The 576,716-nt window shown below is 31.4% G+C and overlaps 35 protein-coding genes and 2 long non-coding RNA genes across 55 annotated transcripts; 16 read left to right on the top strand and 21 right to left on the bottom strand.

Annotated features, from left to right (window-relative positions):
- Window positions 1-8,980: 8,980 nt before the first annotated feature.
- LOC126834579 (short neuropeptide F) lies at window positions 8,981-46,390 on the bottom strand. The gene is made up of 4 exons (XM_050566608.1): window positions 46,274-46,390; window positions 16,923-17,033; window positions 14,623-14,789; window positions 8,981-9,496 (listed from the first exon to the last, which is right to left on the bottom strand). Exons 2-4 carry the CDS (start codon window positions 16,999-17,001, stop codon window positions 9,452-9,454), a joined length of 291 nt encoding a protein of 96 aa, XP_050422565.1. The 5' UTR covers window positions 17,002-17,033; window positions 46,274-46,390; the 3' UTR covers window positions 8,981-9,451.
- A 15,936-nt stretch (window positions 46,391-62,326) lies between these two features.
- On the top strand, window positions 62,327-199,852 carry LOC126834279 (LHFPL tetraspan subfamily member 1 protein-like). Its single transcript, XM_050566084.1, has 6 exons — window positions 62,327-62,562; window positions 76,130-76,231; window positions 135,305-135,420; window positions 157,817-157,983; window positions 194,795-194,893; window positions 197,642-199,852. The coding sequence occupies exons 2-6, from the start codon at window positions 76,130-76,132 to the stop codon at window positions 197,764-197,766; spliced, it is 609 nt and encodes a 202-aa protein (XP_050422041.1). The 5' UTR covers window positions 62,327-62,562; the 3' UTR covers window positions 197,767-199,852.
- LOC126834278 (uncharacterized) lies at window positions 110,013-114,239 on the bottom strand. Its single transcript, XM_050566083.1, has 11 exons — window positions 114,132-114,239; window positions 113,851-113,980; window positions 113,249-113,346; window positions 112,724-112,868; window positions 112,236-112,327; window positions 111,856-111,998; window positions 111,586-111,658; window positions 111,281-111,431; window positions 110,746-110,831; window positions 110,533-110,674; window positions 110,013-110,261 (listed from the first exon to the last, which is right to left on the bottom strand). Exons 1-11 carry the CDS (start codon window positions 114,201-114,203, stop codon window positions 110,188-110,190), a joined length of 1,206 nt encoding a protein of 401 aa, XP_050422040.1. The 5' UTR covers window positions 114,204-114,239; the 3' UTR covers window positions 110,013-110,187.
- A 2,405-nt stretch (window positions 199,853-202,257) lies between the features above and the next one.
- LOC126834693 (L-xylulose reductase-like) lies at window positions 202,258-208,040 on the bottom strand. The gene is made up of 6 exons (XM_050566800.1): window positions 207,943-208,040; window positions 204,599-204,814; window positions 204,275-204,521; window positions 203,784-203,898; window positions 203,400-203,610; window positions 202,258-203,070 (listed from the first exon to the last, which is right to left on the bottom strand). The coding sequence occupies exons 2-6, from the start codon at window positions 204,744-204,746 to the stop codon at window positions 202,967-202,969; spliced, it is 825 nt and encodes a 274-aa protein (XP_050422757.1). The 5' UTR covers window positions 204,747-204,814; window positions 207,943-208,040; the 3' UTR covers window positions 202,258-202,966.
- A 7,190-nt stretch (window positions 208,041-215,230) lies between these two features.
- LOC126834373 (L-xylulose reductase-like) lies at window positions 215,231-221,056 on the bottom strand. Its single transcript, XM_050566241.1, has 5 exons — window positions 220,902-221,056; window positions 219,116-219,356; window positions 217,802-217,916; window positions 215,774-215,984; window positions 215,231-215,638 (listed from the first exon to the last, which is right to left on the bottom strand). Exons 1-5 carry the CDS (start codon window positions 220,972-220,974, stop codon window positions 215,535-215,537), a joined length of 744 nt encoding a protein of 247 aa, XP_050422198.1. The 5' UTR covers window positions 220,975-221,056; the 3' UTR covers window positions 215,231-215,534.
- A 3,493-nt stretch (window positions 221,057-224,549) lies between these two features.
- Window positions 224,550-252,189, bottom strand: LOC126834797 (L-xylulose reductase-like). Of its 3 annotated transcripts, XM_050566973.1 has the most exons (7): window positions 252,085-252,189; window positions 251,761-252,006; window positions 227,201-227,376; window positions 226,248-226,491; window positions 226,054-226,168; window positions 225,410-225,620; window positions 224,550-224,790 (listed from the first exon to the last, which is right to left on the bottom strand). In XM_050566973.1, exons 3-7 carry the CDS (start codon window positions 227,343-227,345, stop codon window positions 224,687-224,689), a joined length of 819 nt encoding a protein of 272 aa, XP_050422930.1. In that variant the 5' UTR covers window positions 227,346-227,376; window positions 251,761-252,006; window positions 252,085-252,189; the 3' UTR covers window positions 224,550-224,686. The 3 variants fall into 3 exon arrangements, with proteins under 3 accessions (XP_050422930.1, XP_050422929.1, XP_050422931.1); XM_050566972.1 differs by having other exon boundaries at window positions 251,761-252,178; XM_050566974.1 differs by lacking the exons at window positions 251,761-252,006; window positions 252,085-252,189 and adding an exon at window positions 238,214-238,232.
- A 4,062-nt stretch (window positions 252,190-256,251) lies between these two features.
- Window positions 256,252-317,044, bottom strand: LOC126834516 (uncharacterized). Of its 2 annotated transcripts, none has more exons than XM_050566490.1 (5): window positions 316,921-317,044; window positions 307,542-307,852; window positions 282,554-282,677; window positions 269,404-269,528; window positions 256,252-257,928 (listed from the first exon to the last, which is right to left on the bottom strand). In XM_050566490.1, the coding sequence occupies exons 2-5, from the start codon at window positions 307,759-307,761 to the stop codon at window positions 256,868-256,870; spliced, it is 1,530 nt and encodes a 509-aa protein (XP_050422447.1). In that variant the 5' UTR covers window positions 307,762-307,852; window positions 316,921-317,044; the 3' UTR covers window positions 256,252-256,867. The 2 variants fall into 2 exon arrangements, with proteins under 2 accessions (XP_050422447.1, XP_050422446.1); XM_050566489.1 differs by having other exon boundaries at window positions 316,820-317,038.
- Window positions 317,045-322,936: 5,892 nt separating this feature from the next.
- On the top strand, window positions 322,937-328,286 carry LOC126834645 (extended synaptotagmin-3). 2 transcript variants are annotated; one of them, XM_050566728.1, is made up of 18 exons: window positions 322,937-323,392; window positions 323,453-323,853; window positions 323,918-324,058; window positions 324,142-324,215; window positions 324,283-324,349; window positions 324,703-324,848; window positions 324,902-325,022; window positions 325,089-325,259; window positions 325,337-325,422; window positions 325,492-325,540; window positions 325,690-325,779; window positions 325,838-325,924; window positions 325,995-326,153; window positions 326,234-326,398; window positions 326,914-327,215; window positions 327,286-327,387; window positions 327,447-327,546; window positions 327,627-328,286. In XM_050566728.1, exons 1-18 carry the CDS (start codon window positions 323,371-323,373, stop codon window positions 327,858-327,860), a joined length of 2,517 nt encoding a protein of 838 aa, XP_050422685.1. In that variant the 5' UTR covers window positions 322,937-323,370; the 3' UTR covers window positions 327,861-328,286. The 2 variants fall into 2 exon arrangements, with proteins under 2 accessions (XP_050422685.1, XP_050422686.1); XM_050566729.1 differs by having other exon boundaries at window positions 322,938-323,261; window positions 323,368-323,853.
- An 856-nt stretch (window positions 328,287-329,142) lies between these two features.
- On the bottom strand, window positions 329,143-332,192 carry LOC126834212 (40S ribosomal protein S9). Of its 3 annotated transcripts, XR_007685050.1 has the most exons (6): window positions 332,052-332,192; window positions 331,198-331,439; window positions 330,862-330,980; window positions 330,581-330,648; window positions 329,542-329,716; window positions 329,298-329,420 (listed from the first exon to the last, which is right to left on the bottom strand). XR_007685050.1 is itself a non-coding variant. In XM_050565979.1 (5 exons), the coding sequence occupies exons 2-5, from the start codon at window positions 331,418-331,420 to the stop codon at window positions 329,237-329,239; spliced, it is 594 nt and encodes a 197-aa protein (XP_050421936.1). In that variant the 5' UTR covers window positions 331,421-331,439; window positions 332,052-332,192; the 3' UTR covers window positions 329,143-329,236. The 3 variants fall into 3 exon arrangements, 2 of the variants coding, with proteins under 2 accessions (XP_050421936.1, XP_050421937.1); XM_050565979.1 differs by lacking the exon at window positions 329,542-329,716 and having other exon boundaries at window positions 329,143-329,420; XM_050565980.1 differs by lacking the exons at window positions 329,542-329,716; window positions 332,052-332,192 and adding an exon at window positions 331,750-331,760 and having other exon boundaries at window positions 329,143-329,420.
- Window positions 332,193-332,312: 120 nt separating this feature from the next.
- Window positions 332,313-336,590, top strand: LOC126834211 (sorting nexin-2). 2 transcript variants are annotated; one of them, XM_050565978.1, is made up of 10 exons: window positions 332,313-332,570; window positions 332,673-332,795; window positions 333,941-334,343; window positions 334,430-334,588; window positions 334,903-335,024; window positions 335,117-335,311; window positions 335,476-335,568; window positions 335,720-335,863; window positions 335,934-336,086; window positions 336,224-336,590. In XM_050565978.1, the coding sequence occupies exons 1-10, from the start codon at window positions 332,484-332,486 to the stop codon at window positions 336,272-336,274; spliced, it is 1,530 nt and encodes a 509-aa protein (XP_050421935.1). In that variant the 5' UTR covers window positions 332,313-332,483; the 3' UTR covers window positions 336,275-336,590. The 2 variants fall into 2 exon arrangements, with proteins under 2 accessions (XP_050421935.1, XP_050421934.1); XM_050565977.1 differs by having other exon boundaries at window positions 335,117-335,323; window positions 336,224-336,587.
- Window positions 336,591-339,243: 2,653 nt separating this feature from the next.
- On the top strand, window positions 339,244-340,625 carry LOC126834419 (52 kDa repressor of the inhibitor of the protein kinase-like). 2 transcript variants are annotated; one of them, XM_050566326.1, is made up of 5 exons: window positions 339,244-339,508; window positions 339,824-339,970; window positions 340,044-340,129; window positions 340,212-340,292; window positions 340,352-340,625. In XM_050566326.1, the coding sequence occupies exons 1-5, from the start codon at window positions 339,411-339,413 to the stop codon at window positions 340,369-340,371; spliced, it is 432 nt and encodes a 143-aa protein (XP_050422283.1). In that variant the 5' UTR covers window positions 339,244-339,410; the 3' UTR covers window positions 340,372-340,625. The 2 variants fall into 2 exon arrangements, with proteins under 2 accessions (XP_050422283.1, XP_050422282.1); XM_050566325.1 differs by having other exon boundaries at window positions 339,250-339,508; window positions 340,044-340,135.
- Window positions 340,626-342,843: 2,218 nt separating this feature from the next.
- On the bottom strand, window positions 342,844-366,541 carry LOC126834514 (major facilitator superfamily domain-containing protein 12-like). 2 transcript variants are annotated; one of them, XM_050566487.1, is made up of 10 exons: window positions 366,359-366,541; window positions 345,838-346,116; window positions 345,539-345,749; window positions 345,336-345,450; window positions 345,037-345,258; window positions 344,535-344,672; window positions 344,347-344,458; window positions 343,730-343,880; window positions 343,547-343,665; window positions 342,844-343,427 (listed from the first exon to the last, which is right to left on the bottom strand). In XM_050566487.1, exons 2-10 carry the CDS (start codon window positions 346,100-346,102, stop codon window positions 343,315-343,317), a joined length of 1,446 nt encoding a protein of 481 aa, XP_050422444.1. In that variant the 5' UTR covers window positions 346,103-346,116; window positions 366,359-366,541; the 3' UTR covers window positions 342,844-343,314. The 2 variants fall into 2 exon arrangements, with proteins under 2 accessions (XP_050422444.1, XP_050422443.1); XM_050566486.1 differs by lacking the exon at window positions 366,359-366,541 and adding an exon at window positions 354,770-355,217.
- Window positions 366,542-367,117: 576 nt separating this feature from the next.
- Window positions 367,118-371,099, top strand: LOC126834515 (alpha/beta hydrolase domain-containing protein 17C). The gene is made up of 3 exons (XM_050566488.1): window positions 367,118-368,009; window positions 368,857-368,989; window positions 369,825-371,099. The coding sequence occupies exons 1-3, from the start codon at window positions 367,360-367,362 to the stop codon at window positions 369,906-369,908; spliced, it is 867 nt and encodes a 288-aa protein (XP_050422445.1). The 5' UTR covers window positions 367,118-367,359; the 3' UTR covers window positions 369,909-371,099.
- A 2,694-nt stretch (window positions 371,100-373,793) lies between these two features.
- On the top strand, window positions 373,794-384,647 carry LOC126835043 (arrestin domain-containing protein 17). Of its 2 annotated transcripts, none has more exons than XM_050567350.1 (6): window positions 373,794-374,096; window positions 379,569-379,685; window positions 380,582-380,799; window positions 380,868-381,053; window positions 381,136-381,321; window positions 382,163-384,647. In XM_050567350.1, exons 1-6 carry the CDS (start codon window positions 373,976-373,978, stop codon window positions 382,334-382,336), a joined length of 1,002 nt encoding a protein of 333 aa, XP_050423307.1. In that variant the 5' UTR covers window positions 373,794-373,975; the 3' UTR covers window positions 382,337-384,647. The 2 variants fall into 2 exon arrangements, with proteins under 2 accessions (XP_050423307.1, XP_050423306.1); XM_050567349.1 differs by having other exon boundaries at window positions 380,582-380,802.
- LOC126835044 (peptide deformylase, mitochondrial-like) lies at window positions 383,107-384,692 on the bottom strand. Its single transcript, XM_050567351.1, has 5 exons — window positions 384,443-384,692; window positions 384,203-384,376; window positions 383,941-384,108; window positions 383,756-383,876; window positions 383,107-383,402 (listed from the first exon to the last, which is right to left on the bottom strand). Exons 2-5 carry the CDS (start codon window positions 384,362-384,364, stop codon window positions 383,212-383,214), a joined length of 642 nt encoding a protein of 213 aa, XP_050423308.1. The 5' UTR covers window positions 384,365-384,376; window positions 384,443-384,692; the 3' UTR covers window positions 383,107-383,211.
- Window positions 384,693-384,827: 135 nt separating this feature from the next.
- On the top strand, window positions 384,828-393,249 carry LOC126835042 (DNA repair and recombination protein RAD54-like). 2 transcript variants are annotated; one of them, XM_050567347.1, is made up of 14 exons: window positions 384,828-385,303; window positions 386,073-386,258; window positions 386,386-386,532; window positions 386,711-386,907; window positions 386,983-387,052; window positions 387,172-387,366; window positions 387,487-387,708; window positions 387,772-388,195; window positions 388,358-388,520; window positions 388,920-389,121; window positions 389,681-389,887; window positions 389,952-390,115; window positions 390,356-390,545; window positions 393,072-393,249. In XM_050567347.1, the coding sequence occupies exons 2-14, from the start codon at window positions 386,256-386,258 to the stop codon at window positions 393,138-393,140; spliced, it is 2,253 nt and encodes a 750-aa protein (XP_050423304.1). In that variant the 5' UTR covers window positions 384,828-385,303; window positions 386,073-386,255; the 3' UTR covers window positions 393,141-393,249. The 2 variants fall into 2 exon arrangements, with proteins under 2 accessions (XP_050423304.1, XP_050423305.1); XM_050567348.1 differs by lacking the exons at window positions 384,828-385,303; window positions 386,073-386,258; window positions 386,386-386,532 and having other exon boundaries at window positions 386,809-386,907; window positions 386,972-387,052.
- Window positions 393,250-394,204: 955 nt separating this feature from the next.
- On the top strand, window positions 394,205-403,256 carry LOC126834678 (uncharacterized). 3 transcript variants are annotated; one of them, XM_050566779.1, is made up of 15 exons: window positions 394,205-394,661; window positions 398,441-398,639; window positions 398,708-398,926; window positions 398,994-399,126; window positions 399,202-399,413; window positions 399,480-399,701; window positions 399,900-399,962; window positions 400,050-400,200; window positions 400,302-400,371; window positions 400,469-400,707; window positions 400,797-400,900; window positions 401,377-401,559; window positions 402,211-402,365; window positions 402,466-402,685; window positions 402,757-403,256. In XM_050566779.1, exons 1-15 carry the CDS (start codon window positions 394,612-394,614, stop codon window positions 403,156-403,158), a joined length of 2,622 nt encoding a protein of 873 aa, XP_050422736.1. In that variant the 5' UTR covers window positions 394,205-394,611; the 3' UTR covers window positions 403,159-403,256. The 3 variants fall into 3 exon arrangements, with proteins under 3 accessions (XP_050422736.1, XP_050422735.1, XP_050422737.1); XM_050566778.1 differs by having other exon boundaries at window positions 394,206-394,661; window positions 399,199-399,413; window positions 402,757-403,255; XM_050566780.1 differs by lacking the exon at window positions 394,205-394,661 and adding an exon at window positions 395,093-395,640 and having other exon boundaries at window positions 399,199-399,413; window positions 402,757-403,255.
- Window positions 403,257-404,252: 996 nt separating this feature from the next.
- LOC126834771 (nucleolar protein 58) lies at window positions 404,253-409,672 on the top strand. Its single transcript, XM_050566935.1, has 15 exons — window positions 404,253-404,489; window positions 404,588-404,664; window positions 405,848-405,947; window positions 406,011-406,219; window positions 406,316-406,515; window positions 406,585-406,730; window positions 407,093-407,219; window positions 407,283-407,446; window positions 407,519-407,721; window positions 408,079-408,209; window positions 408,284-408,400; window positions 408,938-409,021; window positions 409,141-409,230; window positions 409,317-409,379; window positions 409,440-409,672. The coding sequence occupies exons 1-15, from the start codon at window positions 404,445-404,447 to the stop codon at window positions 409,505-409,507; spliced, it is 1,824 nt and encodes a 607-aa protein (XP_050422892.1). The 5' UTR covers window positions 404,253-404,444; the 3' UTR covers window positions 409,508-409,672.
- Window positions 409,673-410,848: 1,176 nt separating this feature from the next.
- On the top strand, window positions 410,849-420,182 carry LOC126834195 (lysophospholipid acyltransferase 6-like). 3 transcript variants are annotated; one of them, XM_050565950.1, is made up of 12 exons: window positions 410,849-410,999; window positions 411,089-411,285; window positions 415,116-415,264; window positions 416,840-416,917; window positions 417,213-417,304; window positions 417,472-417,583; window positions 417,829-417,964; window positions 418,100-418,214; window positions 418,591-418,796; window positions 418,919-419,119; window positions 419,179-419,330; window positions 419,399-420,178. In XM_050565950.1, the coding sequence occupies exons 2-12, from the start codon at window positions 411,211-411,213 to the stop codon at window positions 419,496-419,498; spliced, it is 1,416 nt and encodes a 471-aa protein (XP_050421907.1). In that variant the 5' UTR covers window positions 410,849-410,999; window positions 411,089-411,210; the 3' UTR covers window positions 419,499-420,178. The 3 variants fall into 3 exon arrangements, with proteins under 3 accessions (XP_050421907.1, XP_050421906.1, XP_050421908.1); XM_050565949.1 differs by lacking the exon at window positions 410,849-410,999 and having other exon boundaries at window positions 411,040-411,285; XM_050565951.1 differs by lacking the exons at window positions 410,849-410,999; window positions 411,089-411,285 and adding an exon at window positions 412,797-412,815 and having other exon boundaries at window positions 419,399-420,182.
- On the bottom strand, window positions 419,978-422,124 carry LOC126834197 (N(6)-adenine-specific methyltransferase METTL4). The gene is given in 6 exon segments (XM_050565952.1): window positions 419,978-420,692; window positions 420,775-420,952; window positions 421,098-421,213; window positions 421,216-421,271; window positions 421,334-421,680; window positions 421,750-422,124. Coding segments are annotated over 6 exon segments (1,083 nt in total). The 5' UTR covers window positions 421,975-422,124; the 3' UTR covers window positions 419,978-420,531.
- Window positions 422,125-422,276: 152 nt separating this feature from the next.
- On the top strand, window positions 422,277-423,537 carry LOC126834198 (uncharacterized). Of its 2 annotated transcripts, none has more exons than XM_050565955.1 (3): window positions 422,277-422,419; window positions 422,499-422,692; window positions 422,764-423,537. In XM_050565955.1, the coding sequence occupies exons 2-3, from the start codon at window positions 422,500-422,502 to the stop codon at window positions 422,922-422,924; spliced, it is 354 nt and encodes a 117-aa protein (XP_050421912.1). In that variant the 5' UTR covers window positions 422,277-422,419; window position 422,499; the 3' UTR covers window positions 422,925-423,537. The 2 variants fall into 2 exon arrangements, with proteins under 2 accessions (XP_050421912.1, XP_050421910.1); XM_050565953.1 differs by having other exon boundaries at window positions 422,280-422,425; window positions 422,764-423,517.
- Window positions 423,538-425,999: 2,462 nt separating this feature from the next.
- Window positions 426,000-445,230, bottom strand: LOC126834284 (uncharacterized). The gene is made up of 5 exons (XM_050566088.1): window positions 445,006-445,230; window positions 433,076-433,205; window positions 432,863-433,000; window positions 432,067-432,222; window positions 426,000-426,980 (listed from the first exon to the last, which is right to left on the bottom strand). Exons 2-5 carry the CDS (start codon window positions 433,203-433,205, stop codon window positions 426,952-426,954), a joined length of 453 nt encoding a protein of 150 aa, XP_050422045.1. The 5' UTR covers window positions 445,006-445,230; the 3' UTR covers window positions 426,000-426,951.
- Window positions 445,231-455,977: 10,747 nt separating this feature from the next.
- On the top strand, window positions 455,978-460,449 carry LOC126834259 (nicalin). The gene is made up of 12 exons (XM_050566052.1): window positions 455,978-456,312; window positions 456,374-456,558; window positions 457,560-457,707; window positions 457,925-458,019; window positions 458,086-458,169; window positions 458,238-458,438; window positions 458,505-458,612; window positions 458,676-458,813; window positions 458,892-459,035; window positions 459,163-459,383; window positions 459,601-459,679; window positions 459,790-460,449. Exons 1-12 carry the CDS (start codon window positions 456,141-456,143, stop codon window positions 459,886-459,888), a joined length of 1,674 nt encoding a protein of 557 aa, XP_050422009.1. The 5' UTR covers window positions 455,978-456,140; the 3' UTR covers window positions 459,889-460,449.
- A 2,682-nt stretch (window positions 460,450-463,131) lies between these two features.
- Window positions 463,132-476,195, top strand: LOC126834966 (uncharacterized). Its single transcript, XM_050567220.1, has 2 exons — window positions 463,132-464,483; window positions 474,851-476,195. The coding sequence occupies exons 1-2, from the start codon at window positions 463,279-463,281 to the stop codon at window positions 476,193-476,195; spliced, it is 2,550 nt and encodes an 849-aa protein (XP_050423177.1). The 5' UTR covers window positions 463,132-463,278.
- A 3,254-nt stretch (window positions 476,196-479,449) lies between these two features.
- Window positions 479,450-497,720, bottom strand: LOC126834146 (serine/threonine-protein kinase SMG1). Its single transcript, XM_050565867.1, has 51 exons — window positions 497,083-497,720; window positions 495,692-495,810; window positions 495,453-495,619; window positions 495,313-495,394; window positions 495,201-495,248; window positions 494,920-495,045; window positions 493,935-494,176; window positions 493,686-493,843; window positions 493,456-493,607; window positions 493,210-493,388; window positions 492,997-493,148; window positions 492,767-492,914; window positions 492,562-492,703; window positions 492,266-492,493; window positions 491,866-492,006; window positions 491,656-491,792; window positions 491,391-491,596; window positions 491,144-491,331; window positions 490,760-491,079; window positions 490,539-490,674; window positions 490,257-490,367; window positions 489,977-490,185; window positions 489,759-489,915; window positions 489,544-489,684; window positions 489,219-489,463; window positions 488,882-489,144; window positions 488,485-488,798; window positions 488,220-488,402; window positions 487,638-488,096; window positions 487,341-487,568; window positions 487,196-487,280; window positions 486,409-486,951; window positions 486,184-486,346; window positions 485,950-486,103; window positions 485,768-485,887; window positions 485,395-485,663; window positions 484,846-485,272; window positions 484,271-484,775; window positions 483,996-484,198; window positions 483,742-483,927; window positions 483,440-483,676; window positions 483,077-483,365; window positions 482,713-483,012; window positions 482,229-482,386; window positions 482,000-482,164; window positions 481,768-481,918; window positions 481,520-481,680; window positions 481,277-481,439; window positions 481,055-481,198; window positions 480,458-480,564; window positions 479,450-480,377 (listed from the first exon to the last, which is right to left on the bottom strand). Exons 1-51 carry the CDS (start codon window positions 497,426-497,428, stop codon window positions 480,300-480,302), a joined length of 10,335 nt encoding a protein of 3,444 aa, XP_050421824.1. The 5' UTR covers window positions 497,429-497,720; the 3' UTR covers window positions 479,450-480,299.
- A 1,594-nt stretch (window positions 497,721-499,314) lies between these two features.
- Window positions 499,315-501,368, top strand: LOC126834462 (out at first protein). Its single transcript, XM_050566392.1, has 5 exons — window positions 499,315-499,644; window positions 499,780-499,893; window positions 500,001-500,135; window positions 500,635-500,818; window positions 500,987-501,368. Exons 1-5 carry the CDS (start codon window positions 499,540-499,542, stop codon window positions 501,268-501,270), a joined length of 822 nt encoding a protein of 273 aa, XP_050422349.1. The 5' UTR covers window positions 499,315-499,539; the 3' UTR covers window positions 501,271-501,368.
- A 356-nt stretch (window positions 501,369-501,724) lies between these two features.
- LOC126834457 (cleavage stimulation factor subunit 2) lies at window positions 501,725-505,160 on the bottom strand. Its single transcript, XM_050566384.1, has 9 exons — window positions 504,957-505,160; window positions 504,650-504,728; window positions 504,418-504,587; window positions 503,803-503,951; window positions 503,541-503,648; window positions 503,171-503,327; window positions 502,881-503,016; window positions 502,598-502,796; window positions 501,725-501,973 (listed from the first exon to the last, which is right to left on the bottom strand). Exons 1-9 carry the CDS (start codon window positions 505,000-505,002, stop codon window positions 501,854-501,856), a joined length of 1,164 nt encoding a protein of 387 aa, XP_050422341.1. The 5' UTR covers window positions 505,003-505,160; the 3' UTR covers window positions 501,725-501,853.
- A 1,110-nt stretch (window positions 505,161-506,270) lies between these two features.
- LOC126834421 (glutathione S-transferase LANCL1-like) lies at window positions 506,271-509,401 on the bottom strand. The gene is made up of 9 exons (XM_050566327.1): window positions 508,952-509,401; window positions 508,494-508,718; window positions 508,272-508,426; window positions 508,056-508,197; window positions 507,842-507,985; window positions 507,273-507,455; window positions 506,971-507,117; window positions 506,773-506,872; window positions 506,271-506,470 (listed from the first exon to the last, which is right to left on the bottom strand). The coding sequence occupies exons 1-9, from the start codon at window positions 509,072-509,074 to the stop codon at window positions 506,400-506,402; spliced, it is 1,290 nt and encodes a 429-aa protein (XP_050422284.1). The 5' UTR covers window positions 509,075-509,401; the 3' UTR covers window positions 506,271-506,399.
- A 4,595-nt stretch (window positions 509,402-513,996) lies between these two features.
- Window positions 513,997-514,946, bottom strand: LOC126834470 (uncharacterized). Its single transcript, XR_007685073.1, has 3 exons — window positions 514,740-514,946; window positions 514,406-514,477; window positions 513,997-514,030 (listed from the first exon to the last, which is right to left on the bottom strand). It is a non-coding gene; the product is annotated as an uncharacterized LOC126834470 (long non-coding RNA).
- A 10,150-nt stretch (window positions 514,947-525,096) lies between these two features.
- On the bottom strand, window positions 525,097-538,750 carry LOC126834468 (uncharacterized). Its single transcript, XM_050566405.1, has 5 exons — window positions 538,726-538,750; window positions 526,759-527,071; window positions 526,151-526,222; window positions 525,368-525,457; window positions 525,097-525,302 (listed from the first exon to the last, which is right to left on the bottom strand). The coding sequence occupies exons 2-5, from the start codon at window positions 527,065-527,067 to the stop codon at window positions 525,168-525,170; spliced, it is 606 nt and encodes a 201-aa protein (XP_050422362.1). The 5' UTR covers window positions 527,068-527,071; window positions 538,726-538,750; the 3' UTR covers window positions 525,097-525,167.
- LOC126834469 (uncharacterized) lies at window positions 531,583-532,178 on the bottom strand. Its single transcript, XR_007685072.1, has 4 exons — window positions 532,120-532,178; window positions 531,931-532,002; window positions 531,744-531,833; window positions 531,583-531,675 (listed from the first exon to the last, which is right to left on the bottom strand). It is a non-coding gene; the product is annotated as an uncharacterized LOC126834469 (long non-coding RNA).
- Window positions 538,751-549,145: 10,395 nt separating the features above from the next.
- LOC126834807 (odorant receptor coreceptor-like) lies at window positions 549,146-551,545 on the bottom strand. Of its 2 annotated transcripts, XM_050566984.1 has the most exons (5): window positions 551,314-551,545; window positions 550,083-550,386; window positions 549,691-549,762; window positions 549,424-549,513; window positions 549,146-549,364 (listed from the first exon to the last, which is right to left on the bottom strand). In XM_050566984.1, exons 1-5 carry the CDS (start codon window positions 551,466-551,468, stop codon window positions 549,221-549,223), a joined length of 765 nt encoding a protein of 254 aa, XP_050422941.1. In that variant the 5' UTR covers window positions 551,469-551,545; the 3' UTR covers window positions 549,146-549,220. The 2 variants fall into 2 exon arrangements, with proteins under 2 accessions (XP_050422941.1, XP_050422942.1); XM_050566985.1 differs by lacking the exon at window positions 549,424-549,513.
- Window positions 551,546-555,326: 3,781 nt separating this feature from the next.
- LOC126834458 (armadillo repeat-containing protein 6 homolog) lies at window positions 555,327-557,675 on the top strand. The gene is made up of 8 exons (XM_050566385.1): window positions 555,327-555,535; window positions 555,622-555,916; window positions 556,117-556,247; window positions 556,356-556,560; window positions 556,635-556,783; window positions 556,856-556,975; window positions 557,083-557,232; window positions 557,303-557,675. Exons 1-8 carry the CDS (start codon window positions 555,431-555,433, stop codon window positions 557,513-557,515), a joined length of 1,368 nt encoding a protein of 455 aa, XP_050422342.1. The 5' UTR covers window positions 555,327-555,430; the 3' UTR covers window positions 557,516-557,675.
- Window positions 557,676-558,274: 599 nt separating this feature from the next.
- LOC126834748 (uncharacterized) lies at window positions 558,275-559,594 on the top strand. Its single transcript, XM_050566902.1, has 3 exons — window positions 558,275-558,619; window positions 558,681-558,872; window positions 558,937-559,594. Exons 1-3 carry the CDS (start codon window positions 558,441-558,443, stop codon window positions 559,205-559,207), a joined length of 642 nt encoding a protein of 213 aa, XP_050422859.1. The 5' UTR covers window positions 558,275-558,440; the 3' UTR covers window positions 559,208-559,594.
- A 232-nt stretch (window positions 559,595-559,826) lies between these two features.
- LOC126834747 (UBX domain-containing protein 6) lies at window positions 559,827-564,001 on the bottom strand. 2 transcript variants are annotated; one of them, XM_050566901.1, is made up of 7 exons: window positions 563,881-564,001; window positions 562,395-562,694; window positions 562,160-562,329; window positions 561,932-562,059; window positions 560,495-560,898; window positions 560,298-560,427; window positions 559,827-560,128 (listed from the first exon to the last, which is right to left on the bottom strand). In XM_050566901.1, the coding sequence occupies exons 2-7, from the start codon at window positions 562,622-562,624 to the stop codon at window positions 559,871-559,873; spliced, it is 1,320 nt and encodes a 439-aa protein (XP_050422858.1). In that variant the 5' UTR covers window positions 562,625-562,694; window positions 563,881-564,001; the 3' UTR covers window positions 559,827-559,870. The 2 variants fall into 2 exon arrangements, with proteins under 2 accessions (XP_050422858.1, XP_050422857.1); XM_050566900.1 differs by lacking the exon at window positions 563,881-564,001 and adding an exon at window positions 562,755-563,270.
- Window positions 564,002-564,599: 598 nt separating this feature from the next.
- Window positions 564,600-568,938, bottom strand: LOC126834791 (maternal protein exuperantia). Its single transcript, XM_050566966.1, has 6 exons — window positions 568,712-568,938; window positions 567,494-567,770; window positions 567,263-567,414; window positions 566,975-567,158; window positions 566,185-566,493; window positions 564,600-565,306 (listed from the first exon to the last, which is right to left on the bottom strand). The coding sequence occupies exons 2-6, from the start codon at window positions 567,764-567,766 to the stop codon at window positions 564,989-564,991; spliced, it is 1,236 nt and encodes a 411-aa protein (XP_050422923.1). The 5' UTR covers window positions 567,767-567,770; window positions 568,712-568,938; the 3' UTR covers window positions 564,600-564,988.
- Window positions 568,939-573,122: 4,184 nt separating this feature from the next.
- Window positions 573,123-576,510, bottom strand: LOC126834756 (40S ribosomal protein SA). The gene is made up of 7 exons (XM_050566912.1): window positions 576,372-576,510; window positions 575,665-575,805; window positions 575,383-575,588; window positions 574,124-574,282; window positions 573,851-573,979; window positions 573,383-573,595; window positions 573,123-573,315 (listed from the first exon to the last, which is right to left on the bottom strand). The coding sequence occupies exons 2-7, from the start codon at window positions 575,795-575,797 to the stop codon at window positions 573,229-573,231; spliced, it is 927 nt and encodes a 308-aa protein (XP_050422869.1). The 5' UTR covers window positions 575,798-575,805; window positions 576,372-576,510; the 3' UTR covers window positions 573,123-573,228.
- Between the last annotated feature and the right edge of the window lie 206 nt (window positions 576,511-576,716).

Here is a 576,716-nt window from a genome sequence, read left to right as displayed (position 1 = left end):
CAATATTATCTAAATTGAGTGCTGTACATTTGGTTTACTATTACTGTTAGGCAAGGGTTTGAATACAATTTCGGTAATAAAAAAAAAAAAATATAAAAAATGTTTCATTAAAAAAAAATATATGCTTTACAGCACCAGACACTCATTTTACACTTTAAACAACGAAAAAAGTATGAAGCTTTTTTGATAAAGCTAATTTAAGCAATTATTCTGTAAAAAGTTTTAAACAAATTTTTGTTGAAAATTTGTTTTAACTTATTAGTTTTTTTACAATTCCTTTTTTTTTTTTAGTTAGAGACCTCTATGCGGGCCCTTGTTTTCAAGCTATTTGATACCGTTAGTAATTAATTTAAAAACAAACAGAGACGTCACACCAAACCAAACACGAGAAATAATATAAATGCATACACACACACTGCACCGCACCTGTGCCTTCGAATAAATTATTTTTGACATAAATATTTGTTTTTTTGTAATCAATTTATACATATATTTTTTTAATTGAAATAATATGACATATTGTAATCCGACGTTGATGATTACAGTACGATTTAGTACGGCGTTGAGTAGATTGAAAGCGGGCGGTTTTTGAGTTTTTATATGGGCAATATTAAAAAAGAAAATTATTTAAATTAATTTCGACCGTGTCAATTTATTTTCAGGTTAATTTTTATAAGGTATAATTTTTCACTTAAACAATTTTTTCTACAAGTAAAACTTGGACCTAAAAGCCTGACATAACTACGTTTACTTAGAATGATCAGACTTCTGTAAAAATAATTGAGATGATCGACCTTTTTTCCAGGTTTTTGTTGAAGTCGAAAAGTCCAAAAATCTTTGGATAACTGTTTCGTTTACTCGAAAAATTCAATGAAGTAAACACATTGTCAACCGATTCCCACAATAACCTAAAAAAGGGGCCGATATTTGTTTAAATATTTTTACAACATTTTTATAGTCGCACTATCCCAGGTATAGGCGTGATTTTATCAGGCTTTTAGGTGCAAAACGTCCAAAAAACCGACCGCTTAACGGCCCATAAAGGTTTACGAATATGATTTTCGGTGGCCAATCACACGACGACGCGAATGTTTGAGAAAACTCTACAGCATATTATAATAATGGTAACTGATTTGCATTTTCTATTTTTCTTTTGTGCACACAATGCGCGCTCGACGATTGTCGTCCTACCGCCATTATGAAATAATGCATATTATTTTTCTAGGTTAGCCATTTGCCGCTAAATACATTAATCCCTACCCGGCCGGCGCGAAGAATAGGTGCGATATTTGTGCACACAAAAAAAAAAAAAAAAACAACACCGGAACGACGCTATAGACGACCCGGTAGGTAATTATACTATTATCGTCGAGTGCTTTCGGTGTAGTCACGCCGTGTGTTTTTTATGATTAATAGAGTGTAATGTTTATTTTGTTTTTCGACTCTAATTTGTCCAAATCTCAATAATAATATGCCAAAAAAAAAAAATACACCGCCAATACTTATAAGAAGTAAACAATACCGCCTTCCTCCGGCGAAATAGAGGAGAACCGATTGCGGGCAGTGGTGTTGTCAAAGTTACGGCAAAATTTATTGTTATAAGGCGTTGCTCGGGTGACACCACATAAAAATTATAATGACATTTAACCGTACATAATGGTGTGGGTCAGTTGAACCCATATGTATTGTGTGGTGGATTTGCCTCGGTATGGCCAAAGTTCCTGGACACGACGACGAGGACATTAATAAGGTAGAACGTATTCATTTTTATATATTATTATACTCAAACGTGTATCAAAACAACGCGATAACGTATCGATTGAGTTTTAATGATGGTTTCCATGACAAAATAGAATAAAATAAAAAAATGCTTACACAAAACGGATAAAAGTGCCGTTCAAAGTGATTTTAGACATAAAAAACTTATTATAAAAATTATTTCCAATCTTGTCTTTTATCTTTTTTATTATTGGTGTTTAATTTCTAAAGTCGCTTTGAAAAGTACCTTTTTCTGTTTTGCGTGAACATGGTAAGATGAAAAAATTCTTTAAATCACTGTCAAGGATGTGCTGTGAAAGTCCGAACGATAAATTAACAACCAAAAAAAAAAGGACCTGTTAAACTAATCATTTACACTGTTTTACCTTTGGATTAAGATTTTGTAGAAAATTGCCTATAGCTAACTCCTTGATATTATAGGGTGTACGACGTCCTTTTACGCGTTCGGACGAATCAACCTACTTTGGTGAACATTACCAAATCGGTAGAACTGTCAAATCTGTCATAATAATACAATTAAGATCTATAATAATAATAGTAATAAAAATAAAAATACTAAAAGAGAAAGTCATCTTATTGCACGTGATCGCTAATTTCGGTTATTTATTATTGGGCTATGATCATTATCATAGATCCAACGATCATACAACTTGCGGGGTATTACGTTGTAAATATTCCATATGATGATGAGCTAGTATAATAAAAATAAAAAGCCGCAATTTTATAGGTTTAATTTTTTCTCTGGCGCCAACCTGAGAATGTATTGCGATTACGTATTGTTACCGTTTAAGTAATTTGACGGGGGAAAAATTTAAATGTAAGCTAGTAAATTGCCAAAGTGTTCAGGTCATGTCACCGCTGTTACCGGTAGTATAGTACACGGCACTCGATAATAGTCGTGCCTGTACCTATATGTATTATTTGTATTGAGCTGGTTGATTGAACGGTTTTGATGGGTTTTCTTTTTGAATTCGTGCACAGGAATTGATAAATAGCTTTTTGGATTTCGTCAGGGCCATTCAAGAAGCGGCCAATAACACAACCGGATGGGAGGAAGTGCCCAATGGCAATTTCGTATTGCCGTTGGACGAAACAAATTTCTTCGAGACGATCCACGGAAATCGTGCCGTGATGACGTTGTTCCATGCAAAATGTGAGTGGGTCTTATCCGTCTGGCTGTTATCAAACCCACCTAACCGGCCGTTTAATTATTTTCGAGCCATCAGAGTTTAATTGAAACGTTCCCAGTGGTTTTCCCACCGCTATCCGAACGGTAAAAACATAATAATATTATGTAAATGATTAAGAAATGAACTAAACGCCAAACTTATTCGGCATAGGTAAATCGAATAATTCGAGAAGGCATTTTTATTAATGGGCAATAAATACTTGTATTTGAAAGAAAAAAAAATACCTTTAATAATTAAACAAATTAATTATTAATTTGTTTTATACAACTACTCGACGACTAGTTTATACATGTAATCATTTGTGAACGCACCTGTAACCATATATAAATATATATATGTACAAGTTCACAATAATACAACTCTATAATATTCGAATGAAAAAAAAATTTATAATATTAATATGTAGATTATATCTTGTTAAATATTATATGATAGCGTACGTCGCGTTGCAAAACTAAAATTGAATTGATAAAATATATTCTATCATGAATTATTGCCAGTATCAACAATAGTGAATTTGATTTATCATCGTTATACCTACTACTATTTACGGACGATATTCGATGGACTGTTGAGTTAAAAAATATATAAAAAACACCGCTAATGATCTGTTCAACATTAAATGTATATGATATTTTTCAATTTTCTCAATTGCCGGTGCAAAACAACAAAATCGTGCCGTTGAGGTTTAACCTATTCGCCAGTTTTGAAGTACATTTCTAGGTTCTATTATTATTATTATTTTGTTTTGTTATTATTTGTCTATGGATAATACGAAACTGTCAATTGCAATCGTTTCGTCGCTATTAGTCAAGTGTTTTGCGACCATCACGTAGGCACTACATAGTAATATATAAGCTGTTGTCACTATAAGCGATGCACAAAAATCGCTTTCATCCTTGTAAACGCGTTTTTCACGAGAAGTTTCCTAGAAGATAATATATATAATATAATAATAGAAATCACCTAGTTATTCGTGTCGTTGGTTTATTGAAACCATAATAAGAGCGAATCTCGTTACCCAGTGATAAAATATATGTGCAACACCATTAAATAACATTACAATGATGATTACCTACTGGAAGAGGTACGATAATGCTACTGGGATCGTTGTGATTGTTTTAATGGGTAAAAATTGTCTATGTAGTGTAAAAAAAAACACTGACCGTAAAATATTATTAAATTTATAATATAAATAAATAATTTTTGTCGACTAAACCGACAAGCGAATGAAGTGCAATCTGTAGTTTAGCGATTATGCTTTCTTTAGAGAAAAAAAAAATCACAATTTTTGCTACAATACTATTGCAATATTCTGTGTTTGGTCGTTATTCATTTTTTGCTATTCGATAATGGAGTTGTTGTCAATATTAACGTTCAAAGAAACTTTCAAACCGTCTAGTATATAATATGTAAATGATTAACACACGCGTTCAGTGCGTATAGCCGATGTTTATAAAAAAAAAAAAAAATTATTAAGTGGCATGTTAAAACGAAACGACACGGCTGTGCAGTTCTCACGATTGGACCTTGATTGATGTTACTCTCTCCTCGGCAGCTGTCTTAAGGCACATATCGACTATATGCGTATGCAGCAGTTTCGATAGTAGAGGTACATCGATTGTGTGTGTGTTCGACATCAACGCAGTCGATTCGTGACAAAACGGTTATTGAAATTTGCGCCAGCGAGGTTAGGTTTGAGGCCAAAGCTCGTGGAATATATGTTGGCTTTATCCCCTCCCCCACCTTCCCCTATCATCGAGGTCAAATAGAAAAATCACATTACCTTTTCTGTAGTGATGGGAATCAGAAAATCCGGATTTAAAAAAAAAAATCGTTATTTAAAGCTCTTGAAAATCTTGTAAATATTAAATATGATTACAATATAAAGCTGTGTGCCTAAGTAAAATGTTTTTATGAAAATTAAAAAAAAAAAGCCGAACTTTAACAGTGAATTGTTTTCGGATTTCGACAAATCTGAAATCCAAAAGCAGTTTTGGTGGTGTGTTTTATTTTTACATTTTCATCAAAAATATTTTACTTAGTTAAACAGCTTTATAAACAGAAAAAAATACATAGTTGGTCCAACTAAAATTATAGTTAATATAGGGACACAAAAAATGTCTAGTTGGATTAACTAAATAAATAGCCGAGCCAACCCAAATGTTTAGTGGAATCAACTATTTATTTAGTTATAGTTATTCCAACTAGAAATTTATTTTGTCCCATTATATATTAACTATAATTTTAGTTGGACCAGCTTAGTATTTTTTCGCGTTTACTGTAGAATTTTTTAATACTTATTAGATTTTCAAGTGCTTTAAATAGCATTTTTTTTTTGGGGGGAGGGTTTAGTGATTCCCATCGGTAAACCTCGATCACGGGAGACACTCGATTATTATAGCTCTGGTCGGGATTTGTTTTTTACAGGGTGTGCCGCTTGTGTGTTGGTCAAAAGACTGTATGCCACACTCGCCTCCACCACGGACAGCTCACGATGTATAATGGCGGCAGTGGACTGTACCGAAGATTTCGATTTGGCCTTTGCACTCGGAGTGAACAGTCTGCCGACCGCTATATTGTTCTTGGACACTTGCCCGTTTGTTTACGACGGGGACCGGACCATTAACGGCATGAGAAATTTCATTGGCGGTTTGCTGGACAAGAAAAAAAACACTAACGGCTGTGTAAAGGAACCAGTCGCGCCGGCAAAGCCAAACAAAGTGATTAGACCGAAAAAATTGATAAAAAAGTCCAAGCTTAAAAGACCTAAACAACATAAAAATTCTCCGAGCTAACGACTATAATGTTTTTTTTTTTCATTATAATTAATGTGCATTCGGATACAACGCGTGTGTTGAAAGTATGTGAAGAATACATGCTCAGTTAATTTTCGGGACGATAATAATTGTTATTGTTGAACAATAACAGCTCATGTTTTTTAGTTGTTTAAATTCTATACGAATGAGACTTTTTTTAAAATTAAAATTATGATGCCCTTTTATAAAATATTATATTTTTAATATCGAGTAAGATTATAGAGGCTGCCGGGTAGGCTAAATTTCGTTACCGGCAAAAAATATATAAAAAAATCCAGAGCTACTAAATAGTACCTACACGGGACCAACTCATATGGGAAATTTTGTACACAGTGTATTCATTTTTATTTTTTTTTTTTCATGGATATTTAAAACGTTTTTTTAAACTTCCATTCAAACGATTAAATTTGATTTTTTTTCAAAATGTCGAGGTAGTCAATTAAAATAAAAATGTATACAAAATATTGAAACCCTGCATTTAAAATATAATAAATAGTATGTTAGGTAATAATAATTAATAGATTATTGTAGCTTTTATAGTTTTTAGATTTTTCTTTATATTTTTTTTTAACCAGGGGAAATATTTAAAATTATTGTTTATTAGTAAGTGATACAATTGGTTGAGCCCTTGTGTTAATTTGCATGTGTTGAGTAGCAAAACATAAATGTAGAGAAAGTCTACTTAAGAAAGAGCCTACCGGGACCCTTCTTTTCTTTTTTGGTTTAAAATGTAAAATATCGAAGAAACGTTATTACATTAACATAAATCATTACTTATTATGATATTGATTAGCGATTAGCGAAACTACTTTTTATATGTGTATATTTCGCTTAATGATTTTTACATTTAAATTTTGGAACGCTAAAGAAATTTTGTTTCGCCCATATTAAAATATTATAATTTTGTGGCTAATTAATGACCTCGAAAGATTAACATAGAAATGTATAGAAAACAAAAATCTGTTTAGTTAATAGGTCAAACACGGTTTTTTTCTTAGCACCTGCTGTGAGATGACTTCATTTGATGACTGTTAATAGAACAGCTGTCTTTCATATGTATATGGTGTGTGTGAGAATAACGTAGTGGCTAATCTAGATGTACATGTTTATGATAAGTATTCGTTTGATGGCTTTAATAATTGTTATGCTAATGCCTAGTACAAGATATACTTGTACCTATATTATATTTTTATACCAACACAATAAAACGATAAACTGAATAAGTTTATGAATGTTAATATTTTTTGTGAACACACTAAAATACTGAAGTAATACTTCACGGAGTAATTTTCTTACTTCTATTTAATTATTACAAAACTATTAAATCTTAGATATTATTTATATTATTATAAATATTAAATATGTACACTTTCTTGGTTTTATCTTGGCTTTTTCTGCTGTCCGTCATATTAAACTGGGATGCTCAATCAAAATTAATTATCACTTGCCGAAAAAAAGGTTGAACAATCTTAGTCAATAAATCAATTTGTAATACCTACTTCCAACACATTTCTAAACGTTCAGCCGTTAAAAAGGTGTAGTCGACAAATTCTCACAGTCTTAATGGAATTAAACTACACCGGACTTGACTGGCCTACAATTTTTGACATTTCTGGTGTGAGAAATAATGTCATAAAACGTCGGATCTCTGTGATGTCAATACATCAGCGTTGTAACAAATTTGTTTTTTTTTTTGAGAGTACCCAAATGTGCAATAGTTAATGCTTGTCGTGTAAATACATAAGGTGCTCTAGTAACCTTCAATGTGGTAAGTAGTTTCATTTTACCTGGTAGCCGTACAATATCTGTATATCTATTATCTATAATGTTCTGATATCTCATTGTCGAACGAAATCGATTTCTGTGGCCTCATAAAGAGTTAAGTAACAATTTTGAATCAAAAGATCTTTGTCAGGAGGGCCGTGCCCACTCGGTAAATATTGTATTGACACTTGACCGTCAACTGCTGTTTGTAGGAAAATATTAATTTTGTCACTGGGTACTACTAAACGAGATTAATAGATATTTTGTATACGATTCGATAACGACCCAATTACCTACTTATATATTATAATGTGTAAACAAAAAAGTAATGTCAACATCAACTTTACGAGCTTTTTAATAAAGAGATTCTCGATTAAAACACCGTTTTCGTGGTCGACTTAACAATTTAGTTTTTAATTTGCATCCTTACATTCATTTCCGAGTAGCCGTTGTTGCCATTTAAAGTACATCATGCACTATTTTCACACTGTCGGAGGCTAAAGCTAAAAATGACAAACCATGTTCTTTCCCAGAATAGTAACGCAGTAATCGACCATTGACAAAGGCCAGACATTGTAATTCTCTGAAATTTTATTTAATAAAAACGTAGTTCATTTCACGTACAATAGGGTCGATTTAGGAAAAAACTGCTTACACAATTTGTGGTTTGGGCTACAATGCAGTATAACAGTTGTATAGTTTTTTTTAAATATATAAATACACAGGTTATAATTTGGAAATAACTCAATAATGATCTCAGAACAAAAATAAAAATAACTTGGTTAAACAAGGAAAAAACTTAAACATAAGTAAATAAAAAATGTCATCCCAAATTTCATGTTAAAACATATTATTGTTCATTATATATGATATGCAATAGCAACATCTCACATTTATTCCACTTTGAGAACTGAACCCATTTAGGTGATTTTAGTTGTTAGTATTTTTTCATTTAAGATAAGTCTTGAGTTTTTTTCTTATTTTACGGCAAACACAACTTTTCTAGTTTCGTATAAAAAACTCAGACAAGTATAAATTGAACGACAAAAAATACACACACTGAACACATTTTTTAACCAAGTAATAACAGACATTGTGGTTTTTTTTTGACTTAACTGATCCTCAATTTCTCTTATAATATAAATCCTATTACGGAATAGCTATAATAATCCACAGACTTTAATATTTCATATAAAAACTGAAACGTGAGTTGTAGAACAAACAGTATACATTGTTTCTTCATATTGAAGTTCATTTGTATAGTACGATTATTACTCGGCCACACCATAAATCATAATTAGTACTCAAAAATAATTGTTTAAAGTTTATTTTATGATATTATATTAGCAAGGAGAACTTGTGTGTAATAATGCAACGAGGAATTACTTTGGTTCAACAAATTACTATTGAATAAAAATATATACACTATTTGACGGATAAATGTATTTATTGATTTTTACTCACTTTACAAACATTCAACTATTATTATTTAATTTGACCTCAAAAAAATTTCCTTCGTTTAATATGGCTAAAAAATTCATTTTGGGGTTTTATATAATATAATATATTGTTTAAGTGAAAAATAGGAATTGCACAAACAACAGTAGAAGATTAACGGATATGACCTATGACATATATTATTATTGATGAAACATTATTATATAAATTTAATCTACTCAAGAAAATAGTTTATGAAACGTACGCAATTACTATCTAAGCTAAACACTTGTAACACTAAGACGTATTCTAAGTACTACGCGGGGAAAATTATTTCATTAGTTGGCTAAAGCATTGCCAGGAAGTACAACGAACAAAAACATGGCCGAAGATTTAATACTGTAAGCGTAAATGTAAGAGTAATAATATATATTTGTTGATGTATAATATAAAGTTTCATTTTTAATTGACTTCGGCGTCACTGTGATATTCCCCGTTCAAAGCATTCTGAAACATAAAATGTACAAGAGTGATTAATTAATATCATTGAGTATAATGTATACTCAATGTTAATATGTATTTATATTTTTAGTTTATGTGGTTTTAACTGCAACACATTTCTAACCGCAAGTTCTAAGAATCTAAGTAATTATATATTCATAATTATTTGTTTTAATGTTATTACATTGATTTAATGTGAAATCGAATGATTAAAAATAGATACCTAATGATAAACACGTCTAAATTCCTCGTTTACAGTCTTCTCCTTTAGACATCAATCACTTATCGTTATACGTTTTGATTACCTACAGACTTAATGGAAATTAGTTGTAAACAATTTGTCCGTCCTAAGCTTTTGGGTTTGGACTTAACGGGCATTGTGCATTAAAACAAAACATCTAAATAAAAAGCTCTGGAATAAACGAACTCGTTATCTTTGTTTGTATTGTCTACAAGTTATGGGGGCCAATTCAGAACTTGCGTCGCGCCACTTCAATTGATTTTAAAAGCATTAGTTTTTATTGTCCGTCTGAAAACAATGAGCAAATAAAAAGTTCATCGGTCATTATTATTTTGTGTAAAATATTAATAAAGTTTATGGTTGTATAAACGCCTGATAAACTCATGTGCCCATTAGGTACTTGATAATAAAAAGAACAGATATATTATTCTAAATAAAGGTTCAAATAAATATTACATTTAATATTTATTTGTATTTTTAACTTTTTATTTGCCATTTGTTATCAGAGAATACCTAATGGATAGAACCATTTGGAAATCGTTCTTAAGTAGACAGCAAAACCATTTTGACGTCAACAAATTACCAAGTGCACCTAAGACGTGTGGGCGTAGTCTAAAATAAATATTGTAACCTCTGTGTCCAAGTATAATATTTTTGAGTGTTGATGATGGTCGTTCTGGACAAAGGTGCCGTAGAAGCAGAATACGCACTGTGGTTAGCAATCAAATAGACATTATTTCGAAAGTACCTAATTAAATTACTCTGTACAAAAGGATAACGCATCAAGGGTGTGGAATTTCAGCTTCGAATTGCAGCCTCTACTTGTTAACGATTTAGTGTTGTGTTTTTCTAGAATGCGCTTAAGGAATAAGAAAGTGAAAGTAGGCATGCATTCAAAAAATGAAATTCAAACCGGACGATTTCAGCTGTAAATCACACGGATATTAAGAATAAACAAACATAATCGAGTGTTGGATATTATGTGTACGGATTGAATCAACAGATTATGTAAGGAAAATATGATGTAGGATGGTCATCCCTCGTCTGATGTACAATAATACTATGCTTGTTACCTATATCCGTCCATGTAATGTAGTTCAAGGAGACTCGGGAAAATAATACGGTTTGATATTGTTGTATTCGACACAAAACAACCAAACTAATCACGGTCAACAATATAATTATTTTCATTATGCGCGCAACACAATCGAATGCTTTAAATGTGTGGTCGATAAACAACGCGTAAGTCCATGTACATATTATTATGTATAGCGTAAAATAGTTCTTAGAGTATTATTATAATATCTTTGTATAGTGGAAGGCTTGAGCCGGACAGGCAGGCCTGAGAAAAGTTATTTTTTTTCAGTTTAACCGCCCAGTTTTGTGAGCAGGAAATAAAATAAAATTTTAAATATATTGTGTGTTCTATGTCATCTCTCACTCTTATTAGCTATCATTGTATTTGATCGTTTGTGACTCTGATCTTTTGCATGCGTCTAAAGCATGCGGAAAAGCTATTTTCATTTTGTTTTTTTTTATAGGTATAATATTATTGCATTTTGTCATTTATCTATTTGCTTCGAACCGTTAGTGTGGGGGTCGACGGATTATATTGTACTGTTGTGGGTTTCGCTCGTTTCGACGATAACATAACAGTGAACAGTGCAAAAAAAAAAAAATCGGTAGGTATATGTAAATTTGTCGGTCCAAAAACAAAATTACATATTATGAAAGGAAAATAGCGTTTCACACGTTCGGGTGTCTAGTTGTGTAACGGACGTGATCCGGAAGGATCGCCAAGGAGATGACATATGTGATATACTTTACGGGTTTTCTTTTTTTTTTTTTTGCCAACAAGAAGAACACGACGGATTAGGTACCGTGCGCCTGTTATGTTATGCATTATCATATTATTATTATTATTATTGTTTGACTTCTTTACAAAACGCAATATCGCACGCATTCGTTTGTGAGTTGCCCATAGTTCTTGGTCGACAAGCGATCAAAACAAATCCTTCGAGCACTCTAGTTATAAATGTGTTTCACACGGCCGACTCGAAGCGAGTGGGTTGAACACAGCTAAAAAAAAAAAGTAAAATACAAATACAAACAATACAAGTAATAATCTAGACTCCGTTTTAAGTGTAATCGCCCGTACAACCGTTACAATATAGAATTTCTTCGGTTGGGAGAATACATATGTGTATAATAATAATTTAACAAGACGAGCACACAACATACGCGCATAGCTTTGCGATTACAATTATTGTATCATATTTATTGTTGTATAATATATATTTTCAATACGGTTCATTTGACAGCGGCACACTCCGACGCGGGTTAGTCTTGGCCGTTTGAGTGGAAAAAGAAAAATACGATTTTTCTCGGCTAACGACGTCGTTTTTCACACGAGTGTGTACTGAGGGGGCGAACAGTGTGTGCGTGATTTGAACCCGATACCTTAAGCACTAAGTCCGAAGCCTAATTATACCACATTGACACGATTACTATTTGAAAAATAAAATAACATAACACCCATAGGTGTTTAGAAATGTTAATAAAATTGATTGTTTTTACTACAACGTTTTTGTATGGATATTAAAACTTAAAAAAGTTCACAAACATACAAATAATCGCTTTAATAAACTTAATACAATTATTGCAAATTTCGTTAAACTTGTTTTTTCACCAACAATATTACTTTCCAACGGCGATAGAGGGAGTCGACAATTTTTATTTTACTTTCAAAAAAGCACATCTTGTGTGTGTGTTGTTTTTTACTTGATGAACGACCATTAGTGTAACGAGTTTTGGAGGGGGACTTAACTTACGACGAAGCCGTAAGTCAAGTCGTACTCGTGTGCGGACAGCCGGCACGATACGTCCCACGATCGCTAGTAATTGATGTAGGAAAACTTGAGTACTAAACACTCTTGTTCATTAGGAAAAAAACTAAATTCTATTACCGATACAACGGTTTTATTATAACATTGGATTTGGACCGGATAATATTATAATGTTGTTTGTTGGCGCTAACAGGCATCAGGGTTTCGCTGTAATTTATTTTCCTAGACAACTTTATATCAAGTTACAAAAAAAAAAAAAAAACCAAGTAACATAATATTATATAAAAATGTTTTATTTTTTGTCAGTAATTATATATTCTATTAATTAAATTCTGGCCAACCCGAATCGCCGACAGAATAGTGTTAGCCTTTACAATATTAGTGTCGCGTTTATATTATTTGGTTAAAGGGCGTTCCATTCAAAATATTGTACTAATAGTGACTTTTTTATGTATAAAAAATCAAAACGGTTATTTTATAATAACTGTGTGTATAATGAAAAAAAAAACGAAAGAAACTCGGAGGACTAATTATAAAAAGAGATAATATTTTTGTTGCAGTGTTAATAAAAGCTTTAATCTCGTTTTTTTTAAGTTTAAATTAAAAATTGTAGGGCGTACTTCGTTTGCAATAGTTGTTGTTTGTCAACAAACAGTCGCTACTATTATTATGTATTATATTATATTTTGCGTAAGCACAATATTGTTATTCTTATGAATTAATCGACGTTTTTATGGCGTAAAAGTTCAAACGCAATATTTTATTATAGTTCTATAGAAATAGTATTGTCGTTTGATCGCACTGGCATTATAATATTTTAATAACAATTCAACGGAAGGTGCTACAGCTGTGTATAGGAATTATGCAAGAAAATTTTAATATATTTTTTCGAAAACTTTAGAAAATATGCCACTTACATGACTTTGTATTCTAAAGTGAATTTCTCCGTTCCCACAACGAGTATTAATATTTGTTTCTTTCAATTATTGCTTGCCTTGAGTATTAAATATTGCGGTTTCCAGAGAAAAACGATAAAAATAACGTTCTTCGTCGTATTGTGGGTAATATATATTTTTTATAAAACGGTTAATCAAACTGAAATTCATATTTCACGAGCTGGCAATGTTGTTTAGGTGTCTCCCGAGAATGAATTTGTAAAAAAGAAACGTACAATATTAAAACCCCTGTACTACTCCTTGCCATATTAAACAAAATATTATGTACAATACATTTATATATTTTAGTTAGTTTTGATTCCCCTAGCGAGTTAAGTGTTCTTATTTATTTTGTGGAATATTTTTTTAATCATGTAATTTCCCTCTTGTCTCGAATTACCAGATTTTTTATCACCCGAATTTAAAAAAAAACATGTACTCATATAATTTCTTTATTTAAGAGTTACTTATTGTTGTATATACATATAAGTATATATTTATTATAATTTAATTAAGATTTTTTAAAAATTTGCTATACTTTACTCCTTAAAAATAGCCAGTGTGGCATCCTCTTAAGTGAGCTTAGATATTTAATATTTTTAACTAATATAGTTATGTTTACCATAGTAATAACGAACAAATAAAAAATTTTAATTTTTATATTAATCTATTAACTAGAGAAAATATTTTTTTTTCTATTTAAAAACACAATAACTCGACAAATCTTATCGAGATCAGCTGGAGATAAGTTATATATTGTTTATATGTTTCCACTTTGGCTACAGAACTACTACGTGGCGTACACAATAATGCGCGTTGAGGTCGAACTTGATCTGGCACAGTGTTACCGTGGTAGTGAAGTGTCACATAGGTACTCGATAGTATGGTTATGATTATGGCAATGTAACTTCTATAAGTAGTTCGATCCGTCTAGTCTTAGAGTTTAACGATAACGGGAATATGCCCGGCAATATGCTTGTTTTGTCGATATTGGACATTTCTTCAAACAGTACTATCTCGCTATGATTGGAAACGTGTTACAAACAGCCGAACGGTTGTTCGGTCAATTATTCTTTTATCGGATAGACTAATATGATTATTTATTTTTACCTGGTAGAGAGCCGGATCGCTTCGGCGTCCGAACCGGAGTCTAAGCGAAGGCGACCTCTGATTTTTGCGGACCATGCGGTGCTGGGCGGCGGCGGCTTCCAGTAGAGGATTGGCGACCGACTCCAACAGTTCCCTTTGCATTAGCAGATCGTACAATTCTCTGGCGTCTAAAACAAGTTTTAAGTTAGATGGTACTATACGCAAAGGTCCACCGGTGAACGGATTGCCCAAGTCATAAACGCCCTAACGATATTATACATCAATAATTATTATGAATTTAATCCCTAGGGAAAGATGTGGGCTAGGTTGGCGGGTAGATACACATACTATGTTTCCGTCCGGACGACAGTCCCGCCGTTATAATAATAATATTTATGTCAGTGAAACATGAATATAAAAGAATACACATCATCAAACACAAGTCTGTCTATTGGTTTGTTGTGACTGTTCACAGTGTCATTATTGTTTATTATGGAAAATCGCCGGGTTCGTTCGGAGGGGAAAACAAAAGTGTCGTCGAGTGTCTCGAGCGGTTCGAGTGGCCGGTCGGGAAAAATCGCAGATAACAATAAGCGCGTACGAAAAACGTGCGCCGAACAATGCTATTCAGGTCAGGGGTACAATCTCACGGTAGAAGAAAAAAAAACACACACACATTTAAGTGCATCGAGGTCTTATAATAATAATATATTCACTCGGGAGCTTTAATCTACCGAAAACGAATGGTGTTTTATTGAAATTATTTTTGCACGCACAATCCGTTTTAAGATTGCAAAATAAGCGAGTCTATAGCTGTTGTAGACTTTTCAGTCGAACCGTGACGAAAAGTTTGACCGTCTAAAAGTGACTAAACTGACAGTCAAGTTAAAAATAAGTGTGCAAACAAGAGTATTGTCATATCACCCGTTTCGCCTAGTCACGCGCTGACGTTCGGTTAGTTTCATCTTTAAATCCGATAATTTCATTTTCACACACACAACCCGTCCAACGTACCTGTCGTTAGTGTATTATGTAGCCGAGATTTAAGTAAGATACCTAAACCGAACTCCCGAAATACTTAACAAAAAAAAAAGACTGACCCCACTGCATATTTCAAATTAATCGAACGGGTCATAATTAGCCTTTACTTGATGGTTGAAATTTGCCTCACTTTTAAGCAGGGCATAATATGGGCAGTGAATAAGAATGACCAGAAAAAGATATTGATGGGAATTTCAATTTAATAGATCACAACTGAAAACGATTTTTGTCTGGTCTAAAATGGCAATTAAAAGAGTTGGGCAAATTAGCAATTTAAGAATCCGTTTTTTTTTTATTTACTTTAAGGCCTTTTTCTTATAAATAGTTTAAATCCCATTTTATTATATATTTTAATTATTTTTAAAATTGTTTCATTTAAATTGTTTGTTGCGATTGATAAATTTGTATATATTATGCAAATACATAGTATGTGGCGATTACTGTCGATATGTCTACAAAACAGTTTCTTGGCAAGAAATGCAAGAGAAATTTTTATTTATTCATTAAACAACTTTTTTCTTCTGAAAGTCAAGACCAAAGCAAAGTAGAATTTAGTAAATACAATGTTGATTATATAAAACGGATTTTCGCTTCTATTATGAGTATTGTACAAAAAAAAAAAAATGTCGTAAGTGTTATTTATAATATGCAAGAAAATATAATGGGTTAATAAATAATGTATATTGGTATTGATTAAACCAGTTCTTTTTTATTGTGGGTTAGCAATGTATGACCTAATAGTCAGTAAAACCAATCGGATACTTTTAATGCAATTTGTATTGTTATACACGATTATAGTACTCATAGATATTAAAACTAACAATTTTTTGTTTGTTCAAATTTCGGCAGTTGTCCCATTTTTGATTTCCTATAGTATTTTACATTGGGCGTACAGGACGATACTGTGAATACAAATACTGGTTTTCTATTACATTATTTTCTGTGGGCGCCGTCAAACTACATTTTTTTAGTAAGTGCCCACCTAGTTTGGAAGCTGATTACAAACGGATCGATTCAATTATGATATTTTCTACCCTACGCGCGTTAGATAACCGTTTTGGTGAAATTTTTTTAAAATTAATTGCATTTTTTTTTTTTTGCTTAAGAATTTCTATTCTTTGCAATTGATTACACATGCAAATATTTGTGACTTTTGTAAGTCGTACCCGGTGAATCAGCTAGCTGTGATAGATTTCTATAAAGGCGAATAAGAGCATATTACGGGCAACAATCACAACAGCTAACGTGTGGTCTTAGGTGTTATGTGTTAATGTGCTTACTTTCATAGTCCGAGTAAGTGGGTGCGGACGATACGACGGCGGAGATGAGGAGCAGCGACAAGATTGTTACGGATTTCATGGTTTTTTCTCCTTCGATTTAATCTGTTTAATCTAAAAAGCAAAATACAAGAGTCAAACAATTAATTATAAGAACATTGTTTTATCGCAAGGGCGTGCGGTATAAAATAAAAAAAATTAGCCTTTACCATAATAATGTATGGAGCTATATTAGAGAGTACGGCTTGTGCAACAGACCCAAATAAACCGTTAAATGTCTACATTGTGGCAAAAGAAAGGCTTCAAAAAATTCCTCCCCCAATAAAATTCCAAGCACGTTTCGTGCGGTTTACTATGTAAACATAGAAACAATACACCATATATATGGTAGTCATAAAAATTATACTTTGCAAGTGTCAAGTCAACATTCGTTCAGAAATATTGCGTGTTAAACGCATAAACGTGTCGTTGACTCGAGGGAAATAAATCAAAACGCTAGATACCCTTTTCGGTAAGAGGAAATAGAGTAGGCGTTAAAATGAAAGCACTAGAAGGGCGACACATTTCACATTTAGCACTGAACAGCCAAAATGCAAAGTCTGTTCAGTTACAGATAGTTTACTCGGTTATTTAATTTAAATATTTTGCATTGTTTAAAAAAAACCCGTTATGGAATTTACACCATTAAATGATAATGTTCTTAGAGCAAAAAAAAAATTTCATATGGTAACTTTTAATTCTTCACCTTAATTTTGCTTGGTGACAAATTATCAATGAATTATCGAGATAGAGAGGACATAAAGAAGAATTACATCCAAGTAGGAACAACAAAATATATAGGTAATAAAATAAAAAACGTATTATAATAATTAAAATAGAAATAATTATTTTAAAGTCCCATTGAATACAACGTAAAATAATATATTTGATTAGTAAATGTCCACAATACTGTATTCGGTTAGCATAATAATATGGAGTTTTGATTGATAAACAACATATAATGTTGTTTTTGAACATTTTAATTTAAACACTTATATATATTTCATGTACCACACAATCATTATTACCGGATACAGAAAAGAGTAATCATAAAAAGAAAAACCACAAACATTACCAACGTCCTTAGAGGACTTTTATTGATTTGATATGTAATATTGTTACAAAACTGTGTTGGTTTTCCACGGTCGAACGATAATTGCAATTTTATGAGTTTTATATTTTGCCGTCTATCGGTTGCAAACTATCGTTTGGTGTTGTTATTTACCACTTTGCCCCCTCCCCCCAACCCCCAAACGAATGAACGATTTTTATTTCAAGGAACATTTTGCCATTGATACAAATTCTGAACACAAACGACATTTGCGCTACTCGCAATTATTTCACTATTTCTGAATAATATATTTACATTTCTTATTTGATACTGATCAACATTCGAGACTAATTCAGATGGATTTCGATAGACGTTCAAATATTAAAATATAGTGTCTCGCTGTTTTATCGAATGCAACACTACATACAATTACTTTCCGAGAACATGTCAGTACCTACGGATTCTATCGGGCAACGTTAAATGAATTATTTCCCCGTTTCAATCACCGGACAACGGTAAGTCCTATACATACACACACACATACATAGTATACGTCTAAGCACGTGACATAGTTGTAAATACTCTCGGCAAAACAAGTTACACTTGCTTCGCATATAATCCAAGTAAGACGGTCGTTTTGATACAGCGGCAGCCGGTGAAATATTAATGTGTTCTTCAAACGGTCCGGCGGATTTGTAACGTCTGTCCTGGTATTGAAAGTCCAAAACGATAATACTTTTATAATACGGTTGGTTCGCCTATAACACCGTCGTTGGATTGGTCGATGTGCATGTATGTCTAGATTGAAGTTAATTGAACCTGTTGATTTTGTGCTATGCAATTTTTCGCACCGGGGCGCTTATAATATGTGGTCATGAATGTTTTTAACTGGAAGTCTTTATGTAAATTTGTATTCCGTTCGAATCAGGGAGCGTTAGCTATTGTTTTTAACACCTTATTTTGAAAGGTTTGATTTTTTTCCAAGTGTGTAGGTGCGCAACTGTTCCAAAATAGGGCAAGCGTAGGCAATGGTAGTGGACGTAGGATTTGCTTATGCATTAATAGTGAACATTTTTTTATGTATTGCAGATTTTTTTTTTAGTATAAGGAACAACATCGAAAGGCGCTGGTATGCTTGTTGTAGTTTGCTTGACATAATCTATGTGGCCATCACGTTAGCTTGTACAACAACGACATAGGCTAAAACTAAAACTCCTGTGCTTTTTGAAGGTCTTACACCAGATTAGTAATACATTAAGACGGTCCTGTAGGTTGACGGTTATCGATTCAATGTTAGTTGCAATAATAACACAATATGTATTATATCGACAGGTTCACGGGTGACGTTTTATGTAATTTTTTTTTCAATATACAACCCTAACAATAAAATGTATACAAAATTCTTCTGACAGAGCTTAGCACAGCCTATCTGAAAATATTTAATTCCGGATTCATTTGGTTTCGACGCCTCGGTGTCGGGATAAAGCTGTCAACGGACTTGACGTTTTCTTGCATTTAGTATTTTACTTTTTTTCCCCTTGTCAACGGACAACAACGGGGATTATAAAGTAATTTTTCTTGTATTTAATCCGTTCAGAATTCGCGTTGAATTAATCATAAAACTATATTAATTTTTTTTCATAAAACACAATATCCGAACCGCATACACCATTGTGTACTAACAATAATATATTATTGTCGATCACTGGGTTGGATTATCGTCTAGCCCTGTCTGTTGTACTAAGATGTCGATACACATTATGTTATTCATTAAGTATACAAGTTAAGCGCGAAAAATACAACAGTTTTATCGAAGACGGATGTGACGGTTGGAAAACAGATGAAAATAATCATAACTATATTTGATTAAAAACAAAAGTCGACCGGCAAACGACTGTAATGCGGTTTGCTCATCCCATATAAACTAGTTTATGTGCTTGTGATAAATTTAACATTACCGTATTAAGTGCAAATTTGTACAGCTAACAAACAATGTAAATTGTGCACAACGTACATAATATGTCTGTGTGTTGCGATTGATCAGCAAATTGTCCATTTTGGTTTCCTATTGTCTTGCCAATAAACTATAAATTGAATACGGTTCGAGAACAAAAAAAAAGTTTCCTTTAAATTGTTAGTAGCATTTCTCCGACTGGGAAAACAAATTCGAGCAATACACACTTCTCTGAAGACAGTTTTAAAAGACAAATTAAACGTTTGTGTACATCTATAAAACCGTACGGTTTAATGGCGGCGGTTTGAATAAGTAATTATCCCAGAAATTAAAATCAAAATGTAGTAAAAATAACTGCGCAGCAGAACACAATGAAATCCCATAATTAAGCTTTGGGGGGTAATAAAAAATAGTTTTACTAATGAATATTCAACTAATGCGCTTGGATACAATTGCGCATATTATAACCAAATAACATAAAACAATTAATATAATACGCAGTATGTTATATCTCTAGACTCCAGCTACTTGTTTAGATTATAACCTTTACTGTATACATATATTATATTATATAATTTATAATAAAATTCTAGTTATCAACTTTCATAGAAAAATCTTGAAGTCATTAATCGTTGACGTTTCAACTTTCATCGAACATTTTTTATTTCTACTATACAAGAGTAATATTTATCAAATGCAGTACAGCTTTTACAATAGTATAAGTATGCGTTTTTAATGTTTGATTTGTGTAGCTCAATTCAAACAATGAGACGTTTGAGATTATTAAATGTATAATAACTGCGTATAGGGTTTCAAGAGGATATGTTTTTAAGAAAATTAAACGTTTTTCCGCAAAATGATAATATCTATTGTTGTTTTCTTAAAAATAATTCCTTGAAGTATATTTCAAACTTAAAAGACTATAACGATATATTTTTGCTCGTTTTTAATTAAGCTGAAACGGTTTTTATCCGCGTTAATAATACCTCCATGGTTGTTTTCATAAACCTATTACACTTAACTTTTAAGATTATAAAACATTGTTAATTGACGTTTAAATTTTCAAGTAAAGGTAGACGGAGAACAAATTACGTCGAGTTAGGTTATTTGGCGAAACAAACGACTAAGGTTCTCTATAAAACTTAAACGTTCAATTACAAAAGTTTATATTTCATAATAGCGCGGACAGATTGACTTCAGAACGCCTGTTAATTTTTACTCATCCTTAGTAAACTTCTATAATATGATATAATTTGAATATATTTTATCTAGTATTCAGCACGTTGGGTCAAATACTCAAAAATCTCAAAAAAAGAAATGTCTTCTATTGTATTACGTAGAATGTAATAATTATTGCTTGCTAAAGTTATAAGTTAAAAATATATTAATTCAATACTTAATTGACTGGTTAAGCAGTATTGAAAATACATTCTTCAAATTGATATTTTATCTTCAATGTTGGGAATTAGCTAATGGTAATTATTTTTTTTTATAGTTTTTTTGCATTTGAAGCATAGTTATATTGTGATATATAGCGACGTACTGTTTTTTATAATACATATTATACGACTAATTCTAAACATTTAAACTTCTTATAAAAAAACTTAATATTATTTTCTCAAAATACCTTTTTTTGTAATCGAAAAAAATCAATTTTCTTGAAAATGTATTCAGTGTGCATTGCCAAAAATGTGTTTTGTTCGTTTAAATAAATTCGTTCCATTCAAGTATTGCTATTAATATGCACGTCTCGTGAAAAACGGTCAAACGGTTTGTAGGTTAGCTTCCATGCTTCGAAACGAATACAAAAAAGCTGCGTTGTTTGTAGATAGGACCAGATGCTGTCAAGGAAACTTTAAGATAAAATTCCATATTAAGTTGAAATTAAATTGAAATGCTCACTTAATAACGTATAGAACATAAATCCACACTGATATTTAATAGTATAGTTTTTAATTGTTTAATATAAAAGTCCACGCACATTTTTTTTCGTTCCAAGTTAAAAAATAAATAGTAGTTGTAGGTAAATTTTAAAAGTTTATTAGCCATGTTGTACAAATTCGATGAAAACAATAACTAGTTTAAAATGTGTTTCGATCAAATACATTGTAATTTATTAGCTTCGTTTAGGCGGGTGGAGAGGCAGAGTGTAGACTATTTTGTGACACAAAAATTAATTAATATACGAAAAAGGTTAGTCGTCATTTTCATTGAACCTTTTGTAGTTAAAAAACAATTGTTTCGTAGAATATAATAGAAATATGTAAAACCCTGTACGTAAAATTAAATGTCTGAAATCAATCTTGATTTTCATGCAATATCGAAAAATGGTTTTGACCGCCACGGTCACTTTCGTATAAGTCGTACGCGACATTGGACTTGATTCATTCGTCAAAGGAAATAACAATTATTATTAAGTCGTAGTACACATATACTATGGTAATTCCGTCGTGTCCGTACCGGGTGCTGTGAACTCCGTTACCCACGTCCGTCGTAGCCGGTGTATTAGCGTTGGATTAATTTTCTACATCTCCCATATAAAACCGCAGTTTTTATTATATTACACTGGCGGTAACCATTAATCGAATACAATGTATATAATATTTAGTTTTTTCAGCGAGTCCTCGAACCCTAGAGCGTGCCCCTTGTCCGGTACCACAGGGAAATCAACGGTCTGGTGTTATTCGGCACAATACCCATGCTATGATGTTAATAGGAGTCGATGACTGATCGTGGCGTGACGCACAACCACGTTATTAGGTACACGTATACATGTGGCCGGCGCTGATCGGCTTGGTTGATTGTTTACCCGGACAAACACCCATCTGGGGGGTTAACCCAGAAAGCAAAATATAATATATAGGTATACCCTGAGTTATGTCACTACCGCTACTAGCCGGACATGAAGACGATCTACCGCCCCGAGATGATACAAAAATAACACGGAATGTCAAAGCAAACAAACGCAGCTCATTCTAGCCGGGTAGATTTCCGCGCTTACAGAATAATAATATTTAATTTGAAGCGTCCAGATCAAAAAAAAAAACAACCACCGACCTTATATACAACCCGTTTTCTCCACGAAATCCTTAACTCACACGGTACTCACACGAACCTTCTCGGTCCAGAGCTAATGCCAGTGATTAAACGAGTACGTGAGAAGGCATACGTGACGTTGGCACGTTGATAAAAACGAAAATAGTTTAACGCACCTTGTACCTGTGTATGTATGTATGTATGTGTACAAAACGAATCTGTTTCAACCCGGATTTGAACCGGCCCTGACTGGGGGGGGGGGAGAGGGCAGCGGCTAAGTGTTTGCGTTTGTATAATAATTATGACAGCCGAGGAAAACTTTGTAATCCCGGCGGAGGTCAAGTTCAGAATTTCCAACGGCACGCGAGGACCACCCGGGACGCGGAAGGCTGGAGAGGAGAATAAGCCCGAGAGGGTCTCTGTGAAATGTAAGTAAGCTCACACGCAGAGTAAACTCCATAACTTCACTTCGGCATTTGTGACTATTGTACCTACGCTTAAAATGCGGTGCACGATCAAATAGAGTTTTGGTAGAAACTACCAAAAGTCATACCAGGGCGCAACTGACTCTGTGAAAGTTAAGTACTAGATGTCAATTGCCATGTTACACTAAAACCAAGGTTTGGATTGACTGTTGGGTGCCAAATGGAAATATTCAAACAAGTTCGGATACACTTTGTAACCATCCCTAGTTGTGGCCACGTATAGCTGGACTATAGGGAATCCCTCGTTCGTTTTCCACGGTCTTCGGCCGGCCGACAGTAATTGTTTTATGGGTATTATTTTATTAATATTGTTTTTCTCCCGTCAACTGTAACCGCCGTAACAAAAAACTAAGATTAAAAAAAAAGTTCTAAACGAGCTCACGATAAAAATGATAAAAAAATATATATATATATTTATTAAATTCAATTGAAATACCGTCACCGCGTCACGACCAGTGTCTGCGGAATGTTTCCCATTTCTGACCGAATTCGTTTCACTATTTAATCCAATCCGATTTTTCATTGCTTCTCGCCGTATCTGGGTCGATATAATGTAATCCTTTTAATTTCATTTTTATCGGTTACAATTGCAATCTCGGGGGTCTTCGCTCTTAAAAAATAGATTTTTTTTTTATACAATCGGCACGTGCGACACACCAACGAATCCAAACGAAACCACCTAGTAACACACACACATACACCTCAATTGAACGTTTATGTATAGTCGGATTAGAGTCGCTAAGACGTCCAACTGTCCGCGGAAAGCTATAATAATGTCGTTGTTGTTTGAATGTCAAAGAGCCCGACCACACCCGGATAAAGGCATCCATCCATTCGACTCAGTACCGTTTGCCCGATAAGTAAGAACTTAAGTCCTTCCTCTTACCGCAGCCGTAATCTGTTTGCGCCAGAGATCACTTTAACATGGATATGTTTTAGGGTAGCTTCATAAATATCCCGCTACCGTTTTCCCGACAGTGGTGAGAAACAGCTGATCACGGATGTTGGTAAGGGAAAGATGACAAGAGATCAGTGGAAAAAATTGTAGAGGAGGCGATTTTATATGGAGCGAGAAGAGGAGAGAGGGAGGCAATTTTAGACAGTGTGAAGGGGAGGTACTGTGGAAGGGCCGGAAGGTAATAAATACGAACACCAGCCGGCGGTGGGAATGGCACAAAAGCATACATCCGCGTGATCTATTTTCCGTGAAGTGGAGAAAATTTCATTTTTTTCTTTTCCAAACTACTATGAAATCAAAATTTACAATTTCGCTCAACGCGCACATAAAGCTGTACGTTTGTACGTTATGTCGACTGCAGCAGCTGTCGTTACACTAAATCTCAAAACACCATAATAATACACCAAAGTATAACATCATAATAGGATATTTTATTGTGCCATTATTTTACTACGAACAAGCCGTTCGAGATTGTAAATCAGCTGTTGATAGAAAAAAAAAAAGGGGAAAATAATAAACTTGATTTATACCGAAAATTATACAAAAGGCACGTGACTTTTATTCGACTCGACCGCGGCTTGACATTCATATAAAAATATATGTTCTCTGTTAGCCAGACTTCCCTTTTGTAGTTTTCGCGGTCCATTTTTTTTCTCTTTCACTTTTCTATTACACCATAATATCACGCAGGAAGGGAGAAGCCAAACAACAACTTTATATAAGTGATTACTTTTTACTGACAAGCTCGGCATGTGGTCAGAATAGCTGCTGTTGACCTACGACTTGGGAGACTATGACAAACATTTTTTTTTTTTAAGTTACGACGCTATTCGCGTTCTACACGTTTATTACCAGACTACCAGTAAAGTATATCGGCTAAGGAACCAGTGCGAGTGCCCCATTGTTGTTACCTAGAAGGTATTTTGATAGGTTGTGGTCAACATAGCGTTTCAGTAAAATTTTCTTCTTCTTCTTCCTTCACCTCAGCCTCATACAAATGGGTGCGGCCGTTATAGTAAAATATTATAATTATTGTCGGAACATTAATCATTAAATTTACTCTAATCAAATAATAATACATAATATTGTATTACAACAGTACCTAAAAGTCCGTTTTTTATTGTACTTGCTGCAAAATATTATAATAACGTTTCATAGCGGGATTGCAGTTTTGAAGTATTTTTTTTAGTCTGTAAACAAATAACATGGTCGAGAAGTAGTATTGTATAATGTTTTTTAAATAATAGTTTTAATAATTGTAATTGTTTTTATTCTGAGCAAAGAACAAAAAAAATGGCCCCAGCAATAAAACAAATGTAAACAAAATATGTTTAGTAGCATGCAATTAAAAATACACCTACCCTTGTAACATGATAAGGTGCATATAATATACAATGTAGCTTTTTTTGTTATGTATGCTATAAAAGCGTTTAAAATAATAGCTTGTAATGTTCGAGTGCATTAGTCTATTTTTTATTAATAAATATATTTAAGTTTATTAATAATTTTGAATAGGTAACTAGTTTTTAAAGGAAGGTGTCTACAGTGTAAAATAGTTTTAAGCTTTTAGTTAATAATAACTATAAATTGTATTATTATTACTTGAAAGCTTGTTTTATATATATCAGAAGGAGCAATACTATAAATTAAATTTATACCACCACTACTCTCTATCTTTTTTTTTTTTAATTTTATTATTACATACCTATTTATTATTAACAAAACATTTTTTTTTTTAGTTATGTAATGAATTAACATCTTATAATCATTCAATAGGTATTAATGGTTAAAATACAAAATGTTTTGTCAATTGCTTTATTAAAAAAACTGTGTTTATATTTGTCTGATTACAAATGTGATTCAATGTTCTTTAAAATGCTAATTATAGTACGACCACGGAGTTTTTATTAGTCTGACAAAAACAATTTACGCCAAGGATAAATGTTAATTCTTTAATGGCAAAAATATTTAGTGAATAAACAATAAACCAACAACAAGTCTGTAAGCCATGAAGCATTTTTTTTTTGTTCTAACTAGAATTTACTAGTACAAGCATTAAGCTGATTTATTTTATTACCATATAGTACGCTCACGCAGATTCTTTAAAAATGTTTAATTAATATTTTAATGGTCTATGTAGAACTTATCTAAGGTTTTATTAAATCGATTGAAAGTATTTTCACTCGGTTTTACCTTTATTGTTTTATCGAAAAAGTTAACTGTTTATTTATTTTTGTTAGTAGTACCCACCGTAGTCTTTTTTTTTATAATCTTTCTTGGCTCTATCTAAGTTCTTCAATAGACATTTCCATTTGGCTTTTTAATATTTTACTAAACATATTTGCGCCAAGATAATATACATTTTTATGGATAATTGTTTCACCCGTAAATCGGCAAGAGTGTGTGTTTGGATTTTTTAAACAAATTCAAATACTGTCGGTTACTTTTTAACTTTTACGACGATGCGGCATACTTCAAAATCTGTCATATGATAACCTTAAAAATATTTTCTTGTCATCACACTTTGGACCATAATAATTCATCGGGCGAATAGTCAAACATCAAGCGGTTGTTTGCTTTTGAAAACCGCCCGCGATTAATGCTGAACGGCGTGCATACCGTTTTATGTTAAATGTAACACATTAGTCCCGTCATTTAGGGCTCTTATACATAATATGAAGTGTTTGAATAGCGATGCCTTTTTAGAAGACAGCGGCCGTTAAACTCTTGCGGTACGGACAACAAATGAATATTAATTAAGCGGCGATGAGTGTATATGCTGTTGGGGTAGGTATCGGGTTAGTGCCAAAAATGAAAAAAAAAACAGACCGGTAATTTCAAATAATTAATCCGTTGTAAAATAAACTCCAACGCAGAGTTAGTGTGATTAAAAAGAAAATAGGTTACACGTGTATTTGGTAGTTAGATTTTTTCATCGAATCGTTTTGCATTTAAATTTTGTTTAAATCATTTTGCGTCGACGTTTTTTAGAGATAAACGTTTGATTCAAATGTAGGTAGCTGGTAACGTCTATGAAAAGATTTTCGTTTTTTGAATTAACAAAAAAATATATCAATATTTGCCCGCCGAGGGGCATCGCATTGACTATAAACACCATACGGTGACTACAGATGTATATCAATCGTTTCTCTGTTCGGAATACTATACAATAGAGACTACAATACGGTAGCCTTGAGAATGTAATATTTATTTTGGGCTTTCTGCTCTGTGTACGCGTTTTGTACCTCGTGAATCAATTATTATTATTATTATACAGACAGCTTATGTACTCGTACGTTCAAATTAAAAGATTACTCTATGGCAATATTGTATATTAAACATACAATATTGTGATTGTCCAAACAAAACTACACTATTATTATAACGAGTTCATTTTGTTTAGATGTCGTAAGCGGTTTTGTTTGCAACCTATACACTCATAATATTATATGAACTGAATAAAGCTTCTTAAAATAATATTTTACCGTTTCACCCCGGCGTATACCCGAAATCATTACATTTATTTTGTGCTTCATAAAAACCATTACATATTACTTACCCGCGTTGCAAGGGAAAGGTCACACCAACAAGATCATGTTTTTTCATCTTAATGCCGCGGTATAGTACATTGCGTCAAGCTACAGACAGACTTAATGTGATTACAAGGAGCCTAGTGAAAAATGTTTAAAATCTTATCAACAGAGCGGCCGAGGGCAATAATTAGATAATTTTTCTCGTTTTCCTCTATGCGGGACCCACACCGTATTAGCCGCTCTTCTTAACAATATTAACGGGCCTTCGTACGTTTCTTTGATGATATCTAACATAATCGCCCTGAACATATATGGTGCAAAGACTAATGTATTTTACAATATTACAAAATTACTAAATATTTTCATTTGTTGGAATTTTCTAGAAATCTGTCAATTTTGGAAAAACCTTAAGAGATGTATATAGTTAACTTTTTATGATAAGAAAAATTTTCTGAAAAATGTCTCCAAAAAAATAGAACCTGCAAAATTGTAATTATTATCAGAGAAACGGGTGTTGTCTTACGTTAAATGGATCAACCTCTACTCAGAAGCTGTACATAGATTACATAGATTTACGCTAAACATAAATGACCGAAATAATAATAATATTGACCTAAATATCGTTAACTGCGCATCTCGTTACCGATATGTTGTTCTTACATCATAGACGAATTGCTTAAATCGTTAGGTGGTTAATAATCAGGTTCAATAACCTGATTTAAATTCTAAATATACCAGTTATGAAAATGTACACCCAATAATATTATAATTCGTACGTCTTGTTGTTTAAATTATAGTTAAGATTTATGTAAAAGTCATATCAAACGATTTGATAAGATGAACAAGACGACTCACTCCCATTAGTTTTCATAAATCATTTTATGATCAAAGCATCAATATTGTACACATATATTATATTATAACCGACGACAAATCACAAAGTAAAAGTATCTAGTTGTCGAGAACGAGAAGGGTCGTAACGAACACTAGAAAAGTACAGGTCGAGTTTTGCTATAACAAGAATTAAGGCGTATGTGGCGTCTTGTGGCAATCGCAATCATAGTTAATTTTCAAAGGAAAATAATATGAAACATTGGCCTCTATACCGCAGATTGGAATGATGACAAATAATAATAAAGTAGAGTAATTGATGGCCATTCGAAGGCAAGTCGTCGTAAAATGAGTTAAGGTTTTTCGAATACATTATGATGTCCATTCTCACCAGTTTATCTTAAAAAATTAAGTATAGTGTAATATTATAGGTTAAACTTAACGATGCTTGACTGTCTCAAGATATTTTTTATTACGCCATTAGGCTGTGTTTCCGTAACCGGTCAACACTTTGAATACAAGTACCTGTTTTAGGTTTCACTACCTAATTGACTAAGTGACCTGTTAGCTAACTTAATCTAATCTACTCTGTTAGTAGTAGCCCACGTCCCATTCCGGCAGACCCGTTGCCCGGTAAGCGTCCATTTAAATAAATATTCGACATTAAATTTACTTGTCTGTACATCACTTCATAATTTTAACTCATATTTGGCTGACATTTTTTGTTAAAGGCAAAAATTACTCAAATTAAAAAAAAAAATTGTTCAGGTAATTTTATAAATTGTAAAACTAATAAAAAAACATAATGGTGACAACCTTGTCCATAAATTTACTGTGATGCTCTCGTGTGCTTTTTTGTGCCTTGTGAATTTTAAACAAAAAAATTGAAGCACGTGGTAGTTAAAAAGATTTATAAAAAGGAAACAACTGACAGTTTTTGTAGGGTTTTGTTTTTTTACTTGCGAAAGGACATAGACATCTAATTATGCGTCACGTTTTCTTTCCGAATTAAAGGACGTGATTTGTAATTATAATGTTATATAAGTCACTAAAATGTAATACTTTACAATTTGTAAAAAAAAAAAAAATAATAATAATTTCGCTTTAAACGTCGTTAGTTTATCGCGTAGTTAATTATTGTGTAATAGTAATAAAACTATTACGCTTGACATTTTTTAAATATTTTATTTACTGAGACAACGTTAATTAATTTTTCTTAGTTTGGATACAAAAAAAAATTGGTCTGGAAATAAGTATTGTACTCAAGACTTGATTTATACGTCGACTTAAATAAGTGAATATAATGAACATTTGCAACGCTGTTTTAACAATAGTTGCTAATTATTTAAATGGTATTTTAACGTTAAGGAAATATTTTTAAAACATGTAGTGTTATTACTATTTGATTCCCGTCGAAAAAATATTTTTACACTATCGGAAAGACGTATAGTTACAATTATTATATTTTTAAAATATATTACATCAATGTGTGGACCGAATTAGCGCTCATTTTATTATTAATCAATCAATTTGAAAATCATAAATAGTTTAAAAAACACATACACATCTGATTTTACCAACGAACCGTTAAAGAAAATAATTATCCGTGAAATAATAAATTATTTAAAAGTCAGCAAACTTAGGGTGAGGTATATTTGAAAAAAAATTGTACAAGTGTTTGACTTTCAGGCCTGCAGTTCATATTTATACACTAACTGACATATTTTGTTTCCGAATCCCTAGATTAGTTTTTTTATTGTTATTTTTTTTTTTATATTTGCACCAATACAGTTCGCATGCTCGCCACGTGGACACAACTGCACGGTTATACATGGTTGAGTTATTATTTGTTGCTGTTGAAACTGTACTGTTTGTCGTATTCGGTGGTTTGGTGATTATTTGTTTTCACAAAGTCATCGGACATTGATTTTCGAGCAGCGTGACGAAGGTACTTATGGCGCGCTTCCTATCCACACACTAGGATCTTGCCGACTGTAAGTATACAGCGTTAACGGTCCAAGACAAAACTGCTCGGCTCGAATCCGAATGACGGCGGGATCATTGGGCAGGTGCTTTCCTACGGATACGGGCCACCGACTTCGGTCCAAACCCGCGGGTATGACGCGGTAGCGCTAAACTATGTAATATATATTTTTCCAAACATTTTACCGCTACTACATGTTATAATATTATGATTGTTACACAGCGGAGTGCAGCTCTGAGCGGCACATGCCGACTAACAAGAATAATCTGCCTACCGGTATAACTGGCCGTGTTATTAGACTCTACTTAAAAGCACTTAACGTCCTATAAACGGTTACCTATGGCGGTGCTTATCCAAGCTCGCTCTGTGAACGGGCCAGGTTAATTTGGCATTCGTCGCGGGTTGAAAACTATGACTGTTACAAGTAGTGTACGTCATCGTATAATAACAATGTTACATAGTTAGAGTTAGGAATTTAACGGTAGTGTACTTTATAATAATATAATAACATACTACCGGTTGTATGATGATATTATAGTACACCGCTTCTGGTATCTATCCAGACTCCAGAATGTTTTCCAGCTAAACTGGTATGCGTTGTCAGTTGTCATGGAATTGTATTGTCAACCTGATTTTTCATTCCCGTTGAAATCATCGTACTTATATGCTTAGGGTCCTGATGAGCATGATAAGTATTTGTCTGCACCGGAAAGGGATAATATTGTGTTTTCTAGATTTTTGTACAACAATCGAGTGGCCGGGTCAACAGCTCGAAACCATCATTCTGCGGGTTTTCCATTATATAAGGTTTAAGTGCGGCACACGCCAATAACACCCGCGGATGTGGTACGCAGTAAAATCGGTTAAGTAAGGTTGTTAAAGTTATAATACTTGTTAACGTCAACAGTTAAAATAAAAACACCGGTTTACGGTCACTTCCATATGGTACTCGGATTCGAAGGAGATTGAATTGGGAATCACAGAAACATAAATCGTCCGACGAAGTTGCCAATAAAAAAATTCATATTTATGATTCCCATATAGTTACTAAGCCAGTCTGCGACTAGAATTGAACAAAAGATTCGAATTAACGACACGGTGGCTGAATACAGAATGAAACATGAGCTTAAACGATTAATACAATTATTATTGAGTGTACAGCAATGAAGAAAATAGACAATTATATAGAAGATCAAAACAATAAATATAAAACTCAAAATTCACAAGAAAGTGTAATAATATAGTGACGGATAGTTTGAAAACGGAAGAAAGTATTTATTTTTTTTTATCATTAATTTGCAATTTACAGTACATTTTTTTTTCACTAGTGTAATTTTTTTTTTTACTGACAAAATATTATCAAGAAAACTAAATGTAACGTTGCTGGGTTTCTTTAATATGTATGAATATGTTTTGAAAATAAGAAATCGTTTGCAATTATTTTATTGCAAGTAATATCAGACATTCACTAAATAAATGTATTGTTGAACGCTGGTTCTCAAAGTCCATTCAAAATGTGTAAAGTGCTGACATATACATATTTTTTTTGCACAAAACTCTTTCAATGCGCTAGCGCTTCGTGTTTTAAAAAGAAATTTATTGTTGTGGCACTTTTATAATGTTATACATAAGTAATACATTTCTCGGTAATCGGCAAACGCCTTTATTTATTTACTCAAGAAATCCACGCCTTTTTTAATGGATTACTTTGTGTGTAATACTTGATGCTTCATTTGCAAAGCTAAAAGTAAAATACCAGCGTTACAAAAAAACAACCTTTACGTTTTTGTAAAAGCAATTAAACGGCGGTCGGTCGATTGTGTGAATGGGAAACTTAGACAAAATGAGAACTAGATGGGAAAAGAAGTCAGAAAAATTTTTTATTACACATATTTTTTTGCTGTATCTCATCTAACGTCTAGTTTTCATTTCACCCATGTCGGCAAATTAGAACTTTATGTAATTACTGTTAAAACTGTTCAAAAAATAAACAATTTAATACAGTTTCTTTTTTAATGATACAATATGGTAAATGCATGAACGTTGTACGGATTAAAAGTCATTCCTTTTCTGTTTAAATGGATAATATTATATTATTTAAAAACCAAACAAACTTTCATTGATGTACCTTATTATCTATAGAATATATTTATACAGTCGGTTTACTTAAAGTTCTAACAACAGTAAGTCTGCGGTAGGATGGCAGAATTTGATAGGTAAATGTTGTTAGGTTAACATCAAGCTCTTTCAAAAAGTCTTAAAAGTCACTACACGCGTATGTGTGTATTAGTTTCCATTTATATTGACCAAATACTTGCCGTTAGCAGTTGGAACCGTCTAGTAAAATATATTTAACACCTTCCTAATGTGTTTAGTTTAGCTCGGCATAATGACTGCGTTAGCGAGTCGTGTGAAATATGACAATAATATATTTTCTTTTCATATTCCGTTACATCGTTTGAGAAGGATTTAGGGCGACGTGACACAACGTCAGGATGGCATGATGGCTATTAATATAAACACTATATAGCAATACTATGCTTGTAGTTTGGCAGTCGTTGCGTTCAGTTTTCCCTTATATTTATAATATATATATATATATATATATATATATATATATATATATACACAGCCCAGCCGGAGAACAAAAGGCAATAGCTCGTTGATTTCAATACTCTCTATGCCTACCTAAGATACTATGATAATAGTATAATGGCGCACAATCATCTTAATATGTGTATCAGATACGGGATTGAAGATCTTTTTGCCAAAACCGTCTTATACATTAAGAAGTACGTTCTCGAACATTGGAGCGAAAGTATTGTTATTTTTCCTTTAGACGCCGGCAAACTGTTTGCAAAGCTCTTTAGGTGTTTTTAGGAGTCGTTTTCGTTTCAAGACTTTAGTCTTCAAATCAAAATACAATTTTCGCAAAAGCACGCAGGTAAACACAGGCGGTGCAGTATTATAGTATTAATAATTTTGTAGTATAACTTATACGTGAGCACTGATCTCGCAGGATTACAAGCGTCATGTCTTCCTGACGGGTTGCCATATAATATACTTAACCATATTCATATTTGACTATTACCATCGACATGATTTAAAGCGTCAGTCGAATAAAGAAGACAATTTTTGTGTGATAAATATTATGTAAAAACATAAGTATAGAGCGTTAAGAATGTTTGTATTGCGGTAACTACTAGTTTCGGTGTTTCATCACAATAATAAATTCAACAGACTCTGTTAACGTAGATATAAAATACACGTATACAAATTAAATAGCTAAAAATAATAACATTATGTCTAGTTTCTAAAACATGTTAAGTGAAACTTGAATTAGAAATGTGTTTTTATTTAATCTTACTTCGGCTATGTGTTCTTTCAATCTAGTTTTGAAATTTCTTGGACAAACGTTATGAAATTTGTTTGATAGAAAAAATTAATAATATTTGTGTTTTATTAAATAAAGTATTGTGCAATACGATCGTATAGTTAAGAAATATTCATTACTTATAAATTAAAAATTTGTTCGTTCACAATTACCCCATTTAACCCTCAATGAAATTCCATTAACTATTGAAAATCAGTTTGGAATAATAATTATTATCCGTTTTTTGTTTTTCTTTGACTTTACACTTTGTATAATGTTTTATAAATTTTCCAATCATTGCACTAATTGTTGTTTTATTTTTTTTATTGATTTGAGACTTTATTAATATTATATTCATAAGGTTTCGGAATTTTTCATTAAAAAACCCGTAAACAGAGGAAGATAATATAAAAGTAGGGCTGGTCGAATAACTAACAATCAGTGTAGTATGAAATCTCTTTATAGCGTATAGGTAAAATCACTGGCTAAGAAACATATTAATTCTATAGAAAGTTCTTCAACCCTGAAAAAACCGAATAAAGGGAGTAATAAATTTTATGGTTTTAGTAAGATATATTACACGTTTATATGGAAAAAAACTATAGTATACAACATCACTTTAATGATTAAAACTTTTAGTTTTTTTTTCCTATTTCCTTTTTTTACCTCAGCTCAGAACGCCCTACCCACCCAAAGTCTTCGACAACCTTTGCTCACACAATTGTCCGCATATACTACTTTTAAACTGTTTCTGACATATTTTGGGCCTTCCTCTAAACCTTATTGAATGTCAACAATAAAAAATAAATTACATATTAAAAAGAAAAACGACCCGTTCTCTGTCTGCTTAGTTCTCGGGTTAAATTTTTCGTTGGGTCAGATTATCAGTTATTGTCAAGAGCGCCCGCCAGTCGGGGTGGGTGGAGGACAACTCTCCCCGCTAGCTTCTATGCCGGTTAAAAAATATTTATCCAACGTTCCTAAATTGTAAAATCCATTCCAAAATCATAGACGACTTGCCCCTGAGTTTTTACCTCTGGCCGCCCTTGATTTAATGCTGTCGTTTGCACATCAGACCGTACTCGGATGATAATAATAATATTTTATCTTGTGCGAAGCCGATTTATAATGATGAACGGATCTTTTGTCCGCGGTTTATTCTACATAATAATATTAAAAAGAATATGGTAAATTATAATATATATTATGTACATCGGCGCAATTGATATTTTCAATATTTCGATGTGGCTTATTACAGTGAACGGTTTGGCGGTCGAATCCCACACGTTTTCTATTCTGTGTTGTGATCTGATTATTATATACTATGATCAATGATGAATGGTCGGGTGATTTGACGTGCTTGTTGTCGGCTGGGTCGCCTCTCTAATGTCGTCTATTGAACGACCAAATGCTAAGTATATACGAGTAGCTAATACGAGTGCGGTTCGCCCCGAGATTAACCGGCAAAGTCAACCCCGGATTTCGGCTCGTGTCTTCGGCACAACAACCAACACACAAAAGAACGTTCGTCATTAAAATGTATTCTAAACGATGCGCAAAAAAAAAAAAAAAAATCTATAAAATATATTATTATTATTCAAATATGAACGAGTCCGATACGTCGAATGCAACTATCTCGAGTGCTGTAGCTCTTCTAAGATATGTTATATACTTACGTTTCAGCCACTGAATAATATACATATATTTTTTTTTTTACATTTGGCGGTTATAATGCGGTTCTCCATCATCATTTTTCTCCGTAGACAATTATGCGGTATTCAAAGGCACAAAAGAAAACCTCCACACACACACACACAATTACAAAAAAATTCACAAACGCCAATGCTGAATAGCAATGCACATTACAATATAATATGGAGAAGAGCTTGAGCCAAATCGACAAAAGCAACGGACGAGATATAAGTAGTGGTTTTTTTTTTTATTAAACGGCACATGAGTTATAAAAATGGCATATTTTGAAAAAAAATATTCGCAAAAACATATAGATTTTTTTTTTTTTTTTGAAGTACTCATTGTTGCGACAGACATTATAGTAATAACACAATAGTGGATACTTTTGGTTTATTTATTTCCGTATAATATATTATATATTAGTATGTTTTTGAAATACGGACTACGTTTAATTACCTATTTGTCGAGCACAGACTCGCCAAACAAAAAAAAAAAGGTAAATTAATTAATAATCCAAAACAAATGTAATAACTGTCAAACTGTAAAAGACCGTTTAACAGTGATAAATGCCGTTAGCGACGACACCAAAATGCAATAACCAGTGTAAACACACGAAATTCGAATCGTTCATAACAATAATATTAATATGATAACAAAATGTTTGTAGTAGTAGTATTGAATGGATTATCACAATGTATTGGTGTATCATGTTACACGGTTAAATAACATCCTTGTTTTCCATTTTAATTATTAGGTATAGTATTATATAGTTCAACAACGGTTAATTGAAACAAGTGTGTTGTTTAAAAGCTTTTCGATTATATCAATTATTGATATTTATGTTGATAATCAATACAATGTCGTTACATTTACTATAATATTATTTATCTCTCATTTTCAAAACGGCTCTACAGTGAAACGTGATCAATATACTGCGTTTTGAGGGTGGAAAAGCGATCTGAATGAAGTCGACTGAAGAAATGGTTGAAATATTCAACTTGACAACAGCGCTATCAACCTGGTTAAATTTAAATCACTTTTTTTTACACACTTAGCCCTTTAATGACAATTTTTTAAAAATTATACAATACAGATTGACCTTTAGACATTTCATGGGCAGAGCCATAGTCGGTAATTCTTATAATTTATACCGAGTCTATTTCTTAAATTATTATGTTGCTATAAACTGTTAAGTGTTAAATTACCGATAGCAACCAACATAACGTGTTCAAAAAACAAAAAGCATATTAACAAACGGCAATTCGTTTAAGTTCTTGTATTATTTTACTTTTGTAATTTGACTTTGTACAAAATGTGTTTGTTTGATATGTGTGCTTTGGCGTTAATCGTTATCGCTTTCGATGTCATGAACGGTGATTCGGCACCGCTGGAGTTTGAGTGGACAACTATGATTCAGCCGGTCACGGACGTTAGTGACATCTTCAAGGGAAGACATGAGGGACGCTCGGTAGAGCTGGTGTCGTCGACGAAGCAACGTCCGGTAAAACTTGCTGCGGACAAGGTCACTTGCGGACGGCGGCGCAATAAGAACAAAAGGAAGTGCGACAAAAAGCAGCGCGTACGGCCGTCCAAGAGCAACGTAGTAAATATGTTCATATTCTACGAGTCGACTGGCGGGTTGACGCAAGACGCTTCGACGGTTCTGCCGCTGCCCGAGCTGCCTTTGGTTGATCATCGTTCACAGATTGTGGACGCCCGACCGTTCACCAACCTATGGGCCTCTTATTCGGTTTACATTTCCTTGCTGGCCGTCGTCGCTGTCATCGGCGCAATAGTAGCGATCACCATCGTCTACGGTCACCGTTTCTCGTCCCGTCGGCGATTCTGCCGACGAAGATTGGACGCCGGCGGTATCGCCTTACAACCGTTCAACTACGTCGTTGACGTTTGATGTTATAGTTATGTATTTTTGTTTATTTCTCCTTCTTTATGTATTTTATTTATTCCTTAAACTTTTGTATAGTATGTATTCTATGTTGGATGTTAATGCTTGATGCGTTTTCTCAATATTATTTATTTATATTGTCTCACTTAAATAATATACCAAGTTTAAATTGTATTGCACTTAAATTTTACAAATCTTAGCAAAAAAAAATATATTTCTTAGTATTCTTTGTTAATTTTAAACTATTAAGTATTAACATAATACTTTTTGTCGTTTATTCACATAACAATTAAGTTGAGAGGGGGTTGAAAACAAAAAAAATTGTGAAAAATTGAGATCACGTTTTTTTAAACAAGTGAATATACACACATATTTTATTCACCTGTTTAGAATACCTGTGTGAATATAATATAACATGTACATTGACTCAGAAATGACCGGTATGTTCAACGAAATAAGATAACGTAACACCGGAAACGAGAAAATATAATATACAAGGTATGGCGTTTGCCGTTTGCTGTCAACGTCGTCGGTGAAATCCTTTTAATGTTCGCACTTGTCAAATACCCTGAATGCTTATGCGTGGTATTCACCGGGCCTCATAGCTCATTATTATGATGTTGTCATCAAAAGCAGAACACATTCTAACCGACAAAATTTAATCGAAACGGATGAATATCATCAATATCAAATATCTAATACCTACTACGGTATTCGTACAATACACTCCTAAATGCTAAACAGAAGCAGACAGTTAAATTAATTTCAAGAACAATCGAGTACGTGACACGTGGGTGTGAACACGAATGGGTCGGATGACATCGGTCCAACTTGTAACTAAACTTTATAATAGAACAATAAGCGCCGGCAGTAGAAGAAGATAACAGGATATTTTTCTCCCTGGACATTTTCCGGCGAATAGCAAATTGTTTTATTTTATAACGCCCAAAAGTGTATGTGTAATGTTTATATCACAGTCTGATATCAAAGGTTAAACCTTTGATTTTTCGTGAGAGAATCTCACGAAATGTTCAACTCCAAAGTACATCAAAAAGCCTATAACTTTCGGAAAGAGTAAAAAAATGTACAAAATTTGTTGACTTAAAATTTGATATTCTCAAGACATGATAGTCAAGAAAAATTGTTGTGCGAAAAATATCAACGATTATATTTTGATACAACGTTTTCCGCCATAATATTATATTGCTATTGAATTTTAGCATTCGAGACGGACTTGGCACGTTTTAGATTATTTTTGTTTCTTGCGACTTATCGTATCGCAGTGGCCGGACTAGTTTTCTTAAGTTTATACTGTTTCGCCGTTATGTTGCACAATGTGTAGCCGTGTGTTAATCGTGTAGAGTGTAAACTTTTAGTACATATCAGTGAGTTTGTGCGAACTTGTTCCCTCAGGAATTAATTAATAATATTGTACGGCTGTGATGTGTGCTAATGTTTTTATGTATGTCGCGAATTATTGGGCTGATAAATTGTTGTTGTCATTCAAGTTGTGTTCAAGAAAAACGCTCGACAGCAACTTTAGGTTCTTACACAGTTTTTATAACAATAAGAAAAAACGAAATGCCATAATACTTTACACGTACAAGTATTCATGTGATAACGAGGCAGTTTCAGAGTGCGGTAGAGTTTTGAACTCGAACTGAGGGGTAAGATTTTGTCATAGCTGTTGTCTTGGACTTATAAGTAATTACTTAACCCGTCTCGTCAATACTATTGTACAATATTACAACTTTTAAAATCGGTCCACTTTTACGCACAGGCAACATATAAATATATAATTAATGGCACGCTCAATAAAAAAAATTAATGATTAAACTTCTGTAACACGTTATTATAAAAATGTTGATCGTATGACCGCAATTACTTGTGTTGATAAGTAAAATAATAATTAAAAATGATAGTTTTCGATTTAAACATTTCAGTTACTCTATTTAATTTTGTATTTTAGTTTTTATTAAAATGGCAGATCTTATCGAGTATTATCAATTTTTAATAAATTAATTTCACCGTCTCAACAGATATTGTTTTAAAATTGGTCTTGTGTATTAAGATGGTAAATACGTTTACATTAAATTTATAAATATTTTGACAGTTTTAAAAATGAACAAGCACCATTTTTTTTATCATAATGATTGCATACATTTTTACCAAACAGATTTGGATTGTTCGTTCAGTGTTTCACAAGGTTATTATTAACATTATAATTAGACTACTTTAACGGTTTTTTTTTAAATTAATCTAAAAAGTATTAACTAACGTGCAATAGAAAAAAAAATGTTGCACGCAATGCTAAATTATTTTATTTGAGTTTAGTGACAAATTAAGCACCGCCGGGTTGAAACTATAGCACAGTATATAATATAAATCCAATGATCTAATTCATTGCGCGCATTGTTCTAACTTTATATTTTTCTGCAAGACCATATATTTATATCAATGCGTTTATCCACAGCCCGTAACCGTGGTTTATGGACCGAGTCGCCCATAACAAAGACAAATCCAGATTTGCGGATAAGCCGCGTATATTGAACGCCGCCAGGGATATCAATAGCTAATATTAACTGTGCTAAATTATTGTTTAATGCATTAAAAAGACTCCTCTACTGGTGGGCGTCGGGTCGACGGCGTTTCGATATGGTATTGTCTGTTGCTAAACGACTTAAGCTTTATTATTATAGTCGACTCATATGCTAAAAGTACTGCTGTTGCTATGTTATGTCCGAGAAAACCATTCGCTTCAACACGCTTCAAACCATCGGAAATTTCCCATTATTGGGATTTGAAGTTGTCTGAAAACTGACTGAATGTCTTAGGACCGTGTTAGGTATTAACCATTACAAACATATACTTTCGGGGTCTTCTAAATCGTACCCCATTTGGCTTATGTAAGTTCGGATTTTTCTTCAAATGTTTTTCCCATTTCGTGCCCACCATCAATATAAGTACAAGAATATATTATAATCGTAATAAGGAAAACTTCATCTTGTCACAGCGATAATATATTTTTGGAATATTTAAACATTTTTCGATATTTTGATATCATATTGTAATTGACGGGAAATCATCAAATACTAATGTGATAAATATTTCATAGACCAAAGTCAGACTTGGGGTAGCTTGGCCATGTACATTTTTTTTTTAAACTGATACGTTGAATTTTAAACGTTTTCAAATTATTGGCCCTTGACTTAAGTTCTGTATTAATTTGTTATCACTTTTTCACTATTATATTACATCGGTGTTTTGGTTCTTGTTTTATCTGAAGACTTGGTTTGTGAAAGGTCTAAAGGAGGACATCTAATCGAATTTTTTCAACGTTAAGCCGTAAAACCGTGTTCGTCGCCGTTTTGAGAGAACCGAAATGAGCAAAGTCCCTGCACACGTTGTGTGAGCCTTCGGCTTATATTGGACCCGCATAAGATCCGTGGCGTTTTATTAAGAATTAAGATAAAAACAACGACAGCGGTGTGTGTTTGCGTACCAGCCCGGCGTGGTGCAGATGAAACGACCCACGCTCGTGGTTTTTGTAAAGGCCGAGCGTTATTGTTAATCGTCAGACATTATGACTGTATTGTTGCAAATCGCTTACGGTGAAAAGCGCCGGCCGGGCTAGACGTTTGTGTAAACGGAAACCGACAACAGCAACGATTCGTCCGGAGTGCAAATATAATAATAATGGACGCGGGCGCCACCGATCTTTAATTTGGCCGGTAAGAGCCGTTAAGAGTTTTTGCAAAGTGCAGCGCCGCACACTTATTGCACGACCGCGGCACCGACGACAATAACACCCGGGCGGGCCGCGCTTAATGTCGCGGCGTTTATCGGGGCTAATTTCACAGCAGCCGTCCGTCCTGAGTGCAGCAGTGTCGGTCCCCTCGACTCGCCGCCCAAGTGCCCACCGTCAGATGTTTTTAATTTTACAGTCGCCGCTAAACGATGCAAAAATAAAAATAAAAAATCGTCGAACGTGTCCCGAGCTCGGGATATTGCCCCGGGGCAATTACGGTAAAACGCGCAAAACCGACCGGAATACTAATATAGTGCGGCCCTTTCAACGCCGACCGACCCTTATACCTTTATCGTTATGCGTGCGCTACTATTTAGTGTATTAGTGTATTATTATTATTTTTGTACAACCGTTCGGCGATCACCGGCCTAAAGAGTGCCGGCTTTCGACCTCTGCCCCGTCGCCAAAAGCATCGCACCTTATGGTAGCTCATCTTCCCTGTAGCGCGGTTCATTTCGTTTGGAACCCTAGACGACCCCCGAGTAGTATTCCACACGATCTGAGAGGGGGGTCAGCAAAATGATGTAGTTTTAAGACAAATAATTTTACATGGACTAATACGCGTTACCGTGACAATGCATCGCACTCATACGAACCAACTCAAGGTTAAGCACAAAGAACGAGAGCTAAATATTTGTAAACATTACTAATAAAACCGGCATGGTCCTGTGGAGTTCAGCTAAAATACAGACAATGAGTAATCTTATAAATTAAAAAAAAAACAAAATCAAATTGTTGTAAACATTTTTTTTATCGATTGTTTTTATTGTATTAAAAATATTGCAGACTGTAAAATCTTGTGGAAAATTAAAAGAAAAACCTATTACTATATGCTTTTAAGCGAGCCAACCAGCTTGAGGCTTTTAAATAAATTAAAACAATTCTAATTTTGCACAAACGTGATTAAGAAATGTAGAATTTTTATTCCTTGCGGTCGAGCACTGTTGACTAAAAAAATGGACCGTGGCGCAAATTATTTCCAAACAATTTATTTTAATAGGTACAATGGTAAAACCATTCAAGGAGTATGCTTGAAAAAAAATTGAGTGTCAAACAGCCTTTATCTATTGAACATGTAAATTCTACAGTGTACACATCTAACCTTTTGACTTCAAATGCGGTTGACGGATGTGGGATTCCTCTCGAGTAGAAATGTTTTACCGTTTTGCCACTTAAAGTCTGCACAACATCCACGAAGGCGTCGTTTATATAAAAAAAACACATAATATCCGAACAACCTTAACCAAATATTAAACCCATTATTGGTTACTGCCATCACAAGTAAATATTATAACGTACGCTCTTCTGGGGATGTTAGGACTGCGGTGGGCGATTGCGAGTTTTTTACTTTTAGCTTTACCAAACACAACTGTAATGTCATTTAATAGTAATAATAAAAACTCCTTTGCGCATAACGTGGCGCTAAACGTATTTGCTCGAGAACGAACCATTTTAAATGTGTTACTTTGCTGTATTTTTGTTATAAAATAAAAGTCAATAAAACGAGAGGTGAAATATTTAAAATGAAAGACAAAAATCGTGTCAATAATTATAAATTATTAACAATGGCGTTTAAATTGCCTAATTACATTATCCAAAGTCTTAAAAAAATAATTGTTTTAAAAATGAATCGTTTCAATAGCGAATTTATGAGAAAAAAATAAACAGATGAAAAAGACAATGAAATTAATTTTGTTTTGTTTTTATATTCGATAAAATCCGTTTAAATGTGTGTTTTATGATTTTTATAAAATTAAATAGCTCGGGTGCTCAAATGTTTTTGTTGTGTTAATGTAAAATTTATGAAAGTATCCTATAGGTACATAATATTGTACATGTAGAATCAAATGGTAGTTTTTAAAAATTACCTTTAGCATTTCAATATTTGACAATTTCAGTTTTAAAAAATAAAAAATAAATGCCTCCGTTTATAATTGATGTAAAAGCTGTAATACAATTTCGGAATAAATTATCAGAATTTTAATTAATTCATAACTTATCTTTTCAACGTTATAGTCTATATTTGTTTACTATATTTCCTCATTCCTTTAAATTAACCCCTTCAAACACATATTAATTTAACGTTCAGTATTCAACTAAAAGCATTTTCACTAACTTACTAACTTTAATAGTAAAGTACGCCTTCTCCTTTATCGCTCATCACACGCCAGCACACACTCTAATGTCTTACACATTTCGCTAGCTACTTTATGCTCCGTGTACAATAATTTTAACTCCTCCGTTTTATTTATTACATACTTGAATACTTGACAATTTTACATCTAGATTTGTCTCATGTCACTCGGCTAACTTGACGACAGTACCGTAGTTATCTTTGAACTGTTTTTTTATCCACACAACTTGTGACAATACAATAATGTGTGTTTACTTTGACCAGCAAGTCAAGTTGATGATTAAAAAAAAAAGTGTTATTTTCAAAAAAAACACTGTTATTGAGTGTGTCGAGGCTTCCGTGGATTGAAATATTTTTAACACTGTTAATATTTAATAATAATTTGCGTTTTCACTCTTGGACAGATTCAATTCGCAGACTTAACAAAATAACATTGTTATCCCGTATTGCTACCCAATAAAATACATTAGTTTGCCGGTACTTGAACCTACCTAAAACTCAATTTGTATTGACAATTTTCTACCTCAGAGAAAATCTATTGTCATCATATCCTGACCAAGTATAGTATCCTACTGATGGAAGTTCCTAGTTTCTGGAAGTTTATTCAACTCAAAAATAAGGGTTTCCGTGTTTGAAAATAGTACGATTTAATTTGTATGATTTATTTTATAAGTTGTATCGTTAAAAGTGTTCAACTTAATTGTTTTATTTTTACATAAAACCGCTTTTGTGAAAAACAACAACACAAAATATTCATTGTGATGCCTAAGGTAGGTAGAAATAATTATTTGTTTTATGATAATAGGCTACACATCTTTGGTTACAAACTCTTGTTTGCACTTTATAGGATCTACAATGAAGATTTCAAAACTAATTATTTCCCTAAAAATATAATATACTATACAATGGAACGTATAAAAATATATATATTTTTTTTAAATTACAACAGTGTAATTAATATGCAGAAATATACATACGCCTCTTGAAGGCCTAACACAGAGTAACGCAGAAATAAAAAATCGTTTACTTGTGACACCTGATAAATTATTAAATCAAGTTTAAGTGGAATAGAATTATTTTTGCTTAATTCTATGTAATATGTGTGCGTGACAGTTTATGTAATAAAAAAAAAATAATACTTTTTCAATGTATAGCTGTTATTTTTCTTTCATTGAATTTCTGTTGATTGTTGAACCCTTACTTATGGTAACAGTTAATACCGAAATGTATGATTTTATGCGCAGGCCAATTTATTACCATTTCCGTTCACTAAACTAATGACAGTCCGCGTTGTAATGAAAACCTAGTTGCTAATTTGTTTAACACGGCTTAAGTGAGATAATTTATTGGATGTCTTTGGGGAGAGGGAATATTCAAATAGGAAAAAAAAACTTCGAGTTTATTAGTTTTGTAGGTGTAGCATTAAGTTGTCAAACTGGTCATAAATTGTAATTTGGCATTAGCCTCCCTTAATGAATCCAAAAAATATTACTCACAACTTATTTTAAAACTATACAATTATTAATCGCTGAATACAGCATATAAAAAAACCATGTTTTAATAACAATTTTTTTTAAGATCATTTCAATATTTGTTATTAATAATTATTTCTAGTGGTATTTATTTTAATACCTACACAAATAAAATAAAATATATATATGTGTGTGATCTGCATTTTTTAAAAATATTTTTGTAAAATTGTAAAATATGAATGTAAAACATTTTTATTAACAAAACGGTTTTATACATCTTATTTATAGCATCTAGTTGTATACAATTTATGAAAGCACAAATAATATTATAAATTTTTTACAATTTAGTTGTATTATGTAATTGAAGAAGGTGAAAGTCCAGAAATGTCAAATGTATGATTTGTTCTGGTTATATTTTGATTTTAATACTTAGAAATCTTCGAAAAAAGAAATAAACTGAAAACAGTTGTGTACTTAGAGAATACACGGGATTTGAAATGTCGATTGTCAAAATGGAGCTTTTAATTTGTACGCCATTATATTTTATTCACAGACTTATTTAAAAAACGCATTATACATAACCGTAAAATCTAATTTTATTTCTTTTATTAAAGCTATTTGTCACTGTCATGAGCCACAAAAAAATTATATATATTTTAATGCTGATTCAATAACTTTATTCGTATAAAAAAAAATGTTTGTAATATGAATAGTAATTTTTTGAATCGATAATTCAGAATTGGACACGTGCGGTAAAATCGTACTTCGTTATTCTCGCTTCGTTAGTGAAGCTTAAGCAATGCGTTAGTAATAATAACTTTGTCTACTTTTAAGTGGGCGATGCTAAGCAAAATTATTTAGATAAATTTAAAAAATAATAATTGTGGTCGGTCGGTCGTTCGTTGTCTAGGTAGATACGTTGATTTTGATGTAATTTAAAAATATAACTTGAACGAATAAAATCCAAAGAGCGATATTTTTACTATTGTCCAGCACACCCCCTGCGGTATAATTAAAAAAAAAAAATGTATGCTTAACTAATGAGGCCGTTTGAACACTAAACAGTGATATATTTAGAGAACGTGGAAAAAAACTCACCTGTTGACTTTGAGGAGACTTTGACTCGGGCGGCGGCGTTGGCTTTTGCGAAAGGGTATGTGTGCGTTTCGGTCGGTCGTGCGATGATGACACCGGTTAGGTTGCAGAGGCGCCGTCACGCTCTTACTTATATACCACAACGGTGGGCTTCGGGGCCGGCCGAAAAGCGCAGCGGTCCTGCGTGCCAGCCCTGCCCCCTACCGCCCACGTTCACCACGGTGAATGTTGTACACCTACAGAGTGAACAAGCACTTCAACATTTTCCCCAGCATCATTTGCGTCACGTAAAATAAGATATAGACCGTTTTTCCACAGTCTTCGGATAAGTATATTATGATTTAGTCGAACGTGTTGCGACCATTAGGCGCAAATCCAAAAAGCTAAGGGTATTTTACCACGTTTTTATTAACTCACTTTCTTGTTTGTTTTTTTTTTTAGTTCCACCTCTCTTCACTCGTTTTTTACTGAAAATGATTTGATATTAAACAAACAATTATATGTGCATAAGACCGACCCATTAAAAAAAAAGTAGTTTTTGTTTACCCGAAAAATCATAAACTTGGGTCAAAGAGAGAAAATGTCAAAAATTGAACTCGATCGGATAATACATTTTTATTTGTTGGCGACTCGAAGCTATTTTGTCTTATCCATTTGATCGACACGTGTGAAGTTAAATGCTACAATAATTTTTTCAAAGCTTTTTTCGTCGTCTTTCCAACGAGCTCACTCCGGGTATTGTAGATTTAAAATTAAAAAAGACATAGTCATAAGAAAAAAAAATCTCATTTTTACACGTTTTGATAAAATAGACAAAATAGCTTATTAACTATAACGGTTCAACCTTGCCTTCTTAGTACCTTTTTCTCTTTTTAAAGTTTACCCAAGTCACTATCTGATGATTTGGCATCGTATTGTACAATCGACACTTTCCACGTTTGTCATATTTTGACGCAGTTGCCATACTCGCATTCCTAAAAACTTTCAAACTGATAAAATTAAAGTTGGTATAGAAAGTTTATTTACACTTTGACCGTTTCGTCGACAACCGTGTTTTGAATGTCAATGATTGCCGAAAACTACATTAGAAGCTAGTTAACGTTAAGCCTATCTGAACATCGTTTATCAATGATACTTACTAATTGTAAGATAAATTAATAAAAGACATTGGACGTGATAAATTTGCACGGTAAAATTAATGAAAATATACCTAAATTGGACTAACTTCTCTTAGTAAGAGGAATTTTTTTTAATTTATTGGACGGGTATGTGGGCCGACAATAGAATTTTGTACGGTTCAAAACCTGAAAGCCTAATGGCTTATAACTATTTGACATTTAATAGATATCCAAAAAAACTAACATGCAAGAAAATAGTTATAAACGACACAATTGTTTTGTTGTAATAATTTTAATTACAAAAAATATAATTATTTAGCTAAAACAAGGAAAAATTACTGTATCTTGTGAGATTGTAAGATCCTGTATATTTTGTAACAAATTTATAAAAAAAACTTACATATACGACCATAAGAAAAATATAAATTGTGAATTCATAAACGGCCGGACCGGTGCCACTACAAAGGAAAGGATCAGTAGCCTGTTTTTTTTTATATAAAACTGTATAATTATTACTAAAAAAACTGTGTACATTCTCTTTCTAGATACTAAAACCAAATATTTTATGTCCATATAGCTAACACGTTATATTACGTTATACGTAATAAATTAATAATTTTACACTGACGGTTTTTATTTTGTAATTATTCTTTAAACATAATATTGCACTGACGTGGTCTTTGTGAAAAAACCACTTTGTAAAATATGAATTTTCATTCAAAACAAAAAGCATCCCTATCAGATGACTAGTTTCCATTAAAACAACAAAAAGGCCTTTGGTAGAACTTTTATTAATATGCAGGCTTATTAAATTGTTTTTTTTTTTTTGAAAATTCACTCGAATAATGAAAAAGTTTTTGTTTTAGTAAAATCATTTTTTTTAATCAAAATTGTAAACGTTTCTTCCATGAAATTTAGAAACTATGGTCTAGGTAGGTACTTTTATTTTAGTCTGTTAGTGATGAACATGAAGTTATTTTTTTTTAATTGGGAAACGAATGTTAGATTAAAATATTATTCGAGAGAACAATGAATGTACCCATAATCTATTTGCAGATAATAATGGAATAATATCTATATATAAAGAAAATTTTTACCTTAACGTATTTAAAAAAAAAAAAAAAATGAAACTAAGATAATTTAGTATCTTTGCACAATATTGTTTATTTTTCGTGAGGACGCAGTTGAATTGCCTACACAAAGCGCCGTTTTTAAACTCAATTGTCTATAATATTGACTTTATATGAATTGCTTAGTCAGGTTAGGATGGGTTACATTTGTGTGGTGTTTGAGCAAAGAAGATAAGCCAAAATGACGCTTCTTCCGTTAAGAGATTTGCGGTAAGAGAAGCTGGCCATTCTTCTAACTTCCAAGACGGCTTGCTCTAGTTGTTATATATAAAATATATATATATATATATAATATGTACCGTGATTTATCATTAATGAAAAATAAGGTTGTAGGCTTTTGAACTTTAGGTATATAGAATAGGCTCATTAGGCTTTCTCTTTTTCGGTGAACTGATGTTTCTTGTTGCGGTTTTCAAAATGTTTTTCCTTCTTGGATTATCGCTTAGAACTTATTATAAGTACAGGGATTTTGTTTCGAAATGAGCTAATCAAATACACAATTTAAGGCCTGTGTGATATTGTGTTGTTGATTAAACTTTAATCTCCGTATCAGAATAGCTGTTGCCACAACGATAATATGAATGTATACTATAGTGTATTGAGATATTGATGACAAACAACTCTACATGTATCTTTAGCTAAATGTAATTTTTGGATTAAAGCTCAGAAAAAAACACATTCACGCCAATAATGGTGTTGTGTAGTAATTTTGTCTACCAAACAACATTGTTTTGCAGAGTTACAAATTTTCCATGCTGTTATAAATGTTTTTTTTTTTTAATAAAGATTTTTAAGAAATAAATATCGCCAGTAAACCCGTAAATGAGTTTATATTAAACGGAATCCCTACAAAATTCATTTTTAGCAAGAAGTAAAAATAATAATATACTTTTGCGCATTATTCAAAAATAAAAAACTTGGAAATTGTACGGAAAATAACATGGACATAAAATATTATTATTAACACATAAAAGCCTGCACTGCGTATTGGCTTTATATTAATATAATATGTAACCGTTGATCGATTCACTAAAATGTAAAAAAATCAAATAACTTTTTGTTGTCATAACTTGCAGCTGCCATACGCTATTGATATTTGAATTTCATCAAAACGATTTTAATACACAGCACTTCGAACAAAGAATGTGTTGTTCATATATTTCTACAGAACGAAACCCCAATACGATTTTTTGCAGTTAAACCATGTGGAATTATTATTATAACCCGTTACACGCTTGCGCAGATATAAAGCCCAATTTAAACTACCTCACTTGTTTTGACTAAAGAAAAAAAAATTGTTTTTTTTTTTAAATAAATGCCTTGAAAAGATTAGTGATTAAAAAATCAAGACCACACAAGTCAACCGGACAGCCAAAAAACCGTAAAAAATATGTTACCGAATAAATGTCAGCTTAAGTTTGAACACTGCATTTGCGTGTAATTAATAGTTAAGAAATAGACAATACCCATTATATCTATAAGGGATGTGCTGTGAAAGAGAGTGGAGAAGTTAAGACGAATGGCGAGTGAAATTAAGTGTGGTTTAAAGTGCCGGAAGTGTAACAGGTGTGTTTTATGATAAAATGCTGTCATTTGGATTCGAAGGAAAAACGTCGCCCACTGTAATAAGGTCACCCGCATAAGGAATTGTAATTTATTAATTAATTTAATATGTAATTTATAACTCCAACCGTTTAATTTCCAAAATCCAAGTATGTGATGTTCACACTACAGCGCCAGTCTAACTATAACGATATTTATACATAGTCATAATTTCAATTTGCTCTGCCCAAAACATCTGGAGACGATTTTAAAAGCATTTCAAGTGAATTGTTGTTTTTCCTATCGGGTTATGGTAGCTGTTGTGAACAACAGTAGTGTGATAGATTTGAAAGAAGGTAAAACTTGAATCGGGTCAAAGCCGTTCACTGAATATAGACATAAATGTTTAGGCTCGATTCGTTGTTTCGGTATTTATTATTTTTTTTTTGCAGCTGTTTCATCAATCACCGTTGGATAAGTTGTTTCCTCTTGATTATTTTCCTATCGATATCGGTTTAAGTTTGTAAGCTTGAGTGAAACGCAACCATCTGTGATTGTTTTGCTTAACTCATCCGGCTAATCCGCTGTACAGCAGACAATATTTCATGTTTACCGCGTTTGGGGGGGTGCAAACGTGCCACAAATTGATATTATTGTCAAAGGGGAGAATCGACATAATATATCAATTTCACTACGGTCTCCGACGACGATGGAGTGTACAGCAATCATAATAATATGTGCACTAAAATCAACACAAAGTATCTGAAAAAAAATGTAATGAATTATTACATATTTTAAAGTAAATAAAAATTAAAGTATAATGTTTTTTCTTAAAGTTTTTCTGCTAATTATATCGTTGAAATTAAAGATATTATCTTTTTTTATGTTATAAGGTCTTCAGAATTTTTTTTATGTCAAGCAATTATTTTTCTTTTTAGATGTCATTGTTCTAAAGGTTTATTGTTCTAAAAATATATTTCTTTTTATGATTTGTTTATAATTAAAAAATGAAATGGGGTCAAATTAAAAAAAAAAACTACAATTATAGGTAATGAAAAAATTGTTATAAATTCACCTATCTTATACTGTTACTATATGACAGCACGAAGTTCGGGTGTTAACGGCTTGAGTTTTCGCTAAATGAATATTCTTATTTATTTTTTAATATATTAACTAGTATTATCATTGTACATGGCTCAACGCAAATAAAAAATATATAATCCTGGGTGTAGCAAAGTACATATACCGTGAGGTTTAATTAAATTTAATCGACAAAACATTAAGACCGTATAATCTGAGCGTGTCACTTGTTTTAGACAAATTCCAAACTAATCTGGTAAAGAAAACATGATTGGATTACACCTTGATTATTATTAATTAAATTAGGGTAATTTAATATTTTCTTCCGTGAGCATACTTATGTTTGTAATTGATGAGTTAAGAGCGTAATTGATAATATGTATTTATGTTTTATTGTTTTAGTATAACTAATTTTTAACCAGCCGGTTTGTGCTGCTAAGCTAAAATCTTTCTATAAATTAATATGCAATAATAAAATGTAATACAATGATATACATGTCTAACATTTTAAACAGTTCAAAGGATTATATTAGCAACTTGTAAAATGTCTGAATTTTCTGCTTACATAAGTTACTTACTATATATTAGACAAAAGTAAAGATTGTCTGGAGTCATTTAAAATTAATTTGTATTACTTTAGAACTGATAAACGATTATAGTCAAATGAATAAGTTATTGTTTTTTTTAAGCTCAGTAAGTGACGGATATAAAATGTTTAATAGAATTAAATTAAAGTTAGTTAGGAAACTAAACAACCGACTTATATATGCTACTCAACATCGTAACTGTGTATTTAATAATTAATAAGGTTAATTTTTTGTTTAAAACTATTTCATATTAGATGTGGGATGTGTACGGTAAAGTTTTACTTAGTTTATGATGTGACGTGGTCTGTTGAAATAACTCAAAGACACTTGTTTCAAAGCGTGCAAACGTGGTTGAGTATAAATTTGAATACTATCACACTAAATTGTATAAACTACATAAATTATAATGTCCAATGATAATAATTAACCCTGTATTTTGTGCGGTAGTTCATTCCATAGTACTGGTCAAATTTAAATTTGTAATTAGTAAATTAACAAAAAAAAAAAAACAGCATTTTTCAATAAAAATAGGCTTCCAACTAAATCCAGTAAAGAGGTCAACAAATTATTATATTTTTACAGAATTGAAAATTTTGAATATTGGACCAGCCAACACTTTGTCACAGCGAATGCATTTATTACCACCAAAACGGACTTTACATATAGAAAAAAAAATGTATACATTAAATATTTTACCCTATAGCTCATATAAATTTACCTGACAATAAACTGATATAGTTGAAATTTATTAAAGCCACTTTTTTCTTAAATTTTGTCAACCTATATAAAACTCTTTAAAAACTTTCAATCTCCTTAATAGTTTAAAATATAATATAATAAATCTGACCATAACGGTTGTTTTGTTTTATTTGCTAATCAGATACAAGTACTAATTATTTTATTAACATTTTACCGGATCAGTTTTGTATAATGAAATACTTCCCCGACCGGATGATGAGGAGTGATCTTATCTTTAGTCAAGGGCCCTTCCAGTGGAACTCCTAACAATATTAATTTTTCTAATCCGCAAAGAAGGTCTTCCCACGTAATGCGTTTTTGTTTCTGACTCGACGGATGTAACTGTATTGTAAAATGTTTTTTTGTTGTTTTTTAAGCTTATTAACATCAACGATAAAGACTTAGTTAGGTTTGTCTCTCGTAAAAACTACCGGGTGAATAGCATATATGCAGCGTTCTCTAGTGGTATAAATTTAAGATAAATATAGTGGTACAACGTTGATTCAACAGATGGCACTTGTTTTACTACAGTAGTATTATTTGTCTATGGAGAATAATTATCAATAATTATCTGTATTGAATACATCATTGTTATACTTATCAATCAATATAATAATATCTTACTCTTATGTTATTCTAAGTATTACATTAAAATCACTTTGTTTATAATTGTATATTAAACAGTGCATTATATTTCTTTGTTAATATAAAAAAAAAACTCTCTAAAACAACTTATTTCATTTAAATTTTGAAGGTAGTTCAAACAAGATTGGTGTGATTTTTGGCAAAAAAGAGAGTTAATATTAGATTTTAGGAGTGGATAAGTACTTATGAACAAATGGGTTGTAGGTACGTTGTCTCTGCTTATGCAGTGATATCTTAACTTAGAGTTTATGTTACTAAACATTTTCATTAAATTAAATAACAGGTGTTATATACAACTAATCAAGTTTTAGATGCCTCGTAAACAATAGACGTGTTTCTCCGCTTGAGTTTGAACGCGCTTCTTAGTTGATTGCTTTTTCACTTAAATTAATAGGATACGATGATTCTACTAAATCGATCTCAACTCTTTGTAAAACTATTTTCATGAACTATTTATTTTGTTTGGCAATTCTCGAAGATATTTCCATCAATGTGTTACTGCACTACCGGAAGACAATACGGCTTTTTATACTAACTGAGTTAAACATGAATTACACCTGAATACTATTATTATTTACATAATTTGTTAAATAATTATAAACATCCACATATTCTAATTAAATGTTCAAAATAAACCAGAATAGAGCAAAAGTGTTTCTTTTTTGGTCAATACTTATTGTGCTGTGGAAATTTGTAATGCGGGCTGTGGTTTATGGATTGACCAACATCAAAATCAAATTGTTTTAAACAAAATGTTAACTCTTTTAATTATCATATGCTGGTGCAAAACAACAGTGCCATGACCAATATTATATGAGTGTAATTCCATTAGTGTCTAGGTGAATGCTAACCGTCCATCCATTTATACAAAATTGCTCGTTACTCAATTCGAATGTACTGAATTTAAACAATTCTACATTTATCGACCTCTGTTGCAATGAATATTTCAAGTATCCGAGTACATTTGAGCACGGTAATAACATTTAGATTTTTAATTTTAACCAAAAAAATATATAAATTGTAAAAGCTATTTTTTAACAAAGTTAGCCATCCTATCCGGAACTGTCTAGAATAAAGTGCCGATTAGGATAACTAGGTCAAAAGATCAACATTATTTCAACGGTATAAATAAAACATAGTGAAAAATGTAAATTTTGGCCCGAACGCTTTCGGCCAGGCACTGATTACTAGACCATGACTGCGCAAAAAAAAATTCTCTCAGCGACGAATAAAATAAAATATTTATTTTTCTGGTGTATAGAAACATCAATTCTATATATTATGAATTTGGCAATATAGTCAACACATAGTGATGGGCCTTGGGTACGCGCAAGAACTTTTACGGTCTGCGGTCATAGAATACATTTGGAGAGCCGAGAAAGATGCGTGGGCGTTGTGGGTTTAAACGAGTCTGTAGTTTTTGGTTGAGTCGGTATGATAATTATTAATCCAGAGAAATTCCCGTGTTAAACATCAGCAAGGGATGTTTAAATTCTCACCGTCTGTCAATGACTAATTGCACATAAATTAAATAGTACATTATTTATTAAACTAGTATGTACGCGCTGTGATAAATCCCATACAAATAAAGACTAAAACGCGAAGACACCATCAAAGGTGCTCGTCAAACCGATTTACAAAATGTCTTATTTTTTGTAACAAGTTAATATCGTTTTTTTATGGAAACTAAAATAGTTTGTAATCTTTTTATTTATAAAATCGTGCTGATGTGTTTAGATTTTTAAACGTCTTCCAAATGATCCAACTCATTTTTTTATATTAACATATAAATCAAAAATCGACCTTTAACTTCTTCATAGAGAAAGTTTTCCAAAAAAAAAAAAAAATTAAATCCGTCCAATAGATAGGTACGCCGGAGAGTGACTTCGACAAAAGTAATTTATTATCGAACTTTCGTCATCACTCAGAAAAAAATAACTTGAAAAGTTTTGTAACTAGAAAAACTCAATATTTATTTAACTTTCAATTAGTTGACGTATTTAAAACGGTACCAAGATTAATTTCCGACAGATATGACCTATCTTTTGCCCCTTAATAAATAGCTCTTTCCGTTTCCCTTAAAACGAAGGCCAAGTTGGCCTGAAAAAAAATTATAAGCACTTTTAAAAAGCTTTAAATTTAAGAAAATATAAACCTCTATTTTTTGTTCAGCGGTACACTAGATAATATATTACTTTTTGTTTATATCTTGTTGTATGTAAAAATATTATAATTTGTTCATTTGTTGTCCTAAAACCCTAATGTGAAAAACCAAAGAGTTTCATACAAATATATATATAGCAATTGTTAAATACAAAGTTAAATTAAAAACAAAACATTATCCGAGCAGATGTGTTTTTCTCGTTACAAATCTGTGTAAAATAAAAGTATTGTTATAAATATATGAATGTAGTTTTAAAATAAAAGAAAGGAATTTCAACCTAAAGGCGTCTTAATAATAATTTGAGGCTCAAACTTTGCCTACCTATAACTTTTTATTTTTAAGAAAACTCGCTAGAAGTATTTCTGAGAAATCTAAATGAGGTTTTTAAGTGTGACCTCATTTTTCTTCTTATAACACCGGAGACTACAGAGATATTACAATTTCTTTTTTTCACTGTTTAGTTATTATATCCACATACCGCACCACCACTGCATATTCAGTTTGTAAGAAGTTAAGCTCCAAGACAATTTAAATATTGGACTGATGGAATTATGGATATAATGTCAGTTCCAATCAACAACACATGGTAATATTTTCAACATAAAATCAATCGGTCATGTTCAAACTTTTAGTAGTTTTAGTAACCTTTAGTACGGTATTTGTCGACACGTAGGAAAGTGTACACGGTCTATACCACCGGCAAACCGGTAAGGGTAGTTTTGTAGCTTTGTGATGGCCCAAAAAGGCTCAGAACCGTTATTGAGGAAACCCGGAAAAACCACGTAACCAGAAAACAGATAAACATATCGAACTGTTGTGTCGACGTGGCCTTTGCAAAGTTCAAAAAGTTTTTTGTGTCGCGGTTAACTCAACCTTTGTTTGTGAGATAATTTTTCCACATTAAATTATTTATTGTAAAGTAACGATCGGCATAGGTAAAACTATGTACTGTAAAATTATACCGTGCATAACTAAATTTAATAATTATTATTTACCATTACATTTCGAGTAGCCTTTAAAATATTGTTATAATAACACCGCGCAAATTGTCGACGTCGTTATAAATGTAAATGAAGTTTGGAGTTTTGATTAAGAAAAAGCTGAAACCGTTACGGAAGTCTGAGAATATGCACAAACGCAGACGGCGACTGGCACAGTTTCTCGATAGATTGTATTATTATTTTGAAAAAACCCCTCAACAGAATCGTAAATGGGTAGTTTTCATAAACAATAATTGTATGTATTTGTTATTGCGTTGACCCCTCCTCAGCTGGAGGATCCTTTTCTGTTTGTTCGAGGCGGCTTTGATTGTTTAATTGTGCATTAACTTCATGTATGTTCTCGAAAAAGATTGTTGACAATTCCACAGACCGGGTGTGAATAATCTTCCAATCCCCTGAAGGTGTCGGCGACCGTCTCTGCGACGGCGTGTGCCGGCATCCCTGGAATGTCACGGCCAGACGGCTGGATGGCAGTATATATAATAGTATAATCATTATTATTATTATTTCCATACAACGCTATCCGCCGCAGCGAGTACGCCGCGATGGGGGCGAGATGGATCTTCTATTTATAATGAGACGAATCTCCGGATCAAGTGCGCGGGTGTTGAAGTCGAAGACGGCCACGTTTTCCATGCCAAACCGACACTGTCTAAAATTAACACAAGCGCCCCTCGTCGCACTCCGAATGCATTAGCACCGTCCGCGGCAGATGTGCGGCAGCGGAAGACTCGGAAGGTAACGCAAACGTTATGAAACCACTCATCTATACGGTTTTATAAATTAGTCGGATTTTTTTTTTTTTTTTTGAGGATTTCCCGGCAAGAGATTCATAATATTATGAACGGGGTATAGAATGGATAAATTCGTTAGATTTTCAACTATATAAAGCTATATAGATGAGACGCACGATAACGGTTTTTGGCTTTGTTACAAAGAAACAAAAATTTGGTAAATGAGTAATCAAAAATCGAGTAAACGAAGAGAGTAAATGAGTACTAGAAATCGAGCAAATAAGTAAAATAAATCGGGCGAACAGATCAAGTAAATCTAAATTCGGTTGGCGAACAAATAAATCGAATAACAAGTCTACGAATCTTGTAAATGAGTAAACACATCGAGTAGACGAGTTAAAAAATCTAGTGAGTAAATAAATTTAGTAAACCGGAAAATAAATCGGTTAAAAGAGAAATTAAATCCGTTTAATAAATCGAGTAAACGAGTGAACGAACCGAGTAAATGAGTAAACGAATCTAATTAATAAATGGAGTTGAATAAATCGGGTAAATGAGTATACAAACCAAGTAAATATATTGAGTAAAAGGTTGAAAAAGTCTAAAAGCTAGTATCGAGTTAACCGGTAAATATATCGAGTAAACAAGTGAACGGATTTAGTAAATAAATGATTAAATCGAGTAACTGTTAAATAAATTGGGTAAACGAGTGAACAAATCGAGTAAAAAAAGTGAGCAAATAAATTGAATTAACGATTAAAAAAATTCTCAAAAGTGAGTACATATATCGAGCAAACAATCAAGAACGAATTAATAGTGAATGGGTAAACAACTCGAGTAACCGCTCGAAAAAAAAAATTATAAAAATGGATAGACAAATCAATTAAATAAATCGAGTAAGCAAGTGAACAAATCGAATAAACGAGCAAACATCTAAAAATCGAGTATAAACGAGTACACACATCGGGTAAACGAGTCGAGTTAACATGTGAATGAATCGAGACCATTTTGTTGTTTATTACTGTAATTTGTTATTTTGTAAACATAGTGACACAGTTACACATTTAGCGTGATGCATAAAATGTCTGGCAACAAATCTCACCGTTTTTTTTTTTTTTTTGGTTGAGTCTAAACAACTTTAAATAATTGCATCTGGCGTTGGACAAATTTGGTTTTCGCTCTGCGTAATTGTGTCCAAATATTAGTAGACAGTGTACGGGAAAGCAATAATGGTATCTAATATTATTATTATTCATGTCGTCGTCATCTTTGTATGCTATAAGGACTTTTATACGGACCAAGGTTAACGCGCGTTATTATGTCCCGGCGGATCTGTCGCTGGCTCTGTGCTTGGCAGATAAATGAAATACTTTCCAAGTGCAAGCGACAAGACGTATTAAGACGATTGCGCAGCCGTTTCAATTAACCCGAGCTTAAGCGCGGGCTAAATTAAGCCGAAAGTAGAGTGTATGCTCGCGTCTGTCATCATGATTTATGCGCCGTTTTGTATATGGTATATTGGTATATATGTATACATATTTAAGAACCGTATTAATTAATTTATAAATACTTTAAAATCACCAGTAAACCAGCAGAGGACAATGAATAAATAAATCCCTACTAACTTCGTTCGAATGTCAAGGAAAAAAGAACTACTGTATGTGAAAGCCACGTTTTTTTTACATATAATATACTAACAATGATCAATACCGCATGGTAAATATTATACTGTCGATAACTACTGCATTGCTCGAATCCTAAAAAGTTTGCAAGTTTTAAATAGCAAGAAAAAAAACATATTAATACTTTCATTAGTGATTTTGTTTATTTTGAATCTAAATTTGACATCCACGCTTGGGTTCTTTACAATATGTTGTTCTTCACTTTATCTGTTCGTTCTGTTGTATCTGTTTGTTGAGCAGAACATGCCTGTATCTATTATGGGCTTATGATTGAAAAAATTGCGTTTATAAAACAAGCAAACTGAATATTAAGCCAATCTAATATTATTAAGAAATATATAAATTAGTCAGTGTTTATTTACTAAAAGTCATTAAATAAGAGTTCGGCCAGGTGTTTCCAGAACTATATATTTAGTTATTGTTCTTTATAATATATATATAGCATTCTTACTATAAAATAATTATATTTCGTTGTTAACAAAATAAGTCAGTTATAATGTATTGTGTAGAATTTGAATACTCTCGAAAAATTTGATAAAAATGTTTTAAACTAAAAAAATAACCTTACAATATAAAAAACAATTTTATATAAAACCTATTGGCTATTATAAAATATAAAAGGATCGTATAGAAACAAATCAATATCATATATATTTTTTGAATTATAAAAATAAACATTTCAAACCTTTGTTCGTCGTTTTGTTATGTGTGGAATGTTTTCAAGTGAATGATTCTAATAAGCGTCAATTATGGAATGGTCGGTTTTATAATCAAATTTAATAGATTTAATAATTGGCAGGTCTAATTGGCAGCTCTTTATGCAAAGGTAACCAGTAAAATGTTAACATGAATTTGTTTGATTTCCAACAAACGTTTGTGTGGTCCGATTCGACAAAAGCCCCAATATATTAGAAATTTTCCACTTGAACATATATTTTTCATTTATAAACTGTAATAACTGTTGATTATTAAAAAAATCTATTGAAAGCTATGGCAAAGTTGTAACAGAAGATGGCATCGATTTTTAAATGAAAATAATATCAAACCAAACACATACAAATAAATACAATTATTTATCGCACATTTTAGCTGTACTCCCAGTTACATCTTGTGAAACAGAAACATAATTTTCAACACTGAAGCGAATAAAAAACATATACTATATATCTTAGGAATACAAATTTAAAAAACCTGATTAAATGGGTTAGCTCTACTGTGCTAGACTTTCGGCTGTCCATAGTGATTATTTATTTTTGTTATTCGCAATAGTGATATGCTATTTTATTATACTGTGCAAATTCCCGCGGGCCTCGCTAAAGGTCGTATGACAAAGTTTATACTTTAAAGGACGATTGGCGCTTTTACAAAACGCGCGCAAACAAATTAACATGTACAAACGTGACACGGATAAAGTCAATGCGGTACATAACAATGTAATATTTATGTGCCTTTAGAGTTGTAAACTTTACTATAGCGGTGGTGATGCGACACGATATTTGCACGTTTAAAAAAAAGAATCCCTACAAAACATACATTGATAAGGCGTTATCGACGGGTAGTAAAATCGTATACACGGCCGCCCGGTCGTGACCTCGAGCCTATATTATATATGATTTATTATAGGTTATGCATTAATTTCAAAGTTTATATACAATATATAATATGGAAAGGCTTCAAACAGTATAAATTCATCCCCAAAATTGGCAAAATACATCGCGTCGTGTCCAACTGGGCTTTGTGGCGTTGTCTAATGAAATTATCTTAGATTCGCCAAAAAAGATATCACGGTTGTTGTGCAGGTAAGATTCCGTCGTGTGATCTATTTGTAAGTGATCGACCGCGGTTCGTTTTCTCCACCCACGTTTGCATCTCGTCTTATCGATTTGTTTTCATTCGTTGCACAAGATTAATATGTTGTTACAAAACACCCCTTAGACCACCACCACCATTCGACAGCAGTTCTGTAGTGGTTGATAATATTATTTTGATGACAATAAAACAATATGTAAGCTTATAATGAATGACTTTGAAACTATTACAACGGTTTACTGTCTATCAAACCTAGCTATTTGTTATGCCCGTAAAACATTGAGGTCATGCCAATATCTGGCGTTTTACCAAAGGACTGGACGAGCCAACTATACACGTGTTATTGTTTAATATGTATCTAACGTGAAATCAACTGATTTTTCAATAAATACACTCAATTTTGCATAGAATTATTATTGCAAGTTTTGTGAAAATACTCTTCACGATTTTTTGGTTTTTTTTTTTTTTTTGTAAAGAATTTAAATAGTAGATAATGTTTATAAGTCTAATTTGATTCTACGCAAAATCGTTATTTTAATTTCAAGGAGTTATTTTTTTGCAACACTGCTCTCTGGATTACTTCAGGTTTTTTCAAAACTTCCTCTACTACACACTATACACTACACAGATATGTAACAATACTTATTTCAATGATAAATTACATGGTTTTATAACTATGGATCTAAAACCAAATATCAGACACAATCTTACTCAGAAACAGTTGTCTACTTGTTTGTTATTATGTAAATCGGTGATTTTTTTTATTAGGAATCGAAATGTAAAATAATAAACTTTGTTGGGAGGAAGTAGTGTGCAAACAGTCCCCTCTCAGGTTAGCGGTAAAAAAAAAGACATATTTACTTATGATAAAATGTTTTCCAACAAATATCGTTTTTATATAGTATAAATAATGATTATATCGTTATTACATTTTTGACCGCATCCGGATAAGCTAACGTCGATGTGAAAAATGAAAAACTTGTTTATTTATATGCTTGTAAAAAGTTCATATTATAGTAAATAAAGTGAGTAAATAAATCGAGCAAGCGAGTAAACATTTCGAATAAATACATCAAATGAACGAGTGAAAAAGTGTCGCATCTAGTAATAAATTAAGTAAATGAGTAATTTTTTTTAAAAGCGAGCAAATAAATCAGACGACTTATCAAATCGAGCAAACGTGTACACAAATTTAGTACATAAAGAGAGTAAACGAGTAAATATATTATCGAGCTAACTAGTAAATAATTCGAGTAAATAAATTAAGTCAATGAGTAAATAAATTGGCTCCCGGTGTTAAAAAAAAAAAAATGAAAATATTTCGAGGTAACGCTAGAAATGTAGATGAAGTATGATAATATTTCTAGACTTTGTCGAATGAATCGAACAAATTACGTGTAATGGACTCGAGTAAGCGAGTAAACAAGTATAGCGTACGACGAAAAAATGTCACAAATTTTTCTGGGTGACTCCGGTCAAAATAAATTGTCCCGCGAAAAAAAAAAAATTGTAATCCACTATTGCAAACCATTTGTTTTATCTTAGAAAAAAATCAGCCGTCTAATTAAATTTAAGCGGACATTTTTTTTTTTTTACCATTTATAAATCACCGATCTAGGAGTTTTATTTTGTGCCGGAAAGACAGTCGTTATGGTGGCGGGCAGGGGGTGGGGGAACAAGGGAAATGAACTGAACCAAGGATACAGTTTGACGACGGCTTATTATACACAGCGGTAGAGGCAGCGACGCTCGGTGGCAGACAGATTTTGCGGCGTCGCTGCTCCATGCCACCGAATGGGGTTTACCGGCAGTAAACTTAGCATCGCGTAGCGGCTCGCACGTTTCCCACGACTTGGCCGCCTTTTACCGCACGTGTACGATAACGAGTCGTGCTTTTTTACCTCTGGCGTACAATAGAAAATTGAACATAGTCTACCGGCGTTTGCGATTGTATGCCGTGTGAAAAGCTAAAAAAAAAAATTGGTTGTTGTTCGTGAACATACGGATTATAGTTGTATTTTACCAGTACAGAAAACGGTCTACGGTTCAATATTACAAAAAGGTAAATTCCACAGCTATAACATAGCTTATTGTATTTACACCGGCGGCCTTGGTGCGGTTAACCGGGTGCAGAGTTCCATACGCGGGTTGTGGTGATCTGTTTTTTTTTTTTAATTCAGGTGGTTTATAGCTCTGATAGTTTAAGACGGTCATGTATAGTTAGCGACTAGAGGTGTTTTTCTCTCGGGGCTCTTTTCATAAACTTTTCGGTAGACATCATTGTATTAGAATTTATAATAATACACAGTCTCGCCGTTTAACGCAGAAACGGTGCCAAGGGAAAAAATTAATATTTCTTTAACAATAATAGTACCGGGAACCGTTCGAATAGTAATTGAAAATATATTATCAATCGATAGTTGGGAAATTACTTTGCTGCCTTTCCAGTTAACGTTCATTATTATAAGTTTTGTAGTTTTTAGGCGGTGCGCAATATTATTACTGCATATTGGACCTGAACAAATATTCAAGAGATAGCTGGTATAGCTGTCATAATATTTCGCTGTTACACTTGTATAGGTTATGCATCACAACATTTCTGAATGGTAGGCATTGTTTTAATTACCAACCAGATCAATTGTGCGGTTATTTAACGATTGATCGAGTTGTGTTGAAATTTTTAGTACATTTGTTTTGGACAGCAGTTGTGGTACTATTGATAAAGTGGAATGTATGACAGCTATAGAGTTGCGTACCGGATACATGTAATTCCGACAACAGACTTTCCGACAAAACAGAGAAACGGTGTAAAGACAGGATCTGAGAAAGTTTGGAGTGGACGTCGAAAAGGAGTTAGCAAAGTATAGAGATGAGTGGCCGTGCACCCTAACAGCAACAATAATAGTACAAATAACGGAAACTTGTGACAACATTTTAATCAGGAGTGAATATTTAACAGCATCCCGGTCCTTTGGGTTACTGAAGTTTAAACACCATTTTACTCGACTTCGAGGAACGACCTCGAGGTCGTTACATCCGATACGGTTTACTAAAATACAATAATATGGTTCTTTTTCCACCTCATAAATAATATAGCAATGACAATTTTATAAATGTTTGATGATTATAGTGCTGTGTGACGCTCGCAACGATGGCAATTGGAAATCACAAACTTACAAAAAAAAAAAAAACACGTATATTATATAAAACTATATTACTCATACTATACTTACTCCTTGGCCTTTAAGGTCATACGGCGCTCTTAACTTGAGTGATGTACATAATATGAACATAAAGTATAATATAATGTATTTGTATATAACGCATAAAGCAACGACCATAAAGGTAGGCAATAATAATATGATAATGCATCATGCGATTTAATATGACGTATACAGTTGACATACTTCCTTATGGACCGCCAAATAACTGCGAAGAAGGGTAATAATAACAATATCACAACGTAACTTTACCGCAGTCTGACTATTTTATAATATGGAAATCATTTGAGCGACGGTGGTTCATTATGAAAATATTTCATTAAACAGCGAGCAGATGGTTTATACTGTTTCACCGAAACAATGAAAATAACATAATCTACTACACATTGAAAACGCATACTATTATTGTTACACATACATATTACCTATTAAATTGTATATAATAAAATATGTGAAATCATGAGCATTATGTCCATTGGGAAAGAGTGGGTTTCCCTGTAAACCCTCGTCTATGTCTATGTCAGCGCCTCCCCCCCCCCATGGTACCACTAATTTGTTTATAAAAACCCAAAAAATTAAACTACCATGTGAATTATTAACATTTTTTTCATTTTAATTACGACCACCCCACAGTACAATTAGTGACAAGTATTGTGTGGTTTGTGTCTTCAGTTATAAACCGACGTCCATCTTGCCCTCTACTTATGCTACAATAGTTGTTAATTAAATTACTCTTTCAGCAACACAAGTGAGTGTGGTTTCTGGAATCTAAATTATGTAGAATCATAGTATTGAGAAAGGGTCGTTGAACGACGTTGATCCGGATGCGAAATAGTTAATAAAAGGCGGCTAACAAAAGTAAACGGTGCTAACAAAACATATAATAATTATTAAATATATCATAAAATGATTCGAACAAGACGCGATTTGTATTGTTGTTATTGTTTTTCACACTCTTCTTTTAAAGTATTTCCTTATCCGCCGGGTACCCAAACCGCGGTAATCATTTTAGAATGGTGTATTTTAATAAGTGCGTGGCAAAGAAGTTTTTGCTCGACTCGGACTCGGCGTGACCCGCGGTGTCGATGTATCTTGATAGTGTCACGTGGGGCAGCAAGATAGATGCCTTTCCCTGGCGGGGGGCACGGCTCCGGTATAGCCGCTGCCGGTATTAGGACTCGGTGTCAATGGCGAATGAATAATGTATGGTGGCGGCTATATACACGGGGTTCTCCGTCATCTGGAATTATGTACGAAATATAAAATAACGCGCTTTAATGGAGAGATAAAAAGAACGGGGGCGGAGGGCTGTCGGGTGGGGTTGGCAGCGACCAAAATAAAAAAAACGTACAACCCGTGTTACCTAAACCGGAAAACTTTATTAGATGGAAAAACGTACGTGTCAAAAACGACCGCGTTAGACCAACGCGAGGTGACCAAATTGCCAGTTTTGCGGTATTTTTTATGACTTTGGCGGTCCGAGAACAAAATCCATACTCGAGTGTCATATTTTTGTACCTAATTGTACAAAGAAACTTTTTTTTGTTGTTTGTGTAACATTTTTTTTTTTACCAATGTCCAATGTACCTCGCTAATTTGTAAAAAACTAAAATCGCTTTAGTAATAATAATAATATTCCGTTTGATGAGGACTGTTCGCTTTATTTTGTTCACACACACACACACACAGCTGATTATGGTCATGGACGAGACGGGCGAGTCGAGGAGAAATATATAAAAAAAAGCTATTTTTAAAAAAATAGTTTGGCATATAAAAATTATATAGACCCACAATGGAAGTCGTTAGCGGGAAGAGAGAGGGAGCGCGGTATTCTTTTATATGCACAAGATCGATGGTTATATTATAAATAAAACTAATAAAAAACACACACACAGTTGTCCCATTTACACGATACAAAATATGTAATCGAAAGAAAATGCCGTTCTTATAATAAAAAAACAATTTCTCATAAATCATTGTAATACCTAATATTATTTCAATGAAATAAAAATCTGTTTTCTTTTAATGGTAACAAAAATTATTTTTCCGAATGTTTTAGAAATTTATATTAAATTTAAAAAAACAAAATTCTTGTAAAACATGCTTTCAATAATACAGTTAGTCGAGGTTTTAAGTTCTCCTGATAGAAAATGTATAAAACATTTTTTTTTATGTTAACGGATGTTAAGGTTTAAAATAGTATTCTAAAAATAATACACGCATATGTCTACTCGTCACTTTGGGTAAATTCTATATAATTTACCAATATAAATTCATAAGAAGCAGCTGCATTTTCTTTGCCGCATTCAAATACTTCAAAAATAGACAACAGACTGATTACATAGACAAATAATTGAAAATAAATTATTGTGAGCTTACGCACATATACCACATATACTTACTATATTGGAATATATTTTACAACCTAAATTAATGGGATCCACACTGAAATAAAATAAAATGTTGTTTACCTCTTTAATATGGCCTAGAAAGTTTTTGCGTACCTAGTGTAGCTTATGTAAGTAAACTTAATGAAATGCGGGTTTTTAACACTACAGAATGACTATTTACATAATAATATTATCATACATTAGAATGTATAGACAAATGTATAATTTTGTATTATTTTATTGTAGAACTGTAACTAGATTAATAATTGAAAACTTGAGGGCAACAACTAGACATGTCCATTTTTTAAATTGTTCAGGACGATCAAAATAAATTTTTTTATCGCATTTACTACCGTTGGTGCGAAAAAAATGCGTTTTGTATCATCTTTTTAAGTAATAGTCCAACTTAACTAGTTTTTTTTTCCACCAAAATATAGAATAATTTATCCATCAAAACTCAGTTTTTGATAAAAATGGACATGGCTGCGGTTGCTGCTCGCCAAGTCTTTAATTGCTCTAAACGTATCAAAAGAATATTCAATATATTATTAAAACAATATTGTATATAGCTATATAATTACAAAATTATGTTTGTGTTATTACAAATTAAAGGATGCTTAGTTATTAATCTTACATTCGTTTTGTAAACATACTATTTTTTCACTTGCAATAATAACACAAGCCAACTTAATAATAATAATTATCTCGGTGGAACGGTGCCAAAACATATGTATATAATATTCACAACATACATAATATTGTCTTTGCGAGTGTCTTAAAATAAATAACAGTCTAAGAGAAATAAATCGGTCTCTATTTTTGTATACGACTGTTTGCGTTTTGTGCAAAAAACATAATGTACAAATTATTGAATAAATTGCCTTCATTCAAACCGCTGAATGTCAACTTGTAACGATTTTGGATTAATAATGATTGGCCACGGTTGACTGTTTTCAAATAGTTTCCATTCGAGCCGATAAACTATGTATGCAACATTTCCAATAACTTAATAATGTATACCCACAAGTAGTTGGCGCGAGTGTGTTGACTACTTGCAGTAAACGTGGAGGAGTTGCTGATGGTTAATTAGCTGCCACCGGAAGCCAGATAGGTATAATATTATCAAAGTTGGAACTTGTGACCGTTGTCGTTAATCAAAAAGCTATATAAACTTATTATGTCGATCGTTTGGTCGTGTAAACGAACAAGAATCGACAGGCACAACGGTAAACAATGCGGCGGCAAAAATACACCCAATAAGACGTTATTATATTATTTTGAAAAGACTGTGCGAAAATAATGAACCCGGGGACATGCTGCGGTGGCCGTCGTAAAATATACTATTATTATATTATAGGTGTATTATATTTTGTCAGGCGAAGGTGTAAGGCGAAGATGAAAACGACAAACAAGAAGATTGTATTTTGTCCGGTTTTAACAAAGTTAACGAGGTTAACGCAACCGAAAAATAAAATGTCGATAAACTATATTATGTTATAATAGGACAGACTAAAATATGAAAACAGATAGTTCACTCGGCATGTAAACAACAAAAATCATGACTCAAAATGAAATCATTGTGACCGCAGGTTCAAGCGTAAAATTTCATAACCATATAACAGATAAGATAAAAAAAAAATTTGGATCTAATCTGCGTTGGCATAGTCAGTTATCATTTAAACCGTACGATTGATGAGGAATTCGTACGATAATATTGTAAGCTATCTGCACAATAGTTTATACTAATTCGTGCGGCTACACTGATATCTTCGCGAGTCCTTAATCAGTTTTTTTTTTTTGTTAAATTTCAATTGTTTCCGGCCGAGTGAGCTAACCGTTTTCTTATTATTATAGTCTGTGATAACACTCGTCTTGCCTATAAGAACGGTGTTCTTCTCTTCGACTTGTACGCCGTCGTCGTGTTGTACTGTTGTGTTTTGGCATTCGCATTTCCATTGACATTGATATATTTATTTTAATAGTCGGACTACACACAGCCGCAATGTATCACCGGAAAACAATACGTTTACGTCGAGCGAAATTAATTCACAACACAAAAAACGGAGCGTTAAAAAAAAAAGAATTCTCTTGCTAATGCCGGCCGAATCAATAACGATATCGGTTCGGGGTTTTTTTTTTAATTCTAACGGCCGTCGACGGATACAGAATTGATTATACGAGTTTTCCATAAAAAAAAAAAAAAATAATTGAATAATATATTTTGTACAAACGGTACATTTCATATTTACATACACTGATTTGTTTTTTAAGTGTCTAAACGCCGTTCAAAATAGGCAACCAGGCAACTGCAGTCATTTTTCCTGTTACTAACGCAACTAACCGGATATCATCCTCTTACTATTCACTATTTTGTATAATCCAGTCAATCTCTACACTTCCATTGGCCGTCGATGGCCTTTTTTTTCTTGACTTTCCTTTTGACGACGACTCTCTGTTGTACAACACCGCTGCTTTGCCTATATTTCCACTACATCTACTCGGGTTTCTTTCATGGCTGATTCCAAATACTTGAATTTTCTACTCTATTTACCCAATTCCTCTTCGAGCGTACAAAATTCTCTATCACTTCCTAGAATCTCCCATCGTTACTAACTTTATCTTATTTTTTAAAACGTAGGTACACATTTTGTCCATGTCTGTTCATCAATAAACAGTTTTCTATTATAATAATATATTGCTGTAATTTGAGTATTAATAAAAGTCGTTGGAAATCAAAGCTAACATCTAACATCTATCATAAAGCTTACATCTTACGCGAGTTCCAATGTAGGGTTCACCGGACCATTAAAAAACAGATGTTTTCTTATAAAATGTAATATCTCATAAACATATTTCCTAAAAGGCTTCATTTTTGTTTTCAAAACATGTGTTTAGTCGTTAAAGTTAAAAGTTGTAAGTTTATCACACAAAAAAAGTTTTGAAATCCGTTCAGTAGATATACAAAGAACTGAACTGAACATAAGGTATTTTTTTATCGACATTTTTGCCGTAATTCATATAGATATCAAATTTAAGTATCGTTAATGGGTGACTTATTTATCAAATGTATCACATGCATTGCATTATATTATTGTATATTGGACGTTCATTGTAAAAATGGTGCATTTTTATACATATTTTTGCTTAATGGAGTCACATTTAGTCATATCTTCTTTTATTATAAAAGATAAGCAACTCCAATAAATACAAAAATTGATAGAAAATGGAAAACGCTGAATAAACACTTGTATTTGTTTTCCTACACATTAATTTACAAAAAGCTCGTTTTTCAAAATTCAATTACTAGGAGATAACTCACATTTACATTGAACGACACATTTACTTATTGTGCTATACATTTTACCGCGTATGGAAATAGGTAATGATTAACATTTCTCCGACGAAAGAGGGATCAAGACGAGTCAAGACAACGCATTTACTTGTCGGCGATTTGTTTTTTTTTCTTTTCCGGTCGTTTACTTCTTCGAGAAGTTATTTTGCCGGCTTTAATGGTCGCTCGGCACCGTAACCGATCCGAACGGATTTACACAGGGCCTCGCTAAAAGTTGAGCATCTTCAACATAATTTATCGCCTATGCCCACGAGTCCCTCAGCGCTGTGTTCTAATTTACTATGGACGTCCTACGTCTATGGGTCGCGCCCGAGCAGAGTGTTTCCCCCCTGAAATATAAATACACATATACAACTTGTGTGTGTGTGTGTGTTTTCGCCGGGATTCACGCATTCGGGCCGGGAGAGAGACACGCACAGGCCACCGGTGGCGATGGTGGTGCAACCGAAGGGCTTTTTAATAACCGGAGCCCGCCCAAAACTTTCTCACCTAAAATATTATGATAGCTTTTTTGTCGAGAGGTTGTTGTTGGTTTTTTTTATTTTTTTACATTTAAAACGACCGCACCTCCGACGCTTATGTTATCTTTAAGAAATTGCCGAGGGTCGTTACGGACATAAACTTTATTCACATCCCTTTTTCCACCACCCCTCCCCCTCCCCCCGGTCGCGGTGTAAAGCACTGGTTTTCTGTAATACAGTCGTTTAATGCGCGTTCTTTCGCTTGTTTTTCGCTCGAGTCGTTGTCGTCGCTGACGTTTGAAGTTAACGCGACAGTCTCGGCGACAATGAACAGCCCCGCCGTGGGGTTTTTCTCCCGTGAGAGTTTAACAATACGGTTGATGTCCGCATATCAGAAGAAACGTTGATGTACACCGCGACGGTTTATATGATAAATAATATGTTTCAATATTGAACACGTTTGTGCTGTATAATTTGTGTGATGTTCAATCAAGCGTGGCGTCAAATTAAAATGAATATACCTACTTTGACGCTATCCTAAGAAAACCGTATTACCCTAATGATTTTTTTTTTGACCATCCCATCGAGATGAGATCTCGCTTCCCGAATGCTTGTAAATAATAATATGTTGTTGAATATATAGTCACCGCATGTACTGTTAATTGAATGTACTTTCGACGGTAATACTTCATTGCACTTACGCGTCTAACGTACGGCGTAGATGCGGGCTGGAAAAACTATATGACCTGACAAACGCATTTTGACAAAAATAAGTTGTCCGAAACTTTGAGTGCTATCATTGTTATTATTATACCTAAGGCGCTATTACAGTTGAATAGTATACAGATGTTGTGTAAGGGTTTTCAGCAATAAAAATAAATGTTCATTTCAGTTTAACTTTGACGCTGAGCTATGGGTTTTATTTTTATTTCATGAGTTGGAATACTTGTATTTCCATCTACACGTGACATGTCCAATCTAAGTTTATTATGAAAACTTAAAATTAGGTAACTTAAATTTAGAAAAAAGACAATATTAAATATTAACTAGGGTTTTTGTTTCGACCGAGTTTTGTTCAAGAACTATCAGTAAATTTGTTTTTTTTTTTGTTAAGAAGTAATAAATAACTTCCAGATCAGCAGCCGCCCGGATACTGAATTTCCAACTTGTTTTTTTAAAACTTAATTTATCACGATAGTTTTTCGCCCTACACTTTTTAATTCTGTGCCGTAGTTCAATAACATAATAAATAAGTTATTTATTGTAAAACTATATATTACTAATAATAACATACCAATTTTTCCATAAAGATACACTGTCAAACAGAAACAAATATCGTGTTATTTTTTTTTTTACCAAACCATTCTGACTCAAAAAGAAAAAAAATAGAATTCTTAAATATTTATTCTGTATACTATATGTACATATGTATATACACAATATAGTGTATGTGTATAAGCACAATATCGTACTGTTTTAAAGTTGTACCAAGTGTGATTCAACTTAATTAACATTAATTGTTACAGATATAGCGTATTATTTTAAACGAGCTAATGAAGGTAAAAACATTAACCGCATAACTTTAAAATGTAATTTCTTGCAAAATTATATATCAGTCTAAAACAACAAATTTATTTTTATAAACTGTACATTTAATTAGTACGGATAATTGAGTTTTGAGTTTTTGGACACTATTGTTGAATGCGCACTTCATCTGGAATTGTAGCAATATTAATAAACGTTTAAATACATAGGTAGGTAGTTTTATTTCATATTTTTATTTTGAAAAAGATATACTGTTTTCGAAGGTCGCGTCAACGTGCCAGCTAACCAGCTACTCTGATCGGGTTACCGTTCTCACTCTAGATGGTGTTTCATTAAGCTGTGTATACAGGCACTACAGTGTATACATAATTAATAATTACATGTTACAATTTTAGTAATTGCGGAGCGTTCCCCTTTTCTTAGTATAAGACGGTTTCGACGGTCGTTAGACGCAAATGCATAGCTGTCTCTTCGCAAATATAAAACCAGAATTCACTGGCATTACCGTTATTGCTAGTGTTATGACGCTGAAATATACTTTGGAACTAGCAACGTCATGGCGCGGTCTTTGTCTTCCGAGCACGCCAAAAAATGCATACGAAAGCATTTCCCGGAACTAAGTTAATAACTTCACATAAAAACAAAACATATCACGCGCCATTCCAGATGCACTATGAGAATATAGCGGCGGCGTCGTCATATCCGGAAGTGTATGAACTTTTATAACCTAGCAAGCCGGGCAGAGTTTCACGAACATGCATATTTTTCTGTTTGTTGAAATATTATTTGAAAAAATAAACGTTAGACGGATGAGAGCTTTTAAGTATTTAAGAACTTTTATAGAAAAGGACGGTGGCTTTGGCGAGGACGTGAAACATATTATTATAGTGATTAAGTGCAGAGTGAAGAGTCAGGTGTGAGTTGTGTCAGTTGTCTTATGTGACAAGAAAATGCCAATGGAGACTTAAAGATAAGTTTTACCGCATAAGAGTGTGGTGGGATCGACTATGTTGTATGGTTCGGAGGGTCGGGTGGTAGACAGGAAAATGGAACAAATATTGAATAGAGAGAGAGATAGATAGGTTAAGGAAAGAATACATAAGAGGTAGGTTAGGTTTGGATTGTATAGTGGACAAAATGAGAGACACCAGACCAAGGTGGTTTGGGCATGCACGAGGAGAGAGGAATCGGTAGCAATAAGAATTGCAGGTGGTTGGATGCGATCGAGAATGATATGAGAGAACTGCTGGTGAATGCGAGGATGATGTGTTAAGTGGGAGTTTAGTACAGGAGTGGACGACCCCAATAGTTGTGATGAAGACGGTGGAGGAGAAGAAGAAGAAGAAACGTAGCTGTAGGTGTATCGTTTAATAATTGTGAGTACCGCGCGAATACTGTGTGTATTTTTTGTCACTCAATTAGAGCGTTTCGCCGATGAAATGAAAAACTGAGTATTAAAAAAAATAAAAATCCCATCAAATTATCTTGGATTGTGACCCTCTTCAACCGACGCGACCGATACAAAGCGGGTTCAATCGCAATATTCTCCGACCAAAGAGCACTACATTAAATTTCATTATATTATACTATATAAGGTTTTCGAGTTTCCATTTAGAAAATAAGTGGGTAGGTGTGCGATACCTAAGTATATATCTATACAGGATGTGTACATTCGACGTAGGACATTGATTTTCTCATAGAATAATAATTGGAATGTTGATGTATATTTTTTTATATATAACTTTTCATTATTTAATAAGTATCTAACTTTTCCCGTGTACGTTTCGGAGCTCTCGAATCTTAAATGACAACTTGTAATGGAGTTATTAGTTTAGAGCGAAGTGAGCAGAAATAGAATTATTTATTCGAAACTGTGGTTGCTGACTAGTTACTCTGATCGGATTAGCTATCTGAAGAGTACCAACTACTAATGAAGGGCAAGTTGAGTTGTTCAATTTTTTATAAAATTATAACGAAACGTCATCGACTAAGCTGTGTTGTCAAAAAAAAACTACAATATTGGAAATTATTAAGTATTACATGTTCTTATATTATAAGTAGCTTACGTTGAACGGATGCCCTGCGTTTGTACGGTACAGATGTACGGATACAAGTACAAATATATTTATTATGTGTTATGAGGTTGATCATATCTATTATCTTTGAGCGTTATATGCACAAATGAATATCCGCAATGGTATTATCCAGCACGGACCAAAACTATGGTATTGCTCTGTAAATTAGAAACCAAGTGAAATTATAATAAAACGGTACACAATATTATATACGTTATTGAGAAAATAAAAATAAAATTACTATACTATATTATGTTATAATGTGTTACAAGGACCAAGTCAATATTTTCTATTGACATCAGTAGGTCCTAGATCATTGCACTGCGCTGGTTTGATTTAGATCTCCGAGCCCATATTATTATGGATATTGTAAGTAATTATTTCTCAGAAATTTCGTCCATTAAAAATATAATTGAAAAAGTTTATGCGAATAAAGAACGGCTACCTGTTATAAAAGTGCACATACTCTATAAATCATAAAGATTTTCTTAATTAATAATATTATGCGAAATTTTAATTAATAAATCTTAAGGGATGGGAAACACCTATAGGTAGTAAAGGTTTTGAGGTGGAAACATCAAACAAAGAGGTTTTTTAAGATCTGAATATAAATAATTAACATACTTAAACGATTAGAAAGGATTACATTTTTTAGAACTTTCATAAATAATGATATTTCATTAAATACTAGCATTGGGTAAAGCCACACATTTAATTAATATTAATAAAAGAAAAAAATGATAAATTATTATATTCATCCTCAATAACAATATATTTTATCATGTGATGTTCGATAAATCAGTTTTTGCTTAGCATTAAATTATAAATATTTTATCTTCTTCTTCGGTTTTTCAGAGGCCATTGAGGCCCATTACCGCAACACAAATTAGCTTCCACCTGTCTCTATCCTGTGCTACTGCTTCCATATCTTGTATTCCAATTTCTTTTAAAGTCTTTTTTACTTTGTCTATCCATCTTTGCTTTGGTCTACCTAGTGGTCTTTTCCCAAGGGGTTTCACATTTAAACTAAGGTAACGTAAAATTTACACCAATCACAAAGTAATTAATATAAGAATACTGCAAATGATAAAAATATATTTTTCGACCCTGCCGGCAATTTTTTTATTTCTTTAATGTACACGGTATGCGTGGTAGAAAACATGTGTTTTTATAGAGTTTAAATGGCTTATTAGTGAGACTAAAACACCTACCTGAGTACTGGCGAAAAGACTCACCAGACCCCGGACACTGATAAAAGTTAACACGGGGCAGATACCACACAAAACGCGGCGGCCATCTTTCTAAGGCTACACTACTATAATGTTATATGTATACATTGTTATTTTTATTTGTGTATATGGATATAATACTAAATAGATACAAAATGGTCGTCACTTTTTTGTTTACACTTTACATTGACCCTTCTGCTTTTATCTGTTCTGTGCCACCACTGCGCCGTTGCGGGATATATCTATTATGCTGTTGTTGTTTTGCGTTCAAACTAAACACTATAGTGCATAATAATATTTCATTTAGGCCTCGACAGCATCGAACACTTAGGGTCTTAGATAACCGACCGCACATCACCGTGCCGGCAGTTATCCCGTTTCCGAACGTGTTATAGTAGTAGTAGTAGTACACCCTTGAGCCATTCCAATCGACAGGAGAAGCGCTGTTTCTGACTGATTTACCGTAAAAGTTTAACTTAACAATAGCTCGGTGCGCATTACACTTGAGTAATGTACGTGTATGTTCGCATATTGTATTATATAGGATGATGTTGGTTAAAGAAGTTTGTTCGCGACGGAAACTTTTAATGATACAAACCGGAAGACGTAAGTCTTCGGGGGACAGCATATACACACATGTGGGTGCATCGCTCGACAATAATTGTTATTATATATATATATTTGGATTGTCAATAAAATAGGAATTGTTCGGTGTCCTACGTTCCGGAAAGGGTAGTACCCGTGTATATATACATTATAAAAATATGATTAATAACACAGTGTACACTAATATGTTTATTGGATCTTTACAATGTGCGCCATACTATTTGTTTTTATGTACAAAAAGCGTACCGCGATATTGTAATAATTTCTACTTTTTTTTTTTTTTTACGGAAATTGATGGGGATAAATTATTACAAAAGCTTAAGTGACCCGAAATATAATACCGAAAAATAAGCCCAACTCGTTTCTTTGCGTCGGTTGAATTTATTTTTTTCAAAAAAAAAAAAATGCCAGTAAATATTTAATGAACCTTAGGTCTCGTCCCTTGATTGTTATTAATAGTTGCTATATTTTTCGCTCGACTACCGCATAGCTGTCCGGTATTATGAACCACCTGCTACACAACAATGAACCTGTACAAACAGTCATTATTTCTATTATTATTAAAACTGTTACGAAGAAATACATTAAAAAAAAAAAATTAATAATACTCATTTGTTATTAATTTGTATTGGTACATGTATTTTTTTTCATGGTTTAAAGATAACATCGTTTACACGCTGTTATTTTTATTCGAAAAATTGCAATTTATTTCTTATTACACGATATTTGTTTGTTTTTTTTAATTTTTAGATGGCAACCACGTTAACGGTTACCGGGATGTTTTGGGCGACTTTATCGTTGGCAGCATCTTTTCTGTGCAGTTCTGGGTTTTACTTGCCGTTTTGGTTACAGGTAAGCAACAGTTTTCCTAGACATTACACACAAAAAGTCGCATAATTTAATAATACGTTAGCCGTTGTGTATTTGCCTTTAGGCTGGCTTTAAAAAGTGTTCAAACCTAATACGAACAAATCTAGTTGTAATGTTAAATAATATAATTTTTTTCACGTTTTTTAATACTTTCTTAAAATACAAAACAAAGTGATTGGTTAACACCATAATATTTTTTTCGGCAATTTCATTTTTATTTAATATTTAGTGGTTGTATTTGTGTTTACCATAATATATGCAAATTCCACACGACAATAACATATAATATTATGTACTACTATAACTATCTTGCGATTAAATCAACAGATAAAAGTAATTGAAGTGGATTTTTTAAAAACCTGTAAAAGCGATTTAATTAATTAATCAACCTAATAGACAATATTTATATTAATAGAGTCGTTTAACTACACAACGTTACGAATCTGTTTTAAGGCGTGTTGTGTATGCAACATAGACACGTGAGTGTGTAGAGGGAGAAATGGTTTCATGCCTGTTCAAGAAACGTTAATGGATATTACTCCGATAATTTAATTAAACAGAGTACTACAATTTTATCCAAGAAATAACTTGTCAGTTGACTTGTATCAATTAATTTTTGTTCTGATTAGTCAACGGTTATTTGATATTGTATGTGTGTTTTATTTTTTTTTTAATAGTTTTTACAATAATTTTAAAATAGTGTTAATTCGAGTTGATTTAATTATTGTAAGTACCTACTTTACATAATATGTGTATGTCGCCTTAAGCACAGAACTCTTCAAGACTGAATCGTTTATTTATTAACCATTATACTGCAGTAATCAAACGTCGACATTTTAAAATCGAATGGACGTGTACCTACTAGATTTTTTTAATTTTTTGTTCAGAGAAACAAATAATATGATTGCGGGGACAGATTGTACCTATATAAATATTTAATAATAGCGTGTACTCGTCGACTCGTCTTTTGTCGTGTAATTTAATCAAACGTTTTCTTTGTTATTGTTATTTTTCAGTCGGCCAATAAGTAGCCGATAAGAATTTGCAATCGTTTGCGAGCCGACGGTGTATAAAACAAATCTAAACGTACTCTTTTTTATCTGTATAGACATTTATGTTGTTTTTTTTTTTGTAATCTATACCAACAACAAAACGTAGTTTTTTGTCGACGATACCCTTCGGCGGGTTCGCGCGACCAAATTGATTAGCCATTTTATACGGCTCTGAAATGCATTTACTGCATCAGTAGAGTTACAAACGACTTTGGCCCAGCTGGGGGAAGGCGAAATGGTACGCGTGTGTGCTTTTTTCGAGTAGCCAGAAAGGTATCATAATCCAATCAGTGCGGCACGACCGGACGGTTGAAGAAAACAACTGAGGGCTGTTATTTCCCTGGAAAAACGAGATTTCGCTGTCGTTGACCTCGCCCAAATCCATGTACAATTGAATAATACGTTTACGGGTACACGAAAACAACAAAAAAAATCATCGTCTACATCCGTGAGTGTAAACATAATGGATATCCGACTTGCCGTATGGTTAGGTTTGTTAGTGTTACCTTTGAACAAAATATAAAAGTATACATTTTCAGCAAAATACTCTTATTAAAAGAAGTTTATGTTTTAAAAGTTGGTAGAGTTTTGGAAAACCAATCAAAAGATAAAAGTTTAAATATTGTCTAAATAAATAAAACTAAAAAAAAAAAAAAACTACAAAATTACAATGATTTTAAGGGAAAATGAGTGTCTCAAGTTAAGTATTTCATAATGTTTAACCGGTTGAAAGCTTTATGATGTTTCAATGTAAGAATTTCCAAGCGGTAGAGTTAATGCGCGTTAAGTTTTGCTGACGATGAACGTAGCATGTAATTACAAAATAAGCGGTTTAGTGTGAGTCGATTCCGAAGACTACGTTAATATACAGCTGATGCACACACACACACACATTTGTTTTCATTTAAAATATATTAATACATTTCGGCTGTATCATCATCGAAGGGGCGAAGGAGAAAAAAATTATCATCGGCATAATAACGAATTTCGTGATTAATGATATCCGTCGAAAATATTAGAGCTTTTTGTTTTTTTTTTATATATATATATATGTACATTTGCCAACAATAAATAACGCCAGTTTTAGAGCACAGCGGGGCGGGCGAGTCGGTCAGAATGATGGGAAAACATAATCCATTAAACGGATCGTACATCCTATGACGTATACAGTTTTTCTCCGTAGGAAAACGCATATTTTATCTTATACAAAAATACAATAATATTATATGTATATATGTGCTTATTTGTATTGCCGATAAATATAATAACGGTCGGATATTGTAATAATAGTAACGCATAGGATCGTCCCTAATTATTTTCCCGGCCCGGTTCGAACAATATAATAATAATAATTATAATAATTTTCGGACCCAAGACCGTAAGTAGTCGCAATGGTATTAAACCAATTAATATTTATCGTCGTACAGTATTGTTTTTATAACAATTAAGCAAAAATAATTGACCAACAAGGGTTCGAATAGTGCACGACCTATTTTCCGGTAGTTAAATGTATGTACAATTGAAACACCTATATTAATAATATTAAAGTCCAGTGTCGAGCATGATGAATTATATATTATTTTTAAGTCGCATAAAATTTTTGCAAAAGACAATTGTCACCGCTAAGTCAGTTTGCGTTCAACGTATTTCAAACGGCTATCGACGGAGAAGTTTTTTTTCTGAAAAACACATTGTGTAATATTATCTTTTAAGATGTTGAAACCAATTGTGGTTTCTTGTAAGCACATAAATATTTATTCTTTAATTTTGTCGTCTGTTAACGAGAAGCGAATTGTGTTTTTGATAGCCTCGCAGTCGTCTGGCCGATATTATATTTCAAGTGTCCATTATGCCGTCAACATAGGAACTGTCATGTTTAGTTATGTACCATGTACGTTTTTCCGTACCGACTCTCTTTGTCGTTGGAATCCGTTTAAGGCAACTTCCACACTCCGTTTCCCCGGGGAACGCCTCGACAGCCACTTGATACGTACCGCCGCACGTCTGGGGTACCTACTCCGTGTCTGGTGGCATCGGAAAATCGGCATCGACGGCAAACGCGAGTCGGCCGAAGGGGGAGGGGGTGGGTTTTTTCCATAAATTAGCCGAAACAATGTTTTCCCAAAGGGCACGTGCGCAACGTCCCGTTGAATAACCGTCACGCCGCCCCGCAAGAAGAATCGGTGTCATCCGATACAAGAGTACATTAGGTTCTTGAAAAATACTCGGGCATGCTATATTTTATGTACAAACAGAAAATGAACAGTCGTCGCCGGATCTAAAAAGTTTTTTTTTCTTCTCCGCAACCCTCCCTCCCCTATACGGTTTGCGTAACAAACACTTCATATGCTACACGAGGGTATACAACGGCGTGGTTGCTTATAAATATAATTAGTGTTATTGCTAACACTAATATTATGATCGTATACATTACATAAGTAAACAATACAGCTTCATCGTAAAATTTGGTATGGCACGTCCGTACTAATAATTGTTTGTATTACAAAATTGTAAATTTTCAATTGTTAATGATTTTAATTGACTACTTATCTTATATGCGTCCGAATATGTTCACTACAGTAACATGTTTATAAATGTATAGGCAGCATATATTTTACCTTATATGCAATCGATAACATTAGAAAAAGTAACCATGTAAACAAATATAATTTTATGTTGTACTTGTGTATTTCTCTAGTCTTTAGTACTAGGTATAGCTATCTATTATTTATTGCATGTTTATCGATCATTTGTGAAATTTCATTTCAAATTTCAAATTGTCAAATTATTATCAAATTCATGTTTTACAAACATGTTTTGCTCTATTATGCTATCATAATAGGTAAATAATACATAACTGACGATATTGAAGATCTGTGAAGAAGAATGTGAATATTATTAAATATCGGGCAAGAATAATTATTTTATAGGTTTCAAAAGTTTATACTCGAAATCAACAAACATACAAATTCATCGATAACAATACGAATATTTATATTATATATTATAATACATTCGCTGTATTATAATTACAAGTAGTTTTATGAATAATGCGTTTAACCAAGTAAAAGGTTTTTATTATTATAAATTTTGAAATATTGCTAAAAAATACTTACGATTACGTTTATATTGTAGATTTGAAAAATAACTTAAGGAGTAAAAACAAAAATTATGTTAAGTACGCTTTAAACGTGCGAAGCGACCGTGAAATTCATTCTATTCGGTTTGCAAGTTTTTCATTGACATTTATTAACATGTATGATATAACGAGGGGTTGTCTATAACTATGAGGTGTGTTTTAAAAAATAAAAACTTCCGTGGGTCACTTGGGGTGTTTATAAAACCTTAAAGCCAACATCGCGCGCAAACTTAAAAAGCGTTTGGCTAAGTGTACAGCTGTGTATAGTGCGAGGAGAAATATAAAAAAATAACATCACGGATATTGCCGGGACGACGACAGTGGCATGAAGGGGGAACAGGGCAGGGGGTTCGTTTGTAGTGGTGTTTGTGTACGTATACTCGATATACAATCATATAAGATTACGGCACACGTGTGTGTGTTGCGAACCCTTAGCGTATCTTGCATATTTCATTTGCTTTATACAAATAAATAAATAATATATACCTATTTATACATAATATAATATCTACGTGCGGGTTTCACTTTGCCTTTTTTATGATATTTTTATTCAGACCGCGTGTGTGTTGGCTGCAAAGATTTACCACGGTCGCATGCGGCCCCTTTTATATAGGGTTTTGGCGGTCTGGGGAAACTCTTAGGCGGTGGCGGCGGCGGTGGCACTCGGCAACAACAAAAATTATTGCTTGTTTATACGTTGACATTTATATAAGCTATCATTTTCCGCACCCCCCCCCCCACCACCTCCCCTCGCCCCACATATAAATCCTCCCGGCACTACTCGTTAAATAATTTCTTCTTTCGGTTTTTCTTTCACAACACCCCATCCCCGTCTGGCCGTTCTTTATCTATCACGTCACATCCTATTCAAACCGACTCGGCCTGTGTATACTTCACGATTTACGCTCACTCGACGCACAGCGTACAAAAGAATAAGGAAAACCAATGGCAATGGCGGTCGCGGTGCTTGTGTTGGCAAAACAGTACCCCCGGCGGACACTACCCGGGCCTTATACCGCGTGCTGCCGCTCTTGATGTACAGCCGTGCATTTGTTTGTTTAGACTCCCCGAAGACGATAATAATATATCCATATACATAATTTACGGGCGCTCGTGTGTCTGTACATTTTATATACATCCGACCTATAAGATCGTATACCGGGATGTAGTGGATTTAAATGACATCGGAACGGCAGTCCCCTACCCCCCCCCCCCACCCCATCCGCATTAAAATAAGCATAACGTTGTGAGCTCATGACCTCCGGTGTTGTCTTTGTCGAGTGTACTTGGAAAATGTCACACACACGCACACATATACTTACAAGCAAAACAGCTAACCGGGATTCATTAAAAAAAAAAAAAAAAAATACATTTAAGAGACAACGGACGAATGAGGGAAACGCAGTCATTACTCGTTTACATTGCAGAAAACCATCCGCTGTAACGAAATTGATATTTTCATTAATAAAGACGATACAATATTAGAATTAATCTTAAGCCTTTCTGGTCGCGTTGCGACGGTTGATTTAAATTCGATTTTAAACATTAAGTTTCCTATTAGTTCGGGAGAAATTTATCAAAACAACAATATTCGAGGACGATTATGTTTAGCTTTTGTATTTTTCTATATCCAATTAGTATTGGGATACAATTAATAGGGTTTGGCTTTTAAGGTGAAATCAATTACATGTACTCGACTTAAGAAAATCGCCTTAATTTTAACTAGACCTTATCTTTAACTCGGATCCTATCCCTTTGCCAAGGTACAAAATATTCTGAAATTTAATGTTTCCGGACAGATCTGCGTATAACTATGATTATGATTAAAATAACCAATGCGGTAATAGTTAAACTTACTTTCAATAGGTAATATATTATTTAACCCTCTAAGGAGTTAAACTCGTTAAAAAATATTCTCTATTCTATCGTCAGCTTGGTGCAGACAAGACCCAAAAAGGTAGATTATAATTTTTAACAAACACAGCGTAGCGGAACGAGAACCGAAAATATAGTGCACAGTAAACGTCTTAGTTTAAATATTTATAAACATTTCCGGTTAAGAACACTGTTATTTACACGACGGTGTTTTTTTTTCTGAACGGTACCAGTATATATTTTTTAAATCATCTGGCTAAGCTGTTTTACCCGAACAAAGACTGGAGATTGGTTAGTGGATGATATCATCGTCGGCCAAAAAAAAAAATCTTCCTTTTCCAGTAAAATTACATTATTAAATATTTAGCGTATTTTCGTCCGTGTTTATTTTATGTAAAGTTTAATACAAACAAAATAGATTTAACATTCATTTGTTTCAACGCAGTTTTCCCAAGATACTTTCTAAAATACTACTAAGTTTAAATTTTGATAAAATAGACTTCGCACCTTTTTTGTTTTTCCTACGTCTTACCCATTAATTTTAATACCCCTAGCTTATCCCTAAGTACTTGCTCACTGATCAAGTTATCAGATGTGTCAGTTTCAACGGGCTATAACAAATTGTACCGTGAAACATCAAGAGAGTGATTTTGAAGTGTCCCGTTTCAGCTTTAAGAATCATTTTGTAAAAAAACTGAAAAGTTTCCAAAACTTAAAATTTCCCATGTTAATATCAAATACAAAATACAATTCGCGAGCAAGTACTTAGTATATACAACGTTTTAAGGATTCCCTACATGAAAAGACTACTATCGATTGGGGTAGTGGTAAAGATTAAAAAAATGTTTTTTTTTTTTTTTAGACACAGTTTAGTATAATATATATACATTTTTTTGGAAGCGGTATAGCGATCCACGTCCGTCGGCGGGTAAGCATAACGCTATTGTAAGTTCTATTGTTATTATACACACTATTGGAATATTCGAGGATTTCACTTTGGAAAATCGGTCGCCGACCAACCGGCGCGGCGCTCAGCATGCCAAATCGCAGTTACCTACCTACATGTTATTATTATTTGCCGAAACTATGTTTGGTATGCGAAACCGTCGCCTTTGCGCACATCTTATACAGAAGGTACCCCGAAGGTATACAGATGTGCCATATATATATATATATATTTGTGTGTGTATACAATTTGCACCCATTGGGCGAGATCATATATATTAATAATTCAGCGACAACGATTCGTCTGGTAAACGTGAACACCTTTCCGATATGAATGCGTGCTCGCCGGGAACAATACGGGCATTGTTCGGGCTAGTTTATATATATATATATCTAGAGGGTGCGTTATATTGTGATTGGAATATTTATCGCCGTCCCCGAAGATACCCTATATAGGAAAATCGGGACGTTCAAGCTCCGCGACCGGGTCCAGTTTGGTTTTTGTCCGGGAGACGGTCCGCCTATATACGGACGAGTCCTCGAAAAACGCACCGATACAATATTATTGTTATTTCATAATTAATTGCGAGACCGCAATATAATTACATTAATGTTGCGTTCGTTTTGTATGCAAACACGACCATACCCGTTCTTTTCAATGCGCCGCGGTTTACAAAATATATTCTAAATATGGTCAACGTTATTGTCGTTTAAATAATTTGGATTTATTGATGTCCCCTCCTGCCCTCCCCCCTCTTTCTCCTCACAGCGATTTAACAATTTATCTATATACATATCAACATAACCAACCTAACCGGTCAGGGTTATTCTACAAAATTTAGTCGGATAAGATAAAAAGCGAACAAGTTTTACCTAGATAATTTCCAACAGGAAATATTGCCTAAACGAGCGCTAGTCGTTGCCTCTATCAAACTCTAAACATCCTCTATTATTTGCATCTTTTTTTTTTAGCCGATTCTATTCAGGTTTTGGTATCGCCCCAACGAGCCGCATATTGATAGAAATATTTTAATAGCCGAATGGGTTTGAAAGGTAATTGTTTAATGTGTGCAGTGTTACCTATAAAATGAAGGGGATTTTAAAACTCAACCTGCAATCTCGTGGTAAGATTATACCGAAGTTGGGAGATCATCGAATAGCACCCTTAAGCACCGTGTGTGCGTTCATAAAATGTGTGTGCACAACCCAAATAGTTACACTGATACTGAATCATTTTGTGCACGCTTAGCTATCAAATACAATACGTAGGTACTACTATGTGATTCGGCGAATGTTGGGAAACCGAATAATTATTTCACAGTGCCAATGTCGTCTGAATGCTTACGTTCTGTATTATTATATTTATATTAACACCTAATAAGATTTACTAGGTTATCGCATTACCGCTTTAGAGCATCTCGAGTTACCGCGGACGGGCGGTGAGGTCTGAGGTACGCGGTAAACACTAAACAGCGTAACGTCGTTAGAGTAATCGCATTTCTATAAGCGGAAATTCGTGTTTACCCGTGGTTACAAGGCAATTCTAACGGGCCTGTCTTTGTCACCTGTAAGAAAGCTTTTAAGGCGTACCTGCGCCATTCGGTTGCAAATGCCGATGCTATATTATATTACAACAATATAATAGTATTATTATTTTATTAGACACGAAATGAACGGCTCATTTCCATTTTTTTTTCGCCTTTGAATTTCGGTTTCTTCAGAAAATCCGAGCACGCCACCGCTACTCGTTGTCAATCAAATGCCCTTATCTTTTCTTCCCTCCGTTTCCTTTATATCTGCCAGTCACAGTGCAATAAATGACTACACCGGCGTTGAATAAGACTTGGCAGTTCATTTTCCCCTTTACAAACAACACTGTCGTGTGTGGTACATAATACAGCCGCGGTTGGTGTTCTACACGGTTTACACATTGTCTTTAGGTTGTTTTTTATTTGATACCTTGTCGATTGACTTTATGCGTAACGACTTTGTTTCGTTCGATTGCAATAATAGAGTAAACGCTATTGTACAATGCTCGCACGTTCCATAAGGATATCTTACCCAAGTGAAGCTTCGGACGTTATATGGTAGAGTTTAATAATTGTTGGTAGGATTTCTGGGGTATATCCGCCCAAATATGGATAATATGACAATAACGAAACAAAGACAGCATTATTGTATCAATTGATACGCAATGATGATAATATATTTTATGATAATGTATGAATCGCTGAGAATTGGCGAGTTATGAAACAGAACAAAAAAAAAAACCTTCAACAAAATTATTAATGTTTTATTGTAATAGAAATCCAAAAATCGTACCGTGTCTTCGCTATCCGCCCGGACGATGATGTTTCTCATCATTCATCATTAAGGCATCACGCGTTATCCTCTTTTGTAAAGTTTCATCAATTTCAGCATTATCTTCGACTGCGTTACAACGGCAACTGTTTTCCGTCTGTTGAAACTTTTCCCCAGACGTCTGTCGACGTGCACGCCTCGATAAATGAGACCAATAGTGTTAAGTATGACTTCCAATACCGTCGATGAAATATTATTCGCAACGGTAAAACGTTACCGTCAATCGGAATAGCTTGTGCATAACAAACAACAATATTATCAGTCTCGAGGTTTTGTTATCGCTTTGGAATCGCCGAAAACTTTATAATCATAACTTTGTATGTATGTGTGTGTGGATGCATGTGGTATAGCGACTCCGAGGAAACAACAACAAACTACTTACGAGTTTGGACAAGATAAACATAATGTTGTTTGTTAAGACTTTCTTCAGTCATACGTTATCGGCATGACCGTTTTTATTTTGTCCTCGGTGGTTTATCCTGGTAAAATAATAAACTTTTAATTTTAAGTTGGCAGCGAAATGCTTTCAAAACAAAAACATGTGATAATTAAAAATCAACCAAAGAAGCGAAACATAGTTACTATCGTCCCGTACAAAAATAAGTATATCGCTACTACCTATTTTTTTTTTATTGTTTATCAATATAATTGCCAATGGGATTTACAAATCTGCGTTGTTCACTCATACTCGGATGTTCAAACATGATATTATCAAGTATTGTAAGAGATCCGCAAAAAAAAGTCAATCCCTATTGCTGAGGATTAGCTGTTGTATTTTAAGATTTGTGTTATTCAAAATGTGTTGAGAGCCTAAGCTGTCAGGCAACGTGCTCGCATATTATAATATTCATATGCATTGTGTTCACCGAATATATTATAATCTTTTTCAGCGTATACACTAAAAAGACTTATTGTATAGAAAGTACAATAAGAGTTTTTGAGATGTATTTAATAAACGTTTCAAAAGTGATTTATTCAATTTAACTCTAAACGTACCCCGTACACAGTTACATTTTAATAATATAAGCAATAAAGGGTGTCTATATTGTAATAATCATAAAGCTGTATATTATATCATAGTATTTTTGTTGGCATTTTTAAAGGATTTCATTTCTGTTCCCCGCAAATAGGATAGAATAATATGAAGCACTAGCCGTAAAGTTATACTACACTATACAATATAACAGGCGAAGTGCTAACAATATCCTTTTTAGAACCGTATTCCATAATATACAATAATACAATATCTACCTAGTTGGATTATTAATGGTACTATTATGTATTTATAATTGTCGGGTTACAAACAAATTAAACCCGAATCGCTTACGCTAGACGCACAGCCCGGGCAAAACAAAATGGTCCCTTGTGAGGAAAAAAATCGAATAACCTTTCTTATGAAGGAAAAGGAATGACATGTCTTATGGTCGGCTGATTTTCTGTCTGTCGTCGCAGGAGATTCTCTTTGTTTTTTTTTTTTAAGATTCGATAAATGCCTTCCCCCGCCCTTCTGTATTGAGCACCCATCCAAAAAGACACATATCCACGTCAAAAGCTGTTAAGGAAGTCAAGGCGATACGCCTAGATAGCTGCGATATTGGCCGCCGAATTTTTCTTGTTCCACAACAATTTCAACTGTATTGCATTATGGTAAGCAGAGGAACAGTTTTGAAACGTTTTGCCCGGGAAATTGCTATTTTATGCAAATCCGCTAACCCAGTATTATATTTGGCAGCAGCGAGCGGTAAGAAAAAACGATTAAACCGCAACCGGGCTTGACGAGATTTGTACGTGACTGTTTATGTTGTTTTGGGGCTGTGCGGTTGAACTTTGCGCCGGCGAAGCGGTCACGAAAATTACCAAATGCAATTCCCCCGACAAGGACCTGGGTGGTGTCTCCGTTTTGAGTGGGCAACAGAAAAAAAAACCGTGTAAACAAAAAAGCTCTTCCGGCTCGCTCCGAAAGTAAATATTCACTCATCTTAACGTGTACTCCGAGTAACCTAATCTGACCTCATGTCGACCCGGTTACTGCCAACAGTGTTGTCGGGAAGTAGTTGAAGAAATGCGCTGTCGACAGCCGCATTGTATCATAAACAATATTGTAAAAATGTAAAAAATAAAATTTTTAAAAAATGTCTAATATGTTGAAAAATAACATAATCTAAAGTGCTAAATCTAAATCTAAAGAACTTTTTAGATTTAGCCCTTAGGGTCACACATTCAATTTCTTTTATATTTTTTTGATTGTGATTGTGGTTATACGATACCACAATTATTACCAATCGTAAAAAAAAATGTGATTTCAACACAATACCATTATGACTCAATGGGCTACAAACAACGCGTGCGAGACCGACGAAGCTGGTCCGGTTGGGAGGGCATCAGAAACGACTACACACCGACAGGGGTTGGTGACAACGGTAATTTCGTTTTTAATTAAATTTAATTACTCGATACCTGCAAACCGTGGGTTGGCCATATAGTCTGTAGCAACGGGAGCGGCAGTTGTTGACCCGTGGGTGGACGACTATAGTGGACTTTTAAGTCTTTTTAGGATAGGTGTAATATATATTTGCAATCGTCTGGACCGCGTGTCTCGACTCGACTCGGTTGTTTTACTATCGAAAACAAACCGTTTCCGATGGTAAAAGTGAAACGACTCTCGTCGGTTGTTTTGGCTCGAGTTTGGGGCTTTCGGGACGTGGATTTATTTTTGTGTAAAAGCGCGTATCCCGCACACGAGTACAGCAGTAACAGTCTTTGCAAAACACACACTTGATAAGTTACACGCGCGGTACAGTTGCCAGAGGCCGGCTCGTGTATAAGATAATTAATTGTTAAGGCGCGTTGACTCTCTTTTTCCCGGTCGTCCGGCCCACCTGTCAACCGCATCTTTCCTATGAAAGCCATTTTCTCACATCCGCCGCCGCCGTTGTCTACAAATGACTTCTAGTCCTTTTTATTTCTGCTTTATACACGACCAACGTTTGCCGCGAGCAAAGAAAATCGTTTCCAGCGGTTGCTTCCTTTGCGGCCGGCCAACGCGAAATTATGACACTTGTATAACGTCTAAACTGACGACGTAGTGTCGTCGGTGCTTGTCGTTTCGTTTTTCTTAAAAAAAAAAAAAATAATAATAAAAACTGTTCGCGTAGAGCTGAACTAACACAGCTATGTCGTTATCCAAAGAATTCTACTCAAATCACAAACATAATAATACCACGTTTAGGTAATAGTGTCTTGAGATAACAGTTTTTTTATGTTCTCACATCTTAATATGCCTACGTGAGCAATATTATGGTGGTGTAGGACTAGGGTGGCCGATCCCTTGTAGTTGGAAGTGTAAGGCGAAGATGAAGATCTTAATATGCCTACGTCCTATGCCGGCAGTAATAATTATTGTCTTGGAATTTTTCCACGTGGTCTGATAAAATGCTCCAAGCGCGTGACATAAAAATGAACGGCAGGTATCGTTTTACTCTCATAAATTCTAAAAATGAAATGGTTTATCAACATTTTATGAACAATATCAGACTCTTTAAGTCATCATTTATCGGTTTCGCAGAAAGGCGAATTACAGTTTACAATGTCTTGATTAGCATTTTTTTGATTATAATATATTTATTATATATATAGGTACTTTCTGCGAAAACATGGCCTACGTTTTGATATTCGTTAAATAAACAATGGTGACATCAGCTAAATGTAGGAATATTTTATTTAATAAAAAAAAGGACTCCACATCTGGACGTTTAATTTTCTCATTCCACCGTGAATACACAAGTTTGTACCGAGCGTTCAGTTGGTATTTCCATAATTAATGCGTTTTGAAGGTTATCCCCAATGAGTAATATTCCATAATTTCTTTGGTAGACAGTTTCAATTGTTCCGGGTCCGTATTCATAAATAGCTACATTAAAAATACAATTGGTTTTTTTTCTTCATAATCATTTAATTTCTCGAATCTCTTATATCCTATGCCCTACTAAAATAATATGCCCTCGTCCAATGATTTATACGGGTCAATATCGAGATTTCTGCGTTTATTCTAATATTATTCGGACAATACACACCAGTATACGTTTTATTCATACTGGCCTTAGTTTTTGGCATTTTGCTGGGACGTCAAATGGATATTTTATACAAACCGCAATATCATATTATGATTTTACAGCGTATAAATTGGCTAAGCTCGTTAAATGATTGACACAATAATAAGCAAAAGTCATTTTGGCGTTGACAAATATGCATGCATCTAATTAAAAGCTGATGATTAATTTCAGTTTTTAGCCTTCAGAGTCCATATACGTTAATGTTATATATCCTATATAGAATATATATTCATATACATTAACATATTTTAATTATCAGTCAAATTAATAATACTGTAGTCACAGAAATGAATATCCAAACGCAAAGAGTATGAAGTCACATCACATGAAAACCGTCCAAATTAATACCAGATATTGACATTTTATACAAAAGCCGTTTAGTTAAATATAATATTTTTTACCCACTGATCAATACTGTGATAACGTAGTTACAATTTTTACCGCCTTACATATGTATATTGCGGCGACAAGTCCTCAGGCTTAATGGCTATAACGAATTTGTATCGTATTATACAGACTTGCAATTTCACTTTATAGAACTCTCAGATTTTTTCTTCGCTACAATATGTGTAAGTGTGAAACTTGTAGAGAATGAATTATATAAAATACTTTGATGGCGAACATTGATATTAATATAATATACAATTACAAACTTCTTAAAAACCGTTTTTAGCGTTTGTTCATTAAAACAAAATTGAGTTCTCTTAAATTCGAGTTTTTACTTAATTAAAAACTATTTCATATTTGTTTCGATGTCATTACCATGGTAACTATGTATATTACTGTAGTAATTTAGTTGGGAAAAATATTAAAAACGTCGAATGAGAATTGAAATGCGAATTCAATTAGTTTTCTCTAATATATTTTCACAATAAAAAAAAAAACAATTATTGTCTGTCCATTATACATTTTTACTGAAGAGAGATTCGTTTTCATTTCAAACAATTTTCTCATTGTCACTAGGGACGGTGTTTATTCAATGCGCGGAATAATGAATAAATACCATATTGTATTTTGTATACTGCTAAACACATTTTGATGAGAAACATCTAAGGGCGCGGTACGGGACTGAGGCCGACTCTTGGCTCGTCAGCTCAATTCGCCTCAGCTCGGCGATCCCCTCTTTTCGTCTGTTTGTCTGACCTTTATGCATTAGTACACCATTCATCCGACCACCATGAAACTTTGGGAAGTTGTTGAGTACAAATAACTGACAAAGCATCAGCTAATATCCAATAGAGTTGTTGCATTGTTACATTTCGTATACTTCTATAAGTATTTTATAATGCTGAAATGTACATATGTGTAATGTCTTTGCATATGTATTCTATATGAAAGTAAAAAATACAATAGTTTTTTTTATCAACAAATGTACAAATGTTTGTATTACTTTCATTTTTCTTCAATAGTATTCATACATCGAGTTATCTACCAAAATTCTATACATAAAATAATATCGTGACACACACAATCGGTTTTTAAAAAAATTATAATTCTAATATTTCCAGAATATGCTTACTAAATTCAAGTATAAATATTTTTAAACTATCCTAACTAAAATATTGTAGAAAAGTTTCAATGACGATATTATTCAAAATTGTTATTTAAATATTTCTAAAATAATCCACCAAAGTTAATTTTAAACGTTTTAAACATAATTTATCTAAAACATCAAACCAATATGTTGTAAAAAATATAATAATTAAAATATTTTTAAAATGTAATAATAAAATTAAATATTATGCTTGAGTAAAACATTTTGAAAATATCAATGTTACGATTTTGATATTTGGGTACATATTATTGGATTTTAGAAATGTACAGAATATACTCATTTAATTTCTTTAAATAGATTAAAATCAATCAAAATAAACAACCTGAGCCGTAGGGCTATCGGTGTAAGCTGTTGACTAGGACTCTGATTTCCTTAGTAACAATTCTGACCACGAGATCGGATCCGCTATGACCAACAGGTTAATTTTTGCATTTTTTTACAATTTTTTTTACATTTTTTTTTTAATAGTAAACAATACATTTTTAGTTTGTCGAGAATTCAAGGCTAAACTTTACTTAACTATGGGTGCATTTTATATAATAAAACACAAATACAGGTCATTGTGTACACACCTAGGTATGTGTGACAACAAGGAAGTTTAATTTCCACCAAAGCCACTATTGTCTTTAATCGGTTTATTTGTTTTAAGTACACAACCATAAATAGGGCTCTCCCTATTTGCTGGTCGGTCACCAACATACCAACAGAGATTTAGGTCCGGACATTGTTTCGACCGGTAATTTAAGTCAAGGTTTGGTTTTACCCGTATCTACTTTTGTACAAAATTGTAGACCTTTTTTTTTTGTTCTATACAATTATTATGGTTACCCGAAAAAATACCTCCGCTGGGACTACCTTTACCTACGGGCTAGTTTTTCAAACACTCTTTAACGGACCGAGAAAAAATCACTAAAATTACTTTAAATAAGCTCCTCTAAAAAAGTAGCACGAGTGTTTTTATTTTTTACATTATTTCCTCACAAGTAAAATATGAAAATGAATTATTTACTTGTTTAGATACGTCATACCAATTGCATATTATTGATGTTTTTGCCAAAAAAAATAATAACACTGACCAAGTATTTGCCTAATTTAGAAATAATATAATATGCTGTTGATTATATTATATATTTATGTAAACACAACAGGAGTTGCTATCATTTGCTTTATGTTCAAATTTGACGTCTGACTTTCTCGTTTTAACGCTTCAACTTATTTATATCGTATAGAAGTTTATGCAAAAACATGTTTACTACATCTCTATAATGTCATAATAATTTTCCCCAGTAGCGTACATATTTACACCGTAACACTTAATCGAAAAAAAAAAACTTCTTGTCCGCGCTAACACATACATACAAAGTACCGCCGACGGTGTATTTTTACGGTTTATCTTGATTGAAAATTCACTTATTCAAAATCTGGACCAGAATATATATTTATATATATGCATAAAGGATAATAAAATCATCCCTACGTGCGCTTGGGGTCCACACTCCATTTTTGCATGACTAAACATGTTTTGCCACCATAATAAACGAGAAAATAAAACGTTTACCCACCGACAACTTTTTGGAAAAATACATCACAACTGTCGGTGGCCGTCGTCAACGCGCTTCGATAGAAAATTAAGCATTCATAATAACTGTGAACAAAAAAAAAACCGCATCTATTAACCAAACTTTTAATGCATCATATTTGGAAGAGTTAAAATCGAATTCAATCAACCCTTTCTGGTTTGTACGCGGACTTGGAGAAGGCATATTCTTTTTAAAATATTGTGTTATTATTTATTTTTTTCTGTGACTAGACCCACCACAAACTCTAAGTCGCTAAACTGATTTCTTCGTACGGACCTGAAAAGGGGTGGACCCTTTTCCTTCAAAATCTAGATAAACACCCGGAAAATGTACATCATTTTCAACTTAAAATCAGTAGCGGTTATTTCAGTTTTTTGAAAGGGGCATGCAAAAGTTTTGGCCGGTCCGTATTGTACTTCACTTCGCTGCGTTTAAATATTATGATTTGTTATGAATTTCAAGCGGACCGAAATCCGAATTGATGCGAGATAATGTTGGCTTGAATACAAGAATTATATTATACTTAATAGAAATGTGTACTTATTGAAACGTCTTGCAGACACGATTGTGGTAATGTTCGCCCCCGACCGTTATTTTGTTTGTTGTTATCCGATCCGGTCGCGCCGAGAAGCTGAAACCGCACACTCGATTCACATAATATTAGTGTGTATGCTACAATAATACTATGTATATATATGATCTTCGGGCGAGGTGTATTGTTTTAAAGGTATACGTTTTATACGCAATATATTGTGCAAAAAAGCCCCGGCGTATCGGCCACGTGTATTTTTCATTATGCCGGTAGCAATAACGTCGACAAAGCAAATAAGACTTCATATATTCCTTCGGTGCATATGGTATTAAGTTTTCACAACGGCAAACCGAAGCTCGTATACTCTGAGGCTGTAGGCAATTGTGCACGACGTAAGTCGATAAGTCGAACGCCCACGAACAACCATATATAATATTTTCGTTTAATGTCACAAGAAGAAATAATTAAAAGAAAAAGAAAAAATAATTACAAAATGTAACATGCACGTGTAAGCTGAGCCGAGTATATAATGTTTACACTGTTGTAAATTCAACAATTCCCATCTTAGATATTATTATGTGTAATATTGTTAAGTTTCGCGAAAGGAAACCTTTGGGCTACGACAGAATGTAACATTTTGTTTTGAAGTATATAATATCTGGCACTGGAGTGATTGAATCTCGCCGGGCAATGTTATTACAAAAATAATTGAAGATCTAGCTCACTACACTACTACGGGCCGTACGGGAAGTAAACGCGACTTGTAAGTCATATTATATTTAAGTCACAAGAGGACGGTACACACCCGTAATTCATCCGCTAAAAACGGTTTTGTAGGCGACACGCATTTACAGTAACAATTATCATATCCATTGATATTCATTCGTATACTCGCATACTTGTCCCGGGCAAAGCAGTTTTGATGGGAAAAACATTTGTAATATTATATCCAATAAAAGTGACGTCTGTTGCCGATTGTGCCCGTTATATTTATGCAGAAATTCAAAATCACAACGATAATAACAACGTGTGACAAGACATATTATTGTTAAAGCCTTATCGGTCTGACAAGGGGGTAGGAGGTTATAATTTCCCAGCAAAGGTTTACTTTATTCGTTTACTATGTAACTGTACTTCGGTGCCGCCGCATTTGTAATACCGGGATTACGCGTAAAATATATTTCAATATCGTCTACCTGCAGAAACAATTGTGTCGGAGGAGTGTAATCTTGATTCGCTGAAAAATGTATCAAAGACTGTTCGACGCAGTATTTTCAACCACGCCACTATTGCGAACAATACGAAACGAAGACAGAGCAAATGGAAGAAAGGATAAATAATATTACCATCGTGGTATCCAACGGGAAAATGAACTTTGAAAAAAATTCCAACAAAATCCGCCCACGATAGTATGCGTTGCAATGTGTGTGTGTGTACTCATGAGTTGAAATTTCGACTTTTTCTATTATAAAGATTTTCGTTTATACGTTTTGATATAAAAAAACCGAAATATCTCATAATACCATTTCAAGGTCAACGCCAAGCTAAAAGTGTATTTTTCTAATACAGAAAAACGTTATTAAAATATATACGCGTTACCATTTGAGTTTCAAAAATCGATAAAGCTCTAGAAAATACAAAAAAATAAAATAAAAATTTGAATATCGCCTCATATTATAGTACTATAACATAAACAAAAATGTTTTCAAAAAGAAACACTATAACTTTGCAATTATTTTACTAAAGTAAGCTAGTGTGGGGCGTTAAAAGAATCACTCGGTATATTAGGTTTATATTTTATAATAACCAAATTCTAATTAAGAAATATGTATGTTTGATTCGTACATTTTTGTTTTTATTCCCGAATGATTTTTTATTTTAAAGTACTAAATAATTGAAACATTTTACATTATTGTGTTAGAAAATCCGGGTTCAAGGGAAAGATCCAACCCGGCTCTAGCATTTAGACCCCTGGCTACCGTTTAGATAAAAAACACAGCGGTCGGGTATAATATGTATTTTTATTTCTAAAACGTGTCACCGCTGTTGTATTGTATTTCATTTGGAAATGTTATTGTAGTAACACGTTCGAGCAACGACAAATTCTTAACCCCGGATTTGTTTTTTCTTATATAACTTGCGGGTAAAGACGTTATTATTGAAATGCGACGGTTGCTCGTAAATGGATCTTGCTATTTTCTATCTCCGAATTTTGAACTAGGGTCAACGATTGTCGGTTTTGGAATCACATTACCGTCTCGTTCTCAGCTTTTACAGTGTCAGAAACCACATCATAGATTTTTTTTTACCAACAAAAATATCAAATGATTTTAACCTCCCACGCCGACCATTAAAGTATATTGAGTTCATTGTTCAAATCTAAATAATTAGGTACCTACTAGACCGACAACGGCGTTTCGTTTGGTTATTCGAAACGATCACCGTGAACGTTTATGGAATTTCGTAATTTAATGGTGTTTTTGATTAAAGCTGTTGAAATTATCTCTTTGCGTTCGTTAAAATACACCCGAGGTCTTTGTCGAGTACTTTTTGTACAAGTCGGTTCGTTAACCAGACCACGGTCGTCTTGCCTGGCTCGGTAGATTCGTATTTATTTATTCTTTTATCTCGATGAACTTATACACATAATAATAATATGCGTAAAATTTAAACGAACCAGCCGAATAAACCGGCGTTCTATAATCTACACATTTTATTATGTAGTTGTACATAGTTATTTGCTCTTTTGGCTTTTTTTTTCGATTTCTTTCTCCTATCAAAAATATATACTATATTTTGTGCTCTGTTATTTTTTTTTCTCTGAATTTATATATATACATATATAATATACACACATGTATACCCATACACGCGTGATGTGTGTGTGTACAATCATTAGTTTTCTTTTACAAGATTTTCAGTTTATAATTGGATTAGGCCAAAGTACAACAACAGCATAATACACTCTTGGGCTATTCCTTCCCCCCCCTCCGCATTCTCTCTCTCACCCCTTTAAAAACTATCGGCCAAGAGGGACCTAGCAAACGCCGACATGAAATTGCAACATTAAAGCGGCTGAATATTTCGCTATCCTTGGCAAATATTTACACCAGCTCGGTCCGTGGAAATGTAAACTGTTTAACTATTGCCACCGATGGAGCAATCCCCGGACGTATCCAATTACATTCTACAACAAGCAACGGCCATCATCGTAGCCGTTGTGTTTGGCAATTATACCCTCGACAAGTATTTTTGGAAGTACTTCCTGGAATTTTTTTTTTTTGTATATTATATATATATATATACGATGCCTGCCATTGGATTTAACCGAGTTAATTTGTATAGTATTTTTTGTTTGTTAAATTGTAGCCGTCTTCATACATTATGTATATATATATATATATATAAAATATTGTAATAAAAAGCTAGTGTGTTGATATAAGATATTATTATACATAATTTATTTTTATACTCGTACATACATACAAAGCGTTTAAAACGACCGAGCTTTTCCCGCCAACCCTATGACGTTAATGTACTTTATGTTAATAAGCACTAGACCCGACTCTGGCCATGATAACATATCGAATTGCACATAATATTATAGCAGATAGATACACTACGAGTGTGGCGTACATTCTACCTTTTATTATTTAATTAGTATTAGTATTTCGTCTAATGATTTAACTACATTGTTCTTGAATGGATTTGATTCAATATAGAAAATAATCACAATTGCTTTTAAAGCAATAAACAACCGAATGACTGGTTCAGTCATACGATTAATATACGGTTTTGTTATAATTGTTAAATATTTGATACTTTTTTATTTTACTCGGGGCCGTAGAAAAAAAAAATAAACTTAATCTGTTAAATGAAAGATAAAAGTAAAAACAATGAAAACAAAATAAGAAAGTAGTAAAAAGCAAATTTAAAAAAAACTACTAAAATAAGAATTGGAAAACTGGGATTAGCTATGTTGGAGGCTTTAACAATAAAAAAGACTTTTTTTAAAAACATTTTATCTTATCTAATTTAGGTAGCCTCTCTTCAACTAACGACAGATAATCGAAAACGCCTATATATATATATTTAACCGGTAGAAATTGTTTTCAGCTTAATTCTGTTTTGTTGAAATAAAATTTGGAAAAAAAGGCATAGGATTATTAGTATGGGTTTGGCTGCTAACCATGTTGAGCTCATAAGATTAAAACGCACTTAGCGTAGGCAGTTTAATTAACTCGAGGCGTTTCCACAATGTACTTTTAGCACATTTTTTTTTTTGTTTTTTCGTACCGAAGTGTTCATTAATTATTCCCCTTTGACAATATTACCATTCACGTTTAATTAGATTACTTTTAAGTTCAATGGAAACATTTTTTTACGAGCATTTTCCAACCAGCTTACTTCAGCGGATAGGTACGGTTTCGTTGTATTTGATCATTGTTTGAAAATGTATCCAACATTAATTGTACATTTGTACTAAGAATAATAATATCATACACATTTGCGTGTGAGCTTAAATATTGTATCATTGGCCAATTTAAATTATCAAACCTATGTGAGTTTTAATAAAGGATTCGATTTAATACTGTCTTTGTGCAATTCAAATATACACTACAAATCCAATGTCTATTGATTTTATCTACAGTCAGTTCTATATATTATGCGTGTAATACAAATTTTATTCCAAAAACAGTCGGAAATCGTTCGGATAAACTTATTAAGTATAAATGTAAAGCAATCGTAATTTAATTTTAATCCCAGTTCTCCAATATTGTTGTCGGTTTAACAATAGTTATAAAGTTTAAACTACTCAATTTATTATAGTTAATCAACATGCGCGAAATAAACCGTACTAAACTCCAATCTTAAATGGTCAAACCATTATATTAGGTCAACTGTTTTTAAAATCTAAAGTCAACAATGTAAAATTTAAAAATTCATATGATGTTTTAGTAAATGTTTTGACATATTATGTTATTAGTTTGTGTAAATGTTTACCTATCAATTTAACGATGTACCGTGTTCCTATAAGTGTCTATTTTCATTGCATTTAATTTAAATCTGATTTAAAAATACTAAAAAGTAAATTGACAAACTTTTGTTGTGTTTATAATATAACAATAATCGAGTTGATACTCGGCTAAATGGTTATCATCGCAGTACACTATTTTTTTTTTTATCCAATTTAATAACGTTACTAATAATAATCGAGTTTTATTGTTTTAAGGAAGTAACTCGTTTCGACGATAACGATGATTGGTTATTTTTATGGGAACAAGTTTTTAATTTTATACCCACAGAGACGGAATAAAAAAAAATACAAATGCTACCGAGTTGTTATAAGCAATAATTTTGGTCTAGACTCGTTAAACAATTTGGTTGGCGTCAACCGTATAGTACAGATATGACACGCTGTAAACGGTGACAAATGGAATGGATGTAATTCAATGTAAATAACGATTGTGGCCATTCGACCCACTTTTCATGAATGTTAGCCTCGTGGAAATAATTAATAGTTTCTTATTAATTATCGTAATATTATATTATAATATATCCTTGGAGTTTTTATATATTATATCGTTATAATACGACGTTAGCGGCATATTTAATACTTAAACAACTGAAAAAAAAGCCTAAAATAAATCCGTTGCAGATGTGTACCGGCAACGCTGATAAAAAAAAAAAATTTTAAATGTACATATCGTTCTTCCGGCATCGGAAAATGGTTTTTAGTGACAAACAAATGTAATGAAAAAAACTCCAACATAACGACCTCGATTTGTTTTGTTTCCATACATACTAATCCCTAGGTAAACATCGAGTGATCGACCATGATTATTATTTATCAACTTTAAACATTTAATACCAGAGCAGAAGTTTTACAAAAAAAATAAATAATAATAGCAATAATAATAATAATAATAGAAAACAGTTTTAAATGAAACGCTATCGACTAGTATATGGTCTTATAATTTCTTTCAAACTGTCAACATTACCAGATGGAAACCGATACAACCATAATGTCACGCAGGACGAGGGTATGTGTCGTCTTCTAAAGAGCTTTTTCTTTTCCATCGGTATCATCGACCAAGCGAAATGTGTGTGCCCGAAAAAGCTTTTTACTCCATCCGACCCGAACATTCGATAATGCTAGTTACAATATTATGTATACCCAATGGCATATCAGCTAATCCAACCGTAAACTGTATGGTTGGTCACCGCCTACATAAATCGTTGTAATATTATTAAGTGAAATCCCACCAATCAAAAAATACTCCTAACCGCTACCCGGCAAGTCTATATAATAAACTCAGGCGTCTATATTTTGAAAACCAGCTAAAAGACATTTTGAAAACGTGGCTACTGTGTTGGGAAAATCTCGGTTGGCTTCAAATAATCGCCCATCTGAAATAATTTATATTTGTTGTTTGTGAAAATTTTTGGAAATTCCTTTTAGTTGCGATTTTGAAACTAGACGCCTCAACTGTAATAGTATTCAATAATAATAGTTTTACAATTCTAGTCGAAAGTGTAAAACAATATTATTTATTTTTGGTTAACGTCTAATAACATATTTCATATCAATTCAATATTCTACTGACGTTTTTACAAACACCAGAAATGTATTGATTATTGCAATACCTGTTATAGTTTACAGACACTATATTGTGTATATACTAACAATATCACAAACCGTTAGTAAAAAAAAAAAAATACTAATGTATTTTTTCGAAATAAAAATTGTGAATAAAGTGATATATTGTACGTTTTACATTGTTAGTTTGTTTTGGACGGCCAACATAACAATATACTGAGCACGATTTCTCCATCAATCAATGACTGCGGGTTGGTGCGGAGACTAGTCCTACTTTTATCGCCGAGTACCTACGTGGGTTTTTTGCGCTCATGTTGTTTCTTTCCTCGAGATTATCCGTTATCTATTCAATCACTTTACACAAGCGGCTAGATGCAGTAGCGCAATGGGGGAAAAACCGGAAAAAACCCGATGTGATAGCCCCGGCCATACCGAACGTACCCGTCGAGTGGTAAAAAGTAAAAGTGAATTAGGTTCATTTTTTATGTAGAGTTTGAAATATCCCGGCAAAATGACGATAAATAGTCACAAGTAATCTGACAGTCACCGGAGAGGTTTTTAAATTTAGTAAGAAAAATATACATTGCATAACGCAGCTATATTGTACGTATACATAATACATCACATTTATTTTAAATTATTTAACATTGCCCCCTCCGAGTAATTTTTTTCAACGTTAAGACGTTAAAATTGTATACTTAGATGTTTTTTTTTGTTGATACAATGTTTACAATAGTTTTAACTAAAACTTATATACATAAAAAGTGTACCATTTCTAATTAAAATCTAAACACAGGTATTAATTTAAAAATTATGTGTTTTTTTTGTCTGTTTACACTGCACCACTTGATCAGCACATCTGTTTACAGACCACAAATAGCATCTAGTCGGTACTAAGGGGAGGTAAAAGTTTAAAAAAATCACTCCTTCACCACTGAAGTCAGGAAAAACCCTTTAAAAATTGTTCTAATTTTTGTTTAATATTTATTTTTAAACTTAATATAAATTGGTGAAAAACAATTATCGCACAGAGCCGAATTTATTAGGAAAAATTATTTGTCACTTATCTCCTCTTCCATAGGGGGTAAACGTTTTGTTTGTTTTTTTGTCGTATTTTTAGGACTCACGGGCAGAAAATTAGACAAAGGGTAGGTCTAATACGGGGTAAACCTAAAAATTGTGTCTACCGATTTATTTTTTTCTCATTAATTATTCATACAAATTATTTAAAGTAATAAATCGATAATTTTTAAGCAAATTTCAGGTAACAAACTTGAAATCTAAATCTAAAAAAATAGCCAAAGAAGATTTCTTCTATGTAAATTATATTATGTCTCGTTTCTTCTCTAACAATTATTATAAGCATGCATTATTGTATTTATCCCTTGTGACTAATATTGAAACATAATCTTTTTGTTTTTGTTTTTTATGAACAACATTATGAGCTTTTGACAATGGGTTGCACAATATGTTCGCGTCCCACATAGTGGTGTGTTCCATAAACCGATTAATTATGTTATGATATTTTGTTTTAACGGTATATAGATTTAATCAACACAAACTCAACTACTGGCGTTAAACAATTAATGTTATAGCGTTATCTACGACTAACGTGTAAACGAGTAAAACGACACAGGTGGACCGGACGCCGGTTGTAAAACAATAATAACATTAAGTAATATTATATTATTACCGTTGGCGCACAGCCGGTAATCGAACAAAGTGGAAACATGTTAATTTTTCACACTTGCACACAACTGATGGTCAACTATATTATTATTATTATTATTATGGTATTTCGTTTACACGCCATTGTCGTGCACTTTCATAAAGAAAATAGTTTTATTCGATTGTATAATATTTTCTTTCTCAATAAAACGACATTCGAACGTGACGCAAAAAATTAATCTCGCTCCATCGGCTCGTTTGTTGTGTTCAAAGTGTTTCCTTATAAAAAAATTATCACCGTCTTGGTTCGAGGAACGATAAATAAATAACAAAAAAAAAAAAAAAATGATAACAAAAGCTAAATCACAAAATCAACTCTAGGGGGGGCTACACTGGCACACAGCTGCTGAACGTGGCAGATTGGACGGTAAACCTACGACCGACCGACCATAACCGCCTCCAGACGGATCTATCGATCGCGTAGATGATTTTCATCGATCCAAAGCACGTACGGTGCATTAGTACACCTTAATTTCTTTTCTATTGTCGAGTAAGAATATAGTGAATTCGTTTCTGACAATGTAACTAAAAAAACAAAAACAATTTCCAAACGTTTTATTCTTTTTTTCCCCTTCATATTAACATTTGAACTTTGAGAATTTTTTGTTCGTTAGCATTCCTTTTAACTAATAGGTGTGCCGTTTTAATCGCCGTCATTATCTATTTATTTCTTAGGCTGGGACAACGGTCATCTCACAATATGTAGAATGTTTATCGTATACAGGCCACATGGGTATCAGAATTTTACGTTATATGTTACCGTTTAGGTTTCAAAAGTTATTTTATAGTATAAACAAGTATGGAGTATACGTACTGTCCGTTGGGGTAATATATTGTAATATAATATATTGTATATTGGCTGTTGAACATAGAAAATACTGTTCAATATTTCACATTTCTCGGTCGGTTCTCGCTCAAAAACCGTACATAATACACGAGACAAATATTATCTTTGCTGTAATTTCATTTCGTTTACTAATTAGTTTAACGTTATGATGAGCCATTACGAGGCATGGGGTTGACAAAGTAATTTGTGGTTACATGAAAATACATTTATTTTCTCCCCGTTAATCATGTTAACCGTTTGGGTTTGCCTGACCGAAACGTGAATTGCATTATGTTTGCGAATGGTTTTCCAATAAATTGAAACATTAATGCAATTAACATGAAACGTTACTATAAAGGAAAATGTATTCGGTTTTTTTTTAACCGCAACTATTTTTGTTATAAATACCAACTACTATTCTGTTATGGTCTATATAGGCCTTGGACTAAAGGTTTAGTATTATTATAACGCCATTGCTTAAAAAAAAAATTGATAAACCATTGGACGAAAAAATATCTTTAAATATACCCTATAGGAAAATAATCACAACTGTGTTTTTGTTGAACAACTTATTTTTCTTTTATTTCAAATTTTTTTCGGCGTTCGGTCGCTATATTATATAGTTAATACCAAAAAAAAAAAAAAAATGATCATTTTGTAAAATGTACCGTTCAGACGTTCGCGGTTCAACGGATTCGGTTACAATAACAATAATAAAACGAAAACGGCAAGCAGTTGAGTATGAGAAACGGGCCTCGTTCTCGGAATTATTAAGAAAACGCCGGCGATTGGAATAAGCAATTTATTAGCCCGGCGGCTCGTGGTGACTTAATTAGAGAATAACGTTACCGTAGCTCGGGTATACATTATACTCTAAGTCCAAACGCCTATGGGGTGTATTATATACACCGTTCGTCGAATGCATAAAAAAATTAAAAGCCGGCGGTACAGTGTGGTGGCGAGGGAGGTCACGGGTCTTGAGGAATTATTATATAATAATATTATTTAATATTATTTTTATTATAATTTTATTATAATATAATAAAATCACGCGGTAGTAAGTACAAGGTATTATCGATAAGAGCATTGCAACGATTTGCTTAAACGGATACCATTAGGGTTGGTCTGTCCTAATTGTTCTGTGCCGTTGTTACCGCAACGGGCAACAATCAACAACATGTGATGGAAATATGTCGATTGACTCTCACGTGGCAATCTAGAAATTTACTACCGGCAAATGGCCGAAAATCTGTAAAACTAAACCGAAAAAGTTTCCATCCCTTCTTTAGGGTGGAAAGGGTTTACGGTATGCATATATATATTTTTTGGTTTGTCAACGTTTACCGGTAGTGCTTTATCTCGACCGACAAAATCATTCTGGTCGTGCTTTTGCTTTGGACAGGCAAACGCATTCGGGCAATCGATACTGTGGTCGTTTGGCCAAGCGTGTAAATATAGAATCGAAGGGGTGGGGGTGGCGCATTTTTAGAAAGTTGCGAGCTAGTGTTGTATTTTTTCGTAGAAGGTATTAGCAAGCGACGCGACGGCTACCACGCGGGTGTTCCCTCTGGTCAGCCGGCGTTCCGGTTAGGCAATTTCGGTACACACACGCGTTGAATATTATCTCCAACAAAATGATCCGTCCGAATTTGGCCATGTAAAAATTGTATTTAAGAAGAAGATTTCACACACACCCTTTTGTTAAAGATTAAAGTATAGACGATTTTTCTTAAAATCATAATTTAAATTCCGACTACAGTGTATTGTTTTTATCGGTTAATATTTCTTTTTTTTTCGTCAGACTATCACAGTCAAAAATTCAATTTTTATCCATCAAATCCAATAAGTGTCTTATGGTCGTTGTAAAACCACCAAATGTTCGCAGAAAACACAGGAGATTTTCTACAACTCAATCATAGTTGTCTATTTATCAAATAATTGCCACGTTCAAACATAGATGATAATATTTTTCTAAGAAAATCTGATGAATTGATTACTATTACAGTACTCATTCGCGCTAACCATTAAAGTTGGATAGTGTCCTCTTTTTATTTTTTTTAAAAACCCCAAAAGGTAAACGGCCCGATTTTCTTGTATTGTAATATGTACCACCGACATAACACAATAATAACAATATTATTATTATTATATTTTCGAATATTTATTACTGTACGGAGACACGAACTACCGCTTTGTGATAATATATAGCCAAGCGAAAATCCAATTTGGCCGTTTACCAAAATACATTCCAGTATAAATTTTGGAATGTTGATATAATGACACACACACAACAAAACACAACACGTCTTGTCCAGTCGGCAACACCAGCTATGTAGAATGAAAATGTCAAATGAACACAGACGAAAACAAAAACCCACACAAACCGAATTAATGTGCACCCATTGATAACCGTTGGTTGTATTTGTTATTGTTTTAGAAGTACAATAATATTGTTTACATCGGTTGTCCCAAAAACGATAGCCAAACATTTTTTTTTATTAATACACAATATCGTTCACGGCCAAGAGTACAACCACGACAATACCCAATAATATGATTATTATAAAAACATTATTACATCAATATTTGGTCAACTTCAAAATTGGTTATCAAAATAAAAATATCTCCGTAGTGACGTTGTAGCCGTGTTTATCTATCTGTACAGCTGACTTGAAAAACAGAAAAATCATCTTGAACATAAATTTCAATGCATCCGTTAACAGGGAGATTATAATATAATACTATTGTGTTTTATTTCACACAGTATTTGCCGTCGTGGCCGTTGCAATAGAAATTTCATTCATGAGTTAAATTATGTGTTTTGATTAAACCGGCGGGGATTAGCTTGTTTAAAGAATTCAGTCCACGCGTGTAATACCTATATGGAAGTGTAAAAAAAAGAAAAATATTACATAATATAACACACCGTGTTACGAGCGCTTAAGGTTTTTTTTTTTTTACATAATTACCGTTAAAATAACTAATGGCTTAAATAAATTCAAATGAAATTACACGGTCTTATCCTTTTGTCTAGATACCTTTTTGTACGAGCATACATTATATATGTATGGTTTACCTGGAAATTTGCATAAGTTTATGTAAAACGGAAGTTCCACATTTTAATATCTTTCGTTTGTTTTTGCAGGTATGAACTCATTTGACGTTATATAAAATAACACAAACGCGAGAAACGGATGCGTGGTAAGACATTTTAACATAATTAATTTAACTACAAACAGGTACAGGTTTGTTACAACAACTAAAGCGCAAGTAGTCTACGTTTTAAGCAACTTCATAATAATTATGTATATTTCGTTAGAACTAGGTCGAATCTTACATATTTTGTTTACATTCGTCCCACTAGAGACTTATTACTAGATCCCACTTTAAAGACTAATATAGTGTGTTGCCTAACCTAACCTAACCTATCATCTATTAGCGTCTAAGCTTCTATACGGTCTCGGGTAAGATACAACCGCCATAATACTGTTATAATAACTTGATACGACCCAACTATGTTTTGGTTTAACCACAAAACTACTAGGTCTAACCACAATACTTTGACTTTCTCGATGAAACTTAATGGACTTTTTTGGTGACTTTCTTCATCTCGTCTAACTTTTTCGGGATTGGTATGCGTTAATTGCCTTTTAACAGACCCCGTAAGTCTATGGTGATAGATTTTTTCATACGTTTATTCTATGCAAACGGTTAGCGACATTCAATGGGAACGGGTCGGCGGCGGTTTTATGGATAAAACAGACCGTACATCGGACGCGCTTTATTATTATCATTATTGCCATTGTACAACCGTTACTTTGCGGGCTGGACAACGATATTTATGGTCGTGTGAGAGAGACAAAGAGAGGCGAGAGGGGTGGCAAACCAAACACAGTAAGGGTACGGGCCCACGCACGGTGGTATAGTGTTTTTGCCGGTAATTTTCCAATCAACCACCATTAATCCGAACACAAACAACACTATTTGCCTTCAACAAGGCACGCACACAGTTCACCCTCGGTCGTTGCATGTTATAATATATATATAATGTTTATGTGGACCGATTAAAATGTATAATAATATTACAAACGACATATTATGTTGCCATGTTGACCGAGCAGCCCGCAAACAATTTACGGGTTTTTGACAAACACCAATAAAAAATATTCTCTCGTCCCAGTTATATTATTATTATAATTATGTACATAGTATAGTATCGTTTGAACTCCACTAGGCATTTGTGTGTGAGTTTTGGCAATTAGCACTGGTGCCATAATGAAACATGTCATGTGTGGAAACTCACGGTATGTTTAACGTCGTTAGTAACAACACAATAATGTCTTTTTAAACGCTCGGAGCGTAGTGTGGTTTTATTAGATTTTTTCAAATTTAATTCATGCAAGTACACCTTTTGGACGATAATACAACAATAGTATGGCGTTTGTTACACGACCGGGCACGGTATTTAAAAAAAAAAAAACATTGCGCTTGAATCTAAACACTGGCAACTGTACTCGCCGCCGCCTGAGCCTGAAGGGTTAAACGCATACGTTGTTGTGTATATACACATAATATACATATTCAACCTATTTAAACGAACGGTGAAGTACTCCTACCCGAAATAAACCTTCCATCGCTGTTGGCTTAAAGTTAAATTCGGTTTAGCGCGTTAAATAGGTACGCATACAATAATTGGAACCACGTTTAATTGCAGTTTGTTGTACACTGGAACCAATATTTTTCGTTCAGCAAATAACGACAGTATGCAAAACTCATGTGGGCATACATTTGATCGTCTAATAAACTTACTCCAAGTATGGCAGTATAGTAATACTTGAGCATTATCCGCAGGCGATAAAATCGGATCTCGTCGAGTCACATTTATCACATTAATAATAATATACTAATAGGTACAACGAACAAGTCGAAATTAAAACAACCGCACACGCTTGTCGCCTTTATCGTTAGATAAATGTCTTCAAACGAGTCTAGTTTCTTTTTTTCGCATATTTCCCACACTGGAAATATATTCTGTCTTTTGTTCTATTCAAAACATTTCCTTACTCGTTTTCAACAATATTGTGAACTGTAGTTTTCCACTGATAAATGTCCCCCTCACCCCCCCCCCCCCAAAAAAAAAAAAGAACAACTGTCTGGTATTAAACAATAACAATAACGGCGATTCGTGACGTTTTGTTTGTTATCGGGCTTTTTAATTATGTTTTTATAAGTCTCCGCGCAAACTTCAATAATTTATTTCGGAAAATGTTTTTGAAACACTGTTGTCCCGTTAATGAACAGCGTTTTTTTTTTTTCAATTTAAAACGATTCCGGCGTGTGTACCCGCTCTTCTGCCGTCAGTTTTGTTTGAACGATGATAAAACGAATTTGGGTGGGAAAAAAAATTACTTTAGAAGTTTTTCGTCTACGGCGAAGGTTCAAAGTCGTTAATTACAAAACAATAAAAAAATAAATCCTTTCTTAACTACGTTTAATAATTTCCCTTCGGCTCCTCCAGGGTTTAAAAGTTTTCCGTAGCAATTATCCCTTGGTTTTTGCGAACTCTGTGTGACAGTTACATGTATATGTATATACAAAAAAAAAGTTTCTGGCTTTTTAATTGTCCCCTCGGCGCGGCGACCGAAGTAAATACAAAACGTAAAACACTGTCAAAATTTACTGTCATTTCATTAAATCGAGTTTTACTGGGTTTTTTTTTTAATGCGTGCTAGTGTAATCTAATTGGCCAACAGTATTATGTACCGTATGAATTCGATTTGAAATGATAAATAATTAGTCTCACCTTTATTTACTTTTTACTTTGTGATTAATGTCGAATGGAGTTTCGTTTTGCGCGTTAACGCTAGCAAACATTACAATATATTTTGTAATAGTGCCTGTAATAAGTATATGCAATTCTGCGTCCATAGACATTCTAAATTAATAACCGTCGTGGCTTTTATAAGAATGTCCGAATGCCAATGATTGGAGTGAGACAGTGAATGTACCGTTTGTAGCTGTAGAGCATAGATGAACGATTTATTTACCAGTTTCTTAAAACTTTTCCTATTTATATTGTCGACCGTATAATTTATTTTGCATCCACAAAATGATCTCTTTTAGCTGATTACTTAGTTGGCTTTGTTTAAATCGACGCTTTGACGTAGCTTGCGATCGTCTCTCGAGTGTTTGTGCATAGTTAACCCTGTTCGTTAAACCTACATATAAAGATAAGAAAGCTTAATTTTGTCATTAAACATAAAAAATATTGCTGGTCTAAATCAAACAGATACCGTTGATTTAAGATCTGTACAATGACTCATTTAAAAAACTTCAACATTTTGAAAATAGTAAAACCGTTATCAACTTAAAAATATTTCCTATACATTTTTAATACTGACATAATTTTCTGAAAACATAAACTACTTAAAATAACATTCAACTAAAATTAATAATTTACAAACCTCAAATAATTTTACAGAAATAATAACATTTATTTAGTTGATGCATTTATTTTCAAGGTTAAGTTGAGCTGAAGCGTCTATATACAGACACAAATATCCATACGGTAATTATTGGTAAACTCTTACAAGTAGATATTTATCTATGTGTCCCTGAAGTATTGGAATAATTCCACATGTCTTCGCTTGTTTTCCAAGAAAATTTCATGTCTGTGAATATTAACATTGTTCTGACAGAATTTCGACATTTTACTTATGAAATTCTTAAGAACTACACGCAATGGTTAAACACCCGACATTTTATTTCCTGAATATATTATAATAGTTCCGTTAAAATTTAAATGTAACCCATAATAATATGCACGGAGTATGTGCGTATGGTGTAAGCTGTTATAGTGTGTAATTTAATAATACATCTTAATGAAACAGAGTTTATATTATAGTCGCTATAATATTGAAAAGCACGTGTTATAATCAAAGATTTACTTGGGCCGCGTGCTTACACGTCTTAGCATACTAATTAGACTATTATTTTAATTTTCAATGATGCAAATTTCGAGTTGAATTTCCATAATAGCCGTGAGTTCATTTGCATTCGAAGACATAACTTAATTCAATAGGACCTAAAAGTTTGATGTCGATTTAGGTTGAAAGTAACATCAGAGACAACTTTCCAAGGAGTTGTAAAATGTACAGAGAACGACGAATCCAAGCATAGGTCCAACTATTATTGTTTATTATTTCTATGCCGAGACTTAGGTATTCAAAACCAAAAGTGTTTTAACACAAGCACTTAAAAAAGTTAAAAACTATTAGAATTAAATAAAATTAAGTTTTAACTGAAAATATAACAACAATTTTATCATTGATTAGAAGTATGAGGGTCTAGAAATTACTAGACAATAAATACTAGAATAGGTATTACAAAAAAAAAAAAAAATACAACACATTACTTCAATATAATATTTATATTTAATTCAATGTTATTGTCTAATATTGTGGGACTATTACTATAATTTTTGTTTTATATTATAACGGCGAATAAATAAACCTTTTTTTATGAGTGAACCAGTAATTTTGATTAACGTTTTAGTGTTTTTCTTAAAAATAGACTGTATCAATACACTGTTACCGGATACAGTTATCGGCAACCGTCTGAATCGAATTTCCATCACTGCGGAAAAGGAATATCGTTAAAGTTTATGGCTCTTTTAAAGTCAAGGAAACTTAAACGGTGTTGTCCACCTGTAAATTACAAAAAAAAACATGTAATATATAAATTACTAAAACTAATATAAAATTAGGTATTAAGTAAAATTATATATATTTTTTTTAATTGGCCAAATGCCAAAAATTTTGGCCATTTCAACCGTTTTAAGTATTTTCACTATACTTTAAACAATAATTAATACGGTTATTATACTAAACGTAGTTGTAAAAAATCATATTACCGATCAAGATACACTCAAGGTAATTTACGAATTGATTTAATGAGGTTATTAAAAATCATATTTACCATGCCGAGTCCCGTGTTTTTCCATAAGACGTTTGAGTGTAAATTTAGAAATTTCTGATTCATAATAGTCAATCATGTCGTCGAGCACAGCATAATTTCTATTCTCTTCTGGGATTATTTTTTTAAATACAGTATACATCGCCTAAACAGGATTTAACAATCTTTTACAAAACTAAAATACAACAATTTTCAACAGTAACAGTTATTATATACCGTAATTTTATCATAGAACAGTTCTGGAAGAAAGCCCCTGTTCATGGCCTTACTAAAGTTATAAAAATCTAATCGGATTTCTCCATCTGAAAATGACCATTATAGCATAAATGTAATTTATAAATTAAAATACATAACATAAACTATTTTACAGAAATACTTGTATGACAAATTTACTACCAAACAAAGGGCAGTTTTACACAAAAGAGATTTTAATGTGATTTATCAGTACATTATAGTACAGTTTTGTAAAGAAATGTATGGTACATGTAAAACATAGTAATAGTTCATGGGATGATATGGTACAGGTACGAGGCATAAATAAACTAAATACACTATATTTATGGTGCAATTAAAATACATATTATTGATCAGTTAGGTTGGGTTGCATAGGTTAAGTTAGATTATAACAATAAATCTAGGTATTTTAATAGGAACAAAATACTGTAAAACACTACATTTCTTAGATAACACTATGTGAACACCTTAGGTAATTTTATGATTATTCGGTGTAGTTATTCAAAATCATATTTACCATAATCTACCACAAAATTACTTATAATATATGACAGGTTGAGTTTGGATGCAGGAACTCTTGTTTTATAATATTCATTTAGTTCTTCGGGGGTAATAATTTCTCTCTTCTCATCTTTTGGGATTATTTTCTTAAATTCATCATTCATTAACTAAACATTCGTATTCATTAGTTTACAACAGTGACTATCATTTTTAAGGAATAGAAATTTTAACTATAAAATATTACCAATAAATAATTCAATACTATCCCAATCAAATAATGTTGTGTAATATCATAAAAAAACATAATAATTGTGACATTACCTTTAAGCTAAATCTTGGTATGCAACCTGCAGATGCAGCATTTTTAAAACCATCAATTGTCATTCTGTAATAGCTAAATATATTTTTTTTTTGTAGCATAATACATAATAAAATTTAAGAACATATATATTTGTTATAACTATAGTAATGCATCTAAGGATTTGGTATACATAATTCACAACTTTTTTTTAAATAAGATTATTTTCCTTATGAGTTTACTGATGTTATTTTTTAGAGTAATCAAGTGCTAAAAATTGGCATTATAGTTACCTGTTAGATACATAACCGTAAGATTCCATTACGTTCAAAAGTTTACAGTTTTGGGCTTCATCGAAATAACAACACATGTCAGTATCGGTAATATAGTCTTGGACGTCATCAGCCTTTATCCTGTTAAATAGCTGTTCTATTTCCTAAAAAAGTAATTTAATATAATAATACTCAAGTCTTGTGTTTAAACTATAAAACGTTCAAAAGCAGGTCATATTAACGCCAGTAAAATAAATAATGAATTGATTTAATTTATAATTCATATTTAAAAAATGTCTTGGCAAAAAATTTTCCCCACAAATTAAGTGTGCATAAAAATGTTTGAAACATTCAAAATAAACTTAACAAAACAGTGACAAGTGAACACTAAAAATTCATACCGCATTAATTGCAGCCTCGTCACGCAACGGTTTTGGGAGATCACCAAAGTCAACGGCTTTTCTAAATTCTGGGAATTCTAATTTTTGTATCCCTAAAAATCATGAACATAACATAAATATTTTGTATAAATTACTATAAATAATATAACAATAAACAAAAAAAATGTAATTGCCTTACAACAAAACCCAAGCTGCAAAGTGTAAAATGTGTCATGAAAACATACACAATACGTGTGAGGTATTGATTAATTACTATTCAAAGTACATAAAATTAACAACACCATATTATTATGGTGCAAATACAACGGGTTATAAAGAATCGATTAAGGTTAAGTTGGTATAGTTTAGATAAGGGTAGATATGAAACCTAATAAAATAAAAACACAATACTGTAATACTGTAATACTACAATCTTAGCAAAAGTGATTTGTACACCCAAGATGATTTTATGTGTACAAAATATAAATATTAAAGGTCATGTTATTTACCTTGCGATTGTCCGTATGTTTGCATAATTTGTATGAGTTTAGTTTCAGAAATTATAGATTCATAATATTTAATTAGTTCTTCTTCAATAATATATTCTCTGCCCTTGTCGTTTTGGATTATTTCCTTAAATACCGTTAATATCGCCTAGACATTTTATTCAATAGTTAAATAAAAGTGATATGAAACAAATTTTAACAGTCACATTAATTACTAAGCACAAAACGTTAAGATGAATTCTAGCTCTGGTTTATCGACCATGTGAGTATTAAGCACCTAAGTGATTTTTCAATTGACATTTCTAAATAACTATTAGTAACTTTTGGGTAACACCATCTCTAACCTCTTTTTGTGATTATTTCTTTTAATACAGTATTAATCGCTTAGACATAAGTTTTAATACTTATAATTCATTTTAAATTATTTTTAAACAATATTGTTATAATTTATGAATCCGTAATATCCTACGCTTCTAAATTATAAAGCTAATGAAATAAGGCTAAAACATAATAGTTTTATAACATTACTGTTTTAGAACATATGTGTATGCATCCATCAGACGCAGCCATCTTAAATTCAATGAAAGTCATCTTGTGTTCAACATTAAGTAGATACCGCCACACATCTAACACAAAAAAGCCACATCATAGTCGGGAGGGACCATTTGGGAGTTAGTAGATCACGGGTCTTCAGAAATGCTTAGCACTAAATCTGTATAATCATTTTTAAATAAAGCTTCGATATGAATTTCTAGATATTATAAATCATACACAATACAAAGAAAGTTAATTATTGTAATAAAACCATTGCATAATTATTATATAAAGTTTAATTAAATTAGATGTTTGTAAAATAAATAACTGGATGAAATATATCTTGGTGTATTTAATTTGAAGAGGTGTACTTTATACATTTTCTTATTAATAAAATACCTTTCAAGTACGATTTCTCATCTATAAATTTCGTTCACGAAGCAATTGCTTTAGTGGTTTAAAAACTATCGTGGGTCCAGACGCAAAAATACAAAATTAAAGCACACCATTGTATAATATACAATATCTTCTCAAATTCACTTAATCGAAATAAACGGGTATATAAATATAATTTTAAAAAAATTAATCAAAATTACTTTTGTAGCCGTAAGTTTCTACTACGTTTAAGAGTTCACTTGAGTCTTCATCTTTATAATGCCTACTGAGGAGATCATAATTAATAAAGTTACTGTCGCCTCTTATCGTGTCCCATATCATTTCTATTTCCTAAAAGTATTATCGACTTATTGAAATTATTAACGTTTAAATTACTAAATAATCATGTATAATATTAACTAATAGAAAAAAATGTCTAAACTTTAATAATAATAATTTATAAATATGCATAATTTAATTTGGTTTAAAAAAATATAATTACCCTTTCATCGATGGAATTTACAGCTAAAACATAAAATGTTACAAATAATAAAATAATGTATTTTATATACATTTGTATAGCAAAACTTTTTGTTATAATAAATATGAAAATTATTATAGTCTTTTAACCACGTGCAATTGTACTTTATAAATTATTTTTATATTCAATATCCATTGTTTAGTATATTCGTGTTTTACGAAGTTTAGGGACACACACAAGTGTTTTTTATAACATATTTTTTTTTTCGAAGATTTAATATTTAGTTTTTTTTTCATTAAAGCAAAGCAAAAAAATAATATACAACGACATGTGTTTTTTTGTTTACGCAAAAAAACAATGACTAAAAAATACTAACGTGTTCAATTTTTTCCTACTGGGAGCTGATTATGAACTATACATTGTATTATAATTTAAAAAAAACAATAACATGACAAATTGAGTCTAGCGGTCAGGGCGATAGACCTAAAACGTTCTGTAGGTTGAAGACTATAGGTCTTATATCTCTAAGAAATTTAGAGTATTTCTCGTCATCTTGTGTCGTCGATTTTTGTTGATACCTCTAATAGCTATATTTATAAAAATATACGATACTGTTTCTACATAGTCTGAATAAAATGAATGTATAGTGTACATGATCGGTTGTATTTGCTTTAGTCATAAGTTTTATTGTAAGATAATTTCCTTGGTGAACAATGCCTGCATTTATAATTTAATAAAAATTTATTGAAATTTAATAGAGTACCTGATGAGGTATGTAATCATCTATAAGATTATATACAGGTAGATCGGATTTCATACATATGCGGTATAATAATTCGAACTTTTATATATATATTTAATGACGTAAATTGATATTTTGAAAAAATGTCCTTTACAGTATTTCTTGATAATTAGGGATTATAACGCTCTCTCAAAGGAGTGGATGGGTGAGACATATTTTTGATTCATAATATGTTTCTTCTCGCACAAGACGAAATTGTTTTTTATTTTTTTACTGCTAAAGCATGGGCACGATTTTATTTTTTCATTTAATTGTTGTTGTACTTGTGTAACGCCGGCACACCTCACCACCAATTGCGTCATATTATTATTATTATTTGAAATCTGCCATGGTGTGCTATGTGTATTATTTTATGTACGTGTACACACCGGCAGAAACAAGTACAACTTGTGGGCGGTCTGGCGGTTTTGCAATGCAAATACGACCGTCGGGTGTTGACACGATTTCCTTTTGTTTGTAAAAATATCGTACCACAACCACTTACCCTCTCCACACCCCCTACGAAATTAGCCGACCCGAGAGTCTAGAGGGAGGGCGGATACAGCTGTCTTAAGAAAGAGAGAGTGAATTTCGCATTGTGTGCGTTCCATTTAGATGTTTATCTATAATAATATGGTATTACACTCAGTGCGACAGTGCAAACCGACCCTAACGCTTTTAATTTCCTTTTAATTCGAAAACAATATAACTTTCCGACATTGTCGGATACACAGCAATTGCCTATACGTAGAATTTCAAAAAAAAAAAAAAAGAAACGAACAGTCAAAATATTTTGACAGTCAATTAATTAATTTGCCGACACAGATAAAGTCGTTCTTGAACGGCAAACGACATTTTCGAGTTGACGTATTTTTATTAAACGCTGCCAGGACAAGTACAAATTACCATAATATTTACAGTCTTTTTCCATTGAAATATTATGTTGAAATTACTTCTAATGAAAACGAAATGGCTATCTGACAAATTCAGCATATTGGGAGAATTTTGTCAGGCTAAACCTTTTTTTTTTGTTTCCAACTGTTTCATGTCAGGGTTTTAACTCAATACAGAAGTAGTTGTACTCTGTATTTTGACTTATCTCAGGCCATAGTATTTGTTTAAATTAATTAAATTCTCTGAAAAAGCCGTTATATATATATATATATATATATATATATATAATATGCGATCACCTAAAGTATAGAAATTCTGAAAAGCGCGAATTACTTATAAGTGAGAATTGTGAAAATCGAATCGCTGAACGCGCACAACATAACCATAATCATAGTGTAGGATACGGCAATTCCGGTTATTTGCCCAAGTACAAATACAGCCAAGTAAAAACCGTAAAGGGCTTAAATGCATTTCAGTAAGTATTTACACAAAAGGGTTGTAAAGTCCGCAATACACAAAATGCATTAGCCACGTACAACGGTGGAACAATTATTTTAAGTGCAAAACCTTGTAATTAGAGGGCGTTTTTATTTTAAATATATGCAATAATCGAAATGGAAAATATTACAATACACGCCGCCCACGTACCTATACATGGTTGTACTAAGCGGTATACATAATTATTAATACCTGGAACTGTAATAACGCTATACTGTTTAAACTTATGACGCATGATCGATGTTATGGTATCTCCCCAAGTTTCAAAGTCGTCTAACATTGTTCCTATATAATATTATGTGTACTTATTTTGCTGCTGTTTGCTTACACCGAAGTTTCGCTAAGGAACCCGCGCAAATATTCAAAAGTTTTCTCGAGTAATGATCCTATTAAGACTTTTTATTAGCTTTTCATCTAGTCACAAAGCGGTTTAACTGATGAGTTGACGAATTAAACAAACTAAAGAAAATATTGACGTTGTCCATAAACGTGTGTGTGTTTGGTATAACTTGTGATGTATAATGAACAATATATACTAAAACACACACAAACAACTGCGATAAAGTATTAACTTTTTAATCAATCCAACATTTATGTACACACAGCAATAACAATCTGAAACTTTTTTATCGGAAGAATTACTGGCGACAGTAAAAATTGTAAAAACTCGCAGTCGATAAAAACAAAACGATAACATATTGATGGAGGTTTTTTTTTTTATAAGGTTTCATTAGTCAATCAAACATATTATTATTTTTCTCCGAATGAAAACTATATGAAAGTTCCAAATTGATAATTATTGCCCAAAGTAACCGTCGACGGCGGTTATGACAACGTAGTGCAAGGATTTATGGTCACAGGATTCGTCGTTGTAAGTTTTGTGTTTCGTTTTCTTTTTGAGTGTGTGTGTGATAATATAAACACTTATGTACTCTGTCGTGTCGGATATTTGCCGGGGAACGAGACGCGTTTTACGTTTCCGATTAAAGGCCATAAAAACAATACCGGCGAACTGTGACTCGGGCTGTTTGCACTTCAGATAAATTGCCGGAGACAAGCCGAGAGTTCTGGTCGTTTACCGAAGTTTTTTTTTTCGCAGAACTACATTATATCCAAATACCGAAAAACCAAAGTTTTCAACATTTTACAGCATCAATCGTTTTATTACCTCTCACACCCCCCCCCTCCCCCCGTCCTCCCTCCGCCCCTACATAAACCGTCACTAAAAACATTTAGTTTTATTTCGCATCTTTATCGCTCGAGGGCGTCGGCTCCATAAACACTATTCAAACGAGACACTTCCCGTGAGTATGCCGAAAACTTTTTGAACCCGACGTCGCACTCTGCCTTTGAACGTCCCCCCACCGACCCAAAAAAAAAAAAAACAAGTAGGTACTCGGTTTACGAAACGACATATTATTTTGATCTTTGCAAAAGAAGTAACACTCGGTATATAGTGTTCACAACGACTCAAATATAGTGTTTTGATCATGGTATATATATAGGTATAGTACTCTTGACCGGGCTAGTGTAAGATAAACGCGGTCTATGGAGTACCTTGCTTGAGATCTTCGCCAAACAATTGACGGGACGCAATGGCGTTCGGCCAAGGGGCCAAATGGATTTATGATTAACGACCGCCGGCTAAGCTACCATCGCCGGCGATCAGTTTTTACCATATTTAGTGCCAATTTTACTTACACATACATTACCGTCATCATGGTATAAATGATTAAATATAATATAATATATTATGTCAAAATCACTATTAATGTGCTCTGGTCGGCTGAATTATTGTTTTCGTCCGCGTACCGCTTAATATAATATATTAAGGCTACACACTATTAAATATAGACAAATTTTGTTTAGTCATCGCATATTATTCTGTTAAGCACACCCAGATGTTTTAAATTAAAAATTTATCTTTTTAATTGGAGATTTTATAAACATTTGTATAAAGCAAAATATGCACTATGCGATATTACTGCTGAGTGAGCTTTATAAGATATTAATTAGGAACACGGTTTGCATGCATATATTTTACATGTATTCGCTTTATACATCCCATTATCATCATATCTGTAGTATACTTCTTGATCGCCACAGAGAAATAACCTCTTTTCGTTTTTCCTTCTTGATTCCATATAATATGATGTTTCCTCCTTTATTTTATGATTTTATTTGCTCAACGATATCTACTTTCCTTGCTTCTTTCAAACTTGTGGGTAAACAATCACAGTCTATAATAATAGATTATCTATTATCACTTGTCGTGCTCTTAGACGGTTGCTACAAACTAATCTGAACCCAACATTCCAGATGCTATCCAAACTATAGTTTTCACACAATCACTTAAAAGCTATAATTTTAGGTACTTTTATTTTTCTTTCGTCTCTTTTCATAAAAACACATCATTTTATCCAACACGGTTTCATACATTTTTATTATCATACACACTTTTTGCTCAAACTGCTTTCAAATCTCATGTTTATACCCTTTATTTAATACTCACTGCACATCTTGTATTTTACAGTCTGATAATATTTACTCTCTCTCTCTTTAAGTCTAAAAACCTAAGTTTAAATATTTAGCTTAAACTCGAGCATTATCAACGTTTTTTTTTCTTTGATGTGTCGCTTCTTTTGTATATTCATCCATTAAAACTATATAATCTATAAAAGTTAAGTATTTAAGTGCTCTCTTTGCTTGTACTTAGAAAAGAGCACTTTGACAAACTCTCTCAATTAGCAAGCACAAACTTAGTATTGACGCTTGATGAACTTTTACCCTGATCAATAAGTTCTTTGGAGTTTGGACGTGTTTAAACCTTTTATGCTGCTTCATACGTATCCTCTATTTTCAAACTTAATGGTCTTGTGTCAGAATACTTGATGATTCCCATCACTAATAGCGATGGGAATATCCGGGTAAAATTATTATTTTAAATAAAGATATTGTAAACCATTATACGTTTTGTATCAATAGTTTTATTCATTTAACTGACTGCAAAAAAAAAACAAATTCCGAGTTGAATATAATCGAGTAACCTGATTTCAGTACCATCGCCCTAGTTACCAATACCTTTTTTATGAACTTAATTATATTGTTTTGTATGAACGTCACAGCTATGTTTCTTTACAAAATATAAATGTATTCCTGTTGATTTTCCCGACATAACCCATCTATTTGCATTAGAGCAGACAATACTATTTAATTGTATTTTCGAAGACGCATTTTTCATTTTTTTTTTTATATAAACTATTAATGTTGTTTAAGCGTTCATTAGACTACTACAGTGTGATTATACAGTGGGCGAGTAAAAATGTATTATATTTAATTTTTCTTTTTTATGTTGCTAGGTCTGGGATATTTTCCGGTTGTTGGATAAACAAGCCTTTTTGTTGTATGGCACATTTCACCAACACTCACATAGACGTTGTATAATATACCCTAACAATATATTATATACCTACGTGTTATCCGGACATGGTCTAAACACAATGCATATTATTATTATTATTATATAGTTACACTTATCTAAAATTCGACAGTTACTTTCTGTTTGGGTGAAGGTTGAGATATGCCCAATTTGAACGGTTTGGATCAGCCCCAATATATTTTTTAATTTGCTTGAAGAAACCACAAAACAGAGTCGCCGTTTGTGTAGAGACTGAGAGAGTTAACTCCAAACTAAACTATAGGTCGGTTAAGGCCAACGCCTAGCAGGAGATATGATAAACACGGTTTGCGGTTAAAAACACATTTCCGGCCGGAGGACCCGTCGTGCGATGACTTGCGCCTTCCAATTGCCGGTTTTCGCGAATGTGCACATATTATATAATATATTATGTACATATATATAGATGATGCACCGTGTGTGTGTGTATATAATACGGCAGAGCCAAAGACTTGGGCCAAAAACCGCACGTATATCGGATTGAACGTATCGGAGCATATGAGTTATGACCGGAAGGAAGTCCGCCGGGACAGGCGATGCGAGGTGCATCCCGTCGTCGTTAACAGCCGTGTTAATCAACGTCCGGTGTGTATATGTATGTGTGTGTACTTACATCAATCACACCCGCTACCGGTTTAATGACGTACACCTAGCCCTCGGGGCCTCAGGTTTTTGGGTTTTGCCCGGCTGCCGCGAATATAATACACACTCAGTCGGCCGCGGCCGCGTATTAATTGAATACATTACACCGGCTATGTTTACTTACTTGGCTGTCCCGAGTCTTAAAACGGCTAACCCTCGTCCTTTTCTCCGGCGATCCCTTGTACACCCCGCGCGCTACACATATAAGTCACCGCAGCCCGACGCGACCGCCAATCGCTCGTGTCCCAAACCGTCTCGGTTTAGCCCGGCGCGACGGAGATACGACATAAAAGAGTAAATAAATATTATTTAAAACCTACCCCCCCCCCCAGCCGTCCGTCTGCCGTGTCAAAAGATGCGACGGATAAAATAACGGCGAACTCGGTCCCGGCTGCTGCTGCAAAGAGATGTCTGTTCAAGACTACTATTTACCGGGCAAGCGTGATGAAAGCGTGAAAAACGCGACGACAAAAGCTCAGATTAGTACAATAAAATAATCGGTTTCCGAAACAAACAAAAAGTTTTTGGTAAAAAAAAACTGACACAAAAATCTTTGTGGATCTGCATTGTATAAAAACCGTCTGGCCATAACGTTACAGTTATTATAGGCATATTATATTATTCGCAATAGGTCTTTCAATCCACGGGATTCAATATTTTACCCGCAATGTGACTATCCAAAGGCTTGATTTGACTTGACCAGAATTCTTCCACGTAATATTAAAATGCACGCGCAACTGCATAGCCAACGTTATGTGTAGCTCTTGTAGCCGAGTAAAATGTTGCGATGTAAACAGGCAGTGTTGCTTTTAATAATAGCTTATATTTAAATTTTAATCTTGACGAAGTTACAGCACACCGGACATGGTTTAAAAAGGGTATAGGGATTATCGTTGAGCCGATTTTTTAACTGAAAAATTTAATTTAAAAAATGTTATACCGTCGTCGTTGAGTAATTAAGTTTTTAAAAATCCGACACTCGTTCTTAGAACAACGTCGGACTTGCTAATAAAAAAGTGAAAAATAGAATTTCGCCTGCAACAATATATAACGAGAGACGATGATCAGAAATGTGGCGTATTTTTAGGGGAAGGGGGAATATGGGAAATAGAGCCCTCTGCTTGGTCTTTTTAGAATAGTTGGAAAACAGATATACTTAAAAGTAATATTATATTGTGAAATCCGCAAAACTTAACTACAAAAAAAAAGATCAATGGAAGGGATCTATCCCCCTCCCCATAAATACGCCACAAGGTCAGAAATGTGGCTGTAATAGTGCAATATATATAGTTACTACACAAAGTGTTGACAAATCAACAGCAACATTCATCATGATACCTATTCGAGTTGTGAAATCGTTTCGGTTGATATAAAGTATGGCGTTTTTTAGTTTGCGAGTGCGGTTGTTGTATATTGTATGTATATAAAAAAAAACCAGCCGGATTTAGTAGATAAGAGGCGATAAGTATTATAATTTCCAGTATTTTGCGGCTACCTCGTTTATACGATGCATAAATTAACTAAATATTTTTATTATCAAGTCGAGTACCGTTTATGTTTTTCAATCCAAAGCAACTGCGCAACAATATCAAGATAAACCGCTGTATTGCGTTTTGGCCGATGAACGCCAACCGAATGCACCACACAACAGCCTGAGACTTTCGATGGATATTGGAATGGAAAATAATATTGTATGCGGTATAAAATGTAAAGTGAAGGGAGAGAGCGGGGAGAAATAGGGAAGAGAAGTGATAAAGAAAAATAACGTATATAATATATTAAAAAAAAAAAAAAAAAACAACCACCCGGAGAATGAGAAAAAAACCCTGGTGGGTGTATACGGGAACACGTGTGAATAATGTGCCCGGCAAAAGGGTCGGTCGCCCCGTGTAAGGCACGCGAAAGCCGAGGACAATACTCGGGGGCCGATACAACAATGGGGATCCTTTGATTTAACGATGCGGTGTAAGTACACAATGCGTTGCCGGGTTTTATTTAGACGACGGCGATAATTATTATTACGGTTGTACATACAACGTATAAACACACTACAGCAATGTAGACCTGACCCGGACGAAACCGTTGGGCTGGCTATTGAGTTGGGATCGTTTAAAAACTCAAAATTTCGATTAAAAAAAAACTTTTTTCGGAGGGCATGTCTGGGGTCGGTTGCTGATATCTGTTGAGATTCTCGACGAGTTTAGAAGGCCATAAACCGTCCCTATAATAGCCTTGTCCTCCTCTGCAATCGCGCCAATGAACCTAACCTAAAAAATGTGACTACGGCGCCAAATTTGACAAATAGAGGGGCAATATTGTAGATAGAACGAGGGAAGGGACATGGACAATGAGCGCCAGCCGTGTACCAGACATGTTCTACCGTGGGTCGGAAAAATAGCTATATAGAGTTTTGTTTTTTTCTTTTAGATGACACTTTAGTTTATGTTACAATATTAGACAATACTCAAATGTTCAATTTTTTTCCAGGGCTCTATCAACTTTTAAAACATAAACGATGTAACGTATATATTTAATTAACTTTTTAAATTTAGTGAAATTTGCAAATCATACTTAATTTAAAAAGTTAATTAAATATAATATTATGTACGTGAACATTTCAAATTTATAAGTTTTTAAGAGCTTTAAAATAATATAAAAATTAAAATATTGTCAAACTAAAGTGTCTCCAAAAACGATAACGGTTATCGTGTCATATTGTAAATACTTAAATAGAAAATCATCGTCTTATCGTTGTAACGAATCGCCGTGTACATCAAAAACACACGTGGTCCTGTCGACCAACCTAAATCGTAAGACTTGATACGGCTTGTACTTGTTTTCTAAGTACAAATTTTTAATTAATTTAATATTGGTAAAATCAACGGCGGCCCGCACGTGTCGGTGATATCATAACTATAACCGCCGTCCTTGTCTCCGGCCCGCCATCGTTTTTTTATACAAAGGATATGTGATCCGATATTTGTTTGCCATATTATTATTATTATAGATAACAACCCGGTATGGAAACTTTTGCGCCCAGCTTGTACACGCCGCTCGGTCGTAAATTTTCCGCCGAAAATAAAATATAATAATAATCCGGCGATGTTTAATCTGATTGCCGAAAAGTTAAAACGTCGCCGGAAACTTTTAAACTTGTGCGCGCAAGCCAAGCACACCGTAACGACTATTTTGCATACGTTAAACACACACATATAAGCACATACGCGTACTATTTCAGTCGACGTCGACTATAATAATAATAATAATAATAATATACTTTTCCATTATAGCCAGAGTGCCACGGGCTATACTTGGATGTGTTATAACAGCATTATAAGTCGTCCGGACTTATTCATCCGGACCAACTTTGGCGGCACACCGGTAACGACAAATTCGTATAATATTATCGAACACACATCCGCTATGTTATTATGTATATAAAGCGTGATTTCTCGAAAGCACGACCGAAAACTTTCAATATTACAATTGTATACATTCGGTTTATATTGGCAAATCCATTCGATTAAAAGCCGGTGTACACACAGATCCTATCCAGTTGAGAGGATCTCTCTCTTTTTTTTTTATGTATTACAGTTAATGTATTTTTGTTTTGCTAAAATATTAATCTTTCATATTGGGTGTACACCTAGCTTCGTTTCCGGCGTTTTCATTGTGTCGATGGCAAGTTAATGTACCACACGTTTTTAACAAGCAAAACTATACCAAGAACCACGACTCAAGTCCTTGCCATCAAGTTTACCATGTTTAAATACATCTCAGAACAGTAATGGTGGGTTATTCTCTAATACTGCAAGTTGTACCCTACGATTTCCATTCCGTTACACATTCGTAAAAGTAGTCTGAAAAGATTATGTAGAACACCAACGTTGAATGTAGTTCGGTGGAAACTTATTGCCCTTGTACGGCATTCATACACACGGCTGCTGTGATTTTCTTTATTTTATATATTTATATAATGCAATCTAATTTTATTCTGCATCTACAAACGAATGGAACGACTACAAAGAAAATACCTCGTAGAGAAATTCTCAGAAAACGTGTAAACTATTTTTAGTATTTTTTTTTTTTTAGTATAATTTAACCTAAAAGCATTTTCGTCCAATATAACAGCGTTCGTGCACTTAAAAATAAAAATAATAAAACTAGTGTGTTTCTTTTTCTTACAATTATTTTCTTAAATTACTTCAAAAGTGACTCCTGCGAATAATTCAATACTTTAATGGGATTAACCCAAGAGTATGTTTGGTTTTATAAAAAATACCATAGATTATTTGTTCAATATATGCATAAGTAGCTGATAGGTACGTTAAAGACTGAAGCAAGCAACACAACCAAGTTCCGTGTATCGCTAAATTTAAAATGTAAAATAATTATTTACAATTGACACACTTGCATTTTCATGATTGAATATCATAAAAAATATAATGTATCTGCCAAATTTAAGCAAACACTGAAACGCTGATGAAATAAATTATTCATGATATAACGCAAACATTTAGATTTTATGTCTGTTTGAGATGTAATTTTTTCTTTTTGATTAAAATCATAACACTAATAAAGAATCATTTTTTTTTTATTTATTCAACCTGATAATTGAAAAAAGTAAATAGATATTACCAACCAAACATTAACAATACAAATAATTGTTTGGTTATATCAAATCTCGATATGTCTTTATGATGTTATTGTATTGGGACTTCTAATTGCGTGTGCTTACATATTATTAAACAGATCACTAACTAAATGAACTAACTACTGAATTTATTTTACAATATGACACATGTCTTAAGCTTACATTTTTTTTTTAAATTAAAGCTTCACCTAACGTATTCATATATACTGATATTGGTTATAATATATATATTTTTTGATTTTGCATAGTATCATAGTCTACAATGTCTACAATTTTTTATAGTTATTATTATTATTATTATTAGTTATGCCTTTGTTTACGGATATACTCTTAACTATCCACAAAGGAATTTCAAAGTTTGTTTACTTTTCACAAGCGAAGTAACTTCAAAACAATTTCAACCCTACTAAAACAAATTTGGTTTCTAGTTTCTAGAAATTAAATGTATTCCTAAGCTTCTAGTTTTCTTTTACCCTCACATTCATTAAAAACGTTTTGAAATAACTCTATGGGTTTGTGTTTAAAAATTTTTTAGATTCAGAAAAACTATATTGAATTCAATTTTATAAAACTAGTAGCGTTTTGCCAAAACTTGTGAAACTAATGTTTAAACATCACTACCTATATCAAATATATAAAATAAAATTATGAAATGGTTGTATATTTTATTGTGACTGTGTGTGTGGCCACATTTTGGAAAATGGTATGAATACTAGACATATTACTGCATTAATAATCAATACAATAATTATCTATGTAATTCAAATGCCAAAGTTAAAAAAAACAATATGTATCTGTGGAATAATAATTAATTTTAAAACAATATTTTATTTTTGAAACATATTTAAAAAAAAAAACTATAGGTACTATAAAATTTATTTTAATAAAGATTCACCAAAATACGAATATTTTTTTATTATGTATAATAGTAATTTTCAAAATGTATATAATCATTATTTCGTTACTCAACGGTTCTCGCCGTGCATTCAAATGTCAACTAACCATCTAGACACAAAATGTTTAATGATAAAATATTGATCTAGACGTCTTGGAATCTCATTTTGAATTTCATAGTAAAAAAAAAAAATATAAGCTGTATTATATTATAAAAAGTTGATTTTCATAATATTTTTGGCAGAATCAGTGAATTTATTCGCAGAAAAAAAGCCCCAATATAATTTTGCAAACGACATTTAGTCAAACTAAAGGAATCTATTCCGTGAAATTGATTTTGATTTCAAACATAATATTTTCTTTATATTTGCATATACCGAGAAAAAGGAAACGGATTGACGTGGCTATATGAAAAATAATCCACAGTAACTGCTGATTCTGACCGAACCGGATACTTAAGTACAGTTTGTGAATATTATACTACTTATTGGGATCCGCAATGCAGTGTCTAATAAAAAAGTGGTAAAATGAGTTTAAAAAAAAAACATACTTAATACCAATAGTATTCTATGTTACTGCGGTGGAAAATAAATACACATATTTCCTGTACAAGTTCAATAAAGCATTGAAGTTGGAAATTTGAGTTAGTAAAAACTAAAATTATTACCTATTATATGAACGGTAGGTATATGACTATTTTTTTAGGAACTTAGAACTGTTAGGCCGCAATTTTATATTGTATTATCTTATTCTAATATATCAATTAATTCTCGGGTGCATAATCATATGTTCGTGAAGTCAACTAAAAAATTAGTCATTTTCTACAACATCTTGAAATAAAGCATGAATAAGGCAACTGTTCAACGCGATTAAAAGCTGCGATCCGAGTACGAGATGTGTTTACTTTGTTTTGTTACACGAGCTCATATATTATATGTAGTTTATATATAGTTGTATTTGAACTACTAATTACAACGTTCTGTCGGATTACGAGTAGCACTGTATCGTTTCAATTTGGCGAATTAGTCGAATTGTTTGGAAACGACAAGACAAGTAAAGCCACTGTTCTTGGAAATCGAAACAGCTCATTCCGAAGACCGTGCGGCCGAAGGCAGCACAAGTTTAATTCGACAGGCTTTGAAGTTTAGGCAAGTTGTATTCATTCAACAAGTGTACCGTCCGCCGCGATCGGCAGGTAATGGCTTATGAATTGCCACATCCGGCACATGAATATTATACTAAAGCGACCGCCATTTAACACCCGAATAATTGCTTCGATATTCGGTACCTAAGGCCCGACGGGTTGAAGTCTCCACCGGTATATTTTAGAAGTTACAGGCAGGTACACAGTTTAGACTTTAAACTACATAATAGTAGGTAATTTCGCGTCCACAGTGAACGGAAGCAGTATTAGAAAATGATGTGTCACAATAGTATTCATTTCGACGCCCCAGTTCAAAGCTAACACAACCCAAAATTATAAAAGCTTTCTTTTCAGCTATAACGATTTACACATTTTCTTTTTACTTTTTCAAGCGTGTGAATATTTGTATTTATTTACTAAATAGTCAGAAAAAACACCTCTTCATAATTTTATCACGAGTATTTCACACAGTGACCATTTATGAGTACACAATTTACAAACAGATAATGTCCATCGTGTGTTATTAAGAAGCTTATACATAAATAAATAAAGTGAATAATAAATGTTCTCTGCATAGTGGACGAGAGAATAATATAAAGCTATATTATATTGCTTTCATAAACTATTATCGTTGTACAATGGCAAACAACATGGAATACAAAACTGGTATTTGCAAATAAAGCTTCGAGCACACTGTAATTCAATTTCAAAAAAAATCATTCGACCGAGAAAATTAGCGTTTCAGTTGAACGTATGCTTGATAAACTCCGGTAAACTTATGTATAATATCCGGCAGCGACGAACTTGTTATACATCCAACGACGAACTTGAACAAACACGTGCAACGACCCGGATTCGAAGGTGCATTACACTCGTCGACGACAGCCGAAGACCCAGGCACACTGTGTACAGCCTTTTCTAAAAATCAAATTAATGAACCGGCGCCGGCTAAAAGGCCCCGACGAATAGTTCCATAGCCGATAGATCAGATATACACTATATGTGTGTATATATACATCTGATCGGCGTTTGTTTTTCATTATAGTGACGGTACTGCGGTGCGAGGGACCGTGAGAAGTCAAACTGTCGAGACGCAAAGACGCTAAGGGCCCGGAGAATGTCGACCGGAATAGAAATAGAGAGAGAAGTATACAAGGCATCCTTCTCTGCTACGAGCACGCAGCCTTTGCCGTCACGACCGACGACTTAGGATGATTAATCCCGGGAAAAACGGAGAGCACATTACCCACTGCAAAGGCAGTGTGTATAAAATGATATATATATATATATAGTGTACACCCTACCTAAACAGGTGGCGGTCTTCGCCGGAGATAACGCGACAAACCGCGACTGTCGAGAGCTGTTTCATCTTGTACGATGATAGTATTATGACGCTTGTGTCACGTGTACGTTATAATATAACAACAATAATATTATGGCTGCCAATTTAACCGTACGCCGCACTACGCGAGTCTTGGTAGGCATCGATAATCGTTAAATTTGATACTCCCAATTAAACCCCCATCCTTCCCCCCCCCCCTCATCGGTTTTGTAAACGGCTCCAAAGCGATTAGCCGATTAATGTGGTGTTATAATCATTTATTATCCATACAAAATTACAATATTGTTATTTCTGACACGAAAAAAGTTAAAGCAGAATTCATTTGTCACAAACCTCTATCCATCGCCATTTCAATTAGGCCTAACTTCTCAATCTCTTCTTGTTCATTTTACCTGCTATTGGCACAACTCCACATATCCATTAAAAAATTCTCATTTTAGCTACCCATACTTCCATTGTCCTTTGATATTACTATCCTTTCACCCGAAATGACAACTTTCTGGCGTACAACACCTCTGAACTCTGTTACCGGCCCTTTCTACCTCATCTAACCACGTATACTTTATCGTTTGTTCTACTTTCCACAACATGAAAACCGTCGGCTCTGTACAATGTCTTTTACTATAACTATTAATGGTTAGACCGTTAATGATCGTGTTACCACGATAATATGATATGCCATACGACGCTAAGACTTACAAGCAATGCAAGTAATAATACCTATACCGTCGCTGTGGTTTATGAACAAATATTTAATATTAAAACATTCCGTTATACAATATATTATAATATGTGCATTGGGTAAGGGTTTCGAGTTACTCGCATCACAAACGCAAAGGTACTCTGACCGATCCCTGTCAGACAGACAGTTCTATCTGTTGTGATCAAATACCGACAACATCACAGCGGTTTTATGTTTCAAAATTGAAATATTGATGAACGTTTAATAATATGTATATTATCAAATAATACCAAATATCAATCACCCGAATTGTGCAATACGATGTAGAACAGTATGAAATTAAAATGTCCCGAGGCAACCAAATGTCCCCGGTTTTATATATGTATAGTATAAAGTGTAAAAAAAAAAGATTAGGTAAATAGGAATCATTGGGTATACGGATAAACGCAAAACGAGTTCACAGAGTTGATTTCATAATATTCTAACGGAATCCAAAGTATTGATTGTCGAGTTTAATTAAAATGCAAACACAGCACGACGTTGCGATTCGTGCGGTTTTTTTAATAAATTATAGATTTATTTCGTCCAAAAAATACATACACATACTGGGGGCAGTGGGAATTCGCAGAAAAACGAATAAAAATTAATTACTTTTGATCCCTGAAACATAATATATCATAATATAATCATTATTTTGTATAGATTGTAGTCCACTTTAACGAATTGGCCGTGACGTGTGTTGTTTGTGTGATCTGACGAAACATAAGAAATCGGACAGTCGTATGTGTGTGTGTGTGTGGGATTTTCGAATTGAATAATAAATTGTAGTCGGTGCAAAAGGTCCGGGAAACGGTAATTTGTACTTGCGGAGACAACAATAATTGAATCAGTATAATTGGGTATATACGTTTTCACCGGCGCTCACGGTCCTTTTCCCAAAATTTAGGGGACATTATGACACATCTCGTTGACGTTGATAATTCCGAGTACGGTCCAAAACGGTCGCACGGACTAATAATATTCGTTTTACATAAATAAATAATGATTTCTCGGTCAGCTGCTGTACCGGCCGCTATAGTGTGAAAGATGCTATAGACAAAAATTGGATATGTTTTTGAGTAGCACCAACGCCGTCGACCGTAGTAAATTAACGGTTATAAAAAAAAAATGTATTTTAATTATAGCAGTACCGTAATAATTATAATATTATAATTTATATGAAATTGTCTTGGGCCCGCAGATTATGAGGGTTAACCTTGGCATCACCGCTTTAATTGCCGTGATAATTATCCTTATATCAGGAAATCGATACACGGTCTTAACTGTGTCACAATATAATATGCGAGCGTTGACAAATGAAGGTACATGAATCAACGTGTATGTCTTTTGACGGGACTTCTCACACAAGGAATGCGTGCCGTGTGTTTTGGAGATGTGTAATTTATAATATAATAAAGTGCATTAGGTTGAGCGATAAATCATTTATACATAATATGCGAGGCGCGCTATAAAGGTGTTGTCGGAAAGGGCTTTGCATTTACACACACGTTTTAATAGCAACCGATATTTATTCCAGTTAAACTTCAATGTCAATGTTAAAACGTATTATACCCTTAAAATATATAGATGAAATAATATTTGATATCAACAAAAACGCACACGCAAATGTACCATAAGGACTCGCACACTTTTCTCTACATAAATATTGTATATTGATATATTTTTCTTCTATATTTTCATGTGAAAAACATTTTTTTCACACAAATCGAATTACGATTATCGATCAGACTAACAGTTTTCCGATCAGACGTGTAAAAAAAAATGTGATCGTTAATCATTTCGGAAAATTGCGAGACGTTAGAGTACTTTAATAGAGTTATATTATATTGAAGTATACATGGGTATTATTAATATTGTGTACGTCACACAGCCGTTATATAACGAAAACAACACTCGAAGGTTAATAATTATCCCGGCTAATCTCCACTAATGAATCAATTTACCAACAAAACCTCGGGAATATTCAAGGGAGTGGGGGCTTGGGGGGCCGCATCCCTTCCTTCACATGTACTTAAATCGTATGCATTAAAAGTGTATTTTTGTTTATTTTTTCATAGTATAATATATTAGAATATGCATTTTTTTTTTACTATGTTAACTTTAACTATTGCTTATATTATAAAATTGTCTAGCCTCCTCCTTTTTTCATTGCCAGATCCTCCGTTGGGAGTATTAACTATACTATAATAGTCAGTCAAGAGTGGACTATTCTTTATCCGGTTTTTTTTTTGTTTCGTCGTCAGGTTAGGTTTTTATTTCGCTCTTAAATTATTACGAAGACGTGTAGTCGCCTATTTATACTACTAACGCGTAACGGAGCTTTGTTTTTGTACATTATTGTTATTATGTTTACGCTGGTGCTTGTGATGTTATTATTACAAAGCCACAATCTAGTCTGTTTTGTTGCACCCGCTGAGTAGTATGTACATAATCTCCATGTATATTGTATACATACAATGCACCGATATCATGTCACGTACCGCCCGCTTGTTGAGAAAACAAACAACCGTTTAGAGCTTCACGTCCAGCGCAGGGCGGCAAAGCCACTTATCAATATTGCAGTACAACGGCTGTCGTGCTGGCGGCCGGCCGGCATGTTTCCAATGCACATCCGTGGTGTGTAAGTATATATTTTTCCATCGAATATAAAATACAGAGAAGGGTCTTGCCGAGGAGCAGAAAAAAAAATAGCTTTTCCGCACGACCCCCGGTCCGGCCCGGCTGCTGCTGCTGTGAACAAGAAAAACAATAACCGAGTACTTAAAAGGTCGGTCGCAGAGATTTCCCGTCATCCGATATAACAATAATATAGGAGCGCCGGACTTTAATTTACGGCCATCGCAGTGCCGGGGCGACCCTTCTTATATATTGTTACCGTATACGCACACAGCAGCACTATGATCACATCCCGGCGTCAATGGATAATGTGATATTTTCACCGGAGACAGTAGAAAGAAATTGGTTATTACCGCCGAACCCGGCCGGCTATTGTTCCCCGTCGTTCCCCAGCACACATGGTAACAATAATGACATTTGGAAAAACTATTAAACAATACTACTATACATGTAGGTACAATGTGCACCGGGCATTTTCGCCGAACAGACATTTCGGCCGAACGCGAATAATGCCCGGCCGTCCGTTTAGGTCGGTATTGTGGAAAACAAAATGGCATTCAATGAAATCGGGACTTCCGTATTGGGGGGGGGGGGTGGAAGGGGCACCGGTACAATAGGCGAAACCGAGATCCTGGATTCATGGGAAACGCAAACTGCAAGTACACACACGATGAATTCGCCGGATAAAACGGATAAGAACAAACGATTGGGCCGTGACGTGATGTTTTATCGACAAGAAAAACTAACGTTTCGAAAAAAGTTTTCCAACGCCGAGTGCACTATATAGTGTAATGCGAGTAATATAACACTATAAAAAAAAATAAAAAGAACAACAATTGCCGTATAAAAGAGTTTTCGAATAATCACACAAACCACAAGAGTATTTTTGGCAAAACAAAATTTCTCATCGAATACCGCACGAAAAATCCTAAAAATATATACTATACAATTATTTTCAACGTACCAATATTATATTGTCTTGACGGGCACAAAAAGATAACATCTTATTTGTATCTTTAATGCTCAATGAATCGTTTATTTGTTTTATGTTATCAAAAAATGTTTGTTGAAATAAGTACTCATTTACACCTGTTCTTTGCAAATATGTACATAAAATTGTCAAGTTTCTGTTTTGGCAGTTTCATCTTTAATACAGTTTTTCAATCGATTTGGTTTTAAAACATTTTATATTAATATTTTTTTATATTTTTGATTTTTTCATCGTGATATTGTACTAAAATTTAATTTTAGCGGCTCTCTTATACTTTGACTGTTTACAAATAACAAATTATAATAATAAACAAGACAATAATCTCGAGTTTGTCATTCGTTTACTCGATTTATTAATTCAGTTTATTTATATCGTTAACTCGACTTTGTTAGCTACTCATTTACTCGATTTATTTACCCTAACAAAGCGATATCATGCTTCTACATAATACCTATATTATAGCTTTAGCTTAAGACCTCAGAAACCGTTTTTTTTTGTCACAAAACTCGGTGATTCGATCATTTTTAACGTCTAAAACCGTTGAGTTTATATCAAGTTCCTCAAGACAATCATAATATTAAAACAATATTATTTGCTCGGCTGTCCATAAGCGTTTAAAATTTCATTTTGAAATCATTAAACAAGAACGGCGCCTAAGGGGTAGACATGTCAAATAGTTACTGAATTGACCTAAACTAGGGAAAACGTGCCGCCGATAGTGTGATGTTGATTTATGTGCTTGTAAATACTTACATTGGAAGTAAGACGGGCGACGAGAAAAACCTTTCAGATAGCTTCGCGCGTTTAACATGGTAGTTATTTATTCCCAATAATTCTCGAATAAAGTTTCTGGTCTGTCGAAGCGAGCAAAATATATTATTACTCGGTTATTGCCAAACTTATTGAATCGACAAAAATGATTGTTCCATTAACACTGGTTAGGACAAAACCGATTAAACCGATGCTTGTGGCTGTCGCCTTGGCTGTCTCGCTCGTGTTTTCAAGGAGATCCGCAATTTCTAAATAGTTTTCAACGGGGACATTATCTCTCCGTTTATATGAAAGCCATAATAATATATTTCATACATCTGTAATCAGTTAACCATCCAAAATCGATTAAACCGACATCGTAAAAACAGACGAGAACACCAAACCGTTCATCGATATTATGGTGAGATTGTAAATAAAATAAAAAAAGTAGTCAAACTAGTACTAACGAGTTAACAGCCCTCAATAAAATAATAATGGGGTGAACGACAATAATAATAATAATATTATATAGTAGCGGTATCAAAATAATAATAAAATCAATAATGTCCAATGCGTTTCGTTGAACATTTTCTGGTTGATTTCTTAACGTTTATTTTCGTTATTTTTTATTGCACGTCGCTTCAATTATTGTTATCTTTGTTGTAGGGTCGACAAAAAAAAATATATTATACTATAATTATTATCATCATCCATAAAAAGAGAGAACGATGAGATGTTTACGGTGGAAGCTGAATGATTATACCGACCCATCGGAAGGCTTGATTTTAAGGTGTGCAATAGGACACTAATAATTGTACACTAGAAAAATATGAATTATGTAGTTAAATATTAGAAATGGCGATTTGTGAAGTCTTCCCAGCAGGAAAAATGTCGTACCGTAAAGCCTGAATCCACGTGCCGCTTCCGATTGAACATGACCTTTGTTGTGTACACAAAACAAACCTATTATTTGCCCCCTACCCCCCCCCCCCCATCCAACGAATTGTACGTGATTCTTGAAATGTGCGAAATTACAATCCAACGATTTACGTGCATCAATAAACAAAAAAAAACTAAAACGGCTATACTTAAGCCGGTATCTTCAACAATAGTGAAGTTCGTCTCGAAAAAGCGCTAACGTGATTGCGTTCATATAATTTATTTCAGCTATTGTAATGGTCGTACAAATTGCCAATTGAAACAATACAGTTAAAAAAAATGTTCATTATCTCTACTAACTTTCATACTGTAGCTGATCCCGAGTTAAGTTTTTTATGGGCATTTTGAACGAATTGTTTAATAAACATAAAGCTGATTTTTCATTTAAAATAACAAAAAAAAAACATTTTTAAACAATTGTTTGAGTTTCAATTAATATTATTACGCCCTGGGAACTAAAAAAAAAAATCTCAAGATATTTTACTAGGTGATTTTATTTTATGGGATAGTTTGTACGTTTACAATAGATAGCAACTAGATTTTTACAGCTACCCATTATTGTAACGTGCGTGCGTGTAGGAATACCGTTAGATAAAGCTCTGGAACAAAACCTAAAACACTTCTATACAATATTACTGTATTGTGTATTTGAATCGTTATGTTTATGTTCTAATCGATTGAATAAATTATATTCTTATGATGGACTTATGGCCGCGGTTGTAGGCCAATTTTTATTTTGCGCCATTTAGGTTTCTGCCACGCATCGGTGCATTTGTCGATTACTGTGCTGTGTGATGACATAATATTTTCCTCGTTAATAATATATTGTGTATAATATTTTGGATTTCAGGGCCGACTCATGGACCAGGCTGATGCATATTTCAGTTCGTTTCGCCGGTGCAATTACCCGAGGCTCATGTCGGACGGATCCGTGGAACTCGTCAGAGAGTGTGGCCGGTATGCCAGGTAAGCGAAGGGATCTTTTTTTAATAAAAAAAAAATGTTTTTTATTTCACTATACGAACTACATCTGCCGCGCTCGCGAAATGACAATAAACGGCGCCCGCGGCTGTACATATAATATACGGTCGAGGTGGAAGTGATGAGCACCGTGTCTCTTTTGCTATAACCCACCCTATCCCCATCCCACACACTATTTCCAATTGCCGGAGGGTCCTGAAATCGAAGAAAGAGGCGCCGGGAGTCGGCCGAGAGAGACGGACGAGAAATTAGCATTTCAAAGCCCCGGCTGACCACCGACCCGGCTGATAGATAATAAGCGCGCCCTTGTGATGATGGCCGGCCGAGTTTAATTCCATTCGCAAGCCTTTCCGACTAACGAATGCATTCACCTTTGTAGTGTTACTCGGAACTGCAGTTATGAAATCCTCCGGCGACGACCGCACGCCTCTGTTGTAAACGGCCGCGCAAACGTCCTTTATAGATGAGTTACTAGGATTTAATAATAACAATAGTAATAATCACGAATTTGCGCACAACGCGAGAGCGATAGTATAAGTTTATAGTGTTCAGCTATCAGTATCGTCCACGCGGGTCTTTACACGGAAATAGTTGGTCAAACTCAAATATTTACGGTTAATGTAGGAACACAATAAATGCGTACAGTTGGAATAACTAAATAAATAGTTGCTTTGACTACAAATTTAGTTGCCCCGACTATTAATTTAGTTGTTTCAACGATATAAATTGCATATGGCTCTACAGGGTGATTCACGGAACCAGTGGATATTTCATAAGATAATAGGCATTTTAGCTATTTATACCTACTCTCTAAAGATATTGACTGGACCATAGTCACAACCAATCGCGTGCCGACACTGCTATTGAACATACTAAAAAAATCTATTTAAAGGGCTGTAAGTATGTACGTACTTGCTTTATATTTTGGGATGCTCACGTTAAATAAAACTTATCTGAGTATCGTTTTACGACCAAGCGGAAAGGAAACGAGTCGGCGACGATATAGTTTTTGTCGGTGGCGACTACTAAAAACATGAACGATGTGTCATTATGTTGTACACGTTACACCCGTCTAAGTTTCCGCTGTGGAACTCTGTGAGTACTATCTCGTTGGACGTTTTCCAGACAATGGCGCATTGAAAACAGCAGCATGTTATCATCAGTTTCCGGTCAGGAACGGTAAAAAAAAAAAATAATAATAATAAATAAAGGATAATATAAAATAACGTTTCTTCTATTCAGAAAGTAGACAAACAGTGTATTATGGTCGTATTGTATCGCGCGAATAAACCGTCTGTCACGTATAAAAATAAACTTCACGCACAAGTTAAAACACATACAATTTTATTTGGCGCTACATAACACCACAAGAAGGCGAGGTGAGTTCAGACTGGCCTAACCATCTCGTTTAGGACCTCCTGAAAGTCGAATATGTTCTGTTTACATTGTGTAACGAGGAAACCTCTAAAGTTGGTTTAGGAGGAGTTTTGCATAAATTTGTATGTTTTTTAAATTTATACTTGTTCGAGGCTCCTGGGAATGTATTATTTTGATTTTGTTAAAGGTTCTTAAAAGTACAAGCGGTTATTCTTTTAAATAAGGTCTGACTGCTGTAAGCTATTTGAGAAAACGATTTTATGATATTATTTAAGAGAGACCGCGCGTTCGCATTGTAACGCCGAGTATGAAAATATGTTGCATATTACATTAGCTCGCTGAAACTTAGCAGCTATGTTCACCGCGTTCAGCAATATTAATGAGTACCTATATACTAACAAAAATGATTTATATTACTTGGTAACTAGCCTCTAGAGAATAATTTAACTATATATAAATTAAAACGATGTTACTTTAAAACTTTGTGCGCCTCCTATAAAATATATATAATTTTAAATTATCAAATGTTTAAAGTGTTGGGGTAATTGAGTCGTTTAGTAAACTGCTGAATAGGTGCGCCGAAACGAAACACTTACGTTGTTATTCATAGAGGTTATGACGTTGTAAAGATAAGTTTTTGAAAAGCATATACAATTATTTGCAAGTGAGACTGCAAGTAGTGTGTTGTTGATCAAGACGTGTCGAATATACTAGAAATTTATTTATGCATTTTTAACTTGGGAGGGTCACACTGCGAAAGTAACGCAGTACCGGTAAATATACAGTATTACTTTTGCTCTGGGAAGTTTTCTTACATTTCTGAATAATAAAATTATTTTTTTTCCTATTCCAAGCTGGTATATATTATTTAGTAAAACGTCAAAGTGAATTTTCCAGGCATCGTTTTGAAAATTATAATAGTTTTGTTAAGTAAATATTGAAGATCCATAGAAATGCATATTTATTTGTCATTAAAATAATATCAATAATTGGTTTGAAGTCAGCGAGTACGTTCAACGTAATGAACCGAACCCGTTGAAGTTATTTGATTTGCAAATTTTCTATTCCACATAAATAATTTATTAGATTAGTTTACGCTGAACTGTACACAACTTTACTTGATTAAACGGTATGACTTATCGTTGACAAGTTGTTACGCAGTGAAGTTGGTTGGCTAATACAAATTATTCTGTTTGCATTTTCAGCAACGGAAGTCGACAAACGAATAGACTATTTACTAATGAATACATAATATAATACCTAATTACCATTACTGTTTTTGTATTCACTCATTTCGACGACGTCCCAGTTATATTTTATTAACCATATGTAAAAAACGGTATTGACAACTGTCTATGTTGGTTCGGTGTAGTTTTACATTTTGTGTGTTTTTTTTTATTCGTACTCATTAACATTGGATTCGGTTTGCTATATTATGCAACTAACTGATGTTAGTTCCACGATACAAAATATTCTGCGTGTTCACTGTGTATAATATGAAAATTTCGTTTTTACCCATCTCGGTTATTTCCCGGGGTCGCATATTTTACATGTATGATCACATTAGGTACAATATTATACGTTCAACGATCAAAAGAAACAGACAAACACCAGAATCGGTTTCTTCGTCGTTGTACAGCGTTCAGTGAAATTAACATAAGTACCGGAGAAATACTTAGCCAACCAAATGGGTCGCTAAAACTGACTGTAAATTAACGGCAGCCGTACGTTGTTGTAATAGTAGTGCGGACAAGAAGCTATAATAATAAAGATTATAATCAAGATAGATTTGTTTTATTTAAAACGTCATGCCGCAACACGTGTACATATTATTATGGAGTGATCAATTTTTTTTTATACTACAAGCCACGTAAGTGCTCAAAGCATTTCTCAGCATTATATTTATCCCATTGCTGTTTTGGTTTATTTTCCAATTTGCCACGACGGGAGCTTCTAGATAAGTCCAAGCAATAATGCATCATTTATCAACGCGTACCACACTCCAATAAAACTAAATGGCTCTGAAGTGGTTTATTTTTCCATTCGCCCGTAATCCTTTCAGAGTAAAAAAATGTGTGATTTTTTTCGGTTATTTATTTATTATTATTATGTTTCGAGGCTTCGTCGAGTTTTGTTTGAGCTACTTTTAATTAGTTTTAAAGCTCAGAGTGAGTAAAAAGTTGATTAAAATAATGTTTGTTTGTTGTTTTTTTTTGCATTGAAAATATTTATTCTGCAATGTTGATCTAAAAGAGAAAAACAACAATTTTTGTTTTTATTTGTTACAAAATTACATTACACAACATCATGTAGTTGTTTTAATTTAAATTTTTTTTTTTACAGCAAAAAGAAAATCAATCATATTTTGTCGAGTTTTCGAATCAGGCTTTTTTATTTTAATTGTTGAAAAATGAATACTTAGGTTTCCTGTCCACGGAAAACACAACTTTAAGCTTTACAAGAAACTGATATATAGAATTTACAAAACATTTAACTGCTTTCCAGTTAAATAAAAATAAAAGTAAATTAACAAAGGCTGTGTGTGTACACCGAGAGAAGCAAATTTAAAACTTTACAAAGGAAATCATGATGTTTCAAAGCGTATGGTACGTGCAGCCAAACACAATTGATGCACTATGAGAAGAGACAAAACGAAGGTCGGACAATATTACATTTTTCGGATTACTGGTTCAAAAACAAGAAGAAAAGGCAGTGACTAGAAGTTGTGGAGTACCTACGTGCTTGAAAAAGAAACATAATACTATTTACGTTAAAAACTTCATATTCCTTTTACTAAAGCCACAGACAAACTATCCTTGTCAACTTATATATAAAAAGTAATTTGTCTGTCTCGAAATAAATAAATTTAAAAAAATACGTTCCATTAAGTTAAGCCATAAGAACACGAAATAGTTTTCTAGAGAATTTTCTTTTGTTTATTTATTTATTGATACTAATCAAATTCAATATATATATATATATATATATATATATCCAAATACTGAAAAGACATTACTTTAAATTTTCTGATGATTTAGAATATATTGCCGAATGACGACCATCCAACGCTATGTTAAATTTATATATATATATATATTGGGTAAAGTTGATAGTTTGTTAGTGTATACTTGTAATAAAGTAGAAAACCCAGAATATTAATTTCCTTTATAAACTCCATAGTTGCAAATTTAATGGAATTTTTGCTTTTCAAACCAATAAAAAGATTCTCAGTTATATAAAGATTATATAGCATAATTTTTAATTACATTATTAAACAAAATATTTAATTTACAGTTGTACTTAATTCAACAGATTGATTAATTATCTTATCCAAAGAAACATCAGTAATACAATGGCATACTAATTACTCTACTAAAAAGAATGAAAAGTATAGAACAGACTTTTAGACAGACTAAAAAGTAATACGCAATTTATTTGTCAAGCTTGATTTCATATTTACAAAAAAATTATATATTTTATTTCCAACTTCAATACAAGTACACAAAATTTGAGCTCAGAATTCTAAAAATTATATAAATCTATACAACGCGACCTATAATTTTTACTTAACTATAAAACAATCTTTTATTATTAAAATTGGTGGTTCCTTAATCTAAAATAATGTAGAAGCCAAAAGGAATTACTTTTGACGCGCAAAGCATTAATTTCGGACCACTTGCCACCAATCTTAATTTAATCTTAAATAAAAAGAATAAATGAATATACAAATCTAGTAATTAAATCGAGGAAACGAGCAATGAAAATAGATCAACAATGGGGGAGACTGATCTCATTGATAAGCAAGTGTAAAATATATTTTAAACTCACCCACAGCTATAAAATATATTCATGTTAACGACAATCGAATTCAATGAACTTAATAAAATTTCATTATTTACACAACTCAAAAACGTCTAAATTTCAGAATAATATTATATAGTGTTAGAGAAAAGTGGCGAATACACTTATGTTTTTAAATCGCCTATCCAAAACGCCGTGTGACTTATCATAAAACATGTTTATTTTTTACATGCTTTTTATATTGTAATCATTCGATTTATTCTGTTCCGGCTCTACTGTGCTTATTAGTTATTTATCGTTAAAGATTTTCCGCCTTTCTTGTGTTATTTATCGTTCCAAACAAGATTTCCACCTTAGTCTACCATTATGTTTTCACCAAGATGTTTGTTGTTTAACAATCACTTATCTGGACCGGACACATTAAGTACCTTTAATACGACTTGGACTACCGGCAAAGTGATGTACATACACTTCTAAACAGCAATTTACCGTTGTAAGTCGAATACAGCACTCAAAAGGTTTAATAGTCGTTTGCAGAGTTTCCCCCGAATCGCCCCGAAAGAGTTTTATTGAAAACCAAATACATTCATTTGTCGCTTTAGAGGATTTTGGATTCATGTTGTACTTAGGAGTATGTCGAGTGTGTTATATATTATTATTTGAATCACAAAAATATAGTTGTAAACATCATGTTACATGCATAAACGGAAAAAAAAATCTAGTAATACTCACATTTATAACTTATAATACAAGTTTGTATACTATTCATGTTTAGTCGAATAAATCAAATGATAAAAGTACGAGTATAAAATAAATTACATTATAACCTGTTTATTCAAGATGCATAATTTTATAGAAAAAGGCGTTGAAATAAAAAAAATTTGCAAAAGGAAGAAGTGAAAAAAATTAAATTAAAATCAAGCAATTGTGTTTAATATACTACGAAATGTGCATTATTTGTATATATATTTTGAATACTATCATATTGTATTCCTTTTTTTGCGTTGATACTTTCTTCTAACGAATTCAATTTTAATAATATAAATATTTTATATCATCGTGCCGCAGCTGCCTTGTATATAGGTTTCAACGGAAATAAAATAATAACATTTATTTCGGTTTCCGCCCTTTTTTTTTTTGACAATATAGATAGGTAACATTGTTAAATTAAAATCGTGCGTTGCATATTTTACAGTACTGGCTTGCCTTGATCTCTGCTGTAAGGTATGTTTTTTTATGTTAAGGTTAGCCCCGCGATCATAAGAGATTTATTAAATCTGACATTTTTCAACCGGATAATATTGTAATAGTATGCTAAAAATAATTGCTGAAATAATTATTAATACCGTATTGAAATTGGAAGTATTCAAATAATTTAAAGACTTATTAATAATTAATAAAAATTGAAATACCATAAATACTGCACTCGTGAATAAAATCATTTTATTTTTTGCGCTCTTACCCAACTAAATGGTTTAAATGGTTTTCATATTTGAAAATTGTTTTCCAGTTAGGTGTAAGAAAAAAACACATTAAATAAATTTAACAAAAAATATAACCAAACAATGTTAATAATATTATTATTTGTTACTGTTGGTAAATACGAAACCGTTAATCTTTCTCGCTTAACCACCGTCAACTGTTTTTTATTTAATTTAAGAAGTATGGAAAATTATGAAACTCTTGTGTATAATACAAGGAAGAAGAACGGTCGTTTTTATTTATTTTTTGCCCGTCTTCTGAAATTAATAACGCGTGCCCGGCGGCGGTTATTCCTTTTAAATTCTCTGAGTTTTGTTTTATTGAAAATTAATTATTTTTTGGATCTTAACCCTCGAGCCGTTTCGCATTGTAATTGGGCTGCTAACACAAAACATACCGAACCGGGGACCGTTTTGCATTATTTTTTTTCCCCTTACATACCAGTTCAGCTTAAAATATATGTACAATACTATTATCATTATACTTTGCATTGCAGTCGAATGATATTATTGTTGTTTGGTCGTAGCGTATAGCAGAAATCGAAAACTTGCAACTCGACCAAAACAAACATTTACACAATTATTGATAAAATATCAACCGACACGATTGAATTATTCACGAATTTAACAAAACTTATGGGGCGTAAGAATTGAAAATATTTTTTATCATTTTTTTCAAGTAAAATATTGTACGCGAAAACAGTTTATTTTAATTTCCCGAAAACTTTTTGCATTTTTGGACTGAACCTCTTTTGAAAAATAACAGATTCATACGTTTGTGAGTACATGCTTGGCCTATACCTACTATGTTTCAACCGTCCGTCGAAAGAAAATCGACAAAACGGAGTGTAGTAGTAAAACGAGGCAGCACGCTGAATTATACGAATTGGCATTGCAGTCACTGTAGAAATAATTAAATTTGTAGTTTTTTTTTTTCATATATATAGCCATTAAATAATTACGGTGGCTGGCACACGTTACTCCGTTGTCGGAACTCGATTTTATGTTATTAAGCGTTTTCGTGGTAGCCCATTCGGTTTGTGAGTATGTGCACCGTCTGTCTAGAATACCGATTAAATGTTTATCAAGCTGTTTTTGCACGTTCAACGGCGGTTTTTCCAGAGTGAATTTCCACAACCCGTCGTCCGGCGTTTGCCACGTGTTCGGAATAGAGGTGCCGTCCGGTTTTTATTGCTCAGGATGAAATTTAATAAAAACTGCCAAAACGGCGCTGCCAGTAAAAAAAAAAAAAAAGAATAAAAAATCGGTTAAAATCGCTTAACCGTCTACCAAATGGGCCGCAAATTAAACTTCGGCGAAAAGAAAAATGTGCAAATAAAAGACGAACGCTATTTGCACTATTGTTGGTTATTTTTTTGAGTTTATTTGCGTTTAATCATTTTTGACATCGACGTAAATGGCGGATTAAAAATAATCGAATTGAAATTAAAAATTGCGCCAAAGCAATTGATATTAATGTCGAGTTTAAATTATAATTAAAAGTCTTGGCCTTACCGGAGCGAGATATGCACAGTGGAACTTAATGTCGAAAAGATAAATGCACGCGAGTTCACTGAAATGAATCACTAATATATCCTTTTGGTAATTATAAAAGACTTAATTAATAGGTCTTTGTTGTTGGTAAATAAGGTTTCAGCGAAACGAAAAACAATACAATGTACAAGTCGATAAAAATACAATATCATATTGTTCGGTTTAGAACAATATAAATCATGACAAAGGTTTCAAAATGAATGTATTGGAACTACATCAAGACGTGGTTATCATATAAACAGCTATTATGCCTTTGATTTTTTTATGTTTTGCTTAGTTAGTTCTCTTGACCGAAATATGTCTTCGAACAAATAATCCGGGATTCTTAATTGGTAATTATACCTTTAGTTGGCAATTTATATAGTTTATGAATATCTAAAAAAATATAATATTCTTTAGATCTTACAATTCGTTTTACTCGTAGCTCTTATGCTGACACGTTATGAAGAATGAGTGAAGCCTATGGAATAAGAAAATCTTGAAACAAAAGACATAAAGGTATTTACATAATATCTTGTAATCCGAAATGATAAGTTATTGAAACATGACAAAGAAACCGACAAACTCTCTTTGTACGGCACACCAAAAGGACTTTGTCAAAAAACTACAATTTTTATTTGAGTTCAAAAATTTGCCCGTGATTATGGAATAAGGTTAAAAAAGGAAATTAATCTAAGAAATTGTTATATTCGTGCATAAAATAAATAGTGAAAAGTAAAAATATAATGTCTGCAAATGTTATATTATTATAAGTACTTCAAACATCAAAATGAACAGCTCTGAAAAAATATATATTGAAAGATGCAATATTAACATTATAAAAAATGTACCCGAGTTTTTTCTTTACAAGTCGTGAACTTTGATTCGGCTGAAAGTGTCATTTGCACTACTATATTAAGCAGACGTTAGCTGTGGCGCAGTTAGGAAGAAAAAAAAATACTCAAGTAATTGTTAAATCAAAACATTTGTTTTCTGTATAGGGAATAAGTTTTATTTTTTCGATCGTAAAGTAAAGTCAACACTTAACGAAATAACATAATTATAATAAAAGCGAAGCCACGTTTTTGACAAGCTTTTACAACAATTTAACTTTTTACTATAATTATCAAAAATTGTTTACGTTTTGTTGTTAGCACTAATTGAAACGACAGATTTTCCAATGAGATTTTATAGTACATGAAAGTAATAATTATTATTGAGTTCAAAGCACTCGCCGTCTTTTTGCGGACATTGGCTATTCGTGGGTCTTATTATGTAAAGGAAACTATTTTGTAAAAAAAAATTTTTAAATCCGTTACCGTCCAATCGATGACCAACGGACATATTAGCATATTGTTTTCAATACCCGAAGCGAACACTCATCACAAAACTACTGTTGTAAATACACATAAAATTTAAATGGCCATTTTCAAGTGATTGATGTGGTAATTAGTGTAGTGCCATCGTTTTTAGTTTTCCTTTGTTAATTATAGTGCAAATATTTTTTTTTACATCACTTTTGACTAAAAAAAAATGTATATACCTAAATAATATGTGTGTTGTGTGCATTATTCGCGTTAATAAAATATCATGATGACCGTACCCACATACAACACAAGCCACGGCGGGGCAATATCTCATAAATTCACTAGCGTATAATATACACGGCACACATCTTTGTAATTGTTTCGAAGGTAAAAAAGAAAGCGCAAAAAAAACCTAGTTAAAAAAACAACACCAGAAATATTTTGGGCGCGATAACTCTGGACGGTGAAATTGTCGACCCTGGTATTTTTTTTATTAAAGATGGCAATATTAAAGCGGTTGATATTATTAAAAGGCCAACCATTAGGCATATTGTTGACGGTGAATGGCCACCGTTCAAGTGGTTTTTGCCCGGACCATTTGTCACGGCGGTAACGGTTTTTTGTGTATTCCCTGCGCGCCGCCGTGCCGTTTCTTCCATTTATCGAAATCGTCGTCACTGCTCTGAGGTAATTAAGACATTTTAATCGTGTGCACCTACCGTGTATAACGTCTTATGATTACGGCCGTTTAATTATTATTGTTGAGCAAAAACGGTACCGTCGACCGATTCACGCTGCTCGTCTCCCCGTAAATCCCCCCCCTCGCATCACCCCCTCCCCCGACTATTCTCGACGGGCAACTGTCATTAAATGCAATTAGTAGCACACACAAACACTAACACAATCCCCTTGATATAAATTCGTTGCTTCGGGGCTTCCATCTCTGGGCTTAAATACGTTTCAGTTACCATGCCGGTTGAACGCATACAAAATCTCAGTACAATTATTTATAACGAAACGTTCGAAAAATAACTTCGACTGTGCAGACAAAAAAAAAAAAAAGACAAAGTAGATAGTAGCTTTACCAAAAACCACAATAGAAACAAACGTAAATTGACATACACTGCACTGGCTGATTATTTTTACAATATTATACAATGTAGTTTGCTCTTAATAATAATACTGCATAATATTTGTTTCAATATTAGACTATGCGTTTAACATTTTTATTTGTAGCCTTTTTGTAGAGCTTTATCAACGTTTAAAACTTAAATATTTTATTGAGTTTTTAAATATAAAATAATAATTATGGAAAAATCGGATTGGCCGATAACCAGTTTTTGTAAAAATACTTTTATAATTAAATAAAGTTTAAAACTTAGGACGGGTGATGGAGTGCGATTGAGTAATGCGCGCATATAAAATTAACTCTTTATTCCACACTTCCTCCCCTCTACCCCCTCCCCTGACTTAAGCTATTTTTTTCAACTGATTTAAATTCCATAAGAAATATTTTTATACTTAACGATAGTGAGTTTTTCCGGTCTGGAAGCATCGCTCGATGTAGACACTGACGACAGTTATTTTACGTTTATGTACATTGTTTTCGAACACGGACCGCATCTAAGGTAAAATATAATATGTACTTTATCGTTAATATAATATTATCAATTTTTGAAATAAAAAAAAAGCCTCGACTCCGTTTATTAGTTGAATTTAATTATAATCTTGGACGGACTTTAATTTTGTTGGTTTTTTTTAAATATTTCTCTGAAAAACGATCCGTCTTTTATTAATAGATACAACGAAAAGAATCTACCGCCAGCGTAACACTTGATAGTAAAAATAAAAAAAAACCAAAAAGGACGAGGAGGTTTCTGTTGAAATTTTATCTCTGTATTATATTCGATAACGACTTGGAAGCCAGCCAAACAGTCGTCACTATAGGTGGACGTCGGGGTTATGTACACTAGATCATACACCTTGCCCTTCTCCGAGGCGATTCCGATTCACTCGGCGCGAAATTTATGATGCGCCCGCCCTTTGATAACACAACACAGGGGTAGGTTAAGGGAGTAAAGATCGGTATAATTCCCCCGCGCACCGCACCTAGAGATCCGTCGCAGCTCCACTTGTTTTCATGGTGCATCGAGCCGTTAATTCGTTGTTGTATATATATATATATACATAGGCTCTATATTGGCTGGGACACCGGAAATCGGTATCCGGTATTCGAAAGCCCGCCGGAAACGTCTAGTCAAGTGGATATTGCCCGAGTGTTCTGCCAAAATCTGATATCGAAAAGTTTTGCCGATTATTGTTTTTTCCCGCGACAACGCATCGCCGTCTCTTCCGCAATACTTCCGGTCACTACTGTCACACTTTGGATCGTCCTTAACCTTTGTAGTAAGGATTACGCTTAATATGTAACGTCTGGGTACGACCGAGTGTGTTGCATACGCGATTATGAGACAAGTAAACAGTACCTACCTATTAATAACATACACCCGGTATGTAATTTCAGGTAGGCGGTATGCAATTTCGGTTGTAAATCTTCAAGACCCGGTATGCAGCTCGGACGTACCCGTTTAAGTAGCCGCGCGCAATTAAGCCAATTAGAACCTTCAAAACATTCTGTTTTGACAATTGCGCACACAAGTATTATTACCTTGATACAAACATATATTACCAACGTTAAGCAAGACAACCCCGTATAAATGAATCAGCGCTGCCCTATTGTAACAACAGCGGCAAATATGTTTTAAATCTATCAATCATTTTTTTTAGCTAAATGAAAATGACCAGATTATAAAAAACATTCGAAATGCATCGTTTTTGATAGATATTGACAGATACGAGTTGGACCCTGAAGATGGGGGCAGGGGAGAGGGGTTGAAAGAAATGTAATGTTTGAGATAGTAATTTGTTTTTCACTTTTCCTTCGTTCGTTTCGCGCCCGGCCGACCAACACACGACGTTTCAATCATGGCCGAGTAAATTTATAAGCTCGAGAATTGCAACACATGCCTGGTAACATATATATACACACATATGTGTATAGCAGTCATCAATCTTCATCCGGCAATACGTTGCCTATGCATTCACTATTATACTATGCTCTAAAAAGGTAATGCCAACGTGCTTTGCACGCCGAATGTTCAGATTATTAAAATGTCTCGACCACTCTCGGCCACGGTGAAATTGATATTAAAAAAAAAAAAAACCAACACTTTTTCACAACTACCGCTTCGGAGTGAAAGTCTTTTTTTTTTTGGTAATAAAACCATAATCGTAAGAACAGTTAACTTGTACCCTCAAGAAAGTATGTATTTTTTAATAAAATGTATTAAATTAAAATTTTAATCTTGAAATCGACAAGGTACAATACAATTTAATATTCATTGAAATGATAGTGATGTAACAATATGTTATTAACTTCTCCATATTCCAAGTACCTATTATGAGGGTTGATTTTTTTTTTATTTCCATTTACGGCCAACAGTATTATTTATCTGACATGCGACTGATTGAATTACTTACAACGGGTACCTAAGTACACAAAAGAAAAAAATATATTATTATTGTCGGTTGAAAGGTCATTTCGGATAAACGGTAAATTAAATTGAAATCGCATTGCGACCGTAGAAAAAATAATAGTCCGACTACTTCTTCGGTTATTAGTTTTAAATAAACAGAAAATGTAAAAATAACGTTTTCGTAGCTCTTACAGTTTAATAGAACACTTGGATACAATTATTACTCATTTATTAGAATAACGTTTTTTCGTTCTACTGACACCATTTACACCACTCTTACAACGAACGACCCAAATGTGTGCGCTTATAGAATTATTTACACACTAAAGGGATGGTGTAAAATAGAATGGCGAATTATGAACGTGTGCTCGTCGAGTCGGCTAACGTGTAAAAATAGTTTTCTGTCATGGCAAACGCATAAAGTGAACACCACCGGGTCGATCCCTTTTGTCTTTGTGAGTCGAGTATCGTCACAATTTATATTTTTCGGATGAACGGCATAATATTACTTCTGTACCGCAATGGTTGTTCGCAAATAGCGCCGCCGTCGTCTTCGGCCATAAGTTTCTCAAAAGCGCACTGACCGTGACACAAGTGTTACACGAGAAAATTATCTCAACGCGGAACAAAAACAAAGCCGACGTCGTTGTTCGTGTTGACTAATTATTATTATTACCGTTAACATAAAATATTGTCGCGGAATCCTTTTAAATTTATAAACTCTGTATGGATAATTATTAATGATTATAATGCAAGACGTCTTTTCCGGTGCAAAATTCACTGTACGTTCGCATGTCGTACCAACTCCAACCGAAATCGACGGTCTAAATTAAACGCCTGGGAACATGTTGGATAGCTCAAGCTGCTGGATGTCGGACAAAAGAAACACAAAGCGTTTTGTACTAGGCCACGATTAGCGTTGTAACAGTATCGTGCAACGGTTGTTGTTGTAACGGTGCGACGGCGAGCAGGTGATTCGGCGACTATACAACTTGTGTACACAAAGGGGGATCGCGTGCACGGAATAGGCTATATGGAGACTATAATAAAATTAGGTGTGTGAGAGAGAGAGAGAGAGAGTGGAGACGGCCGTGATAAAATAGTAATACTTACCGACGGGCGATGGCCCGACTAGCAGTCTTACTTGGGTAAAAAAAAAACCCCCAACGAACGTGCAACATTCAAAAGTGCATCAGGTAATTAATTATTGCAAAATAGAATTTAGTTTGAACGAATGAAAGTGTTACGATTTATTACACGATTTAGCAAAATATTATAACAGTTGAATAAGCGTTGAGCTTAAAAATTAAAAAAGTTCCAAGCATTATGTTATATACATATACTAAAATGTTGCCTCCTGAACAGCTTTGAAATTGTCAGTTAACACTTTTATCCAGTCACCGCTTCGATTGTTAGTGTCCCCGCGAAGGCAGTTATGTTAGACGTTGGATTTTCAAATCCGGTCTCGCGGGTTAAATTGAAAAAAACACGTACGGAATGTCATCCCGGACCGACGTTATGGATGAAATCGGTTTAAGTTTAAATTTAAGCGGACAAAGTAGATAATATGTTTTCCAAATTCATCATAGTCTATTTTGTCAAACCCCTAAGGCTGGGTTACACATTACGGGTATTGAATGTGCCCGTTTTCATTAACGCATCGAGACCGTGTGTTGTATACATTTATTTTTTTACAATTTTATTTTTTTTTAGTTTATCACTCGAATCACGTACCGGCAACGGCGAAACAAAAGCCCGTACTTGGCCGCCATCGCGTCAATAGCACTCGGTTTGCCACCCCGGATCTTTATTGACACCTCCCCCGGTCGGGAAGCGACCCCGACCATACGTGAACAAGATAATAATAGTATACACAGCGCACACGAGTGCAAGTTATGTTATTGTAAACCGTTTCCGCGGACTTCTGTGAAGCACGGGTGCGCGATAACCAGCTCGACGATTGGTTGATATTGTATTAAAATCCCGGCGTCCTACTTTAAAATGGCTGACTTGAGAACAACATTTTCCCGTGTTATGCCGTGTCTTACTTTATAATAATATATACCGCTAGACCAAAGTTACCAATTTATCGGACAGTTATGGCGGAACAGACGGGAGCTGTTGGAAAGAGATGTCTTGAAAAATAACAACACTTGCGGTTCATCTCGTTTTATGTAGGTAGATAGTTTTGATGGTAATTTACGGTCCGGCGACCGGTTGACGTCGGATCTCACAACAGTTATCCGTTATGGCACTTTGGGCTTACTGATAATGGTGTACGGCAAACAAAAAAATACAAAAAAACGCACAAGACCGCTGCATAAAGAAAACGGTCTCTCCGCGAAAGAAGTTAGCCGTAACAGCCATTTGAACGGGTGCCAAATGCAAAAGACAAATGATTTAGTAAAACGTGTATTGCCGAGATAAACCCAATTAGAATTTTCGAGGATTTTTAATAAAACTTATCAGACGCCAGTAAATATAGCGCGTACCACGGTGTACAACTTCCTAAGATCATTATGTAAAATCTACGACTGTGCAAAACAAAATCCACTCAACAACAGCGGAGCGCCTAAAGTTTCTTAAACTTATTCCTCCGTGACTCAGTTACCGCCGGGATAGGGGAATTCCATGTGTAAGACTCGCATGCAAATAAAACATTATAGGATTCGATTAAATTCAATTTAACAGTCCACGGTGGTGCGAACGATTTTCTTATTGTTTAATAAGATCTATCTTACTAGTATACAGCAATTAAAGAGAAGTTTTAAAAACACAATATTTCATAATAATTATCACAATAATATTCATTATGGTGAAAATATTTCAAAACCACATTTTCATCAAACACCAATAACACAAATGTTTCAAACATATTTCCTAAACCAATTTAAATACTATACAGGAATTATTTCGGAGACGTCGTTTTTAATATTAGATTCCTTACCGAAGTACGTTTTTAAATTACTTTTAAAAAATATAAAATATAATGTTTTTACTCTGTGGGCTATTTGTGCGAATGGCGCAACCAAATGGGTTGAGCGTTTTTGATTTGACATTTTTCTTTTGAACATATATTTTTCCGGATTTTCCCTGAATATTTTACCATTTTTAAATAAATTTAGGCAAAGGTACCTGTCACACTATTTGTATTATTATTATTATTATTATTAACCTGTCTGTCACGCTGAATACTGTACTCGGCTACTGAAATGATAAGCATATACTGTTATTGGAAATTATGGAAAATAATTAATACATATTAGTTGTCAGAAGTCAGGCAACTTAAATAGAGTTTCATACATGTCCCACGACAGTAAAAACATTATATTTTTTTGTCAAATCTTGAACTTTGTAAAATTATCACTATTGTATATTATTCGAATCATTAACACAGTTTTTTTTTGTATATAGTTATGCAGTATGAATATGGCGTTATGAAATGTTCATTGGATATATTTAATTTACAACTTTTTACTTTGTTGCGCTATGAAATAATTTTTTAAGTTTGGACCACTCCTCAGACGAATCATGGTCGCACTACTGATTTATACTCATTACTATTCTAGACTAATAGTAATAATTGAACATTTCGCGATAAGCACAAATATCACGGTGTGTGTAGGATTGAAAAAAATTCTGTTTGATCATCACGACGCTGTAAAAAGTCTACACGTCGGCGAACATAATATATGTACCTTCAATACACCGGAGATGTGTTCAGAGTGTGTGTAGGTATGTATACACAAGAAAATTAACTTATAACAGAATAAACTTCACGCTTATCGAACGGTTCAGGGGTTCAAATAAATCAACCGGGCCGGAGTGTCAGATATTGATGGTAAATTGCTTAACTTTCGAAGTCTGCAAGCCATCCCCGACGTTATCGACAAAAGGGCGGACTGGGTTCTTTAAGAAGTACGAATAAAAGTTAAAAAGTGTATAACAAGTTTGCCTCGTACACTAGTCGTTTTCATATTTCCACTTGCCCATTAAAACTTTGTTTGATGAATTTTCGCGGAAAACTCCACTTTAAACGTTATTTCGTCGCGGTGAACACAAATTAGAACGACTGCTGCAGTATATTGGTACATCCAAATAAAACCAGTAGGTATTGTATTTTTTATTTTTTGTACCTAGACCCACAACATCTTCTAAACCGCTGAACCGATAACTAAAAATCGTCAAATTAATTCCAAATTTAAATGGAATAATATTCTTAAGATAGAAAAAGTACCATCGATAAACGTTGAAGTACAATAAGCCCTTTTGTTGGATGGAAACTATTTCTTTATTTAGCTTTTTTAGGGATAGTTTTAGGACTTAATGCTTGAAAATTTAACTAACGGTACATTTAGAGTGGGTCTGCTATAACATATACAATTTTCTCAAAAATCTATTGTCAAAACTTTTTTTTATTAAGGAAAAGCCAAAAAAAAAGCGAAAATTTCACTGACCATAGTTTATTAATCTAGGTTGCAGTGGCAACCAACCTAACCAAACCCAAACCTTACAGAAAACAAAGTGTAACACAATTTTAAACATATTTTTGCATTTACAATGATTTTTATCGATATTCACTACTATTCACAGAGTCAAACAGAATGAAAAATGGCAAAACGCAATTTTTAATTCAAGTGACAGGTACTTAGCCAAAACCATATCGTCGATTACGATTTATGGGTAACAAATTATTATTAGACGGATTTTCAGCCCAAACCGTATCCACCATAAAGCTAAAAATACAATTTTGTGTTAATTTGTGTGTATTACCACTAGACCCGTGACCTTCATCGTCTCAATATGCTCAGAGATCACTGTAATGCTATTTTTTAAAGTTATATTAAAAAATATATATATCCACGGCGGGTACATGTGTATTTTATACTAACCGTGTATAAGCGCGCATTCGTCAATTATTCCCATCACGTCCATTGGAATTGCGGCAATCCGGCGTGGAGATTATTTGCCAAAAAGCACCTTGGGGAACAATCGGCCGTTATATTTTATAAGACGATCGAAGGAAAAGATGAACTGCCGCGACACCGAAAACATTTGCTCCTCGTGCGCGTTTGTTTTACGGGCAAAAAATAATAATAAATAAATAATAACCGTAATAAATGAACGAACGGTGTAGTATCGACCTCGTGGGGAAAATTCCCAAAGATACTCCTTGTTCGGTGTCAACAAGCCGATATGATTTATTGCAAACGTTTGACCGGTTGCCTGCGTGCACAATTTTTTTTTCTAAGGCAGTCGTTTGATCTCCACTCTACCATCCTCGCAGGACAACCGTATCTTGCGAAAAGGATAACAAAGTTATATTGTCAAGGGACGATGATGTGATAAGAACGACACATTGTGAAGAGAAATCAGTCGAAAAAGAAAACGCAGGTGTGGAAATCACACTAATAATCTCATAATATGTCTGCCTCTCGGTGTTATCTTATGGTAAAAAAAAACCCCTTAATGGAAGCTGAATAAGTGATATTTTATGATATTAAAAAGATTATATTTGTCACGCGAGTACTTGGATAAAATAAACAATAACGTTCAACAATTTTTAGTAGCTATTAATCGAGTCTAGTTTCTTAACGAATAAGAGGAAATACTATCAAACTAATAACTAAAAAATAAGACTTTATTATAAAAACAGGTTATCTTTATAATATTGTTATTGAAAATTTGTACCAATTCACATGAAAAATTATTGCTATTTCCACTTCGTCTATCTTATAAATATTATACGAATACGTTTATAAAGATATTGCATTTATAAGTACGAAACTACATTAAAATGTATTATAGTTTTACAGAAAACTAGACGTTACTCACTTTGACGTTTATCCAAAGAAGAACTAGCAAAAAATTCAAATTGACCGAAAAAACTGCTACTATTGTAGTTGATATATTTATTCCTAAGGGAGTTGGCCTAATATAATATAATTGGTACGCGTTCAACCATTAAAACTTATGTTAGGTGTATTACAATTTGCTCACAAGCGGAGTACAATACCGTAATTGTTTAATGTCGGTCTAAAATCGCAACTTGGCACAGTAATAGGGTACTTGAGTTGGTGCTGAAAGCGCAACAGTCCGTCAAATTCGACGAAACCTCAATTCACTGCGTTGATAATAGTTCATACGAGACAATTGTATGTATACATATATGTGTATATATAATTATGTTTGCTGGCTAAAGTTGAATTGTGAGCTTTGGTCTTAATCCTCTTCGCTCGGGCTGCGAATTAATTCAATCGAGATGGGATTATTTTCGCACACACGCGGTACCTCGAATATAATCATTTTGTTAATATTTTGGCACGAGACTGAACCTGGGCCGTCGGCTAAAGGCTTACAAGGGAAAACACATGATCGAACATGCCTGGAATATGATTACACTCGTCCTCGGAGCAATTCCCTCGAAACAGCTTTCAAACTTTCAAAACAATTTTAACACCGTCACCGTGTCGCCGATAATAACGAGATATTCGACAAAGTAATAATTTACTAAACATAGTTATAATTAAAACAAAAATAAACAGAGAAAATAGTACCTGTATAATACCTAACTATTATAATATAAAAACAAATATGGACAATAACGTTGTAACATATTTTATTATATTATGTTTTATTTCCGTCAATATTTAACTAATATTTTTGCATGTTTAGTTTACTTGTGCCGGCGGTGTTGTGAAATTCGAATTTGATTACTACTCTCCGACAGTAGAACGTTTCTCTAATTTCTGAATAATTTTGACAGTTACGTTTGTATTCTGCTCGAGTCTCTTAAATAATTGTTGCGTACAACCCGAGGGAATAATGCGCTTCCAGATTCTCAGAGGCGTTCGCGATTGACATTTACCTGCATTTAATTTGAAACACAAATCGTGTTTACATTTGAACTTCGCGTTACGGCGTATTTAAGACGTACAATGTAGAGTCCAATAATCTATAAGCATTAACTGTTGTGAAATTTAGTCATGTAATTGTAAACAAAACTACGAATCGATTCACTTAACGACGGAATCTTATGACTTGATGGTAACTGTATATTTTATCAAGCGAACAATATAGTTTAATGATAATTCATGTCATGCTGAGAAGGTATTCATGTAAAACTCCCTATTTCAATCACTCTCACACAGGCAAACTGTATCACGAAAAAAAAACAAATTGCAAAATAGTTAAACATAAATAAATGTTCTATAAATAATAGAAAACACTTATTATTTATTTAACTAATCATTTTTTTTTTTTTGCTGCGTGAATAGCCGCCTATACATATTACAATTGATTTTGCTGCCTTCGGATGAACAAAATAATTACACCGAGACCGAAACAATATATATTTGGTTTTATCACTATTTCATTTCGAGTATTTGTTAGCCTTTAACGTGATGGAAAACACCAAAACTCAAAACGGTTTCCCTCGTCGAGCCTATTGTTCTGTAACCGTACAAAAGAATAATGAAACAACGATTTTGAGAGAATCAACAAACAATCGAACGACGATAATACTCGCTAAGTGTGCAACAACGTTTATCGTGCCGGTAAAGGAATGAACCCCGAAAAGGAGGATATAGTTATGTTATGTATAATACAGGGTGATGTGATCGATTTATCGTAGGACGCTATTTTTATCATTTTTTTTTCACAGCAAAGCAGGTAAATATTTTTAATAACTGTACAAATTATTTTAGAAAGGGTGTTATATAATACTACATCAGATATATATCTGTAACAACTGTGAATAAGTGTGTAAGTCGATTTCAGTGATTCTACAGGGAAGCGATTTTAAACTTGAAAGAAACCACTTGAATACCTCTGAAGTATTTATCAACATAAGAGGATCATAAAAAAATCAAATGTTTTAAATGAAATCCTGATTTACGGCAGCCGGTTAAAGTTTAAAATCACTCCTTTAGTCCCTGTAGGCCCCTGAAATCGCGTCCCTGAAATACTATATATTAAATCGGCTCGTCGCTCTTACACGCGTAACACATCTATATTATGGACAACGTTGAATTACAGCATAAAACACAAAACATTTGTGCTGTGATGTTTTTTTTTTTTCATTCGCCTAGGACCCTTTCGCCCCTTTGATCAGACATGTACATAATTTTTCCCATTGGCGCTCAAAAAGCGGCGGCAAAGGTCACAGACGGCCTGGTACGTGATCGCGTTCTCGGAAATTCCTCTCCCGTTGGCGTGCACGAATTCCTGACGTCCTAAAAGATCCTGTTAATCCCGTCGGAGTGTGCACACATGCCGGAGCTTAAGTCGCCGGTCGAAAGCCCCTTTTGTACTCCTCAATACAATACCGATATTAATTCCCTCCCCCGACCCCGTGTTATCGCGATCCTTGTACTATTATTATGTCTGGCCCGGAGAGAGCTGTTTTTTGTTAGGTTAACACAGGAACAGAGTACCTATGATGTGTAATTCACCTGTACACAGAATCGGCAGAACAACAATTGTGTATTGTCTAACGAGGAATTTATTGTCGACAGCACACGGGGACGTATGTGCTACCGAATTAAATAAGTCAAAGGCTTGAGCTCGTTCGTTCGTGTGTGTGTGTGTGTATGTGCATGATGTGTACTCGAGTCATTCTGTATCTCTGTTGTGTTTCACCGTCATTAATCGAGCGAACGGCTCCCGAGTCTTTTCATTCCTTCGACACGTGGCTGTCAAGTTGCTCAGTGTTACAATTATTGTGTTCAAACTTTCACCGTAAAATACATAACGTGGTGTAGAGACTTTGCCGCCAACGTTAATTTAAAGTCGACACATATTACATTGGAAAAATAATTAAAGTTCAACACCAAACAACCGAATAAGTGTTTATTCGAAAATCTTAGCTCAATTTCTATCGCTCAATTTTGATTTTCTGTTCTTTTTCACTGTAGTTCTTCAACGGTATTCTTCGGTTAAGTATTACAATTTCAATTAAAAACCAAATAAAATCATTTGCAAACCTCCTGGGACGAAACAGCGATACCCCTTAAGTGGGCCGTTATGATTTTTAAAAAAAAGGCCTTAGGAATCATCCTAATTATAAGCCATTGCAGTTTATAACTATGTTTATTGCCAACAAGTGATAATTTATTGTAGTAAATCAATTTTTTTTATTATTGCAATGAACAGCTCATTCAATAGTGGATAAGAATGTAATTTTTTACACTGCATCACGCCTGTTCGCTTAGTATTTTACTCGGGTTAACGAGATTAGAAAAGATCTGAAGGTTGCCGCGTTGCGACGACGGTGAAATACAAAGAAACCCTAGACCGAAGCTTTCATTGAACATAATACTATGTTTGGTTGGTTTTTTTTTTCCAGGTTCAACGACATCCCAAGCGTATGGTGGCAAGCCAGCACGGTCCTCATTGGTAGTGCAACCGCAATCACGGTAATAGTGGCCGTGTCGGCGATTTCAGCTTGCTGTGTGACGCACGTGATCCAGAAATCTACGGCGAAAATTGCCGGTTACCTGCAACTGTTGGCCGGTGAGTTGTATTACATTTTCGGTAATTTGCCTCGACGGCCATTTATATATTGATTCCTTATATCTATAACGCGGGAACGAGTCACGTATCCCTCCCCCCCCTACCCCCGGTAATGGCTGTGTGCTCGTGTGATACCCATTGCGACTAGGGAAAAATATATTGTGTTGTTCGCCTGTTGAGTTATTCATGACGGGCAATGTTCGTGAATGAACAGCAAACCGAATGGCCAAACCGTAGTGGAAGGAGAAATTGGAATAGATAACGTTATGAAACGTTATGCTATGTAGGTTAGAGATAGCGTGAGAGAGAGATGGGACGGCGGGGTGGATAACCTGCGCGGCATCCCTTCAGGGCCGAACAAGGACGAAATTCATCCATTACGGCTGCTGAAGGTTGGCTGTCAAAACTTCGACGACGTATGTCCGTTTTAGCAGTACAAACACGTAGTAGCAGAGCACGGCACTCGAAAGCCCATATTCTCTCACCTAGGCCTACCCACCCGGTGTCTGGGCAAAGCGGAGTTGTCAAAATTAAACATTTTTCAGAAGATCAGCCTTTACTTTGTACTTTTTGCCCGTCCGCCGCAGGAAACACATTACAAAGTTCTTGTAATTTGCATAACGATAATGTACACCGTACAAGCAAAAACAAATAATGCAAAATATACATAATAATATTATTATAAAAGCTATACTGGGTAGTTAAATTTTATGAACAGATTCGACCGACATGAATGACATTCTTTTAACTCGGCTACTTTCCGCGGTGGCTCATCCGGTTTTCTGCACTTGCAATTTCGACACAACACATTATTATTATACCATTAAACAAATTTAGAATCTAGTGGAAATTGGAATTCAGAATGGAGAAGCAATAGCACAGGATAGGGATAGATGGAAGCAGGTATGTGTTGCGACAATGGTCCTTAATGACCTTTGAAAACCCGAAGAAGAAGTAAATTTGTTTACTCCATTTATTGACTCGTTTGATCAATTTGTTTAAACGATTTATTTTTTATATCTATTTGTTTACTCTTTGCGTTCACTAGTTTACACTTTATATATTCATTTACTAGAGTCTTTTACTCGTGTACTCAATTTATTGACTTCTTTACTGGATTTGTTTTCTCGTTAAGACGATTTATTTCAAAAATGGGTCTTGTCCCATTTTTTCAATTGTTATTTCGCTCACCGTCGCACGTCATTAGCTGCGAAAACGGGCCATGTGGTACGTTAAAAATGGAAGGAAAATGACCTTTGTGAGTTTCGAAAAGGAAGAAAAACTTTTTTCGTTTCCTGGAAAATTCTAGTTAGCGGAACGACACCTTTCGGTCTGTTCGTTTATAACAAAGTCTAACAACATTCTACGTTTCTAGCTTTAAAGTTTATTTGTTTTTCGCTAAATTAAATGATCATTTATCAAAACCGATCGTACAATATACACGGCCGTGCTTGTACACGCCTACCTAACTATATTATGTAGGTACACAAAGTATACATTTCGGTGACGTATTCCGTGGAATTTTCCATGATCAAAAGAAACACAGTAATAAGGGTTTCCGATAAAACCACAATAACAGCCGTTGGCCGCGGTTTGGGGATTATAAATTGCTATAGCTAAACAGCTGTCCGGAAAGAGCTTACTCCAATTACCGATTTCTATGTCTCCGGTCGTATATTATATTATGTTTTATCGGAATTGTAATTTTATATGCTCCGTGGTCGTCGCCGCCATTATATTTTATTCACATCAAAGGTTTACAAACGTACACCCTTAGGACCTTAAAATATACATATACAGCTAACCGAAACGCGCGTTTAATTATTATTGATTATTAATCACCCGGTTGTTACGACAAAGCATTTAGTTTCGAGTTATTACTGTTTCTTTTTTTAATCCTGACAGACTTATATCATAATGGGTTTCAGAAGTAATTGTACGAATTGAGTGTATAAATTAACTATTATACAAATAATAAAACAAACTCAATAGCGTTGTTGCGGTTTTACACGATGCACATAAACCCTATAATATGATGCCCATTGATGACTGTGCTCGAACATCCTCCACGCGTTTTAAGTGACGACTTAGTGGGCGTGGTCTTAAGTATAGGTACGTTTTATCGTAACTAGTTTAGGTGTGTTGTATAGGGGTTGTAAAAATCAAATATACATATTTATTGTTTATCGATATCGCCGGGAGACGACGACCGCGTTGCCCGTGCAGTTCTAGTGAAAAGTGTTGTGATGGGCCATCTCGGAGATTTATGTCGTCGGAAAGCGTTGGTCGCGGTCTGCGCTTGATATGATAATACAATTTTATTGCAAATAATAAATCAGCCCGGTAGAGGGGTGGCTGGGAAACGATCGGTGAATGTATATTCGGGTCGACTGTGCGGCCTAGGGTTATTCAATAGCCGTTTTTATTTGCCATCGACTTTTGCAAAGTCCGCAGCTCGACTTTTCGGGCCGGTGATTTTTCCCAAACGAGTTAAAAGCTTAAAAACTCCGGCGGCTGTTACAAAAACCGTTCGGACGGCCGTTGGCGTGCTCGTTTAAACTTCTTGCGGAAGAAAGCTGTTAAAAGTAGTGGCAAAATATCAGCGCAGATGATGACCTGGGCAAACGAGGATATTTACCAGGGCCGTTATCGTTATCTAATGTCCGCGCACACGGGCCTTGATCAAAGTAATTGCCATCATAAAAGTTAACGTTGAACTTACCAGCCTTGTGTACTTTTTAAACTTTTAATTTATACCCTACTACATTGTTAGGTGCGCAATAGAAAACAAATTTCATAGTGATAGCCGGACACTGTTGATACAATATACTCACTGACAAAATATCATGTAGAATCGTTTTTGCTCCCTCAAATTTGTACTATGCACAACAATAATTATAAATATTCAACTTAAATAATATGCGCCCTGGTATAATATAAGTATAGCAAAATGCCAGCGCGATTGGATAAGGGCCAAAGTAAAATTGGTCTTGAGAGATTCTCCAACTCGAGTTTAACGTTCTCGGCGAAAATGGCTTTCCGAATTCACTAAATTTTAATGTTTATAAACTGTAAGTAGAAATTCCACTGTGGATAATGTTCAAAACGCATTCCACGACAACTCAATATCAGCTTACCCCGCGTATACTGTCATTAAGTGTGTTGGAGTAAAGAATTTACACGATTGTATATTATATATACCTTACAGACGGTATGTGAATAACTTAAACATAAATAATTATAACATTGGAATTGCAAAGAGCGGCCGAGCAAAGTCACAAATACAATTTTGCAGTGCGTTTTATTATTGTTGCAAATTCAACGGGTTACAATAAATCGTCCAATTCGTTCAATGTATTTTAATTGAATAAGTTTTAGAGATGGGACAACGATAGACGCTACTAGTTTTGAGTGGATACACGACTTAAAATGTATATTATCAACGTTAATATATTGGGTTATACATAAAAGACAAAGATGAAAATTTTTAAAAAAAATAGCTGTATAAATTTTCCAACAGTTAAAGCATAACATATAATGTTTGGCAGAACAATATTAATAAACACTACGAGATGTTGATTGTGTAGAGAACTAAACTTGCAACTGCGTATTAAGATGAAATATATTTTAAAGGCCGAGTTTAAGGCACGGTGGAATGCGTAGAACTTAAGTTTATTCTTGGAATGAATCGGTTTCGAAGCGCGGAAAATAAATAAAACCGGCCAATAATGTAATTGAAAATAAAATTCAATTGAGTGCGTTTTTACAAAACAAACGCTTAATGTTTTGTACGCTTGCCTACCTAATAGGATTTAATAACAAAAAAAAAGGTTGCATTGTCGATTTGGTTTTATTGCTATTAACATATTATTGTTATTCTGATTTTACACTGCCGCTAAGTGGGTAGAGTTTAAATGGGTACTCGGCGTTTGCATAGAGTTAAAAAAAAAAACACCAAATCAATTGGAAATTGGTAATTTGCACATTCAAACGGCAATAATATTATTGTTGTCGAAAACACTTAAAAACAGTAGCACGTTTCGCTCGTACCGTGTAATGCAGCTGCTAAGGCGCTGTAAGAATAATATAATTAACATTTCGGTATTGCTAATTGGACGGACCTACGCTCTCTTCTTTTTCTCTTTTTTTTTATAATCCGCGAAATGCGTTATTTTTTTTTTTTTTTTTGAAAATTGGCAACACAATCGTCGTAGAGATCCTTCTCCAGAGAGTAGGGAGAGGGAGAGCCGCAGGGGAGAGCTGCTGTTGTGACGTGCCGGATTTTATACCGTGGTGGCGGCGGCGGCGGTGTATTTTATTCGTACTTAAATCCATTACGGCGGGCGGTCCGATAACGAGATACAATTGTTACCGAATCAACCGCTGGAAAAACAAAACAAAAATCGCCGGGGAAGGTAGGAAGGAACCGGAGCGAAACGAAAACGGCGAGGGGTAAGTACACAGCCCCGGGGGGGGGGGGAGGGGCGGGCCGGGTTTACCCCGGGTGTCCCGGAGTGCCTAATTACTTTACAAATACTCCGGATTAAATGGTCCGGAAACATTTAATCACGGTTTCGGCGTTTTTACGCTACGCCGAACTGGTTAAGCCGCCCCCTCCCCCCAAGCACAATATTGATGGACGTTTATTGGCATAAAACCGAATTTACCGCCCCTCCTCCCCCGGCATAAGCACCCCGGATAGATTATGCGTTTTCGGTAGACGGCCTTTCCACACTACATGTATGTATACACATAATAATATTATAATATCGTAGGCCGTCGCCGTCGCCGTGGACGACCTTTTTTGCGCCCACGTTATAAGATGATCCGATTTCGCGATTATGTTAAAATATTTTGATTTAACCGCCCCTACTCCGCGTTGTTCTAGGTCTTAATTCCGTAATTCACTTCGGTGTTTATTTGTCGTGTCTTTTTGCAAACTGAGTTTTTTTTATATTGAAATTACTTTTGATTGTTTACACATATAAAAAAAAATAAGTTGAATATTTTTGTGTCTTTTATTATTATTACTGTTTAAAACAATTGAAACGTGTGCTTAGCGCTAATGAATTTCCACGCCTATACATTTACCTACGTCAAAATTTGTTATCATAAAAACTTTCAATGAAAGTCGTTTCGTTATTCACAGATTGTTTTAAAAATACATTGTTGCACGTTTTGTTCTTTTATAAGCAATAGTGTCTTTAAAAGTTTAAGAAGTGATAATTAAAATATTATAGGTCTTTCAACAGTGCCGAGAAAAATAATACAATGGTTTATATTTTTGTATAAAAAAAAAACAATATATGATTAAGAAAGTCTTTATTTAAACATGGACGTGTAATTTTGGACAAGCATATTATTGTGCTTTATATTAAATATTTTCATATTTGTTATTTCATCACTGTAATAAACGGTTTTAGTTTTTCTATGTACTCATTCTCATATCTCAAGTCTTATTTCTACTAAAAGCTTTGCGTTAAGACATTAGGTATAGAACGCGGTTAACTTTCTTCGCCACAGCATCTCAACGTTAAGATATATTTTTAATCCTGCTGAGGATAATCTGGAAACAAGCTGTATCAGAAGCTATACACACTTTTTGAATCTTGTCCCAGCGAGTAGGTAGGTACTGCCGCTCCAGTAATAGCTCGGGGCCCTGGGTTCATTAATCCTATTGTACATTGCCCCCCCTCCCCCGGGACTGAATAAAATATCATTTCCCTTAAAACATGCATCCGTTAAAATTCCTTGACGTTTCAAAATATTCCAAAAAAAAAAAACATATTGCACGTTTTGATGATGTCTACGTGAAAATATAAGATAAATGCAATCCAGGCGATTCAAGATAAGTAAAGAAAAAGTCGGTTAGCGTTCAGTTTCAGTTTGACAATTAAAACTTTTTTTTTAAGCACCAGTCCTTTTTTTACGGTCCGAATACTTTGAAAAATTGTTGCAGCCCGCCCAGTAAATGACCTATAAAACTTTTATCGTTTGCACCCAAGATAATTATTATTATCGTTTAAAGCACTGCAGAGTTTGATTTCTGACTAATCAACCCTAAAAAATATAGATATATACAATGTACAATTCTGAAAACTCTTGTTTGTTTTTTTTCTTATTTTTTTCCCTGCGTTTTAATTACTTTTTGTTAATCAACCGTGTAAACTTTGGATTTTTTCCGGTTGAATAGTAATAAAAATAAAAAAAAAACATTTTGTTTATAATCAATAGCACATATTATATTATTTTGGCGTCCGACAGGCTTAAGTAGTTCGACTTCCGCCTAGTTTAGTATAATATAGTTATTTTCAATTGCAGTGTTTGTATGTATACAATGGTTTAGTTATCTAAATCAAGTAGATAACCCTAATAAATTTCATTGAATACAAGCGTACGACGTGGGTTGTAAAATCAAGACCTAAGATCAGACCTGAAAATACACTATACTCGTATTCAAAGCCGAAGCGGTTCCGACATTTATTCCAAGTCAAAGTTCGTCCATACATGTACATTATATATTGTATTACATACATTATAATAAAAATAATGTTATTAGTATGATTATTATTATTTTTTGTTAATATACAATCTATGCGAACAAAGCAAAAAGTACTATAAGTTGTATTAAAAATATCAACTGATATGATGATGTACTTGTCTTTTTTTTTTCAGGAAATAGCGTAATAAACTAGTTGATTAGTATTGGAATATATGTACTATGAGGTGATGCTGTCAGCGACTTTAATCCATTATCGTTATTTTACTTTGTTTCGCTCATCGCCATACCGTTATAAAACTACATAAATTCTCATTAATAATTTATCTCGTTAAAAACGTAGATAACGGTAAGTGCACCTGCTAAAATATGTATACATAATATTTTTTTCACTGGTGGAATTTCGGTTTTAATCGTCATGACCAACTTGTTCAATTTATTGTGGCAATTTTCGTTGTAAGCCAATATTATATCATTTAACTAAAGAAAAAAATATCAACGAGAATCCCGTTTTTTTTTTTGTAGTTTGTGAGTGGAATGTAATGGTATAATATATTTTGGTAATATATTATTTTTTTCTATATCTACACGCTAAAAATACTGTCCAACTACCAGAAAGTATACTCAAGACATGATTTTCTACTGAACTAACTAACTACTTTGGAAACAAGTATTCATCAGTACTGGAAAAGTCGACGGGGGTTTTTGATTAACGTATTTTACATGTGTGATCTGTGACTCACAGATCGTTGTCATAATAATATAAGAATTTGGTGCGGTACTGCGCGCTTAGTAAAATAGTTCTGAGTACCAAACGCTATTATTTTGCCATCAACCCGTGACAGTGGCAGCCAATTCGTTAAACTCTAAGAGTTTTTTCGACAGCCTACCTACAGCCGTAGGGTGACCACAGATTTTCGGTGCGTTTGCATCTCAGTAATATATTTCCGGGCTAAGTGAACCGGCTAAAATGGCTGGTGTCGTAGATGAAAGGCTGTGAACAATATTGACGGCAACCAACGTCACTGGATCTCCGGTTTGACAGTTTTTGAAAACAAGTAATACACACACACACACATAATAGACTGTGAAAAAACTTTCACAAAGCTCTTATTCCACTTGTGCTGTTCGTGACACGGTTAACGCATAAATCCGCTATGGCAGCATACATATTTAAAGGTATGCGAACGAACAAACAAAAAAACTACAAAAAGACTACCCTTAAAACCACCTTAGCGCGGCGATGGCAGGCGAAAAAGAGAGTGGTTCTCTAGCATTGCTGCGGGATACTTACTTTTCCCGTTCCACCCCTTAAGGCCGTGGTCCGTCTTTTCGTGGCCGAGTCTATGGAAACCGGTGCTCGGCGAAGGGAGGCACTTTTCAGACTTAGGGACCATAAATCGCGGCCCACGTGGACAGCGTATTAGCCAGCTTGTAAACTTTACTATCCCTCGTTAACGCCGCTGCCGAATAATTTTCCCGGGCCGGCAAAAGGAACAGCTCTGCGGTGTCCCGGCATTACAGTTGACCGGATAATGCGCAAGATATAATACATGAAACACGGTTCCTCGATATCCCACGGGAGACGAAGCCGCGCGGTGGTCCGTAAAAGGTAAAAACCCGGTCGAAATCAATTTTAATACAATTATAAGCGTTAAACGCATTTGAGGCTCTGTTAGGCTTCAATAATAATATTTCCAGAGTCCCGTGAAGTTGTTCAACGTAACAGCATTGAAATAAATTACCAATAATCTGCTTTACGGTGATGCTTAGTCTTAATCCTTGATTCTCCTTGATCTTAGGTAATTGATTAATTAACCGATCGAACGGTCCTTGAATAAGAATAAAAAGTTTAGTGTGTGTGTGTGTGTGTATACATAGGAAATTGTGTAAACGTTGTTATGGGAATATTATAATATATTCGTTGAAGCGGGAGCCGAGTGAAATGAAAACGAGCTACAATTTGCTCTGGGCAGGAGACGGCGGTGGCGACGATGACTTGGGGGGAGGGGAAGGATGGGGTAGGGCGAAGTAGTCTTCCTTCTTTCTGGATTTTTTTTGCCCCTTCTTTTATCCCGTTGTCGTCCCGTCGTTCATTCGACACACGTATGCACCGAATTTCGGTTACCCGATAATGGAAACCGACCTCCCCGGAGGGAAAAAAAATATATACCTGTATATATATACATAGTACTATATTATGTTGTATCTAATATACACTATGCATACAAAAATACAGCGCTATAGTGTTGTGTTGCCGCATCAAAGCGGAAAACTCGAGTGGTCTTATAAATAATAATAATAACAAAACAATAACCTTTTACGGAAAAATCCTTTTGGCCGGGAAAACACGGTTGCTCGACCAAACGGAAACGATCCGTCGCGTTGTTTAAAAACGTTAAAAATATGTATATTAAAAAAAAAAAACTTTAACAAAAAATATGATTTTTTTTACCGCAACCCAATCAAAATGCATTGTCCTTATACATAAATATTGGTACGATTCTGTTTACAAGCCACAAGGCTTTAAACAATTTTGGTTTTTACTTGAAATTTAAATTTAAAAAAATACAACGTTATATAGTACTATTTAAAACGGGCACGTGCAAGGTAAATTAATTTGTTTTGAATGTTAACGAATATTTTTTGTTAATTAATTTAATTACTCGGTTTTACGACCATAAACAAGAGGAATATTATTACCGTTTTAATCGCGTTATACACAAGGAGCTTTTGGAATTAGTTAATCCCTAATTTAATTTGTTTAGTTGATTCAACGGAATCCAACAAACGTCAGGATGTTTTTTACATTGTCGCATACAGTGTGTTCAAATTTAAAAGTAGCGCTTTATTTTTTATATGATACACTACAATTTTAAAAAAAAAGCTATGTGAAACAATTAAAATTTTTATCAAACAATAATAATTTAATGGTTTTTGTATTTTTTAACTTTTGAAACTTAAACGGTTATGTATACGTTTAATTCGTTTTATAAATTAAGATTAATTGCTGAAAATGTTGACCGGTCGGTAACCAGTTTTGAATCATTTTAAAACCAGTCTTAAAATTATTAGAGTTAAGAACATAGGATGGCAGGCGGAGTGCGGTTGAGTACCCTGGTTCCCGTCTTAAATTTTAAACTCAGACAATTTTGAAAAATGTTACTTTGTAATTAAGTGAATTTTTCTGTGCATTGTTCCATGAAAAAAAAAACAAATTCAAATTTAAGGTGACCCGTTCGAAGTAGTCCCTAGTTCAAACTTTATAGCTTTTTTCCTGGTCTCTTTAAATTATTATGTATTTTTTTTTCTAAGTGGCTCTCAAAGAGTCGGTTCCGGTTTTTTCTTCTTATTTCAAATTGATTAATCCGGACACATTGTGTCTCCGACATCGGGACGGATCATCGTCGACGCCGATGTCGTGATTCGATTTTCAATCAGAGTTTTTCCCTTATCAAAAAAAAAAACTCTGCGTACACCTCTGGAGATGGGAAAAGAAACAGGGACCGACATGGTTTCGGTGAGTTTCCCGGCTTATCCGGAGAAAAAAAATGTGTACAAGATTGATAAATGTGTCGGAACGGTTGGTCCATAAAAAATATATAACAGAGATCCCAAACGATTTATGGTTTGTTATTTCGGATACGGTAGGCAATACGTTAAAAGGGCAAATGCAAAAGAGGCGTATTTTGCAAAGGCAGGTAAAACCTGGATAATATAGATTCTAAACGGAAAACTAACGTTTTTTACGGTTGTTTAAAATATTATGTTTAGTTATATCGAATGACGGTTAACAGTACTCCAATGGCGTCATTTGATTAATACATTAAAACATATATATTGTTATTCTATTCATTATAAGCACAAGAAGCTAAATTTCTCTTTAAATAATTGCAGTTTTGTATTTTTACATATTTAGTTTAATATGTTGTTGTACAGTTGTCTGCAATATGAAAATTTCAATTTTTTTAATTTTCTTCCAGAGCTCTATAGACTTTTAAAACTTGTACAACAGTTACTCAAGTTTTGTACATCTGCTTTTAAAGTTGCTAAAAGTTAAAAGTAATCTTCCAAAATTTGTTATCGAACCGTCGAAAATAGCTTTGAAAAATATTACAGAAAGTAAATATTTAGTAATTTTATATTATTATGCAAAATAACACAAACGGAAATGTGTCTTGTCCTTGATGATTCACACTGTATTGTGCCGCCGTGACGGTACTTGTGCTGGGGTGTATAATTTAGTATTAATAATTGATAATGTAGAAATTATATATAGATACTTAATTACACCGGTGTTGTATCGTTGACGCTGTTATTGTTTTACCGCGCCAAAGACCTCTCAATCGTGTAAGCACAGCTCTCTCGCTCGACGTTTCTGAACAGATTACTACAATGTACTGTTTAAACGAAAAGGGTTCGGCTCTTGTCGCCCAAGTCCCACTTTCGAAGTAGATTAACTCACCAAATTCTCATTCAAGTATACAACGTTGAGTCAAACAGATTTACAAGTATATCCTATAGGTCCAGCGCGCTAAAAAATCATTGCCGACAAAATATGTACCACAAGTTTATAAAACAGCGTTAAATGTGACTACTGTCCGTTTAGTACACTGTTGTATTTTTTTTTTTTTTTTTGCAAGCTACATACGTTTAAGTGTGCTAATTATTTTGGCCGAGTGACGTCACGAGTAGCTGATGCTTAAATATTTTACACAATAGCGCGTTAATTATAGTACAAGAAAACGTACGATTTAAAATTCACTTTTTTATTCAAAGTTTTTTAGTCTGTAATTTATCATGAAAACGTTTGCTCGCGCTGTTTATTTTTTTCTTGTGATTAATTAGATTTTTTTTTAAGTTAAACTTTTTTCGTGTTTCCGCCGATGAGGACAGGCGAAATCTATTTACTTTAGTATATAAATTTTATGTATATGGAGAGCTGTTGTGTTACTGCTGTGCTGTTCAAATACTTTGACCTAAAATATTATACAACCGATAATTTATTTGAATGTCTTAACTATTATTTACATGAATTTATATATGTATATATAATATATATACATATAAACATACTTTTTGTAAGCCTCAATTCAATTTGCTGTACCTACCAGTAAATGTGTATGTATGCGAACAGTACTTAAATATTCAAACAATCATCGGAACGTGATAATGTGCGCACTAATTAGGCGATTATTATTTTTTAATTAGACGTGTAATTCATAAGCATCCAGTCCGTGTGTAATACCACAGTATTAGTTATTATTTTAATTTTAATGCATAAGTGATTCAGCAAAATTGTTCGTATACCGAACAAAAGATTTTTTTTCCTTTTTTTTTTAACTGACGGTTAATAAAATGTTTTTTCGACCGCATTAAATTGAAAATGGCTTTCCATAAATTATTTTTTTTTTATCGTAAAATGAAAGAAAAAAATGCTCGTTTTCCATTAATAATAATACCGTCTAGCATAAATAATGTAAATTAATTTGTATTATCGATTTTAATATGAATGCTCAATAATCTACTCGGATAATTAAGAAATATCGGTTGCTTCACTTCCAGGCCGTTAAAAAAAAAAAGTTTTTTTATTCGGTAAAAATCTATCCATCAAAACTATTACTTTGAGATAAGAATATTTCTAACGTCAACAAAAGCGAAACGATTTAAATTAGTTTTTAATTTTTCTATTAGGCGTTAAGAAGTCAATTTTGTTTATTTTATTAGTAATATAGTATGATAGAATTCAATTACGCGATATCGTTTCTCTTAAAAACTGTCAAGTGCACGACACAATCAATTGATCATTAAAAAAAAAAACTGTCATAAGCACGTTTTTATTTTGTTTTTTTTTTTTTTTTAAGTGCTTAAAAATGTATATTACAGTTATATAGACGTGTTGATTCAGTTTTTTTTCATTAATAATAACAGTTTTAAATATTTTTATAAATGGATGTAGTACAATTAGTAAAATGGTTACAAACTAAATTTAGTAAAATGCATGATGAACATTTTTAAACTCGAGCTCTAACAGTTGTTACATTATATTATATTATCGCGGATCAATGTCCACGCGTTAATTATTATTATGCACCGCTTAAACAGTATTTAACTCGTTGGGAGACAAGTGGAGCAAACATAATTTACAATCTAGCCGTTCTAAATGGATAAAAATAAAAATCTAAAACGTTTATTATTTCACGGCGATCGAACAGACGATATTTGCCATTCGACTACAGCTTGTGAACATAGGGTTTTACAATAAGTCATCCGTGTACATTGATCACAATATAATACCTTTAACACGAGACACTATTTCCCGTGAAAAAGTTTATCCAGCCGAATGATCACGGATATTTCTGGGACGTAACACGAAATAAAAACCGTTCAATGTGTTGTAATGTAATTTCTTCGACACGGCTCTAGGTTAGGATGGGTCACAATAATTATCATTATTTTATTAGTTATTCGATTTTTTTACTATATAATATGTATGTATTATTACATAATGATTTATTTTTATACACTTATTCTGTTTCCTCCGTAAAATGTATCGTTTTAATACATTTTTCAATATCTTATTTTTTATATTAGAGGTGTAGACACTATACTTTGACACAAGTATAGTACCTCAAAATTGAATTTTTGTTCACACAAACAGCTTTTGGCATTGTAACGGATACAGTTCTCGGCCATAGAATTCAACATTGTAATTTCATTTCGGTTTTTCATAGATGAAATCCGTTTCACCAATGACAGGTATATAGTATAATATTATATAATACCATTTTACGTTTCCAATGGCAAACCGCGCAAGGTAGAATTTGTTCACATAACTACACACATATTACAATATTGATCAAACAATAATTAGAGCGAATCAATTTTTCCGTCCGCATTACCCAGCCGTGTACATTAAATATTATATTTCTCGACAACAGAAGGCTTTTTTCCGGATGAATAGAATTATTTTAATAATTTCCTATTGATATAGAGGACGAGTGCTTTTTGAAAAGGTCTTCTCGCGAACCATGTCGTTTTTTATTTATTTCCAATTACCGCAAATTGTTTTTTTTTTCCAGAGATGACGGTTGTTTTCCCAATACCCTTGTAAAGGGTTGTGAAATAAACCGTCGCCCGGTACATAAAAACATTTGGGGGGGGGGGCGAGAGGAAACAAGTGCTATTGGTTAATCACTCGATGGCGGCTTGATGTAATTAATTTGACGTGTAATTAATTATGTACGACCGCTTTCCCAGTCGATGTGTGCTCGGCGGACGTTTATACCTTCGTACGACAATTTGATTACACAAAACCCAAAGGCCGGAAGGCAGGGGGGGGGGTGTCAGTGAGAGAGATATAGGTTCTCATTTGGGTACCGGACAGTTTTTTTTTCTTCTGTTTATATGGCATTTAGACCATCGCATAGTATGACTGGACACCGTAGATAGGCAACGGAACACTTTGGCCAAAAAATATTATGATAGATGACGGCGAAAATAATAACACAGTACGTTTCGAATGATAAACCGCCGACCAACAGCTATTACTGTCGCCACAAAACAATGCACATGTCTGTTTATGAAAACTGTGAACGTTGTCGAGTGCGTGGTGTGAATTACACGACGATATGTAACATTTTTAACGATTTCCAGTTTAAAGAGGATACTTGTATAGGGTGTTGCTAAGCGCATGGTATTATGTCTGCGTGGAACCAACAAAACTACAAGTAAAAAAATAACTGTGGTGTTTTTGTCTCAAAGCCAGAACAAAAATGTATAATGACCGGTTCGATTTGGGACTCGTTTTCCAATGAATGAATTTTGTCGCCGGCAGTCTTGCTGTTTATCGTTATTTTTATAAATGTGTTTGCATTAGAACTCCTACACGAGGAGTATAATATTACGGTCGGCTACACTTTATTAATTAACCGACGAGGGCGATGATTGGCCGCGGCCTCCTCGCTCATATAATACATATTATATTATAGAGCTTGCGGTTTCCATGAGAACCTACGAGGAGACACTGTTACCTACCATTAAGGATTCATAACTGAACTGCTAGTTTTAATGTACGTATAGACTAGATGAAATATTATAAAAAAACATTCGTTACACGTTCATTTATAAAACGGTTGTATTTTAGATACATTTTAACATTTAGTTTTGAATCAACTTTTTCAACACTTCTATGGTTCCTCAGCATGTTTTTATTGATTTTGAACATAACATTTTTATTACTGTTTGAACGAATGGATCTTTTGAACATGAGTTATGATATATTCGAGTTATTAGTACACGGTAATTTTGGCTGCACGTTATTATTGTTATATTATGTGTTTGCGATGACTTACTTAACTGGAAATTTTTGACCAGCGCCAAGCACATATTATTAGGGTTAAGTTTGGCGTTATATGATGCAAACAGCGGTGTACACGGTATATTATTATTGTATCTGTGACGGTTCCAATAATAAACATTGTTTAGCTTAAGACTGGTTGGTTTGACTCTTAAAGACTATTACAGGCAAATGTTGTACTGTAGACAATTTGAGAAGTCCAGTTATGTAGGCTACAAACATAGTTTTTGTTATGTGTTTAGTCGAGAACAGGAGGTCGTTAATTTGTTCAAAATCCTAAGTGTACATATGAATAATCTTCATGGAAGAAAATATTTTTGACCGTGTGCAATAACGTTTTATACAAAAAAACAATGAAATGATTTTATTAGTCAGACGAATGTGCGTTTTTACCGTAAGAAAATGTTTTTACTAAATCGTATTGATATTGTTATCTATTGCATATACTTTAACCTTTGAGCTTATATAAAATAGATTAGGCAAATTAGTTCATCGTGAAAACTTTCACGATGAACAAAAAAGTTCATACATTTTTTATTGGATAAGGAAAATGGTATTTGTTTTATTAAAAAAAAACGTTTAAATAATTAGCACATTTCATTTAAATGCTAATGAAGACTTCTGTGTGTTTATACGCAATTATATATAATATAAGAAATAATAATTCATTTAATATCTGCATAATCCATATATTATGTAACAAAAAAATGGTATTATTGATATACGGCGAAAATTGTGTTAAACATGTAACTCAATAAAATTATAACATACGAACTCAATAAAGTAAATAATGATTACCGCATTTACAGTAGTAATGACAAATGTGTGTGTGTGTATAAAAAAAAATCAAAACGAATTCTTTGAGCCAAATGAAAAATGCAATTTACCGAGTTCGCATGTTGCTAAATACAAGATAATAGACGTTACAAAGAGTAGTGGAATTAGCACAATGCTCTTCCGTCTGGGTTTTTGGTAATTGAAAAAGTTGATGGCTACCATTTCCTTTACCCTTCAGGTTCAACTCACATCCGTTCATCGATTAAGGGTAAAGTAGAACGGTGCTCTGTTTAGGGTAGCAGCTTGTCGATTTTGCCGGCAAATGAAAAATAAGTTACCGCACCACGTTTTGTTTGTGTGTTTATGCGTGGGCTGTAGCAAACGCTTTGGAACCGCACACAGTTTTACGGTTCTGAAAGCCTGAACTCAAAAAGCGTTTTCAATTCGAAAAGGTACCGTTGAGAAAGTCATCGTTAAAAGTTGTAGACTTTTTCAAAATGTTTTATTTAACCGTCGGTATAGTTTTCACACATCAATTTGACATAGCTAGGAGTATTCAATTTATGTCTGTATACGATATGATCACATGTTATATTTTATTACTATACATTAAGACACATTTTTTCTTACAATTGATTACAAAAAAAAGTGTAATAATTAAAGAATAATTGTACTATTTAATACATATAAAATTAATTTAAATTAAAAACATTTTCTAGAAAATATAATATGCGATTTTATCATTTTGTTTAGTCAACATTGAATTGACAACACAAAATGTTATTTTATATAAAAAAATATACCAAAAATGGACAAACGAGATTGTTTTTATAACTCTTTTTTTAAACACAATTCTTTTACATTTTTTTTGTTAAATCAGCAAAGGGTCATATATACAGTACAGACTTTCAAGGTCATGGGATCGATTATTATTTTTGTTTATTGTTTTAACAGCTGTTGCATTATTTATACTTTCCATTGGACCGATTTTATGAAACTATAACCTTAAAGATGCTATTTTGATTCATCTAACACCGTTTTCATGCTGTGTGCGGCGTTTCCTAGTCGAATTCTCAAAATTGAATTCAATTGCATAAATACAAAAATTAGTTGATATCTCAGAAACTTTGTGTAACTCAAACCGCATTTTCATTATTTAGTATACCTATTTTTCGGTCATATTCATAACATGAAATAATTTTCTTTTTAAATAGTCAATAGCACATTAATTAGTTTTCTCTAAAACTGTTAGTATTGTTACAATATTATTGTATACCTGTTTTAAAATTATTTTTGTTTCGGTATTTTGTAACTATACTTTCATTATAGATAAAACACAATAGAACATTTTATGTACCGTTAATGAAATGTTCTTTGACGGAATGAGACTTAGTGCTCAGATAAGAAGAAACTTTTGTAGACATTAATACTTGTTTCGTTGAGCTTAGAAGAATTTGCATGTACTACCGTAGCAGTTAACAAACGTAATCTTGAATTTTCACAGACTCTTGGCATATTTTGAGTAGTTATTCTGAATGGAAGACATCTCGCTAAGCTGTTCTCATTTGGCGTCCAGTAATTATAACTAAGTCTCATTTTTTTTTATTAATTTCACAAGTTCTTACAACTTTAAAAACTCAATTAACGTTTTGAACGTTAAACATTCATTGTTCTGGTTTACTTGTATTTTTTTTTATTGTACACTTCGGTACCTTTAATAATAATACAGGTACTTTTTACTAGTGTTACAACCCAACGGAAAATCAATTAACTATTCTATATTGTTTCGACCGCAAAGTAATTTTGCACTTTTTATGTCTGCGGAAAATATGAAAATTGCATTTTGTTTTAACAAATTTTATAATATTGATAGTAACTGTGTTGTACCGTCTACAACATATGTGGTTGTCACCATTGAATAATAGTATAAAGAGACAAACTCAAAATATAATATCATAGAGTGAAAATATAAATAGAGTTGTAAAATCATATAATCTCCTATACTCGGCAACGAAGTGATCAATAAGTGCAGCGACAGTTGGACTATTATAAATAAATTTAAATACTTTTTTTTGATAATTTGTTAAACGCTGCACAGTATAATCCTTATCGGCTATACAGATCAATTCTTGATAAAGTCAAATTTCTTATGATAATATATTAGCTAGTATGTCATGCTATAGTGAAGTAACCAGAAGGGCAAAAACCGGTATGACCGTACAATAGAAAAAAAACTTCATTGCTGAGCGGTTGGTACCTACAGCCTACTCTATATATGATAAAATAAGTTTTTACGCCTAATCTTAAAATATTAAAAACGAAGCGGCCATGTCTTAAACCTGCTATAGTCATAATAATTATTATATCTATACATTATTACTTTTAATTGCTTATTGATATAATTTATTATGATTACTTATAGCAGGTTTAGAACATGGCTGCCAAGTTTTTGTTTACATTGAAACAGCTGTCCTTTATCTGATTTCATATATTTTTATTCTGTGTTAAAACCACTATAGCCCCGGATTATTCGGTGATGTAATGCATAGTATATTCTTCTTCTTCTTAAGTCCTTCTTCCAAAAGCGGAAGTTTGGTGAGCCATCAGTTGACGTTGGCAACAATCTCTCTCCAAAGCTCACGGTTTTCTGCCGACCGAATGGCCTCTCCCAGGGGATAGCCAGTGATGGTCTTGATCTGGTCTATCCAACGCATTGGTGATCTTCCACGGCTTCTTTCCCCTCCTACTTTTCCTTCGATCATCAGCTCCTCCAGGCTCAATCCATCCCTTCTTATTATGTGGCCAAAGAACCTTAGGATCCTCTGCTTACACACGACTGCCAGTCTTGATTCCACCTTTAGCATGGCCAGAATTGAGAAGTTGGTCCTCCTTTCCATCCAAGAGATCCTCAGCATCCGTCTATAGGCCCACATCTCAAAGGCGTTTATGCGCTTTACATCTTCTACTTTGAGTGTCCATGTTTCAGATCCATAGAGCATAATATATTACAATATAGTAAAAAAATGAGCGACGAATACATTCAGATTGGAGAAATCCACGTTTTAAACTATTTGTTTGTCAATGCTGTATTATTCGCTATATTTTAACATAATAATGTTACATATCATTATAATCAACGGTATTTCGGCGGGATTGAATTACCATTCTCTGTAGTCGGCATCCGATAGACAACCGAGGCGCATTCGTAACGAAGGTATTTGTTTATTAGTCTGTTGAAAGAACGTGATGGTTTTATTATTTATTTTAAAAAACTCTACACTTTATTATTATCATGCCGTAATATCGAGCAGCGACGAAATGCGCTGACTAATATGCGGCAATAAAAATCGGACGCGGTTATAAAATTTTTCCATACAACACACGGTGAGCATTCAGAGAGAAATGCATTCCACTGAACAGGAATAAACTCACGTAATGCCGCCATATATATATACACATATATACTATATGAATATCCTCATTGAATATTTCGCCGGCGGAAAAAAAACCTTCACAAGTGTATTATAATATTATATTACATATAATAATATACCGGTGTATTATTGTATAATAAATCCTATAGCGGTAATCCGCACGCCTACGTGAATACGGTGTTTGCCGGGCGAATGGGATTTGAACAGACATGACGCGAGGAAGATCTACTTAGACACGAGACGAGATCAAGAAACGCGTTCTATGGTTAGTTTGGGAAACTTTTCGGCAAACCGTATGCGGTTGTGTTGGCCAGCTAAAGAATGCAGTGCATATATATCTTATATGGGTTTTAGTTATCCCCCCCTTTGCCTCTTCTTATCACCGTGTATATCGCAGCTTCCTTTGCCGGACGAACGCAAGGGCGCCCCGTGTTCGAACAAGAGCTGTGGGCAGTCTCGCCAAAACCATATTAGTATTATTATTATAGACAAACGGCCTTTGCTTGGCAACCCCATACGAATTCGGGCATCGGAAACCGACGTCGACGGTAACGCCAAAATGTATGTGCCCGCTGTAAACACGCACGAGAGAGGGGAACTTGTGCAAAACTTTAGAGATTTGTTTGTCAGACAATGTCATGGTCAGTGGATGCGAATACACCGCTGAAGGAAGCGCACAAAACCGTGGACAGATAAAAACGATTGCCAATATTCGAAAAAAGAGAATATCATTGTGTGGTGTTAGACATTTTCAAAACTTGCCGACCAGTACCGACAAGGAAGGTGTATTTAAAGCACAATAATTAATATCCAATAATGGACGGCATACCGCTTGCGACCCGAATATACCCAAGGGCCAATTTTAATACCAACTACTAAGTAAACATTTCTCTTAATTCAAAAAAATAGCAAGATAAAAACCATACTAACAATAGCTCAAGTAATCTATCAACTATTATAATAAGTACAGGATTTAGACTTTTTTTATGTTTATTTTAATATTGATTGTATTTTCTATGGTTTAACAAACAACAAATTACATTTTATGATTAAAATTTAAAAAACAATTTATTTAAATGAGTCCGGTCCCGTGTAGTTACAAACATTTTTAAAAGGCTTTGACATATTAAATTGCACGACAAACAAGTAAATCGAACTGCGCCGTATTTATCACACATAATATTTTTATAAAATGCTACACGGCAATATTGCTGATTGCTACGAACATCAGAAACAAAATAAATAATCAAGCGCCAAAGACATTTCGTGTAACGGCCACATATTTGTATTCAGTGCCAAATTCCATGCAAGATGTATTAGCACTCGTCCGAGGCATGATGAAAAATATTCGGCTTGGGTATAATATATACATATATATATATATATATAAGAACACCGAATGCATTAGACGACATGTAAGGCCATTGTAAAAAATTCAGACGTCACGCGTTTCGAACGACTTTATCATCCTTTCGGCCCTATTCATTCGCCAAAGTGGAAATGTCCAGTACAGAATCACTAAAATAATAGTAGTATACATATCCCCCCCCCCACCCAATAACAATAATAGTTGTTGTAATTAGTAATTTATTAATTATTGTATTGAGAGATACGTTCAACTACAATATACACGTGTTAACTATAACTACTACTGGTATATAGTAATAATTTAGTTTTTACGGTTGGGTTGGTTATTTTTTTGCTAAGTATAAAAATGTTGTTTATAAACCCAAACGCCATTTCAACGGTAACAGACGCGAAAAAAAAAATAATGTCAATTTATTTTTAATTTTATATGAACGAATTGGTTCAAAGTAGGATAGAATGCTTTCATTTATATGATAAACAGAGAAATATATTTTTTATTTACCTTATGAAAATTAAATTTTTAAAAAAATGCGTACCATAAATAAATATCAGCTCTTTTATTATTTTCATATTATGTTTTTTCATTTATTTTCATTTTGCCTTATCCTTCTTTTGACGGGTAATGGTAATTTAAAAATATAAAAATAAATACCTTGAGTATGAAAATAAATTATGTTTATAATAATTTGTCAACAGATATTATTGTAAATCCTTTCATGTAAGTCGTACTGTATTTGTATACTGCATAAAAAGTTAAAAAATGCAAGAAAGAACAAACCAAGTGCACTCGGAAGCAAGAGATACATCTTGGGAATGAGATTTTTTTGTTAGTGAAGATAGTTTAAAGTCTATCAAACACAATATGTGAACATTTTGCGGTTACAAACCATATAAATTTAAACAAAATGTAATTTTATAATTTATAATAACTCAAAAAACATCAAAATAAAATAAAGGTATTAATTTTTACCGCTTATTGGTGTTTACCTCATTTTTATTCTAGAATGTTATGAGATCAGCCAAAAAATATGATTTTACCTAACCTCAACCTAACCTAACCTACCCTATTATTGTTTCGACAAATAATTTGTGTCAATTCTTTCAAAACGACTGAAATAATTTGAAAAAATGGTATTTGTTTCGGTATTAGAAGACATTTGAAATTATGAGAAACTTAAGAACTAATAGTGAGAAAATGGTGATTTCAACACGATACTCTACTCGACAAAGCATCACAGTATCAATGAAACAAAACAAGTTTTTATGTAATCAAAAGTTTAATGAAGTTAGCAGAGATATAAAAAAAAACGAATATGATATACTATATAAATATATATATTTTTAAACTTTAGAACAAAAACAAGTTAGGACGTCTTATAATATTCTTAGTCTTACCACGTCTACCATGCCTGTGTCACGTTCTAGTCGTCTTCTTAAGGTCCGATTGTAACGGGGAGGGTTCATAATAATAATATACCAACTTGTTATTCCATCTTGAACGCATTTGGCGGTTTCGAAATCGATTTGGGTGATCTTTTACCCCAAAAAAAATTATGTGTATCAATTTCTACGTCCTCGGTCGACAGCAAACTAAAAAAAAAAATAATAAAAAACGATAACGACCCTACGATAAAATACCTCTATATGTTGACCCTGTATATATATATATATATATATACACGACCGGAAACCCAATGGAAAAATGTAAATGGCCACCGTCAGATTTATGATGGAAATAATAATAATATTTCCATGGTCGGTCTGTGTAAACACCAATGATTCGGTGAACTTATCAATCGGGGCACGTATACCGTGTCCTGTGGTATTAAATGTATACTGTATACACAAATTCGAAAATACACGAATTCGGTTTTACTACTTTCACACAAAGGTCAAAACTAAAGGAACGTTGTGGGACTAGGCAAAATCACGGTCCAAGTGACATTTTTTTTTTAGTTATAAAAGTTATGTACTACATGTATATATAAATAATAACACTCATCAAACTAAGGTGGACATACGATTTAAATGTTTATTTTGATCAATTAAATTATTTAAATTGAACTTAACAATTAACAAATAATTTTTATGCCAAAAACTCGTTTCAAACGTCTTGTAAAGCCATGTTTTCTATTTATTTTAATTAAACTGAGGCGTGAATTTGTTCAACCCTAAGACCCGCGTTTGATGTAAAACTATATTATTGATTATTTTACAACGAATGTGTCATATCAGTATCGGTAGAATATTTTTTTTTTTACACGTTCATCAAACCGCAGACCGGAGTCCAGATACCAAATAAAAAATAATCCTCATCGAATTGTAAAGTTTTGATTTATTTTTTTACTACTAGAGCACCGCCGTAAAGACCGTAAGTTTGAAGTAAGATTTAGATCTCTTATTAAAGTTTATAGAGGGAAAATCCACATAAACAATAATTTTGTTATAAAAAAAAAGTACATATTAACAATATGCATTGGAGGTAACAATATGGTTACAGATATCAAAGATTTGGGGTTTTCAATTATATTTGTACCTACTCTTTACTACACTTTAATCGAAGCGCTTCTAAAGAAAATAGTTTTGAATTTATGACTAGCTACCATCTGATTATTACAAAACGATTGTAGGTAACTCTTATACATTTTTTTTGTTATTGGATACTTTTTTTAATAAGTTTTAACCCCGCGAAAATGCATGACCTCAATCCCATGAGAAACCCTAAACACATTCACAAGTAGAACGGAGTGTAGCGAGCTTATAATACCATCTCAAACACTGTCGTGATTAATGCTCATTTAGAAAACCGTTCTCGTCTCGAAGTAAGTTACATTTGATCCGGGTGTATGTCCACTTAAGTCACAGCCAACGCGTGTGGTGCGATTAATCAAAGTTTACTTTGAACCTTTTCGACGGCGACTTTATTTTTAGGCCCACTTACTTAACTACTTAACGTACTTATACGTGGTAAGTGGGTATCTTGTTGCGGAAACACATTGTCGGTAAGCAAACAAGTCAATTTTTTCTCAAACAAGTTTGCCATATAAAAGCTCGTATTACAACCGCAAGTAGTGGAGACGCCGGATCCTTTTGGACGGATAACGTTGAGCGCTGTAAAAATGTCTTAAATATTGTGCCACAAAGGAAGTAACCTAAACGGTCATCAGATATTCCGTGCTAAGCGGTGTAACCAATGTGGTCTGTGCCAATATGAAATTTTGGAATATAGGCGTATTTAAGTTTGAAAATAACACATATATCGGCTTAGATAATAGAGGTATTCAAATAATTTATGTAAAACGTTTAGGGCGTGTGGTCCGTTATTATTACATAGCCGGCAATAATGGCGGTACCGAATAATGATATGATTATTATTAATTAATATTAGTTTATGTCAAACTTGTATACAATTTAACGGTGCTCGTAATACTCGTTTAATGGCAGTTCGGTGACTCGGCACCACGTCATGTGCCCAAGTTGAGTGTAAATCAATTATTATGAGCTACAAAGGTGGCCGGTCCCTTCGTTGAAACACCAAGAAACTTGTGTTCGGTAAATTATATATTACATTTCGGTCGGGGTAATACGTTCGCTATTACTTCAAGGCAGCGTTGCTACTAATCTGTCTTATTGACATTCGTTACAAGTCAAGCAGCGAGGCGGTTTCGTCATCTACAGCCGTTTTGTTTGCACTAAACTCCTACGATTCGCTTACATGTGGGGAGAGGGGGCGAGGGCTGCCATTAAAGTAATCAACAATTCCGTCTTGATTGGATCCGGTTATCGACTGTCTTGCAGTGTTCGGTCGTTTTGAAAGAAAAGAAAATTATTTTTAAGTATACCCATATTTTTCTACCCACAGACGTTTAAAAAATAATAATTTATAATAAAAAAAAAAAAATTGCATTACCGATGATTATCGGTAATGATAATCATCATAATAATAATGATAATAAATGATTATTGATAATTAATGATTATCGATAATTAATGATTATTGATAATTAATGATTATCTTTATTAGCTTGATTTTCTTATGTTTAACGTTGGTTTTTTTTTTTATAGTATCGACTCGCTTGTATAAAATAATTAAGATATTTCTTATAAACCATAAAAAGTAGCTTGTTTTTTTTTTTGTATGTACACAAAACTAGATAAAGCGCTACTTGCAAGTAAGTTTTATGTAAATTATAAGGCGGTGTAAATTGAATCAAACACGTGTTTGCGTTCTAATAATTTGTTTAGCGTTTTCGAGATAAAAATCGAGAGGCTATAAAAGCTTTTAGGTAAATTGAATTGTTCAACACAATATAATAATACGTATATTGTATACATAGGTGTGTGATCCATTGAAAGTGTGAACACATACCGGTTTGCAATAATTGATTAATGGTGTAGTGTACACTATGCAATACATTTGTTTGCGGAAAAATGCATTATCCTGTACCGGTATAAAACTCCATTAACGGCGTACCTAGTAGATATGTATTGCCGGTATCGTGTAAACAGAAAATAGACACAGATTTACATGTAAAATGTACACATGCATACTGAAAAATTATATATATATTTTTTTTAATAATGTTTTTTCCTTTGTCAATTTTTGTTGACCAAATTTCAACCCATTTGGGTTTTATATGTTGTTTAAACAATTACTGGACACAATAAAAAAAAATGTTTTTAAAAAAACATCCCGTTTCCGTTGGGTTATATAATTATTATTACTATAAGTAATAAAACTAAACAAAAAATTTATACATAGCATTCTATGAATTCGTTTTTAATCAACAATAAAATGCCTAACCGCGTAGAAAAAATATAATAAAAGATAATTTTAATATTTTATCACAACGGACAATAGGAAAACAATATGAACGCACGGTATGCCGAGAAGTTGAGCTTTTGTAGTTGGCAGACAGATTTATAATAAACCGCAAAATATTTAACAAACCGGGAAAGCCATGAACCTAACAACCTAACCGAAAGTTCACGAAAAAAATCCAATCATTATTTACACAATTACCACAACATGGGTGTATAGTAAGGCGTTACGACTCAATAATAATTGTGTTTGGTGTTTAAATAAAAAATAAAACCGCTATACACCATAGTTGATATTAACATTATTTTTGCGAACCCTTCAATTCGAATCAGCATTGAATGTGCATTAAACAACTTTAGCCCTGTCTTATTATATTATACCATTAACTTATTTCTTCGGTGAAACGTAGATTACGTTTAAGGTAAAAACCCAAATAATTCAATATTGTTTATGGCTTTATGGTGTCGCTCGATAAGAACAACTTTGGCACTACTAGTCCAAGTCGGTGCTCATAATGATAATAAAATAGGCGAGTGGATAGAAAAGGTGTGAACTGACATTTTTTTTTTTTGTAAAACAGTTTTTGGTTTGAACAGTTATAAAAATAAGCAGTTAGGAAAGACGTAGGGCACATATTGCTTGATTAGCATTATTGTTCTACAGCTTAATATTAAATAAAATAAATTACACAACTCCTGAACAGTTTTGAAATTGTCGGTTAACAACTTTATCCACCACTCACCCCTACAACACACAGTTGTGATCATAGGTAAGTACTAGCACAATAATAATATGATATTGGCAGTGAAGAAACGTCAACGCGTACCGATCATCGGATCCTAATACTCGAAGCGTTTTTTCGTGTACTACAAGCCATGTATGCGCATGTAGAAATAAGCATGTGTGTGTTGCACATACACCGTGAGAATATAATATATAATATTATCCACCGTCATGGCGTGGCGGCGATTGATCTCGGTCGTGTGCGCTCACATAAGACCCTGGTATAGGAACGCGTTAAACCGGCCGGAGCAAAATCTACCAACCATTTACCAATAGTCAAAAATATGATCCGTTGAAATCTAGTGTACCTACATCCGTTCTGCGCAAACTATATAATATCAACGTAGCATACCTACCGTTTGTCTTGTACTGCACGCAACGTTGGAATAATCTATCAAAGTTTTAACGATAATAATTATTTGAAAGTTTTAACTGACACACGCTGCTTTGTGTGGGAATTTTCAATAAGTTAATATTTAACGAAACCGTAAAAACAACTTAAATTAATTACCGCAATAATTTACAGTCAAATAATATTTTGTCTATACAAAAAATTGTTAATGTTACCTATTCCTCCGATAAACCGGAGAAGTGTTCGTTTCTTCAATGGAACGGAGCAAACATATATCTGGTATTTTTTTTTAACAGCTGCTATACTTATCAAGTGGAAAGATAACAAACGAATATTGTATATAAAGGAAATAGAACATGTTGTTGAAATTATTATGTTGTAGATGATAAGAATTATGAAAAAAACGCGCACCGCAACAGCTGTAAAGGAGTTACGACTGGATAAAAAAATATATATAATAAAATACATGAAGTTAAACCAGAGATAAAATTCTAATTAAAACTGTGTCATTGTATAAATTATGACAAGTTGTAAATTCGATTATAATAAGCATACAAATGACCGTCTACTTGCGTTAATTAAACTCGAGATGGTTATTTTTACTGGTGAAAAAAAACTATAAATTTAATGATATCACATTGAACCGACGCGACGTGATTACTTTGTTATTGCTTATTTAAAATTATTGTTATATGTTTTTTTTTTTTTGTAAAGTTACAAAAAGTACTCACTTATCGGCAGGTGTAATACTAATAAGGTATTATCAATGTCGCCCTACACGACGTTATTGATTTTTCTAAAGTTTCACCATAACTTTTAAATTATCAAAGGCGTCATCGTAAAAAGAAACCGTTGGCGTGTAAGACGTAACATAAAAAATAAAATAAATATATGAAAAAATAATCATATATTTTGCTGCTAAACAAATTATTATTGTGCTGCATGTCAGTATAGATTTTTTCAAGATAACATAATATACCTAATATCGATGGCTTAGTGAATACTTTTTATAAGTCACAATATTGAAATTTTTCAAAAGAACGAATTAAACTGTTTACTTCTAATAAAAATGTACTACAAAGTTTTCTTTGTAAATGTAAATATCACAACACGTATAAATTTTAGATTCAGAGAACTTGTATAAAAAATAGAGCGATTTCAATTTTCTATCTATTGTTATCAAAAGTGTATTTTGCAAAAAAAGTGGACTTATAACAAGTGTGCACTAAGCCATCGAAGTATTGTATATAATATGTGGTTCGTTTTTAAAAAGGCCAATGTCATTGTTTGTATCTAACATTGACTTAGGTAAAGTTAGGTTTAACCTGCCCGAAATTGACATTGGCCCAAACCACAGATAATAATATAATATTTTATTACTGGGCCAATCAAAGTGTTCAAATTATGCGGAACATAAGTGACGGTAATATTGTCTGTATTTTATTATACATATATTAAGAGGGATGGGTGGGGGTTAATGTGTATATTAAAACGTATATCGTCCCTATTTCGTCAGAACGAATCTTCACGGAGTATAGTTGTTGGCAAAGTTTGCCGGAGTGTTAATCCACCCGAACTTTGGGAAGTCTTACGATTTGTCGGTGATTTATGATCAAAATAACCTAATTCAAACTTTGCGCGCTCCAGACGATTGTGATGAATGATCGGCGAAAAAAAATAACTGAATTTCATCGGTCGATCGTTTTCTCCGACACTTCGATAATATAATCTTAAGTCAATATGTTAACATCACACATATTACCTAGGTATGTATAACCGTGTGCGTCGTCGACCCCCTACCCCCCGCCCTCCACTGTGCAATGTCACATTGTTACACAAAAATGATTCGACTTAAGCATAATAATAAATTATACATATTGTGTTTAAAATTCAGCATTAACCGAATAAATCATTCGGCGGCTGTATGTATGTTTGTGTGCCGTCGATCGTTATTTTTCTTAACTCGAAAAAAAAAAAAAAGTTTCATGAATAAATTCCGTACAATGTATTATAATATTATTATAATATATTATACCGCAAAACGTCATATTATTATTTTCATTCGATATTTCAACATAACATAATGAATAATTTCACAATAGTATAACTTTATTTTATTTATTTTGTTTATTGTGTAACGACCAATTCTATACATGTTTCCCTCGCGTTCACTTCAAATGTGTTTTTAAAATAACAATCCAGCTCAAAGCTGGGCAACGTTACTTTAAAAAAAAAAAAAAAAATAGTTCAAATTAAATGTCATTTGAAATAAAATAACGTTATGTTAAAACTTGAATGTTTACTAGGTACGACATTTCCCTGGTACAAATTACAAATTTATTTAAAATTTATCATTTTTTTTACCAATATTAGGTAACGTTATGTAAGCATTTTTTTCCACAAATCTAATTTTGAAATTATTAAACGCTGATGCAGTTTTCAAACATTTCCAAAGTATTTCAACTGTTCCACGATGCTCGCTGTGATAAGATAATCGGCTCTCGTTAATGTAACGTTTGTTTTATATTAAAAAGTAACTCATTAGTGACCAATTTCAAACATACCATAAGAGATACCATTAGTATAAGAACATTTAGCGTTTTCTCATATTTTGCCAGTTTAGGCTGTTGGACAGAAGAGTAAAAAATGCACAGTTATTCACATGTCTTAGGCGTCCGCGTGCTGTATACAACATAAAGTAGTACCGCGTTTTAAACGTAATCCGGAATTTTTTAAGAGGAGGGGGGACCCAAGTATGACATTACCCCATCGCCGGCCTTAAGCTATGCCCGATTTCACGTGCGATTCTGGGACGAATGTGTGTAAACGAGAACGCTTGTGTGCGCTCTAAACCAATCATAATACTTGAGAACCGTATAGGGTTTTCTTTGACTGTAAGAAAATGAAACAAAAAAACAAATACACGGGAACAAAACAAAAAAGGTTTTCACATCGAGCACTGCTGGTGCTCGGCAAACGGCGTTGAATGATTACCGCGCGTTAAAAACGTTTCGGAAACAAAACGCCTTGTCAGCGTTGCGCGGGAGGCGAACTTGGACTTGTTTTTATTTTCCAAAACGATAAATCGGCCCTTCGCCCCGTCGGACGCGCGTCGTTTTTCAAAACCGCCACAGCCACTGTAGCCGTGACCCTAAACTGTGCGCACGAGTACGGATTCGGTTTGATATCAGTTTCCACAGCCAAACGGGAACGGGGTAATATCAAAAATTGATTTGGCCTGTGTATGAGAATGTGTCATCTCCGCACACGTTGGATCCCCCCCTGGCCGAAAAACCAAAAAAATTGAACCACTATTCGTTCTTTATCGGTTACTCTTACTTAGCGAACGCCTATAGATATTGGACATAACAATTTATATTTATATCGATTGGTACGTTTTATCAAATAAACATTTGGCATAAATTTGTTTTCGAATTTCGTCAGCTGCCAAATCAATCTACAAAACAACATTATCGATATCGACTAAATATATTATTGTATCATTTGAGAGTGGATCGAGCAAAAAAAAAACTGATCGGTGACAAGTTTATCGCCCCGTGATTGAATGCCTCAAACAAAGATAGCATAATATACAGTAATGTCGGTGCAGTTGTCAACCTTTAATAGAGATATATTATACAATGTGTATATACTATATACGGAAGATATCCGCCCGTGTATGCGTGTGCTCGGTGACTTTGATGATTCGATCTGCTTGAACGTTGTGGCAAACGGGCGTTGATGTTCGTTAAGTATTCTAATGTATTCCACACGTCTCGTTATGGCATATTATTCCGGATAGCGCTTCATCAGTGTCACGGGAGACGCAATCCAATTGTCAGGTGTTTACCGTAGCCGCCGTCGTTTACCGATTGGGGGAAAAAAGAAAAGAAAAATGCATTGGCCCGAAAACGTTTTTTGACAATCATAGCTGCGGATACAAAGCATAAATATCCGTTATTGTATACGGAAAAAAAATACATATAATTAGTCCAACTAAATGTATGGTTAATGTAGAGGGACAAAATCAATTTCTAATTGGCATAACAAGATAAATAGTTGGTCCAACTAAAAATGTTAGTTGGGCAAACGATGTACTTCTTTCTTTTCCTTTAGCCGTTACCACACTAAATTGGCTCTTCTTTTTTTTTTTTTGGACTTTACTCGTCACTCCGTCAAACCATGCGTCTAGAATATTCACTTACAAATTTTGATGGCACTCTACGCCTGGGTGACATTTTATAGCAAATCTTACAACACTCGAAGTTGTGTCAGACAGAAATTGGTTGTAAGAAAAAAAAAGGGTATTGTGTAATAGTGGCGGGTATAATGTCTTAATCGCAGTGTTGCTGCCGCTCGGAATAGTTCTCAAGTGCGTTTTGTTGTGCACTGAAAGTTATTTTCAAGACATCTCCGGTTTTGAAACGTCTTTTGAAGAATTCACAGTATTTCTACTCAATTCGATCGTCACAACACGGATGCGCTATTTGCTTTGACTAAACTTTGGAATGCGAGTAAAAACGAGGAATTCCGGTATTCCAATTCTCCGAGCTAACAGCAAAGAATGCAGACGAGCATCTCATAACCGTGCGCCAACACAGGTGTACACAGCAGTTACATTTCAGCCACCATCAAAGGATAAACAGTAATGGGGAATTTTTTGCTCTCTGGGTAGCATAAAAGACAAACGTCATCTTTAAAACATAGGAACATAATAAACATATGCTTTTCCAACATCACAACACAAGTCAGTGAACGAGCAATTAGCTGTTTAAACGGTTGACGGTTATACATTAGGACACTTTTCTTTATGTATCAAACTATAAAAATTTACTTAAAAAAAAAAAAATACCCATTAGCTACTTTTTTATTTAAAACTGTACTGTATAAAATTTGTTTTTTATCATTCGGTTATTATAGCAGATGAAAATGATACTTTTGGAACACTGATTTTATCAACGGTTAGGAAACCAGTGTTGAGTTTTTGTTGCGCTCAACATGAAGTGATATGCAATCTTTTCTGTGAATAAAATAAAGCTTTTCAAGAGCAACGCACACCGGCTTTGCATTAAAATTCAAAATACCTACTACCATCGTACGATCCAAGCCGTTAATACAAAAGACCTCGTTAAATATGAATATTTCGATTAAAAACAAGAACCTGCCGCAGTGTACCTTTAAAAAAAAACCCATCACGTTATGGTGGTTTCCCGCGTAAATGTTGACTTTGAACGGTTTTCAATTAAAGTCATCCCCGCACAACACACAATTTTTCTACTAAATGTACATTATGTTTGCTCTTATAGTAAACACTCATGCTGGGTTCACATTGTAATGACTACCAAAATATATCAAAGCACACTTTTATCTTCGCTATTGAAACAGAACACATAATCAAATAATCAATCAAAGTCGCAAAATACACAGATATTTCCATATTCAAGTGTGGCTCAGTTGATACCATAAGTGTTCACCAGTCACCGCACAGACTGACCGACTGATCAGTAGATGTGTAAAAAATTACTATGCCTAATTTATAACTATATTTTTGGTGTATGGGTAGGTCATCTAGAACAAACTTAAGATGTCATTAAAATAGAAAGCTTGATTTTGTTTAAATAACTTTATCGGCTAAAACTCCGGGCAAGCATACTCATAAATTGTCATACCTGAAAAATATGTTATTGTTGTTGTTGCTATTGTATTGGTTATGGCAGTAATGTAAAATCGCAATTCAACATATTAAGGAGAAAAAAAAAATATTAAAACCTTAATTTCAAACTACAAACTAATTAAATTCCAGCACATAATTAAGTTATTATTGTGACACGTGCATTATTTTATATACTAATTTTAATTTTGAATACTCGTTAATTTGTAACAACAAAATCAAATTACTACATAAACGAAACCTTTACTGTTGAAAAGAAAACTCACTCTTTCGGAGTAGTATTATTTTATATTTGGTTTGACGAAAATACAAAACAATTTAATAACGATAATATTTAATTTAAAAAAACTTGTAAAATAATTTTTGTTAGTTAACGTTCTTTTTTTTTTTAAACTTTACTCTCGGTCTTGGCCGGTTGAACGTATGTAATTATTATTTATTTCCGTTTTCTGTTTGCGCTGTTTTTTTCACTCTATCATCGTGAAACGAAACTAATTTAGTGTTAAAGTACCTACCTATCTGCAATGTTTGTCAAAACGTCACTTGTGTCGTGCCGTTCGACCTTTCAATTATCGCCTACCCGAGCCAGCGCTGTATTTCAATCACAGTCGGCTTACCGCATTGATGTACCCGTATAAATCACCGGGTTAAGGGCGTGACACATCCAGCCCAATTCCTTTTACTGTGCCACGAATTCGGCAAAAAGCACTTTTACAGCAAAATCCGAGTACAAACGGAATTCACACGTGTGGGGGGCATACGTATTCCTTCGCATAATATGAGGTTGCGTTGCAAGGGAACAAACGGAATATAAAGATGCGAGTTCACTTAAAATAATTCAATAGTATAGAAAATATACTTACAAAACCGTTTGTTTGCGTTAAAAAATATATTAGTTCGATATTGCGCGGTAACGTACTTACAATTTTCTTCTGGCAGATGATATGCAGTAAAAAAAAATTCCCCTGGCTCCCTTGTGTAAACCTCGCCCTTGTGGCAGGATCAAATAAGACGAACCGTGATTTTTTCTAAACAGTTGAGTATATCGGCTACTCTTCTTGATTATTGTAGTAATCCAATTTTGAACTCTTTCAATTAAAATCGTGTTTAAATAATTTTACTATTCACTCCATTGTATTTTTTAAGTAACTGAAACAGTTATTGAAAATTTGACATCCACAACAACCTGGAAAAAAGGCCGATGATCTCAAAATATAGTTTTACACAATTAAAGTCCGACCATTTTAAATAGGCGAAATTTTGGTCAGGCTTTTAGGTCTAAATTGGTTTTTTGTACCACCATTAAATAACTTTAACTTATAGAAAACATTGTAAATGTTAAAACTAATACGCTGAATCTTATAAAAATTAACCTAAAAATTAATTGATACGGTCGAAATCAAATGAAACAACTTTTATCTTAATATTGCCTACATAAAACTCCTTAAAAACCGCCCGCTGTCAACGCTGTCTGATAACAGTTTGTTTTTTCTAAAGATTCAATAATTAGACAAAATGTATTTTTTATCAATTTTTAATAGTTTGGTTATCAAGAAAAATCAAATTTTTCAAAAAACTTATTCGTTAAGTGAAAAAAAAAAACAATTATTTAAATGTACGTTGCTATACTTTTATTACAATTTAATATTTTACAAGATATTATAATGAAATGTTCTTTTTTTTGTGACATTACGCCCAAAACGGCCACGTTAACAAGAAGAGTTTTCTATTTGACAAATAGATAATTAAATATATATTTATACAAATCAATTAGGCTCTGGGGGGTGATATTTCCCACTAATCACGTCACTGTTATTGCGAGTTGTAATAATTCGGCTATAATATATTGTATTTTGAGTACAACACGGTTTGTTAGTATTGTTAAATAACAATTTTGGGATTTTAATGGGAAATTTCCTTTGGAGGGCACAACAGCGTGGAACGGTGTTTGTGTACTATGCCTATAGAGTAAACGAAGTTGATTTACCGGCGGATGATCTTCCACGGTGGTGGAAACAACATTGTTTAATAATTGTCGGCGATGAATATTTAATAAATTCGCAGTAGACCACCGGATGAAACGTTGATGAACAATAACGGTCATTAAAAATGCACGAGCCCGGTCGCTAATCCTCTCCGGAAATTGTATAGTTCTTGAAAACAAGTACCCAAGATCATGCGGTGGTTAACTTTGAAAAATGCATGAGTTTTAGATCACTATGTCTTAGGAGTTCCTCCGAGAATGATTAACAGCCGTTTCCAATGTTCATAATAATATGCCGAATAATAATAGTTGGTAAAATAAGTCAACTCGACTAGTTTTGCACAGACTTCTAATATGTGTGCCTAAACGGAAAAGTGAGTCATCTTCTTTTGGGCAAACAATTCGACTTCGTTATCGTTTAATCCCATTTTTCACAAACAAACATTAAGGTCTAAAATCATCCCACGACTTAACCCGTTGCGCCCAAACGTACACGATATTTTTTTTAAATATATTTTAAATCAATAACTCCAAGTTTGCATATGTCAACTTATCCCCAACAATAATTATTACCGTACATCTCGAAAAGGCCCCTGTGGTGTTTTCGCCCCACTGACCCTTTACCCAAATCATTGTGGTCACATATCATACAATATGATGTATATAATTGCGCTCTCTACGATTTTGTATTCGTGTGTACATATTATTCGAACCGAACGGGCGGCGCTTTAACGAGCCCCGACTTGACAATTAATACGGTGCTGCGTTTGCTATCGATACACCGCGGTCAGGTTAGGTTCAAAGGGTTCACATACTACACACATGTTATTTGAAATCACCTCGATACCTCGAAACGTTTGAACGTGTAATATTATCAAGTCCGGACGATTCCCGGCTCTTTTGTGTATCGGTCGCAATATTATCGTCTATTGCCGTTTCACCCCCCGAATTCATCACGGCTATAGTGGTCCGCGTTAAGCACATACAGGCACCCCGTTAAGGGGGGGGGGGTGAAGGGGTGGTCGCCGGTTGGGTCCAACGCAGAAATTCAATACTATTCAATCCGCCGTTTGGAAAACGTTTGCGTTTAAGTATAATAATAATAATATAAGCCGCGGAGACAAACACAAGGCTCTCGCGTGTACGGGCGGATATGAATAGCAGCACCGGGTTTCGGCTACGTGGTCGCAATACTCGATTAGGTTATGCGAACCCAAAGCAATAAGTACCAGCAGCAGCAGCCGCAGCAGCGCCTGATATAACTATGTTAAGAGATTACATTATCATTTGAAGGGCAGCGGCCGTGTCTATTCCCTTGTTCTACTACACACACACACACCACACAGCTAACAACAATATATTATTGTCCAGTCCCGAGTCCAACAAACCGTGATGACGATAAGACGACCACCGAGTGGTATGCCCTCTTCGTTCGACCCTCTTATTCAAATGCGAATACACAATAAACCGACTGAGCACTATTTTGTTCTATACTTTCGCCAACCCTCTCCCACACATTATGTACACCGCCTTTGGTCACTGTATAGGACGCCAATTATTAATGTTATACTATTACTATTATTATTGTTATACTGTGTATTGTATTCATATTTTTTTTTCAATAAATCTGTCATTTTTGTATAGCGCAATATTGACTCCACAATGTCGATAATAGTCATACAAATGATGTTTAGGGATTGCCGGGGTCTGTTTTTTTCCGTCCTAGACCAAAATGTCAATTATGGTCCGATTTCAATTCTGTAAATATATACGAGTTCTTCGGCAACTTTACTAGGTTATGTATGTAACAGATTTTTGATTTTTTGCTTTTTTTATGTAAAAAAATTGGGTTTTAATATTGAAAAAATTGCAAATATAATTTATTTAATTACAAGAAACAGAAATTTTTAAATGAAATTCGGCTTGCTACAAAACATAGTAAAATAGCCAAAGAACTCGCCTCTTTACAAAATTGGACCATCGTATGTAGTCTGGTTTTTGGTCTAAGACTAACTAAAATGGGTTTTACGCATAGACAAAATTAATTAAATTAAAAATAATACCTTGAAGCTTATACAAATTAACCGGTAAATTAATTGACATGGTCGAAATTTATTAAAACTACATTTCCCTTAAATATTGACTATACAAAACTCCTTAAAAACATACCGCATGAAATCCCCTTGAAGTTCTCCGTATTTACACAAACGAGCAATAAATTGTATGTTTTTTTTGTTTACGGCACCTGACACCTTTGTCTTATACTTGTGACATTTTTAATAAGTAGTTTTTTGTAAAAAAAAAAACTTTATTTATGCATTGTTGATAAAGTGTATTAAATTGAGAATTGAGTCTCGGTGTAATTTTCTTCTTTGCTTTTAGACATTTTATTTTAATTAATTCGCAACTTCGTGAAAACTATTTTGTTTACTATAGACTTTCTTTTGTACTAAGGTTTACTCAAACATCTAAATGAAGTTGCTCCCCCCCCCTACATTATCCTATCAATTCCAAATTAGTGTCAAACTTTAGTAAATGAATTGTAAATAATTGTAAATATGGATTCAGAATTTGTAAATCATGGAGGAGAATTATGGAGGGATTATGGAGGAAGAGATGTTACAATGTTACAATTAATAACAGATACGACATTTGACTACCTACATTATATTATACAAATTTTATTCCATTGCCGCCTTATATATTGAGATAATATATTATGTTCATTATGTCTAATTAAAAACGATAATTATTTGTTTTAGCGGCGCTTGTCAGCGGCGGTGGTGCTGTTTATCCAATCGGCTGGGACAACCGAGAAGTGAAGGAATCGTGTGGAAACATATCCGGACCGTACAAGCTAGGTAAACAATAACATAGAATTGACTTAACTTGAAAATGCTCTCCGATCCAGCCCTACTGGGAAATCATCGCATTACTTAAACAATAATATAAGTATTATAATTGTAAACCATATTCCTGTTGAAAACAATACCGGTCACTCGAATGGGCATTTATTTCCAATGTCAAAAGACCGTTTTGTCATTGAAATTCCGGAAGTCCAATTAAAACCACTCTCCCCAATGACCACAGTGGTTATCACACAACGGATTAGACACAACTGTAATGATGAAAAAGCAGAGACGGCATTTTTGAATCACATTTCTCCTAAAATTGATTTTGACGCAGAAGCCTTCAACAGTTGTCATCGTCTGTAATGGTTTTTTACACCACAATAAAACCGTTCAGATCACACGTCACTATAATATTATGTTTACCGAGAGTATAATAAATGTGAATCGCACGCTCCATTTGCAAAAAATTGGTTATCGTTTGACGGTGAAACATTTAAATTCATATTTTTCCAACGAGTCAAATCTGAAAAATTATAATATCTGTTAAGCTAAATGCGTTGCAAACCACCAGAGAATGTCCCAAACTGTTGTGTCAGTTTTATACGTAGGAAAATATCAAAAAAAATAATTACCAAGTTCGATTACTGTTTGTAACAAACTCAAATATTTGACATACGATTACAATTAGTGCATAAAATACATACAACGATTTTTAACAATATGTGGACTTAGTTGAAATTAAAAAAAAAAAATAGGCGATCGATGTCGATGGGATATTAGTATTAAGACTTGATAAAATAATCCTTACCGACCAACAGTCCATAATTTTCATTACATAATCAAAAGAGATCTTATTTTAATGTAACGTATGTACGTTGATGTTTAAATGAAATCCTTTTTAAAAAATAATACCATAAAAATCACTATTTTGTTGAAAGTCTTATACTAACCCGCTTTCATCTTGGCTAAAGCCGTTGTCTGATGAGATATCAAAAATCTTAACTATCTAAAAATCTATATATGTCATTCAGAGACATCTCAGAGTGGGATGTTATTAAACAACTAATATTTTAATCTCAATTAATGCTATCTTCTTTATTATAACATATCAAGTGATAAGAACCATAATGATACAATTGACATTTTTTTCATAAAAAAGTTTTTGATTATACCATATTTATCAATGAGGCTTTTTCTGACTACCTATATTTGTTTATTTATTGAAAGAATAATTAAAGACTTAGCTAACATTACTTATAAGAATATATTGAAAATATAATATTCATTTTGCCCGGTTTTATAATTGTGTAACAATCACTTATATTTATAGTAATACCCTTCTGGTTCTCATCATTTTACATAATAAGTGTATTATTTAAAAATAAAATTAATTAATTAACAAAACCACAACGTTCTTATATCTATTCTATTGTTGGTTTTTTTGTCGAGCTTTTCCGATGGGAATTTCAATTCTCTATATTGATCATAAAACTTGAATATAACAGAAACTAACGTTAAAAAAAGACTTATTGTACAAAAACAATTAATTTTAAAGCACAACTGAAAACAATCTTGGCTTTTTATTAAAAAAAAAACAAATAATTTTTCAATTGTTGCCACTTTAATTTAATAACGAAGTGTCTAGCAAGATACTATAAACAGCTCATAATAAACGAAGAATCTTTATTTTTCATTTACTCATAATTATGAATCTCTTATAATAAAAACATATTTTTTACATTACTACATTTTATGCTACCTTGCTGATGTATACCAAACTATATTGATATTTAAACTAATTTACTAGTTGCAATTTTGATTTGGTACTTCAATTTTTTTTTAATGCTGTAAATGTACAATACAGTATATATATTTTGTCAACTTGTACTACAAAAAAGTAATATATTTGTTTTTACTTACATAAAAAATATTTGCTTCTTATCGCCAATGAGGTAAAACCTTTCAACTGTTTTACTAAATTAAAATATTAAAAATAATTTCGGATGTATAAATGTGATTTATTTTATTTTAAATATATTATGTAAGTTTGCAGATTTCGATAAGATTGTTTTAAAATACTATAAAATTATTTGGTTTTCAAAATGAAAAGTTTGCCTAGTAATTTTTATGTGAATTGTTTATGTTATAGTCCCACTCTAGACGTAGGCAGTAGATACCTGTCAGCATACATTAATAGCGTGTTTAAAGTTTTTTCCATAAAAAATTTGGAACTGATTCGACAATTTTTCAAAAAGTTATCGAGTGCTAAAATTTAAGTAAAAAAATATTAAAACATTTTTGGTGTTTTTTTGATTTTGCAGCGGAAGAAAGAAATTTTATATTTTTTCCCCTACAAAAAGAACCTTTTAGGTACTATTTCCGGATTTGCTGCATGAAAAACTCGGTTTAGTGGTTTTGAGAGATAACACAAACGAATATATTAAAAAACACATCACCGTAAAAACAATAATAATAAGTATACTTTCCGCGTCAAAGCTAAAATATATTACGTTGTACATTATTATAAAAGAGCGTTATGAACTGTGATTTTTTTTTTTTCATTTTCCTTACACGGCATACATTATGTTACGAAAATGCCGTGTATATAAAATACAAGTAATCCACAGTCTGAACATTATCATTATTAATGATTCTTCGACGCGTTAAATTGCGCTATATCCACATAAGGTTTTGCGCCGATCGCCTAAGAAACGTTTGACTGATAACAAGATGTAATAAAATCATTTTTTTGTTCAGGCACCTGTCAACTGTCGTGGTCCGTCTACATGCTCGGGTCTTCGGTGGCTTTGCTGTTGTTGTGCTTCTACTTGAGCTTCTACGCGTCCCGGGACAGCCCGGGCCATTCATTTCGTTCCATCTGATGAGTGCACGCCCAGGCAACAGCAGCAGCAGCAGCAGCAACCGCGGCAGCTAGCACCGGACATGCCGCTAGCCATTATTTCTGTCGCCACGCATGAAGAGTACGAGGACGAGGCGCACTTCAAACCCACCGTGATCGCTCACTGTAAACTGTAAACTAAATAATTTTGAAAAAGAAAAAAAATGTTTTTGGAAACCCTCCCCCCCCACCCAACTTTGTCCTCTCCTCGATCACACTAAAGTCTCTTTTTTTTGTGTAAGCGATAATAGAAATTCGACCGACAACAATGTTATATTAAAAGAAAATAAGTGTACATAAATATACGTTAAACTCGATTTTTATTTTTAATATAAATAAAAACCACGCCTGTATAAGAAGAATTACCGTGTCACATCTTTGATCGCTACAACCGCAGAGTCCGTGTACTGTTGCAGTGTAAAGGTCACATTTAGTCGACATTATTTGCTTATAAAATATTATGTCTCTTGGGGCCTAGGTAATGAAGAAAATGAATATGTTCACAATTGTCACCGGTCGCTCTAATCAAACTTGCACGTTACAACTGTTCGCGGTTGAATATAAATTTCCATTAAAATGTTAACATTTGACTCTGTAAATTAACTCAAGTCCACCGTTTGTCGCACCGTTTGTAACGCATACGATCATCGGCCATAATGTTCACAGTATTTTTTTTTGGTGAATATGATCTAAAATATGTCACCCAATATTGTGTAATTAAGTTTAAAAAAATAATAAAAATATGTTAAAATGTTATATAATTAATGTAGACCGTTTAATCGTTGGACTAACAATTATTGTAATCACACAGTATTAAATAATTGTTTTAATTACTATTATTATTATTACTATTATTTACTACGGTCTATATAGACTATTCGTACATAGTTGTCATTATTAAATTAATCATATTAATGTGTATAAAATATATAATAATATGTTATAAGGCATGTAAATAAAAACACGAACATTTATAGAATAGAAAAATTGTCAGAATTTCTTTTGTTTGTGATTCATGTTTGTAAATAATTGAATTGAAAAAAATCGTCAACGTTAAAAATGTTATCATTAACAGTTTGTAAAGCTTATGTTTAAGTTCAAGAGCACTTAATTGGCCGATAAAATATTACAGTATTATAAAACTCATATTGGATAACACTAACACGTTAATACACGATAATACTAATTAGTACTCGATTACTTCTAATGTTTCTTATAAAATATGTTTGTTGTAGTTTTTAAAAAAATTTTAAAAAATCCTATTATTTAAATATTTAAAACACTTTTTTTTTAATACACATTACTCACTAATTTATTGTAAAGCGTTATTTATGAGGTATCGTTAAAAAAATTAAAAACTTGTGATCTTCAAGTAACTTAGCTACTTTTTTTTCCTTTTGGAAGATCTGAGGAAACAATTTTCACCCACTTAATGACTAATATAAGAACAAACGACATACCTACGAATTTTTTACAAAGAAATTATGCAAAAGTATTTGATGAAATCCTTAAGAGTCGACTAGATATGAGAGATAACTGTTTACTTGTAAAAAGAATGCTATTGATCGGATACTTTATCTTAAAGTTTACCGGCCAGTCGATTAAGAAAAATTAGATGTTAGATGTTCATGTCTTTAAGCAATATTGTAATACAATTATAAACTTGAATGGATGATGTGTTTCCCCACAGCGATGACTTATTATATTAAGTACATACCAAAACCTAATTTGATACGTTGACAAGAAACAACTAATTTTTAATTGTTAAAAATGTATTTAGTTCATATTGTATTTGTCCAATTTGAATACAACGTATATTTTGTGTTTATCATTTTCGTTCAGCTAAATTCAATTTTTTATATATTTTTCATTTGCGTTGTTATTTATTAATATTATTATTATTATACTAAGGTAATTAAATGTATTGTTTATAATAATAGTAGTATTATTATTATTGTGTAGTATAAATTATTATAGTGTGCGGTACTCACCACCTCACATTTTTATACGCCTACTCATGTTGAATTAATAATTACAATTTTTGTTATAAAAAAAATAAACCACTATAAGTACCGATTGTACACTTGCGTTTTACGTTATTACAAATATTTAATCTACAAAGTCATTATGATATAATATCTTAAATAGTTTTCAAATAATTAAACAATTTTTTTTTTTTTTGAGTTCAAGTGGGTATGTTGCAATACTATGAGACGCGAGCAAACATAACCTACTTGGTAACAAAATGTGTTTGCGCTTTATTAAAATTAAGTATATTATAACTATTATGTAAAGATACAGATATTATTATTATACATTGTATATAAAATATAAAATATATACAAGGCTATACAACAGCTGTAATTTGAAGGAAAAAAAATATGATAATCATAAATTCAAAACACCGATAAACTTTAAATTCGATTATTATGTTTTACCACATTCCGAGAATCGCAGAAACACGAAATAAGAAGCATGAGTAAATAAATCAAATAAAAAAAAATGTTTGCGAATAATAAAAATACTTCATTGTTTTTATTTTATAGCTAGAATAACGCCAATAAACCAAGAAAACGGAAAAAGTTTATAATATAAATTATTTTTTTGTTTTACATTTTGATAACTGTTTTTTATGGTCTTATAATTTATGATGGTTCGTTGGGATGATTTCGAGTAAAACTTGTGTGTTATTTCAAAAAATTGTTTACACAGTTTGATGTATTTTATTGGTCATATTAGTGTGTCTGGAAACTCATTTTCAAATAGACTAGTTGTAAACACTAATAACTCAACTAATGTCGCACAATAATTATGACAAAAAAGTAAAACTAAATAAAACTTATATAGACTTTGCCTGTTGTTTTTGTTAGCTGAGAAGACTAAATAACGAGGTCGGATTAAAAATAAATACACCGTAGGCTCAGTGCTTAGATCCTAGGAGAAAACACAAGGACTAGTGTAGGAAAACCGTGAAACCGCCAAACTTTTAAGTTAAAATAATAAATATTCACTATGTACTATTTTTAATAATTTTACCGCTCAGTCTGTTTAATTAAAACAACAATAAAAAACTGCACTGAGTTTTAATAAAACACATTCTTATTGAGTCTTCTCTAAGATATTTATGCAAATAAAAAATGATGTTTTAAAGTAGATGTAATTTGTAACGTTATTGTGTTCCTCGTTTTCAGCCAACAAGAATTAAGTATAATATTATTTATGTTCGGAATTATACTTAGTAATTTAAAAAAAACTAGTTTGTACATCAAGTTGGACAATTATTTGTACTTGTGGCACACGCCGAGATTAAAGTACTAAAGGTAAATAATAACACAACATTATATTCACAGTTAACGCTAATTGAACTGGAGTGGTTTTGTAACATATACACATAAATAGCATTGCCACAAAGACTTACAAGAGTGAATTTTTTTTTTAATAGGAAACAAGTGTTAAAGTAATCTGTACGAATAAATTATTTTATATCTAACAACTATTTCATTAAACTCATCAATGTGTTGTTAGATATAGACATAGTTGAAATATTGAAGCAATAGGTATCTATTGACAGACATGAACTCGCATAAACAGCACTTTTAAATGTATTAAGAAGAACATATTAGAAGAACTACAACTATAAGCTACTAGTTAAACATACTAGCTTAAGAAAATTAATTAAATTCAGAAAAGGTTATTATTTTAAATAAATAATAGCATCTCATATATATATATATTACAATAAGTATACTATGGACAGCTAATAGAAAACAAATGTGTATCGACACTCGAGTTCATAACCACAGCAACTTGAAAAATGATAAAATTATGTTATTCGTTTAAATTAATTATACGCAAATTTATATTCTTAAAATAAATTTTAACCGCATAAAATAAATTTAATTTAAACGATAAGATACATATTTTACTAAATTAATGTTTCTATTTAGCTATGAACATTTTTTTTTTTGAATAGTAACAAAATAAATTGAATTTAGTTTTTAAATTACACAATGTTTGTCGTTTTTTGATTCAAGGCTTATTTAAACGATAACCAAATGTCAAAAATGCTTTCCATCGTGTAAAAAAAATTAATTTATAATGTCAATGTCTTAACATACAAATCACAAAACACAACCACTTGTTAAAAATAGAATCTACTTGTTTACATAAAATTATATTTTTGTACAAGGTAAATATTATTATCATATCGAAGGTTAAACACTACAAATCAGTTGTCCTAATACTAATTAATATTGTTCCTAATTTTCCACTATCAATTACAGTTGTTTTTTTATCACTATGTTTACCAAATTGTACTCAACAAATACTTGCCAAGACTACGTAGATACTACATTACGGTAGAATGTAGATTACTACATTGTATAAGTAAAATATTGGGTAAGCATATTGTCATGTTTTCGATGTTTAATACTTTTTCATGATTTATTCTATACTTGATGTACAACACATAAAATGCTTTTAAAAGCACAGTATACGCAATTAAACTTTATTTTTTAAACGTTGAACACATTGAGTATACTTATTTGAAAGTATATAATAACGGTAGAATAATTTCAATATAATACTTAAATTTCACATACTTATCCATATATAACAGTTCTATTAGATGGTCGATTACATAATCAAATATCATAAAAACATAATATTATTATACAAGTTCAGCCTTTTGTACTATGCAGTTTATAATGTATTACACATGTTATTATTTATATATTTTTCTAGGGAATTAAACAACAATATAATAAAATATAAACGGTACGTGCAAATAGTATATTATCGTGCAATCATAACATAATTTTCAACAAGGCAAGTGCAGTCGATGAACCACAATAATATTATAATGTGGTAGTTCGAACAACGTAAATTCGACAATCTGAGAAAAAGGAATTCCTATACGTTACGATTTTTATAAACAAATGTATAATAGTATTATAAAACAGAAAAAAAAATTATAATTTAAACATTTATTCGTGGTGAACAATCAATCATTAAGTAATACACGTGAGGGTTGGCCTATACTTATAATGGTATTTTAACGAATCAATGGTCTTCGCACGTGTTCGTTAGAATAATATTTAAGAGCATACTTTAGTGCATTATAATTATTATTGTGTTGGTTTTCATACATAAGAAGGTGGTACCGTTTCTTTTGCGAAATTCGTCTAACCCGACAAAAATCCTCCGTCGACCACAAGAGCTGTTCCGTTCACCATGCTGGCGTAGTCGCTTAACATGAAGATGACGGCATTTGCAATATCGTCGGTTTCTATAAAAAAAAATAATTGTTATTCATTGTGACAGTTTGTAAAAGAACAGATATCGACAAAAACTATACATATATCGAGAATCTATATTGATTGACACTTTATAGCTAAATATGTATATTTCCTGACGTTTTTGTGCGCCCCAAATTCGGTTGTCCAACATATTTTTTAAATATTTAATATAACAAACGTTAATTACGCAAAGTAACTAATTGAATTGCTGTAATTAATGAATCAATAAATTGGGAATATATCGTTCATCGTTGACAGATGCCCAACTGCGATTATAAAATTAATTTTATAAGGAATACAACATTGTGTAGGTACATACCTGCAAATCTTCCTAACGGGATACGTCCCAATATGGGCCCGGATTTTGCCGGGTCGGACCAAGCTTTTATTCCCATTTTGGTAAGCACTACCGTGGGGTTGACGTTGTTCGTTCGGATTCCGTACTTGCCAAGTTCAATGGCCATGGTCCTAGTAATTTGGTTGACGGCACCCTTGGAAGCGCAGTAAGTCGTGTGGTCTGGAATGGCTCGCTGGAACAAATTATGTGTACCGTTTTGATTAACCGATAATAGTATTGTTTTTATAAATGTGAAAAATATACATGATTAGAACAAATCTGCACTGTTGAAATAGTTTTGGTGGTCTGTAACCGCTACCACAGTTGGTGGATCGTTTTGATCCTTCAACTAGCTGTTGGTCTTACCGTTGATATGGTCGAGGAAATGTTGACAATCGACCCTTTGATGCCGGCGTCAATCATGTTTTTCGCTACTGCCTGGCTCACTCTCACGATGGCTCTTGCATTAATGTTCAGAGTCCTGTTTACATATACTAACATTATTGTTTACATTCAGTTACGATTAAATTATAGTTTTTTCGTTAATTTATAGATAGCATTAAACAACAACGTGAGAGATATCGTAATGGTACGTTTATTACGTCTGTATAAGGTATATACCAATATTTGAATAACGTCTGAGTGTTTGTTAATTGAATAATTAGTGAAATAACCTTTGGCGACGATAATTGCCGCCACTACTCGAGTGGTATACGTCAATAAACTGTAACAGTTTGTCAATATCGTATAAAAGACTTTTGAAAAGGTGATAGGAGGTCAGGTAAACAGTCAAGATATTATTAGGGCGGCTTTTCTCGGTAAACGATAAACAGCTCTTCGTGTAAACGACTCCTTACTTGTCCCAGCCGTATTCGGTCACTTCGAAAAATGGCTCTATGACGGCTACGCCGGCGTTGTTCACCAGCCCGTGGACCGGTCCGATTTCTTTCATTTTGTCAAAAGTGTTCTGCCAGTCGGATATATCACAAAATATTTGTTTCATTTTGGGACTCGCCGGAGCCGCGGCGCCTTCTTGTTTTTCGACGACCGCATATACGAATGCGCCCAAGTCCAACAGTCTTGAAGTGATCTTTTCTCCCATGCCTGAAACATCAACAACGTCCATGGGAATATTCAGAGGGGAAAATATATATATATATAGGTACTATATTAAAACTGACCGGCGCAAGACCCTGTAACGATGAAACGCTTGTCTTTGAAATAGTCTTCCATTCTCGGTGGCGATTGGCTGGCCATGCTCCTGGATAGAACGTCTACAGCCATCTGACTGGCGATTTTATGAGGTAGTTTACACAAGGAACGGATCATATTGGTAATTTTATTTGACGCTTGTATTTGTATTTATTTCTCGTTAATTTAGCTTTGACGAAGCGAACCTGAAACGACACGGAACGGTTTTAGTCGTGTGTTTTTTTTTCCACTACTATACATCCATCCATAATAATAATAATATGGGTTTTTTTTTTTTATTTCAATATTTTACGGTAAAACGACAAACGGACGAATTGGTTTTAAATTATTATCATTTTATTCGTTTTTACAACAACCGAGGAGGGGAAGGGGTCTGTGTGAGCCCACGGTAACACAACGATCCGATTTCAACAAACCCCTTCCTCTTGGAAAAAAACCTTTGGCAAAAAAACAACATTATTATTAACCGAGATGCTGGTACACACTATGCTGGCAAACAAGTTGTGACGTTTGTGAACGTTAACCGTCACACGCCCGGAAGTACAATGTCACGGACGGTTAACGCTCTAACCCTGAACCATAGGTGTATCGAGAAAACCCACAGCAGCAGCCGTGCAACTCGTTATTATTTTTTTTTTTAATACGGCTCACGCACGGTTAAGATTTCAGACTTGCCATACACGGTCGGTCGCAGCCGACTTAGCCGACATGACTGGGTTCGATCATGTGGATTATCGTTTCGCCGATAACGGTTTGTGCTATAATTATTGCAATAACGAGCTTGATGTAACATCAAAGTGAAAAAAACCCCGTTAACACAACGACCATATCGATGGTAAATCGTACATTCATACCCGGCCATAGCTGTTGATAATCGTCTAGACGCTCTAGCGAATTCCATACGTTAATTATTATTACAATATATGTATATTAATTTGTACAAAAAATATAATCGGATGCCGTCGACTTTGCTAATGGACCGTCGATAACGAGTACGGGTACGAGTCTGACTAATTCTTTTATTAAATCAAGTATACATTTGCCATCTTGTCAGCATCGATTATTATTATTGTAATGTTATATAGTCACGTGATCTCGTCATTATCAAGTCTGCTCGTACGATCAAACTCGCGTTAGTCAAAAGATGTCGTCAGCAAATTAACGTTTAAATGATGCGGAGGTTTATATATACATATATAATATGTGTATTTTTTTTAAATACTGTCAACCAGTTGTTTTACCACGGATCCGTCGAGTACGCGAGTAACCTGACCTTATCCGCAAAAGAGGGCGGCCGCGCACTAACGTTTAGAATAGTGTTTATTTTTGTAGCCGTTGAAAAGCCTACAAAAGGTTTTAACTCGTTCGGATAAACCGGGCATAAAAAAATACCGTAAAAAATATTATTCTACGGCTCCAAAATACTGTACACAAGTGTAACACAAAAATCGGATGAACACTTGGAGCGATTTAATGGTGGCGTTTATTAAATTTACAAAAAAATGTTTTGACATTTTTTAGGGAATTATCATCTTGTATCTATCGTTAACGAAATTCAAAATAAATAAATTTCACAATATTATTCAGGTACAACGAACCGTGAAGGTGGAATATTCGCTATGCAAAAATTCAACCATGCCTTGATTTACGCTGAAGGTGCGCTTACACTAAAAAAATACAAAGGCAGGCTGGTTCCATTTACTCTGCCTAAAGTACGTGGTCTCAAACGAAGAAAAATAAATACACACCTGTCGTTATTTTATTAAATTAATATACTACCAAGAATGTTTAATAACCATGCCATTTAAAATAAGTGTAATATGTTTTAAGCAAGTTGAACGTTTTGGATTGTTCTTCATAAATTATAGAAAAGTTGAAAAAAAAATCGAACCTAGGGTCTAAAGTTCAAAATGCGTTAAATGTGCAAATATATAATTGGATATTTTACGAGTAAAACAAAATGTGATATTATAAAAAATATGCGTTGATAAGGCCCGTGTACTTACTAACAACGATTATGGATAAAATATCTAAATCGTTGCCTAACAAAGTATTAAGAGAACGTCACTCCGCCCATTTTTAAGGAGGAAAGTGTAGGCGGCAATTTTTTACAAAATCTTAACTTAAAGGTTAAACTGTGATGTGTAATTATTAGTTCTTTAATTAGGACTCTTTGTTAGTAGTAAAATTATTTTTCAGACTAACGCAGCGATTAAAAAAAACTATGTAGTCTAAACAGAATTCCGCGTCTACTCTATTATCGACTGATTAATAATTGTAGACATTTTTTTTTATATATATATATATATTTAACACAATGAGAATTTTATCGAGGTTCTCTACTCTGGTCGCCTTTTTTTTATTATTATTAACCCAGCATTCACAATTTATATTTTAACTCTGATATTTTTTTTTATTTTTCAAGTGCTTGTACTTAAGGTAAAATTTAAATTTGTTTAATATCAATTGATCAAATTGGTAATTTGATTTGACGCTTGTATTTGTATTTCTCACTCGTTAACGAGAACCTAGTTAAAGCTTGTTTTTTTTTTTAAGGGTATCAAAATTCGTTTTCTACTACCATTTCGCTTTGGCCTACACACTTTTTGGTAGACACGTTTTAACAATAATTATACTTAAAGGGTACGCGTCCTCTTAACACGCGGGTGGATTAACAAGACGTGTTATATAGTTATCGTGGGCAAAAGAGAAAAGACAAGATACTAAGACGTTGCTTGACGATTCGTAGCTACGAAAACGTATAAGTTGTCGTTGTATTATTATTATTTATTTTTTTTTTGGCAATTAAAACAATAAATTGTTTACAATATTACTGTATTTATCGGACCAACTGTTTTCGCCTTGAACTCTAAGCTTAAACCCAAGAATACCGCCGACGTTATCGAGCTGACACCGTCGAGAATCTGTGTGTGCGAAGGGTTGTGTTAACGTTTTTTAGCGCAAGCGCAAACTACGGGCGACCACCCCCGAACTTTAGCCTAAAGTAGTATACTTACAAACCTTCGTTGCCGGTCAGAGAATTATTTCCCAAAAAAAAAAAAACTCGGGTAGCAAAGAGCTTTTTTTTCTTTTTTTACAGTAGCAACGTTTCGCGTCCGTTTCAAAGCCAACCCGCCAAATCAAACGTCAACGTTGGTCGGTTTGCAAAAACATTACCACTGGTGTACACTCGGTTTAATTGCAAGTAATCACAGTATTAACGCATTACAATATGGAGATATTATTTATCGAGACCAACTATGTAATATAGGTATATTCTTATGTGTTATAATTAATACAGGTATAGACTTACCACCGTTTGCCGGGCACCGACGGTCGGGAACAATGTACTTGAGAGTAGCACAACTTGTGGCGCACTGACAATCGCCGGCCAGACGCGGTAGATTCATTTTTTTTTTTTGCGAAAACGTGCACAACCGCGTCCCCTGGTGACGTGGGCGCCAAGTGGGGGATTCCGCTTTAGGCTACAGCCGGTATAATGGAAGATAAAAAAAAAAAAAAAAAACAAGACTCGTGTGTCACCGACAAGTCGATCCGGAACAGCTCTGCACAGTCACAGTACCGAATTTTTATTTTATTTATCATATTAATATTAATGTCGTTATCGAACAAAAACTGCAATATAAATTCGTCGAAAAAAACTAGTTAAAAAAAAAAAAAAATACTTATAAAGATATTGACATTTTACAACTGAAAAAATATCGCCAGAAGTCCGAAATCGTCGAGCGGCCGACCGGATAAATGCATAAAAATAAATAATAATTAATACTGATTTTTAGATAATGTACAAAGTATGAAATGAAATTCCCCCGCAATAGCCAGGATTACTATATTTCTAACCTTTGATGTACACAAAATATATTACAATTATTAATAAAAACCCACATACTGCGCGCTGTAGCTAATAATCACGTCTATTTCATAAAATTTCGGAGTGGGCCGCCAACTATTCAACCCCCCCCCCAGCCCTTCCCCTAAAAAAGCAACTGTTTCTGAGTTTGTTGTTTAAATAATTATTGTTGGTTCTACTTGACCTTTAGTGAGGACGTCCAAATATGTTGGAGTTCGAGGAAAAAACGAGGGTTATGCTTATGTCGAACACATGATTTTGACAAGATAACGATTTTTACTATTCCCTTCGCGAATAGTTTATTACAATAGTCGAATTCGATAAATGTTATTATCAACAATTTTTGTTTGGTTTAAATTTTAATTATTGTCAAATAAAATCTCTCCGAAAATACCCATTTTTTCAAAATAAAAACTAAGAATCAATTTCCCACCCAAATATTTGTTAAAGTTGTAAAGTGTAAGTGCACAAGAGAGTGGCTGATTGAACGTTTATAATGAGGAACTGGAAAATGTAGTACAAAAAATTTAATTACAGTTATTACTATGCTGATGAGTACATACAAGGTAATTAAGGATAAGGCGATAATTTTCTCTTAAAACAATAATAATTTATAAGCTTAGTTTTTTTTTTAGACAGTTATATTAATTTACAATATCAGACAATTTAAAATTTTTATTTTTTCCCAAAGCTTCCAAATTTTAAAACTTAAATGGTAACGTATATATTTAATTCATTTTTTTAATTAAGAAAAATTTGTTTACAATTTTCACTGGTTCATAACCAGTTTTAGACAATCACTTTTAAAGTTACTATTATTATTAAAAAGTAACTATCGAAAACTGATTATCGACCAGTCAAAATGTTTAGCGAGTTTTTATTTTATTTTAAACAGTTCATTAATCATAAACATTCTCATTTAAGTTTCAAAAGTTGTTAGAGCTATGGAAAATACCTACTAAAAAAGAAAAATGTTCAGAAACTTTATAATATTTTAAAATAACATAAACAAAAATGTTTTCAAAAAGAAAAACAACAAATTGCAATTACTTTAAGAAAAACCTAGTGTCTAATCCTTAATGAATCACCTTGTACACTATATGTTCAACCTTGAGTTCAGTTTTTATGAAAAATGCTTATACACAACCCCTCAAAAAATGGTATGAATCCTGCGAATGATGTGTACAACAAATTTTGATTTTCATCATTATTTTGATAATTGAATGGTTAAAACCTGGGTTTGTCGTTAAGACCCTTTTAAGTAATTTTTAGTTCTGTTACCATCCCGACAAAAAAATCCCATTCTTATTCTAACAATCTACACACGTACAATATAAATTTTAAAAAATACCGCCAGAAATACATAAGAACTTTATTCGCTTTAAAATAACAGTATATTGTCTACTCGCCCATTTAATATTATTGCTGTTTTCTTAAATTGAGAATTTCATCGTGAATGCTTGCCAAAGCTAATACCCGCTGTAATTTTATTCATTCAAAAAAAAATATGTTTATCTCTAAACCGGTTACCTCGTCTCAGTTGACCTCTCCATACTTACTGCTCACTAATAGACAATAGTGATGTTGCGCAGGCCTTAAAGTGTTCATCTCGTAACAAAGCTGAAACTCAATAAAACATTTATACTGTTGGCGATTGAAGGAGAGGGGGGAGGGGAAAGAGTTGATTTTTTTTTCCTTTTGTCCGGCTACGTGGAAACTTTGTGCGCCGTTTCTGATTAAATAAATCTTTCAGCGGTTAGGTGGAAAAAAAATCATAATCATTGACGGACGAATAATTTCAAAGTGTTCGCTCGAACGCCTATTCAACTCCGTCGGCGGTTAAGTAGGTCAAAACTAGAATGTATAAGTCAGCGCCCAAATGTACAATATTATATTTACAAGCAAATATCCAACCACCGGTGTTTATAGAGGGCACGGCTATTAGCTCGGACACCGTATTCACCTTCGAAATCTCGAGAATATTTGACACGGATAGGCATTCTGGTTCATTATCATGCCGTGACCGCCGAACGTTCTAGAATAATACTATTATGTTATTTAGCCTACGGTAATATTGTATCATATAACCCAACCTCGACTAATTAAATAATACAGAATCGTTCATCTCCAATACAGGCTTGAGATTATACAACGATGGTAATACTTCCGGACTATTATATTACAACATTAATTAACTGACCTAGTGTGCAGTTTGCACTATTCGATAGCTCGTTGTATACCTACAAAATAATAGCAAAAACTAAACTTATTGGCACATAATTCCTACAATTTGTAGTAAATAAAATAGGCAGTTACAAAAATGTATCATACTTTGTAATCCGATTGGTTAGATATGATGTAGCGCTGTTCTGTCTAAAGTACTATACTGATTACCATTTCACGAGAAAACATTTTTTAAATTTGACTTAGATACTTATTTTTACAATGGACGGTTTACTAAAACCATTTGTGATGTTTTCATTTTATTTATAAAAAATCATTCTAAAAAATACAGTATGATAACCATAATAAGGTTATTCAACGGTGTAAGCTCAGTATTCATTTTTTTTTTATTGCAAAGTTTTAAATGTGTCAATAGCATAAAAACTAGGTAAAACATTTTTTTTACACAAGTGGATGTAAAATATGAATATAGTTTTGGTATGTTTTTATAAGTGACAATAAATTAAAAAAATTTACTAATACATATTAGTATTATTAAAAACCCATTCAATTCATTTATAAGCATTTTAATTTGTTGAAATTAATTTAGGGGAAGTAAGATTACTTAACTCGAGTGTTGAGTGTTTTAGTGTTAAGACGCCAATAAAGATGGAAAATTAAAAAAATTGTGTACTACACTATAATACCTGTTTTACAATATTATTAATAGTAATTCTAATTTTTTAATTGAAATTTATCAATTTTTTATTACCGTCATATTATATTGTATCTCGTTGGCGATAAATATGAAGCGATAGGAATTTAAAATGCGTGCAATATTTTATTAGGTTTTTAATCGTCGTCGATTTATCTAAAAACAATAGCCAGAATTAAACAATATGTATTATTACTCCATATACTCAACAAATGGAACTATTGCAACAACTAAATTATTGGCACAGTGTTAATCGATTGAATTTGCTTAAATTAAAAGTTCAACGAGGTTACGGCAGTTAGTTTACTATACTTAATTATTAAAAGTCATTAGATCTAAAAGATAAACCGTGGCGAGTAATTTAAAAGATAAACAATTAATTGTCAATAATAACAAGTTATTAGTTAAATGTATTACAACGGTTAAGCCTATTTAAACTAATATTTTTTTATCGAGGATTGATATTTAATAGTTACACAAATCGCGAACTAAAAAAAAAACACCGAGTATTCTATAATAGCAATTAAGTCAGTTGACCTCGAATAAAATGCAATGAGAGCAAAGCTTATGTTTGTAGGTCAAGTCTTCTAAAAAGTATCTTATGTTCAGGACAAACATTGTATAAGATAGTTGAAAGGAAAATGGAGGTAACTAAAAATATGAAAATGTTAGAAATAAGTAAGTATAAAGAATTCAATGATGGAAAAATATAAAGTATTTTCTAAAATGTCCGGGATCCAAAACAAAAGCTCCTTTACTTATGTGTTGCAATCTAATTTGGTAACCTATAGTATTTCAAGAACGAATTCTACAGTGTATTTTGGCTTTTGTAAAACGTTGTTCGAAAACAACCGGATTTACAAAATATAATCAACGAGTTAGCAACGGTTTAAACGATGATTATAAAATAGACAATGTACCTAATTGTAGAAACAAATTAGCTGTAAAAACATTATGCTTAACAGTAGTAGTAGTAGTAGTGCTTTCATATGAAAATAAACTCCTGCATTTTCAAACTGCGTCTTGTACAATAACCGAAGGACAAGTTGTATTTTTTTTCTAGTATTAATAAGCAATCTAATCGGAACAAATGTGTATTTTTTTCTAAATTTTCTAAAAAACAAAATCTATATTCATAAAACTTTTCAAGGTACACTAGGTTTTTATTGTTAAGACATTTTTTTTTTAGTACAATCTTATTGTAAAAAACAGATATGTTTTTCGTTAACTACAATAAACGGTATTAATAAGCAATCTAATCAGAACAAATGTGTAGTCATTTCATGTCGTTATCTTGACTTTAATCGACAAAATACAATTAAAATTTTGCCGGATTCAAAACGCATACACCTATTAAAAAGCTAATTATATAGTGTAGGCGGTCGGGTGATAATTAAAATTAAATAAAATACATATTTATAACTATTAAACACGATTAGTACAATTTAATTAGTGTAAATTCTCGCTTTAAGTAAATATTAATTTGTTCACTTAAAACTTCAGTACTTACTGCCTGCAATTGCTAAAAACTTTTCTTATTTTTTTGTTAATAATATACAATTGTATTTTTATATTATAAACATTTTGTGCTGGATTTTTCTGTTTTCAGTATTGGCCAAAATAAATGGGTTTTTTTTTTGTTCTATAATTATTACCAATTGAAAAATTGTCCTATATTAATGTCATCAAATGCCATAACCAAACGTTCAACGGCTTCTGTAATCATTTTATACTAATGACAAAAATACATCGAGCTTCTCCCCACAATGTATATTGTATTACTTGACTTTGGACCTTGAACCGTTTAGACTTGAGTACAGAAAAAACCTAATCCCTATCGTTTTGGAGCTCGACGGAAAACTAGAAAAACGTTACCACCGAAAACCCGTAATGTTATACGTATTTAGACGATGGGAATTGCATAATGTGTGCCCTTAAGTTAGGTCAGTACCCATCAGTAATTTGTAGTGTGAAAAAATTGTCTGCACTAACAAACGCTGTAGAGGACTAAATGTTCACAGAGGAGAATAGTGTTTGTTTAAGGTTGGCTTAAATTTTTGACTGACTAAATAATTTGTTTTCTATACATTTTTAAAGATTTAATTTTTTTGTATTTTTCAAAAAAATTGTAAGGGTCAAATCTACACTAGCATTTATTAAGGCGCAACGTATAGGCAATTTTTCACTAAAACTTAACGATAAGCTAACATCTTTAAACATATAATATATTACCGTAGGAAAGAAATATCTTTTTTGATATTTCATTTTTTTTTAAATTTTTATAACGCATCTAGGATCTGTTTTTGTACAAAAACATATGTTTCTAATTCAAACGTACCGTTTGTAAAAACCGGAGTATTCTTATGAATATTACGTTTTGTAGAATGAGTTGTTTTCGACCAAAAATTAGTGATTTGAGTTATTAAAAAAATTTAAAAAGTTTAAGCACAGATAAAATCTCATTTTTTCTCTGTTCTCTTCTATTTGATGTGGAAATGTGGAAATGATTTTACAACAATTCCGAGAAACATTTTGGCGGAAAAAATAATTATTTTTCTACACAAACTATACTGCGATGGCCATACAACAAAAAAATTATAACCAATAATGAATCATCACTACTGTACTAAATAAGTATACCGATTACACATACATATAAATTAAGATTTTACGAAACATTATCCATACTTTAATATAAGATGTGCAATAAACGATTTTTTAGCAAGACTATAGTCTATAGTATAGACTCTATACTACTGTTTAACTACTTGTATTTTTTTATGTTAGTGATTTACATAATTAACTGTTACCAAATCATGTTGAAGGTCTGTTTCCGGTGTCACTACGAGCATAAACTCCGTACAGCTGTAGTAAAACACATAAACTGTGCGCCCTCTGTGCATGTAACGCGCCAACTGTATTAAACTAAGAATATTTTAATAAGATAGTTTCCACTTTACACCATATTTATTTCAAAAAAACAATTGGCTTTATTTGATATTTTACCATTTTAACAATTAATAATTATGCATCGTTTTAATGACAGTTTTCCATGCTGAATGTTTTATTTATATTTCTAGTATTATACTTCAAAGTTTAAATGAATACCTATGACGTTTCTACAAAGTATCCAATATTTTAATCAAATGATCAACATATTATTATAATTCGTTAATTTATCAAACTCTTTTTAAAAGTATAAAAAAAAGACAAAATCCGTACAAAATTCAAGAACAAGACTTTTTCTAGATTTTGTTATGTGCTGTTTCCAAAAAAAAATCTAATGCCAAAGTTTTCAAGAACTTATCAATCTAAATAAAAATGTAAGTCTTAATTATTAATTTTGTACAGATATAATTTTGCACGAAAATTGCTCAGTTCCTCAAAAAGGTATACTTGCCGAGACATGTCTTTTTATTAAAAAATAACGTGTTAGCAAGTACAAATTATCTATTCCATGGATTACTCTGGGCTATATAATTGTAACTTCATATCAAGTTCTATTGAACAATTGTCTATGATTTACTCGTCAGTAAATATATGGTGTGGTGTCTTAACAAACCCTATTGGACCTTCTCACTACTAGAACTAAGAACTTGCCAGATAACACTACGTGTGCAAAAACTGTCGTTAGCGTTTTAAAACAGTATATATATTTTCTCAGAGATGGCGCCAACATAATCGGATACAGACTCAAGTCTCAATACGGCGATACTATAAAGGCCGTATTAATAATTGTCGGTTATATGACTTGATGCATTGGCAATTCGAATTAATTTATCTATCATTTATTAGGTAGGTATAGAAATACCGTGGATGATGGGATTGAATATCGTTAAAAAAAAAATACAATTATTAAAATCGAAAAATAATATAACTGTATTACGTCTATACTAATTCTGATTTCTGTCAAATGTACAAAAATAAAAATAAAAATATTATAATTGAGCATAATAAAACAATAATGATTACTATTGGTTGGGACACGCTATTAAAATATTTAACAAGTCAAATTTAATTACTTAATGTAAAACATGTACTAATTAAATCTTTAAACAAATTTAAAAAAAAATCCAATATAAATCCGTATTTTATTGTATAAAAACAACAGCCGTTGAACAAAATTAGACTCGTGTCAGTTAAAAACGTTAGCAGGCTAACCAGTCAAGAATCCACCGTCTACTGGGATGGACACGCCGTTAACGTAGGAAGAGAAGTCACTTAACAAGAACAGAGTGACGTTGGCGACATCTTGAGGTTCTAAAATCAATAAATTATCAACGTTAATGTATTGCATATTGCTACAAATAATACAACACATTCCAAATCGCTAAGTATATTATACATATTACATAACGAATGTGTATACTTAAAAACAATTTCGGGAGGTCTTACCTGCGAATTTTCCTAACGGAATTCTGGCCAAAATTGGCCCTGACTTGGCAGGGTCGGACCATGCCTTGGCTCCCATTTTGGTCATGACCACCGTTGGATTAACGTTGTTGGTTCGGATACCGTATGGACCCAATTCGATGGCCATTGTCCTCGTCACTTGATTAACTGCACCTTTCGATGCACAATACGCCACATGTTCTGGTATGGCTCTCTAAAACATGTATTTGATGATAATTTCCATTTTGACAATCTTTAAAAACTTTTAGTGTCTCAGATTTATTAATTTATATTAAGTCAGGATAAACCAGAGCCTTGACATTTGTTGCACATGAAATGCAAATGAATCCCGTTTGTGTAGTGCAAAACATATTTTATAAAATTAATTGAATATATCTCTTTTTTTTAAACTATTATCATCGTAACGGGAAAATGTCGAACACGGGATATACTCCGGTATTTCTATTTGGGTTAACCGTCCCTTGGGAGAAAAATTAAAATAAACCTTGATTTTATATAATTACTTTATATAAATGATTTAACATTAAAATTTGCAACTCGTCATTAACCGCTATGTTTTAAGTATGAACTATAATGTTGCGTTGTTCCAAAAAACAACATTAAATAGGTATTATATGTGTAAATATATTTTTTATAAAAATGTTAGCATTTTCAAAATTTAAAAATGTATGTAAAGAAGCATTACATAATTGTACTGATAAATAAACGTAATCGGTTTGTTAGGTATCTTATCGCCACCTATTTAAAAACCAGCTAATATAATTATTGAATTAAATATCATATTAATAATTCGTTTGTATAATTTAAAACGTTTTTGATTTTGGCCAGTTTTAAAACTAAATGCATAAATTTAGAATCAAGAAATACTTGTTTTCAATAGGTAGGTACATACAATTATTTTCTTGGTTGTCAAAACTAATTTGATATAAACTTTTACCTAAATAATTATATTAAGGTTAAAAACATTTCGACGTTTGAAAAATGCAATAACAATGATAGTTATATTCCAGGTGTAGTGAACTGGGTGTTCTAAGTCCAGATTCAGAACATGTGGATAAGTGTAGTCAGGAAGGAATCAAAATACCTAAAAACTAGTATAATGTAACAATCGCTGAAAGACACTGATCGACAATGCGACGATCGGGGAGTCTCTTTTATATTGAGATACTTTCTATTTACAATAATAATTTCGTAATATGTAATTATTTATTAACTACAATGGAAATTTCTTAGTTATACTATAAGGTTTATAGGTTCTTAATTATACATTTCTAAATATTTAACAATTGCATAATAGTAAAACTAGTAGGTTCACCACACAGGTACTAAGTTAAAATTAAAAATATTCGTTTTTCTTAGTAAAAACCGTGTAAACAATATTCCAATTAGACGTTTTAATAACATTATTATTATTTAATTTACATTGATTAGATTTTTAAAACGTACTAACATGTACATAGTTCAATCGTATAATGTGGCTTGTGATAACCAGAACCAATATATTTGTATTTAATAAGTACACGGTTTAATATAGACCCAGGTCACCTAAGGTGCACATAGTATCAGCCGTATCACATCAAACGTATAGCGATGGATGAATAACTAACTTCTCGTGATGGGCGCAATCAATCAAACCGAAAATATTACACTGTTCAAACAACAATAATAGTAATACCCATAACGATTATTAATATCCGATTTATGGAACTATTCGCGGTGTACTTAGTACCTGTAAACTGTTTTAGATACCATATATAATGAGAATATACAATAAAATATATTGTATATATTATACACATATAATATATTATATAACGTGTACGATGTTCTGGTTTATGACATTAATAATAATCGATAGGTATAATGTATACACAAAACCCACACAACTAGTGTTGCAGCTATTGTGAACCAACTTGTATACAAACACCCGCAAGTAACACTTGTTGTAAAGTAATAAAAAAAGACCCTACAAGAATATTGTCATAAGCTCGGCAAGTATGGTGTACTTACTTCAGCAATTGTCGAAGACACGTTCACGATGGATCCTTTGATTCCTGCGTCGATCATGTTTTTAGCTACGGCCTGACTGAACCTTACTATCCCTCTAGAGTTCACGTTAAGGGTACTGAAATAACCAAAATTATAATATTATTATTATTGTCAACTATGTAATAGATACACAAAGGTATTCCTATCTAATTTTTAGATATGGACCATTTAGGCGCCCTAAATCACTGCCTATTCTGATGAAGAGGTTACTCAACGAGGTATTTTTCTGGTTACCAATGTATTACCTACTATATTAGTACAATATAACCGGTTGGTTCAACATGCCACTGGCTCGAGGTCATCACCAATATATTAGGCGAATAGCACACAAAATAAAAATATCGTCGTACCTTTAATTATTTATACGTGTAATATATTTATTTTATTAACAAAGAAGCCGATAAAAATAATTTTCAACGTCAAGGTTAACGCGTAATATACATGCGTTATTGTACGGAATAATTTATTTGACAGCACTTGATCATCATTTGAGTAAAAAGCTCAAAAGAACAGTAATTCTACCGTTAACAAATACTCTGTCGTTACTTTTAATACGGCATTTGTTTTATAACTTTAAATTTTTCCTTAATGTACAACATTTAATTTGTAACACCGTTTCATACAAAAACATTGTTTGTACACTATCGAGTACTGTAAAACCAAAAAATGTGACTAAATATAAATACAATTTTGAAATAAACAATATTTAAACAGTTTAATGTATCGTGAAATAAATTAAAATCAACTAGATTAATAATTATCCTCATTCCTCTATGTAAGGGTAACCATAATTAGTGGAATGTTAGGGAATGAAAAATTCCAATGTAGATCTGGTTATGATGGAGCTTGGTACAGCAAAATTAAGGTTACATAGCAAATCTGAAGAATTTATGAGCCCAACAACTTCTTTCATTAACTAAAGACGACGGTGGATCTACACTACAGTTGAGCGAAATTAATAAACTTATTTTGGACTTTTTGAATTCTGTTTGTCGACGCGAGTTGTGTGCGACACCAGCCTACACGACCACATTCTAAAATCGACCTAACTAAAGAATAATACAACGTTCGGGAAACATCCCAGGTGGGCTTCAAACCGATTGAGAGTTACCAAAACCTAATGTCATGTGTAATCCCTATACCCGGTTCCGCGAAAAAGACAGCCAAACGGGCCGCCAATAAGGACAATAGCTTTAGGTCGGAGGTGGGAGGACCACGTGCGTGGTAAACACTAAACGGTACGAACGAACGAAAATTATAAAATATACTACTTACGAGTCCCACGAGTCCTTTTTCGTTTCGAAAAAAGGCTCGATGAAAGCTACGCCCGCGTTGTTTACCAGACCGTCGACCGGTCCCAAAGCCTTGATCTTGTCGTAGGAATCCCAATCTCCAACGTCGGCAACGATAGGGGTCAAGTTTGGTCCGGCAGGTGGCAGTTTGCTGTCATCACGTCCCACGGCGAACACGTGTGCGCCCAAATCCAACAGGCGGTTGGTGATGCATTCTCCGATACCTAAATAAATAAAAAACAGCTATAGTCATACCGTAAGACTCGGCTAATAATACTATAATGATAATGCCAAATCAATTTGACCGAGTCATTGAAGAAATTGTTGTCTACCGGATTTTGTAAGCATAAAATATGAAGGGCGCAGAGAAAAAACCGGGAAAAATCACTTTTTCTTTAATCTAAGAAAACCCATGTTTGAATAATGGTAAAAACATGTTTTAAACTGTTCATACTTAATAGCTTCAATTTTTGTTCTTAACCATAAGTTCTGAACAGTTTCGCATCAAAACGAGTATTAACAAAATGGCTGTTTTTGAAAAGTGACTTACCTTTTTTGTTCGCTGTACCCTTCGATTTGTCTTGACATATTATTATTTTTTATTTATTTTTCCTAAATTCCTGAAGATTTAGTGTAAGTAAAATAAAAATAAAAAATAGTATATTGTAATTTGTAAAATTAAAAATGATTTTCGATTTAGGGGTTGTTGCGCATGTCAATAACGCGATAAAAAGTAACAATCAGCGTTGACCAGGTGAATTCAACAACCAAAAATAATATTAAGATAGTATTACGACGATAATATTATTTTGAGTAACCAGATTGGGCGTGATGCGTGCAGCGGATAGGTACAATGGAATTTTATCGGTGACGCTGTATATATTATTATGTATATTATGTTATGAATAACAAGTTTGTAGTGGCCGCAATTGTATAGTGCTTGATCGCCAGCGCGTTTAAACTCTGATCGGATGAACTTGAAACGTACAAAGATCACGGACTAGCTTACATATTTAGTAAATATTGCAAAACCTAATAACAACAATTCAGTCGATAAAACCTACACTTTCATTATAAGAAACGTTAATGAACAAAATCGACAGTTATGAAAACAAAACAAATCGTTCTAACCATTTCATATTATGCAAGTATAAAGTTGACATTACTGTTAGTTTAAGAAATAAAAAAGAACAAGAGTCCACTCTAAAATAGTATTAAATTCTTTATAAAATGTTCGGATTAAATACTATGATGTTAACATATCATTTGGTTTTTGTGTAATAGCAGTTTGCTTGCTTTCATTCGCTTGTCTTATATCAAAATAGTTTTACAACTACTCGCAGAAAGTGCTTTTATTCGAAACATAATACTTTCTCGTTACATGTAATATCACATAGAAATAGCTCTTAAAATACTAATTAGTCAAAAAAAAAAAACAAGTAAATCATATTGGTTTTACAGACACGCGCGGCGTTAGGAAAAACCCAGGTACACTTTTAATGCGTTAACTAAATATTTTAATTTTAAACGATTTCCCACAAACGGCCCCGTTTGAATAGAACACAAAATATCAAATAAATATAAATAATCAAATAAGAATATTATGTTAATAAAATGTAATTAAGGGGTTTTTTTTTCAATAACTCAAGGCCGGGTTAATAAAAAAATATTCTCGGTTTAAATGTTGAAAGTTTTATATGCAGTTAACACCGATTAAACGTTTCCACAAGTTCAAAAACGTGTATTGTTAAAAAATTGTATATACTGACCAGCGTTGGCACCGGTGACGATGTACTTCTTGCCCTTAAATGATTTTTCAAATGACGGTACTGAAGCAGACATGTTGATATTTTGTCGAGTTCTGGTCGTGTGTACTGTTGATAATATATTGGCAACAGTTCGATACTGAATGACTACAGAGGGGTGCTACCAGGTGGTATTTATAATAGCTCGGCCTGGCGTTATCTGTAACCCCATATCCGACGACGGGATAGCAGGAGACGCGTTACGTCAAAGTCGAACAACAGAGCCAGACGTGTACCAGGAGGGGAGGCCAACGTTCAAACCGTTGCGGCTCTGTTCCCAATCGACGAGGTCAAAGGTATAATAACAGACAAAACCTATCTGGACAGTATTAAAATGTAGGTATAATAGAAATTACAATATTCAGCGATATCGAAAACCGACCAGACTACAATCATTTCTTCGATTTTGTTTTTTATTCTTTAGCAGAGAAGGTATAGTTTTGACAGTCCGTCCAAGTCTACATAGATCAGAAATCTCAAGCAATTTTATTGGAAAAATCTTTATCTGTGTGCCAACAGAATCAACAAGTATCTGTTATATATTTGTGTTTATTGTTAATTATTGTTGATTATCTATTTATTTTTTATTTTTTTTTGGACAGAATTAAGCAATTCTAGCACATTATGCTCTAACACCACTATGCTGTACAACTGTGCTGGAATTTTTTTTATTTAACATATTTTATAATAAAAAATAAGGTTTTAAGAAAGGTACCAAAATAATCATATTATATTATTTACATTAGTTATGTATCAAAAAATCATAATAACCATTATAAATAGTAACAGTTGCCTTTTTGTTCTTCGAACCAATTACGGTTTGTGTAGAAAGAATAGATAAATAGTACATAGATAAGTGTACCTGTACACTTAATTAAAATAAAAGGTTGTTGTTAATATTATCAACTTTTTCTGTATAGTTAAATTTAGTTTCAAAAAAAAAAAAATTAATTAAAAACTTTAATTACTGTCAGTATTCAAAAATGTAAAATGTTTTTTCGATTAAACTTTATATCATAAATTTAAAAATTTACCTCGTGCAAGTAAAATGAATTGTCAGTTTCGATTTAACGTATTTCAGTACATAATTGTAATTAAAAATCTGTTACATACAATAACTATAACTGACAGCTAACAAAAAATTAATTTGAAGGGTACAGTTTTGTTTAACTAAATGTTTATCTAAATTATTGTATGTTATGTGCATAATCAGAGTGAATTAAAACAAATATGTAATACCTTGAAAGTGTTTTAAATGATAAATCGTTTTACCATTGCAATAGTCACAAAACAATAGTCTATACCACGTCAATCTATTTTACCTGGCTTTTTCTCGTCTTTCCCAAGGTTTCATTTATACTAAATACTATGTGGAATGAATAAAAAATTGTTGTTGAACAGAGATTTGTAGAGATAATATTGCTAAAAAAATACAAAAAACTATAGTCTTAATGACAAAGTCGTTAAGATTAGATACTTGAAATATAGGACATAAACAAAACTATTTAACTTTTTTAAGATTTCCACCTCTATGGTACATAAATTGTAATAAAAAATAGTCAGGTACTGTCCTAAATTAACACTAAAAACCAAGCAAAAATAAACAGTAAAAAACACACTAAACCCTAGCACGGTATAAACTCTTAACTATACTAATAATAGTAAAAAAATAAATAAATAATAGGCACACTGTTAAATTATTATAGAAAAAATCTAACAGAATGTAAAACTTGATCAGTAAAACCTACACAGCTTTTATTATTAACTCCAATTTGTCGAGTGTTATCTATAATCTCCTAGCCCAGAAAAATATAAAATCATCACAATGCAGAGCATTAAATTTTAGCATAATTTAACTCGGCCTTATTAGATCTACCTACTCAAAGCTGGAAAAGGGGTTATATAGCAATAATCCTTCGATAGGGATCTTTGAATTAAAAAAGTTTTAACGAAATCGTTACTGCCGCATTTACTATGCTAATTTTGTTAATTGAAAATCAAAAATGTCTCATCCCTTTGCATTTTAGATTTTGGTTAACAGTCATACTATGTATTATTCGACTCAATGTTTAAGGCAAATTTAGTAGTTGTTAAACAGTTCAATATTATGCAACTGTATAATATGATAATGGCCATGATCAAATTACATATTCTACTTAGTTGTTAAATGATAATAGTAAAAAAAATTGAAGCGTTAAAAATCAGTTGTTATATTCGTTTAATTAGAATGTTATTAGGTATGTTCTGCAATAACAGTGAAATTTATATAATTAACTAGATAAAAACACGTAAATAAAACAACATTTTACAATAATCGTTATCGAATGTGTTATAACATATTCATTCATTATAATTGGCATTAAGCTACAGGTGTTCTAGAACGTTCGAGAAGCCATTTACTTGGATCAGCAAGTATATGGAATACAATATAGTAAATATTATTGTATTCGGACTCGTGTTTGTTTTGACCCCTCGTCTTATCGTACAGTTTTATATAAGTTAGTTACATCAGAATATTATAACGCTAATAAAAAACCGTAAAGAATTATAGGAAATATGAAAAAAATCACATGCGTGTACAATGTGTTTATTATTATTTATTTCAGTATAATAATATAATAGTTGTATTCAATTTGCGTTTTGAACATTTGATACGAATTCAAAAGTTTTAATCCAATTTTTTGCTTATTCTGTAATTTTATTTGATACTCGATAATTGTCTGCATGATATTTTAAGTTAATTAAGCATATTTTTATAACAATTTTTTTTAATTTACCAGATAGACAAACACCGACGATTAATAATAACATAAATACAATAAAAAAAAATCCTAATTTTTTTATCTATGACAACATATGAATAGTAGACACATTTCTAGAATTTTTATTCTATTGTGTAACAGCACAAAATATGTATGTTGGCCACCAAAACTAGCTGGCTGTGCTTTCCTTGTTTTAAGCTCCAGAGAAAAATTACACTGCGGTTCAAGTGGGAAGAACGGGATTTCGGATTTATGCTATATATTTATGGTTTTACAAATTGTAAAACACATACAAAAAATAAATACATTTATTGATTTATCTCAAATCCGAAAAGAATTAATCACACGAGTATACTTAAGTTACATAATTTTCATAAGATTTTGAGCACATTACATGATATACATATATACATTTATGCACTACACATTTTGTCATAACAACATAAGCTGTATAATTATTATTTATACAGCGTAAAAATGTATTTTATTTGTAAAAGTTAAAACTCGAGGTTCGAAGGTCTTTCGTTATAACATGTATTCAATTCCAATGTTTGAAATGAAAAACATAAAAGCTAATGAACGTTTATGAACAATTATTGTAACAGAATATGCGAGTCGAACGTGTGAACGAAATATTGCTAAATTATAGAAAACAACGGTAATGACGAAGCTAGGTTTATGGCATTTTCGCATAATGTGACAGTAAGAGCGTCATTGATCAATCATATATATATATTTATTTATTTATTTATATTTTAACTACTAAGATCTAATGCAGAACACCACACGACGTTCTGCTTAGCGTGTTCGCGGGAATAATATTATCAACTAAAAGGAATTAAAAAACGAATAAAAAATACAAACATTTATTTTTGCATTGTTATAGCTGTTAAACATTATGTTATAATGTAATAATATAATTATATTTTGCAGTACCTATTTTTAATGATTTAATATGAATCTAATTGAGATCAATAATTGAAGAACTCATCCAGTCATATAACCACCGTCGACGTACAGATTGAGGCCGTTTACCATTTTCGCGTAGTCGCTTAACAAAAATATCACTGCGTCAGCTATGTCATCGGGCTCTATAGGGAAAAAAATCTATTATTTGACATCATCAACAAAAGCAAAATGTTATAATTGACCATAGAATCTATCATTCCTACACACAGGACGCTACCCATCAATAATTTATAGTATGAAACTGGGTTAGTGGGAAAGCATATACTGTGGTGCCTGTGGTAGTACTAAATTCACCAAATTTTCATAGGAAAATATGAGATAAAATGTTACCCGTGCTTAAACTAGGTAATTTTTTGATAAATCCATTAATATGTAGGTGTTCTTTAATTCGTTAAGTTAAGATTTTTTTGTTGATATTTTTCAATTTAAATTAATACAAATTAGTGGATCCAGTTATCGAAACTAAAAAAAAGCACAGCTGATATAGTTGTCCACAATTTACTGTGAAATTTCGGTGATTTTACAATAATCCCAACACACTTAGGATTTGATTCGCGCAAAACTATTATGATAGCTTAGTTGAATTAAGTATACACTACATAGTTTAAGCTATATTTTAAGATTTTTGGGAAAAATTGCCTATACTTTTTTCCTTAATAAATGGGTAGGTAGCGTCCTATTATTAGAATACTAAACTAGACACAATGCATTTAACTCTGACGGTTTTTTTTGTGAACATACCGGCAAATCTACCCATCGGTATTCTGCTCATAATGGGTTCAGATTTTTTTGGGTCGGACCAAGCTTTCATTCCCATTTTGGTAAGCACCACCGTAGGGTTGACGTTATTGGTTCTTATGCCCTTCGGTCCCAGCTCGATAGCCATAGTTCTCGTTATTTGATTAACGGCGCCTTTGGACGAACAGTATGAAACGTGATCTGGAATTGCCCTCTGAAAATTACCCAAAACGCAATATTAGAGTCCATAATGCCAATACAAACAAATGTTGTAGTCTGGTAATTATAAAATTATTATTTTACCAATCAAGTCCTCTCCTCTCACAAATCACAATTTCAAGCACTATTTCTTTAGCATACCAAGTTTTTTTGCTGGAATTCACAGGAGGTAGTAATGAAAGCACTTTGAAGAAAACACTACACTGCGAATCTGTGAATACTGGTGCCAACTTAAGAAATGTCTTACTGCACTTAGTTTAGAATGTATTTGGTTTGTACTGTACTGTTCTTACTGTCTACAGATTCGCATCGAAGCGTTCGACAGTGCACCTGAACCGCTATGTTAATTTTTTACTATGCTGGTTCAGTATGTACGTCTTGATTTATACTGTACTATAGTTTGGACTTAACTAGGGTTTTTAACTTACTTCCGAGATAGTGGACGATATGTTCACGATGGATCCTTTGATGCCTCCAGCAACCATGTTTTTTACCACTGCCTGGCTTATTCGGATCATTCCTCTAGCGTTTACGTTGAGCGTGCTAAAGTAAATCGTATAATACACAAATGAATAAGTATGCTTTTTATATTTTAATCAAAACGGTATCGAGCAACTCTTACTCGTCCCAGCCGTGTTGTGTCATGTCCAAGAATGACTCGATGTGCGCCACACCAGCGTTATTCACCAACCCGTGTACAGGCCCGATTCCCGACACAATCTTGTAAGCCGAGTCCCAGTCTCCGACATCAACGACAAGATGAGTGACGTTAGGACCGGCTGTAGGTAAATTTTCGGGATCTCTTCCAACAGCGAAAACGTGCGACTCTAATTCCACCAGCCTATTAGCAATCACTTTGCCCATTCCTGAAAACATCCCGTTACGCATGGTTTTTAATATATATATATTTTTGTATACTCAATACACATTTTTGAAAGTACATTGCAACATTGTAATCGATTATATTTGGGGACAATAATCGTTTCTAAAGTAAACTTTGCATACATTTGTTTGAAACACGAGTACAGTACTATTGTATTCCATTTCTAAAACATTAACAAGTTCAATGTGTAATGACACTATCTACATGGTATATAAATAGAATTAAGTATCACGTTATATTTAATAATAGTTATTATGCCGATTTCTTATTTATGGTATTGTGCGTGAGCTTTACACGATGACGTTCACTCAGGGTTGGACTAGGCCACCGGGATACCGATTAAATAGAACTATTGCCTGTTAGGAAAATACTTAATATGTAAACATAATTTCACTTTTCAACCTGTGGGTGGATTCAGCCTTTTTTATTTTTAAAGGATTTTTTATTTTTGTTTTTATTATGCAAAAAAAAGGTTTTTTAATATCGTAACATACTTTTCAAACTAGATTTATTTAATTACAAGAAATTGATTTTTTTTATTTAAATTATAAAATAGAATCTAAAAGTTTTCAAATATACCTAAAACTATGTATCAACACAGGTACTTAGGGAATTGTTGAATTAAGTACAAAGACAAATTTTCAGTTAAAAATATTCAATTTTATACAATCTATTTATAAAAATGTACTTACCGGCACTGGCCCCAGTGACTACGATGCGCTTGCCCTTGAAATAGTCTTCCATACACGAGCGTTTCTGTGACATTCCTCTAGATAGAGTTCTTACCATACACCGACTGCTTAGTGCTGTTGTTACTTTACAGATAGAGCTTAACATTGTGCTACTTTTGACGTGTTGATCTTGGATTCTAAAAACAAAAATAATGTGCACAATTTATTATTTTCACAAATTTACCACATTTTGATAGCAAAAACCAAAAAAATAATTTTAGTTTTATACAAACAACCGTATCAATTAAAAATAGTTCAATTTTTTTTCAACGACAAAACATCTGATCATAGTTTTATCAAAAAATGTCAAATCTAAATCGTCTAAGCCCCGATCGGTGAGAACAAAGACAGTTTTACCTAATCGCCTCTTATACTCGAGTGGAAGTCGCTAAGTTACTCAACAACAAAACTGATACTTCAATTAAAAAATGCTCAAGTGTTTAACATACTTTAAACCGAGTTGTATGTTTGAATTTTAACGTTGGAAATATCGCTTGTAAAATCTATAGGCATGTTATGTTTGTGCAATATTTTCCCTTCAGTTATTACAAACAGCCAAAAGTTAGAGCCAACTCGAGTTGTGTGTATACACGTATATACTATGATGACTCTTGTGCAAACAGTTTTAATTGTAAGTACACATTTCCTTTTATTATAAATTCCATCGAACTTTACGCGCACTTATACTTGGCGAGTTTTATCGATACTCTTTGGCAAAGCCGTTTTATAAAATAACTGATAAAGCGCTATTAAATTTTCAAGAAGAATTCCATATTTGTTTTCCTCGGGGACTCATCGCCGAGTAACTTAAAGCAAACAGCTGTAGGTAATAGACAGAGTGACACGCACAGTTCTTAAAGAAAATAATTTTTAAGTATATATTTTTTCGCGTTTTTTATCGCCAAACGAAAAACCTTTAGTGACGTGTAAACTAGAAAAATACTTTTTTTTTATACCAACAAAGAGCGATTCGGGAAAAAAATCTTTAAGCAAAAAATTTTTTAGGTTGACCGTGTTCGACCAAGAACTACAGTGTTATTTTTTCGGCGAGATTAAATTAATTTAATAAAAACAGCTATTATTTAACATTAATGTTACCTACAAGCATAACATATCGTTACTTAACTTTTACTACTGTAATACGATTAAGCCCGCTTCTTCACCGAATTGTATAATTTTACATCAGTTAATATTTTACATGAGTTATAGTTCCAAACTAACTATTACATGATCACCAGTCGTTAAATAACTAACAGTTTTTTAATTTTTTAATTCAATTAAAATGTTTCGCAGCATAGGTAGATAATTAAGGCTAAAATTGGCTATCACACGGTTTTTTGTCAATGAGTACCAAATAGAAGTTCTATAGTATAAAAGCTAAGACGATTAAATTCCAAAACATTTGTCTTTGTGCGGTTGTGACTACCAAAACAAATATTAGGTACTATAATGATTACAGTTATAATAACAGTAAAATGAAAACGTAACAACTATTATAATTATTATCTAACACAGCGTTTATATTAAAGCCTCCTAAAGAGACGACCGCTATAATCGGATAATTAGAAGGGTGCCCGCCCGGTCGTTATATTATTATGCTCACAACTGAATGCCGTTTGCATATTTATATAATCCCCCCAAATTTCATACAAATATCTTGTGTCCCTTTGATTTTCACCACGTTAAATCCTCGTCGCCCACACTGTATATTCCACAAACTACGTTAACGGTCATGAACACAATCGTGCCAGAAAAAAGTTACTTTATTTCAGTAAATTGCTGTCGCGTTTAAGTTAAAAATCACAAAACATAATTTCTAATTAAAAAAAACATCATAAATAGCTATCTAAATTTAAATTTAAATAAAAAATACACTTTAAAAAATATCAAAAGAATTGCGTTGGTTTTCGGTGAGTTGGCGGTTTTGTGAAATTTTAATCGAGCAAAAAAGTCGTTTGACAAAAACAAATCACTCCTTTTGTTCAAAAAAAACCTCCCGCCAACGTATTGCTCTCGAAAATTTCTTATTATTTCAATTCACTATTAGGTGTTGTAACTCTATAACTACTCTGAAACCATCTAAAGAGTAAAAATCAATCGCGGTTTTTTTGTACTTGAAACAAATTGCTTGTATACCGAGCTATTATACAAAAAACGAAAATTAAAAGGCTACATGGAAATGTTAAGTTTATTTATTTTATTAAAACATATTTGATGTATAATTAAATTAAAAATATGTAACACACTTGCAATTCAGACAATCAGAAAATTATTAAAATAATATTTATCTAATTATAATAATTGATAAGTAACATATTATATACTACAGATGGTCGTACATTTTTGGTTAGATTGCTGTACAGTGTTTTTCTCTATAGCGGATTACAACATCGAATATAATCGGCACATAACGTTTTGAATGTCTATAATAGCCGTTGAGTGGTAATCTCGAAAAATAATAATAATGAAAAGGAGAGGGGTGAAAAAATAATTACAATATTAAAGTACTGTTTTTTTTAGCACTGCAGACTTCATAATTATTTCGAAACAATATATTATTTTTAGATTAAATCTGGTACAATAATGTCATGTTTTCAACATAAAGTCCAATGTCTATTTTTTCAGCACTGTACGACGTGCATAATAATTATACACCAACGTTTGTTAAGTCATTAAAAAAGTTTTAAACATGTAGTTTTTAATTAAATAGTACCGTTTTATAATTGAAAATTGTATAGAAAAATACAATACACACATGCGAATCGCTTGTTGAAGAAAGCGAGCAAGTCGAAAAATCGAAAACGTTGGGAAAACACAAAAAGCCCGTTTTATCCTAAACACAAACGTCATAAAAAATCTGAAACTCTTTATTTTTTCCAGTAGAAACATTTGATACTTTTGTTCAGGTTTTTAGATACTTATTTTGTGCCACTCACAGCTGGTGGACTTATTTCCTTTGTTAAATTGACACATCACACATGTTATCATAATTTAAATCTAATTACAACTAAATATAATAAAACACTTATTTCCCCTCGTAAACGATACGTGTGAAAGCACATTTTCTAGACATAAGCGCGTTGAATAATTGTTCTTTTTGATGAAAAAACTTATTCGTCTCGCTCCACAGTATGTTATGCCACTAAAAATTCATTTTCGTAAAAAATTATGATTCATTCTTGAATAGTATTTATAATAGCGATTCTTGTACTGTTCATGCATATGATTTCATTATTTTACGTTTATTTAGAAACCGTTAAAAATAGATAATTGATATCGATGGCCACTGGAATGATACGTTTAATTAATATTATATTTAATAGTTATTACTTATTAGTCATAATGATCATTTGTATGTTGTATACTATTTTAAAGTGATTAAACGTGTTGCCGAATGTACATTGAACTTTGGTAATATTAAAACAATATTCGGTTATAATTTAAAAAAAAAATATTAATTGATCAATTAAAGGGTTTTATTAAAATATTAATTATTATTTTGTTTTTAATAATACGTTTATATTTTCATAGAAATTTTTCAATCAAATAATTACATTTCTTATTGAAATTATATTATATAGTAATAAAAATATTGTATTATGTAGAACCACGACAAGTCTAAATCGCATATTCGAAAATTCTGGACAGAAAAAAAAACGTAATAATAATTGTTTAATATTCAATCGATTATGTTATTATATTGTTTTTTGTGCTGTATAAGAATACTTTAAGATTTATTTTTGAAAATTACGACACACTCAAGACTCTTTAGAATCACTCTCTCCCTCTTTTATACAACAGGCTATTTCATGGTAGAACGGTTTCATTTCTACATGAAAATCACCGAATCTAAGAGATGGTCGAAAGCAGTACCAAGAAATTCGATTCACAATAGAAACCTATTCACGTAAGCACTAAATTTTCAGCTTGGTTGTTGTTTTTTAATCATACTATTTTATAAACAAAGCTTAACCCCGACTAAAAGTACATCTTTATAACGTACAAACAATAGAATGCATTCAAATTTAACCAAAAAATGTTTTACTAACCATCATTCATACTGTTAACTATAAACTGACAACTGTAAACTATTCAGCCACTCAAACAATTTTTTGGTTACATCTACAACTTACGTTTAGAGGACGTGATATCTCCTATTAGTTAAGTTTGGAGTTAGGTATAGGCAATTTTTCGCAAAATATTAATTTAAAGCTTAAACTGTAGTGTTTAATTATCAGTGTAGTAATTACAACTCTTCATTGGTAGTTAATTTATTCTTCGGAGTATCACAACATCTTTGTCAGCGATTTTAAATGTTTTTTATTTAAACATATTGTTAAGTAAAATTCATTTCACTAATTCCATTTTTTTTTAGAGCAAAAACACTTATTATGAAATCGAAACACAAAAAAAATTTTGGAGATGATGTCATATGCAATTTTGAAAATAACAACATGAAAGAAGATTATTTTATCAAAGTAAAAAAATATGATTTTAAATGCTAAATATTAGTTTTATCATAAAAAAGGATATGACATCGCCTTTAAAATATTGTCATCTTTCATTTTTTTTTATAGGTGTTTTGCTCTAAAATCATCATCATGGAACGAGTAAAACGCATTCTGTGTAGGTATGTTTTAACGTTGAGAATTGGATGTGTAACGTTCTCTTAACTACGAGTAACAAAACATACTATTATATTTCAGCAATAAAAAAAAACGTGGTTTCTACGTTATTAAATATTTTTAATTACCAAATAAAAAAATAACATAATATCTGTGACCTCTCGCCCTCGCTGTATGCTAACACAGTAAAATAGTATACATCATATGTAATGGAGTTTTTGAGCACTTAACTAACGCTATGTCGTTTGCATAACAATACCCAATATTTGTTTTGACCGGTAAACCGATATCCGACGAACGTGAATACAATTGTATTTAATCGAATAATAATGTAATATAATCGTTCTCCGAGATAACACTTATTGTTTAATTAAAATAAATACTCAATAATTGAGGTCGAATCGAACAGTTCAATTACCAAAGTATATAAAAAGTAAAACGCGGTTAACGGTCTATTATTTGGTCGTTTATAGTTAAAATGTGTTTTATTTCCAACAACATTTTGCCGCACTTTCTAACTGACTTGAAGTTTTAGTAATCAAACTTTTCGGTAGACGTATTTAGACAGTTTCGACAGCTAGCATCCAAAAAAAGTTCTAGTGGCACCACAAAATCCAAACAACAAATGCGCGGTTTAGCTTATTTGTATACTTAGGGTCATATTTCCCATTAGGCAAGATAGGCATCCGAATTAAGGGAGCTTATTACACACTCTTTATACCACAAACTATTTTTCTTTTTTTTGTGAAATATTTTTTAAAAAAAATACATTTGCATAAAAAACAATCGAGAACGTATTATTTATAAACTAAAAAACAACATGTAAATCGCATGAAACATGTAGTTTTTGGAGAGGTATTTATTTTATTTATGAGTTGGGACCTCCATACCCCTCCCCAAAAAAAAATGTTGCCTTAGCCTTGAAAATGTCTAAATCGGGTCCTGTTCAATTGTACCGACGTCTATTACCGCAATACTGTATAATATATTGATATAAGCAAACTAAAAAACATATGTCAAGCAATTCGTATAAAGTTGAACGAAAGAAAATTGCCATCAATATTGTGTGGTAGAAACGGTAAATGGAAAAATATAACGAATCACAGAACCGAACTGCATGTGTGTGTGTGTGTTTGGTGATGAAATCAATCATTCGGCGGCTATATCATCCGGTGTACGAATTTAAAAGTCGCAGAAAAGTTTTCTTCTTTACTTTCCAGAAAAGACTAGCGCTTTTTAGACGGTCTCGAACCGGCGAAAAGTTTCTACTGTCTTATATTTCTAATATAATCTGAAAATCGACAATGTGCCGCTGGGGTACGATTAAACATTTAAAGCAGTGACGCACCAAGCCATAACGATCATTATACGACATGAATGTGGGCCCAACTACGTTCTACGTCGTTGAAAAATTATCAACAAACCTATAATTGCCAATGCCAAAATACTATAATATGTACCGTTATTATTGAGTTTAACGATCCGAGCGACCCGTTAAAACCTAACCTATTATATTTATACATGTATGTTAATCGTTGCAATGCATTTAGTCGGTAGTCCGGGCGACTAAAACCTCCCTTTTGGTTTCTGAATCAATATTTAGATACGCGGTTTTGAAATTTCACAATTTAAAATGACTCTTTAGTTTTATTTTTTTCTTTAGCTACAGTATTATTGCTGTAATCCGCTAAACCCGTCTACTTAATGGTTAGCGCAGACCGGCGCGGCTGTATTAAAAAGCTCTGACGTGGAATTGGTGGAGAGGGGATTTTTTTTTTATCAAATCACTTGTACATTATGTCGGTGCGATTGTAGATAAAAATTAACGACGGATATTATTTTTATGGTACAGTAATAACGACGGTCGACTTAGTTCGCTGGACCGTTGCAAACGGTAGTATCGAGAAAAGTTTATTTAATCAGTGAAATTAATTTTATTTCATACAACTTTGGGTCGGGCTATGTCTGCCAAATAAAAGCTTATCTCCAGTTACATTAGTTTTACTTTATTTATGCTTTATCAAACAACGGATAATAATTAATTAATACCAATAATATGCATTGTAAGAGTATAATTTCACTTAAATCGAGCCAAAATTATACCATTTATTTGGTCCTTATTATTTTCTAAAGTCACACACATTTTTTTTCAAATTCAATCATAATAATATGGAATTTTTGGTTATCAAAAATTGATTATTGTTTATAATTATTCAGAATCTATTAATGATATCAACAATTGACCTTTTAGCTACGATGTGTAACTGGAAATCTATCGTATTTTCCAAAATGTGTTTTTTTATTGTTTTTCTTTGGTATCTACATTTATCATGTCTACCAGCAATCGAACTGGTTCTTTGAAAAAGTTAAAAGTTTAAAAAGATTCCTCTTTCTCTGCAACCAGGAATAATACTCAGAACAGCTTTTTTATTTTAAGACTCAGTTTTCACATTTCATATAACTTTATGAGAAATGGTCAAAGTCGTTTCAATTTCTTGCTAAATAATTATTATCAAGTATAAAACAAACCGTCGTTCTAAGGAAATTTGTCTAGAGTTAATTAAATGGTTTAATAATTTTTTTTACGGCGAACAAAAACCACAACCCCACAAAAAGGCTATTTTAAAGACAGATTTGATAGTAAGTTTTTTTTTTTTAATTTTTAACAAATATTTGCACTACCTATCGACAAATATGGGCATGTGTCAACGATACTTATGTATCAACAATTTTTATGGGTACACATTTACAAGCATCAAATACTAGTACAAGTATCAAGTATCAGATTGACAACCTCATCGACAAAACAAGTACCGATTACTTATTAAGTTCTTAACCGTCAGGAAAAATACATTTTGTTAGAACAATTTTTTACGAGTATACAAAATAAAATACATAGTTGATCCAACTAAAACTATGGTTAGTAAAAAGACACAATACATTTCTAGTTAAAATAGTTATATTGTTAAATTAGGCCAACTAAATTTTATTAAATCTAAATTATTACTACATTATTAGTAAATGGAACTATACACTTAGTTCGGCCAACTAAATGTTTAGTTGGGCCAACTATTTATTTAGTTATTCCAACTAAAAATTTATTATTTTGGTTGGAAAAACTATGTAATTTTCCCCGTGTATCAGCCAATATCCATACTCGATGCAAGAATCAAGTACAAGTGCATTCGGTTTAATTCATTTGGCGTTCCACAAGACATCATCGTTATAAAACGAAAAGCTCCAAGGGTAGGTATGATGGACAAAGGAATTTTGATTACGAGCCATACGTGCGAGTCAATGTGTTCATTTGAACTTGTGGATAAATATTATTTAATTACCGTCGCGCGCATATACGGTTCACTCGCTAAGGTCGTGCTACCTAAACACTATTTTCGAATATATGTATATATATATGGGTGGTGCCGGGCTTGTTTACCCGGTTGTTCGGGTCCGGCTTGCATTCATATTATTATTATTATGACCCTCGCGCGTTTCCCCTTCAAAGGAATCCCGTTCGCCTTTGTAAAAGGCCAATTACTCGACCGGTCGAAACGGTTCGCATGGCAATTCCCAGGGCCGTGTCTCCGCACTTCTACAAATATTATAATAAAACACCTAAGTCCACGGTCCCGATGTGTCCCAGGCGGTAAGCGGTAACGGCCGCGGTGATACGCTCAATTAAAGTCGTTCGTCCTCAGAGAGAGAGGACACAACCTAAAAAAACAGAGGCGGTATACATACATACATAAACAAAGGTCGTTTCCCCTTGTTTCTATTATTTTATCGGCTTCGGGAATATATCTATCTATATTTTTTATTTTCTCTCCTCTCCGTATACGGGTGATCACTTAAGACACTCATTTTCTCTTAAATAAATGCAATTTTGTAGTTTTTCCTTTAATGCAGACACTCTAGTTTATATTTAATTAACGATATCTTTATTATTATTAACTTTTATTTATTAACTTTTTAGTTAATTTGCTGAAAATTTGTCGAACACCAGTTATGGATAATTACTTTTAAAGTCAAACATTTAGGACGGCGGGAATAGAGTACGGTCGAGTAACGCGCGCAGATAAATGTAATACTACACGCTCCAATCTTCTTAAATTTTTAACTCAAACGACATTAAAAGTAATCATCCAAAACCGGTCGAAATGTTCAACAATTTATTCTTAATTTTAAAAGTAACTTAAATACACGTATGTTACAGTTTAAGTTTCGAAAGTCAAAAGTGTTTTGGAAAATGTAACTATTTAGACATTTCATAATATTAAAAAATATTACATAAATAAAAAACCACAAAACTGCAGCCGTTGCGTGCAACTGATGCACCCTGTATACCACCACCGACCACGGTCAAATGGTGTTATGTACCACCGGTCTTCGAAAAACGACTTTGTTCGCCGAATTTTCCCCGTTAGAGTCACTATACAAAATCAGAAACTTTCCGGCGGGGCCCCTGGGAACGATAACTTACCCCCTTCCCTCTTTCTCGCCTGTACACAACGTCAAAACAAACGAACGGCATCTTCTTTTAATTTCAGCGGTAGGTACCGAATTTTCATAGTAATTGAAACGCAGTTTATTTTGTTGTATATATATATATATATATATTTATTTTATTTTACTTGACTCGCAAATAATGTATAATGTACTAAGGTAGTCCGAAAATTTATTTCTTTTTTTTTCGATTTATGTAAAAACATTTTCTGTTTTTTTTGTTTTTAACCCATAAATTGTTTTCTTAAGAGTCGAGACACTTGGACGGATTTGTTTAGGGACACGGAACGGACCAACGGTAAAAGATAATAACATGCGCCGCGAAGCAAAATTGAAACGGTACTGTTCTGTTGCTGCTTGCCAAACTTACTCACGAACCAAATACTACAGTTTGTTGTCGTGTGTGTAAACCAGTGACGCGAAATTAAATTCTTACGTCTGCAGACAAGTAAAATACTATATTTGAGAGGGGGAGGGAGGGGGGGCTGTTGTTCTCGAGTGTTAAAAGATTTTGGCGGAACCTAGGTGTCGTGGAATTCGATATTTTATAACGGAAAAGCGTTCCAAGTATGTGTGCCCAAAGGTAGTATAATATGGCAGCCGTATTCCGAAATTAAACGACTAGGTAAGCGTGGGGCGAACTTAAAACTTTTGTAATAATTCGTTAAGAATATTTGTGAGTGTGTGTTATTGTACACACATAGCGGCGAGTTGTTGTTAACGGAACGTAAACGTAAGCAACTTTCCAAAAGTGAAGTTTCTGTCTTAAATTCCAAACGTAATCATTATTATTGTACACGGGGCCTCCGTGTAGCCGCGAACAAACGCAAAAGTAAAACGGAACAAGTTTTGGAAATTCTACCGCAAGTCTGCTGTTCGAGAATAACCGCCAAAAGCCAAATCCCACAAACGCTAATACGCGTACTGAACGCCTATACATATTAATATAACAAGTAAAACATAACCATTGACTCACGAACGAACCAAAAAAATGTTATTATTTAACAACCGCCCATAGAGTGATCGAATTTCAATAGATTTTTTTTTGTCTCAGAGAGGAGACTTCGAATATCAAAACGTTATTTTTTTAGCGTTTTTGCTCATTAAAATCAAGCAAAAATAATAATTAATTTAATTTCCATCACTCAAATAGGTGTCATTTCTATATCATTAAAGTATATGTATTTCCACAGCCATAATAGCTTGAACATAAAATGATGTACAAAGTTTTATAACAAAAAATGTACACTCCGAAACTGATATAAATTAACCAGAAATTAAGTTTACGATATTTGATAAAACAATTTTAATCTTTAAATATTGCTTAAATTTTACCCTTCAAAAAAATAACCAAGGCCTTTAAGGGTGAACAAAATAAAAAACGCATCATAGGACAAAACCTACTATAAAAAAATGTAAATTAATTAAGAGAAACGATCGGATTATAATGGTAAAAATTAGTCATTATTAAAACATCCCAGAAATTTTAATTAGTTACATTTTTAAAAAATATGTTGTACAGTTACGATGGCCAAAAATTTGATCCTTCATCCTGAATCTATTTTAAGACATTTTTATCATACAATTATACATAAGCATACTTTGATAGGTTACATATTGATACAATTATCTATCAATGTCATATTTTTGATCAGACAAATGGAATACTCGCAGAAAAAAGATACCAAAACAAACATCATTCGACTTGTTAGTTTTAAATTTGCACCCTTAATGCTCTTAGAATAGTAGTGAGTATAACAATATGTATAAATTAATTTGATAATCGTTAAGGAAAAATTACAAAAAAAAATTCTCAAATGTGCATAATAATATAAAATATACTTACGCCGAACAGCTTCCTCGAGTTATTGGGTGTTTTTAATTTTCGTACGACTGAACGGTGTACGCTATGTAAAACGTATGTACTTAAAAATGTGTGCTTAATTAAATATGTTAAACTAAAAAAAGCACACGTGTCAAAAGGCATACAACAACAACAGCCGACTTGGTATGGATACGAAAACTATTATTAAATTTAACTTTAGAACCATTAAAAATGAAGAAACGCAAATAAGTAGGATAAGCAGAACATTGTTTGGAGACCATTATTTGAGTAGTTGCTTTTTAACCAATAATATATAATGTAAAAATTCAGCAATGATGTATATTCTATATTTTTGTACGGATGGCGGCGACAACAAAGTGAAATAATTCATATAGAAACAACGGCGGTGATTGTTCTCGTCTGTTTCTATCTTCGCATGCCGCCGGGGTGAAATAAAATCGCAAAGGTTCCAATGGCCAAAGAACAAGGATAAGACGCTGAAGGAGTCGGCTGCAGCGGCGAATAAACGAAAATTACAAACTAGTGTACCGTGACTGATTATGCAAATTGTGAAGTTGTGTCCGGAATATTATGCTCAATTTCGAGGGGAAGGGAGAAGGCGTAGACTTTAATCTCAGTTTTCCCCTTGGCTGATTCTCGTCTGCACGCGCTACGTGAACAAACTATGAGAAAAAGATAATTTTGTCTCGATAAAGGAAAAAAGTTAAAAAAAAAAAAAAAAATCATAAACGCTCGCATAACCCGCATGTGCGACATAGACTCAAAATATATGTTTGTAGTTGTTTTTTTTGTTTTTTGGTGTATTTTACCATTCTATCGAATTAGTTACAATCATACTATAACACTCAAATATTAAAGTATTTATTTCCAAATTTTTGTAATTTCGAATAGTCGGTGCAGCTTTGGCGCGCAAAGTTGAAAATAATATTAACGTGTAGAAATAAACAAAACGTACAATTGTACAATCAACGTTATTGAAATATAATATAACCGTTAAAATAGTATAAAATTGTACGGCGCTGACTTTTTTTTTTAACAATTAAAACCGCATTGTCTTTTAAAAAGGTTCGGTGATAATGTGCTTCGGACATAGAGCAATGATATGAAAAACACGACCATGCACTAACTTATGTTTTTAATTGTTCAGATCGCGTCGGCTATAAATAATTCGTTCAACTCATTTGTATTAAGAAACTACTAGAATATTCGAGATGAACGATAGTTTATATTAATTAATGTTTCTTTAAAAATGATAAGTTCCACACGGAATCACTATCAACCAACGGCGTACAAAACAAGCGTCAGATTTTAGTTTCTGTTAACACACTAAAGTATATAATTTGTATTTATCATTGGAGTATTATCTAACACAACCGGTGAACAAAACATCGAAACAACCAAGTTTTTGGTAAACGGTAATTTTTAAATATACTTTTATAACCATATACTTAAATGGGCTAGCTATAAGCGAACGGTACCTAACCCCCTACTAGACTTTTACTAAAACCTGTTCCTATATTCCGTTTGCCGTCGTAGACGTTAAATGTGATATTAAAAAAAAAATGCATATTGTATTGAGTAAAATGTAATTTTATACTATGCGAGGAAAAAAATAATAAAAGTCTTATTATACATCTCGAGGCATACAGGAAAATGTTTTCAAGAGTAACACGACTGTAAAATTTTTTATTTCTTTTGACGTCGTCAACGGCATACAGTTCAATTGCTTTAAACAGCAGCAAAAGAAAAAACAACAACAGCCAGCAATAAGCCGCTTCTTCGCTTACTTTATCCGGCTAACTACTCGTTGGCATTTGTTTGAGTGTTTGTTACAACAGCACTAGAAGCGTTATGAACGTTTTCCTAGGCGACTAATATTCTATATATATATACATAATATATTTACACGCGAGTAAGAATATACAATAGGCTTTATGTTCCAGACTTGGTAAAAAAATACAATAACAGTATGTCGTACAGCACGACTGTTAAGGTTTTGATTCGAACGATTTCCGTGTGAGAATTTCCGAATAAGAAAATAAAACAAAATTATACATCTAAGTCAGATCCCGCGTTTTGGATCCAAACTTGTATGTGCCGGCTTAACGACGAGCTCAGGATAAGTTACAATATCATTTAGACGTGCATTCTATTGGGCCGGGTAGACGGACAAGCACTAATGGTGTTTTTATCCGCCCCTCGGATATCTGATAACGTATCCTAATCACTTGATCTCTCCGTATCGCGTTAGAGTGACTTTAAATATTTAAGTCCAGAAAAACTTTCAATTGTTGTTCTTTTGAGCAGCCCGCCTTCAATGTCGATAAATTCGTCATAGGCAAGTTTAAGCACTTAAGTATTGTTAAAAAATGCAATTCGTATGTATACCAGTTGTTAGTAATAATTGATAAGCTATACACGATTACCATTTAATTTAACTATACTGAAGTATCCTCCGAGTGTTAAAAATTTAGTTTCTAGTTATAACTCTTAAAAAAATAATATGTCATGTCCGAACTGAGTAGATTGTACATATTTATCTGTCTTTGTTAATTGGGTTTCATCTTTGTAATAATGCGTTATGGGACCAAAATACCATAATATTGTATTATTAAAATAAAAACGGTTATAATCTATTGTGTTGTAACACAAAAACACGAAATAAAACCTACAGCGTACATGATTATAAAATACCTTTCGGGAGTACACTACAGCGGCGGCACGTTATTCCAGAACTTATTATAATAATGGGAAATAAAAATAAAAAATAAAATATATATATATATTTTTTTTTATTTATAGCATTTAACATTGTCGTGATAAAAGCATTGAAAATGTAAGAACAGGAAATTAAAAAGGATTTGTCAAAGGGTTCGGATTTCCTAGATGTCGGGTGCGCCGAATACCTATGATTACGTACAACCTTGATTTTCTTTTTGCAGTATTCAAATATATAATACAATAATGTCTATTCAAAGGTTATAAGCTATGTTCAAGTAACGTTAAGTTGTATGGCTTCCGATTCGGCATTCCACATAAAAAGACATTATAAAGTACACAAGTTCGTATGAACACGTAGCAGGTTTACGGGTCAATTATTATAACAATTTTTATTAACATCACGTGCACAACGGACAACGTGCACATCGACAAGACATAAACACTTTTTAGCTGTTATTATTTTTTTTTTTTATCATACAATTTTTAGGTTGTATGAGATAGTGTATAATAGGCGGCGAATAGTCGCTAGTTTTTGCGTAGGTCGCATTTTATTTTATATAAAATAGGTACCTACCCTTTATTTAATCGTATAGATCTATAATTGACTTTAGAAATGTATTTAAGGTTTAGCTTATTGTATACCCGGCCTGTCCGTTACTAATCCAATCAGAGTACCCACATAACGTTTGACGATATATATATATATATGTTAGGTTAGTAAATGGTTGCATGTGCCATACGGGCGTTTGGTAAATTCTGCGAAACACAAACGGTTTAGTCGTCAATGGCTCGTCAATTCGAGCTTAAGAGCACATCTAAGGCTATATATATAAATGACCAAGAACGATCATGATCCAAAGTAAATAAAGTTAATCCCATAGAGGCCCGTGCTTGTTGCGGGGCTTTAGGGTTTGGTAGGTTATTTACTTTCAATGAATATGTGCAATCCGTATTGACGTTATTCAAAAAGTATTACTACAATAATTAACGCGCAAAATACTATAAATAATATATACAACAGCTTCCAATCTCACAGCGCGCAATAACCGTTTGTTTTTTTTAAAGTAAATTATTTAAACCACTCAATTCTTATAGTAATCACAAGCGAAGTGTGTACATCAAAAATTGATTTATCAATATTTCAAATATATATATATATGTATATTTTTTTTTAACCAAACGTTTATTTATCATTTTAATTAATAATTTTTCGCTTTTTGATATTATTGAACGGTAACCTTAGAAATGAGATCAAAAACCGCGAATTTTGTTTTAATCGTTTAACACTAGGTCTGGGCTACGCTAATTTTTATTCCAGATATTTTTTTAGATTGTTATACCTACATTTTTCTATATCGAGTAAAACCATGCTGAAACCGCACCACAAGCCCCGAATGAATAATTAGTACGGTTGTTATGGGCGAGAACGTTTCGTTCTTTTATAATTCGGTTCGCTTGGTTTTCGACTTGAACCGTTCAAGTGCCATTTTCCCTCCAGGGGCGGATTCGGTGTATACGTTATTATGCAAAAATATGCGCCGTCAACATCCGCCTAACGCACACACTTGTAACCGAGAGCGCGATGGCTTTGCGCCGTGATATAAATCCACTTTAAAAAAAAAAAAATAATAATAATAATGCATATACTGTATGTATATGTACCCGCCACTCAAAGGTATATATAAATCACAGCCCGACTCCGTCATAATAGTAATACTAAGCCTTTCGAGTGGCGACGCGTTTAAATTTACCTGAAAAAATGTGAAAATGAAAATAAAATATACAGTACATAAACGTTACCTCGCGCGCGTTCCAACCCCGCCATGTGTAAAAAATCGTAGAGCATATTTTAAAACGCAATATTTTCAACAAAAAAAACCGTTTATTCGGTCGATTGCAATGGACCGACAAAAATTATTTTCACACAGAACCGTATCGTCGAAAAAGCGTACACAGGTTGCTGCTGTATTCGTAGGTAAAAGTAACAGCAATCAAATTTGCCATAGCCGTTAAAAAAAAATTAAACCTATTTAAATACGGTGTCTTATTTGAAGTCTGAATTGGATCCGGTTGCCGTTGAAAATGTAACGCCGTCACTACTCTAGGTCTGATCAGGAAACAGTATAGATAAAGGAACATATGAAATGGACCTGATTAACTAGTCGAATCGGATCAGACTAATGTAAGGAAACTCGGATCATGATTTCTGGGTCCGAATCCCTTCAGACATAAGTAGGGCGTTTCTAGATAGGGGAACCTTAGCTATATGTACACCGAATCAGCATCGGACCAAGATAGAAGAATATAATATACAATTGTTTGTCGAGAAATAGATACACTGCGTTTTTTTTTTAGCATCGATTTTTTTTTTTTTTTGCTGCGTCACGACAATTTTTTCTCAAACATAAATGGGGGGGAGGGGTATTGATTTTTCGGTGCGCCCCGAGGCACCGACCATAAGCTATATAACCCACATGCATGTGTGTAAACGTGTGGAATTCGACAAGCATCTATATGCTGCAGGCAAAACGCGAAAACGAGAAGACTTTTTTTTTCCTATCTACTTGGAAACTTCGAGAGTTGTTAAGTGTTTGGCGGTCGGGGTTCAACGCGCATTTACATAAGGCTTAAGCACGACGAGCGGTTGAATATACACACCTACACATAAATAAATACATACATATATATATATAAATATATATGTAATATTGTTGGCGTATTTTATACCCACTGAAAGTTTGGCCGGCACGGAAAGAGGACGGACGACACCACGGTCGGTCTCGCTGCAGGTATTTTTCAAGGTGAACCCTTCACACCGAGCGTCGCCTAAAACAATATTTGCCATCGCCTCGGGTTAGCAACCGCTCCGTTTTGTAGCATCATTGCACCGAGCCTTTTCTATCCTTTAGGGTGCAGATCGCTGAAAAGGTTAAAAACCTCACACTCGGATAATCCGACGTTTTAAAACTGCATTGCGATATCGCCGAGATCGAGCTTTTTTTGGATATTCCATAATTAAACAATATGAGATCTTAAATAATGTATTTATTGTAAAATACAACTACACTAAATTATGATAATCCGACTTGTACATTGAGAAGAAAACCGAGCGAACGCCATTTCGAATAAGCACAATTCCTATAATAAGTTATACGATTGAATTATTTAGTATAAACTGTATACGTTTATAAAACTTTGCTACAAAATCAACTTTGTTCTATTTGCGTTGCTCGAATAAAATATACTTGACCCGGAAAAATATTTTGTCGGTGTTGTTATTGCTATTTGCCACGTGGCAAAATAATACCTGTCCAAAGTCCGTTGTACATAATTTTTTCAATGATTTTCCCGAGCCGTTGAATATAAAACCGTGTAGAAATTATGAAAGCAAAATAAACACCACAACTCGCTGCTGAACAAAATATATTTAACGAATAGTTCGAAAACTTCTTTGAAGTTTATACTTGGTATTTTCATACGGTTTTAAAATCACCCCCATTCAGTGCAATTTTAAAAATTATCAATCGTTTGCCAAAAAATTATACCTACTAAACGGGTTTGTAAAAGAAGCACGCAGAATTCACAGCTGCGTTTTTTTATTAATAGTATTCTATTACTTTCTACGATAAATTAGCCGTACCAGTAATATCCAATTAAGAGCAAATAAATTAAATTTTAATTACACATTTGAACCATTATATTGCCATTAAAAAATGCATCGACCGTATTAAAAACAGATAATGTCATAGTGTGTAGAGTAGGTACACAATATACAAACGGCACATGATACATACGGTGTCTCCTTAAAAATAGGTTCATAGAAGTACTTCCTCGTAAATTGTTATTTTTTTTTTTGCATTTCAATAAGAAAGGAAATTTTAATTAAGTTAAGACTTGTCCGTTTAGTTACTCGAAACCTTACGCCTAATCATCTTTTTAAGAAGCTCCTAATTATGATGTCAGAATTAAGAAATTTAAGCAGTTGTTAAAAAGATAAGACACATCCATGATCGAATATGTTTACCAGTAGAAAAATGTTCAAGTGTCATGTTTTATCTTTGAGAATCTTTTTTCAAATCGAAAGAATTTGGATTAGTTTTTTCAAGTTTCCCGAGTTAGTCAAACGCAAAAAACAATAATTATCGACTGCTTTTGTTGTTCAATGGCAAACGGCACAGGAATTATAAACTTCTATCGGTTCCCATTGGGAGAGAGGGAGAAAGAGAGAGAGAGAGAGCGAGAGAGACAGTCGAGCTTTTCTTGCTTCGGCTCGGTGTCTTCCGGGTGCGGTGGGACCATCATCCCGACGTCGCCCGAGAAATCGTTTTACGACCGTATGGTACTGCATAATAAATCCGTCCCCGAGCTCATTGGGTAAGCGTTTTGCGCACAAATTAAAAAAAAAAAACCAAAATAATAAGAATAAGAAACACACCCCGCGCCTTTGTAACGGCCAATTTGTGTCGTTGTATACTTGCCTTTGTGTCGCCGGGTAAACCTAACCGCGGGCAACCACGGACAGCTACGGTAAAAATTATTGCTCGCTCCAAGGCGTTTCGTCTCTCTCCCGGGGCCAATCGCAAGGGGACAACCAGGTAAAAGAAATGTGAGGGGGCAGTGAGGGTGGGGTAAGAGTTGGTAAATGGAAACTACCGAACGGGAGAAGCGTGCGATAGAACCCGCAGGACGTTTTCGGTGTATAACAATGAACCCAGGGCTTGTCAACCGGCGTGAAACAAAGGATTCGGAATGGCGCGAGAGGAGTGCGACTACACAACCGAGCTAGGCGAATTCCTTTGGGTAATTTAATACCCTTTGGCGAGTTCGGACCTTTTTGTAGACAGCGCCCCCCCCCTCCCGCCACATGGTCATCCGCCTACCCACGGGTTCATGTACATTATACGGTATTCATACACTTCTACGGTACCGAAATCACTTAGCCTGTAAACTTGTAGACATCGGCGGTTCGGTCGATAAGGGTTACATCATCGGATCACGTTCACAGGAGTTGATAAGTAATTGTTTCCCCCCCCCTCTGCGGATTTCCGCGTTAAAAGAACGACACACGCGTCTGGTATTTTAGTCGTAAAACTAGTCATTTCCCAAACCGTCCCCAATTATGTTTTGTAATCAACGAAAAGTTTCAGACGTTTCGGGAAAATAAGAAGAACAACAGCCGATGTCAAATTTTAGATTTTGTTCTCAAAAATTGACAATAGACAAAAAAATATTAAAGAATACACAAAGTAATAAAATATTATTCTTATCTCTGCTCAAAATCACTACCTCTCATTAGCAAAAAAAAGCTGTTAAAAGTTACTATGTATGTAATAAAAACTAATTACCAGAGAAATAGTGAGCAATGATAATAATTTAATAGTGCATTTTAGCATTATATTTTTAATTTTTTAATCCTTAAAAATTGACAATAGTTATAACGAAAAAACAACAAAATCTTCATGTACGTTGTATAAAACTGTTTTTTAAGTTCAACTAAAGTGTTAATCTTCTACGAGCGAATAGGACCGTACCATAAATAACGACCAATAATAATGAATGCACATTTTGAGAACCGTTAAAATTGGACGCTATGATAATCTAATAAAAAAATGAATTACTCGCAAAGTCTCCGCTTTACTGTACTTATAAAAGTGCACTACCAACAAATATACCTTTACTAAATCGCTATAAACGTAAAAGAGTAATATCTTTGAAAAAATGGCCTATACTTAATAGTTTTCTTTTTTTTACCAACGAAGTTACCGTATTGCACGTACACAATCACTTACAGGCGATAAATGGCCCGTGACCAAATCCAAACGGGGTTGTACTTAATAACGACCGGATTAAACGGTTTTCGTCTGAATTAAAAAAGGCTATAGGCAACCTGTATAACGATAACGGGGAAAAGTTTTAATTTTATGAAAAACTGACTTTACCGAAAGACAGCTGTCGGTCGAACGGGAAACGTTATATACATATATATATTTATTCGATTGTGTAAGACGGTTTCGACTTGACGGCAAATCTAAAACGAACGAGACCAAAAAGGTTTGAGGTTGGAAGGTAAAAAATAAACACCGGAAATAACTCCCCGGAGGCGACTAAAAATTGATGCGCTCGCTCGACGTTACACAGACGTGCAAAAAGCTTCAAGTGCAAAGAAAACAAGAAGCACAGAATAAAAGCAATTGTTCAGTCAAATCGTTTGGTGCAGACAACTATGAGAAAACTGTTATCGAACAAATTTTTAGCGACAACAACAAAATAACACTATAAATTATATGTTAAGCGCGGTTCTGCTATGAATGCATTAATAAAAAACGACCTGTAGCTTCCTCGACGGTGGCGGCGGTCTGGTAATAGCTTTTCAGGACACGACAACAACTGGCCTGTTTTGATGGCTTGTACAAAAATTCGACTACCGACGTTAAACTGACTGGAAACGGCAAACGTGTAGACGACGGTGGCATCGGTGTAAACAAAACCACCAAAAAAAAAAAAATGCCACGCCGGACTTGACCTACGATAACAACAGACCAGGGTTGCCTTGGGGTGAACACGAAGACTACCGAAAATATTACACGGAGCACACCCTGCACTATTGTTTGTCGACCAGCCGAAGGCGACGGACCGCGATCAAATAAAAATAAGAATCAATATAATATTAACAGGCGCCATCTATCATCGTCGTGGACAACCGGTTGGCAAAATATGCGCACCGTTGTATAGTTGTTACCTGTTACCACCACCCAACAATGCGGCTGTGCGTTGTTCGACTACTTTGTTCAACTTGCAACTCGCCAAAACTACCACCTATCCATCCGGGGAAGCGTAACGTCGACCACCGACCACAAAGAACACTTCCGAAACGACCCACTAAACACAACCAGACAATATTATAAGCCCCCTCTACCACCCGTGTAACTTGGGTACGGAAAACGACTATGAAGGTGCTAAGCGCACTCGACCGGAATGAGAGAAGTTCAGACCCTTTGAAACCCTCAAACTCTCGTATTTTTTTTTCAGGGGGGGAGGGCGGCAAGAGAGGGTCCTTACTTGGATAATACGAAGGTTCGAAGGGTCGCCTACGTTATAAAAGAGACCGAAAATAGTTTTGTAGGATCTGAAAAATAGGTTAGACAGTATTATTCTCGAGCTATGTCGTGTACACTGCACGGCCTTGATAACGACACGATAACATGTCCTATTTGGACAATGACAGTTTGAATTCGTCGAGCTGTGCTATTCTTACTAAATTAAATTTAATTAACCGCTGCGACTTCTCTATAACGAGCGTATTATGTAGTTTGTTGTGTACGTTACATATATTTGACAAGTGACGCCAACCGGCTTCAATGACCGAGTTATAAGAATTCGGTGCGGGACCTCAATGTGGGTTGGTACGATTAATTTGGCTACTTCGCGTCGGTCTAATGACGCGTTAGTAAACACATTTTAATCTTCAGTGTAAACGCATTACGGATTATTAAAAGGGCTCGGCTATAATTTGTGTCTAACTTGTGTTTTACTCAAAAACATTTTGAAAAGTTGGAAAGCAAAGGTCAACGTTTAAACGGTCCCCTAATTAGTCAGACATCCATGAAAAGTGTGAACACACAATATACCAAATTCCAATTTTTATCGAACGAGATCAGACCTACGGCATAATAATATGGATTAATACAATTTTTTGATAGATGTGAAAACATGTAATTCATATTTTTTTTATATATATACTGACAAACCGCGCGTGACTTTTCTACTATTTATGGTAATAATATTACCGGAAAATTCGTGTGGGAGGCCCGGGATAATAATTAATAACTGAAACTCATAGTATACATGTACGTCGCAATAACGTCGGGACACAAGGGATAGTATATTAAATTGTTTTGGAAAAAGCGAACACAGTTGAAGTCTTGAGAATAGTTTAAATAACGAGGGACTGCAAGACTTAAAATTCGGACAGAACAATTTCTCACCCGTCAGAACGTTTCCAATTTGAAAAACATAACATTATGACGTTAAGAATTTCACTATACCCCAAAACCAATTAACGGATTGCCTCTGAGGAATGTGTTTTAATCAAATTCACCGTCTTTTATATAAGTTTGACATTTAAAGAATGGCCACAATTCCGTTTTAATTAATTTTAGTGATAATGCCTACACATTTTGTTGAACGTTCACCATAGAGTATAGCAGCTGCGTGACAATAACTATTTTGAATTACTAACTTGTTTTTTAATTTTCTTGAAGTGTATATATTCACTACTACATAGTTATAGTTAATGTACATTGTACCTTAACCGTTTCCGAGTCAAAACGAATAAGCAAGTCCTTTCTAAGCAGTCAGTCCCGGCGCCACGACGGAGCAAATTATGAATGCGAGGCCCTTTACCTTTTCCCATAAAATTCATAGTGACCCCCTCTAAATGACCAGTGGACCTAAAATGAGACTCCTAATTTTCCACCAATTTTTATATTTCACCGCCATATTAAATATTTTTTAATTGAGTGGGGCGACATTTTTATAGAATTGGACACTCAAAACAAATGTTTTCGTCATAGTTCTAAAATGTTCATATTATTTCAGTAATTTCAAAATTTAAATAAAAAAAAGTTTAGACGAGTATTGGAAAAAAATATTTTTCTTAATTTTGTTTGCTTGCGATTCCATCATACATTTTTAAATGACATGAGCCCCGCTGCCTCGTCCCCCCCCCCCCGTCCAACGACAGCCCTGTAATCAGTTATAGTGACTTGAAACGTCGTTGTTAATTATCCGGCAACGCGATACTTATCGGGAAACGTCAATGTCGTTTTACTTTGAGTGTAAAACTACTAACACCACTGCTTTTCGACGAAAACGGAAAAAGAGGTCAGCAGCGCAAAGAACAGCGTTAGACACCGTTGGATAGTTGGTCGGGAAAAAAGGGCGAAAAGGCAAAGAAAGTCATTTCGCGTAAAAGCCTTTAAGAAATGTCTAGTGATGAATATGTGAGAAGAAACACCCGAGTAAATCCCGTTGCACTCGCCGTTATTGTCCGGGTACATAATAAAATAAGAAATGTCATAATGTCAACAGAAACGGTCACTACCGTAGAAAATATGTTTATGATACTTTTTTTTTTTGCTGGCAGTCTAATAAATTAAGTTTTAAATGCACCATACGCAATGTAAAGAAAGTGTAGTCATAAGCGATAGCTGATAACTAAGGGTAAACCCATCAATATCCGGATTAATATATATATATATATATATATATATATATAGATGCTACTAAGTCTGGAAAAAAAATGAAATATGAATAAAAATAATGCCTAAATAATTTCAAGTATCTACCAATAAAAACCTCTTATCTAGTGTAACGGTTTTTGTACCTCTAGTAGTAACTAACAAGTATAACGTATTCTACACATACACATTTATAAAATTCTTATTACTAAAATCTGAAGGAAAAAAAATAGTAAAACGCTATAATAAATAATATGATTGATAATAATTATCTGTGCGTACAGTTAATAGTTCTATTTCGTTTTTGATTTGATAAATATATATTTTACAAATAAAACTACAAAAAAAAAACAATTATTAACAGCAGGTGGCAAAACATACATCAAGTTAATTAGCTATCAAGTTGTGGCATCAATTACTTAAACATTCATATTATAAAATATAATGTGGTATCCAGTGGTCAAATGCTAAATATTTTATGAAACTTGGCCTGGATAAAAATGAAAAACTGCATTATTCTACTAAACTATAAAAAAAACCGAATAAGTTTTCTTAACCCGACAAATGAATTATATTTTTTTACCCTATAAAAAAAAGGTGGTTATGCGATAAAACCTTTTTTTTTTTAATACACAACATACTGCGTAACAATATTCACAATTATTATCCAATTAACCTAAAAAGAAAAACCTTGCCACTTTTCATCAGTGATATTTTTGTAGTTTTAGTTTTACAATTCCGTATGCAAATAATATTAATGCTAATTACTAAAAACTTTATTTAAACAATTATTCTATATTTTTGGTTTTTATTTAAAAAATAAGATGTGTTATAATTGCCATTATAAGTGAAATAGAAATGGTCCGAATTTTGGGTCATAGTGAATAATACAAGTCGTTTTGAATCGATCCAATTATGCGAAGGAACACCTAATACGAAATTTATCAACACATATTTATTTAGGGAGCGATTTTCTCACTATTCAATTAAAAGAAAAACTGTTTAAAAAAAAAATAATGCTTTACCGAAACATTATATTAAATCAACTTACGCCATACAGTGTCCGAATGTGATTAGAAAATTGCCTAATTAAAACCCCTTAAAAATCAACAGTTTCCAATAGGTAAGTGAAATTAAAATTTGAAACATCACTTAACGACACATTTGACCAAGTAAAAACACCTAAAAAGTGTTTAAACCAATAGAAATAGCGACGAATTATTTAAAATCCAAATATATAGTTTGTAATAAATCTGAGCGCACGGCGGCAGCGCATGAAAACATTATCTCCTCGATCATCGGTTTTAGACATGTTATTATATAATGGTTTTAAATAGAATAGAAGGTCGGATAATATAATATATATTTACTAAGGTCTAACTTGGAAAACATGTATTGAAGTGCAAAATGTACTCAAACCTACTATAAACAGAAATTATTTTTTAAAACCTATTTCGTTAACAATTGTTAAGTGGTTTTTATTGACATTGCTTAGACATGTTGTTATGACATTGTTACAACTCTGTGGCCGTTAAATAATAATAATTTACAACGAAATAAGTGATAATATTTTTCTTTTTAACTTACCGGTAAAAAAATGTGTAGTATTCGACAAAGTTTGTGTATTTTCGGTTTCTGTTTTTTTTCCTAAGTCTTATACCTGTGCAGCTACTGACCGAAGAACGTCCGCTCGAAATGTGTCGAATGATTTCTATAATTAATTTGAGTTGGCTTTTTTTTTCAGACGATGGAAAATCACAATTCTTGCTATAATAACGTTATCGGTTCGGATCAATCGACAAGCGCGCCTACCCGGTCGTCGCCTATACTGCACTTTTATTACAATAATAAAAATAATGATAAATGATAATATTATATTATGTAACGCTGTTGATAAACCGTTGTGTTTACCTTTGATAGTATTGAATTTTATAGTACAAAACGGACAGCTGATGGATGTTTTTATTATTATTATTATTATTATGTGCACACGACTTTATTTCACCGGTTTTCTTTACACACTGACTTGACTTGTGCCACACTGTTCGACTGTCGCCAACACCATCTGTGCGCCATAACCAACGTGTAGTACAACATGTATTTTTTTAATTAACGACAATAATAGTATATAATATACAATAATCGTTGTACTATTTATCATCATCACAATATTTACAACGCACTTGCACACAGCTGCGGCGATACCGCGTGGTCGCGTCCTTCGGTGAAAAAAAAAATAATAAACGAGTTCCTAAAAGTGAACAGCTAACTCTGCGGACTGCGAACCAAGGTTTATCTAATATTCCACCATTAGATTAGTGTTAGTTTGTTCAGAACCGGTAAAATATCTACGGCTGTATAATTTTACCAGCACTCAAATATTTAAAATATCCAAATAATATAAAATATAATACATTGTACCTACGTGTACACGAATATAATACAAGTTGCGACTTGCAACAAATATTTAATACTTATTACACTGTCACTATATTCCATTTGATATTATAGTAGTTATTATTATATTTCATAAATATCGATTGTATTTGACTGTTCATTTTCCAACACACAATTCGATTCGTTTCGTTTTATACCTCGCTCTATATTATATCGTTCTCGGCGAAAACGCTAGACTTGTATTAGGTACATATTATATTGTCAGCAAATCCGTTTAGACCCATTGTTATAGAAATATAATAAAAATAAGAGCAGTATGCAGCTGGTACAACTGTATTAGTGCACATAAAATTGTTGCAAGCTCTAAAAAGTATAGGAATATTGTGAAAATATTATTTTAGTTAAAATATCAAATAAATGTTTTTTTTTATGATATACATAATATATTTACTAAAAATGCTTGTCAATCGTTACTGTTCTAGTCGTTCAGGCCTCTGTCAATTTACTTAGCTGACTATTTTTAATTATTTAAATATTATTACTTTTGTTTTTATGAATCCACGAGAACTATTAATACAAGACCCGTATTTTCATAGTAATATAAAGTCAATAGATCAGAAACTGTTAACTTAAATTGATAAAAAACAATTTTTGAGAAAAGTGCAACTTAGCGGGACGCATGCAAAGACTTTGAATAATATCATTTTAAACGGTTAATTGTTTGAATCTAGTTCAATTTAAATTGCCATTAATTGGAATCGACAATTCTGGAATCAAAGTTACTTGGAAACGATAGATCTTGAATTAATTAACTTGAAATCGATATTTCTTTGAAACCATATTTTTTGACCGATTCTGTTATGGTTTCAAAGTATCACCTAGTACCGCAAAGCAACAGATATCCTAGATTTGCAGGCTACAGTCTAGGAGGTCACTGGTTTCAAAAAAAATGTCGATTTAAGATTTATCGGCTCCAAGTCTATCGATTCCGTAACAATTTCAGAACAAAATAGTTTCCAAAAAAGTCTTTTTAAAAAAATAGTAGTTTCAAAGATTTCCGGCACACCACTTCGTGAAATTTTTATCTAAATGTAAAAACATGATGCTTTTAGGCTTCTTTAAATAATCGAGTAAACAAAAAAATAAATTAGGTAAATAAGTAAACAATCGGGTAAATCAATTAATAAATCGAGTAAACGAGTAAACTAATAGAGTAAAACACGTCAACGTACCTAGTAAATGAGTACATAAGTCCAATAAATGCTTAAATAAATTGGGTAAGTGAGTAAATATTTCTAGTAAATGAGTAAATAAATCGAATAAACAATTAAATAAATCGAGTAAACGAGCCAATACGTCTAGTAAACGAGTAAATGAGTAAATACATCTAGTAAACGGGTGAATGAACAGAGTAAACGAGTAAATAAATCTGGTAAATGAGTAAATAATTTCAGTAAGCGAGTAAATAAAACGAATACATTGAGTGAATCGAGTAAATTATCATGTTAAATTTATAATTAATATATTTCACAAGTCACACAACAACGTTTTTATCGAACTTAACCGTTTCCCTCAAAAGTGGCGTGAATTTTTTCTAGGCACACACATACATAATATATGTATGTAAGTATGACAAATTCTGAAATGTATCGCTTTATTTTTTTTAAACCTATAAAGATTAATTTATTATGAAGACAATATTTTTAAGTATACGCTTCTTATACATATTTTATTTTGTTCTATAAAATTTATCTTTCTATAGGATGTAATTTATTTTTCTTTTGAAATATTACAAATAAATTTCCTCAACATAATATTGAAAAGCCCAAAATTTAACCAACTAACACAATTTTGGGAATAACATAGTAACCGTGTCATACGACAACTCCGTAATGTCATATTTAAAAAAAAAAACAAAGCAAACATTATGGAGGTGTATAATCGAATCAATGCGATCGGTATGGACATTTAATAACGGCTTTTGCTTTGAAGAAAAAAATAAAATAATCATAATAAAAACTACGTTAAGACGAGAGCGGGCCGTAGTTTGAAAGGTCGACCTTTGTCGGTTTCTAGGTGGAAATAAACATGAAAGAGATGAACTGTTACTTTTATCGTAATGCATTTCATCGATGCTTATCTGTGGTCCGCGCTTATACCAAATGTAATGGTGTTTTTTATTTTTTTGAAAACACAATTCAAGTAATTTCCATAATAATATCATGTACATAATATAATAGCCGAAACGCGAAACTCGGATTTGGGTCGAAACGATCTTAACGAATATTACTTTTTCGCAAAACGACCGGCTTTTGATTTTGCCGGCTTTCAATATTTGTTGGCTTTTGTTAAAAATCCATCGCGTTCGCACTTTACAAGCACTTACGTGTAATATACACTTAATGTGATGTTCTGAGCGAATTGCCAAGTTTTATTAACGAGTTGAAAAAAGAAAAAAAATCAGTATACATTTTTTTACACAGCGTTTCGAGTGATTTCGGTTGGATACACTAAACTTCGTTAATATATGTATATATATTTTTTTTTGTCAAAAAGATAATCTGCAAAAGTCGTCGACTGACATTAAAAATATATATTAATACTGTGTGTACCCAATTGGAACGGCCGCACGACCGTTTTAATTACAAGCAATAACGTTTTAATTAAGCTTTATCCTATTAAAGTTCAAAGCAAAAAGGAAATTATAGCTTATAGTCGTTGTTTTAACCATTCATCGGGTGTATTGATTCGTTAACTTGCAATTCAAAACTTTCGGCCTTAAATTCCCAAACCGAACCGTGTGGCGATACTCAACACGCTGGACGCGGGATATAAAAAAGCAGCTTTTTCGAAAAATTGCCCTTAACTTTATCGAGGATATTTATATCTTCGACGACAAAACGTAAATGCTGCTCAAACAGTGAAAATAAATCTAACAGAAAAAAAGAATAAACGTATTAAGTCATAAACAGTAAACACCACTGATGTATATAAAAAAATAACCTTAAACAGGTTATGCAGTATGCTGGCCCTGGTTTAGACAGATAACTAACTAAACAACTTTTTTTTTTGTATGCTTTATTCATAATTTTTTAATTCAGGTGTTTACAATTAGTTCGTGTATTGGTAGTTTTATTTTACTATTGTTTACTTCTGATTAACTGTACCGCCTACGCCTTCCGGTATTCGGATATTAAATAAATAAAACTAAATAATATATTTATAAACTGAAAATTTACAATTGAAATAATTATTATTACGCGTAATGTAATATTGTACTTATATGTTTCGACTATCAAAGTCAAACATTTTATTCAGTCATAAAAAATTAATTTGTATTTTGTTATTATAGGTATACAACAACTGAAACTTGAATATTTTGAATAATTTATTCTTAAAAATCGGTTATTTTTAGTTGCTTAAGTGAATATTTTTTTTTCTAATAATATTTGCTACAAAGAGTGTGTATTTGAAGTGAGACCCTTTTATTTGGAGGCCATAGGCCATAAACACGTGATAAATTTGTAATTTCAAGGTTGGGATCACATAAAAAAAATATTTGAGAAAAATAAGTCTTCGAATTCAATTAGGTATAACTTTATTTCGATTTTACAAAACGCGTCGTTTTGACAAATAAATGATAATAAATACAATAATACATTTTTTTGATTTTACACAACAAAGACATTTATAAAAAAAAACATTTCGATCGAACGGCGGATAAAAAATATATAATTATTGTTTCAAATAACGATACATTAGCATTAACGAATATTATAGTTATTATTTTAATACATATTATTATTCAATGTTTTAATGTGAAACGTGTGCTCTATGTAGAGGTATTATTTTGATTCAACCAATTATGTACAAGGCACAGCAAAACGTTTACGGATCCCTTTGACCAAAACCAATGTACGTTTAGAATCACAACAGGATAGTACTTGTAACAAAGTATCGTTCAGTTCACATACACGATCTCTGGCATAATGTAAGTCATAGATCTGTACATGATGTGTATTGGTAAAATAGTTGAAGTGGCGACAACTAAACAGGGTACAAACGATTTTTTATTTTCTTAAAAAGATATTTCTTAGCTGTTATTTTTAACAAATACATTATATCGCTTGAACCGTTTTTGATCTAACCACATTAATTATTCTGATAGGCAATAACCAATGTGTGATAATTATGGTATATAATTAAGTTCGTTTGGCCGCAATATATGGCAGCCGGTATAAGGGCGTCGTCGTCACACTGCGTGCTCATCCTGGCTCAGGACGACGCAACATTTGCGTCATACCGAACTGGGCGCCACCAGCCGCGGATCTGCAATCGGTGGACAGTCGAGAGCTTCCAGAGCGGCGATGGGCGTCTGCGGGATACAGTAACCGCCGACCGCAGCCTTGAGTCTCCTGCCGGGCGGGTCGGGTTTACGGCCCAGAGTGTGATGGTTGTGGTTGTGGTGTTGATGGCTGTGGTTGTGTTGGTGTTGGTGATAGTAATCGTCCACGGTTTCCTTGATGGCGGTCAGACCGGTGGCGCCCGATCTGCGCTTGGCCGCGGTCACCGAAGTGGCAGCCGTCCACTGCTGTTTGACGCCGCCGCTCCCGCCGTTGTGCCTGGCTACCCCGGCGGCTATGGTGGCGTACCGCTTCGTCGTGGCCGCCGTCGGGGCCGTCGAGCACGTGCACGGCTTGGTAGTGTCCACTTCGTACCCGTTGCCGCTGCTGATCACCGCCATGTGCCTGTAATGCTTTGGGTTTAGCGTGGCGCTACAGTAGGACGTCGGATGCTTGACGATGGCGCCGGGAATGTGCGTGGATGTTGACGACTCGTCGCCCATTTTCGTTGGACATATGTCGGGTGGCGTCTTACCACCGGCGTCCGCGGACGGCTGATCGTCGACAGGTCCGGCGGCCGCCGGTGTCAACGAAGACGCCGTTGCCGACGAGGCCGTCGAACGTTCGGCTCTCAAGAGTTCCGTTTGCGGCGAGTCCCTGTCCACGGTGTCGCACGAATCGAGCGAACAGTCGTCACCTGACGCCGACGTCACCGTCATATTGCGCGGCGGCGATTCCGGCGGTTTCCGGTCGACGGCAATGTACTGCATACGCTCTTCCAGGCGCCGGAAGTATGCGGTTATAGTGAACACGGCCGACGCCTCGGACACCAAAAACGCCAAGCTGCAGGCGACGAACGACCAGCCGTACCGGTAATCGTAATCCGGAACAGTGGTCGCTTGTCCCGCGTACTCACCGTAATTGCTACCGTCACCGCTCGGTGATAAGTACACCGGCGAGAAACTGTCACTGAGAACAGACGCGAACACGAACAGTCCAACAGCCAAAACCAATCCTGTTGGCATACAAAAGAACGAAACAAATTAAATTTAATAATTTTATGTTAAAAACTGCTATTATATATTATTATTAAGATGCCACACCTTATTTATTTTTATGTGTACAAATCAACTACTTATTAACTGTTCTATTTCGTCGATGTAAGTCGTTAAGTTTTGTCATTTTGGATTTTTTTGGAGACAGGAAACGTTTCGATGCGAAACCATAAAGACTCGTTATTATTGTATAGATACTTTTTATCAGACTGATTTTTGTCGATTGGTCTACAAAACAAAATAACCTTGTGATAGTTAATTGTCATGTATTATTAATTGACCTATTGACGGCTAGTAGAGAGACAGTACACGGAACCTAAAAATCTATAGTCGTCACTTGACTAACATATTTAGAGCGAAACTAAGGGTTTTCATAGAAATTTAATTTTTATACAGCCAAAAGTAAATCCATATATTCGCTACCACTTATAAATAGTAGGCGACCACCGACAAAACGTACCGAGTCGGACAAACCAACTCAAAAAAAAAAGGCCAATCATCAAAGTGTAATTATTTGGAAATTTATTTCCGAGGGATCACTATAATATTAATGAAATTCAGCCCCGTTCGTAACATTCAAATGCCAAACGGCAAATCAAGTATAATATGTGTGTACCTGTGCAATAATAATTTGGGCACACTTGTCCTAAGATCAGAAAACAATAGCACGAGTATAACAAAAGTAGTCTGTAAGTAATAACTAAAAACAAATTTAATGTTTTCTGCTATCCAACCGTTCGGCGAAGATACCTCATTTCGGTTGCTCGATACATAAGGCAAGGATTTAATTCGTCTTTAAATTCGAATTGAATTCGTCTCTCCGAGCCGTTCGTTTGTCGACCGAATTAAATGTTTGTTAATTAATTCTACGTTTTGGTATTGTTGTTGTTCGTGTCGGTTCACTTCCGCGAAATTTCGCCTCTCGGGTCCGCTTTTAATAATGAAAGGTTTTTTCGCTCTAAGCTAATTATTGTTACCGGTATATACTTAAAGGTCGCCTCGCGTTTCAATAATAATTGTCAGACAATTTCAAGGTGTTTCAAAAGCGTTTCACCGACAACCGATCCCCGGTGTAATCAAGAAGAGTGTCTATTAAACGACAGAACGTCGCTGCTACATCCCAACAATACAGTTTGCAGAATTATTTCACATAAATAATGTAGTTTTATTATTTTCGCTCGACACGGATTGTACAACGCACCCTAACCGTAATCGTTCCGTTGCCATTCGGGAAGACGTTTAAGTCGTGACTTAATAATGTTTTATTTTTTCCAAACCAAATCTTGGCTTTGTATCATATTATTATACACACATACATTCGACGACCGGCCAGCTTATCCGTTTATTTTCCACGATTACGCCCACCAAAAAAACCATTGTTTGATTTTTTTATGTTTCTTTATTTCTAGATTATTGTTGTTATTATTATCACTGTTATTGCCAGCATTGTTTCCGCCACGGAGCGGTGTACCAACTGCGGGGAAAAAAATATGTTTTTTCCCGGACAACCCTTCGAGCAAAATGACAATGTTTTTATATATATATATATATATTGTGAGTGTGTGTATAACGGACAAATCGTTTGGAAACATCAAAGCCATTCGTGGGATTGCGCCATTGCGGTTGCTGTAAATGGCAAATGCCAATTTACAAGCGAAATAGAAACAATAATAATAATAATAATATGCACAACAACAGTTACCGCGAATAAGGGTTTGGTTCAAAGAAATCTAAAGGGTGATCATTTCAGTGTACAAGCATTGTTAACAAAAAAAAAACCTCGGTAAGTTTACAGTCGTCTTGGCGTAGACAATGTGGTCTACTATATATATATAAAGGTATATATATATATATACCTTCGCCGAAAAGTAATCAGCTACGATAGTAATTAAAATACAATGAAAAACAGTATATTAAACAATTTTAATATTTTATAGCAGTTCGGACAATGCACTGAAAAATAAATCAATTCATATTTTGGCTGGAAATCAAATATTAACGCTTGATATCTCTTAAAAAAATAATTCCTTAGCATTATAAAACGATATTTACACAAGTTTAAACTTAATAATTTTTACTAGATAAGCACAGATAATTTTTGTCCTGCACAACGTGACTGATAAATATATTTTGAGTTGTTGTTTGTTACAAATATATAATATACGTTTCTGTTTAATTTAGAAGCAATTAAAGTGTACTTTATTATTTAGTCTATTCTGTTGCCATTCTTTTAATACTTATGGTATTGTAGTAATATATAATATTATCGCATAGGTATACAATGAAAATATTGTAATTATTGAGATGGCCTTTCGACTGTGTTCAATTTGTTACTATGACAACTTATAAACCTATCGGCTGTGTTCTATGTAGTTTGATCGCTCAGAAGGATTACAAGGGATAATAATTATAATTACATAATATCTGTTACCGAAATAGAACCGAATTGTGTACTTATAATAAGTTCATTTAAAAAACCCTCAATGGTAATTTTAACTATTCTTGAACAAATTGATGTCATGTGAAAAAAAAACAAAAATTGAAATAACAACTTTTACTATTTTATAATACACAAGTATGAAACGGTAAAGTACTTATGTTACATTATTGGTGCTGTTTAATGGATAAAAAACGTTACAGCGACAAAGTTTTAAATAATAAAAAACTTTACCATTGACATAAATACATATAAATATTTTTAACAATGTTTGAAAACTTTTTTTAACAAGTTATTTTGCAATACGTTTTCCAATTTAAAAAAAATCATTGAAAAGGTAAAACAAATTGCACTCGAAATTGACAAAACTTGCAAAGTTAAACAAAATAATAATACCATTATATAATATTATCCAACTCGTAGTATATGACTATGCAAACTGTGGAATACAATAATTTGAAAACGTTATAGTAATATTCTATTACAGAAATTACAATTGCAAATAAAAAAACTCTTACTGTCTCTATAAGTTATATTATCTTATTAGTGCTTGGAAAATAAATGTCGACACAAAGTTAGATAAATAAACTTAATAGCTCCTTCCGATTAAAGTCCTATCTATATATATATATATAAATCTTGAATGAATTGTGTTAATTTTAATGTCGTCTGCTTTTCGTTGGCAGTTTGGCAGTTTTAAGATTAATTTTAATTTATAAAGTTTCCATTCAACGGGTCCGTTGAGATATAAATACCTATACCAAGCTCGCTAATCCACAACAGTTTATCACGGATGACATAAATTTTAATTGAAAAAAGAAAAAAAAATGATACATTTAACTGTTTGAAGTATCATAATATTTTATAATCCAACAACCTTGGTACAATTTGTTTTTCTTATACAGACAATTAATATTGAACTTACAATAAAACGTATCATTTTATGTTTTTTTTTTTTATTATGTTGTTGAAAAAAAACACATTTGTATAAGTAGTAGTGATAAAAATATGGGAACTTGTTTAAATAATTGAAAAATAGACATAATATTATTATCTCGATTACACAAAGTCCAAAAGAGACTGGAAATATATATCCAGTTATAATGGTTAAAAATAAACACCCTATTTACTTATCGTCATTTTGTATAATACTTTGTATTTTTACTAAATGTAAATATCAAATAGTTACATTATTGTTATCTATCATTTAGAAATGTATAATTTTTTATAACGTTTTATTTGTTTTTGAGTGAACTTTAAAGTATCATTTTTATTCATTCGTAAAATACATACCGACAAACTAAATGCGATGCGTTAATGCAAAGAAGGATAGAAAAGGGAATTATACAATGTTGTAATATTTCAATTGATTGTTTATTATCTTGTTGATTATTAGTTCATAGTTGAAATTTATAGTTCGCAGCTATATTGAAATAATCTAATTATTTCCCCAGCAGTTTATGAAGAGCTAAACCAATAAGCGGAAATTCACCCTTTTGGTATTTAAATAATTTTTATGTTTAAATAATCTGAATATTAATTTAATTAAAAAAGTATTTTAATGATAAAAAAAACATTAACATGATATCAGCTATAGAATTTTTAATTAGGATTCATATTGCTGGTAATGACATTTTATTTATTATTAGCTCTAACAAAAATAAAAACCCCTTTCGATAAATATCAAACAATATTTTGTATTATAAAGAGATAACTATTGAAACTTAATTGTCCATATTTTAATATTATAATAATATATAACTCTTATACATAGTATTTTTCAACGTTAACTAATAAATTGGCCGTTTTTTAATTTTAAGTTTATCCAATATCTACTTCACCATTATTATGCACTTGAAAATAAAATGTGTTCTTGTTATGTAATCGACAGTAATAGAAATGATTAGATACAATTAATATATTAATTTCCTATTATAATTAACTAACTTTCAACTAAAACTTGACTTGACATTTTTTTTAGATAACGTTAAACTTGAACGAGTACTTAATTATTTAGCAAATTTTCAAAAGATATATTTTTTTTATCAACTAAGTCGAACTAGTTAAGAACAAAGTCGTTTTGTCCAGGTTTTGCGAACGGTTCAACTCGAGTTCATCGAGTTTAACCGACCGAGAACGTCCGAGATTATCTCAAATGAATTTCCCCTTTTTTTTTCTGGAGTGTCTCCAGTTAAAACGCCGTAGTTTTGTATTCCACAAAAGCTACCGAATCAATACGCATTAATTATGCAAAATATAATTAAAACATAGAATCGAGGCCGGCAAGGCAACCGCCACGACATAATAAATCCCTTGCGGTTTCATTTTGAAAAACCGCTCGTCAAAGAAACGCTTTATTAGATGGATATCAGTTACAGATTCGATTACTCTGTTCCAACGTCAGGGTAAGCCGCCAAGGGCTCTGAAATAACGCCTGTAAATAATTTTGAAAATTGAAACACAATATTATTGTTATTATTATTATTATTACACGGGTCGTCGGGCACATGCGGTTGAATATCCGCCACACACAACAGTGTGTAGGTGTAATAATTATGTTTTATCGGTGAAATATAATAGCATCATGTGATATTTCGTTACACCGTATAGTATGGCGGTATGTGATAACATTTCAGAAAACCAACAATATATTAAATGTGTAATGACGAGCTTCGGCAGGGCTTACATTTTGTACACACAGCTGGGAATTGATTAGTTGAAAAGATAACAGTTACTGTTACTGTTTCGGTGATTTTTCAACCCAAGTAAATTTTTTTTTAATACAAAATAACATTAAAATATCCAAGGGGTAAACTAACAGCTTTAAAACTTAAACAGTTTTCGATTTGTTTTCCATTTATAAATGCTGAAACTATTTAAGAATATACTCAATATGTTTAAAATTAAAATTCGGAGTATTTATATATACTTGTTAATTATTTTTAAAACAAAACGGTACTGCTATCAATTATTGTTTGTAATTTAAAGTTTAACGCGTTTTTCTCAAAATTATATTTTACAAAAATTGTGAAAAATAATGAAACTATTTAATTAATAGAATTTCTTCTGGTATTTCCCAAGAAGGCTGAAGAAAAATGACCTAAAACAAATTTATTTTTTTAGTTATTATTATTAGTTTTTCGCCTATGTTTTCCACGTCAAAATATTTCTACATAATTCTTAACAAGTTAAGAAGTAACAGTTAATCCGAAAGTGTAATTCCTATCACAAATCGATAATCGTTGTCTAGTTATTATATAAAATGTATTGGACTTTCAATATTTCCCTTTTAATAACCATCCGCTTGAAATTGTTAAAATAACTTTAAAGAAAAAATAGCTCATTATTTATAAGTGATAAAAATATTTTCTACCAACATGTATAGTTATTTAAAATTATTTTCAAGGCTTCTTATTAAAAATGTATTACATTATGATATTGTAGAAAAAAATAATTTTAATTTAAAAATGAATATTACATAAATATGAAAATATATGTAATAACAGTATCAGCAGTACTATTAAGTTAACTGAATTTAATTTTGTTACGAATAACTAACCGAATTGCTTTTTTTTTTGTTTTTTACAAAGCAACTTTTAACATGGTTACCTTTTTCAAATTACCTCGACTTCAGCTATACAATTAAAAAGTAGCATTGCCCAGATATGACTGATTTACATAATATCTAATAAAAACAAAATGGATGTAAATTTTGCAAGTACCCGTGACCCACATCAACCAATATCGTACCGAACGGCTGTAGGTGGCGTTTAAAACAAAAGAGCGGTGCAGTGTAAAATGAGGTAATTTATCAGATTTCGTTCTCTTTTCTTCTTGTCCGATCGCCGTTGCTTCTTATACAATAATTTAACGGCACACTACTTAATATTCTTTTGTCACATAGCCCCGTAGCCCCTCACCGGCAGCTCTACACGTTTTGGCCGTTGACAAAATCGCGTTTAAACTTTGGACCGGGTTTAGTTATTTAAGTGCTTTGAATAATTTTTTACTCGTTGAAACAAATACGGTTAAAAATCCCGCTTTGGGCGAATCGCCGATGTTTTTGTTCGGGCGTTTAATTCAGACGTTTAAGTCTTCCTCATCCCTCTTACCAAAAAAAAAGTTTCTTTATGGTTTGCGTTCATCAATGTATACTTGTATAAATTGTTAAAACGATCCTCAATATTATGTATATTGTTAAATTAAGTTTTCACTTCTTAACTAACTTTATGTAACTGTTTAAATGTTGAATGAGGCGTTTATGATAAAACTTCTGTGGCTACACGTTTTACTTAGTTTGTATGCTTTGATTCGGAAAACGGAGTATTAAATACTTAACGCAATGTACTGAAAAACTTACATGCCTTTGAAATTTCCGAGTATCTATATTATCAAAGACCAGATTTGTAGTAGAACGACCGAAAATCGATTATTATTATTATTAGGTATTGTAAATTGCTTCAACAGTTAAAAATCAAAAAAACAAACATTTAAATTGTGTATACATACATAATTTTTTTGTAAATGTACAATAATCATCGACGTAACCGACGTTGGTACAATTAACATAATACTAGTGACGGCTAGCAATTCGCAATTAGAGAACTGAGCTAATAAAATGCAAATCCAAAATTCCCGAGGCGCACTACCAACGGTGTATAGTATTATGTGGCATCCGAAAACAGCCTTTGGTTAACTGAACATTGATTTCGAGCAATTTCACCGTACACCGGGGAAATATCTCTAGGTAACGCGAAAATAGCAACTTGTTCAATTATTACTTTTGTGAAAAGTTTTAATGAAAATTCAAGTCGAACGTGTGCCGCGGCGGTATTTGTTAAAGTGAAACATATACGACTCAATTGGTTAAGTACTATACATAACTATAGTTAATTTGTATTCCCAGCTCTAAATTCTATACTCGGCCAAACGGCGAGTCGTGTTGATTTACTATATTGCTGTAGTATTTTATGTTATGAACCGCAAAAACGTCGTATAACCAAACCCAGAACACCATAGAAGTATTTATACACTGAATATAATCCGTTCACGGTTATAACTGAGTGTTGAAAGAGTAAAGCCAGTTTTAACCACAAAAACGACAAAATATAATAATAATAATATGTAGATCGGCGTTGTAAAACTTTATCGAGCGTTAAGATACAAAAAAAAAAAAAAACGGCCAATAAAAGAGCGATTCTTGTGGTTTATTTACTGTTTTTTATTTTCCTCGAAAATACAAATACTTTGGCGGGAAATTCGATTAAATAACATTTAAAAAAAACGAAGCTGAACAACGCACCCGACAAGTCGATAAACAATAGTGTATAGGGCGCCAACCTAAAAGAATTTTCCGGACCGTTCGCCACAAGGAATTTTAATTCTTCTAATTATTATCGACATACTGCTATTATATATTATTATACAGAGGCTGATATGCGTGTGCACATCGGAAAACAGAGGCTATAATCAATGATTCGGCCGGGCTTTGTGTGTGCATGCCCAGTGGACCGTTAAAAGTTCACAATCCTTCGGTAATTTGCCGGAATCCAACGGGCAGGTAAAGGTGTGCTAACCGCCAAGACACCACCGGCCTAGGCCGAACGTTCTAATTACTGGCCGAGTCCGACCTACGCCAAACAAATACCGGCTAAACTAAATCCGATACCTACTCGTTGTTGGAAAACCTTGTTAGCTGAAATCCGAACCCCAACAAATTATGCACCGCCAGTTTTCTCCGAGTTCGAGTAGTATTCCACAACTGCACAATGTCGAATAAACGCATGACAGTTTCGAGCCCGCCCAAAAGAAATACTCGCCCTTGTCTTGATCATCTCCCCAGAAGTGTTGTTAGTTTAATTTTTCCAATCATTCCCAACACTAGTGGTCGGCACACACCACGAATTACGAACGATAAAAACACGTTTCTGGATAGGTTGAGGGTCAACTTTCGGTATCGTCTAAAAAGGATCCGCATGATGACAGCATTGGACAAGGCATGTAAAGCTACATGTAATGATGATAATAGTGATTTATGTTCAAACTTAGAATATTGGGTTAGTACAAAATATTCAGTAGATCCATTTGACGTTTAAAACTTGTTTCGAAGTGGTTATCGATCAGTTATAACATTTACAGTGGAGTATAATTCGTTCAAAAGTCAACACAATACTACACGGGTTCCTATGTACTCATTTAACTTTGATAAATGCAATAACCAAATGAAATGAAATAAAAGGCGATAGACATTTTCAAAGTTCTTTTTTAAACATTTAATTCAATTTTTATGTTACTTCTTGAAGTAAACATTTGTATTATATAATTCGAGCTATCACGTCGTACTAGTGAAAATCGTATCAATATATTACTTGACGTTGCGCATTTTAAATGTAAATCCGTTTTGTATTTTTAAACCCGAAAAGCCAATATGGGGTTTTATTTAATCTTGCTGAAATAATTAGTGTGCGGTCAAAATAAACGACCTAATTTAGCTAAGCCAGAGTATTGTCGAATTTAATTGCACGTGTATGTTCCAATAATATAAATCACTGTACATCCGACGACTACGTGCATCGTTCGACACGGTGGAAACACAATTAAATATTTATTTTATCTCTATCACAAAAATATCTTCATTAGAAAATATAATATACATTTGATTGGTTCATCTTACTCTTGCAAATCATTTGTCGTGTAAACCAATGTTTTATTATAAATATAATATTAGGTTTCTTTCAACCATTAGTTAGGGTGTACTCGTGTACATTGCGTTCTAATTGTATAAATACAAGTCTAAACCCCGTAATACACTGTTAGTAACCTTATCGCATAAATTGTTGTAATTCTTTGATACAAATAAGCTTTTACTGGCAGTACAAAAAAAGCGAACGTGCAGTAAAACAACAACAAAACCGTACTCTTTCTCTTTTACCAATAAATAACTGATGATTTATACGCGGCTCGAGCAGTAAAGAGTCTTGGGATTTTCATCGTTAACTTTTCATTATTTTCTAGTTTATCCGAGCCAAAGTATATAAGCAAATATTTTCTTCCACCGTTTTTTTTTTTTTTTGGCTCTCGAAATACCACACATTTATTATGTGTGCGGCAGCGTCATATCGTTTCCACCCTTGCATTAATCCCCAATGCCTTTCCCAACCCGTTTTTAACATCGCTTTTATTAGGTAGTCGGAGAAAATTGCCTCTCGTTTATCCGGCAAAGTCATTAGTCCCTTCCGACAAACCGACTTGAGGGCAAGGTTCGAACGGGGAAAACGCTTTGTGTATATATATTTATGTATATACAATAAAAAACAAGGTTTTAGCCGAATTGTTTTTAAAAAATTATTACTGCTCTCTCCGTACGCTAATTAAGAAGTTTTTTTTTTATTGTTTTTAAAAGAAAACAAGGGTAAAACAAAAAATAATAAAAAAACCTTTTGTCTTTTTCGTTGCACGCTCTTTGCAAACACTCACTCGCTTGTCTTCCGGGCCCGTGTTAATAAATATTATTGCCGCAAAGGTCGGGGATAATTGCAATTTTTATAGCTTATGTCGCATTGTTTTTAATCCACTTACCCCAAGACTAATGATTACGACCTCTATATATTTTCCACCGAGCGACGATCCATTATTTGGGTTCCGCCGATAGGTTTTTGTAATTTATCGGCACTGTTGCATTTGTCATTTTGGCGGGTCAGTCGTTTCCGGTCAACGTATACCCAACTAAATTGCAATTGGCCAATTGCAATGACACGGTTTAAGATTTAATACGGTACGCCGACGAACAGCTGCAGATAAATCATAAGTGCTCGTAGATCGCAGCTTGACAAGCTTATTGGCCCTTAACTATAACTATTTACTTAATGCTTATTGATGACGTTTGTTTTTTTTACTTCCAAGCTGAATTGTTATAACACAAAGTCTACATCTAAAATACATACTGTAACTTACAAACGGAAATTCTCCTAAAATTATGCGAAAAGCAGTTATTCATAATAAAAAAATATTTATTTTCACATAACAATAATTATGTAATTCCACACAGCAATTTGGAAATATTAAATATCTAAATGAGGTTTGGTGTAAATTATGTTTTTATCGTTTTGAAAATAATCCGTGCATAATTCCTAAATTTATAATAGAATTTTTGCCAAAAGATTTTGTAGAAAATAGCTACTGACAATATTAAAAGTATTATGAAATATTACAAAATATGTTTTAAGCGTATTATTGCTGTATGTAATATAAATTTTTGGACCAATGCATATTTCCCAAGTATTTTCTGAAAATGTACTGTAACGTCGAAAAAAGACTCTTACATGTAACATTTGCGAATTTTCCTAATTCCAGTGAACTAGTAAGGAATAAGAAAAAAGAACAATTACACGAAACAACATACCACCGTCATCTTAATAATTACTCTCTCACTACCTAGTTATTATTTAAAATGAGCGGAAAAACTTCATCACATTTTTATCTGAAATTATATGTTAATAACATATTGTTGACTCTTTCATTCTTTTATTTTTCTAGAAGGACGTCTTAAACATATTATATAGTGGTAGGCGCTAAACACAGTGACAGTCTGCAACTGAAGTCAAGTGGCTTCTTGAGAAAAATTATAATGCACTTTCTTGTTAGTGAAATATTATAATTTCATTAAATTATACGAATATTTGTGGCGACATCGCATAAGAAATGAAATACGGCGACACAGCCATTTCCTGAAACGGGATAATATTTGTGGAAAATAGTATAATATACTTTATTATATTGTGTATAATATCGCATTTGTAACGTAAATGAATTATGGGCTGTTATTTTGTTATCCAGTAATGACCAATACCGTAAAAAGTAAAAACCCACGTGTTCCTATTTAAGTGTAATACACAACTAAAACAAACGTTTAAGTAATTTAACGACATCACAATAATATTGTCTACATAAACAAGTTGATACGATATTATTAATATATATATATAAACATATACTTTACCAGCTAAAGTGTGCAACGACGAAGCTATCAGTGTCTTCTGATCTTTGTAAAAATGTCCGCTGAAGGAGAATACAGTACCGGCTAGCATAAGGCAAAAGCTGATGCCGACTAATGGAACGCACCATCTAAAACACGCACAAAATTTTAAAAAATTAATTAGTAAGTGCCGCCAGATTAATATGCCTACAAACCGTTTTATAAAAATAAAAATATTTCTTTTAGGTATAATTATATTCAAAATATTATACGCGAATAACAGAGCACATAAGTATCGACAACGCGAAAAAAAAAAAGTTTCAACCAATATGAATATTAATGTACAACAAAAGTTCTGAAAATCGAAATTTTCCCACCGTTTGCTCTTTTAGTCAGCAAACTTTTTGTCTGGTATTATAAATATTTAAACTTCGAAGACTTTTATTCTGTGGCGTGCCATGTACATTTTATCCATGCTTTTTATCTCGGGTAATAATAGCTACACATTAAAATTGTTATTGCATATGACAAGTGTCAATTGGTTGGATCAAATACTATTGTTGGAAAATACTATTTATTCGATAAATTCAACTAGTTATATAATGTTTTTTTTTCATTGTATTCAATATATTAAGTATTAACTATTAGTATAACCATTGACAGAGGGTAATATTGTCAGAAGTCAAGACCTCGCCAATCACATAAAGTCTACCGCAACAAGTGAAGCAGGATCGCATTAAACTTTGCCATATACTTTCTTATTTATTGATTATTTTGTTACGGTTAAACACTTTAGTTTCTATTTTTAAGAATATCGTTTAACTACATAGATGTCTCTGTATCACTACAGAACTGTATACATGGAAGGCGAATAATGCATATTTTCCATATAAAAGTGACCCGCCTCGGAGGCCGCCATTTTGAATCCGTTTTCTTATTTTACTTACCGTATCTAACTATATTTAGTGATTTTCGATGATGGTTTCTGACTTGATATTGTTGGTATCATTTTTTTCAACCGGTGATAAAAGATAAAACGATGTTATCAGATTTGTATCATGGAATAAATGGTATGTTACACCGTTTTATCCATGACAGGACTCAAAATGGCGGAATCCGTGTGTTACAAATTTATTTTCACTATGTGCTTTCCATTTATATAGTTCAGTGCTCTATATACTGTCTCTATTAGCTAATATATTATATTATGTATTATTGTATAAGATTGGCTTAATAAAAAATCCTGAATTCATTGAAAGTCTTATTAGCAAACCGGAATACCGAATAAAGTATTGTGTTATATTACAGCTTATATGGTATAACTATAAGCGAAGCTTTTAACAATTTTAAACTTAAACATTTTTAAAAGTGCCAAATGTAATAACAACATATTTTCATTCAGTCAATTAAGTGTTTCGCCGACGATTCGGGCTAATCGAAATATTTAGCGTTAGACATTTTTTATAAGTTCTTTTTAAACTTCTACACAACGACACGATAATGTTATGTCGTTGGAATATTTAATTTGCACGAGTTTAAAAAAAAAACTTGTTTCTTTTTAAACGGCGCTAAAAGGAAAACTGTCGTAAAATTATATTAACAAACATTTTAACCCGATTTCGGACGATGCCGTTGCAATATTGCAGTAGTTTTTTTTATGACGTTTAATTTTTTTCCCAAGACTTTTACATTTTCTACATTTTTTTTAAGTATGACGTAAAAACGAAACGAAATTACGCTTTTCCTCGAATTTGTTTAATATTATTATTTCTTCAACTTTGATAATAATATGTGTCTATAGCGGCGCGGTTTCGGTATGAATATACATAGATACTTGTATACTCTGTCGCGGGTAACGAAATGAAAAATATCTTGAATACGTTAACCACCGGCGGCATTGCCGTACCCAATGTTCCGGATATATTAAATTATTTGACGGCGGTATACAATGGCCCTGCGAAGAGAATCGAGACCAACTGCAGACGAAACGGCGTACTCTGTATAATAATATGTTGATGAAAATTTATCAACGACATCACGTTCGCCCTGTGTACACATACGCACACATATTGCACACGGTGTAATGTCGACTGTGCACGTGAGCGGCCGGAATAACAAGGCTCGGCCGAAAGACGTTTGTGGAACGCCTAAGTATGCGGTTTTTTTTTTTTACTAAATTCGACAAAGACCGAGCTGGTAAAGCGAGAATAATGATAATAATAATAATAATAATATATCAGCTTTTTGCCGTTCAAAGCGTACAGTAAACAATATATATGGTCGGCCGTCCGTGCAATATTATCTGGCTTGACAAATAAATATCGAACGATCCCGTGCACGTCCGTACGCAATATTTCTCCGTTATCTCGTCGAGTACCACCTACCTACGACTTTTCTACTCCGGACGCGACATTTTCGCCTTGGGAATAAAAAAACACAATATCCTAAACTCATACACAATATACCGCGCACTGTACCACCGTCGTCGAACAGCCGTACCAGTATCGCGTGTAACACCCTCGGTAGAGTCGGATTTACTGCATCCAATAAAAAAATATACAACTCAGCGAGTTGGTGTAAAAATGTACCAGCCGCGTTAACAACACCGCTATGTGATTTAAATCTTGCACGCGATGAACTCAAACGACATCATGCCGCAATACAAACGTTAAGTCGGCCGTCGGAAAAACCCCAAATGAATATGTATGAGTCGCTCGTACGTGGCGTCTCGGAAGTTACCTACTTGCCCGGAGCAATGACGGCGAAATGTGTACTGCAGGCCTCCTGTCTATTGCTTACATCCTTTGTACTATATAACCGACATGGCATAGATCCGCACTACCCCTCGCCCGTCTCGACTGTAGAACAATTGGTGTAAGTGACTTTTACAAAATGAAAAATTTATTTCCAATATACACTTCGGTGTCTCTTTGAAAAACCAATCAGAAAACTTTTTTTTCGAAAATTCGGTTTAGGTATGTAGATGACATTTCAACAATAACGGATAAGATGTCTATGTTGATGTTTTTCTTGTGAGCGCTGACGTAATACGCTAAAGTGTATTATTTTTTGGAGTTCTTTTTAAAATATTTTATTATTTTTTATTCTTTACTAAGTCAGTCGTTAACCGCTTTTGGTCCATACTTCTTCCAATTTTTTTAACCGGACGGAGTAATTCCAACACATCTAAAAATATCTAAGTCAAAATCAAAACGAGTGCAGTACACAATATAATTTTTAACATTTTTTATTTAAATATTCCAACCATAAGAACGGATAAATAAACCTACACGAAAAACATTTTTTTTCTGTTAACGGATTTACAATGAATTTATGAAAATTAGATATTTTTTTCTGGAAAATTGATACTTTCGACTATGCACCGAAGACAAATTCATTATATTTCCGTGAATAATAACACCATACTAAGGTGGCAAATGTTAACTGTTAACATACACCGGTTTGTGCCGCTAATACGCATGGAAATATTGGAAATGCGGGTAGTCGCCTAAAATTCAAAACAAATAATAATAATTTGATAAATTACTGGTAAATGTCCGCAACTATTAGTCTAATTCGCTGGTGTATCTCGCCGTACTTCATGAATAATGCATGCAAACTACCATTAGTTACGCGTGACCGTGTACTAATAAATCATAATTTATTATTACTATATTTTGTATCAAGGTGCCATCAACTATAATGTGTTAAGTCCATTCTAATGCATATAATAATTGTACATTCGTGAACTTTACACCGCATTGAATGTTTTATTTGTTGTTTTGTGCGCCCGCTACTATAAACTTGTGTTTTATTTTATTTCAATTGAATATGTCGAATGTTCCAATGACATTTTACTTTTCTAAAAAACTATCCCGTCATGGTATTGGGTTTACTCTAAGTTCCAATCATGTAATTGAGCGTCAACATGTTTGCTGAAGTGCATTTTGCCTTGCAATACTCAGCAAATACGAAGATTCGTGATGGACGTAAGCAATCTCTTGATTTTATTTGGTAACCTCTTTTTTTTTTTATTATTATTATTCCGGTCAAATCACATAAAACATGAATACGACGATTTTCAGGATTTTGTTTTACCTCTCCGCATAGTCCGACGAAACAAATTACACGTTTCATATAGGTCTTAAGACTTCTCGTTGAAAAATATACTACTATTATTTACCCTACGCTTTTTATTTCGCAATTAAAAATGCCTTTCCAATGCCGTATTTAATCATTCCCTTTTTTTAGCTTCGACGAGTTGCGTTTATTTATTTTTGTTTAATGCCGTTAAGCAAAATAAATTAATGGTAAAATGTAATATAAATTTGATCGCACTTATTTTGTAAAAGGGACGCATACATACATGTAAACAACGATTTCAAACAAAGTAGAAATAAAGAAGTCGTATATATTAAATATAATATATTATAGCCGATCGTCATAAAATTATTACACGTATTTTTATATTTTAATTGAATCCCGAAAATTATATTTATTATGATCCAATTTAGGATAGTGTGCAAAACGTACAGTTTAAAAACCAACAGTATAGTGCAAAGGTGTAATGAGTACATCGAAAAATCAAGTAATAGAAACTTAATAGCCTTCTTATACACTGTGTAAAAATAATGGACGCCAATGATTCAAATATTTGCTGCTTAATCCCCCCTCGAGTTCACGATAAACATGAAACGACTAGCATCAGATGGTAAACCACTCCTGGTCATTTTTGAAAATCTTTAGTAGTCTCTAGGTAATTTCTAGAAATGTCTAATCCCCGTACTAGGGTGATTTTAAATAATCTTCAGAAACTTCTGATAATCTGGTACACAGAGTGTCTAAAAGAGAGTTTTAGCCTCTGATTAGCATTTCTAAAAATCATTTCCGTAAATTGATATAAATTCGATTAGGATATCTATGCACTAGGATGTCATCGATATTGTTGTTGGAATTTCTACGGTTTGTTAAGCCTAATTCGCATTTTATAGATTTAGTAAAAGACTATACTATCTTACTTTTGTATCCAACTCATTCTACTCTACTAAAATATATTTTGATAGACTATATACGGGTCGATTTAAGCGGGGACGATGGTTGGCAGGCATTCCCAGTAATTTGTACTGGAAGCGTCAATTATTTTTTTGCGGTACCGGACTTAGAAAACGGACCCCAGCTGAGCTTCTGAGGTTTTTTTTAACTTGGTTTAGTCTATATTTTAGTAAACAACAGTCTACACCAAACCAGTGGTTCAGCGAAGTTGAGTAAGTACCGTTTATAGGCGTTCATCCTTCTAACACAATACCTAACTATTACGGAATAATACCGTGAACGGGCAATAAGGTGTTGGTGACAGCTGATGTACGTAGGCGCGTTTAATCGAAATCCGGGTTCAAGTGGACCCTCCGGAAAACTGCTGAATCGTTTATTTTCTCACAGGATTCGTGTCAAGCGTGTTTTGTAATTAAAAACGGATTGACTCTCGACAGGGATTATCTTGCACTCGGCTGCAGTTTAAGTCGTCATATTAACACTGATTGATTGTACAGCCAACAACTGTCTGCGGTTTCTGCATTGAGTAGTAGACTACCATTGTACACAGAACCGATACAGTTACAACGTTATTCGCCTCCTTGAGTAGTAAAGCTATATCGGCTGTCAAGTGTCTATACATTATATTCCAACGCTATATTACAATATTATAATCCAAGACCAATACACACATAGATAGGCGGCCAAAGGCTTGTAACCCAATGGCGTGAACTCATATAGGAATCCATTACGGCTTATACGTCTCCAGAGTATTATTACGTGATTCCTTAAATCGTGTAAATTGATATCGTTTGAATTGTTTATTGAAAATTTACACCAGAAAACACATTGACGGCGCAAAGCCAGAGGCGTTTTTACGTACCGTTGAGAAAAATAAAGTGTGTTGGGGACGAAAAAAAATCAATTTTCTAATAAATAAAATATATACAAAAATCCTTTATCTTTGCACTCGACATTTGACTGTTCGGCTATGGCATTTCGAGTATCTTTCAATGTATATTATATGTACACATAAACTTGTTTAGTAGCGTTAGGTCAACAGCCAGCTATAAACCCAAAACTGCCAAATCTAAACCGTCTAAACCTCGATCGGTGGGAACAACGGACGTGAAACGTAAGAGAGAACCCCGTTTTCGACTACAATTTGAAAAACTTAATTATTTACTATAAATGTATTCCATTACATCTCCTAACTAGTTAACAAATAAATACAATAAATAGTAACAAAAAGTTGAAAAATATGTAAATGTTTTTCTCGATTTTGAAGGGAAAGAAGTGAATGTTTTTAATTTTTGGTCAAAAAAAGTACTTTTCAGGTACTATTTCTGATCTATTGAGTTGCTACACGAAGAAATCTTCACAAAAAGCACAAAAAAATAAAGTTAAAATAAAAATATCATTGTAAAAACAATAATGCATCGAAGCTAAAATTGTATTTTCTAAATAATTCATTAGTCTTTTGGTTGACGACTTTCCTGATTGCTGGACTACCTGTGTTACGATAGTCATTTCTTTCCATAGGTATATTATCTATTAATAGTTAACTTTCTCTCTCTCTCTATTCAGCCATCTACATTGATCCTGAACTTGTTAAGTCGGTCGCCGGTTAGGTTAGGCCGTAATACCAACCGAACAGGTGGTCAGAAGCGCACTTAAGCCTGTTTGGAGATAATTAATTATAAAAGTTAAATGTGTAATGATACGCTCGGTTAAATATTATATTGTATTGGCCAAAGAAATAAGGCAATGTCTTTAGTATAAAGCAAATAAAATTAATACTAATTTTAAGCGGATCGTACGATATTTACGTATAGAGTGTCGTGAAAGAAAATTATTCTCTGTATCGAAATATCAAGTGTATAATATTAACATAATACCGGTGTCATCAACAAATTAGCTTAATAATAATTTGCTGTACCGACTTCTGCTGCTACGGAGTGATTCAAACTGACTCCTGTTTATTTTATCTTGTAACAACTGCGTATCAATCTAAATAGGCAATTTTTTTATTTTACTTGACTCAACGGTACGATAATCGTGTACTCAACATGTATATATATAATAATTCTGGTTTTATTACAAACACAAATGCCACTAAACAATCTACATATTTAAATTAGTTTTCTCGGTACAATATTATCTTGTATTTGTATGAATATTATAGAACTTATCTCATGAATATTATTCAGACTTATAAAGTTGTCAAAAACACATAATAACAGTAAAATGTGTGTAAAGTGAAATGCGTTATAAAATGTTTACTTTATAAAATAACTACACAAGTTGATATTTTTGCCAACTACCAACTTTCATAAAAAGCAATATCGAACAAATCTGACATATTTTATGGCGAATATAATAAGAGACAAAGCTCATACTACGACTTTAACTTATTTCCTATAATTAATATTCAATACTCGACACGTGTACAGAAACAAGTTAAAACTGAAATTGTCTTCGTTTAAGACAATTTTGAATTTACAAGAATCCACCAATGAGCAAACTCATTTTATTCAAACACAACAAAAGTTAAAACATTATATCGCAACGCTTAATAAACAAATAATGTATTGTCAAGGCACATGATTATCAAACAACAACAGCTGTTTACAAATTACTATTAAGTCTAGTGTGTAATATTCCAAAGTTGGACGCCGACAGCACCAAGAGCTTGTGTCCATAAACATAAGGTTTGCCGAGCAAAAGTTATAACTTGTAAATTTTCATCCGATCTCTGGGCTGTCATTTCCGTCAAACGCCAGTGGAATTGTACTTTTGTGAAATCAACAGGCGAGAGGATCGAAACGGTAAAAGTACACGGTAATAATAATTTCCAGTAGCGACGACATGAAACGTTTTCATGAATGCCGGCTTGATTGCCAGCAGTGTGGTCACGACACAGAGGAATAAACATTATGCCATTATCGCCATTATGCTGACGGCTATAAATTTATTGTGCAAACAACGAAACGGCCAAATTGATACTATCTGAAATATGCTACGGGGCAGCGTTGAAAATTATTTACAAACATTGTTACACCCAATGTGCCAGCTGCGTGCAATATTATTGCTGCACACATGTCGCATTTGCGGTATCACACGAACGGTTGACGTTAAAGCTGACACGGGCTGAGATGTGTTGGTTTAGTGTTAACGAGTAAACCTATAATTCGCCAAAAACATATAATACGTGTCTGTACATAACGAGCTCGTACCAATCCGATTACTGGTCTGGATTCCTTCGCGTGTCTTGGAAATAATAGCGCACCCTTTACGATCAACAACCCCAACACATACCATACAATCAATGCTAGCGATAATAATATAGACCCGTTAACAATGTTATTGTTACCGCGGTATAAACACAACCAGAGATAGGGCAATCTAATGGTAAAACTATAGATTGTAAATAAGATTATAAAGTTTTCGTTAAAAAAAAATTTACCTAGAAAAATAGTTTTTGTGTCTCCTGAAAAAACCAAAATTTGAAATGGGGCCCTTGTTTTAATAAGCGTCTCAATTAAGAATGCAAATCGATGCACCCGCATTATCATGATACGGATTGCATAGCAATTTACAGAGCCCGGAGTATCTCTAAATTCCGAATCTGTTCCTGTATATGATTAACAACAATCAGTGCGGTCCTATAGAGCAGATGGTTAAAACAATAATTATTGTTGATGATACATGTACATTTTGTTCAGGCAAAATGAAAATTTATTAAAGCATATAAACGAACTGAACAATTTTATAAATATTTATTTATTACCCATGAGCTTTTGCCAAAATAAAAATGATTGTCTAATAATGCTATTGGGATTTTCACACACAATTTAAAAAATGCAAAATATACAATTATTACAAAACGATTTTTTTGAAAATTCGTAAAAAAATTAAAAATTGTCTAAATACGTATAAAATAAATATGGAAGTACGTTTGGATTCTTTAGAATGTAATTCCAATTTGTGACCTAGCTATAATCTTATGAATTACTCAGTAAAATGAAAAATGAAAATTTATGGACTTCCGAACTCAAGTTTATTATCACTCGAACTATAATAGTAGGTCAATTTGGAATTCAGTTTCAGTTTTCTTTTGGCCAATACCTAAATAAAAAGTCCTTACAATGGTGCTCGAAAACATGACGGCGTGATTTTCGGTTGATAACCACTCGGTTCTCTTGAGAGAATGTTTCCGGATAGTACAAGTGGGAAAACTACAATAATAAATTACACGACGGCGGCGGCGAATAGATATATTTTCTTAGTAATTCTTTTGAAAATGGACTTTTCGAAACGGAAAGACGGCGATGTTTTAATGATATCCGGAGTCGGCGTGTGTAGTCCATTAAAACTAAATTCATCAGACACCTTATTAATGTGTCACGCGAAATTCGCGGACCCACACGTCCTTGGATCTATTCATTCGGATTTTTATCCAAGGCGAAAGAGAAAAATATACACACCCCGTCAAATGGAGGGTGACATCCGTTATGGTGCTGCTATTGTTTCCCTAGAGGGCAAGTCCGGCGTTTTTAGCAACTGTCCCTTTTGTTCGACCGAAATAGTGTATACTATATCTCGACGACGAGCAAATAGACTGTGCAGATAAATAATATAATGATTCCGGAGAAAGATTTTTGTGTTTCTCTTCTCTTCTTTACCACTGAGCTTTCTTACCGTCGAACTACCGAAATTGGATCCGCCGTCGCAGAATTGACATTACTTTCGCGGTCGGGACAAAAATCGAGTTATTTTCCAATTACCGACGTGTATTTCTTATGTTTGCAGACACGACAAAAGAAACGTCTACCTCATTCCGTCATAGTTTTTTTTTTTTTTTTTAACTTTCTACAGATCAAGGTTAACACGAATGAAAACGTACAACCAATTTTGTTTATACCTATGTCATGTTTGTTTAATCAAATCTAAGCTCTACAGTACAATGTGTTCCTTATTCGAAATTATATCTCCGAGAATTCCGATATTATTATAACGAACCAATATATATTTTTTTACCGACCGTGTTGTCTCGTTTGTTTGATTTTTTATATATTGATACTATTAAAATATACAACACCTGCTGAGAAATGTCGTGCCATCTATTTTACCAGTTAATAAAAACATACTCAATCGAATTTTGTTATTTGTTAATTCAAGGAAGGTCGGGGGGTCGCAATGAGTAAAATATTATGAAATAAGCGAAAAGGCAAGCTGCAGAGTCACCAGAATGACGAAATAACATTTCTCGGTACACAGTTTTCATTGGTTATCAACTATGTGATACAAGCCATATTTATCAGTTTGGATAAATCATTTTTTTTTTAATTTTCGTTCATAGACTTTCAGTCGATGAATGCCCATTCAGACATTCAGTTACAATAATATCACATCATCATCATCATAACTGTTGGGTAATGTCATATAAATTTGAATACCGTCCGACTTGATTATAATTCGTAGTCGCGCCGTTTGCCGACCAGACATAGTTTAGTTTCTTGTAATTTCAAAACAGTCCAAACGACATTTTATGTCTTTTCGGTCGACTGTTAATATTAATAATAATAATAATAATGGTAAAATATATTAAATCTCTTGTACAGCTCCTGCGTTTAATATTTTACACTTTTACGAGTGGCCGTGCAAGAAAATAAAATGAAATCCGTTAAAATACATGATGGATAACTACCGTTTTATATAAATCACTTTATTATTTTATTTGGCTTTATATAATATTATATTACATATTTTTTTCCAGGCACAGCGACAAAAGACACAGAGTTATCATTAAGTGAAAACCGAGTACGGCACATAAATCACGACTTAATAGATTTTGCGATGACACAGAGACTATGTGGTTCCGTCCGGATAACTTTGGGTTCAAATTTCCGTTGTAAAATTCATTATATCCGTACACAACAAAAGACGTGTATATTATATAAATAACGATTCTTTATGCTTTCTGAGGCAATGCCAAAGTAATTAGTAAAAAGATTTTCTAATGTCGGTAAAAAAAATAATTCGTACTACACGTCGTACGCATTGTTTTATGGTGACATTTTTAAAACAAACGAATGTGCGGCTATAAATTAGAAATACGATTACCCATACGGCTATCAATAGATATTAAATGTTTTCCAAATATCAAAAAATATGTTATTATTAATTAAAGTTCGTGTTTTGGCAGCAGATACAAATATTAATTACCAAAGTTTCTGTTTTAAATACTGTAATTGATAATATTTTCTATATTTAAACATTTTGTTTAATATATTTTTTTTTTTATTTAATCTTCGTCCAAAAAATGATTTTAAAACATTGATAAAACATTTTGACAACAATTCTACTTTTTTACAATACGGGTAATGTGATACTATCAAAATTAGTGATTTAGAACCAAAACTGATTATGACCGTTGGTCGTTAACAGAACTACGATTAAACCGAATGGTTAGTACATATTTTATTGTACAATAAACAGTGTATAACATAATGCAAGCCGTTTCTAAACTAGTTTATGTACAGACGAGCTGTTAACCAAGTCCGATACCGATAATGCGGGTTTAAGGCTTGGTAACGAAATTCCTAATGCTGCCAAAGTTAGCGCTGCAGTGTCAATATGGAGCTTACGGGAAATTCCATCGGGTCATACTTTGCGGTTAAACTTCGCTGATTGTATCTATGGCGTAAAACGCCGAGGTACGTTACTGCAGTACAAATTCGCCAGAATCTAACCAGAAAGTTTAGATACGTGATAAAATGTCCGCACTTTAGTAGTAAGTATATAATACACATACACTCGAACGGTGTTGATTTGTAGCCAATAGACACGACCCGTTACCCCGTGAGAAATTACTTACCCACTGCCATCACTACCATATAGCCCGCCATCAGGCAGCGGGGCCCTGTCGTTTATTCAGATAATTTTAATTTATGTTTGGCCTCCAACGCAATACCGCCGCCTTTGGAGATGTCAATATTTTATGTTTTTCGAATTCCGGTAAACACAACTCGAAAATGTCATTACCTGCTGGAATTTCAGCGATACCATCAAATATACATATATACTTAAGTGCCAGAGTTCATTTCGATCGCACCAGATTTTAATTTGTGTAATCGTTTTCAATTTATTCGTTATGTTCGAATTGAATAACGTTCCCAATGTTGTTCCTCGAGATAATTATTATTATTATTGCAAAAAAAAATAACCTCGGATAATTTTACAGAATTTAACGATACCCGCAAACAACAAGCGGAAAGTGCAAAATTATTAATTTAAAATCCCTGTTTCTTTTCGAATGTAATGCATTCCTATTCCCATCTATAGAGGGTGAGCTACACGAGTAATTCTGTCCACAGAAAAAAAGTTATTATGCCTACAAACACAAAAAAAAAACACACTATAAAACTAGCTATCGTATCAAAGCTAAAAAATGGTAAAATAGTAATATAATATATTAAAAATGTATTTAAATGCTTCCTCGTCATCGTGTTATTAACAATTAATAAAATCGTGTTCAAAGATTTTAGATAAGTTATATTGATATCATTAACTTTGTAGTCTTAAAGTAATTAAGGTTGAGAAATACAATACAAATGACAAATGATACATTTTTAATTTTTTTGAACGGCATTCATCATTTAAACATCCATTCATATTCTACTCAAAACGTAATACATTCACATTTACCATTTCCTTAAACTAAAAGTAATGCATTCCTTAAAAAAGGTATGCCATTCCAGGAATGCATTTCCTTGCAAAACACTTTTTAAAATACAGCACACAGAAAATTAAAAAACCTTTAAGGTTAGGTGTGTGAATAATATGTGTGTGTGTGACATGAATGGCACATTATACAATTTTTTACAATAAAATATTTATAATCGTTCGATAATGATGTGCAAAATAAGGCTAAAATTGTATTAATTATAATCACATATATATATATTTAAAGTTATATGTATACATAACTTTTAAAAAAATCATTCAACATAAAATTATAATTTTTAATCTTTTTTAATTTTCATATTATAAACTATATCAATCAGCACAGAATTTTACTATTTGTATCATTATACTTTGTTTAGAGTATAAACACTATTATAACACCTAATGTACATACCTCATTTTCGATACAAATGTCGGTGTAAAGTACACATCCGAATCGACACCAATGTCTCTGTATGCTACAACTGAACTCCAATCAGTAGTATATGGAACATATTTACACTGCAGTGATGGTAAACCTGAAATAATAACAATAATACAATTTAATATACGAGTCATAAAAAATGTAAAGTGGTGAAAACCGAACTGGTATGAGTGATTATGACGTATACAATTTTACTGGAGAGATAACTAAAAATTCAATGTGTTCTTTTGGGCGATGTTGGTTATTTGCATTCAATATTTTTGTCCGAGTAAAAAGGCTAAAAAAAAATATACTGATAGAAAATGGTTTTTGTTGACAAATTCTATAAAATGTAAAACTTTAAATTTCACTTGTCCCCTTTAGGAATTCATTGGGTACAAATGCAATAAATGTTTAACTGAATCCGGCACAGTGTTCGCTAACATTACTGAATTGTATATGTTTATTTGTGTACAAGTATTAATTTAAAGCTGCTGACGAATTTTTCGTTTAATGGAGTAGCTTCAGCTTTACCGTATAAATTTAATTCTGCCTTTTTCCAAAAAACTAACAGCTGTATTGGTTTCATATATAACAGTACCAAACGAATACAATGGCTTCGTGCTTTGTCTTTACACCAATTCCGTTGAATTATTCCCGATGGCGCTATTTTTCCATTTCCCCGCCCAAACGTTCAACCTAATCTTTTTCGACAACACGTTTGTCGACCGCAAAAAAAACAAATTGCCTGCCCCCTCGAAATGTCCAAGAATTTATTATCGACTCGACTCTACAATAGCTTGGTTTGGCTATTCCATTTGACAGTTACAATTTTCAAGAAATATACTACGCGGTTCAGACGCTTACAACAATTTATTTATGTTTACCTATTTTAACACATTTCGCGTATTCGACTTCAAACGCTGTCAACTAAGACATTTTTCGTTACCAACAACATGAGATATATATGTATATATTTTTACAGTAAATAAAATAATTACAACTAGGTAAGTACTCGTTTAATGCCTTATGTATGTATCTATTGTGATTCAAGTTAAAAAAAAAAAAATGTTAAGTGCAGTTGGACAATTTGTTTATTTGCTTTTTCGGTTTATCACTTCGAAAGGACTACGTTAAATATAATTTGGCGATTTTTAAACGGCAAAACTATAGTGTAAACTAAAAGAAAGCCTATTGAAATTGCTATACTCTAAGATCTACTTGCTATAGTGCAACATACCGAAGTAATAAACATTTAATATCGTTTTTTTTTGTTTTACGACGGATTTAAAAAAAAAACGCTTTTCCTTGTATTATTGTTTTCGGATAATACTCGTATCGTTGAACATATTGCAGAACTCTTTTTTAGGACTCCGTTGTGTATTATAAACTACTGGGATTTTTTTTTTAACAACAACGTTCAAGAACGCGTTTCGTTCTAAAATATTACTTTAAAAAAACATATACCATATATCTATTTATGTACACACGAGATTACTGTTTTTTCCTCCAACCATAATTTTCATGGTCTCGCAGGATTGGCGTCAATGTTGCTGTTTTTGCCCAAGGTGAATAAATATATATATATAGATAGATAGAGAAAAACTGAACAATCCGATATCCTGACGGTGTTTGCTCAGTCGACGACTTTGGTGGCCCGAAACAAATCCCGGGCACGAAAATCAACTTGGACAGACCTTTATAAACAATTGGGAACAATACCCGGGCCGGTTGAATAGGATTAGTGAACGACGGGGTAGGGACAGATCTGTTTGTTTTCAATCGGCTAGTCAGTACACGCACACTGAACCGGATAAACTTTTTTTTTCACTAATAATCGACATCATGTTTATCGAATCGAAATAACGCAGCAGCAATAGCAATCAGATTTAGAGTTATTAATTTTTGTTCAAATCGTACAGGTACAAGTGTACCAGCTATTTATGTCGCAAGTCGACTGTTATGATATTGTGAATTGTATTATTTTTTTAAGATATTCGAACAAAACCAATCGGTATTTAACATTTGATAACAATGATAAAATATGTATAGGTAGTGTATTTCTTAAAACATTTTTTTTTTTAGACGAGCATAATGATCTTATTTAAGTTTTCAACACTATAACAAGTACAACTTTTTTGTTTTCAGTTTACTATAATGGTTACTGGAAACTTCACGCTACTTTTTAATAAATGTTTTTGGCGTTACGTAAAAAAAGTATCGTTTCACTCGTGGCTGTTGTATACTTAATCACAGTTTCGAACAGGTGTTCGTTAGTTGTTTGCGTTACAGGCTGTAAAAAAAAAAATATATAAAAAAAACATTCGTGTATTATAATTTTTTAAATCATTTTTTATCGTTGTCGCCGTAACATGGAATAATTAATAATAAAAAAAATCGTTTCATTTCATTCGGCCGACAAGCATATTGCATTGGTATTTTTTTAGTAACAGTCATTAGTGTTGAACAAGTAACAATAGTTAACCATACCTAATAATAATATGTTACCTATTATATCGAATTACCAATGAATTAATAACTGACTAATGTATTTAGGAATATTATAAAATGAGTAAACTTTGGTTAATAAGTTATATTATATTTCTCAATTTCTAATTGAGAGTGTGATACTTAAAGTAATACTTCAAAAGTTTAAAAATATATTATATACACAATATTGCAAATTATTTCTACTCGAAGTCGCATCGGTGCTAAAACACGAATGCTCCTGTTTTATCTTCAACACGGAAGTGAGACGGTATTTTACTGAAACGATTGTTCTCAAAATCAAACTGTGGTCAAAACGAACCAACAATCGATCGTTTTAGTAGACAATAATTATCAATTTATATAGATATTCAACAGTAAACACAATACACATTTGTATAATTTCATTTTGTTTTAAATAAAACTGATAAGGAGTGTCGTTTTACTTCTGTATCGGAACTCTTCGATGTATTGCGGTAGATATTATTTGCCGTCACTTTTTTTTACTAATTTCCGTCCAAAAAAAATTGATAACGCCAAAAAAGACATCATTGAACCAACCACAGTCAATAAATAAGTGCTCAGAGATAGCCGTATCATACGAATCAAATAAATTGAATAAAACAATGATGCGATTTAAAAAAAAAATTACATTATATTTATTAAATTTCGCGTCTGGTCTTCAAATAAACAAAAATAATCGGTTTTATGTAAAATACATAAAACAATAATAATACAAATGTAATTTTACCTTTTCTCAACCTAATTGTTTTTTATATAAAACATATAAACAAAGACAAATTACTTGAATTACTTGAAAGTAGTAACCGACGATAAGTAGTTCTAATTATTGTATATCTATAATAATACTCTTACACATTCTTATTCCTGAACAACTAGGTATTAGGGGAACTCTCCTCAAATAGCTATTTAAAAGTTTTGCAGAAAATTGTTTAAGATAAAATTATTTTAGTTTAGTAATAAGCTTAAACGAGAGATAATAATAACAAAAAAATACCAAAATTCTCGACTCCAGTTATCCTGTTGTTTAAGTACGAAATTAACATTTAACAAAAGAGATAACTTCACGGGAAAACTGTTTTAACAACTTCGGCGAAAGGCATTTGAAAAAACAGCCATCGTTTAATTAAATTCGCCAATTATTTTACTAGTTCTAGAACGATATTCGCTAAAAGCTATTTAATTCAAATGCGGCTTAATTATCGTAGTTTATGCCGTAGATGTTAGCCCAACCGAATAATAACAATTAAAGCCGCGATGATACAGTTTAAAGGCCTATAAAAAACACACAACTGTTTTAATTTGCAAATTTGGGACATAAAAAATTCCGCATTTGGGTAAAAACTCGTTTTCGACAAAACCCGCACAATAATATTATAAATATGACATCATATTATGTATATAATTTATCATAATATAAAGTTATAGCATATTTGTAGACTCAATACAAATTAGAAAAAACTATAATTCGTTAAATGTATTTAATTTAAGTAAGAATTGTTTTTTTTTTCAAATATTAATTACAAAAAAATGTCCATCTATTTATGACAACTTTTAAGATTATCGCTTATTGTTGAGCCTGTTCAGATGAAATACATTTCTGCTGGTAGACGATTTAATAACTCTTACATGATGTATACCTTAGTATTATTATCCATGGTTGTGAGATATACTCCATTAATACTAGTAAATTAACGTTTGATAGTTGTATATTATATATTATATTGTGCTGTGCTCGGAGGGATTTCACTGTGTGAACAGCAGATTACACAAAACACTTATGACACTGGCACTCGCTGTGATATATTTACACAATACTAATATAATTCTGGCGTTAACCTTAACTTAAGCTCCGTGAACCCGACGACATTCGGTGTTCATCGCATTGTTGGAATAACATAATAATAACACTTGAGTCGTTACCGTAAACTTAATGCACTCAAACAACGCCATCGATGGAAAATAATTTAGACAAATCATACCTTTTATGTCTATCGTAGAAAAAACATTATTTTCCTAAGCGACTGATTATTGATACTATAAAAAACCGCTATAAATTTAATTTATTAACTATCAAGTATTTTTTCAACTATCATGAACTATCATAACTAGCGTGAAAACGTATATTTTTCTAATCCGGCTAATTGGTAGTTATTATAAATTTACTTCTCAAAAACTAAACTTTTAAAAGGTAATAAGTTTTAACTCTTTCCTTTTACTGTGGCTACCCCGATTTTTCTTATGGACGAAGTGATGTAACTCTAAATGTTTAAAATATACATATTTTTGCACAATGCGGAGTCACATATCTTTCATTTTTTTTTAAAAAGAAGCAACTTAAAAAATAGAAACACCGAATAAATACTGGTATTTGTTTTCCTACACATTAATTTACAAAAAGCTCGTTATTTAAAAATTCAATTACAAGGAGATAATTCACGTTTACAATGAACGGCACATTTTAATATTTTACAAATTACATTAATATCTAAGGTCTAAGCATTCTTGCTATACAGTATGATGCGCAATCATTCAGAATAAATACGGATTTCGTGAAATACTGCAACATTGTTTCGTTTCGTACACACGTTAATCCGCTTATGTTCACAGACTTCACAGACTATAGACTCAGACTTCAACGCGTGTGCGTTTATTTTGTAAATTTTAATCAATAAAACTCGTACTCGCGCTTACGTTGGAGTCGTCGAAAACGGATGGAATGTAGACGGAATTATAATTTTTTTTTTTTTTATCACGATGATGATGATGATGGATGGATGAAAGAAAGTAAGCGAATGAGACTGCGGTCGGTTCGATGTGTATGTATATGTGACGGATTTGTCTACGTTCGTTTTGACAGCGACTGATACGACCGAAAAGATTAGCTGGTCTGGTTTTCATTTAAGTATTTTTAATGAGACACGGCAATGAAAACGGGGGAGGGCGGGGGATCCTGCTCTGGCTGCACAGTGGATTTCCTCTACGGGGCGACGCCCGAGCATTATGCTTTTCATTAAAACCTCGGTGCCAAAATGAAAGCTTCCGGGCCGCTAAGGATTAAGCCTTCACATAAACAAGGTCCGACACACGAAAAATTACTCGACCTCGGAATGACCGAAAATATTAAATTTATCAATGCCTACGGACAGATGGAATCTCGCCATTGTGTGTGTGCGCTCGGATTAAACGGCATCTCGCATAGATGTAGTCGTCGCATTTATTTTATAATTCCCACCACGGTCGACCGTTAGGTACGCACCAACGACGAAAACTTCTTTAGGCTCTTTGTTTTCAATTTCACTTGGGTTGGTAATCATCACTGTCGTCGGCGCACGTAAGTACATTCAGTGGCTACGATAAGCTTCGAATAACCTAAAGTAGATTAAATTACATTTTACAAACACAACAATCTATTGCGGGTATGTTTTACTGTGCACAATAAGTAAATTTGTTGAATTATGTACATGACTTGAATGGCGGAGGGGGGAAGACATCTATCGATGCCATCCGACAACAAGTTAAACTAGTCGTTTGTTGGTTTGGAGTATTTTCAGATAAGAGGTATCTTGACCAGTTACGTTTTCATCTACGAATAGGATTTTCAGGAAGCGTGAGTGTGAGAAAGTGGGAGAGAGACTTATTAAAGGGTTGGAATGGTTGTGGGGTTTTAGATGGAATCGTAGATAAAAGTTGGTTGCTAGTTGGTTCAGTGTGGGGATTCCCAGGTCTTCTTGCAGGTTGGCGTTTGAAACGTACCAGGAAGCACCTGTAATCACATGAACACTAATAGATTGAAATGTTTGAATAGTCCTTGTGTTGGAAGACTTAGCGGTCCCCTAAATTTGTATGGCATAAAGCCATACAGGTCTGAGTAAGGTTTTATATATTATACATCTATTGTGAAGAGATAGGTAGCAGGTGGAGTCTGTGATTGACAATGTTCCTTTTCTCATTGAGGTGTGGTTTCCAAGTTAGTCGTTTATCAAAAGTCAGCCCCAGGTATTTGGCTTGGGACGACGTAGCTATGACTTGGCGGACTTGTTACATAACATTTGATTTCGTATGGATTTTATTTTTGAGAATAAAATCTAGAGATGTTTGGTTTTTTTTTAAATATGTTTAACTGACAATAATTACAATTGTTGTAAATTGAATGTAATTTGAGGTAAAATAAGCGATTTTGGTGTTGTTCCAATTGATCAGGTGAAGTTAGGTCTTTTTATAAAAGTTGTGTGTAAACAACATTATTTTATATTCTCAAAATGGATTCACTATAAAAATAACTAATTTATGCTGGGCTACCCGTTTTGGATTATCACTTCAATAAAATGCATTCATTAAATTATGTAGGTATCCATCTTAAAGATTAAACTACGCTTCTTATGTTTGTATTTGTTAATTATATGCGTGATCACAGAAAATGGATGTATGGCCATACGTTTGCTCTTAAAGTCTTTGTAAGCCAAAATTTTCATCGTTGACTTATGTTCATCACTAACAGCGATGGTAAGGAGTATTTAATACGCATAGTCACGGCTCATCCGCCCCATCCCCGAAACAGCGTGCGTTCTTTATTAATTATATTCCATGCACGCTTTTAGTTAACCGCCTTTCATTTATTCCCTGAGGAATAGTCTATAACGACGGAAATTCAACGAAATGCAAAACACAGTGGCATCCTGGAATTCGTATACACATTTGCTTGGATTAGGATAAACTCGAAAAGTCCAAATTCGATATAGACCTTGTTTATAATTTAACCAATGTCTATGCTTAGAATTCCTTGATTACAAAGTCGGCAGTTGAGCACCTGATAGTTTCAAAATACACTACAACACACTTCAAAAGGTAACACAATACCAGAAACGCGCGCTTTGTCCGCCAGTTGTGTGTATACTAAAATGTTGATCAGTGTTATGCAAATATTATAAGGACCGGACCATAACGTATTTGTACCGCAACTAAAATAATGTTTTACATTTTAACCGAGTTTATAATAGAAGGTTAAACGAGTGCTTATAAGTTACAGAAGGGTCGGGAAAATACACCGTATAGTATAGGTTTATAAAGGTTCACTTTTAACCCTTTCATCAAACTGTTTCAAATAAATAACATAATAATGAGGATAACTCGTTTTGTACAAAAATTATAATGTAAATGCAAAATTGATTTTTATCGTCAGTTTAAAATATTGAACACGTCCACCTGGACACCGGTCGCCCAACCTAATGTCAAACAGCCCCCCAGTCGAACTGTATTGTTCTATTGATTAAATTATTTGGGAGAGTACACAAGCCCATTTCTTCCGTTAAAACGCTTAAAAGATTTATTATACATTATGCATGGAAACAGGAGTTCACTGTGGCGTACACAAATCTGAAATCCCTGTCTTGTTATTGTTATTCTGACGGTTTCTTAGACGTAATGGACTTCTTTATAAAAAAAAAATTGTTTTTTAAGTTTCCCATAAGATAATTCCTGTTCTATCCCACTAGATTTATCCCAGTATATCAGATATTTTATAAGTCTTAACAATACTCTCGAGAATTTCAGTTAGGTATTACTTACTGATACAGTTAGTAATAGTGATTACATAACTTATGACCATTAGTTTATAATTAAAATGATCTACTAACTCTAAAGCAAAATGGTTTTTCTTTTAAAAACTTATTTAGTTTTAACACATGTGTTTCTTGAATTCCTTTTATAACTTCTAATTTTTTATTTAATTGTGTATATTATTGATTATTTTCTTACTGATATATTTAATTCCCTCGTTAAGGTAAATTAAAATAAATTTCTCTACTGCAACACTAGATAATAAAAAAATGTACACCATCTAAACTCAATAGGCTTCATAATACAGTACATTTCAACTAATATTATTTTATAAATAGTATGAAGTAATAACGACAAGAGTTAAGCTCCAATATTTCATTTAGTGAATATTTTCTTAGTAAAAAATATGAATACTGTATGACAGCAAGGTGTATCGTTTTCATAATACAAATTTTAAAATACATTTAAATAGATAAAATACCAATATTTTTATTCCAGTATATTTCAATGAATGAGTTGTATTTTTAAAAGTCCCTTATATTATAATACGACAATTAGGAATATTAAAGAAAGCAAAAACTAAATAATACTGACATTTCACATTAGCCAATAAAATTTGCCATTATTTTGCCTTTATCAGCTTAATTTAACCAATCGCGCGAAATAATTTTTTTTTTAATATAACTAATAAACTTAATAAACAAAATATAAATATATTAATAGTACAGACAAATAAAAACATTTTTAACCTGATCGAATCTTTTATTTTCTAGGAAAACGAGAAAGGATTAAAGTAGTCAATCTTACTTCTGTGGGTTAAGGCTAAGGAGAATACAAAAATTCTTCAAGTGCAACTTAAACTTGAACACGATACTTATTATAGATTAATGCTTACAGAAAAAATACACATATATACCTATATATAATATATATGTATGATTAAAATAATAAACTGTGTGAAATATTAATGTTCAATAATACAACAATTATGTTACTCATATACATTCATTACGTTAATTTGTATTTTATTTATTTTAATATGTTTGACTATGACCATCCGGACGCTATAAATTTAAATAATATGTGACCAAATTATACTATATTACAGTTTTAATACTGGAACGTTAAAAAGCAACTTCCAGCAGAGCAGATATTATTACTTTTTACGAGAATTTGCGTTGAATTTTCAAAAAAATATACAAACCATCTATAGTTCCCTTAAAACTCTTAAAGTTATTAAACGCATGAAAAAAACAAAATTAACCGTTTAATCAGTCCTTCGGCCTTGAGACGTGTATTAAATAAAATGCTAAACTTAGGGAAGAAAGTTTTCTATGCCAAAAATGTACTAATCACAATCCGCCGGGGAGTCGTTTTCGAATATTCACATTGCACAAATTGACTTTCGTGGAGAGCGTTTCACACTCGTTTACCACAGATGATGCGACTGAGATAAATCGATGAACGCACGCTGAATGTGTATTCATCGAGCTTAACGACATACAAATCAGTTATCAGTATCATACAATTTGTTGTTTACACAATTCACCGTATTTTGTTGTGTAGCAATTTTGAATCTAAATCCAGGTCATTGATTAACTTTTATTATAATAGTTATAAATACAGAGTGTTTCAGTATGAAAGGTAAGTAATAAGCGATTAGATACTTAGGGCTTTCATAATAAAATCTATTTAGTGACGACATTTGGGGGAAGGCAGGGAGGGCAAATTATTGACACCGAGCCCAGATTCGGGCTAGTAATAAGCTGCTGACATGATTCGTGCTAATCGTATAAATTATTATAGGCTAGCCTATTAAAATACAATTTAAAACACATTATGATGACTTCTCAATGCTTTTATCAATTGTATTTTTACTATCTACAGTTCTACAGACTGAGATGGTTTGAGCATGCACGAGGAGAGAGGAATCGGAAGCAATTTTTACTGTTGTTTGCTCTACTCGTTAAAATACTTTTCTCAACCTTCGCCTATCCATTATTAGATTTTAAACGGCTGTCATTAAATTTTGCGTTGTCTATTTGGTTGAGATATTGTTCCAACAGGAAGGTTTGCCGTTCAAGAAGATTTGAAATTGGGTTACCAGAAATTTTAATTGATTCAGCAGCAAACTCATTAAAAACAAATTTTTAACGAGCAGGGCAAAGAAATGTCGCACGCTCAACAACTTTTAGAACTTAAGGCGATAACTGTTTTTTTTAAGTAAACCATTTTAAATATTCTCCAGTGTTGACTGGAAATACAGTCGACTGGTTTAAAAATAACGCCAACGCCTCAGTTAAAAGTTCATAACAAATAGCTTATAGTAGTATTTCTATTGAAAGTTCATATGTAGTTTGGACAACTCATGTGTTTGTAAAAACGCTATTTTATTATATAAAATTTCGTCAATAATCACAGCTGCGGTTTATACGGTAGTTTCGCGTACAGGGTTTGATTTATGTTCTCGTTATTAGCCAGTTTAAGAATTTTGTTTTACTACAGGCGGAGTAATATCGTTGAAACGGTCGCCATTCAATTAGGGAAGTTTGACAGGGTTTTTTTTTATAACACAATAAAAATATATCGGTTATATTATCCAAGGGTCGGCCGTCCAGTCTTTATTGTCCACTTGCAGCTAGCTGCGACTGATTAAACGTTACTAGTAATATCCGACCTTCTGGCCTTTTTTTTTTTTATGACCTCAAAACAATTCATCATGACTTCGAAAGTATGTTATTCGCTGTATGATATGATTAAACGGCCACTAGTGGGATTTGTATTGCATAACTTTTTTTTTTTTAATTGTTACGCTTCACATTGCTCTTTTTGTTGTTATTTATTAATTTTTTTGCCGAGGACCCAAAATAGCAGGCTGTTACTATACATATGTATAAAATGGTCGTTTGGTTACGACAGTTCAGAAAGCCAAACGTCTCTTCTTTGGTACAGCAATTCATATAAATCAAAACTAAAAAAAAATGATATACAGCGTACGCTTCAAATGCAGCATTCGGCTGGAAATCACCATGCATTGTTGAAGTCAGTTTACGCGAGATTTTCAAACGGCAATCTTTGACTTAAACTGTTACGACGGCTTGTCTAATAATAATTATACGATTTACATCACACTTAATGGAAATTACTCTACGTGTCAATATTACTTTATACCCGGCTTCGAGTTTAAAATTAGATGAACCATTATGAATATTAAACAATAAAGTTGTATGGTATGTACACGGAAGGCGTCGGTGTAGGCAGAAAACGGGAGACTGAAAAAGTTAAACAATAAATAAAACTAAACGACACAGGTTATTACACCGGGTTTTTACTGTATGCGTTTCTAAATTGAATTAAGAAAGATGCGGCTTGGCCCGTAGGTAGTCGATTGGCAAAATTACTTCATTTACAAAACTATAGAACTTGTTACTTTTCTATTATTTAATTGAACGCTACGACTATATTTTGTGTGTAACGAACATCTCAGAAACATGAAAGTAGTTTCAAGTTTGGCGTGTTTTTTTTTTACGACGTTCGGAACTTTATATTATTGTCTTGTCTTAAGTCTTTATTCGTGTTGTATTCATGCATAATATGATAACGACGTACGATTATAGTTTATACTTGTTATGACGAACATCAGCGTATTTCATATACCTGGTTTTTATGTTTCAGAAAGCGGTTTTCGGATTCAAACTCAACTCAATGTATTAGTTTAATAGTTTGTTAATTTATTATATGCACGCTACAATTATTATAATAATATGCAGATTGAACACACGAACTCATATACCCGCCAATAACAATATCCAAAACGGTTGGGAGTCAATTTTTTTTTATTAGTTTTTTGTTGCACAACTTTCTTGAGGAGTTCGTACGCTACGGCGTACAAAGCAGGTTTTTTTGCAAGTCGGCAAAATATATAGGTACTTAGTATAATTTGGAACGAAACTCGAAATGGCACATCGTACGATCACAAAACCTTTTTTTCTAATAAAAACAGATCCGACTGATTCGCGCGACTTTATCGTCCTAACAAAAACGTTGAACATCAACACAGGTGTTCGACCAAGACGTTTCTATGTAAATCAAACTTTAAGTATCATTACCATTCACCACCACTCGCATAAAGTGTGTCGGCTTCGCCTCTATTGTAGCAGTGAAATGCGATAACTTCGAGTATTTCTCATTTTATGAGAATTGCTCGCATAAAATGTTCCATGTTGTCGTCTGCCAACGAATAAACTCAACGGAAACGGATTAAAAAAAAAAAATCAGAATACTGCAATCAATCCCGTCGTTTTACGACCATGAATACATTTTGTTTTCGAAACAGTCACTTAAGGTTGTACTCGGGGCCCGAGACAATATAACGAACTTATGGAGAGTTTGACAGTGTGTTACAGCCGTCGACGTGTGTCTACGTTCAACAGCGTCACTCGGCGAAGAAGACCGTGACATAATTGCATTTGTTCGAGCATCAGCATCTCCGTTGGAAAATTCTCCTCTATATACTCCATCCCCCCCCCCTTGCAGCTCTTATCCGGCATTAGGATGCATGGAAGATTTGATGCATTTTCTAGAACTTTTCAGCGGAAAGAGCACTTAGACGAAATGGTCGTTTTGCCGGTCCCGGCTCATTAGTTTACCCACATCATACGCCCAATTATGCCACGTAAAAAGGTCGTTCGATGACTTTACAAACTGTTTAAAAGCCCACAGTTTTCTGGTAGCGCCTAGTTAATAAACATTCTCCATAATATTGTCACACGTGTAATTATTGTTTTCGCTTCTAACTTCAACTCGTCGAGTTCCTAACATTTACAAACAGCTGTCTCTCGATAAAATAAAACGCATTTACATATTACACGAATATTTCTTATTTGGAAACCGAAACATTTCACTATCGACAGCGAGTAAATTAAAATAAATCAAAATTATTTATCGTACACATAGTTGTAAAGTAATAAAATTATATAGTCAACTTAAATTGTTCACTTTTTTAATTCAATAAAATATTTTTTTGAAATATATTATGCGTTTTTTTCTCCCAAATAACTGTTTGGTGATTACTGGCAGGTACGGCGATAAAAAAATGTACAGAATGCAGCATATTTCGGGGATAAATTATTTGTAAATATAATTATCAAACACGGTCACATCACTGACACGTAGTAAAATAAATGATGAATATTAAACGATCCTCCGTTTCTGGTATTTAAATTTAATGCACAAAGAGTTGACCGACTGTTCAAAATTCTTTGTATAAGCGTTTTTTTTTTCTATTTTCCTCACCACCGTAATAAATCCAAAACGTCAACCCGGTTTCCCTGTCTCCTGAACTTTCCTTTTCCTCTGAAATAAAAATACTCGCTAGACTTTCATTATTATATCAGGCGTGTGGACCCTTTAAAAGCACCCCCTAACGCATATTAATTGCGGTAATGTTTTCAACGCGCACGACCATTATAGAAAACCGGAAGAGCCTTGACCATAACACTTGAAAAATGTAGGTATTAAAAAAACAACCGGCTTGTTTTAAACGCATGTATAATTTTTTCGTACATCGTGTGTAAAATAGAGATATACAAAATGGAAACCTCATGTGCCGGGAAGCACTCTTTTGTTGTTTCATTGTATTTTGTTCTCTTTTTCCCGAATCCAAAAAGTAAAAAAAAAATTAATATTTTAGGTATGCTCTTAGAAAAATATAATCCGATATGATATAGTGTAAAAGATTGCTCTGTGGCATCTTTTACATTATATCATATCGGATTATATTTTCTTAAGAGCATACCTAAAATATTTAAAAAATTTATTTTTTAGATTCAAGAAAAAAAACAAAATACAATGAAACAACAAAAATGCTTTGTGTGCGATATAACTATATTTACTTTATTACATAAATTAGTGTAATATATTATCAACCGAAAGTAGGTGTATCACAAAATTAATTCATAACCCGTTTGTGCTGGTATATTGTTTTTTATTATTATTATTTTTTTTTTATTGTTCATCTGAGCTTTGCCGAAACGGCAAATGTGCGTTCTCCGTTTATTGCATTTGAAGCGCAGGTAAATTCAATTTGGATCCATGTTTGTCAACGACGCTCAAGAAACGAAAAAGAAAATAATATTGCACTTAAAGTAGGGAACATTTTCTATAAAACACGCTTTTAACGCGCGCTCGTGATAGCCGGCGAATCGATTTCGCTAAAAACCCATTTACCGATGGGCGATGGGCTAAAATAAAACGTATATATATATATATATATATGTACATAAAAAAATCTCACTAAATTGAGTGACGAAAAACAATCGTTTTTTTTTTTTACCCTTAGCTGTACTCCGGAGATGAAACTTTTCGCCATTATTACTATCAAGTGGATGTTAAAAGACAAAATCCTTTTTTTTTTTGAGATCCAGTGGAGAATCAGTTTACCTTTACAGCTTTTCGGCTCATTGTATTTTTTTTTTTTTTTAACGAAGACAACGACCACCACGATGATGATAGTAGCAACTAAGTACAAGCAAGTAAAGGGCGAAAAAATAATAAATTTAGTAGACTTCTTAGACAGTAGGTAATATCGGATATCGCTCGGTTTTCGATTTTCGGATAAGTGCTTTCGGGCCAAATATTACAATAACTATATGCATACTTGTTATTACAACGTTGTTTTTTTACATACAAACACCGTTGTTTATTTTACCATAAACTTTACAAAGATTAGCCGGTGTTCTTTTTATTCAAATAGCTACTTAAAATAAACCGTTCAGTTATAATATAAAGGTTTTTAATTTTAATAAACAATAAACGATAAAACCCGTTACCATACTAAATAACAAAACACTTTATTTTTTATTACTTTTTTAACTATGTTTTATCTCTAAAGAAAACGTTATTTTATTTTTATAAAAATATAAACTAGATTTGTTTTTAAGGAAAATGAAGCGTATGCATTGAAAGTACTAATGGCAGCTACTAATCTTGGACAGTACTAAGACAGTACTAATCTACTGACAGCACCCTATCCTAAATACTGCTGAATTGATAAATAGAGAAAACATAAAATTCAAAAGTTCTTTATTTCAAAATAATAATAATTTCATATAATAGGCTATAGTATAAATAGCATTATAAAGTTTGTCATACGTGTTAAACATTTTTAAAAAAACTTTATTGACTTGTGATTTATTTTTAATTTTGCTCTACACAAATTATAATATACTAAACATTCTACGATTTCTTAAAAAAAATATAAAATATAAAATCTTTCACCTCGGTGCTAATTAATTAACACAATCTTTTCTTTTTATATTTTTATTTTTAACCTAACACTTAAAATATAGAATTGAGATAATATTTCGTTGATTATTTCATAATAATATAATACGTCGTGTATTTAAAACAGGTAAGTTTCTTGCGTGGGCTCAAATAAGTGTTTCTGAATTAATGGTCTAAGCAAAGACATCAAAATCTAAAAGTAGTCTTAGACCGTCTAGAAAACTCAATAACATCACTTACGTTATCGGTCGATATGAATTCTCGTTGGTCTGAAAGATCTTAAACTGTTAAAAGTCAGGATTACAATAGAATATTTTTCATTTCTTTTATTTTTTTTTTCAACTATTTTGAGCGGCCGCCTTGTAAAATAATTTTAATTAAAAACAATATACCTTTTTAAAAAATACTGCCAAAGAATGTTGTCTGGTAGTTTTATTATATTTTTATCTGCATACATTTTTTCTCGTTTAAACTTTAAAATTTTTTTTTTTTACTCAAAAGGTAATATTTAAAAATACTGTTCATCGTGTTTATCTACGCTTTTTTTCTTATTGTAATAATCGAATTAAATTATTAGATTGTAATTTGAATTTCGCAGTTTTTAATTACACTAGGTACTCTTAAAAACAATATTCAAAATCGTTTATAAGACGTTCTATTAATATAAAAATATTACATAAATTCTCGTACCATAGGTACATTATACCATAGGTATTAAATGGTAAAATGTCTTCTTATTGTTCGCCTGATCTCATACCACCAAATCTCTATCTCTATCCGTCACTATATTTTCTGTATTCACTTCACACGTCTTCATATCTTTATTTATCACATCCACTCACTTCTTTTTCCATCTACCTCTACCGTAATCTCTTTAACTTGTTTTACTATTTCACATTCCTGCCTTTTTCCAACATGTCCAAATTATCACAATCTGATTTCTCTAACTGGGCGCAAACTCAAACTCCCCTTTTATTATAATACTTCTTTAAATGTAAATAATACTATTGTAGATTGATATTTTTCAGTAATTATTTCATTATTATGGCAACAAACATTATATTAGTAAATAGGACAATCGTTTATAGATTAATAACGAAATATCGTTTTGAGTTGTCGTGTTATAATATTAAGAATAATAGTTACGTTGATAAAATTATTACCGAGCGCGTTCATGACTTACATTTGCCTACCTAGAGTGCCGTAAAATTTCATTGACAGTCACGTCGTGAAAAACTATACACAACCATAATAACAATATTGTCGCGTGAAATGTTCTTAAATCCTAGAGCAAAGCACGTCCAACCCTGAAGTGAACGTCAAACCTAACTTGTATAAACGGACTAGCAATGGTAAGAGAAAAACTAACACGCGTGAACCGTGCGAGAGACACTAAGAGCAAATCCTTGTTCTCTCCTTACTTTTTCTGTATTGTTATTATCGGCCGCCTTTTCTTTTTTTGACTACTTGCAGTACTTTCCTTTGTTTGTTATTTTTATACCAAAGACACTACTTTCTTTACTTTACGCTTTACCACTGTCCACTTAATACCTATACCATTCGCGCTATTTCCCGTTGCTTTACAATCGAACCCGTCGATTCTTGAAAACAAACTTTAAACGCGACTTGTTTTTACATAATCAAACTACAGCTGTCGAATAGTACTTCCCTAAAGCGTCGATTTTAATAAAATATTTAAAAAAAAAAACAAATATTCTCGTCCCTATGTATTTGTTTGTCTCTATGTATATTATATTGGGTGAATGTGTTTATTGCCAAACTTAATCATTTTTCTCTTACTTCGGTAGCATGTAGTCACCCCCTGGTGAGTGCAAACTGAAGTAAACGTATTTTGGTCGAAGTGAGATTTATTGTCTAGAAAAATAATTGTTAATAATAATAATAGGTCATCCCCCACGGTGAACATAAAAATTGATGTCCGATAAGCATCCATAAAAAAAAGTTTTTTCAGGGTTTTCTATCATGTTTTCTCTCCATGATAATCTAAAAATATCTAATAAAGTATGTAAATAAAAACAATTTTATAGAGCAAAAAATTAGAGTAAAATACAAATCGTTGTTTTTTTCTTTAAACAAATTCCTATTTTAATATTTTAAAATTTTTGCATTATAGTTTGTAGTTATCATAAAATATAAGCATCCTTATAATATGATGGTAGTTAAATAAAAGACCCTTGTAAAATCCTTTTAACGAATACTAAAATCATGTATCGCTAAACATTTGAAATGTAAAACGAAACGGTAAATTGATCAGCGATGCCGGTTAAATCACTTTGATAACAATAATATTATTCAAGAACAAATAAAAAAGAAAATTAACAAACAGATTCAAATACAATGGCATAGACTAAGGGACAACAAACTTAGAGAAGTCAAACATAACACAGCCAAATAGACAAATAGTTGCCTCGAGGCTTATCAAATAATAATAATATTATTTAACTAGGTATATTGATATCACTTAACGCGTAATAGTGCATATTACAGTGGTATTAACATAGTACCTAGTAATAATTGTATAAGCCAAGACCATTTCTGCGCACCATGCCAGGAAATTGAATTTAAAAAAACATGGGTACTACCAGAATATCTAAATGGAGAGTAATCTTTGTAGGGCAGAACAACAGTTTTTGGCCTTACAAAACGATGCCAAACACGGACACGGTTACGGTGCGATTCGCCGGAGAAGCGAATTTAATAGTGTAATGTGTGTTAGGGGAATCCGGGATGCCAACACAAGTTGGTGGTAACCGCTTAGAACTTAAACGACATCTTTTAACAAGATGAATGTCGCCTCCGGAATTATGTATTTGCAACACACAGTCTGCAGGGTCTGCCGGGCTCGAATTCACTCGCACCAACTTTTGCCATTTAAACCGCACATTGCATTACGCAAAACGTTCGCCTGTAAATAATATTCCCTATTATAATGCCATGGATACGAATACACGACGACCAGGATTAGTTGGATAACATTCGTTCATTCAATCAATCATGCCGCCAGATCCTATAATAATTTTCAATGCGCCGCAGGCCGGAGAACTTTGAACTTGTTTCACGAATTACGGTTTTAAAAATACATCAGCGTCATCGTCGCGCCTAAAAACTATATCCGTGAATTTAAGTGTTTTTTTTTGCACACAAATCAAAAAGTTAAAAGAAAATTTAAAAACTTTATTTTTTTTAAAACGCAAACAATTTTATTTAGCCAAAGCCCAAATGATTTCATTTATCAACAAGTTGTATTATAAGATGGTGCCTTTATTTACTAGTCGTTCAGAATTTCTACTAATTTATTATTTATATTATTATTATCCGTTTATAAGCAAAATAATATGCCTACGTTTTGCCTGCAGTTAATTTACCGATGTGAATTAGTTTTAAAATATATGCTGCGAACATAAACAATAAAAAATATAATATTATTTGATAGTTTAATTAAACAAACAAAAAACTTGAGAGTTTTAATATTGATAAATACTATATTAATTATTGTTTTTAAATATTGCAGTAGAAGTTAAATACATTATAGTTCAAATATATGTTTAAACTTATAAAAAATGTCTGAAAAATTATTAGTTATAGGTATTATTTCATAATACACAAAACTAAAAAATTGTATGTAGTATCTTATATTGGTTTACTTTTATTTGAATCGCTAACTACAGAAAGGGGACAAGTCCATTTTTATCAATTTTGATATTATTATCATTTTGAACTACACACACGTAAACGCGTCGTTTATTGCAGAAAGGAGACAAATCCGACCATTCAAGCGTCTAAAAATAATGCTCGGAATTTTCAAAATCGTATATTATGTATGTATGTATTATTTAGTTGTTTTGTGTTTCCTTAAAAATTAGAAAAAGTGGACTTGTCCCCTTTCTGTAGTTAGCGTTTCATTTTATGTATTGATTAGAAAAAAGTGGAACGAACTCCATTTACAAGCATATCATTTACAAAAAATAGAAAGCCCCCCACGAGTCGATGAAATATAGCAGTTGGAAAATCCTTACAATAAAGCCCGCATTATGGTATACGTTTAGAATAGTTCGTACAAGTCGTTTCCACATTTACTTGCCACCGATAAATTATAGTATAGTTGATTATTTACACACTGTAAATGTTTTCAAAGAAAGAGGAGAGTAACATTTAATTGTACTATGATAGCCATACAAATAACTATAATTTTTAGTAAGATTACACACGGAAATTATTAAACTTTTTCTTGATAATTACACATTGGAAATTAAATTAAAGCAGATTATCTTATAACCTATTTATTATAGTACCAATGTAGTCGTAACAGGTGTACACTATTTTAGTTTTAATCACCTGGCTAATTAGGTAAATGGCGGTTAAAGACTATACAACATGAATAATAATAATTCATAATTAAGTTAGCTTTAAGAACCGATTAAATGGAATTACATGAAGGTTGATTAACTTGTCCTGAGCTTTATTAAATCATTTTTGTTCCATACCAACCACTGTAACACTGTAAACCATAAATTATTATTTTACACTAAAACTGCACCCCGTTGTTTTGACTGCCTCCTTTACTAGTCTTATTTTGGAACCATACTGAAAACCGTATTATAAAGAAATATGTACTATATTTTTTCTCTCTAATTTTACACGTCATTTTTTCAATCAAAACTTTATTAAGGCTCTTCATTTGTTTTTTCTTTTCATAATTGAGTAAAATTAATTTTATTTCTAAAGTTTCCACCGTAGTGAAATTAATTTCTAAACGACTAAACTTAATGAACTCCAAAAGTGTTGTAATAAAAGATAACTAATTTTTTTCACTTTTAACTTTATATATTAAAATACTTTATTTGAATTGGAACCGGAAGAAGCAATAAAATATATATAATTAATTTCAACTAAAATTTGTATCGTTTCCATGAACTTTTTTCTAGTACTTATATTGATATTTGAAGGCCTGTTCAAAAATGATAGTATTACAAATATTATGTTATACATTTTTACAAAATCAATGTATTCTTATTTCTCAACCGTAATACTTCAACTAAAATATAAAATGTTATTAATAAACAGTTGAGACAACACGATGTTAAACTTAATGATATATTTCATTTAGTGGGCGAACCACAAAACAAAACTTCAAAATCGTATAAAATATTTGTATATCAATCCTTAATGTATCTACATTATTTCTTTTTATTTCCGATAAAATTTCAATACATAAATAATAACAATTAATGTTTGATTTTTATACTATTTCCGTTATGATAGGATGTCGAAAAGAATAAATATTTTTTCTTAATGACGGCAAAAGTTTGTTTGCAGTATATGACGAAGCATTTTACCGTCGTTTTTCAAACGTCACAATAAATCATAAATCGACATCATCTTGGTAAATACAACTTCAATCATGAGTTCTAGTCAGTCCGTGTGGTTTATACTTATTTTAATACCGCACAACGTATCAAGAAATTTTTGAATTTTAATAGAAAAACGCTTCATTTTTTATTAGAATAAATAGAAGCAATGGATAAAACAATGACTAGGTCGGTTAAAAAAAAATAAAATAAATAACAAATATTAGTTTTGAAAATTCTATAATAAACTAGAACATAACTTATAATCATGAAGTATTCAGAGAAGAATGAATGTAAAAAGGGAAAATATTTTTTGAAATGTGTAAAATCAAAAGACGTTTTTGTTATGTCTCTAAGGATATTTTAGAACTTAAAGACTTACAAAGTATTATATAATGTCAACATTCTATAGGATATCTACCGGAATCCGGGGTGGAATTAGGAGTACCTAAGTCAAGGATATGTAAACTGACACATATGATCAAAGCATAAGTAGGTGTGCAGTGCACTACGAGTCGACAATGATCCATTATCTGTACTTAATAGACTCTACTAAATAGAGGATGATATTACAAAGAATATAATATATGATGACGAACATGATACCACAATACAGAATGTTTGCATATTATGATACAATGACAGTAATAAACTAGAAATTTAAGTAAAGTTAAAAGTTTTAAGCATTATAAAACCCGTCTCGTGTATGAGAATAGAAAATCGTACGTAGCCAAAAAAATTATGAAATGTAAAGTGATAGCAATTCGATCAGATTATATATTTTATAAAAAAAAATTTTTAAACACACATTACTAAAATAATGAAACGAACAAACGATTAATGCAAAATATAAAAAATCCTTTTTTAATGGCAACAATAAATTGTGCATACATCAGGAAGATCTAGTAAATTTAGTAAAAGACAAAATTAGACAAGACCGACCTGGCTAAGGCAAGTTAGAATATATTGTAGGTACATGAAAAAAAAGAAACAAATAAAGAACCAAATGGCTAAGGGTGATTAAGAATGATGAGAAGGCGGATGATGTGAGTATGTGACCAAGGTTAAGGCAATTATTGCTTAAGGACAAAACATATAAAATTATCACAAACTTGATTTAAAATTAGGGTATACACTAGAAATAAAAACAAATAAAATCATAGCCGTTGTTAAAATTAACTGAGTGTCAAAAGTGTCTCCAAGTGTCAAAACATATTTGTATAGCTATTGTTTTTCAACAAATAATTTCGAAGTCGACGTGTTACTGACACAATAAAAGAAGTAGTATTGTTTATTATGGAACCGAGAAAGGTTTATTATAGACAATTTATAATAAGAAGCTTAACACAAGTCCGTGAGGAAAGGTATAAAAAGACAAGCCGGTTATAAATCGACACCTTTCACGAAAAAGACCTTTAGCCCTATTTCGATTTTTGCCAACGTTTGTTTTTATCGACAAAAAACATCTTTATAAAAAAAATAATATGTGTGATACATCTTTTTGAAGTTAACAACGTGATACACACCTAAAGGAAAAAAATAGATAATTTAACTTTTTAGTAAACCGTAATCGTTGACTATAGACAATTTACTTGACCCGTTGTGTTAAATAGCCCTCATATATTTTTCAATATATGTCAAAATACAAATATGTAGCACACACAGAGGTGTAGAATGGGGTAGGATAGCCAATATGTCAATACAGTACATAATTGTAAGGTAAAATAATAAATAACTTTGCAGAAAAGCGAAAGTAAACCTAATTTTTCTTAAACTAAATCTATAATAACTTCTTTGAGATAAATCGACTTCAGAAATTGTTTAACTCAATTTGTTTTCTTTTCGAAAACAAGAGATATTTTTATTCACTAGAACGCCTTAATATCGTTATGTTCCTGCGAACAAAATAGAAAATCTATTTTTATGAATACTTCAGAACAAGCTCTAGTTTCTGGCATGATTAACACATAAACACACACTTGTGTACAGATGTGATGTATTTATTATGATTACGAATACACATGTAATAGACAAAGCAGTAATAAGAACGTTATAATTTTGTTTTGGTAATAAAATGCATTTAACAGTTATTAAAACAAATCCGTAACAAATGCCATACGAATTGCCTACTGTTTAGTTACAAAGTTAATAAACTTTGCTGACGCCATAATAAATAGTGATTTTATACATACAAGGTTGATAGTAAACATTATATCGCTATACAAATTTCACATCGGAAAAAAATGTTCTAAACTAAAAAAAAAAAAAAACATTATAGTTATAACACACCCATAACTTTTTAGCTTTATCTAAGCTAAATGTCATCCTTTTTACTGGTATAAATTATTTGGCACATTATTTTTAAGAGGCGGTGTAACATCCAATGATCCCATAAACATGTCAATAAAATCTTTTGTACCCGTCCTCTCTGTACGCCAAACCATTTCTAAAGGGACGACTCTATACAGCCTTTAATCGACTATAGACAATTTCTTTGAAAACCGACGCTATCAATAATATCACCAAAAGCACAAAATAATATATCTTCCCCAGTGTCAATATTTCGTATTATTTTGTAATGCAAATTATGGTGCGCCTCAAGACTTATAATAACGTTATGCATGATGTACTACAATGTTAAAAATACTTTAACGTTCTCAAGCTACTATCTTAAGCACTCGACATATTGTGTAATGCTCAGTAGCGTCATACTTTATTCAACTGAGCATTGTATGTATACAGACACGGTTCAGCCACGATCCTACTAATACCTAAGTACTAACACTATAACACAAGTTTTATATTACCTTCACATAAAAAAAATATTTAAAATGTACATATATTTTATTAAATTCAAATATCCATACTATCGACTGATAAAGATTTTAGCTTTAGACAAATTTAATGAAGCCATTAGTTTTCTAATAATAACGGTTTTAATAACAAATTCCTGTGTAACAGGCTACAGTGCAAGAGCACTGTCCACACGGGCACATACGTGCATAGTTGTCAATGTGGGCAAATATTTAAAAAAAAAAAAAGGAAAACTCTGTGTTTGACTAATGTATGATATTTGTATCTACTCCGAAAACTACACAACGTACATTTTTAAATTGAATTTACAGTTAAACAAAATTCTATGTCCAAATGAAAAAAGTGTTTTTAATAGTATTACATGTCACTACGGAATCTGATTAATTCGAGAAATTCGTGAAGTACATAATTGATTTTCACTATTTGTTAACAGATATATTGCGTATGCCAAATTGTCTGTATTCTCGACACGTACGCAAATAAATGCGTTTATTGATTAAAGAATATTCGTTTTATTTTTTATTATATATCACTAATACTGTTGTAGTGGATACCAGTGTTATCCGTATATTACTAATTTTTTTTTCTTCAGCTTCAGAGGCCTTTCAGGCCCGTTGCTCTGCAACACACACTTCCTCGTGGCTTCCAACTTAGGACCTCCTTTGCAATCATGTTAGACCTTAGTATGTGACCTAGCCAGCTTAGTCTTTGGGCTCTAATTACCCCAATTATATTATTATTAATATATATATTAGGTAACTAATAGTATATATAATATTATTAACCGTGAAACACTCAATTTCTAACATTAAAATTTAGTATTTTTTTTCGTTTTGAAACCTTTTTTGTTCATGTTCTTTTACAATACCCACTCAAAAATAAATTTTTGTTTCGGTTATCGATTGTTAAAATGTTCATTAAATTATTTTTAATTTTTAAATTTAACAAAAATATACGTTCTATTCAAGTTTCAAAAGTTGATAGAGTTTTGGAATTAATTAAAACTGAAAAAAATTTGAATATTGTCTAATATTGTAAAAAAAACATTAATCTCCTTGTAATTGAATTTTGAAATAACTTTGAGCTTATTGTAAATTAATATGTAGAAAAAAAAATACAAGTATTCATTCAGTGGTTTCTACATTTTTTTTTTTTTTGTTCATTTATTGGAGTTGCTTCTTTTTCACAATGATGCAAGGTGTGACTCCATTAAGGAAAAATATGCATATTTTAAACATATTTTGTAGTTACACCACTTTTACAACGACCGACCTAAGTATCATCGAAACTATTGGAATCATAGCCCACCTGCGCAAGTGATTATACCCGTTGGCTGTTACTTTCGCCTCTCGGGGTCGGGTTGCGGAAAACGGGGACGGACGTGGACTGTTTCGGTAATACAGCTAAATGTGCAGGTTCTATTATAGGTATAGGTAGGTACTCACTTAGCGTCGAGTTGATTTTCTTGATTGTGGGGCAGATTTTCCACAATCCAATGCGGAACGCGACCACCGTATACATTTCTGTGCCGGGCACTTTGTATGGTTCCCTGGTGGTCACCCACGACCCTGTCACGAATCCCGTGAACAGGATGGCCAACGATGCCACGCCAAACACAACGCTAGTCCTCGACACGTTATCCGGAACTTTGCTGACCGCACACATTGTCAACCGCCGGCCCGGACGATTACACCCCACGTCGTCACGCGTCAAAGTCAGTCGCCTGGTGCCGCCCCATCCACAGTGCCACTATCGCCTGTAAAACGCAAATTTTCAAATGATGAAACGACGAAAAAGTTACAAAATAATTATGTTATGCACCCGCTTTGCCGGCATAAAAAACTTGTGTCTGTGTTTATAACGAAAAACGCATGCCGTGAAATTTGTAGATGACGATTTTTTCGGAGGTAATATCAATTACCTGCAATTGTCCACTGTTCGTGTACGTGCCCTTTGTGGCTTCGTCTCTTGTCATAATTGTTATTAAAACTGATAAGAGATTATTGATAGGAGAATCGGTTGATAAGAGATTAAAACTCGAAAACAATGCCAGAATCTTGTATCCACGGTTGGCGAATGAACCGCAAACCGGTCCCGCTAAACACATCAGGATCGGCCATTGAACGAGGTAACGCAAAAATGAATACCTACTCGAATTTGTCCTCGTAGAAAAAAAGTTGACGCCCCTAGAGATGAGACAGGTACATGTCAAAAAACTAACTTGAAATTACAATTTCAAAAAATGTACAAAACTTGTTTGAAATTGTAAAATAAAAGTGTAATATATTCCTTAAAAAAATAAAGATAGACTGGCTACGAGCTGATCTAATGAAACCAGTCTGCCACTATAATCTGACTCATCGACTTATAAATACTGTGTGTTTAGAGTACACATTTGTACCTACTTATATAATATCGGGTCAACATTTTCTTTAGACTATATTTAAACAATTTTTTTTTTTTTTTAATAATAAATATATGATTTTTAAACGTTTTAATCAGTTTAATTGTTATTAACTTTTGATTTAAAACGTGGCTTTTTTTAAATACTACTTTTTCGAGCGATCTACTGTCAACATTAAAACGACCCAGTCGTAAAAGTACGGGCAATTAAGATTTATCAAAATTAATTAGGTTGAATAAAAAGTCAACCTGTTGAATTTAATATCTTTAAGCGGTTGTACGCCGTTTGTGAACTTCTTCTAAGGAAATTGTCTACATCGGAATGAAACTGGGTATTTTATATTATTATACATTGTACACTCGAAACAATATACAACTTTTCACTTAGTTTAATTCAATGTACCTTTTTCAAAAACTTTCCGTTTAATGACTTCCTGTTAATAAGCTCGTCGTTTTTTTTTAAAGCCAAATGTAATCAAACATTTTAAACTGGGTTAACAGCTCTTTATAATAGTCATTCCAAGATTACCTTTCTCACTCACTTCTATATATTACAGTCTATAAAAATACTTTTAAAAAAACCATCGTTTTTTGTATCATTACGTTGCTTAAATCACACATGATTTTAGGCATAACATAATAGGAAATTATACAACCTATTTATTCAAAAGTTCGGTATAGATGCTCTTTCGAATAATCATAAGTTTAAGTTAAATTTTTGTGTACATATTTTAGTTCAGTCATTAAATGTTTTTATTACTAGTTAATTTTTTATCATACCATTTTATCACAACGTCATTTAACAACATATTTCATTATTTTTTTACCAAACCATAGCTAGGGAGATTGTTTTTTACTCGGTTCACGATGGTTTTAAAGTAGAAACATCTATAAATAAAATTGAAAGATGGCGATCTTTTAGAAAAAATGTTAAATCTGTTTTTCTACACCTTCAATACCTATTTAGCATATCTAATTATTTGGCTATTATTAGTCAAACAAAGTTTAAAAGTTATGTTGTCGTTTAGTTAAATAAAAAACCGTCATAATATAGAAAATAACGTACTATAAGATATTTTTTTTAGTACCGATTAAAAATTAAATAATGTAATACCGGAAATGCGTTTACCAAATATTTAACCGGCGTTTCCCTAGACGCAAGTCGCTGTACTGACTATTGTCGAGTTAATTCACACCAAGCGTGCTCGAATCCGTTTTGGGCCAGGTTTCCTTATGGTACGATATTGTCAGGAGGTGCTTACATTGTTCTATAATTGCATTTTGTCGCGAATGTGGCCCGATTGTGCAGTGATGGTCTTTTTGGGAAACTAAAACACACCTATTGGCCAATTGTATGAACCTCCGTCGGTGGAATAATGCGTACTTACTCGTTCCCGGATGTTTCCAATTAAAACACGGTTTTCCGGCGATGTCGTCCCGGCGACAAAAACAACAAGGACCAGATAAGTCTATTGTGTACTTAGAACGAGGAAAGCAAGTCACGTCACCGCCAGACGTTGCATAGGCACTAGGCAGTGTTAACACTTCCGGGCCGCCGGATAGTTTTAATAATAATAATTGTACACGGTTAGGCTTGGGACTCGGGTACGTTTCCGGCGGAAGGAAGCGACCGGTGCAAAAGCGCACCTTAATTATATTTATTGCCCGCGGCAAAAGTTCAGTGAATCCACTACGGCAGAGTCCATTGCATTCACAGAAAACACATGGCAAACACGGCCATTAGCATTAGGTCGTATCTGCATTGCTGGCCGTTGAATGTTATCATATTTTTTTTTTTTTTTTTTTACGTTTACACGTGAAATGCAAACAACTCTTTTGACGACAAATCCGAGCTCGGTTCGTAAATAAAAACCCATAACGCTATTATTGGTTTCCGGAAACTCATATGCATGCAAAACGCATAACTGCATTATCCTAGTATCGAATATTACTTGTATTTATCCCTTTTTAAACGCAATGGATTTCTAAAAACTACCTATTCCAAATTATAAACCTTTGTACCACATTCATATATACAATGTTAACCTTTTAAGAAAGAGGTTGAGCCAAAAAACATTCCATTATTACATTTTGTTTATTGCATTATATTAGCTGTAACTACAAAATATAGAATTCGATTAATGCGTAAACTCGTCAATACCTTAAGAATAAATAAACTATGAAAAATACTGCTAATGGGAAAATAATTATGATTACGATTAAAAAATTAATCATGGCCATAATTCATTCGGCTACATAATATTTTTCATGGTCAAATATAATCCCCAACAATATAAATATTACATATTATACTTAATCTTTAGGTATTAACGAACACAACAAGCATACATAAATCAAATTTATAATGCCTTCAAAATGGATCGAGAATTAAATTTATAAGTGCATTATGATTTATAAATGTATCAAGATGTTGTATCTATTATCAATTATCTGCTTCTGATTATAATACTAACAAAATGTAATCATCGGTTAATCGTGGATTTGTTTTACCCAACACTGTTCTTGGAATGACTATTATAAAGCCTAGACTTTGTTCTCCAGATTTTTTTTCAAAGTACTATACAAATCGTATAATAGAAATCTCAGAACAGTTTTTATCTAGAATACATTCAAGAAATAGTAATAGAGAAAACTAACAATTTAAACTAAACTAATTGTTTTATCATTTGGGTCGTCAGGCACCCGCAGAAAGAGCGCTTAGCTTTTTAATGTAGTAAGTAATAGCGCGCATATTAAGTATACGATTTTTAAATATATATGGTAAAATATTTTATAAATAAGTTTCTAAAATATATGTTTGCAATATTTATATATTGTAATGACTAATGATACATCATGTATGTTAAAAGCGTCCAATAAGTCATATCCGCTAATTAAACAACGTTAGATATAAAATATACTGTAACTATGTAAACGAAGATTATTTCTAAGTTTAATACCATGAAAAATGTAATAATTATAGCTCCATACAATTTTTTCATTTTATCTCATTTTTACTTGATTAAAAATAATGTTTCTCTTTTATACCTATAATAATGCAAAGCTTAAAGCAAAAAGCGTTTTATTTAATGTGTAATTGAGTTTTGAAAAAATATTGTTTTTCTAAATCGATATTCTATAACATATTTTATATGTTATAACTTTTTAACGATGTCTTGGGCGCTTTAGGGGCTTAAAAAAAGCAATTTTATAAAGAAAAGTATTAATACTGTACACACATACATCATTTCTTAATAAGTAATAACCTTTAAGGAAGCATTTAATTTAACTCGGATTTTCTTATTTTTATTTAATACCATATTTTATTAAATATTCTACTTGTTAAGCAAAATAAAATTATTTCGAACTTAACCTACTCGGAATAAAATAAACTAATATTAAAAAACCAAATATAAATAAATAAGCAAATCTTAAAAAGAACAATATAATTGAACAGAAATTATATTGATTATTCATGGTATTTAATCATAGTTACAAAGCCGCAGAAATCATAAACAAAAATTATGCGGAACACTTGAAAATATCAAATTCGATGAACAAGTTAAAATACACATTTTAATATTGTATTGAAAATTGTTTTTCAGTCTACTTTACAGCTGTACACATCATGCACAATGCACCACATACATGCCATCATATAACACATATGTATATCGGTATATTGTATGTTTAACAATTTAAATTAGTGTTAAAATACAATTTTATTTTGACGAATATTTTACGCTTTCAAACGCAGTAATCCAGATTCCATTATATCCTAATATTATATTATTGCACAACATACAAACTGATTTATTCCGGAAAGGTTCACTTTACGAGGAACTGATTACCATTATTTAATAGATTGCATTATTTTATACCCGTTTCACTTTGTCATATTATAATAGTGTTTATTTTTTAAATGATTAATTCTCTCTGTGACGGCGTATTAGGTAGGCAATTTTAGTACTTTAATGCAATGTCGAACTGTTTGTGTTCATGTTGTTACCCATCTGGTGGGCAAATAACATCTCCCACGCATTATTATACGTTCTAGAACCTATTTAACCCTATCAGTCGAGAATTGAATTAAACTAAATTTACAATTTAACATTTTAAAATAAATACAAATAATGTCCATAAAGTAAAAACAAAAAATTAGACTGGAAGGGTTTAAAATAACAATAGTAATATTTCAATGTATTTAAACAAACTGTGACAACATATTTTATTATTAAATAAATTACTTCACATTGGACAATTCAGCCAAGACAAGTGTCCAATGTCATAAAACAATATTTATTTGATTTTAATAAACATGACACATTAGATGTTATATTACGTATATTATTCACTTCATCAAAACAGTAGGTACCTATATGTATTATTATTTATTCTATGTATCTAGACAAACTTATAATACTAGTCAGATAACAACAAGAGTGTAAATAAAGCATTCTTCAAACCATTATACCGTGTTTTTTTGGTTTTATTTTTTTAATGAATATTTTATAAGAGTTGTCGATAGTATTTGGATTAAAACAAAAGTCACGATTCTGGAAAATTTGTGTTGACAAATGTTTACCTATTGCGTTTTCAATAATTCATAACAATACAGTAAAAATTATTTTAATATATTATAGCGCCCTTGTGATGACGTGTACATTTTAAAAAGGTCGACCATGCCCGATTTGATTGCAAACAAATTTTACAAACGTAGAGCAAATATTAGAGAAATATACATGAAGTGATAAAACGATATGTACGTATTACAGTTGAATAATATTATGTTAAATAATCATAAAAAAAATGGTATGTTTTCAAATGAAAATAACTTTTATAACAATACCTAGAGTTCCAATACTCAGAAACTGTTACCGGCTTCAAGTAACTACTTGTAAACTATAATAGGTCCATATATGATGTTTGCAATAAAAAAAAACTTTCAACCCGTTTTAATATTTTATGCATTTGTGTATGTAGCATACTCTGAAAAAACTGACTAATAATCTAATGACTAATGACTTTTTCATCGACGTCAAGCGTTGGAAACAGCTGGTAGTTGATGGATGATGAAAATTTTCGAATAAAAAATATTTAAGATAAATCGATGGGCAAAAATAATGATACGAGATATGGATGATTCTTTTTTTTTTAGAGAACACGAATATTGGTGATTACTGTATTTTGTCAAAGCTTAAAACAAAATCTTAATTTGTCTTCGAATATCAGAGCAAGTTTTGAACATAATATACGGTTAGCCACACTTAAGATACTTTTGTAAAAGTGTATTATTACAATTATTTACATATTGAACTTTTAAAATCGTAAAAAATCTAAACACATTACTTAATTTTGTTTCGATTACACTTATTAGATCATTTATGAATTTGTTTTTTAATGTCTATATATATATAATCCGAGTATGAATGTGCAGCCCCCTCCCTATATCAAAGAAAAAAAGCAGTTCGTGTGGAAGAAGGGGTGGAAAATGTCAGTTTATTTCTCTTTGTACAACACCTATTTTGTTTAACAAGAGTTTGTAGTGTTAAAAAAATATATACTTAACTCGTTTTGGTCATTTAAGGAGGGCAAATATTTTAAAAAGAACTTAGTTCTCATTGTGAATAATATTTCGTCTGTCGAATACGATAGACACATAAAAGATATACTCAATTTTAAACGAGTTTTTACATTGTTGATACGTTCAAGTGTGTTTTAAAATATTTAACAGGTAATAAAACATAACATTTAGGGTATGGAGACCGCTCGGTGTTGCTCGAATTATAATTATGCATACATTAACGAGTCGCAAAGGTAAATTAAAAAAAAAAAATATGGAGCTACTAATAAAGAGGAAGCGATAATGGCGTTTACCCCGACCTCCCAGTCTTGTCTTTGGGTTGTTGAAATTTAAATATACATTTTAAACTGACCCAATGGACTTCAAAATTGTGGCCATAATGTGTTGAAAAAAATAATTTACCAACAGGTCGATAAAAAAACCGCAGTTTCGGTCAGCAGGAGAAATACTTTTATTGCGAAAAACCTGTATTAACAATTTACACAATTTTCATTTTTATAAATGTTCATATTATTATATCATCATTACGCACTTTTGAAGAAAAATCAAGTGAGTAGTTTGTTTCATTTATCTTGACCTTTAAGTGTTCAACAAATTGGGAATTTGATATATATATATATATATATATACATACATACATATATACATATATATGTTTCCTAAGTATGTTACTGCAGTGATTCCGTTCTAAATGTGAAGTTTAACTTAGTACCCACTAACTAGGGACTTCCCAGGGGAGTAACCTACTCATTATCATAAACCTCACATTTAGCTTAATTTAGAAAGCAAATTTTTAATTTTGAATAACCACTAACCATTAAAAACTAACATTAACGAGGTAGCAAACTACGAGGAGAGACCTCGTGCTGAAGAGGTCTCATTCTCAGATTATTTGTATGATATTTAGCGTTAAACAATTTATTTATTATATTACCAAAGTTTGTTACCATAAAAAATACAAAATTATTTTGCTTTTGTATTATCAACCTAACAAAGCACGGATAGAATATTATTAATAGACTAAATATAATAGCTGAATAGCAGACTATTATAATTAAAACATTGCTAAATGATATTGACAACGTGCTTAAGCCACCACCACCGTGGAAAACAATTTCAAACGGGAAATCTAGATTTTACGGTAAAGAAAATGATGGATTTAGTTCGAATTTTGTTTTATATTTGTATTTTATTTTGAAATAAAATATTGTTCATACCAAAAAAAAAAAATTAAAAACATTAAAAATACTCTAATGAAAGGCCTTTCTAAAGGCAATCATTAGTATTGTAATGAGAGTGATTTATCACATTTAAATGTATGCATACTTATAATACAACTAGCAGCCACGCCAACCCTGCTCGCTGCGTTGGCGATGTTTAACTTAACAAAATGTGGTTTTAAAAAGCACGATTTCTTTTATAATCTTTCGACTGAAATTTCCTATACATAATGAACTCTCAAATTTGCCATGACATCACTTTGGCGTTTAGAAAACATGTCAGGTTCTTAACGTTGGCACTTACAAAAAACCACAAGTTTATTAATAAAATAATTATTTTGTTTTTTGGCACTTAGGAAATTTCATCCTGCAATACTGTGTCTCCAAAAATCTGAATTAGTGAACTACAAACTATAAACCTAATACTAATACTGCCACTTTACTAAGTTTATACGATAAAAAATATATATATTGTTGCCAAAATTAAGAAGACGTTATATTACTAATTTTCAAGAGTAAAAATTTGACAAAGCAGAATGCGTTTTACTTGAGCCATAATGGTTTTAGAGAAAAAACACTACAGCAATAATGAAAATAAACAACATCTTGTAAACAATGAAATATCTTTGTTTTAAATGATTTTCACAAATAAAAGTTATCACCGTTTTGAAAAAAAAAACGTATTTTACCAACATTGAGTAATCTAAACAATGAATATATTGAACAAAAAAGGATATGTCATTGTCTCTGAAATGTCATCACTCATCATCTTTCTATTTCATAACAAGTATCATCGTAGGCCGAATAAAATGCAATTTTTGTAGTAATATAGAGGTTAACAAAATATCTTAAAACATTGTCAAGGGTCCCTGCGATGATCTGATAAAATAATTAATTAACAAAGAAGAATCTTCAAGGGTCAAGTGGGATAAATATAAATAGAGGTAACCGAAAACAAGGCTGGCATAAAAAAAACAAAGAAATAATGCCATACAACTCTGAAGTTGATAAGGTAGTAAATTATCTCTCATAGACATGTATATAACATCAATATATTAACTACAGTATCAACTATCATTTGAAAAACGTGTTTGTCACTATCAGACAAATTCTTCAAAAAAGTGTAGTGTATGTTTGGATTATTTTTTTGGTTTATGTTAATTCAAATTTTAAGAGCTAGTGATAATATTTTAGCGCACAACTTTCTTTTAATATAAGATACTAAAAAGTGTAAGTACAATTTGAAAAAAAATAGTTGTAAAATCCGTTTACGCTTGACCTCACTTGACCCTACTAAAAAATTAATACGCGTAATTGTTTAATTTCTATTTTGATATGTCGCAAATATTTGCCCATTAACATAGGTGCGACTAGAAAAGGGGTGGGGCTGAGGAAGTTCGGACCTTTACAAAACTCTAAAAACGCTCCCTTGAATTTCAGCGAAAATTATAAACTTACTCATGGACTGTGCCTGATTGGTACAATCCTAAGTACAATTTTTTTTTTTTTTTTTTACCTATTCTTCAGGTACACCAAAGGACTCTTGGCGGCGACCAATACACAGCGCAGTGTCGGTTGTATGATACTATTGTTTTTAGGTTTACATCAATTACCAACCGTTTTGCGAATATTTATATGTTGCGTCCAAGTGGTTTGTGTTGGTCGACGAACCGTTGAGTTCACGCGCGTTCGAACCGTTTAAGCGGCGCCGGCCAACGCGGAGGGACGACCGAGATGCACGGCCACGTTTAACAGACTGCTGTGCGCCGCGCCGGCCGCCTGTTCTCCGCCAAAGGGCCACTACCACACAACCGCTATAATATTGTATTGTGTGTACAACCGAAACGCGCCTGTGTTATTGTTGTTCACAAGCCGGACACGCTAAATGAAATAAAGAGAGTACATTTTCTATCGGGTTTTCGAGCGTTTGCCCGTCGCTTTTATCGAATTGATTTCGACCGGGCAACAAGAAAAACAATCGCGTCAAAGCGTCTCTACAGAGCCGAAAAATCTGACATGTATTGCTCTAGACGTCCCGCGGTCTCGGCACGAATAAGACATAATATACTAACGCAGGCACAAAGTGCGATAGCCTTTGCCCACGTTGTTGTACAAACAACGTACGAGAAACCCCAATGTTTATTATCTCTCGGTTTTTCGAACCCACCGAAAATCATTACACCCTGTAACGCTCAAAAGGCCATGATGTATTGCGGCGGCGTCCTTAAGTGGGTTTTTGAAAAAAAAAAATTGTGTTGGTACCAACAAGGTTTTATTCGAGTAAAAGTATGCTCGAATTTTGGAGCTTGTCGTACATTTGGCTAATTTTTTTCATCGAGAAATATACCACAAATACAGTTAATATCCCAACCGGGTTCCGATGTTTGTTATGTTAAAAACGACGTCCAATTGACTAAATCCAACTACGTCGAACTTCTTACTATTGAAGTTATTTACAAAACATTTATTTACTTCTCTTTTTTTTTTAAAAAACACAATGTCTGTACAATATCTTTGTTGTAAATTACTATTTTTTGTGAATTCCAACTGGTATACTCAGAATGTTTTGCTGAAGAAAAAACTCGCCTTATATTTATACTTTTTATCTTATAAATCGCAAGTTTAGTAAATACATACATGTATATTATATCTACTTTGTTATAAGAGTTAAACTTTGTAAGTAATTGTTTTATCACCTACTTATTTCATTCATACTAATTAAATTATGTAAAATTTTACGAGAAAGAAAAAAGTCAAAGTAATTTAAAAGACAGATTTGCAATTATGTTTTTCTTAAAAAAAACGAAATTGAAGCCCTAAGGCCGTTCCGTGAATTGTGACGGTTTACAAATCGTCAATCATTATACTATATATATATATATGCTAAAATATTTGTGTTAGCCTGCTTAACCCTGCAATAACTATTTATACAATTTAGAAAATATTTCAAATACTGTAAATACTATTGAAAATGTTAATTAACTTTTTAATTTATCACTGTGCATAATTAATGATCACCCACAGCGACTCAGTTTATGTATAATGAAATATTACAATATACAGTTGTTTACCGCCGTTGCGGGTTTCTTTTTCTAGGAATAAAACTTGATTTTTATAAATACCTAGGAAGTACGTATAATTTATGACGATTTAATATTTTAAAACGTTTTAAGTTGTTTAATGTACTAGGAAATTCTGGTTTATATGATACATTATATTTTATTAGTTCAACAATTTTAATATATTAATAATGAGTTGTTATATTTAAAATAATTAATTGTTTTCCAATATATTCTGAAGCTAAATACTATATTTATCTTATAACAAGAATTACCTACCGTTAACACTAACTTAATGGAAATTTTAAAATAAACGAAACTAGTCAGACTCTGGAAAAATGTCTATTCAAATCCAAAATAATAATAATAATACAATATGTAAATATATAATCAATCTAATAATCTATAATATATTATTAGAAGTCTAAAGCTAAGCTAACCTTTACCATTGAGCATAGAGATTGTCTTTACTCAATGCCAATAACTAATAGGTAATTTTATTGGAAATACAGTAAGCCTATTATGTCTTATTTTATTTTTATTTTAAACAAGCATTAGAATAAAGCACAACAGTCAAAATTGACAAACTATTCTCTGACACGAACTTAACCGTTCAGACGTCATAGTATTATAGCTAGAAAACTTTTATTGGGAAATATATTTCGGCCTGTAATGTGTACAATGCAACATCATAAAACTTAAACACATTAAAAAAAATTAAAAACTCAATCTAAAGGCTAAACTCTAAAAAAAAGTGCTGTTGACATTTGTTACCACTGCCGGATAATAGGGTTCTTAGTTGTAGGTACCACTGACTACATAAAAACTAAAGACTTTGTTTATACATTACTTTCAAAGAGAATGTTTGTATAATTTATTATATTGTGCTATGTGACATAGGATGGCGGTGTGTTTAAAAGTTAGACTAATCCCATTTCGAGAAAGAGAAAAAACATTACAAATGTATTTTTTAAGCATTGTTTTGTAAAAAATGTATAGAACGTCTAATTCACTTTTATGTTTTAACTCCTAGTTTGGCCGTAATATGATTTGTGGACTTTCGAAAAACAACTAATATACAACATGTATTTAGTTTAATAAAATCGTATTTTAGAAAATACAAACACAATAATGATTGACAGTAATTTTTTTAAACACATACCTCCATTGACACATTTATTCACTTATACAGAGTTCCTCTAAAAGGCCCAGTTGGTAGAGTTCAAATAGTATTTATCTAGTTAAAATTATTATTATTTAATCATTTATCATTTGATTATTTATGTAAAAAGTTATTTGTTATGCAAATTTCTTTAACGCAATTTATTTATTATTTACAAATACCTATGTTTATTATCTGTTTAAATATCTAAATTATAAAATTTAATACAATTATCTAAGATAAAAAAAAGTATTTAAACCACGCCACACATACTGTTTTTTTCATGCAGAACAGTGGTTGTTTTTTGTAAACATCCCTTAACATATTTATAATAATAAAAACATGATGTTGACTTTTAAAAAGTTATTTGTTGAAACTAAATAAGAGTTTAAAATTACACACTAAAAAAATAAAGGGGAACACTTTAAGTTTCGGCCTTTTCCAAAAAGCTAAGAAAATATTTTCTTTAGTAATTTATGGCAAAGCGAGAGGCTAATACTTGGAAAATCATGATTAATGAAGGCTGTGATAGTATGAAAAAAATATTAAATATCCATAAATTATGCTCTATTTATACTATCTTCATAAAAATATAAATTCATTTTGAAATAATTTGTTTTAAACTGTGGATATCGAACTCCAGAAAAGTATAGTATGTGTGGCGTCACCGCGATCAAACTTTTATACAAATAAAATCTCACAAATATTGTAACTTGTTTTTTTAACAATTTATCGGTCAAATTTAATATCAAATTAATATTTTTTTAGTAATAACTAATAGTAAATATTCCATGCGCCAAAAATGCGTTTGACGGTATCGGTGGTTGCTTTGTCAACTCACCATTATTCATTACATTCGCGGTCTGCGGACAACATGAAAAATTATTTTTGCACAGCCCGAGACGTTCCTCTCGTGCTAATGGCTTTTACCTAAGTAAACTAAATTAATTAGCAGCGCTATGGAAACATAATGGACGCGCCGTCGCGGAATTTAGTATATTCCTCTGATGTCGTTGATTGTGTTACACAAATTCGTCAGGTGTACCTTTCTCTTTAATTAATTCGATTTGTCATACTTTATGCTACGGCCGATGTAGCCCAATAGTGCTCAAACTTGGGAGGAGTATTGAAATGGACCCTATTAGTTGTAAGTTTGTAACCATTATTTTATCATTACCGTCGAGGAGTTTTTCAATTGTTTTTTCTCTTCTATCGGTAATGTGGGAGCCCCGTATATAATGCTGTGGCTACTAGTGTGTTCATTATTGTTGATTTTTTTTTCGAATTTTCAGCAGTGCTCGGATTGGAAAAAGTAAAAGTAGAGGGACGTTTTTACTTTTAAAAAAAACGTGCTTAACCGGCATTTTTTTACCCCTAAAATAACCACCCCTTATAAAAATCAACAAGAGTACTCTACGATTTCTGAAAAAATAGGTCGAGGTACTCAGACCCTCAATTCGAGCATGACATTCCGATTGTTAGTATTTAAATTTTGTTTGTTTAATGTTTTTGACGATTACGATAAGAGATGAATTACAATTTTTTTTTTTTTTTTAGTCGTTTAGTCGAATGGAAGTTTAGTAGAAGTATTATGTTTAGAATAATTGTGTGTGGACAATATGTTCGATTACGATTATTGGCGTGATCTGGTATGTATTGCTACTAAATATGCAAATTGTAGATTTAAAAATATGGTCATTGGTCACTGGGAGATACCGATTGTGGTTTGGTCAACACTATTATAATACCTATATATTTTGTCTATAGCTGCCGAACCATTGTACATATTTATTTCGTTAAAAGTAAGGCTTGCCTAAGCCGCATTAATTATTCGGTACCTATTAGGTAGTAAATTAACTATTGTATCGTTGCGTAACAAGTGATTGAACTTTTTTAGGTTTAGTCCCCCATAGCTATTATGGAATACATGACCATGACCCAAAACATTCTAGTATGATAAAAGAGTAATTACTACATTCTCGAAAAATACCGAATGAACGAATTAGAAATGTAAGTTTAGTACCCAGTTTTAATTTCAATTTTTTACCCCCAGAACCTTTTAACCGCAGAAGAAGAAAAAAATTACATAGCATTCCATTGTAGCGGAGTTACTATATATTATAAAAAAAAAACAATAGTGACAAAGCATATCGTCAGGAATTATTATAACTGAATGTGATGTAATCACTTTCAAATAAACGCTTCAATTCGAATCTGATCAGATATCTGTGTATGGTAGAAATACAAAAATTGATAAAAGCATTGCAAAAGCTATAATGTGCTTGAGATTATTTTTTTTGTAATAGGGTACGTACAAACGACCAATAGGTATTATGAAAATATTTTTTAGATACTTGTTGACTGTTGATTCACTCACACATAGCAACCTAGAAATTTACTACGGTCAAATTATGAAAAAAAGTTTGACTAAAGATTTTTAAGAAAATCGTAAATGTTATAATCTCAATCTAGATTACAGTCTAATTTTCAGACTTTAACCCTAAAACTTCACTCGAAAAAGAGAAACAAAATAAAAGTTTCCACTTCTTCTAAGGAAAAGAGTTCATGATTTTCATTTTAGTTTTTCAATATTTGTCGATAGTACTTTTCTTCAGAATATTCAAAATAAGTTTAGAACTAATTCGACGGTATTTAAAAAATAATAATAACGCCGTAATTTTTTTTTTTTTTTATGCTAGTATAGAAAATATTATAGGTTTATGATAATAAAACCATAATGTGTATACTATTTCTGCTGGGAATAAGATCAAATAAAGGCAACAAAAAAAATTGCTACTCAGAAACGCTTGGCAGATATGGATGAGAGTCAGATGTAAATAATAATAATGTTTTATTTGTGTATAAAAAAAATATATGATATATATTTTAATTATAAAAATATAATATGTATATTATTTAAAATATACTAGATCTTTTCGTTGGACATGTGTGCTTTAATATATTCCATGCTACAAGTTATATTCTATATTATGCTATATATGTATTATAATATGACCCCATCATGTCGGTCAGCTGTCGTTTTTAGCCACGTGGTTGTGTAAAAATGCTGCAGCATTTAATATGTTACATATTTGCAAGTAGTATAATATAGCATTTATGATGTATCTAAATGCTAATACCTACCTAGTGAATAGCACACAGTACATAGTAAATAGTATAGGTATACCTATTAGTATTCCTATTACCTACAGTCTACACTATTTGATTAAATATGCAATAATAATAAATATACATAATATATTTAATCTATGCCTCACCTAGAAAAAAACTTAAGTGGCCTTTTGTTAATCGTTATCAGTGAGTAAACCAGTTATCTAAAATATGTGATAACGGATAATGTCGTAACAACAATATTATATACGTAAAAGGCCAGTTTTTGTAAATAATAAATATTATTCAGTCGGTTGATACAAAAATAATTAATTTAAAAAAACATATTATATATATATATGTATAATTGACCGGCAATTGCTGCCGAATGCTATGCATTCGAGCAAAGTACAGTAAACTGTTTAATATGTAATATTCAAACGTTATTTGGCTCATGGCCATTAGCTGTTGTCAGACTGTGTATTTTTATATTATCGCACTAAATTGCTGATGCCGATGAATTTTGACACAACGCATGAGACTTGTTGAGAACCATCCGTCTAGTGTTTGTGATTGTGTATCGTGACCCACCACAACCACCACCACCAGCGCAGGCCGTTGTCTGTGTGAGTATATTCTTTCTTTTTAAAAACGGTGTTGTAAGATAAAATATTCAATGCCAATGATGTCATAGCCGGTTTATGCTGATATTATCGAAATAATTATTGACAGTGTATGAAGAGTCCGATACGAAGAGGTATTATACTATTGCCATAAACATATCATATCTATTAATATTTTTCTGACAACATTGAAGTGGAAACACTTGAAACAATGTCAGACACTCCCGAAGTAATGCCGTCGACGCCGAAAGCCAAGCCGGTAGAACTGCCGAAATTAGATGAAGACAGTCAAGAATTACAAAAACCCAGTATGTTGAGCACTATATCGAACGCGGCCATCACTTTCGCTAGTACGGCCATAGTGTATGCGTTAGGTTATTGGCGTATAGCCGCAGTCAGTACGTGGGTATTAATACCAATAATGACCTGCGTGTCTATGGCACGTGACCGTTGGCGTGAAGCCGGCCGAGAAAGAAGAAGACGTGCACAAATAGTGGCATCGGCAAATGAAAAAACATTGATTACAGCGAGTGTGGCCGAATTACCGTCATGGGTGTTTTTCCCGGATATGCATCGAGCTGAATGGGTGAATCAGGTAAGACTATGCAAACGGTTTATACAGATAAATTTAATTAACAATATAAATTTGTCCAATTTAGATCATCAGACAAATGTGGCCGTTAGTCAGTGCGTTTGCTCAAAACGCTATCAAACAAACTGTCGAGCCGATGGTCGTGGAAAGTTTGCGCGAATATAAAATCAATAACTTTGCTTTTGACAAATTACGTCTTGGATCCATAGTGAGTATATTGACTTTGTATTTGATATTATAATGTGTATGTTATATTTATTTATTTTATTTTTTATGTTATCATACGAATAGCCGCCAAAACTCGGTGGTATAAAAGTTTACGAAGGGGTATCTCGTGACCAAATTATGATGGACGTTGATCTTATGTAAGTGTTGAAAATGTATTTTCTGTGAAATTATAATTATTTTAGTTCATCATAAATATTATTATAGATTTGCTAGTGATTGTGACATATCATTTTATGTGAGTGGAGTTCCGTGTGGGATTAAAGACTTCCAGGTAACTGTGTGAACCTTTTTGTTTATTATTTCCAATTTTAATAATTACCTTGTTTACGCGTAGTCGTCACATTGACTTAATGCGTAACAGAATTTTAGTTTATTTGCAATTTTTAATTTCAAAGTTTGATTTATTAAATTAAGCAATAGTGATGCGTCATATGAGACGTTGTCTATTTTCTTTTAAGTACAATATTATTGTAATCGACTTTTTAAGAAGCGCACCCCTATCTACTGAAATTGAGAAGTAGTTGAATAAAAAAGCCAATTTGCATCAAGTTAATGCGCATTTACAACAACATTTTGACAACTTGTAAACGAGTAACTTTATCTAATCGGAATTTATTCACGCAGATGCGAGGTATAATGAGAGTAATAATGAAACCGCTGATCGCTACTTCACCGTTAATCGGAGGAATGCAAGTATTTTTCCTTAACCAACCCAACATCGATTACGATTTAGTTGGAATAGCCGATGTGTTGGATATGCCTGGTCTAAAGTAATATTTATTTCTCAAGAGTTGTATAGTTAATAATTTTATATTTTTTCTAGTGATGTGTTACGTAAAGTCATCACCCAACAAGTATCTGCCTTAATGGTGTTGCCGAATAAGATACCGATAGTGCTAAGCAATGATATAGCACCACAGCTAGTAAAATTACCCGAACCAGAGGTTGATAGCCAATAACCAAAATCGATTACTCAACTTGAATGACAATCTTTTTTTTATTATTTTCAGGGTGTATTACGTGTTCATATCGTTCAAGCTAAGAACCTAGTCGCCAAAGATATGAGCTTGATAGGAAAAGGTAAATCTGACCCGTACGTTGTTATTACTTTGGGCGCGCAACAATATCGTACTCGGACCGTGAAGAACGAATTGAATCCTAAATGGGACTATTGGTGCGAGGTAAGCTAATTTTTTGTACATTTTTATTTCACAGTAAAAATATAACATTATTTACACTGTAATATGTATGTTTTTAGTTTGTGTCGTTCTCTCCTCGAGGACAACTGCTTAAGCTCAAGCTTTTTGACGAAGACGAAGTGATGAAACATTCAAACTTGGGAAAGTAATAAAAAACATTAAATATATTTATCCGTATTACTACAATTCAATAACTACAATTTAATTTGTTTAGAGCATCATTACAAGTGTGCAGTGCCGCTATACATGGTGAAGTTGATAAGGTAGAAAAATTTAATATTTTTAATTTTGCAAACTAAGAACTATATACAAATAACTATTGTAGTTTTTAGTACTTTCAAGTATTTCAGCTTCATAAATGAATTGTTCAATAACAGTACTACAATTTTTGGTTTTTTTTTTTTTTGCTTAGTGGATTAATTTGGAAGACACCAAACACGGAATGGTACACGTGCGTTTGCAATGGCTAGAACTGACTTCTGACAAAAATGCATTGAAGAAGGTAATTTAGGTTGTGCTATAATATCTTTGCCATGTTTCTAATAGATGAATTTTTATAGGCACTGAGCGAAACGCAAGAGCTACGAATAACGAACATGAGTACGGCTGTAGTAATGTTGTACATCGATTCGGCCACAAACTTGCCCGTGAGTGTTCTTGATTTTGTTTATAACTAAATGACGGCATGTCTATTGTTTTGTATTAAAACGGTTATAGAACACACGGGCACAGAGCAAGCCCGATCCGTTAGTGAGGATTACTGTCGGCCAAGACACTCAATCCACCGTAGCAAAGTTGCGTACAGAGCGGCCTGTGTACGAACAAGGTTTTACGTTTTTGGTGAGCAATCCAGAAACGGACACAATCGATTTTAAGGTAATTTTTTTAGCTACATTTTATTTGTTTGATGCCGCGTAAATAATATATGGGGTTGTTTTCTATTTTATTTTATTTAGATAATTGACCAAAAGACTGGAGTTCAAATAGGAATTTATGAATACAAAATGATGAGACTACTAATGGCTGACAATATGGAACAGGAGATACAACCTTTCGATTTAATAACCGATAGTAAACATAAGCACCACGACTGTAAACTCGTGTTTTGTGCTCAACTCAAAGTATGTACCATGCATACAAATTAAATGTGGGTTCGGATGAAGTTCTGTTTTCAATAATTATAAATTACTTTTTTATAATATATTCAAACTGAAAAACTAAAAAAATATATAAACATTTAACATTTTTGATATAGATAACAAGGATAAAGAAATGCTGGAAAAAAAGTTAAATTTTGGTATACAAAAACAGTATTTTTTTAATTATAAAAATTGAATGACTCTGTTCAACAAAACTTAACAGTGTTTGCAACAAAAACCAAAATAGAATTTTAATCTGGTCTTGGACTTTTTCCAGCATGTCTGTTTTTGAAATCCCCTCCAAAATTGTATAAATGCTTTCTTATGCATTAATTTTTTTTTTTTCAATGTATTAGTAATTACTGGTACTTTAATTACATAATTTTGAATGTATATTAATTAATCATTTTTCACATCTGACTGTTCTTTATACGGACCCCTGATTTTATACATAGTTAGGAACTGTATTTATTTTTAATAACATCATTCATTCGTAGTTCCTTAATAAAATGCCTCCCGTCAAATTTGATGATGGCGATGAAGAAGGCATAACTAAGCCATTGTTAAGCAAACAGGTGTCATCACAGTCGTCCAGCTTCTCCGTGATAAGTAGTACTGGAAGTACTGAAAATTTATCGTCCACTGTTAACCCTGCAGTTGTATCTTCGAACGGCACATTAAACAGAACTTCATCGACCATAAAACGAGGAGATTCGGTTAAATCTCGTATTTCCGCCGGTGAAGGAGATCTAGAACCGTTAATCGAGCAAGTCGATTCTCCAGTCGTAATGTCTGAGCTGTACGAGTTTTTTTTTACATTGTAATATAATGAGTATTGATTCTATATGTACATATTTATTTTTTTTCAGATACGGTCTCCCGCCCAGCTCTGGACCTTTGGGTAGTATCCAGCTAAGTTTTGCTTATAGTGCCACTAGACAACGTCTCAATGTAACAGTTCACAAAATCATGTAAAAAATTCCTTCAGGGAGTATGTGTTCCTAAATTAACTTATTTTTATTTTTTATAGAAATCTACCAGTTAAAGAACCATCAGATATTCCCGATCCTTACGTCAAACTTTACATATTGCCGAAAAAAGACAACGCCAATACCAAACGCAAAACCGAGGTAAGAAAATTTGCAAAAGTATTGTGCGTTGTATTATTAATAATTTTTTATAAATTAAAATTGATTATTATTGACGACAGGCGCTCAAAGATCAGTGCAATCCTGTTTTCGACGAAACATTTGAATACCTGATGGGAGTGGCCGATATAAACAGTAGGCAATTGGAGGTTACCGTTTTGACTAAAAAGACTTGGCATAGTCCGGTGTTGGGTCAAATCGTGTTGAACTTGAGCGATTACGTCAACAAAAACACGACTAATTTCACGGGCTGGTTTGATTTACAAGCTGCAATCAAAGAGAACGCTGCTGCTTAAAGTTTTAAAAATAAAACTCTATTTTTATAATAACTTAACGCCGTTTGTTTTATGATAATCTCAGCTTTGTATTAATATTTGTTTTATAATAAGAATCACTATTGCTAAGTCGCATTTGTTGCTATTTTTTTTTTAATAACACATTGTTTATCTATGTTAATATTATTGTTCCTTTGTGGTAAACAAATTTTAACTCATTTTTGCCATCGCAAATATTATTTATTTTTGTGAAACGATTCCGTCAGACCAATGTGATAATGCGGCATAATGAAGTCTTTAATTTTTCTTTACAATAATTGTTGTTGCTTTTTAGTAATTTTAATAATGTTTTGATAACTAGTTTACAATTATTATTTATATTGCATATTTTATAATATAGTGTTTATTTTATTGTTACATAATATACTTGAATAAACCTTTTTAGTCCACCAAGTTTACATTCTTTTATCTTATTTATTGTGCAGAATATATAATAATAACTTAAGACATAACAAAATACGATTTTTTCTTCTATCTTGCTTTCCACTGTTACGCTCTTCGCAATGATTTAACATTCTGGTATGTCTTTCTCAACACGCCAAAACTGACTAAACCTTTGGTATTAGGATTTAAAGTTAAGTACTTAATAATATATTTTGAAGTCATTTGCATTATAATTAATATTAAAAACTTTAGGCATAGTTTTAAATCTATTAGATTTGTCAAAAATAGAATTTGGACCATTTTGTTTCATGTTATAAAATATTTTTATTACGTTTGGTAGTTATCATTAAAAAGTATCAAAATATTAAGTTAATGAATAACGTAATCTAAAATTAAATTTGTTAATAAACAGTTGTTTATATACTAATTTAGTTTTTTAAGTACTTTTTCAAATCACTCAAGTACTCACAAAAAGCATTATTTTTATTTAATTAATATCTCAAATACTCTATTTCTCAATACTATTCTCAAAATCTATATTCGTGAATATTTTTAAGTAGTTTCAAATATATTAATTAAGTTTGTTCTGCTATTCCTAACCATACCTACCTAACCTCTAATTGAATTACTTTTATACTATTGTGTATAATTTAAATTTATTGTGAGCACATTAATTAGAGCATTCTCACATCTTATTTCCTAAGAATAGCCAGTTCAGCTTTGTATATTAGACATTCCTCATATTAAATTTAACAAGAGAAAGATTTGTCCTTAAATAACAGAAATTCTCGCTAAATTTGTAGCATTTCATGGCCAAACTATTGTTATGTGGATTTTAATAATACTAAGCGAACAAAAATTAAAACTAAAAATAAGTCAATATGTATTTAATATTTTTTTATAAAAAAAAAACACATAATACACGGGTCGGTAAAGAAAATTCAACATATAGTTTAATCTTCTTCTTCTTCGCCAGCATTTCCATCGTCTTTGGCGTTCTTGGCCTTCCTCAAGTTCTTCCTCTTTACACGTCCAGGACGGCCACCACCGAATGGAGACTTGAGTGAGAAGTCAATGTGTTTCTGTGAGTCCAAACGGACAATGAATGAAGGCACGTTCACGACTTGTTTACGGACACTATGAAATCAAGAAAACTAATTAGGATGAGTAAAACAACAAGTTATTACAGCCAAAAAGTTTATTGTCTGCATATTATAAAACAAACAGCAGAGAAACGGGTTTCTTTAAAATAACTCACTGAATTCTTTTCGGTCATAAGAATGAATATGATTTATGTTGGGGACCAATAACAGAATTCACAACATTTATTATGTTGTAACAGACGTTAAAATGACATTTTTACAAATGATCATTTTAAGTGGCCTGTAATATTTAATTTAACTGAACCGACATTGAATACAATTGTTTTTCATCTAATTAAGAAAATATATATTTCTATTATACACATTTGCTATTATAATGCAATAAGAAAACTACAATACACCTATACAAAATAATTAAGGTACAATTTTTTTTAAACTATCTTTTGAAAATAATCTTTTCATTTTTATTTGGATCATTGTCATAAATAGAGTAAACAAAATATCATGTATTTTAATCTTTGAAGAAATGATGTAGCATTGTCATGAAAAAGGTCAGAAAATTGTTTATCAGATCTTGGATTAACACAATGCATTGATTTCGCCTTATTGTGATTAGGAATAGTTAAAACTGTATTTTTTTAACATCCTTGCCCAAAATCAATAGGCTTACTGTCGTTTAATCCAAAAAATATTTTACTTAAACCGTAACTGATAGTGATAAGTAGTCTTTTATAGATTTACATTAATAAGCGGTGTGCGAGACAGCACAGTACCAGTTACAGGTTAAGATTATCTAAGAAACTGTCCAATAACTTTTGGTGTTGCATTGTCATGAAAAAGGTCAGAAAATAGTTTATCAGATCTTGGATTAACACAATGCAATGATTTTGCCTGATTGTGATTAGGATTAGTTAAATTCATATTTTACTTAAACATCCTTGCCCAATATCAATAGGCGACTATTTCTTACGTAATATTTGTTTTTAACATAAATAATTTAAATGTAGCATTGTCATGAAAAAGGCCAGACAAACATATCAGACCTTGGATTAACACAATGCCATAATCTAGCCAGACTGTGATTAGGATTAACTTGGTCGAACCATAGCAGTTATCCTTGCCCAAAACAATTGGCAAATATACATTTTCTTAACGACTCTTAAGTCCATAATAATAATAAAAAAAAGTACATACCGAATATGTCTTTGACGAATCAAAACTCGAGCGTGGTGAATAGACTTGGCTAAACCTAGCTTGAACACCTAAACACATAACATTGTACATTAAATAAATAAACTGATACAGACAAAAAATAAATGTTCATGATAATGGTCCAATAACTCTCAGAAAGTTTACTATCAACAAATAAATTTCAGAAGAGGTGTCAGAAAATAATTAAAAGATTCATCATCGAAGATATTGGATTTAGTCTAAAACTATCAAACTCTCTACCTATAATGTAAATAAATTTATACCTGTGTTTGCAATCTGCGTTCCAAGAAATCTTCAATTTTCAGACCCAAAACGTAATCAAGCTTCATACGACTTTCGTCCAACACTCCGATACGAACCAATCTACGTAATAGAGCGTTACCTAATGATACACGTGTAATGATCAGTTAAATTGTTAAAAAAACAAAAAATATATAATAATGATTTTATTTGACATTAACTACACTCAGCTAGTTATAAACGGCAACATGGTCGGAAATTCAGACGAGAGGTGTCAGAATACAAATTATTATCATCATAGTGTCGAAAACAAGTCAATATCATGTTTTTTTAAAGAAATTAAAAAAAATTGATCTAACCTTCGAAAAGACGTTTCTGGTCTTTCTCTTCAAGGGTCAAGAGTTCTCGAGCAGCCTTACGGATCTTGGCCAAAGTGTATTTCACTCTCCATACTTCACGTTTGTTTCGCAGACCATATTCACCAATTATTTTCAATTCTTGATCCAAACGAGCCTTCTCATACGGACGACGAGGCGTCACGTATGTCTTACTGTAGACAGACGGGATACGTCCGTTTACCATTGTGAGAGTTTACCTAAAACTAATAATCCAAATAATTATTATAGTTACCAGTAAAGTACACACTCAATTTTTAAAAATTATTATGTTGTAAACCATTCCATACAAGTAAAATAATCCGTAACGAAATTCGTTTTATAAAACGAAAACAATACACACTAACAATTTAAAATTCTACACCATACCTAATTTAAGATCCAACAACGGATAAGGCAACCGGCAAGTAATAAAATAATATTTAGTTTTTACAGCGTGGATTGTAAACATTAAATATTTAGATTTTAGCTTCAAAAGCACTCATCTCAGTTTATGAAATATCGACATGTGCCAACAAGAAATAATTTGATGATAATCAACTGTAGTGCGAAATCTACAAATTATATTAACATTAGTTTTTCGATATTATTATTCATTCTAGTAAATAACTAAACCGTTTATTGTAAACGCCAAGTTCTCCGAACAGCTAATGAAATCTAATACACGTCACCGATGAACTAATTTTCATCCGTTTCGATCGAACCGAGCATATAGGCTAAATAAGTGAAAATCCTACCATTCCGTCGTTAAGACTTGTGAAAATCAAATCTACTTAAAAACTAATAGTCAAATAAATTGAAATATACTTTATACTTACAAGAAATAATCAAGAAACGGGACGCGTTGTGAGTCCGCACGCATCCAACGACCAAAAGACGAATGCTCTATTCAAGAGAATGGACAAGGAAAGACACTATTTAGTATTATGTCGGCGGACGGAATTCTTAGGTTATGGCAACAAACGATTTTATTGTGGCGGGGGCAGACAGTGTGGCCAACGTTATTCGGGCTGGCCTTATCTCGGGACGTCCTCGCCGATTGTCGGTACCGATTACGGTCGTCGCCGTTATCAACAAATGACAACTGGAAAATATTCATCCGTCGCAGACGTGATACCCGAACGGGCCGAATCACGTAATAATCCATAACAAGTAGTTAGCGCCGTAATCGTTTTTGGAATAAATCAAATCGTTTTCCTGTAGGATCCTATTGCCGATAATACCGGTCACAGCCCACACGGTCCATCGCAATGGCTGATAAATTCCCACCGAAAATCACCGCGGATGATCCAAACGAAGAGGATGACGACGACGATATTTTTAGTTCGACAATCGATGTGAGTATGATATTATAATGTACAGCCTGCACATCAGCTATCCTTGAACGATTCGTGGGGCGTTTTTTTTTTCTCTAACACAAACGACTTTCTGTTGCACAGGATTTGAGCGCTTTACGAGTTGAAGATACATATTCGTCGCCGCCACTGGCCGACGTGACGTTGAATGAAACCCCTACAAAAGAGGTGGCAACAGAAGTTCCCCTAAATGATGATAACGACGAGGTAATTGTCAGGTCTACATGATTTATTTTTAAACATTGTCTCAGGTTGGCTCAATGAATATATATCATAATACGGCACGGTTGTACATAGGGTCATGTTTCAATTAATAAGTATTCCCCTTCTAAACAATAGTTAAGCCATAAAAACAATTATTAATTTTTTTTTCAACAGTATACAAGCAATAGCTGTTGGAATCTATATACACAGCCATTATTTTAATTGATAATTCAATTAACCAAATTGTTTTTTATTATTATCTAATTTAATCTATTGTACAAACATATTGAGGACATAAATATTGACATTTATAAGGATATTTAACATGTATTCATTACCTAATATTATTAAACATTTATTGTAAAATATTTCCTTTCAATGTCTGACTATTTTCAATATTGTATTTTTTTCTATTTAAACAAATCATTTTTATCTATTCACAAAGTGTGTTCCTATTTTTATGTTGATTAGATAGAGTGTGTTATCTTTTTATATTTGTTTGGATTTTGATATTCATACATTTACATCAGTAATTATTAACGACTTGTCAATATGGACGTAGAAAAGATATCTCTCAACATCGTAGGACAAGGACTATTTCAAGCAAACGATTATACTTTTTACCATTAATAAACAAACAAAAAGCTGTAATCAAATTTCAATTTTTCCGTTAAGAGTTTTTTAGAAATCTAAACAAGAGATATCAGTCCTATCAATTTAACGTATTATATTTATTTTATTATACCATAAATAACTAATACATTATTTTGAAGTTAATATAATATTTAGGTAGGTAATAGATGTCTTGTTAAATTCAAAAATCATTTTGCTATATAATTAAGCTCAAATAACTTTTTCAAGTTGAGATATCCGTATTAAAAAATGATTGTATGTTTTGACAATTTGATATAATTTAACATTGTATTTAAACACTATTTTTTTTAAATACTACATTTAAGTTAAGAAATTCTATAAATATTAGATTTCTGTAAAAGTTGTTTGTAAGTTGTTTGATAGATTGAAAGCCAATCATGAAAATATAATACTTAATGAGTTATGCACATAGCTTGCCTATATTGGTTGATACCAACATAAATATATTTGTCACAACAACATTATTATTAATGTCAAATAAATTTCTATTCAAGGTAAATCATCAAGAAACAATTATTACTAATGCCACTTCAAATGGATTTGAAGAAGAAATTAATTTAAAAGAAAACGATCCACCTATGATTGCTGTTAGCGAAAGTAACAATAAAGTAGAAGAGTTGCCATCAAAAGAATTTTTTGATGAAAAAAATAGCGAGAATATTAATGAAAATGGCTTTATAAAAATATCAATATCTGAAACAACAAAAGTCGGAGAAGGCATGAGTTCCTATGTAGCATACCGCGTTGTCACACATACAAACGTGGCCATGTTCAAAAACACTAATATGGCGGTGTTAAGACGATTTAGTGATTTTCTCGGATTACACAATAAACTGACTGAAAAATATTTAAGAAACGGACGCCTTATACCACCGGCTCCTCAAAAAAATGTGTTAAGTAAGTAATTTACCATTGTAAAGTTTTATGCATTTAGAAAATTATGCCGTCGTGAAATAAAAAAATAATGTATAAATAATGTCTAGGTACCACTAGAATTAAGATATCAGGCAATCAATCGGACCAAACAACGTCGACCGAGTTTATAGAGAAGCGACGTTTGTCTTTGGAAAGATTTTTAAAACGAATTGCCTTACATCCAGTTTTACGAAACGATAAAGCATTTTGTGATTTCTTAGAACAAGGTATATAATGTAATTTCTATTGCCTAAAATATACAGATGGAACATTTACCCCGAGGACTGGTATAGGTGGTTGTGCCAAAGGGATAAAGAGAAATAGATGGGTTTTTTTCACGCAAAAATAAAGAGAGACAGCTCCCAAAGGACGACCAATAGGAGGACTCATGTTTTGTTTTTTGGATGAATGATATTACAAAAGTCTTGTTGGTTACAACAGATCCTTGGGTGAAATTTAAACGTGTTATCATGTGTTCCGTCTGTATACATATCTGGATATTCATTTTTGCTTGTCGTTATGAATTAATTGCTGATTACAGACTGCGAGCTTCCCAAAGCCACTAACACGTCTGCTTTAAGCAGTGCGGGTGTAATGAGACTTTTCAACAAGGTTGGAGAGACTGTTAACAAGATCACTTATAAAATGGATGAAAACGAACCCGTAAGTTCAAACATTTATTTTCAGTCTAGAAATCTGATACTTTTCAATGTTGAATACTCGTTTTTAACTTTACTTCTGCATGTGTGTTTCAGTGGTTTGAAGAAAAAGAAGTTCAAATTGAAAACTTGGACTCACAACTTCGTAATTTACACGGTGCTGTGGAATCATTGGTGATAAATCGTAAAGAATTAGCACATGCTAGTGGATCATTTGCTAAATCCGCAGCAGTTTTGAGTAATTGCGAAGAACATACAGGACTCTCACGTGCTTTGTCACAACTAGCTGATGTATTTGAAAAAGTATAAATTAATTTATATGTCTTTTTCATAGGATACTAATTAAAAAATAATAAAAATCTAACATTAAACTATGTTGTCGATTACTTGAATGTTATTTTACCCATCATATAAAGTAATTCTCAACACAATTTTTGTTTTTTATTTATGTTCAGGTGGAGTCTGTGAGGACTGAACAAGCCAACACAGATTTTTCTATCTTCTGCGAGTTGCTAAAAGATTACATAGGTCTGATCGGTGCTGTAAAGGTATGTGATAATCATAAAAATATGGTCTTTAAATGATTTTTTTTTTTGATGTGTAATTAATTTAAAAAATCTAAATAACTAACAAACTAACAGAAAACGTACAAACTTATAACTATATAAAGTTATATGAAACTGACTGATAATATTCTAGGATGTCTTTCACGAAAGAGTGAAAGTTTACCAAAACATGCAACACGCTCAAATGATCTTGTCGAAGAAACGGGAACAAAAAACAAAACTTGAGCTCACAGGACGTTTAGATAAAGTCGGAACGGTCGCAAACGAAGTAACGGAGGTATGAAAAATATATGACTAAAAAATGTTTTTCGGAATTATTATAATAATTACTTGAATGATATTTTTAGTGGGAAGCTAAATTGTCGAGGTGCCAAGATGAATTTGACCAAATATCGAAAACTATAAAGATTGAATTTGAACAGTTTGAAATTAACCGTATTAAAGAGTTCAAAACAGTAATATCGTCTTACCTTGAAGAGATGATTAGTCACCAGACTCAGGTAAACAAGAAATATATTAGTTAATGCAAATATAAAAAAAAAATACATTGTTATATAATATCCAACAATACTTTCTAGGCTATGTGTCGAATACAATATATATATATATATATTAATTAATTAATTTTTTTTTCTAGATAATAAAACACTGGCAGGCTTTTATTCCTGAAGCAAAGGCCATAGCCTGACCCAATTTGAAAATTGATTGTGATTTGGGTTTGTCCAAGCGTGAACCCATTCATATTCTACAATTTACCGGAAACATTTTAGAAACTTATAAGGAGTCATAAATATATTTTTTTTAAAAGTCTTCATTTTATATTATTTATTTATAATTTCAAAATAAGTTTTCCATTAAAACTTTGAATTTCTTTCAGGGATATTTTTATATTATCGTATTAAATTATTATTTATTATTATTCTTTTATACTATTATTATTATTATATGATAATTTTTAAATTTTTCATTTGAAATACTTTAGTTTATTCCTTTAATTTCCAATTTACACATTTTTTAAACCATTATTGTATTAGTTATTTTCTCGTTATTATTGTAACATTTTACGATCATGTTCATATTATTTATATAGGAAAAATAAGTTGATGTTACTTACGAATATTTATTATGTTAACATTATATTATATTATTATGTATAAATAAAATGATTTATCTATTAATATTTAATTGTATTTTTTAAAGAGATTGATTAGGTAGACATCTTATAAAAACATTTAAATAATAGTCATTCATCGTTTTGGTTACAAATAATTGGTATTTAAGGAAAAAACATATATTATGAGTAAAAAAAATTGTTGAAATGTTAAATTTTACACGCTTATAACTTTCGTAATTAAGTGAGCTAAAAAGATACGTTAGGTTTTTTTTAAAAGGAGGAGTTTAAGTTATAAAATGCACTCATTTGCGTTGAGATCTCCCCTCTAAATAAAATTCTAGTCCTGTACCTGTCTATAGCCCTACGTAAAAGACTTATAATTACTAATTTCAGTCTTCAGATACACTTAGTAGATAAGTATCAAAAATAAAAATTGCTTAAGAATGTTTTGAAAAAAAACAATATAGCTAGAACTGTTGGGATTTTACTGATTACTTATTTTAGTATTATTTGGGAACAACTCGTTTCCGTACAATAATTTTTTATTGCATTAGTTCAAGACTTCTAAACAATAATTTATAACTCACACGGCATTTATCAGTTTTTTTAAGCATCCCATCCCAACCTTTATAGTTGGTTAATTTTCAGTATCAATGTCCTCAAACAATACTTTGTTACAAAAATAATGTATCGAGTATCGGCTGATGACTGATGAGTTACAAGATCATTAGTACAATTTATTGCGGATAATATTTGTACTTCTTGGTTATTGATTGGTATGTGAGAGGATAACATTGAATTTGGCGGCCAATACTCGTTGTGGAGCGTCTGGTTAGGCGCCAGAATATTTTGGCGCCGGTTGCCGCGGCGCCTGTGGGACGCTTCGTGTGACTGTGACGCCAAACCGTACAATATTACCGTAATGATTTATACTCAGGCACAGTTCTTCGACTTCTCTTACGGAGCTAGCTGAATCTAAAAAGAAGCGGCAACGGAATTTAAATAAATCGCAAAAGACGATATTTTTTAGGCGCTTTATTAAGTCTATAGGAAATATATATCTATACTGTACACAATATAAATATATATATATATATATACCGTCGAGTTAATTTTTTTTGATAAGTAGAGCCAAAAAACTTAATAACTTTTATTTTGACAGGTCCATTATTTGACTCATAAGTACCATTTGAACTTGTTCTATGCGTTTTTTTTTCATAAATAAAAATGTATAGTCAAATTTGGTCTTTTGTGATCGTAGACATTTCACGTTCACATTTTATAAATGTTTGGGTACCTACTCTATATTGGTCTGAATGACGTATTTGTGTGGTCTTTACCACATAGTCCTCGAAATGGTTGACCATAAAAACAACAAAGAAAAGGTTATACCGAAATTAACCTTTTACCCGATTTCCTAAGGTTATCGGGTTTTATCTTGAGCATAAAACCAACATTCTGGACCAACCCACATTTTTCAATTTTGTATACTATACAATATTTTGTCTTATATACTTTGTAAATCGTAAATGGGTATTTCAATATTTTACAGGATAGGTAGGTAAAATATTACATTGGGTATTTAATTTTTAATTTGTTTAAAACGGATAACCGACAGTTTTCCAATGACAGTAGAAATATTTGATAGAAACTTGGTGGAAACCGTAATTAGAGGTAGTTAAAAAAAAGTTGATTTGCTAATACTTAAAACGAAATTTAAAGAGAAAATTGTCTATATATAGGTCTCAGAAGTCATACCCTCCAATTTGAAAAAAACTGTACCGCTTAACTGACAAGTATATATCTGCTCACATTTCTGTTCTATTATAATAAGCATGTGCAATTTTAAATACATTGCACTAATTTTACCAACTACTCTATAACTATTATTAATAAATAGAAAAAATATCACTCAAATATTTTCTGGGGGGGGGGGGGTTGGTTGTGAGGTTTAGGGCTTGAAGAAATTTTGGGTAAACCTTGCCCTCCTATTTTTATTTTCTGTGATTTTTTAGTATTCTAGGCGTCAGTGCCCAGCGGTACCTATTAATAAACGTGGGTATAACCTGGTAACTGGATAACGTTAGGTATCCTTAAACACACACTTATACGAGCGCCTTTGCAAATATTCAAAAAATAATACGAGAACTCACGAGCAAAATAATACTATTATGTTATTGTTTTAACATTTTAAAACAGATATTTTTTTTTAGTCACTTCCGACTCGTGATTTTCAAAATAAACATATACATAGTAACGTTACAATTTTCGAGGGACCGCCTAATTGAAGGGGCTCTTTTAGGGCTTGAAAATAACAAACATCTCGTGTTTACTTTGCACCTGCCCCAGGATTGTTTACATTACACGCACACGGAATATTCACAGGACACAGACCTATTATACAGCTGTATTGTTGTGTATTCAGCAACAGGCCACAGGGTCGCCGCCGAATTGAGATTGGTCGCACCGTAATGGCCGCCCAAACAAAAACCATTAACGATACGGGCGAGCGCATTGCAATGTCGACGGTATACACTGAAAAAAGGCCGTAGATGATGCCGCCAATACAATCGTTATCACAAAACTCGTTATCAGTGCATAACAACGTTTTAATTTTAAAAAAAAATTATTCAATTTCGGATTTTATTGCCCATTGTTCTACTTAAGTCCCGTGACGTCTGCGAGCCGCAAAAAGTGCACCGAGTGTACAATGCCGTCTCACATGAATTGTTGTTTCAACAAGTGTACAAATTCCAGCAGGAGTACGCAAAACCTGTCGTTTCACAAGTTCCCCACTAACGAGAGCCTGTGAGTATATTTCTTTTGCGTGCTCGTGGCCTTTGCGTATGCGTGCACTGAATTCATCAAAGCTATTACAAATTTATCGTTTTTTTTTTGGCGTTTGCCCACTTTTGAAGTTTTTGCACATCGTAAAACCAAATACGCTATCAGTCGGTGAAAAGTGTCTACGTTATTTGATCGCTGTAGTGGCGTAGGCAAATCGTTTAGCGTAATCGACTTTACGGTGTGCGAAAAGTTACCCTCATTAAACCCGTATTAACGTTCATCATTTATCTTTTTACATTATTGACGTTCGATAATAATGATCGTCATCTGTAACAGGTGCAAACAATGGGTGGAGTTATGTCAGAACGATAAAGTGATACAGAAATTCAAAAACCACGGTTCTAGCCAAGTGTCAAAAAGTTTCAGAATATGTTCGGAGCATTTCAAACGAGAAGATTACGTTCTGTGGACGACAAAAAAGAAGTAGTTATAACAATTTTGTTATTTACCTACATACTATATAACTAACTATTTTTCTAATACGTAATGTCATTAGAGTATTGCACAAAGGATCCATTCCAACGTGTCCGGTGATAAGCCCTAAAACAACGCACGCCACAATCGCCACCTGGAATGAAATGAGTATGCGTACGTTTTATTTTTAAATATAATGCGCACCTATCGTCTTTTTTTCACTATGTTAATATTTTTTTTTTATTTATAGTCACTGAAGAAGACGAAGCCATTGCTAATAATACAGGTTGGAGCCCACGCGCTACTCAAAATTTTGATTTAACTGGCCAAGGTAGGATCGAATAACAACTTGTAATATCGCTATGTATTAACGCCGTACATACTTTTTAGTACCTGAACAGGGTAAATAAACGGCTGGTCATACCCAGGGTGGAGTCCTAGAAAAACTCCAAATTCTCAACTAAGCAGTCCAGATATAAATAGATTATTTGTGAAATATAATGACTTTTATGACTTACAACACAGATTTGACAGCATTTTGAATTTGATTAAACATTTTGGAATAATCATACATCTATGCTCTTTAAAGCGATAAAACTACTTTGAATTATTTGTACAACACCTTTGAATGATTTCAACAAAATATATATTTTCTCAGTTCAATTTTTTTTTTTTTAGTGTTATTAGGAAACCAATATGTAGGATCTAATTATATTTTTCTGTTATTTGTAAGTATAATAATTACAAATAATAATATACATATATGTATAAATATATACATAAATTTTTTTATTTATTTAATATTACTATTATTATTATATTTTACATCAAAATATAACAAACAAACAAATTTTTAATTACTTTCTGTTTTGTTGTTATTTACTAATGAACTGCTTCAGCTAGAGTAGACTATTTTGTTTTATTAAAAATGCAAACATAATGTTTGCGTTTATTAATAGCGCTTTTAGTTCTAATTTGTAAATAAATTTATATTTCTTATATTTAAAGGTGAAAATGGTCATTTCAATAATGTATAAGAGTATTTTAACACGTAGGTATAAGTAAAAGTCTATTTGGTTTAATTTAAAATATGTAATAATAAAAATTTGAATATGCTTAAGCTTTTATTATAATATATTGTTTTAGTTTAACGTTAATATTGTATTTAATATTCTTTGTCAAGGTGACATTCATACTTAACGTACACATTTTTAATGATTTCATTCTGAAGTGTTTTTAACTTCAAAATTTCCATTTTAAACTTATCTTTGGTGCATCAAAGAGGCCGATAAATATTTTAAAATAAATTAATTTTTAAGCTTCTAAATAAATGTTGACCCATAGGAAATTTGAATTTAAATATTCAGATTTCTGTTTTCTCGAAAATAGGAGTTTATTATGAATAACGTCCTCATAATAAATATTATTCTGTACATTTTTTTTTTTTTTTAACTATAACAAAATGTTCATGAAGTTGTGGATACAACACTATTACTGGTAACTTTTTGAAATTTTAATAAATAAATAAAATGTTATGGTTGTACTTTAACATACAATTTTATTTGTTATGTTCAGTAAACGTAAAAACTAGTTTTACACAAAGACTTGTTCATATTATATAATATTTATCGTTGAATAAATCGCCTCATGTATTTATAAATATATATATGGATGTGTATATATGTTCATTATAAACTTCCAAACAGCTGCACTTATTTTGATCAAAGTTGGCACAATATTATTTGGATCCTGGAAAGAAACCCCTATCACCTTTAGGTGACAACAAGTAAAAATAATCGAAAACGCCAATATTAGTTTCAAATACAGATCTTTGTCTAGGGTAATCTCTGAAACTACTGGTTAGATTTCTAGGTAGATGGAATGGAGTCTGGAGGTAGGATAAGAATGAAGATGGGGAGCGGATGGGATACTATTTTTACTGTTAACCGAGCGAAGCACGTACATGTTTTATAAATAGTTTTATTTCACATAATATACAACTTCTTGTACATGATTCAAATTTGTATTTGAATCTGTTTGTTCTGCCTTAATTGATTTACATTTATTTTAGTTGTGTAACAATATCCGATAAATTATTTTATTAGTTTTTAAAAATAGTTAATTTAAAAAAAATCATAACACTACAAGAACGAGGAATACAATGGTTTTTAATTAAAATTTTATTTATGTATCTATAGTACACGTAAAATAGTGCATAGATATATATTATACTTTGTACATGTACACTAAAATTTGAAGAATAAATTACTATTAGGTACACGTGAGTATTTTTAAAATACAAATTTTAAATATGGTAACTAGAGTAATAATAATATAATAATGAGTATGTATATGTAATGAATAATACAGATCAATATTAAGACTAATAATGATTAACAGGTGACATTATATGTGAAATAATTGCATAATAATATTAATTTATAAAATATGTTATTGTTATTATTTGTATGGATTTACGAGTGTAAAAAAAAAAAAAAACTACAAAATATAGGATCTAATATATCTATAACACATTCTTCTAAATGGGGAATGATATGATACAAATCACTATTACGTTATAAAAAATTAATTATTTATAACACTTGGTTAGTTATTTTCTTAATATTTATATAATAATTATTATAAAATACTGTGAACATAACTCTAGAATGGCGTACATATTATTAACTAAAACTTTGTTTTAGTTACCAAAAATTACATACAATCTTATAAACATAAAATGAAACATATATTATATAATATGTAATCAATAATATTAAAAAAAAAAATCTTATACAAATATTAGTGTTAATAAATTATTTCAATTAACTATTATTATTTAATTTTAATTTGGATTGAAATACATTTATTAAAATATTCATAAATTTATTATTGAAATTACTGTGTGAGTTTCAAGCGTCAAATTAGACTTGTTTAAGTTTGGATTGCACAATTATGTTAATGACGCACAGTTAAAATTAGTAAAAAAAATTGTTTAGTACGCTTAACTAAAATGATCAAAATTGTATATCTATAACTATTTCATTAGCAAGTATGAATATACAATAATGTACCGAGTTCTATAGATAAAAAATATCGAAAGAAAATGTTAATATCTATTTTCAATGTCAAAATCTAAATTTGTTTAAATAAAACGATTTGACTAAATGCTTAAACTAAAGATCACAGTTTAAAAATTTTACAATATAAGTATAAATAATAATAGTATAAATTTCAACATTATACAGAAATAACAATTTATAAATAACTTAATTTTAATACTACAAAAGTTAAAATATGTAATATTCTCAAAAATTATTATCACAATAATAAAATAGAAATCAACGGTTTGGTCATGAGTTAATAGAATAATTGGGTAGCACTTCTTGTCCTTTTTCGATTTCGTAATTTTTCTGTTCTTGAGTTGAAGCGTTTGATGACTGCGTAGTTTCAACAGTGTTTGTAACTAAAATATAAATAAATTGACGTTAATAAATATGTAAATTAATTTTTAATTTGACATTAAAACAAACTAACTAACAAAATGTGTAATAAAAGGTGTTTATAATTAAAAATTTTGATTACCTGAATTCGGATGACCTCCGTAAGGTAAGGAAATGACAGCCACAAATGCTAAACAAGCCGGTATAGTCCAGTTGTATATCATAATATCACGATAATATGTTGGACAAGCCTTACAGTGTCTACGATACCAGTAAAATAATCAGTATTAAAATTTCTATTTAAAAAAGTTATAAATCGACTTACAAAGATTGTACGGTCATTACGACAGCGCCATTGCACACTTTGTCTGTAAAACTCATAAGACCAAATGTAAAGGCGCCTCTATGAGTTCGATCGCCAATAAAATCTGTAGTAAGCGCTTGACTGGTAACTAATAATATTGAACAAGCGACACCTAATAAAATCCCAAGAAAATATATTTTATTTATTAGCTACTCACAGTGTACAGAATAAGTTTTTAATATTTATTGATATAGTTAAGACTCAAGAAATTTGTAAATTTTGCTAAACATAATATGCAGAATATATTAATGTTATTAAATATTTATAATGAAGTTAAATTATAATTTAGTGTATAAATAAAAAATCAAATTAGGTAAAAGCGCTAAAAAAGTTTTTATTAGGTATATTTTTATTATTTAAAATTATTGCATAATAGTTTTCAGTGGCAAATAATCTTCTACGGCAATAGAAGACAATGAGATGATATTTACTCACTTTTATCATATTTAAAAAAAAAATATTACAGATTTTGAAAACAATATTTTTTCATTCATCACCCTGACTAAGACATGCACCTCTCTCTACTACTTAATTTATTTTTTAACCATAAAACATATTGTTTACATATAATATATTACCGATAATTGTGGTCACAAAGTACACATGATAGTTAGCGTAAGAATATCCATTTCCCAAATAACACCACAACGCAGAGCACAGCGACAGAATGACTCCAAACGTATAAGTATACTATAAAACGTACGTCAATTTCAATAAGAAATTAATTTCTAATAATTTAATAAATAAATACTGTTTGCGTGCTTACTTTTCTACCGAGTTTCATGTTCATAATTTTATTTAGTAGAGACATACCAAAACTACTAAGGAACATGATGAGCGGTAATAATGCTAATTTTTCTGCTTCTAATTTCAAATAGTCTTGCAAGTACATTGGTAGGAAAACCTAATATCAAAAATTAAAAATAAGTTGACAACCTAGTTAGATGGGAAAATATTATTTTTTTAAAAATAATCTTCATTTTTTTACGAACAAACAAATGTTAGAAATGTTATGTCTTATAAATATTGTAAATTTGTTTGATATTTTAATAATATTTGTAAGACATTCAATTTTTAGCTAAAACACATTCATGAAATATTTTTATATTAATACTCCATCAGGCGCACAGTTTTCAGTCACACAACTATATTATGTAACTGGGGTAAATTTTTGCCCTGTGCGCTCTACATAGGGTTAAACATTTTTTAAAGTTTTGGTTGCCAACTGGGATTTTATTATGATGTAACAACAGCTGCTAAAATCTCACCAAGGTCATGTTGACCACAATTCGAGAACACATGTATACAATAGCGGTTTGATATAAAGTAACACGCTTAAATATTGACCAAAAACTATCGGCAGCCCTTTCGGCTTCGGTTTCGGTCATCAGAAGTTCTCTGTTCCTGCGGGATACATCTGGTTCACGTACCCCAATGTGAAATATAATAGAAGTCATTGCACCGACAACCATTATTACTAAAATTACAATCTATAAATTTAAAAAAAAAAAAAAAATTGCTATGAAATACTCCTCAATTTCAAAACGCTTAACAATTAAATACTGACCTGGAATTCTTTTCTTTCCGCTGGGCCAAATTGAGTTTTGTTTGCATGGTTACTTCTGAGCACAATCCAAGTGACCACATAAACTAGGATATTTGAGAAAACAGTAAAACTGTACCTATAGAAAAATAAATTGCAAAATAATGATTATATAATATAATATATTATATTACTATTTTAATAATAATAATAGATTTATTCAGTACCTAATCGACAACAAGGCCGTTCTCTCATCCCTAATTGGTGTCAGGTCGGATGCCAATGTCATGTGAGAGTTTTCAATGGAAGCCCATCCAATTTGGAAGAACACGATGAAAAAACAATAGTACAAGCATGTATTTAACTCTGATGTTTCGGCTTGAGGTATTATCGGCGGTGAGAATGCGAATGGCAAACTGATAAACACCAAAACACTACCTATAGTTTTTTTTTTTTTTTAACAAGAACACAATATAATACAACTTCATTAACATTAGGACTGACATTGTAGAAACGATAATATTACCAAATAGATGCCATGCTTTTCGACGTCCATAGCGGTCAATACATCCAAAGCTAACATTGTCCGACAGCACACCAATAGCCGCTGTTGCTACAGCGTCTGTTAGCTGTCCGACAAGTACCACAGCTCCTGCGTTGATGCTGGATAACTGTATGACATAATGGTAGAACACCAGAGCGTAAGTAAACCACATTGATGCAACCAAATCATTGAGCACATGTCCAACCCCGTATGACAGGAATCCAAACCACTTGAGAGAATCTGACATTTTACCTTCATTACCTGTAATTCAAAGTAATTTAATAAAATGCATCTAGGCTTAATCATTTTTTTACAAATAGAATAAAAATTATATATATTATATTAGTTATGGATTATTGGTCGGTGTTAAATAGGTATAAATGTATTATCATCGATAAATTGTTACCTACATTATTAATGTATTCATTTGTAATAAATAATAATAATACTTTGTATGCGTTTGCTGTTTACTTTTTTTGCTGGTCCTATTCCAGTTCTTTGTGAATGACTTTATAACCAATAGCCAATTTTTAAAAACAATTACTACTTTTTGTTTTATAAGATTATTCTATGATAAACGTGATTGTTTTAATTTTTTCAATAAAATTCCAGACATATTTTATTAACTACTGACATTTTCTAAATAATAATATAATTAGTATTTATTAATTATTAGCTATAAGTCTCAAACATCAATATTCTTTTTATTTATTACGATGATCATCATAAATGTGAAACGAAGATTAGAATCATATACAAAATATTATAAATGTATCAAACATCACTTCATGCTTAAGTAGTAATATTTAATACATAATAATTGGTTATCTATATAGGCATCGTTTTTATTTAGAGACTTCATCAAAACACTTTTATTATTATAACATAGCAACAAATTATGTATAATATTGTATACTACAGAAGTAATGATGATAAAAAAAAAGGTTTATTATTATGATTGGATAGATAAAATGTAGTAATAATTTTGTAGAATCGACTGAAAATATTGATAGTTAGGTTCTTCGATTTTGCCTTTTGCTTACCTTATCTAATATTTACAACCTATGCATTTTTAAATACAAATATTAAACCAGCTGATACTCATATTATTATTCTCGTGATTGAAACAACATAGCTCTACGGCGTTTAAAAGCTAATAAAAGGTCTTCAAGATTGTTTATAACTAATTAATAATTGAGTTCTGACTTCTGAAAAGTAGTTTAGCCGATAAAACCCTCGGAATATTGAAACAAAGACAAAATAAGATAAGGTCATCTTTTTTTAATTTTTTCAACTACAGTAATATATATATATATATATATATTACCCAACGATTATTTTGTATTGATTTTGTTATTTCACGTCTGTTTTTTTAACATCAGTCGTTATATTTTGTTTATCAACTGTCATTGCCATTAAATAGAATTAATTATTTTACGAAATCCATAATCTGAGAATATTTCAAATTAAGAGATATTATATATATATTATTTTTCCTTGAAAATTCGAAGTTTGAGTTAAAGATTGCTATATTTTTAGACCTTTCACCTTAGTAATTAAAATTAATTTGTTTTGTCCTGATTCGTTATTCTCTACAATTATTTTCTTATTTAGCTGGGATAATCTCCATCTATCATCTTTGTTTTAAAATTAATTTCATGTTTGTTCTCGATGTGTCTTTTACAATTTTTTGCCCGATGGGAAATTTGCGTTTTGCAGTCTTCAATTTGGCAAATATGTTAACCAGTGGAATAATCAAATTGAAAAATATATCAAGTAAAGGTTAGTATTCGAGTTCTAGCGGTTTTAAAATATAAGTTTTTTAATTTTTTACTAGAATGTGGTGACTGTGGCCTGTGGTAGTCCAAAAAATTAAAAAATTACTACCTACTAATAAAAAAATGATTATTATCATTGTATTAATAAATATACGCTATTCGTAAATTAAGTTCTTTGAAAATTTGCTTGTACTGAACGCCATAATAAAAATGCCAAATGGTATGTGGCGACGGTGATTACATTTATAACTTTTACTGTGCGGTTGTTAATTTCCTTGTCGTCAAAATGTCAATTGACTAAATTAAGTTTATCTACTACTTTGCACAATAGGTATGTACTTGTTTGAGGTAATTTTTTTATATTTTGTTTACGTTATTAACTTAACATCCCAAACAGTAATGGCAGTTCTTACCTTTGTTTTTACTAAATAGTTTAAGAAAACATCATTACTGTGATATTTGAAAATTGTTTCTATGAAAAAAAACCCCTAATCCGTTTGATTGTGATTTAACCGCGCTATTAAAATTGGTTACAAATTTAATCAACTTTTATGACACACTTTTGTTTTGACAACCTGTCAAGTGGAAAACGGCTTGTTTGCCAATCGAGCATTGTTTTTTATTCATATTATACCTAAACAGAAATCGGAGATTAAATGGGTATTAAGAAGCTTTAATATTTAGTACCAAACAGTCTCGCTGAATACACTTATACACCTAACACCTTAACAGATAACCTTAATAGAAAAGAGGAAATGCATACTTTTGTACATTTGTAAATTATAGCTTTGCATTGTTAGAACTAAATTTGAATTTCGGTAGCCGTTTTTCAGTTAAGTAAAAAAAAATTATTACACACAACAAAATGATCAAAACAGAGATGGCGTGTTAAAAATAAAAAGTTTATAAACGACATTTTTTTATTTTATGAACCTAAATTTGTTGTTTATTTAGAATTAAAATAAATGTATGAATTAGGTCTTTTGATCAGTAACCGAATTGATTTTAAAAGTTAAATTTTATTAAAATAAATAAAATATCTACTTTTGCCTTTTATTTTACAAAATAAAAATTATTGCTATATTTACCTGCTCTTAAATAATTATTTTATAACTGCTGAAGCTATGCTTCTTATTTTATGTAAAATAAAAGTTTTATTAAAAACTTGTTGCCACTACTTTTAAAATAGAAGTATTTTATTTAAATTGTTTATATATGTGTATAATATTACTATACATTATTAATTCGATTTTGAGTTATTTATGTTCTATATTTATTAGCATGTTTGTTTTTTGAACAAACATTTTCAATTATGTATTAAAATACTAAATTCTTAACATAAAACCTAACTTAAATTCTTGAAAGTATGTTATGTAATATAATACTGTTTTTAATGTCATTTTATAGCTTATTAACAGTTTGAAGCCAACGAAGTCATTTACATTGTGTTTGTGTTGTGTTGTTTAAAAAATAATATACAATTTTCTAAACATTTCAAGGTTGTTAAATAAATTTACAAACGCGTGTGTGTGCTATAGTTTACAAGATGTATTTTTTTATTATAACAGATAAATATGCAGTTGTTATAGTCACGCTAAAAATTTTAATTTACATCAAGTTGAATTCTTTAACAGCCATAGAGAATTTTCTTTCATACTTAAACTAAACAAATAACTATGGTGGTTCCTAAACGGTGATTTTATTTGGGTCTGTGTTTTTTTTTTCAAATTTATTATCGAAGTTGTAGTCCAAAGTTCATACAGCTTTTACGCAGTTATTAAAAATTCACAAATTATTATTATTGTCTCTTTAATTACACAATATACTAATATAATTTGTTATTATTCAATGAGCATGTCGGTTGTATTTACAATGTTATCTGTGACAGTTGCTGATTATCTAACCTTTAAAATCTATTTTTCATTTTAATTCCGTACTTGTTTACCTAACGTGAAGTTGACTATCTGTTGACGTATATATATTATGACGAAACAATAATTATAATTAGTTATAAAAGACTGACGAATTCAAAATTTACTCTTATCCAAACTATTTCAATACGTTGCCTCGTTCGAAATAAAAAAAAAAGTCACAACTCAATCACTATTTTTTTTTTAATCATAAATACATCAACCAGCATTTGCCACTAGATCAAATCTAATCGGTTTCAATTATTACTGTTATATATTGCAGTTACATTGAATTTTCTAAGCTTATCGGCGATTTAGAAACCTGTGTAACTCTCAAGACACGTGATTGTAATTTGTTTTTTATACTTATATTTCGCGATCTACACTATTTCATGAAAACTACTGTACTATAATATTCATATATTTGTTAGTATACTATGGAAATACTTAAGGTATTACTTCATGATATTATATTGTAGCGGGCCTAGGTCTTATCCGTTACGGTGAATATTTTCAAATCACACTGTGTATAGTGTACATTTACTAACAGTAAAATTAAAAAAAAAAAAAAGTTAACTTCTCACCTACGCTCAACGAAAACTAACAATCAATATGAATAAAAAAATTGTTTTTTTTTATTGAGATAAATACAAGCTTTAACAATTTAGTTATTAGCCTAAGTGTACATTATATATAAGAAATTAAAAATTATTTAAACATCGTGTGTAAACATTATTTATCAACCCTTAATAAAAACCACTTTATACCACGTGTGAAAAAAAACACTCTCGATACAAAAAATGAAATTATTAGTATGATATAAATTTTCTTAAATTCATTAGCTCCTAAATTTTTGAAAAATTTGTTTTATTGTATTTTTTGATAAAATCTTTGTTATAACAAAAATGCATTATTATGTTGATAAAATATTTATGGGGTCATTTGCACTTATTTATTCAATTAGTTTACATTTTTTTTTAATTTAACGTTAATTTTCGTTGAGTGAATCCACGTGTAAAGACTAGTGGCGCTACCCCCCCAAGCATTAATTTGAAGCTAATTGCGCCACTGGTGAAGACACAACAATTTTCTATTGTTAGTTTTTCTATTTATAATAATAAATAATAATACATCAATGATCGAACACCGAATAAGTTTCTATACGATGGTTTTGTGGTACTTATAGATGCAAAATGATAACCGATGTCCAAAGAAAGAAATAAAAACAATCACTGTAGTTTGTAATTTAACGTCGCTTATCAAATAGAACTAAAGAAATATAAGAGATAAAAAAAATTGCTAATTATAAACACTGCGCAATAGCAACGTCAACAATCATAGATATGCATTTTACGATATTATAATTTATTACCGCTAAATTGATTTCTATTTGTACTCTAAGCGTATTGACCAATCTATAATGATAAAGGCGCCGTCAAAATAGTAAATTGCAATTTATAATCGTACGCAGAGTTCTACGGCGCTTAAATAATGTCTATATTTTATATATTAAATTGAATGCCTACGAAATACGTATGTGGACTTAGGGAGCGCGCCAAGATGTTTAGTCTATTACCTCTTGTCAATTTTAATCTTAATATTGTTGGTCATTTTTTAATTGTTTTACATAATAAGTAATGACCGTTATCGACACTAACAGGCAACGGCTATAGCCTATGACTTTAATTAAAATTTGAGTCTAGGTTAAAAAATAAATAAATTGTCGAAATTATTAAATCACTTTTGACAAAAATGTATAAAAATATAAAGTATCAGAAAACATTTTTTTTTTGCTACAACTTGGTCCAGGCCTTGGACTCCAGGGTAGTGTGACGCCAATACAAATTACGTCTTTGAACCAAGGACTCACAACAGACCCATTACTTACAACTACGCATATCCAGCGTCTGGGTATTGTTTCATCCCAGCAAAGCCTAATCACGTCCAGAGCCTATCCGGTTAGTGGCCTAAACACGTAAGCTGTTCCCACGACACCCAGGGCCAATCTACCACATAAATACCGTCCAAAGGCCAGGCACAATTGTCAGACGTCGTCCAACGGTTAGTCTACGCACTACTGCTATTAGACCTTTTATTATTGTGTTTGACTAATTAACTTTACGTTGTGTGTTGTAATTATTTTAAGTTAATTTCATTGTGTCTTTGACTAACTTTGGAGGTAACTTCTGTAGTGCCTTACCCTCTCTTCCATCCTGAAAGGCTGCGGCATTACAGTAGTAGTTTTTTTTTTTATCACTTTATACATACAATAAATTAATAATTATTTTTATAAAATTATCAGTTGGTATGTATTTTCATTAACAACACATCATTAAAAGCTGATTGAAACAAATCTTAGAAATAATGCATTTTTTTAGCAAACCATTTGTAATATTTCGATCAAAATAAACTAAAACGTGTGGATCAGTGTGAATTGTATTATGACATACATACGTAATACGTTGTGTGTGTCAATGCATATACATTTTTAAACTAACTAGTTGATTTTAAATATATTTTTCATATTCTTTAATCCCTACTATGTTTTTTTATATTACACAAATACTTCTATGTTGTACTTATCTTTAGCAGATTTTTGCAACTACATAGTCCATTGTCAAATATTTAGTACTTAATCTTTAGTATTTTATTTAGTTTCTCAAATCAACCATAAAAAAACTCTATTCGCCGTAGAATATTTCTGAAATTGTAACGTGTCCATTATATGTATATATATATATATATATATATATGTATTTTTTTAAATCCTTAAATGTCTACTTTATAAATAGCTTCTGTGACTGCAGGATAATAGTAAAAGTGTTGTCTGTATTTATTGATTAATTTTATCGGTTACGGTCAAAAGTAATCGTGTTTGTGTAAAGTACATTGTTTTTGTTATTGGTTAAAACCGTTCGTTGTTATAGTCGCATATTATGCGTATAAAGCCCGTCCCGCACGACTCGCGTACTTGGCGAATAATCGTCAATCGCTATGCTTTATGAGTCGTGTAGGAGATATTTAATCCTAAAGAATGACGATTATCTTTAATCGTCGTTTCCGGATGGTTTTTGGTAAAATATGACACATGTCAAAGGGATAACGAACATCGGTGAATAATTCGGCGAGCATCCGCGATGACGATGATCGTCAAGTCGTCACACGAGTCGTGTCACGTGTGGGACAAGCTTTACAAGGTAGGCATCTAATTACCTATCATGTCTTTCCTACATGTGGTCTGTGGATGTTAACGGTAATCTAAGGGGCTTTTGTGGTGTTCAGATTAATTAATGTCACAAAAAGCATATAAAAATAAATATCAATAATAATAATGCAATGTAACGTTTTTATACGTATTAATTATGTGTCTAAATTATTGTATTGTTTCAAATGGGATCAAACCGAGAACATTTTGAATTTTGCTAAAGAAAAATTTAATTTTTTTTTACGTACAATTAAAAAATAAAGGAATGACCCGCTGCTACATTTATAACATGCTTCCAGCGGCATTAACAATAGTTGTAGGAAAACGATGTTGACTCTGTAAGTCTGAATTTGTTATGTGTACTCGACAGACACAGCATAATCATTATTATTTACCGTGGTTGAACTATACACATGTCAACCGCATACAGCTGTGTCATATTTTTCTCGGCCTTTTAAATGACGTCTATCATCACTTGTATAAATACATTTCTGTTGAATATATTATGCGAATACTTCGGGAGGTGTACGAATTATCTCATCAAGCATAGTTAAGAAAATCTTCGATGACAAAACATTTTTTTCCATAACTTATTTCGTTGATTATATATTACTAGTATTAGTAATGATTAATATATAATCAATGTCTAAAATTATTAGCTGTGGTCCAAAAAACGATGGAAAAACATAATGAGCCCCCTTCCCCTCAAATACGTTAGCAGACATACAATTTTAATAGGTTTACTCCGATTTTTTCTCAATATTTACATTAACTGAATACCAAACATTTATAAAATATAATTCTAAACATTATTTTTTCAAACCAAGTATTTACTTTATAGAGAGTTGCGTAGTAACTAATACTTTAAGCATATGGTGTGCATGTCAGGTACCGAATAACAAGATGGGATAAAGAAAGATATACATATATAACTTTATAAATAATACAAAGTGGGCTTCTTTTTTAGGTAAACATTATTACCTTTACAACGTTTTTAAAAAATGGCGTTAAGTACCAGATTTTACAACAGCGTAGCAAACTTTTTCTGATAGCCGAATGGTATGCAATGACAATAATGCAAAATATTACGAGCTTTATCGTAAAACTATTACTCTGTGCGAAAATAATAGAATAAAGATGTATGTGAAGATAGATTTAAGAATGATTTGAAACGCATTAAATATTTAAAAAAACAAATTTGAAATTGAATCACTTTTTGTTAAAAGGGCATAAGTTAAATTTTTTGTTAAATCTTTTTGCAACTTAATAAACTTGAATTAAATATTTTTACAGTATCGAAATTTGTATAAATTTCGAGTACCATGCACGTCGTAATGCACAAAAAAAAATATGATTTACAAAGTTACCGCATTTTGAAAGTTATGCAGTTTTTTACCATTTCTCAAAAGTTCACCAGTTAAAACATGTGCAATTTTAACAAAAAGCGATTCAATTATAATACTGTTATTGCTAAGTTTATTTTTTAACAAAATATTTACATCTAAAATCCCTTAATTAGTGAGTAAAGAGTTTACATACTTTATAGGATACTTTTAGAACATAAGTTTAAAAGGACCAATTTCAATTTTTGGTTAAAAGGACTAGACTTCTACTACACGAAATTATCTTTTTGGATGCACTTGGCGTGTGATGAACAAAATCAATCTCAATGATTTTTTAAAATTTAAGTATACATATTATGTAATGTAGTTAATAACCAGAATAATTGTATTTAGATTTTCTAGTGTATTATTTTGCTAACAAAATGTAATTGCAAAAAAGTTATGATAAAACCTGAGAAAAATGATGCGTTTTTATTTTTAAACTATATATTATCATTGTGAAACAAAATCAAACCTCAATTACTAAACGATTTTAAAAAAGTATTGCGGTTAACAGAAATTAACGAATAATTAATTCATATTGCAAAGGATAAATAATTATGTACAAGGACTAGAATTATTAGACTTGTTAATAAGTTTAAAGACTTATTACACTTGCAAGTGGATATAGATTAGTACCTGACGGTTGGCCATTGAGTTGCGCTGCTCGTTTGAGCTCTTCCCCTTTTTTCTGCTCAATTTGGTTCGTAGACATTTCGGGAAAAAAAACAACTATTATAAATATTTTTCTACATGCAAAGATTTGTCACCGGTCTTCTATACAGTGTGATGGCTGCAGTTAGTATAATAATGTACAATTTAGCAAACTTAACGAGCACACCAACGGACACGCGGAATTGAACTCATTGGAGTGAGTTAAGCTGCAACCAACACTAACAACCGACTGGCGAGCGCGGACATTTAGCAACGACTTATCGCACAACAGTTAAACGGTTATGAACTCCACAAGTACAGAATACAGTGATTATGAAAATAACATAATAATAATGATAATATAATATCAACATGAAACATTTAATCAAATCGATCGACTGTAACAATCATCGTCGAACTCATGAATTGTATGTACTCAATGGTTTGTTTTCCAATCAGCCGTCGACAGCCTTCTAACGCAGATAACTGCGAACAGTCTAATACTTTTAAATATGTTATAGCCGATAGATTACAATAATAACCCAGTTATGACTGATGTGTATCGATTAACATAAATCATAATATTGTTATCGAATTATGCAGAGAATACAAACAATACCCAATACTAGCTAAATAAAAATTATAACAATGGTGGTTTCATCGAAAAAAAAACATTTTAGTAGTTAAGTATCTCTTTCAAATTTCGTTCTTAAATTTAGCAATATGTCAAATATTCTGTTTGTCCCATAAATGTATGCACAACACGTATGCGACTAACCAACGCATTCTACATACGTACTTAAAAAGTCGAAAAACAAAATATGAACTATTGGAGAACAGTGTGAAAGTATCGTACATAATCATCTCGGTAAAGCACACTTGAAACTAAACCATTTCCAAATTTAAATCTACATGGCCACCATAAAGTTCCTTAAATTATATTTTTACTATGTATAAAACATTTCTCAATTCGCATCAAATCTAAAATGTTAATATTTTTTAGTATTTTTTAGTTGGGGTTTCATTTTTACTTCCGAAGCATGATAATTGATTTCAAATTATTAGCTCTATCCCGGTCGAAATTTAAGCACATTTGTTAACGTTCCTTTTAAAAAGTAATTTGTTCCTATAAAATTAATAAAACTGATTCCAATATTTCGTTTACACTTTTAAAACGGAATTGATTCCCATCCTTGTTCCTTTCTCGTAAGATTTTTAGCAAAAGCTAGAAATGATAATATTTTACGGTTTTGTTTACATAAATAAATGGAGTAAACGAGTAAATAATTTGAATAAACGAGTAAACAAATTAAGTTGATAAATCTAGTAAGTAAATGAGTAAATATACCGAATAAACAAGAACAAATCGAGTAATTGAGTAAATAAATTATCGTGACACAAAAGATCTTAGAAATTTGTTTAAAAAAAAACTAGACATTTTTTTCTACTAAGACATAATGTATATTATATTAAAATAGATATGTAATCTAATCCCGGTTGTTCGCCTATCCGGGATCAAGTAGCAACGGATAAAGCCTTTAAGGCCGAGTGTCATTTATGTAAGTCACTGAGTCATAAGTGATAGTCATAATATATTTCTTTATAATTTTATTATAAGCTTATTGTAATTTTGCCCAATTAAAAATTATTAAATTAGGGGTTATTATTATATTAAACGAATAAATAACAAATTTAATTAACAATTAATTAACTTTGAATAAATAGAAACAAAATCATAGTGTCTACTTTATAGATTATAAGTCAAAAGACAACAATATTACCTCAAATTAATATGTTTATCTTATCCCAGTATTTACTGTACTTATACTATTTATAATATTTTTTGTTATAGTACTTCTACTATTAAGACGTTAGCACGGATGAGTGCAAAATAAACATTTTAACTTTCTTTTTCCTACAACAGTTCAAGTCGCATAGATTAGACTTTAATGTATACTTAATACGACTTAATGTGGACTTAATAACTATTAAAACATATTGTTAGAATTACAGTAGGTATTATAAATTTTCTGTCCAAATTATATCCGTGGTAAATTGTCATTTGATAGATTCAAGGCAAAGACAAGTTTATTGTCCTAAACTCATTTTAGCAAGACCACTACATGGACTATAATTTATAATTTATAAGTAAATTAAAAAAATGTCTACATGAAGCATATAGGTGGAATATTTTGTATCAAAACGGGATAGATTACATTTCATACCATCAAATTTAGAACTGAGAAAATAATTTCAAAGTATTCTGAAATATTTATTGTATAAAAAATACAAATGAAGTTTGTTTGCAGCTATAATGTAAGAAAAAATTATACATCACACCGATAAAAAAAAAAAATAACTTATGTTTGGTAAACTTGTCTAAACAAAAACTGTTATCAAATAGCTTAGAAGTGGAGGCGACAATCAGTATTCAGTACTTCAGATTTTTATTTTTCAAACAGTCGCTTGACGCGTTAAAAAAAACGTCAAGTATCAGAGTATAACTTCTGATTAACATTGCTGAGACTAACCTAATCTTAAACGAGAAATCCTATTAAGACTAAAGAGCAATTAAACGTACGAAGACTACACCGTATCCGATACAAGTAAAACAATGAAAATAGTTAATGGAATTATACCTATAATAATATATTATATTATATTTCTATTTTTATTGACTATTACTTAACTATGAACTCGTACCAGATTGCGTTACGTTAAACTACTTAAAATAAACGAGACGAATCAATACTAGTCGATATTGAATTGAAAAATGTAGAGGCTTTAAGCTAAAGCTAGTAATGTAGAAGCATGGTAATATTTATAGGCTTTGTTAAATAAATCTAGTAAATGAGTAAACTAGGAAAAAAAGGTAAATGAGTGAATAAATTACATTGATGCTAAAAATGTCTCCCCCAAAGTCTCACAAATTTTCTTGGTCGACCCCAACCTAAGTACACTACATGTTAAAAAAACAACTAGAAATGTTCAGTACTGATGCAAATGTATATGCTATAAAATTATACATATGTAAGCTAATTTGTATTAAATATAATTGCAGAAATGCTATCAATGTCCGATTAATGTTTACATTGTTCAAGACCTTTGCCTTTTAGTGAATATTGAACATTTATTTTATACCGTGTCTTTGATTAACCGAGTACAAAAACCAAGTAAAACTCTCTAGAGAAACAATTTTAAACAAATTTTGTTCTATACATAATAATAACGGACAGATTATAGGTCCCAAATGGAAATATGCGATTAGGTTGATAAATGCATTATACATAATAGAATTTTCAACGTAATTTCATTATTTATTATTATTATTAGGTAGATACTCCTATCTTATCCTATGTTTTCGAAGCACTATACTTAGATAGCTATAATATATCATATTAATTGTTATTTTTTGTCAAGCAAATTTTAATAGATACAAAAAAAAATGTTTTCTACTGCGAAAAAAGTAGCTTATACATTTAATAATAAACAATAAAATTGGCAAAAAAAAAATTAACTTGGTTTAAAACATATAGATAATTTTTTAGTATAACTTAAAATAAAGAAGCGATACATCATATCAACAGCTGAGTGAAAAGGATAAAAAAACTTTATTGATTATAATGTACAATGAAGATAGAGTTATTACAAATTTAAATATAATAACAGATAATTTTTGTACGAATGTAACGAAACGAAAAACATATTAAACCAACGCCTTTGTTCTTTAATGTGGTCACTTGACCTCTATATTCACTTATTAATAAAAACACCAATAGGATGAATTATTATTATTGAAATAGATCGCCCATTAACATTGAAAGTAGAATCACTAAGTAGCATAATAATATTTGAAGTGTAGTATGCAATAGTACGTTAATATTATAACGAGTATAAATAAAATTGAAAAATAAAAATACTTCGTACTAGGCTTTAAAACGGCGCCTAAAGAATGAACTTAAAAACGGACGAAACAAATATTATACCATTAAAATATTAAAAACAAAGTAGAATTAAAAAACGTACAACATCTTAAGGGGTTAGGGGTACTCAGGATTTTTAAAAAATCGATTTTTTTTTGCATTTTCTTAAATTATTATGTCTCAAAAATATTATCTGAACATTTCAAGTTAATCCAAGGAATAGATGACTCGATGTAAGTAATTAAATAATTAATATTTTTACACATGTATCGAGTATAAAACTTTTTTGAGTTTTTCTCGAAACTAAGTTTTCAAAGTCGGTGACCATTGTTATTCAAAAACTACTTGATAGATTTATACGAAACGTATACAGCTTATTAAAAGCATAAAAAACTAGTACCTGATCGAAGGATTTTTTTTTTTTAATTTTTATAAACAAGCGCTTTTTTCCTTAAAAAACCTTGAGTTAATGATCAAAGGACGCTATTTTGTTTATTATAAAAAAAAAAAAGCTTCGATCAGGCACTCGATTACCTATTAAACTAATGATGTTTTTAGGTTTGATTGATTTTAGGTGAACCAGTAAAATTGTATGTTGGTCACCGCAAAATACGGCTTGTGAGCGGGGTCCAACAAATATAGCGATAACTTGGTCTACCATATTTTTTTTTCTTTTTTAATTCTTGTCAATTAAGTTAAAACCTAATATAATAACTTGGTATTATTTGTCTTATAAAATAAATTAAACTACTGTAAAAAAAAAATGATTTAAAATACTCATTTTTTCACCTCCCTGACAACCCCTAACCCCTTAATGGTAACGTATATATATTTAATTAAGGCTGTAGGTACCATTGTTGTTCATCTGTAATATTATTTAAGCAATAAAAATTGTACTAAAAAAACAAACTGAAAAATGTGGGCTTCTCTATGTTTTTACATTTTAATTTTATGTTTTTTTCCTTCAATGCAAAGCTGAGTGAATAATGCTTTTAAAATGATATAGTTTGTTTGTTTTTTATTTGGTTGATTTGTACAGTTTGTTGTTTAAATCCACTCACGTGCTTAGGTGTATAGACAACACATATTTTACATCTAATTTTCCTCAAATATTATCACACCGCACACGCTATAGGAGTATGTGTTATTTGAATAGTTCTAGCACATAAAATATGTATTAATCTTGTAAAGGAACGCATAAAATGTGTTTTTATTGTTTCAGAATAACTTTTTATGAATTATGGCCCAAGTTTAAGAATTGTATTTTTGAGATTACGTTTCATTTACGAAAATTGGCCATATAGATAACAGTCGTATACCTATAATTAGTAGATATTTTAAGATGGTCAAATAATTTAATGCATAGAGTTTAGAATTACATTATAATAGGCCGTGTAAAGTGTGTATCAGTATTCCATAAATGATAAAGAAGAATTTATAAGTTGTGTTTAGCCAAGGATTAGCGGTTAAAATAATATATTTTCTATATGGTTAACAAATATCATTAAAACTAGAATCGGTTTATCGCTGTACCTAATTATAATAATAATATTTTTTACTGCAACAAATAATAATGTACTATAAAAAGCATGAACAATTGAAAAATTAACTCGGACTCGGATGAATTGAGTTAACATATCGTACATTAACATATTTCGAGAACATTGCGAATGCCATAGTCTCACTTAAGCTCTACCATCAGTAGATTTTTAGACCTTGAATCCTAAAACTACGCTCGAAAATGTAAAATAAAGAATATTTCCCCTTTCTAGGGGCAAAGGTTTCTGATATTTTTCATAAATGATCAGTAAATTAAAGATAATTAAATATATACGTTGGACTATTAAAGTTATAAAAGTTAATAGAGCTTTGAAAAAAAAAATGACAACATTTTGAATATTGTCTTATGTTGTAAAATAATATAATCTAGTGTATTCAAAAACAAAAACAAATTGCAATTATTTTAAGAGAAAATTAGTGCCCTATCTTTAATGAATCACGTTGTACATACAATTTATAAGTAGTTTAACCTAGAGTTTTACTACTGTACAACTACCCTTAAATATTTAGTATAATTATTGACACAAATGGCCATGACTTGCCAATTATAATATAACGTGGCAATGTAGCAATGTTAGTTAACTAAGATCTAGTGGTATGCGCTATCCACTTTAATAAGCTACAATAAATTTCAATAAACCACGATACTTCAATGAAAATATGGCTACAATAAATTAATGTTAAATTCGTATCTTTTTTCTATGCACACAGGATGTCTCTTGTACATCCCTTTTAAAAGTTATTATATAATTTCTATTCACCACTCGTACTTGGTTTGATTAGTAAGTATATAAATTCAAAGTATCCAATCTTAATAATATATTTTATTTAAATTTGCAAGTACAATTATTGTACATGACGTGTAACCAGGTTTGAAGTTATAACTATTTTTTAACATTCTAGTAAATTTTTAACGTCTTAAGTATTTAAATTAGCCAATCACAAATATACCACGGCCTAGGTCTGTATATCGTTAATAGTCGTGCGAAAAGAATAAAAGACGAACTAAAACCAAAACGTGATAAAACACAAACAGATATTATGTTAGGTTATAAGGATATAATATAATTTGTCGTACTAGATGGTAAACCAAATGTATTCGAAACCGATAAAATTAATAACTGGTTACATTATAAATTATAATTTACATATTACTGTATAATATGAGGTATTAAAGTTGTTTGATAAACATTTCCTTTTTATACTGAATTATTGTACATTAAACACTTATTGAGTAGAATTTAATGGCATCACATAATTAAACATTTATTATAGACATAATTCTAATTTGCATTACATTCGATATTCTAAATATAGTGTATACTAACATCGTTAAACACAAATGTCGAGTTTAGGAAGCAGGAAAGATTAATTTTTTATCTGAAGCTTTACTTTAGTAACGGCAAGAACTCTAAGTTTATTTAAGTTAAAAAAAGATCTTTAGGTTTTGACCAAGAGAGAGTTTTCAATCCTCGGTCGATATGTAAAACGTAAATACATTTAGAAGTTATAATACATAGAAAATGTACGTACCTTATGGATACATAAATGGTAAGGATGGATAAATGGATGGTATGTATGGTAGGATGCCTAAATGGCTAAAAGTGTTCCATACAGGTGGACAACGTAAGTAGTACATATTTTCATTCATCAGTGGGGGTAGTAATTAAATTTCTATATTTAAATTAATTGTTATTACGCAAGTTATTATTAATTTTCTAATTTTTTAAATCTATTTTCTTAGGCTGGATTTCGAACTAATTTCGGAACTCAATAACATTTGTTGTATTTTTATTTAAAATCACCTCCAAGATTTCAGAAAAAAATACAAAATTTATATCAAAATAATATTTCATATAATTAGCGTTGATGGTTAAAAAAACTTGTAATAAAAACTACATTGGATAGTTATAATTTGTTAAAAATGACATTTTTTAAATTAATTTGCCCACTCATGATTTCAAAAATAAAAATTGCAAATAGCAAAGAAAAATATACAACAGACACCAATTTTTTAATCTATTGTACTACTTAAGTATTTTGTTTTGATATTAAAACAGTTTGCGTGACAGTAAACCGACCACAGAATTCTTAATAACATGTGTGCGGTAAATATATTATATAATTATGTAGGTATATACAGAGTTCAGGAAGTCTTGAACTTAACAAGCAAATAATAAAATGGTTGACTTAATAAAACAAAAGACTAGATTACTAGTGTTAAATTGTTGTGAAAAGTCTACGGTAATTCTACTGCACTGGCATGTGACCTATTTGATGGAACAGCTAAGTAGTTTCAATTATTCAATTTCGAAAAACAACTATAATCTAATGTGAGCAACTCCTGTAAAATCGTTAAGTATATTTCTCGATATTAACATAACAGTATTGTATTTATTGTGTAAGAGTTAAAGGTTTAAAACACAAATAGATCTTATAACATTGTAATTTAAGGGCCAGTTTTTATTGATAAAACTAATAATTCACCTGAAAATACATTGGAACCCAATATGAATGAGAATAAAGCATTAAATAATTTTGAATTAACTGCTCCAATGTGGTAAAAAAATAATGTTTTTTCCTAGGAACCTCTTCCCGAATTTACGTGCGCGGACGGTCCAACTAGTTTAATTGATACTGAAGATGATCACTCTCCGTTTTCAACCTTTCAATTATTATTTTCAAGCACTAGATTTACTTGTGTACCAAACAAATTTGTATGCACACCAATTAAAAATAAAAACTGAAAAAAAAATATACTCCTACTGATAAACGAGAAATTATGACTTTCCTAGATATAAATATTTTAATGGATATAAAACGTTTGCCAAGTTATAGATACTACTGGTCTACATCTTTAGAATTACATGATAAATACATCAGTTCTCTTATGACTGTAAATCGTTTTGGTTGGCTCCTCTCATATTAACACTTAAATCGGTTAAATGACAACTCGGTTATGCCAAAGAGGGATGAAACAGGTTTTGATAAGTAATACAGAGTTCAATCTTTTTAAAAAAAATTTCGAGAAAATTTTCAAAAATATTACTATCCACACAAAATAATTGCAGTTGACGAGTCTATGATTAAATTCAAAGGGCTATCTTCTTTAAGGCAATACATGACTAAAAACCAATAAAAAGAGGCTATAAGGTATGGTCGTTAGCTGATAAACATGGTTATCTTTGGAATTTCGATTTGTACACTGGTAAAATAGGAGACTCTGTTGAAACAAATCTTGGAGGACGAGTCGTTAAAGATTTAACAAATCCATTACAGCATAAAAATCGTAATTTGTACATCGATCATTTTTTTACAAGTGAACCACTTTCGGCATATCTGAAATCAAAAGGTATTTTTTGCTATGGAACTGTTAATAGTACTCGAAAATACTTACCAAAGTTAGAGTTAGATAAGAACATGAGTACGGGTGACATTGATTGGAACATGAGCGACCAGTATGACATTTCAATTGTCAAATGGAAACCCAAACGAGGAGTTACTTCGCTGTCCAACTTCCATAATCCAACTGATGTGACTGAGGTCAAAAGAAAATGTAAAGATGGAACAACATCAATGATTCCTTGGCCCAATGTACTTAAGGACTATAATACGAACATTAACTGCGTCGATAGATTTGACCAATATAAAAAGATGTATCACATAGACAGAAAAAGTCGCAAGTGGTGGCATATTCTTCTTTTTTTTTTTTGACGCAGCTATTGTTAATTCTCATATAATATATACAAATAATACAGGCGAAAAAATGACATTAAAAAATTGTCGTCGTAAAATCTCTAAAAGCCTCGTTTCAAAAACGCCGGCAGAGTTCCGGATCACCATCGCCCATTTCCATAAAAAAAACGTCTATATCACCAGCCATACGCAAAGATCAATCAGCACATCAACCGGTCAGGACGACGAGAAGAAGATGCGCTCATTGCAGCACTAAAGAAAATGAAGTTCGCACTGTGCATAGAATCGCACAGATTAGAAATGCACAATATGTGACGTGATACCGCATTTCTAAGTCAAGGAACTGTTTCAATAATTACCACTCGTGTTGAAATGTAAGTTTTTAAAACGGTTTACTATTTGAAGTATAAATTTTAAAAAGTTTTGATTTATTTTGTTTTATTTCAGCGCAAAAGGAACAAACCAACATATTTGATAATAATGCACAGCAGGACATTTTTTAACCCACCTCTTTTTATAAATAAAAAATCAATTTTTTTAGTTTATAATTTTTCAACATTTGTTCATAAGTAATAAAAAGTATTGTATCATAAAAAAAGTTTTAAAAAAATAAAGTTTGTGTGCAACTAGGGTTTTTTTATTTAATAAAATCTCGTGCCTCAAAAAGTTAAGGTAATTAGTTCAATGATTTTTAATCTTCAGTACTCGGAAATAGGTTAGGTAATCCGCTCATAGTAAATAATCTACCTAATTAAGCTATTATATTCAAGTGTAAAAAAGGTGACTAACTAATAAGTATTAAGAAAATTGTTCACGAGACGAGAGAGCCAATTTCAAAGTCCATTAACACTATTACTCGTTTTCTTTGCTCATTTTACATTTACTCGATTTATTTACATGATTTGCTTACTCGATTTATTACATTAACTACTGGTGTATTTGGTTTTGTACGCGATTTGTTTACCTGTTTACTCGATTTACATATTTGTATATTCGATTTGTACGGGTGCCATAAAACATATTCATAATTTATGTTTCTCGTTGACGAGAAGGAGTTCATTTTTAATTTAAATGTTTAGAAAACTGTACTTAAACCCAATTTTTTTTGTAATTATATGTATACTTATGGCGAGGTCGTTTAAGTAACATGATTTTTTTTTGTTCAAAAACGTGTCAAAAATAAAATCGGTACCTATTAGGTGTTGATTATTTTAAATTTGATTTTTTCTCAACAGGTAACCAAATTTAGCGATTTTTTATTAATATTATTACGTTTTTGAATTATTCAATCGACCAATCTCTTTGTCAGATAAAACGTGTGGTCATTGTTTACATTTGTTATCAGTTGTATCAATGTCAACTTTATCTGTAATCAAAATCGAGTATCTTGAACTACGGTTTTATAAGACACCATGTCCTAAGACTTTTTATTTTTATAGGTGACATATCAAGAAGCAACATAATATTAGAGATGAAATATATTTGCAATGTTCATACCAAACAAACTCGCGTTTAATATTTTAAAAATCGTTGCAGAAGTACTCGTTTTTAAAACAATTAAACGTCACAGTAAAAACACTTCCAAATATCAAGTTTCCTATTCCTATCTTTCATATTAAATTATTATAGTATATTATATATGATATACAAGTATGCACTACAATACACTTAGTTTAAGAGATTTAATTATACAAAGAAAATGTACGTTTATACTCCTAAGTCTTAGTTATCAATAAAAGAAATTATTATTTTTTAGTGTTTTTTCTTGGTATTAAAGTATTACACATATTATTTGTGTAGTCTCGATTGGGTAATAATTGGTAAAAGGTTTATTTTTGTAATTTTAAGTATAAGCTAAAAATATTTGTTAAAAAGAAAAAAAATTGATTGAAAAACATTCAATTTGTTTTGTAAGCGATACTAAAACACTTTTTTATTTTTAATTTTCATATCCCCAAGTAAACAATTAGTTACTATTGCTATAAATTGTAGTTACTAAAAATATTTATAGAAGGTCATAATTCATAAATGATTACACAACTGTAGTTGCGTTGTGATTTAATGTGTCACTATTAATGAGAATGTATAAGAACTCTAAGAGTTGAAGATAAAAAGTTAAGAAATTATTTTACAAAATACATTTAAATCAAAGTTACTGTGACAATCGTCACCTTGACTTATTAACATTGACACAAATATTGTTAATTGACAAAAAATATAATTATATATTGGTACTTCATAAAATATTTTCTATAAGCTTATTAATCAGAGTAATCACTTACAAAATAATATAACTATATTGAATATAAAGTTAGATAAGTAAGTTAAGTGTAATGAATATCGAATAAAATTAATTTTAATTTTAAAAATTAGGTCATAGATAAATACAATTTACCTGGTTATATCTTAAAGCGGGAACAGTGAAGAATGCAACAGCGTTTATAAGATATGTTGAGCAGAACAATACAAATTTAATAATGATTTTTACAATGATTGGCTCGATCAAACTTTATGTAAATAAATAATTTTTTATAGCTATATATTTTTTTGTTTTGATATAAAATAATAATATCTACCTACATTATACAATAGTCAATAGATAAGACAAATGGTTAGACGACTGATCGCATGTTTTACTCTGAGAAAAATATGCGTTTTATAAAATAAAGTATACCGGTTGTTCGTACAATCCATAATCTATTTTATGGATCATTGACCGTTTAGACGATTTATAGAAAAAAATCTCTTCTCGTTCTGGGTGCTGATGTTTATTATTTTTCTTAAAACATGTCGTTTGGGCAGTTTTGACGTTATCAGTAATCGGTATCTGGAAACTGGAAGTGAGCAATTTTCGGTTGGTAAACACTGTCGTTGATAACAGCTGCGTTAACTTCTTTTTGTCTTTATGATACCGTACCTTTGTTAAACCACAAAGAGAACGTAACTGTAAGGTAAGGCGCGTTGCAAATGGTAGTTACGTTCGGTTTGCGCTGTCAGACCTCCCACTTGTTAACCTTACGTTAACACACACCGCTGATAAGGTTATGGCGACCATGTGACGTCGTCGGAGCAACTCGGATCGTATGCGTCTTACCTGTTCACGCGTCGATGATGTCATAGTTGACAATTTTTTTTTTTTTATGTTGAATGTTGATAATTTGAAATGTTTAGTTCTAGTGTTTAGAGAGATAAAAAAAAAAGTAACCTACTGCTGTGGTGTCGTACCGGAATCCGGACAATATAAATGCTAATTACTAAATAATCAATTGCTGCTGTTTTTTTTATTATTTGTATTCCCGTTAACGTGTTGTGTTATTTTAATCAGTAAGATCCGTGTACATTTAATTTTAATTTTTTTATTCTTATTCAATTCAATTTTCGTTCGATGTGTTTGCAATGAACGGTATGACGTTCAGCGAGTTAATGTATTTATTTTGTTGTCCACCTTTGCCATCGAGAATCGCCGCCAAGCTAGCGTTCTTGCCGCCCCCGACCACATATGATTTCACCCCCGCCGAAAGTGGCGAGAGCAAGTATCACATAAAATTCAACGACAAGGCCGAATGGCAGTACACCGACAGCGACGTGCAGAACATTGAAGGGTTCTATGCGCGAACATCCCGTGGCAACCGCATCGCCTGCATTTTTGTCCGATGTTGCCCCAACGCTCGGTACACGATACTGTTCTCACACGGCAATGCCGTAGACCTAGGACAGATGAGCAGTTTCTATTTGGGCCTCGGCATGCGGATAAACTGCAATATATTTAGTTACGATTATTCGGGCTATGGGATAAGCAATGGCAAGCCGAGCGAACGGAATTTATACGCAGATATTGATGCTGCATGGCAGACGCTAAGAACGAGCTACGGTATAAGTCCCGAAAACATAATTCTCTACGGACAAAGCATTGGTACTGTGCCAACTGTTGATTTGGCATCTAGATATGAAGTAGGTGCTGTAGTTTTGCATTCACCGTTAACTTCCGGCATTAAAGTTGCTTTTCCCAGATCCAAAAGGAAGTGGTTCTTCGATGTATTTACGAGGTAATTTATTTATATTAAAATATTTTTATAGGTATATATATATATATACACCTATAAAAATATTTTACATTATGAAAAACAAAGTGTAATACTATTGGGAATACTGAATGTGTACCCATGTTATGGGTGTTCATAGTGTGTAGGCATATTTATACTCATTTTATGGGTGGTGGTTTCAATAATGGCATTTTTTGTTTGTTGTATAAAAACATTAACGTAAAGCATGAATTATGGTTTGTATTGTTTAATATATTATGGCAGACTAAAAGTCCATAAGCACTCTCATTGTTTTTTTAAATATATCAATAGTGTTCACTATTGAGAGTACATATAAGTGTACCTATAACCACACCCTATTTTATGACTATGTATCATAATCGAAGGTTTTAATTTACAACATAGAATCGTTTTATGTATGAGTGGGACATGTAAACAATTTTTGATTCTATTTATAATAGTTAAAAAATAAAATTTTACAATTTTGCCATTTTAACCGTAGCATAAGTTAAGACAAATTACATTCACAATATAATTAAATATTCTTAACAAACAATATTTGGTACGGTTTTGATTGGGTTTGAATTTTAAAAGAATATGTTATGTCACGTTAATTTAAGTGTATAAATTAGGTACACCCAGTAATTTTAGCAGACAACTATAGGATTGTTTTTTTTAACACGGTTATTTTATTTTTATAGAACTCTTATTTTTGTTGTTTAAAAAAAGTATTTTACAGTGCATTTTGTTTGTTAAACATTTTACTCACATTATATTTTTACCAAGATATAATGGGCTGTATATACTTAATGTTTTGTTGTACTTGACTTTGTGTTTTTATTTGTTACAGTATTGACAAAGTATCTGAAGTGAACTCTCCAGTACTCGTCATACATGGAACTCATGATGAGGTCATCGACTTTTCACACGGTGTAGCCATTTATGAAAAATGTCCGAAAGCAGTTCCACCGCTATGGGTTGAGGTAAATCATATTATTATGTTCCTACAGAAGTAAAATTTTTTTTTTTATGTATACAACCTAAAACTATTAAGGAATACTAATGGTACAAATTGCTCAAATAATGTTTTGCTTATCACTTAATTATTATAGTCAATATAAATAACCATAGTTTTCACTCATTTATCGATTAATTATAAAGTGACAATGTTAAGACAATTATACATTATGGTGTAAGCTACATTTTTGAAATGAATTATGGTTTTATATTAAGTGTTTTCACTTGAAATCCTTTACGAAATGAATAAAACACATTCTGCATATTCAAATTTTTACATTAAAAAATTTGGTGTAAATGACATCTTGATATGTTCATAGTTTGTATATCTAACAAAAAATTCAACTAGCTATTTTATCAGTTTTAATATAAATATAAATACTTTTATTTTTTTGGCTCTTAGTTTAAATTTTTTTCTATTGTTATATTATATGTTATGTTCTGTTAAAGTTTCTGCTTATCATTTGTATCATGGGATTATAACTTCTTATTTTTTTTTAATGTAAATGATTACTAATTGGTAATTATTTTTATTTTATTACTTACCATTATTTTGGAGAACAGCCATTTCTGATAAAAAAAGTATCATAGCCGGAATCAATTGGTGGACACGTGGATAAATAGTGTACAGCTCCTGTTTTAGGTCAATGTTTTAGGACCGATGTGCAACATATATTTAATTTGTGGTGGAGTGTATTTAAATTTGCCCACTGGCACATATTTTGAATGTAATTTAAGACATTCAAACGAGTATGTTTTTTCTCAATTAAATTTTGAAGAATATGATCTTTTGTCTTTTAGGGTGCTGGACATAATGATGTAGAACTCCACAACGTTTATCTAGAAAGACTTAAACAGTTTGTTTCGACAGAATTGCTCAACTGACACTTAATTAATAAAAATGAAGCAAGCCCATTGAATGGACAATCGCCCAAGACATTGACTAATGGCTCAGCGACTGAAAAATTACTTTGGTAATTTTTATTCTAAACATGATATAACACAATATTACATGATACATGAAATGTTTTGTACTATGTTTTATCACACTTATCGTTTATTTAAAAAAATTTTATCATTTATTACAAATCCATTGTACAATACATGTGTTTTTTTTTTTTTATCATTCGCTTAATTGTTATAGCCTAACCTAATTATTACTATTAAGAAAATAATTAAAACAATATTCCTAAACAATTATTTTAAAGTTTTTATATATACATACATTTGTATATATATAGTTATCTTTTGTAAACTATGATAGTATACATTAATTATTAATAATTTGTAATTAATAGAATGAACTATAATGAAGTATTGGTGTTTTACTGTTTTAGTTTTAAAATTATTTATTTATTTTATGTTAATTGTATTGGTCTATGTATTACATTAGGTCTATGTTTGAACTATGTTATAGATTTATAAGTTAAAATACATTTTTTTATTTTTAACCAAAGTAGTATTTTCGATTACCGAATTAAATAAATTTTAGCCGAGAGAAAAATGATTCTTAAATATTTTCAACAAAACTTATAAATAGTGTGTTCAACACCACAAATCAATAACTTAAGAGAAAAAAAAATGTATACTAAATTTGATGAATTTTTCGAATAAGTGTTGTTCGTTTTATTTTTGTTTTTACAAATGATAATTAATGTTTCTTCCTTATTAAAGTGCTAAATTTGCACCATTGTGACTTATTATAGAATCATGTTTATAAGTTTTTATATTATAATTATTATTGAGTGTTTTTTATTATTATTTTACATTTACTTATGTTCTAATACGAACAAAACAATGATTTTATATGAACCGATTGTTTTTTTTTTACAATATTATCTTTTTAATGTGACCATGTTATAAATTTAAAAACGTATTATAATGTAATATATACATATTGATACTTCAATACTTATTAGCCTTAAGTCTTTTTCTAATTATTATTGTTGTGGCCTTAAAAATAATTCTATGTAACTCATTTAACTTGTAGTATTAATTGATTATATACCGTTCTTATATTATTACCTAGTACCATATTTAAGTGATAATTAAAGAACTAAATGCACGCAAAATCTTATTAACATATTTAGAAAAAAATAGTTCTACATATTATTGAAAGAGAAAGTTCTTATAAATAATTCTGTGTGCTAATATGTTTTAAGTTTTAACCTTGTTTTATGTAGTTGTAATTTTGATTAGTTTCAAAACAAATATTCTAATGTTGGTTGTATAAGGTTTCAAACGAACTCGTTATAACTTGTATAAAATTAATAGGTAACGAATTTCTGTATTTTTATAAACAATGATTTATCTTTATTAAAACTAATTTCAACTCTAGTGTATTGATCGATTTTATGTCCGACACAATCTGACATTTATACTTCTTTTATTTATTATAAAAAAAAAAGACCATGTAAGATATTTAAATTCTTAAACAAAAAATGTTGTATAAGATAATTGTGCATTATATTATAACACGATGAAACATTAAAAAAAAAAACAAATTTAATCTATTGATTTTAATTAATATACTTTAAAAAAAAAACTTTTGTTTAACTTAAATCATGACCCTAATTATAAAAACTCTCCTTTTTTATACTAATTGTACTTTACTAAATTATAAGTATTGTAGTTTGATGTATAAGTATTTTGTTTTATGTAAAAGAATTTCATTTTTATTACAATACTACATAATACAAGTTAAGATGTGCACTATATCAGTCAATTGTAAATTATACTATAAAATATAATTTTTAAACTTATTAACATTAAACAATTATTTTATTACACAAGTTATTATTATCTATTATTACGATATTCAACACAATTTTTAAATTTAATTTAAACTTTTTATCAAAACAGTTGGCACATGATATTATTGGAAATGATACGATGCTGTGATTTTAAGTTTTTCGTATGCCATCAATAGCGTACGAATCGACAGACATACACCGGGTTCGTTTTTATTTGAGCCCAGATTTATTGAAAAATATGAATCTTACAGGATTATATTATATTGGATTTATATTCAAAATACCTTAACTTGTTAAGGCTTAAAAAAAAAACCCCGGTTCATTGCCAACTCTATCTGTAGGACAATATGCTCTTGGGTAACATAGTATCTATTCAGCGTTGTACATCGACTATTTTATTTTCAGATATAGGTACCTATAATAATAATAGTAATACAATTTTTGATTAAGGCATACGACTATCCGAAGTCATTCCATCCTGTATACTCGGAAACTGGCACACACCCATTGTGCCAAACAATGTGCCCCCCCTCCCCCACACACGCACACATTACCATTTACCCGCAGTGCTCTTTGCAATCATGTCGTCGGCGTGTTGTTGCTTTAAATGGTAGCGTCCAATGTTGTTAACCGCACAGACGACGTGGGTGCTGAACTGGTTTGAACAGACTTGTGGACAAAATATGTTCATTCCTCCCTTCTAAAAATGCAGTCACGACTATTATGGTGTAATATTAGTGTTTCCGTGCGAACCTTTCAGGGGAAAAAAACCTAACTCCCTGGTCATAGCCCTATAAAAACGAGCTGTCAAGCCAATTAAAAGAAAGGTTTGTATAACTGCTAACGTTAATATTATTTCAGTACGACATTTGAAATTGTTTCCTTTGTCGTTTATAGAAGAAAACAAAACAGAAAAGACCTTAACGCGGATTAAGCCGAGTTGGCAAATTTGCTGTTTTTGTTACTTCAAACAAGCATGACAAACTTATTATTCTAAACAATACGAAAATAGTATAGCAGTAAGAACTAAAGTAGTCTTTTTAAATATAAAAAAAAAAAAATAGCCGATGTGCTGAGACTTAGAAGGTATTGTAAGATATTGACGGGGTTTTGTTAAAAATGTCATATTATTTAACTTTTTTGGATCTACTTAATGTTACAACAATTACGAAAATCTCTCATCAAAAAATATCTACATGGGATCAAAATTTAAAAAAAAAAACTTCAAATTCTAATTTCACAAGTTTTACTTGTGGTTTTTGTGACCAGTGTCTAGTATTTCCAAAGTTACAGTGTATGTAAAAAGAAGGAGTACGTATTATAAGATAAGGTTTTACTAAATAAAAAAAACTTTTCAGAATTATAATTATTGAAAATAAACCTATTGAATGCATAACATATATTAAACTTTTTAACTACAATTTAAAACAAATATTTATCACTAAAAATCGCAAATGTTATGAGAGAATAAGACTATTAGCCACATAATAATATTATTAGTGGGTCCTTTTAGTCCAATATTGAACTGTAGGCCATTTATAGCCAATCTGACTGCTATTCGTTTGAACTTTGCCCTTCGATATAGTACCCATAGGTGTCACAGTAAAACCAGACAATTTGCATACATATTTTTGTACGTGCAAATCGGTCAGCACGCATCGTGATACACCCTTTATAATATTATATCGTACAAGGTCCGTCCTACGTAGTGAAGAAAAATACGGTTTTCGTGGTCGTGGTCGGTACCTCTGTAAAAAAACAAATATATTATTAATAATAATAATTATGCAACGCCGCTGGAGAATCACGGCCACTGACGCCTATTCAGACTGTACCGCCGACATACAACTATAATATTATATTATACATTTATACGGCGGGCATATACCTATATACATTGGGTCGGGTATTGTGGCGTTATAATAATATTATACTGTATATGAGAATACCTCTCCCAGCAGCCTCCGAACCAACCGGTCGCCACGGTCGCTCACAGCAACGACAGAAGCTATCCGCGACACTCGGCGCAGTGTGCGGCAGACGCGGTCCGGTTGTGGTCGACGGCGCGCTCGCCGCGTTCCTTTTGATAATAATAACATAATCATTTCTCAAGACAATTACACATAGGAAATAGTTGTCCGTATAATACATCTCACCGGTGTTGTATTTCCATCGTCTGAAGTCGCAGAAATCGCCGCCATGACGAGAAAACTCGAGAAATTCGTCATACTGTTCGACAACACGAACCTGTTGTATTTTCCCGGACAGTTTTTGAGCGGAAGAGTGTTGGTGGAACTCAAGGACGACACTCAGGCTCTGGGTAACGATTAATATACGGATTATATATGTATTTTTTTTTTATACTAACTTATACTGCTAAATGTATAGGTAGGTATACCGTCTAGCTCGCGAATAAAATAATTTATATATTTTTTTTTTAATTAACGCCAACACTATGTCCGCGAGATGCACTTAAACGTACACAAGTATTCTATTTGACTATGCAAAATAAAAAAATCTGATGTCGGCCTAGCAATTATTGTGGCGTAACCGTCGACCGAGTGAAAGTGACGACGTCGATGGACCTAGTGCGGCGGCGTAGGCGCGTACATAGAAAACATGCAAGTGCATTGTTTGCTCTCCAATTTGCACCTAATCCGTTTTCGATTTAAAAATAATGCCTATTGCGTCAAGAGAGGGCCGCAAAAAATGTCAAAATACAAATGTACACGATAATTAATATACATTGTGTACCCAGTACCCAAGTCACGTAGATCCATGTATCTAAATATGTCGATAATCCTCGTAACCCACACTGTATGTTATTAATTAGAGTGGGCAAACTCTAAACATCATAGTTGCATTCGGGTAATATGCTAGACGAATTTTAAGAAATTATCAAATCGCTTCGTATGGTATTCAGGAGTGCAATAGAAATTGTATACTCAGTTTTTAAAATATTGCTTGGAAAAAGTTATACGGGCAAACTGCTCATTTAGTTTTCGTGAGGGGAGAGTGAACCGTTTTGGATTTCTCCATTGGCGCCCATCGGGGGAGAAAGGGTTGACATATTCAAGATGAATGGAAGTATACACGTAGGTCGGCTTGGCTGGGTCTGGGAATTTAACACAGCGTGTGGGACTTACTAGGAAAAACAACTGTAAAATTGTGTAAAATATATAACAATTTTTTGGGGGCCCTTTTAGAGATTTAAAATCCTAGGCTCTTTAGGTACCAGATCAACCTTTTGTAGCTGATACAAGAAATCACCAATATTATCTATTCCATAATGATTTTGACCAAAGTTTGACATCATTAACTACCAGATGGGTGCAATCGGATTTTCTGTCATTTTAATTTTGAAAGGGATAATCAAGCACAGAATGCCTTAGACATTTATGATTATATTGTCGATATCTCGTAAAAGTTGAAATAATGCCCTCAAATAATTCTAGGGATATGAGCACCCCACCCCCTAATTGTGCGTTTCATTTTATTTTATATTTTCAATCTTGTTTATTTATTTTTATTAATAGGTAAGATTATATTTTTATTTTTGAATGGAGCCAGGTCAGACTTATGACACCCCCCCCCCATCCCCGCCTCAATACGAGTTCTCTGGTAGATTAGAGACAAATTTGCAGGCTATGTTTGACAGAACAGATAAAATCAAAATCAACGTTAGGTCGTTTGTCGATATCGCTCCTATAGCCTATAGGTAATATACATGGATATTAATATTATAATGTACTGTACGCGTTCGTCCTAGTGGTATTTCCTTTAACGGCGCGTCTCTTGCACACGTTAGGTATATATTATAATCATTCACTGCTCATCAACCATCTGTTGCGCGTTTTGCGTCACCATTCGTACATAATAATATTATAACGGTGTCCCTCCCGGCCGATGCGATGCCTAGCAAGTAGATTATTTATTTGTATACAATATTATATTGCATAGTTATTATAATCTTACACTAATAAAAATAATAATATAATATATATATATATATAATGTCCGCGCGTTTACCGTCGAACTTTTGGAACCCGGTCGCGGTTCGGTTCAACCGGAAAACAACAGCTAAGCCGTTTGCCTATAAAAAGTGACTTGCGGTGACTGACACTCGTCGATAAAATTATATAGTGTACAATAATATAAATGAGCCGATTGCGGTTTACACTTTACAGGTTAGGTATTTTGACGTAATATTTTGAGTGATTAAGAGATTGCTAAACACGAAGATTAACGGCACGAGCCATCGCTAAAGGCATTGCTATAAAGCCCTATTCGGAATGCTCATGTGCGACCTCTTATGACAATTGTGTATATGTATATAAATGATAATAATAACAATAAATGACTTTTCTCTTTTCTAACTCGCCGTGTGGAAGCCATAATAAAAAGAAACCGCTGCCGGCCGTCTCGAGTACGTCAATAGAGCGTTTATTTTTTTAATTGAATTCCTTTTAGCAATAATTATTTAAAGATGCACATTTCGACCTATTGCAATAATAAATAAAAAAACACATTACCCTCCTTATTTCGCAGCAGTCAAATAAAAAATTAATATGCGCCTAAAGAGAAATCTACGCTTTTGTAAATTGTCGTAAGGTGAGATGTAAATATAAGTACAATACCTAGTAGTGAAAACGGTGTTTACACCTATAAAGAGAATCGCAGATCGCTTGTTTGTAGAACTTTTTTTTCTCGTTCTCTTCTTGCCATTGCCGGTTTAGATTAAAATAATAATATCCAACATTCAGTTCCAAGAAAATCTAATTGATTACTGTTGTTTGGCGGGTGATATTTACATATTACATTTAAATAATATGATTTGTGCAGCCAAACAGAAAGCAGCGAAGATGGACGGTTTCACTTTTCGAACAACCTATACCAAGTTATATTATTGTCAGTTCAAAATTAACCGATACAGCAAAAAAATGTCCCAGTGAGAATTATAGTAATACATTGTTTAAAAAATAAAAATTTAATAACGTGTACATTATGGGCGTCTTTCCCTTTCTTAGATAATATGTTTTTATTAACACTTGAGTGGTTTTAGATCGGAAACACGGATCAACAATTATTTGAAGAAAAAAAAGAGTATTTTCAAGGACGTGTCTGTTTAATGGTCAAAAATCATTATTTTGTTTACGGTCTAAATATTTTTACTTGATAATATTTAAAAAAGAAATAGCGACTAGTTCACCTCTCTAAACATTATGATTGTCCCCTTTCGAGGTGGCATAAAATTAGTGTTTTTTTTTTCATTAGAATCACTTTTTTGTTTGTATAAAAAAATCATAGTCTACACTCTACTTTGCTTAGGTTATGTCATTGGAAACATTTGGTTTAACGCTCTCATTTTTCATTAACCAACATAATATATAGCTTGAGTCTAGAAAATTAGGTTGACACATACTCGAAAGTGGTTCTGAATTATTGTATTTATTAAATTAAAGTTATTAATTAGTCAACTCTCAAGAGCGGGGATCTAGAAGGCTATACTGATATTAAAACAGGTGTGTTGTTTATGGGTATTAGCTAATTTCTACCAATACAAGACTAATTCAAAAGATGATAGATATTTTTAAATAATAACACATATTGCTAGTTAAATTTTTGTATTATTTCGATCAACTTTATATAATAAACAAATTAAAATAGAAACGAGACAAAGTATTTGGCAAACGCTATTCTCAGTAAATCATGATTATATTCTCAATTAAAATATACAAAATTACTTGGACATTTGACAAATTTAAGATCCTTAAATTAAAAACGTTATATTTTTTTAAGAGCCTTATTTGTATGCATATTTTACTGATATTCGCTATTTTTTATGATTAGTTTTACAACCATTTAAATATTAAATTGAATAAAAAAATGTATATTGAACTATAAATAGATACCTACTACCGAGTACTGAGACTGTTGCATAAATCGTTAAAAATATTTTTATAGGCGTTGGGCGAGGAACGCGTGGGTAGCAAAACAAAACCCTCGCAGGTTCATCGGTAGTCGTTGATACAATTGTAATCTTATAATTGATTCACATTATTCAGTATATATATAAATATATATATATATATATATATATATATATTAAATCTACTATTATGTTATACTATGAAAGATCTGCGATACCTTATATGTAAGTGCATACCTTGCATATAGAGTAAAAAAAGTTTAAAATATAATATGAACTATGAACGTGTATACAATACAGTAATCAGTATACATACAATGCAGTACCTATTAAAAAAAAAGTGAAACATTTGTGTTATCCAAAATAATCTCAAATATATACATTAGTTCTCAAAGATTACTTTTTATTTTATCTTTCCGTTTTGTTTAACAATTTCAAGGTGATTCGATCCACTGTTGTCTTGTTTATTATTTTACAGTGTTTATATTTGCTGGCAAAATTTACTTCTTGATGATAATAAACAATGTATTGTATAATAATTGTATGAATAATTAATACCTATGCTGACGTAGTTCATTTGAATAATTTTATATAAAATAATAGAATAGATATTTCAAATGTATTCAAATTAAGTGTGTGAGCATAAGTTTGACGAGCAGCACGTTGAAAATTTATAACTTAAAGATATTATATTATAAATTTAGACTAGGTACTACAAGCAACTACTTAAGTTTCTTATTTTTTATTGATATTACCCTCAGCAGCAAAGGCCATTGGGTTACTTTAAATTAGATTTTACATCAGAAAGCAAAAAAATCAGATTAATACATTAGCTCCACAGTTAATTTTTATAAATAACCAACCAAGTTGAACTGAGTAATGAAATCTACAAGTTTGTTAATTGCTTCGGACTGCGGCTAGAGTGTTTCCGATATTCCATTGTACTACTTAAGTGTTATATTATTTTAATGAGAATAAGACGTAGTTCGGGTCGCAAATATAGGTGCGTCTCTCAAGTGTCACGATGAAAAGTATTGTCCTTGAGCAAAAAAAAAAAACGGGAACTATGTCGTCTAACATGACAATATATTATACAAGCTGTGTTGATTTCATTAGCGAAATTTTCGTTTAAAAGAATGAAATTGACCTAAATATACTAACTAACCCGCGGTACCAACCGTTAGTAGGATACTAAAAAACCGCCAATTAAGAAAACACTATTATAATATATGGTTTAGTATGGTACATAATAAATGTATTGCGATCAGTAGTAGGTAATAGCATTGATTATGTAATAGACATAATCAATGGTAATAGGTACACATTTCCCCAACACTAATGACAACAAATATTAAAATTTTTTTCTAAAGTGACATTATTGTTATTTTCATATTTCAAAGTGATTTTGATATATTATTAATAACTGTTAAATTACAATGGCTGCTCTATGCAGAAGTGTAAATATTAAATTTACATACATATAGGTTTTCCAACGATTTTTTTAAAGCAAACTCTTAACTCTTTACTTACCGACGCTATCCAACCAAATCCTTAAACCCAGAGCCGGTGGAAGGACAGTATAATTAAATCCAAAGGCACAACACATTTTTACACATTATACTTAGCCATGTCACGATGATTATTATTTACGAGTGGGTAAATTTCAAAATAATCAAAATCAATTAGGGCTTTAATTATAAAATTTGTATTATTATATAAAATTTATGTTTATTCTATACATGGATGTAAAACTTATCTACGGGAGTACTTTCCCGAATGTCCCACTCTTTCGGTTGTTATTATATTTATGTGGTTTACATTGTACGCATATACAACATCTAACGATGCATTTTTTTTTTTAAGGATTACATTTCCACGTCATTGGCGAAGGAGTCGTGCGACTTAAGAGCAAACGACGAGAGAGGGTTTACGACAAGGAAAACTACATTGATTTTCGAATGAGATTGCTCGGAGAACCAGGTACGAGCAAGCCCTAATATTATTTTTAACTAAAGTGTGATATTAGCCCGCCTCCTCTTACGTGTTCATTTTTATTGTTAATGACAGTCTTATACCATCTAAGCTATATCCACTATAGGCCAGTGAGTAAAATTAGTCATATCTGCGTAGTTGATAAGTAATATGACATAGTATGCTGCCTGTACTATACAAATGTTAAACAGTATTAAATTGTGTTTACTTCAGTTAAAAATATATTAGAAGCGGAGTGTGAAATAAGTTCAGACCGTAAATAATTTTTCATTCAGGGCACTACAACATATTTAGTTAATAAAATTAAAAATATATATATGTAAATCTTTTATTATAGGTAGTTGATTTTTATACATGTATAACAAAACATTTTCCAAAAAAAAAGTACTAGGCAATAACTCGTTAAAAAAAACCCTGACCCCAGTTAAGGGTTTTTGTATAAGCAAATAAAATGTTAACAACCCTTATATATTTTGGGCAATACCAATCATTTGGTAGACTTTCACACCCACCGGGTTTTTTTGACAATTAGATTCTAAATTATTTTTCTCGCTAAATTTAAATTTTGTGTTTGATAGTAAGCAACTAGTCAAGTTTTCTTAAGTAACCTCTAGCTAAGAAAAGACAGGATTGTGCCATTTTCAATGATTTAGTATAGTATTAAAAAAAAAAAGATAAAACCTAAAGAAAATTCGAATTTTAATAATGAGAGATCGTTTACAAAAATGTCAGCAATTGATAACAGATCTGATTAGGCTTCCAAACCATCTGAAAAGTCCAATTTCCAGCATGGTCACTCAGCCCACGACCACAGATTGCTGATTCTTGCCCCTTAAATTTGAATTGCACCACCGTATTTAACACTACTCTATTTGTTCCTATAGGACAGCCCCCTGTAATGCTGTCGCCGGGTATCCACAGTTTCCCGTTTAAGCTGGGTTTACCCCCAGGACTCCCTTCTACCTTCCTGGGCAAGTCTGGTTGGGTACAGTACTACTGCAAGGCTGCGCTGAGGGAGCCCAACTCATTGACGCACAAAAACCAACAAGTGTTCATTGTGATGAACCCGATCGATCTCAACATGGAACCGTCTATATTATCTGTAGTAAAAAAACTTTTGCAAGTCATACCGCTGGCGTACCGTCTGTAATGTCGAAATTATTTCCACAGGAACCATTTCGGTGCGATATTGATCACAAGCTGTCCAAAGCCATGTGCTTGGGATCGGGCCAGGTCGAGTGCCAGGTGTGTCTGGACAAAGGCGCGTACGTTCCCGGGGAAACTGTCGAAATCACAGCTATAGTTACTAACAACAGTAAAGTTACCATTAAGTCGACCAGAGCAACGCTAACGGAAGTGAGTCTGCGCCTATAGCCCACACGATATTTATAATAATTACAATTTATACATAATATTTTTTTTGTAACAACGATTGCAGACCATTCAGTATTTTGCCAAGGGCAAAGTCATACAGTCGGAAACCAGGGAATTAGCGTCACTGAGAAGAGGCAAAATCAAACCCAACGAAACTGATCAGTGGCGCAATGAACAACTTTACGTGCCACCACTACCTCCTACCAACCTACGTGGGTGTCATTTAATAAACATCCAATACGATATCTATGTAAGTACTAAATATAACTAAAACACCTCCTGCGTTCAAGGTCTTAACTACAGTAATTTTTTTTTTCATCATTTAATAAAATATGTATTATTTACCTAACCATGTAGGACGAAGTACGCAGAGTTAGTAACGGAATGAAGGGGTGGGGAGGGGCAAACGTAAGTCTTAACCAGGTAGAGGGCTTAAGCTTGTTTGTAAGAGCACCTGTTTTTTTTTATGAAAGAAATTCAGTAATATTTTTTAATATTTATAAACGATGACATAATACGACACCTAGGTAAATTCTGATTTCTCCAAAAGCCTTCAAATATAATGGCTAATAATATGTAAATTTTTTTAAATACAAAAATTATGTATTAGCTTGTAACTCCAAACGTAAGTTAAGTAAACTTATGTCTTCAGCATCCTTTTGACATAAAAAACACGTGTTTTGAAACAAGGTTTTTGCATTTAAAAAAAATTAAGATTTTTTATATAAATTGTTTACTATTAAGTGGAATGGTAAAAGAGGATAAGGAGGAATGACTGTGTGTTAGCACTTACTTTCATGGGTTCAACATTAATTGGTCACGGCTGGCTCCATTTATTAGACAAGGAACCATCCAGTGAAAAGAAGCCGATAAACCCTTTTCTGGCAACGGACTAACTCCCTCCTTAAAAAAGGAGGCTATTACCCTTGGTGGGCCGCATAAGCCGAACAATTTTTAGTAGCTATATTTTAATATGGATTTGTTATAAATGAGATAATTATCGCTTTATGGTAAAAATTACCCAAATATTGAGTTAGGTATTTGGAGTAATCTTACAACAATGTCTAATTCGTTTTTGTGAACTTTTATAGTTTATCATAGTACCGAACAATATGGAAAAAGAAGTTAAGCTACAACTACCCATTATGATGGGAACTTATCCTTTCAGAACAGAAGACGGATCGCTAGATGGAAAACTTGGAACACATTACCCATCAACTTTGCCAATATTGAGACCTTGGCTAGAAGATAAAACATTTAAGTGATAGATATACGTTCATTTAAATATTTTATGAATTTTCTCACTTGACTAACCATTTATCTCTTTCTTTTTTTATAAAAATAAATTAATAACAGATTACTTGGCATTGATATGATTTTAATTTTTTAAATATTATCTTAATGAATAACATTTTTTTGAATGTATGAATAGACAATTGTATAAATAATATTAATGATCCAGTTCAAAATTGCATCTCAATATTTTAAAAATACAATGTATTCATTCCCTATAAAAATGTTAGCAGTTTAAATAACAACTGAAAAAAAAAATTATTCCATAATAAAAAGATTTCCTGTAGGGAGTAATATTGTAAAAAGATAAAATTGTTTATATGATATTAAATTTATCCAGTTTTAAATTGAGGCATTGATAAATGCTTATTATTTGTAAATATATTATGAAAGTAAGGGTTTAGAGATTTTATACAATTGTAAAAAATTGTTTTAAAATAAAACTGTAAATAACCATTTTGTATTAATATGAACTATGCTCAATATTTAACGTGAAACAAAAATACTACCAACGAATGTAACATGGTTTTTTCTTACATCATTGAGGCCTTTTCCTGACCATCAATTAGTCGTTCCAAAAAAAGGGTAGTTTTATCATTATACAGGGTAATTAATTAACGACACCAATTTTCTTGGAAATAATAACAATTTTTCGCTTCTTCTTTCCATGTTAGTTATTTTGGCACTAGACAAAGGATACGAGACAAGGCGTGAGCGTGAAGCTAATAATTAATAAAAATGATTAAATGAAGGAATAACTATACTATATTTATTAATTAGACTTATCTACTATATTTTATGAGTTCACAGTAACAAATTTAGTCCGCCAACATAAATACAACACTTTCTAATTTTCATACCTTAATTCTACAAAACCTTGAAATTTATTGATTGTATCCCAACCTGTACAACATAAAGTATTAACTATCATGCGATCACTAAACATGATTCCATCTAAATGGTCCATTTCGTGTTGTATTATTCGAGCTGTCCATCCTTTAGCATCTAATTTTTGGGTTTCTCCATTTTCATTCACTCCTAAATAGAAATATTCAATACAAATAAGTGTACTTTTAAAATTTAATGCCAAGTAAGTAATTTTTTTTTAAAAAAAAAGATGTTTTGTTTCCTCAAGAAACTCTAACTAAGTAAGTTCTTGCTATATTATAAAGTAGGGATCCCAAGGCGCGTAGCGCAGCTCGTGGCAGGGGGTTCCTTTAGCGCATGAAAAAAAACTAACAATGGTCGGGAACGGCCAACCTGCGCCGCGCCTAACCGATCCTACTGTGCGTACCGCATCCCGATCCCCCTACCAAATCCCACGCCACGACCCGTGGGATCCCAGCTTAACACATTGTTGGCCAAAGCAAAAAATGAATATTTTTTTTAACCTGTCAGCAATATTCTGCTATATCTTGGGACATCAGCCGAATAACCTTTAAAACTTGCACACGATTCGTTAAATGTGACTATGGTGTGATCTAAAATTTTAACTTCTGGGTTTATCCAAACCTATAATAGTTATAAAATAAAAACACATAAAATACAAATGACGAAAATAACTGAATTATTTTACCTGTTGTTCTACATGTTCCATCTGTTTTAAACATACTTCTTCTTTACTATAATGTTTTAATGGATGCGGAAAATTAATGACAAATAATTGGAGTGGTATGCCAACTTGAGGTGCTGCTAATCCAATTAGATCACATCTTTTAATCGTCGATTTTAAAACTGAAATTAACTATAACAAACATAGGAGATTTCAGTTTAAAAAAAATACTCCAGTATTTATAAAAAATAAAGCTGTTATTAAAATTCTTACCCTATTTTCTTACATTTTGAATTTCCTTAGAACGTATGCCGTCATCATCAATTGGAAAAGCTTTATTTCTTAGCACTGGATCGCCAATCTGAGCAACATGGTTTGCAAATGGAGGTTTAGAAGGTTTTGCAAGAAACATACGATTGTAGGTTCGTTTGATGTACCGTAAAACCATTTTGATTGAACACTAAAATAAAAAAAGATTTTTACAAAAGTTTCTCAATAGCTGCACTTAACTATCTACAATACTTACACAGGTATTTTGTCTCAAGAATTATGGTTTTTATTAATGTCTCAGGTAACTACTGCTATAGGGTAAATGATTTATATGAATCTTCAAAATGAGTGTAAATTATGGACAGTTAATCACGATTATAAAAAACTTCATACAGTTTTTAAAGAGAATGTTTACAAAGTTCTTCGGCATAAATTACAATATGTGAAGGCTGAAGCAAAAACCATCGAGATTATCTTGATGGCAAAAACTAGAATTTTTAAGATAATGAAGATGATAATAGTTTATAGTATGAAGTTAGCAATACCTGATAACAAATTACCGGCAGACGGCACGACAACAAGATGAAGGTGCTGCAGCCTATGGGGGCATTCTATAAAGTATTTAAATAGGAAATCCTACTAACGAGTATATTCATACTTTGCTTGGACATAGCTTAAATATAATAATATATTGGTATACTTAAGTCTTAAGTCATGTAAAAACACTCAACAGCCTGCAGCATCAGCTGGTGGAGAAGAGACCGATCGTCTTTGGACAACGCATTCCCTCCGAAATCTGTAATCATAAATTGTTGTCTGGGAGTTGCTAGCTTCATACACGTACATTTTAGAGGTTTTTCGATTTTCAAAAATTAATAACAGATAAAACGCCGAATTAAGGAATACAAATATTATTAAGTATATACATAATAATAATAAATAATTAATTTGTTTTGACAATGGTGCGTAAAACTTCGTTAACAAGTAGTGATGTAATTAAATAAAATTTAATTATAAATTTAATTTTATTAAATCGTTAACAACTTATTGAAAACGGAAAACTCAAAATTTGTATTCAAACTGATTTTTCATTTCGTTTTTTCAAACTTCATCGACGGTAAATAGTATGGTATACAATATAATATTGATATCAATGTCTTCTATTATAATTGACATAGTATTTACATAAGACATAATATTAAGCGCCAGTGTCTCGTTTGTCTACTATAACTAAACATTTTATTTTTTCACAATAAACAGCAATTTATTTCTAATTGAGACAAATGTAATATTTTGTAATAAATCATAAATAAAAATACAAAATGTTTTGGCTGTCAATCTGATGAAATTCCTTGTTAGGCTAGAACTGTTTTTGTTGATCAGTTTTAAATCAGTTGGAACATCTGAAATTCTTTCCAAAGACAAGTCAATAGACTTTCTAGAAAATGCACTACTACAAAGTTTAACTTCATTCCAGAGATTTATTATAACATTTGGTTTTATGGTTCTTGCTATTGTGATGTTTATACTGTCATTAAAGTATTTCTGTAAACAGGTGATCACACACTCTTTTCAGGAACATTTTAGTCAATGTTTCCATGGGCAAGTCCAAACCAGTTCTTGATCAATTTTACTGAAAATTCAGAAAAATAATCGCTTACTTGTGATATAAAAAACCACATTTACATATCAATTATCATAATATGTATAATATATGATAATTATATTATTTAATATATTGTATGGATTAATTTAATGTATATTTTATATCATATACCTACATTATACATATTAGAAAAGAAAATTTAACAAAAAAAATAATTTGTACTATTTAATTATATTGTTTATTAAAATTTTTAAATTACCTATAATATATTTTTTTACAGATTTTTTTTGGAAAGAAACTGGATAAGATGTTAAATCAAAAATATCTTTAAAAAAAAAACATGAATCAACAACTGATCATGATACTGCTAAAATATTACTACTGATATACTATATCATATATTACTGATCATGACAACATAATAGATTCAATTTTTAATTTTATTTTTAAATCCTAGTTAAATATGGTAAGCATTGCAATATCTAACGTACTTATCAACACATGCCAAACTCATTTATTACTTGATATAAAAATATAAAATTCATTATATACAATTTCCCTAAAATTGTTACAAGAACAATTTATTCTTATAGCGCCGAAGTTTAGCGCCCAGTCAAGCAAGTAAACGGCCTTTAAGTGACTCAAATGAATCTACCAAGTGTAAGAAATTTACAGGCTCTACAATATCTCAACAATCAACAAATGATGATGAAAAATGTGCATTACAAATATCTGTATATGTAAGCATAAATAATACTTCTAATTTATTACTCATTTTAAATTTAAAACTATTAGTTCCAGAACAAATAGAGGAATGGACTGATTTAAAAATTAATCCCATCAATACTGATTATCATACACACATCGTATACATTAATATAATTAGGATACTACCGTAAATGTTTGTTTTGTTTTTAGGAACAAAATATAAGAAATATATTAGCCAAACCATTTAAAGTTCCAATTGCAAATTGGTCAGGAAGCAGTTTAAGCAGAGCTTTAGGTGTTCGTCGTGATGGAGTCCGGCGCCCTTTGCATGATCCTACTGCACCCGATGCACTAATCTTATACACACCACCACAGATAAGTGCTCATGAACTGTTGAAAATAGAAAAGTATGTATAATTTTAAATTATATTTTCATTATTTAATTTATTTATTCTCTTACATTATAATTAGTATGTTTTCAGGGATAAGGTACAAGTCCATGTTGTTGTAGATCCGGCTTTATCAAAAATACTGAGACCTCATCAAAGAGAAGTTAATAATTATTTTAATGAATCCATGTTGATTTGACATTTTGTTTAAATTAATATGTCTTATTATTATATTTTATCCTATATTTTTATTATTAATCAATAACTAAAAATGTATGTTAGGGGGTTAAGTTCATGTACGAGTGTGTGACTGGAGTGCGAATAGAAAATGCATATGGGTGCATCATGGCAGATGAAATGGGTTTGGGTAAAACCCTTCAATGCATCACTTTGATGTGGACATTATTAAAGCAAGGACCTGATGCTTCTCCTACAATATTTAAAGCTATAATTGTCACACCTAGTTCTTTAGTAAAAGTAATGATTCATTTTTTTTTTTTTTTGAAAAGTAATCGTTTAATTTTTCTCAAATTTATTTTTATGTCAAATACTTTGGAATATTAATTTATTATAACGACTTGTTAATTTGTATTCCAGAATTGGTGTAATGAAATAAAGAAATGGTTGGGAGGTCGTATCGGAGCTTTACCAGTGGATGGGGGTGGCAAAGAACAAGTAGACAAACTAATTAATGGATTTGTTCAAGCGAGAGGTCGTCGAACAACGGATCCAATATTAGTAATATCTTATGAAACTTTTCGGAGTCATGCAAACATGTTACAAAATGCTGATGATATTGGGCTTGTGTTATGCGATGAAGTAAATAATTTATTATAGCTCAGCCTGTGATATCAGATACATACTCAATTTTATTTTCATCAGGGACATCGATTGAAAAACTGTGAAAACCAAACTTATCGCTCTTTAATGTCATTGAAAGCAAAACGAAGAGTACTGTTATCTGGCACTCCTATACAAAATGATTTGCTGGAATATTTTAGCTTAGTACATTTTGTCAATGAAGGAATTTTAGGGACTGCACAAGAATTTCGTAGACAATATGAAACACCCATTGTTCGTGGCCAAGACTCTTGTGCTACTGACTCTGAGCGACAAAAGGCCAGAGAACGTTTGGAGCAATTAATAGCATTAGTAAATCGATGTCTAATTCGAAGAACGTCGGCGTTGCTTTCAAAATACTTACCAGTCAAAACCGAACATGTTGTATGCGTTAAATTAACACCTTTACAAATTGATTTATATCAGCATTTACTGAAATCAGATATGGTTACTAAATCAATTAAAAGTAAACACAATATTATTATTTTATTTTAATATTTTCCCTCTCTTAACTATGTTTCAATAAGAACAAAAATTATTATCATGTGTGCTGCTGTTTTTTTCATTTAGTATTAGTATAACTATAAATTCTAGCATACTTATGTACTTAGTTCCATTTTTTTTCTAGGTGAGGAAGGTAAAGTCACTACTAATGCCTTAGCTGCAATAACATTGTTGAAAAAACTGTGTGCACATCCAGATCTTATTGTGGACAAAGTGATGAACGGAACTGATGGATTTGAAAATGCCAAACAATTGCTGCCAGCAACATATGTTGCTGCTCAGTCAAAGTAATTTTAAACCTTAAAAAACTATAAATAATTAAGAACAAAATATTTAAATAATCTTTGAAGAAAATCTAAATAAATTGTTTTTAAATGTATTATGCTTTTTAAAAAAAAAATCAGACGGGTAAAATTATCACTAAAAACAATAGTATATAGTTCGTTTTATATTTTTTTATTAAAAAAAGTTTTACAATTGGTACATTAATCATAAATGAAATTAATACAGTATTATTTGTTAGTACACTGTACTGTTTATTTTGAAAACTGATTATCCTCCCCCATCCCCCAAAAAAATATTTATTAATTTTAAGTGGCTAAAATATTTAATATTAAACATTTTTTTACACGTATGAAAGATAAATTCATGTTTCAAAATTAATTAATCTAACAATTATTTTGCAGAAATCGACTGATGATTGAATTATCATCTAAATTAATGGTTCTGGACACTATGCTAGCTGTTATAAAATCAACAACTACCGACCGAGTAGTACTTATATCTAATTATACTCAAACATTGGAACTATTTGAACGACTAGCTAAACTACGCAACTATACGTTTGTTCGATTAGATGGATCTATGACTGCTAAAAAAAGAGCAAAAGTAAGTCGTGTTGTGTAATAATATATATATATACATATTATTATTATTTGAAAAAAAATGTACATTTCAATTATTCTAAGCTGTCAAATTAATCCTAACCAACAAATACTACCTATTAATTAAAGATTGCTAAGTATGAAATGAAGCCAAAATTATTCTTTGAACAAAAGAAATATCTTATTATCACTACCTATTAGTAGGTCCAGCGTTCGCTGGAAGTAATTAATTGAAGTTAATTGAAGTATATAAGTCATAGCTGGACATTATTAGCGTCCATAGGTGACAGGAAGTTTTGAGAGAACTTCTATGTATTTCAAATGATACGACGTATGTCAAAGTATATGATGTCTGATCCTTGAAAGAAATTCCTCCTGCTTACATATTAAGTTATCCAACCAAATGTTCTTTATACATGTGCATGTCACAATACATGTACACAATTTCTCTCAATTTATTTTTAGAATTACATAAAAATATCTCCTTACAAATTAGAATATTTTGACATTGTAAAAAAATTGTATTAATCTTTTAATATTTACCAATATTTTTTTATTTATAGGCTGTTGATGACATAAATAGCCCAACAAGTGGTACGTTTTTATTTATGTTGAGTTCAAAAGCCGGAGGCTGTGGTTTAAATTTGATTGGTGCCAATCGTTTAGTTATGTTCGATCCAGACTGGAATCCCGCTAATGATGATCAAGCAATGGCTAGAGTATGGAGAGATGGCCAGAAAAAACCTTGTTTCGTTTATAGATTTTTAGCAGTAATTTTTTTGTTTTTATTACATTTATTTTACCAATTTATTAATTTATTATTAATGTTCATAGACTGGAACTATTGAAGAAAAAATGATGCAGAGGCAAGCACATAAAAAAGCATTAAGTTCGAGTGTAGTTGACTGTGAAGAAGATGTTGCTAGGCATTTTACAGCCTCTGAATTACGCGCCTTGTTTTTCCTCCGTCAAGACACTATTAGTGATACACATGACAAGTAAAAAATTTAGAAAATAATTTATATTACATAATTGTTTAAATGGCAAATATTAATTATATATACATTTTTTTTTTAAATTTAATATTGTACTTATGCTTGCCAAAGGCCAAACTTGGTAGAAGTTCTTTAATAATTTGGTGTTGTAAAACTCATATGAACTTGGGACTCATTTGAACTTTAAAAAAATTAATTGAAAAATTATTTTATTAATTTATAATATTCTGTTTTTTTACATAGAATAAAATGTACTCGTTGTGTAAACAATATTCAAACAAAAGGACCTCCAGTCGATAGTGACTGTACCAATGATTTATCATGTTGGCATCATTGTGCAGACAAAAGATGGTTAGTTGATCCAGTTCTCAAACAATGTTGGAGTGCAGGAATCAGTATGGTGTTTTACCATCATTCTACAGTGCATAAAGAGGTTATGTATTTCTACTTTAATTTGTATTTACTATATTTTGCTGGTATTTATTTTTATACACTTTTTAATTTTGAGATTGCATCTCTGGAACTGGCAACTAGTTATAACCTTTTATCTTTATAACATCTTTTCATCAGGGCCTTATTTAGACATTTTGAACCATAAGGCAAAATATATTTGGGGGGCCCATCCCATGAATTAAATAAATCCCTCCACAATTCTCCCTCCATTTACTATTATTTTGTTACTACTAGGAATGAACCAATTGATTGGACAATAATTTTTGACTCTTATTGAAAGGGAAACCGCCACAAAAATAATATTTAATTTTTACTCTCACAGCTGACCCATAAAAGTACTTTCCACATTTCAAATTTCAACTCCACTTTTTTTAAAAACAACTCCAAAAAGAGTATTAAAAAACATCCGTGTTTTTTTATATTAACTTTTACTATTTATTATTTTTATGGTAACTTATGTTTTTGCTTAAAATGATCAAATGAGTTTCAAATATTTTATTCTGTGCTCGTACTATACTTATAATCGATAAGTATGCAATATAATTCTCTAAATGAAAATTTGCGAAAAATTGCCTATACCGAACGCCTTAATAAATAAGTTGGTGCGTCTCTTAAACTGTACATGCGCGATTAATATTGTGCAATTACATAGCTCATCTATATTAGGGATACTGTAATTGGGAAGTATAATAAATAAAAAAATACCGTATATGTGTTATTAAGGTTTGATGAACTATCAGTATAATACCTAATATTATTTTGAAAATAATTCTTGCGTACGAATTTCATATTTGTGGTAATATGTATTTGATTTCCTGTGACAAAATAAAGTGAAAATATTGTAACTAATCAATTAAATAGTATTGAATTATTTTTAAAATACATTATTGTTGTGTTGAAAGACTGCACGATTTAAATTGAAACATGAAATCAGGTATCGAAATTTATCGCGCGCATTATTAAATAATACAATTAGCCATTCGTTTTCTGAAAAATTCACAATTTTTTCTCGAACAAAAAAAAAATCTAAAATTAAATGTTTTTCAAAATCGGACATTCATTGTACACATTAAAAAGAATGTTTCCAATTCTATAAATAGTAAAGTATATTTTTAAAAAAGAAAAATGAGTAGAGTAAAATGTGAATTTTGCCCAGTACTTTATCTGAATCTTTGAAATATTATTATAATATTAATTGTCCGTATGGGTAGTATGATATTTTCAATTAAATTTGTATTATAAATGATAATATTTCACTTAATTTTGAGTAATAAAAATGTGTAGTAAAGGTTTAGAAAAAAACTTGTTCTTTGCACAATTTATTGATCCAGTTTTACTGTCTCAATATTATTGAACGTGTAGGGGCCACTTAAAAGTTTAAAGGTTTTCGTCACGCCACTATGAAAATTAAATATTCATCTACATACACGTTATGTTCACATCATGCATTACTGGATCTATACTTACTGTTATTCGTTTCCTAAAGGGCAAATAAAACATGTTTCTTTTTTTTAGTCACGACATTATTATGTTTGATTTGTAATAATTCATTATTCATAATAGCTCAACAAAGTTTTGAGAATTAAAACAGTTGCTGGTTTAAGGTTTTGCTTACATATCCGTCAGTTATATTGTTGGGTTTTTCCACATAAAATAATTGTATTATACAAATTTTATTTATGGTGCATGAAATTACATACGTTTTGTCTGTTGTGTACAATTTCCGGTTACCAAGATTATTTATCAGAAATTTATGGTATAGGTCTATACTTTTCCGTAAACCATTGTCCATTTCTCACGAGCTAAACATTTTTATAATTTAAAATCCTTATATTCTTACAGACAAACACGACAATTATTTAGGAACTATGCGTTGCATAGGGGTTCTCCCTTTCCCCCCTCAAATCTGCCTCAATGGTTGTAAATTATAATCATTGTAAACAAATTTTGTGACGAAATAATACTGTTTTTTTTTTAAGTCTTTCGAAATATTAACTTGTATTACGGAGACCACAAATAGATCATTCGTCAAAACAACTTGATCATTTTTCTAATATTTTGAGCTTATTATACAGGGTGATCCATCTGATGTAAGACACTCATTTTTCCGGAAAATTTGAATATTTGGAAAATTATTTTTTTTATACTTGTAGGACGTAGGTACGTATTTTACTAAATTTTTCAATACTAAGAAATATTTAACTTTCATCCTTTATTCGTAAAACATATGTATTTAATTGTCTTAAATCTGTTCGTTTGCTATGACTGCAAAAATACTAAATTTTCCCTTATAAGTATAGTCGTATACCTTCGGTTTGGCCAAAATCCAGTAGCCTACAAAATTCGTATTTAACCCTGCGATAGAAATTTTGAAAAAAAAATACTTAGGGACCGCACAATAAATATTGTTGTTGATGAATATTTTTTAATTGCAATTTTGTACTTACTAACCACTATTTTTACAATAATATGTAATTATAAAATTAACAATTGTTTTTTTCTTTAGAAAGAAATCGTTAAAGAAGAAACCGAACAAACTGACACATGCAATGAAGCAGATAACGATGTTACCTAATAATTTATTTATCTTTTATCTTGATGTGTTGATTAAATTATTCGCATTTATTTCTCATTTTATTTTATTAAAAAGATTTTGTACCTATCTGTTATATTATAAAAATATTTGATTTATGTTATTATTTATTGATATTTTTGGTATATTGTATTATATCTAATGTTCATGTTACAGTTCTCAATTATTTTCTTACAATAAATACTTAAGTTATTTCTGGTCGAAAGCCCTTAAATTGGTAGAAGTGCCTAAAACTAGACTTATCCATTTTAAACAACCGTCGTAAAACAAGGTTTGGTTTTTAAATTGCAAATTGTATTAGACAATTTCAAAAATAACATCAGTACTGTAGTCAAATGTATTTGAGATGGGGGAGAGGATTCGCTAATCTCCAAGTGACACTGAAAATATACTTTATCGAAACTTTCTACAATTATTTCTAGTTACTACACACTTCTACCCAGCAACGGTGGGATTCAAACAACTCTTTATAGTTAGAAAACGGTTAGAAAATTCTAGGAAAGAAACTAGCGATGGGGAAAATATATCCTCAGTTTAAAATTAAAATATCAATATTTTGTGATATTTTTCTTAGGTTGATATTATATTTTATTAATGTGTTATCGTCGATTTATTTGTATATGTTTGTAAATTATTGAAAAAACCTTATTGATATTAAGATATTTTATATTTATCAATAAATTTGATTAATAGAGGTCAATCCCTAGACTGAAGTTTGAACGGCTGTTAACTAGGTAACCTTTTGCCCTACGGGTGGTTATACCTAAGTGCTTTTCTTTTGACAGTAAACTATGTACCTAGCGCTCTCTAGGTGTCATTATATTTTCTACCAAAATGGCAACATGGCAAAAGATATACGTGGAAGGCGGTGTGTAGCGAGGTGGCAGGGAGGGAGGGGCTGTGAAAATCGGGTTGTGTTCAACGTCGTCGTAGCGGGCAGCGGCTGTTCCGTGCTGAGCGCTACACCGTTATCCCCACCACCCTCCTTCATCACCAATGTTATGGCGAGCGGTGAATGCATTCCTCGGCTACCAAGGACGGTCCGACCGACCGACCCGACCGACATTTTAAGTGAAGCCGCGTAAAAGTCGGAACGCTGCCTAATGTTTGCATCGATGTATTGTCAAATATTTTCAAGATGCCTGCATTTAAACAGTACTAATAATAAGTAGTAGAAACGATATATTATATCATTATAATAATAATAGTAATAATCCATAAGTCCATAAATATTATAAATTATAAATATGTCAAATAATTAACTTTAGTGAATCGAAAAAGTGTTTAATTTTCGTAATTAAGTTTTATTTTTTTTACTTAACAAATACCAGTACGGTATTCGAGATTTTTAATTTTTTAACATTGTTTATTACAAACACACACAGCATCTTCGAATTACGCATATTATTGGGTAATCTGTCCTCAAAGAAAGCGACGAACAGCCTCCGATAAAATGGCCCTTGTCGCCAATTTAGACGGGCCAACAAATTTACTCGATGAAAGGTGCAGTAAAACAAATAAGCAAAAAGATGCCTCCCTATTATCAGGGAACACATTTTACATCTATTACTTCTCATATATTAACGTTAAATTGTTATGTATCACTGTGCAAATCAAGGCCGTGTGCGAAATTATCAGTAATTTTTTTGGGGAATACGTAATATTCTGAACTATTATATTAGTATTAGATGTTTTATGGAATTTCGGAAAATTACAGATAAGGATCATGATTTACGCATTCGGTCAAAGGTAAAAAAAGTAAAAAAAAAAATCGATTATCATTTTTCACGCGTTTAATATCATAATCATATAAATGTACAGGATGTTGTCCGTCTATCGTAGTGTCGGTATGTGCGCAGCCGCTTTGGACGCCATCTTGATTTTTCTTTATTTACCAGATTCAACTATTGATTGTCGGATTACCGATTATAGTGTATGCGTTGTGCATCTTGTTCCCCTTCTCTTTTACGATTTTTCGCTTGAATTTCATGTTATCGTCATGACTCATTATCCCGGTTCACCTTTCTTTTTTATTGTTTTTTACATAACACGAAGATAGATTAACGCTTTAACATTACAGTCAACGCGATAAATTTTTTTTTGTTTCTTCTATGTTTCGTAGTATCGTGTATGGGCCGCCATTTGTTGATTGGTTGTACGGTGGTGTTACCATTATCTACTAAATGAATGACGGTCAACCGCATAACAATAATTGCCGTCACCGTCACCAACGATCGTCGACTGTTCTGTTTTACAAATTATTATTAATCATCCAAAAACTATCTGAATCGGATACAATTTTGTTGTCCAAAAAGCAAGGCGGATTTTTATTAATTTTATGATGCTTTATATTGTGTCGTTGTAATACGATATTATGTCCAACGACTTATTTTATTGAGTATAATACTATAACGTCCCACCCACAAATACACACATAATCACAAAATATGGTATTAGACCTACAAAGTGATGTATCTCAAAGGTATCAGTATAAAACAGCAATATAAATCAATAAAATATAATTTATTTATATAGTTTTTTTATAAACGCGTTTAGTAATTTATACCTACGTACTGGTTATTTCATAATTAATCGTTTTGATTTTTGTAATGTAAAATAGCAAGTTACGATTGTTGAACCGTTTTTAATTATGATTATTATTATTATAGTTAATAAGTTTAATATAAGTTATAGTGGTAATCCGAGGGGGAGGAATGCCTCAGTTTAGATTTTCCGCGGAAGCTGGAGAGGAACGAGGGTAAATCGTTGTTTCTATGGCCATGACCGATATTCATTTTTACAATGCCCTATATCGGATGTTCTTCCGGGGTTCCGCAAAATCGTTAAACGCTACATAATACATGCTATGGTTTTTCCCTGATTGATAGAAAAATAAAGGTTTTTTATTATTTTAGATTTTGGTGTGTATGTTAAATACGTCTGTTTTAATGACATTTTTATTGTTGGAAATTGTAATAATGTAAAATTATTTATTCTGGTGCCAGTTGTTTTTTAAAAATTGTATGGATATTTTTAGCGACTTCACAGTTTACTTTACTAAACACAATTTCAAGATGCCGGAAGTTCTATTGCTATTTCTGTTTTTCTCTTTTCTATTCGCTCGATATATTAGGCTTTATTGCTAATTGGCATAGAATAAATTAAAAATGCGACGTTGTCAAATCATGTCTGGTTAATAGATTTATATAATCGGCGTAGCAAACAGAAAAATTATTTTGACATTTTTTCGGTTAAAACCGTTGTAAATAGCTTTTATCTAAACTATATCAGGAGTTTTTTTTTTGTTTACCTATTGTTGTGTTACTTGTTTTGTACTTCTCAGTATTTTGTAATGAATTATTTTAGTATCGGTTCATCTGTTTCGTTAATGTATGATGTATAGTAGTGATATAAAGTCTGGTTCTGCATATAATTTCCAACGATTTTGGTTTATTTTTCGCACTATATTCCGGTCACTTGCTAGATCTAATAACGAATTTTAACAATTCAAAGAACTTTTACGGCAAATTAAATATAATAATATGCCAAAACTTTTTAACATATTTATTGATATTTGATTTATAATTTCGTATTGGTTTAGTTAATTATCGATATTTAAGACAAAAAAAATATCGAGACGATTTTCTGAGGTTATCGATTATGTTACTTATAATAATAATAATAATAATAATTATCATCATAATAACAGACTTATTTTTAATTTTGGCATTTGTTTTTAGACTTTGTTTGTGCTACACGTGTCGATTAAACAAATAGTATTTCTGCCTTTTGTTTAACTTTTATTCGGTGTAGGTATTCATTATTTTCGTAATATATTATCTCGATTTGAATATAATAATTATTGTATACATATGAAGTTTGAACTTTATTGTTTATTTGTTAAACGTGGGTTTATTGTTTTTAAAACTTCTGAAAACTATTAATGTGCAACCAAATATTGTTGATAAAATAAATTAGAACATAAATAATAATAGTTGAAAAATAAATAAATCATAAAATATAGGGAACAAAGATGGTTTCAATAGTGAATTTCAATTGAAATATTATACAAAGAAACGCTTAATTACGCTTGCTAAATCTCGTTTTGACTGTTATCTGAACGTCAAACATATTCGAGTATTTTTTTTTATAAATTGAATATGTAGTCTTCTAATTAGTAGTATTATTTTATGGTCTATGAGCTATGCAATTATTACAATTAAGGACTTTAATATTATTAAATAAAGTTCAATTGACGTACACATTTATGGAAGTTTTTTTGGAGTATTGTTATTTTAATAACAAATTTATTTATTTAGTCCTCAATTATGTGTACACTTGTAAATGTGTTACATCTTAAATGTATACTACTAAAACATGTTTTAATGTTATAATTCACTTAATTTATTTTTATCCAACTAAATAAACCAAATGAATAATTTAAACAAATTTGAAGTTTCTTTATTAAGTTTGGTTAAGTTGAATTAAATTATTTGTGTGATCCAAGTATAATTTTATTTTATACACTTAGATTTTTTATTATCCAACTATTTAAATACCTACTTAATTTGAGACCAAACATTATCAGTTTTAAGTTGAGATAAACACTTAATACTTGGTTATTTAATATATTTTTATATGATGTTTGCTAATAACATTTAGTCATTAAAATGTATTTATAAAAATTACCAAATGATCATTGGCCATTTTGAAAAGGCCTATAAACAAATTATCTCAACATACAAAATTTTAATAGTTTATTTTTTTTCAAATAATTATTTTGAATAAAAACGTTATAAAATACTATTGAAATATAATAATAGTATATAATAATACTACTCGATAGACAATTTTTAGTTTAATCTCTAATTAACTAATTGTATTGTTAACTTATTAAAATATATAAGGTACTCATTTTAAATTAAATAATACATTTAAAGTTTTTTAACAAAGTGTATAGCCGACACTTAAAAATAAGGTTTTTCTATACCATTTTTAATATTATTTCATTTAAAATGTATAAAGATTCATTTCAAAACTAATTAAAAATAATATATGATTATATTTTTTTTAAAAATTGGATACATATTTTATACTCTAAGTTAGTTCTTTAGAACTAATTGTTCAAATTGTCTTCCTTTGATAATTATTATATTTAATTAGTTCCAAATGTTCTTAAATTCTTTTAATTTTGGTTTGCACATGGTTTTAATGTTATTTTTGTTTTTATTTTAATATCGAGTGGGATTAGATGATTAATTTATTAGTTTTTATTTTTTTAGAAATGCCAATAATTGTGAAAATGAAAATGAAGAAGACATTGAGGATGGAGAAATTTTTGATGAAGAAGATGAAGGTGAAGTGGAAACAAAGGTTCCAGAATCATGTGAAAAAACTTCAGAAATGAAACAATCGTTAGTAAATGAGAATTGTCCCGGTGAAGGACCGAAGGAAAAAGATTTTGAACAGCAATGGGATTCGGTAAATGCATATAAAAATACAACTACATTATTATTTATTAGTTATTATTATTTGTATACGATTTATAGGGGTCTCGATCTCAACAGTCTTATTCAAAAATGCATATGGGAACGAGTAAGCCTTTTGCAGGATTCAACAACAGTAGACCTAGGACCGATAGATTTCCTAGAAATAAAGGTTCTATGATTAAACGTGATTTTGGTCATCAGATGGATGACGATCGACCTAGACGGAAAAGAAGAAGATTTGATCAGATAGATGAAAAAGAACCTTTGAACAGAAATAATGTATTTGCAGTTTATATTTATAGCACAATATATATAAATTGATTACTGACTGGAATGTATTTTATAGGGGATATTTAATAAGAGAAAGAATAACGATAATCCAGTTGAGCCAGCAGATGGAGTCAATGAAGACGAGATGTTGTATGTCAGAGGAGCTAGTCCTGAATCAACAAACTTTGAATCGTTTTCTCGGGACTTTGGTAAACTAATTAGTTTCAAAACTTTATTATTGTAATTTTATATGTTTGGTGTTGAAATATTTTTAATTTTAGAAGAAGATGGTGGAGGAGAAGACTTCCGTCATTCCAGAGATAATAATTTCGGGCGGAGAGGTAGAGGTAGAAGAGGAGGCATTGATATAGACCGTCGTAATAATAGAGGTATGGGACCAAAACGGCGTATGGGTTCTGGTCCTCCGTTAAAAGTAAAACGACCAGAAGACGAAGAAAAAATTTGTCAATATTTTCTTCAGGGCAAATGCCTTAAGGTAAAATATAAACTAAATTAATATAATTAAAAATCAAAATAGTGTTAATTATAATTTTTTTTTTAGGAAAATAACTGTACTTACTCACATCAACAACCGAATGGCCGAAAAATGGAACTATGTAAATTTTATTTAATGGATCGTTGCAGTAAAGAAGATCGCTGTACTTTTATGCATAGTGAATTCCCTTGTAAATATTTTCATACTGGTATGAAATGCTATTCTGAACCAAATTGTCGATTTAGTCATGCAAAACTAGATGATGACCAGAAAAAAATGCTTCTTAAGGTAGATATTACAGCATTTTATTATTTGTAATTAATGGTTGTGAATAAAAAAAATATAATTTAATAAATACTTAAATAAAACACTTTGTATGTTAAAAACACACTTAAAAATAAACAAGTTTTTGTAAACATTTTGTATGTTTATACAACAAAATCAATCAATAAGAAAAACTATTTATTTTATTTCTTTGTCATTTAGTCATTTGGAAAAATACGTTACGATCCACCAGATTATGATGATTTTAAAACTGATGATTTTAAGGTATGTATTACAAGTCCAATTTTGTTAAATTGCAAAAAATATCATTGAAGTTTTAACTATAATATTTTGTAATGTTCGGAATTCTAGAATAAGTATGAAGAAGAACCCAAAGCAATAGTAGAAAATAATTTTAATGTTAAAAATGATAAGAATAAAATTCCGTCGTTATTAGAAATGCAAATACCTGTTCCTCCAGCTTTAAAAACTACTGAAAAGAATAATTCAGAAGACGATTCAGGTATTTATATAAAATTTATTAAATTGTATAGATAAATGTATTTAACTGTTATTTGATTAAAGAAAAAAAAAATGGAATAATTGTTGTGATTACATTTTCAGAAGCAAATAACAATAATAATAGTACTCCTATGCCGTCACCTTCAAGAGATGAAATTGTTGACAATAACTTGTAAGTTATTTTATTAATAATATTTTTCATTACACCATTATATAATGTAAACAACAATTTACCTTAGGAATGTTTTTTTGTTTTGTTTTTTTTACAGTGAAATAAATGAAAATGAACAGTTCACGAATTCGCAATCGAACAGCCGCTCACTACATAGAAGTAGAAAACATGATAAAAAACAGAAACACAATAAAGCAGCTCGAAAAAAGCATAGAGAAGAAAGATATGAACAAAAACGGTTAGAAAAATCGAGACACAGAAAAGAAGAATTACCCATGTCTATTGGCGATCCAATAATGTTGGATGAGCTTAGTGACAATGACGATGAATTCAATGGTGTGTAAATGTGAAAGATTCTATTAAATTTGTTTTACTTAGAGCTATTATAAATTTAAAAAATATATATAACTAATAATTTTTGTTAGATCTTGTTATCGACGAAGAAAAATTTCCAAATGAAAGTAAAGAGCAACAATTGCCAAAAAAGCAGAAGGAGCTTTTAAAAAGAATTCAAGTTCAACAAAAATACGTAAGCTCAATGTTTTATTTTGTCGACTTTGTTTTTACAAAAGTTTTTTTCTCGTTAAAGCATTTAACCAATGGTTAATGCAATTAAAGCATTAATTTTCAATTCGGAAAAGCCTCGAGTGTTGATAGGCACATGTTGATAATTATGTTATTTTTATAACTTATGGGAAAATTAATTTTGATATAACATCAAAATGTATTCTTAAATATTGCTTTATCATATTTAATAGTTTGAGTATTGAAAGCCTTGGAAGCATTGAGACATACCATATTTTGTGATACCTATTTTATAATATAATGATATAATTACACTAAAATTAACAAAAAGTGACTTATCAACTTTGCCATCCTACTACGACTTCCAAGTCTATTTTGCTTCCTGAAAATTATTTAATAAATATACATTTCTGTTGTCTTTAATATTATATATTAACAACTTTTTTGTACCATTTAAAATTTTAATATTTATTATTTTAGTACAACGATACTGAAGGAAGTGACGATCACTGTAGTAACCATGAAGATCATTATTCCAGCGATAGTCAAGACCCATCGGCTCCTAATTCTATTAATAACTTGTTAAGTTCGTTACAAAATTCTGGTAATGAACCATTTCCAACATGTTCAGTTTCTGGCTCACAAGATTCAAAAGTAGAACAAGTAAATATACAATTTTTCAATTTCAAGTAACACACCCAAAGTTTATTAACATTTTATATTTTTTTATATTATTATGTGAATTATTAGTTAATTTTAAATATGTATACATGTTTTTTTTTTTACTATTTGAAATAATTTTCTATTACAATGTCATTACTCATTAGCCAAAATTGGAGTGTTACTCTCAATTTAAAATAAGTTATTTAATTACTTTCAGGGTGTACCTTTCAGTACGCCATAAATTTGTTAAACATTTTTTAGGTCATCTTTGGAAAAAGCTGTATTGTTACTGGCGTCTTGTTTTGATGTAAAATATGCTCTTTAAATTTCATTTATTCTAACGGGGTTTGGTATCCATGTTAATATTATTTTGTTTATTGGAAGTATTGAGAAGGTTAATGATATTATTGGTATTTTCATTGATGTTTTTTTGGTTTTGAATACTATTTAATGTGCTAAGCAAGTTGGTCAATATATTAAAGACGACATTGTTATTTGCTAGACTAATTCCTTTAACTAGATTAATGGTTTTTTCAACAGCTAATGTTCCTGAGGTAAAAATGCTGTTTAGTGCTAGTCGTTCTGATATTTTATTTCTATGTAGTTATGACTGATAATACTTATTATTATAACCGTGTATGTTTTCATCAGGTTGATCTTAACAAAATTACTATAAGTGAAGATATAGCAAAACTATTAAACAGTATAAAAGCAAAATCTGGAAATGATCAATCAATAAAAGAACAAACATCTCCATTTCATCTGAATCCTTTGGAACAGCCTTTTGAAGAACCAATACAAGAAAAGTAAGATATTTTGTCCAAATCACATATTTTTTAGCTTTTTATTAAAGCATGTTTATGTATGTGACTTTTTAATAATGAGTTTATATTTTTTGTTCTACAGAAATATTTGTTTAGTTGAATCTCCTGCTAGCCCTACCTCTAATAGTGGTACCGCAATGGAGTTAGGAAAATCTGATGTCGATCTTAGACAGTTGCCGTTTCAATTCCCAGCCGCAGCAGCGACAGAAATACAAGCTTCAATTGATAGTCATCCGCCAATGAAATATCAACTTGTGCCAACTCAAGTTTCCGTGCCAGATTATTCTAAGATTCCTCCAACAGTAAATGTTACAATATTCTTAAATTAGGTCACAGTCCATACTTCAACTTAATACATTTTTTTTTTAAATAGATGGGAATTGATGATCCACGTCTTAGACGCAGTATAGCCGCAGCTAGAGACCCAATGTTTAGTCAAAGTGCTCCTGTAGCGGTTGCTACTATTATAAGACAAGCAGCACCTCAAAAGAGTGCTCCTCGTGATCCTCGCAAACCACAACAAGATGTTAACCCTTGCACATCAGTTTTACGGCCTCCCCTGTTACCAACACCTAATACATTGGTACACCAACGGCCCATGGACAGTGACATGAGACATATGCCATCTCCTATAATGTGTCCACAAATGATGGCAGTCCCAAATGATCCTCGTCGGAAACAGGCCGCGCCTGGAGATCCCAGACAAAGGCATAGATTTGATGTGGATCAAAGAATAAACAATATGAATAACTTTAATTTAATAAATTTTAAGTAACTTAAGTTTTTAAGTATAGAAGTGTACAGACTTATTAGTAACAGGTATTTTGTTATTATGGATATAATATATTGTATAATATAGTGTATAAATATTTTAGTAAAACATTTTTTTTTATGTTAACATTGTTTAGTTATTGTTTTCTAAATTAATTAATATCTTTTTAAAATAATGACAGTCATGCTTACAAACTTCCAAATTTTAAATACCAAAATATTGAACGCTATCCAAAATCCTTTAACATTTTTAGAGTTTGACATTTTTTTTTTTTTAAATCTCGGATGTAGGGTGATAGCAGTTGATATGCATCTAAGTTTAAAATAAAATATAACGGTTTATCTAATACTATTAGCATACACTTATCCTTATTCTACATATTCTTCTTTAAACATGTCTTAGTGACAGACAGCCGCTATGTCATGACTTAATAGTTTTGGAACAGGTGATGTGCTCTATGATCTCACACCAAAGCAAAACTCTACCTGATAAGTATCACACACATTATCATATATAAATATTAAACTTAATATTGTAGTACAACATTTGTATTAGATCATTAGCCTTATTTTTTTAATTCCTTAAAGAGCGACAGAAAATAGTTTTGTTTGTTGGAAATGATTTCCACATCTTGCATTGTTATAAGGAAATTTGTAGGTATCACGTTTTATCTACAGTGTAGGATTGGCTTTTTATTACTTGTTTTTGTTATGGAAATAATGTGAATACGTTTCAGTTATTATAATTTATTCATAATAAAAATAAAAATCCTATTTTAATATTATATTTAAACCCTGCTTATTAATTAGATACTTTTTGAATTTAGTTTATTATTTTATCAATTATTACACGTATTTACACGTTTTAATACTGTTTATAACTGTTACTTTGTTTAAAATTGTATTTAGTTTAATCGCAGTTATCGTTATTCGTCGTAGCTCTGCGGTATAAATCGGAACGACGCGTCGTTTAAAATTGGCGGCCTTTTCGTTTATCTCATGAAACATTTTTTTCTTCCATGACTCGTGATAAGATATATAACCTTAAATTTTTTATATAAATTATAATTCAAATCTACTGTAATATCACGGCGTGCGGTGAAACTCGTGTGGATTGTGGAGGAGGGCTGTTTAAAATCAAACCAAACACGTGCGTGTATCACTGTCTCGGCAAATACGTTTGTGTATTATTATTTCTAATGTAATCGGTTTAATTTGTAATTTTTTTTTACTCAAGTAATTTGTTTTGCATGGTTTTCATCTATTGACTTTCTTCATAATATATTCATTATGTTGGTTTTATTCGAGACGTCGGCTGGATACGCTATATTCAAAGTATGTCCGATATTTGTATTCATTTTGTAGGCTAGTTAAATATTTCACGTTGCCGTTTACCGATTTTGACTGTGTGTGGTTGTTTTTATATATTTTAGCTATTGGACGAAAAGAAACTGAAGAACGTCCCTGACCTCTACACGTATTTCGAGTCACCAGAAGAATCTAGTAAAATGTATGTTATATTTTTATTTTTCCACATTTAGGTATATTATTGCGTGGGTATCTAGGGATTTATTAAGGGGAGCTCTAAGAATGTATTGGCCCCGAGTGCTTAATTTTTAAAGAGGGATTTAATGACATACCTTTAGTGTGATAAGTTCTGTAATATAATAATGTAATTATGAGAAATCTACTTATAGCATTTTTCTTGCTGAATTTTAATCAAGCACCGAAATTAATTTAGTTTAGTGTAATCTAGTTTTTGATTTAATATATCCTGTTCATATTGTATGTAATCAATTTTTCTTCGGCTATAATGGCTATAATTAATCTCAAAAATATTTATGTTTCTAATTTTATTACACAAGTCAAAAAGTAAATTATTTTGTAAAGTACTATTTACGTTTTTCGGTGATTTTAAAAAACTCCAAAATTTAATTTAATAATATTAATTTATGTATTGTATAATATTATGCACCTAATTTTAATGATTTTTTCTGCTATATTTTGAATTACATGTAAAACGTTTCACAAAATCATGTACAAATACTGGCTTTTACAGTTTATTTTGTGTGTAACCAAACAAGTTTCACTGCACTTTTATATAACCATTTTTATATTTACAGAAAAACACCTATAAATACTTTTTTTTAAACAAAAATGGTCGTTCAATTTTTAAAAAAGCACATCAAAAAATAGTTTTTTATAAAATTTTTCTAAAAACAGGACATGTTACTGGTTATGCAAAATCTAGCTTCCGCATGTAAAGGCGATATGGTAGTAGAATAGAAAAAATAACTTGAAGTATTCAATTTTTTTTTGTACTCTGGGATGTGGAGAAAACATGTGGATGAGTCGAAAAAGTCGCTCTGGATGTTGTAAGGGAGAGTTTTGTGTTTTGTGAAAAATAAGAAAGTTAGCAATTGCACTAGCATATCGCCTTAAGAAAAATATAAATTGATGTATATTGGTTATTTTTAGTTTTATAAACTGCCCAAAATTTCTAACTCTGTCTTGTCAATCTGCTTAATTATAGCGCTAATACAATTTGTACTTTAAGACATTACATTTTTTTATATTATTACTATAAAATGTGTTATTAAATCAACTGCAAGAGTTAGTTCTTTTTGTTATTTTTTTTTATGACCTAATAAGCAAACAGTAAAATATATTAATTTGGTAATTATCAATTTTAGTGTCAAGTTAAAACATTTTCAAAAATTTGAAGATACTACTGAAGCATTGGCGTCGGTAGCATCTTTGATTGAAGGAAAATTATGTAAATCATTAAAAAAGGTAATATTAATAACAATTTTTTATGTACAAATAAAATTATAATGCGTATCTGAACAATTTTAGGTTATCAAAACTCACGTTAGCAGCAGTGATTCGTTAATGGTAGCAGATCCAAAATTAGGTTCTGCTATTAAAGAAAAGTTTAATATTAGCTGTGTTTCCAGTTCTGCAGCTGCAGACTTGTTACGATGCATTCGTTCACAATTCGAAAATTTATTAGTAGGTCTTCCGAAGAAAGACCTTACTGCTATGTCTTTAGGTCTTGCTCATAGGTAATTATTTTTAGGGCTACTAAACTTCAATTTTAGTTGTATATTAATTGTATAACTGCTATTTAATAGCATATTAATATATTTTTTCATTTTCAGTTTGTCTCGTTATAAACTTAAATTTAGTCCAGACAAGATAGATACAATGATTGTACAAGCTATTGGTCTATTGGACGAATTAGATAAAGAAGTAAATAATTATATAATGAGATGTAGAGAATGGTATGGTTGGCATTTCCCAGAACTTGGAAAGATTCTTACTGATAATTTAGAATATGTTAAGACAATCAAAACTCTCGGTAAGTTGTTTGATGCAAATAATAATATGTTAGTATTGGTTTGCTTGACAATAACTTGTAATTTTTAAGGTATGAGAGAAAACGCTAAATCAATCGATTTATCAGAAATTTTAACCCCTGCTTTGGAAGATCAAGTTAAGACTGCTGCAGAAATATCGATGGGAACTGAAATTGCCGACGACGACATCCAACATATAGTACAAATGTGTGATGAGGTAATATAATTTTTTTTCTTATGTTAGTAGATATAACTTGCTTAGAGTTTAAATTGATTTACATATAGATTTTTTTTAAATATGTAGTGTATAGAAAATTTTATTGTATGATCGATTTTTTGAGATGGAAATATGTTAAGTATATAAGTTGTACAATTAAATGTACATACATTATTTTTAAGAAGTCTCAAAAAATTAATTTAAATTGTTCTTTAATCATTTGATTTGACAATGATTTATAATATTGCTTTAAAAAAAAAAAACAATTGTTTGATTAATCTTTTTATTTTTATTAAACACCCTTTGTCAATTATATAGTTTCATAAACTAATTCAGTGTTTATTGTTATATTCGAAAAACAGATATTAGATATTTCAACTTACCGAACATCCCTTTCGGATTATTTAAAATCTCGAATGATGGCTGTAGCTCCCAATGTAACTGTACTTCTTGGTGACCTGGTTGGTGCTCGAATGTTAGCTCAAGGAGGTAATGTTTTTATATTTCATAAGAAATTAACAGTCAGCATTAAATAACATTTTTATTCTACAGGTTCGTTGGTGAATGTAGCTAAAATGCCTGCATCTACAATTCAGCTTTGTGGTGCTGAAAAAGCTTTGTTTAGAGCCTTGAAAAAGAAACACGATACTCCTAAGTATGGTCTTATATATCATTCCAGTTTGGTGGGTCGCGCAACTGCAAAAGTTAAAGGCAGAGTAAGTATTGACGACTATTAATGAAGTCACTTATCTTTATTAGGATACAAACTTATAACATTATTTTCTTAGATGTCTCGTATGTTGGCTGCAAAAGTTGCACTTGCCGCTCGTTTCGATGCTTTTGGTGAGTCGGACACCATCAGTATGGATTTAGGTACAAATCATTTGGCTAATTTAGAGTACAAACTACGCCTCATGGAGGAAGGGTCTATGACTAGGATAAGTGGAACTGCTAAAGCAAAAGCTAAATTCGAAAAATACCAAGTGAAAAGGTAAAATAGTTTAAAAATATACAATTATGTATGTAATAATTAGAATAAGATTAAATCAAAGTTGAGAAAACACTGGTATGATGTCATATTAGTATTTCGCCACATGAGTTCTAACACCACTTAACTTAATTCCCAGATTAAAAGGAGCCATAAAAACATTATTTCATTGTGAAACATCTTGTATTGATGTTGGTTTTTATCCCGTTTTCAAAGCTTGTTCACTAAGACATGGTGACCTTTTAATCGGTCACGAAAAACCTACATACTCATGATCGGCAAAAATTGAATTAGGCAGTGTTAAAACTCACATGACTATTTAAAGTTAAATCTAAAAACTACTTAATTTTATATTTTTAGGGAAGTTGTTCAATATCAAACTGCTGCTGATTCTACCATACCTAGTAAACGTAAGATAGAAGAAACTGGAATAAAACAAGAATATGAAGACAATTTAACATTAAAAGAAATTAAACAAGAAACTGAAGAAAGTAATAAATCTAATTTCTGAGATGTTCATTGATAATTTTAGTATTAAATATGTCTTGTACTTTATCTTGCATAGCTCCACAACCTCCTAAAAAGAAGAAGAAGAAAAACAAGGACCAAGCTAACGGTGATTCATTTATTGAAAATGGTGATACTACATTGAAAAGTGAACAAAATTCAATGGTTGCTGAAGGTAATATAGCACTTTTTTATTTAGTTGTTAATTATTAATATATTGTAACAGTACTTATCTCAGTTTAGAGTAAAAGAATTTAAATCTCAAAAGTTTTTTATTAAAAAGATCGGTAATTGTGTAGCCAACTAAATAAAACATCTCTACCAAAATTTTTGCAGTGACACTTATTAATATTTGCCAAATTTTGAAAAACATATTGTTCAGAGAAGATATATTTGAATAACCAAGTATTGAAAATGTTATTAAAAAAAAAAAAATCATTTTTGTTTAGTCTTACGTACGTTGGTAACATTTCTAATTTGTTAGGTTATTAACCTGACAGGCTAATGCTATCTGAAATATTTTTATAAAAAAATATGTGCAATTGATGGCTTGATATAGCAATATTGTAATATATAACAATTTTATACTATTTTTGAAAATGGATTAAAAAAAATAGTATAGAATAAATATAGTATAAATAGTAAGATTAATATTGTATTGAAATATTAAAATATATCATTGAAGTAATGTATAATTAAAATATTTCAATAGAGCAAACTCCGAAAGATAAAAAGAAGAAGAAGAAGAGGGAATCTGAATTAATGGAAGTAGAAGACACAAGTATTGTTGAAAATGGTAATAGTATTGAATTATCTTATCGTCTTTAAGTTTCCCTTAAAATAGTTTAACTACCTTTAAATAGTTCTATGTTGAATAAAAATACAATTGTCAATTTTAAATTCTACTTATTTTAGAACCTCTGAAAAAGAAAAAAAAGAAGAAGGATAATAGTGACAACAATGATTCTGTTGTTGTTGCTGATTCTTCAATTAATGAGTCTGTTGGTGAGTAAACTAGTCACATTTTTACAGAATTAGTTTGATGAAATTTATCAATTAAAAAAAAAAAAAAATTATATTTTAAATTTCAGCTGAGTCGGGCAAAAAGAAAAAGAAAAAGAATAAAAATCAAGTGGAAGAATCTACGAGTATTGGTAGGAAGTGTAGAATGTGTTTGTTTACTAAATGTTTAATCTATTTTATTTGTATTGCAGAAGAAGCCGTAGTGGAAGAAGTAGTGGAGAAGAAGAAAAAGAAAAAAAAGTCTAAAGGTGCAGAGTAAAAAATTATGTTAAATTTAAAGCTCTTGATATTGTGTCGATTATTGCAAATTAAGAATTATCTTAATTGTTTATTTTTATTTTTGTTTACCTGAGTCTAAATGAAATTAGACTATACATTTAATACAAAATAAATTGACTACATTCGTATGTTACACACATTTTAATGATTGAAGTACTGTTATCAAAATGTTACCATATGGTATATGGTAATAAAAAATATATATCTTATACTTTTTTTTTATATATGTATAAAAAGTAATTTACATTATATTAAAATCATATTCAAATGTTTCAGCTCATAAAATATGTAGTGAAATCTTTCCAATAATTATTTTCTTTATGTTAGGAGGTAGCTTAGGTTAAGTTTTATTCAGTACAGCTGATGGTTAATAATTATTGCATTATAATTCTGAACTGGAAGTATTATCAATATATTCAATCAGAATGGAAAGTTGTTGTGTTCACGATACGACTGTCATTTTCTTAGTTGAAAAAACAAAAGGAACAAAATACATATAGATGTTGATTAAATACAAATTGATAGTCCACGTCGTGTAATAAGTCGGCCGCTAGTAAATGGAAGCCAGAAATACAGTAGTATGGGAGTTGGGAACCAAACCAATAAAGAGCACTAACTCTCTAATAAGGAGGTAACAGGGTTAAAGTTAAAGAAGTAAAAAAGTTAGCGCTCGACGGTAACCGACGCGACGCGCAGTGGTCTAGAATCCGAAAAGAAGATGGATTGTCACATTAACTTCTAAAATACGGATTTATTTGTTAATTTGTATTCAGCGAATTCAAAAAATATAATTTGACTATAAATTTTGAATGGTTTTTAGCAAAAATGTAGGAGATATTTTCGATAGCTTTTTTTGGATTCTAGACCACTGTGTGACCCGTTTGAAGTATTTAGGTACTCACAGGCTATTGGACATCACAACATTTGTAAATTTATTTCTATTTTCCTAGTAAATATACTTAGACTTAGAAAACGCTTCGTTTGATTAAATTACGAGTAAAGTACAGGCAATTTTTTACAAAAGCTTAATGTAAAGATAAAACTGTGGTGTTTAATTATTAATTTTGTAATAAAGACTTTTTAGAGTAATTATTATTCAGAAAAAATAACCTTTACGTGTTACTACCCAAGACAGCCTAAGTCAAGTATTTGTATTACATTCGGTTACAAATTTCGGCGGGTATTTAACGTATCCGTTATCAGTATGCGGCATTGGTTATTAATTATTGATATGAAGTCTGATGATAAGAGAATTTTTTTTACAGCACTCATTGCGTATGCGAATTGCGGTGTGCCGCTGCCGGCAATAAATTACTGCCAAGTGCCAACAAACCTTACCTAAAAATTCATTGGACATTTGCCTGTGGTCAAATATTATAGGTGCTATGTATCGCTTAGCGCTTCGTGCACATTGTTGTCTTGTTAGCGCTTATTTTTCATGTTTTATTGATAAAGATTGTATATGTAATATGGTAGGCAATAGATTAATACAATTGTACTTTGTAGTAACGTTGCCGTAAACGTTGGTAATTTTTTTTTTTTTTTTGGTTTTTCGACTTAGTTACTTTTTTATTTTGGTACCGAGTAATCTCATTCTCATTTTACAATTCGCTGCAATGAAGTCGTGATATCTACTACGGAACTCATTATTGTTAAATAACGTCCAATTATAACGAGTCAATAATGAAACTTGAAAATTACCACGGAAGTGACATTTTTTTGCCACTGTCCAACACCGTTGGGCTGACAGTAGATTTAGTAAGTACCACAAACAAATAAGTTACCATTATTACATGATATTATTTTACAGTAATATTCGTTGCCAAACATTTTAGTATCTCTCGATTAACCGAATAATGTGTCAGACAGTAATAATTACTATGTATTTAAAATTAAAATAATTACAAAACTATAGAATTGTAGAACTCTGAGTAAACAATTATATTGCATTTATCAAAAATTAATTTGAAGTCTGTTACAAGTTTTCTTTGTTTGCTCAACTTCAATAATGAACATACCACATTAATATAATAATTGAAAGTTTCATATGATTTTAACATATTTTTATAATCATTTTTTATGTAAAAAAAAATTATTATTATAATCATATTTAATTTATTATAACATTGTTCTCAATTATGGTTCAATACATTTTTTTGAGTAGTATTCAAAATGATAATTCAACGGGTGAGCGTCGCTCAGTTGCACCTAACTGTGATATTAATATGTTTGTACCTAACAACGGGTTATAAACTAAAAGAAGTCAACTGCTTTAGTCACATTATAAATATTAGTCCACAAAAAATTTCTGGAGAATAAGTATAGAATACGATGATTATACTTGAAACAAATTGTGTATTAAGTAGATATAGATAATTCGCCGTGATTGCCTATCTTATATATATAAAAGTTGTTCGTTTCACACAATAACTTACCTTCAAAGTATGTTTTGTTGTACTTACATGATATGTTTTTATGCACTGAAAACGTTAGTAGAACCAGAATTTTTCTTGAGATTAGTTTTTTTTTTAATATTTAAAATTTTGTAAAACTAATTATTTTTGTTACATACTAATATCTCTTAGTATTTTTAATATTAAAAAACCTTATCGTTATATTAAAATCCTGATACTTCTATCGTCTTTAGCACAAAAATCCATATCTTTATGTGTAAATTAAATATCAAAAATGCAATTTATAGGTTGTTAAATCATTGAATAAAGCGAGCAACTTTTACACGTGTAGGATAGGAAATTATGGCGAGTTCGGCCCAATGACGTCGCTCGGCTATTCTAAATATCCTAATATCTCTTTAAATAGTATTTTTTTTACATTGGATTTTGACCAAATCGTTTTTAATATTTCTGACTACAATAATTTATTATTTAATTATAATTTGAAGAACAAATTTTTTTGTGTGTATGCTGCAATATTGAGGCTGTAATTAATTATTCTAAATTATGTGAGAAGGGAGAACTTAAACATCTTATTTCTTTCCGCTCTCTTAAGCACTGGTAGTTTCACTACCTCAAACCTTTTTTTTTGTAGTCTTGGGTATTTTAGTTTTTAGTAGATATTAAACTCGTCGTATAAATAATGTTTTAAGTTCTCTAAAATGACCTTTAAATCTTCTACAGAATGGATGCTTTATTGTACTATTTTATAAAATTATAATAAAATAATGTCATGTACTAATACTATAATAATGACATATACTAGGTAATGTGACAGTTATGAAACCTGTAAAAACAAAAAAAAAAACTCATGACAGACTGTGACACATAAAAGGTAATGCAAAAAAAAAAGGTATTGAATCATTTTTATAGTATCGTTTTACAATTTGAAAAAAAAAACAATACAATTTTTAAGACTTCAGCTTATAGAAGCCACATAATATAAAATTGCTTACTAATACAATAACTTGTACTTAACACAATAAGTAAACTATAAGGAATCATGTTTCATTGACATTATATACAGTGAATGCACAATGCGACATTTTTAAATTTCTCCTATTAATTTATAAAAATGGTATCACATGATATTTACTTATCAAAACAAAAAAAATTACCATTATTAATATTATTTGAGTTTAATAGTGATTTACAAAACTTACATTTTAACATTATTTTCTGCTAAATATTGCTATGTTATTTAGATCTAAATATATTTATTTACTTTTGTAAAGCTGAGAAGGTATTTTACAATGATGTATGAAAAATGTCTTGTATTATGAGGAAATAAAATTGATTTTATAAACATTTTCAATTAATTGGTCAAATTAATTTAATGCAATTTCATCAGAAAACTAAACATGTTACTTACATTAAAAAAATCATACATACAACAACTAATACTATTGTATTTCTAATAACTAGTTTATAAAAATTCTATGTATCGTTTGCTAAAAAAAATATTGGTAAAAAAACTAAAATTTATTTAATTAAATTTAAACATGACTAAAATCATGTAATAATAGGTAAAAGAGATAAAATATTGTTAGGGAACTCCATTAAAAAAAAAAAAAAAAAATATATATATATATATTATGTCATAATATGATTGTCATATTAAGGTAAGGTCATATACTTTTAACTACATACCTAATGAATAATTATTATAAATTAATTCAGTATGATAGAACTAACTACCTTAATACAATAATAACTTAGTTATAATTATAAATATTGTTTAATTAATTAACATTAAATCATACGGCCACTATTAAAAAAAAAATTTCTACAATTATTACCTTTTAAAACTAACTTCAAAAAATCAAAATCATAAGGTTTCAGCTCCTTTTAGTGTAAACTTAGTATGCATTTATAGACATGTCTATTAATGCATAGACATGTTAGTTTCAAAGGGTAATAATTGTAGACATTTTTTTTTTTATAGTGGCCATATGATTTAATGTGAATTTATCAAGGTAGTCATTAAAATTGTGAAACCAATACAAGTCTTAACATTATGTCGCACTTAATACAACATAGAATACTATGAACATGTGTTTACATCAAAAAATATATATAATTATAACTATGTTGATATTGTATTAAGGTCATAGTTAGTTCTATCATACTGAATAAATTTATAATAATTATTCATTAGGTATGTAGTTAAAAGTATATGACCTTACCTTAATATGACAATCATTGTATTATATAATACTAAGACTAAATTATTAGACAGCTTGTTTCGCAGTTTTTGCAAAGAAGATTGAGGGTTGAAGGACTAAGCGGAAAACTAGATACCTTATTTTGATTCAAGAGTTTTTAATTTGGTGCCACTGAGCGAGTAAACTTTATATAATTTTAAAACAAAGAGTATTTTAAACAACCATGTTAATTTTATATTAAGTATTAGGTTAAGTATAGGGCCAAGGTCACTTTGTCATACGGTTCCTTAAAAGCACATTTTACACAACACTATTTTTGTTACAATGTGTTGTTCATATTTTATTCTAAATTTGGTAAAACACATGCCTTATCCACTCCCTAGAATTTCATTCTGGGTCTTATTTCCAGGCCTTAATTTCAAACATTTGCACTTTAAGTGGGTACATAAAAAAAAAGATAAATTTGCCTTAAGTCAAACTAAAGGGTTGAATTGGAAAAATACATTTTTGTTCAGTTCCTCATTTATCAAAAAATAGGAACTATTTCCTTTAAGATCAATAATAAATTAGAGATTGCAATTAATAAACAGCTTTATTTCAAAAGTATTTATAATTAAAAATTTCAATAAAAAGAAAATTATTATTATATCTAAATGTATGGTACTATCATTTTTGTTCTTTTAAAGAGAAAAATTCCAGTTCATCGTTCTTTTTTTAAAAAAATAATGTAGATCCAAGCTTTGTTTTTACAAAAATAGCTAGTTCCAAAAATGTTTTTCTCCAAAATACTGTTCAGGTTTATGATATTTTCTTATCATAATATTATTGTGTAAATCAAATTATTTGAAGACTTGTAGGTTGTTTTGTTGATGACTTATTGATTTACTGATGACATGAGATCAAATGTATCTTACAGTTATTATTTGATAAAAAAATGTTTTATTTAATATATAATTTTTTTTTTTTTTAGGTGAATTTTGTGGTTTGCCAACTAATAGCATTATGCATAGCACCATTGATGTACGTGTACCTTCCTCCAAAGAATCAGTACTACGTACTACTCCGAGAAATATTTGGGCTCTTAATTGGACTGAACATGGCCTATATCTGTTTTGGATAGTAATGAACTTTTTTTTGTTAACTTTTTAATTAACTTGATATTAGGCCAAAAGCAAACAGTTATAGTTTAGTTACTTACTGAGGTTTATATAATGTAACAGAAATTGAAATGTGATTTGTAAAACTCAACAAATGCACTTTGTAGTTATATAACAATACAATTATTTTTTTTTTCTAAACAAATTCAAATGGGCATTAAAAATAATGAGACATTGTTTACCCATTTTTATTTAAGTAACAAATGTTTTTTTTTTACGAACTATAAGTATTCTTTTAATCGTCTCGTCAACTTTTAGGCACACGTTTCATTACTGCAAATTAGTTATTTTAGTTTAGACATAAAACTCACCAATGTATTGAGTTTACTTAGTACACACTGAGAATATACTATGGACTTTGTAGACCATTTTTAAGACTGGATTTATTCAGATTCGAGATTTAAAAGTACATATATTCTAAAAGTTCTACTTATGCAATGGGATGTGTTATTTTTAAATACTATAACAAGTATTTTATCTAATGTTAAAATATTTTAACAACTTAAATGTGACATGAATGTAAATTTGAAATTTACATAAACATAACTTTTTTTATTATCATAAATAGTAAACATGTATTATTTACAACTGCTACAGTTATTAATAATACCATGGCTGCTGCATAAGTTTGCCGTACTTAGTTATTTAAATACATATTTAATGACAATATTATCTTGCAATATCAGTCACCTCATTTTGCTCTTTTGTCCCCCTTTCCAACAACGGACTAACGACTTGTCTTGGAAAAATCGTATCACACTTGCACTTGTTTTGATACGAAGGATATTTTTTTAAAATTTAAGTATACATTTCTAATCATTTTACCAGATTGTAATTGTACTTAACAATTTCAAGAGAATAAATTGAGTTCGTGTATCAACAAAATAGATTCTTTTATAGATCAAATAAAATGTACAAAACAAATTTGTACAGGCTAGTAATTCATAAAAAAGAATATAAAGCGTTTAAGAGAAATGCTTTGAATATTATACATCAAAAATTATATTTCTGTAATTTTTACTCCATTTTTGTGTGTATTACAAACAATTTAATACTTGTTGTAACTGATAAACTTAGTAGTAATAAAGATACACTTTTGAGCAGATTTTTTTTATATTTAATATTTTTACCACCTACAAATTTGCATAGAAGAGTTTTTTTTTTCAAGTAATTTCATCATTCTTACAGACCTGTGAATACACTAACTTCACTATGCTCCAAACTCACTATTTCCCCTACCTCATTGTGCTGGCATTTTTTTATTCATACTTCTTTGTTCTAATGTTTTAATTAAAAATGTTTTTAATAGATTTCATCAATTATTTTACTATGCAAAATACACTACCACAACCAATATTATGTTATATTATACTAGTGGTAATTAAATTATAAACACAGATAAATATTTGATAATAATCATCTACTTCTTGAAATATTCTAAATATTTATGAAAATTGTCTTGTTGATTTCGGAGAGTGCCTTGTGTTCTTAAGCATATTATTTTAGTTATTTCTTATAATATGTTTTTATGTTACAGCCAAATGTTTCATTTAATACTTCTACCGATGCTATGCTACATTGTGATAAAAACACAGAATCCAAATATGATACATAAGTAAGCAAATAACTATTTTCACAAGTTATGTAAAATTGATTGTTAATCATATTGTTGCTCATAAAAAATTTCTAATGTGTAAAATTAATAATTTTGACATTTTATATCCCTCAATTTAGAAGAAAATAGATTTAAAAAAAACTAATATCATTTTTTTATATAATATATAGCGTTTTGTCTTTTCTACTGAAAAATTAGGATTTAGCACATAAGAGGTTTTTTCTTGTATGGGATGACGATATGTATATATAATAATTGGAATTTGTATTACATTTATGTATTATCATACTTTCAGAGCTGTTTTACTCGTGTGTTGTCTTTATTTGTCATTATTGCATATTTATCGACAAGTTTACGAGTATGGTTCATATACTCTCGATATAACGGGTAATTATCATTCTTTTAAATTGAAATGTCTTTTTAAAAAATGAAATGACAAAATATGAATTATATTCTACTAAAGAAGTTGTTATATAATTACAGTATTTGTAGTTTTATAATCCAATAAAAAGTGTTTTATAATTTTTGGATAATATTCAATTGTTGTTGATTAGGGCCAATAATGGTGATGGTACAAAAAATATCTGCCCTTGCTTGTGGGTTGCATGATGGATTATTGAGCGGTAAAAAAGAACAGACGGAACTTCAAAAACGTTACATGATCAGGTATTGTATATTGTATGAGGTTAATGAAACAAAGATGCTTAATTAACAAAATATACCAATATAAATGTACGTAATTAGATAAACAGGATTGACATTTTATATAATCTTTACATTTTTTATCAAATTTTAATAAATACTATTATAAAATGTATATAGTCGTACCAGTTTTAGGTTTTTAAAATAATCCAGTGATTTTTCTAATGATATTAATAATAATGTAAGGTTTTTTTTTAAATTTTTCTTAGAAAAGTACCTTCGCCAATTAATTATATTAGTTATCTGTTGTCTTTTCAAACGATTCTGGCCGGACCTAATGCATTTTTTGAAGACTACATGGCTTTTTTGAATGGTACCAATTTTCCAGACAAACTGCCTAAAAATGTAAGTTTTAAATTAATAAAAATTTAAAATATCATACTTGAATTAGTTTTATATCATAAATAATTATCAAAAGTTTATGTTTGTGCAGTATTCTGTCATACCTGTTTTTTTTGTTTGTGTTAATTTTTATTATAGGCCAAAAAACCACCATCTCCGTTAGCTAGTGTTGCGAAAAAAATCTTTATCACTTTCATTTGTGCCAACGTTATTTATTTTATTGTCCCAATGTATCCAGCTTCTATATTGAAAAGTCAGTATAACTACTTAACTGCAATAACGTAATAGGGAAGTTGCAAAATATATTGTTTTAACAAATAATGAATAACTAAGTTATGTGACGTCAGTCGAAGCTTCTCACAGTTTAACTTGGCTGCCATACAAATATTTTCTAACGCGATTTGTTCAAAACTTATTTTTCTTTGTTATGTAGTATTGATACAAAATGTGTTACATTTAATGCAACTTTCCTATTTATATATTTCAACATTATCATTAATAATAATCTCCAAAATGGAAACAATTCATCACATGTACTATTATTTCTATTTTAAGTGTCCATTTCACTTTTTTTTTATGTATAATTTTTATAATATTTAATTTGTATGTACTTAATTTATTTTTGTCAGGCGATTCGTTTTTGATCGAATCTCCTATGTATGCAAAAGTTTGGTTCATCTTTATGTTGACCACATTAACACGTTTTAAGTACTATTTCGCTTGGACTTTGGCCGATGCAGTTTGTAATGCATCCGGTTTCGGATTCACCGGTTACGACGAAAATGGTGAACAGCAGTGGAATTTACTGGATAACATTGACATTAAGGGAGTGGAGGTAATTTTTTTTAGTATTATATTTTTGATACCAGAATTGATTGTAAACAAACATATAAATTAAAAACGCATACTTTAAGGCAGAAGCTAAAATTCATTTGAATTAAATTTATCATTTTACAGTTGGGTGTCAATTTTAGAGCTACTATCGATGCATGGAATAAAGGCACAAACTTATGGCTACGTTATGTTATGTATGAAAGGGCTTCGCCTAAGTACAACACCGTAATGACATATACGTTGTCTGCATTTTGGCATGGTTTCTATCCAGGATATTATGTGACCTTCCTTACTGGAGCGTTATTCACAAATGGCGCAAGAATGGTAAATATATTAAGTCGATAATATTTTAATATTGTTTATTATTATTATTATTATTTTAGGTACGAAGATGTTTGTGGCATAGATTCCAAGAACCCAAACCGGTTAAGCTGTTATACGACGCAGTCACTTTATTTCTGACTAGACTTTCGTTGGCTTACATGACTTTTCCTTTCATACTTTTAGAGTTTACACCAGCATTACGTGTATATTGGTAAATTTACAAACGTCTGTGTGTCACTTTTTAGTTACTTAACTTTGTGCATTGAATTTTTTTTTCAGGCACCTCATGTTTTATTTGCACATAATCACTGCGCTAGGCATTTACGTTATGCCATTGGTGATTCCTCCGCTCAAGACAGTTAGGAAAAAAGCACAATAAAACTTATAAAAAAAGCGACAACAGCAAAGACAGCTATGATTTTTTACAATTATTGCATTACTTATAATCGAAAAAAAGACTGCACGAATTGATTATCAAGATTTAAAACGGTGCAAAATTAATCTGGGAATGAAATGTTTTAATATGTACCTAGTTAATACGTAGACAGGAGTATCTATTTTAGTAACATTTATTTATTAGTCGGCCACACCATTATATTAAGTCAGCATTAAAACTCATAGGTGTTAAGGAATTTGTATTTTTTGTTTTAATTATACTCAATATATAATTACGTTTATTACTATGTAAAAACTACATATTAAAATGATAATAATGCAATAAAATCAATTGATAATATATATTAGAAACAATTTTTTGGACAAAAATATAATTTTTTTTTTTATTTTACAGTATCATTTAGGCATTTTTTTATAAGGTATTGAAATTTTAATGTAATTTTTTTAAACCTATGGAGTAAAAATCTTTAAGATTTAGTCATTAAAAAAAGTTAGTAATAATATTCCTACTGTTAGTTTGATTTTATAATATTTTTAAGAGCCTCAATTTCAAAGAACCATTAGTAATTTTTGTTACTTGGTTCATAAAATTCAACATTATCTTACCAGTTAAAATTGTTTGTGCTTATTATATTTTACATACAAAGAAACCACATATTTCTCACAATGCATACTTTAAAATGAAGTCGATCTTTTTAGTTTTTTATTATGAGAGAAAAATATTGATTATTTAAATTAAACGCTTCATTTATATTTATTAGCTAGTAAAAAAATTATATTTTTTTAAATGTTACATACAAATTCAGTGTACACTACCTCGATAATCTCATAAATATTTTGATAGTATAAGAAAAACAAATTTGTGCTCATATTTGAATATTATTTATGCTTTCAATAAAATTTATTATTATTTTGTAATTTGTTGAGCTTAATTACTTATTATAGAATATATTATTATTGCATTATTAAACTAATAATGTTTTCAATCTATGTTTAAGGTATTGAAAAAAAGTATATTACGTATTTTCTGTACACTGATTTGAAAGAAAATTATCGTACAAGAATAAATGCTGAAATTTTAATGCTTCCAGCCCGTAACTCGTCCATTTAGGCAACAAGTAACGTGCAAATAGCTCTAAACAATTAGGCTTTTCTGGTAAATAAGTAATTAAAATATCTGAAAAAAAAAAAATTGTAAAGTGTTTATGGCAACAGTGACTTTAGCCGTTACGACAAATAAAAACAGCATAAAAAGTCACCAGTCAAAGGAGGTTTGTGTGAATGTACCGAGCTTGGCACGCTCACTATTAATTTATTATCTTCTGGATTCGTAAACGGCATTTGATTGTTGCATTTTCTACCGAATATTATTCGTTCATACGGCTGTTTACCCGGAGGAGGTGTGAAATTGCATACCAATTCACCACAGTTTGTCACCTGAAATTTTAACCTCTATTTAATTAAATAAATCGCCAAGAGATTGGGAGATAGAATTGGTGGGTTTTACTTAACTTAGGGTCATGAAAAAAGGGGTTTTTGGGTTTTCCTCAATAATAAAAAGTATATAATAAGATTAAATTACTTTAACCCAATACCAAGTCGAAACATACGTCACGTTCCAAGCCGGGAAAAAAGAGTGTTTTAATGAATCTATATGATTTTGTGCATTAGTACACCAAACGCACACTAAACCACCGGGGCAAGGAGTTCATCTATAGGTAATTTCTCCAAATCATCGTCTTGGATCATCGTGTATCTGTGAAATAGCAACATCAAATTGAATTAATTAGATATCATTTTAATTCAGTTATTACTTACCCTTCGTTAATTTTAACTTTCTTTTTTCTTTTTATATACTTATTAGTCCAAGGAGGATCCATTAAAATTAAGTCATAACTTTTATTTTGTAATTTGCTTAAATCAGTAACATCGTCGCAAAAAAATTTACATAACGGAGGAAAAATGTATTTATTGGTAATGTGCAAGGAAGAATTCTGATTTTCTCCAAAACATTTATTTAGTACACTAGTTTTTTCATAAAACTCGACAGACGCTTGTCTCGCACACAAATTATTATTGGATTGGCTGAGAGTTTTTGAAAATATTTCCGTTTGTTTTTTCAGTTTTGATAAATATGAACTGATTTTTGTATGTAGGTCATCGTCCTGTCAATGAATTAAAATCAATTTTATATTGTTTTGTTGAAATAATAAAAACTGCTCAGTTGTACCTACCTCCAAAACTAGTCTTTTCCTTTTACGTTTTTTAGAATCGCCAGCAATTTCGAGGGGGGCGTTTTGACTATCTCGAACAAACGGATTATCGATATGGAAAAAATGATTATAGAATTTAGGGTGATGACAGTTGTCTAATTCTGTTGGGTTTGTATTGTATAGCTCAGATATGTATTGTTGGTGTGATATACACCAACCTTCATCGTCGCTGTATAATACACTCATTCCGATTGTTTAAATACGTTGTTATTAAAACAAGCATCTAACTTGTAAGCTATTTAAGTGTATACTGTACAATTAGATTTGAGTTTAATTTAAATGAAAAAGTACAAAACGTTTTGAGTTTCTAGTTTAGACCGGGCTTTTGAATTTTGAAATTCGTAAATCGGTTTGATTGATAAGTGATAACAGCATAACGATAACGCTTACCGTTGTTACCATCATTGTGGTAAGTTTGAAAAACGTGGAAAAAACAAAATCGTCTCAGTGTAATTTTAACAACGGTTTGATAACAGTGACGATAACAGGAATTCCACAACTGGGCGTCTAAACAATAAATTGAGTAACAAGTGTTATTGTACTGTTTGTTTTGGCGTACACTTCAATTCTCTGTTCTACACGCTTAAAAGTGCAAGACCGATGCGCTTAGTAATTCCGCTCATCTAAGAAGGTACAGGTGAGTGTTAAATTTAAAATTCTCATACGGAAATTAATTGTATATGAATTAATTCGACATTTTGTCACCGCAGAATGTCAGTTGTGTTGGACGATCCAAACGAGTTCACGAAAAATCCGTTTTACAAATTTCACGAACCCAGCGATTACAAAGCGTTCTACGTTACATTAGCCCTTTGTACTGTGTTGGCTGTTGTGATCGTCGTACTCAACGTGTTTTTCTGTTGCTTCTCCAAACACCGTCACTACTGGAGAAACAGCGAAACTGGTAAAGCTGGCATTGTTTGTTTTTCGGGGGGGAAAAAAAAAGTGTTATTAAAATTATTGTTGAAATTTTAGGAAATCGATATATACTGCCTATTTGGATTAAAACGCCAGCAAAACAAGCTCCGTTGGATCTGAAAGAGCTGGAAACCAACTTCTCGCGTCCAAAGCCCGTGTACGATTCGGGAGTGCCCCAAGAATTCGTTGAGCTCCACAAAAAGGAAAGTGACATATAATTGACATAATGTTTCATGTTTTCTATCCTTTGATATTTTTGATCGTTATTGTTGTACTAGCGGTCATAATCGCTATAGTTCGATATGGTGAGCGATTTTGTTCTGTACACAGAGACCCCGTAATGTACAACAATGATCACGAGCAATTTGTCGAACAAGTATCATACGCTTAACCTAATAGCAATAATTATTTATCGACTGCCGTCACTTAGTATTAAATTATTCGAGCACTCATCCGTCCATTTACACTTATAACGTACGACCTTTAAATATTTTATATTATATTGACCGCAATGAATATCTATGATATTATTGCTTTAGATAATATACACATATTTTTTTCTTAATCTAAATATGTTTTGAATATTTGTATTGAATTAATTCTCATTAATGTTATACAACTTTTACTAATTTTCTATTTTAAACTTATTTAAAAATGTATTTAAAATACACAAATAATTATTCTCAAATGATTTTCAAGAAGCAACGAACAATTGATTTTATTGTTTTTAGTATTTTTACGTATTATCAATAGTTAATAATTCACCATACCGTTTTTAAAATCATAATCATTTGAAAATGAATATTATTGATTTTATAATAAATCAAAATAATTACTATACCATTAATGATATTATATGTTTGAAAAACTATTTTTCTTATAATTTTTGTGTATTTTTTTTTCAAAGTAAACTAATAAGCAGGAAACTAGTATACTTTAATTTAATTGATACTTATTAATTAATTTTTTTATAAATGCTGACTGTTTTAATATTTAATTATTTCCTTAAAATAATATTTATAATAAACACAATTCCGTCCATATTGTGATTATCGACTTAAAGTGATTCATAGAATCTCAATATTATAATATTTGTATGTGTATTTTTATTGTATTCCAAAATTTAAATTTTATATATTTTTCTATGAAATAAACAACGTATTAATAACTTTAGTTATTTGTATACTCGTATTTTTTAGTATTAAAAAATATCAACGTGGTGATAGCTAGAAAAGTATCATCTCACATCTAACAACATGAATATAGCCAGGATCACAATCAATTTCAAACAAAAGTATTTAATTATCTAGGTGTATAGAAATCTCGTTTAAATATGAGGTTTATTCCAATGTTTTTTCACGATTTATTCACAATAATAAAATAGTGATTTTTTTATTTTTTTTGTTAAGAATTTAAAATAAATAGTTATTTTGCTTTTACGTCAACAGAAACCGTGCCTGAAAGTTACTTCACTGGCCAAAATTGTAAAAAGTACACCTCTTCCCCTTTAAAATCGAGAAAAACAGCCAAAAAATGTACATATTTTTCAACTTTGAATTATTACGGCGCTCTATAATTTTTTTATAAATAGTCGAATTGGTTCCGAATTTGTATGAAATATTCTTTAGACATGCATAACACTACATATAAACGTGGACAAACCAAAACAATATCATAAACCCTTTTCCCTAGAAGGGGTGGAAACTTTTTCTTTGTTTCACTTTTTCCGGAAAACTTTTAGGTCTCAAGATCTGATGATAAACCAAAGGTAAATCAAGAATGGGGCTTTTTTAGCACATTAAAGTCATTACAATGTAAGTATCGATATTTGTATTTCTACCATGACAGATTCACATCGAAGAGTTTATTTCATTATATAACTTTCAGTTGTAATAATTCATATAGATCTGTGACCTCTCCCGCCTAAATATGCTCCGTAGTCCTTTCCCACTATACCCCAAACCCACTGGGCTCTGTACTGGCTTTTTTTTTGTTTTCTTAAGGCTTACCCCCCAAATTGATTGTAGTCTATTCAAATAAGAAATCCCCAAAATGTCAGATCCCTAGCTCAACTCTTAAGTACTTTTACGTGCATTTGTATTTTTGTATTGGATTAACACTAGGAAAATTTTAATAAATCATTTAAACAATTCTAACTTGAAAACTAATCAAAATGTTTACACCTTAAACAAATGATTATAGCTGAAATACGACACTTGAAAATCCTTTTAACGATATTTTGTAAAGACATATTTTTTTTAGCAAACTATCGAGTTATGAGTTTTATCAGTTTGAATGGACCCTATTCACGTTAGGACGTGAAAAAAATAATTTGTAACCCGAAATATCAAAAGAAAGATTTTTCAAGTGAAATATTTCGGCTTTAAGGACATTTTTTAAAATTGTAAACATTTTCATTAGTTTTCAAGTAGATTTTTTTAAATGAAAAATTAAAATTTCCCTTGTTAATCATATGCATGTAAAAATGAGTGCAAAAGTACTTTGGGTTGAGCTAGGGATCAGAAATTTTGGGCATTTCCTATTTGAATAAACTACTTTTCAGAGTAAGTCAAAGTATAATATTTTACAAAAATGTGTTTTTAAATAACGATTTTATAAAACCGCACTTGCATTAATTTAAAGTTGCTTAAATAATTTTTTACTTGAATACAATTTGATTTAAAAACATAAAGCACAAATTAGTTCACAAAAATATTAAACGGCTTTGTGATACGAGAAAGTGTTTATGAGACAATAGCTTTAGCACAACAATTGGGTTTTTCGACATGCAATAGATCTTTTTTTATTAAACTAATCAATTTCGTTTTTATTTCGTTAAATCGTCGAAATTTTAATCAAAAACGCCCAGTAAGTTTATTAAAGATCAGCGAACTGGTAATAAATAATATATTAATATTAATTTGCTTTTAGCGCGGCGCTATAGTTATGCAATTTCGATACACGCTTGTATCCGTCGTGTAAATATTTTCGTGTTAGGAGTAGGAGGTAAATCGCTAAAAAAACCCAAAATATATTATTGTATCTTGTCATTTAATATAATGACAACGTTGATAACGTAATAACGTTATGTTATTACTCCAAAAAGGACACGGAAAGGAGACAAAAAAAAAACACTAATATAATTTTCATCGAAAAAAAACACTATTTATTTTTTTTATTCATTTTATAAAATTAATAATTATGCGACGCTAAATTTTAAGATATTACAGTTAGGAAACTTCCTTTTCAATCTATATTCAATGACGTATTCTAACACAAACCAAGACTACAAAAAAAAAAACCAATTATATTTTACAAGCAGCTAGTAACCGTACATCATACACGGTGCATACATTATAGTAATTATTATTAGTTATAATAATATGTTTTATGAATATTGATAAAGATACAGAACCACGAATAGACAGTTTTATTTATATAATATTTTATAAAACATAATAATAGTATAATATAAAGGATATGATAATATATTTTGTTTGATGTTATACTGTTCAAACAAAACGCACATATTATTTCACCGTTGTTATATTTTTTTTTCTATTTTTAATTATAATTATACGCTACGCTAAAATAATATATTAGTTATGGATGTAAGTGTGAAAACAATCAGAATATGTATTACTAAAAGTCAATACTAAATATTATAAAATTATTATTATTAGAAAGGAAAAATAACGTTATAACAAAACAAATGTCAACGGAATCGATACTTGAATATAATACAAGTTTGTAAGTTAAAATTGTCGTAGTAGAAAAAAAAAACGTTAACCGTGTCAATAAAATTAAATTTTTGTAAAAAAAAAAGATAAAAATTAAAAAAAAAACAAAGATTTGTGTCTTTTCATACGCATAAATAATAAACGTAATAAAAAAATATAATAATAATAAAAATAATAGTAATAAAAATTGAAAAATTTAGTCGGATAATCACACATATATAAATATGTTTTTATTTTGTTCAGAAAGAATATATTGAGAAATCCAAATCGGTCAAGAGAGAAAACGATAGGTTTTTGTAGTTTTTATTTTTACAAGTTACACACGTTTAGTGGAAACTAGTAGGACGTTAAGAAAAAAAAGAAACGTAGGAAATGAAATTATGTTCTCGATTAGACAGTGTTTTTTTTTTTACTATATAATTATACTGGGGTATAAATATATAATAATAATAATAATATTAATTATATAATTGAAGTAAATATTATGGATTAAGATTCGCGTTTATTACTGTCTGTTGCGGTTTTGCTTGTTACCTGCGAACATAAAAAAATATGAAAATACATAAATATAAAATTAACTTAATTGCAATATATTTAATTAAACTTCGGAAAGAACCATTTGCCAAATTAGCTGAATTATTCGAATAAATGTTTATTTAAAATAACAAATTATTCAGAATAAAATACTATTCGATTGAAACAAATTATAGTGTATTCCAAAAACCATAATACCTATATATATATGTATATATATATATATATATATACTTTTTATTTAATACGCAAAAACCATGAAACCCAGTCTATTGGGTAAAATTTAATAATGTGCTAGGTCCAATAAAAGCATTTTTGCCCCCAGCTAAATCTAACTATAAATCCGGTCGATACGATTGCATTTGCAGGTTTGTCCGATTTATATGGCCTATATTAATAGTCTGCACTGTGTGTGCGTGTGTAGTTTTCAAAACTAGATTTATAACGAGGGTGACATTATATTATAATATGATAAACACAAACGGATATTGAACGAACAGAGCTAGGCGGAAGAGAATATTGTACATAATTTGTTTCCGGCGATAATTGCCCGATAGTCGATTGCTCGTTTAATTGGGTTATACACAATTTATTTGTAATAATATTTGGTTTGTGGTAAGTGTCGTATCGAATAGCTGTGCTGTGCCTCGTTACACCCAATTCAGATGCGGGATAATGTATTATAATATAACAAAAACCCTCGGCAACAGCTGCTAGCAATAGACCTTGCTAATCTCAGACCTGAAATAATTGCAAGACATTTTTGTCATTAAGTCGAGATTTACAGGTACCCCGCGTTAATAGAAGAAAACAAATAGCAGAACGTGACGTGTTAATGTTTATCAGTTAAATTGCTTTGTTTTCAATAGGGAATTTCGCGTTTTACAAGTTGGCAATTTAATTTATTTAGTTTGTTATTGGGGTAGTGGGAGGAGAAACAATATAATCGAATTTTTCTATTTATGATCATATGTTGCTATTTAAACAACACATAAAATGAGGTTTTTCGAACTTTGTATAATTATTTTAAATACTAAACAAATAGTAAAGTCGATACAATTTTTCTTATCGTTTTGTTTGGTCCCTGATACCACCGCCATAAAATTATATTATAATTATTATCATTACTGAGTAGTATTAGTGTGTATACACTGATACACACACAATGTGACAAGACTTAAGTGTATAGAGTGCACATACCGCGTACGAATAAGGATCGTGTTACTGCTAAAAATAAGCAAGTAGTAACACATGTGTGACGGTGACAGACAACCCGACTCGGGGCGGTGCTGGCGGTGTGTGTATAATAAGGTGGAAAAAAAATGATACGGTAGCTGTTATTTACACGGTTCGATTAGCATACACGGTTTCCCCGGAGAAACAGCCGAGACTGCTCATCTAAATAGCACGATAACATATACCTGGTGGTGGGCCGACCACCTCCCCTTCTAGGGCGCTTGTCCTTATAGCCCCGGGCGACGGTAAAAAAAGGTAAAGTAAACGAAACGGGCGCTCCGGCATGGATAACCCGATTTGGAAGGACACGGGGTGAGTTACTGGAGTTTATTTTTTACATCAGTAACTTTAACGACACCCCGGTAAAGTTTAGGTTGTCTATACACGTGGAATGGATTCGCCGTATAATGATCCTCGGGGGGAAAAAAATAACCCAGGCCGAGTGTACTGGTCTGAGATAGAATTTAAGTTTATTTAAAAAAACAGCAAAGTCGGGGCATAGCGAGGCAACGCTTCCATGTGAAAATGTTCAACACAAATCATTTCAACATGAATATTTTTTTATGGCCGAGGGTCATTTTAAAATGTGCGCTAACACGTCAGCAAGACCAAAATATATCCCAATTTTGATCTTTAATAAGAGACAAAGAAGGATGATAAGATATAAGGTGTTGGTAGGAATGGGTATGTTACGGCTGGGTGTCATTAAACATAATTATGATTCCCTTGAAGAGGAGAAAATCATTTTTTCACACATTAAATGTCCAGAAAAATAAAATTTCACCACAGATTTTGGGATTTTTTTAAAATGTTTTAAAGCCTGTTGGCAAGCTTGATTTACTTTCGGTCTTTTCAGTTTCGTTCAAAGAGTCATTGATCGTTACCGTTTGTAACCACCAGTCTGGACAGATAGATATAATTTAAATAAAAATGAGTCTATAAATTATGATCTTTCAATATGGAACATGCAATAAACGTGTGATTGATTATTATCATCGTACAAGTGAATCGAACAATAAGTTTGAGCATTTATATACGTATAAATGGATAGTGTTAAATTTATAAATACATCACAAGCTAGTTATACTTCTGCCATTGCTGCCGAATTTAAATAATCAGTTGCGCAAAAATTCTTTTGGGGGGCTCCTCAAAGGTTACGAGGAAAACGAGCGAACGAATGTATAATAAAAAAATGTATTTTTACAATTTATATTTTTTTACATTTTACATATGACTACAGATTAAACGCGGATAGCCTGATCTAAGCGAAAAAGACACTGGTGTTTTCTTTTGTACAGAACATACATACTACATTGGAACTCATACATAAATATGTCTCGAAAAAAGTCAAGTAATCGAATAAACCGCTCGCCTCGGTTACTATATTAGATATTCATGGGTATATTTTAAAGGTAAATCGAACCGGCACAAGTTCCCGATCAGACAGTCACAATCCACAACAAAGATTAAAAAATTGAAAACTTAACGAATGTACCAGACAATAGTAAAATTGTACTAATGATAACAATATGGTCGTTGTGAAAATAACCGATAACGCGATCTCGTCGGTGGTAGGACAATCGATTAATACCGACAGAGCCAAAATGCAAAGGTCAAGTTCAACGACTGAACCATCCAATAATATAGCAACCGAGAACGTACCTAATAAATAATATACAATACTTATTTATTTATAGCATTAAATTTCAACCAAACAAATGAAGAACAATGACGCAAATAGGAAGGAATCTCTGGGAGGTGTAATTCCCCCGGTAGAGGTTCCTTACAATTTCTGTACTTACTAATGTGATTTTATAGAAATTAAAATACAAAAATCTTTTATTACGCAAAATTAAACTGTACTATACACTTTTAACTTTTAACGAGGGGCTAGAAAATAATTTTTTTTTGTCGGCAGGGGAATTTTAAGCATCCTTCAACAGTTTGCCCAACGTCCAATCACAATGTTTGAAATTATTGTACTAAAGAACTATTGTAATTGGGTACTATGCCGCGCACAAAAAAAAAAAAAAAAATTATATTCCCCGCATCTAAGAAACCTATTTTGAACTGCCTCGCTAGACTTAATTTGACCTTTTAAACGAGGAGGTCATAATATTATATTCAAGCATATATTCCGTTTTGGATATAATTAAAAATACAAACATAATTTTTTTTACTGCCTTCGTATCATTAAAATCTTCAAAATGCCTAAAAACCTGCTAACCCTATAAAAAAGGGAAAAAGGGTTTTTACTAACAAAATTAATTTATTCCATATAATTTGTTTGTTATTTAACAGAAAATATCCGTTTTAACAACTGTTAACGAATAAAAATTATTTTGTAACAACGTTAAAACTTGTGTTGTTTGCGAACATTGAGTGTTGTCTGTGAAAATTTATATACATAATATATATTTTTATATTTAATAAGGGTTTGCACGGAATAAGCAAATCAATTAATTTTTAATTGGAAACTCAAGTATGGCTGCCTGACATGTAGTATGTACACACAGTAAAAGCGACTATCGTTAAGAGCGGAGGACTCTGGATTATATATATTAAATTATTAATCTATTTAATTATATTTACCACTCTGTTCCTCGGATCTAAAAATGTAGTGTGTTAAAAAATAAACAACACACTAGCTTTGTAGAAAATAAAAACATTAAAGCCATTTCTCAAAATTCGCACAGTGAGATTGGAATGTTTAAATCAAACGTACAGAAATATCCACTACAGAGTATAAATTCTAGACTTGTACTTATAGTATATCTAGATAGATACAGTACAATACATTACACGCTATTTGACAAAATTATATTTTTATGTTCTACACCTCAAACAACCGTACAAGCCAACAAATACACCAACCCAATGTAATAAACAATTTCTGTACGATATAATATTATTAGTTAATTGCAGCATGCTTATATTATGATCTTGTAGTATATGATTCATGGACGGTTAAATATTGAAAATATTGTATTTTCAAATTAGATTAATACCATGTGTAAAAGTCATCCGCGAAAAATGTATTTCATAGCCGCCCATAAATTATATAATGCATTTTTGTTTGACGCATTTTTAGACATTGTTGGGTATTATACTGCATAATATGTAAATAATTAGGTTAGGAATTTTAAATAAATCTAAATATTAAATAATTCGATTTTTAGTGACATTAAATGATATTTTAAACATAAAATGTCACTTTTTTTTGGTAATTTTTAAAACAAAATAAACAACTGGCAAACCTAACTTAGATAGATTATTCAAACATTAAATAGAATAAAATTACTACACGTTCTTGATATGATCTATTATAATTATAAAAAAAGGTTTTTTTTCAAATTTTTTTTAAACATCAATAAAAATCACTATCGAATTACGGAGACTGAATTAAAATTCAAAACATTTTTTCCCGTTAAGAAACCATGTCATGAAGGCAGCGTTAAGCCTCGTGGCCTGTTAAGCTTCAATAATATGACAGTAAAAATTGTCCCCGTGTTATTTCTTTGATAGAAAAATGTAAAACGAACCTAAACACAGCCAACGTTTATTCTACGAATCTAGCTAATAGTACATAATATTATAATAGAATATGGTGATTTGCGGTGAATGATGTCATTTTAATGTGGTAAATACTCAGCGGTGATGTCACTCGAAAACGTATTGCTCGTATGCACATAATGAATATTACACATATTGAACACACAATCGAAATACTTAATAAAACGGATGTACCAATTAATTGATTTGAACATGCTTTGTACACCCCAAAAGTCGCGTGCTCTGTAGAGCTGACTATTTTTTTAAACAATTTTTTTTTTATATGATTCATTTTTACCTTTGTTACCCCGTCCCTTGCTCTTGCACTTTTTCGTGATCTGTCTGGTCTTTTCGCAGTTGGAATTTTCAGTGGAAGGGTCCTTCAGTGTGTCTGTTCTGATCATTTCGTTATGCGTGTTACAGGGGCTCCACGTGCCTTTTGCGTACCGGCATGCTAAAAAACGCCAAAATAGCCCAAAACATGTACAAAACAACCCTCATGCAATTTGGAAAGGTTTGGGTAAAGTATGAAAACATGCAAGCACGCCTTTGCCGCGTCAACCGGGTGGAATGCCAATGAGTAATTATGTATGTTATCATCGAAAAATTGGCTTTTTGTTTTTTTATTTTATACTAATTAGTCGATAAAATGTACGCATAAAATGAAAATTACCAAATTAATCAAGCCATGAATAAATTTACCGATTTGACTAAATTTCGGGCGTGCTTGAATGCGTCAGAGTAATTAAGACTGAAGAGATGAAACAATTATGAAGCAACAAACTTGTGCGTTAAACTATGTGAATTTTACTTCTCATAATGAGATGATGATTGATTTCTGTTTAACCTTGAAATGTGTAGATGAAAAAAATGACTACGTATGATATCATATTATTAATACAGCGAGCAGGTTGGCTTATCACCAGTGCGCCCACACTAGTACGTATAGGCCAAAAGTATATCAGATTTATTGAGTCATATTATTATGGTTTGTGTATTTGCCACGGTCAGAGTACGAAAAGCGTTATGGATGATGCTGCATGCTGTCGTGTTATACAACCCTCTACAGGGGATATATTTTTTGTTTGGTTTACCTTTCTTGCATTTCTTTTCGATTGTTTTGATCTTTTCGCAAGTCTCGTCGCCTTTCTTCAGTGTCAACTTGCGGGTCTTCACGTTGGTCTTGTCGTCACACGGCGACCATTGAGATTTTTCGTAGTGACAGTTCGTGTCTTGACGATAAAATCAGAGTATTATTTTGAATGCAGACGATAATAATTATTATAAAACAAAAAACTCAAACCAACCTCTTCCTCCGACGGCTCTGATCTGACGGGACAACGGAAGGTATGCCTCGCCGTCGCTGGCCACGTTGGAGCTGACCAAGGAAATGGCCACCAACAAAAAGCAGAAAACGATGATTCCAAAACACTTCATCTGGAAAAAAAATGTTAAATGTTAATACATTATTGGCGGTGTAGTTGAAAAAAAAGATTCTCATAATTCTGTTCAACAAAAGGTGTAAAACTGTGCGACGAATCGAGTTACCTTTTTTTATATTGTTATGTCAAAACGAAAAACAACCCGCGTTTACAGCTTACACTATTGGTTTTGATTTTATGATGTGTTCACTTAGAGACACTATACGTCAATGAGTTGTACATCATTATTCGTTTACATTTTATACATGGATAAGTCAAGACGTATGACTGTGACCGCAAAATGCGGTAAACGGCGGTTGTGTAATTTAGAAAAAATATACAGTACATATAGTTTTTTTTTTAACGTATACCAATGTGTGAGCATCTAAGTCTGAACTGGTTCATTATCATAAATATGTCTGGATAAATAAACCTAATGCGGTTTTTATGAGATCAAAACAAATTATTTGCAACGAAATAATGAGTAATGTTTATTATTATATTTTTGCATTTATATAGAAAAAATCAATATGTTACCAAAGACAAACAAGTTTTTTTCTTGAGTATTTGCCGTTTTTTCTCTCAAGGTAACAGGAAATCGTTAGCAGATTTAAAAAAAATATCCTCAACGGTTGAAAACCTCATTTTTGACAATTAAAAATAATTGACATCATCGTCTTAGCTTGATGCATAATTTTTTTCATATGCTATCTCAAGACGTAAAAGGACATTTAAGCAGTAATGTTACGAAGGAAAACTCGACTTAAAGGTTACAGTAGTAAATTTAATGTAATTTAAAAAATGCAGGTCGGGTAGGAATACTTACGGACCAATATACCGGGAAACAGAATAGTGGCAATTAAAAAGGAGTATAGGAAAAACTCTGTTTAATTAAAAAAATATTTTAATTTTATTTTTCTAGTTAAATGTTTTTGTTTTCAGCGTAATATCAGTTTGTTTTTTACATAAAACATACGCCCAAGTTAAAAAAATATTATAACACGTTAGCGAAGTGTGTTTAATGTAAAATGGCTTATAAAAACAAAGGTATTGATCTATATAAGTATTGTATAGATCAATGAATTATAATTATTTATCGATGGTGAGTACTTAAACAACGGTCTACTTGGCAGTTTTAAAATGAAATCGTTTTAAACATTATGAAATGAACATAACGTATTCAGAAATCGACCAATTGGAAAAGTATCTAATGCAGACATGGCACCTGTTCCTCGTCGAGGATTTAAACATATTAGATATCTGTCATAAATACATCCATTTATTTAAACGAAATACATTCAAACGACGTGAGCATATTACAATTTATAACAAATGACGCGATTATAAGATTGATCTTGTCAATTTATAAACACAACCAAACCCTTACTGGCGTAGCCGTAAAGTATTTAAAACATAAAACTTGCTAGTGTCAAAATTTGAACACTAGTAACTATAATAAAGAAATGAAAAAAAAAACAAAAAAATTCGACTCTTCCTTATACAAACATTAAATTTAAGTGTTTGAAATAAATAATTCGATGTGCTATAATATAAAATAATAAAATACGCTTTTTATCCTATAAATTACTAATGTTAAAATTGTCTTTTAATTGCCGTTTAACTACAAATTGTTAGTTATATTGGTAGTTAAGTATTTTCAAAATAATAATTTATACGTTGTAGTGAAATGTGTAACACTTCAAACACTTGACCCTACACAGATTTAAAATCTGTCATAATAATAATGTGTTATTTGTACATACTATAAATATACATGTAAATAGAGGTACTTAAAAAGTGGGGAGCCGATACCAAAGTCTATCGAGTATAATGTCAAGGAGGAAGATCTCGTGTGCACACTACAGTGTAGATATAAATCTCTGAGTGGGCCTGGAAGAACATCCGGTTGAAATTTTGCCAAGTATATGGTTCATACGGTTATATATAATACGTTTGTGTGTGTGTGTGTGCGTGTTATAGTAAAATACATCAATTTTATCATTATATTATATGGTCTTTTGTTGTTGGAAGTGTCGTGGTGTTAACGACCGGTAAGAGAAAAGTAAAAGATGGAGAATTTCCGACAGCAATAACTGCTTTTTGCCACCCTCGTCGCCGGTTTGGAAAAAGAATGGGATTGAAGTGGAGAAGAAAATACCACCGAAAATGTATAAAAAAAAAAAGCGAAAAATCGTATTTCCATTATATTTAACGAAGAGAGAAGGGAGAGTGTTTGTTTACGCCTGAGTGCTGACGTTTGCCATAGCATCGCAATCCCTTTTATCGGTTGGTTTTGAGCAGTTCGGAGGATAAAAAAAACTTTTTGTCGATAAAACAATTTCCGAGCCTTGGCGTTGTCGTATAATCTACATATTTAGTAACAAGCGCCACAAACTAAACAAAATTATACGCCAGTAGACTCTGTAATAATATTGATCTTACGTAGCTAACACAAACATAATGATTATACTAAATAAATCCTAGGGTCGCCAACTTCAAAAAACCACACAAGGACGCTCATTAAACGCATTAAGATTACACAATTGTATCTTACACGTCATAATTCATAACTAAAAAGCTCCATGACGTGTAACCAGTGTGCCATCCAAATTATGGTTATTTTACTGAATTTCCCTAGGTGAACAGAAATTATATTATTTCTAGCAAAACTTCTCAATTCTTTTTTATTATTACCTTAAAAACATAAATTTATAATTGTAATGTAAGAAACATACGTTTTCTTCCTTTTTCTAACAAGTCACGTTATCAATGAGTAGAAAATAGCTAAAATCTGGGTCAAAAGTTCAAAATGTCTTACACTAACTTTTTATTAAAATTGGACAACAACATATAATATATTAATAACTCCAAACCACAATGCCTCCTTGATCAAACTAGACCTCGCACAGCAAAGTATAAAACCATTATTGTAAATAGGTTTTAAATATATATATGTTCTATGTTTTAAAACATTTGAATGACATTTTTGCTTTGCTTTGAAAATATAAATACTTTTTTTGCGTGCCGTATGAGACAGTGCTGAGTTTTATAGAATTACTTATTGCGTTTTTATTTTGTGTTATACGTTTATTTATAAACTTTTACAATATAATTTAAACTAACCTATGAAAATGTGTAAGATATGCTCGTGAAGTTCTACCACTACGGGGATGTCATTCTTAAGTATGACCTGAAAGTGTTAGTAACAATTTAGTATATAAACGAAAAGCAATTTAACCATAAAAGACTCGCTAAAAAAACCTTTAGCATAAAATATTACAACGATGGCATAGAAATATACACAACAACTATATTTCCTTTAACGGCGATGAATTATGTGCTTAAAGGCTAAATGATCAGCCGTACATATTTTTTTACATGACGTGTATTATTTATTTGTTTTAAACAATCTAGAAAAACAACAAAATTAATGATAGTAGCATAACTTTATTGTGTTATTGTTTAATAGATAGCCGCTAAAAAAAGGAGCACAATTCGTTCATAACTGGCACGAACTTGTACCAGGCTATCTAAAAAAGAGAGAGGGTATTTTATTCAATTTAATGAAATTATCAAATATGTATATGGGGTATAGACCGTCTAGTAGATATTATAATGGTGGTTTTTTGTATGTTAAACTCGCCTTTGTTATTAGTCTGCATACCATAAACAATGGAAAACGATTAAATTCTGTGTAAAACTTCCGTTTGAGCGTTTTTATTTTTATTTTACCATTTCGTCCAGATAGTAAAGAGATAAACACAGTGTTCTAGAATATTACATTACAGTCGATTTGAGTTATGTAAAATCTCAAGGTGAAAAAAAATTCAATGAGTACACAATAAACTTTATCAGTTTTATTTTTCGAATATAAGTGCTGAATAATGTATATTATATAAGTAACGAGATTCTAAAAATCCGGATTTTCATGAAAACACGCTATTTAAGTCACTTAAAAATCTTATAAATATTAAATATTATTACAATATAAAGCTGTGTACCTAAGTAAACTATTTTTGAGAGAAATGTAAAAATAAAACACAACACCAATAAGATAAATTGTTTTTAGATTTCGGATTGGTTGAAATCCGAAAGCAATTTAAAGTCAAAGTTAAGCGTTTTATTTTTTTTTAATTTTGAACAAAACACTATACTTAGGTTAACAGATTTATATTGTTGTAATATTTATAAGACTTTTTAAGTGGCTTAAATAGTTTTTTTTTTTGAAAATCAGGATTTTTGGATTACCATTAGGTACTATAATATAACTGTACCTACATTGAGCCTAAAAAGGGAAAAACAAGTAAAACCACTAAACATGTAAATTAAAATGTCCTTTACATAATGCAAAATAATGGCACTAAACTGAAAATGTTATGATTGAGTGAAACTCACTTATCAAAGCCCTTAAGACCTAAAAAATATTTAATAATATAGTTTACGATTCTTATTTAAGTGCATGAATACTCTTAAATTATAAGTGTTTGATGTACTTACCATGATATTAAAATGTAAATAACGATATCAATGACGAGAGTGTAATATCATATCTGTTATGGTATATTATAAATAGGTATGTCTGTCTGATACAAATAAAAATATCTAATTATAGATATTTTAATTTTTATCAGGCCACCTCAAAATTTAATAAGACATATAATTTAATTTCTAGGATAATAAGTAACCAAAATTTAAAAATATTTACACAAACTTTTCCACATTTTGTCGTTTTTCGATGAAGTATTATAAGAATGGCCAGAGTAAAATTAAGTAAAGTATTTTTTTTTATAAATTTCGCGTTTAATGAAATTTTATTGATCGCTAAGTAATCATTTTTTTTATACAAGGTAAAGGAAATTATGTGCACATTGTTATTTTAAAGAATATGAATTAAATTCATTATATTAAACAATTTTTATGCATTTTTTACAAATTTGAACCATACATTTTAATTATTAGACAATAATATACAGGACGTTTTTAGTAAAATATTAATCGTTTTTAAAGTTGATTTAAAAGATTTTTTGGACCACCAATTTCCGAGTTCTAATAATAATGTTTCGCTTTCTCTTGTTTTAACAAATAAATAAATAAATAAACAAGCCAAGTACATAACAATATTTGTATGTGTTTAGCAGTAAAAAAAAAGCTGACAACTTGTCTGCTTAATGATGTATATTGATTATTGATATTGGATAACGACCGATTTTCGTTATTTAAATACTATAAACGGAACGCTTACACTGTTATAGGTATTTACTTTAACTTTTTCCAAAAGCAAAAGACATAACATAGGCCGTTTATCGCCTAAGCCCATTATTTACATTATTTAAATATAACATTTCGTTAATTTTTTTATCGTAATTAAAATTTAACAATTTACAATTTAAGACAAGCATAGTTTTAAAAAAAATGGAGCTTAACATACAGTAGTATTACTAAAAAAAATTGTCAAATACGAGTGTATTCAATTTCTGAAAACGTGTACGGGTCGCAACGATTTGTATCTCCATTTCGCTTTATTGTTTAGCAGTTTGTATTATAATGTACTGTGAAATATGCGGGTCATATTTACCTTATGTTACCCGGTAGGTTTATTATAAACAGTACGATATATGTATGTATATGTATTTACCCTGCGCCACCTCCAGAACACCAGAAGTGACCTCACTCACGAAAGGGATCCTCCCCTTTCGACAGAAAACCTTAAAAGGAATTTAGATTTTTATCTCCTTATAATTTCCACACTATGAAAATTATACTGTTTATTTAAGGACTCACAATTGAAGTAAATAAACAATTATACCGATAAACCGTGTAATTAGTCCATTATAGTTTGTTGGATTTGGTTAATGGACGGTTTGTGATCGTCAACCTCGCCGTTGGTGTTTAAATCACGACGATAATGAACAATCACAAAGCTGGGAAAAACTAAAAAGAGATTTCGATAAAAAGTAACAAAAGGTTAGTGAAATTGAGAAATTTAATTTCGGAGTTTTAGTTAAAGACATATTAGCCATGTTACACATTTGGGTAAAAAAAGAAAATTTTATTCATAAAGGATCATAACGAAGTAACGTTATACTTAGTTACAACAATATAATGGAAGAAAATATTAGAAATCTCAACATAATGTTACAAGGTGAAATATTAAAATAATATACAATATATAAATGGATTCTAGATCAGTCTAGGAATTACACTGGCAAAAAAAAACCTAAAACATAAAAAATTCTACAAAAAAACAATTTCCAATTTATTTATTTTAATATAATTTTTTGCTTTAAATTATTGTAATTACCTAATATGTTTATAGTAATCGATTTTACACAAATAGTTAATATTTCATTAAATTAAAAGTTGTAATTAAAGTTTTTGTTAATTCCTAGTCCCAATGTTATTATTTTATTTATCAGTTAATAATTATGCAGTAAGGTTAATTGTGATAAAAGTTCGACTAGGCAATCTAAAAAACACACTTGATTTTAAAACTTCATGTACAATTGGTATCGGAGTAATTGTTGCAGATTTATTCAAATCAGTTAATTTTTTGTTGAAATTATAAAATTTAAAAAATTGTTAACGTTTTTGTAGATCTTGAAATAGTAGATAGGATTTTGACTCGGTATGAGACAATGGATAATTGAATACTGTATACTGTATAGTTAGTATATGTAATATATTATTAGTATATGTAGTAAAACAAGCGTTGCCTTGTATTTCGTTAATAAGAAGTCTGTATTCGAATCGAATGAGAATAATAATTGAGAAGATCCAATATCGTTTGTACCAGTGTATGGTTTTGATAATTGGTGCACTCTGAAATTAAGTGGAATGACAAATCAAACACACCGGGTTGATTTAATTTAAAACTTTACTATAATTGTTGATAAAATTATACAGTTTTGTCATGTAGCTGTCGACTCTCAGCTGCATTATACAAAACAACATTATGCATATTGCATGGTACGGTACCTTACTTTCAATTCATAATATAACAAAATTGTGTACATATATATGCTGTTCGAATAATGTTGAATAATTTAAGTACGAAAATCCCTGGGGCTGCTGCAGGAATAGCTTTTAAATTAGCTTTTGGAAACACAACATTCCCCAACGTGTAGTTGTGTACTCCGACCCGGTACCGAACTTTATTGCCTAATGAACAAATGCGCCCGTCCTAAGGCCCACCGTGTATAAATAATTGTAATATATACATCCCACCTTTATTGGCGACAAAAATTCTAAACAAAAAATGTTCTGATTTATTCGAGTGATTATAAGTTATTATGATATATCGGCCATTCAACTCGAAATTCTATAACAAAGAATTTCTGCTAAAAGTAGCAGAAGGTAACTAAACAAGAGAAATAATAAAGATATTTTGAAGAGTAGTTTGATAAAATCTTGGCCCTGTTGATTGTATACAACGCACGTTGTAAGAAATAATAACGCATAAAACAAAATTTTGTATAAAATAAAGTTTAACAAAAAAAATGTTTGATTTTATGAAAATTAAACTTATAATCGTTAATGACGTAGCTGACTTGAATATTCATTGGACGGGAAAATCCTTTGATAAATCTTTTGTAATAATATGCCAAAGTCATAGATAGTACATAATAAGTTATGCTAATTTATATTGTTTTATATACGAATCGACAGTAAAAAAAAACCAAACAGAAGTTTGGCGCGCTTTCAATCTTTATTATTTTTGGCACGATCGCCGTGCAATTATTCAGAAAGTTAAGCAAAATCATTGAGCGTATTAAGATTGTACAACACAAATATATAAATACAGTATTACATTATATGCACTTAGGAAATAAGTTTAAGTTTTATTAACGCACCAACGACTAAAGTACTTGCGATGTGCAATAAACACAAGACTATCGAAGGGAACACAAAACACAATGTTTTTTTTAGCTCCTATGCGAAGCTGTTTTGACCTAGCCTAACCTATTGGGCTAATTTTTCCGTTATTAGCAAATCAGCCATCAAGGTGACATAGTCGGAATCGTATCACTGAGTTATTGGCGTTTGTCATGAGAGTTTAATTAAATTTTTTTTTTTTCAAACATAGTCGGAGGCCAGATTATCTCACAAACGTTTCGTCTTCATATTTATTATAACTATTATAATAGACGATAGTCGATTAACCGTGCGTATGATATAATCTGCGAACGACACCTCAGGTATAAATATTATGGTTGAGGCGCCTGGCGATGACGGCGACATGGCGACAACAGCGGGACGTCTCTGAAGACAAAATATCCTCTCTTCGGTGTACCGTCACACAATATTGTATTAAGCACACAACCTTTGCAGACTCTACGCATATTATTATTATTATTATCACTATTATTATATTGTGTGTTATTGTATTATTCGGTCATCGTACTGCTACGGGTGTGCTGCTCTCCACAATGGAACCCTATAAAGTAATGAATAGACTACATTTTACTAACAATGACCAAAATATACAACGCACCGGGTATAGGTATACCTCTTAAATTTATATTATGAACGGCGGATGAACTGTAGCAGACGAGGAAGTGTCGCCGGTCTCGTCCGAAAGACAAATTGGATCTCAGGTAACACAAGAGCGACCGCTCCCATTAAGAGCGTACTGCGTTTAATGGCGTCAGATTAGGCAGGTATGGTACAAACCAAGTATAGGATGGCCCGGTTCCCAACACAATACCCTGTTAATGTGGTCTGTTATCTACATTATGTTATGTTTTATATGCGGTTAGAGATATTAATATTATTGTTAAACCAAAAATTGTATTTTTAATTTGGCGCCAGAGATACAAGAGTTGTGCGGAACGACCCTTTAGTTTAAGAAAAAAATAGCTTAAATGATCTAAAAGGAGGACATAAGCTCTGTTTTGCTCTGGGCGTGAGTAACCTATTCTGCCACCTCTCCCTCCATTTATTACGGCCAGTTTGGCGTCTCTGGTGAACATAACCTTTCGATTGATAATTGTACTTTTAATTTGTTAAAACAACTAAATCACACAGCCCGATGCATATGTGATGCAACCGGCAACGAGTCATCGTCTTTCCTACGTTTAACGGCGAGGAAAACAAAACATTTGATAAAGAATTCACGAGCATATGTGATGTGTGTTTAATTTCACAACGGTATGTTCTTAGTACAAGGTTCTTGCTTAGATAAAACACAACCGAAAGCCGAGATAAATTGCGTGTCACTCATACTTGCGACCATTGAACTCCATTGCCACCGCCGTCGTCATCGCCGCCTTCGGCAAGTACAAGAGGAAAACCGTGTGCTTTATACACTCGAGAATGGCCCAACTAGGATATTTTTTTTATCCCTCGTCCGACTATGCTTTCTTTAGAGTGCCGGTCAAGTGCGCATATTATATGTTATTAAAATAATAACAAATAATAACGGCTTACCGTCTCGTTTCGCTTTTACACGTGAACAACTTACACGTACAACGTTAGTTTTAAATTAGACCTAAAAGGAGCGTAAAAAACGAAACGTCAAAACCAGAAGGCATTTTTTGTAGATCTACTATACACGCTATAGCGATGAACAAACAAGACAATAAACGAGGGGTCCAATTTTTTTTTTAACAAAATAAAACTCGTGTTTCACACGTTAGTTTTTACTATACAATATTCGTCTTAATATGTTTTCTAATAAGAAAACATTTTTTTTGGACACAAGACAAACGTGTGCACACCATTCACGCACAGACCGGGTTTTTGCCTTCGTGTTGAATGTGTGGGGAGGACTGAGGAGATTACAGCAGTTATACAAGCAGTAAACCAACATCAGCAGCAGATGCTGCACAGGACAAAATGATCATTATTGATGATTGAAAACGTTCGGCACACGTGTTACGAGCGCACTATGTATATGTATTTATACTATATATAATAAACATGACATATTCATTTGGACCCTTTTCACTAATAGTCGCTATATGTGTAACACTCGAATATTTAAAATACTGCCAATGTATTATGCTTGTTCGTGGGAGTATTTTTTATTATTTAATTTTTTCTCAAATAAATTATTTAATATCATTTTCCACGATAATGATTATTTATCGATAGTCACGGAAGGGAGGGATAGGTGAGCATGGTTAGCATGGTGGTACATGGCCGTGACATGGACATCTCATCAGAGGGTTAGATCTATCTAAATTTTTTAATATAAAAGTATATATATATACAATAAATAGCGCACAGTTGTAGGTATAATAATAATTATTAAACTACATAAAATAATATGACTACGGTGTAGTGTGTTGATTATAAGTTGTGTTCAAAGTACATTTGAATACACAAAAGGACAATTGTAAATACTTTTAAATTAATGTTAATTCATTTATTTAAATTGTACAAATCAAACTATGAATTGGGGCTGGTAATTAAAAAGGGTACTTAGTAATATATTAATAGTGAATAATATTTAAAAGCTATAGAACAAGTGTAGGCGAATCACAGGTGAATGGTTTACACTCGAGTACGATAAGTAAATAAACACTTGTACCTATTTAAATAATATTAATTATTTAATATCGTTTTGTTGTGTTTAAAAAGTTATTATTTGTCAAGTACTCAAGATGAAAATATACAAGTACAATTGTAACATACTTAAATACTTTTGAGAAGTATTTTTAAAAACACCAGCTTATTACTACTTAAGCTAGCAATTATTAAGAATGTACCTGGGAATGGTAATAGTTAGATAAAATGTACAATTTATTTACATCAATAGTATTTGACTATGAAATGATATTGAAAGCAGAGTTATTTTTGTTGCAAGTCGAATCGACAGAGATAGAGAGAACTGATTTTAAACTAGTTTAGTACAACAATAATATAAAAACCATTAGGGCCTTATTAAGACGCAGCGTTCAGTCTTTTGGTGTATGTACTACCGTAATAATAATATTATTATATTGTTATCATTTATCGTGCACGCCGGACCCGATGATGTTAACGACTTTTGACCAGGGAACCTATCACTAAATACATGTAATATTATATTTCATCAGTTAAAACAATATAGTGAATATATTTTTAAAAGAACGTGGACGACTCGCTGTAAAGTTTATTCAAAGTGAGATAAGTGAGGCTGAATGCCAGACCAATAAGGTCTTCTTTTCAGCGTTTAATACACCGTATTTGTTTAATATTATATTAAAATATTTATCACAGAACGACCATCGTGCGTTAGTGCATTGTTTAACGTCAGCATTTATGATTACATCAACAGACGGCTAAGTTCCATCATTATATCATTAGAGACGAATATAAAACATTAATTCATTATCTCGGTTTGCCTTAAAAAAAAAAAAAAAATAATAACCTATATTTAATCATACCACATTACTGCGTATAGTTTGTTCGTTATTTCTTTTATTAACTTATTTTTATAAACCGTGTGGATTATTATCGATAAAAATCGAAAAACAAGTGACCGACGAATACGGCTATTGCGAAATGAAAATAAATACCTAACCAAAGGCGTAGCTACTAGCTTATTATTATTATTATTATTATTTTAGTACCGGCTTTTTACTAAACAATATGTTCCGTCAAAAGAATAGTATGTATAATTATTTTTCGGAGAGTTGACAGAGTTAACGAACGGGTATTTTGGATGGAACTCAAGCCTCCCGACTATTATTAAATATAAATATAATATTATGTGTATACACATTTTCCCTTCTGCTCTCGCGGACCCATTTTTTATGCGGCATTTAAAACAAAATCGTTTTCTTAACGCGTATGGTATTTATTCATAAATAGTTTAAATTATTTCTGCTTACCTTGGGTATTGTAAATCGACTGTTTTGTGATAATTTCAAAATTCAACAACTAATCGTCTCCGTGATTCTGAGTTCTGTTGTGTATGTATATGGTTCTTGTTGGGCGATTATGAATTTGTCATGGGCTCATCACAGTCCACGGCGAAGATAATTGGGTTGTTACTGTTGCTACCGCTGCTGCTGCACTGGACGACAAGCGTACGTATACTGAAACGCGGCAGCCGCGCACTAGGGCTACAAGGGGCCACCGCCACCGCCTCTCGCACAGGCTCCATATTGATTTAATGCGCTCCAGGCGCACCAGTCCCACCTAATCCCGTGTGCGAAACGCCGTGTCGGATGGCTTATTATTATTATTATTTTTTTGTTTGCTCCTCCTCGTTTATTTTCTTCTTCCCCGTCTCACTCATACTTAGCTATATATATATATATATATATATATTTACACGGTACAGGGTGTGATTGGCCAACTGCGACCCGGCCACTTCGTATACACATTCCGAAATAGGTAGTAACCCGAATTTCCTCATTACCGGTGTGGAAAATCACTCGCGCCTGAAAGTAAAAAAAATTATTCGTCACGTAATTCTAATAAAACAAATCCACGAAATTCGAGAAAACACTCAACAAAATATATTATCTACTGCGTGGTTGATCGAAAACTAAAGAAAAAAACCCCAAAGAGAAAATAACTCTTAACAACTACATGTAAAAATAAATTATAACTATGTGACAGAGGAAAAATGTATAAAAAAAAATAAATAATAGATAATTTGACTAACAAACAATTGTATAATTTATTAAATTAAAAGTGTTCGCAGCAACTTTAAAAGTTAAAAAGTAAATTGAGCAAAGTCATACCGCCATTATTTAAGGAGTTAGCTATAGGCACTTTTTTGCAAAATCTTATTTTAAAGGTTAAATTGTGATGTGAATTTTAAGGAATTCAAAACAATTATAATTCTGAATTAAATCTAGTTGAAGTAGTGTTACTGGACACCCCATTCTTTCACGTTGTCCTGTCATTGTATTATATATTTTTTTCAAATTTACTTATTGTAACTAATATTACAGATTGTAAATATATTTTTAATAAATAAAAAAAAAAAAATTGTGATGTGTAATTATTAGTTCAGTAACTAGGACTCTTTTTGTGGTAGTTCATTTATTTTTCGGACTACCGCAGCATCCTTAACAACGATTTCAAAATTTGTTTTCATCTAAACAAAGCTACGCATATTCTCTATTAATGGTTAAATAATAATCGTAGACAATTGTTGCAGTATAATTAACTAATTAAAGGGATATTAAAATTGAAATTCTGTGAATAAAATACAATATAAATGTTAAAAACGATTGAAAAAATTGGCTGGGTCATACTTAGCTAACCCCCCGGTATATACGTGACTTTGGTCCTACATAAACCGTATTTTCGCGTCATCGTAACGTTTATCTCCCATCACTGCAAAGAATATATGTGCACATTTTGCTGGTAGTTTTTTTTAAGTCCAAATAGCAAATACATCATTCGAAACGTACCGGAACTCACACACACACACATATGTCATCCCGCAGGAGATATCGATTTTGGATTTTTTTTTTAATATATATATACCGGCGTAAGTACACAAACGTACATTTATACCGGGAGAGGCGTACCCAATAATACAGCTAAGGGAGAGATTGGTTCAAAGTTTGCTATACATGTATAAAGTGTATATAAAACAAGGTAAAAAAAAATAGGTTAAGCTGTAAATATTTTATTATAAACTTTCGTTTCATAACAGGTACTTGTATGTACACATAAATGAAATATATTATAATAAACTACCTCGGGTACGCCCTATAACTACAATACCCATAAACTTGTTAATGTATGCGGTATTTAGGCATATAAGCTTTATTTTTTTGTTCACATAAAGACATCGATTCAACTCGCATTATTGTGTTCTGTGAACGTGTATTTTGTATATCATGTAGAAATATTTATACACGGTCTTTTAAAAAACCGTCTGTTGCTCTATAGAAGGTTTTTTTCTATATTATACTAGTTGGCTATATTTTAAAACTTATTCGAAATAGTATTTAGTGTGTAGTGATTTCAAATAGCAAACCATTGCATTGATAACTGTTGACTATGACATTTCTTTTAAAATATGTTCAATCATATTAAAGTAGTTAAATTACTTTATTATACGTATTAACTCATATTTTCGTATAGAACCTATCAAAGCTGTTCGGGTGGGAATTTATCAAATGGAGGGAGTGACAGTTTTTGTTGTTGTTTGCCTTCCGCCGATGATGGTTATGATGGTTTTTTTTTTTTTTAATATTGTTCAGTGGCGTAACTATAAATATTTTATGGGAGAAGATTTTTAAATTATAATAATGTCAGAAACTTAAGCTATTCACATAATTCTCGATAAATCTAGTACAAGTTCAGAATTTTTGATAATATTGACCTTTTAGCCGCCACGAAAGTAATTCGTTTTTATTCTAATCTTAAATATTATAAAAACATAAAATAGCCAATTGATTGGTTTCGCACGGTATAAACAGAACTATTGCAAGGTCATAATTACATAAATTGAGAAATTAGTTTCCTAGGTAATGTTAAAAACTAATTAAAAATCGTCGTAATACTCTAAAGTTTAAATACATTTTACAACCAATCATTATTGTCCTTGACAATAGTTATTATATAAAAAACCTGTCATATATTTTATTTATACGTCCAAGCTAATACCGACGTAAGAGCCAAACTTCATATCCTAGACATCATAACTGACAACAAATCTGTCCGAGGAAAATAACATAATTGCATACCACAAAACTAACGTACATACGTACATTTCATAAAAAAATTATATACTACATAATTTGTATACGTACAATTAATTTTTATGTCTATCATCTTGCTGCAGAAAGGAATCACTTTTCGAGTCAATGTAGCATGCAGGGACAAATGAAACAGGCCATTTATATTACTATGTGGATGGAAGATGATATGTTAATATAATTTTGTTTTGACGCGTCATTACTCATTAGTCATAGGTTGTTTATCTTATTAGACACTGTACTTTGTGAGGATAATAAAAATGGAAATTATACCAATGTGACTGTATGAGTCTCGATCGTATCATTATATTATGTGTACAGGCAACAATAAAGCCTTAAAATTAATTATTGATTATTGTTTTATGTTGAGTGTATTCCAGAATGTTTTGCTTATTAGAGTCGTCGTGCATTCATAGTTCATAATATAATGAATTGAAAATTAAAAAAGGGTCATGGATATTGGGTTTAACAGTATAGATTTCTAAAATAAATACTAGGTCTTTACTCTTTATCGTTATGTTCGATCAAAATATGCATATGTATTGGAATTTAAATAAAAATCATTACACACGAGTTCAAATACCTATTCCTTTATTACGATGTGATAAGGAATATAATGAGAACATTAAAGAGATTTCACTGACATGAAATATCGCAATAGTTATAAGACGATTGTGTGCTTTTTGTTTTGTATAAATGTAATGGAAAAAGTTAAGGCGTGGTAATAATAAGAGAAACCTCTTTTATCTACAGTTTAGTCGACTATTAATATATTATTATGATGTTTAAATATTAGTAGTTTTATGTTTCATAGAATTTGTTTATTAACTTTTTTGTCTTAATATTAAAAGATTGCGGAGCTGCTAGGTAATATAATAGTAGTTAAATTTTACGGCACATACATGCGAATGTTCGCTAAAGTCTACTTCGATAATCAGCAATTAAGTAATAACTAGTACAAACATGACTAGGTTTTAAGTACATTTTCCTATGGTGTACCTATTTTTTTACTATTGTTTTAAATTTTCTAAAAATGGAAGCAACACGTTTTACGTGGACATTTTGTTTAAAAGTAAAATATTGCATAAATAATCGATATTTAACTGTTTAACTACGTACCTAATAGTTTTAACTATTTCAGTTCATAACGTCAATCTAATAAAAGTAAAAATATATTAGTAGTTAATGCCTTAATTTTGTATTTTAATATTCTTATGTTATCGTTATCGTTTGACTATTAAACTGTTCTGGTGCTATGTACCTACCTTAAATTTGTTTCTGAAATTAATTAATGTTTAAATGTATTGTATTATAATATAATAAATATAATTATAATATTTACGAAATATCATTAAAATATTGTTAAAACTATTTTTAAATTTGTCAATTTTTAATAAAATAGAATAGTTATAGTTTATAAAGATAAAAGAAACTAAAAAAATGAAAGAATCAGTTTATAAACAGTTTAGAGTAGATTTCTATTTGCTTAAGTCAAAATATTTATGTATTAAATAATTTTCCATCGGAACAATAAGGAATAATATAAGGTAAGCTAAACGTATATTTTCGAATAATTAAACAAATTTTGAAATGCATAGTAACTATATTACATTATTATGTAATGTTTATTCCACTGTTGAAATTTGAATCTATACAATTTTAATGAAATTCAAAGAAGTGTCGAACCAAATATGCATAAAAGCGTTTTAAAGCTATTTTATGCATTATCTACCTAATATTTTCCAGTAAGGAGTTATTGTTGATTTTGCATAATGTAATCAGCGGATGATATCATATGTAAGTAAGGCAAATACAATGGTACTTCAAAATTTGTATTATTCTTTTTGCCTCGTTAAATAAAGGTAGTATTAAAACAATACTACATAATAGTAAAACAATTTTAATATAATTTTTGTGTAATAAATTAGTGGTTTTTATATCGGTGCGAAATTATCAGAACCTGAATAAAATATTTGAAAAAAAAATCGAGTAGATATTACATGTAAATTACTTGTCAAGTCAGCTTTTCTAATATAAATGTGAAACGTAATCAACTAAGTTTAACTGTGTATTTTTTAAGTTTTTTACTTTTATATTTAATAGGGAAAATTGTCCAAACTTATTATCATTTCAAATACACTATTGTTTTATAAGTGTTAAAACTTTGAGCATAAAAGGGGGTTGGATAGATAAAAAATCTTATAAAGTTGACCTAACTTCAAAAAAAAATTAAAAACAAAAGTAAAAAATGTCTATATCCGTAACGAAGTTAGAACAATTATTTTCTAAAATCGACTTAAGTAATAAAATTACTGAACATAATATAGTTCATATCACATATGTATTTTATGAATATACAATTTTAACAATGTTACTAATATTTCTAATGTGAATTGTGAATAAGTATTACAGCAACCATTAGGCAGACATTGAACATACGACGATGACGGATTTCATATCAATTTTTACAAAATTTATATGTATACCTCTGACAACATGTAATATTTTTCCGTACCATTGAGTTCTGACGGAGGAAATGCCAGACGGGATATCCGGGATAATCGAATTCATAATACATCATCCGCGAAACCCTTCAACCAGGAACACTCATTTTTCATTCTTGTAATATTATATGAAAGGTTCAATATTGTGAAAGATCCAAGTAAACTTTTGACCTGACAAGAAAAATAAATAACTTTTGAACTTTCGACATCAAATTCACAAGATAGAAAATTTATTATTTTATTGTATAGTGTCAAAGTTATCATAATCAAAATCTATGTATTACTTATTACCAAAAATAATTTTGCTCGTCGTCAGTTTTAATCCCTTCAACTTATTAGAGTAAATCTCCCAAATTTTGGATTTCTTAGTTCGTTCCCTCTCAAATTCAAAAAGAGTTTGTACTTAGACAAGTGTGATCTATGAAAACATACTATTTAAGCAATTATATAGTAAGCATAAGGTTGACAAAATGCATAGCACTATATGACAAGAGTTATAACTACGATATATACTCGTATATGCAAGTAGTACGCAGATTTTTTGTGCACTGCGCGCTAAGTAATAAAATAAAGCTCTTAACCAAAACTGATTGGAACAAATTACTGCTTTACAGTGTTTTAATTATTCTTCCCCTCTCGAACAAACGCGTTTACCAGTGCAATTATTTTCTTTAGGTACTTCATTGTACTTCACAACATTTTTTCAAAAAAGAAGAATTATTGTTATCAAAATATTATAAGCCGTTTAAACGTGGAATCACTTAATTTATTATTCTCCGTCGCCACAATGCCCCGACCCCATTGGACAGGCATTTTTTTACATCAATTGTTTACTATTATAAGCGTTTTCCATTCTATCATAAAAAAAAGGTTTTTTTCAAACTGCCGGTGCTGACTGTTATTGAAAGATAGAGCTTTTAAGACACTGAAAAGGTCAATGAAGCGCACACATTAATAGCAAATAGGGGACATTTTAGGGTATAAACGTGTGCGCAAACGTTTCTGAAATGTGATATCTAAAACACCAACCATTAGAAAAGGTAAACAACTTGACTTGAAAAAGTTGTACTCTACATATTTTATCTGCTTTGGTAAACTGAAACTTTATAGGTAGGTGTCGCGGTATGTCACAGATTTTAGGAATTAGATCATTCACCAAACAAACTACCTAAGTTTATTTGCTTTGATAAATTTATTTAGAAATCAATTACTAATTATCCATTCAGTCTAATATGTATAAAGCCCTTTTTACACGATAATAGTTATTTTAGTGATACCAGTATACCATAGTTACTATAATCGCGTGAAAAAGGTGTAACAATGAATATAATGAAAAAGTATAAAATATATAAAAATATTACCCTATTTGATGTATTGCCCTTAAACGGCTAGTATATCTCGTCCGCGTTAATGTTCTATCTTGGTCTTCTTGGATCTGATTATTATATTTATAAGTCATTAGTTGATTACTATTGATAATAAATACATTTTATTTGTAGTTAATAGTAAAACAAAGTTACATACTAGGTTGGTGTTTTGAAAACCAAAAGTGGTTTCTTAACTTGTGTGGAGCTTCGTGCGCATTCGGTCGGGTATAGTATATAATGTAACCACGTCTGTTTATAAATATACTCACCGAGCAATACAATTAATATTATGCAGTCCGTTCATAGCTTTCCTTATTATTGGTCAGACCGACATAACCTATCTCGTAACTACCCTTAAATGGTCACAATCCCTATAGTGACTTCAGATGCTCGTTTGACCACCAAGACGTCGCAGCTGGGAATTATTGACTCAGCTGCATTGAGGTAAAATGATTTTGTAGTGTCATTATAGTTAAAAAAACCGGTTCAACGGCCTCAAAACAGGTTCACCCGTAAATACTCGGTATTCATTTCCGATCGATCAACTATACTTTTTATTTTTTTATAACCCAAAAACTAATAATACCTAACCCTTTGTTTGTGTTGTCATTATATCCGCGGGATGTATATATTTTAATAGGATGGTAGCTGTTTATGTGTATTCTTGTTTTGTTATAAAGTGTGGCGTGTGGTGTGTTTGTGTAGAAAAATTTAGATGATAGTTAGGTCTAAAGTGATTTCAATTACAGTTCTGCAAATTTATGAAATAGCAACATACTATATGGTATTGGTATTAGAAACTTTTCGGAAACTAATAATAATGAAAAATAAAAATGTATTAATAGTGTAATTTAACTGAGTTTTACTTATTTGCATATTGTGGAGTTAAAAAACCATGTACTACATAATATCATTACTATCATCTGTGCATAGTGATTACAATCTGTTAAAAGGATTGTACTTTTTTCCCTCAAACCAAAACCGTTTAATATAAACGATTTTCAATATATATTTTTTTTTTTTAATTACACTTGGTAACTTTTTTACCAAGACTAAATATTATGTTTTTGGGCTACTTACACCAAAGATATTTGCTGGTTTCCACGACGGGTCACTATTGCTACGTGACGTTCAATACAGATAAATACTTGTGTTCACTTTTATATTCATATATACATATCTGTGGTTAGTAATAAAATAGTGTTGTTCGTTTTTCGAATAATTTTTCTGTTTGTCAAACACAATAGTGTCGCGATTCAATGTTTTTGCATGGAGCGTAGCAAGTAAGTAAAACTGCTGTTTCAATGTATACTTGGTTCATTTTTAAACAAAATAGATAGAGTGCGTACACCGAGGACTGTCAAGCGAGAGACCAAAGCACGTACCGAAGACAAAACGCGTTACTGTAATGTTTAGTATGTTACTTATTGGTCTTAGACTTGCATACTTTGCTTCTCCAGGGAAGAACAGTGTGTATACATTCAAGACAATGGAGGCGCAATGGTAGGTCGTCACATCTTAAGTGTCATATACTGACACTTCTAAATTGTGTAATAGTAATTTTCAATAGCCATCGGAACAAATTTGGATGACGGAAGACATGGGCAACGTCTTAATGTGGAAACTGTACTTATAAAGTTCAACTTGTACGCCGATTGCACAATAATATTCAAGAATGGTAAGTATACATTTGAACAACTGCCGTGGACTCTATAAGCCGTAAGTGTGTTATAAACCAAATATTTTGGCACAAATACCTAATTTTCAATCATTTTTGGCGTGCGTGCGTTGTTTTGTATCTCAAGAAATATACATCGCCGCCCCGGTAGAACAATGACACAACTGCAATAATTAAAATTTTTCAGGAGAACCAAAAAACCAAATTATTTTTCACTAAAATGTTAATAATTCATAAATGTACAATTAATTATTACAACTACAGTTACGTCGTTTTTCTACCTTATGCGTTCGCTATATCTTAACACATTGAAGCATTTAGTCCATTTTATCAAATTTTGCAGTCGTGTTCTACCGGGGCGACGACATGTTCCTGTATACTTCCTATGTAGTTTATAATTTTTCTCCAGGCAAGAACAAAAAGGCCAGAGTACATACATTCAGGGGGAAAACGGGGCAATGGTGAGTCGTCACATCTTTATATGTTATGAGCTGTTTGACGGTGTATCGATTTGATTTAAAACTGTCTCGTTCAGTGTAAACCTAATCGTAATCTGTTTACCGAAATATTTTTTTATTCTGATTTAAAAATGTCTACTTGCAAACCTTTATTCTGCCATGCTTGTAAAAGGTCAAAGTTCAACAGCACGGATTGAACTCATTTATGGCATGGTGTTGTAAGAATTCTACTAATGTAAGTATTCCTAGATATTTTTTGAATAAAATTTAATTAGTCGGTCGAGTACAGCAACGGCCTATGCCAAATGTATTAAGTATTTAAGTCTTTGCCGTTCTCGTTCTATCATAGTTCGTTTGATGTAGCCCGAGATTGTCAGCCACGCATCCCTCGATTGGAGCATTTTCTCCACAAGTCCGTCCGGCACCTGACTTGCTTACTTTCCTTCTCTGAAGAAGAACCAGAGTGCATACATTCAAGGTTTATCCGGAGCTGATAAATTGATTGTTCTTATATTGAAGACGGTAAGTCAATTTTATTCATAGACATCAAACAGCTGGGTTACAGGTAGGAGAATATCATTTAAAACTGCTGTTTTAATTTATACTTGTTTATTTTTGACATTGACTTGTCTTAATGGCCACGTTTATTTTTTATATATACGGACAAGCCCAACATTGACAATATATACAGTAAGTATTTTAAAAATAACTAAACAATAACTATAGTAATTTAATTTAAAGTTTAAACGTTTTGCAGCGGTTGGCCACTAAAAAATAAGAAGTCGATTTTATTCTACACCTTCAACGAAGAAGTTATTTAATAATTCACGAAATTCGTCTATCAATTGGACATGGCGGTAGAAATAGAATGGAGTAGAAATTAAATTTAAAAAAAGTAAAAACTCACCATAAGAGAAATAACAGCTATGGCGTTCAAGCAACGAAAACAGGTAGGGACGAACAGAACATAGTCATAGTGAAGTTAAAGCTGTACTTGTCAAGTTCAATCGGGTGTTATTGTGTTAATTATTTTGGCGAAATTATCTTTGTCGGCATACAACCGCTTTGCAATTTCTTATACGTCATAATTTGATTTCCACTTCGGATCGAACACTGTCGAAACTGCAACAAATAGTAGTAGGTATAATACATTATTAATTTGATTAAAATATTAACATAAAACATAAACGTTAACATTTAATTAAAATATTTATTTTCACAGTCGTGGACTAGGCCTTCTCAGACGTTTTGAGCGACACACCAGACGTGCAAGTGAAACGTTTGGTTTGTCGGCAAAACTGTTCCAAGAGTGGAAACCACGCCAAAAAAAAAATTAGCCCGATACTCTACCTCGAGGGTGGTTTGGAAAAGAGTATATAATATTATTGTTGCACACACAAACACACCAATCATACAAGTACTCCTCTGTAAGTAAGTCGTTCAGACTTACCAGATGGCCATCCCCTATTTGTATAATAGATTTGTATACAGATTTATACCACAGGCGGGCCGTCGTTTGCTCGGTGTAACAGCTGTTGCCTATACTTGGCTCCTGTAATGGAGTAGCGTATTTATTGCTAGCCATAGCTCTTGGTATCAAATGATAACTATGTTTTATTGAATTTACTTTATCCATTGGTTTATTTAAGAAAAAAGTATCAATAAAAAAGTAACAGAAATAAACTTTTCGTTATTTAATTAAACGTTGTTTCTCTCTTTTTATTATAATTTGTTTTTTAAATTACTAATGGAAATCTATTTTTTATATTTAATGGATACCTACTATTTTTTTATTAATAAATAAATAAATACTAACAGCAGAATAATATAGTCATACGAAAAAATAATATAAGTAATTTATACAATTTTATACAAATTACAACAGTTGATAGTCGTAGAAACTATAAATACATTAAAAAAAATGAAGATAGTGTATTATACATTACGTTGGATATAATATTAGTAACGTTTTAATCTAACTGGCAGCGCTATCTGTACGAACACACACATACCATTATTATAAACTTAAGCGAAAATTTGTTTTTCCATGTAAATATCTAATTGGCTTATCGACTGATAAAAAGTGATAAGAAATTCGAGTTCACCATGAATATTATTAATTAATATTTTATTGAATTAAACCACTACTCACTAGGCGGTGAAATTGAGTTACGAGTACCGCCCTGGTATTACGCAATGTTTCTGGACAAATTAACTTATTAAGTTTTTTAGTTTTTAAAATAGGGTCATATATAAATAATACATCCTTTTTCTACTAGAATAAGAAATAATGTTGGGGGAATCCAACGAGTTTACAGAAATATTAAAAACCGGCTTCCCGATGTACTTGTTAATTGCTCTACCGTTATTGTTAATTATGAGCCCTGTGTGTCCGGCAAACGCAGCTCACGAATTCACAGTTAACCGTGCACAACAGTATAGTTTACAGGGCGCATCATATGGTAAGATTTGTTAAATGTTTCCTTTATTTTACTCGTGACACTTATATTTTAATTTTTACAGGCTCTAAGAGCAGTATTATTAACTTAGAAGCTAGGTCTTTGAAGACCTGGAGTAACCGTTCGAGACATTGTGTGTTCGTGTTGATGGACAATTTTACGTCGGAAGAATATGGACAGATAACTGCTGGAACAGGCGCGTTGGTACTTGTTTTACCACCAGCGCCTTATACCCAAGAGCAGCAGGATGTAAGCTTATTATATTAGTGTACAAGTTTATGTTCAGTCACATTATTTTATGCTGAAAAACTACTTTATAAGTTATAATTAATCATCATGTAGCTTAACGGGCCATGAAGGCCCAACGCTGCCATCTTAAGATGGTTTCTTGACGAATTCACTATCCGGGACGGGTAGTCAGTCCTTCGCCGGAAAGGGGGATGGCGGTTCCTTTTCACCGGGCGATTGTTTGCCCGGCAAACCGAGTGCCTGTGACCAAGTGTTGAACCGGCAATAGTGAGCGCTTACACACTACCACTTTAGACACTCGGCCACTCCTTCTCCTTGGTTATAACTAATAATAGATAAACTTATAGTATTTTTTTTATATAATTGGCTTTTCAATAGATTAAAGCATAGCAAAATAAGTCAAGGTTTTAGTGTTTTTTTCAATTTCCTGTTTTTTCTTTACATAAAAACTATAATTTTATCATATTAACGCTTCGATTACAGACCTATGTTTAGCCAAGTTGATGTGTTGTTTTTCGTTAACAGGATGAACATGCCAACTTTTTCTAGTTGGTTTATATCATACTTAACAACATTTAAATAAAATTAAACACTGTTAATTTTTTCTGTACAATACAATTCGAGGGGGGAACGACGGCCATGTGTGCATTTATCATGAGCATACACTTAAATTTTGAAGAGAAATAATATACTTCAAGGGAAAAAAAATTAAGGTGTGCTTAGATCTGCTTTTTGAATAGTAAAATTTCCTGAAGTTTTGCTATTAATATGTTGGTTATTTTTGAAAAGCTTTAAGTGCTGGTTTTTTTAGTATAGGTAATTCGAATTTACGATTAACTTCAGTAGCAAGACATACAAGTTTTAAAGTTGGGGAGACAATTTAAAAAAAAAATATTATTTCTTATTCTAATAAAAAAAAAAATGATTTTTTCGCTTTCAAATAAATAATTAGAATTTTATCTGATATGATACTTACATATTGTATTTTATTTTTAATACAGAAAATATTGGAGATAGAACAAACAGTTTTAACTTCTGATACTGGTATTCCTGTATACATCTTAACCTGGTCTAACAAAGTTGAGAGTTTGATGAAAAATATAGCAGATAGTAAGATCATTGACACTACATCTGGTTCAATTGCTAGAGGTATGAGTGCTATACATTATTATTAAACAGTCCACACCTATGTGGCTTTTCCGAGGTGGCCAAGCCGCACATTTTTTTTTGCATATCGGTTAGATGAACGATCCGATTAAAAGCTGCGTAGATGTTGACTCGTCTTAACATTATTTTAGCTTCGATGTGATTTTTTGGTATCTATTAGTTATAATAAAGTTGACGCTCTATATTTGATATATTTTAGCATTTATCGATTCTGTGACTGCAAATGCGTTCCAAATAGTTGTGACGGCAAACAAACCGATATTGCAGGAAAATGTTGCTATATCAACAATTCAGGTGAGCCTTTGTAAAGCTACTTTTTAAAATTCTATATTTTTGCATGTATTTATACTTAAATTTTAGGGTCAATTGATCGGATTTGGTTTTCGAGAAAAATTACCCAGTATTTTGATTGTCGCTCATTACGACAGTTTTGGATTGGCACCGGTAAGTCGTTAAGTTCTTTTGAGATGATATATATTTATGTACACTAATGCATTATCTTAAAATTCTAGGAGCTGTCTTACGGTGCCGATAGTAATGGTTCTGGAGCTGCTATCCTGCTGTTGTTGGCTAAGGTGTTAAGTAAAGTGTACGCGGAAAAATATCGTCCTAAATATAATATTATGTTCATATTAAGCGGCGGTGGTAAGCTTAATTATTTAGGCTCTAAAAATTGGATTGAACAACAATTTGAAAAATCAAACACATTACAAGTAAATATATAACTACTACTATGCGTAAAAAAAAAATTGACCCCATCAACAAAATATTTTTTTTAGGACGTATCCTTTGTTTTGTGTTTGGACTCTTTGGGTAGTGATAAAACCATTCATGCTCACGTATCGAAACCGCCAAAAGATGATACCAAAACGGGCAGTTTTATCAATGTAAGTATTTTTGGAAACACTGGTAATACATTCAACGTTTAAAATTGATGGTGTTTAAAACAGGAGCTCAACAAGAATTTAGGAGAAAATAGACTGAAAATTGTTCATAAAAAGATTAATCTAGGTAGTGATACGCTCGCGTGGGAGCATGAAAGATACAGTATTCGAAGATTACCAGCTTTCACTCTGTCTAGTTTAAAAGTATAACACACTTATGTATATTTTTAAACAACTGATTTTAATTATTTTCTCATTCTTTATTTTAATTTTTTTTATTAGACTCACAAGAACAATGCAAGACGTTCCATTTTAGACACTAGTTCTACCATTGATCCTAAAATCGTTTATCGCAATGCTCAAGTTATTGCTAAAGCTTTGGTATCTCATATTTACGATAATAATACCATTGACGCACCTAAGGTTGTAAGTAAAAACAATTTATTATTTAAAATTAAGTTTTAGGTATTAAATATTTTAATATATAATGTTGTCGTTTAATTGACGGTTGTAACAATGTATTAGGGTAATAGGTATTTCATTTTTTTTGCAGACCATAGATTATGAAACTCTAAGATCTACATTAGATTTATTAACTTTGCAACCGAGGTCAACACAGCTAATAGCTCAAAAAACCAATCCCCTGGTGGATGATTTATTAACGATAATGAGCAAATATTTAAAAGATGTAAACGTCTCGCATCTAACCGCAGATAAAGTTGATCCGCAGTTTTCATTTCACACGGTTACCAAAGCGACTTTACATGTCTATAGGTAAATAAAAAATTTAAGTATTTATTACTTTGTTTTACTATTATAAAATTTGTTTTTATTTTTATAATAACACTTTGATAGGTTTTTTTCATTGATTTAAACATTGTTATATTAGGTTTTTTTTATTAATTTAAAAGATCTGTAAAAAAGATATAATAATACAACTTTGTATGTAATATGTATAATATTAAATACGTGAAATTTTATATTTTTACAGGGTGAAACCGGCATTGTTTGATCTCATATATACTATAGCGATTCTCCTATACTTGACTCTAGTCTACTATTTCATTCAAGTAAATATTATAACTCAAGTACAATAAATTGTACAATGCTGTTTTGATATTTTCTTTAATACATTTTACTTACAATATTTTAGCTCTTATTTACACTATTTTTTTTACAGTTTGTGCCAATAGTATATGGATGGTATGCCGGTACTGTCAAAATGGAACCAGTTGTCGTTGCACCAAAGAAAAATGTACGGAAGGAGAAATATAAATAGTTAAATAAAAACTTTTCGGTGATTTATTAGTGTTATTTTAATGTTTTTCATTGCTCAAAATTATTAGTTTCTTTTTTTATGGATGTTCATTTTTTAGTGGTTTTAACTGAAAACTGATTTGTAGCTCTAATTTATTTATTTCTTTACTAATGATTTTTTTTGTACTTCATCCCTGTCATCGTTCCCAGTTCTGCTAAATAGTTTTACATACAAATTATATTTATCGTATTATGTCCTTTACGATAAACCTTAGCATTTGATTATTTTTTTTGTTCAACAATTTTATAGATAATGTTGTATAAACTTTTGTATATTAAATCATAGAAATTAATTACAGCTGTAAAACTTCATAACAATTATTGTAACATCGTATTATGATTGATGATTTTTTTCTTTCTATTTTTGTGTTCATTTTTTGATCTTAAAGTTAAAACAATAATAGTTTCAATTGTAGGATTGTAATATTATGTAGGTTCAGGCTTGAATTATTCGATGTATGTTGTCAGTTATAAAAAATAGTCATTCTACAATAAAGGAATAATTTGGTGTTGGAATGATAAATATTATGTTGATTTTTAATTCAATGTACCTTCTAACATTATTATTTTATCATATATCCATTTCGAGTTAGGGGATCTTACAGTCCCATTGTTTTAATATATATTTTAATGTAGAAATTAAAGAGTGCTTCAAAAACAGATTAGCGAAAGCCATAAACACTATGTAATTAAAAAACCTTAGTTTAATTTGCCGGTTTTTTTTTATGATATTGTTTTGCAATAACCAGATATATCGGAAACGCAAATTATGGACAAATAGAATGAAAACAAACTAGCCAACATTTTAGGTAAAAATTTGTTATTTTCAGAAAAAAATCTCTTTTATTAATTTTTAATTCCAAATCACTATTAAATCTAAACAAATCTTTTAATAATAAAATCCGAGATGATTAAACTATAAGAGATAGAAAGAGCTTGTCAAGGATACAAAGTATGAAAAATGTAAATAATTAAAAATAAATTATTTAAGCTTTTTACACTTTTGCTATTTTTTTTCCAATACCAGATACCTAAAACCAATGAACGAATATTGTTGTTTAGAGTCTTATTAGAATCACCTTGCAATGTAGAAGTGAAGTAAAGAGTTGAAAACTTAATCTAATATAGTTCATTCACTACAGAGCTTTAACGGTGTGTATCATTAATATATATATAAAAAGTTGAAAAATATTCATAAATATATATAACATTTTTTAAAAGTAATTCTCCATTGAAAATCAAGATTATTTAGACAAAATTATAAGATTGAAACACAGCACAACTTATCTCTGCCTCTCTCTCACATATCATAGTAACATTAGGTATCTATGCGCAGTCTATTTAATAAAATGTCTTTGGTGTACACGCAATTTTTTAGCGTTAAAACATACCTAAGCAGAATGCGTTTTAATCTTAATATCAGTTTACGTTAAAGCGCATTTTCATGTGAACCAGTTGGCGCCTTGCAAACATTTTTATACCCATTAAATACTGTGCTAACTTATATGGTTAATATAGTAGCTTATTTATCAAACATTGTAAGTATATTTTAAGTGTGCTGCTTTAAACGCTTTAAACTATCAACCGTTGTACGGCAAAAACATTCGATGGGGCGACGCGGGTTCAAAGCTTTTATATGCTTACATGCAGGCCAAAAACCCTACCATCCTGTATGATGGATTGCAAGGCATCAAAAACTTTCACCAAGTATACATGACCCAAATTAAAATGGTCAAGTTGCGATTGTTATGGACTCACTTGTTGTTGGTCACCGAAGAAAACCGAACGGAAGTGAACGCTAAAATGTACGAGACGGCAAACTCTTTCGCCATGGTAACCGGTTTGAAAGACGACAAGGCCTTTGTCGCAACTATCGATTTCTTAAACGTCGAAAATCCTTCGCCAGAAGATTACCAGTCAGCTATCGAAGATATTAGATCACAACTGATTCACAACTGTTTGTTGTTTATAGGCTGCGACGCCACGAATGCCGTCGGTGAAAACGTTTCTGAGACTTTTGACGAAGTAAGCCTGTTTATTAATAAGTACTCCGCTAGGAGAACGAAAGAAGTGGAGTATAAAGACGAAGCGAAAAAGCCACTGATCGATCCCAGTGATGTACAGAAAAATCTCAAGTTAGCTGTACTGTTCTTAAAACATGTCGTATGTTTACTGAATGATGTCGACATGGATTTCATAAAATCAGTTTTAGAGTTGGCTTATACAATTCCTAAAGATTTCTGATTGCTAATATATTGTATTTGTTCAATATGGTATCCAAGAAAATTACCTAATAATTTTAAGTTCACATAAATTATATTACAGAGCACATAAGTTTATTGTGAATACACCGCCTCGTGGCTTCAATAATACATTATGATGATATTAAATGTAATATATACATACACTTAATAATTAATATACATTTTAATATTACTGTGGTATTATAAATTAATCCATACGTGTACATTCTTATTCTTGTGTTCGCCGAATATATAAGGAATAATACCAAACCATTCAAATGAAGGCGCAGTCTCTTTCCAAAGTTAGGTACTTACCAATCCGATTTGAAAAAACATTTTTTTATAACATTTGACTAACAAATTTGTAATTGTTAAAGTTGTGGTATAAACGTTTATATATTAACTTTTTTATCATCTCCTAACTGGTTTCCACCTATATGTAATGTATAACAGGGTTTGCGCGAATCTATACTATAGAAGCAGAGAATTGTAACTGTGCTTGCGTGGGAATTTTTTGATTTATCAAATATTTTTAAATTCATTAATGTTTAAAGAAAAACTATTAAACTAGTTTATTGTGTAATCAAAACATTTAAAAACGGTTAAGTACAGCGATAGTGTTTTCCTCTAGTTACTGTGAAAATTTGGTGATTTTTACAACAATTATATTCTATTTAGATGAAAAACAATTGTAATTTCCTATACAGAAATGTCAAATTACTGTGATAGTCTGACAAAAACGGAGTTTTAACAACACCGTAGAAGTATTTTTTAAGGAGTTCATGAGCGTTTTGGATTTGTCAACAACAGCGATCTCGGGTTATTTTTTACACTTGCAACAAATATTTTGCTTGCCGTTTGTCAATGCAATGTTAACATGTTTCTTTAAACACAATAATAAAATAACTACAATGATAAAATTGAAATCTAAGAAAATATTATTCACATACGTGTTTGCAAACAGCGGATTAGAATAAAAACATTAGACAATTTAAAAAAAATGTAATCGCAGTACAGGTTTTGTAGAACATAATAGTATATTTTATAAGCGTGTACCCAATATAGTAGTGTAATACCTAATATAAAGAGGTTTTTTTTTTTTTGGAAAAATGAACACGTACTTCATTTTTTTACTTTTAATCCTATATTCGAAAGTTTACAGCGAAGAACTAATATCATTAGCGGCTAAATTGGACCGAGAGGACATCGTCAAAATCTTAAATGACAAAGAAGTAAAATGGCGTCAAGTTTTAAATCAAAGTATTTTATACAGCGATAAATATCATGCTCTACAAGTTTACATTGAGAACAATGACCATACTACCGGTAAAATAGACGAATTTAATGTCCTCGGCGTTCTACAGAAATTCGACGAAGATAATGATTGGGATAAGAAGATAAGTATCGATGATATACGTGGCCTAATTCAAGACGCTACCAAATGTGCCGGTTTGACGAATACTAACTTGTTTGCAATGTTAATACTCAACGACTTTCTACCATTCTTGCATGTTTTGATCGACAGAAATAAACCGTTCACAATAAATGATTTTTTCGGTCTAACTCTAGATGAAAAAGATGCGTCTGAGGAAAAAATCAACGAGGGCTGTGATCACGACCCTGAAATTCTGAGTTTACTGCCTAAATTGGACAAACATAAAGAAAATTGTGAAACTTCAGAAGCTAAAAATATGGGGAAAAACACAATAATCCGCTCAAAAGTCTACGATAAATATCATAATATGAATTTCAGTATAATAACAGAACAGGGTAGTATTAAATTAAATGGAATGGGCAAGTTACTCGAAAATAAATTGGAAATTAATTCTACATGGAAAAGAATACTACGCAATAGAACTTCCCTAGATATTAGTTACCGTATTAATCAAATGGAATTTAATTCAGCATTTAATCCTCGTGGGACGGTCAACCCCGTTGTCGTCAATTTGTACGAGATTATACTTGTTCTTATTTTTACAATACAAATCACTGACGCAAAATTGGAGAAAACTTGCGTGACTCATGGTGGCTGTTTTGTAAAAAAATACAAATCCTTGACTGAAGAACTCGGTTATGAATTCGACCAGTTTATCGAGGATTTAAATGAAAATAAAATGACTGATTCTAAACGGAACTTGTATACCAATTTGTTGGCACAGATGGCCGATACATTAAATAACATTGTTAAGAAATGTGATAAACTAGCTGACGTTAGTCCTTGCACCCCATTTTTCATACAACAAGCTAGTTTTGAAGACATAAATACCACAGTTTGTTTGGACATTACGCATGACAAAGAAGCAGAAGATTATAGGTAATATACATAGAAAAATATCCTACCGTGTATTTTTTTACTGTAAAAGTAAAAAAAAAATCGTATAGTTTAATAAAAAGTTTTATTAAACTATACGATTTTTTTTTTATTGAGCACTTAGGTATAATAGACTTATAACCACTTTACCCATACAGCATAACAATGACACGTATAAAAATGATTTTTTTTTTTTTGGGTAACTTTAGTTCCAATTCTTAAGTTTAATATAATTAGAAAAAAATATTAAAATAACTAATTTTTTCATCTCAGTTATAGTATTGAAAATATTTTTCTCGCATATTTAGTTGTTTTTTATTTTCTATTCGAAATGTACAAAAAAAAACCGTTTGCCTACTAAAAACCTATACTTGTTTGCTAGACTAATTTTCCATCGAACATTCTTATAATGAAATACTACGCATTCCTATTATTTTATGTATGTAATTCAATTCTATTGTAACTTAATAAACTTATTTTTTTTTAATTTCATAAGTAGTACACTTTATATAATAGATTGTATCAAGTACACAAATCATCTATAGGTATTAACTATTAATGTCAAATACTATTTTTCATTATTTTATTATTTTCAGTTGTTTCAAGAATGCAACGATCCGGAAATTATCATTCAGCACTGCTACTGGAACTATTTCTGACATTGAAGATTCTGACAAAGAAGAATCTAATAATAAAGATTCTGACGATATAGAAGCTTCTGGTTTTTATTATGATTTTAAAGAAACAGTCGAAGTCAATTTATCTTAATGTAATGATATAATATTTTAAAGATTATAATTTTTATACTTCTTTATAAAAATGATAATTTTTAGCTATTATCATAATAAATTTTAACATTACAGACGTTTATATATCATCTTAAAATAGAATATGAATGTTAAAAATAATTATTATTTTTAAAAGTAATAAGATTTAAACATTTAATCTTTACATTCCTTAAAATATAAAATTATTACATTATAATAAATAATGTAGTGTACAATATTATATTAATTATTATACAATCATTTCCAAAATAATTTATTTTGTTTTATTAATGCACTAAAACCGGTACAATAAAGACACTCCATGCAAAAATGTTTACAGCTACCTTTGTTAACTATAATTGAATAATAATTTGAAACTTATTTGCAATTTGGTTTGCGTACATTATTAAAATAATACTAATTATTATTATTTATTATAACAAAATGAATGGTTAAAAATATATATTTACATATAATTAAGCATATTGTAGTATTAGCCAGAGGTTGAGTTATCCCCGATAATCAGTGTACACAATGTGTACAATTTTTGATGAACTTAAAACATTTCTGAGTAATTTAAGGTATCTTTAGAAATGTCTAAAGATGACTAAAGTTATTACCCTATTCTACTAAAATTGTAAGGTTACTGATTACCTGTTTAGACAGAATTTGGATTGTATGTGTTAGTTTAATTACCATTATTCTTCGCTACTGGAATTTTGTTTGTATTTTGTGTTATTTATGACAAGACCACCCGCAGTTGATTTCCAAGTTTGACAAAAAACAAATATATATTAACCCTGTGATCAGATTTAATAGTTTTTTTTTTAACGAAATCTCAATAAATAATAGTTTTCTTTACTCTTCTTACCATACTTTCACACCTAAAAACGGACTATAAAATATCCCATTTAAATTAAAATATATACTTTAGGGGGTATTTTTTTCACGTGAAAGTCGCCATGCCTCTTAAAACGGGTGGTTGCACGTTTTTTTTTTATTAAAACACAAATATATAGTTTGTATGAGAGAAAAATTATTTTTAAATCGAATTTTTCCAAAGAAATTCGTTAACTGATGGATCGCTTTTGGCCACCGATGATCTCTGTATAATATCAATATAAATATAGCTAAATTAAAACACAAATATTATATCGTTTGTCGCATAACATTTTACCATGTTCGGACAGATAATCAGTAAGTAGCTAGGGAAGGTATCCACTACCTTTTTAAACAATTGATTTATTTCACTGAACATTTGGTGTTCAATTATTTGTTCGTGTTTAATTCATTTTTGTGGTAACAGTTACATATAAACTAGTGTTCTTTAATATTGCAAAATAAAGCGTTAACACATCGAATTCGTTACAGAGACTCTTAAAGTCAGAAATGGATTTGGGTATTACCTTTACCTATTAGAGACAATGCGCCCATTACACCTGTGATGTTAAAATGCCTATACTTTACGCCTTGTAAAATTTGACAATTTTACACTTTTTTTTCTTTAAATCGATACCTTTTAGTGCCTTGACTACCTACTAGATGTCGATATCAAACATTACAATCTTTTATTTTGTTCGATTAACTAAATGTACAAATGTAAAAAAATGTCCTCCAATATTTTTGGTTTTCAATACAGTATTGAAATGGTTGCTGCCACAAAAATAAAGTTTAATTATTTATCATTACATCTTACTGAAAAGTACTAATCACCTTTCAAAATTCAACCCCAATTTATTTGTAAGCGCAAAGCAACTACAGGAAGCATTTAAATAAAATGGGTGATTTTTTATATTTATTTTTACTTCATTTAATTAATACAGCTGTTCCTTCCTATAAATTTAGAAATCGACTGATCTGCCCCATAAACAGGACAACCTTATGAACCTCATGTAATAATATCAATAGTATGATACTTTTCACACTACTGTAGTAATATTATTAGAGATAGCCTTTTAACTATCTATTATTTATAGCTTTTTTAATTGAAAATTATATATAAATTCTCCACTTTGTTAAAAAAAATTAAACGTAGATCACATTACGTTTAATTTGTTTTCTTTTATTGATGAAAAATGTCATCAATCAATAAGTATTTTTAAGTTACTAGAAAGCTCTTACCCCTGTAGACCCTACAATGTAAATATTTTTCAAATATTTGTTGACTGTTGGTTCATTTATAAGTACCTAGCAATCTATAAATTTACTGCGAACAAAGTATAATTTTTCATTAACAACGGAAAAAGTTCGACAACAAATTTTTGAGAAAATAATATATTATGATTTATGTCATAGACACGCTCTTGATTATGTCTACTTTTTTTTTTTTGTATCACCCTCACTGAGTGGTAATGTTTTGGCTTTGCTTCCCTCCTAGCCCGACGTCGTTTATTCACGACAAAATACCAACTAAATAATAATATTTACAAAAAGACAGGGTTTTCCGCGCGCGATTATATCTACTTGTACAGTGTTTTTATAGAACCGAAAATGTGTGCGATTGGTTCTAGGGTGGGTGTAAATAGACAGATTTTACCCCCAAAACTGAAAAATTATGGTTTTTTATTTTTTTTAAAATATTTTTTAGCCAATTAAAGAAAAATGTAAAACAAATGTTTTCCTTTAATGTAATAATAAAACCAGACAAAAATGGTTTATAATTGCAACAAAAAAAAAAAACCCTAAATTTTTCTGTAAGGTATTCGGTTTTAATAAATGCCGTTAAGAAGTCTAGTAATTTGCTTTTAATATTGTATACGTGTTCATTTATTATTTGTAAATTAATACTAGATACGACCGTTGTTTTTAATAATTTTAATTTAGTTGTTAAATTAAAAAACGTCATAGATTGTGGAACACTTGTATACACAACAATATATTAAATACCAATATGAATCACAGTAAATACATATGCACCAGTGACGATACCTTTTTTTTCTTTACGTTAAAGAAAATGACCATTGGGCTTTTTTGCATTATTGTTCGCTTACATACTATAAAAATTAAAATATCATATCTAGGGTCAAGTGGGATAAATGTAAACGAACGGGGCAAATGTAAATGAATTTTTTCTTTTTTAGAAATAACAAAGTGTTCGTATTTTATTTAATTTTTTATGGTATACTAACATCTTAAAAGACAGTTGATCTTGACACCTCCTTTACACCAATCCAACAAAGTCAACCCAAAACAAATCCTTGCCTTTTACCACTAAATATAAATGCATTAATACATTTTTCATAATTTTGGGATTTATTAATACATTATTATTTAATATTTAAATAATGATATCAACAAAATAATTTCGTTTACTTTCCATTTAGGTTCCAATAATATGTATATATATAATAATATACTCAACAAAATTTTAATTTTAATTATTGAATTCAATATTTTTAGTATTCAGGTACTAGGTATTCTGATATATAACAATTAGAATGATATACATAGTTAAATTTAATTCCCTCCTTTCTACCCACCCCCTTGATTGGTGTGTTGTTATTCTCATGACAAAATAAATAGGTAGGTATGATATCAACTGTCGTGATACGCAGTTTCAGCGATCTTGCTTTTCTCCAAACGTTATCAGGCGGTAGTAATCAATATTCATGCTATCACTTACATGTGTTCCGTGAGATGACATTATGTTAAAATAATTTATTTTTAATTAAAATTATAAATCTAATAGTTATTCCATTGATTTTTCCTAATAGACAAAAAACATTTCTTATAGAGTTATGTCTTTAATATCACACATTGTGTAGTTAATGCTCCAATGTATAAAAGCCAAGGAATGAGATTATAACAATATACATATTTTATAGATCTTTTCACAATCTAACCCCTGTGGGTTGGGGTTAAGAATATATATACAGTAACTCCTGCTAATTAAGGGCGCTTAAAAGGACGTAGCGGTAAGACACAGTAACTACTACTACAGCAGCTTGTACATCTCACAAAACGTAATGGCTCATCAACTGTGATGCAAAAAGCAAGAGAGAACTACCTACTGTATTCATTTCCTTAGAATAAGGATAAACTAAACTATGTTGGTTGCAGGAAAACGCTTTTACAAGTAATTGAAAGAAGTCTTTTTTGCATAATTTAACCTTTCTATGTTATGCCTGTGTATGATTTAAAATATATACATGAATACATATTTATTATATATTTAATTGTATAAAAAACTATGTTTTCAGCAGAGCCAAGCTTAAATACTTAGGGTTAGTGCTAACTGAAAAGAATGATATAGATAAGGAAATTTCATATAAAATATGGTGTTCTACTATTAGCTAATCCTTCTTGACTAAAACAATTATTATTAAAAAAAAAAAAATGATACAAAATGTAATTTAACCCTTTCACTACCACTGCCCATTACATAGGACATGACTTTATTTTCTCTTTTGTGATTTACTGTGTACACAAAAAGTTCCAGATATGGACACGGAAAATTTTTTTTTTTCAAAAAAATTAATTCGGTAATGAAAGGGAGTACCATACTTCTCTATTAATACAAATTACATAACCTAAATTGTAGTTATAGTAAAATTATTATCGGCACCGTTCCAATGTACGACTCATTTTCGTCCAATGTGCGCCCTACACTTTTTTATGAACACTTAGACTTGGACCGGTGCCTGTGTATCTTACTAATATCATACCTCAATGGTATTGAATTTGGCTCTCCTCGTAAATAGCCTGCTAATTTGGGTACTTAAGTTTTCTCAACAATATTATTAGCATTGAAATGTAATGAACATACAAAAGCTACAACAACACCAACTCCTTTTATCTCGAGAAAAACTAAATATAACATAATATCTGTTACCTTTATCTACATTTAATAGGTTTATTACTTTGAATTTGCAAAACCCATTTTTTTTTAATTCCTCAATTTTAGGAAATTTGTGAAGATGGATGTGTGTATTTTTGTTGAGACCTTTGCGCCTACTGCCACTTAAACATCCATCAATAACACAAAGAGGCATTTTAAATTATATTTAAATAAACAAAATAAATATACTCTTTATACAGTCTTCATAGTTAATTATTCTCTACTTTAGTTCTATTTATTATATACATCATTTAAAAACTAAAGTTTTGGCGGGTATATAATTTCCTGATAAGATATAATTTATAGCCAATCATAGGCGGAGAAAAGCTATCGCCATTTCTGCGCATTCGATTCATAAACTCGTATTTTGACATCATACCTATCTATTTTGACATGGTTATTTTTAAGATCTTATAATAAAATTTGCTTATAAATTCGCATCTGAAATTTCTAATAGTATTTTATTTGGAATAGGTTTTAATATTAGTTTGTGTAATAAGCATTTTTTTTATGTGATGCACCAGATGTCGCTTAGCAAACAATTTGCTACCCGCCAAGTACTGCGCTAACTTTTGTAATTAATATAATTGCTTAGTCATCAAACTATATCAATTATAAGTGCGCTGACTCGAACAGTCACTTACAGAATTCTAATCGAAAAGTCTAAAGCTCAATCACGCTGTAACCGCTCGACCAAGTATATTTTTCAGAACTTAAAATTAAAAGTAATCATCTTTAATTTTCATCGTCGGTAAATTAACTGTTTCCAATGGATCGCCAACATTCACTATTGTTTGCTTTGCTATTTTGCGTTAATACCTTGAACGTATACGCAGCCATGGAACCGTATTGCAGAGGACAATCGCTTCAAAATGATTACTATAATTTTTTGAAAAAATTGCCCATGGGATACACAATTCCCCAACTAAGCACGACTGAAGATATGGCTGGGACCGTTGAAGTCATAAAAAAAAACACAGTGTGTGGAATTCAAACAATATGCCTTTCGATAATGCGCATCACGGCGGCAAAGAACACGTCCGTCATCGATGCACATACTTTGAGAACTAGGATTTCTTCGTTTCACAAAATTCCTCGCATCATGATGGTGATACTTTACAACATCAACGCCGTTTATGCCGACCATGTCCTTTATCCGATATGGATGTTTTATTTGTACGTTCATGACATTTTCTCCTATTGGAATCATTTCGACAGCGTACAAATGTCTAAAGTACACGAAATGATAACCGAACAACTGCTGACGTCTATGGAAGGCTGTCCGGACCACAACGAATTCGACGTGAGCGATCAAGAATCCCGTTTATATTCCGATTACCGTGATTTTCTAAACCCGACCACTTCCTCCGAATCTAGCATGTTTTCGAACATGCACGGACACCTAAGCCAACACTTCGATGTGATTCGTCAGACCCTGATTGAGGCCACTGAAGAAAACTACTGTCTAATCGACATCAGGAGATTGTTCTTTAACACAGATTCATTTCTATGGGATGACGGTGAAATGTGGAACTATCAACCGTTGTACGGCAAAAACATTCGATGGGGCGACGCGGGTTCAAAGCTTTTATATGCTTACATGCAGGCCAAAAAGCCTACCATCCTGTATGATGGATTGCAAGGCATAAAAAACTTTCACCAAGTATACATGACCCAAATTAAAATGGTCAAGTTGCGATTGTTATGGACTCACTTGTTGTTGGTCACCGAAGAAAACCGAACGGAAGTGAACGCTAAAATGTACGAGACGGCAAACTCTTTCGCCATGGTAACCGGTTTGAAAGACGACAAGGCCTTTGTCGCAACTATCGATTTCTTAAACGTCGAAAATCCTTCGCCAGAAGATTACCAGTCAGCTATCGAAGATATTAGATCACAACTGATTCACAGCTGTTTGTTGTTTATAGGCTGCGACGCCACGAATGCCGTCGGTGAAAACGTTTCTGAGACTTTTGACGAAGTAAGCATGTTTATTAATAAGTACTACGCTAGGAGAACGAAAGAAGTGGAGTATAAAGACGAAGCGAAAAAGCCACTGATCGATCCCAGTGATGTACAGAAAAATCTCAAGTTAGCTATACTGTTTTTAAAACATGTCGTATGTTTACTGAATGATACCGACATGGATTTCATAAAATCAGTTTTAGAGTTGGCTTATACAATTCCTAAAGATTTCTGATTGCTAATATATTGTATTTGTTCAATATGGTATCCAAGAAAATTACCTAATAATTTTAAGTTCACATAAATTATATTACAGAGCATATAAGTTTATTGTGAATACACCGCCTCGTGGCTTCAATAATACATTATGATGATATTAAATGTAATATATACATATACTTAATAATTAATATACATTTTAATATTACTGTGGTATTATAAATCAATCCATACGTGTACATTCTTATTCTTGTGTTCGTCGAATATATAAGGAATAATACCAAACCATTCAAATGAAGGCGCAGTCTCTTTCCAAAGTTAGGTACTTACAAATCCGATTTGAAAAAAAATTTTTTTTATAACATTTGACTAACAAATTTGTAATTGTTAAAGTTGTGGTATAAACGTTTATATATTAACTTTTTTATCATCTCCTAACTGGTTTCCACCTGTATGTAATGTATAACAGGGTTTGCGTGAATCTATACTATAGAAGCAGAGAATTGTAACTGTGCTTGCGTGGGAATTTTTAGATTTATCAAATATTTTTAAATTCATTAATGTTTAAAGAAAAACTATTAAACTAGTTTATTGTGTAATCAAAACATTTAAAAACGGTTAAGTACAGCGATAGAGTTTTCCTCTAGTTACTGTGAAAATTTGGTGATTTTTACAACAATTATATTCTATTTAGATGAAAAACAATTGTAATTTCCTTTACAGAAATGTCAAATTACTGTGATAGTCTGACAAAAACGGAGTTTTAACAACACCGTAGAAGTATTTTTTATGGAGTTCATGAGCGTTTTGGATTTGTCAACAACAGCGATCTCGGGTTATTTTTTACACTTGCAACAAATATTTTGCTTGCCGTTTGTCAATGCAATGTTAACAAGTTTCTTTAAACACAATAATAAAATAACTACAATGATAAAATTGAAATCTAAGAAAATATTATTCACATACGTGTTTGCAAACAGCGGATTAGAATAAAAACATTAGACAATTTAAAAAAAATGTAATCGCAGTACAGGTTTTGTAGAACATAATAGTATATTTTATAAGCGTGTACCCAATATAGTAGTGTGATACCTAATATAAAGAGGTTTTTTTTTTTTTGGAAAAATGAACACGTACTTCATTTTTTTACTTTTAATCCTATATTCGAAAGTTTACAGCGAAGAACTAATATCATTAGCGGCTAAATTGGACCGAGAGGACATCGTCAAAATCTTAAATGACAAAGAAGTAAAATGGCGTCAAGTTTTAAATCAAAGTATTTTATACAGCGATAAATATCATGCTCTACAAGTTTACATTGAGAACAATGACCATACTACCGGTAAAATAGACGAATTTAATGTCCTCGGCGTTCTACAGAAATTCGACGAAGATAATGATTGGGATAAGAAGATAAGTATCGATGATATACGTGGCCTAATTCAAGACGCTACCAAATGTGCCGGTTTGACGAATACTAACTTGTTTGCAATGTTAATACTCAACGACTTTCTACCATTCTTGCATGTTTTGATCGACAGAAATAAACCGTTCACAATAAATGATTTTTTCGGTCTAACTCTAGATGAAAAAGATGCGTCTGAGGAAAAAATCAACGAGGGCTGTGATCACGACCCTGAAATTCTGAGTTTACCGCCTAAATTGGACAGACATAAAGAAAATTGTGAAACTTCAGAAGCTAAAAATATGGGGAAAAACACAATAATCCGCTCAAAAGTCTACGATAAATATCATAATATGAATTTCAGTATAATAACAGAACAGGGTAGTATTAAATTAAATGGAATGGGCAAGTTACTCGAAAATAAATTGGAAATTAATTCTACATGGAAAAGAATACTACGCAATAGAACTTCCCTAGATATTAGTTACCGTATTAATCAAATGGAATTTAATTCAGCATTTAATCCTCGTGGGACGGTCAACCCCGTTGTCGTCAATTTGTACGAGATTATACTTGTTCTTATTTTTACAATACAAATCACTGACGCAAAATTGGAGAAAACTTGCGTGACTCATGGTGGCTGTTTTGTAAAAAAATACAAATCCTTGACTGAAGAACTCGGTTATGAATTCGACCAGTTTATCGAGGATTTAAATGAAAATAAAATGACTGATTCTAAACGGAACTTGTATACCAATTTGTTGGCACAGATGGCCGATACATTAAATAACATTGTTAAGAAATGTGATAAACTAGCTGACGTTTTTCCTTGCACCCCATTTTTCATACAACAAGCTAGATTTGAAGACATAAATACCACAGTTTGTTTGGACATTACGCATGACAAAGAAGCAGAAGATTATAGGTAATATACATATAAAAAAATCCTACCGTGTATTTTTTTATTGAGCACTTAGGTATAATAGACTTATAACCACTTTACCCATACAGCATAACAATGACACGTATAAAATGATTTTTTTTTTTTTGGGTAACTTTAGTTCCAATTCTTAAGTTTAATATAATTAGAAAAAAATATTAAAATTACTAATTTTTTCATCTCAGTTATAGTATTGAAAATATTTTTCTCGCATATTTAGTTGTTTTTTATTTGCAGAGGACAATCGCTTCAAAATGATTACTATAATTTTTTGAAAAAATTGCCCATGGGATACACAATTCCCCAACTAAGCACAACTGAAGATATGGCTGGGACCGTTGAAGTCATAAAAAAAAACACAGTGTGTGGAATTCAAACGATATGCCTTTCGATAATGCGCATCACGGCGGCAAAGAACACGTCCGTCATCGATGCACATACTTTGAGAACTAGGATTTCTTCGTTTCACAAAATTCCTCGCATCATGATGGTGATACTTTACAACATCAACGCCGTTTATGCCGACCATGTCCTTTATCCGATATGGATGTTTTATTTGTACGTTCATGGCATTTTCTCCTATTGGAATCACTTCGACAGCGTACAAATGTCTAAAGTACACGAAATGATAACCGAACAACTGCTAACGTCTATGGAAGGCTGTCCGGGCCACAACGAATTCGACGTGACTGATCAGGAATCCCGTTTATATTCCGATTACCGTGATTTTTTAAACCCGACCACTTCTTCCAAATCTAGCATGTTTTCGAACATGCACGGACACCTAAGCCAACACTTCGATGTGATTCGTCAGACCCTGATTGAGGCCACTGGAGAAAACTACTGTATATTCGACATCAAAAACTTGTTCTTCAACACCGATGCATTTCTATGGGTTGACGATGAAATGTGGGAATATCGACAGTTGTACGGCAAAAACATTCGATGGGGTGACGCGGGTTCTAAGTTTTTATACGCTTTCATGCAGGCCAAAAAGCCTACCATCCTGTATGATGGATTGCAAGGCATAAAAAACTTTCACCAAGTATACATGACCCAAATTAAAATGGTCAAGTTGCGATTGTTATGGACTCACTTGTTGTTGGTCACCGAAGAAAACCGAACGGAAGTGAACGCTAAAATGTACGAGACGGCAAACTCTTTCGCCATGGTAACCGGTTTGAAAGACGACAAGGCCTTTGTCGCAACTATCGATTTCTTAAACGTCGAAAATCCTTCGCCAGAAGATTACCAGTCAGCCATCGAAGATATTAGAACACAACTGATTCACAGCTGTTTGTTGTTTATAGGCTGCGACGCCACGAATGCCGTCGGTGAAAACGTTTCTGAGACTTTTGACGAAGTAAGCATGTTTATTAATAAGTACTCCGCTAGGAGAACGAAAGAAGTGGAGTATAAAGACGAAGCGAAAAAGCCACTGATCGATCCCAGTGATGTACAGAAAAATCTCAAGTTAGCTGTACTGTTCTTAAAACATGTCGAATGTTTACTGAATGATGTCGACATGGACTTCGTAAAATCGGTTTTAGCGTTGGCTTATACAATTCCAATGGATTTCTGATTGTAAATTAATGATTTATGATGCATTTAGGAAAATTACCTAATAATTTTAAGTTTACATAAAATATTTTACAGAGCACATAAGTTAAGTTTATTGTAAATGCACCGCCTCATGGCTTCAGTAATAACTAATACATTATGATAATATTAAACGTAAAATATACATATACTTTATAATTAATATACATTTAAATATTACAGTTTTATCCCATATGCGTACATTCTTATTTTGTATTAACTCACATCAGCAATAATTATTTTTTTTGGTGTATTTTAGGGTGGATACGAACAGGTATTCCCGGGTCACTATGTTGTATATAGAGTAGAAAGGGTTGTCTCCTCGTTGGTGTTAAAAAACCATTATTATTTCGATATATTTTAAGTTTTTTTGAATTGATGAATTACCCCAATAATAAATATGTTGTTTAGACAATTATTTTACTAGAAATAACATAATAGTAATAAAATTACCACTTTAGAGAATCTTGGTATACGGCCATCTAACGCGGCCACCTTTAATTTTTCAAAATTTATTCCTTTGTCATCTTTACCTAGAAATCACCACATCATACAAAAAAATAAAATAAAATGTTTTAGAGCATTTTTTTGGAAAAAAATACTATTATATTTAATTTACATAATTTTCTATTTTTTTTTTTTTTTACTTAAAATAGTTACTATAATATGATTTTTTTTAAAATTATTAAGTGTACCTAATCGTGATTACCTCCGCTATTCTTAAATTTAATCCCGTATTCTTTTATTACAGCCTGGAATTCAACTTTGTCATCGTTTGAATAAAATGTATCTAAGTCATTGAAGGTAACGTAACTACTGTCGCCATGTCTTAACTCGTTCCATAGATCTTCTATTTGCTAAATAATGGTAATAAAATAATACAAAAAGTGATTTATTTTGCTTTTAAAAACAAATATAGGTCGATTTAAGTCAGTAAAATACATTTTTTTTTAAACTTATATAAAATTGTTTATAAACCCCACGAGGATTTGATCTTGATAAAACTTCCTATTCCCAGCATAGGATTACGGTTTTTATGTAATTCTGTAATTTTTAATAATTCAATAGACAAATATTTGAAAAATATTAAATGTTTGTTATTTTAATACAAATTTGGTATCAAAGTACTATAATTTGTCAATTGAGTCAAGTGGGAGTGGGATATAAAAATCTCCTTCTTATTCTTTATCTTCGCCTTACAATTCCAACTACATGGGGTTCGGCCACCCTAGTCCTACAACCTCCATAGAGCTCGATCTTCTACATCTATAATTACCCCAGCTATCTTCTTTCTCTTCCTCTCTTTCCCTCTACATTCATCTTCATAACATCTCTTCTCATTGCCTCTGTCTCATCTCTTCTCATAACTTGACCAAACCATTTCAACCTATTCTCTCTCGTTTTCCCTACAATTGATGCAATTCGACTACTCTCCCTTATGTATTCGTTTCCTATTCTATCCTCCCTATTCACTCCACTCCACAGTCCACTCATCCGTCTTAGCATTCTCATTTTAAGACGGAGCGGGATATAAAACAATAAAATATTATTTAATTTTGTTAAAAACAATAACAGTGATAAGTTAAAATTCTATGTACGAATTATTTTTTACTAAATTACAATTACCTTATCATCGATAGAAATTACTGTTTGAACACAATAAAATAATACAACTGAAATTCATTTTTAAATTTGTTATTTTCCGTAATAATGAAAGTTACCAATCTTTATATAAACTTTTAAACTAATTGCAATCTATCAAATAAACAATTTGTATAGGTACCTACTTAATAAAAGCCCTTTTATAATAAATTGAGTTTAACTACTATTTATTTTTTATATATTAAAATATATTTTATGTATGAAGTACTTCGCACTACTATTTAATGCACATCCAAACAAAGAGAAAAACATTTTATTTGTGAATATGACTTTCATACTCTATTCATTTTGGTAAAAAAATTACTTTGACCTAGACTTTTGACAGAAAAGTAATGAACAACAGCAATTGTTTTGTATTTACCTTTACAAACATAACATAAGAATCTAGAGCACTGTACTGTCTTTTTTGAAATGTAGACGACAATCATATTTATTTACTTCATTTCATAGCCATAAAATCACTTTAAAAAAAAAAACGATACGATGCCAGGTGGTAAAAGTACAAAAGTCAATAACTACATGGTAGAAGCTACAATGTGCTAACAATTATTTGTTGAGTATTGGAGGGATATGATTAAGGATAATAATTATCCGTAATTTGTTGCCGTTGTTCTTGTAATTAATACATCATGGAAATATTTTTCGGATATCCGCTGATTCACTTTAAAAAGAAATGTTGATTCTTAATAAAAAAGATATAACGCGCGCTGTAATTGTTAAAAAAAATATAATACGCATTTTTTTGGATGGTTTTTTTCCGATTTTTAAGGGAAGGAGTGAACAAAGTACCTATCAGGTACAATTGTTGATTACTACACAAAAAATCGGTTTAATGGTTTAAGATTTCGTAAGTATGGGAACAAAAAACAAACAAAAATACTACTACTATAAGACTACTGTATTTTTATTGATGTAACCATTGGAAACTAAAACCCATATTGTATAAAAAACTCACTTTTTAATATTTAATATCCCCTTGTGGTGATTATTAGAACCAACGACTGACGAGTACTACAGACAACACAAACAAAAAATATGTTTGGTATCAAAAATATAATTTGTCATTTATTTTGTATACAATAAACCGTTGGCGGGCAGAAAAAAATTATTTTGAAAACATTTTTACGATATTATTGAAAAATCGATTTTATGCCTTGCTGTCTGTGTTGCCATTAATTAACACTACACTTCGTATTAGTGCATTGTGCTTGCAATAATGTATTTCAAATAGTATTTTTTAAGTTAGACTGGATACAATTAGGGTTAATTGCCAGTATATAGTAATTTGTTGCCACGTTAGGCTTATCCCCGCCAAATTTTGAATTGAGTTCTTAAAACATGGGTGCCATCAGTTAATTTGTTCAGTCGTCCAACGTTTGTCTTAAAGTAAAATAGTAATATATTTTGACATTCAGACGCAGTTTTTAGGAAAAAAGTGGATTCTATAAAAATTTTTGATAAACAAAACTTCAGTTATATAAGATAATGTATTTTCTTTTTAAATTTTTTATTTGACCTTAAATTTCACAATACTGTTTCATATTAAAAATTAAAAAAAGATACAATGTATTTAAAAAAGAAAACTAATGACAGATGAAGATTTAATAAGATTAAATTACAGAATTAGTTACAATTGTTATTTGTTTCCATCATTTGCAATTTTGTCTTTTTTTTCATACATTTAGTGTTTCGAGTAAAACACAATACTCATATACATACAGACTAGAATTACTAGTGTTATTTATATATATTAAATGAACATTAACATATCAGAAACTCGTTTGGAAAAAATAAATACATTAACATTGCTTTTGTTTTACTGGTTTTAGTATAATTTCTACAACAAATAAATTGAAAATTAAACAAATAAATGTCACCTTAAAATTGTTTTTTGACGCGAAATTTGTGATGTAAAAAATTACATGTACTATAATAAATAATGATCTATACTTAAATGAATAGAATAAAAGAAAAGCATGCTGTGAAAAAAAATGGTATTTTAGATACTCAACATGGGCCTAAATTTTATAAATTAAGAATTATCAAATAGCTAAAAGGCTAAAGGAAAAAATAAAAATAAATTAACGATCAACACCCCACAATAATAATGCACTTTTTACGACATATATATTCAATGACTTTGCCTTTAAATGCAGACAACGTTTAAAACATCCACTTAAGATATGCACGACATTTTTTGCTTAGCTGTTTCGGTCTCAACAGCACAAAAGTTGAGCATTATTTTGGAAATAAAATTTTTTTTTTATAGTTATTTATGAACGACAATCGCACTGCGCTGACCCAACGCTGTAGTTTTGCTCACGATACTCATTAGGTATTGCATGATCAAATGATTTGTCGTAATAATAATATTAAATGTTTCAATCCCCAGTCGGCACTACCAAGTGCCTATGATTTTCATTATTCACACCCACGGCGTCCAGCCTTCGTACAGCAGCGCCAAGTTATCATTGCTGGTAGCCTCGTTTATCACCCAATTGACCTGTTTGGACAAATGATGCTGTTAGATTTCCAAAAATTTAAAACAAAACAAATATCAGTAATATTTTCTAGTTATATTACCTGTTCAGTGACTGTCGATCTACGACCTAAATCCGGATCCCTTCCTTCCAACTTCATTCTGACTCGACGCCAAACACTCACGGCATAAGCGTTACATTTTTGAACGGCTAAATCAAAAACAGAGGGCCACATATTATAGACAGAACTTGATCTCAATGTGTTTGCAGTTATTATTTTATTTTTTGCTCTTTGTTTTACACAACATTTTATACAAATTATGTTAAAATAACTACTTATTTTTTTTTTTACGTTTTTATTAAAACATATTAATTAAAGAAATTAACTAATTAAAAATTACAAATAAAATTATTCGAATAATCAATTATTTTTTTAACCGAATAAATTTTATTTAAATTCAAAAATATATTATAATTTTGAACCATTCGTACTTTTACAAATTTACTATCACAAAATTAAAAAAAAAATCTGAAAGCGTTTTTTCAAAAAAAAATAGTTGACAATTATGGTTGTTAATTTAAAAAAAAATATAATGAAATTTGTTTTATTAGTCTTTTCTATACTTTTTTTTAGTACATTATTAATGATTATTAGGTCATCAATTCTGGGCTCCGATTGTAAAGAATTATTTATGCATACCTTTTCCTGTATGTGGATCTCTCGGTAGTCCTTTTCTTGGCGACAAGCAAATACTATCTTGGCGGACTAGCGGCGGACGCTTATTTTGTTTAACGAGTAAGCCTTTTTCACCCAAGATGGTCAACAAATCATCATATATAAGAGCTGACGACAAAAAATAAAAAATAAATTATACCTAGAATGTGGTGTCTTAATAATATTAGCAGCAGTATTATGACTTACGTGTTTTCTTTAGTAACGTCTGAACAGTTTCTAGTAAAATCTGCATTGGTTGCATAGTCAGTTCATTGGGAGTGGTCAATTGGTCGACAAAAGACATCATTTGCTCTAAATAAGCACAATACTTGGCCAAGTAGTTTATACTCGCTGTGCCCACATTGTCAATCTATGTAAGTAACAAAGTCACAGAAATGATAGTTAAAATGAATTAATCCAAAAAACTATTGTTTAAACAAGTGAACTCACTTTTGATAATGATTTCAATAACACTCTAACATCGGATATGATTTTGTTATGCAAATTCAACGTGGATTTGAGTATATTTGTTTGGTCGTTGATTGATTTTTGGATTAAATTAATTTCCGATTTTAACGGCTCTTGGGCAGCTATCAGTTGTTGGACGTTGTCTATAACAGCAACATAACAACACAATAGTTAATACCATAACTATAAAAAAAAAAATCCCCTAAACAAAATATAACATTCTAAATTACCTGAAATAACACTGACAGCATTGTTCAACCAGGACCACTCGATTGGTCCTTGTGGGATTGGAACTATTTTGATAAGAGTTTCTTCTTCAGGCGTTATTGTTATTCCAATATTAGAAACCATGTAACACGCTTTTTGATAATCTTCCACCAACTATACAAATAATAATAATAAACTGTTGCTTATCTACTATCAAAGTAAATGGTTTTTTTTCTTTTGGAAAATAATTGTTACTTGTAAAAACGAAATGTCAGCAGAGATAGCTTCCGAAGTGCGTGTAAGCAACGATTCGGTTTGAAGCAACGAGTTAATCACAGTTAGTATAGTTGAACATAAACTTTGGTTGCCATCGATGATCATTTTTTCGTGTTTCATTCTATCTTCAAAATTACTTGTTATCTAATAACAAGAAATTGTGTAACGACAAAGAGGTAACAACTTAAGAAGTGAAATATATACTTACTTCAGCAACAGAAGGATTTGCACCAGAAGCCCATTTTAGCCGCTGCTCAACAGTGGTCATCAGTGAACTTCTATGCTCCATTTGCTCCATGATTTGTGACTGAATAACGGCCAGTGGCGATAGAATATTGTTTAATTCCGTAAGAATTGCTGTTCGATCTGTATGACACGCGTCAAAGACAATAAATTTATTATACGCTAAGAGAGTAATTTTAACTGCAATGGCTACAATTTTAACTAGAGGCTTGTTAGACTTTTGTACCAAGTGCAAGTTTTAAGAGTTAAAATCTTACAATCAGAACTTTTCCAGAAAAAATACAAAAGCCAAAAGGGGGAAATGATTTTGTGTGGAATACCCCATTTAAATTAAGCAGAACTATAGTCTTAGCTTTTTCAAGACTAACTTTAATGAAGAAATACTATCAAAATTGGTCTGACTGACCCCATTTGTATAAATTTTATCGTAAAACCAGCGAGAAACTCACCCGGTATAAATATTTTGTCTATAAGTCCCGTAGAGGGAATTGCGTGTAACCAACAGTGAGCAGCATATTGTAATGCTAATCGTTGAGCGCTGTTATCAGACTGATGAACTCTTATTCTCAGATGATTGCGCAACTCGGACTTTCTCCATGCGTCTTCTAATTTAGTCAATACCGACGACAGGTCCAGCGATTGATTGCGATTAAATTTTCCGACTTTAATTCCTTCTTCTATACATTTTTTACACAGTTCTTCCAAAGGCACTTTACTGTCGGCGCCAATATCTCTTTTTTCCAACTCAGCTGTAATAACGGAGAAAAAAATTATTAAAAAAATGTCAGTAATGTAACAGCCTTACAATCTTACCGTTAATGTTGAACCCAGTGTGTTGCAACAAGAAACCAATAGTCAAAGCTACCGTGTGCGAAAACAATCCCAACAGCCGTTTTGTTAAATAATCGGCGGCGAAACATCGTACGGGTTTCGATATGACCTCTTCGTTATTTTGAGAATAACTTATTCCTTGAGAATTCCTCCCTCCGAAATTGATAGCTATTTCAGCACACATATTAAACACCTCTTTCATGGTTAGAAGTGCTTTCAAGAACATTATATCATCTAATATACTACAAGGTCCGTCATCCATTACAGCTCCCTTTAAAAATAAATTGATGACAAGTTTAAAGAATACCATTTACTTACAATCATATTTTTTACTAATACTCATACAAGTAAGGATTTCGCTTCTCTAATTTGATCAACCGTCTTCCAGGAAGTGGGAATCTTAAGTTTGGAGTGTGCTTTGATAAAATTGTCATTAGCTAAAGTGACGTCTTCGAATAAGCCGTAAAAGCCGACCAAAAGCTTTTCTCCTTGAGTCAGAACGGATTTGTCTTGTTTTTTGATAAGATCGTAAAATTGATTTCGAACATCTCGCACAACTGTTTGACAACCTTCATTTGGAGACTAAGAGAAACAAAAACCAAGTTTTACAAAACAATATTTGTGATTAGTTATAACAAACCAATTACCTTCATTCCCATAATAACGTGTCTGAGATGCACGTTGAGTTGTTCTATCAAGTCATTGACATCTATTGTGCAATTATTGATAATATTGTTCAACTCAGTAATGATCGTTATAGTACTAGGTTCTTCAACACATAATTTTTTTATAGTTTCCGGCATAATGATATCGACAAAGTTGAAGTTTATTTTCTTCATAAAAGTGTTTCAAAATTAGTATAAGAAAATATTTCTTGTTGTATTTAATTAAAGTAACTTACTTGTAAACTACAATAAAGACTTTGGACCGTACGTAAACAATTGAAAGCCAAAGACAAATCTGTGTCGACTTGAACGTTTTTGTTATTACTGTCGGAAAGTACTGAAGACACCATTCTAACAGCGATAGTCGTAGTCATGTACATATCGACCAAAATCCATTCTCCGTCTTTGGAAGTCATGTCCAATATTCGAGTTCCCGCATCTAAAACAAATATAGACATTGGGATTATGATTGAAGTCTATGATATAATTTACGTAAGTTGACAATATTTACTTGACGCGGACGTTTCCATCATTAAAAACTTTTTATTAATCGCGCAAAGGTTTGTGGCAATAACAATTTCTAAACCGTTATTAGAGTTCTCGTTAAATTTCACCAGAGGGTTTTCATCGTTTAACAGTGCACACATTCTCTCGACTTCGGTTTCAACTGATCTAAACTGTTCGATAAGTTTAGCTGTACGCTGGCTAGCATCCGATGCCGTTTGCTGCAACTTCATATTATAGGCCACTGTCTGGGGCGTCGGTGGTTCAGCATTTGGAATACCCAGGTACAAAATTTTATGTTCTTCTTTGACTTGTTCACACATTGCGATCGTTGGACAATCCACAAGTAGCCGCAACCATTGACGATAGTAGGTCAGACGGTGATTTCGCACGTGAGATTTTGGAAACAAGTTGGCCAAGCACTGTACATCATAGAGCATACGTAAACAAAGAGTGAGGAATTTATTTTGTTGTCGACACAAAAGCGTAATATCGTCATTGGATTGCATACACTGTAAAAAATTCATACATTTTTAAATATATCTAATTAATGATTATTTTCTGAAAAAATAAAAAAATTACTTGTTCAATTAAACTTGTTTGACCGGCATTCTGTAAAAATTCTTTTACGTCTTCTTGTAAAAGATAATTGAATACGTGACGCGATTTTGAATCTTCTTTTTCGATAATTTTACGAATTTGGCTAACAGCAATATAATGCATGGCCATTTCATATTGTGACAACCTTGAATCGCAATCTTCTATTTTCTGTCTCAACGACATGGTTGAACCAATCATCATATTTTGCGTTTGCTGCAATGTAAAATAACGTTCCGGAAGTTTATACAACGGATGTTGGCCGACTGGAGACGCTTCAGCTTCTTTAACCAACGCCATCAGTTGATGGCTCTCGGCCAACCCTTCTTCCATCTTTTGCAATTTTGCGCGTACCATCAAATAATTATTAATACTTTCATTTATACTCGACAAAGACGCTAACATATTTTCTCTAGAAAACAAATATAAACTTTAAGTTAAGTAAATTATTTAATAAAATTTATAATAATTGTTAATTATTGTTAAAATATTGGTAAAAACAACATAGCTTTAGTAATTATACAAATTAATTACCTATTATCCAACCAGTCGTGTTTAGCTTCTGTAATGCGGACGTTGAGCATTGCCAGAGTTATTTCTTTTTCCAATTGTCTCCTGTTCATTCTATTTTCTTTGACTAAGGTACGACCGCCGCCATAAACAGCGCCTGTGTAGCCCGTTTCATTACCAGGTGTCCAATCAATAAGCGGATCATATACAAACGCTTCTAACAACGTCAATAGGGTTTCTTTGTTTTTTCTTAATACTTTCATCACTTGCTCACATGTCAAACGAAATTTCCCCTAAGAAAATTAAATTGGAAAAAATAAAAACTCATGTATTACAGAATTTAAAACAAAATTAATAATGACAAATCATTTTTTTTTCTAAATATACAGTATTTTACCTCGACTCCCGTAACGCCTAACGCTTCTTTCAAGTTTTGAGTCAATCGAAAAGGTACTTTCTCAGGAACGCGTAACGTTTTACCTTTTTCAAAACACACATTGTAATCGATGTGGACCACCTTGAGCAAAATAAAAAACAAATTTTAGTGACTTATTTTCAAACATTCAATAAAGTACTGACTTCACCACTTTGTAGATTAACAAGCACGTTATCCAAATGACGATCGCCCAATCCAATAATGTAACCAATTATCGACATCACAGCCAATGATGTTGCATAGAGTGATGTCGATTGCCACCATGACCCCGAATCAACACTTTGTGTCCATAATTCGCTTTAAAAAATAATTAACACAATTTGTTTAATATAATATGCTTAAATACATTATATTTATATATATATAATGAAACATACTTGGAAAGTAAATTTTTGGGCGTTTCATTCATCAGAGATATTAAGACTTCTTTGAGGATATTTAACGGCCATTCTTTTCTGCTGTCCATATTAGATATACCGTTTTCTTTTAATAGTGGTGCCAATTTTGAGTTGAATAATTCTGAAGGACGCATTATCACTCCTGTAACAATTTAAATTAAAATTTAACATAATCATAATGTGTCACCAAGTATATATTCTCACCGTCGTTATTGGAAGCCTGTCTTTGTTGCCATCGTTTGTACAACATAAATATGGGTACAACACCGTCGACCCAAGATATCAAACCCGATCTCGGTCCTAATGGTATGACCGGATAATGGTGGGCTCGATATTTTTCGCAAGACCCACTGAGTAGCGTGTTTGTGATGCACAACAATTGCATTATACGTTCATCCAAATGAAGATCTTCCAAGCCTTTAAACAAGTAAGTGTACACTTTTCCGTCAGACCCGTAGAATATAAGTTTCTTCGGTTTGGTGAACGTAGGCAAAATGGCCACACTGTTGTTAATGGAAGCAACGGTGACGACTCGCTCCACTCCCGGCATAGCTATTTTGGTGTCTTTGAGATTGGCTAGAACTGGACTGATAGTGTCCATCTTTAACGAATATGACCCTCGCTTGCTTATACGAGCCTGAAGATTACTTTGTAAATTTTTAATTGACTTCCATACGTCTTGTACATTAATATTTGACGAATCCGCGGGTCTACGTAGTTTATCCAACATGTGTGTAATATAAGAACCTAAAATTCAATTTAGAAATTAATAACCTTACATAAAGTTAGTTTCAAATACTGATACCCCTTACAATAACTAAAACATTTAAACTTCTTAACCAAGACTTGGACGTTTGCTTTTTCTGGCAAAGACTAATATGTTTATCTACACAAACCAAGTGTGTTTTTGTCATAACATGTAACGTGTAAGTTTTGGTAAGGACACTTAAATAATTTTGTTTTAGTAAGAGGCGTCAAAAATATTACTCACCAAACTTGTCTTGAAACCATTCTTCATGTGGCGTTTCAGCTTTGATAGATGTGATTGCGTGCAATTGTTCAAATATAAAGAGAATCTACAAAAACGATGTCAAATATGTACAGATATAAAATTTGTATACAAATATTATATTTACTGGTCTGAGTAATATTGTGTATTTTTCAATAGCGATGTGTTCTTTTTCAGAGTCTGAAAGATGGGGATGATTTTCAGTCTTGCACAACTCGGTTTCTAGTTGACTAATACGCCTGCCTATGTCAGCCTGCCTTTGTGTCAATGTTCCCAGCCATAGTTCGTCCCACAGTAATGTGATTCTACGCAATTCCGACACCAAAACTCGTACTTCAGTGATCATTTCTCCGGCCTACACACAACAATCGCATAATGATTAAAAAAAATGTTTAAAAAAACCAACCGTTAACTGATTTAAAACCTGTTTTGATAATGTGTTGACCATGGAATGAAAACAATCTTCTAAAACAATAGCTTGTTCGTCTTGCCCAATTTTCAAGTCCTCGTCATCGTCTTCATCGATTTTCATTCTGTCCAAATCTTCGCCAACCGAATTAGTTTCATCTCCTATTTCTTTGCACGTTTTTAGAATACTCGATGACGGCATTTCATTTATAGTCCTAAGACCGGTATCAGAGCCCACTACTGCTGGAAATGTAATCAAATGTGGTACATCGATAGCGAGTCTACAAAGCAGTTCAGACACGGTGCGCCTAACGTAAGGTTCTGGATGCGATAGTCTCGAAAATAGTTGAGGTATAATAGATCGCCACGGTTTTGTTGGAGTGTTGCTCAATCCTTCTTCCAACGAGCCTTGCAGTTCAAGAGCGTGTTTGACCGTGAGACGTAATAGTCTTAGAGTGGCTGCAATTGATTCTTCCTAAACACACACAAGAATAGAATGAAAATGAAAATATTGTAACATATTATATATATTTTTTTTTAAATCAAACTATTTTTCATTTTTTTATGACTTTCAATATATTATTATTAAATTGATTACTTGATGGTTGTCACATAGTTGCAGAAATTTAAAGTAAGCCTGAGCAGATAGTTGATAATAGCCGTAAATTCGTGAATGTGATTTCCTCCACCAGTCAATGAGTCCAGCTAACTCATCTTCCTCAAAAGAAAGAACATTTTGTAGTTGATATTCTATCATTTCAGTGGTATAAATATTTTCACTCTACAAATAATAAATAATCACACAATAACATTTTAGTATAAGTATAAAATAATAATTAATTATACAACACAAATAATCATACTCCTATATCGTCATCATCTTGTTGTGGCGGAGACGATGTTAAAACATTGAGAATTTCGTACACTTTTTCTCGATCTTCTATTGTAGCACTCGAAGGAATATAAGCATCTACTTTAGCCATTTCTGAATCATTTAATAAAAAGGTGTTACGCTTGTACGCTTCGTCCACAACTTTGCGTCCCAACTTGTAACACCAGCCCGCCAATTCGTTCCACGCTTTTGCCATGGTTGGACAATATGACACAGATATTCTCAATAGTTGACCGATCATCAAAGTATGTTTGTCCAAATTGTTTACTAACGTATCATCACATTCTAGAATTGGATAATATTACGATGTTAGGACTTTGTGTCAGTCGTCACATAATTAAATTTAATGTTAAAATTTTTTAACTTACTTATAACTTCACGAATGAGTTGACCAGTTTTTGATAAATTATCGTTAGAAAAATTTAACAAAATGTTTGATTTATCTAGCGAAGACGTAATCAAGGATTTATCTGAAAAACTATGATTTCCCAAATTTAACCATTTCCCTAATGTTATCAACATTCGTGCACTCTGTTCTTTGAGACAACTATTATCATCTATTTGCGCTTGTTCTAATAATTTAAATCCAGATTTCATACACATTTCTATTCCCAAATCTTGAGAAACACACCTGTAAATAAAAAACAACATGTATATAAAAAAAATTGACCTTTAATTTTGTAATAAATGTACAAGTGTATTTACCGATGAACTAATTTGGAAAACTGTCGTACGACTATAGCATGATTTTGAGGCCATGATGTCGCCTTGGCGTCATCTACGAGATGTTCGCCGATTCTTTGCAGAAGTGTGGAAACAGACTCTGATTTATTATCCGACATAGTATTGGATAAATCTATGAAATCGTAAGCTTTGGTTGATCGTAAATATTGAAGCATTCCTCGAGTCGCTAAATTGACATTACCCTCTTTCCGTGCTATGACTGCCAGCTAAAAATAAAAATAAATACAATTTTAAAAAGATTGTATGGTTGATTTTTTAATAAATATAATAACCAACACAAATTTACCTTTAAATACAAGTTTGAGACATCACATTTAGAATCTATTTTTTTGTGATTGCTGTATGATTTATTTTCAAGGATTTTTGTCCAAAACAAAGTCTGGCTTATTAAATTAGATCCTACTGATTTTATATTGATTTCGTTGATCTGAAAAATCAAGTAGATAAAATTAAATTTCAAAATTAAAATCATATTTTGAATTGCAGCTTATTTTTATATACCAAATCTAACTGAATGGGTATGTCTTCCAATAAAGAATTTATAGCATAGGAAAGTACAGATACTTCTTGTGAATACTCTAAAAGGCTGTCTGTTAAGCTTTCTTGAAAAATATTACGTATAACCTCGTGACAGTCTTCTACAATGGGCTTATATTTTCTGGGGAAAAAAATTAAAATTTTAATCTGTAATACAAAAATTGTTTTCTTAGAATACATACTCGTCTAATTTTCCATTTGAAAAGTTTGCTTTCAATGTTATATACACCAATTTACTTTTGATTTCATTAATTAGATCGTAACAATTCCAATTGGTTTTGATAATTTTCGATGTGCTATTTAAGTCCCAATTAACTAAATTGTTAATAAAATCACAATTGCCTTCCTCCAAATCATTAATGACTTGTAAGCTGGTTGCCGATATGTGTCTCTAGAAATGTATGCACCAGATTATAACTAACTGATAATCACTTGGAATAGTTCAAATAAAACGTAAATTACATTTTGCCAAAAGAACTTGTCTTTGCAATTTAATGATAAAATATTTTCTTCGTTCTGAGTCCAATCGATTAAAGGTTTCCAATCACAAATTGACAGGTAACATTCTTTCAACTGAAAATTTAATTCAAGAGTAAGATATTTTTAAGCATTTATAAATTAAATAAGAACAATAATTAATCTTCATTAATTAGTTTATTTTTTTTTTCTCTTTGTAATGTGTATTATCGTATTATCATAAACGACAGATTTACAATTTAAATGATAATATTAAATGACATTTACCTGTTCTGCGATAAATTTCTGTAACACTTCCATAGGACCATTAATATCGTGAATTGGGACGTTTTTAAGATTTATAATTATTTTGTCAGAACTGTCTGTGAGCATATGAACATACGATTCCGCAGCTTCTTCGAACCTAATTAATTATATTGTTGTCATAAGTATATAACATATTATTAATGGAATATTCAACTTTTTTTTAGATAATTTCAAAAACTTACTTTCCACTAGCTTGGTTAGCCAATATGTTTAAAAATGGAAGTTTTAAAAAAACTTCTTCTTTACACCACACGTACAACCCATAGATACAATCTGATTCACGAAGTCTACAATAAGCCCATGCCAGTTGAACTATGGCCAAGATAAATTCTTTGAGAGGAAGTTCATTCTGTTTGGCTAAATGTTGAATAAGATGGTGACCATGACGAATTGCGCACGAGCTGAGTCCTGAGTTTAACGACACTGCGAGCATTGCACTGCGTATGGTAGAATTCCATTCGTAACATGTGTTCCTATTGGTATGAAAGAAATGACGGACTGGCTATAATAAAAAAATAGTTGTTATGATATCGTCTTTTGGACAACAGTTTCTTCGAGGTAGTTACTTTTTGCGCAGCCGGCAACGCCGTAGCGGTTCCGTCGATAGCGTTAGACACACTTTTTTCTAAACACTCGATGAAGGCTACTAAATTTCTTGTGTGTTTTAAATTATTCAACTCGCCTTCTGTAGTTTTGACTCTAGTATTATCGTTCAATGTTATAATGGAATCACGGGCCCACGATTTAATGCCACCTGCAATGCATTTTTTACAATAATTTCTGTTAATTTTTAATAATAAATGTTTGACATACCTTCAATAACACGAAAAGTAGAATTTGGTTTTCCAAATGGGGTGCGAAGACGATTGGTAACGCAAAAACTAGCGGCTTCCCAATTTACCCAAAAATACAACAGAATACGACACTGTTGAGCGTGTGACAAAAACTCCATTTCGCCAGTTTCATTCTCCACCGAACAACCATTCACCACATCCAACAACCAGTAGTTGTTGTAATTACTAAAAAAAAAATACAATTAATTTTGTTTTATAAAAAAAAACAAATAGCTTTCATTTACCTGGCATTACTATTTGGTTCGATCATTTCACACATGTAATTTTTAAAATATTCCGTATGTAGTGTCACGACAGTTTTACGTCTCATATGTGAAGTCATCATTTTCTTAATTTTTTTATTGAATTTACTTTTGTTTTTCTGTGAAAACAAAATAAATGAACAATAAATAATGAAGAACTATTATTACTTTACAATATTTTTTTAAACTTACCATGGACCATATCGATAAACTATGTACAACTGTGAACAGCGATATTTTATGGATTAATCCATAAAACTGTTTGTTGACTTCAGCGTCAATGAGATTAACACACGAAAGACACAAGTCCAAGATGTCCACAATTAGTACAGGCTACGAAAAATGTTACATATCAATAATAATAATAATAATAAAAATAAAAAATTATTTAATATTTGACAACAAATAATACACTCTATGCGTATACATATTTCAACAACAATGCTGTCATCTTCAGACTGAGTCTCCATCTATCGCTAGCTCTGAAGACTACAACATTTTTGCCAAAATATGTATACACATAGTGTATTATTACTATGGATAAGGGTTTAAATATTCTATACAATGTCTATTTAGTAGTTTTTTAAAATACCTTTGACTGACAAAATGTGGGATTTCCAAGTACAACATTTAATATTCGTGCGGTTCCTTCGTACAATACTAATTCATTGTACTTCAATGTTGCGTAAACCAAAGAATGTATGATAGCAATAACTTCGGGAGCCATCAAAATTATATTTAAATAACTCGCACTATCTGCTTGCACGAGTAGTTCATAAATCCACTTCAAAATCAATTGCTTACAGTCCGTGTTTACATTCTAAATACACATACGTAGTATACTAATTAAATCATGTGTTGGCAAAATTAATAGATTTTAATTATTACTATTTTTAAGCATTTTTCAAACATGTTGAGAATTTTGACCAGATTTCCACTTTTGTGGGAATTGATTTCTACGCTCGTTTGGGACTTCTCGTTTGATCTTACAGCTGTTATGAGTGAACTGTTAGCGATGAAATTGGAATGCCTGAAATTAATTAACGATTTGGAATAGAAAACAAAGCAAAACTGATGTCATAATATATCTCACTTCTTGCAATGGGAGTATAATAAATATATTAAAGAGTAACGAAGTGAATCGTTTATGTTTATGTTTGTTGGATCCAATTTTGTGGACAACAACTCAAAAATACTTGGCTGCAGCGCCCACATACCAATTATAGAATTACTGTCGTTGGCTAAAAAGAAAATTATATACAACTAAATTAAAGTAATGTACTGAGAGATATCAAAAGAATGAAAATAAAATAATATTTTTACCAATGACCGTCAGAGATTTTAGAGTAATGTGAAAAACAACAGACGCTTCTTCAATTGTGTAATCAATATCGTCAAACGGGTTATCGGAACAAAATGAAGGCAAGTTTTGGTCAAATGTCTGGCAGGCTTTTTCTAAATCTCCAGTGATGTATCTTAAAGTATTCGAATCGAGTTAAACACATAATAATTTAAGTAGATAAAAAACAAAATTACCTGTAAACTATGAGTACCAAGGAAACATTTTTCATGCTCAACAGACTTTGATACAGAGCAATATAGGCGTCATGTAATTTTACAGATGGAACAAATCTCAACTGTCGCAAACGCGAATCACGACACAAAATTAATTCGATAAATTCTTTCGACAAGTTTGTACTACCTTCTTTTATGACCTAAAAGTATTAAGTTTTATTATATTATTACGATGCAAACATATAATAAATTAAATTAAATGCTGACCTTTGAGATCATTCTGAACATTGATACAATAACGGTTAGACTAAACTCATTGGCACGTGACATTTGCAATTCAACAACTTTAAGCATCAAATCGTTAATAGATGGCATCTGACATTGAAGAATATCCAAAATCAACCAAACGCAATTGTTTGCTGTGAAATAAATAAAAGACTGGTTAAATATATATTTACATGTATAGTTAATTGTATGTAACAAATAAATTTCATTACCTGCTTCAACAATATTTTCGTTAGTTATTATGTTCATACATTTCAACAATGTTTTTATAACAACCATCAAGGCATTACTCATAAAAGACCAAGAAACTACAGATGAGTTTTTAGGACTTAAATGTTCTCCGACGCTTTCTGCCACCGTACAAAATACTCTATAAAACATTTAAAGTATGTGTGAATAACAAATTGGAGAGGGGGGACGATTTACCACAACTAAACAATTAATGAACATTAATCGCTTACCTGATGAAAGCTAGAATTTTATCTAATTTTCCATCAAATTCGTCTGTGTTCTTTTTTTCTTGTTCCAGTTCACTCGATATTGAGGACATATCGTCTAATAGTTGTTCCAGCAAACTCAGCGTAAAACTCATGTCAGCTGTCCAGTATGTTGATAGACGATAGATGCAGTTTGAAATGCATTTATTTGTTTGTATAGATTGAGACGTATCAATATGCCATCCAACTAGTATGTCCACTGTATCCTAAGGATTTCGGTCAGATGTTTAATAAAAGTCATACAAATGTAATTCAAGTGTTTGGTAAAAAATAGTTAAAAAAGAATACGTTCCTAAACAAACTATAAGAACGTACTTGCGAAAGCGTTCAGTTTTTTTATTGAACATCAATGATTTTTGTTCATTAATTTTTATGCTCATTTTCATACAGATAAAAATTAAAATTTTGACCAAATTTTTTTTACACAAAAAATTTGTGAAATATTAACCCAGTTGAGAAAAAAACAATTTTTAAAATGTAAAAAAGAAATTTCAACAATCACATAATTTCGTATAAAGGTTTAATCTTAATAGTAATTTTATATATGTGTTCTATAAATAATAAAAATACAGATTATCTATTTACCAAGTTTCAATTCTAAAATTCTATTGGCAAATGAACTAGCATTCATTGTTCTAAACAATGAACATACCTGCTTCAGATTTTTTTTTATTATTTATTATTATATTTTAAAAGCATGTAATTTGTATCACATAATGCATCCGTATTGTGAATATTATCAACTAATATTGTAACATTTGCAAATACACAAGAATGCTTCTTTAATTATTTTATCTACTATTCATAAAAAATGAACACGAACGCGTACGTTTTTAATGAATGCAAAAGGGTTAATTTTTTTAGTGTACTTTCCAAACACTATATAGTAAAAAAAAATTAAGCACTAAAACTCATGTCTAGTGTTTATATTATATATAAAAGAACTAACCTTGAAAAATGGCTCAAATGCTTGACAGTAGACATCAGAAAAATTTATAGCAACATCGGCAGTGATTGTAATTAATTCAGAAGAATCGATGGATTCTAAAGTCATATGCATGTTCTCCAGTATAAGCTCAAAAACGACAAAAAAAAACTAGTTAGTCAAAAAAAGCTTATGTTAAATAAAATTACAACACCAGAATTAATTTACAAAAAAGTTTGCCTATTTATTTTTCTAGTCGATCATTCAAAATTAAATAAAACATTATTGTAATTTATTATACATACCGGTGCTAAATTTTCCAAATATGATTTTTTTTTATCCAACAAAGACAACTGAAAACGTACATACAAAATTAACATAAAAAGATTATAACAGAGTATATGGTTAATAACTCACCTCATAAAATGCTAACATTATTAATGTTTTAATTTCTTTGTTGCGTTCAGAGTTATACTTAATAAACATTAACTCAATGTATCTAAAGAAAAAAAAAAATTAATTCTGTATATTTTAGAAAAACAAAAATGAATTCATACCTTTTGCAATCATACTGTAAGGCATGTCCGAATTTCCCTAAGCATTTTGCAATTGCACATTTACTGTTAGAAGAAACAGATGTTTGCAAACACCCATACAAATACTCAATTATAACATCGGTAGCTCGTCTAATGTATTTTCTATTTTCTTGCAATAAAAAAGCTTCCTAAAAAAAAAAAAATATTAGGAATGAGTAATTTGTTTATTATGAAAATGAAATTACAAAAATTAAAAATACCTGAAGTTGGTTGCATAGTGAGCTCAGCGTCCGAGTATCCTCTTCATTTACCATTTTTCTTAAAATCTTTGAAATTTTCGAGTCTTCAGACTGACTACCATTGTTGCCAGAGTAATTTTCTAAAAAAAGTACTATTTACTTAAAGTTTGTGTTTTAGGGGCATTATTTTCTACACTGAGGATGTTTTTAAGGAAATAAGCAAACACTAATGGCCAATCACATTCTCAATCTTCATTTAACACAATATTTTTGTCTTCAAGGTACACAATGGCTTTCATTAACTTTCTCTCAATATGTCGAACCATCCCTATTTTGGTCTCCTTTAATTTCTCTTTCCTTTTGCATACTGTCTTTAACCGCTCTGATGTCCTTTTATAACATGCTGAAACTACTTCAATGTATTCTCTATAATCTTCTTTACGATAAGGACAACACACCCAAATGTCCCCTTGTACTTTATACAAGGGGACATATGGGTGTATTGTCCCCTTGTATAAAGTAATTTCTTATTTTTTCTATTCTAGTCATTCAAAAAATCAAATATTTCAGGTATATATAAAATTTAAAACTTATACATTATTTATATATATATATATATATATTTTTTTTTTTTTATTTGAAAGGACATGATCTAAGTGTAAATAATATTATATATTTTTAAATTAAATTTAAAATCTATTGATACATAAAAAAGAAATTACTATTATCATCAAATTAAAATCAGATTTAATTATTTATAAATTATATTTTGTTTACCATAACACACTATCATATCATAAATAATTACACAATGTTTATACGCAAGACATAATTATTCATAAATAACTCATGAGAATTAATAATTTTACAATAATGTTATAAAAACTTTGAACCATATTTTATCATCATCTATAATTCAAGAAAATATAGCTCATTAGAAAGTAAGTAATAAAAATTGTTGATAATTTTTAAAGGTTTAATTAAAATTTAAAACCATTAGGATTTTATCAAAAATTTCAATGTGGATATTTTTATACAAAATGTATTTGATAAATTTAATTATTTTTGTTTTACTATTTCAAATAAGCAATCATCCAAAACTTTTTGTAATTCACGTACAAGTGCTTACAATATTATTGTCCATAAAGACTATTTCAGTTACAAGATACAAGATACAAAAATTCAATTGCCTGCCCTCTCCATAAAATACGATGTTGAGATATAAGATAACTGTATACAGTAGACAAAAATAGTATGTGCCTCATACATATATGTGTCTACACACTGTTGCTTGTAAACAACTTCTTGTCAAAATTACAAATATAAAATGTTACACAATAACATTGCACCATGTGGCATCATACATCTAAATTGAATTTTTTTAAATCTAAATAAAATTTAAAATAACTCACCATTTGAACGATAGTTTGAATAATACACAGATTTGTTTGATTCAAACAGTTCATCACGTTTCTTAGGACAATCGTCACTGTATCGACGAGACGTCAGTCCATGATCAGTGACATATGAACGGTTCTTCATCAGAAACCTATTACCCCTGTAATATGTTCCAGTGGTGGTTTTGTTATTGCGGCTGTCGTCTTTGCCGAATCCACCGTTTTTATAGGTGGCACGATCCGACATCACCATGTCTTTTTGTAGTAATTTATTCGGACCGGGATCTGGCCGCTTGTCGTTGATACCGTTTACGGACACTTTGTCCACGTCGGTTTTACCTTTGGACTTGATAGTAATCATTATAATATCGGTGGTCGCTTTTCATCGCCCATACAGGACAGTATGGTTGTTGTTGTTTACAACAAACAGTAAACTTGTTTTGGTCAAATACAAGGTAAAACTGTACCGCGCCGACCATCGGTTTCGTTCATGAAGTAAACGTCGTATACGGTATACTTACATTGAGAAGTTTCATTCATTACCAATTGAACCTGCGCGGACGGATCGTTTGAAATACATGAATCGAATTGAATGAATCGAGGGGGGTTGAAGTGAAAGAAAGTTCGCCAGCGGTTATCCCTGCGATGAATGAGCGATGGGTGAGCGGAGGGTTACAAAACGCATGCGCTATCAGTAACTATTGTGATGATACCAGCGTTAGATAAGCGATATTTTATTAACTCCTACCGCGGTACCCGCCGCAATGGAAAAATCCACAAGTACCACAACAATGTAATATTTTTATTATCAGTTGCCCCCATCTATTTATATTCAATTTTCAACAATATTCAAGTATTCTAATTCTATATTAAAAATTAAAATATGAATTATTACAATATTGTATAATATAGAGAAATATGCACCGAAAATATTTGTTCGCAAAAAAAACCCGCAAATGGGGAAAAAAGCTCTACTAATAAAACGTTATCGTTTGAAACATTAGGTTTATTTGCTTTGACAAAAAGTGTACACTTTTTCACAAGGACCGTAGAGTAGGTGTGAAAAAAGTGTACACTACTCTAATTAGTGTACACTTTTTTTCAAAACGAACAAAATTATTATGTATGTTAGAATAATTCTTGAATGTCTCATCATATGTTTAATAGTTTAAACTTGTTTTAAACGAGGAGCTGAGGAGTATTGTTCTTACAATGATGTATTTTATCTGGATGATATCTCTTAGGCCGCTGAATCGATTTCTTCATGTAGCAAATCTATAGATCAGAAATTGTACCAACAATTTTTAATTTTCACCACTTCCACTTTGAAATTGAAAGGCAATTTCAAACATTTATCAGCTTGAAATTAAAAATGTCGGTATAAAATACTATATTTTTGACATTACTACTACTAGACGTGATTGAAGTGTTTGATATAATTGGGATGTGGGAACACTATTTCATTTACCTACTTTCATTTTAAAATTGTATTTTTTAATTTGTTAAACAATTATGTAATATGAACGTGTTGTTTTGATTTAAAAATATTAGCGTAATTTAAATAAGTTAAGGTCATTGCTACATTTTAATTACTTGATACAATTGAGGAGATTTGTAGCCAAGACAAAATACATATTAAAACAATTTCAAAGAGCTTGCAGGGACAAGACCAACATTATTTTTTAATTTAAAATTGTATATATATATATATATATATATATATGAACTTAAAAGTCAATATATATATATATATATATATATATATATATATATAGACTTAAAAGTCAATCATTTTTAGATAATAGGTTATTTATTTTATAATTTTGCATTTTTAATATAAGAGATAAGAGTAGAGCTTAGACTGTCGCAATCGTTTCTACAGAAACATTTTTTTTTTATCTAAATAGTTTTTGCGCGAACCAAAAATATCTTGGAATTATTATTAAATCACTAAATTTAACACTAAATAGAGGAGAACTATCACCGCCTATTCAGTATTCCAGCTAAAAGTGTGGTTGTCTTACATTATTTAGTTTGGTTCCTAAAAAAATATTTTTTTTTATAGATCAAAAACAAGAAATTATGAAAAAAAATTGGTGGGAACTGGGAAGGAGAGTAAAATACTTTTTTTAGAGGACTAATATTTTTTATTCTTTCATGTTTACTCAATTGTCGCCTTACTGGTTGCCACCTTATTGATGCTGAACTACTTAACTGTGGGCCGTAGCGATATCCGTGATAAGACATTTTTTTATCATGAATCTCGTGAACATTTTGTAGTTTGAACAATGTTAGTTGTAACTTATCCAAATTTCAAATTTAATAAATTTAAAATGTAAATAATGTAATGCTACTGTCGCTTTACTTGCGCTTTTGTTGGGGTTAATAATTAAAAAAATAATTTATGTAGTTTAGGCAATAAATCGAGAATAGACTGAATTTAAAATTCTATCTTTCTCATTATTTAGAGAAATGAACGTCATTCAAACATCAAAATTATTGTATTTAATTTGTATTTATATCGCACTTCTCAACAACTTTTTTGTCATCTCTTTGGTGATAAACGTAAAAAACCAGGTACGCAGATCATCTTCTCAAATAGTGTAGACCATTGTCTATATAAAAAAAAATAGTGTTCGATCAAAATGGTCGACTTGCTCCGCCATTAAAACGTGTTAAAAATCCAAATTATTAGCCTTTTGAAATTTTCAGAACGGAATTATTATAAAAGAGACAATTGTTGCCAATATAACGGATGATGCCATTACTTTGGAATTACAATTACCCGACTCTACGTTGATTACACAACACATTGATTTTACTAAGGTATAAATTTATTTAGTATCGTCGCTAAGCCAAGAAGGTATTGGTTTTATATTTTTTGGAAAATGAATCAAATAGAATAATATTTTGGTTTATATTTAAACAATTAGGAAGTTCAAATTGTGCAAGTTTTATTGTCAGGGGAAGAAGAACGAGGCCAAAAACCCTATCAAATATTGTGTTTTATCAACCACATACAACCAAATGAGTATATATCTCCAGATGCTATGGCTAAACTCAGACAAGTAAGAAATACAGCGATTCAATTTAGTATTTATACGTATTTTGACTACTATTCAAATTTAATATTTCATAAGAAGTTATCAAGTTGTAATTAATACATTTTAACATTTTCGTTTTTTGTGTTAAATATTTCATATTGGTTATTAGTTTATTACTGTGGCTAGCTAAATGTATCCGAATGCCAATACTAAAATAAATATCCATTTTAGAATTTTTAATGCATTTGAAGGGCTGTGTTGCAAATAGAAAATTTTACAAAAATAATTTTAATAAGTTTAAATATTGAGGCAAAATATTTTATTGAGAAAGACGATTGGCCCAGTGTGTAAGGCGGAAGTTTGATACTCAGTTGTAGGCTACTCTGTTTACCGGGTGGGAAGTCGTCCATTGAATAAGAGTCACCTTCTTTCTTAAAGATTAACCATCCATCCCGGCATAGAAACGGTTGGGTTAGGTTTATTTGATGCTGTGTTAATTTTATTTTGTTGAAAAATGTTTTAGAAAAATCCTGGTACAATAAGAGTTGCCGAAGAAAATAAAGGTATTTTCAACATAACAATAGACATGAAAATCAAACCAAAAGATAGTAGTCATATTTCAAAACACATTTATTCGTTATGTTCAGAAGCACCCGATTCTACATTTACTAGGAAAGTCGACATCGATAAATGGGCTGCCGTACCGGGTATATTACTTGCAAAATATTTGTCAATTCTCGTTTAACACAATATAGTGTTGTTAATTTTTTTTATAACTTTATTACCGTTAACTGTTTGGGGTAATAATTATTACTTATTGTCAAGTTATTGAATTAAACTAACTCTTTATATTAATAATTTTGCTTACATTGCAGGCATGTACTTGGGAAGTCTATTAGAATCGGTCGTGAATATGAATATGACCCCTAGATCCAACCTTAGGTTATGTCGAGATACCGGAAAAGTGTGGTCGCACTGTTTGTGTACAATGGAGGTGATTATACCATGGTACCCGTGCGCACTGAAATTTTGTAAAGATCATATTAGCAAAAAACCTGCAAACGTCGAGAGTTACCGATGCGGTATTCAAACTTGTTCAAAGACTTTAAACTTTATGTATGCCGTAAAGCATAAACATCATTGTTTATCCATCGAATGATAAACTTGTTATTATGCGTTAAATTTGTAAATATTGTAATTATTGTCGTTAAAAATATTTTGTATTAGTGATTGTATTAGCAATTGAATTTATATTATGTATAATATGTTATATAAACACAGTTTTAGTATTTATAAATAAAAAAAATGAAAATGCTATACATTTTTTTTTAAAAATTAGCAAATTATATACTTTATATCAAAGTTGACCGTTAAAAAAATGGTCAAATTATTTTTCGGATTTTCCTGGTTTTGAGGATGATGGAGTTGACTATTTCTACTTTTGACACACCAATGTACAAAACACATACAATTTTGGATCTATAGAGGTGTTATTCGAGTCAATCAGTCAATTGGAAAAAAAGTTATAGTGACTTAACACACAAAAAAAGAAACATCTAGATAAAATCAAAAGCTTCTTGCTATCACATTGAAGCAATAATAAAATAAAAACATTAATAAAAATATTGGTTTATAATTGTTACGCAAAAATTATTATCCGATATTCAAGATGATATTTAAAAGGAAATTATAAGAAGACAATTTGGTCTTAGTACATAAAAAAAAATTAACTATTAAGACAACTATCTTTGAGCAGATTTAGCTATCTGTTCTTTTAAAACGAGAATACTCTGCCGTTGTTCAACTGGCAACATTGCAATTTGTTCGTCGGTCAACTGCAATACTTGCATAATCAACGCAGCCTGAAATACACAGAAATCAAAATTAATTAATATGGTGTACTCAATAAATAATTATATGCAAACATTATTTAAAATAGACACTACTTTATTTCTGCTCTATAAAAAATGTAATTTTTTTTTTTTTAATTATAAATAAGCATCTATTTTGTTGTATAGATTTCATATAATATTTTATAGATTTCAATCAATCTAAAAAGTAATAATTGGTAAAAGCAGACTAAAAAATGTCATTATTTTACTGGAGAATCGGCTTAAGAGACAAAATATATATTATTGCCATCCCAGAACACTCAATTAATAAAAAAATAAGTTTTTAATGAAGTTCATGAGAGTAATAAGTTTACTCAAACTAATAATTTAATCTAATAATAAGCTGAATTTTATTTTCCACAAAAACCTATTTGGACGTTTATAAATATTTTAAGGGTTACATTATTATTTTTATAGTTAAAAAATATCTTAGTTTATTGTCTTATTATTATTTTTTATTTTAACGACTGAAGAGAATCAAAAACATATTTTAGAATAAATAATATTGATGCATATATTTAACTTTTTTATGATATGAAAACCCAGTCATTGATAACAGCACACTGCACTGCGATTATTACATAGATAATTTACCTTTTCAGTGTCGGTGGATGAAGCTTGTTTGGGTTGTTGCTGAACGGTCGAAGGACGTGATGGCTGCAATGGTTGAGAAGGCATTTGTGGAACTGTTACTGAAGGTGCAGAAATATTAGAAGCCGCTCTCGGATCCCGGATCGTAAATTGTTGACGTATATCAGAGTCCATGTTTGTAGCTCGTGGATCTCTTGAAACTCTAAATCGATAAAAGATTATTTATAAATTTTTCTTGAGACAAAGTGTTCTCTAAATAAAAAGTATTTGGTTAGGGTTAACATACGGTATGGGTTGAGTAGGCATTGGGTCGATGGGCATTGAAGTTATTGGCTGCGGGATAGGCATTTGTGATGGTGGCTGCCTTAGATCTTGGTCCATAACTCGTACACGATTCATTTGCCTCAGGTCCATGTCTTCAACTGAACACAAAAATCGTTATTTATAGAAAATAAATTGGGTAACTAAAATCATAAGATAATACAAAATGGAGAGACTGTAAATTGGGGAATTAATTATTTTTTCCATTTCTAAAACTTTACAAGGTAATACAAATATAAAATAGACAATACATACCGGGCAGAGTGTGAGGTTGTACAATAGGATTTGTAGGTTTCGGCTGAGTCCAAACATCGTTGATGGGCATACGTGGTACAGAATTTACAGTTGCCGTGGGCACTGTAGTATTTGGAATCAATGGTGGAGGCACTTTGTGTGCCGAGTGCAACATGCTCTATAAATAATTCGACATAAACAATTAACAGGAATTCATCATTATATTTGTTTCCTAAAGGTCTACCGTGCAGTTAAATAAAAACAAACAAGTATAACCTAAGCATTTTTTTTTTAAGTATAATAAATAATTTGTTTTAAATAATGAATTGTTTGAAATACAATTTATTCAAATTTTGTCTAAATTATTAAAGTTTTGCTATATTTTACTAACAACGGCGACCTGTGGATCCACAATTTTCATTATGACTTGTGCTTGTAACAATGCGTAGCCAAGTTGCGGATTTTGCAATAACATACTACGAGCTTCTGCGGGATTATTCTGGAATCAGGTGTAAAAAAAACCACAATAATAATTGTACTCATAAACCAAAACAAGACAATTGATAAATGTAAATATTCTACGCCAAATATCAAATTAATATGTATTTAAACTTTCTTTATTATTAATACACAACAATATTACTCGACTTTACCTGTATGCAGACTTTCATTTGTTTCATGAGCTCAAACATTTGCTCCGGCGGCAAAGAAGCGACTGCACTACTTATATGTTCAGGTGCTTTTTCAGCACTCACAGCTTCACCATAATGATTTTCTGATGTAGGCATTCCCATCATTAAAGCTAAAAAGTGAATAAAATAAAAAATGGGTAAATAACAAATGATTTATCAACAAAATAATATTTTAACTATAACAACAGAGTTGGGCATTATACTACTAAGAAAATAATTTATTACAATTTCGAATAAACCACTAATAACTATTCATTGGAAAAATTATAATCGAAATTTAAAAAGTCACCGTTTTAAGTTAACTAAAATTATGTTATCATAATAAAAGCTATAAAAATAATAAGGAATTATTTTACTATAATTTAATTATTCTTTATTTTTTTTTAGTTTACTCAAACGTTATTTGAAAATTATTAAATAAAAAAATTAATTTAATATAATATTTCAATTAACATGTTATTAGATTTGTTTTAATCATTATTCACTGATAAATTTGTGCAACTCAACAATACAATGAGATAATATAATTTTAAACTTCACTTTAGAACATAAATACAACAAGGAATTCATAATTACATTGCATTTCCAGTCTTGATTTTTCTGTACAAGCGTTATCAACACGAAGAGTGCGGCCGCCAATTTCATAGCCGTTGAGATTACGCATGGCACTAAGTGCGGTTTCTTGATCTTTGTACTCGCAAAAACCATAGCCTTTTGGTTTTCCCGTTTCTCTATCGTAAACAAGTCTGGAAAATACAGAAACAAATATTTAATTTGATCATATTAATTTGTTGTACATTTGACTTACTTAAAAGATATAACGGGTCCCACTTCGTTAAATATATCTTTGAGTTTTTCTTCAGTAGCTTCATACGGAATATTTCCAACTAAATAATACAAAAATATTTTAAAATCACATTATCATTTAAATAATTTCTAATCACGTTTGTAACTTGAATAAAATATACACTGTATACTATAACAAGTGTAGAAGTTTGACACAGACTTTAAAAAGTCTGTTTTATTTTATGCAGAAATAATAAATTTAATAGCTTAGACGGACCGTAGGTAAATTGTAAAATATGCATAAATGGAGTAAGTAAAAATGATCATACCGAAAACGCTTCTCATAGACTTGTCCAGAATATTTTGATCGGCCATTTTTCTAATTAATAGGGAACAGTATAAAGAATTATACAAAATTTGTTTTTGAAAAATGCCTATTATTCGAATTGATTACTATTAGATAGCAATATGCTGAAATCTGAATGTTCAAACTTCAATGTTGACTGTTGTCGGTAAATGCTGTTATCATTTACCATATTTTATCAAAGTAGTTGTGGCGGTGATTGCAGTGTGCAACGCATGGCGTATCTGATTGTTGAGACTTGAGAATAGAATCGTGCCATAGTAGTATGTGCATTGTGCAAATTAGACTTAAACTTGATTCGAGACGGATTTTAATTATTGGAAAGGCCTATTCCCTTCGGAATATGTTCTTTAGATACTCTAGCTTTAGGTACTCCGTACCTCCCCAGAAAAATCACCAAAATCATCCTGCATGGGAAATATCCTTAAATTTTGGAGAAGAAAAAACTGCAACCATTTATTATTTTTATAAAAATTATTATAACCACAGATATAGATTTATTATCTATATCTGTGACCATAACTTGGCAATTTTTTATGGGAAGGTCTAATTTACTGAACTGTATATTCGGTTGCCTATATCCAGGGGCATATGTTTGAACTACTAAAATGCGCATTTCAGTACATACGCCCCTGGATATAGGCAACCGAATATACAGTTCAGCAGTTTAGTAAATTAGACCTTCTCATTTTTTATTTAATTTGTGAATTATACTATCTATGTAATTTTTTGTCATAAGAAACTATAAATTTTACATTAAAAAGTGAACTATTGCGCTTTGTGAAGTTAAGTGATGAAATAATGAATCGCCGATTACAGAAACCACACTAGCCAATAATATCAAAACGTTAAATTAAAAAAAAAACTGATTAAATTTTTTATGTTTCTGCACAGACTAATGTTTGCTGACCAACACATACATCAAAAAGTTAAATTATATACTATATGTGTTATAGCGGCTGTATTATGTTATATACATTGTAAAAAATACAATTTAAATCTTAATTTAAAAAAGCCAGCTAAGTCGATTCCGGGCATAACAGAGACAGAGCTCAGATACTGGCAGTCACAGGTCTTTAAAATGATAAAAAATAAACTATTTATGGCCGTTCTCACTAGTTTGGCCAACTATGAGTAAATTTTTGTCTATAATTTGACTGAGTTATTTTCTTTGGAACAAATTAAATCTAGCCTCCTTCCAAAAAAAAAAAATACAATTATTTAAAAAGAATTCTATATAATTAATAAACAAAACATTAATTAAAAAAAAAAAAGGAAATTTTACAATTAAATCACACTGGTCTTTTTTATTCTGTACAACTTGTTTTGTTACAAAAATCAATTTGGTATTATCAAGTTCTAAATTATTTACAATATATACTTTACAGTAAATATAAATATGTGTGTTCTAAAACCCTATGAATTCTGCTTCTAAAGGGTTTTGAGCGTCCAGCAACATATAAATAACTCCCGTAATACCTATAAACAGAAAAAAAAAATTTATATGAATAACTATTAATTAAATAAGAAAAAATATACATTTCTACTCGTGTACAAACACACTCCGACGCTCATGCCTAATTTATATTGCTTTCCTCAATTAAGGAGAATCATCACAAAGCTAACAAAGTAGGTATAATCTGTTTACACATTTTATTTGTAAAAATATGAATGTAAATCTGTATTTATTTATAGTAGTAGATCAAATTTGAAAAAATACCTTAGAAAAATATTTTAGATTTGAAATATACATTTAATTTAATATGTATTTTGTCAAATACCTTCAAACAGTGATAAAGGACGATCAGGGTTTCTATTTTGACGATCAGTTGATAAACACCACTCCATGAATTTGGCAGTTCTATATAAATATTTAGAATTCTGTAAGATTGAGAACGATTTAAATTAGTATCATTATGTTTGTTATATACAAAGTGAAATTAAAATAATCAAAAAACATTAAATCAGGCACTACTCACTTTGGTAATTTGATACAGTGCTAAAAATGTATAAGTGTTACCACTAACACCATGGCACAACCCATAACCTTTAGTTAACAAACCTCGACTCCAGACCACTTCTCCAAATTTTTCAGCAGCAAGTAAATACTGATTGTCTTGAAAAACCTTGAAACCATAAACAGTCATTTTCAAGTAGTGCTAACACCCGAAAAGATTTATTTAAGAGTCAAAAACAGTCATAAACAATTAGTCAAACTACAACCTAGAGCAGCTAATCAACATGTCGCAACAAAATTTGTTGTTTTAAACAAAATTCTCACTTTATAAGCTAAAGCAAAAGTTAGGGCAACACCTGCAGCGCCGTGGCACCACTGGACTAAACGATCATTATCATTGTTTATTGACGATTGTATATTGCCCGATTCAAATCGGAAACTGAGTAAATAGTTCAATGCAGGTTTGATGAGATCATCCAACTCTTTTTTAGTCAAATACTCGTTTGCCTATAATAAAAAAAAATGTTTTTCAACAACTAAAATGTTCAACTAAACGATATTCATAAAATTAATATAATGTAAATAACGAACAACTGAAGATCTAATGCAAACAAGCGGCAATATTAAGTCATTGCATTTATTTGGTTAAACATAACCATCATCAATTTTTCGTCAAATGACAGAGCGGCTGGCCAATTTTTAGGAGAAATCCAGAATCATGGAACCGTTTTACTCATTTAACGGTGAATCCTTAAATTAGGCTTTACATGACTTATGGTAGACAACCACTTTAGTCAGTCTAGCAGTCGATTAGAACCAGAACAAGTAGTTTAGTTACACTTACTATAGTCTGTAACATATTAATAAATAAATAAATAAACAATACATCATACCAACAAAAGACAATGCAAAATTCCTGAAAGACCATGAGCTGCTCCTAAATATTTCTTTAAGTGCCACTCATACATAATTGGAGTCTTCTTTATGTTTTCCTTGACACAAAAGTACATGCCAGAATTTAATATTGCCGAAACTATCTATTTATAAAATACGCTTTAAATGAGAGAAAAAAAACTTTAAAAAAATATAAATATATATTTTATGCACCTGGCGAATTAACTTGTCTCTCTGCGGGTCCTTCCATCCTACACGCTTGAGGAGTAACAACGAATACAAATATCCAGCACGGCCATACAATAGTTCATCGGAATAATCTTCATCTAAAACCCGAGGTAACAAATCTGTAACTCTAAGAATTAATAACATACAATTTTAGTTACACTTCAAATAATTGTGTAATAATTTATTTATTTCAATACTCACTTCTTAATCATATTATTCACATTAACGAAGTCCATGTGTGTTTTATATATCGTAGCAGCTGTTACATAAACTCCTGATTCCCCCGTTAGGTATGATACGCGATTGGAAGTAGTATGTAATTTTAATAAACATTTTTCAATGATTAGTTTGGCTTTCTGTCAAAGTAAACTAAATTGAATACAAAAATATTTATTATTCACCTAAAAAAATAAACATACAAACCTCTTTAGTATTCAATTGGTTTTGTGTTTTCAACGCATGGAAATTAAATAGCACAGCGATACCAGCCATTCCAGAATATATTGATTCGACTCGATGATTATCATCACCGTGTTCAGAGTTCAGATATGTTTCGACATTTTCTTGCAACATTGACATTAGTGGCTTGAGGAAATTGGTAATTTTTCTTTCGAAAGAAGGGTTAATTTTTATAATTTCTACATCATACTAAAAACAATTGACACCAATCAATTACAAGGTATACTTGGAAAGTAAGGTTACAACAGTCATTAAAAATTTAAAAATTCATATTTATTAATGAAATGTATGCACATATTATTGATTTTAGATTATACAGATAAGCGGTGCTTTAGACAAAAAGTAAAAATGGCAACCGATTTAATATAGAATTCCTGCTGGCATTTAGAAACAACAACATGTTCTCAGGCCACTCAACTTACATATGACTTTAATACATCTTTTATCTCTTCATCGGATTGAACGTTAGACCCTTTACACAAGAAGTTTGTATAATATCTACTTCGTTCAGGTGTAGCTCTATCGGTATTTGTCGACAACTTCATTTTAAGGGTTTTTTTTATCAAACAAAAAACTTTAAACTTATCTTTCAATTGTTATTAAAATTATAAACCACAGAAGTATAGTACTTGAATCATTTTTGACTGGTAAAGGTGTTATAATTTAGTTAAGATCGTTCAAAAAGTCAATAACCGATGTAGGTAAATGACAGATTTAATGAAGTGGTATTTTCCTTTGAAAATAAATATTATTATACAATTATACACCTCAGAGTTCGGACATACGTTACATTTTGGCTTTGGTAAATTGCAACCGTTGGCGGCGTTACAGTGTTATCAAACATTTTAGTTTGTTATCAAGTGTTTAGCACCGTGACAACATCATAGAGTAAATACTCTATGGACAAATGGACAACATCAATCGGTATGTCGGCTCCTCGTGTTATCAATTTTCACAAGATGGCTGCTCGCGTTCTCACATACGCTATAGCACACGGCCGCAAAGAATACCGGCAGCCATATTGCGATTAATATGAATTACCCACATACCTATTTTCTTTATACAAATATATTGAGATTAACAGGAAGCTTAACCACAGGTGTTTGGGGGGGAGCACGACACGGAGCCACTCGACAAGGAGCCACCGAAAATCGACACGGAGCCACTCGACAAACAGCCATCCGAAGAGATACCAACATGTACAATATTTATGTAAAATGTACGATTATTATTTGTGTATGTTGTGCGGCCGACACCACATATTATAACGGAGTAATAGCAAAAAATGTAATTTCCAAATTGTAAATCAATAAAAATAAAAACAGTAACTTTGTAGAAAATATTATATTTTTATTAAAACCCCTATTGTATAGTAGACATTGTTGATATATTAGCTGGACAATAGTGATAAGTCTTAGTCTAGTTAAAAAAATATCAACCACAAAATAAAAAAAAGCTGTATATTTCAATAACAAATGGAACTTATCACAGATGTTATAAAAATAGCGTAGACAGTAGACACAACGCGGTCACACGGCGTGCGTAACAGTGTTTTTGTATACTATTATAATTTATAACTTATAAGGTTCTGTTCAAATAATTAGTGTCAGCTAAAATACGTTTGATGACATTGTTTTCGACCTAAATAGTTTTAGTAAATATTATTTTCGACTTAAATATTTTTCGGCTATTATATTTTCGGTTAATATATGTTTTGGTTCTAAATTTTTTCGGAATTATTATTTTCGGCATAAATATAACATGATAACTAATACACAGATATGAAAATATATAACACAAAATTAAATAATATTTAACTATAATTTATTATTGTGTTATTGCCTATTGGAAGTTGTTAAGTATTTAAGTAAATGTGTTTAATTTTATTGTCGGGTATCGAATAGTTTCGTATAAGGTATTCACGATGTATTTTCTTATTTTTCAATTTTTTCTAGTTTTTCAGGTTTTTCAGGTTTTTCTAGTTTTTCTAGTTTTTTTATCTTTTCTAGAAAAACTAGAAAAACTAGAAAAAACTGAAAAACTAGAAAAACTAGAAAAACCTGAAAAACTAGAAAAACTCGAAAAACTAGAAAAACTAGAAAAACTAGAAAAACTAGAAACTAGAAAAACTATAAAAGTTTATCTAGTTTTTATAGTTTTTTAGGAAAATTTTTAGAAAGTTCATTCTCACCAAATTTGCCTAGTATCAGTTCTAATACGTGTTCATTACATTTAACTGCCGAAAACTTTAAAACTGTTTATTTTTTAACACCATAAATAATTCTCTCCTCGTAAACTTTACTTTACTTTACTTGAGAACACAGTCGGGCTTATCATGACTACCTACAAAAGAGAAATTGAAAAAATAAAATAAGAGAAAAGGTTATTTTTGGCATGGTCTTGAACCGTGACTGCGTACGGTACGGCGCCTTCGATAGTGAGACGCGTTGCCGACTAGACCACGATTCACGTGACAACATTAACCTTCATGCGCTCGCGCGGACGGCAAACTGGCCGTCCTTATACATTTTCTCAAAAATGTTTGTCCAAAGTGCCAAGGAAGCGGTGAGAAGGGTATGTATTCTCTAGTTATACATCTCCGATAGAATATGATCGAATTTGGTCAAACTAGTCCACCCCAGCAGTTCAGTATAGCCACAAACTCAGTAGTGTCAGTATGACGGCCAACTTGCCGTCCACGCGAGCGAAAATGAGAATTTTTGCCTGTATTTTTTATACTTACGATCTGGATTTATATTATGAAAAGGAAGCATATAGGAAAGGCAAGTGTCAATAGAAATTACAAGAACCTTTTACCATTCCCTCGATGCTCTGAAGAAAATTTTTCTCAAAAATTTAAAAGGACGGCCAATTTGCCGTCCATACGAGCGGCTGAAGGATATTTCTATTATTTTTAAATAAACATTTTTGGTCAGCATTTTTTATGTTCCAATGTTGTGTTAGAGGTAATTGACTCTAAATATTTCGAAACATCCACCTTAAATAAAGAATAACTCACGAAAATAATAAAAAAATAAGGACGGACAAATTGCCGTCACGCGAGCGGTAGTGTAACTTTAGGAGGCGCGAGAGCATGAAGGTTAAATAGAATACGCTCTATTTAACAAAAGGGGAAACAAAGGAATTTGATTTTTACTCTTTTATGCTTATTACAAGTTATGTTTTCGTACTAATTAAAAAAAGTCGGTGTACTTTTCGGAACTTTTTTTAAAACTCCAGCCAAAGTAAAAATTGTTATAATATTTTAAACAAAAATAGTAATTTTAAAATGTACAATAGATATGTATAACATACACCTGGTATGCAAACGATTAAACCAGATAAAAGTACATACCTGACGCTTCAGAATCCATTTTAATAACCTTATAAATTTTAAACTAGGAAAATAGGATAAGCACAAGTAATCGATCAACAGTTTCGACTCGATTATTTTTATTAGCGCGCCACACAAAAGAAATCTTTTAAGTTTAATACCTCTGTCACCAGACGTCCAAAGTTCAAATATGAAACCATTTTATCGTAACCAATTATCTAACAACTTATTTCTAACAATATCATAATTTTTAAAAATAGTTCAAAAATAGAGTTTTGTCCAACTAGATTTAAATTTTGACCCACTGTGCGGCGTAAGGTCACAACTCTAATAGGTATAACATTTTTAATGTTTAAAAAATATTAAAATAACAATTTAAAAACTAAAAAATCATGTTTATAAAAGTGTATAAATGTATGTAACAGTTGAAATATCATAAACATTTAAAAATCGGGCATATGACTACATGCTACCCTGTAGATTCCGTATCTGTACAGTCCGTACGGTAAGAGTGTTTATGGATTCCGTAAAAGTACGGTCTGTAGCATAATTTTTTCCGAATTCGTACGGTCCGTGCTAATACGGTCAGTGTCATTTAAGATTCCGTAGAAGTACGGCCCGTAGTTTTACGGTTTTGTTTTTTCCGTGTTAGTACGGTCCGTAACAATACGGTCCGTAAAATTACTTTCCGAAATGGTACAGTCCGTGATAATATTTTCCGTGATTTTACATGCGTCCATACAAATGCCCATGAAGAAAGAGGGAGTTACCATGTGAGCCCTTGGCTATGTTTATCTCGGTGGCCGCTCCCCCAACACAGTAACACTATTTTTATTATAGAAAAATAAATTTACCTTATAGGTACAACTATAATTATGAATTATTATTGTTGTTATTTTTAATTATGTCCATATAACGGGACACAACTAGTGACAAGTATTGTATCGTTTGTGTCTTCAATCTCTTGGTAAAGAAAATTGTTGGTTTATAAAACACAAGTAATCTTTGAGCAAGGTTAAGTAAAACATGTAAAATCATATCAAGTGCCTTTTCATAAAACTTATTAGACAGTTTTAATATTTACGAGTATTGAGAAAAGGTGGTTTATTATTATTATATTTGTATCATATTTATTAACATTAAATAAGAAATTTAGTAAAGCAGTTTCATGTATCTTTAAAAATATATTGGATTGATCACATACAATGTTAAATAAAGTATTAACTGAGTTTTGTATACGGCTATTCCTTTAGCTATTTTTCATAACAAGTCATAGTATTCATTCAAATATAATTTATTTGCATGAATAGGTATAGACGCGATACCCAAACATGAAAAACTACTCTTTAAAAATACATTTTTTATCAGTCATAATAATTTGTATTAAGCTATATTGCCAGTTTTCTAATTTCAATTAATGTAATGACTTAAGGTCAATGCTTTTGATATAAGTTAAAAAATTAAAAACAATTCTGAAATACACAATGTCTAGATTTAAATGAAATTCCATTATTTTATAATAATCACATCTCTATTGAATTTATAGATTATTTTGTTTTGTTATATACTATTTTATTGTTACTTCTATTCTATTTCGAATGTGAAATAATCAAACATGTGTAGGTATTTTAAATTAAAAATATAATTTCCGAATTAAAAAATAAATTATTTATTTATAAGAATAAATAATAACGTACGTTTTCAACATTTACATTATATAATATATTAATATTTATTAAATTGTATCATTTTTTTTTTATTTATAAAATATTATAATTGATTACATACATTTAAAGATACTTGTTGGACTAGAACTAACAATAAGACAATATACATTTATTGTATTAATAAATTTAAAACATCAAATATCCAACGTATTAACTTTTGTCAATGCGGGGCCATATTTTACATTGAACGGTTTTGTTTATATTCAATTCTCTTTATGTGTGTTTGAAACCATAATTTGGAATTGAACAAGCACCAAAAAGTACGTGAACATAAGGCCTGCCGACTGCGAAACATAGACAATCATTTAAACATTACATTTGTGTATACTAGCCTTATTTAAAATACCTACACCCCAAAGTAGAGGTAGATTTATATCGAATAACTTCAATACTGTAATACGTACTGCCCGGCTATTGACTCGAAGTGTGAATACTTTTAGCTGTCAAAAAATTAAAAACGCCAATTACAAATACTTAATAACAATATATATCAATTAGTTAATTTGTTGATGATTCACACAATGTTTAGAATTCATTAAATATTTTAAAACTTATGTATAATAATATATAATAATATATATATATTTTTTTTTTTAATAATTACACCTGTTATCAGTTACATAATGATCAAGTACTTATTAAGAAAACGATTCTATGCAAATTACTTTAATAAGTACAAAAACTATAAGCTATTTTTAAAAATTCAAAGTTTCAATCTACACCTCTACTATAATAATCACACTATTTTTTTTTATTTATCACTATTCATGAATTAGTAAGCGCCGCGATTTAATAATAATAAAATAATTACTCACAATAGTTTGACAAATGGGATCGTCACCCAACACATTTCCCAAATGTCGAATTTGAGAAATTATCCGTTGACTCTAAATTTAAAAGTAAATATTTGTATTATTAGTTAATACAAATATATGAATCTTCTATTAAGTATTAGGTGGATTAGAGCTAATATTCACCTAAGTAATGTAACAAACTACCGTTTTCTATTAAATCTTGTTGTCACGATTTTCACAAATGTATTTCAAAATATCTTAACCATATTGCTTTTACACATACCACCCAAATTTATTTTATATGATAAAAAATAATTGAATAATTTGTAAATTTGTAATTCGACTTTATAATTACCTCTTTGGCAGTAGCATTGCATCTGTAACACAAGTAAATCAAATTCCCCGCCACAATGCATATGTGAATGCATACGTTAACATACGTGGAAATGTTCACAATCATTTTACGAACTATGATTTCCCATATAAATATATACAGACTTAAAAATAACTGAATGTAAATGTCCATCATTATAAATAACAATTCTGGTCCGAAAGTATTGGATACATGTCCAATGAAGTCTTCAAGAAACCAATGATCGTTCATCACCGATCTCAATCGCAACGCCCGTTCAGACTTTGATATCAAACTGCACAGTGCTCCCATTTCTCTATAGAATAATATATATGTATATACATGTATTTTCTACGAGATATTATGTAATATAAATTAGGGTTATCAATTAACATTAAAACAAGGTTGGAAAAATTACAGTCAATAATTCAACCAAATTAACTCAATAAGAAAATTGATAAATGTTAACATGTACAATTGTATTACTGTATCTGAAAACTAAGATTTTTTATAAAAAAAATATTGAAGTAAAAAGAATATTCCATTATATTTTCTTTAAAATTCTTATAATTACAAAATAGTATAAAACTATTTTAAACATATTATAGGTTTTTTTTATTTTTAAATTATTTTATAAGACGTATTACATCTAATAAAAAAGAAAATAATTATGATGGGCGTTATAAAACAAAGAAATAACAAACTATTTGGTAATTTTTTAAGACATAATAAGGGCGTATCAATAGTGATAAACGATGGATTCGATCAAGGAAAGTATTTATTGCAGAAATAAACAGGTTAGCGGAGTGCGATAATTATTTTGTGTAACAATTTATAACGGTTAATTTATAGTCCTGTCAATCTTGGTCTGCGCCGATAACACAATAAGTACATTTTATTTTTCTGCTAAATTAATATTGCCTGTAAATTTGTGTACCATTGTGAAATGTATAAGAACTATAAATAATATTACCTGTTAATGTCTTCGTAGGAGTTCTGAGATACCAAACACATAATGTTAACCAGGTGCACGATTAATAAGGGGCACGTAAAAGAGGCGTAAAAAGCGTATTGAACCATTGGATTTGCGTGTGCGGAATATTTTAGGAAAACTCCTATTTTGAGTATCATAGAAAACATCAACACCAGTACGGCCAACGAGGCGATGGGCAAACCGCGCGAGTATCGACACCGAAGCAACAGGACTACGACCATGTTCATGCAACGGACGGTTTTTTTCAAACGGAACACGGCCAAAATGATTATTATTGGAGATATTGTTAAATGCGAGAGGATCACAACTAACGCACTACAATAGTTGTCCACCAAACAACTGCCTGTCTTATTATTGGCTATAAACTTAATAATGATTTTCGACATGCCGATTAACGTCCACACTTGTATTGCCATCTGCAATATCCAAAGTATGATTGCTGTTTTGCTCACGTGAAAACGTACGTCGTAATCTGAAAAATCAAAAAAAATCGGGACGCCAAACACAATCACAATAATCAAGCGACCATACTTAAAGTTTATATTTTTACATACATAATTTGGGCTTTCAAATAACATGCCGTTAATCTATCGGTTATCGAATTCATCAAGTACACTTATATCAAATTTTATCAATTTTAGGTTATAGTTACTCTGCTTATAAAATTGAGTTAGTTTTTCCTGACCCACACAGATTTTTCTTCTCTAGGTTATTGTAACAAACACATTTATTCTTGCAGCTGTTATGAAATCTCCCATGAAAATCTTTCGGACTACTATTGTTCTCGATTTTACAGTATGAGTAAATGTCAAATTTAAAAAAAAATTAAATTATAGATTTAAACCATCAAACCTTAGTTTCCTTTTTCTGATTACGCTGTTGATAGATATTTAAATATATGAGGTACCTTTTCGCCAGAAGGTTGATTTCCAGATACTCGCCAAAATGTTTGCAAACTACAAAGTGCATCATAGTCATTTACTTAGCTATAAAGATTTACCAGGTCTCAAGTTGTTCAAAGATCAATCAGTATTCAGTAAATAGCACTAATGCAATTTTGGAAAATGCCGATAAGAGGTTCCTTTTTCACTTTCCACATTACATTATTACAAATCAACTTCTCAATTTAGATTTAAAATTCGCATACGCTATTCCTCTACTTTTCTTATAAGCATAATAGGAATTTATTAGCAAAATTGGTTAAAATTACAATTATATTTGAGAAATGCTTTTTCATAGTTATTTATTTTTTATTTAAACTCGTATCGCTATTTCTATATTTTACACATAAGCCATAATATATATTTTTCTTATAAGCCACATAATAGGTATTTCTTATCAAAAATATTTAAAATTACAACGGTATGAGGTAAATGCTTTTTCATAGTTATTTATTTTTTATTTATTCTTACTGTTATTATGAAATCTTCCATGAAAATCTTTAGTATTCGTTATGATGTTCATTATTCGGTAGTATGAGTAACCAATTGGTAAGATTCCAAACATTTTATTAAGGTAATATACCGGAGCGATAGAAGCCAAACGGCCAACTTTCAACATCTTCTCCATAGTTAAGATGATGGCTGTATTCTAAATCAAACTACATGTTACTATTATATATTCCGTCAACTTTTTAATTATAATAGAGCTGGACAGTGACGTCTTTACACTAAGGGCACGTGGGGCACGTGGAAGTTAAGTTGGATATTTAAAATATTTAAATTGTTATTTTAACCTTAAATTAAACCCTTCAATAGCTTGTTCATAGTTCAGGTAGTGGCTGTGTACAAAGTAAAACTACTTGTTATTATTAAATATTACGCCAACTTTTTATATATAATAGTACTGGATATTTTAAATATTTAAAGGGTTATTTTAACCTTTACTTGTATTGTCAAAATTACTGAATTATAAAAGATGGCATATACTTGTATACATATTTTTAGTTTTTTTAATTTTTCTGTTAAAAAAACTATAGAAAAAACCACTAATGAATATTTAAACTCTAAACGAACAACGTATTTTTCACTTATAATATGACTTTCTTTTGTCTATTATATTTTAGCTTCGATGCGGAGCTGAGAAGGTATTGTTTTTTTTTTTATGCACATGCATTTTTACGGTATAAAAACATGAGTTGGTTATCATATTACAGCTCTTCCAAAAATTGTCCTGAACGTTATTTGTGACCTCGACGAGGTTTTTTTAAAAACGCAATTATTTTTTTATTTAAATAAAGGTAAAACAATTTTTAAGCACTAATAAGGTTATTGTAAAAATCTTGTCAAGACGACAGAGATAATGTTTCTTTTAGATGATATGTGTAACTCTCCTATCAGACAATATTTGGAGATATGTATCAAGAAAGCGGAGACAGTTTTTTCCCAACATTTTAAAATCTCAGTCAAGAATCTGTGATAATTCGAAAAATAATTTACTACCACAAAAGAAACCTTATTACTTAAAATAATAACTGATTATTAATATCAGACGGATTTTTCGTTACGAAAAACTTTCGCACAATTTTAACAAATTAATATTGTCATAACCTAAACGCTTTAACCCGAATCGCCGAATGTATATACTTTTTTTTATGTGTTTTTTGTTTAATCGTGTGGTTCACAGTCAGTTTTAACTTGCGATAACAGAGAAGGTATTGGTTTTCTAATGATGTTTTTTTTTTTTTTCTGTAGACACGATAACTTTTTTCCTGTTGACCGATTTACTCATGTAGCACCACTTTTAAATCCGAAATCGTATGCAAATGGTACTTTGGTGGGTCAAAAGTAAAAAAAGTCAACTCTTCCTAAACCTACACTTTTTGGACCATTATCCTTTTTATCCGTCTATAAATTATGTAAGATAAATTATTATTTAATATTAGTAGTACACATTTTTACATGGGTTAATGTTGACATGGACATGTGTTATGGTTGGGGGTCATTCTGAAATATTGTCAGTCACGTTTAGTGTCATAGTGCTGACGTTATTATCATTACGTCATTAAGTATATACTGAGTGATTTTTTTATCATGGACCACTTAATTTCTCAAAGTGTTTAAAAAGAAATTCAATTATTTGTTCATATTTTTTTTATACAATGTGAATTAAATTTTCTACAATTTTTTTTTTTACACCCTCCCAACTAATTTTTTTTGATAGCAACTTTTACATTTTGAATGGTAACGTACATATTTTATTACCTTTTAAATTGAGAATAATATACTATAATTATATTTTGACTGGTCAATAACCGGTTTTGGACAACTATTTTGAAGTTATTAAAGTTTCAAGTTTAAAGCAGGAGGAAAGGTGGAATGTAGTACAATTTTTATCTGCGCTCATACAGAATTAAAAAATATTTTGTACTAAAAAAAAACATAAATGTAAATATTTGTTGTGTATGTGTTAATGCTTTGATGAATTAAAAAATTATTATTAACTTAATAATCTTGGAATCTGCACTACATTTTAAGACTGAAAGCAAAGTCTATATTCAATCCGTATGTAATCAAAGTTTTTTTACTAACAAAACGAATCATTATATAAATCTAAAAAGTAATTTACAAAATAAATACAAAAAAGACATCATTAATATAAAAGAACAAATAAGATCGTACATTTTCAACATTTACGATGAGTCATAAATTAATTCTTGATCATTTCATTTTATGATCAATAAAATTATATAATCGATTACATATATTTAAAGATAATAGTCCTAACATGAACTAACAATAAGATAATATACATTTATCTTAATATTAATTTTAAAATCAAATATCCAACGTATAAATATTTATTAATACAAGGCCATTTTTCACATTTAACTGTTTTATTTATATTCAATTATCTTGCTGCGTGTTTGTAACCATCTATTTGGAACTGAACCAGCACTAAAAAGTACGTGAACATAAAGCCTGCCGACTGCGAAAAATAAAAAATCATATAAACATTTAATCGTCTGTACAAACAATGTTTAAAAGACCTACACCACAAAGTAAAGGTAGATTTATATTAAATAACTTCAATACTGTAACAGGTACTTCCCGGCTATTGACTCGTAGTGTGAACAATTTTAGCTGTCAAAACGAAAAACTGCCATTAAAAATTAGTAAAATACTTTATAACACTACATATTAAATAGTTTTTGATGAAAACACAAAAAAACGATTCGATGTAAAACAACATTGCGTGGTTTAACTTAATACAAATTTGCATTTAAAAAATGTAATGACCTATTTTCAACAGCTCATCTCTATCCCCCAATGACCTGGTACATTTTTACTATCCTAGTTTACATATTTCTATGTAGTTGAAAAACGTGATGAACATTTATAATTATAGTTGTAATACTAATAAAACAAATATGTTCTTCTATATTTATGAGATAAAAGGACAACACATTTTACCTGCTACTTAATAATTAAGTACCCATTAAGAAAAACGATTCCATGCGAATTTGTAACAAACAAATTTGTAACAATTAGTAAAGTAATACAAATTTGCATCTTAATAACTGAATACAATTTAATGATATTCAAATTTAATGACCGATTTTCAACCCCACCTTTTTATCCCCCAATGACTTAGTACATTTTTACTTTTCTAGTTTACACTTTGCTAGGTGGTTAAAAAACGTGATAACCGTTTATAATTATAGTTGTAATACTAATGCTACTTGAACTTCTACATTGTTGTACATGCAAGTGCAACTATAATTATTTAATATTTTGTGATAATGTCAAATATTTTATAACATTATACAAATCAGTTACGCACAATAGCTTGACAAATGGGATCGTCGTACAATACATGTCTTAAATGGTGCATTTCAAAAATTATCCTTCGACTCTAAATGATATAAAACACAATCAGTTATTTATTTTATTTACTATTTAAGAAATATACAATATTAGGTCAATTACAACCCATAATATCACGTTGATGTTATATTTGATTAGTTTTTAATACATTTTTTATTATTAAATATTTTCGAGGTGTTACTTATTATATCTACTGGGATACTTCAGTAAGCCCTTTTAGTTTTACGCGTACCGTCTAGCTACTTTTATATCTTACTAAATTATATTATCTATTAAATGTCCTCTTCTTCATTATAATTTTGTACTTTCTTACTTCAAAAAAGACCCACACTTAACCTCTTTTTTTGACTATGGGCCTTTGATTTTTTTCTGTTTACGACTATATTATTAAGCGACGCCAGCCCACATAAGTAGTGTAATGATTTTCACATTTGTATTTCAAAATATTTTAATCATAAACTTTTTATGCATACGTTAAACATTTTGTTTTTGATATTATTTATTAATATAGGTATGATTATTTTTTATTGAACATCTTTTAAACTGTATATTTCGATTTAATAGTTACCTCTTTGATAGTAGCATTGCATCTGTAACACAAATAAATCAAATTCCCCGTTACAATGCATATGTGAATGCATAAATTGACATACGTGAAAATGTCCACAATCATTTTACGAACTATGATTTCCCATATAAATATATACAAACATAACAATAACTGAATGTAAATGTCCATCATGATAAAGAATAATTCTGGTCCGAAAGTATTGGATACATGTCCAATGAAGTCTTCAAGAAACCAATGATCGTTCATCAACGATGTCAATCGCAACGCCCGTTCAGACTTCGATATCAAACTGCACAGTGCTCCCATTTCTCTATAGAGTATGGGAATAATGTAAAGTAATTTCTAAAAGATATAATGTAACATAAATGAAGATTATTGTTTAAATAAGGTTGGAAAAATTGCAGTCAATGATTCAGCCAAATTAAACCACTAAGATCATTGTAAATGATGGATTAGATCAAGGTAAGTATTTATTGGAGAAATATACAAATTGGCGGAGTGCGAGAATTATTTTGTCGTCAAAATATTGACGACGGAAAGAGATGACTGAAGAACAATTTTTGCAGCGGAGAAGAAGAAACAAATGATCTTGATTATGTAGGTACAAGGAATTTAGGGCAAGTATCGTTGAACAATTACTTTTTGTTAAACTATAACCCAGATAGAAGAAAACAAAGTTATTATAATGTTATCAGAAAATACTTTATGCTATATATTTAATTTTGTACAAGTATAATTTTCAAAAGAAGGCCTAACCAAATTAGGAAAATTGTAATTCCCTAAAATTTCCAACTATTATTAGAATCTTAACTTAAATAACCTACAAGTAAAGTAATTTTACAACATGCATTAACAAACTTTTAATTTCTAATTTCCATATAATAGCATTGAGTGTTACGTCAGAAAGTGATTAATGAACGGGGTTGAGAACCAGTAGTAGTAAAAGTGTGACATCCCTGTAATAGTTAGAAAATATTTTATAAAGGTTCATTTTCAGTCCTGTCAATCTTGGTCTGCGCTGATAACACAATAAGTACATTTTATTTTTCTGCTAAATTGATATTGCCTGTAAATGTGTGTACCATTGTGAAATGTATAAGAACTATAAATAATATTACCTGTTAATGTCTTCGTAGGAGTTCTGAGATACCAAACACATAATGTTAACCAGGTGCACGATTAATAAGGGGCACGTAAAAGAGGCGTAAAAAGCGTAGTGAACTATTGGATATGTGTGTGCGGAATATTTTAGGAAAACTCCTATCTTAAGTATCATAGAAAACATCAACACCAGTACGGCCAACGAGGCGATGGGCAAACCGCGCGAGTATCGACACCGAAGCAACAGGACTACGACCATGTTCATGCAACGGACGGTTTTTTTCAAACGGAACACGACCAAAATGATTACTATTGGAGATATTGTTAAATGCGAGAGGATTACAACTAACGCACTACAATAGTTGTCCACCAAACAACTGCCTGTCTTATTATTGGCTATAAACTTAATAATGATTTTCGACATGCCGTATAACGTCCACACTTGTATTGCCATCTGCAATATCCAAATTATGATTGCAGTTTTGCTCACATGAAAACGTACGTCGCGAACTGTAAAATCGAAAAAAACGTTGTGATGTCACACAAAATGACAAAAACCAAGCGATCACACTTGAGTTATATTTGTACATACATAGTTTGCGCTTTATACGCTATTAGGTGTCACACAATGTTATAACAAAGTCACTTTTAAACGAATCTTTCTTTTAAAATTTTGGAGACCGTCTTTTTTTAATACGTGAACACTCTTCATTATGTTTCAAACTAGATTTAAAACTCGTATACGCTATTTATATACTTTTCTTATAAGCCAAATAGATATTTTAATAAATGAGGTACCTCTCGCCGGAAGATTGATTTCCAGATATACGCCACTATTTTTGCAAAAACTACTGTTCATCATAGTCGTTTACTTAGCTATAAAGTTTTACCAGGTATCAATTGCATTAACTAAATTTTGGAAAATGCCGATAAGAGGTTCCTTTTTTACTTTCGCGTCACATAACAAGAAATCAACTTTTCAATCTAGATTTAAAACTCGTATACGCTATTTATATACTTTTCTTATACGCCACATAATAGGTATTTCTTATCAAAAATATTTAAAATTACAACGATATGAGGTAAATGCGTTTTAGTAAATATAAATTAAAATCCTTACTGTTATTATGAAATCTCCCATGAAAATCTTTAGAATTCTTTATAATGTTCTTTATTCGGTAGTATGAGTAACCAATTGGTAAGATTCCAAACATTTTATTAAGGTAATATACCGGAGCGATAGAAGCCAAACGGCCAACTTTCAACATCTTCTCCATACTTCAGGAGATGGCTGTATTCTAAGTCAAACTACATGCTACTATTACTCGTATATGTTCCGTCAACTTTTTAAATATAATAGAGCTGGACAGCGAAGTCTTTACACTGAGGGCACGGGGGGCAAGTGGAAGTTCAGCTGGATATTTAAGATATTTGAATTGTTATTTTAACCTTCAATTATATTGTTAAACTTAAACTTCCAATTGTATTGTTGAAACGACTTAAATTTAAACGATTTTATATACTTATTTATCTTATCTATTCAATTGAATTTTATTATTTTTGTTAAGTAAAACATTATAGAAAAAGGCACAAACGAATATTTAAATTTTGAAGGAACAATGCCTTTTTTACTTATTATATGACTTTCCTTTGTCTATTATATATTTTTTGTACATGTATTTTAAAAGAATAACAAGTGCCAATGCCTACACAAACACAAAATATAGTGTAACGATGGCATTTTCCATCATGCAGTCGTGGGTGTGATCCACTCACCGCATTGTACCGTAACAATAGTCTAAGTAGAAACATGCCTAAAGTAAGCCCTCCCCCCTCCCTCCTATATTATCAAAATCGATCCAAAAAAAATTTAAGTAATTTTGCTGTACTTCTACAATATTATAAAATGTCCAAATCGACTAGTCCAAATTATCACTTTACCTAACTAAACTATGCAATTAAGTTTAAAAAGTTTTTAAGAGAAGGGTAAGAGAAGGGTATTGCCGGTAAGCACCACGTGAAGACGGGGCCAAGTCTTCGCGTCATTTGTACTTAAAAACACACAATATAGCATTCACAAAACGTCTATTTTTTCCGTTCCACGAAAAAAATATTAAATTATGTATAATAATATGTTTTTTACAATAAAGGTTCACATAACATAATCACCAACATACAATACAAACAAGTATGATATTACTTAACTGTACAATTTCATTTCAGAAAAATAGTTCTACATCTTTTACACTATTTGAATACAATGATAATAATATGTTTGGATACATTTCTATTTTAGGACGTAACTTATCAATACTATTCAAGCGGGGCCATAACAATTTTTAAAACCTGTTTGCAATTGCTCACAAAATCATATTCACGACATATATTTTGTCCTGGGCTATTGAGGCAAAACAGGGAGGCTAGATTTTTTTTTTAATTTTCGTTTTCTAGGAAATAAAAGAATTAAAAAATTTTAAAAAATCCGGTTACAATTACTTGCATTTTGTTTGATATTAAATGAAATTGCATTATTTTTTATTAATCTCATCTCTATTGAATTTATACATTTTTTCGTTGCGTTATTTACTATTTTATTGTTACTTCTATTCTATTTCGAATTTAAAATATTGAGATATGTGTAGTTTGATATTAACCTCATTACAATAACAAAATTAAACATAATATAAATATTAAAAAAAAATTAAGAAAGTAAATACTACATAACAAAAAAAAAAAATATGTATAAGACAATGTAAGTCAACATTAATGATGAATAATATATTAATATTTGATACATTTTATAATTTAATTTTATGAAATATATAATACATTATTTAATTACATAAGTTTAAACATAATAATCTGACAAAAACTAACAATATATTACTATATATTAACTGTCTTAAGAAATCTCAGTAAAACAATCTCCGAAAAAATTGTTAATCTTTGCTAAGACAAGGCCATTTTTCACATTTAACTATTTTACTTATATTCAATTCTTTTGATGCGTGTTTGTAACCATCTATTTGGAATTGAACAAGCACTAAAAAGTACGTGAACATAAGGCCTGCCGACTACAAAAAATAAAAAATCATATAAACATTTAATCGTCTGTACAAACAATGTTTAAAAGACCTACACCACAAAGTAAAGGTAGGTTTATATTGAATAACTTCAATACTGTAATATGTACTTCCCGGCTATTGACTCGTAGTGTGAAAACTTTTAGCTGTCAACACAAAAACTGCAGTTAAAAATTTTTGAAATACTTAATAACACTAGGTGCTTATTAATTAGTTGTTAAAGATCACACAATGTTTAAAACACAAGCCGTATTTAAAACATAAGTTATTATGTTGTTAACATTAGTCATTTATAAATAACTAATGCGTATAACATGTGATTTATAAAAAACTGTGTGGGGGAAAGTGTTAATTGCAATCACTCTGAAAAAATAACCGTGAAATTATTCAAATGTCTTTCCCAAACTGGAATAAAACAAATATGTTCTTCTATATTTATGAGATAAAAGGACAACACATTTTACCTGCTACTTAATAATTAAGTACCCATTAAGAAAAACGATTCCATGCGAATTTGTAACAAACAAATTTGTAACAATTTGTAACGTAATACAAATTTGCATCTTAATAACTGAATACAATTTAATGATATTCAAATTTAATGACCGACTTTCAACCCCACCTTTTTATCCCTCAATGACTTAGTACATTTTTACTTATCTAGTTTACACTTTGCTAGGTGGTTAAAAAACGTGATAACCGTTTATAATTATAGTTGTAATACTAATGCTACTTGAACTTCTACTAAACATTGTTGTACATGCAAGTGCAACTATAATTATTTAATATTTTGTGATAATGTCAAATATTTTATAACATTATACAAATCAGTTACGCACAATAGCTTGACAAATGGGATCGTCGTACAATACATCTCTTAAATGGTGCATTTCAAACATTATCCTTCGACTCTAAATGATATAAAACACAATTAGTTATTTATTTCATTTACTATTTAAGAAATATACAATATTAGGTCAATTACAACCCATAATAACACGTTGATGTTATATTTGATTAGTTTTTAATATATTTTTTATTATTAAATATTTTCGAGGTGTTACTTATTATATCTACTGGGATACTTCAGTAAGCCCTTTTAGTTTTACGCGTACCGTCTAGCTACTTTTATATCTTACTAAATTATATTATCTATTAAATGTCCTCTTCTTCATTATAATTTTGTACTCTCTTACTTCAAAGAAGACCCACACATTCCTTCTTTTTTTGTCTATGAACCTTTCATTTTTTACTGTTTCCGATTACATTATTAAGCGACGCCAGCCCACCTAGGTAGTGTAATGATTTTAACATTTGTATTTTAAAATATTTTAATCGTGAACTATTTATTCGTACGTTAAACATTTTGTTTTGAATATTTATAATATAGGTATAATTATTTTTTATTGAACACTTTTTAAACTATATATTTCGACTTTATAGTTACCTCTTTGACAGTAGCATTGCATCTGTAACACAAATAAATCAAATTTGCCGCCACAATGCATATGTGTATGCATATATTGGCATACATGAAATTGTTCACATTTATTTTACGAACAATATTTTCCCATATAAATATATACAGACATAACAATAAATGTATGTAAATGTCCATCATGATAAATAATAATTCGGGTCCGAAAGTGCTGGATATATGTTCAATTAAGTCTTCAAGAAACCAATGATCGTTCATCAACGATGTCAATCGCAAAGCCCGTTCAGATTTCGATTTTAAACTGCATAGTACTCCCATTTCTCTATAGAATAATAATATATAAATATTTGCTACAGGATATGGTGTAATATAAATTAAGTTTATCATTAAAACAAGGTCAGAGAAATTTCAGTCAATGCATCAGCCAAATTAACTTAATAAGAAAATTGTTAAATGTTAACATATACCGGTGTATTTATGTATAAAAAACTTATTTATATACGTTTATTATTTAAATAAAAATAATGTTCCATTACATTCCCTTCGAAATTTTCGAAACTACAAAATTAATACAACACTAAATTAAACCAACTATGGGTTTTATTTTTATTTTTCAATTATTTTTCACAACAAATAATAGAGAAAAGTTTGATGATGGACATAATAAAAGTTAGCGGAGTGCGAGAATTTTTTTTTATGTCAAAATACTAACGGCGCAGAGAGATGACTGAATGACATTATTTGCAGCTACAATATTTGCACCACTGTTTTGAACAATATAATAGCATTAAGTTTGACGTATAGAAAGTGACTAATAATAACACAATGAAAACATTTAAACTTTCTGCTACATTAATATATATCAATAAACAAATACATTCAATTAATTTGAAATAACAAATTTTCCAATTAACAACCTTCCAATTGACTATTTGTTTAAATATTTTATTATAGGCCAGTCAGCAGAAAAATAAATAATGTTGTATTCATAATGTTGTTATAAAATCTGTTTAAATTTTGAAAATTATTTATACTAGTAAAAGTGTACCATCCCAGTAACAATTGAGTTCCATTTGATAACGGTTCATTATCATTCCTGTCTGTCTTGGCCCACGATGATAACACAATGAAAACATTTTATTTTTCTGCTAATTTGATATGCCTGTAAATTTGTGTTATACTGTAAAATGTATAGGAACTATAAATAATATTACCTGTTAATGTCTTCGTAGGAGTTCTGTGATATCAAGCACATAATGTTAATCAGGTGCAAGATTAATAAGGGGCACATAAAAGATGCGTAAAAGGCATAAAAAACGATTGGCAATTTGGAATAGTTTAGGGAAATTGTTATTTTAATTATCATAGAGAACACAAAAACCAGCACGGCCAACGAGGCAATAGGCAACCTACGCGAGTATCGACACCGAAGCAACAAGGCTACAACCGTGTCCATGCAACGGACTGTTTTTTTTAACCTGAACACGACCAATACTAATATTACAGGAGATATCGTCATATGAGAGATGAGAACACCTAACGCACTGCAATAGTTGTCCACCAAACAACCTCTTCCTTTTTTATCGGCCAATGACTTAATAATGATTTTCGACATGCCGATTAACGTCCACACGTGTATTGCCAACTGCAATATCCAAAATATGATTGCAGTTTTGCTCATGTGAAAACGTACGTCGCGAACTGTAAATTCGAAAAAACGTTATGAAGTCACACACAATGACAAAAATCAAGCGATCATACTTGATATGTTATATTTGTACATAAATAATTTGTGCTCTCCACGCTATTAGGTGACACACAATGTTATAATAAAGTCACTTTTTAACAATTTTTCTTTTAAAAAGGTGAAGACGTCATTTTTTAATAGGTAGGCTATTTATATATTTTTCTTATAAGCCACATAATAGGTATTTCTTATCAAAAATATTTAAAATTACAACGATATGAGGTAAATGCGTTTTAATAAATATAAATTAAAATCCTTACTGTTATTATGAAATCTCCCATGAAAATCTTTAGAATTCTTTATGTTGTTCTTTGTTTGGTAGTATGAGTAACCGATTGGTAAGGTTCCAAACATTTTATTAAAGTAATATACCGGAGCGATAGAAGCCAAACGGCCAATTTTCAACAGCTTCTCCATAGTTCGGAAGATGGTTGTATTCTAAGTCAAACTACATGTTACTATTATATATTCCGCCAACTTTTTATACATAATAGAGCTGGTTATTTTAAATACTTAAGGAGTTATTTTAACCTTAACGTCTTTATACTGAAGGCACGGGGGGCACGCGGGAGTTCAGCTGGATGTTTAAGATATTTTAATTGTTATTTTAACCTTCAATTATATTGTTAAACTTAAAATTCCAATTGTATTGTTAAAACTACCTAAATTTAAACGATATTATATACTTATTTATCTTATCTATTGAATTGAAATTTATTATTTTTGATAAATAAAACGTTATAGAAAAACGCACAAATGAGTATTTAAATTTTGAACGAACAATGTATTTTTTTCTTATTATATGACTTTCTTTTGTCTATCATATTATTTTTATTTGTTTTTAAAAGAATAACATGTGCCAATACCTACAGAAGTACAAGAAACGGTCACAGTAGAAACATGTTTAAAGTTAACTTTCCCCTCTCCCATATTATCAAAATCGATCCAAACAAATTGTATGTAATTTTGATATACTTCTTCTGAGATACCAAACACATAATATTAACCAGATGCAAGATGAATAGAGGGCTCATAAAAGAGACGTAATAAAAATAAAAAAACGATTGGCCAATTGGAATAGTTTAGGGTAATTGCTATTTTTAGTATCATAGAGAACACGAACACCAATACAGCCAACGAGGCGATGGGCAAACCGCGCGAGTATCGACACCGAAGCAACAAAGCTACAACCTTGTTCAAGCAACGGACTGTTTTTTTCAACCTGAACACGACCAAAACTAATATTGCTGGAGATATAGTTATATGCGAGATAAGCAAACCAAACGCACTGCAGTCATTGTTTGCAAAACAACCTCTTGCTTTCCTACTGGCTATCGTCTTAATAATGTTTTTCGACATCCCGGTAAACGTCCACAGTTGTATTGCTATCTGCAATATCCAAAGTATGATTGCAGATTTACTCACGTGAAAACGTACGTCGTGAACTGTAAAATATAAAAAAAATTGGGACTTCAAACACTGTCTCAAAATTGTAAGCGACCATACTTAATGGCAATATATATTTAAATCATACATGTATTCTATTAGGTAACAAAATATTAAATAAGCTCGGTTTGTAAAAACGATTTTCTTTTAACAAAGAAGAGGCCTCGTTTTTGAATAAGAGAACACGCTTTACAATAATAATAATTTCATTCAAATAAATTTAATCAAGTTTAAAATTAAAAAAAAAATATAAGGTAGGTGTAAACCATCAAAACTTAGTTTCCATTTTTTGATTACGCTGTTGATATATTTATATAGAAACATATAAACGACCTCTCGCCGGAAAGTTAATTTCTAGAAAAACGTCAAAACATTCACAGACTACAATCATATCACATCATAGTCATTTGTTTAGCTATAAGATTTACCAGGTCACATATTGTTAAAAAATCAATCAATATTCAGAAAAATAGCACTAATTCAACTTTAGAAAATGCCGGCAAAAGTTGACTTTTCACTTTCCGCATCATATTGTTAGAAATCAATGTTTCAATCTTGATTTAAAACTCGTATCGCTGTTTCTATAATTTACACATAAGCCATAATATATATTTTTCTTATAAGCCACATAATAGGTATTTCTTATCGAAAATATTTAAAATTACAACGATATGAGGTAAATGCGTTTTAATAAATATAAATTAAAATTCTTACTGTTATTATGAAATCTTCCATGAAAATCTTTAGAATTCTTTATGATGTTCTTTGTTTGGTAGTATGAATAACCGAATGGTAAGGTTCCAAACATTTTATTAAGATAATATACCGGAGCGATAGAAGCCAAACGGCCAACTTTCAATAACTTGTCCATAGTGCAGATGATGGCTGTATACGAAATCAAACTTTTTATTACTATTTAATATTCCGCCAACTTTTTATACATAATAGAACTGGTTATTTTAAATATTTAAAGAGTTATTTTAACCTTAACTTGTTTTGTTAAAATTATTTTAATGTAAACGATGTTATATACTTATATCACATCTAATGAATTGAATTTTTTATTTTTGTTTAATAAAACATCATAGAAAAAGGCACTAATAAATATGTAAATTTTAAACGAACAATATGTTTCGCACTTATTATATGACTTTCTTTTGCCATTATATTTTTTTAAAGAATAACATGTGTCAACAGTCAACACCTACGCAAAAACAAGATATTGTCAAATCAGAAATAGCAAAATAGAATGGGAAATAAGTAAAAATAATACTTAGTCATGTTTTAAATATTTTAAATGTGTATATGATTATATACGAAGACTTCAATACCTTGGACATGTATGCGGCATCCAGAAAAATATAGTCTACTACAATTACTAATCCAGAGCAAAAGAGTCGGAAGAAGGAGCTGTGGAAGACATCCTAACGATTTGTTTTGGAAGTATCCAGAATAACAGTAAGGTTTAATAAGTATATTGTGCAATCAAAAACAACACGTTATAGTATTAAATTTAGACAAATATGATAAAATATATTCGATTTATTTTAATAATAATAAACTGATTATAAGATTTTCCAAAAGTTAAATTATTCACCATCGTTAATACATGGCCATAATTTACATTTTCTAAAAACGATGGCACTTGTATTCGTTTCTCTTGATGTATTTTTGTAGCCTTCCATTTGAAATTGAATGAGTACCAAAAAGTATGTTAGCACCACACCTGCTGACTGCGAAATTTAAGTAATATTTTAAACACACTATAACGGGTTAAATAGTAACTTGAATTAATACTTACACCCACAATTAATGATAGATTAATATCAATCAAATTCGATGCTGTGATATGCACTTTCCGACAATTAACTCGTATTGTGAATTTTTTAAGCTGTGAAAATCATAAATATACATATACATTAGACAATATCATCTACATTTTAATATTAGTAGATGATTGGTTATTTTGATTTTGATGAATAACTTACAATAGCTTGACAAATAGGATCATTGTACAATTTATCTCTCAAATGCTGCAGTTGAGAAATTACTCGTCGGCTCTATATTAACAAATAACTTTTTCTATTAGCTGTATCTAAATCCATTTATTATTCAGATATATTAGTAATTATGTCGATTAAGTATTTAAAAAAAAAAAATATTGGTTTTATAGTTACCTCTTTGACAGTGGCGTTGCATCTATAACAAATGTAATACAAATTCCCCACTATTATTGCTATCTGCAAGGTGGCGTAAAAACATGTGTACAGGCTTGAATACTTTCTGTGAACAATATTAGTCCATATATATATATACATGCATAACACTAGTTGAATGTATATGTCCAATATTATGAACAGTAATTCAGGACCGAAGGTGTTGGACATGTGTTCAGTATAATTTTCAAGAAACCAATGGTCGTTCATCAATGACCTCAATCGTAACGCCCGTTCGGATTTCAATGTCACACTGCACAATTCTTCTAATTCTCTGTAGGTTAAGACAAATATGCTAAAATACTGTACAAGTCAAATAAATGATATACAATAAGAAAAGAAAATAAAACAAGTTGCATATATATTTTACTATAGTGAAACCACCTATTTTGTATATAAGTGAATTTTCATATCCATATACATATAAATAAAATTGAAAAAATTGTCTGTTGTCTTCTGAACCGATTTTGATGCAGATAAAGTCACGGGCAACAGTTAGTATGAAATAAAAATGTTGGGATTGTTATGTGTAATACGACAATTAATCAGAGTTATGAACTATAATTAATAGTTATTATTATTAAAATGTAATCGACTAAAATGTAAAAGCCTAATCATTTTTTAAACTACACTCTATCATACCGTACTATATTCTGTATATGTATATATATATATATATATATATATATATATATATATTATTTGTTTTCGTTATAATATTCAATAACAAAAATGACTGAATTATTACCTGTTAATGTCTTCATAGGAGTACTGTGACACCAAACACAAGATGCATATCAGATGAATGAGTAATATCGGACACATGTAAACCAATATAAAAGTGTAATAAATTAATGGATAATGTACAGTAGACATGAATGCCAGCGATATTGATTTGCTCATAAAGGCAAAGATAAACAGTAGTATGGCAAACGTAGCCATAGGCAACCTGCGGGTATTGCGATTTCGAAGCAACAGAGTTGCAGTCATGTTCAAGCAACAGACGGTTTTCTTCAGCCGAAACTGGACCAAAACTATGACTATCACACTTATCAACGTGTGCGAGATCAGTATGCCCAACGAACTGCAGTAATGGTCTATCGAACAGATGATTTTTTTTTTACTGGTTATCGATTTAATAACGATTTTTGATATCCCAAAGAACGTCCACACTTGTAAGACGAATTGCAGACTCCAAAACATAACTCCGCTTTTGCTCACATGAAAGCGTACGCCGTTAACTGGAAAATCAGACGGATTTATCGTTATGAATAACAGCAGCACAAAAAAAAATTGTTATTTCTTTAGGTAATGGTAACAAACACATCTTAATCTTACTGTTGTTATGAAATCTCCCGCGAAAATCTTTCGGATTTCTGTTGTTCTCGAGTGGACAGTATGAGTAACTGACAGGCATGATACCGAATAGCTTACATAGATAATAAAGCGGAGCAATAATAGCCAAACGACTTATTTTCCATCGCTTGTTCATGGTTTGGCAAATGACTATACTCAATAAACTACTAGTTGACATTAAGTATTTTAACCCCATTTTAATACATATACTTAAAAACTTGAATGTATATACCAAAATAATAATAATAGTGTGTCTCTCTCTCGAAAATAATAATAGTGTCAACTCGATTATAATCCTTAGTTATATTGTTATTCCATCAATCATTTTTACTTTGTTTTGCAGTCAAAGGTAAAAAAAAAGTGCCAATGAATAACCGGAAATAATGCTTTGAACAGCCAAAAAAAATGTACTTTATTGATACTTTGTAAAAAAATCGCCTGTTTATATTTTACATTGTTCCGCTTATACTAATATAAACAGATTTGTAATGTAACGAAACTTGACTGCTTTTCATTCATTAATTAATAATAGTAACAGTAATTATAGTCATGGTAGTAAAAATAACTATTGTATTCATGATTACAATAATAATATTAATATAATCTAAATCATACATTTTAAATAATACTATAATCATTGGTCGTTTTGTTTCAAACTACCCTTATATTTTGTAATTTACCAATTTTTAGAAGTTTTTTAAATAAACATATTAATTTTTAATATGTATATTGCATATAATTTTAGAGTTTTAAAGTGGTTCTTCATACGCATACGTTATAATATATTCTATACGTTACACTATAGGTAAACATTTTATTACATTCATAGAGCGGCAGCGATTTTTATTAGTTGGCCGACTATTAGCATGCTTAAGAATATACAAGACTGTTTCGTAATGTCTAATGTTTAATATTAATAACACCAAAAAGGTTAATTTCTTAATTTTTAATGGTTAAATTAATATATTAATATCATTAATGGTTAGTATCCGATCGTGTAAAATAACTAGAAAAATATATAACGGCGAATGAGGTAAATAAAATAGTTACCGCGTGGTTTCTAAAGTTTTCTCATAAAGCCGTTTCGTGAACATTGAATTTGCTAGTTAATAAGATACATATTTATCCAATAACTACTAACATATTATAATGGAAAGGTCATGTAGTATGTTAAAATGAAGATTAACTATGTGGTTTTACACAATGATTATTTGATTAACTATAATCCCGTCGTAATTTTAACCAAATGGTGTCCAATTGTACTTTTGGAAAATATATATTTTCAATTCAAAACGCAATAACCTCGTTTAAATAGGTTTAATAAAACAATGTATAACTCAATTATGATTGAAATGATATAGTTAAATAAATAATAATAATTTAATATTATGCATATGTTTTTAAAGCCCGACCCGGCTTGCATGAATAAAACAATAAAATCGGCACAATATTTTTATCGTCATATATAATAACTAAAAAAACCATTCTGTTACTATTTATTTGAATGGCTGACACGGTGTTGAAAATGAATACCGGTAATACGGTATTTATTTCAATATCGGTTTGAGACGGTATACCGGAAATACCAAGGTCACGCAATTACCGGTATACTGGAAAAACCGTCAACCCTATTTATTTGTATACAGATGATCAGTTACACGCTGAAGTTGGGGACCGATTGCAAAGTCCGACTTCCAGTATAGTAAATATATACACGATGGGCTGTATTGAAATTGCTCATCTTCAAACGATAGACATTGCGTATAGTCTTGAAATTCAGTGAAAACTTAACTATCTATTTTAGTTATTGCTGTATACATTTATAAAACACGCAAATGTATAAGGTCATATAAATATTAAATGTACAAGAAAATTACATGTATGTATTCAAACGGTTGGGAATCATATTGGGGTTAAATAACTAGAATAGTATTTAACGGCGCATTAAGTTATTTTAATTACTGAAAAGTTTCTAGAATTATCTCGCTAAGTGTGTTAGTATTTTGTTATAAACCAAATTAGGCTTGTTGTTAAACTACAAACGTGTCGGTCGTGTAAAATGTTACTATAAGGATAAACATGTTAAATGGAATATTTAAGATTGAGCTAAAGAAAAATTGTTATAATTTTAATCATTTAAAAAATAATTAGCCCCATGTTCACGTTCCGCTTAAATGAAAACGCATTATTTTTACATAGCCTGATGTAATTTGATTTTAACACAGCATGATTTATTTACTTATTTTATTAATATTCTTTTTATGTCTTTAAAATCTTAACAATTTAGATGTGAAAGAATTGTATGTGTAGGTAAAGAATGATATAGTTACACTAACAAAATGTAAAATATACAAATAAAATTAAAATTTACTTAAGTATAAGTGTCCATGCTTAGATATAGTGATAGATATTATCAAAATATATATTTGATAGGTAACAAATATTTAAAAATAACAGTATTGACAAGAGATGCCAATAAAACAAAATATATATTAATTAGGTATATTGATAAAACTCAAAAATGCAATCTCCGAAAAAAATTGTTAATCTTTGCTAAGACAAGGCCATTTTTTACATTCAATGGTTTTACTTATATTAAACTCTTGTGATTGTTTGTAACCATCTATTTGGAATTGAACGAGTACTAAAAAGTACGTGAACATAAGGCCTGCCGACTGCAAAAAATAAAAAATCATATAAACATTTAATCGTCTGTACAAACAATGTTTAAAAGACCTACACCACAAAGTAGAGGTAGATTTATATCGAATAACTTCAATGCTGTAACATGTACCTCCCTGCTATTGACTCGTAGTGTGAAAACTTTTAGCTGTCAACACAAAAACTGCAGTTAAAAATTTTTGAAATACTTAATAACACTGCTTATTAATAAGTTTTTTAAAGATCAAACATTGCTTAGAAAACATACCATATTCAAAACTTATGTTATAAAGTTAACTTTAGTCACTTATATGAGTTAAAAATAACTCAAGCATACAATGTGTGATTTATAGAAATTAACTGCATTATGACATTTACTTCCCGGCTATTGACTCGATGTGTGAACACATTTATATATTGGGATATTACAAACTTTAATTAATAAAAAAAATACTTAATAAAACTAATGATTAGTTAGTTTATTTTTTGAAAATTACTCAATGTTTAAAGAATATAAAATATTTGAAAAATAAAATGTATACATTTTAATAATATTACACATTTAACAATTACACAATCACCAAGTTCTTATTAAGAAAACGATTCGATACGAATTACTTTAAAGATAACAAAATATATAACTTAATTTACAAATATACGCCTCAATCTACACCTCTACTGTACAATAATTACAATAATATTGTAATTATTTATCACTATTGTTGAATGAACAAGTACCTGCATTTTTCTTATTTTGTGATAATGTCAAATATTTAACAACATTATAGAAATTAATTACTCACAATAGCTTGACAAATGGGATCGTCACGCAGCACATTTCTCAAATGCTGAATTTGAGACATTATTTGTCGACTCTAAAATAAAAAATAACTGTTTGTATTATAAATTAATTGAAATATTTAAGACTGTATACTATTTTTTAGGTCGACTAGGGCTCATATTAATACGTTTAATGTCATACTTTTTTTTTAAGTTACCCACTATTGAATATCTACAGATCTACTGAGATAAGCAAGTAAACCTTTTCGATTTTACATTTGCATTATCATTCACTAACCGAATAATGTTATCTAAGAATTTGCGTCTTCTCTAAAATATGTATCATACTATTTATACTCAACCCGTACATTTTTGCTATACCTCTGTTTAAATGTATGATATTCTATGATATTTTCTAAGTATTATATTATGATCATAATGAGTTTTATTTCCATAGTAAATTAAACGCATATTTTTTTTTTAATGATTAAAAATAAATATATTATTACCTCTTTGACGGTGGCATTGCATCTATAACACAAGTAAATCAAATTCCCCGCCACAGTGCATATGTATAAGGATAAATTAAAGAACGAGTAAGTGTCCACGTGCCTTCTACGAACAATGTTTTCCCATACAAACGTATATGAACACAATAATAACTGGGTGTAGGTGTCAACCATGACAAATAATAATTCCGGTCCGAATGTTTTGGATATATAATCAATAAAGTCTTCAAGATACCAATGATCGTTCATCAACGATGTCAATCGCATCGCCCTTTCAGGTTTTGATGTCAAACTGCACAATTCTCCCATTTCTCTGTAGAATAATAAATATATGATGTTTAGGAAACAAATGCTTAGTAAACAAAATTACACTACTGATAAAATGTTTAGAGAATTGTCCTCATAGTAAATAAAGCTAAATTATGTTATTCCTTAATTTTAATTGTTTTTTTACACTTTTTACATCTGTGTAATCCTTCCAATCATGACTCGGATGGTTTATAGATTTGACAGTTTTTGTAAACGGCTGTAGGTGAGTTGCGGCCCGAGGTGTTGTTTACAATGTCGGAGACCGGTGAATTGCGGCCCGGCCGTTTTCGATAGACGTATGAGTTGCGGCCCGTGCAACCTTTTTTATCTTGAAACTTTTATCGCCAATTTAGTTATACAGGTGACTTTTTTAAAGAGATCCACTCAATATCCTATAGGATTTTATTAGTGTAACTACATTTCACCAGACGCGACGTCCCCCCCCCCAAAAAAAATTTGGGCACAGTTAACTGCCAGCTGTGAAAGTTTACATTCAAAATGTAACGGTTCATTCTATACTAGCCATCCAAATATCTATAACTTCGTTGATGTGCTACTTGAAATTCAATCCAAAACGTATATAAAATTTAGAAGTAAAGTGAGAAAGAAGCGTTTATTAGAGAACAAATAACAAAGCTAGAAAACAAAGAGATCGGACAGTTTGAATTTGTCAAAACTTTAAGATTTAAATTCTCTCAATAATATAAAAAAAACTAAAATGACAACGACGGAATGCTCATTGGCAAATAACATGACCAAACTTGACCTTAACTTGACCAAAAAACACATTTTTGGGAGACAACTCAACCAACCTCACCGTGGTGTCTCCTGGGTAACGCTAATAGGCTGATATAAAGTGGTAATTATTATGTGGCCGCAACTCGTCCTTGATTTAGGGATTGGGCCGCAACTCACCAATACCGTTGTAAACATATATTACGGATATCATTACCTGTTAATGTCTTCGTAGGAGTTCTGTGATACCAAACATATAATGCTAATCAGGTGGATAATTAAGGGCGTGCACATCGACGACACGAAAAATCCGTAATACACGGTTGGGTAGTTGCCTTTGTACCAACATACAGTAAACCCTATTCTGAATACAATAAAGGCCATTGACACCATCACGGCAAACGTGGCGAAAGGCAACTCACGGATGTAACGACACCGAAGTATCAGGGCTGCGACCATGTTGAAACAACGGGCTGTTTTGTTTGGCCGAAACCCGACCAATATTACTATTACTAGTATTAAAATCGAGTGCGAAACCAGTGTGCTTAACACTGTGCAGTAGTTGTCCACCGAACAGGCGATTTTTTTCTTATTTGCTATTGAAATTGTAAAGATTTTCGACATTCCAAAAAACGTCCACACTTGTATTGCCACGTGCATTATCCAAAGTACGATTCCACTTTTGCTCACGTGAAAACGTACGTTCCGAACTAAAAAGCACAAAAAGGTCATGACTTCAAAAACATTGCCAAGGGTTGAACACGAAATATAATAAGGCGCCATTTTAATAATAAGTGAGCGGGCACGGTTTTTCATACAAAAGTACATACCTCGTTGTATTTATCTCGTTAAAACTTAAATTGTTAATTTTTTGTAAAAAAAATAAGGATTGATTAATGAACTGTTAAATGTTTTTAACACGCTTATATTAGCTTCACTTGTATGTTTGTATGTAACTATGTAACTAATAAAAGAGATAGGCAACCGAACGTACATGCGTGTATTCATTGTCGTTTACCTGAAGTTTTCAAGTAATAGAGACACGTATGTACTAGAATTTAAAAAAACACGATTTTAAAGCACATCGAACTAAAAAGTGGAAAATAAATATAGTTTAAAAAAACTAAAAAACACGCTTAAATAGTAAAATAAACTAAAAAGTAGAAAATAATTTTCAATATAGAAATCAATTAATAAAAAATAAATAGTATTATTGTGAAAAAAGTGTGAGGCGCTTTTCAAGAACTGATATATGTAGCACTCCACGCTTTTTTTACAATAATACTATTTATTTTTTATTAATTGATTATTTATTTAACTCTAAATAATAAAATCTATTAACTGTATAATTACATTTTTTCTATGCATATACATTATATAAATTATTAAGAAACCGCTACAAATCTTTCGCTCTTATACCAGTGCAAAAAGTCTGAATGATATAGTCTGTCACATAAAATGGCACGTACCACGTGAGCCATTTAGAAGCTTATTTAATAAAAAAAAAATCAATCATTTTCGATTCTCTAAAAATATTATTGTTACATAAATGAAAGCTTTATTGTGTAAAATCGATTAATGTATGCTATTTTTCTCCTTATTTTTTTATAAACCGCACGAGAGTATAGAATATACATATAGTATGTATACTTCTTTGATAGATATCTTTCTAATATCGTCATATAACAACACGACGATATTATGTAGGTAAGTAATTTGATTCTTACTGTTATTATGACTTCTCCCGCAAAAATCTTTAGGATTTCTGTTGTTCTCCATTCGACAGTATGAGTAACTGACTGGTATAATACCGAACATTTTACAAAGGTAATAAACTGGAGCAATAGTAGCCAAACGGCCAATTTTCAACTGCCTAGTCATAGTTTGACTGATAACTATATACTAAATTTTTAAAACCATTTTTTTACAAGTTACATTAAATATTCAGGTAAATTTCATGTATATGTGATATTTAAAATATTTAAAGAGTTGTTTTAAGTTGAACTTGTATTGTTAAAAGACTTGAATATTACAACAAAAATATTTTTTTTTCCCAGTACCTGCCTTTATTTTCTCTAACACAGTTTTAAGTTTTTTTTTTTTATTGAATGACAGTTTTATACCTAAACGTATGGAATATGATAGAAACATAAAAAAAAAAATAGCGTGGGAGAAAATAAAATAAAAATATTGTTTCCTATTGAAAGTGTAATTAATATTAAGTCATATCGTAAATAGTTTGCATTTTGAGACATTTGTTACAAAAAAAAAAATGTGTTGCTTAGATAAATTGCAACCCGTGTTGACCAAAATTTAAATCGAATAATAAACAATTTAACTTTGATGTGGATCTTGTTTTTATAATGATGGTTTTATTACTTTTTTTTGTTTCGAACCCACGAAACTACTTTCGACCCCAGTAGCGTATTTACGGCGGGGATATGGGGGTAATATCCCCCCCTTCGGGGCCCTATCAGTACATAAAAATATAACAGTCACACCTGATGAAGTACTCAATATTCTTTCGCTGTCCTCAAGAAAATTAGACTTTGTTTTGTAGTTAAGAATCCAAATTTTTGTTTACATGCAACATATAAACAAATATTATGAATATATATGTTTATTAAATACTGTTAAAATCTGTATATCCTTCCCCCTCGTGGAAAAATCCTAGATACGCTACTGTTCGACCTACTTTATCTTTTAAAGCGCTGAACCATTTCCTCAGAAAAGTGTCTTGACTGAGACATGTTAAAGGCATCGAAAAAAAAATGGTATCATGCCCTTAAAAGCCCATTGCTTTTATTGATATTTGTATTTCTACTATTAAAGAATCGTATCGAAGCGTTTATTTAAAAGTGATATTGCTCCGTTCTTAATAAACAAAAGATGTCATTAAATTACTTAATTTCAACACTCATATCAATTTCTTTATCAACATTCCCTAGTGATCAATTATATATCTAATAACCTATTATACATTTATGTCATGACGGTATTGATTTCAATACCGTCATGACTACCGGTATTGAAAATACCACTTTATACCGGTATTGAAAATACCACTTTATACCGGTATACCAAAATACCAAAGGTATGCCGGTATACCAAAATACCAAAGTCACGGTAATGTACGGTATAATACAGTGTTCGATGTTGTACGGTATACCGTTCGATCGGTATTTCAGCAATTACCGGTATACCATAAAAAACCGTCAGCCCTATATATTTGTTTGCAGATGATCAATTTTACGATGAAATACAGTTACTATTTCATAACGCAATAACCTCGCTAGAATAGGATTAATAAAACAAATTATAATTCAATTATAATCGAAATAATATAGTCAAATAAATAGTAATAATTTAATATTATGCATATGTTTTTATAGCCTGACCCTGATTGCATGAGTAAAAAAATAAAATCGGCACAATATTTTTATCGTCGAATATACTAACTGAAAAAGCCATACTATTGTTATTATTCAGAGTTGCTATTTACTATTTATTTGTAAGCAGGTGTTCGATTTTACGCTGCGCTGTAATGAAATTGCTTATCTTCAGACGATAGACATTGCGTATAGCTTTGAAATTCAGTGAAAGCTTAACTATCTATTTTAGTTATTGCTGTATACATTTATAAAACACGCAAATGTATAAGGTCATATAAATATTAAATGTACATGAAAATTACATGTATGTATTCAAACGGTTGGGAATCATATTGGGGTTAAATAACTAGAATAGTATTTAACGGCGCATTAAGTTATTTTAATTACTGAAAAGTTTCTAGAATTATCTCGCTAAGTGTGTTAGTATTTTGTTATAAACCAAATTAGGCTTATTGTTAAACTACAAACGTGTCGGTAGTGTAAAATGTTACTATAAAAGGATAAACATGTTAAATGGGAATATTTAAAAATACATACAGGTAATGTTTTTTCATACATCAATGCATCTGTTTAAAATACGATTTTAAGGTATTAATGTTAGTTTATATTTTAATTTATTTAATAAAATTAATAATGAGTCGATATATTTGACACCAATTTAGAAAAATGATCCACAGAAGAGTGATATTCTTGATATGTCTTTAAAATCTTAACAACACAGAAGTGAAAGATTATAATGTGTAGGTATAGTATGATAAAGTTACACTAAAAAAGTACAAAATTATGTAAATTAAATTAAAATTTACTAAAGTAAATATTAAACTACATATTTTGTATAAGAATAAATACAAATATAAGTGTCTATGTTTAGTGAGTGATGGATATTATCAAAATATATATTTGATAGGTAACAAACATTAAAAAAAAAGTATTTACAAGAGATGACAATAAAACAAAATATATACTATTTGTATTGATAATTCTCAATAAAGCAATCTCCGAAAAAAAGTATTAATCTTTGCTAATACAAGGCCATTTTCCTCATTCAATGGTTTTACTTATATTAAATTCTTGTGATTTTTTGTAACCATCTATTTGGAATTGAACAAGCACTAAAAAGTACGTGAACATAAGGCCTGCCGACTGCGAAACATAAAAAATCATTTTAACATTACATTTTGTATACTTGCATTGTTTAAAATACCTACACCACAAAGAAGAGGTAGATTTATATCGAATAACTTCAATGCTGTAACATTTACTTCCCGGCTATTGACTCGATGTGTGAACACATTTAGCTGTTGGGATATTACAAACTTTAATTAATAAAACTAATGATTAATTAGTTTATTTTTTGATAATTACACAATGACCACGAACTTATTAAGAAAATGATTCGATACAAATTACTTTAATGATAATAAAATATATAACTTAATTTACAAACATACACCTCTACTATACAATGATTACAACAATATTGTAATTATTTATCACTATTGTTGAATGAACAAGTGACTGCATTTTTTTTATTTTGTGATAATGTCAAATATTTAACAACATTATAGAAATTCATTACTCACAATAGCTTCACAGATGGGATCGTCACGCAACACATTTCTCAAATGCTGAATTTGAGAAATTATCCGTCGACTCTAAATTAAAAAATAACTATTTGTAATATTAATTAATTAAAATATTAAAAACTGTATACTATTATTATTAGGTCGATTAGGTTTCATAACAATACGATTAATGCATACTTTTTTTAATTAATTATATTTTATTTTTAAGTTACCAACTATTTAATACCTACTGAGATAAGCACGTAAACCTTTTCGATTTGCGTTTTCTCTAAAATATGTATCATAATATTTATACTCGATCTGTAAATTTTTGCTATACCTCTGTTTAAATGCTCGATATTCTATGATATTTCCTACTACTAGGTATAATATTATGATCGTAATACGTTTTATTTCCTTAGTTAATTGAACACATACGACCCGATTGTTTTTAAAAATGAATATATTTACCTCTTTGACGGTGGCGTTGCATCTGTAACACAAGTAAATCAAATTCCCTGCCACTATGCATATGTATAAGGATAAATTAAATAACGAGTAAGTGTCCACGTGCCTTCTACGAACAATGTTTTCCCATACAAACATATATGAACACAATAATAACTGGGTGTAGGTGTCAATCATGACAAATAATAATTCCGGCCCGAAAGTCTTGGATATATGATCAATAAAGTCTTCAAGATACCAATGATCGTTCATCAACGATGTCAATCGCATCGCCCTTTCAGGTTTTGATGTCAAACTGCACAATTCTCCCATTTCTCTGTAGAATAATAAATATATGATGTTTAGGAAACAAATGCTTAGTAAACAAAATTACACAACTGATAAAATGTTTAAAGAATTGTCCTCATAGTAAATAAAGCTAAATTATGTTATTCCTTAATTTTAATTGTTTTTTACACGTTTTACATCTATGTAATCCCTCCAATCATGACTCGGATGGCTTATAGATTTGACAGTTTTTGTAAACATATATTACAGATATCATTACCTGTTGATGTCTTCGTAGGAGTTCTGTGATACCAAACAGATAATGCTAACCAGGTGGATGATTAACGGCGTGCACATCGACGACACGAAAAATCCGTAATACACGGTTGGGTAGTGGCCATTGTACAAAAATATAGTAACTCCTTTTCTGATTACAATAAAGGCCGTCGACACCAGCACGGCAAACGTGGCGAAAGACAACCCGCGGATGTAACGACACCGAAGTATCAGGGCTGCGACCATGTTGAAACAACGGACTGATTTGTTCGGCCGAAACCCGACCAATATTATTATTAATAGTATTAAAATCGAGTGCGAGATCCATGTGCCTAACTTTGTGCAGTATTTGTCCGCCGAACAGACGATTTTTTTCTTATTGGCTATCGAATTTATAACGATTTTCGACATTCCAAAAAACGTCCACACTTGTATTGCCACGTGCAATATCCAAAATATGATTCCACTTTTGCTCACGTGAAAACGTACGTCCCGAACTAGAAAAGCACAAAAAGCACTTCAAAAACATTATCAAGGGTTGAACGCTCGGCTTGATTTATAAAACATTTAGCTATATTAATTTTGTATAAATTATTAGGTAACACGACTCCTAATAAGACGCGACTTTAATAATAACATATTTTTTTTTTTTTTTGAGATTCTGTATATTACAATTTATCTCGACAATTAATAATAGCATATTAATAAGTGAGTGGGCACGGTTTTTCATACAAGAGTACATACCTCGTTGTATTTATCTCGTTAAAACTTAAGTTGTTAATTTTTTGTAAAAAAAATAAGAATTGATTAATGAACTGTTAAATGGTTTTTTTATTAACTCTAAATAATAAAATCTGTTAGCTGTATAATTTTTTTTTTTTTTTTTTTTTTTTTTTTTTAATTTTTTTTTTTATAAAAATATATTTACAATCTGTAATATTAGTTTCAATAAGTAAATTTGAAAAAAAAATATGATACAATGACAGGACAACGTGAAAGAAGAGGGTGTCCAGTAACACTACTTCAACTAGATTTAATTACATAATTATAATTGTTTTGAATTCCTTAAAAAATTTGTTGATTATTTTTTTTTTTAGTTATTGAGAAGGTCGCGAGACCAATTTCGTTTTAATCGACGAGGAGGATTGTTTGGAAGAGTAAGAGAAGAAATATTGGATATCAGTGGATTCGGGTGATTTATAGTGGTAGAGTGGAATTTTTTATAATGAGTGGATGCAAGAACAGGAATCGTAGGAATACTGAGGTCGTGATGGAGTGTACGATTACTTACATACCAAGGCGAGTTAGTTAGGAGACGGAGGTTAATTGATTGAAGTGATTGAAATAAATTTAGATTTGAGGTTTTTGTCGATCCCCAAATTTGGATGCCGTAGGTCATTGCAGGACGAATAAGTTGTTTGTATAGGAGGATTTTATTATTAAGAGAAATGTTTGAACGGAGAAGATGTCTTAAGCTATGGAGTTTTAATTTAAGAGATAGTTTTTTAGTTTTGATGTGAGTAGCCCAGGTTAATCGCTTGTCAAGATGAATGCCTAAGTATTTAACAGAGTTTTCTATTGGGATTATATTATTGTTAAGAGTTAATGGAGGACTAACTTTGAGTCCTAAAGTGAATGTAATATGTGATGATTTATTTTCATTTACTTTAATTTTCCACTGATTAAACCAGGTTTCTAGCTCGTTAAGATGCATTTGCAGTTTATTAATGGCTGAATTAATATCTGGGTCGGAAGAAGTTATGCAGGTGTCATCTGCAAAAGTGGCTAAGTTAGTGATGTTTGAATGAGGTATGTCGGCAGTAAATAGATTATAAAGGGTAGGCGCGAGAATGCTACCTTGTGGAACACCAGCTTTTATAGGAAAAGTATTTGAAAGCTCATCATCGCATCGCACTTGGAAAGTACGGTGTGAGAGGAAAGATTTTAAGGTAAGATATAGAGGAGTGGGAAGGAAACGAATTTTGTAGAGCAGGCCTTTGTGCCATACGCGATCAAACGCCTGTGCTACGTCAAGGAATACGGCTGAACAAAAATGTTTTTTTTCTAGAGAAGAGGCAATGTTGTCTACAATTCTGTGTACTTGGTGAAGGGCTGAATGATTATTTCTAAAACCAAATTGGGTATCTGGAATAATTTTTTTTTCGGTTATAATTGGATAGATTCTTTTGATTATGATTTTTTCTAGGATTTTAGAGAAGGAGGGGAGTAGGCTAATTGGTCTATACGACGAAGGGAGATGCGAGGGTTTCCCAGGCTTATGAATTAGAATAATGACCGAGTGTTTCCAAGAAGAGGGGATGTATGATAAACGGAGGATAGAGTTAAAGATGTGTGAGAGGTGAATAATAGCTTTTTTTGGTAATTTTTTAATGATTTGATTTGTTATTAGATCATGGTCGGTAGCTGTATAATTACATTTTTTTCTATGCATATACATTATATGTATATATATTATTAAGAAACCACTACAACTTTTTCGCTGTTAGGCCATGCTTATATCAGTGCAAAAAGTCTCTCACATACAACGACACGTATATAAGTTATCTAAATGAAAGCTTTATTGTCTAAAACCAAATAATTCATGCTTTTTTTGTATAAACCGCACGAGAGTATTTATGTATAATAAAAATGTTGAACAATACGACGATATTATGTAGGTAAGTAATTTGATTCTTACTGTTATTATGACTTCTCCCGCAAAAATCTTTAGGATTTCTGTTGTTCTCCATTCGACAGTATGAGTAACTGACTGGTATAATACCGAACATTTTACAAAGGTAATAAACTGGAGCAATAGTAGCCAAACGGCCAATTTTCAATTGCTTGGCCATAGTTTGGCGTGTGCCTGGTGGCTATGTACTAAATTTTTAAAACCATTTCCTCACATTAAATATTCAGGTAAATTTCATATATATGTGATATTTAAAATATTTGAAGAGTTGTTTTAAGTTGAACTTGTATTGTTAAATGACTTGAATAATTTAACAAAAATACATTTTTTCCCAGTACCTGTCTTTATTTTCTCTAACACAATTTTAGTGTTTTTTTTTTTTGTCTTTAATGAATGACATTGACATACCTGAACGTTTAAAATATGATAAAAACATATGAAGGGCTGCGGGGAAAAAAGATCAATGTCAATTTTTTAACATTCTGAGAAAATCATGTTTTTAATTTCAAAACGTAATACATTTTGCCTGTATGCCTAAATTTCCGGCGGTCGTTACTCTGGACTAATCTATTTTTTCCCTGGTTCGAGCGCATAAAAAATTACAAAATACTAATACAAATAATTTTATACAAAAACATCATTTTCAAAAAAAATTTACATTGATCTTTTTCACACTTCATATAAGGTGGAAATAATAATAAAAGCATTGTTTCCTGTTGAAAGTTTAATTAATATTTAGTCATATCGTAAATAGTTCGCATTTTGAGACATTTGTTATAAAAAAAAATGTGTTGTTTATACAAAATACAACCCGTGTTGGGCCACATTTAAATCGAGTAATAAATATTTTAACTACGGTGCAGAGCTAAGAACAAATTGTTTTTACAATTATGGTTTTATTTTTGTTCGGACCCACGATATCTTTTAAACCACTGTTCCGATTTTTTCATGTAGAAAGTATACAAATCAGAAATCGAACCTGATAGGTAGTTTATTGGGCTAAACATTAAATAAAGTCATCCCTTACTTTCGATTTTGCCGGCGAATAAATGACATTTTTTTAATTTTTGGCCCAATAAACACCGTTAAGGTTCGATTTCTGATTTATAGACTTAACTAAGATATCGGTTCAGCGATTGTAACGATATCACGTGTCTAAACACAAAAAAAAATTTTAATTTAAAAAACACATCATTGTAAGTACAATACCTTCTTAGCTCCACGTCGAAACTAATATTTTTAAACTGTTTATGAACAAAAAATATTTCTTCGAAACTTTGAAAGTATTGAACTTGACCTTTGCTGTCTAGGTTGATGATAAATAGTACAAAATATATTTATATAGATATTTAGCCTTCTATCATTCGCGTGGCGCAAATGTTTTTCTATTAAAAATAGAAATTTGTATGTAGAAATTTCATGTGAAAAGCTCTTATCTAATGATTTGTATACAAGTTTATCTTACACATTTATCTTTTTCAAGTAGCATTAATATGTATGTTAATACTATCATCAAAAATTCATAGCAAAGAATTGTATCAGTGTTAGTTGTAAGACTCATATTCTTTACTATTAATGGATCAAGAATTTATGTTAGTGGGAAGGGGGTATTAGGAATTTTTAATTTTGGCCCAATTAACTACCTTTCAGGTACAATTACTAATCTATAGAATTGCTACCCAAAGAAATCGGTTAAGTGGTTTAAAAGATATCGCGGGTCGACTCAAAATAAAAAAATTAAAATAATAAAAACATTCTCAACTCTGCTTCGAAGCTAAAATGCAAAATTAGAAAAAATAAAATTACAACAACACATTTTTGGTAAAACAAGTATATATTGTATTTTTAATCCACATACCTATTATGTTTTCAAAGAAGCTAATCTATTAGTTCATTTATTTTTTAACAAATTGTTATCAATTAAGTACTTTGAAATTTTGTAAGTATTTCTTTAACAAAATTACATTAGGACAGTAAATTGGTTTCATAAGAGATAATAACGAAATAGTTCACACAGTTAAAAACAAATAAAAAACTTTTTAAAAATTACAATTATTCATCTTTGATAATACAAGGCCATGATTTACATTTAACGGTAACAACTTCACTGATATTCATTGCGGCAGATGTATGTTTGGAACCTTCTATTTGGAATTGAATAAGCACCAAAAAGTAAGTTAGCACAATGCCTGCCGACTGTAAAACATAAAGAAGTATCGAAATTATGTCAAACAACCACTTTATTAATTGCTTACACCAAAAAGTAATGACAGATTTATGTCAAAAAACTTTGCAGCTGTAACTTGTACTTTACGACAATTGACTCGAAGTGTGAATATTTTTAGCTGTAAGTATATATATATGTATAACTTAATTAAACAGCTGTTTCTACAATTGTAAACTGTAGATTAATGTACACTGTTAATTTCTGACGATTTATTAATATTCAGTCGATATCAGATCAATTAACTCAATATTAAAATATTAAACAACAATTGTCAGTATACAATTAAATTACTTACAATAGCTTGACAAACGGGATCGTCGTACAATAAATCTCTCAAATGCCGAAGTTGATAAATTACCCGTCGACTCTAAATCAAAACATAATTGTTATTATTCATTTTATTAAAATATCCCAATCTCCTATTTTAATACATATAATATTATAAACTCATACACAGCAGACATTTAAACCCGGACGCATTAATTTACCTTTCGTCGGACGATTAAAGGAATATCAAACCCATATTTTAAAGAAAAACTCGGGATAAGACATTTGAACGTGTGTTTCATATTGAGGAAATTATTTTAATAATATTTTAAGCGTTTTCAAAGAATGAAAATATTTCATTTGTATAAAATCGTATTTATATGTATACATATATATATACTTATATACATATTTAGGTACCTCTTTGACTGTAGAGTGGCCTCTGTAACACAAATAAATCAAATTGCCCATTAAAATAACTATGTTTAGGACCCCGTGAAGTAATATATCGTGCAATCCGTGAACAATAGAATCCCATATCGCATAATACAAACATAGTAGCAGCTGAATGTATATGTCCAGTATGGTTAACAATAATTTAGAACCGAACGTCTTGGACACGAGTTCAATATAATCTTCAAGAAACCAATGGTCGTTCATCAACGATCTCAATCGAAACACCCGTTCAGTTTTCGATTTCAAATTTTTCAGTTCTCCCAATTCCCTGTAATAGATAATATAATAATAATTATAATAATATTATTATTAGATATTTAAGCATACACATTAAAAACTTTAAGGGGCATTTTATTTTAAATATAATACTTATAAATTATTTATAATAATTAATGTTTACTTGTATTATATTTAAAACATTTTTCAGACGAGTCTGCAACCACGAAAGAGCATTTTCATGTCTCGTTGAAGTACCGAATACATTTTTTTAAAAATTAACATCTCCATCTTCATCATCACCCCCATTCTCACCGTCATCCTCATCCCCATTCCCACCCCATCTCTAATATCTTTATCTTATCCCTTATCTCTAATATTTTATCTCTTATCAGATAACAGCGTAACGCTTTTTATGACACTTTTTTCGGTTATGTGCCTGAGCAAAGACATGAAAATGTCAAAAAGAATTATTAGTTAAATAGCAAAAAATATACATAAATAGTATCATTAATTAACTCTGTTTGAGTTCCTCACCTAGGAAGCCTCTTCACTGTGACAATTTGACCTTTGTTAATACTACATCTATTATGCTTATTGTTCTGAATTGTAACATATTGCATAAATAAAAATTAAATAAACAAAAACGTTTGTGAACTCTTTCGTGTCTGCCGACATATTTTGGTCAATGGTTCGCATCCCTTCTGATCAACCAATCTACTTAAAATCTTCATTATACTATGGACGAGCTATCGTTTGACTCGAGGCAATTCATTAAACATTTTTAACGATCCGGGAAAAATCGGGTAAATTTGAATAAAGTTAGAAAGTTTGGATTTAAACTGTCACCATTTTTATAAAATAAATGTACAATCCGTTTAGAACAGTTTGGTTAAGACAACAACATTTTAGAACGATAAATTTGTATTAATGAATGCATAGAAAATAAAATATGAATTAAGTATATATTGTATATTACCTATTTACGTCTTCGTAGGAATGCTGAGATACCAAACACATGACGTTTATCAGGTGAACGAGAAATACGGGACACGCGTAAGCAATGAAAAACATGTAATAGAGAAACGGATATTTCAGATTGATCAAGAGTACGGCCACAAACGTTTTGGTCATGAGGGTAAACGTGAATAAGATCACGGCAAACGTGGCGACGGGCAATCTGCGCAAGTAACGATACCGGAGCAATTGGATAGCCGTCTTGTCCATGCAACAGACGATATTTTTCAGTCGAAACCCGACCAAAATCATCACTACAGGAGTTATCGCCGTATGCGAGACCAGCGCGCTTATCGCTGTGCAGTAATTGTCCACCGAACAGGCGATTACTTTTCTACTGACTAACGATCGAGCCACCAGACTCGACATCCCGATAAACGTCCACACGTGTAGGGTGAGCTGAAAAATCCAAAATATCGTTCCACACTTGCTTACATGAAAACGTACACCGTGAACTAGAAGAAAATAGAAAAAAAAGGTTTGCATCAATGTGGTCAATTCCATTAAAATTTACATTTTTTTTTATAAAATAGGTATTGTAGAATGTACTAAAAAAATAAGTAAACATTATAGTAAATAAAAAATGTTAAACCACAAAATTGCAATTATTTTCAAAGAAAGTGAGCGCGCTTACGTCAAATTAATCGCCCCGTATTAGTCAAACCACCAAATAAATACAGTTAATATTGTGGTGTGTAAAAATGTAATCTTTCTACGTTAGGAGAAAATGTTACAGTATTTAGCATATTCCTCTTCTGGAGGTGCATAATATAAACTAATTTATAATATTATGTCTGGTATAGTAATCAAACTATTAAATATATGAATTACCTACGCGTTATAAAAACTTCATAACAAATCTTCAAATAAGCAAATGTATCCAACACATATTATAGACCTTAAGATTTAAATGTTTTTTATTTTTTCACACAAGTCATAAATATGCACACACAGGATACTTGCTGTAAGTATACTTAATAGTAGCTATAATATTTGTTTTTGTTTTCTAATAGGCTTTTATGTATCTGCGCTTAACGTATTACCTACATAGGCAGTACGCAAAACGTATTCACAGTTGTTTTTCATCAGTTCCTAAACCAAAGACTTACAATAGCCATACACTAACATAATATTTATTTGTTACTATTGATTTTAAAAAAATGAACGATAAATGACATTAAAACAAAATAGCTAACGAAACAACAATATTAGGTACAAAGTTACTATAGCAGAATTTTAATCAATCTATAAATATAAAATAAAAAATGTATTTTTAAAGAAAAAATTTAATTTATTTAACTGAGATGTGTTGTACGTCTTAATTCTTAAAACTATACAGGGACATTTTATCCTACATCACAAATTGATCACGTATCGGGGATGATAGTAATAGGTTTAAAATATATTTATATATTCTTACTGTTACTATGAATTTTTCCGTGAAACCCTTTCAGTTTAATAACATTATTTTCACTTTTAAAATACGAGTAACCAATTGGTAAAACGCCAAAAATCTTAATGAGATAATACACCGGAGCTATAACAGCCAGAGGACCAATTTTCAATAGCTTGTACATGGTGCGACGATGCGACTGTCCACAAAATTAACTTCAAACTTAAGTCACTTGAACCGCATTTCCTTGTTAAACATTTCCACAGCTTTTCATTCATAATAGATTTAAATACGCGGAAGTAGTCATAATATAAGAATAATAAACGAGGTTGACGATGTAAGAATTTTAACTGCAACTGTTATTCGGTTCGATTATGTTGGATATGTTTTTGTCACACATCAATCAATTTTCCTTTGTATACAATAAAGGAATGTAAATATTTTATATAGTGTTTATGTATAATATTCATATGTTAAACAAGCTAAAAAAAAGGAAAACCATTTCCCCTTGTGTTATAAATAGGTATATACATGTATATATTTGTACCTGTTTAATTAAAAATTCTTTATATTATTCAACGAATGTAAGTTTTTTATTTTAAAAGTGTTAACAAAGACGAATTCTAATATCAAATATATTTTTGAACAAAGGCTGTCTATTAATTTCAAGGGTAAACAACCGGTATATTGTCTTATGAGTTATTAAAAAGTTGGGTAAGAGATATCTGGAAAATAAAATTGAGGAACCTTAACTGTCTTAAAATTAATGATTAATCAATCACTACTGTCACCAATACCTTATTAGAGCTGTATTTATTAAACAAAATCTTCACAGTAAAAATGCCTTCTATTCCAGTCCACCTTCGATTATAATCAACTATACAAATTTGAAATAAAAATCGAATTATTATAAAAAATGCAATTATAATTAATTTAACACTAAACGAGACCTCAAAAAGCTAGATTTTACAAAAAAAGTTTATTCTAACTATGTAAAATTCATATAAATACTCTATTTAATTACAATTTTTGTTAAACAAATTATTAAAAAATCAAGACACAAAAACAGTATAGTCTATCGATTTTCCGAACTATACCTACTAACAATAAGCTTATAACTTACACGTGTATACTATGTAAACCTTTCATAAGTTGACCTTGCATATCATACAGTCCCATAAAATTATTTTGATTATTTAAAAATTGGCCATTTCCGTCTTAAGAGTTAATAATTCTTATTTATTTATTTTTTTAAGTTGAGATGATTATTAGCTTAAAATTTCACATAAAAAAAAAGGCGCTTGGATAATATTTTTTTTTACTTGGAAATTTCGTGCACGTGCTATATTTTTTAATTAAACAATTTGATTGAAAAAGTTTGATTTGGAATTAACGAACGATTTAAGCGTTTCACAATATTATTGCCTGGGTAAAATGACTTTTCAGTTTCGCGGAGAAACAACACGGTGTGCATTCTAGTCCCCTGGTAACGAAACCGGAAGTAAAACCCATGTAAGCAGTAGTACAACGCCCCGTGTAAAAATGTGTGCCAGCTTACCACCCATCGACATTTCCTACCCTTCGTAACGGTCACCATCAGAGTGCAAATAAGAATCATTAAAGAATGGTATGTATTTGATTAACTTGAAAACAAGCCTAGACTAATAACTGTAATGCGATTTTTGTAAGAAAATAAATACAAAATTTAAATAATTTTTTTTATTTTGACGGGTTTTTTATTACAGTATAATATGGTTACATAGAAGCGTAACACCACGTAATAGACTAGACCTATTCTGTGTTCACATTTTGGTTGCACTTAAAAACTATAGATACAACGTACCATCGTCAGAGGTCTCTTTGGTACCTATAGCTTTTTTAATTATAACATTTATCAAATTAATAGAAAAACAAAAAATATCGAATTTGAAGAAGTCAAAAAACTTCAATTATTAGAGGTATTAAAAAAACCACGGCTGTAGTGTAAATATTGTTGTCTGTATGACTTCTAAAATCTTTCCAATTTTTTGTATATTTCCAAAACTACAAAACCTTTTATCTTCTAGACATGAAATAGGAGTTTGAGAAATAGCCTATCTTATCTACCTACACTTAAAACAACAAATAGATAGCAGCCTCTTTACATACCTAATGATATGAATGCACTTTAAATATCAAAACTAATAAACTTAAATTAAAATAAAAAATTGTTATATGATTTCAAAAAAAGGCATTAACTCTATTTTTTACATTTACCTTCCTTTACAATTATTTAATCACAAGTGCTTGAACAAAGAAACTTATTTTTTGACTTAATTTTTTTCCATAAAAGAACAATGGATTTTTCTATAGAAATCACATTTTTTTTCTAAAAATTAATTCGATGGGGGAGCCATTTTGTTAATAATTTACATTATGTAATTTTACATTATATAAATTATGCGGCAAAATTATTGAAAGCGGCGTTTTAAAAATAATTAAACTGTATTCATTACCGATTTCTTCAACGAAATGATTCTTATCTCTATTGTTGATAATAAATCAACGTTATCTATGAAATTTGGAAAATATCATTTGTTTAATTTTTGCCTTCTTACCGTTTTAAATCTGAAAAGTATTAACTATTACACATTAAGCATTTGCCTTCAAATATTTAATTCATTATTGAATAAAATATTTTAAAATAATGGATCAAAAGGCATTTGACGATGCCATTAATGAAACTATGGAATTATTTGACATGAATTACTCCGATGCACTTACAGATACTATAAATCAGTTTCAGAAAATGGTATGTTTTACTTAAGAGCAAATACTGCGCTCAATTTGTTTGCTTTTTTTTAAATCAAAATGTGTATTTGAACTATGTTAATTAAGGGGATGGATATGTCGAAAGTTAAAATCAAACTTGAATTGGCTGATGGTCCGCTACCATCTGCTCTGTATCAATTGAAAAAGTCTAGTGATGTTACCATGTGGGACGAATTGGAGTTAAACAAAATCGTTAAAAACCTGAAAACTGTTGAAATTGAATGCAAGACCAAGGAAGGACGTCATTTATCAAAATTAAGTGGTGCCTATAACATTATATGTAATTTTCTCGAAAGACTGGCAGACTTGAACGATGACCACAAAACTCAATTCATCAAGACATTTGATGCTCTATTAGGAGGTATAGATTTTTTTTTTTAAGTATAGACATTCTATTATTTGGCAACGCTACTATGTCAAAAGTATGAATCAAAGTACAGCCATTTTACGTCTTTGGTGCAAATTTTTATCTCACAGTTTTAGTTTTCCCAGTAGTATTGCCACATAAGTTATAAAATACAGAGAGCAACTTTAATTTATGATTAATATTGTGATTTACAGGTGGCCAAGTTGTATATGGTGCGGCATTAGACGTCATGGTTGAAATGCTAAAGAACACTAAACACGAAGGAGTATTACTCGCTTTGTTATCCTGGTTTAAAACTATTAGTGAAACAGAAGATGAAAGAGAAGTGAGCAAAACAACTTAATTGTCAAATTTCTCCAGTTTACTAAAATTGTATTAACATAATATATATATATATATATATATATATATATATTTATTGAATGTTTCATAGGAACTACGTGTCATAGGTTTGGGAGAAATAATAAAAAGTATATTGCTTTCTAATACTACCAACAAAGAAATCGTCATTGGAACATGTCAGTTGATCAGAGCACAGGTACGAGAGGATAACTGTAGTGGAGATTTTTCTAATGCTGGTGAACGATCAAGGTTGATGGCTTGTGATGTATTAGAACCGTTGATTCTTATCTTGAAGAGTAATTATTGTTTTTTTTTTTTTTTAATGTAAATATGTAAAAATCAATGTCAATCTTGTTCAAATGTATTCTAGATGATATTATTGTGAAATCTGACGAAGTCACTAGTGAAATATTTTTTACATTAGCTGTAATTATTGTGCGTTTTGAATTTTGTCGTAAATTTAATGAAAGCAAAGGTTTATCTATAATTAAACTAGCCATGGAACAGCATACTTCTATGGTAAGTCATTAATAAAAAATATTTAATTTTTTTTTTTTTTAGTAAAATATGTTATTATTCTTTATTGACCAGAAACTAAATACTCATTCGTTTAAACTTCTGAAGTCATTAGCTGGTGATGATATAGTGAAAGATGATATCAGGAAAATTGGTTTATGTCCACTCGTCTTATCAGCTTTGCAAAGACATATAGTAAGTCAATATAAATGTTAAATCACTGTGTCAAAAATATTATTTATAAATAACACCGTTGAAAATGTATATGATTGTTAACTGAGTTTGAACATTTGTTTGTTTAGAATAATAAACTACTGTGTATAGAAGCGATGAAATTAATAGCTGCGTTAACTTTACGTTCACCACTAAACAGTGCCGAGCTTGTCGGGTTAGGAGTTGCCGAACTTATTGTACAAGCTATGAAAGTTCATTCAAATGACTCTAAACATCAGGTAATAATTATTCTTAATAAATTATATTGTTTATTTATGAAATATACATTCTTTAAAAAAAATGTTTTAGCAACACGCTTGCACTGCAATTAGAAATATTGTTTCGAGAAACCGTGAGTTGGCCTCTGAGTTTTTGGCATTAAGTGTCGAAAGTATCATCGAAAAGATAATTGCTCAGTACAACAGTTGTGAGTTTGAAGCAAAAAGTGCACTGAGAGATCTTGGACTAGAAGTTAGTTTTAAGGAACAGTGGACTGGTAAAGGACAACATTTGAATCAATGACCCTATTATGTTCTTAACAATACATTAGTCTTCTTCGACTTCATCTTTATTTTATTGATTCTGCTTAAATTAAATCAATAAATTATATAACAAACTAATAGCACTAATTTTCTTGTTACTTTTATTTTTTTATTTTTATACTGTAATTTAAAAAATGTAATAAAATGTATGACATTATTTGTGTTTTTATTATTTTCTACAAACAATTAGTTAATTTTTATAAAACTACAATATTAATAAACCAGAAAACTGTAAAAAACAGAATCTACCAGGTTCCGCCAAACTAATTTGGTATATATATAAATAAATTTTACTAAATAAGACGGAAAATTGCTTAGTACAGAATTTTCTTTCTTTCCTAAGACCGATTCAACTGTATATCTTGTATATTAATTAATATAATTTGGTGGCATCTGCTGGAATAATACAAACAAACCCTATTTAAAATTTCAGATAAATACACTTTACCCACAATGATAGAAATTGAATTTGTATTAAAAGTATAAAATATAATACCTACTATTATTAATACGTCCTTAGAATTATGTAACTAGCGAAGATAGGTTATTTTTGATATCAAACGCAGTAGGCGGACATTAATTAACATTTAAAACATTGTTTAAAATCTACTTAAAATGTGAATTGTGAATGCGCGCGGTTTGCTCATTTCCAAAGTTTATGAACAACCTGCATTTTGATTCTTACGGTTGGTACCATAGACATAGTTGTGGTACTTTGTTGTACATTGTTATCAATTATTATCACAAAACATTTAAAAAAAACGGATTGTTGTTTTCAAGTTTTTACTCTATACAACGTGAATCGTGATACTTTTGAATTATTATTAGTGTTTAGTTTTGCAATTTCAGTCTTGGCTATTATAACACTCACTTCTTGCCGGTTTCACATTCGATAAATAACCGAAATGGAATCAAACACGGAACCAATGTGTACTGATGAGCCAATGAGCAGTGTAACCCGTTCTTGTGAAAACATGAACATAAGTGTAGCTTTTAAGGAAATCACTTTAAAAGATCCTCCTAGATTTACTAAACTCCGCGATGCAGTGAACAATACTTTTGGTGATATCGTTAATTCCGTCAGGTAATAATTGAGCATTCGCAGAAATTGTGTAGCTATATCAAGTAATATGACCATGTTACAGTCTTGAAGAATTCAAACAGTTGTTGGGCGATATTTCATTTTTGAAAAACAAACAGAATATGACAAGGCTTTTTTCAACACTAAAGACAAACATCCATAGTACTATGAGCCAACAGTTTGATGTAATAGTTCAAGATGAAAATGTACCAGAAATATTTGCAAAGAAAAACGAATTAACAAAAGAAGAAGCAGAGTAGGTTTTTTTAGACTATTAAACATTACTACTCTTTATTTAATCATCTATTATTTATTTGTAGAAAGTACATCATCGATGACGATTCATTGAAAATAATGGAATTAGAAGAATCTTTAGTCAAGCTTAACAGACAAATAGCTGAACTAGAAGAATCAAATGACATTCTATTTAATCAAGAAAAATTCAATAAACAACGGTATAACCAACTGTTAGAAAGACTAGACAAATTGTTAGATAGTTGCAAGACTCAATATGCAGATTCTAATGAACAAATTAATCTAATCCAAAATGAATTTGCTAATTTACTGGGAAAACCTAAATATAAAGATTGAGTTGTTACCTCAAATACATTTAATTCACATTTATTATTATTTAAATACTAAGTAACTTTTGAATTAAACTGTTATTATTAATTTTAAAAATAATGATCTTATTGTATAACTGTTATGATTTTATAAAATGTACATGTTATGCTATGTAAATGTAATAGTATGTTAGTTTCTGATTTTGATGACCGTTCAGAATTCTAGCCCGAGTTTGACAACAATACTAATTTAAGAATAAAACTAAAATGTCTTAATACTAAAAAATATATAGTTTATTAGTTGTTGGGACTGTTATATAATACTGCACTGACATTAAACAATAATTTTAACTATTTTAGTTTTAAAAAATTACAGATTATTACCGTAAGAACATATGTCTTATTAAATTTTCAAAACTTAATATATGAGTTATTATAATATTATAAATGTAAAGTGTATGTACTACTAAACTAAAGTAATTCATTCCATCAATATCTTGTTACATTTTTTTTTTTTTTTTTTAATTAATTTATATATTTTATTTTGAAACCAGACAACTATTGTTATTTATAACTACATATCGCACTGGCAATTAAAGGAATGTTTTAATAGATACATCGACTGGCAATGATTGTACCCGAGTAAATATAAAAAAAATATTTATTTAAATAGTATCACAATAATAAATTATTAATCAGTATCTTGTACTAAAGCCATAATATCGTCCTTTAAATAAGGATTTTCCTGATCGTTTTCCGTAGAATCACTTTTGTATAACAAAATAGTTGCTGGTACCAAACCCAGTTCCATTAAACTCATAGGTTCTTCATTATGGTCAAATGTTTTTCCAGTTGGTAGACTCAACTTAAACGGCCGTTCTTCATCAAATAGGCTCTCCTTGACAAATTCCATTACTTCCGAAAAATGTTCTTTTACACAAAATGTTCCCTAATCATTCAAAAAAAGTAATAATAGTTATGAAGTATTATAAAAATAATTAGCTTGACATTCAATAATGCTAAACTGTTATATTTTTAATGTAAGTAAAATTAGGCTCGACACCCCTTTAAACTTGAAAATTAATATATAATACAAAACTATAGGTCACTATACTAACCTGTAAAATTAAACAGTCCGGAAACTTAACTCGGATCAAACAATACTTGTAATTAGATTTGCCCTTATTCTGCTCTTTCAAGCGCATGCTTTTGGTTTTGAGTACCATATCACTTTCAATTTTTTCAGCCCTGATTGTCAAAGATAATAAAATTAGAATAATCTTTAATAAAAATATTAAAAAAACATTAATACTACCTTTTTTGATGTTCTACTTTTATTTCGTTTGTAGTCATCGTAAAGAACTCTTGCGGTAACGTTATTTGTTTAGATGCTTGTGATGGTAACAACACTTTGACATTTCTATCCAAAACCAACTGAATTCTTTCTGCAGACTGTAAATCATCCACCATAGTCTGCACCATTACTAAGTTTTCTAAACAGTCTTCTGGGAAAACTAAAAACTCCTCTTCTTGTTCTTGATGAAGAATTGATTTCTGAACAAATCCAAGCGACTCCAGAAACTCCACAGCCCCTTTAATAGGTTTTACTTTTTCTGTAAATGTCTTATTAGACAATCGTATTTTACGATACTTCTCTTCATCTTTGTTTTTTATAATATTTTCAGCATAGGTAACTAAAAGTTTAATACATTCTTCCACCTGAAAAAAATTCCAAAAATATAATTAAACATCAGTCTCTTAAAAAAGACAGTACAGTGGTTTTGTGAAGAACAAGCCCTGATTTGGGGGTGAGGCTGGGGTGCTTTGGCAGTCGTGTATACTGATTATATTACTTATCTATTATAAATTGTAATTTAAGTATATATATATAACACATTAGTTGAATTATTCAAATAATATATTATATGAAATTGTACATACAATGTAATTAAAAAAATAATTTTTTTGTTGTGCTAAAGAAACACATTGTATTTTAATCATTTTTAAACAACTCATTAATTGTAATTTAAATGGAAATTGGCCAGTTTTAAATATAATAACTGATTAACATGATAATGTGATGTCATAAAAAGGGTTATTTTATTTAGAGTACTAACTACTTTCTTCATAACACCCCCTCTCCCCTAACATAAATTCTACATCCACTAGTCGTAAATCATACGAGTCTTAAATTAATTATTATTTATTACAACTAATAATGATCAAATTCTTTGCTATAAATTTGTGATGACATACATATTGATGCATATAGATTCAGTCGCTTGGGATAATTGGTTTTCAAATAAGTCGCAAATGACCTTGACGGTCAACTCAGGCACACTAGTACAATAAAAAATAGTTCAACAAGTATACAAAACATTAGATAAGAGCTTATCACATGACATTTCTATATGTTATGTTTCTATTTTTGATAGGAAAACATTTACTCCTCGCAAATGCTAGAAGGTTAAATATCAATATAAATATATTATGTACTATATACATAGTAAAGGTATTCCTCATCAACCCTGCCAGCAAATATTTCGGAGAAATATTTTTTGTTCATAGTTAAAAAATATTAATAACAAAAAAAAGTATGGTTGTAAATTTACCATCAAACTAAATGCAAAAACTACCCAAAAAAAAAAAAATAATATTAATATGCCGTACTTAGACAAAATCATTGTAAAACCAATACCTTCTTAGCACGCATAAAAGCTTAAACTATTCTATTGTTAAGTTATTTAAATACCTTGGATCTATCTTTATTACAATTTTGTATTAACAAAATTGATTGCAACATAGTATCGTCTTTCATTTGTTCTTTAATAAATTCTTCAATTTTCATTTGCCATTCTTGCTCAGACAAAACTTCTAAACCTAAACCCAACAACCAAAAACATATTTATTACATATTACATAACTGAAATTTCAATTTTCATAAGTAAAAATTAGTTTATGGCAAGAGTTGTGTACTTACCTATCATTGGACATTGGAAAAATACGCCACTGGCAGCCAACGACTCAGGAACTTCATTGCTGATATTAATTGCTTCACAATTATTTACATCACTTGCTATATTTTTTTCTTCATTTCTTTTTTCGGCTTCCATTTCTTTTCTAGCTCTTGACTTAATGGTCGCCAGTGACCTGCATATTAGTTTACGTTTATTATCTAACATTTTAAAGTATACCACACTTTGTATTAAACTCACATGTTTTTAGAACCAGCAGTGGATTTTTTACTTTCGAATCTAGCTAAAGCTGCAGCCGCAGCCTGTTTAGCCTCATCGGTGGGTTCGATGCGGCAAGACCTAGAAGTCTCCCCTACTTTATTTACATTTTTCGGTGCAGAATCTTCATTTAGCCTATGCCCAGGTCCAGCCCTTTTGAATTTAACATCTGCTTTTTTCTTTTGAAAAAATTTCTTCAGTTTGTCACTCATATTCTTGGTGTATAAGATTTGGGTAACTTCAAATGTGAGACGTCTTCTCTCAGTTCATCGACAATAGTATCTAAAATAAAGTAAATATCATAAAATAAATCAATTAAAATTTAAGAGTAGCAACACAAACCACTCAGTAAAAAGCGTTGGTATATATCTACGTTGTATCTGGCCCAGGCAATGACCAAGAGAGCAATTAACAAGCACTCGAACAACACCAAGTAGTTAAATATTTTTATTTGAAATTCATCAAAGCTGACAAAATCAGTGAAACCATAGAAAACGTCTAATAAAACCACACGAAGATCAGTGAACGAAAAACAGTCGTCTATCAACGACAAAGTGTACAGCCGAGTAAACGTCGTTAAACCGTACAGACAGCCGACAGTTGTATCGTTTACAGAGTTCACGTGTTCTTGAAATTTCATCACAACTTCATGAAGTTAATAAATTGTTAAAGATTCCTTTTTATACTTTTTTAAACGTAATAAAAAGTCAATGAAAACAGTGACACGAATAAAAAAAAATCGAATAAATATTCTACTTAGGCTATTGCCTATTAATTGAATTTTCATTGGACTAGCAGTGATAAAATGATAAGGTCTACTACCACAGATTATACGAACATAAGTCTCTTCACATGGTCTGTGTTCTAACCTTGACCAAAAAAAAAATGTAGTATAATTATTTTTTTTGTAGTATCAGCAACGTTTCTCAATAAAACAACATACTCATTTAGAGCTATTTAAACTCGTTTTGAAATTACACATACTCGTAATTATTTACTTTCAATTAACAACAAAAGGAATTCAATAATATACTTGCACACTTTGTACCGTCAATACCGCATACATTATTTTTATTTTGGCTTATTTAAATGAAAATAATTTTAACTATCGAGGTGTTCATAACACCCTTTACAAATTTTTAATTTTTAAAAACTTAAATTTAATTCATATTTATTAAGCATAATAATCATACTACCACGCTATATGATTAACAAGTTTGTTTTTTACCTATGTATCTATTTTGAATAATAATAATAATAAAATGAATTAGATTTAAAAAATCATATTTTGAAGTTACTAAAATTCTTAAAATAAGGCATTCATTTTTGTGATCATAAAATATTTATGACTGGGGTCCCATGTAATGGTAAACATTATCAGTACGGTTGTAACTTAAAATTAACAATTTAATTTATTTATTGTTTTATTATTTTAGAAAATATAGAACATTTCTATATTTATACTTACTTCTAGGTTGATCTCTGATCATCATTATATAGACTATCAACTATTGCATTTTTTATCTCTAGAATTTAGCGGCACAAATTTAAACAGAATTAGTAGATACAATCAGTGGCATAGTCGTAGGTGATACTCTTATGCTTGTACACAAGGTCATTATACAGAAGCACGTACTTGTTAATCTAATAATAATTATAGTCGATGAGCTAAACTCCAGAAATTGGTCAATGGCCAACATTTTTATCTCCAAAATTGTTTTTTGTTACATTATTATTTCAGCAATACAGATTAAATTCTTTTGGGGCTAATATAATTTGTAATGTTTTTTAAATTAGTTTTTATGCTTTGTAACAAAAATTCTTATTTCCATAGTAGTGTAATAAACAGGTTGAGTTCATTAATTTTCCATCAATTATAGTATTACAATAGCTAAACCTTGATCAATTGAACTTTTTTATTAATTACAACGCCAAACCTGTTGTCTTAGAACTTCAGTTGAATCCCCAATGATAAAATATGTTTGCAGCGATGTCAGCATAATCTATACGTCAATAAATGTTACAACTATCATTGACTACACTTTACACCTTGAAATGTTGAAACTGTTTTTAAAAGTAAATAAACATACTAATTCCCGTAAGTCAATTAGATAACTCATTTTAGCATTTGTAAACGTTGAAGTGGAGGACAGATTGTTAAACAACAACAATAATAACAATAAGTAATTGTGTTATAATTTTATAGTTATATTGATAAAATTTTATATTTTGTAATATAACATAATTAAATTTTAATGACCTCAACTTTTTCGCTTCCTTACAAATGAAAATAGTAATAGAACAATGAAGAAAAATAAATATTAAAATCGACTCGATTTGTTTTAAAAGAAAATTAATTTTCAGAGAGAATTGTTAATGGATCGCGAAAAAGTGGTAATACTTTGTTTCTTTTCTTAAGTTATGACCTTTTTTTTTTTTTTTTTAATTTTAATTGTAAATTGTAAATAATATATAAAACTTATAAGTAGTCTATGAAGGACAACAAAAAACTTAACGTTTTTTCTTAACAATACTTAATTAGTTAATAAAATGGTAATCAAGCTTTGGGGTTTTGTTTAGTTGTCGCCATTTTCAACATTTTTGGTAATCCCACTTTGGGGTTCTTCTACTTCTTTCTTGATTCCATTGCTCACCTTTGTTGGTGTAGGTGACCGTGAACCATTTTCATTTTCTTTATCGGAAGAACTCTTCCTGTTACCTTTGTTACTGCTACTACGTCTCCTGTATTTACCAAATCTTCGGGCTTTTGGTGGCGTAATTGGCTCAGGGTTTTCAAAATGTTTAATAATACTCACAGCAATATCTTCACGTTCCTCTTCTGGTAATTCCGAAAGCTTTTCTTTTATAGCCTCTTTAAAACCATCTTGGTTTTCCTAAAATTTAAAATAATATTTTAGATGAAATCAAAATCACAATATTTTCCTAATGAACTATTAAAAATATATCTCATAAAATTTTAAAAAAATATTTTCAATTTCACAGTCGAGCCATTGAGGCAAAAATTGTGTAAGACACGAAACTTTAAAGTTAAAAACAAAATGTTAAGTTGAAACACTGTACACTTTTTACGAGAACGTAAAAGTTTTCTTGACGTCCCTGCTGGATAACAAGCAAAGCAGAACTCAAACTTCTTTTGGAGGTGATAGATTGAGGTAGAATTATCCAGGTGGTGTTACTTCAGATTGTGTGAAAACATAACATACACCATTTTTGCTCTCGACGGTTTTAATTTATGACTAGTAATCGAGATTTCATAGCAAAATATACTTCACTCAAAACAATTATATAAGGTTAAACAGATCTTGAAAACAAATACTATTCCTCAAATTTAAAAACAATATTTTTATAACTTATAAACAAATATAGTTTTTTGTCTAATTTGTGTTAAAAGGGAAGTTGCCTAATATACAATACATAAAATGTTTTACCAATACAAAAAAAATGTTTGCGAAAATTACCTTACCAAGTATTAATTTTTTAGTAAGATCTGGATTTTTAAAATTGTTGATAATTTTTTTTTTAGCTTTTTGTTGTTTCTAATACCATGAGTTACTTACTGTTAAAATAAAAAAAATTGTAATTCTCAAAAATGCATATATATTTTTTTTTTTGGAATAGACCTTTTTTGTAAAAAAGTAATGTTTTATCATTAGTCATAAGGAATTCATTAATTTTTGAAATTAAATATATAAATTAAATGTTTTGTTTTAAATAATCCTTAAATTATAGTATGGTAAGATATTAAACTTACAGTCCATAATGTCTTGAGTAATGTATAGTCGATGTTAGCTTTGGCAATAGTATTTCGATGAGCAATGGCCTTTTTGCGATCAGATGAAGAAGTCTGATAAGACAAAGACCTTTGGTAAACTGTGTTTAAAGATTTTTGACGAGCCAACAACTCTTGAGTACTGTGCAAGTGATTTTCTTCAAAATCAATGGCTGTGAGGAATGTAGATAACGCTTTGACTTTGGTTTCTTCAGATACTTCACCTCCGGTAACAACTTCTTTTGAACTGCCGTTACTGTTTTCTAAACCCACGCACAAGTGTTGAACAATCTAAATATCAAACAAATTAAATAAGATGCAATTCATATATATATTTTCAATCATAAAGGGAAAAATGTTTCATAATATCTAAGGCTCTACAAATAGGAAATTTATAAATTTTTATTAATATAATTTAAGCCATGACTAAACAGGCATAATTGCTATATAATACTGTGCATTTCTCATTAGAAGTTATAACATCTTCTATGAGTGGAACAAAGCAAATGTGCAGATAGGAAAAGTTTGTAATCTAGTAATCATGACTTTATTTAGTCATGATTCAAGCCGTTTCACATCTGCACATATATTATGCCCTTTTTTTAGTCTTTCCCAAATTGTATACATTGTATGAGAAACATGCATAACATGTAAGGTGTGAAATCAGTCTTTTTACTTGGTAACAAAAAACTCAATATTTATTTTGTTCAAGAAAAAAGATGAAATTTTATGTATTTATATATATGTATTTAAGACGATTCCATGAACATACTTCATATCCTATCTTCGCTCTTTCAGATGCCTTATAAGTTTCAATATGGTCTTTATCTAGAAGAACCTTGGACAGAACTCTAAGAGAAAACATAACCATAGTGTCTTGGCAGTGGGTTTGAGCAAATGAATGACAATTAGCAAAACCTTTAACTAATTGTGAAAATCTTTCCATTAAATTGTATCTATGTATAAAAATAAACAAACAACCCATTACATTAGTAATATAACTAAAACTTTTTCAATATATTAAAGATTTGCCTAATACAGTATTTAATATTGGACTTACGCTAAAAGTGATTTGATTAAGAGGCTGGTATTAAACTGGGCGACTTCATGACATACTAAAATAGCCATCTTTTTGCCATTGTCTTTTAATACCTCTTCTAACCAATCCAAGAACTCTGCCAGAGCAGATATTTCACTCTTAGATTTCAATGTCTAAAAGTTAGTGTAATCGTAAAATTAATATTCGTAAAATTAAAAACTTGAATAAACAAAATCTTTAGTTAATGCATACCTTGTTAGACTTAATGTCTTTCAATGCACGAAAACGACCCATGGTAATTGTACACAACAGATGACGTCTTCTGGCAACTTGATCAATATCATTGTGTGGCATAATATATTGACTAAATGTTGATTTTGGAGTATAACCTGCAATATGGCAGATTTCATCCAACAAACGGCGTCCAGTCGTATCAATATCCCAACCAACTACCATGTAATCAGACATGTTGCCTAATGACACTGAGCTTTTATTGGAATCGGAGACTTCTGTGTTTTGAACCATCTTGCTGTATTTAAAAAAAATATTTGATGAAAAAGATAAAAGGGCATCTATCAGGGAAAGCGGTTAACATAAAGGCAATTGTTAAAAAATTAAATAATAGAAATTAGTTTTATACATTAAGTAGTACTTATAATATTATGTACCTTATACTACAATACAAAGAAAATTATTTATAATTAATACATCTATTCAAATTGTACTCGCGATAATTAAATGTAATATAAAATTCCATATTCAAATTCAATAAGCATACTTTTATTAATCAAGAGTCCAGCCCACTGGTTACAATACTATAGTCAATTTTCTTTTATTAGTAGGGGATTCCCTAGTAGATAGAATAGAAACTATTCAGTATGACATGCTTCTTATCATCTAATAACTATTATAAACTATAGTTAAACCGTTTTTTTTTTTAAATAAAAATATTTTCCCATACACCCATAGACAATTTCTAGAAAGACTGTCGTAAATATAGTCGTAATTAAAAGAAAACTAAAATATTTCAGTACTGAAATTAATAAAAAAAATCTTGTAGATATGTAAAATATTATAGTAAATAAAAAATGTTTATAATAAAAAAAATGAATTGTTTCGAAATATGTAAGAAAAACTTGAATAAAACGCATTTTAGTTTGTTTAAAAAAAACAAAAATAAATTGTTCGGGAAAACCCGATCGACACAATAACACCATCATGAACCAAGATGAAGTCGGCCCTGTGAAGATATCAAATTACACAGGACTGAATAGCAGAAAAATGAAGGAACGCCGAAAGTTCACAAACCAACGAGTGTCCTCGGCCGGGAATTAAAAATATGTCTGGTACGACACAGAATTCGTGACCATCACCGTGGACCACGCGATTCATTAGATGTATAGCAAGAGTAAATTACTATATCATGATAATATTTATAACCTTTAATCTTATATTATTTCTGTAGCTTACCTGGAACTGGCGAAGTTTCAAATACGATATATCACGTGCAAAACAAATCAGACTAAAACCGATTCTAGACGGGTACTTGACCGTAGAGAATAGTTTACAATATACTAATAAACGTTAAGACTTATGACAATACTGTCGTAGGAAGTACACTATGTATTATTAAGATGAGCTGCACTCGTGTGAACGTATGTAGTAGGCCGATTATACTATATATGTGAATAACATGTAGTTTTATCTCCAAAGGAAGTGTGCTTGTCGCAAACCCTCGTCTTACGTACACCGGTAAATATGCCGGTGGGGAACCAATCGCATCACCGATAACGTTTAACAGTGTAGACAACTGCAACAACAAAACCGGGCTTATCCCATTATATGGGATTTTCTTTTACGTTCACGTTCACACTGGGTGTAAAGATTTATCATCTATGATTTACTCTTCAAAGATGAATTTATTAATTAATAAAGCCACCTTGGATGAGTTGGATCTACAGTCTATTGTCTACTACACAAATCAAAAATTACAATAAATTTTAGTCTATAAAACACATGTAGTATACCTGCATTTTACCTTAGATCATTTACATAATAAAATTATGAGATATAAAAACTAAAAAGAGCTGTAATGACCTAATTAATAACCATGGAAGTGCGGACTAAGTATAATTTACCTATTATATAAGGGTGTATTAACATATTTTTCACTTGTTGTCCACCCTAAATTTCTACTTAAAAATAAATTAATGAGGGTGCACCAATGTTATTTTAACATAAAAAAGATTATATTTTACAAAATACCGTCATCTATGAAAAGTAGAATTAACGTTAGATGATTGATTTACGACAACATTTGGTTCTTGAGAACGTATGGATTAAATCTTCGCTTTTTAATTCGTTTAACATTTTATTTTTTGAAAGCAATGCTAAATTATTCAACTTGTCACCTGTTTTGGTGAATCGTGAATAGTTTTGTATGCGGTTAAGGCATGAAACCGGTATCTTTGTAGTTTAATTGACCACTGGTACAATTACGAAAATTCTTAGTGCTATGTCAATAGTGGGAAATATTTCAATATAAAAATTTCTCTTAAATATTTGCATAGCATAACTGGAGTTAAACTGTTCGTGTTAATATCGTTTTTTAATAAATGAGAATAATTGTGATTGCAAATGTAAGCGTTCAGACAAAAAAGTAATTTCTAAATCAATCGAGTATATTTTTTATTTATTAAGGAGTTCAGATAGGACATTTTTCTAGGAAATATTTTTATAAAAACTTTTTTTTTTTTCATTTTAGGCGTTTTTGTTTTAAAACTATTAATCGCGAGTAAAAAACGTTATGTGTTTAAGTTTTACTATAAAAAAACTAGGTATAAAACATCTAAAAAAAAAATGATTTAACATTTTTAAAAAAAAGTCAATTCATTTGTTTATTTTTTTACTTATAATTAGGCAACCAGCTGGGAAAACACCTGAAAATTTCCAAATCTATAAACCGTCTGAACCCTGATGGGAGGGATTACATAGATGTGAAACGTGGAAAAATACTATTTTTATTAGTTACCATACTGATATTCAATTTCCAATTTTAAAGTACACCAATTAGGAACCTTGTCTGGCCATCTCTGATAAGGCATATAAAAATAAGATTGCTCAGTCCATGACATAATAACCGAAATTTCAATTATTAGATCTATGGTCAACCAGAGCTAACATATACATACATATAAACTACGATTTTTGAGTTCGATGACACAAATATACTCAAAAACTTGTTAATAAAAACTATTAGTTTAAAAAAAATTAATATTTGAAGCACGAATCAAAGTAAAATTCATGGCTTAAGACTCTCTGGCCCCAATTACGTTTATACTTTAAATAACATGAAGTACAAATAACGTTTTAAATAATAATGTAATGGGTAAATAAATCAACACTAATTTTCCTCTGATTTTAAGTCCTGGTTAATGTCCAGACTAATCCGTCACGCCCATAACCCTAATCTCTACTTTCCTAAATTTAATAAATAGAGATCTTATGGTAGACCGAGGGTAGATAAGAGCATTTTTATCTATTCTGTGACAGAAGGCCGGAGGGAACAATTATTTGAAAACTCACTAAATAAAGTAAATTATTTTGTCCCTTAGTCAGATCATACCTTCCAAAGTATAAATATATATAAGCTTACAAGCATAAATGTCATAAACAATAACATTTTAATTGCTATAAACTTTAAATAATACATAGATAATCAAATTTTATGAAAATATGTAATCCTAGCCAAACAAACGGTATTATTTATGTTAACTGAAATATACCTATTCAGCGTGGTATTGGAAATAAAAATAAAACTGACAAGGCCGTAATGTCAGAGTGCATTTTATTGTTAATAACAAACTGTAGACTTCAAGTATTCAAATACGTATTTGCGATGGATATGTAATTTCATATTAGGACATGGACTACCATTTACTGATTAACAAGCAGCTATAAATCATAACCTAGGCTTTACACTTGTTTTTATTTTTAATAATACATAGAATTAATCGCACACAATAAATAAATTATCAAAACTTAATACAGTTGTTAAAAAAAACAGGGGGTGATATATCAATCTGATCATCGCTGCAAACTTGGTAACTATACTCTGTTCGGAATAAGAACAGAGTATTTAATCGTATCATTTAAAAAAATTGTTAAAATTAATTTACGACGCAGTTACCGTGTTAAATAATAAGTACCCATGTACATTTTAGAGTATATGCATCAACAAATTTGATTAGACTTTATATTTGCATACTACAGCATAATAACAGCGTAGCTGTCAATTATAATACAATAACACTCTGTTTTTGTTAATAAATATAGTGGTTTGGTAGAATAAACATGAATTTTTGTATTACCGATTAAATAAACTGTTTATAATTAAATATTTAATTGTTGATTGGGTAATAATATTCCATTATAATGTGCAATTGTAAAGCGAAAAATACCCATACATAAAAAATAATAAATGTAATATGTTCTTACAAACAACATGGGTCTGATGTTTAACAGAAATCAATTCGTCAGTTATATACTTCAGTAAAGTCCAAATCTAATACTTTTTTTTTTTAATACATTTTCCGACCAACTTTTATATAAATAAAACGAATTGACACGTGTCGCAAGAAATTGTTCCTTTATGGAGCAAATCATTTTTAAATTCAATTTGGAGTAGGTACGTGCAGCGTAATCTCAGCTTAGTGGGCATGAATTGGGAGGATTAAAGCCTTTAAAAAACTGTAGCTGTATGTATAGCAAATAACTAATTTTAATTTTAGTGTAATGGGATTATTATAATCGCAGTAAGACCTACTTTATTTATTTATTCGTATGACATAGCAATAAACAATAAAACTCAATTAAATTTTCTCATTAGGTAATATACTAAAAATATTTATCATAATAATAATTATTATACGACCTACTAAAAGTATAAAATTTTATTGTATGTAGTAGAAAAAATACCGTACAAAAGAAACGGTTAGTAGGTACCCAATACTTCGGAAAAAAAAGGAATAACGTGTAATAGTCTACACTATAATCTACATTTTTGCAAATAAAATTAATTTTATTTCATTATCATAATTAAAAACTACAATATTGATAAAGTTAAAGGTTTTTTATTCAATAGGATAACGTTGAAAAAAATCGGTCAATGAAATGATTTAATTTTACTTAAGTAAATTTCAAAAAAGTTAACTTTACAGGGTCAGATCAGAGGTGAGGTAATTATAGTCGTTTTTTTGTACTGACACTTTTATGTTTACAAATTGAAAGATCTTTTACAAGTGTAGTAATAAAAGTAATATAAATACCAAGGAACTATTGTTCATTTTTAATCACAAGGTTTTATACTTTGATTTATATTTAAACCCAGAAAAGACTAACTCACACTTTTCCAAGTTATCCGAAAACCTATAATTTAATTTTCAAAAATTGCAGCCATGTTTTCAATTACCTCTATTCACATTAACGATTTACTACATTTAAATTTTCAAGCTTCATACCACTTTTTTGCTATGTGCTATTTCCTTCTTGATCGCTATTGGCGACCTGTCCCGGATAGCGTTTTTAATAGAAAACTTAATTGAAGAATGTAGTTGTGGGCCATAATTTAATTTATAAGAAATATTCTATTTCCATTATATATATATAAATAAAAAAATAGTGATTACAATAATTTTCTAGTTTTAATCTCTTTTTTCCTATTCCAACCCAAACTAGTACCTAGTTGGGATACTACATGAAGTCAAAGTAACTAGCATAACTAGATCAATATTAGACAATTTGATGAAATATATATGTGTCATGTAAAGCAGGTCACTCAACCACAAGGCGACCCTATACATTAAAATTTAATTACACCAAATTAATATAATTAAGGGTCAATACAATTTTAATTTGTATAAAATGACAAATAACAATCCAGTTTTCATAAAGAAGCTTTTATTAAATCTTCTTCAAGAAAAAATTGATTACATGTTTGACCAATTTGGTGCTGATCCACCTCCCCAGTTAGAGTTGGCGGCTGCACCAGCGGCTGGTGTATTCCATTCTTCCGCCTGTAAAATAAATTGGTTATTTAATTGAATTTCTAAAATAAAATCTGCGAATTTTAAATATACTAACCGTCCAATCTAACGTCGCAGCTGGTGCTGCAGGAGCTGCAACTAATTGTACGGTACTTCCTTCTTCAGCCCAATTTTGTGGAGCAGTTGCTGCTACAGCACCTTCATTCCAATCAGCAGCACTGGACAAAGCATAATCTTCAACTCCAACAATTGGCTTAACTGTAGAAGCAGCAGGCAAAGCTTCTTTGGCCGCAGCTTCTTCTTTCTCCACCTGAACAACAAAATTGAATAAATAAACCATTTAGTTTAGAAACTACTAGGCCCATTTCAAACATGAAGCATATGATTTTGAGACAGACAAGCTATGGTATGGATTGTAAGAAAAAACACATGAGTTTTGAAAACCGCAGTCGTATTTTAGGCATAGATGTGAAGTGTTATATTTGAGTAATTTATTTTCATAAGCAGCATATAAAAACGCGCAGGTGTGAAATGGGCCTTAGTAATTCAATAAAGTAGAACTTACTTCTTCAGGATCTCTGTAGAAGAACAAATCAACAACAACATCCCATTTACCGTCACGTGGAATAGTACCCCTAAGACGAAGAACTTCACGAGCCAAGAACCACCACATAAGTCCAATAGAATGAGGAGACTAAAATATTTAAAACACGTTATATTATTCTATATTTTAATTAAGATGGCGACAAAAACTCAAATAGAGTTGTAAATGCCAGTGAAGAAGAAGATATTTTAATTAAATTATTTATATTATAACTATATGACTTAGTAAACTTACTTTATTGTTACACGGAATAGCAATATCGACGTATCTTAATGGTGTATCAGCATTGCATAAAGCTATTACAGGGATGTTAACGTAAGAAGCTTCAGTAATTGGTTGATGATCAGTAGCTGGGTCAGTAACAACCAAAAGTCTAGGTTCACGGAAAGCGGCCTGAAAATGTTTAATTAAACAACATATTTTAACACTGTAGTAGAATAAACAAAACATAACATAGTTACACTACCACCGGCTCAATCCTTTATACTAACTTATTATACTATTGTGACAACTTTTAAAATATGTAATACATTTAAAAGTTAAAAAACAGAGTTGAGGTAATATTTAAATAATTGTTTATCTGAATGGTAATAAATAAAAAAATATCTTCCATTTAAACGTTATTTGTTTCTTATGACAAAATGATTTTTCTTATTTATTATTTTATTTCCAATTATTTGTTATTCATTAATTGTTACTTGTTTGATTGTCTAAATAAAGTTTTCTATAAATAATAAATTAATAGATTATGTTATTTATCTAGTTACAAATGAATTAATCCACAAATACAAAAATACTTATTTTTGGTAAAAAGTATCATTCAGTTTAAATTTTGCTCAGCACTATTAAAGAAAAGCTTAATAAATATTTTAATTATCAGAATATCAAAATAGGATTCAATCATTATTTTCAGATTGACTGGGGTGTAAATAGTCATCATTTATAAAAATATATATACAATTTAATATTTGTTTATCAGGTCTAAAAAATAATCCAATCATTATTTTCAGATTGACTGGGGTGTAAATAGTCATCATTTATAAAAATATATATATCATTATCATATTTAGCTTAACAGGTCTAAACAACGCTCCATCATGATTTTCTTGACGAATTGCTGGGGTGTCAATCCGTCGAGTCATTCTTTTACACGATTGCTCCCAGCAAACGAGCGCTGTGACCGAGTGTCGAACCGCGACATGAGCGCTAACACACTGCCGTTACATCGTCATCATCTCATAAAAAATATATATACAATTTAATATTTGTTTATCAGGTCTAAAAAATAATCCAATCATTATTTTCAGATTGACTGGGGTGTAAATAGTCATCATTTACAAATAAAATAAAAATATTAGGTTATTAATAAGTAAAGTATTGTTTGATCATATGTACAGGTTATCTGTCATAAATACTCAGATTGACTGGAGCGTACGAATAAATCATTTCAAACATTTAAATAGGATGTAAACACATTGTTTGTATTCACTTACTTGAATTTGGTTAGTGAAGGCTCCTGGAGTGAAACGACCAGCAATTGGAGTAGCACCAGTGTAAGCTGCGAACTTTAAAACTGCTCTTTGTCCATATGGCCTAGACGAGATAACGAAGATTTCCGATGGGTGTTCAACTGCTACAATAGCTCTAGCAGCCAACAACAATTTTTCCCATGTTTTGTTCAAGTTGAAAATGTTGAAGCCTAAGGAGAATATCACAATGTGATGAATTCCGATACTTATATCTAAGACTTACATCATTTCAAGTGAAAAAATTACCTCGACTATTCCTCTTATAAACATATTGTTCCATTTGGAAGTTGACGTTGTCAGCACCCAAATGGGTAGTGGCAGCCAACATCTTGGTAACGTCATCTTCTTTCAATCCAAGTACGTCCAGTCCACCCGACATTGTATTATCTAACATACATAAAGTTTAAGTTAATTAAATAAATAATGCACATATAAAGATTACACATGGCTATTTGCTGTATGTGTCCATTATCGGGGTGTATGAAATTCATTAAATTTACATAATACATTTTATTTTTACAAGGTATTTGAATATTAATTTAACAAAATACCCAAATCAATAGAATCTATGATCTATTTATTAAAAGAGCAAATACCTATTTATGTCTATTCGAACGAGGAACTAAATTAATAAAATGTACACATTGTAGCAGTACAGTATACAAACATAACCTATAAATGTTTATAGATGGTCCCAACTCGATACTCTACTGTTAGTATTAATTAAAAAAGGGTAAAATTAATATATTATTATTTTATAGACATTTTAAATCGATAATAATTAAAAATGACCAATGTAAGTTACGAATGTTTCACAAAAGTAAAAACTACACGTGAGTGGTGACCGGATTTTGTGGTAAACGAAAATTGTGTACAACATAATTATACGAAATCTCCTTACACACAAGTTTTAATCAATTTAACAAAATTGTGTAAATATTATTTCAACTTACGGTTAGTGGATCTGTTCAGCAAACAACTATAATATAAAAATTTAAACAGAAATGTTAGGACATCAAAATAAGTCAACGAAAAAGAAACATTTTTCAGAACGAAAGCCGCGTGAATGGGCGGTGCGTATGTCGTATACGTCGATCATTACAGTGCTAGTAACCAACGTTTGGATAGCCTAGAAATATTTCCATTTAAATTAACCTCCTAGGCTTTTAGTTAATAGAAAAATGTATAATACATTGAACATGATTAATTATATAAAGTAAAATGAAACTAATCATAACTTTTCACATACAAATAATTTCAAATTAAAAATTAGGTACGTTGATACATTTTTTATAATA

The sequence above is a fragment of the Adelges cooleyi genome, unplaced genomic scaffold (genome assembly GCF_023614345.1).
Source record: "Adelges cooleyi isolate 19-005CV unplaced genomic scaffold, UGA_ACOO_1.1 ACOO_flye_CR_arks_rails_tigmint_CR_PRNA_21, whole genome shotgun sequence".
NCBI classification, from domain to species: Eukaryota; Metazoa; Arthropoda; class Insecta; order Hemiptera; family Adelgidae; genus Adelges; species Adelges cooleyi.
The sequence above is the reverse complement of the archived record's forward strand: the minus strand, read 5'-3'. Positions and strand labels throughout refer to the sequence as shown.

What these genes read in the sequence shown, in the direction of transcription:
- LOC126834278 (XM_050566083.1), bottom strand. Translation starts at nt 114,203, where the DNA reads ATGTATATAAAATACATTATTTTATTATTTGTAACATTTTATGTTTTA. An exon ending in AGAAACTTACGGCTACAAAA is followed by an intron (nt 113,347 to 113,850) that starts GTAATTTTGATT and finishes TTTTTGTGTTAG; the next exon opens with ATGTGTGGCGGTATCTACTT. An exon ending in ACGAGGCTGCAATTAATGCG is followed by an intron (nt 111,999 to 112,235) that starts GTATGAATTTTT and finishes TTACTTTTTTAG; the next exon opens with GAAATAGAACAGCTATTTAA.
- LOC126834211 (XM_050565977.1), top strand. Translation starts at nt 332,484, where the DNA reads ATGGCTGATAAATTCCCACCGAAAATCACCGCGGATGATCCAAACGAA. An exon ending in TCGCAAACGAAGTAACGGAG is followed by an intron (nt 335,864 to 335,933) that starts GTATGAAAAATA and finishes TGATATTTTTAG; the next exon opens with TGGGAAGCTAAATTGTCGAG. An exon ending in TGATTAGTCACCAGACTCAG is followed by an intron (nt 336,087 to 336,223) that starts GTAAACAAGAAA and finishes TTTTTTTTCTAG; the next exon opens with ATAATAAAACACTGGCAGGC.
- LOC126834468 (XM_050566405.1), bottom strand. Translation starts at nt 527,067, where the DNA reads ATGGGAGTACTATGCAGTTTAAAATCGAAATCTGAACGGGCTTTGCGA. An exon ending in ATCCCATTTGTCAAGCTATT is followed by an intron (nt 525,458 to 526,150) that starts GTGCGTAACTGA and finishes TTGTGTTGACAG; the next exon opens with CTAAAAGTTTTCACACTACG. An exon ending in ACCTACCTTTACTTTGTGGT is followed by an intron (nt 525,303 to 525,367) that starts GTAGGTCTTTTA and finishes TATTTTTTGTAG; the next exon opens with TCGGCAGGCCTTATGTTCAC.
- LOC126834693 (XM_050566800.1), bottom strand. Translation starts at nt 204,746, where the DNA reads ATGATCCGTTCCTTGTGTAAACTACCTCATAAAATCGCCAGTCAGATG. An exon ending in CGTTACAGGGTCTTGCGCCG is followed by an intron (nt 204,522 to 204,598) that starts GTCAGTTTTAAT and finishes TTGATGTTTCAG; the next exon opens with GCATGGGAGAAAAGATCACT. An exon ending in ACCGAATACGGCTGGGACAA is followed by an intron (nt 203,899 to 204,274) that starts GTAAGGAGTCGT and finishes ATATGTAAACAG; the next exon opens with GACTCTGAACATTAATGCAA.
- LOC126834421 (XM_050566327.1), bottom strand. Translation starts at nt 509,074, where the DNA reads ATGAAGTTGTCGACAAATACCGATAGAGCTACACCTGAACGAAGTAGA. An exon ending in CTTTTGCTTTAGCTTATAAA is followed by an intron (nt 507,118 to 507,272) that starts GTGAGAATTTTG and finishes TATGGTTTCAAG; the next exon opens with GTTTTTCAAGACAATCAGTA. An exon ending in TCCTTTATCACTGTTTGAAG is followed by an intron (nt 506,471 to 506,772) that starts GTATTTGACAAA and finishes TTCTGTTTATAG; the next exon opens with GTATTACGGGAGTTATTTAT.
- LOC126834457 (XM_050566384.1), bottom strand. Translation starts at nt 505,002, where the DNA reads ATGGCCGATCAAAATATTCTGGACAAGTCTATGAGAAGCGTTTTCG. An exon ending in GTCTATGAGAAGCGTTTTCG is followed by an intron (nt 504,729 to 504,956) that starts GTATGATCATTT and finishes TGTATTATTTAG; the next exon opens with TTGGAAATATTCCGTATGAA. An exon ending in GGACCCGTTATATCTTTTAA is followed by an intron (nt 504,588 to 504,649) that starts GTAAGTCAAATG and finishes TGTATTTTCCAG; the next exon opens with ACTTGTTTACGATAGAGAAA.
- LOC126834373 (XM_050566241.1), bottom strand. Translation starts at nt 220,974, where the DNA reads ATGTCTGCTTCAGTACCGTCATTTGAAAAATCATTTAAGGGCAAGAAG. An exon ending in CGTCACCGGTGCCAACGCTG is followed by an intron (nt 219,357 to 220,901) that starts GTCAGTATATAC and finishes TTATTTATTTAG; the next exon opens with GTATCGGAGAATGCATCACC. An exon ending in AAAAAGGACTCGTGGGACTC is followed by an intron (nt 217,917 to 219,115) that starts GTAAGTAGTATA and finishes TGGTTATTTCAG; the next exon opens with TACCCTTAACGTGAACTCTA.
- LOC126834645 (XM_050566728.1), top strand. Translation starts at nt 323,371, where the DNA reads ATGAAGAGTCCGATACGAAGAG. An exon ending in CCAGTCGTAATGTCTGAGCT is followed by an intron (nt 327,216 to 327,285) that starts GTACGAGTTTTT and finishes ATTTTTTTTCAG; the next exon opens with ATACGGTCTCCCGCCCAGCT. An exon ending in GTAACAGTTCACAAAATCAT is followed by an intron (nt 327,388 to 327,446) that starts GTAAAAAATTCC and finishes TATTTTTTATAG; the next exon opens with AAATCTACCAGTTAAAGAAC.
- LOC126834198 (XM_050565955.1), top strand. Translation starts at nt 422,500, where the DNA reads ATGTCAGTTGTGTTGGACGATCCAAACGAGTTCACGAAAAATCCGTTT. An exon ending in CTGGAGAAACAGCGAAACTG is followed by an intron (nt 422,693 to 422,763) that starts GTAAAGCTGGCA and finishes TTGAAATTTTAG; the next exon opens with GAAATCGATATATACTGCCT.
- LOC126834771 (XM_050566935.1), top strand. Translation starts at nt 404,445, where the DNA reads ATGTTGGTTTTATTCGAGACGTCGGCTGGATACGCTATATTCAAA. An exon ending in CTGCAAAAGTTAAAGGCAGA is followed by an intron (nt 407,447 to 407,518) that starts GTAAGTATTGAC and finishes TTATTTTCTTAG; the next exon opens with ATGTCTCGTATGTTGGCTGC. An exon ending in CACAAGTATTGTTGAAAATG is followed by an intron (nt 409,022 to 409,140) that starts GTAATAGTATTG and finishes TACTTATTTTAG; the next exon opens with AACCTCTGAAAAAGAAAAAA.
- LOC126834259 (XM_050566052.1), top strand. Translation starts at nt 456,141, where the DNA reads ATGTTGGGGGAATCCAACGAGTTTACAGAAATATTAAAAACCGGCTTC. An exon ending in TTTACAGGGCGCATCATATG is followed by an intron (nt 456,313 to 456,373) that starts GTAAGATTTGTT and finishes TAATTTTTACAG; the next exon opens with GCTCTAAGAGCAGTATTATT. An exon ending in CCATTGACGCACCTAAGGTT is followed by an intron (nt 459,036 to 459,162) that starts GTAAGTAAAAAC and finishes TTTTTTTTGCAG; the next exon opens with ACCATAGATTATGAAACTCT.
- LOC126834284 (XM_050566088.1), bottom strand. Translation starts at nt 433,205, where the DNA reads ATGAAGTGTTTTGGAATCATCGTTTTCTGCTTTTTGTTGGTGGCCATT. An exon ending in CAGAGCCGTCGGAGGAAGAG is followed by an intron (nt 433,001 to 433,075) that starts GTTGGTTTGAGT and finishes TTTATCGTCAAG; the next exon opens with ACACGAACTGTCACTACGAA. An exon ending in CAAGGGACGGGGTAACAAAG is followed by an intron (nt 426,981 to 432,066) that starts GTAAAAATGAAT and finishes TTATGTTCGCAG; the next exon opens with GTAACAAGCAAAACCGCAAC.
- LOC126834807 (XM_050566984.1), bottom strand. Translation starts at nt 551,468, where the DNA reads ATGACCAAAACGTTTGTGGCCGTACTCTTGATCAATCTGAAATATCCG. An exon ending in GCCACTCTACAGTCAAAGAG is followed by an intron (nt 549,763 to 550,082) that starts GTACCTAAATAT and finishes GTTTTGATTTAG; the next exon opens with AGTCGACGGGTAATTTATCA. An exon ending in ATCCCGTTTGTCAAGCTATT is followed by an intron (nt 549,514 to 549,690) that starts GTAAGTAATTTA and finishes ATATACTTACAG; the next exon opens with CTAAAAATATTCACACTTCG.
- LOC126834579 (XM_050566608.1), bottom strand. Translation starts at nt 17,001, where the DNA reads ATGAAATCCGTAACAATCTTGTCGCTGCTCCTCATCTCCGCCGTCGTA. An exon ending in CACTTACTCGGACTATGAAA is followed by an intron (nt 14,790 to 16,922) that starts GTAAGCACATTA and finishes AACTTGTTTTAG; the next exon opens with ACGCCAGAGAATTGTACGAT. An exon ending in GCGATCCGGCTCTCTACCAG is followed by an intron (nt 9,497 to 14,622) that starts GTAAAAATAAAT and finishes TTTATGTTTCAG; the next exon opens with AATGCTTTGAACGGGGAATA.
- LOC126834678 (XM_050566778.1), top strand. Translation starts at nt 394,612, where the DNA reads ATGGCCCTTGTCGCCAATTTAGACGGGCCAACAAATTTACTCGATGAA. An exon ending in ACAAATTTACTCGATGAAAG is followed by an intron (nt 394,662 to 398,440) that starts GTGCAGTAAAAC and finishes TTATTTTTTTAG; the next exon opens with AAATGCCAATAATTGTGAAA. An exon ending in AAGATTCAAAAGTAGAACAA is followed by an intron (nt 401,560 to 402,210) that starts GTAAATATACAA and finishes TGTTTTCATCAG; the next exon opens with GTTGATCTTAACAAAATTAC.
- LOC126834966 (XM_050567220.1), top strand. Translation starts at nt 463,279, where the DNA reads ATGAACACGTACTTCATTTTTTTACTTTTAATCCTATATTCGAAAGTT. An exon ending in AAAGAAGCAGAAGATTATAG is followed by an intron (nt 464,484 to 474,850) that starts GTAATATACATA and finishes TTTTATTTGCAG; the next exon opens with AGGACAATCGCTTCAAAATG.
- LOC126835042 (XM_050567347.1), top strand. An exon ending in CATTACAAATATCTGTATAT is followed by an intron (nt 386,533 to 386,710) that starts GTAAGCATAAAT and finishes TTTTGTTTTTAG; the next exon opens with GAACAAAATATAAGAAATAT. An exon ending in ATTCTACAGTGCATAAAGAG is followed by an intron (nt 390,546 to 393,071) that starts GTTATGTATTTC and finishes TTTTTTCTTTAG; the next exon opens with AAAGAAATCGTTAAAGAAGA.
- LOC126834515 (XM_050566488.1), top strand. Translation starts at nt 367,360, where the DNA reads ATGAACGGTATGACGTTCAGCGAGTTAATGTATTTATTTTGTTGTCCA. An exon ending in TTCTTCGATGTATTTACGAG is followed by an intron (nt 368,010 to 368,856) that starts GTAATTTATTTA and finishes TATTTGTTACAG; the next exon opens with TATTGACAAAGTATCTGAAG. An exon ending in TTCCACCGCTATGGGTTGAG is followed by an intron (nt 368,990 to 369,824) that starts GTAAATCATATT and finishes TTTGTCTTTTAG; the next exon opens with GGTGCTGGACATAATGATGT.
- LOC126834797 (XM_050566973.1), bottom strand. Translation starts at nt 227,345, where the DNA reads ATGTTAAGCTCTATCTGTAAAGTAACAACAGCACTAAGCAGTCGGTGT. An exon ending in ACACAACACGGCTGGGACGA is followed by an intron (nt 226,169 to 226,247) that starts GTAAGAGTTGCT and finishes GATTTACTTTAG; the next exon opens with CACGCTCAACGTAAACGCTA. An exon ending in TATCGTCCACTATCTCGGAA is followed by an intron (nt 225,621 to 226,053) that starts GTAAGTTAAAAA and finishes GGTAATTTTCAG; the next exon opens with AGGGCAATTCCAGATCACGT.
- LOC126834748 (XM_050566902.1), top strand. Translation starts at nt 558,441, where the DNA reads ATGGAATCAAACACGGAACCAATGTGTACTGATGAGCCAATGAGCAGT. An exon ending in GATATCGTTAATTCCGTCAG is followed by an intron (nt 558,620 to 558,680) that starts GTAATAATTGAG and finishes ACCATGTTACAG; the next exon opens with TCTTGAAGAATTCAAACAGT. An exon ending in TTAACAAAAGAAGAAGCAGA is followed by an intron (nt 558,873 to 558,936) that starts GTAGGTTTTTTT and finishes ATTTATTTGTAG; the next exon opens with AAAGTACATCATCGATGACG.
- LOC126834212 (XM_050565979.1), bottom strand. Translation starts at nt 331,420, where the DNA reads ATGGTAAACGGACGTATCCCGTCTGTCTACAGTAAGACATACGTGACG. An exon ending in AACGCAGATTGCAAACACAG is followed by an intron (nt 330,649 to 330,861) that starts GTATAAATTTAT and finishes TTATGTGTTTAG; the next exon opens with GTGTTCAAGCTAGGTTTAGC. An exon ending in ATTCGTCAAAGACATATTCG is followed by an intron (nt 329,421 to 330,580) that starts GTATGTACTTTT and finishes TTGATTTCATAG; the next exon opens with TGTCCGTAAACAAGTCGTGA.
- LOC126834279 (XM_050566084.1), top strand. Translation starts at nt 76,130, where the DNA reads ATGGCAACCACGTTAACGGTTACCGGGATGTTTTGGGCGACTTTATCG. An exon ending in GAGTGTGGCCGGTATGCCAG is followed by an intron (nt 135,421 to 157,816) that starts GTAAGCGAAGGG and finishes TTTTTTTTCCAG; the next exon opens with GTTCAACGACATCCCAAGCG. An exon ending in ATCCGGACCGTACAAGCTAG is followed by an intron (nt 194,894 to 197,641) that starts GTAAACAATAAC and finishes TTTTTTGTTCAG; the next exon opens with GCACCTGTCAACTGTCGTGG.
- LOC126834146 (XM_050565867.1), bottom strand. Translation starts at nt 497,428, where the DNA reads ATGATTACTATCAAGTCCAAAGGTAAAACCGACGTGGACAAAGTGTCC. An exon ending in CCCAAAAATTTACTTTCCAA is followed by an intron (nt 486,104 to 486,183) that starts GTATGTTTCATT and finishes TATTTTTTAAAG; the next exon opens with CGAATTATGGACACAAAGTG. An exon ending in AAACAAGTTTAATTGAACAA is followed by an intron (nt 484,776 to 484,845) that starts GTAATTTTTTTA and finishes AATTTTTTACAG; the next exon opens with TGTATGCAATCCAATGACGA.
- LOC126834195 (XM_050565950.1), top strand. Translation starts at nt 411,211, where the DNA reads ATGAAACTTGAAAATTACCACGGAAGTGACATTTTTTTGCCACTGTCC. An exon ending in GCCTATATCTGTTTTGGATA is followed by an intron (nt 415,265 to 416,839) that starts GTAATGAACTTT and finishes TTTATGTTACAG; the next exon opens with CCAAATGTTTCATTTAATAC. An exon ending in AATCCAAATATGATACATAA is followed by an intron (nt 416,918 to 417,212) that starts GTAAGCAAATAA and finishes TCATACTTTCAG; the next exon opens with AGCTGTTTTACTCGTGTGTT.
- LOC126834756 (XM_050566912.1), bottom strand. Translation starts at nt 575,797, where the DNA reads ATGTCGGGTGGACTGGACGTACTTGGATTGAAAGAAGATGACGTTACC. An exon ending in CCTTCACTAACCAAATTCAA is followed by an intron (nt 574,283 to 575,382) that starts GTAAGTGAATAC and finishes AAACATTTTCAG; the next exon opens with GCCGCTTTCCGTGAACCTAG. An exon ending in CTGCGACGTTAGATTGGACG is followed by an intron (nt 573,316 to 573,382) that starts GTTAGTATATTT and finishes TTTATTTTACAG; the next exon opens with GCGGAAGAATGGAATACACC.
- LOC126834514 (XM_050566486.1), bottom strand. Translation starts at nt 354,845, where the DNA reads ATGTCTACGAACCAAATTGAGCAGAAAAAAGGGGAAGAGCTCAAACGA. An exon ending in ACTCAATGGCCAACCGTCAG is followed by an intron (nt 346,117 to 354,769) that starts GTACTAATCTAT and finishes TTTGAATTACAG; the next exon opens with GTAATGAAGGTAAAATGTCA. An exon ending in TTGTGGTCAACATGACCTTG is followed by an intron (nt 344,673 to 345,036) that starts GTGAGATTTTAG and finishes TTTTGATATTAG; the next exon opens with GTTTTCCTACCAATGTACTT.
- LOC126834516 (XM_050566490.1), bottom strand. Translation starts at nt 307,761, where the DNA reads ATGTGTGCGGTCAGCAAAGTTCCGGATAACGTGTCGAGGACTAGCGTT. An exon ending in ACATTTGTATCGAAAATGAG is followed by an intron (nt 269,529 to 282,553) that starts GTATGTACATTA and finishes TGCGTGTTTTAG; the next exon opens with ATGGTGCGTTCCATTAGTCG. An exon ending in GTCGTTGCACACTTTAGCTG is followed by an intron (nt 257,929 to 269,403) that starts GTAAAGTATATG and finishes GTATGCCAACAG; the next exon opens with GATTGGTTTTGGCTGTTGGA.
- LOC126834419 (XM_050566325.1), top strand. Translation starts at nt 339,411, where the DNA reads ATGCCGTCTCACATGAATTGTTGTTTCAACAAGTGTACAAATTCCAGC. An exon ending in TTCCCCACTAACGAGAGCCT is followed by an intron (nt 339,509 to 339,823) that starts GTGAGTATATTT and finishes CATCTGTAACAG; the next exon opens with GTGCAAACAATGGGTGGAGT. An exon ending in TTTTGATTTAACTGGCCAAG is followed by an intron (nt 340,293 to 340,351) that starts GTAGGATCGAAT and finishes CATACTTTTTAG; the next exon opens with TACCTGAACAGGGTAAATAA.
- LOC126834458 (XM_050566385.1), top strand. Translation starts at nt 555,431, where the DNA reads ATGGATCAAAAGGCATTTGACGATGCCATTAATGAAACTATGGAATTA. An exon ending in ATTTGATGCTCTATTAGGAG is followed by an intron (nt 555,917 to 556,116) that starts GTATAGATTTTT and finishes TGTGATTTACAG; the next exon opens with GTGGCCAAGTTGTATATGGT. An exon ending in TGGAACAGCATACTTCTATG is followed by an intron (nt 556,784 to 556,855) that starts GTAAGTCATTAA and finishes TTTATTGACCAG; the next exon opens with AAACTAAATACTCATTCGTT.
- LOC126834462 (XM_050566392.1), top strand. Translation starts at nt 499,540, where the DNA reads ATGAACGTCATTCAAACATCAAAATTATTGTATTTAATTTGTATTTAT. An exon ending in TGATAAACGTAAAAAACCAG is followed by an intron (nt 499,645 to 499,779) that starts GTACGCAGATCA and finishes TGAAATTTTCAG; the next exon opens with AACGGAATTATTATAAAAGA. An exon ending in CTATGGCTAAACTCAGACAA is followed by an intron (nt 500,136 to 500,634) that starts GTAAGAAATACA and finishes AAAATGTTTTAG; the next exon opens with AAAAATCCTGGTACAATAAG.
- LOC126835044 (XM_050567351.1), bottom strand. Translation starts at nt 384,364, where the DNA reads ATGGTTTTACGGTACATCAAACGAACCTACAATCGTATGTTTCTTGCA. An exon ending in GTTCTAAGGAAATTCAAAAT is followed by an intron (nt 384,109 to 384,202) that starts GTAAGAAAATAG and finishes TGTTTGTTATAG; the next exon opens with TTAATTTCAGTTTTAAAATC. An exon ending in TAGCAGAATATTGCTGACAG is followed by an intron (nt 383,403 to 383,755) that starts GTTAAAAAAAAT and finishes ATTTCTATTTAG; the next exon opens with GAGTGAATGAAAATGGAGAA.
- LOC126834791 (XM_050566966.1), bottom strand. Translation starts at nt 567,766, where the DNA reads ATGGTTCAAAACACAGAAGTCTCCGATTCCAATAAAAGCTCAGTGTCA. An exon ending in TTAATCAAATCACTTTTAGC is followed by an intron (nt 567,159 to 567,262) that starts GTAAGTCCAATA and finishes TTTTATACATAG; the next exon opens with ATACAATTTAATGGAAAGAT. An exon ending in TACTCAAGACATTATGGACT is followed by an intron (nt 565,307 to 566,184) that starts GTAAGTTTAATA and finishes TTTAAATTTTAG; the next exon opens with GAAAACCAAGATGGTTTTAA.
- LOC126835043 (XM_050567349.1), top strand. Translation starts at nt 373,976, where the DNA reads ATGACGAGAAAACTCGAGAAATTCGTCATACTGTTCGACAACACGAAC. An exon ending in GAGATTGCTCGGAGAACCAG is followed by an intron (nt 379,686 to 380,581) that starts GTACGAGCAAGC and finishes TTGTTCCTATAG; the next exon opens with GACAGCCCCCTGTAATGCTG. An exon ending in ACATCCAATACGATATCTAT is followed by an intron (nt 381,322 to 382,162) that starts GTAAGTACTAAA and finishes GAACTTTTATAG; the next exon opens with TTTATCATAGTACCGAACAA.
- LOC126834747 (XM_050566901.1), bottom strand. Translation starts at nt 562,624, where the DNA reads ATGAGTGACAAACTGAAGAAATTTTTTCAAAAGAAAAAAGCAGATGTT. An exon ending in TTTCCAATGTCCAATGATAG is followed by an intron (nt 562,060 to 562,159) that starts GTAAGTACACAA and finishes TGTTGGGTTTAG; the next exon opens with GTTTAGAAGTTTTGTCTGAG. An exon ending in GTAATAAAGATAGATCCAAG is followed by an intron (nt 560,899 to 561,931) that starts GTATTTAAATAA and finishes AATTTTTTTCAG; the next exon opens with GTGGAAGAATGTATTAAACT.